Raw genomic sequence first — 576,716 nt, 5'->3', positions numbered from 1 at the left:
CAGTGACCCAGCGGAGAATCGAACCTGGGACCCTGGCGCTGTGAAGCCACAGTGCTAGCCACTGTGCTACCGTGCTGCTCACAAACCTTGTGACTCTGGCAAAAGCGCTACCGATTGAGGCATAACTGACACCTTGAGGGGCAACATAAGATAGCGCTCACCATGACCGACTTCACGGTGCGCTCCCCGGTTGAATTTTAAGTGGCTTGACCTGGATTTCAGGCAGCCTGGAAACTCCCGCTTCATCTCCCACTTTCAGACAAAATCACCCGAGCTGTGCTTAGGCGACAGGATGTCTTCACTTGTTAACATTTTGCTGTAAGCAATCCTGACGAACTTGGTGTTGGCAAGGCAGTGATTGGAATCTGTGGAGCACAGTAACACAAGCTGGTTTTCAATTTCGGATATTCGGTAACCAAGCAGATGGTATCTGATGCCTGGAGGTACTTGCGCAATATTTGTTCCAGCCTTGTTAGGGCAGCTGAGATGGAGGGGAGGGATATTCGGCAGATAGCATTGAATCTGTCTAGCCCCTGGTCCTGTTTTCATAGTGACATTGAGACCATCAAGCCATTGATGACATTTTGGGGAGGGAGGGGTGTTTGAGGCATAGAAGTGGAGGCTCCATCCAGTTCTCCATAGCCTAGAAAAGTGATGTGACCCAGCCATGCGAGATCTTATGACGAATACAGACTAATTCCCATCATTCTGATTGAATCCCTCCATAGTCTTGTTCCTCCCTAGCTCTGTAATCTCCTCCAACCCAACAACTCTCCATAATCTCTGCATCGCTCTATTCTCCTGCCCATCCACCATTTTAATCACGCCACCATCAGCAGCCTTATCCTCAGCTGCCTGGACTCGGAATCTCCAAATTCCCGACCTCAAACTCCCTCTCCTTCATTTAAAACGTTCCTTAAAACCTACCTCTTTAACTGAGCTTTTGATCAACGATCCAGATATCCCCATATTTCCGTGCTGCCAAACCTGACCACATTGATTTGAATTGATTTTGATTTGATTTGATTTTTTTTGGGGCTGTTTCGCTACATTAAGGGTGCTATCTAAATGCAAGTTTTTATTGTAATGTTGAAGAAAGCCAGTAGTTCCATGGAGCTGAAACATCCACTCATTCTGCACATGCCAGTCAACATAATCCACTTGTACCAATGCTCATTGACCAGAAAAATTGCTCCAGTTTATTAATCCACGCTGTCGGGTGATGTGGAATATTTGCTTGTTTTCAGTCTCTCTCTCTCTAAACTTACATCCCCAGTTTGTTTTTTCTGCTTGTCTCTGTGGTCCTTTCTCTTCCTCACACTCACAGATGTGTTAGTCAGACTCACTTCTAATCCGTCTGCCTCCCTCGCCTGGAAAGAGGCAAGGTCAGAAATATTTAAATGGCGCCTTTGAAGGCTTGGGGTCATCACAAAGATGTTTACATCCAATAAAATATCTTTGGAGTGTAATCACTGTTTGTAAAGTTGGAAACGCTACTGTCAATTTGTGCATAATGAGCTCCCATAAGAAACACTGTGATAATGGCCAGGTACTGGTTGAGGATTACACATTGACCCAGACCATCATGTTGCCCTGCTGTTCCGAGAAATAGCGCCGTGGGGGTCTTCTGCCCCCATCGGGGTGGGGGGTGGGAGGGGGGTGGGGGAGTTTGAGCCTCAGTTTAATGTTCCGTCTGAAGGACAGCACCTCCCACAGCTGCACCTAATTGTCAACCTGGGTTTTGTGTTCAAGTATCTTGAATGGGGTTTGAGCTTATGATCTTCTCTCTGGAAGCAACAGTATATTACTGAACAATGGTTAATGATAGAGCGGTTATTCTAACCCTGGGAACGGAGAACTGGAACTCTGTATTAAATATCGTATTAACTGTAGATTAGTCACCATGTTCAGTTTTGTCTGACAAGGTCTCCTTGCTTCTTTTCCACTTTGTCTTGATTTTGCATCTGAATAATTCATCCCGCTGTCTGGCCCTCTCTATTCTAAGGGAACTTGTGATCTCGCAAGTTGTGTCCATGCCTCTTGCAACAAGCTCCAGCTTCAAGAACAACTCCATGACTTGGTGGATCCAGAAGGTGTATTCATAACGTGGCCAAATGGGTTGATTATCAACTAGCAAATTCTTCTAATATGTCCAAGGGTGAAAGTGGCAGAGACTCCTGGCTGGCCATGCTTAATGCAGAGTGGTATCTCTCAAGCCACAAGCCTCTGGCTTCAGCCCACCAATCTGTTCCAGGAAAAACAAACTAAAGAAAAGATAGGCAAGTATTGCCTGCCTCACGTGTCTTTGGATATTGCAAGTATTCGAAGCCTAGGCCTCCCCATTCTGTTGACATCGATGTTGGAATGTCTGCATGGTGCGGTTAGAGCAAGATCTTCCAATTAGCAGTCCCAACAATTTGCTAAGTACCACTTCTCTGGTGAGTGTAATTTTTCTGAGTTCCTCGCTCCCTTCCAATTCCTGATTTGCAGCTATTTATGGGATGTTATTTGCTTCCTCTATATGAAGACCGATGCAAAATACCTATTCAATTCATCTGCCCTCTCCTTTATATCCATCACCAGCTCCTCCAGCCAATGGGATTTTCTAGTTCCAACTAAACTGCTGGTTTTGAATGGCTCACCACATTTTACTGCCCCCCCCCCCCACTCCCATCACCACCACCATAACAGGGCTGTAACATTCTGCCCACTTTCCATCGGGCCAATACTCACTTTATTAACTCTTATTAAAATATCTAGAGAAGCTCTTACTATCTGTCTTTTCTCTCGTACTCTAATCTTTCCCTCCTTTTAATTTTTTGTCATTCTTCGCTACTTTTCACATTATAATAATAATCTTTATTAGTGTAACAAGTAGGCTTACACTGCAATAAAGTTATTGTGGAAAGACCCTAGTCGCCACATTCTGGCACCTGTTCAGGTACACTGAGGGAGAATTCAGAATGGCCAATTCACCTAACAAGCACGGCTTTCGGAACTTGTGGGAGGAAACAGGAGCACCCGGAGGAAGCCCATGCAGACACAGGGAGAACGTGCAGACTCCGCACAGATTGTGACCCAAGCTGGGAATCAAACCCTGGCCCCTAGCACTGTGAGGCAATAGTACTAACCACTGTGCTACCGTGCCGCCATTTTGTCCAATCTTCTGACCTGTCACCCACCTTTGCGCAATTTTAAGCTTTTTCTTCAAGTCCGATACTATCATTTAAAAAAATTAAATTTAGAGTACCCAATTAATTTTTTCCAATTAAGAGGCAATTTAGCGTGGCCAATCCACCTACCCTGCACATCTTTGGGTTGTGGGGGCGAAACCCATTCAAACATGGGGAGAATGTGCAAACTCCACACGGACAGTGACCCAGAATCGAATCTGGAATCGAACCTGGGACCTCGGCGCCTTGAGGCGGCAGTGCTAACCACCCCGTCACCATGTGCCCTGAGTCTGATACTATCGTTAACATTTTTAGTGAACCAAGGGACCTCCTCTTGCAATGTATCCATTCTGTGTATTCTGAAATGCCACTGCTTATCTATTGACCTAATTTGCCAATTCACTTCCGTTTTCATGTCTTGGTGATTGCCCTCATTTAAAATTAAAATGCTAATATGAACCCCACTCTTCTCTGCCACAAACTCCCATAAAATTCAATCATATTATGGTCACTCTTGCCTAAGGAGGCCTTCACTATGAGGTCATTAATTAATCCTAACTGTTTTGCGCAATACCAAATCTAGTATACCCTACTCTCTGATTGGCTCCAAAACATGCTGATCAAAGAAATTATCCTGAAAACATTCTGTGACTTTGTCAGATATGCTACCTAAGCCCAGCTGATTGTTCCAGTCTCTCCGTTGATTAAATTCCGCCATGATAATCACTGTTCATTTCTGACAAGCTCTCTCCATTTCTTCTTTGCTCCCCTGCCCTACAATGTGGTTACTGTTAGGAGGCCTGGACACCACTCCCATCTCATCTCGAGCCAAACATCTTCCCTATCCTGTTTCCTGAATTTAGGCCATCCCTCTTGAGGCACTCTCAATTACGACGCGAGAGCGAGGTCGGTAATCAAAGGCTTTAATATACAGAGAACAGGACAGCATTCGAGAGAAGTGTGCTCGCCACATGGAGCCTTATCCTATATACTGTTTCCTGGGGGCGTAGCCAGAGGCGGAGTCCCCCAGGGTTCCAAGCCTCTTAAAGGGGCAAGGTATTAAATGTCAGGTACCGTTTACGGCAGTTATTAATACCGTTCATCACACCTCTCTATTGTGCTCATGTTGTCCTGAATTAACGGAACAACCCCTCCACCTTTTCCTAAATTCCTGTCTTTCCTTAAAAATCACATACCTCTCAATATTCATGTCCCAATTTATGTCATTCTGCAGCCATGGATGGGATTCTCCGGCTGCGCACGCCCGGAGACCGGATATTCCCGTCTGATGTCAATGAACCTTTACATGGTCCACTTCCCACCCATGGCGATCTTGAGTGGGCAGGGCGGAAGGATACAGCCCTGTATCTCTGTCATGGCTATTAGATTGTACTAACTTAACTCTATGCGCACAGTCAGTTCAACTGTTTTGCTTTGAATGCTACATTCAGATACAGAGCCTTGCGTTTTATTCTTCTATTATCTTTGTAACTCTAGCCTGAGCTGTTGGTTTACCCTTAGATTTGTACTCTCTGCCCCTTCCTGTCATGGTCTGATCATTTTCCTTATTAATAACCCCCCCCCCCCCCCCACAGTTTTGTTTAAAACCCTCTCTACTTCCCTAGTTGGGCGATTGACAAGAACACCCACACCAGCACAGTTCAGGTGTAGACCGTCCCAAAGGTACAGCACCCACTTTCCCCAACGCTGGTACCAATGCCCCATCAGCCGGAACTCCCTTCTCCCACCCCAGTCCTTGGGCCATGCATTCACCTCTCCGCTCTTATTTGTACTTGGATGGTTCTTTTCAGTGAGTATTCCTCTGTGCTTTGCCTCTCTGCGTGGTTAGATTTCCACAAGTGAATTGATTTTTTTTTTCGACAGAAAACAAAGCTTCTCTCTGCTGCAGTTTTCCCTGCACTCTGTTTGTATCTGAACGATTTCTGGGTCGATCAGGTTGTGCGGGCTGTTGTAGATCCTTTCGGACACTCTGAAAGCACAAAGGAAGGTGATTGTGTAGTGACACTGAGGTCCTCCTCACGTGTAAACCAATGTGTTCAGTGAGCGCCTGTTTTTTTAAAATTTAAATTCAGCAATGACGCCTCAATGTGTTTGGCATGGCTGAGGAAACCGTCTGGGGTTGTGTGGAGCGGGTGTTTCAGTGAACACACTGTCCTTCCTGCCACTATCTGCGGGAGCTTGCTTTGTAGCTAGATCAGGGCTTTCGTTGTTGTTTTGGGTGTTTACCTGTTCAGGTGCTTTGCTGTTTTTCCAACAAATCAACTTAGCTTTTTCAACTGGACCCGATCTGCCATCTGCTCCTGTTTCCCCCGGGATTTTTTATTGTGTGCTTTCTTTGCAGTAAATTTCCTTTGGGCTCTCCCTCTGTACCTGCTGGCTGAGGAGGGGGAGGGGACGTGAGATTGCAGGATTGCAGCAAGCAAAGCGGACAGTTAATATTGCTGAGGACCCTCCCATATAATAATAATAACCTTTTATTGTCACAAGTATGAAGTTACTGTGGAAAACCCCTAGTCGCCACATTCCGCCGCCTGTTTGGGTAACTGGTACGGGAATTGAACCCGCGCTGCTGGCCTTGTTCTGCATCACAAACCAGCTGTCTAGCCCACTGAGCTTCACAACCTGCTTTTGTGGAGCAGCTGATTGTAACAACAACGCCTTGCATTTAACACAGTAAAATTGTGGATAGGCAGGATGGAGAATTGAGGTGACTGTCCGATGAACCATATACTAAATAGTGGAGCAGGCTCTAGGGAATGAATGGCCTACTGCTGCTCCTTGTTCATACATAAAATTTCCCCAAAGCACATGGAGCGCAATCAAACAAGATATGATACTAAACTACAAAAAGTAACATTAAGACAGGTGATCAAAAGACAGGTAGGTTTTAAGGAACATGTCAACTAAAATAGATAACTGGAGGCTGGAGAGGTTTACAGAGGTAATTCCAGAGCATCAAAACCAGGTTGCTGGAACCATGGCTACTAATTAAAATCGGGGATAAGCGGGAAGTCAGAATTAGAGGAGGGCTAATATCTCGGAGGGTTGGTATTGTGTGTGATCTGGTTCACTGGATCAAGAGGAAAGACTGTGGTAACCTAGCAAGGCCTAGATTTAGGCCCGATTTAATTTTTAAATTAAAGAATTGAACACTTTTAAACAAGCCACAGTCGCTCCGGCATAGCCTCATGGGAATTTGGACTGGCCAAGTTCCAATACATTCGGAGGCTGCCAAGACATTTCCAGACCTGTCCTGTCAATCAGCCATCAAGTGATAATCGATCCAATTGAAATGCACTGGCCAATTGTTACGAACCCAGGCCGGGCCAGACTCTCGGGCGCCGAGAATTCCCGCTGTTACCTTATTTGGCAAGGGGTACATGCAAACACGGCCACAGGAGATGGACATCTGGGCTGGGCCCAGGTGACCTGTCAATAGAGCATCAATCGGATCACTGGACACTAAAAGCCCGTTTTGATACCCCATTGGCAAAAGGCCACAGGTGTGGGAAAAGGGCACGAAGCCAGAAGGGGATAAAAACGGGCACACCGGACCCCTGGGGAGTGAAGACTCAGTGGGCGAGGTGACCTTCACTAGATAATAGAAGTGAAGACCAGACCTGACCAGACCAAACCTTGACCAGACCAGAAAGAAGGAAGGAAGACACAGCCGGCGAGAACCACTTTTGTGAAGATGGGCCAGAGGAATCCCAGCAATCAGATCCATAGCCTACCAAGCTGTCGTTATGGGTAGTATACACTGATCTTGGGTACCTCTAGCATTTTGTGGATGGTTTAAGGGATAATTGTGTTAAATTCATATTGTTGAGTTTTGAACTTGTGTTTATGGTTTGGTTCCTCACAAATAAGAATAATCGTTTTTGTCTCAAGTAGGCTTACATTAACACTGCAATGAAGTTACTGTGAAAATGCCCTAGTCGCCATATTCCGGCGCTTGTTCGAGTACACAGAGAGAGAATTCAGAATGTCCAATTCACCTAACAAGCACGTCTTGCGGGACTTGTGGGAGGAAACCGGAGCACCCGGATGAAACCCACGCAGAAAGGGGGAGAACAGGCAGACTCCACACAGACAGTGACCCAAGGCAGGAATCAAACCTAGGACCCTGCAGCTGTGAAGCAACAGTGCTAACCAATAAAGATCCCCTTGGTAAAACCTTTGAATAAGTGAACTAGTTGACAGTACCTGAGGTTTTACAAGCACAACTCTGATATCCCGGAGGGTTAGAGGGCTTGAGGTGCTTGAAAAGGTAGGGAGGGGTTTGAAAACAAGAGTGAGAGCTTTAAAGTGGAGACATTAGCAACATGGGGAAAGAAACTTGTCATTTAAAAAAATTATTTCACAGGATGTACGCATCGCTGGCTAGGTGATTCCTAATTGCCCTTGAGAAGGTGGTGGTGGCTGACTTCTTGAACCGCTACAGTCCATGTGGTGTAGGTACACCCACTGTGCTGTTAGGAAGAGACTTCCAAGATGTCTTTGACCCAGCGACAGTGAAGGAACGGCTGATATATTTCCAAGTCAGGACGGTGAGTGACTTGATGGGAAGCCTCCAGGTGGTGGTGTTCCCATGTATTTGCTGCCATTGCCCTTCCAGGTGGTAGAAGCCACGGGTTTGGAAGGTGCTGCTAAAGGAACAGTAAACTGGAACAGGTGAGTTCCTGCAGTGCAGCTTGCAGATGGTACACACGGCTGCCACTGTGGTTCAGTGTTGGAGGCAGTGGATGTTGAAGGTGGCGGTTGGGGTGCCAGTCAAGCGGGCTGCTTTGTCCTGGATGGTCTCGAGTTTCTTGTATTGTTGGAGCTGCACTCATCCAGGAGGGGGAAGAGTATTCCATTACACTCCTGCCTTGTAGACGGTGGACAGGGGCTGCACAAAGGCACAGTGGTTAGCACTGCTGCCTCATCAAAGACTCGGGGGTTTGATTCTTGCCTCGGGTGACTATCTGTGTGGAGTTTGCACATTCTCCCCGTGTCTGCGTAGGTTTCCTCCGGGTGTTCCGGTTTCTTCTCATAGTCCACAGATTAGGTAGATTGACCATGCTAAATATTAACATTAATTGCTCCTTGGTGTTCAAAGATGTGCCGGTTAGGTGGGGTTACGGGGATGGGGTGGGGGGAATGGTCCTGGGTGGGGTGCTCTTTCAGAGGGTTGGTGGAGATACGATTGGCTGAATGGCCTCCTGCTACACTATAGGGATTCTATGGACAAGCTTTGGGGAGACAGGAGGTGAGTTACTCAAGGCAGTTACCCTGCCTCTGAACTGCCCTTTTAGCCACAGCATTTATATAGCTCATTCAGTTCAGTTTCTGGTCAATGGTACTCCCCAGGATGTTGGTAGTGGGTTATTCAGCGATCGTAATGCCATTGATTGTCAAGGGTAAATGGTTGGATTCTCTCTTGTTCGAGATAATCATTGTGTGGCATGAATGTTACTTGTCATTTGTCAGCCCAAGCCTGGATATTGTCCAGGTCTTGCTGCATTTGGACATGGACTAATTCAGTGGAGACAATGGTTGGAATTTTACCATCTTAGTCTCTGGTGAGACATGGGACCATGTTTGGATGCTGAGCCCAATCCTGGGATTAGTTGGCCTTCCAATTGCTTTCCGCCAGAGGAAACCAATGAAGAAAGAGTGTCCAGGCTTCCTGACCAATTCTGGGGGACTGGCATGATGGAGCATCTATTCTGTCATGGGGGAAAGTTGAAAGGATCCATTGGCCTGTTCTATAGAAGGTCAGCAATATCTGAAGTTTTGAGGATGCACCACACCCAGAGACAGGGACCTGTGATGGCTGCCCCTCCCCGCCTCCCCCTTGAGTCTCTCAATCCTACCTGGAGGCCTTGCTGTTGGACCTGAGGAACTGTATTGAAGTGATCTTTCCAAGCTATGGGAGGAAGTGGACAGCCTCTCCAGCCAAAGAGGAATGGTTAGAGGTGACCGAGGAAGTGAGCAGCAAAAATGTACTCGCTCCAACCTGGAGATAGTGAATCAAGAGGATCCAGGATTTCAGGAGGCCACGGGTGTGAATAGAATAAAACGTCCAGATGTCAGGCCCTTCACTCTGACTTTCCCAGCATTCCCCTGCACTGCACCCCTCAGGTCACCGCACTTTGCATCTCCTCTCTCTCTCCTGGCATCTCACCTCCCCATCGGAATAATCACCATCCAGCTTTGCATTGGCCGGGAATCGAACCCGGGCCTCCCGCGTGGCAGGTGAGAATTCTACCACTGAACCACCAATGTTACTCCTCGACCACCCGCCCTCATCTGAATAATCAACACTCACACTCACCCTCAACCTGATGCCTTCTCCACACAAGCCATTTCGAGCACCCACACCCCTCCTGTTTTGGTGAGAGGCTGAGGCTCGAGGTGAAGGTTGGGAGTCTCGCTCCAGTGACAGGCACCTTGAAGGCCATTGGCATTGTGTGCCCATCTACATCAGTGGCCAGGATGTCTTGGTCCAGGAGGTTACAGCTGTCAGCAATGACCTCCCTGAGCGTCTCAGGCTCCTGAGGTACTGCTGCTCAGACACGTCGAGAGAGTTAATCCTCTGCCTGTAGACCTGGGCTGGTCTCTCCTTTCTTTAGCTGGGTCCCAGTGTCCACCCTCTTCGCCCTGAGGAGAAGGCAGCTGGTGTTGCTCCAGTTTCAGCTGGAACTTGGTGCAGTGGTAAACCGACTGCCAAACAGGCGAAGGGCCATCCAACTGTTGCTCGCTCTGGGTGAGTGTGCTTAACACTCAATTTGGCTCTGTTTCGTTACTTACCTCTGGAGTCGCCAGGTATCGTTAAGATACCGCCACAAGTTTCAAGGTCAAGTTCAAAGCAATAAAACCATACACCAATTAGTAAGTTCAAACAAATTAGTTTATTATAATACAATTATAATCTACTCATGCACACGCTAAGATGACTAAACTATTCCTACCACTAAATAAATCAATACTTATCTTAAGGAACTGCCGGATCAGGGGACAAGGCCTCTTGCTCTGCACTGGTCCGCAGACTTCAGGTTGGTACGGGTTAAAAAGGGGTCAGGAGTGTCTATCTCTGGTAGCGATCGTTGTGAGACACTTACTTGCTGGCGGCTGCTGTCCCAAACCTCTCCTCTCTCTCGGTCAAGGTCTTCTTCGGTAAAAGGCTGGTCGAGAGGGCTGTTCCAGAGAGGAGGGCTGGTCAAGAAGAATGAACTAAGTGTAGGACCTGTCTATTATAGGTCCTAGGGCTTCACGCCCTTTTGGGTAGACCCTTTACCTGCTGAGAATCGATTGGGTCTCTTCCCAGTCGATTTGTTTGAATCCCCCCAATACTGAGGCTGTCCCTCGGTTACTGGGTGGGCCTTCAGGTGCTTTGTTTTCGAACCCCGCTGGTGCCGGGGTGTCTGGTTTCCCATACACTGTTGCAATCACTTCCCTATTTGTGTCCATTGTCCCTGGGATCGTTCCATTACTATGTTAACTATCCCGGAGATTGCCTCATTAGTATGCGGAATGTTCGTTTCGGTGCTGTCTGCTCTCTTAGCAGACAGAATACACATTGGCTTGTTGGAGCCTGCTTGAGCTGCAAACATTGTCCATTTTAACCTGCAAGCTTTGCGTTACTCCATTTTGTATTGAGGGAATGGCCAACTTCGGTGGCTACACAACCAGCTGGCAATCTCCTGGCACACATTTAAACTGGCCATGTCTGCAGCTTCTCATTGTAACTGAGGCCTTTACAGCCTGTCCCTGTGCACATGCCCACTCCTAACTGTAGGGCTGAGGCCACAAGGTGGGATTACTCCAGCCACGGGAAAGAAGGAACCCATGTATCTCTCTCAAATGTTCCTGAAGTCTTTCAATTGGCTTCCTGCCTCAGCTGCGGGGGCTTCCGACTTCATTCTCCAACTGCAGGAACAAGTTGGAATCCGGGTCCATGGGCGTTTTCTGTAATATTTCCATCCCGCACCCCAAAACCCAGTCCCCATTGACCTGGGAAAAATCCGCCCCTTACTAATCTTCAGTTGATTCACAGAAGCCAGTGCCACATTCTGCAGCCCGATCCGGATGGCGTTTTAGGGCCAACCCGATCAGCGGGTAGCAGCAAAATTATACTTTCATCACTGATATCACTTCCATGCCCAAGTGGCAGTGAGTTTTAGCCGGCCAATTTGCCCTTGAAACACCGATTGGAACATGGCTGTTTTCTGGTAAAAAAATATTTGCCCTGGGCCAGGCAGGGAGAGGTATCAGCAACAACAAGGTGGGGAGATATCAGCAGGGGCCAGGCAGGAGATATTTCAGTAATGACCAGTCAGGGGGAAGGTATCCCAAATGGTCAGGCAGGGGAAGATATCACCAGGGGCCAGGCAGGGGAAGATAATTGCCGTGGCCAGGCAGAGAGTGATATCAGCACGAGCCAGACAGGGGGAGGTATAATAATAATAATTGCTTATTGTCACAAGTAGGTTTTAATGAAGTTACTGTGAAAAGCCCCTAGTCGCCACATTCCGGCGCCTGTTCAGGGAGGCCGGTACGGGAATTGAACCCGCGCTGATGGCATTGTTCTGTTTAGCCCACTGTGCTAAACCAGCCCCTATCAGTAATGGCCTGGCAGGGGGAGATATCAGTAATGGCCAGGCAGAGAGCGATACAGCACTAGCCAGACAGCGGAAGATATCACCAGTGGCCAGACAGGGGGAGGTATCAGTAATGGCCAGACTATCATGTGAGAGTACCTTTAAGAAATGAGTGTCTATAAAATAGCTGTAGTGGGTCTACCTTTAAGAAATGGGTGTTTATCAGATGGCTGCATTGATGTCAGACAGTGGGTGGAGCTGGGCTGTCTACTTTTGCTTTGGGCTGTCTACTACAGGGTGTGTTTTAGCTTTTTTTTGAGAGCTAGATGGCTGCAGTCACAACAAGAAGGTTTATCTCTCTCTGCAATCTAAAGACTGTCTCCAGATCCTTTGGTGACTTAAAAAGATCCTTTGGTGACTTAAAAATAATACCTGTTTCTGTAGGAAGTTTAAAAAGGTTTTTTTGTCTTATGGATGTTGTAAGGAAAGATTAAGAGTTACTTATAGAGTACTATATTCTTTTGGGAATTTATTGTTGATAGTTGTTAAGATGTTTACTGTGGGGTTATAAAGTGTTAACTGGTTTCATAAATAAACATTGTTTAATTTAAAAGTACTGTAGATCTCTGTTGTGTCACACCTGCAGAGTAGGGCCGTGTGCTCCTCATAACCACAATCTATTAAAGGTTGTAGGTCAGGTGAACTCCATGATACACTTTGGGGTTTACTAAACCCTGGTCCATAACACAGACAGAGAGCGATATCAGCACTAGCCAGACGGCGGGAGATATCACCAGTGGCCAGACAGGGAAATACCAGTAATGGCCAGGCAGGGAGAGACAGCAGTAACAGTCACGCTGGGGGAGATATCAGTAATGGCCAGGCAGAGTGAGATATCAGTAACAAAACAGGCACAGGGGGATATCAGTAAAAAAACAGGCATGGGGAGATATCAGTAAAAACAGGCAGGGGGAGATATCAGTAAAGAAGAGGCAGCGGGGAGATATCAGTAATGAACAGGCGGGGGGGGGGGGGAGATATCAATAATGAACAGGCGGGGGGAGATGTCAGTAAAGAACAGGCAGGGGTGGATATGAGTAAAGAACAGGCAGGGGTAGATATGAGTAAAGAACTGGCAGGGGGAGATATCAATAATGAACAGGCGGGGGGGAGATGTCAGTAATGAACAGGCGGGGGGAGATATCAGTAAACAACAGGCAGGGGGAGATATCAATAATGAACAGGCGGGGGGGAGATGTCAGTAAAGAACAGGCAGGGGGAGATATCAATAAAGAACAGGCGGGGGGAGATTTCAGTAATGAACAGGCAGGGAGAGATATCAGTAATGAACAGGCAGGGGGAGATATCAGTAAAGAGCAGGCGGGGGAGATATCAATAAAGAACAGGCAGGGGGAGATTTCAGTAATGAACAGGCAGGGAGAGATATCAGTAATGAACGGGCAGGGGGAGATATCAGTAAAGAACAGGCAGGGGGAGATATCAATAAAGAACAGGCAGGGGGAGATGTCAGTAAAGAACAGGCGGGGGGGAGATATCAATAAAGAACAGGCGGGGGGGAGATATCAATAAAGAACAGGCGGGGGGGAGATATCAGTAAAGAACAGGCAGGGGGGAGATGTCAGTAAAGAACAGGTGGGGGGAGATATCAGTAATGAACAGGTAGGGGGAGATATCAGTAAAGAACAGGCGGGGGAGATATCAATAAAGAACAGGCGGGGGGGGAGATTTCAGTAATGAACAGGCGGGGGGAGATATCAGTAAACAACAGGCAGGGGACAGGCGGGGGGAGATATCAGTAAACAACAGGCAGGGGGAGATATCAATAATGAACAGGCGGGGGGGAGATGTCAGTAAAGAACAGGCAGGGGTAGATATGAGTAAAGAACAGGCAGGGGGAGATATCAATAAAGAACAGGCGGGGGGGAGATTTCAGTAATGAACAGGCAGGGAGGGATATCAGTAAAGAATAGGCAGGGGGAGATATCAGTAAAGAGCAGGCGGGGGAGATATCAGTAAAGAGCAGGCGGGGGAGATATCAGTAATGAACGGGTAGGGGGAGATATCAGTAAAGAACAGGCGGGGGAGATATCAGTAATGAACAGGCGGGGGGAGATATCAGTAAACAACAGGCAGGGGGAGATATCAATAATGAACAGGCGGGGGGGAGATGTCAGTAATGAACAGGCGGGGGAGATATCAGTAAACAACAGGCAGGGGGAGATATCAATAATGAACAGGCGGGGGGGAGATGTCAGTAATGAACAGGCGGGGGGAGATATCAGTAAACAACAGGCAGGGGGAGATATCAATAATGAACAGGCGGGGGGGAGATGTCAGTAAAGAACAGGCAGGGGGAGATTTCAGTAATGAACAGGCAGGGAGAGATATCAGTAATGAACGGGCAGGGGGAGATATCAATAAAGAACAGGCGGGGGGGAGATGTCAGTAATGAACAGGCAGGGGGAGATATCAGTAAACAACAGGCAGGGGGAGATATCAATAATGAACAGGCGGGGGGGAGATGTCAGTAAAGAACAGGCAGGGAGAGATATCAGTAAAGAAGAGGCGGGGGAGATATCAGTAAAGAAGAGGCGGGGGAGATATCAGTAAACAAAAGGCGGGGGGGAGATATTAGTAAAGAACAGGCAGGGGGAGATATCAGTAAAGAGCAGGCGGGGGAGATATCAATAAAGAACAGGCAGGGGGAGATTTCAGTAATGAACAGGCAGGGAGAGATATCAGTAATGAACGGGCAGGGGGAGATATCAGTAAAGAAGAGGCGGGGGAGATATCAGTAAAGAAGAGGCGGGGGAGATATCAGTAAAGAAGAGGCGGGGGAGATATCAGTAAACAAAAGGCGGGGGGGAGATATTAGTAAAGAACAGGCAGGGGGAGATATCAATAAAGAACAGGCAGGGGGGAGATATTAGTAAAGAACAGGCAGGGGGAGATATCAATAAAGAACAGACAGGGGGGAGATATCAATAAAGAACAGGCAGGGGGGAGATATCAATAAAGAACAGGCAGGGGGAGATATCAGTAAAGAACAGGCAGGGGGGAGATATCAATAAAGAACAGGCAGGGGGAGATATTAGTAAAGAACAGGCAGGGGGAGATATCAATAAAAAACAGGCAGGGGGAAGTATCAGTAATGAACAGGCAGGAGCTTAACATCTCACACGGAAAATTAACAGTTCAGACAGTGGAGCACTTTGTCAGTGCAGCGTGGAAACACCACCGCAGGTTAAAGCGGGTGACAGACCTGAAGCCACAGCCTTCTGACTCATCGGAGAGAGCTCTACCCCTGAATGAAAGATCACACCCTAACAATGCTACCATGGCGATTAGAGCCACAGTGCAAAGATATTAGTGAGTAAAACATTGAAAGCGTCCGAACATGGGCACGAGGATCACGATGCAATGATCAACCTGAACCCATTCAAAGCAATAAAGTTTGCATGCTGCTTGGGACTTTAAATGATGTAGCACCTGCACCCCAGCACTGAACATTCTGCTGGGCTGCTGCAAGCATCACCAGGCGACCCGATCTAAAGCCAGCCCGCACTACTTTAAAGGCAAGGTGCCCCCTGACTGGGGCAGGCACTGGGAGTCGCTGCAGAGGAGTATCTGTCCTGTGAGGACAGTGAAGGTGGTCCAATTGGCAGAGTGTCGGATGCCGAACTGAAACAAGTAAAATGTAAATCGGCTGCCCATCTCCATGGAGAGGACAGCGAGCTCGCAACTGAACCCTCCTCCTCTCCATTGCCGGCGGGGCAGTGACAGGGATCCATCTGGAGGTGGCTCACCCACTATTTTACTGCCCCAGGCCACCTCCATTGCCTTTATCCAGGGGCCAGCATCATTCAGACCGTATTGATTTTTATGGTGGAGCTCTCCAGAGTGCTGAACGTTTGATTTCGGCTAAAACAGAGGATCTCAGGTTGTTTTTAGTTGAAGACCCCCTTATAAAGTGGATTTATAACCACAGACTCACCTTCTCAATTGCAATTCCAGGTTCTAATACCAGCAATAGTAAATTCTTCACCAGTCTGGCCTACAATATATATTTTTTTCACCTCAAATTAGAGAATAACAAAAGATAGAGGCACTCAAACACTATCATTGATATACATTGACTGACAATCTCCCCAGCACTACTCTGGCGTTCCTACATAGATTGCTGTGCTTAAGTCCTGGAGGGAGTCTTGAACCAAGAATCATCTGACTTAGAGACAGGAATGCTACCAACTAAGCTACGGATCCTCAGGTTAAATCACCAGCAGTCAGCTCTGCCGCTCAAAGAGGAAAACAGCCTATGGTCATCTGGGACGATGGCAACTTTACTTTACTAACCAGGGCAGTCCATTGGTGCTCCTCCATGTGTGCTCTCTCCTGGGTGAAGCAGCCAACCCACCTCCATTGCTGCCTCCTGGATCACGTCAAACCTGCCTCTGGCCACCACTCATTTGCATATTCTTGTGCTAACCACCATGTCAGAGCTGTAGGCATGGGTGCAGGAGTGAAGAAGAAGAATTTTGCACACAATTCTGGTCACCATACTGCCAGAAGAATGTGGAAGCTTTGGAGAGGGTGCAGAGGATGTTTACCAGGATGTTGACTAATCTGGAGGGCGTTAGCTATATGGAGAGGCTGAGTAGACTGTTTTCATTAGAGCGACGGAGATTGAGGGGCGACCTGATAGAGGTCATGAGGGGCATGGATAGAGTGGATGGGTCGGCACTCTTTCTGAGGGTGGAGGGGTCAATCACCAGGGGGCATAGGTTTAAGGTCCATGGGGCAAAGTTTAGAGGTGATGTGCGAGACATGTTTTTTACACAGAGTGCCTGGAATGTGCTGCCAGGGGAGTTGTGGAAGCAGATACGTTAACGGCGTTCAAAAGGGACATCTTGACAAACACATGGATAGGATGTGTATGGAGGAGTACGGTACTAAGAGGTGCTGAGTGTTTTGGCCAAGCGTGGTATCATGACCGGTACAGGCTTGGAGGGCCGAAGGGCCTGTTCCTGTGCTGTATTGTTCTTTGTCCTTTGAAAAGTCAAATTGGCCAGAGTCAGAGAAATGGAAGATTTCGGGGCCTATTGAGAAGGATGTTGCACAAGGAAAGGCAGAGGGCGATGGGGGCACATTTAAACACAAGGACGCAAGTTTTAAATTCGAGGTGCCTGGGACCAGTGGGAATGAAAGAGGATAGGAGTGTTGTATACGATCTGGGCAGTGGAGTTTTCAATGTGCCAATGTTTATAGAGGATAAGAGATCAGGCAACAAACATTGGAATCAACAAGAATGGAAACAGAATAGGATGGAAATATCAGTTTTAATGAAAAGTCACGACCTGAAACACTAACACTGTTTCTGTCTCCACAGAGGCAGCCAGACCAGCTGAGTGTTTCCTGCACTTCCTGTTTTTTATTTCAGGTTTCCAAGGTCTGCAGTGATTTGCTTTTGTATTGGAATGGTCGAAGCCGGTGGCGAGAACGGAGACATAAGGATTCAGTGACACATGGCCTGAGCGGGAGTGGGTGGCACGGGAGGGGGTACAGGGACAAAAAAGGTCAAGTAGGACAGGGAGGCTGTGAATGGTCTGATTGAGCCCAGGAGACAGTGACTGTGGACAGAGAGGAAATCCATCCCACGGCAGGATTTGCAGCGAGGGCCAAAGGTTCAATTGCCTGGATGTTTTGGGTTTTGCCAGACAATGGCGTAATATATTGACATCAAGGACGGCTAGCATTGATTTTTTTTTTTAAAAGGCTTGTCATGTCTGAAACATTGAATAGATGCCAAAATGTACAATTTCAGCTGGACAGAAGAACAACTCCCTCAACTGCGGCAAGGACAAAACAGAGAGCATGGAAATCATTATGAGGTTTTGTGGCCTTTTGCAGAATTCTTTCTTGAGAGATGGCGATCACAGACAAGCAAGGCCGCGATTTATTGCACATCTGTAGGTGCAACTGAGTATTTTCCTCCATGCAGCTCAGACTCAGCCACACAGATGTGGGACTGGAGTCAAATGTGAGAAGGCAGTAAAGCCAAGTTTGCATCACGAAAGGATGATGGCTGTAATAGCCCCCACTAGGCCCCTGGGAAAACCGTAATTGATCTCCCATGAGGCTCGTGGAATTCCAGCTTCCCCGGTAGTGGGCTGAGGCCCACTCAGCCTGGGTCTTGGAAGGTCGAGCATAAAAGCCGACCCAAGCAGGGTTGTGGATAGTTGCTGCGGTGTTTGCAGACTTTATGTTTTGTCAAATAAGTCCATTATTGTTCCTACTGGCTGGCTTCTTAATTATTAGAGTGGTGAGGGCGGCATGGTGGCACAGTGGTTAGCACTGCTGCCTCACAGCACCAGGGACCCAGGTTCGACTCCGACCTCGGATTACTGTCTGTGTGGAGTCTGCACGTTCTCCCCGTGTTTCCGTGGGTTTCCTCCGGGTGAACCAGTTTCCTCCCAATAGTCAAAAGATGTGCAAGTTAAGTGAATCGGCCATGATAATATTGCCCAGAACGTTAGGTGAGGTTATGGGGTTAGGAGTGAGGGATCGGGTCGAGGTAGGATGCTCTATAGGAGCAAAGGCTGGTGCAGACTCGATGGGCCAAATGACCTCCTCTGCACTTCAGGGAGTCTATGATTCTATGACAAGAAAAAGGAAACTCCAGACTCTGCTTCAGTACATCCCAGTTGCCCCAGAAGACTGCCGTAAGGAACTAGGTTTCAAAAATGCAGCTTTTTGGTAAGCTGGAGGCCTTTGGCACAGGCCTGGAAGATTGGGCTCAATATGCAGAGCGGATGTGCTCCTTTCTCCAGGCCGGTGGCATTTTGGGAGAAACCCAACAATCCGCCTAACAGCTTGTGGGGTCCCGACCTTCAGTATTAGAAACAACCTTACCTACCCAGCCGCTCCGGATTCCAAGTCATTTGATTAGTTAGTTGCACTGGTGGCTAACCATTATGACCCAAAGCCATCAGTTATGATGTAAAGTTACTGGTTTGGACAATCCCTATCTGAAATGTTGGGGGATCGGCTTGTGTGTGGAATCAACACCATGGCCACTCAAAGGAAGCTGTTGGTGGAGCCCACGTTGTATTTAAAGCAGGCAATTGAGCTGGCGCAGTCCCACAAAAATGCAGAGAAAGGAGTACAAGAACTTCAAGGTTCCATGGACTATAGTGTGACTGACCTCCATATCTGACTTCCACAACATCCCAGCGAAGTGCCTGGGTCATCTCCAAAGCAACAACAAAAAGTACAAGACCGCAGTCTGGCTCAATATCCGGGAGCCGCTACGGACCAACCTCCCCTGAGGATGAGGGGGAATTCCGACAGCATTGCTAGGCATGTGGCCGTTGAACATGCGGTAGTCAGGACCGGTAGAATCGGCAGAGAGAGCATCGCGGAGAGGTCACCGCATGCCAGGGCCTTGCACATGGCTCCACCCTAGCTAAACTGCATCGTGTCCCTGAAGGTGACGCTAATTCGGATAACACCACAGGTGAATGGACACGCCCTGGTGATGGAGATGGACATAGGAGCTGCCGTCCCCATCATTGGTCAGCAGACCTTCCACCAACTCCGCACAGGAATCTTGACACTAACCCTGTGTGACACCAAGGCCAGATTGGCAACTTACACGGGTGAACGGTCGGCATGGTAGGAACCATCATAAACCCGGTGAACCACGGACAGCAAACTGTCCGGCTATCTTTTGTCGTGGTGCAGGGGCTGGGATCTAACTTGCTGGGGCGCGATTGGCTCGGAGTCCTCCATTTCAGTTGGCAGCAGATTTTCCAGATGGACAATGGAAACCTGCATAAGGTCCTCGGCAAGTATCCAGAGGTATTCCATCAGGCATGGGCAAGATAAAGGGAGCTCGGGCTCGATTCTACATAGACCCAGAAGCTGAGCCCAGAAATTTCCGGGCACGGCCTATTCCTGATGCCTCACTCACCAAGGCAGATGCAGAGTTGCAGCACCTGGAATATCTGGGCATCATCTGTCTACGATTTGCAGAGTGGGCCATACCCTTAGTACCAGTGATGAAGCCGGACAAGGCCGTTCCCTTCTTCAGACTGAAAAATAACGGTGAACAGGAATCCCGTCTGGATGGTTACTCTCTGCCGAGTGTAGAGGACGACTTATATGCAAAACTGGAAGGTGCTCCTTAACAAAACTTGATTTGAGCCACGCGCCTCTGCAGTTTGAACTGGACTCCGCATCTCGAACGTGTGCGACTATAAACACCCACAGGGGATTATTCGAGTACATTCGCCTCCCGTTTGGTGCCTCTTCATCTCCAACAATCCTCCAAAGGATGATGGAAGGCATACGTCAGGGACTGCCAAAGGTAGTGGCATATTATGGTAGATGATGTGGTCATTACAGGGACGACCAACAAGGAGCACATGGAAAACCCAGACGAGGTTCTCAGGCGATTCTCCCAGGTTGGTGTTGCCTGAAAAGAAGCAAATGCGTTTTTAGAGTGAAAGCTGTGACATACTTGGGTTACCCGGTGGCCCGACAGCCACCCTGTGGGGGTAGAGGGCGGACAGACGGTTTGCACCCTGTGGAGGAGAAGGTCCAGGCCATAAAAGGGGCCCCGACTCCAAGGAACGTCACAGAACCACGATCATTTTTAGACCTTGTGGTTAATTCGGAAAAATCATTCCGAACTTGGCCACTCTGCTGGAGCCCCTGCACATCTTGTTAACGAAGAACAAAAGTGGGCCTGAGGTAATCCACAGGAAGAGGTGTTCGCTGGGGTGCAGAGGCGATTGTCATCCTCCCAGATACTCACTCACTATGCCCCATCCCAGCTTCTCGTCCTCACTCGAGACCTCCCCCGATGGCACGGGGCATGCTGTCCCATAGATGGGACGATGGCACAGAGTGCCCCACTGCGTTCGCACCCAGATGTCTGGCAGACATGGAGTGCCATTGTGCGCAAATAGAAAATGAAGGCTTGGCAGTGATGTTTGCTGTAAAAAAGTTTCATCAGTATGTTTACCGGGTGAGACTTCTTCATCGTCATCGACCACAAGCCTCTGCTGGACCTCTTTAAGGAGGACAAGGGGATATCCCTCATAGCATCAGCCTGAATCCAGCACATGGCCCTCTTGCTTGCAGCATAGGAATATACTTTTCAGCTTCGCCCAGGGGTCCAATAGCCCACACGGACACCCTCAGTTGTCCCCCGTCTCCACCAGTGGCAGATGAAGTCATGGCGACTTTAAACTGTATCGACCGTCTGCCAGTGATGGTCGTTCAAATACATATAGGGCATGGACACAAAAAGGATGGCAAATTGGCAAAGCTCCACCACATGTTGTTGTCTGGCGGGTTTCAGGGGAATCCCCCGACAGCCCTACAGCCCTATGCCCAAAAGCAACAGGAATTGAGTGTGGGCGATGGCATCCTCCTGTGCAGAGCTCGCGTGGTCATCCCACCGCCAGGCCAGGAATTCATCCCCAAAGGATTTACACAGTGGTCACCCGGGAGCCTCAATCGATGGGACGATCGAGCGAGTCATGCATAGTTACCCAGGGGTGTCGGGAGCACCAAAAACTCCCACCTGTGGCCTCCTTCCACCCCGGGGAATGGCCAGGGCATCCCTGGGTGGGATTGCTGGCTGATTTCATCCGGCCTTTTATGGGGTCCATGTTTCTTACCCTTGAGGACGCACATTCCAAATGGCTCGACAAGAGTCTACCGCATCAAGGGCCACCATCGAGAAATCGAGCAGCCCATTCAGCACTCACAGGAGATCATGAAGTCCTGGTCACCGATAACGGGACACCGTTCACCAGCAAAGAATTTTCAAAATTTGTATGGATGATCAAAATCAGACATATCCGAACCGTCTCATTACATCCGTCTCTGATGACTTGGCCACACGAGCAGTTGAGGCATTTAAGAGAGGTGGGTGGAAGCAGACCGCGGGCTGCCTGTACATGCGACTGGCAAGATTCCTTTTTAATTATAGGACGATGCTGCATGTCACAACAGGGGTGACACCAGTGGAGCTGCTGATGGGCCGAAGCCTCAGAACCCGATTTAAGCCTGACTTTCCCATACCTGAGCAGGAAAGTAGAGCTGCAGCATGACCCGCAGCCACAGTATCATAACCACAGGATGCCAGGATGAAATTTCCACCCGGCAGCCATGGTTTAGGTCCTCAATAAGGGTGATGGTGCACTTTGGCTCCCAGGGATCATAATGGAAGAAACAAGGCCCATCTCTTATAGTAAGAACTCTTACAACACCAGGTTAAAGTCCAACAGGTTTGTTTCAAACACGAGCTTTTGGAGCACTGCTCCTTCCTCAGCTGAATGAAGAGGTTTGTGCTCACCCCAGTCCAACGCCGGCATCTCCACATCATCATCTCCTATAGGATTAAGGTCCAAGGGAAGACCCTACATGTGGACCACCTGAAGAAGTGAGAGACCACTCAATAGGACACCTCAACGCCTCCACTTAGCCAGGAACCATTCCTTAGCCAGGGCGTTCAACCAACTGTGGCCCAACGTCCAGAACCACCAGGACAAAGATGACGCTGGCTTAGAAACGGACGCACAGGCTTCCGTTCAGACGGACGATGGTGTGTCCAGGGCTGAGATCCCTGCAATAGCCCTCTGGAGATCATCTGGAAATAGACGGTCGCCCAGTTGGTACACACCACCTGACCCAGACCCTCTACAGGCAGAAGCACAGCCTCGTGAGAAGCGGTGCAGAAGGCCATCTCAGATAATAACCTTCGGACTGGTGGTGGAGGGGGGGGGGGGGGGGGGGGGAGAGGAAGGGTGTAATAACCCCCCACGAGGCCCACAGGAAAACCATAATTGATCTCCGTATGAGGCTGGGGCTCGTAAGATCGAGTCTAAAAGCCGGCCCGAGGAGGGACTGGGCACGTTGGTTGTCCCAATGGGGACTGGGAAGTTACAGCTGATTATATTCTGTGAAATAAATCCGTTGGCATTCCTCAGCTGGATTCCCGGTCATTAAATTAGTAAACCAGTTGGGTTGTTATGAGAATCCAAGAGCTTTGTGGTCAGATCTACTGACGCCATCTTATTGCATCCAGGATTTTCAAAGACTCAATTAATACTCTCAAACACCATGGTGGAATTTGAACTCATGTTACCCGGATTATTATTCCCAACTCTGGGAGAATCGATCTAGGAACATAACCACTACACCAGTACCCAGTCCGGCTTGCAGAGCCTCACACTAGGGGCGGAATTCTCCGACCCCCCACTGGGTCGGAGAATCGCCCGGGGCCGGCGTAAATCCCGCCCCCGCCGTGGCCGGAATTCTCCGCCACCCAGGAATCGGCGGGACCGGGAATCATGCCGCGCCGATCGGCGTACCCCCCGCGCCAATTCTCCGGCCCGCGATGGGCCAAAGTCCCGCTGCTGAGAGGCCAATCCCGCCGACGTGGTTTTAACCACCTCTGGTGGCGGCGGGATTGGCGGCGGGAGCGGGCCCCTGAGGTCCTGGGGGGGGGGCGCGGGGCGATTGGACCCTGGGGGGGTGCCCCCACGGTGGCCTGGCCTGCGATCGGGGCCCACCGATCGGTGGGCGGGCCTGTGCCGTGGGGGCACTCTTTTTCTTCCGCCGCCGCCACGGCCTCCACCATGGCGGAGGTGGAAGAGACCATCCCTACCGCACATGCGCCGGTGGTGACGTCAGCGGCCGCTGACGCACCGGCGCATGCGCGAATCGCGAAGGCCTTTCGGCCAGCCCCGACGCCGGCCGGCGGGCGTCAAAGGCCGTTGGCGCTGGTTTTGGCGCCAGTCGGCGTGGGCCTAGCCCCTAAAGATGCAGAGAATTCCGCACCTTTGGGGAGGCCCGACGCTGGAGTGGTTGGCGCCACTCCGCTACGCCGGGACCCCCCGCTCCGCCGGGTAGGGGAGAATCCCGGCCCAGATTTGCACACATCTTGCAACCAACAGACCAATGCAAAACTGGACAGGCTGACTGCGGAGTGTTTGGAATTTTTTAAATGTAAGGAATTCTTTTTCATGTTTTACTCCGTCTGTTCTCCTGAATTGGAAGAGCTCCAAAACTGATCTTTTTTACAGCTTCAACTCTGCTTCAGTAATATGACTACAGATCCTCTTGTTCACTTTAATGTTGTGTGATGGCCTCCTGGAGGGAGATGTGACTGAGCAGCAAGGGGTCCCCATGCACCATCGAGCCTGTTCAGCAGGGGGTATGCATCAGTGTGAAGCATCAAGGCCTTCAGTGTGGGCTCGATGAGGCAGCTTTCTCACACAGAAATAAGGTGGCAACCATACAACCCATAATTTAGGAAGTGAAGTGTCTTCAGGTGGGTCACACCAGCGCAGTTCTTTATGACAATGCTCCACATGCGCAAATACTAAAATACATGCTCCTTTGTCCAAAGAAAGGGCACACTTCAACTCAGCCATTTTACCGCATGGAGGTTAACCTGATAGTTTATAATAATAATAATCTTTATTATTGTCACAAGTAAGCTTACATTAACACTGCAATGAAGTTACTGTGAAAAGCTGCTAGTCACCACATTCCGGCGCCTGTTCGGGTACATTGAGGGAGAATTCAGAATGTCCAAATTATCTAACAGCACGACTTTTGGGACCTGTGGGAGGAAACCGGAGCACCCGGAGGAAACCCACGCAAACACAGGGAGAAAGTGCAGACTCTGCACAGACAGTGACCCAAGCTGGGAATCGAACCTGGGACCCTGGCGCTGTGAAGCCACAGTGCTAACCACTGTGCCGTCCATAGGGGATGAAAGTGGCATTCTGGTAATCTTCTTCTTCTGAGGCAGACTCTCGGAGTCGAGGATGCGTCTATCCTTTGATTCTGTGAGTTGCTTCCACACTAAAATTCAGTTCTCCGGTAGCTGAGGAGTTTAATGCGTGACCTATAGCCTGTCACAGGTGGGGCAGAAGACGGCAGGAGGGTGGGGGTGGGGGGGGTGAGGGGGGGGGGGGGGGGGGGGGAATGCCCAGGATTGTCTTATGTTCCTTTCGCTGTTGACGCATGGCTTCGGTTTCAGTTCCTTCCCGGATGCTTTTTCTCCACTTTGGGCGACATTGGGTCAGGGATTCCCAGGTGTCAGTGGGGATGTCGGGTTTCTCCAGGGATGCTTCGAGGGTGTTTCTTCGGCACCTCCTGGGGCTCGCTTGTCGCGTCAAAGCTCCGAATGGAGCGCTTGTTTCAGGAGTCTTGTGTCAGGCGTGTGGATGATGTGGCCGGCCCAGCGGAGCTGATCCGAGTGGTCAATGTTGGTGATGTTGGACTGAGCAAGGAAGCTGGCGTTGGTCTTGCAGAGGCAACACTGGTGTTACTTCACCAGGGTTTTGAAGTGGCTCCAGTATACAGTCCATGTCTCTGTGCTTTATGAGAGGATGGGTATCACTGCTCCTCTGTAGACAGTGGGGGTAATAAGAGCACAGAATGTACTCTGGGTGGGTGCTTCAATATCCATCACCAATAATGGCTTGGTAGCACTACCACTGACTGAGCTGGCCGGGTTTGAACTGCTTGGCTGGGCCCAAGGCAGGTTGGGAGGGAAACAACAAGAGGGAAAACCTACTTGACCCTATCTTCGCCAGCCTACCTGCCACAGATTCACCTATCTACAGCAGTATTTGTAGAAGACACCACCCCACAGTCTTTGCCACAGCACACATGGTAACTTTCCAAGAGAGAGTTGGATAAATATTTACATAAAAACAGAGGAAATAGGAGTCGACCATTCGGCCCTTCGAGCTTGCTCCACCATTAATTATGATCATGGCTGATCATCCAGTTCAGTATCCTATTCCCGCTTTCCTTCCATATCCTTTTATCCTTTTAAACCCAAGAGCTAACTCCTTCTTGAAAAGGAAATACTTACAGGGCTATGAGGAAAAAGGGGTGGAACCAATTGGGTGGCAAAATGGCGACACAGACACAATCCTTTAATTGTATTTTGTGACATCACCTTGCTGCAAAGGTTAGATCCAGAACCATACATACAAAACGAGAGCAGAAGTAGGTCATTCAGCCCCCCAGGCCTGTTCCATCAGTCAATAAGATCATGGTTGATCTATTTGTGTTGAGTTCCACATTCCCCATCTTTGATTCCTTTGTCGAATCTATCTACCTCCGCCTTAAAACATATTCAGTGATCCTACTTCCACCACCTTCTGATACAGCGAATCCCAAAGTTGCCCAACCCTCTGGGAGAAAGAAATTCTCCTCATCCCTGTCCCATAAGGGTGATCCCTAATTTAAAAGCAGTTCCCTAGTTCTAGACCCACCCAAAGATCCTTTCCATGACCACCTTGTCGAGACCATTCAGGATCTTATATCCTTCAATCAAATCTCCTCTCACTTTTCTAAATTCCAGTAGGAACAAGCCCAGTCTGAAAAATCATTCCTCATAAGAAAACCCACTCATTCCAGGTATCATTCTAGTAAATCTCCTCTGAGCCTCCACCAACGCATTTACATCCTTCCTTAAATAAGTAGTCCAATTCTGCACACAAGATGTGGCCTCACCAATGCCCTGTGTCGCTGAAGCAAAACACCCTTACTTTTATGTTCAATTCCTCTTGCAATAAACAATAGCATTCCATTAGGCTTCTTGATTACCTGTTGCACCTGCTCACTAACTTTTTGTGACTCATGCATGATAACATTTAAATCCCTCTGCACCTCAGCATTCTGCAGTCGTTCTCCATTGACGTATTAATCTGCTTTTGTTATTCTTCCTGCCAAAGTGAACAACCTTAAACTTTCCCGCATTATACTCCACCTGCCAGGTTTGGGCCCACTCGCTCAACATCTCTATACCCGTCTGCAAACAACCTTGATCAATCAGGGCCGGCCTGTCAGTATTGAATTTAAATAAAGCTTGGCAGTTATCCTTCAGTCATCCATAAACTAGTGCATTCTCCATGGCAACACCTCTTCTAATAAGAGTCCAATTGTCAACCAATCAGCACTCTCTTCTCATGAAGTATAAATTGTTGTTCTCTTTACATTTGATAGTCTTGTGAATGCCTTGATGAATGCAAGGCGAAAAACTTAGACACATCTCATTTTTCAGCAATACACAAATGGCTATAAGTTTAGAATAGTTATGTAAAGACCCTGTGAAAATACTTAAAGTGTTAGGTAAATGCCTGAAGGGGCAAAAGTTACAGGACAATGGGGTAGGAGCTAGGAAGTAGAATTAATTGGACAGCTCTGCCGAAGAGTTGTCACAGGAATGATGGGTCGAATGGCCTCATTCTTTGTTGTATTATTCTAGGACAAAATGGATTCAATGATGCCTGCTTCTGGCCCCTGGGATGTGAAACGGAACAGTCCTTAACACATGAGGAATAGCTGAGTGAGTGCTGAGGATGTTGTGATTCGGGATTCGGGAGTTGACTTCAACAGGCAAGTAGTCAGTTTTACAATTCCAGTGTTCTGTTGGCTTTTACTTCTGTGTCAAACTTACAGCACTTGTTCTCACAGAACACAGACCAACAGACAGTCTAGGGCAGCATTCAGCTGGATTTTAACCCATTCTTTACATATTCAAAGTGGCATGGCGAATCCACAAAAAATTCACCTGGGCATTGCACAGGGAATCTCTTGATGAGATGTCCCACTGTCCCCACTGGAGCGGGCAATTAGTTTCTGGATGTTTTCAGCAATAGCTTGTCTGACAACAGAATGGGGTTCCATTGTCTCTTAAAGAATCACTCTGCAGAAATTCAGCCAGTGGTTTGTGTATCAATTTTAATAAAGTCAAATATTTCTGGATGTAAGGTTTTCCTTCATTATTAAGACACTTTGATCTGTTTCAGGACTCGTCCCAGTGCCCCGGGAATTTGAAATCTCCCAGCCTGCACTATTTCGATCGCCACTCATTAACCTGTTTTGTTTCACTATTCCACACACACTGCCACATTGTGCTGAAAGTAATTCAGAAATGGCTATCTTTAAAGTCCTGTTTTTTTAACTTCCTCCCTTACACTCTGACTATAGTGCCTTCAAACCTGTTCCTTCCTATTTCATGGTTCCTGAATGGACTACGACTTCTGACTGTTCAAACATTTCTGCACATGCTCTGCTATATCTTTTGCCCTAGCACCAGGGAGGCAATGAAGTACGCAGATTGGCATCTGCAGAAGGACCTGACTGCCCCCTAACTAGTGAATTCCCTGTGACCAGTGCATTCCTATACTTTGCAAAGTCCCCTGTGCAGCCATTTGCTCCACAATACTTTATAAGTATTCTAGACTGCAATCCTTCAAGGTATTGCTATTCTCACTGCCACCTCAAACTAGCACTGAAAACTGGTTTGACAGTGCCACACTCCTCCCCCTAACAATACTGCGCTGCTCTCTGTAGCTGTGGAGTGGCCACCTCTGGAAACAGCCCTCTAGGAAATTCTCAGTCCTCTGAACTTGAGTTCGAACAACTGAAGGCACTTTCTTGCAGCATGGCTATCCAGAACATATGAAGCATTTTGGAGTTCCCACATGGTGCAGGATGCACAAGCAACAGACCTCAGCAATTCCATCGTTTTGATTACTCAAATTATTTAATGTACTACACATTCCCATTGCCACTCTTTATAGATATTCAATTATTCCCAATTCTGTGCAGTATCAGACCACAACAATGATTCTATCATCGCAACAATCTACGACGCAAAAAATATCTCCTCACCTCCCCCCTTAATGCTGGATATTGTATAATTTTAAGAACCATTTTACTCCCATCTGGACTTGATTCTCTACTCCATTTTGGATGCTCCATTTTGCCGGCAGCCCAGGGGTTTCCCGACAGTGTGGGGCTGCTCCACAATGGGAACCCCCATTGACCAGACAGCGTAACGGAGCATTCGGCCGGTGGGGTGAAACAGAAATGTGGCAGGGCGGGATGGAGAATCCAGCCCTGTCTCTCAGACGTCCTGCAAATCCTCAACTCTCTTCTGAGCTTCAGCTCTATCAACTCAGAGGGAACTCGAAATTTGGTGGCAATGTTTGTTTGTCGTAGGTTATGGGGTAGCATTTGTGACAGCAATCCCCTGAAAATACGCTGCCAGTAAGCAAGAGTCCACCAGTGATACATGGCTAGACAATATCTACTCTGTAGTGAAAGAGGAATGATTGAGTAGCCAAATGCCATGGGAGGGATGGACCTTGCAGTGTTGGAATAGAGGGTTTTGCAATAACAAAGCCAGCAACAACAGGAACAATTCTCCTTCAGCGATCACTCGCTAATGAGTCTGATTGTCCATCTAAGAAACTCTGTGTTACGGTCATGGGTTCTTGCATGGCCGATGAGCCCAATCCTAGAGCCAAATCTTTGACTGCACACTTGGCCGGTGTTTCCGGGAGGTGGGATCAGTCCTTGGAATCTAGATCGCTGGTAGTCCTTTCTCCAACTCCTTTTCCGGTGTCCTCTTATCTTCAAGTGTCCTCGAAGAATTATGTCCCTCCAATCAGGAGGTTTGTACAAGTAGGTCTCTTCTGCGCAAAGGGCGCCCAGGTGTTGACATCTATGTGTTATTTCTTCAGGTAAGTCTTCAGGGTGTCTTTTAAACGCTTCCTTTGTCCTCCTCTTGATCGGGAGCTTTCATTTAGCTGGACAAAGAAGACTTTGACAGTCGGGATTCTGACATCCAAAGCATGTGGCCGGCCCAGCAGAGTTGGTTTTGGATGATCATGGCCTTGCTGCTGGTGCTCTAGGCTCCTACAAGGACACTGATGTTAGTACATCTGTCCTCCCAGTGGAGAATCCACCATAGGCAGCATTGATAGTACCTCTCCAGGACCCTGAGGTGGCGCCTGTACATAGTCAACGTTTCTGAGCCATATAGAAGAGTTGGGGGAGGACCGCTTAGAACACAAAGATCTTGGTGTCAGCACGACTGTTGCAGTCATCAAAGACTCATCCGTAGGCATCCAAAGGAGGTGCTCACGGATTGGATACAATGTTGGATTCTCTGCATCAATGTCAGTCTTAAAGGAGAGGTTTCTCCCAACAGAGCAACTAACATTCATATAGCACTTTGAGTGTAGGAAAATGTCCTGAGGCACTGCAGTGATGCATCAGCAGTCAAAACTTTACAGAGAGACAGAGAAGATGTTAAGACAGGTGGCAGATAGCAGATAGATTTTACGGTGGGTTTGAAAGGAGGTTAGAGAAGTGGAGAGGCCAGAAAGGGTTAGAAAGGGAATTCCAGAACTTAGGGAGGATAAGCACACTCCACAAATCAGGTAATCACTGTTGTGAACCACTGTGTACACCTGTATTAGGGGATGTAAGGTAGGACCTGTACTACAGGTTCGCCGGTAGCCCCTGCTGGCTGGCTCCGCCCACAAGGAGCCGTATAAATAAGCGTGTCCTCCATTGATCTGCCATTTCGCCAGCTGCAGTAGGAGGCGACGCATCTGACTGCAATAAAGCCACAGTTGTACCCAATGTGAGTCTTTGTGCAATTGATCGTGCATCAATCACATCACAACATTCCAGCCACCTTCACCAGAGATTGTACCTGGATCCGAAACTCTCACCACATTAGAAAGTGTCACAGGAAATCACATTGTGTGTGGGCAGAGTGGGAGGCCACATTCCGTTCCTTCCGAACCATCCTGGCAAAGCAGAAATGTCCAGCTCAATGTAACCCACTTCTGTATCCATCAGGACGCATCTCGATGGAGAGGAACTCTGACCATCGGATTCATGGTTGTAGAGGGAATCCAAATATCGGAACACTGTTCCTCGGAGGTGGGGGTGATTTCCCTCTGTGATCTCACCCCCCTCCTCGTGTCCGATAGCCTCCTGCCACCTGATAGCCCCAACTGGACACTACCTCCTGCTGGTCCCCACTCCCTCCTTCCCCAGATACCAAAGGCAAATGTAGCTTTGGGGTTGGCCAAGAGGCCAATCCTATGACCAAGCCAATTGTGCAGTTTTGGTCTCCTTATCTAAGAAACGATGACTTGTGATAGAGAGAGTGCAGCAAAAGTTCACCAGACTGATTCCAGGGATGGCAGGATTATTGTATGAAGAGAAATTTTGGTCAACAGGGCCTGTATTCACTGGAGTTTAGAAGAATGAGAGGGGATCTGATTGAAATGTTCCAAATTGTGACAGGGCAGGACAGACTGAACCATGCTGCCCCATTTCGGACTGAGGTGAGGAAGGAATCCCTCACTCAGATGATGGTGAACCTGTGGAATTCTCTGCCACAGTCGGCTGTGAAGGATAAGCCACTGAATGTATTTAAGTAGGTAATAGATTTCTGGACTTTATAAAGGTGTTGAGGAGTACGGGGAGAGTGCAGGGGGATGGCTGAGATAGAGGATCAGCCATAATAATATTGAATGGTGGGGCAGGCTCGAAGGGCCAAATGGCCTACACCTGCTCCTATTTTCTATATTTCCCACCCATATTACAACTGCTAGCCCGGGGCGTTTCTGGGGAGGGAGTTAACTGCCCTGAGGGGAACCGTGAAGGGGGAGGCATGGGTCGGGCCCTCCTTGTGCCTCCATTCTGTTCCCAATTATTTTTTTAAAATTTAGAACGCCCAATTATTATTTTTTTATTAAGGGGCAATTTAGCGTGGCCAATCCACCTAGCCTGCACATCTTTGGGTTGTGGGGGTGAAACCCACGCAGAGACGGGGAGAATGTGCAAACTCCACACGGACAGTAACCCAGGCCCAGGTTCTCCGCGCCATAGACGGCAGTGCTAACCACTGCACCACCATGCCACCCTTGTTCCCAGTGATTCAACGACTGGAGGCTTCCGTTACCTCGAGGTTTTTGATGGACCTGTCTCTGAGCTTTGAGGCACCTCCACCCCCTCTGTGGAGCTTCCAGAAGTTTCTGCCAAAGTATCCTCTCGCTGAGTGCCAGGCTTCCTCTGACTGCTTAACGAACTCTTGTTCCAGGATTATTGGTGAGCATCGGGGTGCAAACAAGCCATTTTTATTCACTCAATCCTCCTTGGGATATGTATATCACCAACAAGACCAACATTTATTGCCATCTTTTAGATGCACCTGAGAAGGTGGTGAAAAGTCTATTTTTTTGAGGCATTATTGTCCATGTGGTGAGGGGGCTCCTGAAGTGCTGCCGGGAAGGTATTCCCATTCACAATGAAGGAACGGCGATTTATTCCCAAGTCAGGACGATGTGTGACTTGGAGAACGGTTTGGTGGAGCTGATGTTCCTACACGTCTGCTGGCTTTGTCCTTCCAGGTCGTGGGGGTCGCGGGATTGGAAGGTGCTGTTGACGGAGCCTTGGCGCGTTGCCACAGTGCAACGTGTGGATGGTACACACTGCTGTTCCTCAGTGCTGGTGGTGGAGGGAGTGAATGTTCAAGGTGGTGGTTGGGGGCGGGGGGGGGGGGGGGGCAATTCTACCCTAACTGGCCCCCAACCCAAAGAGAAGAATATCCTTCACTTTAATCTTAACATCAGGGAAACTCCTCAAAAGGGTTTTTTGCCACTGAGTTACAGCCATTCACATATCAGGGGTTCCCCAAGAAACAGAGTGAAAGTGGATTCAGTGCCGTTCTGAACAGGTGCCCATTGTTGGCATATTGAAGCTGATGCCTACTGCCTCCCTCTGTGGGTGGCAAGGGTTGAAAAGCAGTCATTAAAGAGAGGGGCTCACTCAGCACTGTGCAATGATTATACCCTGTTCAGTGGCTCAAGATTAGTGCCCTATTTTTAGAGTTAAGTCTGGTTAACCCTAGGATTGCATCAATATGTGTATCACATGCTGAAAGAATTCAGCAGTAATTGATACGTGGAGGGACTGGCTCGTGAAGTGGAGACTGAACTGGAGGAAACCACAAATGCAAGCACGACCTGACATCCTGTTTCCAATTTAATGAGACAGACGTAAGATCCATTGGCATCTGCTTCTAGCTCAGAGTGTCTGGTAACATACATGAAGCAATGTGTCTCCGTGACCCAAACTATCGATGTCCATTCTTTTTATGCGGCTTTAAAACAGCTGAGGATTCTAAACCCAACTCAGACGTCACCTCTCGCCCTGTCACATCATTAACACATACAAAAGCCAACAGCTGTGACAGAAAGAGGGAGCGTCATCATCAGGACCTCTTTCAAAGAACTACTGTCACTCTCCGTAGAAAAGAACACAGTGCAGAGGACAAAGAGGAGGAGGAATAGGCGGGTGAAGGTTCTTACTCCGCCCCATGAAGAACAAAGCCATTCCAGACCGTGTTTCATACACTGAGGTCGGGCAAGTGGAACGCATTTCACTGGGGAAGCATTTGGGGAATGAATGACCACAATCTCATTTGGTTTTTGGCAGTTATGGGAAAGGAGGTATTGTGGCACGATAGGTAGAGTCGTTGCTTCTGAGCCAGATGCTGACCCGCTTACCTGCTATCCTATCCCCTCACCCATCTGCCATCCTAGCCCCTCACCCACCTGCCACCCTATCCCCTCACCCACCTGCCATCCAATCCCCTCGCTCATCTGCCACCCTAGCCCCTCACCAACCTGCCACCCTATCCCCTCACCCACCTGCCATCCAATCCCCTCACTCATCTGCCATCCTAGCCCCTCACCCACCTGCCACCCTATCCCCTCACCCACCTGCCACCCTATCCCCTCACCCACCTGCCATCCAATCCCCTCACTCATCTGCCACCCTAGCCCCTCACCCACCTGCCACCCTATTGCCTCACGCGCCCTATCGCCTCGCCCACCCTATCCCCTCACCCAATTACCTGCCTCCCTCTCCCCTCACCCAACTGCCACCCCAACCCCTCTCCTACCTTCCACCCTACAACCACATCCACCTTCCTGACACTCTATCTCCTCACCTATTCACCTGCCACCTACCCTCTCATCCACCTTCCTGCCACCCTATCCCCTCACCCACTTATCCCCTCACCCATTTGCCTGGGACTCTATTCCCTCACCCTTATTCCACCTTACCCCTACTCACTTATCTGCCACCTACCTCCTCACCTATGTACCTACCACCCTACCCTCTTACCCACTTGGCTGCCACTCTACCTCTACCTATTTACTTGCCATCCTAACATTTCACCCACCTGCTCCCCTGCCCCCTGACCCACTAACTTTGCACACTTACCTTCTGTCTATAGTGTCTCAAAGTAGCTCTGGAACATTTAAACCTCCCGGAATACAGCAGCTGGTGCCATAAAAGTGTGGCTTGGCTTTAATTCACGATGCAGCGCAATGAAGGAAGTACACTGAGGAAAGGTGTGCACTGCATTTCTGAGGAGGCTCATGGCAATCTGGGTAAGAAATGCAGAGATCCAGATTAAAGCAATCCAAAAATGATGTCACTCCTCAGAAGATTCAGCCCCTTAACCTATGAAACCTTGAATGTTCATTCATTCTTCCTGGAACCAACTGGAAGGTATGCCACAGCACTCCAGAATTCACTATTATTCTCCATAATGTTCCAGCTATCCACCCAAGCTTTTCTTTTATGTGGTCCTTTTGGCTTGCAACCCTCCAACCTTCCTGTACAGATCTCCCAACTGCTGATACCTCAGCTTCTTGTTCAGGTTGCCGGCAGATACTCAATTGCCTTCCAGAACTCCCAAGCTAGCTGTGCTGACTGCCTTTCTGCCACAAAGCTCAGTGAAGTCCACTTTAGATTTCTTCTACTAGCTGCAAGCTGGAGTAAAGCTTCCAGCTGCAATTCTGTCAAGAAATTCGAATTGAGATAGAGTCCCACCCATATTCTATCCTGCGAACAATTAAAATAGTATTTTCTCTGCTTGAAGTGCAGGTCTAACCGATGATCATCTCTGGTTGGCTTTCTCAATGCAGTGAAATTCAGTAATACTAAAGCAAAGCTGCAACTTCCTCTGTCTGTTCCTCAAACTGAACCGTTTGCTTCTATGAGTAAACACACACAGATAAATGGGAATAAAAAACATCCTGAACAAATCTCCACCCTGAATCACTATCTCTCTGGCAACATGGCATGCTTTGGGATAGTTCAAACAGAAATGCAAATTAATTATGTTACCTTCAACACAACCCTTTGATTCTGTAATGCATGTGAATAATCTATATTGCTAATGGAGCATACAACTCTTTTTCCAGCCCTTCTTGCTCCATTAGAAGCTGAGAAATGGATGATTTATTACCCAGTACTTTTCACTGTCTACCCTGACTTTCTAAGATAAACACAAATTAATTAATCTTAAGCATGTTTGATTTGCCTTTGCATTTGAGTGGTTTATCAATTTCTAAGCCAAGCTTTTTCCACACCTTAAATCTAACACATGAATCTCCAATCTAAAGGTTATGTTCAAAAACATATGCATTATTAACTAGATATTTGCAACAATATACATTAATAATCTGGATTTGGATATAGAGAGCATTGTTTCGAAATCTGCAGGTGGCACAAAACCTGGAACTGGAGTAAAAAGTGATGAGGATAGTGACAGAGGTCAGGAGGATGTAGACAGATTGGTGCAAAGGGCAGGAACATGACAGATGAAATTTAACACAGTAAAGTGTGAAGTGACTCACTGTAGCAGGAAGATTTAGGAAAGACAATATAAACTAAATCTTCAAAGTGGATGCAGGAACAGGGAGATATGGGGGAATAACTACACACGTTTATGGTGGTGGTAGGTCAAGTTGAGACAAGTTGTTCAAAAAGCAGGCAGGATCCGTGACTTCAAAAATAGAGGCATAGTTTTTTTTGTTATTCTTCCATGTGGCATGTGTGTCATTGGTATGACCAAAATGTGTTTCTCATTCATAATTGCCCCTGTGAAAGTGGCGGCCTTCTTGAACTGCTGCAGTCTGTGTGTTGTAGGTACACCCACAGTGCTATTAGGGAGGGAGTGCCAGGAATTTGACCCAGAGACAATGAAGGAAGGGCGATATATTTCCAAGTCAGGATGGTGAGAGACTTTGGAGGGAAACTTCCAGATGGTGGTGTTCTGATGTATCTGCTGCCCTTGTTGTCCTAGGTGGTAGAGGTTGCAGGTTTGGAAGGTGCTGTCGAAGGGGCCTTGGTGAATTACTGCAGGAATTGTGTGTATGGTACACATGGCTGCTACCGTGCATTGGTGGGAGAGGGAGTGAAGGTTTAAGTTGGTGGAAGGAGTGCCAAATAAACAGGATGCTTTGTCCTGGATGATGATGAGCTTCCTGAGTGTTGTTAGAGCTGCACTCATCCAGGCAAATGGAGAGTATTCCATCACACGCCTGGTCTGTGCCTTGTAGATGGTGGACAGGCTTTGGGAAGTCAGAAGGTGAGTTATTCACTGCAGAATTCCCAGTCTCTGATCCACTCTTGTAGCCAGAGTATTTATATGGCTAGTCCAGTTCAGTTTCTGGTCAATGGTAACCGCCTGGATGTTGATAGTGGGAGATTCAGTGATGGTAATGCCATTGAATGTCAAGGGGAATTTCTTAAATTCTCTCTTGTTGTGGGTGGTCATTGCTTGGCATTTGTAAGGTGCCAATGTTTCTTGCCACTTATCAACCCAAGCCTGGACGTTGCCCCAGCCTCACCGCATATGGATGAGAAATGCTTCCGTATCTGAGAAGCGAATGATGCTGAACATTGTTCAGTTATCAGCGAACATCCTCACTTCTCACCTTACGACTGAGCGAAGGCCATTGATGAGGCAGCTGAAGATGGTTGGGTTGAGGATATTTCCCTGAGGAACTCCTGAAATGATGTTCTGAAGCTGAGATGATTGACCTCCAACCACCACAACCATTTTCCTTGTGCCAGATATGACTCGAACCAGCAGAGAGTTTCCCCCGATTGAAAATCGCTTATTGTCACAAGTAGGCTTCAAATGAAAAGCACCTAGTCGCCACATTCCCATTGACTCCAGTTTAGCTCGGGCTCCTTGATGCCACACTCTTTCAAATGTTGCCTTGATGTCAAGGGCAGTCACTCACTTCACCTCTGGCACTCAGCTCTTTTGTTCATGTTTGGACCAACCTGTAATGAGGTCAGGAGCTGAGTGACCCTGAAGAAACGTTTCCAGGGGCAAAGGGGTCAATAGTTGATAAAAGAACCAAGGGCAGCAAGGGTAAAGAAGTGGGGGTGACCCCAGAATGCACTGCCTGATAGGGTGTTGGGTGCAGACTCAGTAATAACTTTAGGAGGGAATTAGCAAATAGTTGAAGTGGAAAAAGTTACAGAGCTGTGGTGAAGAAGCCGTGATGGGATAACTTTGAGTTGGCAGAGATACCATGGCTGAATGGTCTTCAGTGTTGTATCATTTACCGTGGGCAGCACGGTAGCATGGTGGTTAGCATAAATGCTTCACAGCTCCAAGGTCCCAGGTTCGATTCCCGGCTGGGTCACTGTCTGTGCGGAGTCTGCACGTCCTCCCCGTGTGTACGTGGGTTTCCTCCGGGTGCTCCGGTTTCCTCCCACAGTCCAAAGATGTGCGGGTTAGGTGGATTGGCCATGCTAAATTGCCCGTAGTGTCCTAAAAGGTAAGGTTAAAGGGGGGGTTGTTGGGTTACGGGTATAGGGTGGATATGTGGGTTTGAGTAGGGTGATCATTGCTCTGCACAACATCGAGGGCCGAAGGGCCTGTTCTGTGCTGTACTGTTCTATGTTCTATTTCATATTTCTATGACCAGAACCCTATTCAAAGAACAAATGTCTTCATTATAGGAACATTGAACATATTTAGGTACCATTTAGTCCATCGGCCCACTTCACATGCATATCCAAGTATTTTGTAAATGGGATGGCGGTTCTACCTTTCGTCCTCAACTCTCCTCTAATCCTTCTACAAATTTGGGCAGCACGGTAGCATAGTGGGTAGCACAATTGCTTCACAGCTCCAGGGTCCCAGGTTCGATTCCTGGCTTGGTCATTGTCTGTGCGGAGTCTGCACGTTCTCCCCGTGTCTGCGTGGGTTTCCTCCGGGTGCTCCGGTTTCCTCCCACAGTCCAAATGTGCAGGATGGGTGGATTGGCCATGATAAATTGCCCCCAAAATTGTCCAAAATTGCCCTTAGTGTTGGGTGGGGTTACTGGGTTATGGGGATAGGGTGGGGTGTGGGCTTGGGTAGGGTGCTCTTTCCAAGAGCCGGTGCAGACTTGATGGGTCGAATGTCCTCCTTCTGCACTGTAAATTCTATGAAATTGCTTTTAGTCCATGTCCCCTCGCTGTTTCCCTCTCTGCTTCGACTGTATCTGGGCCCCTCATTGAAAAGCAAGCTACCTAGCACTAGTTCTGCTGAAACCCCACTGAAAAGACCCTTTCCAGTCACAAAAATACCTGTCACCCAAGATCAGCCATGGTGATTGTAAGGATCCTCCTGTTTAAACTTGGTTTCCCTTATGTATTTCCTTTATTTTCTATTATCCTTTGCCTTTATGACGTGTGTGCCTGGACAGGTACTCGGACTTGTGCCTTTCAGGTGGAATTCAACCGTTAATTTGAAAACCAAGGAACCCCTCAGTACAAGATGCTGTGTGGCCTGATCCAAGGAGACCCCTGGGGCAATATGTTATTGGTTTGATCCAGTGATGATATATTGTGATGGACTTGGCTGGCAGTTAATTGGCTACTTTAATTTCCCGGACTTGACTGGCTCTCAATCCTGATTGGGACTGCGTCCTGAATATTCCTGAAACACACAGGCAGGCTCCACCTTAGCAGAATTTCAGCTCCACTTCTGATCAAGAGGCTGGGGAACTCTCTCTCTCTGATGACCTCTGATTAATCTCTGCACAGGCTGTGAGTTGTTGGCAAGAAGTCAGTTTAATCTGCAGGAGGATTCGATCCAGCACCACCTGCAGAGCGTGCTGTTTGGAAAGTGTTTTAAATTCTCATGTGGAGAACTCTCAACATATCTCAGGAGGCTAATAATTAATCTATTGGGAGCAAGTTAGAATTGAACAGACCAAAGGGGGGGTCTTGGGTGTGAAAGCCCAGGTCAATAAAGTGAAGGTGACTCCTTGGAGGAAGCCTTATAGCCTGAGAGTTCTAATTGAAGGTTCCAGCCAGAAGTCCCAAACCAACTGGTGGTTTCAGCACTTTGCGCCCTGGGAAGATGGCCAGCGACAAACACTGCGACATCAGTAACAAAGACATTTATCTCTCTTTTCATCCTTCCCGTTCCCTCTGTCTTGTGTGTCTTTGGGTAGAGGGTGGGATGGAAAAGGGGGGGGGGTAATTAGATTTAGCAGGCCATTATTCTGTTACCACTATTACATGTTTATCCCTGTTCTTGTTATAAATAAACAGTTACTGTGTTTTTACTTACAAATCTGGTGCTGGTACGTCATTGGAGCAGTCAAGGGTCAAAGATCTCAGAAACTATATAAAAGTATTAGTTAATTCACTTATGTTGGGACTCTGGGGCCTGTGGGGCTAGAATTGACTGTGTACACGCCCAGGCAGTCATAACATGATACTGAATGCTGCAGCATTGTTCTTTTGTGTTCTTCTAGCCTCTGTTTCCTGCCACTGAGGCAATTTTGGATCCAACTTGGCACTTGGATCCCATAGTCTCTTACTGACCTGACCACGTGAGAACTTGTCAAATCCATATAGACTACATCAAACGCATTACCCACCTGCCCCTCCTTATTATCTCCTCAGAAATTCAATCAAGTTCATTAGATACAATCTTCTCTTGGAAAATCCATTTGAACGATTCTTGATTGACCCGAGCCTTTGTAAATGACAAGGAATACTTTCTCTTAGAACCTCTCTTCGAACTTCTTCCAACAACTTGTCCATCACACAGGTTAATGTGAGGGCATGTAGCTACTCAGTCTAACTTTTCCTTACATTATAAACAATTGCACAACGTTACCAGTCCTCCGCCCCTCTGGCGCCATGCCTGTAGCCCAAGAGGATTGTAAAGTGATGCTCAGAGCCTCCACCTTCTCTTCCCTTACTTCTCTTAGAAGGCTGGGATACATTACATCTGAGTCTGGTGACTTATCCATTTTCAATGATGCTGAATTCTTTAATACTTCCCAGACTAAGTTTATCCCATCCAACATTTCGCATTACTCCTCAAATACATTGTCTTTTATGGAAGCCTCCAGTAAGAACAATACCATATCTTCCACCTCAGCACAAGTTTTGATCCCTATTAGCCCCTACTCTTCTCTCCTGCTCCATGTATTTATGAAGCATCTTTATGTCTTCTTTGATTTTATTTCCCAATATTTTTTCATTCCCCCACGTTGCTTTCCTAATTTGCTTTCATCGCTGAGTCTCCTAAACTCCGCTCGGCTTCCTGACATTTTGAGCTTTCAGAATCGGACATACGCTTCCTTTTTTGTCTTACTGCACTTCTCCGACATCCGGATGTCTAGATTGGAAGTCCTACTTTTTTCTTTTGAACACTTTCTGGGTGAGATTCTCCGAAATTGAGGCCAAGTGTTTGCGCCATCGTGAATGCCGTCGCGTTTCACTACAGCGCAAACAGGGCCCGGGCACAACCTATTCTGGCCCCCACAGGGGGCCAGCAAGTTGCTGGAGCGTTTCACGCCTCTCCAGCCTCCTTACATGGCGCCAAAAGGCGATGCGCCAACCAGCACATGCGCAGTTGAGGCAGCTGATTCCTGCGCATACGCAGTTGGACTACGCCATCCTGCGCATGCACGGGGAACTCCGCACGCTGGCCCCTCACCAACATGGCGCCGGGGTTCTGGGGCCAACCACGGAAGGAAGTAGGCCCGGGGGGGGGGGGGAGAAGCCGGCCCGCCGATCGCGGGCCAGATCCCATCGGAGACCCCCACCGGTGAAGGAGCCCCCCTCCCCCCCCACAGGCCGTCCCCCAAGTGTTCCCGCAGAGTTCCCGCTGGCAGCGTCCAGGTGTGGACGGCGCCGGCAGGACTGTCATTTTTTACGCCGGCCGGAGAATCACCGCTCACCGCTTGCGCCGATTCTCCGAGCGGTCCGGCGCGATTCTCGCGGCACTTGTTTCGGGGGGGTGGGAGAATCGCATACGGGGGTCAGGGCAGCGTGGCGCGACTCGTGCGGCGCCCCGGCGATTCTCCCACGTCGCCTATCTCTCCTGTCTACCACTGTTCTGACACTGATTTACTTGCAAGTGGTTTGGCCAAATCACATTTCACCTCAGTAAAATGGGCTTTTCCCTCATTTAAAGCTTTTACTCTTGGTCTTTCTTTGTCCTTTTCCATAACTACTCTAATTGAATGGTGATCAATACCAACAAAACACTCTCTCACTGATTCCCCTTCTACCTGCCCAGCTTCTAAAACTCCAGAACTGTCCTAAAACAGGGGGCGGAATTCTCTCAGCCCGGGGCCGAGCCGGAGAATCACCGCAACCGGCGCGAATCGCGCCACACCGCCCCAACGCAGAATGGAGAATCAGCACCACTGGCGCCAGGGTGGTCGGCCCGGCGCCGGTCAGGGGCCGCACTATGCGGCCCCCCTGCTGCTTCTCATTCCGGAATGGGCCGAGTGGGCGGAACAAAAATCCCGAGTCCTGCCGGCGCCATTCTAACCTGCACCTAGCCAGCAGGACCTCGGCTTGGAAGGGTCCGGGGGCGGCCTGTTGCGGGGGGGAGGGGGGTCCAACTCCGGGGACGGGGGACGGGCCTCCATTGTGGCCTGGTCGCGGGTGGGGCCAACCGATCAGCAGGCCGGCCTCTCGGGCTGGGGGCCTTCTTTCTTCCGCGCCAGCCCCTGGAGCCCTAGGCCATGTTGCGTCAGGGCCGGCGCGGGGAAGGGAGCCTCTGCGCATGCGCGCGTTGGCGCCGGTGCCACTGTGCATGTGAGGACCCTGCGACGCCCATTTGACACCGGAATCAGAAGCTGGAGTGGCGAGGGTCGCCACTGTAGGGCTGGCCCGCTGTAGGGGCCAGAATTGCTGATCCTGAGGCCATGTTGACGCCGTCGTATTTCCCGACGGCGTTTCCGACGGCGTCAACACTTAGCCTCAGGATCAGAGAAGCCCGCCCAGGATCTTACTGAAAAGGGATTCTCCATCAGGAGGTCATTGAAAAAAAGGAAACGTTTCTACTTAGGGGCCTCACGGTAGCATGGTGGTTAGCATCAATGCTTCACAGCTCCAGGGTCCCAGGTTCGATTCCCGGCTGGGTCACTGTCTGTGTGGAGTCTGCACGTCCTCCCTGTGTGTGTGTGGGTTTCCTCCGGGTGCTCCGGTTTCCTCCCACAGTCCAAAGATGTGCGGGTTAGGTGGATTGGCCATGATAAATTGCCCGTAGTGTATGGTTAATGGGGGGATTGTTGGGTTACGGGTATACGGGTTACGTGGGTTTAAGTAGGGTGATCATTGCTCGGCACAACATCGAGGGCCGAAGGGCCTGTTCTGTGCTGTACTGTTCTATGTTCTATGTACTGGGAACCCTCCCAAAGAGGGATTATCACAGATCAGAATGTCACATAAAGAGGGAGTCTCTGTTCAACACAATCAGCAACCTTTACATGGAGAAGGTTTATTAGTACTCCTTCCAAAAATAAATTTGGAGCAGCCAATTATTTTTCTTTTCCAATTAAGGGGCAATTTAGCGTGGCCAATCCACCTAACCAGCACATACAGCTTTGGGTGTGGGGGTGAAACCCACGCAGACATGGGGAGAATATGCAAACTCCACACGTATGGTGACCCAGGGCTGGGATACGAACCCAGGTCCTCAGCGCCGCAGTGCCAGTGTTAACCACTGTGCCATATGCTGCCTGGAAAAAGGAAGTCTTAACATCAGAAACTGCTCAAAGGAAAAAGGGATTTTCACTCCTTCCCCGCACCAGAAACGGAGCAGTGTCAGATATAACATCAGGACACTTACCACCCTGTTCTCACCAGCTGCCATTTTGGTTGGGGACATTTTCCTGGGAAAGTGGAATCCTCTTGGCAATATGCTAATGTCAGCCAAGTAACATACACAGGACCCCAATGGGATTTTGAGATATCAATATGGGGTGGTTACATCCTCAATGTCCCGTATCCCTGTTGGCTTTAACGCTCATCCAATTGATGGAACTGCCAAGTGGACATCAGAATTTTAGCAAGGTGTGAAGGCTCAGTGCTTGAATATTGTCTGACCCTCACTACTGAGGCTCATACTTAGAGCAGCAGCTACCTGGAAGAGGCTCAACAGTGTCATGGACGCCATGAGGAGTCAACACCAAGAGATACAGAAAGGAGCAAGAATAATAAAACCATCTAAAAAAAAAACGGTTAACACTGTAATTTTAAATATCACTGTTTTTAGGTCTCTATCCACATTCTAATCACTCTCTGAGTTAAAAAGAATTTTCCTGAATTCCTTACATGATTTATGTTAAGTTGCCTTATGTTTAAGGCCTCAAGTTTTGGACTTCCAAACAACTTAATCGACTAGATGTTGCTCAGACTCAGTAACACGCCCGCAGGTTTAAACGTGGTTTATCTTTCAAAGCTCGCCGTAGGGTCTGTTTGACTCGAATGAATCCACATGATTGATGAAGCAAGGACCGGTGTACAATTGGAATTTATTGCTGTGCTGTGTCACTAACTGGGATATTTGCACAGCCTCAATACAGAGGCAGGTTCTTCACTCTGGGGGGTAAATTACCTCCGATGTTGACAATTTGATTTATCGGGGATTGTTTGTTACGGGACTCCTGGTCGACATGTTGGTAGACACAGTCAGTTCCAATTTGACATTTAATGGGCTACCCGCTCTGACGACGAAGAGGCCACCCCCCCCCCCCCACCCCCCCGATCCTGACTTTGAGACAAAAGTCCAATTTACATTTGCTTGGGCTGGCGCAAGGCTCCATACAGGCTTGTCGAATTGGGCAGGATAGGGCGGCACGGTGGCACAGCGGTTAGCATTGCTGCCTCACAGCAAAAAGGATCAGGGTTCAATTCGGGCCTCGGGTGACTGTCTGCGTGGAGTTAGAATGAACATTGTTTTGCTTTAAAAAATACTTTTCCATTTCGGCTGTACAGTACCACACCTGTAGAGTGGGTCATGTGCTCCCCATACCACAATCTATTAAAAGTTGTGGGTCAGGTGAACTCCATGCTACACTTTGGGGTTCTCTAAACCCTGACCCATAATAGATATCAATCAGTGCTTATGTCATAGGAACCCGATTTGCACATTCAAAGAGGCCAGTTTCCTGAATCAGGCGGATATTTTCTCCTCATGGGAGAAGCTAAAACTAGAGGGCAGTTTGAAAATAAGGGGTGGGAATACTCCAGTCCGGCAGCCGTGTTTCTCGGGGCGGTGCACCCCCGTCAGTAGCAGGATTCTCCGTTCCAGAGATGAGGTGGAATTTCTTCAGCCAGAGGGATGGTGAATCTCTGGAACTCTGTGTTGCAGAAGGCTGTGGAGGCCAAATCACTGGGTGTCTTGAAGACAGAGATAGATAGGTTCTTGATCAATAAGGGGATCAGGGGTTATGGGGAGAAGGCAGGAATGGGGATGAGAAAAATATCAGCCATGATTGAATGGCGGAGCAGACTCGATGGGCCGAGTGGCCTAATTCTGCTCCTATGTCTCATGGTTTTATGGTATCACGGCCAATGGGATTCTCCCTGGGTTCGATAGATTTCCCATACACAAGGGAGTCGAGGGTTAAGACGGGCGGGAGTGGTGGTGGGCAGCAAAGTGGAGTTAGGGCCGCAATCGGATCAACCATGATCTTATTGAATGGGCAGCAGACCACTGGGCTGAGTGGCCCACTCAATCCAGTTCCTGAGGATTTTATCAGCATGCCAGAGTAATCTTCCAGCCCATGTGAATGTCTGTGACACATTCCCCCAGGACTCATTCTCCTAAAATGACACAGTGCTGGTGTCATGCTGCCGGCTCCGTCACCTCAGCGTGTGCCATTAACAAACCAGCTAGCGCGCCCCCTCACCCAGCGCAAGGAGCTTCAACTGGAACTGCAGCTCTCTCCATTCTCTGACGTAAGTTGTGATTTCTCTCCCCTTATTTTGGGTTTCCAGGATCTTTCTTATTTAGAAAGAAATGACTCATTTGTTGAGGAAGGAAATCCGACAGTCCAATTGCTGCTCTTAATCTGCATCTCTGCCCAACGTTGAGGAACGTTGAGGAAGGAGTTGCGCTCCGAAAGCTCGTGTTTGAAACAAACCTGTTGGACTTTAACCTGGTGTTGTAAGACTTCTTACTGTGCTCGCCCCAGTCCAACGCCGGCATCTCCACATCGAGAAAGAATTGAGCAGATTGCAGCTTTATCTACGCAATTGCTGTCCTTTTAACTAGAACGCACAGAGGACAGGACAGCCACAAGTAGCAACAATAGGGAGCCTGGGGGGGGTGGGAGGTGGGTGTTGGGGGGGGGGGGAGGGTGGGCACGAGTGTTAGTTCTTACTGCAAGATATCTCACTGGCATCTGATGTCACTTGGCAATTTCCTTCTCATTCCCGATGGCTGTGAAGCAGATCGCACTGAATAATTCAAATACATGTTAGATAGATTCCTTTCAGATGATCACCTTTCAAGATACAGAGTACAATTTATCTGAAACATGACATCTGGACAGGTGAGGAGCAAGTGGCTTTTGAACTTTTGGTTCCCAAAGCTCCATAGCACTGAGTTTTACTGACCTCAAGTTTAGCTGTGTTGTAGACTATTTGCTTGAGATTGATGGCTATACTTGCCTGGCAACTCCATTGTCAATGTATTTTTAAAGTTCATTCCCGGGATGTTGGCGTCGCTGGTGGGGCCAGCATTCATTGTCCATCCCTAATTGTCCTTGAGGAGGTGGTGGTGAGCTGTCTTCTCGAAGCCCTGCAGTCCCTGTGGTGTAGGTACAGCCATGGCGCTGACAGGGAGGGGATTCCAGACCTTACCCAGTGACCACGAAGGAACAGCGACATATTTCTGAGTCAGGATGGTGAGTGGCTTGAGGGGGGGGAACGTGCCAGTGGTGGTGTTCCCATACACCTGCTGCCCTTGTCTTTCTTTATGGTAAAGGTCTCAAAGAAAAGTAAGAAACTCCATCAGTAAAACAGCCCACGCCTGCTTCATTGATCTTCTCCATCAAACCAGACCTGCCGTTTCAGTACCGGCTGAAGAACTGGATTATTCTACGCTAATTTCAACGGATGAGGCATCCATAATAATAATACCAATAACAATATTATAATAATATTAATAATAATCTTTATTAGTGTCACGTCGCTGGTATTTAAACATGACCCAAAGTCAAGTTGGCTCATTTTTAGTTAAATTTAAGTTACATTTCTCACCCACATCTCAAAGGTTAAAATACAAATACTTAAAGAAAAATAGACTCAAACGTTTAAAGATCCTTCCACAGGTTTTAACAAATTTTACAGCCAATGAAGTACTTTTTGAAATGTCGTCACTTAAAATGTGGGTCAATTTTCACAGCAAAGCCCCACGAACAGAAACATAACAGTGACCACAGCATCTCACTAAATGGGGTTGTTTGAAGGATAAATATGGGTCAGCCTACTGGGGCGATCTTCACTGCTCCTCTTCGAAAACGGTGTTCACCAGAGAAGGAAGATTGTGCCTTAGTTTAACGTCTCATTAGAAAGATAGTCCCTCTGATCAAGAAGCAAGGAGTGTAATGGAATTCTCTCCACTTGCCTGGATGAGTACAGCTCCAAGAATGGGGCAGCACGGTAGCATTGTGGACAGCACAATTGCTTCACAGCTCCAGGGTCCCAGGTTCGATTCCGGCTTGGGTCGCAGTCTGTGCGGAGTCTGCACATCCTCCCCGTGTGTGCGTGGGTTTCCTCCGGGTGCTCCGGTTTCCTCCCACAGTCCAAAGATGTGCAGGTTAGGTGGATTGGCCATGATAAATTGCCCTCAGTGACCAAAACCGCCCTTAGTGTTGGTTGGGGTTACTGGGTTATGGGGATAGGGTGGAGATGTTGACCTTGGGTAGGGTGCTCTTTCCAAGAGTTGGTGCAGACTCGATGGGCCGAATGGCCTCCTTCTGCACTGTAAATTCTATGATAATACTCAAGAAGCTTGACACCATCTCGGACAAAGCAGCCCGCTTGATTAGCACCCAATCCACCATCTTCAATATCCACTCCCTCCATAACCGAAACACAGTAGCAGCAATGTGTACCATCTACAAGATGCGCTGCAGGAACTCACCATGGCTCCTTCGACAGCATGTTCCAAACCCACGGCCTCTGCCATCTAGAAGGACAAGGCAGCAAATAGATGGGATCACCACCATCTGGAGATTCTGCTCCAAGTCATTCACCATCCTGACTTGGGAATTTATCACTGTTCCTTCACTGTCGCTGGGTCAAAACCCAGGAACTCCCTCCCTAACAGCACAGTGGGTGTACCTACACCGCATGGACTGCAGCGCTTCAAGAGGCAGCTCACCGTCATCTTCTCGAGGGCAATTAGGGATGGGCAATAAATGCTGGCTTTGCCAGCGAATCTCACATGCCATGAACAAATTATTTTTAAAACTTCAATACGTTTCACACAGTGAATGATTTATGAAGTTCCGTGAGAGTTGTTACAAGAATAACAATGATCAGTTGCTTTGTTCCACGCAATTGACCAGTTTACCCTCTCCTGGGACCAGACAATCTAACTGTTGAATAACACACACTGTCATCAGATCCTTCAGTGTCAGAGTAGAATTGTTTTGTTGGAAGTTTTACCTTTGGTGCTATTGTAAGGGAATTTGTACTGGATATTGTATGAGTTAGGTACCAAGTTTAGAATCATAGGTTTTAGTGAAATGATAAAGTAGATTTAGGTGAGTATTGAGATGAGTGTGTAACCCAGGGTAACTTTGTGTGACCTAATGTAATCAAGTATAGCTAATGTAATCAAGTATAGCTAAGGTAATCAAGTATAGCTAAGGTAATCAAGTATAGTTAATATGATTAAAGCAGAAGACCCAGAAAAAGAGTATAGCTTTACTTAACATTTAAAATACAACAGTCACTTGGGAAAACAATGAACACGGCTCAGGGCTTAACTAAAATGGTTGGCCATAAATAAGGGCCATAAAAAGACAGGAATGAAGGAAGCCTGTTTTTGTATACATTCGGCCTTGGTCAGCAAAAACCACGACACAAGCAGGAAAGTTTACAGAGACGAGATAAGGACTGACTTATGGCTACCATGGTTGACGAAGCAGAGAGAGAAACGACCAGTCTTGACTGAGACAGATAGAGGCTCACTATAAACAGTGGTGGCCAAAGTAAGAAAAGCAAGATAAGAGGGCTGTAAATTAAGATAAGAGTTTGAATCATGGAGTTAAAATGTATATAAAAGGCGGTAAGCCCTGAAGCTTTTTTAGATTGCTCCGGACAATCTCAGCTCTGTTTTTCTCATGCTAAGAAAAATAAAGTTCACTGCTTGGAAGATCGCTCCTCAGACTCTCTGTGTTTTAATATTTGAATAGGTACAAACAAATTGTCGTCCTGGGGAACCACGACAAAATTGGCGCTGCGAAGCAGGGTTGGTGAGAGATCGCCCAGAAAAGCATCTGGAAGGAGTGGCGGAGGCGAAGGTCCGACCGGGGCTGGACATCCCAAAGCCGGCATTCTGACAGCAAGGTAAGCAGATTTGTATTGCACGTAAATCCTTGTTGTCAGAAAAGGGATCTCGAGGCCCGGCGCACTCAGCTCTTTGCTGGTCCTGGATCTCCCCAACCACAAAGATATCCTGCGTGACTAAAACCAAATTGGGTAAAATAGTTTTGAGAGACTGAGTCTGATCTGAAGAGTAGAGTTTTGCATGCAAAGCGCACTGTGAATACTGTATTGTCTGTGAGTGGGTAAAAAGGGAGACGAGAAAAAGGCCGAACGCTAAGGTAATGCAATTAGGTTAAGTCAACCGGTTTGGAGCGGGTTTTTCCAGGATACGACTTGCCCAGAAGAGAGTAAGTGTGGGAAAAATCTGCCAGTCCAAACCTACCCAGGACCTCGGGTAACGGACGTCAGCCGAGAGGGAGAGAGATCAGTGAGAGATCACTCTCTGACCTAATACGGTAGTCAAAAGCATAGGAGGGGAACCTAACCCCGGAGGGGGGGGATTAACAGCTAGGATAGAGAAAGTAAAAGACCAATTTGAACAAACTGGTCTGAGACAGCAGCGTGGAGGACAGAAATAAGAAGGAGAGTCGGAACACAGGTAGGGTAATAACTAACAACGTGGAAAGGTCACACTGACAAAACCGCCTAGCGGAAAGAGGGGTATAATCGATTGGGAAGGAAGATTAGTTAGGGGATTAAGACGGGATAATAATAAAAACGGAAGCAACACTGGATTGGGGAAAAATTACACATATAACTAACTTAAAAGAGGTAGAGAACGAGTGGCCGTATGTAAAGTGGGAAAGAATAGCTGATAGGAATTGGATAGACGAAATAAACTTGGAAACTCTAGGGAAATTAATAAAGGAATCTGATCGATATAGGGTTTCTATAGACATAGACAAGCACGTAAAAACCTACTACCCTCTAGCCCGGGAAAGGAAGATAGAGCCGGGACAGGGGACTACGGGGAAGTGGATATCGAGACCCCGGTTAGAATTACAGATATTGTCAAGGGACACCCAAGAGAAAGGTAAACAGGGGACTGAACACGGAAAAACGACACAGCAAGTAATAATCACTGTGACACCTAACTCTGACGGATTAAGTGATAAAAATTGTGACAGTAATCCGAAAAGACAAGTAATGGCACACCAAGTTAAAACACCAGTGGAAACATTAGGGGATAAATTCCCAGCCCTCAGGGGAGACATAAAACACGTTTCTAAAAAATGGGCCAACAGAACAATTAAAACTAATACACCATGGCCGGAGGAAGGCACTTGGTGCGTAGAGAGATGTGAGGACCAGAAGGGAATGATAAAGAACTATAAAATAAAAGATAAATCTAAGAAAAGAAAGGAGAAGCGAGAAAAAGAACTAGAGATACTGGCATTGTTTGAAAAGGAAGGGAAAGAAAGGAGAAGGGCATGGAGGGAAATATGGATGCAAATGCCAGTGCAACTTCAGGAAAAAGCAAAATTAGAAGATCCAAATGTAGTCCCGCCCCCATACTCAGAGGAACAGGGTTCCACGGGACTGTACCCAGTTATATCAGGCACGATGAATTTTGAGGGAGCATTTGACACAAAACCGATGACGATGGAGGATTGGGAACGAAGGGAGCTAGAAAAGAAAAAAGGTGTAGAGGAAGAGACGAGGAAAACAGAAGAGGAGTTGGATGAGTTAAGCCGAAGGAGAAAGCAGTTGCAGGACGAAGTAAATGTAATAGACCTTTTGGAATGGGCAAAAAAGGGAATGGAAAAGGAAAAGGAACGAGAAGAGGAGGGAGAGAATGATAGAAGAAAAGATGAGGGACAAACAAGTCCTGATTCTTGCGAGGGTGAAAGTGAGGCGTCACAGGGAAAAATAGAAGGAAAGAGGGTCAAAGCCAGCAGAAAGGAAAGAGAAAGAAGAAGAAGCATAGAGGAAACATGTGGGAAAAGGCGCAAAGAGGCAGAAAGACGAGAAAAGGGGGATGTATGGACGTGGAAGCACCCAGTAAGAGTCGAGGAAGAGACGGAAGGAGAGACAGGAGAAAGTAGTGACAGCGAAGGGGGACAATCAGTGTTAGGAGAACAAAGAAAATCGACGCGGGTAAGACACCAAACTGTAAAGTTTCCAGAGGTGGAAAAAAGAAAGAAAAAGGTGTTCCCGGTGATTCTGAAAGGTGGCAGAGCACAGTATATCCCTTGGTCAGGTCAGGATTTGCCTAATCTAATTAATGAATTACCCAATATTTTGGATGGGGCTGGAAGGTGGATTGGACAGTTGGAAGCAGGAATGGTGGGAAAAAGGATGGCACTGGGTGACATCAAAGCTCTCCTGACAAAAGTGCTAGGAATGGACCAAATGGCAGAAGTAATGAGACGTGCCGGCATCCAGACCGCAGCTCATGACCCAAAAACGTAGACGGGACACTAATGGACCCATACCGACAAGACATATGGCAGGCACTAAGGAATATGTACCCCAATCGAATGGATGTAAAAACCCTAAGGGGAGAGCCACTGGGAGAGGAGGAGAATGCAGCTGTGTATGTGGAAAATCAATTAAAAAGGTGGAAAAGGGACACGGAGAGGGACATTCTAACAGACCCGCTGACCAACTCCATGTTCCGGGCTGCAATTCTAGAGGGCCTGCCAGTCTCAGCTAAAACAAAACTGGAGGATGTAGTGGGCTTGGACTCAAAAAGTTACCGGGAGTTTGTGGATTATGTTGCCCATGCAGTAGAAAGACATCGCAAAGATGAAAAGAATGCAGACAAACAGCTGAAGGAGATACAACGTAAACTCCTTCAGGCACAATTGGAGGAGATCAAAAACAAAGATAAGCTAAAGGCAAAAGAAGATCTCACGCCCAGAAAAATAGCACCGATGATGGTGGAACAGAAGCCAGGGGAAATACCTGCACTAACAATAGGGGGAAGCGGAGATGGAGGCCAGCCCATCGTAACCTATAACATTTCTGCCTTCCCACTGCCCATAAACCCAGAAGCCCACAGCCTAAATTATCAAAACCGATACGCCCTACAAAATCAGACTGACTGGAATAAAAATGGGAAAAGACAGGGAAGTGGTAGGCCACCCTTTCAGAATCAGAGAGGACAGGGACAGGTTAATTATCAGACTCCGAGACAGGGACCACTGCCTGGCCCTCCAGGTGTGTGCTGGGGGTGCGGGGAGACAGGTCACATAAAAAGGAATTGCCCGCGGAATTCCACCAGACAGGGAGAAAACCAGCAACAGGCAGGCCAACAGCTGATCCAAGGGTCGCCGAACAGCGTCCCGATGTTTCAAGGGCCGGGGAACCATCAGAGTTTCGCATAGAGAGGCCCAGAGAACCCCGAAATGGTAGGACAGTACGTACAAATAACAGAAACCGCAGAGCAGGAACCTATAGTTAATGCTAGAGTAGGCGGGATCGAGGTCCCCATGATGATAGACACCGGTGCCACCTGTACGTGCATACAAACGAAATATGCGGATCACCTACCATTGTCAAACCGGTTTGTAAAAACTGTGGGGTTCTCGGGGAAAATAACACTAGCTCAAATGACGATGCCGGTGCCTATTACCATTGGAAATAAAACTACCCATGTACCTATTTTAGTATATGATAAAACTCCTTTAAATCTATTGGGAAGGGACGCAATCCTAGGTCTGGGACTGAAATTAGAATGTACCGAACAAGGAATTGATTTGATGGGAATGTATTCACTTGAGGTACCAGGAAAGGAAGGGGTTAATGTATATTGGCTGGGAGATATAGAGGAACAAATTAAAAGACAGATCTGGACAGTCTGGGGAAAACTTATAGACACTTGGGTTCCACAAGCCAAGTGGCCGAGAACAGAATTACACAGTACAATGATATTTGATGAAGGACAGGCACCTGAAATACAAGAGAAATGGGAAAAGGAGGCAGGACGAGAACAGGAAATAAAGTCAGGAAGTATTTTAATTGGACTAGAGGGAGTGGCCCTCGCAATCGTTAGGAATGAATGGATTGACAAATGGTTCTCGGTACCTGGGGCGGAGCCACATGTCACATTGAAAGTTAATCCGGGATATAGATCAAAGGACCTAGGACCCATGGTGTTAAGAGCGCAAGACTTAGAATTTGTACAGACAGATAGTGCAGATATTTGGACGTCCAGCGATGGACAAATGACAAAAATAATTTTGGATGTTAGGATGCTTGGGACACCAAAGCAGATAACAATAGGAGTGCGAAGTGAGAAACAGGAGCGGGAATGGAGAGAGAGCTTAGAGCAGGATTTGAATTCCCTCCCACAGGAGTTGTGGTCCAGACAGGACACGGATGTAGGGAGGGTTAAAAACGCTAATCCAGTTGAAGTCAGACTAAAGACAGGGCGCCAGGGGCCCTATAGACCACAATACCCAATCAAGACAGAAGCAATTGAAGGAATTAGAGAAACGATTAAGGGATTGATAGAAGCAGGGGTATTAAAGGAAACCCGGAGTAGGTGTAATACCCCGCTCCTACCAGTAAAGAAGGCGGACGGAGAAAAATGGAGATTGGTGCATGACCTAAGGGCAATTAATGAGGTAGTGGAAGATATGCCCGTAGAAGTTCCAAACCCTTACACCTTGCTGACAAATATACCACCTGAAAGTAGATGGTTTACGGTAATCGACCTATGTTCAGCATTTTTTAGTGTGCCACTAGCTCCAGAAAGTAAGTATCTCTTTGCATTTACGTACGAGGGGAAACAATACACATACAATAGAATGCCCCAAGGATTTAAACATTCCCCACATGTATTCAATCAGGTGTTGAAAGCAGATTTAGAAGGAATACAGTTGGAAGGAACACTGCTACAATATGTGGATGATTTATTATTATGCACAGAGACACAAGAACAATGCAGGAAGGATAGTTTAAAACTTTTGAAAAGACTAGCAGAGGGGGGTCATAAAGTATCCTGGAAGAAGCTGCAGCTGTGCCAGAGACAGGTAGAATACTTGGGGAGAGAAATATCCGCAGGGCAGAAGGGGATAGCTTCACAGCAAATAGACGCAGTACTAAAAATTCCGAAACCACAGACAGTGGGACAAATGATGACATTTTTGGGAATGACAGGCTTCAGTTCAGAATGGGTGGAAAACTATGCAGAAAAAACGCAGGCCCTACGAAAGATAATGAAGGAAGCAGGGTGTGACGAATTAAAAGCCAAACTAAAATGGGACAAAGATGCGCTAGAAGCATTTGAGAATATAAAGAGTGAAATGGCACAGGCACCAGCATTGGCTTTACCGACCTATGACAAGCCCTTTGATTTATTTGTGAGTAACAGAGAAGCCGGATTTGCTACAGCAGTGTTAACACAGGAAAGTTGCAAGGGAAGGCGAAGGCAGACTGTAGCATATTATAGTACCAAACTAGATGACGTAGCAATGGGATACCCGCCGTGTTATCAAGGCCTGGCGGCAGCTTGGTGGGCGTACGAAAAGGCAGCTACGGTCACAATGGGATATCCGATAAACTTACATGTATACCATAAAATAGCTGAATTGATTGAAAAAGGGAAGTTTGTTCTGACGCCGGCTAGAATTCACCATTTTCAAATGCTGACCACATTCCCGGACATTACGATAGTAAAGTGCAATAGGGCCAACCCAGCTGACTATATGCCATTGCCACATGAGGGAGAGGAGCATGAGTGTGTGAGAGAGACAAGAGCGTTTATGAAACTGAGGAAAGATCTGAAGGCAGATAGGTTAAACACAGAAGAAAAGAGAACGTTGTATGTTGACGGCTCGTGCCATAGGGATCATAGGGGAAATCATGCTGGCTATGCAGTAGTTGAACAGAAAGGGAAAACATTTGAGGTAGTGGAGGCAAAAGAATGTGAGCAGCCATGCTCAGCCCAGTTAGCGGAGCTTGCAGCACTGACCAGAGCATGTGAATTAGCAAACGGGGAAGCAGTGGAAATTTATACTGATTCGGCCTATGCCCACGGGGTTTGTCACCTGTTTGGGGCAATATGGAAGCAAAGGGGATTTATGAAAAGCGGAGGAGGACCAATTCAACACGAAGTTCAAATCAGGGCTTTAATAAGGGCTATGATGGGCCCAAGGGAATTAGCCATAATTAAGTGTCAGGCGCATAAAAAGGGAACAGATAACATCACACAGGGAAATACCAAAGCTGACAAGGCGGCTAAAGAAGCATCAGGATACATTGAGGCTACGATAGCCCCAGTAGAAATAGCAAGGCCGCACCCAGGGCCAGGTGTGGGGAATATCGAACCTCAAATCACATTAGAAGATGTGGCACAATTACAGGAAGAAGCCCCTGTAGCAGAAAAAACAATGTGGAGAGAGAGAGGAGCATTACAGGGACAACATGACAAAATATGGAGAAATGGGGAAGGGTTGATCATAGCACCCACATCGTTACTAACCGTACTAATTAGTGAAGCACACGGGGTGGATCACTGTGCGAGAGGAGAAGTGGCTAGGAAGATTAAGAAAGAAGGATTCTGGTCACCATACCTGCAAAACTCAATTGACTACATACTAGGTCTGTGTGAGGTGTGTGCTCAGAATAATATCAGGAAGGGCATTACTGCCCCAATAGGGCACATACCCATTCCAGAAGGGCCGTTTAAACATCTATGCATGGACTATGTGGATATGGGAAAGGTGGTAAGAGGGAAAAGATACATGCTAGTGATTATTGATAGATTCAGCAGATGGATAGAAGCAACGCCATCCAAAGATCAAGGATCTGGAACGGTAATTAACTTCCTGTCAAAAGAAATTATCCCAAGATTTGGCATACCCATGCAATTAAGTTCAGACAATGGATCTGCTTTTATAGGGAGGGCACTGAGAGAGACACTCTCAGCACTCCGTATAAAGCAGAGGTTTGGATGTGTGTATCATCCTCAATCCCAAGGAATGGTGGAGAGAGCAAACGGAACCCTCAAGGCGAAAATAAGCAAAATTTGTAGTGAGACAGGGAAAAACTGGATAGATGCTCTGCCATTGGCTTTAATGCAGTACAGGAGTCAGGAAAACAGAATCACACATTTAAGCCCGCATGAGATGATGACAGGAAGAGTAATGCCGGTGCCAAAGATCGGGGGAACAGGGGGCCCCACATTGGAGTGTTTAGATCAGGATGCAAGAGAGTATGTACGACAATTAACTTTTATACATAGAACTATTTTTGAACAGGAAAAGGCCAAGGAGGAGGAGAGCCCTGCCACGGAACACCAGATCACACCGGGAGATCAAGTATACATCAGAAAGTTCCGGAGACGTTGGCATGAACCCAGACGAGAAGGGCCGTTTGAAGTCACCAGAGTATCTCCCACGGCGTTGCAAGTAGAAGGCAGTACACTGTGGTATCACTTGAACCATTGTACCAGAACGGTACCCGGGGTAGGGGAGAGAAGGGAGACTGAAGTTAGAGGTAGGGTGGATAGAAGTAGCAGCGAGGAAGAGATAGCACTACACGAGGATAATCGTGAGGGGGAGGAGCAGAGCCAAAGTACAGCAGAAATAATAAATGATGATGAGAGTGGTTCTGTGCATGAGCTGGCTGATGATACAAATGCCCAGCTTCAGCCTGTTAGTCACGGTGCCGAGGGAGGTGAGGACGGGGAAAGGGCCTCGTTCCCCACATGGGACTTGGAAACTGTTTCCCTGGGGGACTTCCTTGACCCGTAACAAGGGAAAGCGGGATGCAGATGATATAGGGGTGCGGAATCAGGAAGGTAGAGTATTAAGACAAACAAGACGTAGGCGATCAGTGAGTATGGATACTATTTGGGAGAAAGGAGGGGTCTGTGTTATGTTTGGAGATCAGTGTTGCACATTTATCCCTAACAACACTGATCCAGAGGGGTCGTTTACACGGGCCATGAATAAGTTGAAGAATCTTAGGGCAGAAGTGAAAGAGAATGCTGGGTTTGGGCATGAAGCATGGAATTGGTTGGATAGGATGTTTGGAAGATGGGGGGCATGGTTTGCCAAAGCTGGAGCTGTAGCAATCATAATCATAACCGTTCTAGGACTCATATTTTGTTGTTTTTTACCCGCCCTGAGATCCTTCCTTACCAGAGTTGCAACACGGCAGATGATGGTGACAAGCAGCTCACGTTCGCGAGGAAAAACGGAGGAAAGGGAAAACCTTGAGCTGCCTCCGATGAGCGGATTCACCATGACCCTGGTCGAGATGGAAACTCGTCACTCTGTGAAAGGACTATAATAATGGACGATTGCTTTGTACCAACAACAGCACCTGACTGAAATTCGCAAGAGACTTGGAGAACTTAGTCTGTACACAGGAATCAGTCTTTTTTCCTTCCCTTGACAAGGGTGGGAAGGTTTTTGGCTGATGACTGTCAGGAGCAAGCAATCTGGGGGAGCGACCCGAGAATTAGAACCTGGATAGATGAATTATGATAAAGAAGAATTAGGGACATTGTTCCCTGACCAAAGTATTCGGCTCCTCCACATTGCCTGCAAAAAGTGTTTAAAATAAATTGTCAATGGGATCCAGTAAGGGGATTATTTGAGCTTGGTAATTTGTGTGAGGCTAGGGAATAGCCTCAAAGGGGGGACATGTAAGGGAATTTGTACTGGATATTGTATGAGTTAGGTACCAAGTTTAGAATCATAGGTTTTAGTGAAATGATAAAGTAGATTTAGGTGAGTATTGAGATGAGTGTGTAACCCAGGGTAACTTTGTGTGACCTAATGTAATCAAGTATAGCTAATGTAATCAAGTATAGCTAAGGTAATCAAGTATAGCTAAGGTAATCAAGTATAGTTAATATGATTAAAGCAGAAGACCCAGAAAAAGAGTATAGCTTTACTTAACATTTAAAATACAACAGTCACTTGGGAAAACAATGAACACGGCTCAGGGCTTAACTAAAATGGTTGGCCATAAATAAGGGCCATAAAAAGACAGGAATGAAGGAAGCCTGTTTTTGTATACATTCGGCCTTGGTCAGCAAAAACCACGACACAAGCAGGAAAGTTTACAGAGACGAGATAAGGACTGACTTATGGCTACCATGGTTGACGAAGCAGAGAGAGAAACGACCAGTCTTGACTGAGACAGATAGAGGCTCACTATAAACAGTGGTGGCCAAAGTAAGAAAAGCAAGATAAGAGGGCTGTAAATTAAGATAAGAGTTTGAATCATGGAGTTAAAATGTATATAAAAGGCGGTAAGCCCTGAAGCTTTTTTAGATTGCTCCGGACAATCTCAGCTCTGTTTTTCTCATGCTAAGAAAAATAAAGTTCACTGCTTGGAAGATCGCTCCTCAGACTCTCTGTGTTTTAATATTTGAATAGGTACAAACAAATTGTCGTCCTGGGGAACCACGACACTATCCAGTTATAACTCTATCCCTACCATCACTCTCCACTGATTATCAATCTCTAACACGCACAGGCCTCACACCCTCACTCTTCCCCACAACATCCCCAACTCACAGCAACACCCCCATCAACTCTCCCAGGTGTCCCCCACACCCTCCCCCTCTGCACAACCCCACCCCCCCAACCTCTTACACTATCTCATTCATGACCTGCCCCATTCCATCTCCCAAACCCTCTTCATGACACACTCTTCACCCACCCCCACCCAACCTCTTACACTATCTCATTCATGACCTGCCCCATTCCATCTCCCAAACCCTCTTCATGACACACTCTTCACCCACCCCCACCCCTAACTTATCCTCCTCCCGAGCTACCCTCTCCCCTATGCACCATTCCCTATCTCAGCTGAAAACGCTCCCAGCCCTCCCTGAGCTGCACACCCCCCTGCTTAGCCCCTCCCCACCGTCCCAGCTCCCTGCACCCTCCCCCCACAAACCTCCTGCCGAATTTGAAATCCAATTTAAGCTCCATTGACAGTGAATATTGATGAGTGAATTATTACTTGACTAAGGGGTGTATTGGATTCCCCATCAGTCTATTTTTAAAGACAAGCTCAGTGCTTGGCCCTGCTAATAATTCTGTGCATTTGGTCCCAAAATCCAGACTGGTCAGTGAAACTCCTGAAGGAAGTTGATCTAAATCGAAGGCACATGGATTATGTTATCGTGCAACAACTGTTTTCACTCCCCGGGCAGTACTAAAAGTCAATATAATCAGATCAGCCAGGAAGGCTGCAAGCTGTCAGCTAAAATAATGCCGTAAAATGCATGGATTGATTGATGCGCACAGTTCTGGTCTCCATTATTCTAAAATGGATATTGAGGCTCTGGAGAAGGTGCAGTAAAATTGGACCAGAACTCAGACGTTTCACATATCAGGAAAGCTTAAATAGGCCGGAGCTCCCTCCGTGGAAAAGTGAAGGCTGAGGGATTACCGAAAGGAAGTCTGTAAGATTATGAAAGGATTTGTATGTTTAAGGCAGAGATTGACAGATTTCTGATTAACAACAGCGTAAAGGGATACGGGGATAGTAGGTAATAATACTAAAAATGATAATAGCTTATTGTCACAAGTAGGCTTCAGTGAAGTTACTGTGCGAAGCCCCTATTCGCCACATTCCGGCACCTGTTCGGGGAGGCCGGTACGGGAATTGAACCCACGCTGCTGGTCTTGTTCTGAATTACAAGCCAGCTGTTTAGCCCACTGTGTTAAACCAGCCCCAAGTGTAAAAGGCATTGAAATGGCCGATCGGCCATGATCGTATTGAATGGCGGAGCAGGCTCGACGGGCTGAATGGCCTCCTCCTGTTCCTATGATAGGTTTGGCATAAAGATGATGGGGGGGGGGGGGCTTTCCGGTTCCCCCAGCCACGTGTTTATCGGCGGCGAGCCGTTTGCTGGCGGTGGGATTACCTCTTTCCGCTGCTTGTCAGCGGGATTTCCCAATGAAGCCGCCCCACACCATCGGGAAAACCATGGGCAGCAGGGTGCACTGCTGGCGGGAACAGAGCATCCCAGCCGGATATTTCCGGCCGATGTTTCCAATTGCAGAGGAGACCAGAATTAACAAGCATAAAAATGTGAGATTCACTAATATATCCAGGAAGAAATTCAGGAGGAACCTCTTTACCCAGAGAGTGGTGCAAATGTGGGATTTGCGTGTTGGCTGCGGGGGCCGTCCTGGTGGAGGGGCCGGGGAATCCGACTCCGGGGGGGAGCCTCCACAGTGGCGAGGCCCACGATCAGTGGGCGCGTCCATTCGGGGGCGGGGGGGGTTATGTTCCTCCGCACCGGGCCCCTGTAGGGCTCAGCCGTGTAGCGGGGGGTGGGGCCAGCGCGAAAATGGGAGGGGTCCATGTTCCTCTGCGCCGGGCCCTGTAGGGCTCAGCCATGTTGCATGGGGGTCAGCGCGAAGAAGGCTGCTGCGCACATGCGCAGACCTGCGGTCAGCCGGCGTGCACATGCACAGCCGCGCGGGCGTAACTGCAGGGCCTCGCAGGCAGCTAGAGCTGAGGGACACACGCCGGGGCCCTGCTAGCTTCCTTGAAGATGGAGAATCACCCCGGACTTTCCAGGAAAAAGTCCGGAGTGATTCCCGCCCGTTTTCCGGCAGGCGTGGGGACTTATTCCCGAGAAGGGAGAATCCCGCCCCATGGCGTGGTCCTGGCATGAAGTCACCTCATTCAGGCAAGTGCTGATAGTTCACCTCCAGGAGATAGGCCGAGATAGGCCCTTCCCGCCCGACAGTATGACAACAACGCAGTGTGACACAAAGTTAAAAGAAAACCACTTTGAGCTTTTCCAAATGTCCTGCTGATAATTGTTCTGATACCAGGAAGGTCAGTCCAGCTCAGGGAGCGCTTGACTAATGTTAAATGTTGTCGTTTTTTGGTGTTTTTAATACAAGGTTGTGAGGGGCGGGAGGGGGGGGGGGGGGGGGTTGGAATTTTGTGGAGTTCCCAAGAGCAGGAATTGTAGCGTACAGTGTGGTTCAATTAGGTGGGATGCAAAATTTTGATTTCCCAGCTGCGGGTTGAGATAGCGATAAAGTTAGTGGCGTGTTTGTGGCATGTAGAAAATTACGTCAGTCCATGGTGGGTTCCTACTTATAATACATTTGCACACCAGGAATACACATCAACACGGTACAGTTTTCAATAAAATCCCCCCTCTTGGCACCTGGTTGATTGTTTGAAGGTGGCATGCGCCAGTCAGCTTGGTCCAGTTGTGACTAAGGTTACCAGGTTGAAGTCTGTGGCACAAGGCAGTGAGGGTTCGAAGGTCGGCTTTTGAGAGCAGATGTGGTGGAGGGGAGAGAGTGTAGTACTCAGGTGAAGGGTGGAGCGGTGGAGGGAAGGGTCTAGCATCCTGGGAGTGGTGGTGCTGGGAGCAATGGGTAGGTCAAGCAGGGTTTGAAAGATGGATGAAGGGCCTAAAGGGAGGAGTCAGTGGTATAAATGTTGAGGTCCTGAGGGGCCGACTGAGCACACTGGGTGGCAGAGGGAACAGTCACAGCCAAAGGAGGAAGCTTTACTCGGTGGGGGGAGCACTTACTGAGTCAGGGTCGGCGATTAGAAGGTCTGATGGGGTGGGTTACAAGAGCAAACAGAAGCATGGAGGAGGACAGTTCAGGATCAGAGTGGGCATTGCGGTGGTCACAGGTGTAGGACCATGGGGAGAGATGGCATGTGCAGGCAAATGGTGAGAGGGTTTAGGATAACGGGGCAGGTTCAGGGGTAACAGAGGGGAGAGGAAAGGTTATGTTGGGTGGGTCAAGAGGGATGGGATGCGTCAGTGTGATGAGGGAGGGTGGTAGGTACAGGATCGGGTTTGGAGCGTAAGGTGCAGCATTTCTGTGGCTCACCGAAAAAGCACGTTCAGTCGCAGAGATTGCCGAGGAGGGCGTTTTTTGGTGCACAATTGGCCAATTAAACGGATTCCCTAACAATTATTTAAAGGTGGGAACTATGGGCGAGCAGTCCAAAGATGTGCAAGTTAGGGGGTTACAACGATAGGGTCGGTGTGGGCCTAGGTAGGGTGCTCTTTCAGAGGGTCGATGGGCTGAATGGCCTCGTTCTGCACTGTAGGAATTCTATGTCTCGGTCTCACATGTACGTCTGCCTCTTTTTCACAGTGACGTGACTGTCATAACCATAGGTCTCATTCACCCGAATTTCCTACAGGGTCAGGAGCAAGAGGAGAGAATGCGAAGGAGAGCTCTCATTGTCCAACAGCAGAGGCCACAAGGCCAACAGCACCAGAGAGGGAGGCTGGACCAGATGTAGCCGTTCAAGAAAGGCATTGGCGCAGACAAACACCAACATATTAACATAGACATAGAACAGTACAGCACAGAACAGGCCCTTCAGCCCTCAATGTTGTGCCGAGCCATGATCACCCTACTCAAACCCACATATCCACCCTATACCCGTAACCCAACAACCCCCCCTTAACCTTACTTTTATTAGGACACTACGGGCAATTTAGCATGGCCAATCCACCTAACCCGCACATCTTTGGACTGTGGGAGGAAACCGGAGCACCCGGAGGAAACCCACGCACACAGGGGGAGGACGTGCAGACTCCACACAGACAGTGACCCAGCCAGGAATCGAACCTGGGACCCTGGAGCTGTGAAGCATTTATGCTAACCACCATGCTACCCTGCAGCCCCTATATCCACAGGAGAACATCCTATCTCCAGATATCAGAGAGGTGATGCCGGAGATGTCTGAGGCTGACCCGGGAAATAGTCACTGAGATATGTTGGATTGTTCAGCAAGAGGTGTGGGCTGGCGGTTATGCCGGAACATGCCAGTGACCCTCAGGATTACAGCGGTGCTCAATTTCTTCCCAGTGTGGCATCCAGGGCGTCACAGCAAACATAGGTGCCAGCGTCGACATATTATCAGGTGTGATCAAGTCGGGTCACATTCCCAACATCGGCACCGGATTCCGGATAATAAGGTAGGTGGGTGGGGACAGAAATAGGGAGCCCGCCCACCTTATACAAATTTAACTAAGGTGATTATTTAAGCTTATTAATCAGACGATGGATTGAATAAAACGTAGAGACTGCAATAAATCACTTGCAGAGAGTGTTTTATGCCAGGTGGGATTCCTTTTTTTTAATTAGGCAGTTTGTTCAGGGGGTTTAAAGAGTTCGGCTACCCCTCCGGGTTTCATAGAACAGGACAGCACAGAACAGGCCCTTCGGCCCTCGATGTTGTGCCGAGCATTGTCCGAAATCAAGATCAAGCTATCCCACTCCCTGTCTTTCTGTGCCTATCCAATAACCGCTTGAAAGTTCCTAAAGTGTCCGACTCCACTATCACAGCAGGCAGTCCATTCCACACCCTAACAGTTCAGTTTAACAGTTTAGAGTTCTCCGACCGCTGGAAGTACTTTATGCGTGAGGCGGAGTTTACATTTACACGTTGGGTGGCTCCTGCTAGAGTCTCTGTTTTTTGGCTCTTTATGCTTTGTTTCAGGGATGAGCTGGTGTGGAAAGGTCCAAGGAATCGGTGGAATGTCGAAGTTACAGAAGAAAGGTCAGGGAAGGAAGGTGCCGAACGAAAGTCCGCGGCGACCGCTGCTGTGAGACAGGAGGAAAGATGGCTGCTGCTGGATCGTCGGGTGGGGCCGCAATCATTACGGTTGAAGCTGTTGACCGAGTTGGTGTCGGGGGAGTTCGAAAGGTTGTTCGCCAAATATTTAGAGGTGCATTGGAGAGAGACGATGACCTCGCTCAAAGGGTGCATGGGCGAGATGCTTGCCTCGAAAAAGGTGTCTTTGATGAAGATGTTAACGGAGGGGCAGGAGCAGGGAGAGAAGATAAAGGGGGTGGAGGAGGCGTTATGACAACATAGCGACCAGTTCACCTCGATGGAGCTGTGGATGTCAATAAAGGGCTGAGGAACAAGCTGGAGGACCTGGAAAACAGGTCGAGGTGACAAAACTTGAGGATCTTGGGTCTGCCCGAGGGGATGAAGGGCCAGAGGTCGACCAAGTATTTTGTGGACATGATCGTCAAGATTTTAAAACAAACTTTTCTTTTTCAAAATCATTCTCTAGCTGCATCTCAGATAATAATGCTATTGCATGCTGGAGATCATCCACCAATTAAAAATAATTGAACAGCCTTGCCCAGCCCATCCACAATTTATACACTATACATTTTTAAAATTTAGATTTAAACATATTTCCCACTATGGAAATAAAAATAAAATTTTAATTTGTGCGGAGTCTGCATGTTCTCCCCCTGTCTGCGTGGGTTTCCTCCGGGTGCTCCCGTTTCCTCTCACAAGTCCCGAAAGATGTTCTGTTAGGTGAATTGGACATTCTGAATTCTCCCTCAGTGTAGACATAGAGGGCAGGATTCTCTAATCCCACGGCAGAGTGTCCACGCCGTCTTAAACGTCATTGCGTTTTACGACGGCGTGAACGGGCCGAGCCGAGGACTAATTCAGGCCCCTGGGAGGAGGAGGGTTTCTGTCAGGGGACATTGTGCTATCGAACAAAGATTGACTCATGAACAGGAGTGTGGTGGGGGGAGGGGCCGCGATCGTTGGAGCCAGTTTCAATGGCCTCGGTGGTGTGAATGGTAGGGGGAGGGGAGCGATACTGGGTGAGGTGTTTGCAAGAGAAAATAGCTGGAGGGATTCTGGAAAGGGGGGAGGAAGTTGGAAAGGATCTGGAGGGCAGTTTTCAACACTATCTCGAGGGGGGTTTGCATGCAGGGTCCCCTGGGGGCCATATTCAGGGTGTCAAACCGGCTGGAGTTGTAGGCGGGTGCGGGGAAGATGTTTTAGCCTTCACCTCGCTGATTGCTCGCAGGAAGGTCCTGTTGGGGTAGAGAGCAGCTTTTCCACCCTGTGCCTTGGTGTGGTGGGGGGACCTAATGGCGTTCTTAGCTTTGGAAACGGTGAAATTTGCCCTGGGGGGGGGGGGGGGGGGGGGGGGGAGACGAGTGATAGACTCCACAAGAGTTGGGGTTTGTTCATTCTGCATTTTGGAGAGTGTCAAGGGAGGAGCTTTTCTTGTGTAGGTGGTTTAATATGTCGAGGGTGTATGTGTTATTGTAAAATGTAGGCCTACTTGTAAATGAATGTGGCAGCTGAATCTCAACACCTGCTTATCATCGCTCACAAAGGCCTATTCGGCTACAGGAGGTTGCCTTTTGGAATAACCAGCACCAGCTGTGTTTCAGCGCTCAATGGACCAGATCCTTTGTGGCTTACAGCGGGTACAATGTTACCGAGATGATATATTGATCACCAGCACAAGTGATCAAGAATACTTCCAACACTTTGAGGCGTTGCAACTGCCCCCTCATGGGGAGTTAGGGATGGGCAATAAATGCTGGCACAGCCAGTGACCCCCATGTCTCAGAACGAATACAAATATGTTTTAAAAAAATGCTTCTCCCACTTGTTGCTGGAGATGTGGATGGAGGGGATGAGGGAGAAAGTGGCAGGGAAGAAGACAATTTGTGGCGAAGATAAGAAGGGTTGTCTTTGCATTCCAGGTTGAGTTGGGGGGGACGGGAGTCAGTATTATAATTACCTTGGCGTTAGTAGTGGTTTTAATCTTTCTAACTTTCTTGGGGAATCATTCAGGTCAGTAAGTCGGAACCATCCAAAATCTCCGGCTCTAACTAAGGGCGAGGGTTTCCGGCACTTCCCAAGGCGGACCCTTCCTGTCCCTTCGAAGTTGACCCCCCTGCAGCAGATTCCTCGGCAGCGGGGGGGTGAAGGCAAGCTATGCAAAGGCCCCCAGACTTTGGTAGGCCTGGAAGATCCTGCTGGTGGCCAATGGTTCGTCACATCTACCGAGGGGAAAGCCGCCTTGGGGAGTGGGGGGAGGCGGGGCAAAGTTGGAGACTTCCTTGGAGAGTCCCAGCTGCTGGAGAATTGCCCATTGGAAAACCAAACTTCCCAGGCAATCCCCGTGTAGTCAATGTGTTGGGATTCCCGTTTGAGGGAAGGGTGTGGGGGGGAGAGGGGGCGCGGAGTAATCTCTGAGGTATGACCATCTGGAAAGACGAAGTTCTAGGCTTGTTCCACCTTGATGAGGGGAAAAATAATGCCAGAATTGGGGCAGAATAAAAAAGCACAAGATATACAAGTGCCATTGAAATAAATCAAAGTGGAGGCAGCTGAGACATTAACAAACTGTTTAATCAGAAGTGAAGTCAGTAATGATTGCATTGAACAAGGGCGACAGAATATTCGTTCCACCATGTCACTGAGACGGAGCATGAAAGGCGATTACAGCAGCAGCATATGTGTGTGTATGTGTGTGTGAGATGGCTGGGCTCCAGATCCATGCTGGTGGTTCAGTGTACCCTCATCGACAGATTAAAGACGTATGGGTGTTGTACGTCATGCAATCGCTCACCGCCCTGCTCCAATTCAGCAGCAGTGATTGGCCACGTTTGCGATTGTAACTATTAAGTGATTCTGCCAATATATAAAGACGGCCTTTCAGATGGTCTTCCGGATTGCATATCGTCAACCATTTATCAGTTGGGATTTGTGCCAATTAGCACAATTTGTTTATTGTAATATATTTCTTTTACCTGGAATAGCTTAGCTTCGAGTGAAGAACTGGAAGTGGACAAATGAACTCATCACATTATGGCTGTCTATTATATTTACTCCGGGGAGAAATATTTAACATAGATATTAACTTGAAGGCAGTTTGTAATTGTGCAGATGAATTAGTAGGAGGACGGACAGAGTGCCAATAGAATGCGTCTTCCACTTGATACATCCCTCATATTGCTTCAGCATTTTCTCCGCGTTTTATTCTGGGAACAAATTGCATTTATATAGCATCTTTAATGTCGTAAAACTCCACTAAAGACACTTCACAAGAGTTTGTACAGACAGTAAAAACAGTCAGTACAGACAGTGTGACAGTAGGATACACATAGAGTTACCTGAGTAGGTGACAAAAGGTTGGTCAAAAAGGTAGCTTTAAAGCAACATTGTAAAGAAGAAACTTCACAGAAGAGATTGTGGGAGTAATGTTTAAAAGGGGGAAAGAGGGATTGGGCAGTGGAAATAGAGAGAGAAGGAGAGAGACAGAGCGAGAGTTGAAGTGATACAGGGAGAACAGCCCTTTCATGGGATATTATTCTCTGTAAAATACTCATCATGTTGAATTCTGAAATACTTTCCCGTCTATTATTAAATCCCAGGATAATACTGCCAGAAAGTCATCAAAAAGCCAGAGGTACTCTGAGGTAGCTTGGACACAAAATGGCTCCTACTAAAACCAAAATGGTGGCCACGTGCAGACTTGAGGACAATGGCTCGCATTAGCTGTGAAGACGATTGGAGTTCATATTCAACAAAATAATCCCAAATGCTGTTTATGATCCTGGACCCATTGCCCACGACTAACCAGGAAAAACCTTGCACAATTCAACAAACCTGCAGTTGATAGTTGAAAATTAATTGACCTTACCTGATAATTAATGTTTCTCATGCTTTCTGGAATCTCTGAGCTCAGCATATTACGAACGTGCGCGTGATTTATCCAACCAGCCCAGCCATAGCACTGTTATTTTGGGATAACTGACACTTTGCTAACACTGCATATTTTGTTGTATATATAGCAGACAATTAAACTTTCTGCCCCTGTATTGTGACAATGTAGCCGTTTTTGCAAATGGCAAATAACGATTAAAAGATGACATTTAGCGCAACATAATATTGTGGAGATATTCACTGGATAAAATAATTTTTTTGTTGATAAATAATACTTGAACTGCATCAGTGTTTGTGACCGAAATACTCTTATCAATCAATCGGTGAACAATAATTGCAAGTTTTATCGAGGACAGACCAGCCTTTCTTTGGTCCAAAATGCCTGCATGGTAAAGACCTAGTTTACTGATTAATAGTAGATCAGAAACTTAATCATAGAATGGAGGGGATGGTTACAGCACAGGAGAGGGCCAAATATGCCTGCACTAGTTATTTGAAGGGTCATCCGATTAATCTCACTCCTCCTGCTCCATATAGCTCTGCACATTACTCCCTTTCAAGTATATTTTCACTTTTTTCTTTATTCTTTCATGGAATGTGGGCGTCACTGGCAAGGGCATTTATTGCCCTTCCCTAATTGCCCTTGAACTGAGTGGCTTGCAAGACCATTTCCGAGGGCAGCTGTTCTAACCAGCACATGTTTCACGGGGTAGGGATGATCCACTACCCTGTGGAACTTGCAAAACACGCGCTTCCCCGATAAGGAGGCGGGGGTCCTGTCATAATATACACATCAGTATATAATGGTGCAGAGACACACACTGACTGACACACTGCAAGACCAATCAACACACACAACACAGCAGCCAATCTCCAGTTAGGGCACGCTCACTATAAAGCCAGAGGGCACTAGTTTTCCCACTCATTCAGGATGCAGCCTCTGAGACGGACAGAGCTCGCAGCTAGTAGCACAAACCTTCACCGTGTGCTAACAGTTTAGACTGGTTAGGATAGGCATAGGTCTTCAGTTAATCTAACATAGTGTTCCTCACCTGAGGAAGGAGCTGCGCTCCGAAAGCTCGTGTTTGAATCATACTTGTTCCAGATAAGCCCACCATAATTTCAAATACCTTCTTTGGATCTCACCTCAGCCTTGCCTGTTCTGGGGAGAACAATCTCAGCTTTTCCACTCTTTCCACACAACACAAAGTAAATTGTCGAGTCACAATTCGCCGCCCAAGTACCCTGACGCTGCAACACTGCGCAAGGAATCAGGTCGGACTGTCTCATTGTCTCGGCCTCCTCCAGGGGGCCATTCTGGGGGAGAAGGATTCACTTTTGTCGCAAGATCCTCGCTATTACACAGGAACAGAGGAATAAGAAACAGAAGTAGGCCATTTATCCCTCCTGGCCTGCTCCGCGATTCAATCAGATCTCCCTGTTCTCAAATCCACCTCCCCATCTGTTCCCCATATCCCTTTAACCCGTTTCTTTTATATCAGAAATATATCTATCTCCCTCTTGAAACCATTTGATGACTCAGATTCCATCGCACTATGGAGCAGCAAGTTCCACAAATTCACCACCCGCTCTGTGAAATAGTTCCTCCTCATCTCAGTTCTAAATCTACCGCCTCTCAACCTATATCAGTGACCTCTCATTCTAGTTAGCCCTGCAAGGGGGAACATTTGGTCTATGTTTACTTTATCAATCCCTTTTAGTATTTTCTATACCTCGATCAGGTCCCCTCTCATCCGCCGAAGCTCCAGCGAGTATCAGCCCAAACTTTTTTTTTTTTTTTTTTTAAATTTAGATTACCCAATTATTTTTTCCAATTAAGGGGCAATTTAGCGTGGCCAATCCACCTACTCTGCACATTTTTGGGTTGTGGGGGCGAAACCCACGCAAACACGGGGAGAATGTGCAAACTCCACACGGACAGTGACCCAGAGCCGGGATCGAACCTGGGACCTCAGCGCCGTGAGGCGGTTATGCTAACCACTTGGCCACCGTGCTGCCCGAGCCCAAACTTTTTAATCTCTCCTCAAACATCAGCCCTTTCACCCCTGGAATCTATCTGGCAAAACTCCTCTGAACTGCCGCCAATGCCACCACATCCTTCCTCAAATAAGGAGACCAAAATTGGACACACACAATACTCCAGATGTGGTCTCACCGGCACCCTATTCAATTGCAACAACACTTCTCTACATACACCAGTCCTTTTGCAATAAACGCTAACTTTCCATTTGCCTTTTTAATGATATGCTGTACCTGCATACCGGTTTGCCTGGTGTTGCTCCTAGCATGTCCTCCTGCACAATTCATTAAACATTGGCAACAAAGCACGGAGAAGTCTTCCAGTGTCCTGGTCAACATTCCAATCTAAACTAATACCGTGTCCTTCTGATAAATGTTAGGGCAGCATGGTCGCACAAGTGGCTAGCGTTGTGACTTTACAGCGCCAGGCTCCCAGGTTCGATTCCCCGCTGGGTCACTGTCTGTGCACGTTCTCCCCATGACTGCATGGGTTTCCTCCCAGTGTTCCGGTTTCCTCCCACAGCCCAAAGACATGTGGGTTAGGTGGAATGGCCATGCTAAATTACTCTTAGTGTCCAAAATGGTTAGGAGAGGTTATTGGGTTACGAGGATCGGGTGGAAGAGAGGGCTTAAGTGGGTCGGTGCAGACTTGATGGGCTGAATGGCCTCCTTCCTTCTGTTCTATAATGCCAAACAATCCGCCAATTGGTCAGATTCTTGCGATAACCATCAGGCCTGCAGGTAAATCCCTCAATAAAGTCACCACATTCTTGCAGCTAATAATGAAAACTAACGGAAAGAAGCAGGAAAGAAAATGGTGGAGAACAGCACAATGAGGAAGGAAGAGGAAGAGAGACTCTGCACGTTTGCCATGGCTGGTCTGGGAACATTCAATAGCAAAGAGTAGAAACAGCTGTAATTTTAAAAATTATTTCATGGGATGCCACTGGCAAGTCCCATCCCTAATTGCCCTTGAGAAGGTGGTGGTGAGCTGCCATCTTGAACCCCTGCAGTCCACGTGGTGCAAATACATCCACAGTCCTGTTAAGGAGGGGAATCCAGGATTTTGGCACAACATAGAACATAGACCAGTACAGCACAGAACAGGCCCTTCGGCCCTCGATGTTGTGCCGAGCAATGATCACCCTACTCAAACCCACGTATCCACCCTATACCCATAACCCAACAACCCCACATCCCCCTTAACCTTACTTTTTAGGACACTACGGGCAATTTAGCATGGCCAATCCACCTAACCCGCACATCTTTGGACTGTGGGAGGAAACCGGAGCACCCGGAGGAAACCCACGCACACACGGGGAGGATGTGCAGACTCCGCACAGACAGTGACCCAAGCCGGGAACCGAACCTGGGACCCTGGAGCTGTGAAGCATTTATGCTAACCACCATGCTACTGTGCTGCCCTCCATGCTACCGTGCTGCCCTTAACAATAGTGAAGGAAGTGCGATATATTTCCAAGTTAGGATGATGTGTGGCTTGGAGGGGTAGTTGTAGGGGGTGCTGATCCCATGCGACCGCTGCCCTTGTCCTTCCAGGTGGTAGAGGTCGCAGATTTTGAAGGTGGTGTCGAATGAGCCTCGGTGAGTTACGGCAGTGCATTCTACAGCTGGTACACACGGCAGCCACTGTGCGTCGGTGGTGCAGGGCGTGACTGCTGAAGGTGGTGGATGAGGTACCAATCAAGCGGGCTGCTTTGTCCTGGATGGCGTTGACCTTCTTGAGGGTTGTTGGAGCTGCACTCATCCACCAAGTGGACAGTATTCCATCACGACTTGTGCCTTGTCGATGACGGACACGATTGGGGGAGTCAGGAGATGATTTAATCGCCACAGAATTCCCAGTCTATGACCTGATCTTGTGTCCACAGTATGTATTTGGATGGTCCAGATAGATTTCAGGGTCAGTGCTAACCCTCAAGATGTTGATGGTGGGGTATTGAGTGATGAATATTAAAAAGAAAGAAAGAATGGCGCTCTATTTATCGAGAGAATTTTCACTTCCCGGGTATTTTGAATCCAGGGATCATTTCTCTTCACGTTGTTATGTAGGCAAACACGACAACTGATTGGTGCTTGACTGCTTGGTTGGGAATCAATAAGGCGGAAAGTGGATTTGTGGATCTGGAATTTCTTGGGATGCAACCCCAGTGTTAATCCCAAGATTGCATCTGCCCTACCAGAGCATCGTGGGGTTGCCAGCAGTACAGCTCATTTAACCTGGCACAGGTTGTGTACCAGTCTGGGTACACATTTAAACACTTACCTGTCCACGAGTGTCGGAAACCGCAGGGGGCACCCAACCTTGGGAGAGGGGCATTATCCAGTCTGCCCCCCGATGTCCCAAAGCCCCAACGCTGGCCTCCTGATTAGTAGGGACAGTGTTTGTTTAATGCAATTGCAGAGGGACTCGTGGGGCCCAGCCCCACTGATGGATTTTCAGCCCTCCTGTATGGATTCGTCATCCAGGAGACAGCCTGCAAGAGGCTTAGAACCCAGAATTTACATCCACAGCCTCCTGCAGCCATGGTTGAGGTGGGAGAATGTGAAGATCAAACTCCATTCCCACCGACAAAATAAAATTCCAGGGCTCCCACTTCCTTTCTAAGTGATCTACCCACGCCCTGACTCGGCCCCAAGCCAGGCTAGACAGGTCCACACCGGAAATAGGAACACAAGGGGCCTTGGACGGGGAACTGAAACTTGTGGACAACCTTCCGGGTCGGTAACTTCAAAATGTCCATCGCCCCTCTGGCCCAGCAAGACCGGCTTCCGATTGGTTTGACAGGAGCGGGTAGAGAGGAGCACCCCTGTCCCAGGAGGGATCACACCTGGAGCACATTCAAGCATTTGAAGGCACCGCAGGAATTTTGCTGCAAAATATTTACCTGTGGGACACTCAGGTGTGAGGACATGGGCATGTCAACATGGGTTGTTTACTTGAACTATTAGTGAACCGTCACGATCAGTCCATTCCATGGCATTATGCTTAACCACAAAGACAACAGAGATGGAGGAAGACCAAAGGAGGTATATTTGCGATGATAAGAACACAATAACTTGGTGCAGGAATAGACCATCAGGCCCATTCAGCCTCCCTTTCTTAATTTAAAAATATTTTTATTCGAAGCATTTTTGATTTTATACAGAAAACAATGAGTGACATAACATAGAGTCATAGAATACTTACCGTGCAGAAGATGGCCATTCGGCCCGTTGAGCCTGCCCCGACCCTTCGGAAAAACCACCCTACCTAGGCCCAATCCCTTGCCCTATTCCTGCAACCCCACCCTAAGGGGCAATTTAGCATGGCCAATCCATCTAAGCTGCACATCGTTGGACTCTGGGAGGAAACCGGAGAACCCGGGGGGAACCCACGCAGACACGGGGAGTAAGTGCAAACTCCACGCAGACAGTAACCCAAGGTCGGAATTGAACCCGGATCCCTGGTGCTGTGAGGCAGCAGTGCTAACCACTGTGCCGCCGTGCCGCCCCCAATTGCAAATCAATCTTCACAAAACCCCCCCCAAACACCCCAACCCCTCTGACCCAACCCCTACCCCATTTTCTAACGATAATAACAAAAGACCCCCCCCCCCCCCCCCCCCCAGGCTTGCCAAAAAATGATTTGCCGGTCGCCTTGCGCACTGCCCCCATGTATCTTCTACTCCTTGTCATCATAATATACACACAAGTATATGATGGTGCACAGACAGACATTGATTGACACACAGAATGACCAATTAACACACAGAACACAGCAGCCAATCACCAGACACGACACGGCCACTATAAAGCCAGAGGGCACTAGTTTTCCCGCTCTCTTGGGATGCAGCCTCTGAGACAGCCAGAGCCTGTGAGCAACAACACGAACATCCACCATGTGGTAGCAAGATAGTCTGGTCAGGTTAGCCTCAGGTCTCCAGTCAACTCAGCATAGTGTCAGCCCACAGTCTAAGTATGTTTAACAGTTGGTAGTTCAATAAAATAGAGTTGGAAGCCTGTCTCTCTCACTCTATGGTAAACACAGTCCTCGCAGACCCAGCATACCCAACACATCACTCCTGAAAAGAACTGATTCATCTTTCACACCGTCGGGTGCACCCTGTGCACAACCTTAAACTGGGTGAGACTCAGTCTCACACATGAGGAGGGGCGTGGTTACCCTCCGTAGAGTCTCACTCTGTAGCACCACTTCTACAACCCCCAACTCCTCTTCCAATTTCCCTTTTAGTTCTTTCATAGATTTCATAGAATTTACAGTGCAGAAGGAGGCCATTCGGCCCATCGAGTCTGCACCGGCTCTTGGAAAGAGCGCCCTACCCAAGCCCATACCTCCACCCTATCCCCATAACCCAGTAACCCCAGCTGACACTAAGGGCAATTTGGACCCTGAGGGCAATTTAGCCTGGCCAATTCACCTAACCTGCACATCTTTGGACTGTGGGAGGAAACCGGAGCACCCGGAGGAAACCCACGCACACAGGGGGAGGACGTGCAGACTCCACACAGACAGTGACCCAAGCCGGGAATCGAACCTGGGACCCTGGAGCTGTGAAGCATTTGTGCTAACCACTATGCTACCGTGCTGCCCGAAGGCCGCCCTCTCTCCATCAGCTCCCCGTATATGTCCGAGGTCCATCCCTCCCCAATCTCATTCTCAAACAAAATCTTATCCCGCAGCGCGGAAGTTTCGGAAATGTAACCAACTCCTTCCTAACAAAGTGACTAACCTGCAAATATCGAAACCCATTCCCCTTGGTACCTGTAATTCATCCTTTGGCTTTCCCAACTCTGCGAACCTACCCCCGCCCACCACAACCAGGTTCCTAAAACATTCCATATATTCACCAGCACCATGAGTGCGTCAACCAACCTCCCGGTTACCATCACAGATCTGGCCCAGGAGCCGCCACATGTAAAAGCCACCCTCTTCCTCACCAGCACCACTACCCTCCTCGTTTTCATATCCAGCCTGAAATGAAACACTTGCCCCACCCACCCTTTTCTCAATCCCATTTGAAGCACAATCGCTTCACAGCGCCAGGGTCCCAGGTTCAATTCCGGCTTGGGTCACTGTCTGTGCGGAGTCTGCACATCCTCCCCGTGTGTGCTCCGGTTTCCTCCGGGTGCTCCGGTTTCCTCCCACAGTCCAAAGATGTGCAGGTTAGGTGGATTGACCATGATAAATTGCCCTTAGTGTCTAAAATTGCCCTGAGTGTTGGGTGGGTTACTGGGTTATGGGGATAGGGTGGAGGTGTTGACCTTGGGTAGGGGGTAGGGTGCTCTTTCCAAGAGCTGGTGCAGACTCGATGGGCCGAATGGCCTCCTTCTGCACTGTAAATTCTATGTAGCACGATGGAGAGAACTCCTCTGTTCATCTTCAAAATAGTGCCACGTGCTCTCTTACACCCACCAGGGAGAGCGGACAAGGCGTCAGTCTAACAATAGCAACAAGGAAGTCTCATCCTCTGAGGGAGTGATTTGGTCATCTCTGTTGGGTGGGTTACTGGGTTATGGGGATAGGGTCGGGTGCTCTTTCCAAGAGCCGGTGCAGACTCGATGGGCTGAATGGCCTCCTTCTGCACTGTAAATTCTATGAAAAAAAATCTCCAACTTTTAAGATGAGTCTCTTGCATGATTACCACGTCTGCCTTCAATCTCTTTAATTGCGCAGAGATACGGGACATCTTGATCGGTCCATTCAGCCCCCTAATGTTCCAGGTGATCAGCCTGGTTGGAGGGCTCCAGGCCATCCCCCACCCCGATCAGCCATATTCACTGTTTAATGAGCTCCCCCAGGCCCACGCCTCGCCCACCTCCTGGGCCTCCTCAAGATGACCACCGCCATCATCCCCCTAACCAATTACGCCACACCAGCACCTTTCACATCAGCAACCCATTCCCCCCCTGCCCTTCCCCGACCCAAACACCAAACGCCCCACCATCTCCCCAACCCTCAACCACAAAATAAATCCCCTCCCAAACCCCACCCGCTCCCCAGCTCCACCCCCCACTTCACTTCCATTACCTACCTGCCAGGAGGGTAATCCCCACCCGAGGCAACAGCTTCTCCCCCCCCCCCCCCCCACCCCAAGACCACCATCTGCCCCCTCTGCCTCACCCAATCTGTGCCAACCCCGGTACCTCTTCACCCCCCACCTCCGCTCCCACCACCTGCCCCAACGTTGCTCACCAGAAACCCCACATGGTAATGTAGATCAAACAAAGCTCCCAATGCTGAGGGGATAAGAAGTTACAACAGTTCTACCTTAACACAAACAATTAATTAACCCCAGTACGTATTTATAAACAACACCAGACATAATACCCTGGCACAAACATAAACAGATTCCCCCCCACCCCCTTACAACATCTTCAATCTGTTTCACAGGTGTATCTGCCCACGCTCCAGCATTCTCATGAGTCCCCCAGTCCATGGTCCCTCAGGAACTTACACTCCTCCTTTGGCATGTCGAAATAATTATCCTGTCACTCATGTGTGACCCACAAACAAGCAGGATACAACATCCCGACCACACTCTGCTCCCAGGTCCTGGTAAACGACAACCGCCTGACCTCCCCAGATGCATTTCCTCTTCTCCTTCAGCCAACGCAGAATCTTCTCCTTGTCCGGGTATCGGTGCAGCTGCACAATGATCGCCCCGGGCAGCTCTCTCGCTTTCAGCCCCCTCCTGTGCACCCGATCCACTTCAGGAGGTCGGTCAAAGGTCCCCTCCCCCACCAGCTCTTCGAACATCCGAGCCACATATTTCGTGGCCTGCTTTCCCTCCATCCCCTCAGGCAGCCCCACCATCCTGAGATTCTGTCTTTTCGAGCGATTCTCCAAGTCATCCACCTTCTCCTCTAGTTTCTTCTGGCCCTCTGCCATCATCTGTGCGGAGTCTGCACGTCCTCCCCGTGTGTGCGTGGGTTTCCTCCGGGTGCTCCGGTTTCCTCCCACAGTCCAAAGATGTGCGGGTTAGGTGGATTGGCCATGCTAAATTGCCCGTAGTGTCCTAAAAAGTAAGGTTAAGGGGGGGGGGGGTTGTTGGGTTACGGGTATAGGGTGGATACGTGGGTTTGAGTAGGGTGATCATTGCTCGGCACAACACCGAGGGCCGAAGGGCCTGTTCTGTGCTGTACTGTTCTATGTTCTATCACCATTTACGTCTCTAACTAGGCCAAACGGCTCTTGTGATTGGTCATCGACTCCTCCACCTTCTGGAGCGACGCAATCTGCGCCCTCCAGCCTCTGCTCCACTGGCTCTGAGGTAGCCCGAATCGGCTCTGCCACCTCAGCCATGTCTTCTGAGGCCTCCTTCCCCTGCTGCTGGAATTTGGCCGTTGACCACCGTGCCGAATGTGCGACCACACACTCCATGGCTGCAGTCGGAAGTCGCCTCCTCTCCCTTTCAATGTAAGCTTAACTGCTCTTCAGCAACAACTCCATGTTCCCAGCTGCTCTCCAAATCCCTTGATTCCCCGAGAGACCAACAATCCATCTCTCTCGGTCGTAAATATATTCAGCGATGCTGCATCCATGACCCTCAGGGATAGAGGATTTTAAAGATTCATCGCCCTTTGACTGAAGGAATTTCTCCTCATCTTATTCCTGAATGATCAATCCCTTAATCCTGAGGCTGTGCCCCCATCTTCTAGATTCTTCAGGCCGGTGTGTGTGTGTGTGTGTGTGTGTGTGTGTGTGGGGGGGGGGGGGGGGGGGGGGGGGAGCCTATCAGTGTTTACTCCATCAACACCCCTCAGAAACTTTGCACGTTTCAAAGTTTTCACCCAACCCGCCCAACACTCGGAAGGTAGGCTGACAGAACCGGGACCAATAGAGAACCTGGACGATTTTCATTTCTATTTCATGCTGACATCTGTGGTTTCAAACTCTTCTGCCATTTTGTGCATGAAAGTGACTCGGGCATACCATCAGCAGGTCGAAGGTGCGTTTCCATTGGCATCACCAATTCTGTAGTGCCCTCCAGTACAGGTCAGCCAAGCCAAGGTGTCTCGTGCTGCGGTCAGTTGCTCAGCGTTGGACAACATGGCTATAGAGGGGCTGTAATCCGGATGAAGAGGAGGGCCTGGAACACCACTCTTCCTCAGAGGAGGAAACTAAGTGGTGCTGAAGAGGATTCTGATGCCCAGACATTGGAGGAAGGCAGCAGAGGCCGTCCCAGAGGCTGTAAGGGCAACGTCAATTTGGCAATGTTTCACTTGAGCTGCTACCAGCCCTTCAGACAGACGACCCTGACAATCATCTTCCATCAGAGTGGGCACTTATTCAGCAAGAACACACCTGAAGAATCCCTTCGCCACCCAGATTGATTGAGATTTTGGTCTCCACTGGCCACGGCATCCTCTCACACACACTGCATGAAACCCACCCTGCCCCTCCTGCCCCCAGTCCTTAACTCCATGTCCATTTTGGCATCAAGCAATGATAACTAATGTCCTTTAGGGAAGGAAATCTGCCGTCCTTACCTGGTCTGGCCTACATGCGACTCCAGATCCACAGCAATGCGGTTGACTCTTAAAATGTCACTCAGTTCAAGGGCAATTAGGGATGGACAACAAAAGCTGGCCTTGTCTGTGTGCGCCCACATCACATGAAAGAATAATGAAAAAATCAATTTAAAAACATATCACACAAGTGTGCTCAGGGTGTGGGTAAATATAACAAAGGAGGATTAATTCAATGAGCAGCCAGAGAAAACATTATGCAGGTGACCTACAAAGTTCTCCTAACAAAATGGTGCCTGGAGTTCCCGTCCGCTTATATAGGATGTTTCCCAACATCGCACCTCCCACCGCCACTCATCCCCGTCACCCTCCAACCCTCAACCATGTCTCAGGATGAGGTGGTGCGGCCTGCGTCTGCCACTCACAGCTGAGATGTCGATAGCTTCTGGTCTCAGCTTAGAGGTGCCCACAGGGACCGCTCTAGGGTCTGTTGTGCCTGTATCATTGCAGGGCCAGCCTCTGGTTCCACAGCCAGAGGGCCCCCCCGTGGGATGCACTTGTCAGTAGCCTCTTTGACTGCCGCAGCCCTTTCATGGCACCAAGTTGGCAATGCTAGATGGCGCCACCGCCCGGGACCCAGTTGCCAACCATTCCTCATATCTGTGCGCCATCAGCGATATTGAACAATTGATACTATTTGGAGTGTCATTCTTTGTGTGCATGCCCACACGTTCCTACGTTCCCAGAGTGGTGTTGCATAAGGCTCTCCAGGACACTATTCTTTTATCTCATGTGCTGAAAAACCTACAGCACCATCATGCAGCCCCCTGCACAAACCCTTCCATTGCCTGTCTTTGGCTTTGCAATGTCGCAGGGGTTGATGTACCATCAATTGTACGCGAGGCGAGTGATTTACCAAAGTCAGGCTTTAATTGACTAGAACACAGCTCTGCGATTGTCTACGATGGAAAGGGCCGATCGTCAGGCGTCTGACCATTTATACCTCGTTAATAGAGGCGTGGTTGACTCAGCCTCTCGGCCAATCGGTCGAGAGGCACATGACCGACCAGGGCCAATGGTAAGCCGACGTTCTGGCCCAATGGCAGACGAGTATGCAGATCATATCACAACAGGGGTCTCCAACAAACAGGAACTAATCAGCCTTGAAGACATATCACTGCAAATTTGGCAGAAGCACTACCCAGGGTGGCAGTCCAAAGGGGCCTGGGTGGCACTGCCAAGAGTCAGGGCCTGAGGGGGGGCATTGCCCATGAAAAGAGAGTGGTGGGGTTGCAGGCCAGGTAAGTAGGAGCCTCTAGGTGGTTGAGGGGGATGATGGGTGGGGGTCCTGGAAGAGGGGGCCTGTACAAGAGTGTGGGGGAGCCTAAATGGGGGGGGGGGGGGCACTTGAGACCCCATAGCGGGGTGTCCTCACTTGGGGTGGAGTGGGGTAATGCCCATGTGTGTGGGGTGTGCCATTGCCCATGGGTGGGGCGTGTGGGGGGCCCTTTGTGATCAGGGCACCCTTTCAAAATGGCGGCCCGGTCGCTGAGTGCAGCTCCCCAGTGCCGAAAAAAATTCGGAGTGTGGGCTACACCGGTGAGGAAATCCCACCCCTCACCCTCAGGGCCCAAAAAAGTGATTAAGTACCGTTAGATAGTGATGGGGAGTTCGCTGACAGAACCGGTGGGGAACTCCCAGCAAAACCCACCACAAATGACACTTAGAAACATTTCTATTAGCTCGCGCCCTTACTCTCCATGTAACTGTGTCCTTTTCCCAAACTACTCTCAATCTAACTGAACCATGATCAGTTTCCAAAATTGTCCATTCACCCAGCTTGAGTTCCTGAAACTACACTCAGAGCTGTTCCCCAGTCGGGTGACCATATTCACACTAAAGAAAGTTCTCCTGAATGCGTTTTTAAGATTCCTGCACCTATATAATTAAAGCTAATTTTACACTAGTTGGAGTCTGCCTATTCTTGCCCTATTCTCAACTATCTGTCCACAAATCTCCTCCTGACTGTTTGGGGGGGGTCTTTAATATACGCCCAGCCGAGTGATTTTCTCGTACTTCCTCCACAGTTCAAGCCACATGGCCTCATTGCATGCACATTCCAGCAAATCATCTCTCCTCAGCTGCCATTGTTTCTTCATATCTCCTCTATCATTTTATCCATCTCTATCGGCGCGATTCTCCGGGAAGATTTCTCAGCGTTGCAGCGAGCGGGAATTGCTGTGAGCTTCCAGCGCTTGGCCCAGCGAGGCCGGCAACGCTATTCATCAAGGAGCCCTGGCTAAAATGGAGTCAACGGGAATCAGTGGGAAAGCTCTCCGCTGGTTGGAGCCATACCTGGCACAAAGGAAGATGGTTGTGGTCAATTATCTCAGCTCCAGGACATCACTGCAGAAGTTCCTCAGGATAGTGCCCTAGGCCCAACCACCTTCAGCTGCTTCATAAATGGTCTCCCTTCCATCATAAGGTCAGAAGTGGGGATGTTTGCGGATGACTGCACAATGTTCAGCACCATTCGCGACTCCTCCATCAGATAATGAATCATAGAATTTACAGTGCAGAAGGAGACCATTCGACCCATCGAGTCTGCACCGGCATGCATGAAGCAGTCCATGTCCAAATGCAGCAAGACCTGGACAATATCCAGGCTTGGGCTGACAAGTGTCAAGTAATATTCATGCCAAACAAGTGTCAGGCAATGACCATCTCCTACAAGAGAGGATCTATTCATCGCACCTTGACATTCAGTGGCATTACCATCGCTGAATCCCCCACAATCAACATCCTGGGGGTTACCATTGATCAGAAACTGAACTGAACTAGCCATATTAATACTGTGGCTACCAGGGCAGGTCAAAGCCTAGGAATCCTACAGTGAATAACTCACCTCCTGACCCCCAAAGCCTGTCCACCAGTTACAAGGCACATGTCAGGAGTGTAATGGAATACTCTTCACTTGCCTGGATGAGTGCCGCTCCAACAACACTCAAGAAGCTGAACACCATCCAGGACAAAACAGCCCGCTTGATTGCTCCTCCTTCCTCAATCATTGAAATCCTCTACCTCTGATGAACAGTGGCAGTCATGTGTACCATCTGTAAGACGCACTGCAGTAACTCACCAAGGTTCCTTAGTCAGCACCTTCTAAACCCACGATCACTATCATCTGGAGCGGCAAGAGCAACAGATACCTGTGGACCCCACCACCTGGAGGGTCCCCTCCAAGTCACTCACCACCCTGACTTGGAAATATACAAACATAGAAACATAGAAGATAGGAGCAGGAGGAGGCCTTTTTGGCCCTTCGAGCCTGCTCCGCCATTTATCACCATCATGGCTGATCATCCAACTCAATAGCCGAATCCTGCTTTCTCCCCATAGCCTTTGATCTAATTCTCGCCAAGTGCTATATACAGCCGCTTCTTGAATATATTCAAAGTTTTAGCATCAACTTCTTCCTGTGGTAATGAATTCCACAGGCTCACCACTCTTTGTGTGAAGAAGTGTCTCCTCATCTCTCTCCGAAATGGTTTACCTTGAATCCTCCGGCTGTGACCCCTGGTTCTGGACACACCCATCATTGGTAACATCTACCCTGTTTAGTCCTGTCTGAACTCCAGCGAGAACAATCCCAATCTAGTAAATCTCTCCTCATATGACAGTGTTGCCATCCCAATAAAGGCCAACATACCATTAGCCTTCTTTACCGCCTGCTGCACCTGCATGCTTACCTTCAGCGAATGGTGCACAAGGACACCCAGGTCCCGCTGTACACTCCCCTCTCCCAAATTACAACCATTCAGGTAGTAATCTGCCTTTCTGTTTTTGCTTCCAAAATGAATAATGAAAACGAAATGAAAAATGAAAATCGCTTATTGTCATGAGTAGGCTTCAATGAAGTTACTGTGAAAAGCCCCTAGTCGCCACATTCCGGCGCCTGTCCGGGGAGGCTGGTACGGGAATTGAACCGTGCTGCTGGCCTGCCTTGATCTGCTTTAAAAGCCAAATTACACTGCATCTGTCATTGGTTTGCCCATTCGCCCAACCTGTCCAGATCTTGCTGTAGGATCCCTGCATCCTTGTCATAATTCACCCACCCACCTAATTTGGTATCATCTGCAAACTTTAAGATGTTACATTTTGTTACCTCATCCAAATCATTAATATACATTGTGAATAGCTGGGGTCCCAGCACCGATCCCGGTGGGACCTCACTGGTTACTGCCTGCCAATTTGAAAAGGACCCAATAATCCCGACTCTTTGTTTCCTCTCTGCCAACCAGTTTTCTATCCACTTCAATACATTTCCACCAATTCCATGCGCTTTAATTTTGCACAAGGATCTCTTATGCGGGACTTTGTCAAACGCCTTCTGAAATTCCAAATATACCACATCGACTGGCTCCCCCTTGTCGACGTACTGGTTATCTCTTCATAGAATTCCAACAGATTTGTCAAGCATGATTTTCCCTTCATAAATCCATGCTGATTCTGACTGATCCTGCCACTGCTTTCTAAATGTTCCGCTATAAAGTCCTTGATAATGGATTCAAGCATTTTCCCCACTACCGAAGTTAGGCTTACTGGGCTATAATTCCCTGCTTTCTCTCGACCTCCCTTTTTGAATATCGGAGCTACCCTCCAATCTGCAGCGACAGTTTCAGAGTCCATATCCAGAGTCTACACCTCAAGGACTGCAGCATTCAAGAAGGCAATGCACCACCATCTTCTGAAGGGCAACTAGGGATGGGCAATAAATGCTGCCCTAACTAGCGACACCCACATCCCGTTAAAAAAAACTAAAATGGCACCTGTAGTAATCTGGAGATTACTATCATTGAGGTTCTATTTTTTAATTCCTTCCCTAGCTCCCTAAAAGATGCCCGCAGGACCCCATTACTTTCTAGCAATGTCATTGGTCCAGATATAGACCACAACTTGTGATATTCACCCTCCCCTGACCAGCCAGCTGCTCAGTGTCACCTTTCAACCTCGAACTGGGGAGGCAACATAATCATCCTGAGTTCACACTCACTACTGCAGAAACACCTGCCAGTTGCCTAACTAACGAATCCTCGATCACTCATGCTTTCCCGCTTTTTTTCTTGAACCCTCTTCCCCCACTTGATGAATACTTGAAGTGGAAAAGTATGCAAGGCTATCGGGAAAGAGTAGTGGTACTAATTGAGTAGCTCTACAAAGGAGCTAGCACAGACATGATGGGTTGAATGGGCTTCTTCACTGCTGTATCACTCTATTCATGAAGAATGATAGGCGTTCTCAACCTTGTCCCTCGCCTGAGGTGTGGTGCTCCTCAGGATAAACCACCACCAGTCAGCTCCCCCCCTTTATCACTCTCTTTATCACTCTATGTTGATTCAGGAATAAATAATGGCCAGCACGGTAGCATTGTGGATAGCACAATCGCTTCACAGCTCCAGGGTCCCAGGTTCGATTCCGGCTTGGGTCACTGTCTGTGCGGAGTCTGCACATCCTGCCCGTGTGTGCGTGGGTTTCCTCCGGGTGCTCCGGTTTCCTCCCACAGTCCAAAGATGTGCAGGTTAGGTGGATTGGCCATGATAAATTGCCCTTAGTGTCCAAAATTGCCCTTAGTGTTGGGTGGGGTTACTGAGTTATGGGGATAGGGTGGAGGTGTTGACCTTGGGTAGGGGGTAGGGTGCTCTTTCCAAGAGCTGGTGCAGACTCGATGGGCCGAATGGCCTCCTTCTGCACTGTAAATTCTATGTAGCACGATGGAGAGAACTCCTCTGTTCATCTTCAAAATAGTGCCACGGGCTCTCTTACACCCACCAGGGAGAGCGGACAAGGCGTCAGTCTAACAATAGCAACAAGGAAGTCTCATCCTCTGAGGGAGTGATTTGGTCATCTCTCTCTCCCCCTCTCCCCAACGGGCAATTCAGAACAAATTCATCAGTGCAACATGTCGGATTTGATGAATCGAGTGCTCACAAGAGAAAAGTCAAAGGCTCAGGAGATGTTCAAATCACAAATAACAGCCAGAGGCAGGCTCTGTGTTGCACAGGGGACAGGCTACAAACTCCTCGTCCTCAAATTGCACAATAAGTAAGCAGGCAATTTAATTCCATTCTGTGGTCTGAAATGTGATACTTGTGACTTCCAAATTGTTGCTTTTTCATACTTTTTCTGAAGCTCTGGGGTGCTTATCCAGATAGGGAATGTCAGTACGGACCTCGATAATGGTCCTCAATTCAGCACTTTGAGTAGAAAGCACCAAAGACACCAAATTAATAAAATCTACCACCAGCAATTTTCAGGACAAGATTAATCTTTCTCTCATAATGGCACCATATGGTGTGGTACAGGGCCACGGTGCAAATTCAAATTCCTTAATCCAGCAACGGGAGGGAGCTGCATTAAAATCAGTGGAGATACACTCAGTAACACAGGGTGCTGGGGGATGAGGGGTTACTGAGTGACAGTGTGAGGGAGCTGCATTAAAATCAGTGGAGATACAGTCAGGAACACAGAGTGCTGGGGTATGAGGGGTTACTGAGTGACAATGTGAGGGAGCTGGATTAACATCAGGAGATATACAGTCAGTATCACAAGGTGCTGAGGGAGAGGGGTTACTGAGTGACAGTATGAGGGAGCTGGATTAAAATCAGTGGAGATACAGTCAGTAACCCAGGGCACTGGGGGAGAGGGGTTGCTGAGTGACAGCGTGAGGGAGTTGGATTAACATCAGTGGCGATACACTCAGTAACACAGGGTGCTGGGGGATGAGGGGTTACTGAGTGACAATGTGAGGGAGCTGAATTAACATCAGTGGCGATACAGTCAGTAACACAGGGCACTGAGGGGAGAGGGGTTATTGAGTGACAGTGTGAGTGAGCTGGGTTAAAACCATAGAGATACAGTCAGTAACACAGGGCGCTGGGGGATGAGGGGTTACTGAGTGACAATGTGAGGGAGCTGAATTAACATCAGGAGATATACATTCAGGAACACAGGGTGCTGGGGGATGAGGGGTTACTGAGTGACAGTGTGAGGGAGCTGGATTAACATCAGTAGAGGTACAATCGATAACAGAATCAATTAATTTTTTTAAAATTTACATTTCAGACTAACATTTTTACTTAGCTTTAGGGTCCATTTATAACATTTCCAAAGGAGCACTCTCCTCTACAGCAACAATGAGAGTCTAAACCATCACTTCCCCCTTTGGCATGATGGTTGAGGAAGAGGGTGACTGTGCCCTTGACACAATGAAGTGCTGAATGGATTCTCTAAAGGAATATGCAAAGACCCCTTTAGCGTCACAGTAACAGAGACGTTGAGTCGGGCTATATTTAATCATATGACATCAGCATCATCTGTTCATTGCTAAAATTAACATTGGGAGAAAGTATTCACAGACAAAAATGAGTTTAAGAAAGTGTGGGCTAAAATTAACTCTGCACGACGCAAGCTTCATCCTGCTGCGCTGAAGGTGTTGGATTTGTAATTCTCCAAGGATTGATTTGAATTTTCTGTTTATATTATCCTCACATCCGGCTGCCACACTGAGTTTCACTTTTTAATGAGTTTCTGCCCAAGTTAAAGTGGGGAATATGCATCTTGGGGATGGGATTAATTGGTTGAGCACCCACTGAGCAACATAAAGCCGTGTGTGCCATAGATTAGAAACAAGCTAAAGGTGAGTCCACCGTTCCATTGAGCACTTTCATTTTCACCGGAATCAGCATGCGCAGGTTAGTTGAGTGGTAAAGTTCCACTCACTGATCAAATTAAGAATTTGGGGATAATTCCTTAGCACACACACACACACACGCACAGTGATGAAGGTGTGGGACACACTGCCATTGGTTGAAGCAGAGAGCATTGCTGAAGGTCAGGGGTGTCCGAATGAGGCATGACCTTTCGCGGGCCAGCGGGCCCTGGTGAGGACTGGGAGTCAGGAGCAGAATGAGAGGAGGGTCATTTGGAGCGTAAGAGTTTGGGCAGAGACCAGTTAGGCTGTAAAGACCTGTTCCTGTGCTGTACGTCCTTTACACTCGGTGTTTCTCCAATTTAGGAATTCCCGAGTCAGCAAGAGTGAGATACAGAGTAAAACCTCTCTTTACAATACCCTGTCCAACACTCTCAGGTAACGTACAAAATCGATAAAATAGAACCAAAATGTACGATAAACTCAGCAAGTCTGGCAGTCTCTGTGGAGAAACAGAGTTAACGTTTCGAGTCCGTGTGACCCTTCTTCAGAGCCAAAGAGAGGGAGAAATGTGATGGAGTTTATGCTGTAAAAGGGGCTGGATCAGGTGGAGCAAAGTAGAAGGTCAGTGATAGGTGGGAACCAGTAGAGATTGCACACAGCTGTTTAGGGCACAAGACAGAGGAAGTGTTAATGGTGTTAAGGAGTAAAGAAGATGCTGATAGTTAGGTAGTGGCAGAAAAGTTAGAGAGCAGAATGTGTTATTAGGCGAGCAAAGTTCAGTGCTCAGTGAAAGCATATACAAAATCAGTTAGATACAGAGTAAATCCCCCTTTACACTGCCCCATTCAGCATGATCAGGTCAGGTTTCCGGTGGGTTAGATACAGAGTAAATCCCCCTTTACACTGCCCCATTCAGCATGATCAGGTCAGGTTTCCAGTGGGTTAGATACAGAGTAAATCCCCCTTTACACTGCCCCATTCAGCATGATCAGGTCAGGTTTCCGGTGGGTTAGATACAGAGTAAATCTCCCTTTACAATGCCCTACTGAACATGTTTAGGTCATTTTACAATGGGTTAGATACAGAGTAAATCCCCCATTACACTGTCCCATTGAACAGGTTCAGGTCAGATTTACAATGGGTTAGATACAGAGTAAATCACCCTTTACAATGCCCCATTCAGCATGATCAGGTCAGGTTTCCAGTGGGTTAGATACAGAGTAAATCCCCCATTACACTGTCCCATTGAACAGGTTCAGGTCAGATTTACAGTGGGTTAGATACAGAGTAAATCCCCCTTTACACTGCCCCATTCAGCATGATCAGGTCAGGTTTCCAGTGGGTTAGATACAGAGTAAATCCCTCTTTACACTGCCCTATTGAACATGTTTAGGTCATTTTACAATGGGTTAGATACATAGTAAATCACCCGTTATACTGCCCCATTGAACAGGTTCAGGTCAGATTTACAGTGGGTTAGATACATAGTAAATCACCTGTTACACTGCTCTATTGAGCATGATCAGCTCAGGTTTACAGTGGGTTAGATACAGAATAAATTCCCCTTTACACTGCCCCATTGAACATGTTCTAGTCAGGTTTGCAATGGGTTGATACACAGTAAATCACCCTTTACACTGCCCCATTGAACATGTTCTAGTCAGGTTTGCAATGGGTTGATACACAGTAAATCACCATTACACTGCCCTATTGAGCATGTTCTAGTCAGGTTTGCAATGGGTTGATACACAGTAAATCACCTTTACACTGCCCTATTGAGCATGTTCGGGTCAGGTCCACAATGGGTTAGATACAGAGTAAATCCCTTTCGGTGATAAGTCATGAGGCAGACCTGGTTAGGGTACATAAGGTAAAGGAACCCTTAGGGAGCAGTGGCCACAATATGATAGAATTTACCCTGCAGTTTGAGAGGGAGAAAATGGAATCAAAAGTAATGTATAATGAATAAAGGTAACTATAAAGACATGAGGGATGAGCTGGGCTGAGTTGATTGGAAGGGGGGCTTAGCAGGGAAGACAGTGGAATAGCAATGGCAGGGTTTTATGGGGGTTATTCGGGAGGCGCAACAGAAATTCATCCCAAGGAGGAGGAAACATGCAAAGGGGAGGACAAGGGATCCAAGGTTAACAAGGAAAGTGAAGGTCAGCATAAAAGGAAAAGAAAAAGCATACAAGGTGGCGAGGATTAGTGGGAAGCCAAAGGATTGGGAAGCCTTTAAAAGCAAGCAGGGGTAGAAGGTGAAATACGAGTGTAAGCTAGCCAGTAATATAAAAAAAGCTAGTAAGAGTTTTTCAATATATTAAAGGTAAGAGAGAGGCAAAATTAGATATTGGGCCACTAGAAAATGCAGCTGGAGAAGTAGTAATAGGAAACTAAGAAACGGCAGAGGAATTGAATCGTTACTTTGCAACAGTCTTCACGGTGGAAGACAACAGTGGGATATTGAACTTTAGGTGCATCAGGGGGCAGAGTTGAGTTTAGTGGCCATCACTAATGAGAAGGTTATATAGGTTGATAAATCACTTGGACTGGATGGACTACACCCCAGTGTTCTGAAGGGGATAGCTGAGGAGATTGTGGAGGCATTGGTGGTGATCTTTCAGGAATCACTGGAGGTATGGAGGGTCTCAGAGGACTGGAAAGTGGCTAATGTAACACTCCTGTTTAAGAAGGGAGGGAGGCAGAAGACAGGAAATTATAGGCCAGTTAGCCTGACCTCGGTCTTGGTAAAATTTTAGAGTCCATTAATAAAGATGAGATTGTGGAGTACTTGGAAGTGCATGATAAAATAGGACTGAGTCATATGGTTTCATCAAGGAGGTCATGTCTGCCAAATCTGTTAGAATTCTTTGAGGAGCGCCTTCACCTCGTGCGCGAGGTTGGGGCTGATACAGCTGAAGGTGGTATATGGAGCACACCTCACAAGGGCGAGGATGAGCCAGCTCTTTGAGGGGATAGAAGATGTGCGTGAACGTGGCAGGGGTGGGGGGGTGCGAATCACGTTCATATGTTTTGGTCCTGTCCAAAGCTGGAGGATTACTGGAAGGAGGTTTTTAGGGTAATCTCTAAAGTGGTGCATGTGAAACTGGAACTGGGCCCGTTGGTCCAGCCAGGGTTGGAAACGTGTATGGAAGCAGATGTTGTAGCTTTCGCCTCGTTGATCGCCCGAAGACGGATCCTGATGGGTTGGAGAGCAGCTTCTCCACCCTGTGCCCTGGCGTGGCCGGGGGACCTGCTGGAATTCTTAATTCTTGAGAAGGTTAAGTTTGAACTGAGGGGAAGGACGGAGGGGTTCTACAATTCATGGGCATTATTCATTATGCACTTTCAAGAACTGGATAACATTGAACATTAGTTGGGGGAGATGGGTGGAAGGGTTGGGGGGGCGGGGGGCTGTGTGTGTTAATGGTGACTATGGGTCATTCCTGATTCATTTTTATTATTTGTTTATGTAAACATGCGGGCTGCTGTTTAGGGATTTGGTGGGAGGATGGGATTCCTGTTGTTGATATGGAGATTGACAATATATTCGTTACTGCTTATTGTTTACTGTTGATGGGTGTAAATTTGGGGGAAAAGGTGAAAAAGGAGGAGAATAAAAATATTTAAAAAAAAAGAATTATTTGAGGCGGTAACAAGGAAGTTAGACAAAGGAGAACTAGTGTACGTGATCTATTTAGATTTCCAGAAGGCCTTTGACAAGGTGCCGTATAGGAGGCTGTTAAATAAGTTAAGAGCCCATGGTGTTAAGGCAGGGGTGGGCAAACTTTTCCGTGCAAGGGCCACATTCAGAAATTCACAATTCACAAAGGGCCGCATAGTATATTAAGTAAAATAATTACTTCACCCGGTTATGATTCTGGGCGCCTCATATAGAACATAGAACAGTACAGCACAGAACAGGCCCTTCGGCCCTCGACGTTGTGCCTAGCAATGATCACCCTACTCAAGTCAACGTATCCACCCTATACCAGTAAGTAACCCAAAAGCCCCCCCCACATTAACCTTAAAAAAAAAAAAAAAAAAATTAAAAAAACATTTTTTTTTTTTTTTTTTTAATGACTTGGTGGGCCGCAGAAATACCTTTGGCGGGCCGCATGCGGCCTGCGGGCCGTAGTTTGCCCACCCCTGTGTTAAGGATACAATACTAGCATGAATAGAGGATTTTCGCTGACTGGCAGAAGGCAGAGAGTGGGGGTAAAGGAGTCTTTTTCAGGATGGCGGCCAGTGACTAGTGATGTACCTCAGGGGTCGGTGCTGGGACCACAACTTTTCACAATATACATTAATGATCTGGAAGAAGGAACTGAGGACACTATTGCTAAGTTTGCAGATGATATAAAGATATTCAGAGGTGCAAGTAGTATTGAGGAAATAGAAAGGCTGCAGAAGGACTTGGACAGGCTAGAAGAGTGGGAAAAGAAGTGGTAGGTGGAATACAATGTGGAAAAGGGTGAGGTTATGCACTTTGATTGGAAATATGGAGGCATAGAATATTTTCTAAATGGGAAAAGGCTTAGGAAATCAGAAGCCCAAAGGGACTTAGGAGTCCTAGTTCAAGATTTTCTTAACGTTACATTCTCCCCGTGTATGCATGAGTCTCACCCCCACAACTCAAAGATGTGCAGGGTAGGTGAACTGACTATGCTACATTGCCCCTTAATTGGAAAAAAATGAATTGGGTACTCTAAATTTATTTAAAAGAAAAGATTCTCTTAATGTTAACTTGCAGGTTCAGTCGGCAGTTGGGAAGGCAAATGCAATGTTAGCATTCATGTTGAGAGGGCTAGAATATAAGAGCAGGAATGTACTTCTGAGGGTGTATAAGGCTCTGGTCAGACCCCAACTGGAATATTGTGAGCAGTTTTGGGCCCCGTATCTAAAGAAGGATGTGTTGGCCTTGGAAAGGGTCCAGAGGAGGTTCACAAGAATGATCCCTGGAATGAAGAGCTTGTCATATGAGGAGCAGTTGAGGACTCTGGGTCTGTACTCTGGAGTTTAGAAGAATGAGGGGGGTCTTATTGAAACTTACAGAATACTGAGAGGCTGAGATAGAGTGGACGTTGAGAGGATGTTTCCACTAGAACCTGAGGAAACAATCTCAGACAGAAGGGGCGATCCTTAAAAACTGAGATGAGGAGGACTTTCTTCAGCCAGGATAGTGAATCTGTGGAACTCTTTGCCGCAAAAGGCTGTGGAGGCCAAATCACTGAATGTCTTTAAGACAGAGATAGATAGGTTTTCGATTAGTAAGGGGATCATGGGTTATGGGGAGAAGGCAGGAGAATGGGGATGGGAAAAATATCAGCCACGATTGACTGGCGGAGCAGCCCCGTTGGGCCGACTGACCTGATTCTGATCCTCTGTCTTATGGTCTTGACACTGCCCTATTGAGCATGTTCAGATCAGATTTTTAAAAATATATATGTCGAGCACCCAATTATTTTTGTCCAATTAAGGGGAATTTTAGCGTGGTCAATCCACCTAACATTTGGATTGTGGGGGTGAAACCCACGCAGAAACAGGGATAATGTGCACACTTCACATGTACAGTGACCCGGGGCCGGGATCGAACCCGGGTCCTCAAGATGTGAGGCAGCAGTGCTAACCACTGTGCCACCGTGCCGCATGTTCAGATCAGATTTAGAATGGGTTAGATACAGAATAAAACACACTTTACACTGTCCTATTGAGCATCATGTTCAGGTGTGGATCAGATACCGAGTAAAGCCCCCTTTACACGGGAAGCAGTGGCGTAGTGGTATTATCACTGGACTGTTTGAGACCCAGAGCCATGCTCTGGGGACCCGGGTTCAAATCCTGCCACGGCAGATGGTGAAATTTGAATTCAATAAAAATCTGGAATTAAATTGTCGATTGTCATAAAAACCCATCTGGTTCACTAATTAGGGAAGGAAATCCTCACCGGGTCTGGCCCACATGTGACTCCAGATCCACAGCAATGTGGCTGACTCTTCAGTTCCCTCAATAAATGCTGGCCCAGCTAGTGGCGCCCACATCCCATGAACGAATTAAAAAAAAACACTACCTCATCAAACAATCTCAGATCGCCAAACCTCTGCTCATGGGGTCACCCTCGTCACATCAATATACTAGTTCCTATTTCCCCTCAGCCAGCTTCTGAAGACATTGAAGCCAATGTTCTGTGTAATGTTCCCAGTCCCACTCATGCCTTTCAAAGGCACAGAAACAGGAGCTTACCATCTCACCGCTCAAGGGTGGCAATTTGTTTCCATAAAATTAGAAACCTCACTCCATATATAGTCCAGAATTGCTAAAAGAAACAGTGTATAAAATAAATTGCTCATCGACAAAATTATGTGTGGAAGAAGATACTCTTCCAATTGCAATTCACCACAACCTGCTCCTCACATTTGAGGCCTTGGCAAAAACATGATCTCACTTATAACCTCCCTGTGATTTTCATGAAGACGTTACATTTGCACATAAATTGCACTTGAACCTTGCTGCAGAAAGTTAAATGCCAGCCCAATTTAACTATTTTAACACAGTGATCGTTGTTAATAGCGGTCAATCAACCCTCTCTGGCCAAGCAAATGAACAATTTAAAGTTCAGTATCTCATCCCTGTATGTAATGAATTGTTGTTGGAGGTTTTAGAAATGTCAAACTTATTGTTGCTTTTCTTTCCTCTTTTTTTCTCTCTCTCCAAATCACATTTTTCTTCCCTTCTCTTTATTTCTTTTATTGGGTGTGACCTACCCGAATGGAAACAGAGTCCCATAATGATGCATTTAGCTGGGTGTTTCCTGGTGCTTAGAGTGCAGAGAAACTGTGGTGAATGTATAACTGCTACCATTCACCATTGTATTACATGACGTTGTATTGTATTATGTTGATGCCCTTGTGAGCTCCACTATGGCTCCGCCCCCTCGGAGGTGGTATATAGATCTGCAGCCTGTAGGCGGCACTCAGTACAGAGCAGTCGCAGGCAGGCACAGATCTAGCTGATTAAAACCACTGTCCACTTCTACTCATCGTCTCGTGTGAATTGATGGTCGCATTAGGAACCTCACGCTATCTTCCGGGACTCTGGTTCTATTCGGAGCCTCAGCGGGGAACTGTATTGAAGAGCTCCTGTACTGAAGAGTTCTGCTTGCAGGATATCTTCAGGAGATTTGGGCGCCATTTTTAAATGGTGTCCTGATCTCTCAATCGCCAACGCGACTCCCGAAACCCTGCAAAGCCTCAACTCACATATCAGGCGGTCCTCAGGTCCTCCCCAAACCCTCTTGCACCCGCACAGGGAACCCCCAGGCCCGATCCCCGTCGCAATATCTGAAATGGCCCATTCCGTGATTGGCACAATGAGAGTAGCTACCATGAGATGGCAAAGAGGGGGTGGCCATGGATATGGAGCTCAAATGGAGGGAGAGATTAAGGGAGGATATAGAGGCCAGGGAACTCTCATTTCAAATCTGTTTTCAGGTTTAACTAAATTACATTTTAAACAACTTTTTATACAAACAGCTCAGCCTCTTTGAGCGAGCGCTGTATTGCAGCCAATGGCAAACCTAACTGGCTGACTAACTGCGATACTGCTGATATTGAGTGTTAGGGGAACCTCTTTAAATTAAAAATCAACCGAACATATAAAACATTTGGCTCAAAATTGCCGCTGGTGACAGGAGCAGATTAAGACTTCACATGTTTGGGTTGCATTCCTCAGAGCACAGTTGTGATGGAAGCAGTAACTTATTTAAGGTAAGCTGCCTGAAGACCGGAGACCTCTATAAATGTCCCCTTTAGCACTGAACCCAGTTGTGCGAGTGTCATGGTGCTGTAGAAAAGGCTGCAAACCATACCTAAAATGGGATTTAAAAAAACAGCGGTAAAAATTACATCCCAGTGGTTGTTATGTGAGGAATCTGGAGACGTAACGAAATATGAAACACATTCTCTCTTATCCCTGTCGTAAGCTGAATGTTGGAGAGGGTCATTTACTCTGGGTGTTCCGCCCTGTTCTCCTCACTCCCCCTGGCTGTTAGAGAGATGGCAATTTATTCAGGTTCCTTCCTGGACTGGCCAGTCCCCATACCCTATTTTTAAAAAGTATTTTTGTACCAATTTTCAACATTTTACAAAAAAGAACACACCCAGCATATTAAGCACTCTCACCCAATAAGAACCGCCCCTCCTAACAGTCAACAGTTGCCAACTCACAGGTAGCCATGAGCCAGAGCCGCCTGGAAATTGTAGCACCGTTCCTGAGCGTGGCCCAGTCACAATGGACCATGACTGAGAACATTGGCGGCATTGCCCAGATGCTGGCCGACGCGGCGCAAACATAGAGGGCAGTGTCCCAGTCTCAGTCCCAGAGGGAGATGGCACAGTCACTGGCTGATGTGACACAGATCCAGAAGATGGTGGCACAGTCAATGGGTGATGTGGTGCAGTCGTAGACGCCGATAGTCCACTCCCGGTGCTCCATGACTGCGAGACATGAGCAGCCTCCAGGACTGGCAGCGCCAGGTGGCTGGGGGTCTCAGGGGATATCTCCGATCGCACCCCATCCCATGGAGTAGCCCGATGGCCATCAGGCACCCCAAAGGAGGAGGAGGTAATGGGGCCCGTGACTCCCGCAGGGGAGGTGCCAGAACTCCCCCCCCCTCCCTCCTGTCCCTGGCGCATCTGGTGGCCAGTGGGCAGAACATGTCGGCACCACACCACCTGGGACACCTGAGTTGCAGCCAGGCCCGGTCGCCCCAGAAGGTGCAGCCAACGGGGATCGAGGTCGCCTGGCGGGGAGCACAGCGGGCCGCCTCCAATCCTGATGTACCGTCCACCGAGACGTAGCGTTAGGGTCTGTAAGGTCAGAAAGTTAGGTACCAGTTAAATTGGCACGCGTGCAGAGCAGAGTTTGGTTATAGGGGCTAGGACATGACTCTTTATATATGTTGTCACATCACACACCTGTTCACACTGTTACAACCTGCCTCGATGTTCTGACAGATGAATGTGAGGGGTGGGCTGGTCTGGGCTGGCCAGTGGGAGGGAGGGGGGTGAATGTGCGGCCACTGTTGGTGCCTGGACTCCCCACCTTACCTCCCCCTGACTGTCCCCAACTCTGCCACTCCAGGGATCCGATGGCACCGTGTGATGGATTGGCCAGCTCGCATGCAGGGATCACCCATGTGGAAAGTACTACTGTGGACGGACAGGAGTCAGACGTTGTCAAACGATGCAGAGCACCAGAGCTCATCGCAGAGCGGGTTGTCATCATCCTCCATCCCATCGACCAGACCCGCTGTTACTGCCAACCCAGGACCCGCACCCTGTAGTGCGTCAGATATGTATCACTGAGGGGTTTGCCGGCGAGGGGGTGTTCGGCGTGGGTGGGGGGGGAGGTGCGTAGGATGGTGGTTGGGATGCAGTGTCCGTGCCCCTGGCCAGCTCCCGCCTCTTCCCCCCCCCCCCTCCCCCGCCCAAGTCAGGGACCCTGGAGGTGATCAGAGCGTCCCATGCGCGTTGACCCTGACGCATGCGGCTCCCCATGCCTGCCTGAGCTCCATGCCCTGCCCATCCTCACCTTCCCCTGCATCTTCCTCATCAGACGAGGCCTGGCGTTCCTCTTCCTCCTCCAGCATGTCGCCCCTCTGCTGCGCGATGTTGTGGAGGACGCAGCTGGTCGACATGATGCAGGCGACACTCTCTGCGTCATACATGGAGGGCCCCTCCAGCGCGGTCCAGGCACCTGAACTGCATCTTCAGGAGGCCGAAGCACCACTCGGTCATGGGTGTCGTCGTAGCGGGTCCCCGTGTCGGTCCGTGGCTCCCGAATAGGCATCGTCAGCCACAACTGCAGTGGATAACCCCAGTCACCCAGGAGCCATTCCCCCAGCCGGTGGGTGGGTGGGGGAGGGGGGGGGGGGGGGGGGGGGGGGGGGCTGCATCTCGAATATGTCAGGAACATGCCAGGATAAAGGCACCGTGCACACTGCCCAGGTATCCAGCGCAGATGTGTATGGTCACATATCAGCTGCACGTTTATCGAGTGGAACCCCTTTCGGTCGGTGTAGAGCGGCCTGTCAACTGCAGGACATGCATTCCATTGTCACCCCCTGGACTTGGGCATCCTGGTGGGCTGGGTCCACATTGAACTGGATGTATTGCTCCGCCTGGGCATATAGGGCCTCCATGATGGTCGCGGATGCACCTGTGCACTGAGCTCTGTGAGATCCGGGACAGGTCCCCACTGCGCCTGGAAGGATCCCGTCGCGTAAAGGTGACCGTCACCTTGGCGACAACCAGGACTGGGTGTCCTCCCCAATACCATTATCTGGTAGATATGTCGCACTGTCTTCCTGCTCAGCCGGAGTCTTCGACAGCGTGCCCGGACTGGCACGCGGCCTCATGGAGCGCCTCCTTGCACCTCCTCGGCCTGTTGGGCGGCCGGCTCTCCATCCTGGACAGTTGCCTCCTGTTCCGCTGGGACAGGTTCCACTGCTGCACACTCCGCTGCCGCAGGGCATTCCCCAGGGCTGCAGCGACCAGCAGGAGGGCCACCATTGCTGGTTGAATTCCAATCTCCATTGTATGCAGGGGCTGAAAGTCAGGTTAGCATGGTGGGTACCGCTATGCCCAACTAGGTCCACCGGGCTACATGGCTCTGCCCCCGCATGCCCCCCCCTCCATCTGCCCACTCCTAGCCCTGTCAGTACATGGCACCATGGGGACTCTGTCCTGGCAGCTATCCCTGATGCCAGGGGTACAGTCGGCTGGCGCTGCCCTTGCCAGAGGTACGCTCGGTGGTCCTCGCCCGGCACCTCCTGGGGGCTACAGTGGGCGTTGCACTTGAGCGGGCCATGTGATGCCCCGCTGGGGCGATAGCGGCCGGGTTGCTGGGGGGTGTATGGCGGAGGGTAGGGTCGAGGGTGGGGTCACCCATATGGCCGGTGTCACTCTGCAGAACCAGGGGCGATAAGAGGGGTGCGCATCAAGATGACATTGCAGACCGCGGCAATGGGCCACATGGCCCATTACCCCATCATCCCCCCACCCCAGCCCTGGTAGGGCCGCCCCACCCCAGCCAGTCCAGCCTGTGTCCGGCCCAGCAGCCCAGTCGGGTCTCTCCATGTTTTACCTTCTCTCTCTCTCTCTCTCATCAGCCATGACTCTGGTTCCGCCATTTTTAAAAGCACAAGTGAACCGCGCCGTCAGGAACTTGGTCCATTGGAGGTGGAGAATCGCGGAGGCCCCGGAGAATACCCGGTCAGGCCCGCTGATAAAATGCTGCCGGTGTTTACTGTACGTGAGTTTCAGAACGCATTGACGCCGCTGTTGCGGTGATGGAGAATTGCAATTTGGTGGCAAATCGGCGTGCGCCGCGATTTTGGCGTCGGAACCGATTCTCCACTCAATGCCGTTTTCCGATTCCGCCGTCAGCCATTGGAGAATCCCGCACCTTAATCCGCTCTAGGGCCACCACTAGAATTCCCGCCCTATCCTGAATTCTGAACTATCTCCCTCGCCGCAGTTTGCCGACGGGGCTGACCTGCCAACAAATGACCTGCTTTCTCCCCGGACTCATGGACAGCCCCCTTCACCCTTCTCAACTGACGCACCGTCTCCCCTATGGACAGCAGGTCATACATCGCCTTCAACTCCTTCCTCTTCACCAGGACCCCCGGGGCCGGGTCCCCCGCGTTCCTCGCGTCCACTTCCAAAATCTCTTCTATCACGCGTTGGCGTTCCTCCCTCCCCTCCCTATCCACCTTAGCCTGAAACAAAATAGTCCCCCTTCCCTTGTTCCCGCATTCCTCCCGGCCAAGCCGCTCGCTGGCCGCCATCATGTCTGTCGAAACAATCGTGTGGCGGAACAGTCAGAATCCGGTGAACGAGAATTGCAGGAATAGGGACTCAAACAAATCGATCAGGAGGTTGCAAAAGGCGAGGGGAAAATAACATCCATTGTGCAACAACAACAAAAACCCTGATCCAAAAAATCTTTTATGCAGCAATTGTGTTGGTACTGCGGGCCAGCGTCTGACACAGGGCAGTCCTGACGCAGCTGTTTGGCTGGTGAAACCCAGCGATGCCCCGTCCAATTGACACGATGGCGGAATACTCACGCTGATTTATCGATCCCATCATACTAATTAGGGGGAGGTTTGGAGGTCAGAGACGGGATAAATACATGAATTGTGACAGGGAGTCAATGCTGTGGCACATTCTCTCCACCATTCCAGCAAGATGATGGATGGGGACGATGGGGAATATCAGCGTCTAATGGCCATTGATTTAACAGCTGAATGCACCTGTGGTAGCCAAACACACAGACTGCAGCAGAGAGTGTGGCTGTAGCTGAGTGTGTTGAATCACAGTGCGAGTGTACATGTATATTTATACACATGCACACACATATATATGTGTATAAATATACATACAGATACATATATTTACAGGTATTATATATATGTATATACACAGATATCTTTCTGTTTATCCACACCTATCCAGGTGTGTGTTTATCTACCTTTGTGTAAGATGTCACCTTGACTCTGTTGCTAGAAATAGCCTTTGAATCTGTTTCAAGTCCTACTCTCATAATCATTTCAGCAGTGCGATGAGGGAACTCTGCCCTGTCGCATGCGCCACCATTCAAATGAAACATTTCTAAATGTTAGATTTCCCACAGTTGCACTCGACTAAAGAGCAGTCCTGGCCAACGTTCCTCCCTTAACTTTCAGGGGCTGGGGCACCTTTCTCCAGACCTCACAGAGGCATTTGGTTGGGTCGATGTAGAGGCGATGTTTCCACTTGTGGGGAATTCAAATTGAGGGGCTGTTAGTACAAGCGAGTCGCTCACAAATTCAATTGAAGAAGCTTCCTTACCCGGAGAATAAGCAGAGGGCTGGATTCTTCAGCCGCACCCCTGCTGCAAGATCGCCACGGGCAGGGCACCGACCATGTAGAGGTCCATTGACGTCAGGCGGGAATTTCAGGTCACCGGGTAGGTGCGGCCGGAGAATCCTGCCCCGAATTTGGAATTTATTACCATTAGCAGCAGCTGAGGCCTATTCGAAGGTGACTTTCAAAAGGATATTCTCCAGTGCAGAAATGATCAGGAGAATGGGGTTAATCACATAGTTCTTTCAAGGACAAGGACGTGAATGGCCTCTTCCAGTGCTGTATTTTTCTGCGATTTTAAGAATGTCTCCAGAATATTAGCCACAACAGTTATTTAAAGACTCTCGGCATGTTTAATGGTGCAGCAATTAAACTCACCAGCGTGCACACCCTTTGTGACATTTTTCTTCTCCCAGTGGATCTTTCTAACACTTAGGGCCAGGGCTTTGTGGAGCACAGGTGCTGGTTAGACCAGCGGTGCTGTTTCTGTGCTGGAGACTCAATGAAATGTGAACAACTGCTTCAAATGAGCCTCCGCGGAGTGACGATACTGTGGAGTAACGCTGCTGAATCCTGCAATGGAGCCACAGCACACCAGTATTAAGTCATGGGTTAAGAGACATTGCAATTACTTGTCTCATTTATGTTAAGTGTTCAATGATTGACACTGATATGTAAAGTGGCTTCAGGTGGCCTCTGGATCAGGGGATGTGCAGAGTTCTGTGCAGAGCCAGCTGGAACAAAGAAAAGTGGTTTGATGAAAAAGGAGCAGAACTTTTGCCTCTTCATGCCACAGCATTGAATACGTCTAACAACCAGCAGACTCAGTGTTGGTCACTGATTAGGCCAGGGTCCCTGGGCGTTCTCTGTTTAGGGGGTCCCTCCCTTCCTGTGCAGGGTTCCCTCTCTCAGAAAGGTTGGGCGTCTGCGTGGGCGTCTCTCTCTCCCAGGCAGTGGTCCTTCCCAGACAGGGTTTCTGTCTCAACATCCACCTGGTGTCAATTGCAGCACCTGGAAGTTTAGGGCCTAACATGTCAGCAGTCTAAGTAATTCCGTCGAGAAGTTAGAATGTTTGAGAATATTGAAGGTAACTTATAGTAGAAAGGGTTTTCATCCTGTCCTGGTTCACCCCATAGGGTTGGAGTTTAATTTGTGAACCCTGGATAATGGGCCAATGACCCTAAATCAATAGATCCGAGGACGTCAGGCCCTGTTAATCCCGCTGTCATGTTATGTACTCTGGGATAACACAAGCTACAATTGGATGCAGCGTTAACCAAAAGATACTCCAGGCCTTGACGTTAGTTCAATTTTAGCACAGTTAAGCACAGTTCTCTATGAGTTCGACTCTCTGCTAACCTAAGTGTGGTTACTCTGTCTGACTGAACCAGACTAGCTCTTAGCCACGTGCTGGAGGTGTGATACTGTACATGCACCCTGATTCACTCTGTTCATCAGTGGAAAGAGGCGGAGTGTGAGTGCCTCGTGCCTTTTATAGTGAGATACCACCCTTGAGTGTCCTGCCTGCTCATTGGTCATGTCCTGTTCTCTGTGTTCATTAGCTACCTGTCTATGCCTGTCTGTATATCATTATCTGCATGTCTGCATATCATGACACCACCATTAATTAATTTAGGTACTGGTGCTGCTCACTCTCTGCAAGGAAACAGCAGCTGTTAAGGTTCCAGCATCACAGCTCACCATTTAACAGCTGTTAAACCCTTCATAGTTTGGCTGAAAAGAAACAGAATTTTTTTTTGTCAAAGTTTCTCATTTTGCGCTCATCAGAGTTTGAAACATACCAAATGTAAAGGGAATGTTACAACCCCTTTGGGGGGGGAGATCAAGGACTGTTCTCCATACATTTCCCCCCTCACGCAGCCGAGTATGCACTCCCCGGTAATTGAGGATGAGGTTTCCCCTTAACAAGGGGGAATTACTCAGTATAAAAACCCTGCCCTGGGTGCAGGTCAGGGAGGGTGGCCATTCGGGTACAGCAGTTATAGTTTTGTTATTTTGCGTAAACCGTAATAAACCAGTTGTTCATTTCTACCCTACCGAGCGTTTCTGTTGAGTCTCCCGGTCCGGTTCTACAGGGAGCAACAATTTATACCATATAAAATGAGAGCACTGATTGGTTGGAAAGTGGACTCTGATTGGTAGAAGTGCTGCCATGGAGAATGCACCAGTTGATGGTGACTGACAGTTAACTGACAAGCATTGTTTGAAATTTTAGCCAGAAAGCTCAACTCTGATGTCCCGGTGAGAGCAAGGTGAAAAGCTTCGATATAAATGTCTTTTTTCAGCAACACTCACCCTCTTCATCGTTTCTCAGTACACATGTTCAATCCACATACTGCTCGACAATATCCCGCATTTAAATTTGGTGAAAGGTGAGAGAATATGTTAGCCCTTAATTTAACCCAATGATCTTCTCAGTTTAAAATAGAGGGAAATGATGAGTGCCAATGCGTTTGCCACCTATTGAAAATTAACCAATCAGAATGGCGATGTGGTATATTAGATGCAGAGGGCGCGATCCAATAGCCACGTTGCACCCGAAAAGCAACGCGGCGTGGCCGATAAAAGCCTGGAGACCCCGCTCCCGGGGTCTAACTGGCTCACAATGCCTCGTGAGATTTAACATGATCACGTGAGATGGTGCGATGTAAATCCCGCCCACAATGGGCGGGATCACTTTTTGGCATATCTGCATATTAGAGCGAGACAGCTAGTCTCACTTTAACGTGCAGATTCCTGAGATATTTGAGGCTTTGGGATTTATCCCCTTTGCCTCTGAGACCTCGTGGTACTGGTCTCCACAAATACTAAGGGGCCAATCCACCTACTCTGCACATCTTTGGACTGTTGGAGGAAACCGGAGCACCCGGAGGAATCCCACGCAGACACGGGGAGAAAATGCAAACTCCACACAGACAGTGATCCGAGGCCGGAATTGAACCTGGGTCCCTGGCGCGGTGAGGCAGCAGTGCTAACCACTGACCTGCCCTGATTTTGCTCTGCCGGGCTCTGATGTCCTTCCATGCAGGCACGGTGCGGAATCTTCCGGCATTTTCCACTGAAATCCAGGGAATTTTGAACGGGTCGCCGCTTTTTACAGCCCCCTCTGGCACCGTGACAGGACCATAAAATTCCAGTCAGGCGAGCTGGAGGCAGTTACAGTATTTCACTCACAACTGCTCAAAACAGGAACACCTGCCCTGCCTTTCCACGGAGTATTCCTTACTTGTCCCTATCAGAATTCCAGCCTTTCTTATCCCCAACCTTTGTAGACTGGCATCAGAGGAGGCCGAATCAGCTCACGGCACCATGGGGGGGGTTTAAGCGTTCCTGATTTGCTGTGGTTTTTCAGAGGCCTCGCTAGGTCTGTCCGTTTGATCCTGACTCTGAACATTTCTCCGCTAGAAGCTCTGCCACGAAGCTATTTAAAATTCTCTTTGGTGAAATCAGCATCCTTTTACAAATAAGGAGCGATAAACAGAGAGAGAGGCGGAGATGGAGAGACAGAGAGAGGGAGAGAGAGAGAGAGAGAGGTAATGAGGAACAGACTGGGAGATGAAGTGAGAGCTGCAGACACAGTTCAGGAGGGCAAGGAAGTGGGAAAGTGAAGTCGTGGAGAAGGAACAAACACGTGGCCCGCATGTTGAGAAGGGAGATCGCAAACGGAAGAGAGAAACCAAAGCAGAAAATAAGAAACACCAGGGAATAAACCCCGAGGAAACGTAAAGAACATGCCAAAGTGGAGGAGACACTGAGCCATTGGGGAAGGCCAACCATAAACGCAGTCACAAACAGTGAGCTCGAAGGAGCGCCTTGAAGCAGGAAGATGAAAAGGAGATGAGAGATAGAAGGTGAAAGGGAAATTGAAATGAACAAAGAACAAAGAACAAAGAAAATTACAGCACAGGAACAGGCCCTTCGGCCCTCCCAGCCTGCGCCGATCCAGATCCTTTATCTAAACCTGTCTCCTATTTTCCAAGGTCTACTTCCCTCTGTTTCCGCCCATTCATATACCTGTCTAGATGCTTCTTAAATGATGCTATCGTGCCCGCCTCTACCACCTCCGCTGGCAAAGCATTCCAGGCACCCACCACCCTCTGCGTAAAAAACTTTCCACGCACATCTCCCTTAAACTTTCCCCCTCTCACTTTGAAATCGTGACCCCTTGTAACTGACACCCCCACTCTTGGGAAAAGCTTGTTGCTATCCACCCTGTCCATACCTCTCATAATTTTGTAGACCTCAATCAGGTCTCCCCTCAACCTCCGTCTTTCCAACGAAAACAATCCTAATCTACTCAACCTTTCTTCATAGCTAGCACCCTCCATACCAGGCAACATCCTGGTGAACCTCCTCTGCACCCTCTCCAAGGCATCCACATCCTTCTGGTAATGTGGCGACCAGAACTGCACGCAGTATTCCGAACCAAAGTCCTATACAACTGTACAAATATTGAGAGTAAAGCTGATAATTGATTGAGGCAAAGTCTAATCCAGAAGGGTTTACCCGTCCTTTAAGCTGGAGGTCCCAGTTAGTGTAGTAGTAGGGGTACATATAAGGTTAGTGGATGGGTTTCTTGCTGATGGGGAATGAGAGGCCACAAGGAGCCTAATTGACCTTTTGAAGGCTGTTAAAAAGGATTGTTTTTTTGCTCCAATAGAATCGGCAAGTGGTGGAAATGGTGAGTGCGTCTGGCAACATCTCTGTCGAGAGACTCAGAGGTCGGTGACCCTTTGCCAGAACTAGTACCGATCATGGTTCCGAAGTGTTGACTCTGTTTCCACTCTCCACAGACACTATCTGGCCTGCTGAGGATGTCTAGCTTTTTCTGTTTATATTTCAGATTTCCAGCATCTGCAATTAAGATAGAATATAGAACATTACAGTGCAGTACAGGCCCCGTGGTTGGTTTCAATTTAAATTAGAAAACATTTATCATTCAATGAAAAGTATATATTTCCTGTTATAAAGCCCACTGGGATATGTTTTTCATTTTTAAACTTAGGAGCCATGCGCCAATAAAACATGTCACTGTTAGTTTAAGAAAACTTCCTTTGTACATAGGATTGTTGTTTGCAGTGCTTGTGAGGTTCAAGTCATTGGGATGTTGCAGTCTGTATATTGTATATGGCCACGTTCAAAGAAGAAGAGCTGGTTGAATAATGTGAGCGACAAGGATGTGTGTAACTGTCGGACAAAACTCTGGTTATAAAATGTACCATACTGAGACCTGTGTTTTCGATGAGCTTGATAAACAGAAGCATAGAGTACAAAAGCCAAGAAGATTTGTTAAAAGTATGTAAAATCAGTTTGATCCCATTGTGACTATGGGATGCAAGTGGGAATCTTAAAGGCGGGGAGGAGGGGGGGGGGGGGGGGGGGGGGGGGACTCAGTTAGCATAAGGGGTCCAGAAACAGGAGAATCAGTTGGGGGGGGGGCAGGGGGATTCCCCATCAGTCTGTCCCCTCACCATCCCCCGCAATCCCCCATTTCCCACCAGCCCCCTATCTCCCAGTGTCCGCCATTCCCTCCATCCCTCTCAGTCTCATTCTTCAGCCCCTTCAGCTTTCAGCAACAAGCAGACTGTCTACGGCATGGCTTCCACTTCAGGTTGTGTTTCAAGGAAGCAGAACATAGAGTGTGGCGAGGAAGGTAATAGAAACATAGAATTTACAGTGCAGAAGGAGGCCATTCGGCCCATCGAGTCTGCACCGGCTCCTGGAAAGAGCACCCTGCCCAAGGTTAACACCTGCACCCTATCCCCATAACCCAGTAACCCCACCCAACACCAAGGGCAACCCTGGACTCTAAGGGCAATTTAGCATGGCCAATCCACCTAACCTGCACATCTTTGGACTGTGGGAGGAAACCGGAGCACCCGGAGGAAACCCACGCACACACGGGGAGGATGTGCAGACTCCGCACAGACAATGACCCAAGCCGGAATCGAACCTGGGACCCTGGAGCTGTGAAGCGATTGTGCTATCCACAATGCTACCGTGCTGCCCCTTATGATCCCCTAATGATCTAGCTCTTGGCACAGGGTCAAAGGTTTCAACAGCAGCGGGGTTGTCAGTCAGCCAAGCCGTTAGTTAATGGCTAGAACAAACTTCCTGAAGTATTCCTCGTGTGAAGAGCCACAGGATAACACCTGATTTCCCTGCTGGAGAGAAGTACAGAATAAAAGGTCACTAATTATCCATCAGTCCTGGTGTGTCCAGTATCATTTGTTGAAGTAAAAAGCAGGGGGTTTAACCCAGTTCATTGCCGCCTGCTGGAAATAATTATTTTCTCCCATTTCTTTTCCTCCTTGCCAGGCAAACCTGTTTGAAAGGTTTGGGTTCGGATAAGCTGGTTGGACCTTCCAGAGCTTTGGCTTAACGGAACTCCAGACCGGATGGGATTCTCCGCTCTCCCAGACACGCGTTCCCCGGCGGAGCAAGTCTCCGGCCGTTCGCTGGTGGAGGGATTCTCTGTTCCCGCCGGCAATGCACCCGTGCCGGTATGTTTCCCGGCGGTGTGGGGTGGCTTCAATGAGAATTCCCAATGGCAGTGGTCGGGACAGAGAATCCCGGCGCCAGCAAACGGCGCACCGTCTCCCGCACCGGGAAACACACGGCTAGGTGGGGGGGGGTGGAGATCCCCGCCTGGGAGTTCCCAATGAAGCTACCCAACACCACCAGGAAACTGTGGACAGTGGTGCTCTACCAACGGGACCAGCTGCCAGAGAACGGCTGGAGAATTCCATCCCAAGGGCAGCCATTATCTGCGCAGATCATCTGGTGATGGGTAACAGACGCCAGGCGTGGCAGTGATCCCCACATGCCCAAAGTATTAAACATTCACCTTATGAAGTGTAATTATAGATTTAAGAGGTTCATGTGTTTGCATGTGCAAGGATTGTGCATTTAATACGCTCTGACCTGTATATTCATTTTAGAGTTCATCTCTAAACTAATGTTGGTCACTTCAGCTTTAAGTCTGTCTGCTGATATCTATCGAGTCTGCACCGACCCTCTGAAAGAGTAACTTAACCTGTACATCCCTGGACACTAAGGGACAATTTAGCATGGCCAATCCACCGAACCTGCACATCTTTGGACTGTGAGAGGAAACCGGAGTACCCAGAGGAAACCCACCAATCACAGGGAGAACATAAATTAGTAGCGAAATGTGAAATAATTAAATAGGCACAGTGTCGCAGTGGTTAGCACTGCTGCCTCATAGCTCCAGGGACCCGGGTTAAATTCCGACCTTGGATGGGTGCCTGTGTGTAGTTTGTTCTCCCTGTGATTGCGTGGGTTTCCTCCGGGTGCTCCGGTTTCCTCCCAGAACATAAGAACTAGGAGCAGGAGTAGGCCATCTGGCCCCTCGAGCCTGCTCCACCATTCAATGAGATCACGGATGATCTTTTGTGGACTCGGTTCCACTTTCTGGCCCGAACACCTTAACCCTTAATCCCTTTATTCTTCAAAAAACTATCTATCTGTATCTTAAAAACATTTAATGAAGGAGCCTCTACTACTTCACTGGGCAAGTAATTCCATGGCACTGTCAGGGTGACAGGCTGGAGGTGCCCATGTGCCAAGGTGGCACCCTGCTCTGTCCCCGACCACTTTGGGCCTCCAGTGGCCATTACGACCTGTCTAGGTTTGTGTGGACGAGTACTAAATTTGGCCCTGCCAAGTCTCCAAGTTGTGGCAGGTAAGTCCCGGGTGCTGGGAGAATAAGGCATCTGGGCTCATTTAAATCTTCAGAGATCAAGCCCAGTAGGGCAGCACAGTAGCACAGTTGCTTCACAGCTCCAGGGTCCCAGGTTCGATTCCCGGCTTGGGTCACTGTCTTCACGTTCTCCCCATGTCTACGTGGGTTTCTTCTAGGGGCTCCGGTTTCCTCCCACAGTCCAAAGATGTGACGGTTAGGTCGACTGGCCATGCTAAATTGCCCTTAGGTTAGTTGGGGTTACTGGTTTACGGGAATAGGGTGGAGGTGAGGACTTAAGTGGGGTGCTCTTTCCAAGAGCTGGTGCAGACTCGATGGGCCAAATGGCCTCCTTCTGCACTGCAAATTCTACGATCACAAGATCCAGATCCCGCCGGGCAGAGCGAGGTTTCGCGCTTGGTGCGGAGCCCGATTAGAGGCTCATGTGTGATTCACCTGTTGCGCCTGGATCCACGCTGAGCGAAACGGTGTCGCTGAATCGCACTCTGAACCTCAAAAGCTGTCATGGGATTTGAACCCCTTGAAGTGTACTGGGCCTGATGGTGGGGCCTGATGGGGTGACAAGGGGGTCGTGTGGGGGAAGCGTTCGTGCCTGGGGTGAGGGGGGGTGTGTGTGGACAGTTATTCCAGTAGTGGGTGGAGGAGGGAGGACGCCCCTACTTGCATTGTGGAGGGGGGGGGGGGGGGGGGGGGGATCCCAGTATCGGGCTGCCTACTCAAAATGGCGGCCCGGTACCGGATTAGCACGGAGAAGGAGAGGGAATCACATCTGGGCGCCACTCCCAGCCGGGACCAGGAGCGAGTCTCCACTGGCGGGAGAATCCAGCCCCTGAAGAATATGTTTATTATCACAAGCATAAAGAGGTCAGGGAGTAAATCACCAACAACGTGCAGCGTTAGCAACCTACGTGGTCATTGTCTGTGGACCCCTAAAGCTTTGCTAGTTTCCCCTTGTTTAATATTAGTGATTGCTGGCGAGTCGGAAGAGCTGGAGGAATTTGACTGAGATACCAACAGGTAACAGGTCTTCCTCAGCTGAAGAGCTGGGCCGATGGCCTTGTGTACAGGAACTGACCCGGGGCAGACTCAATGAAGGATAACTGACCCACTGACTCCAGCCTCACCCAAAGAGTCAGCAACTCAGACACTTTGATTCAGTTCCATTGGAGGATTGCTCATCAATTCAATCATTGCTATAGATTCTGTAACTCTGAGCAAACTGTCACCACACTGCACACTAAACAGAAGCAATTTTCCCCATCTGACAAGATAAGCGGAGTGTTGGTTGCTGCCTGACAGGAAGAGGATTGAAGCAGCAGATGAATTGTTGCCTCGGCCGTGCTCAATGACCCACCACTGCACACAGTCTTTCCTTCGTCAGATACGTCTGAGAGAGTGGAACAAAACCACTTGGAGCAACCCAACATAAACAGTATTCAGTGACCACTAGCCGCTGGCCGCAACAGAATCACAGAGCGGTCACAGGGCGGAAGGAGGCCATTCGGCCCATCGGGTCCGCACCAGCTTTCCAAATGGGCAATTCTCCGTCTCCCCATCACCCTCCACATTCCCCCTTTTCAGAAAACAATCAAATTCCTATTTGGATACTTAGATTGGTCCCAGCTCCACCACACTCTCCAGCAGACCATTCCAGGATATAGTTATCGCTAACCTAAACAAGGCACTTACCACTGACTTACAAACCTAAACAGGGAATGGTTACTACTAACCTGACTAAGTTGCTATCACTGACCACTAAGCTGGGTGGGTACAGTCACCATTAGCTTGAACAGAGAACAGTTGCCAATAAGCACGAGCCTGAACATGGAGTAAGTTTTTTTAATATCAATTTAGAGTACCCAATTATTTTATTTTCCAATTAAGGGTCAATTTAGCGTGGCCAATCCACCTAGCCTGCACATCTTTGGGTTGTGGGGGTGAAACCCACGCACATTCGGGGAGAATGTGCAAACTCCACACGGATAGTGACCCAGTGCCGGGTTTTGAACCCGAGTCCTCAGCGCCGCAGTCCCAGTGCTAACCACTGCGCAACATGCCGCCCCTAAGATGGAGTCGGTCACCATTCACTTAAAAAGACAGTTCCCAACTAAATACTGAACAGTTACCACTCGCCTAACTTTCAAATTACAAAGTCCAGTCTATAATCATATAGAATCATAGAATCCCGACAGTGCAGAAGGAGACCATTTGGCCCATCGCCTCTGCACTTGACCCTCTGAAAGGGCCCACTCCCCCGCCCCCATCCCCGTAACCCCGCGCATTGGTCATGGCCAATCCACCTAACCTGCACATCTTTGGATTATCCGCAGATAGATGTGACTATCCTCACAGCCCTACACTGCTGTGGTAGCTTCACCTGAGGAATGGCACTGCCGTTGGGTGTCAAGAATGGGCCATTCGTCCCATCAGGCCTGTGCCTGTACTTTGTAAGAGACGTCCAAGTAGTTCTCACTCCCTTGCCCTTTGCTGCATTACAACACTTTAAAGAAAGCATTTCAGTGTGGACGGAGCCTTTAGCAATGCGTCTACACCCGAAGCCTTAACGCCTCTTCTCTTTATCAGATATATATTTCCAGCAGTTCTTTTGTCTTTACGAAATTGTGGATTTGAAATTAGGAGCATATAATAATAATTATAATCGTTATTGTCACAAATAGGCTTACATGAACACTGCATGCAGTTACTGTGAAAATCCCCTAGTCGCCACATTCCGGCGCCTGTTCAGATATGTGGAGGGAGAATTCAGAATGTCCAATTCACCTAACAGTACGTCTTCCGGGGCTTGTGGGAGGAAACCGGAGCACCCGGAATAAACCCACGCAGACACGAGGAGAATGTGCAGACTCCGCACAGACAGTAACCCAAGCCAGGAATCGAACCTGGGACCCTGGAGCTGTGAAGCAACCGCACTGCTAAAATTACACAGCAGGAGAGAAGGCCATTCGTCCCATCAGGCCTGTGCCTGTACTTTGTAAGAGACGTCCAAGTAGTTCTCACTCCCTTGCCCTTTGCTGCATTACAACACTTTAAAGAAAGCATTTCATTGGCTGTAAAGTGCTTTAAGGCATCCACTGGTCAGGGAAACACTGGACAAATGGAAGGTTTTCTTTTTTTCCTCTGGTGACCTGAAGACATTTTCCTTTGAAATATTTACCTGAACTCCACAGGAATATAAGAAATAGGAGCAGGAATAGGCCATATAGCCCGTTGAGCCTGCCCACTACGATCAGGCGTGATCTTGGGCCTCACTCCATTTTCCCGCCCATATCCCCATATCCCACTATTTCTCCGAGAGAGAGCAAATCTCTGTCTATCCCAGTCTGGAATATATTCAACCGCGGAGCCTACATAACCCTCTGGGGTTGAGAATTCCAACGACTCACAACCCTGTGAGTGAAGAGATTTCTCCTCATCTCAGTCCTAAATAATCGGCCCCCTTATCCTGCCCCCCTTCCCTTTTAAATTTGCTTCTACCACTCCTTTTGGACAGTTTCAAATCACAATAACCCAGAATTGCATAAAATCATTCACATTTCACCTGTCCCTCCCCCCACCCTTCCCCCCATTACCTTATATCTGTGATGCACGATCAATAACTCCCGAAGCGAGATTGGATGACAATTGAAGCCTTTATTGAACTAGATGTTTCCCCCAGCAGCGCAAGTACAGAATGCAGCAGATAGGGAAACACAGACTCTTATACTCCGCCTTACTGGGCGGAACCAGCAGGCAGGCTTCACCAATGATCTTACAGTATCAGGTACCTCCAACACCAATGATCTTACAGCATCAGGTACCTCCAACCTAGGTACAGTAATACCCCTAATACTGACCACCACATTCACCCCCTGTTAAAAAAATGAGTCCGGCGGGGGTGGTGGTCTTGCGTTGCACGATCAATAACTCCCGAAGCGAGATTGTAGGACAATTGAAGGCTTTATTGCCGAGTGTGTGTGTGGCTGAAGTTCAATGTATCACACTGAAACACAGTGAGCCCTATTCTCAGAGGCCCGTGGTCAGAGCGAGGTTGAGGACCTAACGCATACCTCAGTTATCTCAATCATTCAATCTCTTGCATCTTCTGACCAATAACAATGCTGTGCCGCACCCCCGCCCTGTTCGAGATACAACGGGAGCCCTGAAGGCATTGCTTATTGTTATCATGGGAGATTTATTCAGAGGACTGAGAAATAGCCCATTTTTTATACCCTGGATGTTGGACTGGATGCTGTATATTTACCGTTGTTTTTAAATGTCTCCATCAATGTCTGAATCTGCAAACTCCATGGATCAGCAACTGAACAGGCAGTGATTGTAGATTCAAACAAGTGTTGTTGTCACTCGAAGCCTGGGAGGGTGGAGATTCAAATGCTTTGGCCGATAAGGGCAGGCCCAATGCGCCAATATTGAGCCTCGAGTCTCATTGCCATCGAGGAATAGACAGCTCAGCAGAAAAATGAGATGGGAAATCGAGACATTGTGACTGGTATATTATGTGCCCGCGTGCCATTGCAATGAAAAGGTGCTCAGCACATCAAGGGTTAACATGGGACTGGAGAATAGCACCACCCACGGTATGATGTATAGTCACAGGGTAAGGAACTGAGAGAACAGCCCTATGCATGACGTTAACTGGGATCTGTAAATAGTTAATGATTAACAATAAATGCTTCATGTTTAAACACACAAGATCTCATCACTGAGATGCCAATCAAACCTATAACAGCAACCACCTCCGTGAGGTAAAGGGGATGTTGTATTATGCTGCTTCGCGTAGCACAAGCTGCTTCCTTGATGTATGCTTTGACAAAGGAAGCTCCAGACTACGAAATGAGTTCAACGTGTTTATTGAACCATTAACACAGTTCTTAAATGAGTTCGACTCTCTGCTAATCTAACTGTAGTAATTCAGTCTATCTTTAACCGACTGCTCTAAGCCATGTGCTGGGTGTGCTGATCAACCCTGATGTACTCTCTAGATGTCTGTCTGTGGAAAGAGGCAGAGCATGTGTGCCCTGTCCTTTTATATGGGTTGTGAAGTGCCCCCTTGTGGTAATGCCACCTCTGGGTGTCCTGATTATCCATTGGTTGTGTCCTGTTGTAATGACCCATTGGCTGTATGTCTGCATGCCATGACATCCCTGGTGCTCCCTCTAGTGGTTACTTAGTTGTAGTGTATTTACATTAACCCCTTGGGTGTATATAGAGTGATACATATCACCACAGGGGACTTGGAGTGTGGGAGAGGGGGTGTGTGTATCAGAATATGGGTGAGAGGTGACCACAGGGATTGAGGTAGTGATTTCTGACAGCAGGGGTGGGGCAGTGACCCATATTCTTTAAAAGTGAGTCAGGAGGATCACTCTTGCTCCTCCCAGTTGGACGTTCAGATATATATATTAAATTAACCTGCTGATTGCAGCCCTCAATTTTCCTTTAAGCGTAGCCTCTTCGGCTGCATGTGAACTGGATTGTCCTGAGTGTGCTGGCTGCCTAACCAATCCTGTAGGCCTCAGGCATCAAGTGCCGTCATTGCAACATGAAAAGGATCTAACACCTGTCTCAACGTGGGCACTGCCCACTTTTGCCAATATACCAGGTACCAAATGCCCAGCTCCTTCCTTTTTCCCCCCAAAATATACTTTATCCTTAAAATTCATAAAAGTACATTTAGTAACAGTTCAAAGTTTGAGTAGTTTCTTTTAATGCAGGATGTAGCAATCTACACTTCCAATTGCAGCTTGTATTTACTGGATTCATGTCACAAATACAGCCTGGTGGGGATTTCACAGGGTTACCACGGAGGAGGGGCCTTGCACAATGACCTTTCCCATTGAGCCTCTGGTGGCTGCCCCAGGCTTTATGTGTCCCTCAGCACATAGTGCTGGATCTTGGAACGTGCCGGTCTGACAGCTCTTTGCACTGAAGGTTTTGAGCAGACCAAAGTGAGCTGGTGATTCCCCAGCAGCAGTTGATGTTAATGTCGGGGTTCGTCCTTGGGAACAACCCTTAACCTAACCCTGCTTTGGATTAACGTCAACAGGGATCAATGCGTCTCTTTCCAGATCTGCTTGAAAGCACATTCCGAAATGAGATGGGCGAAGATCTCTTCCCCACCACAAGGGCAATGTGCGGAGGAGGTGAGACTCCAGGTGTGCATGAAGGACCTTATCACCGGCCAAGCTCCGCCTCGTTTGAAAGTTCTGGATACGAGAGGCTTTCTGCCAAAGGACTTTGACAGTCCACTGAGGGAACCATCCTGTGGTGATATTCATCACTGTATATACACAAGGGGTTAAGGTAAATACGCTACAACTAAGTAAACACTATAGGGAGCACCAGACATGTCATGATATGCAAACATGCAGCTAATGAACACTTAGAATAGGACACAACCAATGAGCAGTCAAGACACCTGTCATAATATACACATCAGTATATGATGGTGCAGAGACACACACTGACTGACACACTGCAAGACCAATCAACACACACAACACAGCAGCCAATCACCAGTTAGGGCACGGTCACTATAAAGCCAGAGGGCACTAGTTTTCCCGCTCAATCGGGATGCAGCCTCTGAGACAGACAGAGCCCGCAGTCAGTAGCACAAACATCCACCATGTGCTAGCAGTATAGGCTGGTCAGGTTAGGCATAGGTCTTCAGTCAACCTAACATAGTGTCGACCCACAGTGCAAGTATGTTTAACAGCTCTTAGTTAAATAAAAGTGTTGTACTATTACAAGTGTTGGTAGCCTGTCTATGTTACTGCTGAGGCAAACGCAGTTCCACAGATCCAGAGTACCCAACACATCAACACCCAGAGGTGGCATTACCACAAGGGGGCATTGCACAACCCATATAAAAGGACAGGGCACACATGCTCTGCCTCTTTCCACAGATAGGCATCTAGAGAGTAGGACAGGGTTGATCAGAAGCATCACACCCAGCACATGGCTTAGAGCAGGCTGGTTTAGTTAGACTGAGTTATTACAGTTCAATTAGCAGGAGAGTCAAACTCATTTAAGGATTGTGTTAATAGTTCAATAGACATATTGAACTCATTACAAAGTCTGGACTTTCCTTTGTCAAAGCATACATCAAGGAAGCAGCTTATGCTACACGAAGAAGCATAACACAACACATCCAACAGGATCCAGCTATTTACTGCCCATCACATCAGAGGACTAGCAGCACCTCCTGGTGCCTGGGGCATCACCCATCTGGAGTTCTGTGTCTAGGACTTTATAGTGACTGTGCCTGAGTTCCCTGTGGTGCTGGAGTTACTGACACAGACCCGTGCTTCTTCCCAGACACACCTGTCAGAATAAGGAGGCTTGGAGGCCGTTCAGGGTGGATATCAATGAGCAGTTCTTCACTGAAAGGGTGGGGGAAATCTGGAAATCTATCCCCCCTCCCCCAACCAAGAATACAGATCTATAAAACCCCAGGGAGGGAAGACAGATTTGTACTTAGTGAACCTTGCAAATCAGCACTCTGATCGTGAAAAACCAGAGTCGGTTTGCCAAACATTCTGAATCCTGAGTAATAAAGAGGAACTCGATTTATTTACGTCATTGGCCTTTGACAATGTTTAAATCTCACGACAGTTCCGCATTTGGGGTGTTTCGCGATGGATATGATCTGGAAACATTTCTTCAGTCCCGTTCTCCTGCAAAATGTTTCAATTCTCCGTTTGCATTGCGAATGACGCAATCACTTTCCTAACCCAAATAAGTCTCGACCTTCTCCTGAAATGAGTTTGGGGAAATATAATCAACACTTCAGTCAAGGCAATGTGAGTCAATGATGTTGCAGTGTTTCTTCAATTGAAATCTGCTTATACTACAAGTTAAATGGAGGAGCAGGGCCGCGGCCGTGTGCAGATTACATTTGAATTGTTTTCCAGGAGATATGATCAATATAACATATGGAACAGGATGAATGTTACCCGAGGCTGCACTTACTGGGTCCAGCATTGGGTGAGATGAGTTTATTTAATACTTAATACCACAAGCACATTGAGTGTGGTCTGAATACAGTGCAACACAAAGATGTTCAGTGAAGCTCCTAGTGGAGGGAGCCTCTTTCCATGGTGTCACTTGTGGAGCAGACAGTAGCTTGTCTCTAAGTCAGAAGAGAACAGGCAGGATCTTCCGGTTGCATCCTCCCCGCCGACGGAAATTCCCGCCCGACCTCAATGGACCTTAAAACGGTCCTGTCAGCATTGGTAACGGCACCTCTGCCATTCTCACCGGCCCGATACTCCACAAGTCCGGTGGTAGTGGCGGCTCTGAGGATCTGGGGGCAGTGGAGGGGATATAAGAGAGCGGAGGGAGCATCGATTTGGACCCCGATTTATAACAACCACAGGTTTGTACCGAGTAGGCTAGATGGCGGGTTCTGGAGTTGGCAGAGGGCAGGGATTAGAAGGATGGGGTAACAATTTATAGACGGGAGCTTTACCAGCTTGAAAGCTTTGAAGGATAAATTTAAATTGCCAGCAGGGAATGGTTTTAGATATTTGCAGGTGCGAGACTTCCTGAGAAAACAGGTGCCGGCCTTTCCGCTGCTGCCGCCACGGGGGATACAGGATAGAATAGTTTCCAGTACCTGGGTGGGAGAGGGGAAGGAATCGGATATTTACCAGGAGCTTTCGGAGGTGGAGGAAACCCCGGTGGAGGAGCTCCAGGGCAAGTGGGAGGACGAGGTAGGAGGAGAGAGAGGCGGGGCTATGGGCAGATGCCCTAAGCAGGGTTCATACCTCCTTATCATGTGCCAGGCTTAGCCTGATACAATTTAAGGTAGTCCACCGGACACACATGACGATGGCTAGGATGAGCAAGTTTTTCGGGGTAGAGGATAGTTGTGCGAGGTGTGCGGGAAGCCCAGCAAATCATGTCCACAGGTTTTGGGCATGCCCGAAGCTTAGAGGGTGTTGGCAGGGTTTTGCTAAGGTAATGTCCACAGTGCTAAAAACACGGGTGGGGCTGAGGCCGGAGGTAGCGGTCTTCGGAGTGTCAGAAGATCCGTGAGTTCAGGGGGCGAAAGGGACCGATGCCCTGGCCTTTGCCTCCCTGGTATCCCAGAGACGGAACTTGTTAATGTGGAGGGACTCGAAGCCCCCGAGTGTAGAGACCTGGGTTAGTGACATGGCTGGGTTGCTCAGCCTTGAGAAAATTAAATTTGCCTTAAGAGGGTCAATGTTAGGGTTCTCCCGGAGGTGGCAGCCGTTTTGTCGACTTTCTTGGGGAAAATTAAAAATGTCAGCAGATGTGGTATTCCAAGGGGGGGGGGGGGGGGGGGGGGGGGTTGGTGGGGGAGAGATTGTTGTTGTATGGTTGAGGTGTGTGAAGATTGGGCTGGGGGGGGGGGGGGGGGGAATGTTTATTTTACCATGTTGATGTTTGTTACTTTTCAAAAAATTTTCAAATACCTTCATAAAATATTTTTTTTAAACGGTCCCGTCGAATTGTCCGTCCTGCCCGCGAGGATTCCCGCGGGCAGGTGGGACCGGAAGGCTGACCACCCACCTCCCCCCCCCCCAGTGGCTTTGAATTCCATTCCAGGGACTTGAGTACAAAATCCCAATGCAGTACTGCCAAAGGTGGCAGCTTTTGATCGAGATGGAAAACCAACACCCTGACCAGCATCTCGGGTAAATGTAAACTGAACTCACGGCAAGATTTACCCCATCAGCCGACCTCACTAAAACAGATCATCTGGTCATTAATCTCACTGGTGTTTGTCTGGCCTTGCAATGTGTCGTTTCGCTGATACATTTTTATTTGTTTGACGGCTTTGCTGACCTAGGCGAGCATCCCTAATTACTCTCGAGATGGTGGTGATGAGTTGCCATCTTGGACAGCTGCAGTCCACGTGGTGTATGTACAGGTGCTGTTAGGGAGGGAATTTCCAGGATTTTGACCCAGCGACAGTGACTATACTTCAAACGTATTGACTGTAGAATGCTTTAAGACATTGTGAGGTTATGAAAGGTCTACATAAAGGTTTATTTTCCACTTCCCTACAGTTAATTAGAGCCTCGATGCCACAATGGTTATAAATCCACAAGTTTAATGTCAGTCAGCTTTCTCAGCTGAGTGGACTTTGTCACTTTCTGAACACATTCGCAGGCACAGACGAATGCTCTCTGCGCTGAATATTGCGCTTATTTCTCTTGCTATATTCCTACATTACCAGGAACACATTATTGGTTCTCAGAATCCGGCTCAACATAAATGGTGAACCACTGTTAGGTTCTGAAGAGGGAGGAGGACAGTTACATTTTGCACAGAAGCTGGTAGATGTATGGAATGGACATCCCAGCGAGTGAAGACAGTGTTGGCTAATTCAAAAGCACAGGGATTTGGCAGAGAAAACAACCAGAAGATGCGAGAGACAGGTTGGCAGGTGGTCTTATTTGAACAGAGGTTTGCTCAACTCCCACACCTGTATGGAGTATTGGGCGGGACGGTAGCGCGGTGGTTAGCACTGTTGCTTCACAGAGCCAGGGTCCCAGGTTCGATTCCCAGCTTGGGTCATTGTCTGTGTGGGAGTCTGCACATTCTCCCTGTGTCCATTTGGGTTTCCTCCCACAAGTCCTGAAAGACGTGCTGTTCGGTGAACTGGACATTCTGAGTTCTCCCCCCGTATATCCGAGCAGGTGCCGGAGTGTGGCGACTAGGGGCTTTTCACAGTAACTTCATTGCAGTGTTAATGTAAGCCTACTTGTGACAATAAAGATTATTCAAAAAAGTATGTTCCAGCACATCGAATTACCGATCACATCCCAAGAGTCATTAATCACCATGGAAAAGACATACAATACCAACAACATTCCAGTAGGAACTTTATCAGCTGAAGACAACATTTCTAGGGTATCTTGTTATATGGCAGCAAAGCTCTCAAGTACCTCAGTGAAACCAAACATGGATCCTTCAAGTCTCACATAGAATTTTTTGGTGCAGTTAGCATTTTTTCCCCTCCCTTTTCAACTGAAGAATTAATGTGGATAGTTGAGGAACTCTGTGTAGGTTTGCAATAGATGTGCATGAAAAGCAAGGGTCACAGGCATGCGGTCCAGAAACAGGAATGAAGAATCAATTTGGCTATCATGTCAAATTCAGGAGCACGTTGTAAAGGGAAAGAATAACTGAATTCCTGAATTGAAGCAAAATGACTTCCATGTGTGCACTTCATATTTTTGGAGTTTGATTGAAGTGCTGCTGTGACAAAGTAAAGCATTTTTATCTTGGACTCTTTGTTTGGGCAGCACAGTAGCACAGTGGTTAGCACTGTTGCTTCACAGCACCAGGGTTCCAGGTTGGATTACTGCTTGGGTCACTGTCTGTGCGGAGTCTGCATGTTCTCCCTGTGTCTGTGTGGGTTTCCTCCGGGTGCTCCGGTTTCCTCCTAGTCCTGAAAGACATGTTGTTAGGTGAATTGGACATTCTGAATTCTCCCTCTGAGTACCCGAACTGGTGCTGGAATGTGGCGACTAGGGGCTTTTCACAGTAACCTCATTGCAGTGTTAATGTAAGCCTACTTGTGACAATAATAAAGATTATTATTATGGAGTCATTATTTCTGGCCACAATACGTATACCGTTTTGGGACTATTGGCTGTTTCTGGAAGTTCTACTGGTGCCACTACATGGTTGGAACTATATTTGCACCTCTGGAACTAACTGCCTGAAAGGTCGATAAGAGGGAGAAACCCTCATGGTATTTAACGACTGATTAGATATGCATTTAAGATCCACATCCTGTGGTGTCCTGGGCCAGGAGCTGTAGAGTTAGGCTTTGAGCAGTCAGCACAGGCCATAACAGGTTGAATGCCCTCCTTCTGTGCCATAGATTTCCCATGTTTCTAAGGTGAAGGCAGACACATACACCATCTCCAAGGTACTTGATATGCATAGTTTCATCACATTACACCTCATTTGACAATGCGTCTAGCAAGGCCATTGAAAATGTTGGCCACCCAACAGTGACTGAACAACCTGGTTAGTGATAATATTAATTAAGTTGCATTTGGGATGAAGCTACATTAGTCTGCAGACAGTGTTAGGAGCAGTGGTTCTGTGTAGTCTCTGATCCTCTACTCTGCAACCAGGGACTTACTGGAGGAGCTCACCTTAGTCTGAAGGCAGCTCAGGAGAGTGAGTTTGATCAGTTGCTCCTATTGCGCTCCATCCTCTGGTCCATGGGTTTAAATCCCATGGCAGCAGCCAGCAGAATTCAAATTCAATTATCATAGAATTTACAGTGCAGAAGGAGGCCATTCGGCCCATCGAGTCTGCACTGGCTCTTGCAGAGAGCACCCTACCCAAGGTCAACAACTCCACCCTATCCCCATAACCCAGTAACCCCACCCAACACTAAGGGCAGTTTTGGACACTAAGGGCAATTTATCATGGCCAATCCACCTAACCTGCACATCTTTGTGACTGTGGGAGGAAACCGGAGCACCCGGAGGAAACCCACGCACACACGGGGAGGATGTGCAGACTCCGCACAGACAGTGACCCAAGCCGGAATCAAACCTGGGACCCTGGATCTGTGAAGCGATTGTGCTAACCACAATGCTACCATGCTGCCCTAAATTAATTTTTTTTAAAAATCTGGATTTGCGTGTTAGTCCATGGTGACCCTGAAACTATCATCAATTGTTGTAAAAGCCCATGTGGTTCACTAATGTCCTTTAGGGAAGGAAATCTGCCATCCTTTCCTGGTTTGGTCTACATGTGACGCCAGATCCACAGCAAGATGGCTAACTCTTAACTGCCTAGCATGCCACTCAATTAAGGGGAATAATTAGTGATGGGTTTCTTGGAAGAGCAGGGTCGGATTAGAACAAGTCAACATGGATTTAGTAAGGGGAGGTCGTGCCTGACGAACCTGTTAGAATTCTTTGAGGAGGTGACAAGTAGGTTAGACCAGGGAAACCCAGTGGATGTGGTCTATCTGGATTTCCAAAAGGCCTTTGATAAGGTGCCACACAGGAGGCTGCTGAGTAAGGTGAGGGCCCATGGTGTTCGAGGTGAGCTACTGGCATGGGTTGAGGATTGGCTGTCTGACAGAAGGCAGAGAGTTGGGATAAAAGGTTCTTTTTCAGAATGGCAGCCGGTGACCAGCGGTGTCCCACAGGGTTCAGTGTTGGGGCCGCAGCTGTTCACCATATATATTAATGATCTGGATGAAGGGACTGGGGGCATTCTAGCGAAGTTTGCTGATGATACGAAGTTAGGTGGTCAGGCAGGTAGTGCTGAGGAAGTGGGGAGGCTGCAGAAGGATCTAGACAGTTTGGGAGAGTGGTGCAGGAAATGGCTGATGCATTTCAACGTGAGAAAATGTGAGGTCTTGCACTTTGGAAAAAGAATCCAAGCATAGACTACTTTCTAAACGGTGAGAAAATTCATAATGCCAAAGTACAAAGGGATCTGGGAGTGCTAGTCGAGGATTCCCTAAAGGTAAACATGCAGGTTGAATCCGTGATTAAGAAAGCGAATGCTATGTTGTCATTTATCTCAAGAGGGTTGGAATATAAAAGCAGCGATGTGCTACTGAGCCTTTATAAGGCTCTGGTTAGGCCCCATTTGGAGTACTGTGTCCAGTTTTGGGCCCCACATCTCAGGAAGGACATACTGGCACTGGAGCGTGTCCAGCGGAGATTCACACGGATGATCCCTGGAATGGCGGGTCTAGCATATGAGGAACGGCTGGCGTTCCTGGGATTGTATTCATTGGAGTTCAGAAGGTTAAGGGGAGATCTAATAGAAACTTACAAGATAATACATGGCTTAGAAAGGATGGACGCAAAGAAACTGTTTCCGTTAGGCGAGGAGTCGAGGACCCGTGGGCACAGCCTTAGAATTAGAGGGGGTAAATTCAAAACAGAAATGCGGAGACATTTCTTCAGCCAGAGAGTGGTGGGCCTGTGGAATTCATTGCCGCAGAGTGCAGTGGAGGCCGGGACGCTAAATGGCTTCAAGGCAGAGATAGATAAATTCTTGATGTCGCGAGGAATTAAGGGCTATGGGGAGAATGCTGGGAGGTGGAGTTGAAATGCCCATCAGCCATGATTGAATGGCGGAGTGGACTCGATGGGCCGAATGGCCTTACTTCCACTCCTATGTCTTATGGGTAATAAATGCTGGCCGTGCCAGCGATGCCCACATTCCACGAAAAGATACATTTTTTAAAAATCCACAGTTTGAGAATAGCAGAGGCTTATTTAATGTTTGAAAAAAAGTTTTGAATTCTGTTCATTGTTTAATGTTTTTTCTGATGTTGTCTCTTTTCTCAAGTCCAACGTTTCTTTCTCTTTCTGTAAGTAAACAGAAAATGCTGGACAATCTCCGCAGGCCTGACAGCATCTGTTTTGAGTCTGGATGACTCTTTACCAAAACTGTTTTTCTGTACCTGAATTGATCCTAATTCCTCCCTCACTCCTCGTTCCTTTCTCTATTCTCCAGTCTCGCTGGTTAAGGAGATAGAGACTGTTGAACCCACTGTTTGCCAAGCTCCTGGACGCCCTGTCAATGTGCCACCTATGACCAGCTCATCACACTTCCAGAAACTGGTTGCCTTAATTTGATTTTCTCTATGAGCAGATAGTAAAACCCAAGGATGGGCTTTGGACACTTTATCCAAATGTCACACACACACACAGGATACAGAATGTGATGAATCACTGTCAGCTGTATAAGCTGTGAGGGCCTCTCACAGGGAGCACTGAGGATTCACAGGTATATAGGCTGCTGCTCTATTGATGCCATCAGTCTGAAACCTACTCACCCTGTATTTCATGTGTCATTGGCTGGAGATAACTGGCAAACCTAATGATGAAGAATTAATTTTTCCCCCAATGTCCTTCCTGAGATGATGCAGAGCTGTGAGAGACAATTTGTTCATTGGGAAAGCTGGAGCTGAATGGGATTAATGTTTAAAGTCACTGACCAGAGCAAAACGCATTTCATGTGGAGGCTCGGGCTGGGTATGACATGACTGTGGGTTATCGGAGGTATTTGGAATTGCAGGAGTGTACCGGCAGGCAGGAAGGTGGTTTGAAGTGTGTCTACTTCAACGCCAGGAGCATCCGGAATAAGGTGGGTGAACATGCAGCATGGGTTGGTACCTGGGACTTCGATGTTGTGGCCATTTCGGAGACATGGCTAGAGCAGGGACAGGAATGGTTCTTGCAGGTTCCGGGGTTTAGATGTTTCAGTAAGCTCAGGGAAGGTGGTAAAAGAGGGGGAGGTGTGGCATTGTTAGTCAAGGACAGTATTACAGTGGCAGAAAGGATGTTTGATGAGGACTCGTCTACTGAGGTAGTATGTGCTGAGGTTAAAAACAGGAAAGGAGAGGTCACCCTGTTGGCAGTTTGCTATAGGCCTCCAAAAAGTTCCAGAGATGTAGAGGAAAGGATTGCAAAGATGATTCTGGATAGGAGCGAAAGTAACAGGGTAGTTGTTATGGCCGACTTTAACTTTCCAAATATTGACTGGAAACGCTATAGTTCGAGTACTTTAGATGGGTCAGTTTCTGTCCAATGTGTGGAGGGTTTCCTAACACAGTATATAGATAGGCTAACAAGAGGCGAGGCCACATTGGATTTGGTACTGGGTAATGAACCAGGCCAGGTGTTAGATTTGGAGGTAGGTGAGCACTTTGGTGATAATGACCACAATTCGGTTACATTTACTTTAGCGATGGAAAGGGATAAGTATATACCACAGGGCAAGAGTTATATCTGGGAGAAAGGCAATTATGATGCAATGAGGCAAGACTTAGGATGCATAGGATGGGAAAGGAAACTGCAAGGGATGGGCACAATTGAAATGTGGAGCTTGTTCAAGGAACAGCTACTGCGTGTCCTTGATAAGTATGTACCTGCCAGGCAGGGAGGAAGTGGTCGAACAAGAGAACCGTGGTTTACTAAAGTAGTTGAATCACTTGTCAAGAGGAAGGAGGCTTATGTAAAGATGAGACGTGAAGGTTCAGTTAGGGCGCTTGAGAGTTACAAGTTAGCCAGGAAGGACCTAGAGAGAGCTAAGAAGAGCCAGGAGGGGACATGAGAAGTCCTTGGCAGGTAGGATCAAGGATAAACCTAAAGCTTTCTACAGGGATGTCTGGAATAAAAGAATGACTAGGATAAGAGTAGGGCCAGTCAAGGACAGTAGTGGGAAGTTGTGCGTGGAGTCTGAGGAGATAGGAGTGGCGCTAAATGAATATTTTTCGTCAGTATTCACACAGGAAAATGACAATGTTGTCGAAGAGAATACTGAGATACAGGCTACTAGATTAGACGGGATTGAGGTTCATAAGGAGGAAGTGTTAGCAATTCTGGAAAATGCGAAAATAGATAAGTCCCCTGGGCTGGATGGGATTTATCCTAGGATTCTCTGGGAAGCTAGAGAGGAGATTGCAGAGCCTTTGGCTTTGATCTTTGTCATCATTGTCTACAGGAATAGTGCCAGAAGACTGGAGGATAGCAAATGTCCCCTTGTTCAAGAAGGGGAGTAGACACAACCCCGGTAACTATAGACCAGTGAGCCTTACTTCTGTTGTGGGCAAAGTCTTGGAAAGGATTATAAGAGATAGGATTTATAATCATTTAGAAAGGAATAATTTGATTACGGATAGTCAACACGGTTTTGTGAAGGGGAGGTCGTGCCTCACAAACCTTGAGTTCTTTGAGAAGGTGACCAAACAGGTGGACGAGGGTAAAGCAGTTGATGTGGTGTATATGGATTTCAGTAAAGCGTTTGATAAGGTTCCCCATGGTAGGTTATTGCAGAAAATATGGAGGCATCGGATTGAGGGTGATTTAGCGGTTTGGATCAGAAATTGGCTAGCTGTAAGAGAGGGTGGTAGTTGGTGGGAAATGTTCAGCCTGGAGTTCAGTTATAGTGGAGTATAATGTGCAGTTCTGGTCGCCGGATTATAGGAAGGATGTGGAAGCATTGGAAAGGGTGCAGAGGAGATTTAACAGGATGTTGCCTGGTATGGAGGGAAGATCTTATGAGGAAAGGCTGAGGGACTTGAGACTGTTTTCGTTAGAGAGAAGAAGGTTAAGAGGTGACTTAATTGAGGCATACAAGATGATCAGAGGATTAGATAGGGTGGACAGTGAGAGCCTTTTTCCTCGGATGGTGATGTCTAGCACGAGGAGACATAGCTTTAAATTGAGGGGAGATAGATATAGGACAGATGTCAGAGGTAGGTTCTTTACTCAGAATAGTAAGGGTGTGGAATGCCCTCCCTGCAACAGTAGTGGACTCGCCAACATTAAGGGCATTTAAATGGTCATCGGATCAAAATATGGATGATAATGGAATAGTGTAGATGGGCTTCAGATTGGTTTCACAGGTCGGCACAACATCGAGGGCCGAAGGGCCTGTACTGCACTGTAATGTTCTGTTTTGGAGATGTGCATTAACCCCCTCTATCCTTTACAAGCACTTAGTTATGTTAATGAATGAAGGTCTTCCATTCCCCTGGAATTGTACCAGGATTAAACAGTTACCATGGTTATCATGAATCATAGGATCTTCCAGCACAGAGGAAGCTCATTCAGTCCATTGTGCCTGTTGCAGCAGTAACATGGCTTCCCACCAATGAATCACTCGGAGTAGTGCAAGGTCAGGGGTAATAGCGTTCTCACTCCTTGTCTCCTTAGTTGTGTCACTGGTAGAGAGAGTGTTGTAGTGGGTGCTGATGGGCAACTCTGCTCTTCCACACATTCCTCAGTCATTTAAAATGCCATGTTCATCCACTCAGCTGGGAATAATGGGTGGGGATGAAGGGTGTTATTGAGGGGGTAAACTCCCGTCAATGTAACCATCTTCTCCATTCCTGATAGAGAGTTCACAGTCCATAAATGTACATCAGGTGTTTCATGCAGTGTTTGGATGCATTCGGAGAGCATGCTGGTTTCACTGTGAAAGAGTGCCTGAGGGAGGACGGGTGTTAATGTGAGACCCACTACTTCGGTTTGGTGTCACAGTCCTGCTCACATCCAGGTAGCTATAGCAAGGTCCCATGAGTGAACCGAGAATGTAATTCAACTAACTGCCGTTGGATGATTCTCCTCCTCTTTAACGGGGATTGTGGCAAAAGAAGATTTTTATTTTTACATTTAGTTCATAGGATGTGGGTGTGGCTGGCTAGGCCAACATGTATTGCCTATTCCAAATTTCCCCCTTGACATGGCGGTAGGTGAGGCTCCTTGAACCGCGGCAGTCCATGTGGTGTAGGGAGGGAGTCCCAGGATTGTGTCTCCATGAACATGAGGGAACGGTGATGTTTCCAAGTCAGTGAGTGGCTTGGAGGGGAACTTCCAGGTGGTGGCGTTCCCATGTGTGTGCTAATAATAATAATCTTTATTATTGTGACAAGTAGGCTTACGTTAACACTGCAATGAAGTTACTGTGAAACCCCCTAACGGGTACAGAGGGAGGATTCAACGTCAAATTCACCTAACAAGCAGGTCTTTCGGGACTTGTGGGAGGAAACCGGAGCACCCGGAGGAGACCCACACAGATGGGGAGAACATGCAAACTCCACACAGTGACACAAGCCAGGAATCGAACCCGGGTCCCTGGTGCTGTGAAACAATAGTGCTAACCACTATGCTACCGTGCCACCCTTAGTCCTTCTAGGTGGCAGAGGTTGCAGGTGTAGAAGGTGCTGCTGAAGGAGTCTTAGTGAGATCTTGCAGTGCCTCTTGTAGATGGTCCATACTACTGCTCCGGTGTGTCAGTGGTAGATAATGTTTAGGGTGGTGGATGGAGTGCCAATCAAATGCCATACTTTTCCCTGGATGGTGTTGATCTCGAATGTTATCGGAACTGCAAGTGAATGATGAATAAAACCTCCCCTATACACAACAGGTAGATTTAAATGGTAGCTCCTGCAAAGCATCCATCAATGGCAAGTGCTGAGTAGAAATTCCACTAGATTTATCCAATTCATTTCCCACGTGGAGAACTGACAAATCCCATCATTCTGCCAGTTTCAAACCAGTTTCCCTAATTTATCTAAAAAAAAGCCAAGTCCCATTTCATGGTTGATGATTATTCAAATGAATTTGTGCATTTGTGAAGTAGCACCCTTCACCGACAGAAAGATAAAATAATATAGACAATGCCAGAAGTCACAACAGATCAACCAGCACCTGAAAGAAGTTTCAAATCAAGTACAGAGACAGGGAAAATGAGGCAGAAAAACCTTTGTCCTTCAGATTATTGCCTCCAACAACAGTGCCCCCACTCACCCTCATTAGCTCTGTCCTTACATAAAAACTTATCTCAACCATCTTCTAGTTTTGATGAAAAGGCCACCAACCTAAATATTAACTCAGTTTCTGTCTCCAGAGGTTTCCTGGCTTGTTGTGAATTTTCTAGTTTTATTTCGGAATTCCAGCATATAGCATGTGTAGCTTTGCTTTATAATGTCCATGTGAAGCATCTTGCAATATTTCATTACATCAATGAGCTTTGTAAGTTGTTATTGTTGAGCATTTTCCTTTTCTTTGGGTCGAACTGAGAGCGTCGGGGTGGAAAATTCCCTGTCGAGCTTAGACTGCCAATTCTCATGAAGCATTACCAAAGCTATTACTAACCATTTCCTAGTCTTTAACAACCACTACTCCTGTCTGAACCACATTCTCTTATCTCACTATCTATCCTGTCATAAAAAAAACTAACTTTGTAAAATTCCAAGTTCATCTTCATCCATTGACTGCTGCCACTGACCAGCTCAACTACACCCTTGCTTCTGTTTACGATGGCCTCGTTCTCACCAAATTAAGTGTTGTTTCAATCTTCTTGTTTTCTCTGGAACAGTCCTCACCTTCACTTGTTTGAGTCAAATCTCAAGCTCACCAGACACACAATTATTCACAGATCATAGAATCCCGATAGTGCAGGAGGCCATTCAGCCCATCGGGTCTGCACAGGTCCTTGCTACCTAGGCCCAAGTCCTCCATCTCTATCCCAGTAACACCACCTAACCTTTGTGCAATTTTAGCATGGCCAATTCACCAAACCTGCACATCTTTGGACTGTGGGAGTAAACCGGAGCACCGGGAGGAAACCCACGCAGACACGGAGAGGACATGCAAACTCCACACAGTTACCCGAGGTCAGAATCAAACCCGGGTCTCTGATGTTGTGAGGCAGCAGTGCGAACCACTATGCCCCCCTCCTTTCAATATGGTAAGAACTATCACATCTCCTCAGCCAAATCATCCTAAACAGGCAAATTATCCTAATTCTCTAGGATTCTTCAGGTGGACCATCTCCTCAAAACCCTTCTCTCGCTCCTGTTTTACTCTTAGTACAGCTTTTACCTCCCCGAGCAGGGAGCACATTTCGGAGCCATTCGCTGCAGCTGCAGTACATTATTCCTTGAACCTCTCTGTGGTTTTTGACATGGCCATTCACCGTAAACACTCCTCCATCACCTCCTCCAGTGTAGTTCCATTAGCCAGCTTATTGCTGGCAATGGCTTCCCTTCCCTCTCCCTCCTCCACAATTCCTCATTGAGTCCTTTCACTTAACAATCCATTTAGTGTCCCTCAATGATGCTTTCGACATGTTGATACGATCCAGCTCTCCCATTCTTCAGGCAAGAGAGAAGGGTAGAGCGAGAAGGCAGCAGGAAAAGCTGAAAGGAGGAGGCTGTGAAATGGAAAAGGACAATGATGATGGGACGAAAGTAACAGAGAAGGGGCAGTCAGGAGGACAAAGGCAAGATAATTAACTTCACCAGGGTGGGGTGCAGCTAATGCTTTCCCCCCCCCACCCCATCTAGAAATTCTTCTCCGTGGGGGTGAACCTTCGCCCCCTTCACCTCGAGGCCCTCACAATGCTATAAGTTGGAATCCACTTTCTTCTGAATTGGGTGCAAGATGGGACGGTTTCCAACTTCCCATAAAACCAGGATGCCACATCTTTATTCAGCTGATGGGGCTCCATGAGCTATCCATCAATGCCAGTGCAAAACATAACACAATACTGTCCAGGTGCTTGCTGCTGGCTGGTATGTCCCCCACGGGGGCGATGACATTACTGCTAAAGTTACTTAGTTTACTAACTGGTTGCTGAACGATACCAATTCCATAACTTCTACCAGAGCAGATGGATCTGTAATGCAAAACTGTGACACCCTTGACATTAAAAATGCCCATCAGTGTCAGCATTAGGGATTACTGATCCAATAGCACTGGCCAAAGAAGCAGGTTGGTCATACGTTTCCAGTGAAATGCACATTCCCACCGCACTGAATGTAAATATATAACTGGCAGTGCAATTCAGAATCTTTGATATTAGTCATGTTGCAAAACTACTGGGATTTATCGCCTGCCTTGTCCCTTCCAAACTGAGATAACAGAATCTGTGTAAAAACAAAGCAGCCTCAAAATCAGCAGATACCAGAGATCCACGGACATGAAACTGGAGCGTGGAATGCTGTCGGATTGGCTTCTCCCAGGTGCTGAATGACGGGCTGCGTAACTCCTGCTCTTATCTCTGATTTTCTATTTATTTTAAAAATAATTTTCAGACAACGAACAATGAAGAGATGATCTTTAATGGATATATAAGGCACATGGGCACAATATAAAATGGACACTGTAAATATTCACACGTTAGTGACATAGAGATTTCATACAAGAAATAGCCTTAATGTAAACGCTCTCTGCATAAAGGTTGTCCATTCACTGTGCCAATGACTGAGGGCTTGTGCTAACGTCTTTGTCCTACACAAGCCCCTAAATGTACTTCTGTTCAGCTCTGCCAAGCTGCTGTCACAAGCTGTGCAGTCTCCCAGCTGCTAATGGTCAGGCACTGCTCAAATTCTCTTTTATCTCTACTGTTCTTCCCTTTTCTTTTCTCCCTTCTTCTCCGGGATGTGCAGTCACTGCTGTTGGTCAGGCAGGCACAGCAAAACCCTGGTGAAATCAATCACCAGTTATTGTGATGTTAGCGGGCGGGGGGACGTGAAGGAATGCTGACCATCAACCCCAGGGGAACGCTCCTGACTCTTCGTTAAATGCCACAAGATCTTTCCAGTCCAAATCGCACAGACAGCTGGAACTCAGCACCTTCGATAATGCTGCACTCCCTCCTTGCTGCTTTGAGCTGTCAGATTAGAGTGTGGCTTGAATTCCTGGTCACATGCCTCAGAGATGAGGGCATGACTAAGCTGGAAACTGAAGGCACTGACTATACAAGGTACAGTTCCTGAAAGCTCGGTGAGCTTTCTGATACCTCTCTCATGTGGCAGTTCTTTGTGCGCGAGCTTTGACTGCGGGTAATGATTTTTTATCCCCCCCCTCATCAACCTCCACTCTCCTAGGTTCCACCCTCTGCTTCTCTATATAGAACGTTTACTTCCAGGGACTTTCCCATCGCTCCTTTTCGGGTCAGGGGGCACCGTCAACAATGGTAGCTCCTCCCACTTTCCACCGCCACCAATGGTAGCTCCTCCCACCTTCCCCACACTGTGTTCCAACCAATGATACACAGCCCGAGATGGGACTTACAACTTCCCTGATCTGTACTGTCTATTATATCACATTGCGTATTTAGATAGTGTCCTGTCTTCAATATATTGGTCGATATAACAGGGCCCTCACGGGAGATCCTGGTCTTGTCACTTGTAGGTATTGTTGGTGCTTCTCCATGGCTGACCCACTGGGAGATGTTGAGAATGGGTTTGAACAACAAGCAGATCAAGGCTTCAACACCAACAGACTGCTCATCCACTAATAATGCAGGGTTTGTTAACAAAACATTAACTAAAATGCAAGAAATGCTTGTTCTTAAGACAGTACACATTCTCTGCGCTTCACGAGTTACAGAGAGTTAAACACAACATTCACCTTTTTCCATTCAAACTCAGGCAGTGATCAGAAGTAAGACAGTCCTCCCATTTCAACATATTGAGGTGGGGATGCAGAGCTTATACAATTTATCGTTAATTCATTGTTAATTACATTGAAAGAGATGAGACAGGCTGGGTATTAACTGGAATATTTATTCCCATTTTTCCACCTTTCCCCAACTCCCAATAACTGGAGCAGATGGTGCCTGTCCACCTGGCAGTTTCCCCACAGTACTGCTATGGTGCGCTTTCGAGCAAAGGGCCTGGACATTCAAAACTCAGTTTGCAGTCTCATTCCAGGAAAGTGTTAACAAATCGAGACATACCCTTCCTCAACAAGAGAACAGGACTGAACTTGTGCAGTCACTGGTGCCTCAGGAGTTTTGCTGTTAGTAGGAGTCATGCCACAGAGCTCCAGAACAGCTCAGTAAAGACGCTACAACGTTAAAACTGTCAGTCTACAAACAATGTTACATTTTAGACAGGATGCGGGCAGATTGCTTGTTCTGACTGTAAAGGATCAGGACATCTCTACCTGCAAACCCCCCTTCAAGCGGAGTTCTGCTCCAGTTTTCAATGACAAGGAGCTCTGTAAATGTACTCCCTCACACCGAACTTGGATTTGATATTGAAACTCTCCCATAGCAAACGTACTTCATCAAAGGTAGGGCAAAACATTTCAGAGATATTAATTAAAATGGTGCTCCGAACAGTTTAAACGCCTTTTTGCTTCACCACCTCTGGTGGAGTCTGCTCTGATCGGAGCTGTGGACATCCTCAAATGGCAGCTGGGGTGGGTTGGTGGGGAGAGGGAATAATTCATCCATTGTCAAGGCACTAGGCACCAGTTAATGATCACCGTGACTCTCTCAACTCTGAATAATCTAAGTTTCAGTAACATTAAATATTGCATTGATTATTGCAACAAGTAAAAAGGTTCCTTCACACCCAGCTCACAGCCAGGCTGGCTACAGGAACGGACACAGGTCCTCTGCAACCACATCAAGTCTTTTTGGCTATTAGTATTTTTTGTGTGTGTCAGTCACTTATATTCGGCTTTCAATTTGCTTCAGGACTCTGATTAGATGACAAAGAGACATGATTTATGGAGCATGACTTCCACCTTTCATTCTCCTTTGATGGAGCTGGCAGGAGATGCTATTAAAGGCTCACGTATTCCTTTTGTGGTTTAAGCTCCAACATTTTAAGAAACCAACCAGAAAAAACACAGTGGCGGTATCATTGTTAATACTCCCTAAGTTTTCATCATGTTCAGGCTCCTGTGACAGAGGCTGAACTGTTTTTTCCCGTGGAATATCTGCACTCACTCCCATCGCACAATATATCTCAGCTGCTTGAAAGCAAACGCATTCTTCATACACCGAGCTGGCCCGTCCTACAGGCAGCAAAGCTACAGATAGGTGGCCAACTTTTAAAGGGGGGGTGGGGCTCCTGGGAATGCTGCAATGAGATGCCTGCTACAATAGAGTTTGAGCACTGGCGGGTATCTCCCGGGCAGCAATGTGGTGACAGGAGCACCCCCCCCCTCAACCACACCACACTCTGATCCTTATCTTTTACTGTATCATTGATTGGGGGTTCCAAAGGGAGTGGGAGAAAATGCACAGGAGTCATGAGCTATTGGTATGGGCACCCAGTAAATAAGGGGAGCCTTGGCCCAGGCCTGGGAACAGGAAATCTGTCTGTGCTGTTGCAAGTGTGACATTGACTGAGTCAGAAATTGTTAGTTCATGACTTTTCTAAATGAATGCGGTGTGCTGGAGTGTGGTATGGCGGGGGGGGGGGGGGGGGGGGGGGGGAATGTGTGTCAGGCAAAAAGGGGAGGTGAATGTGCAGAAGCAGACAGATGCGTGGCATACCAGTGAATTAAAATACCAAGAGGTCGAGGGGCAAATTCGTATTCGTGTTCCCGACATTTTTATATGCGGAAATTCTGAAGAATGATTGATTATTTTGCAATAATCACTTGCTGAATAATAATAATCACAGCTGTTGATCCTACTTTGGGACAATGGCAGATTAAGGAGAGGACCCAGAGGCCACAATGCCTTGGGGCACAGTTGATGCTGCCATGTAGCTACATTTCTGTCTCCTGTCCTTGGCACATTTTGCCCGCGTTATGCAGTCAACCAATCAGAATTCAGGACCGGCTTGAAGAGCACCAAGCAAACATGAGAGGGGAAGCCAAATGGTCTGAAATGGAACGTGAACCCTGAGGCGATTGGTACAGTTCAAATGCCAGGGAGGTGCATCCAACATATATCAGTCGTGCAAGTATTACACTTGGGGAAAAACAGCCATCACCCTGCTGTGTCCATCTTTTCCTAACAGCCCACATCTCCATAAGCTGCTAGACCACTTTCCACCCAGGAAATCTGCAGAGAATGGAAATATTCCATCAAACCACAAGGCCCAAAGGCAATGTGCCAAATTCAGCTATCTGTTCCCTTTATTTTGAAGGGGAGAGAAAAGAGGCGAAGGTAAGTATTTCTTAGCACCATCTTAATTTATTTAATATAAGGATTGAGTGGGGGGGGGGGGGGGGGGGGAGGTGTCAGGGCAGGAATGGCCTCTGAACGTGGCAGGATTTGGGCTGCTAAAGGTGCCACCCGGTAACCATTGGCCCATTTCACTAGTGATTAAATCGTGGTCACGTGGTACAGAGGGTGGAGGGAGCTGCTGATTTGGCTCTGCTCCCTTCTCAAACAGGCGTATGGTGTGGCAGGCATTGGGTGGAGAAGCGAAGAAAGTCACAGAAAATCATGTTTTCGCCCTCGACCACAGGAGCAACGTATCCCGAAGTGACACCGTCAGCCAGTGTGAATGTGGATAATTGTCTGCCAATGTACAATAGCATCAGAGAGATGCAAGCAGAGTTTTGGGACGGTGATTTGGGGGCTTCTGCAATGTGTCAGTTTACCCGGTAACAATGAACCAATCACAATGCTACAACAACAAACTGGGGGCTGGAGAGCACGGGTGGTTTGAAAAGCCAACATTTATCAAGATATATTCTCATCTTTCGCTATCTCACAGGAAGTAACGAAACTACTGTCAATGAACCAGGAGGGAAGAGAGCACAGGTTTGGCTTTTTGCACAATGCTGGGGGAAAAGCACTTACAAAGTGTAAAAGTCCAGGCGGGTTTTAAGTGGACACTCTGGATTCCGGGGGGGGGGGGGGGGGGGGGGGGGGGGGGGGCTGTGGCTCAGTCATTTGAAATGAAACTAGACCAAATTTTTTTTTTTAAAGTACTAATTTTCCAAAGACGTGTTTTCTGAAAGGTTGCGTGAAGTGGAATGTACACATGGCATTTCTTTTGAGGCAGAACATGGGTGACCCACTCCATGTGAGGGAGGAGAGGCCAGCGGGGAAGTGTGCAAGGGCTGCTGTCTTGTGCCTACTCCTGGTGATCTGAAGAGCAGTGTTTTGGCAGAGGCCGGGTGACACGTTTCCAGCCCCTCCTGCAGCTGCAGCAGTGCAGTGTAAGGCAAATGCAAAACTGCTGAAGCCTGTGTTTAAAAACACACTCACTTTGGCAGAAACAAGATGAAATGCTATATCATGAGATTCAAAGCAGAACCATGTGTGCATTAAAGTGCTAAATGAGTCTGGGAGACTCTCTTCTGGAAACTTCTAGCAGATCTACTGATTGGGGGGGGGGAAACAAATGAGTGTTTTTATAAAGTCCTGAAATAATCCAAATATTCATTGACACACCATCTGACTCTTAAGTTCACAGTCTAAAAAACTATTGTACAATTTGGTTTACGAAACTGGATCTAAGGCCTCAATTTCACACACTCATCAATCGCTAATAGTATGGATGTGATAAGCAATGCCGATATGACAACCTTGCCACAAACACTCTTGTCCTCCCCAAAAAGTTGCGATATGAAATGGAGGAGGCTATTTGATTAGTGTAAAGAAAAACGTGGCAAGCAATAATAGGATTCAAAACAAATAAACCCAGGGCCATGCCAGGATGCAGCCTACCGAAGGCTGATACTCCATTCCACTAGGCCGCAGTGCTCTGAGCCCCAGATGTAGAGTTGCTCTCCCTGAATTCACACTCTTCATCCTGTAACACATTAAAAAAAAAGACTGAAACGCATTATGCTGAGAAGCCCATCTGCTGAACCTTCAGCACATCTTTGAGCAGTTGGCCTCATCATCAGTTTGGCCCAATTGCCATAGCAACAATATCAAGGCTCTTACTCAGCAAAGAACTTCAAGGCTAACCAGACACTCTGGAATGGAATTGTCAATGTTTCTATTCATTGGAGTGCAACCCGGGGCAATAATTCAGTTGGTCCCTCGCCAAGAAACTAAATAGCCTCGCAAAGTCCTTCTATCACAGGCAGGATTGGATTGGATTGGATTTGTTTATTGTCACGGGTACCGAGGTACAGTGAAAAGTATTTTTCTGCGAGCAGCTCAACAGATCATTAAGTACTTGGGAAGAAAAGGGAATAAAAGAAAATACATAACAGGGCAACACAAGATATACAATGTAACTACATAAGCATTGGCATTGGATGAAGCATACAGGGGTGTAGTGTTAATGAGGTCAGTCCATAAGAGGGTCATTTAGGAGTCTGGTGACAGTGGGGAAGAAGCTGTTTTTGAGTCTGTTTGTGCGTGTTCTCAGACTTCTGTATCTCCTGCCCGATGGAAGAAGTTGGAAGAGTGAGTAAGCCGGGTGGGAGGGATCTTTGATTACGCTGCCCGCTTTCCCCAGGCAGCGGGAGGTGTAGATGGAGTCAATGGATGGAAGGCAGGTTTGTGTGATGGACTGGGGGGTGTACACAACTCTCTGAAGTTTCTTGCGGTCCTGGGTGCAAGTTGCCATACCAGGCTGTGATGCAGCCCGATAGGATGCTTTCTATAGTGCATCTGTAAAGGTTGGTAAGGGTTAATGTGGACATGCTGAATTTCCTTTGTTTCCTGAGGAAGCATAGGCGCTGTTGTGCTTTCTTGGTGGTAGCGTCGACGTGGGTGGACCAGGACAGATTTTTGGAGATGTGCACCCTGAGGAATTTGAAACTGCTAACCATCTCCACCTTGGCCCAGTTGATGCTGACAGGGGTGTGTACAGTACTTGGCTTCCTGAAGTCGATGACCAGCTCTTTAGTTTTGCTGGCATTGAGGGAGAGATTGTTGTCGCTACACCACTCCACTAGGTTCTCTATCTCCTTCCTGTATTCTGACTCGTCATTATTTGAGATCCGGCCCACTATGGTCGTATCGTCAGCAAACTTGTAGATGGAGTTGGAACCAAGTTTTGCCACGCAGTCATGTGTGTACAGGGAGTAGAGTAGGGGGCTAAATACGCAGCCTTGCGGTGCCCTGGCATTGAGGACTATTGTGGAGGAGGTGTTGTTGTTTATTCTTACTGACTGTGGTCAGGAAGTGCCTCAACGAGTGAGAAGTGCACACCACGCCATATTGAAGAAGTTCCATTGGTGTGTAGTGCCTGAAACAGGCATTGTGTCCCTTATGTCCATGCGCAAAGGGCCACATTTATGCATGAGCTTGAGAGGATGTCGGTGGTCCTGGTAAATGTTTATGCTCCAAACTGGGGTGATGTAGATTTCATGAGGTGGGTGCTGGGGAAGATCCCTGAGCTCGACTGTGTGTGTGTGTGTGTGTGTGTGTGTGTGTGTGGGGGGGGGGGGTTTGTTGTACAAAGCACCGGTCGCAAGTGTGCGGACAAACTGAGTGAGTTTGGCATACTTTGGGCTGCATCGGAAGACGTGGCAGGGGTGCCGCTCTCCCCATTGCACTTTGCCTTGGCAATAGAGCCAGTGGCACTTAGGACATCGAGGGATTGGACAGAGGAGAGAGGGCAGCGAGCATAGTGTCTCGCTGAACATGGACAACCTACTGTTATACATTTCGGATCCATTGGGTGGTATTGGGGGCATTTAGGGGATTTTGGCCGGTTCTCTGGGTACAAGTTCAACATGGGAAAGAGCAAGGCTAGAGGTTTGGAGAGAAGATTAGAGGAGCTGCCGTTTAAGGTAGTGGTGGCGAGCTTTAAATACCTGGGCGACCAGATGACGCGGGATTGGGCGCAGTTGCACAAGTTAAATTTGAGCCGGCTGGTGGAGCAGATGAAGGGGGACTTTAAGAGGTGGGATGCTGAATATAATGAACTACTACTGGGAGGGGAACATCGGCATGGTTAGGAAATGGGTAGTGGGGGTGGGGTCAGCTTCTTGTAGGGGAACGAGCTTAAGGGCACTGTTAACAGTACCTCTGCCATTATCGCTGGCCAGACACTCCGTTAGGCCAATGGTGATGTTGGTCTTGAGGGCGTGGGGCAGTGGAGGCAGCATTTGGGACTGGAGGGTGCCTCGGTGTGGGCACCGATTTGTGACAACCATAGTTTTGCACTGGGGCAGCTGGATGCAAACTTTTGGGGGAGGCGAGAGGCAGGGTTCAAGCGATTCGGTGACCTATTTATATGGGCAGATTCGCAAAGTTGGAGGACCAGGTGGAGGCTGGGACGTGGGCTGAGGCCCTGCAGAGGGTGAATGCACCCTTGTCGTGTGCAAAGCTAAACCTCATTCAGTTTAATCTAATTCATAGGGCACATATGACGGTAGCCTGGATGAATAGCATTTTTGAGGGGGTCGAGGATAGGTGTGGGCGGTGCGTGGGGAGACCCGCAAATCACGTCCACTTGTTTTGGGCCCGAACAAAGCTAAAAGGGTTCTGGCAGGGGCTTGGGGGCGTAATGTCCGCTGGGGATGAAGGTAGTCCCTAGTCCAGAGGTTACAATGTATGGGGTGTTGGAAGACCCGGGAGTGAGGGAGGCTCTGTCTTGGCTTTTGCCTCCGATAGCCCGGAGACAGAGCTTGCTAGGATGGAGGGACTCGGAGCCACCGAAAGGGGTGTGGGTGAGTGACCTGGCAGAATTTGGGAGGCAGGAGAAGGTCAAGTTCATCCGGAAGGGGTTGGTGGAAGAGTTCGCTTGGAGGTGGAAGCCGCTGATATGGGCCAGGGTTTAGAGAACCCCAAAGTGTATCATTGAGTTCACCTGACCCACACCCTTTAATAGAGTATGGTATGGGGAGCACACGCCCCACTCGACAGGTGTGGTACAGCAGAAATGGAAAAGTATTTTTTAAAAAGCAAAACAATTCATTCTATGAACTCAAGTTAACCTCTTTTAAAACATAGTGAACATCTTAGCAACCATTAATTCAAATACAACCCCCAAAGAATACAACACTAAATAATGCTTAAGCTGTCTTTTTAACATCCATAAGACTTAAAAAACCTTTAAAACAGAAAGGCATCAGGCTTAACTTCACTACGGAGAACAGTTACCACGTTGAAATCAGCAAATGGACATTGATAAGCTTGCAGAGATTCACACACATCCTGCTGTGATTGCAGCTTCTCTAAAACTAAAATGAAACCAAACCCACCCTGCGTCAAAAAGCCTAAAGCGAAAGTAAAAAGCTGACAGACAGCCCAGCTCCACCCACTCTCTGACATCACTGCAGTAATAAACACCCATTTCTTAAAGGTACTCTCACTACAGATATTTATATACACACCCATTTCTTAAAGGTACTCTCACATGACACCGTTCATTGACTTCTTTAAGGGAGGATTGAGGGGTCAGCAAGGGAATGAGGGAGGTGGCGGGAGGGAAGGTGGTTAAAATGGGGAAGCAGGCTGGGAAAAGGAGGCGATCATGGGGAGCAGTGGTGAGTATTGGTTATTGATAATGTTGTACGATTTTTCTTCTGCTTTGGTTTGTTTTTATGAAAATGCCCAAATAAAATGTTTGAAAAAGAATGATGATACTGAATGGCTGAGCAGGCTTGACGGGCCGAATGGCCTACTCCTGTTCCTATTGACCTGGTTAGGATGTTGGGTGAAGTTTGGAGACGGGGAATATGGATAATTGGCAGGTATTCTAATTGTCAGAATGTGACTAGTGGTATTTATTCCTCAAGGATCTATGTTGGGGCCTCAAATATTTATCGAATGACTCGGACAGTGGGATAGAAAGCCACAAAGCCTAATTTGTCAATGACACAAAAATAGGCAACATTGTGAGCAACATAGACATAATCATAGAATTCCTAGAGTGCAGAAAGAGGCCATTTGACCCATCAAGTGTACCGACCCTCTGAAAGAGAACCCTACCCAGGCCCATTCCCCTATCCAAACCTAATCTGCACATCATTGTGGAGACTTAGGGGCAATCGATCATGGTCAATCCACCTAAACTGCACATCTTTGGACTGTGGGAGGAAACCGGAGCACCCGGAGGAAACCCACGGGGACAGTCACCCAAGGCCTGAATCGAAATTCGGGTCCCAGACGCTCTGAGGCTGCAGTGCTAACCACTTTGCCACCTCTATGGCAGTGTAAAATTTACAAAGAAATATTGATAGATTATGTAAATTGCCAAAACTGTGGCAAATGGATTTGAATATGAGCCATGCACCTTGGATCAAAAAAGGATCAAAAAAGGATTGAACAGGGCATTCCCTAAATGGTGAAAAGCCAGAAGTGGAGGTCCAAAGTAACTCAGGAGTCCACAGTAACCACACTTCTAAGCACTTTCAGATGTCTGCTGGTTGTGAAAGGTGCTATATAAATGCAAATGTTTCTTCAATTTACAAGGTGAGATTACATAAATTAATTGGCAGCACAGTGGTTAGCACTGTTGCCTCACAACTCCAGGGTCCGGGGTTCAATTCTAGCCTCGGGTCACTGTCTGTTTGGAGTTTGTACTTTCTCCCGGTATCTGCGTGGGTTTCCTCTGGGTGCTCCGGTTTTCTCGCACATCCAAAGATGTGCAGGTTAGGTGGATTGGCCATGATGATTTGCCCCTTAGTGTCCAAAAGGTTAGGTGGGGTTACTGGGTTACAGGGACAGGGTGGAGGCATGGGCTCCAGTAGGGTGTTCTTTCCAAGGGCCGGTGCAGTCTCGATGGGTCGAATGGCCTTCTTCTGCACTGCAAATTCTATGATTCTATGAAAACGGCATCCTATGGAATTTGGACAGTTAGAGTGATGTGATCAAACTTTTTACGATATCAAGGGGAAGACAAAACTATTTCTACTGGGTGGGGAGTCTGGGGGACAGGTTCTGTTAATAACAGCAAGCTCTTTCAGAAGTGAAATTAGGAAAGGCTTTCACAGAAAGGGCTGTAGAAGTTAAGAAACGTCTTCCACAAATGGTAGTCAATGCTAGATTCATTATTAACTTTAAAATGTCCGTATCTGGTCTGTCCTGCATGTGATTCCAGACCCATAGCAATGTGGTTAACTCTGGCCTAGCAGTTCAAGGGCAATTAGGGATGGGCAATAAATGCAGGCTACACACCTGAACAAATAAAATGTGCCAGATTTTTGAATGGTCCACCCCAGTGTCCTTCAAATGTATCTCCTTTCAAGTATATATTCAATTTCCTTTGAAAGTTACTATTAAATCTCCTTTTAGGCAATGCATTCCAGCTCGCTACAACTCGTTGTGTAATCGGCTTGACATCTTTGCTATCGGATGCTGCGGAGAAATTGGAACAATACTCCAGCTGAAGCCAAGAGTAAAAGTATTTATAAAAGTGATTTGGAAAGATTTAGCATAATCCCCCTGGCTTTAGTACTGCATACCTCTATTTCTGGAGCCAATAATCCTGCTGGCTGTAACAGCATTCTCAACATTTCCTGCCACTTGCAAAGGTTTGCTCACTATTTCCCCAGGTCTTTCTGTTCCTGCACCCCCTTTAAAACTTCATTCATTTCCACATTTCACATTTCTCCTACCAAAATGAATCACTTCACACTTCTCGGTGTCAAATTTTAATTTGCTCATTTCACCATTGTCTACTTCCTCCTGAAATCTGTTGCTCTCCTCCTCGCAGCTGCCTACATTTCCGCTTTGTGTCACCTGCAATCGTGCCCCTGCATATGCAAGAAGCCCGGGTCATAAATATACGACAAAAAGAGCAGCGGTCGCAATGCTGACCCACTGTGTACTTCCTTGTAAATTATAAAACAACTGTGCACCGATACTCGTCGATTCCTGTCTCTTGGCTAATTTGCATGCGGGCAGCCACTGCTGCTTTAGTCCCAATGACTTTAATATCTTGACACCCTCAACCAACAACAATCTCTCAACGTCAGCCGTGAAAGATCCAACCGTCTGAGGATCCAAAGCCCCTCTGATATGCTTGTATTTGGGAGGTTGGATAACTCAGTTGGCTGGCTTGTGATGTGGAGCGATCCCAACAACGCGGTTTCAATTCTCGTACCGGCTGAGGTGACCATGATCTTGTCCCTCTCGCCTGAGGCATGGTGACCCCCTCAGGTGCAATCATCGCCAGTCAGCTCTCTCTTTCTCTCACTCTCTCGCAAAAGGGTGAGCAGCCGATGGTCCTCTGGTGACTTGCATTTTCATTCATTTACCCTTTCATTGCCCTGTGAGTCTATGTCCTACACTGGGTTTCCACCTCCTCTTTATTTCGTTTAGCCCTTTCTTTGATCATCTGGGTGAAATATCCATACTCAGCAACAACCTGCATTAATGCTTCACCTTTAACATTGCGGACCGATAGAAGTCAGAGAGTGGTGGTGGATGGCAAATATTCAGCCTGGAGCCCAGTTACCAGTGGCGTACCGCAGGGATCAGTTCTGGGTCCTCTGCTGTTTGTGATTTTCATTAATGACTTGGATGAGGGAGTTGAAGGGTGGGTCAGTAAATTTGCAGACGATACGAAGATTGGTGGAGTTGTGGATAGCGAGGAGGGCTGTTGTCGGCTGCAAAGAGACATAGATAGGATGCAGAGCTGGGCTGAGAAGTGGCAGATGGAGTTTAACCCTGAAAAGTGTGAGGCTGTCCATTTTGGAAGGACAAATATGAAGGCGGAATACAGGGTTAACGGTAGGGTTCTTGGCAATGTGGAGGAGCAGAGAGATCTCGGGGTCTATGTTCATAGATCTTGGAAAGTTGCCACTCAAGTGGATAGAGCTGTGAAGAAGGCCTATGGTGTGCTAGCGTTCATTAGCAGAGGGACTGAATTTAAGAGCCGTGAGGTGATGATGCAGCTGTACAAAACCTTGGTACGGCCACATTTAGAACGTAGAACGTTACAGCGCGGTACAGGCCCTTCGGCCCTCGATGTTGCGCCGTCCTGTGAAACCCCTCTAAAGTCCCTCTACACTATTCCCTTATCGTCCATATGTCTATCCAATGACCATTTGAATGCGTTTAGTGTTGGCGAGTCCACTACTGTTGCAGACAGGGCACTCCATGCCCTTACTACTCTCTGAGTAAAGAACCTACCTCTGACATCTGTCCTATCTTTATCTCCCCTCAATTTACAGCTATGTCCCCTTGTGCTGGACATCACTATCCGAGGAAAAAGGATCTCAATGTCCACCCTATCTAATCCTCTGATCATCTTGTATGCCTCAATTAAGTCACCTCTTAACCTTCTTCTCTCTAACAAAAACAGCCTCAAGTCCTTTATCCTTTCCTCATAAGATCTTCCCTCCATACCAGGCAACATTCTTGTAAATCTCCTCTGAACCCTTTCCAATGCTTCCACATCCTTCCTATAATGTGGCGACCAGAACTGCACGCAATACTCCAAATGCGGCCGCACCAGAGTTTTGTACAACTGCAACATGACCTCATGGCTCCAAAACGCAATTCCTCTACCAATAAAAGCTAACACACCATACGCCTTCTTAACAACCCTCTCAACCTGGGTGGCAACTTTCAGGGATCTATGTACATGGACACCGAGATCTCTCTGCTCGTCCACACTACCAAGAATCTTATCATTAGCCCAGTACTCTGTCTTCCTGTTATTCCTTCCAAAATGAATCACCTCACACTTTCCTGCATTAAACTCCATTTGCCACCTGTCAGCCCAGCTCTGCAGCTCATCTATATCGCTCTGTAACTTGTAACATCCTTCTGCACTTGGGTGTACTGTGTGCAGTTCTGGTCGCCTCAAAGCGGACACAAGGCGTTTCACAGGAGCACTATTAAGCAAAATCCAACAGTGAGTCATGCAAGGATTTATTGGAGCAGGTGATCAAAGGTTTAGACAAAGAGGTTGGTTTTAAGGAGCACCGTGAAGTAGGAGTGGTAGAGAGACGGAGAGGTTTGGAGGGGGAATTCCAGAGCTCAGGGTTTGGTGGCTGAAGCAAGACCATCAATGATGGAATTCTTAAAACCAGGGATGCGCTAGAGGCTAGAGAATGAGGAGGAGCTCAGAGATCTCCCACAGTTTTAGAATTGGAGGATCCCAGTATCCCTTTCGCTTGCTTCCTCTTCCCCAACTGCTCCGATTTGGATTTTTTTTTTTTTAAAAGTCACTTGAATCACTGGAACAATGGGAGGGGTTTAACATCTTTTCTCTGGAAAACAGCACTCCTTCAATTCCTCATTGAAGCATCAGTCGAGATTACCTGCCAAAATGTTGTTGTTGGGTTTGAACGCATAACTTTCTGACTCAGCGGCAGAAGTGCTACCAACTGATTCAATAGAGAGCCCAATTCTTTCATCCCCAATTAAGGGGCAATTTAGCATGGCCAATTCACCTACCCTTTTGGGTTATTGGAGGGGAGAAAGTGCAAACTCCAGACTGACAGTGAACCAGGGCTGGGATTGAACCCGGGTCCTCAGCGCCATGAGGCAGCAGTGCTTGCTGCCGTGCCGCTCAAAAGTAAAGATTGTTGAGAGTTTGGCTGACTTGCTTTTACGCATCGGAGATTCTTAAACTTTATTGTGCCTCCGTCAAGCTCAACAGGCCACTGAGAACTTGGATGATTAATTACCGGTCATGCTCCGTTTTCTTTCTTTCATATTTCAAGAGACTGTTTTAGTTCAGACAACCTACTCTTAACAAAAATATTGATTTAGGTATTTTCTTCTTAAACGGATCTCTCCGACCATTAAGTGACGGATCATTTTGGCAGATCGCTAGGCTTGCAGCAGTATTGTATTGTATTGTGTTTACGATGTTGGGTAGATTCAGAGCAACTATTTCCCCTTGTGACAGAAATGAACAGGGGATTGGGCGGGGGTGAAATCAAGAATTACTTTTTCACACAAAATGCAGTATTGAAATCTAGAACTTTCCCACCTAAGAGGTGAGAGACAATGGAATTTTCAAGACTAAGATAGAGAGGTTCTGGCTAGAAAATGGTATCAATGGACACTAAGAATAAGCTGTCAGTCTGTAATCTGAGTGTATTATTTACTGCAGTTGTTTTGAAGCCAGGGAGTGAGTGCTGTTTGTGCAGCCACTGTAAACAGTAAGAATGGCAACAACAGAACCAGAGATGAATACATTCAAGATACACGGTTAGTTTCATCAGTGTCTTTGGGAGAGGAGTAGACAGAGAACATACAGTGCAGAAGGGGGCCATTCGGCCCATCGAGTCTGCACCGACCCACTTAAGCCCTCACTTCCATCCTATCCCTGTAACCCAATAACCCCTTCTAACCTTTTTGGTCACTAAGGACAATTTATCATGGCCAATCCACCGGACCTGCACATCTTTGGACTGTGGGACGAAACCGGAGCACCCGGAGGAAACCCAAGCAGACACGGGGAGAACGTGCAGGCTCTGCACAGACAGTAAACCAGTGTGGAATCAAATGGAACCCTGCGCTGAGAACTTCCGGTGGCGGCGATGACGTAGGAAGCTGCACATTTGGGGGCTCCCGATTCAAACTGACTTTTCGGCTCTTTTTAGAGCCCAAAACGGAATTTTTTTGACGTCTCCTGGTGGGAGAAGGTGTGATGATCGACTTTCTCCACATTTCATGACTCGAACTCGGAGTGGAAAGGGGGGAAAAACGGCAGCAGCTCCCCAGAAAAAACGGGGGAAGGAATCCAAGGTGGCGGCCGGCGGAGCACCAGAGGAGTGGAAGCAGTGGGCCCAGGAGCAGCAAGCTGCTCTCCTGCGCTGTTTTGCAGATTTTAAGGCTGAGGTGCTGAGCTCTCTGCAGGAAACGAATAAAAAGCTTTCGGAGATTTAGACGACCCAGGGTGCTGCCATCCAGGCGTTGCAGGCGCAGGCCGCTGAACGAGAGGAGGAGGCCGTGGTCCTCGTGAGTAAGGTGGAGGGGCACGAGGCACTCCATAAGAAGTGGCAAGACCGCTTCGAGGAGCTTGATCACCGCATGAGGTGGAAGAATCTGAGGATCTTGGGCCTTGCAGAGGGGCTGGAGGGGTCGGATCTGACAACCTACGTGGCCACGATGCTGAACTCGCTAGTGGGGGCAGGATCTTTCCATCTGCCCCTGGAGCTGGAGGGAGCCCACAGAGTACTGGCCAGGAGGCCTAAGGAGAACGAACCCCCGCATGCGGTGCTGGTGAGGTTCCACCGGTTCAGTGATCGGGAGTGTGTGCTGCGCTGGGCCAAGAGGGTGAAGAGCAGCAATTGGGAGAATGGGGTAGTACGGATCTACCAGGATTTTAGTGCGGAGGTGGCTAAGCGACGGTCCGGGTTTAATCGGACGAAGGAGGTGCTCTATAAGAAGAAAATAAAGTTTGGAATGTTGCAGCCTGCGCGCTTGTGGGTAACTTATTTGGAGCGGCATTATTATTTTGATTCCCCGGAGGACGCGTGGGCCTTCGTGCGGACGGAGAAGCTGGACTCGAACTAGGGGTTGGGGCCTTAACTGGTTCCTCCCCGCACTGGAACGGTGCCTTGAGGAGTGACAGGATGGAGGATGATCCCACTCTGGGAGGGGTCGGGATTTTGGCGGGAGTTTCCGGGGTCAGCAGAAGTTAGCTGGCCCACGGAAGTACAATGGAGTACGGTTCGCGGCTGGGAGGGTTCCTAGCCTGGGGGGGGAGGGGAGGGGGGAAAGGGGAATACCGAGTTGCTGCTGGCAGGGTCAGGAAGGAGCTGGTGTGGGCCGGGGGGACAGAGGTGAGGTGTTGTCGCTGTGGGGACTGGGTGGGGCGGGGGGTGCTGGCCTGGGGCGGGCAGTCGACGGGCTATGGCTAGCCGACGGGGGAGGGGGGCGGGATGCCCTCTGATCCGGTTGGTCACCTGGAATGCGAGAGGGTTGAATGGGCCGGTGAAGCGGTCTAGGGTACTTGCTCATCTGAGGGGGCTAAAGGCAGATGTGGCAATGTTTCAGGAGACCCACCTGAAGGTGGCGGACCAGGTCCGTCTGAGGAAGGGGTGGGTGGGGTAGGTTTTCCACTCCGGGTTCGATGTGAAGAACCGGGGAGTGGCGATTCTAGTGGGGAAAAATGTGTCGTTTGAGGCATCTGAAGTGGTGGCGGATAAGGGGGGTAGGTATGTTATGGTAAGGGGCAGGCGACAGGGAGAGAAGACGGTACTTGCTAGTGTGTATGCCCCAAATTGGGATGATGCGGGCTTTATGAGGCGTATGCTGGGACGTGTCCCGGATCTAGAGGCGGGAGGTCTGATTATGGGGGGGCCTTCAATACGGTGTTGGATCCTTCACTGGATCGGTCCAGTTCAAGGACGGGTAGGAGGCCGGCGGCGGCCAAGGTGCTGAGGGGGTTTATGGACCAGATGGGAGGGGTGGACCCATGGAGGTTTTTGAGGCCGAGGGCACGGGAGTACTCTTTCTTCTCCCATGTACATAGAGTTAATTCTTGGATAGACTTCTTCATAGTGAGTAGGGGACTGATTCCGAGAGTGGAGGAGGCCGAATATTCGGCCATTGCAATCTCCGACCAGGCTCCGCATTGGATGGAGTTGGAGATGGGGGAGGTGCGGGACCAGCGCCCGTTGTGGCGGTTGGATGTGGGGTTGTTGGCGGAGGAGGAGGTGTGCAGGAGGGTCCGGGCAAGTATTGAGGGGTACCTCGAGGTGAATGATACGGGGGAGGTCCGGGTGGGGATGGTCTGGGGAGCCCTGAAGGCAGTGATTCGTGGGGAGCTGATATCCATCCGGGCACACAGGGAGAGGAGCGAGAGGGATAGACTGGTGGGGAAGATGCTGGAGGTACGCGGAGGCACCAGAGGAGGGATTGTTGGGGGAGAGGCGCAGCCTACAGGCTAAATTTGATTTGTTGACCACTAGAAAGGCGGAGGCACAGTGGAGGAAGGCACAAGGGGCAGTGTATGAACATGGTGAAAAGGCGAGTAGGATGCTGGCTCATCAGCTCCGCAAGCGGGATGTAGCTAGGGAAATTGCTGGAGTGAGAGATAAGAGTGGGAATGTGGTGCGGAAGGGGGTAGAGGTGAATGAGGTCTTCAAGGACTTTTACGGGGAACTGTACCGGTCGGAGCCAACGGTGGAGAGGAGGGGAATGGAGAGTTTTCTCGCCGGGCTACCTTTCCCGAAGGTGCAGGAAGAGCAGGTGGAGGGGCTGGGGGCGCCGATTGAGCTGGAGGAGCTGGTTAAGGGGATCGGGCAGATGCAGTCAGGGAAGGCGCCGGGGCCGGATGGGTTCCCGGTGGAGTTTTATAAAAGTTTGTGGACCTAGTGGGCCCCTTGCTGGTGCGGATACTTAATGAGGCGTGGGAAGGGGGGACTTTGCCGCCGGCGATGTCGCGGGTGCTGATTTCTTTAATCTTAAAGAGGGACAAGGACCCCCAGCAGTGTGGTTCATACAGGCCCATATCTCTCCTTAATGTGGATGCCAAGGGGCTGGCAAAGATCCTGGCCACCAGGATAGAGGACTGTGTGCAGGGGTTGTACACGAGGACCAGACAGGTTTTGTTAAGGGAAGGCAGCTGAACACGAATGTGCGGAGATTGTTGAATGTCATCATGATGCCGGCGATTGAGGGGGAGGCAGAGATAGTGGTGGCGCTGGATGCGGAGAAGGCCTTCGTTAGAGTGGAGTGGGGGTACTTATGGGAGGTGTTGGGGAGGTTTGGATTTGGTGAAGGGTTTATTAGATGGGTGAGGCTGCTATATGAGGCCCCGATGGCGTGTGTGGCCACGAATGGGAGGAGGTCGGAGTACTTCCGGCTTTATCGAGGGACCAGGCAGGGTTGCCCCCGTCCCCCTTGTTGTTTGCATTGGCAATCGAACCTTTGGCGATGGCGTTGAGGGAGTCAGGGAGGTGGAGGGGTTTTGTGCGGGGTGGGGAGGAACATAGGGTGTCGTTGTATGCCGATGACCTGCTACTGTATGTGGCGGACCCGGTGGGAGGGATGCCGGGGGTGATGGAGCTGCTAGCTGAGTTTGGGACCTTTTCAGGCTATAAACTATATCTAGGCAAGAGTGAGGTGTTTGTGGTGCACCCTGGAGACCAGGAGGAAGGAATTGGTAGGCTCCCGCTTAGGAGGGCAGGGGAGAGTTTTAGGTACCTGGGGGTGCAAGTGGCCAGGGACTGGGGGACTCTTCACAAGCATAACTTCACCAGGCTTGTGGATCAGATGGAGGAGGAGTTCAAGAGGTGGGACATGCTGCCACTGTCGTTGGCGGGGAGGGTGCAGTCCGTCAAAATGACGGTGCTTCCGAGGTTCTTGTTCCTCTTTCAGTGCCTGCCCATCTTTATCCCCAGGGCCTTCTTTAGGAGGGTGACTAGCAGTATTTTGAGCTTTGTGTGGGCACATGGGACTCCGAGAGTGAAGAGGGTTTTCCTGGAGCGAGGGAGGAGGGATAGAGGCGGGCTGGCGCTGCCCAACCTTTTGGGGTACTATTGGGCGGCCAATGTGTCAATGGTGCGTAAATGGGTGATTGGGGGGGGGGCGTGAAAAAGAATGGAGATGGCGTCTTGTAGAGGTACGAGCCTGGGTGCCCTGGTAACGGCGCCATTGCCGCTCTCTCCTAAGAGGTATACCACGAGCCCGGTGGTGGCGGCGACCCTAAGAATCTGGGGACAGTGGAGACGGCATAGGGGGGAAACAGGGGGCTCGATGGAGGCTCCACTGGGTGGCAATCATCGGTTCATCCCGGGGAGCACTCATGGGGAATTTAGGGGGTGGCAAAGGGTGGGCATCAGTAAATTGAGGGACCTGTTTATTGGTGGGAGGTTTGTGGGCCTGGAGGAACTGGAAGATAAATTTGGGCTCCCCAAGGAAACATGTTCAGATACGTGCAGGTAAAAGCGTTTGCTAGGCGACAGGTGGAGGAATTTCCTTTGCTGCCCTCACGGGGGGCGATGGACAGAGTGCTTTCGGAGGTGTGGATCGGAGAGGGGAAGGTGTCTGACATCTATAAGGTAATGCAGGAGGTGGAGGAGTCGTCAGTGGAGGAGCTGAAGGCTAAATGGGAGGGGGAACTAGGGGAGCAGATAGAGGCTGGGACTTGGGCGGATGCCTTGGAGAGGGTCAACTCTTCCTCTTCATGTGCGAGGCTTAGTCTCATCCAATTTAAGGTGCTGCATCGGGCCCATATGTCTGTGACTCGGATGAGTAGGTTCTTTGGGGGTGAGGACAGGTGCACCAGGTGTTCGGGGAGTCCAGCGAATCATGCCCATATGTTCTGGGCATGCCCGGCACTGGAAGAATTCTGGAAGGGGGTGGCGGGGACGGTGTCGGGGGTGGTTGGATCCAGGGTCAAACCAGGTTGGGGACTCGCGATTCCGGAGTTGCGGCGGAGCCGGGAGTGCAGGAGGCGAAAGAGGCCGGTGTCCTGGCCTTTGTGTCCCTAGTAGCCCGGCGGAGGATCTTGATGCAGTGGAAAGATGCGAGGCCCCCAAGTGTGGAGACCTGGATCAGTAACATGGCGGGATTTATAAAATTGGAGAGGGTCAAATTTGCCCTGAGAGGATCAGTACAAGGGTTCTATAAACGATGGCAGCCTTTTCTGGAACTTCTGGCTCAAAGATAGGTATCTTGGTCAATGGCAGCAGCAGCAACCCGGGGGGTGGGGGTGTTCTTTATTAGTGTTTCTATTTTTTCTATGGTTATTTAACTTAATATTGTGTTACTTTAAGTTGTTGTTAATATGTTTTGTTGTTCATTGAGGATGGGCGAATGTTTATGACTGTTATCATTATTGTTGGTATTTTATTGCGGTTCGTTGTTATATAAATACAAAATTTTTCAATAAAAATTATTATTTTTTTAAAAATGGAACCCTGGTGCTGTGAAGCCACTTGTGCTACTGTGCTGCCATATAGGTAGCTCTTAATGGGCTAGGCTCTCCCACCTTCCTCGTTCAGACACCAATGGGATCAACTGTGTGTTTCCAGCACTCCCAGTCCCTCTCACCAATACTCTAAAGCCCTCTTACACTGTTAGAGATTTCATCTTCATTCTGCTCACTGGCGACACCATCGTAGTCATCCCTCTCATTGTCGAAAGCATCTTCCTCATAGTCAGTCTGGTAGTCGGATTCATCTGTGGAAGACAGTACAAAGATGCTACATTATAGACAGAGCACTGGCAACCTGCAGTCAGACTAGTATCTGCAGTGTGCTGCTTTTTCACACACTGGCTGTAAATCCCAAAGCCAATTCATAGTGGTGAAAATGTAGCACTCACGAGTTTCATGTCATTGCCAAAAGATATGACTCACAATACTGTGCAATTCACAGATTGGCCTTGACAGCAGGTGTGAGAATTTGCAGGCTAGCTTTAAAAGAAATATAAAACATTCTTTAATTGACAGAAGAACCCCCCCCTTTTTTTTGTGTCAATTTCCTCGCCTCTGCAACCAAAGGTACCGACTCTTGCTAGCTTCGGTTTCCATGGATACCTACAGCCTTGATGTGCCTGTAATAAGTTGTCATTCTTCATGAGGGAGCCTTGGCACCAAGCATGCCAAGCTATTTGGCAATGGGAGTCATCACAGCTGAGTCTTGCTGGTCAAACATGCTTTTCCTCAGCACTTCAAATGCCATCACTTCTCCCCCCTGTACCACCGCTTTCAAAGCCTCCCAAAACATGGAGGGTGAGACCTCCACGTTCTGATTGAACTCCATGTCCTCCTTGATGACCAAAATGATCTTTCCGCAAAATACTTCACCTGCCAGTCACGGCGAAGCCATTCTCCACCAGAGTCCCTGAGACTGACCGACTCTCAAACTAATATCCATCAAATGTGACATGTGGTCTCATACCACAATCACACCATACCCGCTGTGGTTAGACTCGGACAGTTTCTGCCAAAGCCACACATGAGGAGCAGCGGTGACAGCGAGATAGCCAGGAGCTGTTTAGGTCTGGAACTGGGCCGCCCACTGTCAGCCACAGCTCCTGGGGAGGAGGAGCGGAAAAACAAAATGGCAACACATAATGTTTCTGTAATCTGTTCCACCACTTATCAAACTGGCAACAGCAATTCACAAGAACTTTCAGAACAAAAGGGCCAAGGACAAAGGGAAAAGGGACAGGGCCAGCGTTAGACAGAGATAGAGGAAAAAATGTGCTGGAAAATCTGAGTGACAGGGAGAAAGTAGGAACTCTCAATCAACCTTTCTCCTTCTGTGGTCACCCACTCCCACGATATAGAAATTCCATAAACCCCCCACCCCACCCTCCAAGTAAAACAACACAAATATTTTTTTCTGTGTAAAAATTAGTTATACAGTTAAATATATGTTTGTTATTTTTATTTTATTTCAGCAACTAAATGGGACCGCATTTTGTGTTTGAAAATACAGTGCCACTGTCCACAAAGCTGCTGGATTAGACAGCACACTGGGAAACAGTCTCCTTTGCCCAGGACAGTGTGCAAAGCGTCGATTGTCTTTTGGGCAAAGCCTTCACCGCCCAAGGCATTGCTGCCTCTGTCCTTGACACAGAATGTGGAGGGTCTGTGGGGACTCTATTATAGACAATGTTTAATATATTCCAGATGCCCCGTGACTACAGCACCTGCCCGCTGCTCAACAGGCCCCTGCACGCCTCTGCGTCATGTCACATAATGATGGATGTTAACTATTGTCGTCCAAAACGCCCCCTCCCTCCCCCTTCCCTTTATTTCTATTTAAGCTTGGGTGTTTTTTCCCCCCCACAGAATATCAGATTTCTTGCAATGCAGAGCATCTCAAAATGAACATTTCACCAAGTGCCATTCTTTTGTCTTCTCCCCATAATCCTGTATTTTTAAATAATCATCTCATTCCTTCCTGAATGCCTCGATTGAACCTGCCTCCACCACAATTCTCAGGCAGTGCATTCCAAACCCTACCCACACGCTGTGAGAAAATGTTTTTTCTCATGTCACTTTTGCTTCTTTGGACAATTATTTTAAATCCGGTCCCTTCACGACTGGGAACAGTTTCCCCCTATCTCCTCTTTCCAGATCCCTCATTAATTTGAAAACTTCTATCAAATCTCCTCTCAGACTTCACTTCAAGGAAAAGAGTCCAAACTTCTCCAATACCTCTTCGTAACTGAAGTTTTTCACCCCCCGGAACCATTCGCGTAAACCTTTTCTGCACTCTCTCTAGATCGATTCATAGTTAAAACTGCTTTGTGACATTTTAATTCAAGATGTGGAGCTGCCGGCGTTGGACTGGGGTGAGCACAGTAAGAAGTCTACAACACCAGGTTAAAGTCCAACATGTTTGTTTCAAACACTAGCTTTCGGAGCACTGCTCCTTCCTCAGGTGAATGGAAGGAGCTTCTTCACCTGAGGAAGGAGCAGTGCTCCGAAAGCTAGTGTCTGAAACAAACATGTTGGACTTTAACCTGGTGTTGTAAGACTTCTTACGGTTTTAATTCAAGCCCATTGTCACCATTTCATTTTAATCCTCTCCACAGCCAGTGAGATGTTGTTGGTGATGTGACTTTCCTGTGACACCATTTCCCCCTCTCTACACCTGACACAAGAACCAGGAGGCCACAGGCAGCCAACCAGGAGGCCACAGGCAGCCAACCAGGAGGCCACAGGCAGCCAACCAGGAGGCCACAGGCAGCCAACACGGAGGCCACAGGCAGCCAACACGGAGGCCACAGGCAGCCAACACGGAGGCCACAGGCAGCCAACACGGAGGCCACAGACAGCGAACACGGAGGAGGGGGCGGGGATCGAGGTGGTCGTCCTCCCCGTGTGTGCGTGGGTTTCCTCCGGGTGCTCCGGTTTCCTCCCACAGTCCAAAGATGTGCGGGTTAGGTGGATTGGCCATGCTAAATTGCCCGTAGTGTCCTAATAAATGTAAGGTTAAGGGGGGGTTGTTGGGTTACGGGTATAGGGTGGATACGTGGGTTTGAGTAGGGTGATCATGGCTCGGCACAGCATCGAGGGCCGAAGGGCCTGTTCTGTGCTGTACTGTTCTATGTTCTATGGTCGCACACAGTCGGCTGGATCCCACCTTGTAGCTCAGCTTCAGTGGCACATTGTGGATTTAAGCCCAGTCTGAAGAGGCAGTGCTAGCGCCGGGGCGAGGCAAATGGATCCTGAGAGTGGAGCTTTTGCAAGCGGTGTGGGGGTGGTGACCGCTCCCTCTAACTCGCCTTTACCCCCACCCCCATTGCAAGCTTTCTCAAAACCTGTTCACGGTCCCCAAGTGGCGGTGGGTGCCGGCTTGAGAACACATCTGACAGATGCACAGAGGGGGACACGGACAGGCAGAGTGGGCAAGAAAGAGAATTGAAGAGCAGAGACAGAACAGAGAACTTGACTGTGGACGGATGATCAAAACTGGGAAACAATTCATCCACTGAAACACTTGTCAGGAAAAGGAATGTTCCTTTTTAAATTAAAATTCTCCTCACTTCAGTGAATTGTGTTCCGCCTATTGGAAGCACAGAGAAGGGGGGAGCTGGGCGAACAATGGGGTGGGGTGGGGGGGGGGTTGGGGGATAACATTGCCGGGAGCGGTGTTAACAAGGAAAGGAAATGAAGGTACATGAAACGAGATGGCGTAAGGGAAAGATTGCACTGCATCACATTAAGCTTTCAAGCGCTGATGCACTGCGCGAAGCACCCATTACTCACCATCCACAGCTAACATTTTTGCAGGCTCGATTCTGGACACGATTTCAGCCAAGTCAGTGAAGGAGGTGTTTGGACATGTAACCTATGGAAAGGGAACACTGACATTATACAAGGCAGGTGGGAAAGAGTAAGGTTTTTTTTTTGCACAGTGTTGATAAAATGGCAGTAAAATAAATAGAACTTTCTGTGGAAACGCAGAAAGCCGGTTATGGTCTAAGAGAAACTTCACGGGAGCAGTCACAGCCTAATCGTTAACCCCTCCCTTTGACTGACTTGAGCTGTGTATCGTCAGTGTTTTAGTGAATTCCCAACCATGTTTTTCTTTTTCCTCTCATGTCACAAGAGTCTCACAAATCAACAACAACTTGCATTTATACAAAACCACTAACCGAGCATTACTATCCAGGGATGGCACCATGGTGGCGCACTGGTTAATACGGCTGTCTTACGGTGCTGAGGACTTGGGTTCAATCCGAGCCCCGGGCCACTGTCCGTGTGGAGTTTGCATATTCTCCCCGTGTCTGCGTGGGTCTCACCCCACAACTCATAGATGTGCAGGATAGGTGGATTGGCCAAGTTCAATTGTCCCTTAGTGTCCGAAGGTGTGATGGCTAGGTGGGATTCCGGAGAGGAGCTAGGTCGGGGTGTTCTTTCAAAGGATCGGTGCAGATTCAATGGGCCAAATGACCTCATCTACACTGTAGGAACTCTATGGATCACCAACGGGTCCTGTTCCTCAAGAGATCAATCACAAAGCTGCTGACCAGGGCTGCTGGAATTGACCCTAACGTAAGAAATGGGGGAGCAGAAATGCTGCTCTCGATTGGTATTCCAAACGATCCAGCATGGAGAGTATCACAAACACAAAGTAAGGAGGTCATGTCCAAGAGCCCCATCGAATGGGAGTATTCCAAACTGAGTGACTGGCGACTCTCCAGTACCCAAAGGAACTACATACGAATATATGAATTAGGAGTGGGAGTAGGCCACTCGGCCCCTTGAGCTGCTCTACCATTCAATACGACTACGGCAGACCCGAGTATAACCTCCTGCCTACCCCCAATAACCTTGTAACCCCTTGTTAACCAAGAATCAATCTACTGCTGCCTTAGAAAAATTCAAAACTCTGCTTCCATCACCTTTTGTGAAAGAGTCCCGAAGACCCACTACCCTCAGGGAAATAAATTCTCCTCATCTCTGTCCTAAATGAGTGGCGCCTCATTTTTACTCAGCAATGCCTGAAAAACTGGCCCATGCACGGTGCCACGCTGGCTGTAACCATAACCTAAAGAGACTGCAACCAAACCTGGCCACCAAGAGGTTCAGAACCTGCTGGCACTGCTGCGCTTGGAAGAGAGCGAGTCAGCCATGATGTGGACACAGGTAAACACACAGTTCCTACACACCGAGGGACACACTCACCGCTCTCAAGCACTTTGCAAACACCCTGGGAACTGCACAGCGTTGCTAACCCTCCTGGATTTCCCTGGAGTCTCCAGCAAACGGAGATTAATCTCCTGGACATTGCAGTGAGAAACCTGGCAGAGATAACATAGGGGCATTTGAAGACTTTTATTTATCAGTTAAGGAACACTGGGAATGGGATGGGGAAAAAAATGCTGCTTCACCTGTGATAAACTCAGTGGGATTGGCTCATCGTCTCCCCACGAAAAGCCAGCTATATTAGGAATCGCACAATGCCAGAATCAAACTGCAGCTCTGTGAAATTCGGCCACTTAAAGAAAGCTAAACTGTTGACTGAAGGGATTTATCTGCTCAGGAGCCAAAATGACTGGATTCAACTGACAAATCATGATGGATAATTTTATTGTTGATTCCTCCCTCTGATTTGAGCTGCTGCTGACTTTAAGGCGCAGAATGATTCTCCAGGCTCTCACAGGGAGCGTAAGCCTTAGATAGAGAGCAGCTGCGATGTGCGAATATTATTTCGCCCCCTTGCAGACTTGTTAAACTGCAGTAGCCTGTAGTTCAGCTGCTCCCCCCACCTCGCCCCCGCTCTCCACTCATTGCCCCATTAGCTTCACCCTCTGAGAACTCAAAGGGAATGATAGGGTTGGCATCACAGAACTTTTTTACTAATACTTTGGAAATTAAAAGGGTGATTCAAAAGAACACAATCTTTTAAAATAATTGCGAAAAGAGAGAAGGGCACTTGAGAGGATTTTGTTTCACACAGTGAGTTGGAAGGCGCTGCCTGTAAGCAGGGAATTGGATATATACTTGTAAAGGTAACATTTGAAGGGCTATAGGGAAAGAGGAAGGGAGTGGGACTAACTGGATGTCCCTTTCAGAGAGCTGACACAGGCATGATGGGTTGAATGGCCTCTGTCTGTGCTGCAAGAGTCTCCGATAACTCTCACTTTGGACCTCTCTCCATGCTGTACACTGTTTTTAGTAGGTGCTTTGGTGAGGTTACAACCTGCGTCCCGGAGCATTAGTTCTGGTCTCTGGAGTACTCGTCTGCTGACATGTCCTGACATGTCCATTAAGCCAATATCCCCCAACTTTGCAGCGCTCCCCTCCAATCTGAAGCAAGTCAGGTGGTGCTCGACACGTGAAGAGTCTTTCTGCACCTCTGCTAATTCACTCCATGTAGGGCGAGAGACTGAAGATCAGGGTCCTGGCCAATATTAATCCCTCAATCCACACTGCTAAAACAGATTATCCGGTCATTGTTACATTGCTGTGAGAAAGTCTGCGGTTCACAAATGGTCAGATACGTTCCCTACAGTACAATAGTGACTGCATTTCACAAAGTACCTCATTGGCTGTGAAGCACTTTGAGACATCGTGCAGTCATGAAAAGTGCATTATGGCAAATTCCTTCCTCATTTTATCAAATGTAAATAATGAACTATTCATTATTAGCAGTGGCTGGTTTAGCTCACTGAGCTAAATCGCTGGCTTTGAAAGCGGACCAAGGCAGGCCAGCAGCACGGTTCGATTCCCGTACCAGCCTCCCCGGACAGGCGCCGGAATGTGGCGACTAGGGGCTTTTCACAGTAACTTCATTGAAGCCTACTCGTGACAATAAGCAATTTTCATTTCATCTCCTGTTCTCCATCTGAGCACTTTACAGCTCATTCTATCTCTTTTCCTGAGAGAGCTGGTGTGCAGGCACATGTACATGCGTAGGTGTGCCTGCGTGTCTTTCCCCGGTTTCGATTTCTTTTTTAAGTGTTGTTCATTTGCTCTCTTCCAGTTCTCAGGAAGGATCTCCCAGGAAGCAGAAACAACTTTCCACACACATGCTGCCTTAGCTGCTCCGTGTCTGCAGGACTTTGCATTTCGATTTCAAAAAGAATTTCCTCTGCTGGAGACGCAAGATTTAAACTTAGAGCTGGCCGCTCAATTTGCATTTATTCAGGGACAAAAATGAAAAAGTCCCCACTCACACAAAGTGTCAGGGAAATCTGTCTCTTTCCCCCTAAAGGTTGTGGGTGCTTAGAGAACTGGAACTTCAAAGATTGATATAATTGCCTTTGTATTGGATGAATTCATCCAGGACTATGGAACTAAGGGACGAGAATGGAGTTGAAGCACAGATCAGCCACGCTTTAATTGAATGAGGGAACAGACTCGAGGGTCTGAATGGCCTACTCTGGTTTCAAATGTTCTTTGTACTGTTGCTAATTACCCATGAGGTAGGGAGTAGGAAGAAAGATTGATATAAATTAGGCACATTTACATTAATTAGTGTCTCTGACCCAGGGCTGGCTAGGTTTTTGTTTTCTTCATCTTCTGTTATATGGGAATTATGTTGAGACAAAACAAATTTCAAACATGATGCACTGTGCTACTGACACCTGGTGATTCATTAGAGGGGGCACAGGAATGTGCGGTGCACAGTAAGAAATTCTATTTCACTACATCTGATTGGTTGTCAATGGCTGTGTTGCGTGGCAGAACCAGACAGCTTGCACATGATCCCAGAGTCAGGCAGGTACTGACCAGATCACCCATGGCATTGCTTATGGGAGGACCGCAGCCACCGTCTGTGCTTTGCCTCCTGCGTCAGACATTTTGGGGCAGTAGTTTCTGACTGTGCTCCGTTCTTGTCCACGTCTTCTGTTACCTTGCAGCACTGTGGTCTATCGGTAATGTTCTATTTGTCTCTCTTATTCTTAACTTTGGGTTATAAAATGTGGGGAGGGGTTTGGGGGGAGTGGCATGGTGGAGAAGGGAGCATCGTGCCATAACTTTTTGTGTTGGTGAGAGAAGTAACTGCAAAGGGATGTAGGATAGAATGTTAGATGGCAGCCAGTTGATGCCACTGAAGTAACAAAGGGGCTACGAGATTGGCTCAGAGTGCTGAAAAACCGTGTGGCTATACCCACAATTCAAAGCACTGGCACCTGCTTGACAACATCAGCGTCTGAGCGGATAATCACAAGAACCTCCGACTTTCTGGTTTTTTTTTTGTCAGTGACCTTAACTTGGTGTCCTCTGGTTATCACCCTGCGGCTAGCTGCAATCGTTTCTCCCTGATTGATCTAGTGATCAATGGGGAGAAAGGGCCCGATTTACCCCGATTACATGATTCCCATCTAAATCTACCACCTCAGTGAAAAGACATCAAACGGTACACATTGTCTGACACCATGGTTTGAAACTAAAGAGCTTAGGCGGCGGCACAGTGGTGCACTGCTTAGCACTGCTGCATCATGGCGCTGAGGACTCGGGTTCAATTCCGGCCTCGGGTCACTGACCGTGTCAAGTTTATAATAATAATTTTTTTTGTCACGAGTAGGCTTACATCAACACTGCAATGAAGTTACTGTGAAAAGCCCCCTAGTTTGCGCATTCGCCCCAAGTCTGCGTGGGTCTCATTCACCCCAACACAAAGATGTGCAGGGTAGAAAAAAGAACAATACAGCACAGGAATAGGCCCTTCGGCCCTCCAAGCCTGTACCGGTCATGATACCAACCTTTGCCAAAACCCTCAGCACTTATTTGTGCCATATCTCTCTCCCCATCCTATACATGTGTTTGTCAAGATGCTTTTTGAATGCTGTTACTGTATCTGCTTCTACAACCTCTCCTGGCAGGGCATTCCAGACACGCACCACCCTCTGCATAAAAAAACCTGCCTTGCACATCTTTAAACTTTGCCCCATGGACCTTAAACCTGTGCCCCCTGGTGGCTGACCCCTCCACCCTGGGAATGAATGCCTGCCCATCCACTCTATCCATGCCCTTCATAATCTTGTAGACCTCTATCAGGTCACCCCCTAAACCTCATTTCTTTCCAATGAAAATAGTCCGAGTCTATTCAGACTCTCCACAAAACTAACACCCTCCAGACCAGGCAATATCCTGGTAAACCTCCTCTGCACCCTCTCCAAAGCCACCACATCCTTCTGGTAGTGTGGCGACCAGAATTGTGTGCAATATTCCAAGTGCGGCCTTACCAAGGTTCTACACAACTGTAGTATAACATGCCAGCTTTTATACTCGATGTCCCGTCCAATGAAGGCAAGAATTGCCCACTTGTGTTGCCACCTTCAAAGATCTGTGGACCTGCAAGCCCAGATCTCTCTGACTTTCTATATTCCTAAGAGTTTTGCCATTTACGGTGTATTTCCCCCTCTATGTTAGACCTACCAAAATGCACTCCCTCACATTTGTCCGGACTAAACTCCATTTGCCATTTCTCCGCCCAAGTCTCCAACTTATCTATGTCCTGCTGTATTTTCTGATAATCCTCAACACTATCTGCCACTCCACCAACGTTGGTATCATCCGCAAACTTATTAATCAGACTGACTACATTTTCCTCCAAATCATTTATGTATACTACAAACAACAGAGGTCCCAGCACAGATCCCTGTGGAACACCACTAGCCACAACCTTCCATTCATAAAAAACACCCTTCTACTGCTACTATTTGCCTTCTGTGACCGAGCCAGTTCTATATCCATCTTACCACCTCACCTCTGATTCACCTTTTGTACCAGTCTGTCATGAAGCACCTTGTCAAAGGCTTTACTGAAGTCCATGTAAACAACATCCACCGCCCTCCCCACTTCAATCATCTTGGGATAGGGTAGGTGGATTGGCCACGTTAAATTGCCCTTAATTGGACAAAAAAGGAATTGGGTACTCTAAATTTAAAAAAATACATTTTTTAAAAAGTAAAGAGCTTGTGGCAGTTCATTTTGTTTATCAATGCAGGGTGGGAATGAAGGGAGGAAGAAAGTGAAAACACTCCAAAGAAGGAAATTCCACCTAAAGACCTACCCGTGGGTCTTGCACAACTTGTTTCCAAAATAATCAGCATCCCCCCCCCCTCCCCCCCCCATAGCTATACTGCATCGACTGACTGCCCTGTCACCTTAAATTTGGTGTCTCCAGCAATCAGAATGGTCCTTTTCCTTGTTTCCTCAAACACAACTGAGAACACCAAGAACTGCATTTGGAGAGGAGCACTCAACAGCCAAGCCCATGTGAACCTTTCAAAAGGACCAGGAAGTTTCTGAAAGCCAGTGTGTACTTTTTTCAAATAGTAATCCAACATTACAACAGCGGCTCAACGTTAAAAGTACTTAGGTGGCGGTAAAGTGCTTTGGGACTTCCTGACGTCATGAAAGGTTAAAGCAGAACCCCACATCGTGTTGAAGACCAGATATCTGCCTCAACACCAGCCTGTGGGCTCCAACATTGGCCATCTTTGTGATCTCGCAGGTTTTCCTCTGCACTGAGTCAACATTTCAAGCCATTGGGGGAGTTCTTTCGCGTCAGTCAAGGTTACTGCTTTTTCGATTTATTTTAATCACGCGAAACGGGAAACAAATTCTAATGGCAGAAACAGTGAGAGTGTGAGCAAGCAACATTAAACACGGACAGGCAGTCATCACCATAGCCGACCACACACTCTTCCTCAGGAGCTGTGAAAGCACCCCCCCCCCCCCCCCCCCACGCATTATAATGGAAGAGTTGAGATGAGGGGTGTCCAAACTCAATGGTCATTGCCTTAGTAATAATGTGACAGAGCGCGAAAGCAGATCACATCCATCACAGCTTTATAAGTACAGAGGAAAACCGGCCGCTTATCGGAGAAAAGAAGGGAATCGAGGTGGGTGATTAGAAGGAGCAACATCACTGTGAAATCTCTACGTGCCAGTTAGTAATGAGCCAATGAAAGTAAGTTAGTGGATGGCATTTCAATAAGTTAATGCTGTGTAAAGGAGCAGAAAAGGTCACAAAGAAAACGACTGACGATGATTACCAAGGAAGCAGCGTTCATCATGCAGTGTGCACTGGCGTGGAGTGTGGCTACTGCACAAACCTTCAGTGTAATAACATTCTGAAATAATTTGTGATGGATTATTTATGACCAGAGTCAGAAAAAATAACTCGACATAGTAAACGAGTCAGAACCTGAAGTAACTGGCTAAGTATTGCAATAACAGCAATGTGTTATCCTCCAAGTGTCCCAATGGTTTTCCATGTTGCCTGAAGCACGACCCTCTATACAGGGTAGCACAAAGAAACCGAGAGACATCTACAAACCATTATGTAGAGAGCTTTACAGCGTTCCCAGACTGAGGTACACACAGAGCTGTATCGTGTTTCACAAGTCATGTTACATGCACACAGTGGGTGAAATAGGGGCTATAGAAGGACAAGTGACAATGTGAAGGAACAACTAATAGTTACATAGATAATACATAAATATTAACAAAGGGTCTGAAAAGGTTTAATGAAACACTGGGCTAAAGTTGTCTCCAGTGAAGGGGGGCCAGGAATGAAACTGCGGATGCAGTGAGTTTTCCAGAACTGGAATTGTACCAAAATTCTGCAAGGTGAACTCAAGAGTTCTGTTCAAAAATAAGGGTTAAAAGCCTCGGTTAGTGTGTGTATGTCTGCTGCAGTAGTGTTGTTAAAGAACTCTGGTCTGAAATGATTTGGGAGCCAGGAGTGCAATTAAGGCATTGTAAAAAGCTTGGGCTAATGGAGTTTTGTTTGGATTAAGGGGATTCCCTGTGGAGTTAATTAGATTTCAGCTTGGTAAGGAGGAGTTAAGGTATCAGGCATTTTGCAGAAAAACTGTTGAGTTGAGTTTTAGATGGAGTTGTGAGCAGAAGTCAAGAATCTACTCTCATTGCAGTTCAGTTAAAGATATGTCTGCAGACAGATTATCAGTTTATTTCCAAGCAGTTCAGAATTGTCTGATTAGGTGAGCGTAAAGACGCTGAGAAGCAGCTTCTGAAGAAAAGCAGTTTCTGCATGACTCTAACAGGATTCTGGTCTTTTCTTTAAAACAGTCTCAAAAACAATACTCTAGTAGATATTCCGTGTGCTAACTGTATTTAACAGTGGATTGAGAGCGGAGATTTTCTTTTTTTGTTTGACTGGGAATAAAGATAGCAGTTAAGGGTTACTGTGCCATTGTATCGATTAGCATTGTTTAGGGGGTAATTGTAAGTCATTTTCATGTGTAATGTTAAAAATATTTTAACACTATTAAAAAGTATTAGTAATAAAGTTTGTTTTAATATACCATATCCCTATATTTTGTGAAATTTCTCCTGGAGCAAGGTATCCTTTCCTCACAGTCTTACAAGATTAAAATAAAACATTGGGGTTTCTGTCCAGTATCCTAGCCACTGTTGGGATCTGGTCCGGGATCGTATTAGGGGCCTGAATATTTGAGGTGGCGATGCTGCCCCGCAGCAATTTCATACTTAAATAAGCATTGATTGGCTACAGGCGGGACTTCTGCCCATCACTGTGGAGGGGGTCCCACCTTAGAACTAGCTGGCACCAAGCTAGTTGGGCGGGCTAGCTCACGGAAGCATAGTGGGGGGGTGAGCCGATGTGAGGCTTATCAGAGGGGTCGATTTACATTGTGCTGTTACTAAGCGGAGGGCGGGTGGGGGGAAGGAAATGTTCTGCTGACAAGAGAGGGACTTTTCCAGAGGGACAGAAAGGAGGTCGGTGTGGAGACTGCCTGGGGCACGGGCTGGAGACTGGCCCAAGAAAGGGGATGGCTGATCGGCGAGGGGGGGGGGGGGGGGGGGCATCAAGTCCCCCAACTAGACTGATCACTGGAGTGTACGAGGGCTAAATGAGAAAGGCGAGGGGGGCGATTAATGAGCATGGGGAGAAGGCCAGCAGAATGTTTGCACAGCAGCTTAGAAAGAGGGAGCCAGCCAGGGAGATATGGAAAGTAAAGGATGGAGACGGGAACCTGGTTGGAGACTCAGCAGGGGTGAATAAGGCGTTTAAGGAGTTTTATTGTAGGCTGTACGGGTCGGAACCCCCAGCTGGGCCGGAGGGGACGAGGCACTTCCTGGGGGGGCTGAATTTCCCGAAGGTGGACGGGGAGCTGGTAGAAGGGCTGGGGGTCCCGATCGGGATGGAAGAGATAGCGGAGGGTCTGAAGGCCATGCAGTCGGGTAAAGCCCCGGGGCCGGACGGGTATCCAGTGGAGTTCTATAAAAAGTTCTCTGAGATATTGGGGTCGCTGTTGATGAGGACATTTAATGAGGCAAGAGAAAGAGGAGTGCTGCCCCCGACGATGCCACAGGTCACGATTTCGCTGATCCTGAAGCGGGACAAGGACCCGGAGCTGTGTGGGTCCTACAGGCCGATATCCCTGTTGAATGTGGACGCTAAATTCTGGCCAAAATGTTGTCCTCCAGGATTCAGGATTGTGTTCCGGACATTATTGTGGAGGACTGGACGGGGTTTGTTAAGGGTCGGCAATTGGTGGTCAATGTGAGAAGGCTGTTAAATGTGATCATTATGCCCTGGAAGGTAGGGAGGTGGAGGTAGTGGTCGCAATGGATGCAGAGAAGGCCTTTGATCGAGTAGAATGGGAATATCTGTGGGAGGTACTGGGGCGGTTCGGATTTGGGCGGGGCTTTATTGACTGGGTCAGGTTGCTGTATCAGGTTCCTGTGGCAAGCGTATGGACGAATAGGACTACATCGGACTATTTTAGGCTGTATCGGGGGACGAGACAGGGATGCCCCCTCTCCCCCCCCACTGATGTTCGCTTCAGCCATAGAGCCGCTGGCAATTGCACCGAGAGCTTCAAGGGTCTGGTGTCCTCCTGAGATTCCTGTTTGTGTTTCAGTGTCTCCCCATCTTTATTCCGCGGTCCTTTTTTGATCGGGTCAGCCAAGTAATTACTGGCTTTGTATTGGCGGGCAACACCCTGCGAGTAAAGAGGGGGATGCTTGAGCGGAGCTTGAGCGGAGCTGGGCAGAGGGAGGGCTGGCACTGCCAAACTTCAGTAACTACTACTGGGTGGCAAATATAGCCATGATCAGGAAGTGGGTGGTGGGGGGAGGGTCAGCATGGGAGCGTATGGAGGCGGCCTCATGTAAGGGCACCAGCTTGGGGGCGTTGATAACGGCGCCTCTGCCGTTCCCGCCGGCACAGTACTTCTCCAGCCCCATGGTGTTGCCGGCCCGGAGAGTCTGGGGGCAATCAAGGAAACATGTGGGAGCGGAGGGAGCATTGGGTCTGGTCTCCAATCTGTAATATTCACCGGTTTGCCCCGGGAAGGCTGGATGGAGGGTTCCGGAGATGGCAGAGGGCAGAGATTGAGAGGATGGGGGGTATGTTTATAGAGGGGAGCTTTCCTAGCCTGAGGGAGCTGGAGGACAAATTTGGATTGGCGAGGGGAAACAAATTCAGGTACCTGCAGGTGCGGGACTTCCTACGTAGGCGGGTTTCAACCTTTCCGCTCCCACCACCAAGGGGGATACAGGACAGGGTAGTTTCCAGAGTCTGGGTGGGAGAAGGGAAAGTCTCTGACATTTACAAGGAACTCATGGGGTCAGAGGAGACACAGACCGAGGTGCTGAAGCGCAAGTGGTAGGAGGAGCTGGGAGGAGAGATAGAGGATGGTCTCTGGGCAGACGGGTTGAGTAGAGTCAACGCGTCCACAACATGTGCCAGGCTCAGCCTGATACAATTCAAGGTTGCTCATCGGGCTCACATGACAGTGGCCCGGATGAGCAGATTCTTTGGGGTGGAAGACAGGTGTGCAAAGTGTGCGGGAGGACCAGCGAAGCATGTCCACATGTTCTGGACATGTCCAAAGCTTAGGGGATTCTGGCAGAGGTTTGCAAATGTCATGACAACGGTGTTAAAAACAAGGGTGGCACCGAGTCCAAAAGTGACGATTTTCGGGGTGTCGGAAGACCCGGGAATCCAGGAGGAGAAAGAGGCAGACGTTCCGGCCTTTGCTTCCCTGGTAGCGCGGAGATGGAGGGACCCAAAGCCCCTGAAGTCAGAGACCTGGCTAACGGACATGGCTAGCTTTCTCTGCCTGGAGAAAATAAAATTCGCCTTGAGCGGGTCACTGTTAGGGTTCGCCCGGAGGTGGCAACCGTTCGTCGACTTCTTTGCGGAAAATTAATTGTCAGCAGAAGGCGGGGGGGGGGGGGGGGGGGGGGGGGGGGGGGGGGGGGGGGGGGGGGTTAGCTTAGAGTAGGGGGTTAATAAACGTGGGACCTGTAAGGGAGGAAGACGGCTCTTGCACCTTGTTTGTAGATTCATGTACATTGTCTATTCTGTTGTAAAACCAAAAATACCTCAATAAAATGTTTATTAAAAAAGATAAATCATATAAATTTTCAAGTATCTTTGATTTTATATAACTGGACATTAAAAAGCAGAAATGATATTGATCAACTGGCCAATTTTTGGAACAAATCACCGAAGACGAGTTTTCCGTTCCAGCTTTTGACGTAACAGTTCATTTGTGCAGCAATGTATCCACATAAACTCATCTTCATTCAGCTTCAGGCAGCACAGCGCACATTCATTTAATGCACACCACATTCCACACACACCTCCAAAACACTGCCTCATCAGATCTTAAATCCCAATGTCCTCATGCACTCTTTATGAGCTTTAGGCCTTGGCAGTTCTCCCCTCTCTCAATAATACAGGCATTCCTGACTTTCCTCAGGACACGCACAGCATGGTTTCAAAGGCTCCTTCTCTTCAGGCTTTCCAGCAAGCATCATCTCCAACGATTTAACCATGATTAATTAAGACTTCATCTGAAAGTATATTTAATTGCCAGTTTGTTTTTGCTATGAAGCAAATAGTTTTATCCTCTTTTCTACCTTCATTCGACTTTCCGCCGACAGTTTCAACGCTATGCCAATACGAATCATGCCTGAGCTATAGTCATCAGCACGGTGGCACAGTGGTTAGCCTCAAAGCACCAGGGACCAGGCTTCCATTCCAAAATTGGGTGAATACCTGTGTGGAGTTTACACTTTATCCCCGTGTCTGTGGGGGTTTCCTCCGGGATGTGCAGGTTAGGTGGATTGGCCATGATAGTTTTGCCCAAAAAGGTTAGGTTGGGTTACGGGGATAGGGGTGGCCGATTGTGCCTAGGTAAGGTGCTCTATCGGAGCAAGAGCTGGTGCAGACTCGAGGGCCGAATGGCCTCCTTCTGGGGCAGCATGGTGGCACAGTGGTGAACACTGCTGCCTCACAGCTCCAGGGTCCCAGGTTCAATTCTGGCCTCGGGTGACTGTGAGGAGTTTGCACTTTCTCCCCGTGTCTGCGTGGCTTTCGTCCGGGTGCTCCAGTTTCCTCCCATAGTTCAAAGATGCGCAGGTTAAGTGGACTGGCCATGCTAAATTTCCCCTTAAAAGGTTAGGAGGGGTTACTGGGTTGCAGGGATAGGGTGGAGGCGTGGGCTTAAGTAGGGTGCTCTTTCCAAGGGCTGGTCCAGACTTGATGGGCCGAATTGTCTCCTTCTGCACTGTAAATTCTATTAGTCCTGGGACTAGATGGCAGGATATGTATTTGGGGAGCCTGACATAAGGAGAGGGCTCCTGATGGAGGTGTCACCCACCTACCCTTCCAACCGAAGGTCCAAACCCATTCATTTCTGGGCTTCTCCTACACTCTGTAAATGCTCCTGCCAGCCTCAAAATTTAGGCTGCAAGAGAAACGGCCCTTAAGTAGCGAAAGGGCCTTAACTGGGGCAGGGCCGGACACCCCATCCAAGGCCTTGTCCACCCAGCGCAAAATTGCTGCAAGATTGGGGCGGCAGAAACCCAGAGGGTATCCCAAACCTTCAATTTCATGCTTGGACCACGGACAATAAATTTATGAAAAAATGTAGACAGTCAAAAAAACAATATTAATTGATGTGAAATGGCAGAAAGAAACTAGTAACTGTGGCCCACAGAGAGGACTTAAAGTTTCTACTTAGCATGCAGGAGTATGGGAATAATGTTGGGCAAAGGAGAACAAGGGAAAGGTTTAGCGCACTGTTAATGGTCAAGATCCATGGCTTAATAGCAGCACTGAATAGGTCAGATTTTACACAGGGCCTCACCGGTCTCCTGAGTACATAGTGCTTTCCAATCTTATGGAAAGAATAGTCTGTACAAAATTGAAAACCATCTGGAAAAGGCAAGGAAACATTCTCAACAAATTAATGCGGTTGGTTCCTCTATATTGGGTGGCATCAACAAGCAATCATTTGTCACAATGCTCAGAAGAACTCAGGTATGTTGCAGATACCTTCTCGGCTCCAGTTCTATTGAAAGTCAAACTTACATCAGAGGGCCGCGATTTGGCAACGTTGTCTATTGGCCTGTCCCTCAGGATATTGTCGATGACGCCACTCCTGCTCCACAGCTCAAACAGTGTCTTCCCATGCTGGTAGCCCACTTCCTGTGCAGGAATCACAGGTAAAAGGTCACTCACGCAAAGCTACCAACCAACGCAAACATAGCACTGCCGCACATTTCTAGAAAGACCTGCATTTTTATAGTGTCTTTCACAGCCTCAGGTCTCGAGTGATTTATGATCAACGTTGTATTTTTGAAGTGGAGCCATTGCTAAATAATTTAGAAACACGGCAGCTAATTTTTTCACAGCAAGTTCCCACAAACAGCAATGACCAGAAAATCTGTTTTTTTATAGAATACAATAGAATAGAACAGTACAGCACAGAACAGGCCCTTCGGCCCTCGATGTTGTGCCGAGCAATGATCACCCTACTTAAACCCACGTAACCCGTATACCCGTAACCCAACAACCCCCCCATTAACCTTACACTACGGGCAATTTAGCATGGCCAATCCACCTAACCCGCACATCTTTGGACTGTGGGAGGAAACCGGAGCACCCGGAGGAAACCCACGCACACACGGGGAGGATGTGCAGACTCCACACAGACAGTGACCCAGCCGGGAATCGAACCTGGGACCCTGGAGCTGTGAAGCATTGATGCTAACCACCATGCTACCGTGAGTCCCTATGTACTGCACTAAGATCATCTACATATTTCCCCAAGATTGTATCCAAAAGATGGCGCCTCCGATGGTGCAACACTCCCTCAGTACTGCACTGAAGTATTGGCAGGGTATTTGTGCTCACATCACCAGACTAGGAATTGAACCCACGGTACAAAAGCAGAGAAGTGTACACAAATTTCTATAAATCTCTGATTGGGCCCAAACCACAGTATTGCATCTGGTTCTGTTGCCGAACTTTAGGAAGTGACGGATTTTAGCTACAATGTCCAGTTGCAGAAGCTGGACGGCGTCTCCATGGAGCAAAGGAGGATGAGGGAATATTTGATAAAGATGTACAAGATTATGATCAGTTTGGATCAGGTGTTTGGGGCTTCAGAGAATCCGGAGCACATGGAGAGGACGAAGGCCGATGTCGTGGCCTTCGCCTCTCCGATTGCACGGCGGTGAATTTTGCTGGAGTGGCTGTCGGCATCACCACCGGGGGTATCGGTTTGGTTGGGTGACCTGTATGACTTCCTGCGGTTAGAGAAGATAAAGTATGAGTTAAGGGGCTCTTCGGGGGGATTTGAGGAAAGGTGGGGGATGTTTGTTACCGTGTTTGAGGGGCTGTGCTGAGAAGTATGTTTCCCAGGGCGTTTATTCGCTGTAACCTGTTTTGATACATGGTTGGAATAAAAAAGGCTTGGATCACGTGGACAAGGAAAAACTGTTCCTAATATCTGATATATTCCTCTGATCATACAAGGGCTAGGGGGACCCGGATTTAATGTTTTGAGCAAAGGATGCGAGGGAAAACGCAGCGAATGGGAATGACCTCAAACTTACTTCCCACAGGGCGGCAGAAGCAGAGATGTCAATACTTTCAAAGGAAACTGCATGGACGCCTGATGGAAATAAACTTGCAGGGCTACAGGAATAGGGAAATAAGTTTGATTGATAGTGTCAAGTGGGTTTGATGGGCCTAATGGCCTTTCTTTGCTATAAATGAGACTGACCTTTGGACTCAGAGGTGAGAGTGCTACTTACTACAGCTACTGAGCTAAATGGACATTAGAAGAACATAATTGAAAAGCAGAGGAGTTATGTTAACTTGTATGGAACTTTGGTTAGACCACTGAACAGTTCTGGTCTGCAAATTACAGAAAGGTTCATTTGCAGCAAGACTTCCTTACTCTTGTATTCCAAATCTGTATGCTGTAAAGGTTGAAATTCAATTTGCCTAATTGTTTCCTGAACTTGCATGTTAACCATCTGTGTTTCGTATGCATGGACACCCAAATCCCTCTGAACTCCTACATTTTATAGTTTCATACCGTTTAAAGAATATCGGTGGTGAAATTGGCCGATGCCAGCAAGGCAAAATAGGTTCTTTTCAAATCGGCATCTGATTTTTCACTGCGATAGTATTTATTTCTCATCCACCTCGAAAATATTGCAAAGATTTGTTGAAGTAAAAACATGCAGAAAACAAATCTCCAAAAATAAATTGAATTATGGCTGGGTAGTGGAAAAAAGATTGGATGCAATGAAAAACTGGCTGCCAATTCGCTACATTTCTATTTTGGGCTTCTGGAATTGACCAGTTCTCTGGGGTTATGTTTGCCAGCTTCCAACCCACTGGGCACTACCAATGCAGCCACTATCCCTGTGGTCACCTCTACTCTATTTTCCGTCTCCATCAATTTTTTTGATCAAGCTTTGCTGGAAAGACATCCTCATGCTCGCTACTCTTCTCTGCAATATTGTAAACCTCTTCTTTTAATCTAATAGCCTCTTTAGTTAGCCAAGGATGGACCCTGTTTCCTGTGGTTTTTTTTGTTTCTTCATGAATGTACACTCATGGAAAGTTTTGAAATACACCTTTAAACGTTCACCGCTGCTTATCTACCATTCTGCCCATTTCCCATTCTACTTTTGTTTTTGCGTTGAAAATCATCAGCATTCAAAAGATACATGTAGCATGTTTTACAGGGTCAATTATTTTATTTCCTCAGTGTCTTAACAAATGGTTTTTATTCAATCATGGAAAGTACGCATTGCGTTCAAGGCCAGCATTTATTGCCCATCCTTAGTTGTCCTTGACATGCGGGTTGTGAGCCACATTCTTAGATTTCTGCAGTCCACGTGGTGAAGGTAATCTCACAGTGCTGCGAGCTAGGCAGTTTCAGGATTTTGACAGTGCAATAATGAAAGAATGGTGATATCGTTCCAAGTCGGGATGATGTGTGACTTGAAAGGGTACTTGGATGTGATAATGCTCACATGCATCTGCTACCCTGGTCAATCCAGGTGGTAAAGTCATGGGTTTTCAAGGTGCTACTGAAGGATCCTTGTCAAGTTGCTGCAGTGTATCTTGTAGATACACTGCTGCCACAGTAGGCTAGTAATGGAGGGAGAGAACGTTTAAGGTGGTGGATGGGGTGTCGATCACTGGGCGCTTTGCCTTGGATAATTTGAATCTATTGAGTGTGGTTGGAGCTGCACACTTCCATCACACTCCTGACTTATGCCTTGCAGACAGAGGGCGGGTTCTGGGGGAGTAAGGAGGTGAGTTACTCACCACAGAATTTCCACCTTCTGTGTTTGTTAATTTTCTGGACGCTGCCTATTCTACAATGTTATTGCTATTGAAGGTCGAGGGCAGATGGTTAAACTCTCCCCGATTGTATTATAGATGGTATTTCTCTGTCAAATATGTGCTGTGAATATTACTTGCCACTTATCTGCCCAAACTTGAATGTTTCCCAGGTCTTGCTGCATGGAGCTATGAACTGCTTTAGTATCTGAGCACTTGTGAATAGAAGTGAAAAATAGAGAACATCCTGACTTCAGACCTTATGAAAGAGGGAATGTTATTAATGAACCATCTGATGATGGTTAAGCCTAGGACTTCATTCTGTGGAACTCCTACAGTGTCCTGCAGCCGAGAGAACTGGTCTCCAACAATCAACTTCCGATGTGCTAGGTATGACTCCAACCAGTGATGAGTTTTCCAAGATTCCCATGGACTTCAATTTTCCCAGGGCTGTTTGATACCATATACTGTCAAATGCTACCTTGATGTCAAGGGCAGTCATTCCCACCTCATCTCTGAAATTCAGCTCTTCTGTCATCTTTGGACCAAGGCTGGAATGAGATCTGGAGCTTAATGATCCTGGCGGGAATGTGAAGTGAGCAAGTTATTATTGAGTAAGTTGCTTCTTGGCAGCACTGTCAAGGCATCTATCGATGGGGCAGTAAATTGGCCCAATTCAATATGTCCTGCTTTTTGAGGACATGATGTAACTGGGTAATTTCCTACTTTGTCAGGGAGATGGCAGCGTTGGAACAGCTTGATTAAAGGATTGGCTAGTTCTGGAGCATAAGCCCTCAACATGATAGCTATGATGTTGTTGGCCCCATAGACTTTGCAATATCCAGTGCCTTCAGCTGTTTCTTGGTATCACATGGAATTAATCAAATTGGCCGAAGACTGGGATCCGAGATACTGGGGACCTCAGGAAATAGAGGATTGTTTAAAAGAGTGGGGTTAAATGGGCATTTTTCTGGTAGGCGATCAGTGGCTAGTGGTGTACCTCAGGGATCAGTGTTGGGTCCGCATTTCCTCACAATTTACGTAGGTGATCTGAAGTTGGGGACCAAGTGTAATGTGTCAAAGTTTGCAGATGACACTAAGATGAGTGGTCGAGCCAAGTTTGCAGAGGACACAAAGTCTGCAGAGGAAAACAAAGTCTAGAGGAGGGATAGTTTAAGTGAGTGGGCAAGGTTCTGGCACATGGAGTTCAATGTTGATAAATGTGAGGTCTTCCATTTTGGTAGGAATAACAACAAAATGGACTATTATTTAAATGGTAAAAAAATTGCAGCATGCTGCTGTGCAGAGGGACCTGGGTGTCCTTGTGCATGAATCGCAAAAGATCGATTGGCAGGTGCAGCAAATAATTAAGGCGGCAAATGGAATTTTGTCCTTCATTGCTCGAGGGATGGAGTTTAAAAACAGGGAGGTTATGTTGCAGTTGTATTGGATGCTGGTGAGGTCACACCTGGAGTACTGTGTACAGTTTTGGTCTGCTTACTCAAGAAAGGATGTAGTGGCACTGGAGGATATGCAGAGGAGATTCACTAGGTTGAATCTGGAGTTGAGAGGATTAGCTTATGAGGAGAAACCAAGTGGACTGGGACTATACCCACTGAAATTTAGAAGAATGAGGGGGAAAACTAGAACGAGGGGGCATAGCCTCAATAAGGGGGAGCAGATTTGGGACTGAGTTGAGGAGGAATCTCTTCACCCAAAAGGTCGTGAATTCCCTGCCCAGTGAAGCAGTTGAGGCTACCTCGTTAAATGTTTTTAAGGCAAAGGTAGACAGATTATTGAACTGTAAAGGAATGAAAGGTTATGTTGAGCGGGCGGGTAAGTGGAGCTGAATCCGCAAAGGATCAGCCATGATCTTATTGCATGGCGGAGCAGGCTCGAGGGGTCAAATGGCCTACTCCTGCTCTTAGTTCTTAAATTCTTATGAAAGGCAGAGAGGGATAATCTACTCTATACTTCTGGCTGACGATAGCTGCAAAGTTTCAGCCTCATCCTTTGCACTCATGTGTTGGGCTTTAGCATGCTGTCTCTGCTGTCTAGCATGTGTGGGGTGCTGTGTTGCAGTTTCACCAGGTTAGCAACTCATTTTCAGTTATGCCTGGTGTTGCTCTTGGTATGATTTTCAATACTCCTGACTGAATCAGAGTTGGTTTCCTGGCTCGATGGTAATGGTAATGAGTGAGGAATCTGCCAGGTCATGAGGTTACAGGTTCTGGTGAAATGCAATTCTGCTGATGCCAATAGCCCACAGAATCACGTGGTACTTTGAGCTAAAGGAAATACTCTTAACCTATCACATTTAGCATGGTAGTAGTGTCACACAACACAGTGGAGGATGTCCTTAGTTGAAACATAGGACTTCAGCTCCACAAGTACACTGGGTGAGGTACTCCTACCAATACTGCCCTGGACAGGCGCATCAGCAGCATGTAGAAAGGGGGCTAAGTAGGTTTCTTCCTTTTTGTTGGCTCTCTCGGACAGGTAATTAACTAGCAGTTGAGGTTTCCCCACAGAGCAACATTAAACCTCTTAGAGCTTCACCAAGATTCTGACAAAAACCGGCTAATAACAGAACTCCACTTACCGTAATCTCATTGAATTTGCCAAAATCCAGCGTGCCATAACGATCGATGGGTGGTCGAATGTACTCGCAGTAATCGCAGTTCTTCACCACCTCCAGCTGCCGCACACAGCAAACGTAAGCAAGGCGGGTTTGAATCTCCGCCATGCCTAAAACCTGCAGCAGTAACAGAACATCGTACATCACTGCTTGTGAACGAGAGAAGTCGAGTGATACTGGAGCAGGTGATGCTCAGTGTAGCAATAGGGCAATAGTTATCGCGGAAAGTTATGCAAGGATGCAAATAGAAACCAGATGGTACTGCTCAGCTGGTCACAGGCCCGCTCCTGTCGCCGACAGTCTCCAGCATTTTCCGATTTTACTTCAGATTGCCAGATTTGGCGATATTTGATTTTTGTTGTTGAGATAAGTGGACTCATTCTTGTCCCCTCAATGGGTAGGAGAAGTGTCATAAAATACAAGATCAAATGCAGGGAATCTGGAATCGAGGGCAGGAGGAACTTCTTCACATGCCGAGGCACTTTGCTGCTGCCTCTGATTTGTCATGCTGCTCGTCTGACTTCCAGGGTTGGATGAGCAGAAATTTCCTCCAATTAAATATTAAAGAGCAAAGCCATTGTCCTCGGTCCCCACCATCGACTCACCTCATTGACCATCACCACACCAATCTCAATCTTGGCATCCTACTTGACATTGATTTTAGACTCCATGTTGCCTTCACCATAAAAAAAGCACCGATTTACACCTCTTTAGTATTTCCCATCTCCTCCCATGCCCTGGCCTTTCTGCAGCTGAAACCCTTCTCAAGCCCTTGATGCCTCCAGTCACAATTATTCCAATACTCCGCTGGCCGGCCTCGCATCCTTCATAAACGTGAGGTCATCCAAAACCCGGCTGCCAATAGCCTGGTGTCTCAGGCACCCATTAGCACTGTACTGGCTGCCCTATGTGACTCTCCCCAGTCTAGCAACAGCTCGATTTAAAAATTCTCATCTTTGTTTTCAATTCCCTCCAGTCGACACTCCCTATCTCTGTTAATTCCCCCAGCTCTACATCCCCCCAGATCTCTGCGTTTCTCTAATTCTGATCTTGTGAGCATTTCATTCAGTCCACCATTGGCAAAAGTGCCTCCAGCTGCCTCGGCCATAAGCTCAGGTTTTCGCACCCAAATCCTCTCCTGATCCTTTGAGGCACCCTGTAAAATCACAGGGGGCACGGTTAGCACAGTGGTTAGCACTGTTGCTTCACAACGCCAGGGTCCCAGGTTCGATTCCCGGTTTGGGTCACTGTCTGTGCCGAGTCTGCTCGTTCTCCCCGTGTCTGCGTGGGTTTCCTCCGGGTGCTCCGGTTTCCTCTCACAAGTCCCGAAAACTGCTTGTTAGGTTAATTGGACAGTCTGAATTCTCCCTCAGTGTACCCGATCAGGCACGGGATGTGGGGACTAGGGGCTTTTCACAGTAACCTCATTGCAATGTTATTGTATGCCTACTTGTGACACTAGTAAAGATTATTATTATTACTTTGACCAAGCTTTTCTTATTATCTCGGAGTAGCTTGCCAAGTTTTATCTGATAAGCCCCTTGGGAAGAGCCTTGGGAAGTTTTTGCTACATTTACAGATGCAGGGTGTTGTTGAGAATCGTCATACTGTTTAATTGATTCCTAGGTATAGTGGCTGGAGCATAAACTCTGCCAACATGCATTATCTGATCGGATAGATGGATGAAGGAAAAAGGGGTTAAATCGGTTTCAATCCAGTTCTTCATGAGATGGGCAAGTGCCCACTTAGATTGTGTGGGTCGCATGGCCTGCTCCTGTATTGTAACCTCCATGTATGAGGTTTTCATTTGCCACATGTTACAGCCAAACTGTCCAGGACACAGTTGATATCATCCATTAGCTATAAAAAGCATAACGAATATATTTGTTCCTTTTTGAGTCACAGAAGCCACTGCCCTTTACCTAGAGCCTGCGCTGCTTATCGTTTTATTCTGCTTCAATAGCATGGAAGGTTCCTCTCAGGATACAGGTAAACATGAAAGGTTACTGATTTTATCACTGCATTAAGTTCTTCAGGCACAGCAGGAACAAAAAGGCAGAGTTCGATAGAATGACGTTTGCTGCTGAAACCCTTATCCATGCCTGTGTTAACTCTAGACGTGACTGTTCCAATGCCCGCCTGGCCAGCCACCCATATTCTACATGCTATAAATGAGAGGTCACCCACAACACTGCCGCAAGTGTCCTTAGAAGCGCTAAATTATGTCCACCCATCACTCCTCTTCTTGCTAACTGACATTGGACCCTAGTTATACAATGCCTCAATTTTAAAATTCCCACAGGACAAAAGGAGACCATTTGGCCCATCGGGTCTGCACCGACCCTCTGAAAGAGCACCCTATCTTGGCCCACTCCTCTGCCCTGTCCCGTAACCCCACCCAACCTTTTGGACACTAAGAGGCAATTTAGCATGGCCAATCCACCTGACCTGCACATCTTCGGGCTTTATCATAATAGAATTTACAGTGCAGAAGGAGGCCATTCGGCCCATTGAGTCTGCACCGACTCTTGGAAAGAGCACCCTACCCAAGCCCACACTACCCTCTCACCTCACCATAAGCCAGTAACCCCACTCAACCAACACTAAGGGCAATTTAGCATGGCCAATCCACCTAACCCACACACCTTTGGACTGTGGGAGGAAACTGGAGCACCCGGGGGAAACCCATGCACACACGGGAGAACAGCGGAGTAAAGGCACGGAGACATGGGGAGAAAGTGCAAGCTCCACCCAGTCACCCAAGGCTGGAATTGAACCCTGTACCTCCAAATCCCTCAATGGCCTCACCCCTCCCTTATCTCTATAATGCTCTCCAGTTCCATGACCCTCCCAAGACATTGATGCTCTTCCAATTCTGGCGTCTTGAGCATCCTCGGTTTTAATTGCTCCACCATCAGTAGTTGTGCCTAGGCCTTAACCTCTGAAATGCTCTCTCTATTTCTCTTCCTTCCTTCCTTTAAGACGCTCCTTAAAACTCCACCGGTCAAACTTTTGGCCATCTCCCTACTCTTGCCTTATGTGGTTCAGTGTCAAACGTTGTTTGAAAATGCTCCTGTGAAGTGTCTCAGGAAGCTTTAATACATTAAAGGTGTTTCTAAACATTAGCTGTTGATGTTGCAGATATTGCTCATTTAATCTCGTTTGCCACACTACTTACAAGCCTTACCCGCCCCCCCCTCCCTCACCCCTCCACCAATACACCTCCCTACTTCATGCACAAGGCTGGTAATGGTCCTAAACAACATATTATATTATTTACCTTCACTTTTGCTGCCCAAGGATTAAACCGTTTCCACAGCAACCACCAGCCAGATAGCGAGTCACCATAATTTGTCAGATCCGTTTCATCCTGGCTGCCAACATCAATTGCTATCACGACCTTTGCACCCATAGACCGAGCAACATCAGCTGAGAAGAAAAGAAAGATAAGCGAACTTTGCTGCAGGCAAAACCTCTCGAACGCGGGGGGGGGGGGAGAGAGAACTGGCCACCAGACTGAGCGAGACAGCCAGGAAGTGACCAGACCTTCCAACCTGTCTAACTGGAGAGAACTGCCACCTCCTTGTGAAAAGTTAACAATTGAGGAGAACAACCAATTGCAGTCTGGCCCACACGCCACATCTAAAAGAAATTAATGTCACAACACTTCATCACCACATGGCTATCACAATAACAGCGCTGCTTGGTTCCCTTGGCGGGCACTTGGGAGACTGGAAAAGATGGGATTGTTTCCTTGGAATAGAGAAGGTTAAGGGAATAATTGGGTAACATGAAGAGCTGAGCTGACTCTTTCTGTGCTGTAAGATTTTATATCCCAGAGCGAGTTGCCTCAATTCAGGAGCTGGGGGCACGTTATAAACTGGTGCTTTGACAGGCCAATTAATCTACTAATAGCCTGATTGCTACTAATGAACAAAACAAATGGATTACATTTTTCTCCTTTTTCTGTTGGAGAGAGGGGAAGAAAATAACAGTTCTGCTCTGGATCATAACTCAAGTGATTTTTGTGAGCATCAGGTGAGGACAGGATCAGTCTGGGCTGTGCCAGTTTCCCCCCCCATCAAGTTAAATAACGGCTGTCACTCACTCTCTCGGGCAGGGTTTTTCAAAGTGTGGGTCACGACCCGGCTGTCAGACGGGTGTTCCCAAAAGATTGAAATCAGAGTTTTCCAAACCAATGCTGAGGCACACTGGAGCAGGTTTTCAATGGTGTGTGATGCGGTAGCACAAGAAAGATCAAAGAAAAACCGGATACTGGGACCTGGGAATGTGGCAGTGAGGAGAGCAGGGAGGAAGGGGATCTAGAGTGGGAGTGAGGCAGTGAGGAAAGCAAGGAGGAAGGGGATCTAGAGCAAGGAGGAAGGGGGTCTAGAGCAAGGAGGAAGGGGATCGAGAGCAGGAGTGGGGCAGTGAGGAGAGCAAGGAGGAAGGGGATCTAGAGTGGGAGTGAGGCAGTGAGGAGAGCAAGGAGGAGGGGAATCTAGAGCAGGAGTGGGGCAGCGAGGAGAGCAAGGAGGAAGGGGATCTAGAGCGGGAGTGAGGCAGTGAGGAGAGCAAGGAGGAGGGGGATCTAGAGCAAGGAGGAAGGGGATCTAGAGCAGGAGTGGGGCAGTGAGGAGAGCAAGGAGGAAGGGGATCTAGAGCAAGGAGGAAGGGGATCTAGAGCAGGAGTGGGGCAGTGAGGAGAGCAAGGAGGAAGGGGATCTAGAGTGGGAGTGAGGCAGTGAGGAGAGCAAGGAGGAGGGGGATCTAGAGCAGGAGTGGGGCAGCGAGGAGAGCAAGGAGGAAGGGGATCTAGAGCGGGAGTGAGGAGAGCAAGGAGGAGGGGGATCTAGAGCAGGTGGGGCAGTGAGGAGAGCAGGGAGGAAGGGGATCTAGAGCGGGAGTGTGACAGTGAGGCGAGCAGGGAGGAGGGGATCTAGAGCAGGAGTGAGGCAGTGAGGAGAGCAGGGAGGAAGGGGATCTAGAGCGGGAGTGAGGCAGTGAGGAGAGCAAGGAGGAGGGGAATTTAGAGTGGGAGTGAGGCAGTGAGGAGAGCAGGGAGGAGGGGATCTAGAGCGGGAGTGATGCAGTGAGGAGAGAAAGGAGGAGGGGATCTAGAGCGAGAGTGAGGCAGTGAGGAAAGCAGGGAGGAGGGGGATCTAGAGCGAGAGTGAGGCAGTGAGGAAAGCAGGGAGGAGGGGGATCTAGAGCAGGTGTGAGGCAGTGAGGAGAGCAGGGAGGAGGGGGATCTAGAGCGGGAGTGAGGCAGTGAGGAGAGCAGGGAAGAGGGGGGCAATGGAGAGAGAAGGGAGGAGGGGATCTAGAGCAGGAGTACGGCAATGGGGAGAGAAGGGAGGAGGGGGATCTAGAGCAGGAGTGGGGCAGTGAGGAGAGCAGGGAGGAGGGGGGGCAATGGGGAGAGAAGGGTGATCTAGAGCAGGAGTGGGGCAGTGAGGAGAACGGAGGTAACGAGAGTGTGGTGGACCCAGATCTTCATTAATATTAATGGACAATGACAAAAACAAACAAAAACAAAAAAAAAAACAAAAAAAAATAAAAAACTTGATTTGCTTTTCTATTCCACCCCCCCGAGCGCAGTATATGCCACACACAACTATCGGTGGCACCTAAATAGGTGCCAATTTCTATCAAATTGCATAACTTTACAAGGAGAGCAAGGGAAAAGTGGCCAAGGGACCCATATATCAGAGAAAATGAAGGTTATTTGCAGAGAATGGGAGATGCTTTCCATGAAACTGCATGTGAAATTTTGTACTTATATTGTGGAATTCAAGGGCACTTCAAACATCCATCGTGGAGAGCCCGCAAGAAAAGGGAAGCCCCGGAGTGCTGGGGCTCAGTCACATGGCGTACACAATGATAGCGGCTTAGTCTGTCTCATCTTACAGACAGACATCTTTTCAAATCTAAACTAACTGAACCTCAAATCGCAAGGAAAGGATGATGATTGCTTTCAGCACTGTGAAGAAATAGATGCTTTCCAAAATTTATTTAAAGTTTGGCAAGTGTGAGCACAAAACCAAAACTGCTACATGTTCCCCACACTGCTACGGCACATCGAAGAAATCAGTGCTAGCAAGGGAACTGCCGAGAGATTGACAAGCCTTCTTCAGTCGCATCTGGCTGTGCTGATCAACAGTCTTTGTAACTACTTTCCAGAGGAGAAGTTTCAGATTTTGAAAAAGAGGTGTGTGAAAGATTCCTTTTGAGTTTGAGATCCCCGAGTCAGCTGTTAACTTCCAACTGATTCCAAAAGAGGAGACTGAGCTGCTGGTACCTGACCTGTGACAGCACATAAAAGTCCACAAGGTTGTCAGCATTCTGGAGTAGCATCTCCCAGGAGTGGCCAGTAAAGCAAATATTTTGCTACTTTTCCCCTTCCCGACGACCTTCATGTGCGAGGTTGGATTTTCCGTTCTCACAAAGAAGGCGGCACAAAAGAACCGGCTGAACTCCGCATCTGATATGCGCATTGCCCTCTCATCCTGTGAACCTGATTGGAGTGGGATTGTGAGGACCGCGCAGGCTCACTTGTCACATTAAAGGTAAGCGGACATGCCGTAAGTCCCGAAGATCAGCCGGGATGGATCCCGAAGGTTGGCCAGTTGGCAAAAGTGGTTCCTGGGAAAAAGGTAGTTTGAAAAACACTTCTAAAGCCAAATGTATGAAGAGTGGCTGCTATCTAGTAAGGTGCAGCATTCAGTAGGCAAGGTGCAGCATGCAACCATCAGGGTAGAATGTGTTAATCATACAGTAATTGAGTATTTAATTGTATTCAAGGTGATGGACATTAACTGGGGATTCACGTGTGCTCCTATAAATAGGAGCAAATTGACACTGTGGTTGTTGGATGAGAAGGTGCATGTTTGTAATGTGTCTCTCTAAATAAAAGCTTACAACTGTAGAAAGCTTAGGCTCCAGCTTTCTCTTTCACCAGTGAGCTGTCGGAAATATCATAGAATAAATAGGCTAAAGAAAAACTTAACTCTGTTAAACAAAATACAACCTCAGGAAGCATGGACACAGATTACACTTGAGAAAACATGTACTTTATATGGGACATTCTGCGGTCGTGAAAGGTGATTCTTAAATGTAATTCTGACTTTAGCTCTTTGAAGTGCACTCAAACATACCTGTAACCTACCTGGCAGGTTGTTGATATATCCTCCATCCATGAGCAGGTGACCATCCTTTGGATCACATAGAGGAGGTAGATAACTCGACAAGGACATACTGGCTCGACAGTATCGCCACAAAGAACCTGTTATGAGTATAAAACATTCACAATAATCAATAACAGCCTGATCTAGCAAGAGAAGCAATGCAGGATCTCACCTATTGTAGGAACCAGCCCACCTGCATCCAGCAACTATGCTAAATGCAGCACAGAGTGCCATTTATGTTAATTTAGGTAACATGCTGAAAAATTAAAAGTGAGGACTTTACACTTGGACAGCAACGTTGGAATTCTGAAATAAAAACTGAAAATCTTGGGAATATGTAGAGTAAGAAAAAAAAAAACAATTTTGGGTGCGATTCAAAACTGGTTAAAACTCCACTCTGGAAACATGCGCACACAATCCTGGCTGAAAGTCCAGTGCTGTGCTGAGGAAGGATGTATGCGGTTAGGATAGGGGAGGGGGGGGGGGGGGGGGGGGGGGGGAGTAGACTAAAGGGTTGACATCAGGAGCACCTGATTTTGATGTAACTATGATGCAATGTTACATGATTGAGTGAGGTCTGGTGGAAGTACTGAGATGTACATATATGTGTAAATATAGAAGATTGTTATTTGTAAAATATAGTCCACTGTAGCATTCTTAGGGTAACAAGCAAACCCTAAGAAACCCAACATAGACCCAGAATGCAAAGCAAAACAAGAGAGGTGCCATCTTTCAGTAAAGGTGATAAGCCACGATTGTCTCCTCCCATCTCAAATGACATTAAAGATTGCACATCACTAGCTGAAGGAGAGGAGAATTCTCCCTGGTGTCCTGCCCATTACATATCTCTGAATCAACACCATAAAAAAAAGCAGAACATCTGTTCATTACTTCATTGCTGTTTTGGAGACTTTGCTGTACACAAGTTGACTGCCACACTTCCATTACAGCAGTGACATCACTTCAAAACTGACCTGATTTGACATAAAAGGCTTTGGAATGTAGAGGTTACAAAAGACATGGTATAAATGCAAAGGCAGCACGGTAGCATTGTGGATAGCACAATCGCTTCACAGCTCCAGGGTCCCAGGTTCGATTCCGGCTTGGGTCACTGTCTGTGCGGAGTCTGCACATCCTCCCCGTGTGGGCGTGGGTTTCCTCCGGGTGCTTCGGTTTCCTCCCACAGTCCAAAGATGTGCAGGTTAGGTGGATTGGCCATGATAAATTGCACTTAGTGTCCAAAATTGCCCTTAGTGTTGGGTGGGTTACTGGGTTATGGGGATAGGGTGGAGGTGTTAACCATGGGTAGTATGCTCTTTACAAGAGCTGGTGCAGACTCGATGGGCCGAATGGCCTCCTTCTGCACTGTAAATTCTATGTTAAAAAAAAAGTATCACCTGGCCTAGGCTCCAACAATTCTGTTCCATTTTGCACAATTTAACTACTGGTCTGTCGCATTTTGCTGAAGCAGGGGGGCCTTCACAGGTACAGTGTTTCATGCCAAGTTGTACTCTGGGGCTGACTGCTGGCTTGGGTCTAATGCCCTTAAATTCAGCAAACACATCAAGCTTTACTGTGGAGGTAAATGGTTCAAATTTCCACTATTGATTGGCTGGAGTCCAGGGACCCTGCCCAACAAGTGCAGGCAGGCATGTGAACATAAGCAAGTCGAGGAGCAGCTCAGCTGTTGTTGTACGCTTTGTGAGAATAGTTGCTGACACGCACTGCCTGGGTTTGCATGTGAGCTAGGCTAGATAAATATCTGTGGGGTTGTGAGCCATGGAACCTCAGCAAGGAGTCAACGCTGGAAGATTAAATGCAAGACTAGCTCCAATAGGCAGATATGGGAGCAAGAGAACCCTCAAACACCCAGTTGCAGTTTTTTAAGTCAAAGTGACTTCCCTGTTTTGGCGATCAGTGAGAAAAGACACAATTTATCCCAGTTTGGCTTTAAAATGAGAATGAAATGCAAGTTCCTGACAAACTGTGCACGCCACAGGAAGCTGGACAGGCTGCTCCTAATGCCAGAACATGTTTATGTATTTCCCCAGAGAAACGATTAGGTCGTAACAAAATGTTCGACAAGCATTAGTGCAGAAATTCAGCTCATGCCCAGTAAGTTCAGCATTTATCTCTCTTCCCAACAGCCACCTTACTCTAACTGCAGCATTGCGACTGCAGGCACTTGGCCATCAGTCTGATTTTCTTGTGAAATGTAATTATGACCTACACGTTGATTGCAAATTAGTTTGGCATTCAGTATACTCATTATAAGAATACACATGCTGATGAATTTAAATGGCAAACGATTTTTAATATAGTCAAGCGTAGGGTGGTTTGACAAATGCAATAAGGAGGGCACTTGTTCCTTGGAAGGTAATAAACTAAATGAAGAACGAGGAGCAAAAAGACCTGGGAATATAGGGAAATAAATCTCTACAAGACATCAAGACACGTTAGTAAAGCCGTAAAGTGTATAGACAAGGATTTGGCCCAACCATCTTTAGCTGCTTCATCAATGACCTCCCTTCCATCATAAGGTCAGAAGTGGGGATGTTTGCGAGTTACTGCACAATGTTCAGCATAATTTGCGACTCCTCAGATAATGATGCAGTCCACGTCCAAATGCAGCAAGACCTGGATGTGGTAGTATGACTAGGGGTATTATGGTACCTTAGAAGTGAGCTGCTATTGGTGCAGAGGACTCGCTGCCCATTGGCCTGGGTAAGTCATGTGCCTCTCAGCCGATTGGCTGAGAGGTAGGTAGCTCCGCCTACAAGGCGGGATACAAGAACCCGTGCTTCCCGGCAGTCGGCCATTCTTCTGTACGTCTGCTGCCGGGCACACATCTTGTGCATTAAAGCCTTTTGTTTGGATCTCATCTTCGCCTCGTGTCCAATTGATGGTGCATCACTGGACAGTATCCATCTCTCTCCCCCCCCCCCCCCCCCCCCCCCGGATGTGTGCAGCTCCATCAAAACTCAAGACGCTCGACACCATCCAGAACAAAGCAGCCCGCTTGATTGCCACCCCTTCCACAAACATTCAAGCCCTCCACCACCGACGAACAGTGGCAGTCATGTGTACCATCTACAAGATGCACTGCAGTAACTCACTAAGGTTCCTTAGACAGCACCTTCCAAACCAACGACCACTACCATCTAGAAGGACAAGGGCTGCAGATACCTGGGAACCCCACCATCAGGAGGTTCCCCTCCAAGTCACTCACCTCCCTCCGTAACAGCACAGTGGGTGTATCTACACCTCAAGGACAGCAGCGGTTCAAGAAGGCAACTCACCACCACCTTCTGAAGGGCAACTAGGGATGGGCAATAAATGCTGGCCTAACCAACAACGCCCACATCCCGTAAATGAATTTTTAAAAAAATGATATACTCCTAAGTTAAGTCACATTAATGCTGGAGACTCCCCATCGAGTAAGCATCCTTGGCCATTACAATGCTACCCCTTCATTATTCTTAGTTAACATTGTCTGGCAAAGTAAGACGTCACGCTTTGTTGCCCTCCCAAAATTCAAGGGAACGCTCAATAAAGGGGAAGATATTGCGTGTACAGAAACTAAGAGACCTTGGAGTGCTTGTCCACAGATCGCTGACGGTGGCAGGAAAGGTAGACAAGGTGGTAAAGGAGGCATTTGGAATGCCTTTGTTTATTGCACAAGGCATTGAATACAAAAGCAGGATGTCATGGTGGACCTGTATAAAACACTGGTTAGGTCACATTTGTGAATTTTGTGTATAGTTCTGGTCACCACATTACAGAAAGGACATAATTGCTCTGGAGAGATGGAAAAAGGGATCAAGAATGTTACCAGGGCTGGAAAATTGCAGCTATGGGGAAAGATTTTAATTTTTTTTAGATTATCCAATTCATTATATATCCCCCCATCCACCTATCCTGACATCTTTAGGATGTGGGGGTGAGAATGTGCAAACTCCACACGGACAGTGACCCGGGTCCTATGAGGAAAGATTCGGTAGGCTGGCGTTGTTTTTCTTAGAACAGAGGAGGCTGAGATGTGACTTGATTGAGGTGTACAAAATTATGAGGGACCTGGATAGGGTAGACAGAGAAGACTTGTTGCCTTCAACAGACCAGGGGGGCACAGACTTAAGGCGATTGGCAAAAGAATTATGAGAGGAATATTAGGACAGGCTTTTTCACTAAGAGGTTTCTGGAATTTTCTGCCCAGATAGGTGGATTTAAATAGTATTTGCATCTACATCTGAGTGCTGTAACCTGCAAGTATATGGGCTGGCTGCTGGAAGGTGGGACTAGAATGGGGGGGGGGGACTAGTTTTTTTCAGCTGGCCTCGACATGATGGCTGAATGGCCTCTTTCTCTGCCGTAATATTTCTATGGAACTAAAGCTCGATGTTGTACCAAAGAGAAATGGAAGGTACTTCAAATAAGGCATAAAAAATCAACAATAATAACTGGCAGTCATTGGCAACCGTTTCATATCTGTCATATATTTGCACAGTATTCACGAGTCAAAACTTCAGTGAAATATTTTAAAGAGAAGCCTACATTGGTGTATCTCATGTAGTTACTTTATTACAATTAGTTTTTAAAAAGACATCCTTGCAGAGTTGCACCCACGGTACTCTGTATAATAGCAGTCAAAGCAGTAGAGACACAGTGCAAGGCTATGGACCGTCACTGGCCAAGTGTTGTTCTGTAGAATGTACTTGCTGCGATTAGTTTGTTTCCTGCTCCTCTCCCGTCACTTTGACTGAACGCTTCACGGGAAAGAGGAGCACAGAGAAACACGAAGATTACACTCGGTGAACGAGTCACCGCAGATCAGCACCTCACATTGACACAGCAAGCAGGTTTGAAAAGATGTGGGAGGGGTGTGGGGTGGAGCTTGTGAGAAAGACGAGGAGATGGGCACCAAAATAAAAACAGAAATGCTGGAAAGACTCAGGTCAGCCTGCAGCTGTGGAGAGAGAAACAGAGTTACCGTTTCACGTCGATGATCTTGCATCAGAACTGGGAAACGTTAGGAATGTATAGGTTTTAAGCAGGTGATATGGCAGAGGGTAGAAAACGAACAAAAAGGAAATTCTGTCATCGATCAGAAGACAGGCCATTAAATGGCAAGAGTTGGTTGCACAGAGCAAAAGAAAGTGACAATGGAATAAATAAAGAAACAAAAGATGCATCCGGAAGAAGTGTGAATGACAGAGTAGTGAACAGCTGCCACCCAAAAACAAGAACAGGAGAAAAACAAGTTTAAGCCCAAAACATGCAGAAAAAAAGTAAACAAAATGGAGGCAGAGGTTACAGTCTGAAATCGTTGAACTTGTAGGTTGAGACCTGAAGGCTGTAAAAGGCCAATTCAAAAGATGGGGTGCAGTTCCTCGAGCTAGAGTTGAGCTTCATTGGAACACTTCAGGAGCCTGGCCGGGGACAGAGAGATCAGTACGAGAGCAAAGTGGAGAATTAAAATGGCAGGCAATCGGAAGCTCGGGATCACACACCCCTTTTCTGCTCAGTTACTGAATGAAGCACCGGATTACTCGCAAAATGGCAACCATTTAATGATTCCAAAGTTCCCCATGCATTCTCAAAGGGTTGGATGAAAGCAACAGCCTCCGGGCCATTTCCTTCCTCATATTCAAAGCAAAGGATAAGGGCAAACCAAACTCACTCAGGCATAAGGAAAAGGAGGACCAGATGTCCATTATTTTGTGGCTTGGGCTTTCATTTCATCTTTCTACCTGCAAACATTTGCCAGAAAAGAAGATTACTGGACACTTGACATGCTGCATAATAAAATAGGGTCAAAGATACATCGCAGAGTAGTTTCCGAATGAATGCAACAACCTTTCCTTTGATGGATTACCAAACAATGCAGCGAGGACTATAAATGTTATGTTTTAAAGGCCGTTTTAAAATGCCTTTGTCAGCTGAGCTCGAAAGTAAATTAGATGATGAGCTCATCGCAGAAGCTGAAAATTCACAAAGTTCAAATGAGAGATTTGAAAAAAAATCTACTCTTCCCACTGGATGATAGAAATATGGACCAGATTCCCAGAAAATCAGTTGGATCAGACTCAGGTGTGACCTTTAAAAGAGAGTTGGATTCATGCCTGTTTAAAACGAATTGAAGATTTTTAAAAGCATTCATAAAGACATTGTTTAAGTCTTTTTCCAGGTGAGGTTGAGGAAGGCTATTCCTAAAGTATGGGTTCAGCAGCATGGGAGGGGAGCCCACTATTATTCTATCACATACATGCTGCCTGGCTACAATAGATAGGTTGCAATGTTGTCTTCTCACTCTGGACTTTGCAATGCTCTTATTTTCTACATTGGGTACATCCTCTGACTTGTTCTCCGCACATTCAACATCCACATGATAATAAGTATGCGGCCATTAATTAGATGGGTGACCCCTTATTTTTAAATAGCGACCCCTAGTTCTAGATTCTCGCACAAGAGGAAACATCCTTAGGGCAGCACGGTGGCGCTATGGTTAGCACTGCTGCCTCATGGCTCCAAGGTCCCAGGTTTGATCCCGGCTCTGGGTCACTGTCCGTGTGGAGTTGCACATTCTCCTCGTGCTTGCATGGGTTTCGCCTCCACAACCCAAAAATGTGCAGGGTAGGTTAAAAATGGCTTCTTAATTGGAAAAAATGAATTGGGCACTATGAATTTTAAAAAGAACAAGAGGAAACATCCTCTCCACATTGTCCCGGTCAAAACTTCTCTGGATCTTTCAATCAAGTCGCCTCTGACTCTTCTAAACTCCAGTGGGTACAAGCCTAACCTGTGCACCCTTTTCTCAAAAGACAACCTGCCCTTTCCTGGTATTAGGCTTGTAAATCTTCTCTGAATTGCTTCCAACACATTTACATCCTTTCTTCAATAAGGTGACCAATATTGTACACAGTCCTCCAGATGTGGTCTCACCAGTGCCTTGTAAAACTGAAGCATAACGTCCCTACTTTTGAATTTAATTCGCTTTGCAATAAATTATCACATTCGCTTTACTAAATACTTGCTGCACCTGCATACTGGGCTTTTGTCATTCATGCATTAGGATAACCAGATCCCTTTGATCTCAGAGTTCTGCATCTATCACCATTTAGATAATATGGTTCTTTTTATTCTTCCTGCCAAAATGGACAATTTCACATAATATTCAATTTGCCAGATCTTTTTCCAATTGCTTAACCTCTCTATATCCCTCTGTAGGCTTCTTATGACCTCTTCACAATTTACTTTCCTACCTATCTTTGTCTCATCAGCAAATTTAGCAACCATACCACCAGCCCCTTTCTTCCAAGTCATTAATATAAATTGTAAAAAGTGGGGTGCCAGCACTGGTTCCTGTGACACCCCACTCGTTACATTTTGTCAACCACAAAATGATCCATTTATACCTTACCTGTTTCTGTTAGCTAGCCAATCTTCTATCCATGCCAATATGTTAACCCCTACATCATGAGATTTTATTTTTCACAACAATCTTTGACAAATGTCTTCTGGAAATCCAAGTACAGTATATCCAGCGGCTGCCCTTTATCCACAGCACATTATTTCTTCAAAGAGCAATAAATTGGATAAACAGGATTTCCCTTTCACGAAATCATGTTGACTCTGCCTGACCTTGAATTCTTCTATATGCCGTTCTATAACAACTTTAATAATAGCTTCTAACATTTCCCCCAATGCCAATGCTAAGCTAACTGGTCTGTAGTTTTCTCCTTTCTGTTTCCCTCCCTCTTTGAATAAAGGAGTTACACTCGCCAATTTTCAATCTAATGGAACCTTCCTTGAATCCAGTAAATTCTGAATAATTACAACCAATGCATCAGCTATCTCACTACCCACTTCTTTTAAGGCCTTGGGGTGAGGTCCATCAGGACCCGGGGACTTAATTATCAGCCTGCAGCCCCACCAATTTGCTTGGTATCACTTAATTGGTGATTGTTATATTCCCGAGTTCCTCCCTCCCATTTCCTGATTTACAGCTATTTCTGGGATGTTACGTGTATTTTCTACAGTGAAGACCGATGCAAAATACCTGTTCAATTCATGTATGTTCTCCTTATTTTCCATTATTAATTCTCCAGACTCACTTTCTGCAGGGCCAACTCTCACTTTGTTAACTTTTCCTATTTAAATGTCTGTAGAAACTTTGACTATCTGCTATAAAATAAAGATGGGAAATGTTGGAAATACACAGGAGGCCTGTCAGCTTCTGTAAAGGGATACATTTTTAGTCTCTAACAACCCACTGAATATTATGGTGAAGAGATTGCATCTGAAACATTAACCCAGCCTTTAGATGCCGACATCTTGGGGGTGTAGATGGAAATGGGTGGGGAAACAAAACACATGGAATCACGTTGGACGCCATTATTAGAAACACAATTTATTATTCTATTGAAGTGAATGGGACTGAATATAGGGCGGGGCATCTGTCTGACAGGCAATCAAAGCATTTACGCCTGCACGCATCCTAACCCATATTCCCAATTTGTGTTTCCACCATTTGCTGTTTGCAGTTCAGATAGCCAATATTTGTGTGTCTTCTTTCTTTTCGGCTATACTCTTGGATGCTGATAAAGAATCCTGGGTATGAGGGCAGTTGTTGGGGATAGCCTTTCTCTCACAAGGTTCTGTTTCTCTGCAAAAGTCTGTGGCTCAATGCATAACGCTCCCGCCTCAGTCAGGAGCTGTGGCTTGAACTCCTGCACTAGGACTTCCCACTCCAAGCTGACAGCCCAGTGAAACGTTGAGGAAGTGCCGCACTGTCGGATGTCTTGCAGATGAGATGTTAAACCAAGACCCAGCCAGCACTCTCCGACGCATGTGAAAGATCCTAGGGTACAATTATGAAGAACGGCAGGGGAGTTATCCTTGCCATCCTGGCCACTATTTATCCTCAACCAACATCACACAAACAGATTATTTGGTCATTATCTCAATGCTATTTGTGCGAGTTTGCTGCAGGCAAAATGGCTGCCGCGATTCCTACATTAAAACAGTGGCTACACTTTAAAAGTACTTCACTGGCTGGAAAGCACTTTAAGATGTCTGGTGGTCATGAAGGGTGCGACATAAATGTAATCCTTTCTTTTCTCTTTCAAAATTCATGACGACCATTCCAATAGGAGAAGGAGCAAGGGTATCTTGAACACGATATCAAACTCTTAAAGGGCAGTGTTCCAGAGGCTTAGCTCCCATGTGGATGCCACCTTGTTCCATTTTATCATTAGGAGCAATGCCTTCATTGGTTTCTGGGTTTGCAAGAGCAAACATGGTAGGACTGGGGTGGTGGGTGGAATTTCTCACAGAAATATCCACTTGGCTGGGTTCGCTCAAGCTCAGAGAGAACGTTTGAGATGCCACCGTTCGCTGGGCTGACTACCTCGACAACTCAGAAATGGGAGATTAGGAGGAAGGGGAGTGGAACTGAGATTGCAGGCCAGGCCGGCTGTGAGGGTGGGGGAGGGGGGGGGGGGGATGAGGAGTTGTTGAACGTCACAAGATGCAGTGAGATAGTCACACACTGGATGATGAGGAACACATTCTCTCACGTTTCCCTCAGGTCAAGTTTGTTCCGATTGTTACAGGTGCTGGAAACAAATTGGGTCGGCTACAAGATTTGTAATGAGAGGAGAGCAGTCAATTGCTTTGCTTCATGGACAGAAAATCAAAATCACTCGGGAAAAAATACAAATTAAAACCAGGCAACAAGTTAAAGCATCAGAATGCCATGTTATGACTTTGATTTGTTGGGAACGACCACTGTCAATCTTTAAAATATAGTGAAGGCTTCCTTTTTTTGTGGCTGCATTCTGATCAGAGGAAAATACTTTTATTATTACAGTGCCACACAGCCATTGAGTTATTGAGACTCCTTTGAAAATTCCATGTCTTACAGATGAGACATTGGCAGGAAATGTTGCAATCTGGATTATAAATCAATAACTTGCATTTGTAGAAATCCATCAATGCAATAAAGCATCCCAAGGTGCTGTACAAGAGCATTATCCAACAAAAGTTGACACCAAGCCACATAAGGAGATAATAAGTCAGAAAGCTTAATATAAATTAAGCTTTTCTTCCCTCTTTTTTCTCCTCATCCATTGGTGATGCAAACTATTCTCCCACGTGAACCGAGGCAATACAGTTTTGCAGGATATTCAACTATGCAGCCATTATATTTGGGCTTGATCTAGTTGGCATGAATAGAATGCATGTGTTCCATTACAGCCTCAGATGTTTTATGATGAAAGGGGATGTGCTTTTGTTCCCATTGGAGTGTGCCAGCTAATCAAATAGCTTCAGCAGCAAGCATTTGAGAGTTTTAAACCAAAATTGAGCTTAAAACTAGAGTGTTATTTATTCTCACACTTTTACCCTCAGTTCAAACGCGACATCTCACACATTCATAATAATAATCTTTATTATTGTCACAAGTCGGCTTATGTTAACACTGCAGTGAAGTTACTGTGAAAAGCTCCTAGACGCAACACTCCGGCACCTGTTCAGGTACAGAGGGAGAAAATTCAGATTGTCCAATTCACCGAGCAAGCATGTCTTTCGGGACTTGTGGGAGGAAACGGGAGCACACCCACGCAGACACTGGGAGAACATGCAGACTCCACATAGGCACTGACCCAAGCAGGAAGCAAACCTGGGAACCTAGCACTGTGAAACAACAGTGCTAACCACCGTGTTATCATGCCGCCCATCAGTTCTCCAGAGCTTTTAAAGCACTTCCCATAGTCCAGACATTTAAAAGGTCTTTTGCCAGTGTCACGTTGCTGATGTCACAGAAGGGTGGACATATAAGTGAATCCCCTCCCACACTCAGTGTAGGCAAATGGTCTCTCCTCAGTGTGAATTCACTGGTATTTCAGCCGGTTGGATGAATTAGTGAATCCTTTCACACACACAGAGGTGAACAGTTTCTCTCCAGTGTGAACCCGCTGGCGTGCCAGCCAGTTTGATGACCGAGTAAATCCCTTTCCAATGATTAGAAATAGGTGAAGGAATGCACTTCTACCGTTTATAATTGTCCTTGTCTCTGAATTACCCACAAGGCAGGCCTGTAGGCTTTTGAATGATTTTGATGAGTTACGGTTTAAGTAAGGATCTTATACAGCAAAAGATTCAAAGCAGGTTGTGAGGTTGTGTGAGGTTTCTGTAGATGAATTTCTAGGAATTGATTCTCAGGTGAATTTGAAGTTGAAACCAGTTCGGGAATCCTCCTCTGTGCTGAGATCTCCCGCTTTCAAGGTTAATTACCTTGGCTGCCTGATGACTTGCAGTGGTCTGACCTTTTGACCACTGAACTGCTAGTTCAATAGCTTTCTTTTTTTAAAATAAATTTAGAGTACCCAATTTTTTTTTTCCAACTAAGGGGCAATTTAGGATGGCCAATCCACCTACATTGCACATCTTTGGGTTGTGGGGGTGAAACCCACATAAACACAGGGAGAATGTGCAAACTTCACACGGACAATGACCCAGAGCCGGGATCGAACCTGGGACCTCAGCGCCGTGAGGCAGCAGTGCTAACCCACCGTGCTGCCCAGTTCAATAGCTTTTTAGTGGAACTGCCTGCAAATAGCTTTTACTGATTTTTTAAAAAGACCAAAAAAGGCCGTCTCACTATGTGACTTTTACAAGTTCAAAGTTCTTTCCAAATAAGGGGGTGTTGTATAGGTTGATCCCACCGTGTTGCGGCATAACACCTCAGAGGGTCTGAGACAGCCAGAGTCATCGTTTCAGAATGATCCATTCATTCTGATAATATCCTTTCTGCTTGGTTTCAGGGAAGGGAATTGAATCACATCAGTCTGAGGGGTTATTTTGTGTTGGCCCATCTTTAAACAAAGGGGTCTGTGCATTCCCCAGATGGCTGTGAGTGTCTACATTTAGTTATGATGTGGAGATGCCGGCGTTGGACTGGGGTGAGCACAGTAAGAAGTCTTACAACACCAGGTTAAAGTCCAACAGGTTTGTTTCAAACACGAGCTTTCGGAGCACGGCTCCTCCTTCAGGTGAAGGAGGAGCCGTGCTCCGAAAGCTCGTGTTTGAAACAAACCTGTTGGACTTTAACCTGGTGTTGTAAGACTTCTTACTGTACATTTAGTTAGGCATTGGCTTGAGACGGCTTCAAATGGTAAAGGTCACGTGAATTTCAGCAGCCAGTTTGTGTCCATTTTGTAAAAATTGTATTGACTGAAAGTTCATAATATACTGGGAAATGGCACAGTCTTCACTTGATGTTCCACACATGCTCTTTTTAGCAGCTGTCACTAGTTAGCTGTCAGGAGCATGGACAGTAGGTAATTACTCCCTTTCTACATCCAGAAATGTCCAGGGCAGTGGCCCATTCGCAGTCCAGCTGAGATTAGATAGTTCAGATCAGGCTGAGAATCAAATCTGGTGAAACCCCGCTCACTGGGATTCAGTGCATTGACCAGTCACGACACTTGCAACAACCGCTGAAAGCTCTTTCTGTAACCACGACACAGGCCCCGTCTACAGCAGCTACACTTTGTGAAGTTCACTAAAGTTGTCTTTGTTTTCAAGGGATTTGGAAGAATACAAGAATGAAATTAAGCCAGCAATTAATTACTTGAAACAAATATAATAATCTTCCTGGACAAAGCATCGGTCTCCACATGCTACGACTGGAACTATTACAGGCATCACATACAATGCCACAAAGAAACTATACCTATTCTTGAATATTGATCTATTCTGGTGTTTCATAGTAACTGGTTCACCTCTCAACCAATAAAATTCTAACAGGACTAGATAGGGTAGATGCAGGGAAGATGTTACCAATGATGGGTGTGTCCAGAACCAGGGGTCACAGCCGGAGGATTCAGGGTAAACCATTTCGGACAGAGATGAGGAGACATTTCTTCACACGAAGAGTGGTGAGTCTGTGGAATTCATTACCACAGGAAGTAGTTGATGCTAAAACTTTGAATATATTCAAGAGGCAGCTGGATATAGCACTTGGGGAGAACGGAATCAAAGGCGATGGGGAGAAAGCAGGATTAGACTATCGAGTTGGATGATCAGCCATGATCGTGATGAATGGCGGAGCAGGCTCGAAGGGCCAAAAAGGCCTCCTCCTATCTTCTACGTATCTATGTAGCCTGCCGTCCGAAAGAAGATACAGCAACAAATCTCATGAGGAAAGGTTGGACACGCAGGGCTTGTATTCATTGGAGTTTAGAAGCAGGAAAGATGATCTTATTGAAACATGCAAGATTCTGAGGAGACCTGGCAGGGTGGATGCTAAGTGGCTACTTCCCCTTGTGGGTAGCCTAGAACTAGGGAACACAGTTTTAACATAAGAGGTCTCCCTATTATGATGGCGATGAGGAGAAATGTTTTCTTCAGAGGGTCATTCGTGTGTGGAATTCTCTTCTCGACCTACTGGAAGATCATGGCATTTTCAAAGTAATGTGTGCGTGCGGGGACGCGCGCATGGAGTGCGAAAATGCAGAAATCACTCGTTGAATTTCAAATCTCATCACTTTCAACGTCAGCTGATTAGATGTAACTATCTCAATTGTAAATTACAACAGGGTTAAACACGACTGCAAGCTATTCCATCACTGGACACTCTCTGGGTTATAACTGCATTAAATTTAACCTTACTAATCTACCGTAGTTGTTGTTTCTCACATTTGCGGTCAATGAAGTAATTTTGAAGTATAAAGTGCCCAGAGGTGCCCTCAGCTTGTGCAAAGGGCCATAGAAATGCAAGTCACCGCTTTAAAACTCTCACCCATTTAAAAAAAAAAATAATTATGATCTCAGCTGAACAGCAGTTGGTTGCAGCAGACGAAGTTCCATGCGTCTCTGGCCTATACAGATAGGTGGCAGTTCAGCCAGGCTCCCACTGAATGGCGGCACACCACTTGAGGGGTTAAATAGCCTAATCCCGTTCTTCTGTCCCTCAGATAGAGCGGCAATTACAGATACTTCAAATGGTTACAAAGCTATTGAGTTGGGATGGAGTCCCAAAGAGGACATGACTCGAATAAAGCCTTCTGTTCAAAGAACAAAGACCAATACAGTCCAGGAAAAGGTCCTTGGGCCCTTCCAGCCTGAATGCATTGCAACTACTGCACAACAGTGTAGCAAAGCAGGATCAACAGAAACTCATGAATCAGTCTGGGGATGTATGCGTGCCACTGGGGACTTGGAAGAACAAGGAGCACTTGGAGTAGTTGGTGGTGGGGCAGGGTCCTGGTGAGGGGTGGTGGGGCAGGGCAGGGTGAGGGGTGGTGGAGAGTCAAGGTAGCAAATGCAGACTTCAATGAGTTCCTTAAGATAGGATTCCAAATAAAAGTTCAGACTCAATTTCACAATTTAAGTAACAGAAGGTATTTCATAAAGGCCTTCACTGAAAGAGAACATTTTCCTGGGATATTATTAAGTAGGGAATGCATCCATCAATATGATCAGATTAGCAGCAGTACACAGGTGGCGCCAGCTCCCAAATCATTTGAGGTGGGGTTGCTGAAGTGAGTGCTTACTTCCCACAATGCGTTTAAAAGCTCCCTTGTCAGCGATTCGAGACCATCTTCCTAGTTAGGTGGGCAATGTTATTCACTGGTCACACAAAGCAGGCGCCCATTGCTGGGAAGGTCAAAGTGTCAATCTGCACTCACCATCAGTATGAACACGCATGGCGGACGCAGTTATATCTGTGGTGATGTTGAAGTAAGGAATCCACAGGTCCTGAAAAGTAAACGTGGAGCATCTGTTCAGTGATTAAAGTACAACACAACCCCTTGATCCAATCTGCTCCCACAACAAACAGTTCCATTTTATTAGAAATACCTGGAGGGAGATTGGGAGTGGGAGGTGGGGATTCAGAACAATAATTTAGAACGATGAGAAGGTGGAACTCACTACTGTAAGGATCAGTTGAGGCAAATTGCACATTTAAAGCAAAGTTATTTAAATAGATGAAGGGAAAGAAAAGATACATTAATCAGGATTACATCGGGTAAATGGAATGGGAGGTAGGTCACGTGCTAAGCAGAAACACCACAATGGGTTGAATGGTCTCTATTTCTATGTGTCTCTATCGTAAAGTATTGAGACAGATCTTCATATAAAGATACAGAATATTTTGCCATAACAGTACATGCTTGACTAATACAGGATTTTCTCATGCCATAAAGCTTCACAATAACATGAGTTGCTCCCAGGCCATTGCCATTTTGAAATAGGAAACCATGGATAATAAAAGCTCTCCAATTACTTTACAAGTCTATTCAGAGAGTCGCCCAGCTACAAAGATCAGGAAGGTGCCAGGTCCGACTGTGACCAGAAACCACTCAAGTTGATACTGTGTAACCCGGCGACCGATGCTAATTGAAACACAACAGGTTCTGTGCACCAAAACAGCTTGTCCAGTGCAAAATGCTGAGTGTGTCTGCTGCTCTATGATTATACATTATTGACCAGTTACACAGCATCAAGGGTAAGTGAGTTATCAACCATAAGAACGTACATCTATAAAGTGTCTTTAACATACAAAACACTGCAAAGCGGTTTATAATACAATGGTAAGATAAAGAGAATGCCGAGCCTTGGGATGGGTGGCATTAACTTCAAATGGTTACAAAGCTACGGAGCTGGGATAGAGTCCCGAAGAGGACAAGACTTGAATGAAGCCTTCTGTTCAAAGAACAGAGAACAGTACAGCACAGGAAAAGGCCCTTGGGCCCTCCAAGCCTGAATGCATTGTATCTACTACACAACAGTGGCCATTTCAGCACAGCAAGGTCAATGGAGACTCTTGAACCAGTCTGGGGAAGTATGCGTGCAACTGGGGAGGGATGAGTTTAGGATCCTTGGGAAAATTGTACGGGTCTTGTGAAGGATTTTAAAGGAGAAGTAGAAAATTGGAGGGGTTTGAGGAGGGAGCTTTGGAGAACTGGGTTTCGGCAGTTGAAGGCTCTGGTGGGGAAAAGGACAGAGTGGCTGCACAGAAGGTCAAAGTTAGAAAACAAAAGAATGACTTGCATGTATATAGCCTCTTTCACAACCTCAGGAACTTACAAAGTGCTTTATAGGCGATGAAGTGGTTTTGAAGTGAAAACGTAGGAAACTATTTCAAAGGTTGCACAGGTAGGATGGAAGGAGAACATGCAAAAAATTTGGAGGTTGCCAATTGCAAATTTGATATGTTAGAAGACAGGGAACCAATGTAGTTTGTGAGGGTGGGACTGATGAATTTTAACAGTGGAGGAGCTGAGCTCCGAAAAAGTTACACTGGACTTGAAACGTTAACTCGGTTTTCCTCCCCCCAGAGGCTGCCAGACCTGAGTTTCTCCAGCACCGTGTGATTTTATTTGAGCTGTTGGCAGAGCCAAGCAATGTCATAGAATCATTGATATTGGTGATGGAGAAAACGTACGGTTTGATACTCAGCCCAGTGTCAGACAGGTTAAAGTTGTAGCAGGTTTTTGCTCAGGGAAGAGAAATGAATGAGTGTCATGGGAGTGTAGAGAAAATATGACTTTGTTCTTCCCAATGTTCAGCTAAAGAAAGTGATGGCTCATCTAAGACTTGTTGTCAGGGTTATACCAGTGCTGTACTGAACATGTTGGCAGCTCAAGAACAGGATTGGAAGAGAGGATTACTTCAGCTGGTTCTGATACTGGTGGGTCCACCTCTTACCTCGATTTGCTTGTCCTGAAAGGTGTTGCTGATGCTGCTGTTAAAAGAAGATCCTGAGAACATCGAGGTGATTGGATATGTCAAATCTAGCACTTTCATGAAAACATTTGTCATTTCCTGTTAATTAAAAAACAAAAATCATTATCCATAGTAATTCACTTTGGATACTGCGGGTAGCAGACCACCTCTAAGCTGGAAGGCTTGGGTTCAAGTCCAATGTCAGGACCCGTTAGAACATAGAACATTACAGCGCAGTACGGGCCCTTCGGCCCTCGATGTTGCGCCGACCTGTGAAACCATCTGAAGCCTATCTGACCTACACTATTCCATTTTCATCCATATGTCTGTCCAGTGACCACTTATATGCCCTTAAAGTTGGCGAGTCTACTACAAGGGAACTACAAGTTGACCAGGGAATGAGTGCTGATGATGTGTCCCAGCATGTTGATAATTGGCCCACAAATTCTTCCATCACTTATCTGCCGTTAATCCATATTCCGTTACGTCCCGACCCAACAAATTTCTATTGTCCAAGTAGGGAAGGGGCTGTACTGGACCTGGTATTGGGGAATGAGCCCGGCCAGGTGGTAGAAGTTTTGAGAACAGTGACCACAATTCAGTAAGTTTTAAAGTGCTGGCAAGGATAAGAGTGGTCGGAGGATGAATGTGCTAAATTGGGGAAAGGCTAATTATAAAAATATTAGGCGGGAACTGAAGAACCTAGATTGGGGGCGGATGTTTGAGGGTAAATCAACATCTGACATGTGGGAGGCTTTCAAGTGTCAGTTGAAAGGAATTCAGGACCGGCATGTTCCTGTGAGGAAGAAGGATAAATACGGCAAATTTCAGGAACCTTGGATAACGAGAGATATTGTAGGCCTCGTCAAAAGGAAAAAGGCATTTGTCAGGGCTAGAAGGCTGGGAACAAACGAAGCCTGTGTGGAATATAAGGAAAGTAGGAAGGAACTTAAGCAAAGAGTCAGGAGGGCTGGAAGGGGTCACGAAAAGTCATTGGCAAATAGGATTAAGGAAAATCCCAAGGCTTTTTACACGTACATAAAAAGCAAGAGGGTATCCAGGGAAAGGGTTGGCCCACTGAAGGATAGGCAAGGGAATCTATGTGTGGAGCCAGAGGAAATGGGCGAGGTACTAAATGAATACTTTGCATCAGTATTCACCAAAGAGAAGGAATTGGTGGCTGTTGAGTCTGGAGAAGGGTGTGTAGATAGCCTGGGTCACATTGAGATCCAAAAAGACGAGGTGTTGGGCGTCTTGAAAAATATTAAGGTAGATAAGTCCCCAGGGCCTGATGGGATCTACCCCAGAATACTGAGGAGGCTAGAGGGGAAATTGCTGAAGCCTTGACAAAAATATTTGGATCCTCACCGTCTTCAGGTGATGTGCCAGAGGACTTGAGAATAGCCAATGTTGTTCCTTTGTTTAAGAAGGGTAGCATGGATAATCCAGGGAACTACAGGCCGGTGAGCCTTACGTCAGTGGTAGGGAAATTACTGGAGAGAATTCTTCGAGACAGGATCTACTCCCATTTGGAAGCAAATGGACGTATTAGTGAGAGGCAGCATGGTTTTGTGAAGGGGAGGTCGTGTCTCACTAACTTGATAGAGTTTTTCGAAGAGGTCACAAAGATGATTGATGCAGGTAGGGCAGTGGATGTTGTCTATATGGACTTCAGTAAGGCCTTTGACAAGGTCCCTCATGGTAGACTGGTACAAAAGGTGATCCGGAGTGAGCTGGCAAGGTGGATACGGAACTGGCTAGGTCATAGAAGGCAGAGAATAGCAATGGAAGGGTGCTTTTCTAATTGGAGGGCTGTGACTAGTGGTGTTCCACATGGATCAGTGCTTTGCTGTTCGTAGTATATATAAATGATTTGGAGGAAAATGTAACTAGTCTGATTAGTAAGTTTGCACATGACACAAAGGTTGGTAGAATTGCGGATAGCGATGAGGACTGTCAGAGGATACAGCAGGATTTAGATCGTTTGGAGCCTTGGGCGGAGAGATGGCAGATGGAGTTTAATCCAGACAAATGTGAGGTAATGCATTTTGGAAGGTCTAATGTAGGTAGGGAATATAGTGAATGGTAGAACCCTCAAGAGTACTGAAAGTCAGGGAGATCTAGGTGTACAGGTCCACAGGTCACTGAAAGGGGCAACACAGGTGGAAAAGGTAGTCAAGAAGGCATACGGCATGCTTGCCTTCATTGGCCGGGGCATTGAGTACAAGAATTGGCAAGTCATGTTGCAGCTGTATAGAACCTTAGTTAGGCCATACTTGGAGTACAGTATTCAATTCTGGTCGCCACACTACCAGAAGGATGTGGAGGATTTAGAGAGGGTGCAGAAGAGATTTATCAGGATGTTGCCTGGTATGGATGGCATTAGCTATGAGGAGCGGTTGAATAAACTTGGTTTGTTCTCACTGGAACGACTGAGGTTGAGGGGCGACCTGATAGAGGTCTACAAAATTATGAGGGGCATAGACAGAGTGGATCATCCGAGGTTTTTCCCCAGGGTAGAGGGGTCAATTACTCGGGGGCATAGGTTTAAGGTGCGAGGGGCAAGGTTTCGAGTAGATGTACGAGGCAAGTGTTTTACACAGAGGGTAGTGGGTGCCTGGAACACGCTGCTGGAGGAGGTGGTGGAAGCAGGGATGATGGTGACATTTAAGGGGCATCTTGATAAATACATGAATAGGATGGGAATAGAGGAATACGGACCCAGGAAGTGTAGAAGATTGTAATTTAGTCGGGCAGCGTGGTCGGCACGGGCTTGGAGGGCCGAAGGGCCTGTTCCCGTGCTGTACTTTTCTTTGTTCTTTGCTCATTCACTGCTCCACTAGGGGAATAATTCTACATTCTTCATGGTTTCACCCTAACTTCAAATTACGGCCCATTGTTTTGGATTTTCCCAATTGAAGAATGATCTTCTCTTCATTTACTCTATTGAATACTTTCCTTAATTTAAAATCCTCTATCAGATAACCCTCAACCTTCCAAGTTAATGCCACCTACCCCAATGATTTAACTTTTTAAGGGTCAGTATAATTTTGATAAACCTGTACTGTATCTGCTCCAATGCTAATATATTCCCCGAGGTGTAGTGCCCCAAACTGATTAGTCCCGATGGCATCTGACCAAGGCTTTACATAACTGAAGCATCACATCCAATCCTTTGTATTCTAATCCTTTCATTACTTTTTGTACCTGTGGACCAGTTTCTGTCGATGTACCTGGACACCCATATTCTATCGCTTCACTGCAGTTTATAGTCACTCATCATTAACTAACCCCTGCCCTTCCAACCAAATCGTTGCTCATTATCTTGTGTGGAGCCTTTTGGAAGACGATGGCCGCCGAAACTCTAGCACGTTAGTGACATCCGCATTCAACAACTGTGGAACTGCACACCCACACTGGATTGGCCACGATAAATTGCCCCTTGATGCGCAGGTTAGGTTATGGGTATCGGGGAGTGGATCGGTACAGACTCAAATGGGCCAAATGGACTTCTTCTGCACTGTAGGGATTCTATGATTCTGTGAGCACCATTTACACCTAACTCTCCAAATTCAAACCAAGATCTAGTAGTATCAATCTGGTGTCTCTTGCAAGTGAGTGCAGCTGCCATGCATGACATGGTTCAACAGCATGAGGTAGCTTCCAAGAATTCCAGCCATGCACTCTTTTCAGGAGCTGAACTATGAGAGTCTCCCTTGCAGGATTTCTAATTAAGTAAATAAACACAAATGAGCAGTGTTGGGTGACATGGTGGTGCAGTGGTTAGCGCTGCTGCCTCACAGGGTTCAATCCCAGCCCCTGGTATCTGTCAAAGTGGAGTTTAAACATTCTCCCCATGTTTGCATGGGTCTCACCCCCCCCCCCCCCAACCCAAAGATGTGCAGGGCAGGGCAGATTAGTTGGCCACGTTAAATTGCCCCTGAATTTGAAAAAAAAAGTGATTAGTGCTATTCCTTTCTGTAGTTCAGCAAACAATACTAAGCATTTCCAACACTTGGATGTTAATACTTGCTAAATCATCTACCTAGAGGATGGGGGTATTTCATTGCCTCCTCCATTTCAATGGTATTATTTTTCCTGGAAGAGTGTATCTAGCCAGCTCGCCTGTTTCTGCCGTCATGTCCATAGACATGAATGAGATCAGAAACCGTGTCAGTCAAACCTCAGTTTCTGCTGATTTAAAAATGGACTTTAAGAACAAACACAGCAGGCCATCTGTCGTTTGTTCTTTAAGTTGCTATTTTTTGTTGCAGTTTTGACAGGTCTAACACATTCTCCTTCCCTTCAGTTCTGACGAACAGTCTAAGGCAGTGATTTTCAAAGTGGGGGTCACAACCCCCGGACGGGTTGCGGGATGATGTCGAATGGGTCGCCAAAAGGTCACCAAAAATGATCCCCAAAGATTGCCTGACCATTTTTTCTGTTTTCTCGCGAGGTAAATTCTCACTGACAGACAGTGTATGACCGCGCAAGGCTGATGTAAGAGAACGGTGCCGTGGACTTCCTTTGCCTCTCTAGGCCACAATGTAGTTAGGGCAGTTTTCTAGTCAGTGACCTGTAAAATTCTCTTTGGATGGCCTTTCCTGCTGCTGTGTTCAATGTCAGGTCTGTATTATTCCTCGAGTTCGGTGTGCCACTAACAAACCCCGTGCGTCCTTTATCGTTCTCTGAGCTATCCTGGACGTACAGATTCCTCCATTCCTACAAGCCCCAATGTCCACTCCTTCCACTGGCTCTCCTCACCGGGGCTCTTGTCCTTCAAGAACGCTTCTTTTTTTTTTCCGTCACCTCCCCAGCCGCTGTCCACCCCCTCTTCCCAGGTACTCGTCCCCAAGCATCCGTCTCTGCCGTCTGGCTACATGGACTCCAGCAGCTGAATTGATTCCTATACCGCAGGAGTTTGCTTCTAGTTTTATTGGAACTTCAATTGTTCGCCAAGGATGACATTAGCTGACGACTAAACTACACTCATGTATGCAGGACCCGGTAAAATGTTGCAGGTGGTCTGGAACGGAATGTGTCTGCACGTTTTGCATATTGGCCAGCTGAGTTGTGCCCAGCATTGGTTTTTTTAAAGCATGTTTTCAGTCTGTTACATATTTACCTGGGAAACGGTACTGACAGGCGTCCAATGACATTCTGACTGACCGTTAGGGTTCCTGTTTCTGAAGTTGAAACTTTAAGTTTAATTTCCTATCCGAGGTCATGCTAGGTCTTGAACGAGAGAGCATGACTTTGTTAAAACTGTGTAATATTGAGCCGCTAATCTTTCCAGCCCTTGCACGCTATTCTCCAAATGCTAACAATGGATCAAATAATCCCGAGTTACACCCTTTAGCAAGGTGTCAGGATAGAACTGTCCTTTAAGATCAAACAGCAGCGCACTTTACAATTTTTACATTTAATAATACAGAAGTGTCAACAACGAGTGTGTCGTTTTAAAAAGTAACTATGGAGAATCTATTGCGAATGTGGCGTGGGTCACGAGAGTCGGCCATTCTGTAAAAATGGGTCGTCGGAACAAGAGTTTGAAAAACACTGGTCTAAGGACTTGAAACGTTAACGCTACTTTTCCCTTAATACATACTGGCAGACCTGCTGACATTTTCCGCTGTTCCTGCCTCATTGGATAACTGTTCAGTGGCAAAATGGTACACATTCTGAGCTCCACCAAGATCCCAGTCCTCTCTCCACCTTGAAGCACACAGCAGAGCTTCGAGAGATTGGCGTTTCAACCAGTTAGGTCTAAGGCCCTGAAATATCAGTAACAATATTCTATAAATTTAAGAGCGATCTGTAAATTCATCTGGGATATTAACTGCACCTGAATCACATTTTCAGTACTGTACCTATACTGTAAAAAACTGGTCAGGAATTACTGTACCCTGTAAACCCCAAACAGTTATACACATCGCAGGCGCAGAGCGCACTTCCTACTGCGGGAACGGAAACCTTGGGTTTTCCATCTTCTGACTGCAGGTTTTTCTTTAAGTCAGAACTAGCAGATTGCAGGTGCAACTTTTGATGTTTAAATCCGCGGATAGGTGAAGATTTGGGGCCTCAATGGGCGATCCCGTGTATGGGGACTTTTGCGGGGGTAACCAAATTCGCCAAAAAAGGTACGAATGGCAAGATTTTACTGTATCCCCTTTTCTCATCTGGATTGCATAACAATATTACGGCAAAGATCAAGCATATTATTGGAATTCTTCATCATCACAGAGAAAAGCAGTCCTGTGACCGAAGCCATATCCTAAATTACCTTGATATCGTTGTGACAGGTTTTGGTTTGCTCATCAGTACGCCTGATATCCAAGGAAGGGACCAACACTTGCACGTTAAATGCATTACATTCAAACCCTTGAGCCTCAATTCAGCAACAAAAAACTCAACAGAATTTGGGATCTTTCTTAAAAAAATTTTTTTTTTTTTTTTTTTTTTTTTTTAAAGAGTACCCAATTCATTTTTTCCAATTAAGGGCCAATTTAGCGTGGCCAATCCACCTAGCCTGCACATCTTTGGGTTGTGGGGGCAAAACCCATGCAAACACGGGGAGAATGTGCAAACTCCACACGGACAGTGGCCCAGAGCCGGGATCGAACCTGGGATCTCAGCGCTGTGAGGCAACAATGCTAACCACTGAGCCACGGTACTGCCCCTGAATTTGCACAATTGTAGAAGTACAAAAATAAAGGAGCAATGTAGAAATTCAAACAAATCATTGTTTAGGACACATTTAAGGGTACGGTATACCATTTTAAAAAGGCTTATGGCAAATATTGTAGACTTAGCAAGATGATACTAGGGCTGGAAAACCACTTGTCAGGAGTTCCTGGGTAAAATGTAAATTAAAGGTAAATAATCTTTATTGTCACAAGTAGGCTTTCATTAACACTGCAATTAAGTTACTATGAAAAGCCCCTGGTTGCCACATTCCGACGCCTGTTCGGGTACACACGGAGAATTCAGAATTCCCAGCTGGTACTAGAATTGAACCCGCGCTGCTGGCCTTGTACTGCATCACAAACCAGCCATCTAGCCCACTGAGCTAAATCACTACTATTTCCACTGGAGCAGAGAAGGCGAAGAGGAGATTTAGCACAGCTTTTTAAATTATGAAGCATTTTACAGAACGAATAGAGGCTGAGCATTCCTTATCCCAAATGCCTGGGGCCAAGTGTGTATCGGATTTTGGAACAAAATTTTGGAGGGGCGAAACGGTCTGTTCCTGGGACCTGCGCATGTGCGGCGCGTTGGGACCTGCGGATCTCCCAGGAAGCTTCCCAGAGCCTAGTGGGATTTCCCACTCTTGACTTCACGCTGGCACTTGAAATAAAGTGCAGATTTTGGAATTTTTTGGGTTTTGGATAAGGGATGCTCAGCCTGTATAGAAAGACTAGTTCGTGGCAAGGAGTCATCACTTTAAATCTGTTCAAGAATGCAGAGATAGAAGTGAAGAGAGATATCATTTACACAGGAGATTGCTGTAACATAAAATGCATAGCGGCTGCGAATGGTTACAGCAAAGACCACTGCATCTTTTAAAGGAAAACTGTAATAGTATTTGGAGCAGAATATTACACGGGAAATGGAGAGAGCTGGGCAGTGGCACTACTCCAATAGAGGGTTGACACACACGATGGGCCAAATGGCCACCTTCTGCGTTGTAAACTTGCATTGTTAAATTTGCGGGATTATGCAGAAGCTTGGGGTAACGGCAGTAGTTGAAATAAACTGTGGAGGGTTTCTGTTCATTCTCTGGATGCACTAGACATTTACACAAATATCTGGGCAAGAGGAAGCACTCTGTGACAAAGGGGAGTCAGGACTCACCAATGGGAACACCCTGAAACATGAAGCCAAAAATTTCGGGAGTTAAAAAAAAAAAGGAAACAACTAAAACTTAATAATAGCGGCTACACTTCCAAAAGTAAGTAATTGGTTTTAAAGCATTTTGGAATGCCCCAAGGTTGTGTCAAGCATTAAAGAAATACAAGTCGTCCTTGCCTATTCATGGATTGGCCCAGTTTGCCAGATTATGGAGCACCAGGACGCACAAGTTTAAACTATTAAGAGTCGAAAGAGACTGGTTAGTAGGGGTGTTTTTTAGTTTCCCAGAAAGTAGGGAGTCTGGAATATTCTTCCAGATGTTGTGGTGGTTGCTGACACTGTATCCTTTCAAGAGGGAACTCGATTGGTTCTTGACTGGGTCAGAGGTCACATTGTAAAGAAGGTGCCTTGACAGATAACAGCCAGTTTTATGACAGATATACGGGGTTAAAACAGGAGGAGCATAGAAAGTGCAGGGGGAGTACTTAAAAAAGAATTACGGAGAGTGAAGAAGGGGCATGAAAAAACAGTGGGCAAAATAAAGGAAAATTCCAAGGTGCTGTGCATACTAGGGTTGTCCAAATTGGAAGGGAGTGATGTTGATAACAGGGAGTAGTAGTGGGGCTAGAATGCAGCAGAAACAAAATGAAGCATTGAGTATGCATCAAATGCAAAATGGTGTCAAAAGGCGAAGTGAAGGGTGCTCTCCCTGCGAGCAGGCAGCATTCATAACAAGGTAGATGATCTAAAGGCAAAAATAGAGTTAAGTTGATGTGCTATAACTGCCATTACGGAAACGTGGCTACGTGGTGACGAGGCCTGAGAACTGAATATTCAATGTTTAGGGAGGACAGGCAAAGGAAGGAAAGGAGGTAGAGTTACATTGATAATAAGGGATGGAATCAGTGCAGTAGTAAGGGAGGAGATCAGATCGGAAGAACGTGTGGAATCTGTTTGGATGGAGCGGAGAAAGAGCAAAGGGCAGCAGACATTGGTTGGAGTTGTTTATAGGCCACCAAATAAGGGTCAATAACCAGGGGCATAGATGTAAGGTAAAGAGCAGGAGATTTAGAGGGGATTTAAGGAAAAACCTTTTCACACGGAGGGTGGTGGGAATCTGGAACTCACTGGCTGAAAGGGCAGTAGAGGCAGGAACCCTCACAACATTTAAGAAGCATTTAGATGAACACTTGAAATGCCATAGCTTACAAGGTTATGGACCAAATGCTGGAAGATGGTATTAGGATAGGTGCTTGATGTCCGGGACGGACAGAATGGGCCGAAGGGCCTCATTTTGTGCTGTTTCTGTGCTCATTTTGGGCTCCATGATTTGGCCAATGTTATCGCTGGACTGATTTTGGTCATCTGTGGGGGTGTTGGAGAGACTTTAAAGTGCATTGAAGTGCTGTGATTGCTGTGATGTAGAAGCAGAAAGCTACAAAGGGCCACTCTTAGCTTAAGCGAACAAATGAATCTGTGGTGGGTGGGTATCAAAGTGTGAGATCATCCACTTTGGATCTAGATCACAGTATTTTCTAAACGGTGAAAAGCTGGAACGGTGCAGAAGGTGAGAGAGATGCAAGGTTCATGTACAGAAATCACTAAAAGCTAGTAGACACGAGACAAAAAATAATTTAAAAAGGTTAATTAAATGTTGACCTTTAACTAACGGGGGGCTGGACTGCAAAGAGGTGGATGCAATGCAATTATATAAAGCATTTAAGACCCCATTCAGCTCAGTTCCAGACACCACACATCAGGGAGGCTATATCAGCCTTTTGCAGGGGATGCAGTGTATTCTCAAGTTGCTGGAGTGCTTCAACCTACAACCTTCTGACTCAGAGGAAAGGGTACTACTTGACTACAGAGGAAAGGTGTTCTTTTATTAAAATTTAGAGTGCCCAATTATTTTTATCCAATTAAGGGGCATTTTAGCGTGGCCAATCCACCTACCCTGCACATCGTTTTGGGTTGTGGGGGTGGGACCCACGCAGACACAGGGAGAATGTGAAAACTTCATACGGACAGTGACCCGGGCCCGGGATCGAACCCGGGTCCTCAGTGCTGTAGGCAACAGTGCTAACCATTGCGCCACCGCCAAAGGTGTTCTTGATTAATACGGGGATCCGGGGTTATGGGGAGAAGGTGGAAGAATGGGGATGAGAAACATATCAGCCATGATTGAATGGCGGAGCAGACCTGATGGGCCAAATGGCCCAATTCTATTCCTATATTTTATGGTCTTAAATACCTGAACTAAAAGGGTTACATTTTGTGATCAGAACGTATTTCCTTGAACTCAGAAGTTTAAGCGATGATCCAATTGAGGTGTTAAAGGTCTTGAGTAGATATAGAGAACAAAGTACTTCCTCTTATGGGGGACTCCAGAACAAAGGGACACAATCTTAAATTTAGAGATAGATCATTCTTGAAATAATGTCAGCTAGTACAGCCTCGCCCAAAGGACAATGGAAATCTGGAGCTTTCTTCCTTGGAAAGCTGCTGACCTACCAAGATCAATCGAAATTTTCAGAGACTTTTTGTCAGGCAAGGACAATTGAAGGTATGAGAACAAAGGTGGATGGAAGGAGTTAAGATGCAGAGCAGATATGATTTAAATGAATGGCTGAATCGATTTGAGGGGTTGAATGGCTTGCTCCTGAAGCAGTAGCTAACTTGTGCACACTAATCAATTGATGATCAGGTAACACAAAAACAAAATACTGCAGGTGCTGGAAATCTGAATTCCAAACAGAAAATACTGGAGGCTTCAGCAGGCCAGGCATCATTTGTGGAGAGATAAGCAGGGTTATCGTTTCACGACTAAAGGTCATTGAACTGAATCATCGTCATTTTACCCTCTCCATAGACGCCACCAGATCTGCTGATCATAAAAATAGAAAATGGCAGATAAATCCAGGAGGTCTGACAGCAACTGTGGAGGAAATGGTCAGGTCATCGATTTTGTTAGTGAAGTTGGTTGAAGGGTACAATATTGATCAGGACACCATGAGACCTCTTCCGCTCTTCTTTGAATGACGTACACTGTTGTCACTGCATCGGTGGTACAGGGAAACAATACTTAAAGGAGGTGGATGGGATGTGAATAGAGCAGGAAGCTTTGCCCTGGATGGTGTTGAACATCTTAAATGTTGCTGGAGCTGCACTCATCCAGGCAAGTAGAGAGCATTCCATTCCATTCCTGACGTGTGCCTTGTCGATAGTGGTAGACAGGCTTTGGGGAGTCAGGAGGTGAACTACTCGCCACAGAATTCCCAACTTCTGACCTGTTCTTGTAGCCAGTGTTTATATGGCTAGTCCAGTTCAGTTTCTGGGCAATGGTAACCTCCAATGTTGTTATCGATGTTAACACCATGCAATATCGAAGTATAATAAAGCGATAGTTATATTTTCTCTTGTTGGTAGTAGTCCAGGTCTTGCCGCATATGAAAATGGACTGCTTCAGTATCTGAAGAGTCATGAATGGTGCCGAACATTGGTGCAATCATCAGTGAACCATTTCTGACCTTATGATGGATGGAAGGAAGGACATTGATGAAGCAGCAGAAGATGGTTAGGACTAGGACACGACCCTGAGGAACTCCTGCAGCAATGACTTGTGGCGGAGATGATTGACCTCCAACCACCACAATCACCAGCGCCTTGTTTTGCGTCTCATTCATAAGGCAAAACTTCCAACAGCACAGCTCTCCCTCAAAATTTCCCTGCAGTGTCAGCTTAGATGCTGACTTGAACCTACAACCTCAGAGACGAGGGAGCTACCACCGATGCACAGCTGCCAACACACCATGAATGGAAGGTTTTGGCATCTCTCTGTATCCTGCCCAATGTTATTTTCCAAAAGTTAACAAGTTGCAGATTTACAAAACAATATCATTGTAGATATCTGGTACTTATATTTCGAGAAGGATATTTAAAACCTGCAGATTTGCAAAATGAGTGAGATGGTTATCAAACTGCTGAGTGGGTTGCTAATCAGCAGTAGCATATTAAATGTAGCAACAATTTGGCCAACCTTGTAGTCAGTTCAGTCCCCAAGTGAAAACAGACATTACTGTTAGGCATTGCATATTAAATAATGAGTAAACACAACAAGAGCAACAGAGACATGAGGCATTGCTTTCTGATTAACTTTATTGACTAGAGAGAATTTTAGTTAACTTGGCCTTTAAGAATCACTAATTTATTTTTTAACAGCACCGTGGAACCTATAGTCAAAAACAATTAGCCCTGGTACCGGAATGTGGTGACTAGGGGCTTTTCACAGTCACTTCATTGCAGTGTTCATGTGAGCCTAACTTGTGACAATAAATATTATTATTATTACTTGTCGCAAGGCATCGCTTGAAGTCATCTTCCTTGGTAATCTCTTACCTTTGCCCACTGTTGGGCTCTGTTCCTCATGCGGTTTGCATTCCTTTCCTCTGCATAAAGCGCCCCCATGAAAGAGCCAATCGAGGTCCCGCCCACCATGTCGATGGGGATACCTGCCTCGTGCATCGCTCGAATAATCCCCACCTGAGAGCAGCCTCTGCAGACACAAGTACAGTTCACCTGGTTACAACTCAGACCATAGATCAGCATTTTCCAGCACTGACTGACAGTAATTCCTCCCTTGGGGTGCAGTCAGACTTCATTATTAGTCAGAATGCGAAATTTGCTACCACAGGAGGAGGTTGAGGCAATTTACTTTCAAAAGAAAATTGGATGAGTAGATGAGAGAAAGGGGAATAGAAAGAGATGCTGAAACACTGAGATAAGGTAGATGGAATGGGAAAGACTTGTGGAGTATAAATACTAGCACGGATAAGTTGGACCAAATGGCCTGTTTCTGTATGCTTTAATCGCATAAATAATTTTCTGCAGGTGGCGTTATATGCCTCCCAAATAAGCAAACTAGCTTTGACATTAAATATGAGCACCATGAATTCTCCATGGGAAATACAATGCCTGATATAGTCTCAGGTGTCAAGAATCTCCCACTTGAATCATAAACACATAATCCATTATACACCACTGCAGTGCAGAGGGACTGCTGCACAATTGGAGACACACACCACCGTACCAACTTTGAGTGAGATGTTCAACTAAGGCCCTGTCTGTCCTTCAAGTGGACATGAAATATTCCAGGGCACTATTCCAAGATGAACAGGGGAGCTCTTCTGTGCCACCGCCCCACTCCCACCGACTTGGCAAATAGTTAGCCCTCAACGAACTTCACTGGGATTAATTGGCGATGGAGTTGCTATTTCAGGCACAGCTAAGATTTCGGCCACAAATTACACTGATTAGGTTACTGTTGCAATATCCACTAAAATAACCACACCTAAAATAAAATCATCCATGAACTAACAGAATCAGATAGCATAATAGAATATAATTGATTATTCCTTGATATATTTAAGAGAGGCATTATTAATAGAGATGAAAATGGTTTTGTCACAAAAAATAAGCATTTTTATTAACTGTCCAATACTCCACATGTTAAGCAATCGGATTTTAAAATCACTGAAAATTATTTTTTAATTTATATTGAATCATTTCACTGGTGCACACTAGTATCTTAGTTTAGTTCATTTCTATATATATTTTTTTAATATGCAAGAACTTTCAAACGTACCCACTAGGTCCTGCCTGCTTCAATTTGAAGGGCCTCCTACGTAGGTCTTAAATAGGTGCAAATCGGCAGAAATTTGCCATTCGGAGCTGGGCTTGAAGCTATGTTTGAGGGTGGAGATGGCTCTGGACAAACTGACGGGAGGGCAGCATTGAAGGCTGCAGCATCTTGATTTATGCGTGGTGGAGCTTACATTCGGCCCTGCTGCGTGCAGATTGGCTACCGTGTTTCCTCCACTACAACAGTGACTACACTTCAAAAATACTTCATTGGATGGCAAACCCATTGTGGCCTTCCAAAGCCACGATAGGTGCTATACAAATGCAAGCTTCTCGTTCCTGCACTGAATTATGCCCACCATTATCTGCCCATGCTCACCTCCAGGTCTGAGTGGAGTGTAGGAGTGATTCAGTTATCGGTGTGAAATTTGCCTTCAGCAAAATTCACTTGAGAGCATTAAGGGATGTGGGGAGAAGACACCCTCTCTCCGCCTCTATGAACTCTGGTGTAGCTGCAGGCCATTGTGATGACAAGATGGCCACAGCTCCCAGGACCAACACTATCCAGTCTTACGAATGAAGACAGATGGTGGATGAAGCAGCAGTGAGTTAAACAAACACAATACCCCTCTGGTGCAGCAGAGCGAAATTAAACGCCACACTGGGCCACAACATCAGTAAGAGATACGAAGACAAGTAAAATTGATAACAGCACTGCTGTCGTGCCATCATGACCTGTCATAGGTTAAAAATAAGATAACATTTTCTGTACTTCAGTCATTACGGGATCCTAGATAGTGGTTTATGGTTTCCAGGAACAAATGCCAGATTTCATTCCAATTACACATCAGTGACACGGTCCATGAAACACACTAAAAACAAAATGAACATTTAGTGGCTTCAATCCATCATAGGTTGTGACCTGAGCAGATATACTCGCTCCACAGTTAAACAGCAGGTTCATTAATAACAAACTTTAAAATATGTAAACCATCAGTTCTGACTTTTAAATTATATATAAACAGACATTGGGATCCAGCAAATGATGTGAGAGTCAATAACCTATTAAGATTGGCCAATGCAGAGCCTACAGGAACACTAATAGACAGTTTCGATTTCATCAGCCTCCGCAGGCCTGTGATGTACATTAGTGAGTGTAAACCCCAGGGTGTTAACCCCAGGAGGTTGATCCAATAGACTGTAATTCCTGTAAAATTCCAGCTTCCTCTCCAATGTTGGGAGAATGACACTGAGCAAAAGAGGTGCTGAGAACCTCAACCACTTGGCTCGTTTGGAAAAAGTGTAGAATCAAGAAAAGTGCACGTCACAGCTCGATGTTACCCTTTACCGAGGTAGCGGGTCACAAACAGCGGCTGTGAATCACTCGGGCGCAGTCTCCCTCGCAAGGCAGCATATGTACTTCCAATCTCAAACCGGTGACTCCTACAGGCAGCAAAGCCCTACATGTCCCACTGGTCATCCTTTTCACAATGCTTAATTAAACAGGAAAGAGATATAACCACCCACCCTTTCCCTCATTGGTCAACCCTGATCCCAGCCATCCCACAATGCAAAGTTACAGTTCGCATCCTCCTCCTCCTTCTGCTGAGCAAGTCTTTCCCCTCTCCCAGAGCAGCAATATTACAGCCCTTTCCCCAACCAACAAGATTTGATCTCCTTGCCCCATTCATTGGCTGCCAATCTCTCCACCCAAGCCTGGTACTTTATTTCCCCGTTTTGAAATCTTTTCCGCACTCCCTCAGTTGCATTTTTCATCTACAGGACACTTTCCCACCTGGCTATATTTCTCCTCCCCCAATTTCTTCTGTTCCACGCTGCTATTCTAAATATAAATCACTGTAGGAGATGAACAGAAGCCATTTATGACACACAGAGTGACACACGTGGAGGAAAGGACAGCAAAGAAGTCAAGAAGGCATGAAGTGGGGGTTGTCCATTGTGCTGTCAATCAGTTACTATCCCGAGAATCATGCTTATGAAAAAAATGAAATGAAAATGAAATGAAATGAAAATGAAAATGAAAATGAAATGAAAAATGAAAATCGCTTATTGTCACGAGTAGGCTTCAATGAAGTTACTGTGAAAAGCCCCTAGTCGCCACATTCCGGCTGGTACGGGAATCGAACCGTGCTGCTGGCCTGCTTGGTCTGCTTTAAAAGCCAGTGATTTAGCCTTGTGAGCTAAACCAGCCCCATTATCTATTGATGCAGGACATTCCCATGTGTGTGTTTTAGTTAATCCCTATCCCCAGAGCATAGTTACGATGAAATGATGCTGGCCTTATCAGAAGGAGCCATCTTCTGACAACAGCCTGACATTGTACAAATGGGTCCTTTCTTTGAGGAGTCAATGAAAACTTCCATTCACCATCGCACTTGGTTCAAGACTGACACCTTAGTGCTGAGAAGAAAGGCTGTAGCTAACATTAATATAAAATGCAATCTGTCACCTGCCCTTGGGCACACCACCGGCCAGCATTGTGTTTAAGCTCAGCGTGAAGAATGCACTTTTTGCTGAAGAGACTGATGATCCATCAGCAAAAAGCCTCCAGCAGAGAGAGAGAGAGAGAGAGAGAGAGCAGGAAATTCGAAAGGGGAAATAAAAAAAAAATAAGGAATACAAAATATATAATAGAACGCACAGCCTATTATTTTTCAGTTCTTCATGGAACAGAGAGACACGGAGGAGTGCTGCAAACCTAAAGTGACAGAGGTTCAGAAAGCCAAGGAGAACAGCGAGTCACAATGCCCAGTGTTACAACACTGCACTTTGCATTTTCACTAAGCTTGGTTTGAATTAGACATTTTAGTACAAAAGCTGGTGCTCCGATTATGGAATGTGACCCAGTGGATACTCCTGATAAATTATTGGAACACTGGAGTTAACAGGGAATGACAGTGGACAACTGACAAAGAACTTCCTGGCACCGTGACTCAGCCACTATTTGGTTGTATGAAGATAAGATATAATTGGCAACTGGCTGTTGGTGCTACCATGTGAGAAACTTGGGGATCAACACCTTGAGCTTCCAGGTTGCCTCAGATACAAATTTTGATTGTTCCCAAGAACTGCAGAAAAAAATCACCTTCATCAGCCATTTAGTGAGCCCGTATGGGGACTGGAGCGACACGAGGTAAAATGTGGGTTTTGTTCAACAGCAGCACTCTCACTTTGAGCACAAACTTTGGGAGTTTGAGTTCTGTTCCAGAAATTGAACATGTAACCTTAACTGGTAATCCAGTGCAGTAGTGAGATTTGGCGCTGATCCAGAGACACCCTTGAATGAGACATCATAACCGAGACCCAATATCAAAACTGATACATTTCTAAGATTTACCTTAACAGTGGTTTCTTAAATTCTGTTACGATGCACAAGAGACAACCGGCATCAGGCATGGCTCAGTTGGCAGCATTCTTGCCGCACCCCCCCGCCTGAGTCCAATGGTCAGAAGCCACGCAAGGGGGGTTGACCAGAAAACCCAGGTTGACATTCCAAAACTGAGGGAGTTGATTTCTTTAGGGTGAGAAGTTAAAATCAAAGGTTCACCTGCCCTCTCAGGTGGATGTAAAAGATAAAGATATCAAAGCACCATTTGAAGGACAGCAGGGAAGATTGATTTTGTGCCCTGGCCAATATTTATCCCTCATCTAATAACCCTAAACAGATTATCCGGTCGTTTATCTTATTGCTTTTTGATGTGGAGATGGCGGCGTTGGACTGGGGTGGGCACGGTAAGAAGTCTTACAACACCAGGTTAAAGTCCAACAGGTTTGTTTCGAATCACTAGCTTTCAGAGCGCAGCTCCTTCTTCAGGCACTATACAAATGCAAGCCTATTTCCTCCCTTCAAAAACCTGTCACTCTGACAGAAATCATATCCCAGCTTAAATTGGTGCAGTGCGTCATGGCTATTTAGGTAGCCAAGTCACTCAGTTCTAGTACATCCTATTTAATATGTCTAACTATACATTTAATTGAGAAGCTTCTTGAAGTTAGCAGGCAGTTATTTAAATGTTGCTATGTTCCAGCTTTGTGAGGTATTGATCAGCCTGCTCTTTACAAATCATTGAGTTAGACTGGGGACTACATTGAGATATTGATTGAACTTGGAAATGGACAAGTGAAGTCATCCAGAAAGCACCATCGCATCCAGATATTGCCCATATAGTTGGTTAGACAAGGCAAAAAAAAACAATGCATTTTAAAAGGCAAATAAAATGCAGAGTTTAGGGTAGAAGCTGTGAACTATTTATTATCTTCTATTATGAGAAGCTGGCTAACCTTTTGGAAATGGGTATATTATATTGCCAGGGGTATGACTGTTTGATAAGCCCATTTGACAAACCGAGCTCAGAATCTCATCACGGCAAGATGAATTCAGCAAGGCAGATCATTTGCAACAATGCAGCAGAAAAGGGGCTAGCACTCACCTTTCAGCAAAAGGCAACCTGCCACTCCCACCTGGGAGATGGTTCACATCCCCGCTGACGGTTAGTTTAGCAAGCTTAAGATTGTCCAGCTCCTTCTCACGGAAACCAATTAGTGCAACCTTTGTCATCACATTTCAACAATAAGAAGCTATGCAAATGCAGGTCTCTGAGGAAAGTGGTGCTTGTTGATTGCAGATCTCCCTTGAGCTCCCGGCTTCTGGCACCTAACATAATACAGCACCTAAATAATTCCTAGCAGTTTTGAAAGACTGATACTAAAAACATACAACTTTAAATGGTCAGGTTTCCTCTCACTGTAGTATTCTGACATAACAGTTGGGCTAGGAACTGGTGTGTCGCTCCTTGCGTTACTATAAAGTTTTATTTGGATATCATGATTTACTTCCACCTAAAACTGAATGGTAAACACTTAAACTTGCAAGGAATCAATTGGTTAGTGTTGGTAGAATGATAAAAAAGATTCACCCATTTAATGAATCTTTTTAACTTCTAACAGCTGACTTGTTTAATTCAGCTACATCCTCAGATTTCTGATTCCTCACCTAATGAGATTCAAACAGTATCTAGGTCAGCATTATCTAGAGCAGTCAGTTCAAAGCTAAAGATAGAATTGTGCTGGCGGAGGAGTTTTAATATATATATATATATATATATATACACACCGTACAAGAACATTTAAACGTTTTTTTAAGGCAGTTAAAGCACAGTAGCACCAAAATGCACAGTTAAACACTGGCTCAACTCTGATGGGAATGATGTTGTTATTATTGTTGGAAGTCTACCATCTCCGGGGAAGCAATAAACCCCAGCAAAGATGCATCAACCCTGACCAATGGCAGCCTCTAAAACTCTTCACACATCGCTAATGAAAGTCTTACTGATTGCAGCTAATGAAGCCGTAATGACTCCCCAATGGAACGGAGTGATAAAACTTCTGGGCTCCCATTCAACATCCTGGAAATGATCTTTAATCAACTTACAAGGGAGATACCAGACCTAAGAGGGTATAATTATCAGGAAAAACTGAACAGAATGGCACTGTCCTGCAGAAAAAAAAGAGAGGGCTGAGGGGTAACTAATCTTTAAAACTATTAAGGGGTTCACTGGGTAGATGTAGCTGATGCATTATCACTTGTGGTGGAGTCTATAACTAGGGACAGTAAATATGAGATAAATGTGGTAGGTTTGAATCAGAGCTGGTTAAATGTGGAATTCAATACCACAAGGAATAGTTGAGGCTAACCGCTTTTATGCATTAAAGGGTAAGCTGGATTAGTACAGGAGAGAGAAAGGAACATAGGATATGCTGGTATGGTTGGATTAAGTCAATTTGAGGAATTTGAATCATAAACTGGATTTGCCAAATGGCCTGTTTATGTGCTATAAATTCTATGTAATTCAACTAATCAAATCGCAGTTAATCAAAGTAAGCCAGCTTTGAAAATGCTGCATTGATTCCGATCTCCTCCCTTCCAACACAAAGCCCAGCCAGGCGGTGCAGGATCCTGATGGTGTAGCATGGCAGAACGCTGTGTGCCCCAAATACCCACGCCACAAGGATAACCCCATTTTGTATCCTCGGAATCTTGCTGTTGTCCCGCTGAGTGAGCAAATTATATCCAGTGGAGATGAACTCATCCCATCCCTTCCTAGGTACAGTGAGGAACTGGCAGAACTTTTGGGATAACTCATTTAACAGGGATAGCAAAGGCAAAGGGAGTTGAAGAGGAGAGGAAGATACCGTACAAACACGACAAGCACCACTCGCAATCAATCAGCCATTACAGGAACATCCTGCTTTCAGCTGTTATGGTTTAATGCCACCTGTTCTGTATCTACTTTCCTGCAATGTTCTGGTTCTCCCCCATTGAACGCTGTCAGATGTGCTGGAAATCAAACTCAATAAAATGTGCCCTTCATGGAAATTATATAATTGATTTTTTTGGATGGTGATTCCAGATGACAGTGCAAGGTCCAGCAGAATTTCAAATAGATATAATGTCAAATGGCACTCTCAACAGTGGAGGGCCAACTCAAAACGTTACAGAATCATCCAGTGTATGAGAAACCTTTGATAAGATCAATGGTTTGAACGCAGAGCTAAAGTTTTTAAAAAATGGATCGACCATTCAGCCTTGCAAGAAGAAAAAAAAAACCAGGAATGACAAGAGGGGAAAGTAATCTCTGAACTTTCAGATCATTCTGACTGATTTCCCAGTGATTGTCCTTCCTCATGACAAACAGTCATGGAAACGACCATTCCGACTCATTTCCCAGTGATTGTCCTTCCTCATGACAGTCATGGAAACTCATGTGTTACGAATTGCAGAGACACGCACAAAGCAAAAGGTTTGGCTCCCAGAGTCAGACTGTGCAAGATGGAAAATGCTGGATGTAAAACATTCACCCAAGTATTTGGATGTGACTTTGACATGAAACTGCTTGGGGTGGGGGCAGGTAAGACTCCAACTCGGAGTCTCTCTCACTCAAATGCAGTTTGGAAAGTAGAGATTTTTGCAATGTCCCATCACCTTCAAGAGGAGGGCAAGAAAAAGTGGGAAAACCTATTCCCCATTTAGTGAGCTCACCCATTATGGATCACGGGCCCAGAACGGAATCACAGGTCAATCTGACAAGTACCCAGCAATGAATTTTAAAAGCTATGTTCATGTAGAGGTATTTCGCTCATAAAAGGCCTTTGAACCATTTACATTTCCAAAGCTCATCAAATGTTTTCATTATGTTTCCTCCCACACACCATTTGCTGACAGTTATGGCCTCTGCCCCCCCCCCCCCCCCCCCCCCCCCCAAACACTGTGGGTGGAAGGTTCTATGACCAGCATGACACGGCTGGTTCAGTTCCTGATCACTTCCTTGCATCAGTCTTCGACTACACCCCCCTCCCACATATCAACTCAACTGCCTCCTGTGCCTGCCCCTGGGGGAAAGAAAAATCCATCCCAATTCACTTACAACTGTATTTCCCTGCATTGGCCACAACATTTCTGCAGCTACTGGAAATAATGACTGGAATAACCTGTCTGGAGAGTCGGGCAGGCTATGTTCCCTGCAGTTTAGGAGGAAGGTGGCATTGAAACATAAAAAAATCTTAAAGGGCTTGACAGCGTGGATGCTGACGAAACTTGGCGAGGGAATTGAGAACACAGAAATAAGAGGTCAGCTATTCAAGGCTGAGATGGGGGCGAACCTTCTTCATTCAAAGGATTGTGAATCTGTGGTACTCTCTAACCTGGAGAACTGTGGACACTCAGTCATGTGAATATTCAAGACACAAGTCAACATACTTTGCAGGAATTTATGGATAAGGGGTTAGTGCAGGATGGTCGGACTGAGGTAGATCAGCCATCAGGGCAGCACAGTGGTTAGCACTGCCACCTCACAGCGCCAGAGACCCGGGTTGAATTCCAGCCTGTGTGGAGTTTGCGTTTTCTCCCCAGTGTCTGCGTGGGTTTCCTCCAGGTGCTCCCATTCCCTCCCACAGTTCAAAGGTGTGCAGGTTAGGTGGAGCTACCGGGATGGGCAGGATTATGGGCCTGGGTATGGTTATCTTTCAGAGGGTCAGTGCCGACTCGATTGCCAAATGGTCTCTTCTGCACTGTAGGAATTCTATTATCTTAGTAAATGGCAGTGCAGGTTCGAAGGTCCAATTTTCCTACTCTAGCTCCTATTTCACTTGCCCAATCAGACCTTCATCTCCCTCTTTGGTGCTCCAATTGCCTCAAAAAACTGTACTCTCTCTGACCCCGACTATTCTTCAGTAGGGTCTTTATCGCCACTCCCTTATGTCTGTGGTTGTGCTTTTCAATCTTTAACCGGGTGTGATCCCATTTTAATGCCTCAGATATTGTGACCCAGGAACCAAGGGGGAGAATTTGGGGGTTGGGGGTGGGGTCACGGGAGATGCCCGAGAGGTTTGGGGTGGGGGGGTTCATGAAAAGACAGGGTTTCTCCAAACAACAAATAAAGGCCACAGGCATTTAAAGGGGCCTCACAGACATCTGAAATCAGTCCGAGTCCCATGCCATGTAATGCTATCTCAGAATTCGCAGCCCTAAAAATGTCATCACTAATCATGGTCTAAGGGAGGGAATGAATATGGCAGGCAAATGATTTAGACACCCACTGCCAAATCTGGCTGGAACACAAACTCTACAGATGAACCAGGATCAGGTGCCGTCCTTCTGTCCATCCATCCAGCTCTATATATTTTAGTATTCTGGCCTCCACTGCACGCTGGTATAGAGAATTCCTTGAGTGAAGCAAGTCCTTAAATCTGCCACCTCTTCGCCACGACCAGGTTCTGCTCACATCCACCAAAACTTATCACTGTTCCAAGATCATCCTGAATGCAAAGGTGACCTTGGCTTTTCCTCTCTATTACAAAGCAAATTTTTAAATCCCTCTGACTCATCATCCTCACCTCCATCAATAAATGCAAGGAGCTCATGGACTTCTTTGTCACTAAGACGGAGAGCATCTGATCAGCTGCCTCTGCAGTACCCTTCCTTTGCACTAGCCACAAGGCTAAATTTCCACTAAAGATCCCCAAGCGCAATCCCTCAATTCGACCTCACCGTCCTTGCAAACTACCATCCCATTTCCACCCACCCTTTCCTCACTAAAGACCTTGAAAGCATCGTTACCTCACAAATCCATTCCTATCTTTCCTGAACCCCATCTGAATCCCTCCAGTCAGGTTTCTGCTCCGGCCACAGTAATGAAACTACTCTTCTGAAAGTCGTAAATGATAACCTATGACAAGGGTAAGCTGTTCCTCCATGATCCATCTGCAGCCTTTGACATGATTGATCGACGACATGATCCTTTTCCAAAGCCTCTCCATCCTCACCCAGTGAGTGGGGCAGCGTTCACCTGGTTCCATTCTCATCTATTGGTAGCCAGACAATCACTTGCCACTCTTCCTGCTCAGACATTTTTCTCTGGTGCTCTCCTTGTTCTCTGGTGATCGATCCTTGGCTTCCTATTTATCGCCTACACGCTGCTCATTGGCAACATCACCTGTACGTATATGGTGCAGACACCCAGTTGTACCTCACCACCACTGCTCTGGATTCCTCCACTGTCAGTCCGCCTTCCAACACTGGATGAGCAGAAATGTCCTCAGATTGTAAAGACTGAAGACACAGCTCTCGGCAATAATAACAATAATTTTTATTGTCACAAGCAGGCTTACATTGACACTGGAATTAAGTTACTGTGAACATCCCCTAGTCGCCACACTCTGGCACCTGTTTGGGTACACGGAGGGAGAATTCAGAATGTCCAAATTGCCTTATAGCACGTCTTTCGGGACTTGTGGGAGAAAACCGGAGCACCCGGAGGAAACCCACAGACATGGGGAGAACGTGCAGACTCCGCACAGATAGCGACCCAAGCAGGAATCAAACCTGGGACTCTGGCGCTGTGAAGCAACAGTGCTAACCGCGGTGCTTGTGTCGCCCGGCAATATTGATTCATGTGGATCTGTGGGCAATTCTACTTCATAACGCTCCTGTGAAGGAGCTTGGGACATTACCTTAAAAGGTGCTACAGGGATAAAGTTGTAGGTTTGTGGCTCTCCTCACTCCCATTAAGTTACCAGCTACAAGCGAGTTACGGGTCCCAAGACCAGACATTCAGGTTGCAGCAGAATCCTCAAGTTCAAATTGTGTATGTGAATAGCGAGCAGCATCGATCCTAGTTGAGCGCCACTTGTCACCGGTTATCAATCTCAGTAACTATCCTTAACCCCGACTCTGCTTGCCGTTTTGCTACTCGTCCCCGAGAACTCCGTGGTTTCTGATTTTCAGCGTTCACAGTATTTGCACTGGTTATGGTTCCCCGAGATAGTTCGATCTCCTTTGTAAAATATAGAACTATCATCAGTCTTCTGCTGTCATTCTCTTATCAAATGAATTTCTGCACAAATATAATTGTGCTTCTGCTACCTCTTCCCCAGCTTCTCTTAACATGTAAAGATTCAATCCATCCCAGACATCCACCTCCCCAGGTCTGACCAGTTTATCAATAATACCCCCCCCCCCCCACACACCACCACCCCCACCCCAATTCAAACTCTTTTCTTTCTGAAATATCTTGAAATTGTGGAACTTATGTCCCAGTAAGGAGCCGGGGGGGGGGGGGGAGAAAAATCAGAGAGAGGGTGGTCGCTATGAAGACACGCGAGATATGAGCTACGCAAAATCTACAGCCTGCAATGTCATATCCCAAATCCCATATCTGTGAATTCATAATTCTCTAGGATGCTCTAGCCTGTGCTTGCCAATGTGTTCTGCCATCTGCCAAAGGAACTGAGGGACAGCTGACCCCAGCTGTATGAACCTAAATATTGGGTGTCCTCCAAACCATACTTCGGTTATAGACAGTTACATTCCATCACAAGTGCTCCTGATGTTGTCGAATCATTTATTTTAGTCGTTATTACCCATGTAATGAAACCCCAGCTATCCATTACGGTGACTCATCCGGCACCATCTGTTATTCTGTATGTAATTTATCCCTGAACATCAATTAGTCTGTGTGCGGCGGTAACCCTGACTGACCAACAGACACGCACTCATTATAAGCTGACTGTGGCATCTCTGTTCTATTGAGAATGAATAGCTATGGATGCAGTTGGAAACAATCAGCACCATCTGCTGGCCATGTTGGAAAGTACAGGGAATGGGTCAGTAACAGCTCAGGAGATTCAGACGCAAGAACATCACTGGTGTTATCGTGCGTTCATACTGCACAACCATCTTTTCTGCGATATGTGAAAAAAAGACTTGCATTTACACAAAGCCTCTTGCAACTTCATAACATCGCGAAGCACTTTACAATCAATTAAGCAGTTTTGAAGTTTCGGTGGTGCGATAATTAACATAGGAGACCTGACAGCCAATTTGCACTCAGCAAGCTCCATCAAACAGCAACCTGATAATGACCAGATAATCAGGTTTAGTGATGTTGACTGAAGAATAAACATTGGCCAGAATCCATGGAGGACTCCTTACTCTTCCACGGAATGGCGCTGCTATCTTTAAAGTGGACCTGAGGGACAGACGGAGCTTCGGTTTAATGTCTGAACTGAAAGGCTGCATTTCCAACAGATGGGAGGGAGCTTCCCAGGTTCCAGCTTTGTCTGGTTTCCGCGGTGGTGTCAATTTGGATACCGAGCGACATGTGCACAGGAATTCTCACTCTCACGAACAGAATGGTCATTCCGATGTCACAACGTGCCCTACAACAATTCCACCCACCGCAGGTGCAGCCAAGCCACAGGCCCCACCACAGCAGCAACTTTTCCCTCTCCCTCCAGGGATGGAAACAAGAAGTGGCTTTGGAGGGGGTGCTCCATACCACAGGCATGTACAACAGTATTCCAGTCTGGGTTCTGAAGGTATACAAGGGGGAATAAGTATTAACCATTTGTTAGGAGTATTTGTTAACAGGGGCAAGGTACAGTTATTGACAAAATGGCCTTTGCTGACGACCTTACTGTATTTGGGGGACAGCACAAGGCCATTGCAGTTGTTGAAGGAAGAAAAAGACTACAGTAGCATCTTTAGTTTCTGACCTTAACTTTAAAGAAAAGGATGACATAAAATCAATGCTAGAGTGGTAGGCATGTTTTAATTCCCCATGATTGCAGATATCGGTTGTGTGATCCGAGTCTGTGTGGGAACCAAGCATTACCCAAATCAAGACCGACTGAAAGGAGCCTTGCTTGTTGATTTCTGATGCTTCCCAATGTCTGGGAGAAGATTGTTTTCCACCCCACCCACTTTAACGTGAAAGTAGAAGAGGCGAAGAGCAAAAATTGGTACCAGCCTCAAAATTAAAAAGACCCTTAAGTCATTAAATATCAATCCTAACTTACTACATTGAGCTTAATTTAACAGCACACATCCAGCAATTTAATGAAAGAGAGATTGACTGTGAGCTCCCTTTTTCACAACGTATTCCTCCATCCCTATAAGTCTCCAACGATTTGCATACTAACTAAGTGAGCACCACTAAACTCCTCATTACCCCGGCAAATTCTGGGCAATTGCAAAAGCTGCACAAGCCACACAAGCTATATATGGAGCCCCGGCTCCCACACCTGCTTTCAGTTCTAAATGTTGTACCTGGAAGGAGTTGGTAATTATTCCGCACACCACGCCTGTTGGAATCGATGACTCATCCCAGTAATAGACACATCAGAACCCCACTCACAGTGCACTTGTTCACATGTACAATCTAATGTGTCAGAAAGCACTCAATCCTTGGTGTAATTTTCCAAAGTTAGAGTCAGCCTCCTAGTGTTTTCCAGACTCAGCAACTCTGATTAGTAACAAGTTGTACAAAAATAAGATTTCAGCCTTTTGCCTTAAATTGAAGACTACAAGGAAACCATCAAGTGGAGCAGACTTCAGGTAAAGTCATCTGCCATGAAATCCCCGTCATTGTCCTGGTCAGTCACATTACCCAAGTCTGACTTGGGTTGAACAACAAATGCCAGGATTGCCAATGATGCCCATTGCCAATGATACCCACATTCCGAAAATGAACTCTGTAAGTTCACTCCTTTTCCAGATACTGATTGACTTGGTGGGTGATGTTGAGTCATCAGTGTTCTAGTGGAGCAAGGTAACGGGCAAAGTGAATTGTTGCCACGTGCAATAGATCCCCACCCCAGGTCAAGGGACCCACAGATAAAGCACTTTGAACACATGACTTTGATGAGGGCCAACTGAGTGAAAGTGGGGTATGCCCAATGCCACCAGACACACCCACAAGTGCCATCCACAAAAGGCGTGCCTTTTTAGGACACCTTTCACAAATCTCAAATTTTGCAGCCAACTGAAGTACTACTGAAATGTAGTTACTGTTGTACTGTAGGAAGCGCAGCAGCCAATTTGCACATAGCAAGCTCCCGCAAGCAGTGATGTGATAATGACCAGGAAATCAGTTTTATGTACAGGTTGGAAACATAGTTGTGTTCAGGTTGCAAGATGTGGTCTAGGATGCTTAAAGTAACCTAGGTAGATCATAAGAGGTCAATGTGCCATGTAAGACTCTTCTCTCCAGGTCACCAGTTAACGGGAGATAAATTCTGTGAAATGGGAGATTTTAATTTGTAGGAGGGCTGAAAGATTTGTAGACAGACTAAATGACTGCTAATGCAATGTGCTATCGAGAAAACAAAGTATAATCAGGACTGTAATATTATTAGTCAATTTAATTGGCCAAACCAAATTTGCTGAAAATGTAATGCTAGCTCCAGCTTTTAAGAGGCTTGACTTCAATCAGGTAATTTAGGCACACAGAAGGAACATGGAACATATTCGAGATTATTCTGATGCAAAAAGTTAGCTATGCTTGTCCCCAAAGTCAACAAACAAGCACGTGGTTAAACAAAGCGAAAATTCTATTCAAGGAATGTCAGACGCAAGCACAAATACCTTTACAGACAAAAAGGACATTATGCTCTGGAGCACAAGGATAAACATTTGAGCCCAGTGAAAGACAACAGAAATTCCTGAGAGAGATCAAAAGTCAGTGGATGAGGTGGCAATGGATATCTGTTTCTCAATGTCCGAGACCAAGAGAAGGTTTAGCTATTTTAGAAGTCAGAAACAATAAAGGACTTCATTTGGCCATTAAAGGATTCCTCAAGCTTGTTCAAGGTGAACCCCCAGGACATGGCAGAGGTTCTACGACTATTCAATGGAGCATCAGGGCTTAGGAGTAGAGTACTCCACATCAGTTCAGTATTCACTTCAGTAGACAATGCTCAGCTACAATTGGTTCAATGTATAGTGACGGTGCAACTTTTAATGTCCAAGGAAAGGACGTGCATTTATTTAATGCCGAGCATGACCAATGGACGTCCTAGAGAACTTTACAGTCAATGAAGTAGACTTGACGTGTAGGCACTGTTATAATGTAGGAAACACGGCAGGCCAATTTGTCACAGCAAGTTTCCACAAACATCAATTTGATAACAACCAGATCTGTTTTTGTGCTATTGATTGAATGCCATCATGGCCGACACTAGTCGTAGCTGCCGATCTAATCATGGAAAGAATTAGCTATCACAAAACAGATTGAAATGTTTGCCGGCATGTCGAGATGGACCAGCTTGTGTTCTCCTTCCCAGTATTTTGTGCGCTTCTATCACTCACACAGTGTTACCTTACACACACACATTTGCAATGTGGCTATAAAATTCTTACACTGCTCGCAACCCCATCACTACCTTTGATAAGTTGCAGATTACTCCTGTTCAACATTAAGATGACCAAAGACATTCTGATCATCTCCACATATCATCACTCTATTGTTGGCCTTGCATCCGCCACAAACAGGGGTATTATACCAAACATCACAATACATTTCATGACAAAAATTGTAGCAATGCGCAGCCTAATGTGTCCCTTCAAGGCTACGAACAGATTTGCCAAGGTTAGTAGCCACTATTCTTAGCAAATCTTTAGTCCAATTAGAGGTTAGAATCAGTCGTGAATGGTTACCCGCACAGGAGACCATTCAGACTTTGGTGTCTGCAAGAGCAACTCAACTAGTCCTACTCTCCCAATTTTTTCTGATAGCCCTGCAAATCTTTTCTCTTTATATAACTTACTTTGAAAGCCAGATCGAATCTGCCTCCAAGATATGCTGTCTAAAAAGGTTTCCCCTCATATTTTAGTGCTTTTGCATTAATCTAGCATCCTTTGGTGAGCCTTCCGAAAATGGAAAGTTTCTCCCCATCTATTCTAAGCCAGAAGTTTGAAAACCTCTATTAAATCTTCTGACGACCGTCCCAGCTTCTCCAATCTACCCAGATGACTGAATCCCCTCATCCCTGGAACCATACAGATCAATTTTCTTTTCCTACTCTCCAATGTCTTCACATCCTTCCAAAGGTGTGACGCTCAGAATTGGACATAATAATCCAGATGAATTGAATGGACTCGAGTTGCTTAGCTCTTCTTTTAAAAAAAACCTTGCTGTTTTAAAGCGTCACGGGGAAATTTGCACACGTGACAAACACACATGCCCGTTAAACGCAGGCAGAAAATTTTTTTTTGTCTGAGGTTTAGCTGACTTTTGTATACCTGTCACATTGCACAAAGGGTTGAAAACCAATCTGACTCTCGAAGAAGTGATTCACCAGCTTTACTCAAAACATCATTACAACAATGCTTCACTTGGTCATTGAGCAGTTGGCCAAAGGGTAAAGCCAGACCATTCCAATCAAATATGAACATGTTCAGTGATTTGTTAAAAAACTTGTCTGACTGGCAGCTTTTAAAATTTAACAAGACAGTAATTTAAATTCACACGCCCCCCCCCCCCCCCCCCCCCCCCTCACTGTTTTTCCATACACTGAGCAGCAGGACCAGTTTTAATTCCGGAGTTTGATCTGGCTGTTTGACTGCAACGTCTCAAGAATGAGATAATCTGGAGAAATCTCAGGCGAAAAAAAATTTTAAACTACCAAAAAAAGTAGTCCTAATTGTTTCTGAAACAGCGACACAATATTCAATGATGGCTAGAGTCATTAAAAAGACTATTCATTGTCCTGTGCCAATGGTAATTTGCCTCGTTATCCGGCCAAGTTAAAACACTCAGTGACACAGGGATCCATGATCCAAAACACTCTCAAGGACACAGGGATCCATGATCTAAAACACTCAAGGACACAGGATCCATGATCTAAAACACTCTCAAGGACACAGGATCCATGATCAAAAACACTCAAGGACACAGGATCCATGATCAAAAACACTCTCAAGGACACAGGATCCATGATATAAAACACTGAAGGACACAGGATCCATGATCAAAAACACTCTCAAGGACACAGGATCCACGATCTCACTAAGAGAAGAGTAGTCAGAAACATGGAAACCAAAACCGTTTAAAAATGTGGGGCTACTTGTGGTTCATGGGGAGCACGCAGAAGGTTCAATCAAAAGGTTGTGGGTTCAGACTGGACTCCAGAGACCTGGGCACAAAATCTACACTCGTGTGTAGGTTTTACGGACGAGCTGTTAAATCACCTGCTCTCTCAGGTGAATGCAAGAGATCTCATGGCGCTGTTCAAACTTCTCGTCAGTGTCTTGGCCAATATTTACCCCTCAATCCGGCATTGCTAAAAGAGATTATCTGGTCATGATCACATGATTGGTGCTCGTGTGCGAGCTTACTGTCTGCATTCCCTACATTACAACAATGATAACACGTCAAATTTTCTCTATTACCATGCTTTCTTGTTGTGAAAGGTGCTATACAAGTGCAAATCTTTCACTCTCGATGAAATTGAATAAAATAACTCACATTAAAACCTCAATAGATCCCTTTCTGTGAATCCAACAGATAAACATTACCAGGATTTGATACTGTATGTTCATATTTATACTGCAGAATCCTTTCAGTCAGAAGTAGTTTACATCAACAACAGTACAAGGAGGCTGCAGAACGCTGGGAGCTTGGCGGCAAGTCGGGGCGAGACAGAGGCAGGTTGAGATGAGGGTGGGGAATGCCTGTTGCAGGCTGGGATTGCAGGTGCTGTGATATATGCCAGTATGGGCACTAGGATTTGTAGCATTGACGGCAACATTAAAAACTGCACACACTCACTCACACACACACACTTATCTACACCCAGCTGAAAAACGAGGCAGCTACCCGTCTAATTTGTTGATAGTATTTTGGTTCTGGTGGCACAGGCCCATAGAATCTCTACAGTGCAGCAGGAGGCCATTCAGCCCACCAAGACTGCACTCAAAGAGCCGCCCTATCCCCATGACCCCATGCATTGTTCATGGCCAATCCATCTAACCTGCACGTCTTAGGACCGCGGGAGGAAGGGCAACTTGGGATGGGCAATAAATGCTGCCCACATACCATAAATTAATTTTTAAGAAACGGAGCATCCAGAGGATACCCAGGCAGATATTGGGAGATGTGCAAACTCCGCACAGACCAAGGCTGCAATTGAACCCGGGCTCCTGGCGCTGTGAGGCAGTAGCGCTAACCACTGTGCCACCGACTGGCAGAGGAAAAGAAATACTGCTCGCGGTGGGGTCTCTACAAAATCAACCGTGTATTGATAGTCATTTCACCCCTGACTGGAGAACTAAATTAAGACATCAAAAATAACCCATTGCCGCTTCCAATGAAAAGGTCAGAGTAAATTTACTTGCACCTTATTCAAATTGAACTCACACTTGCCTTCCCTTGCAAACCTCACCAAGTGTCAGTCCTGTTCCCCAAGGCATTCCACTTAACTTGCGATGAAAGGATGTTGAACTGCACAATTTAAATTAAAACTCAAGCCTGGATTGGAATCACATTCATTATAACACTTAATACGCTCTAATAAAGGATGAATTGCCTTTGCGATGGTTCTCGACTGCTTAGCCATCTGAACTCTACCTGACCCCATTGATCAAATTTACAGAGCTTTAGATAGGCATTACATGGATGCTTGATTCGGCAACTGCCCCATAAACAGCGCAACTTGATTTCTAGATGATTAGGTGCCACTTTAAAAATTATTTCTTCACGAGCCTATGATACTTGGAGGGTTAACCTATTGTATTCTGTCAAATGCTTTATTTATGCTGCATCAATATTACTGTACTGCCCCTACTATTTTATGGTAAAGCAATTAAACAAGCCATTCACCATCCTGACTTTGAAATTTATCGCCGTTCCTTCACTGCTGTAGAGCCACAATCCTGGAGCTTCCACCCCAACAGCACTGTGGGTGCACCTCCACCACATGGACTGCAGCAGTTCAGAAGGCAACTCAACATCAGCTGCTCAAGGGCAATTAGGGATGGCAATAAATGCTGGCTCACCAGTAATGCCCACAGCTGGTGAATTAATTTTTAAAAAATCCACAATTGGCAGCTCCAGATCCTCCAAGGCCCAACTGCAATTCCAAGTTTCACAAGCATCGCTTGAGAAATTGGCAAAGGAGCCAATGGCTCAGCAGCTGAACTTCCTTTGGGGGCGTCATTTGAATTTAGCAGGCACCTAGTACGCTGGTCTAATGCAAGTATTTCTTTTGCACATCATTAGCGCACAATTGACTGTAGCCATAACTCCAAAGTCTGGGGTCAGTGGGAACCATGGGGCCAGCACCATGGAAACCCCAAGAGAGAGATATCATGGTACGTGGCGATATCAAGGTTTGCTGACAATACTAAGCTAGATGAGAATGTAAGCGGTGAGGAGGACACAGGGAGGCTGCAAAGAGATACAGGCAGGTTAAGTGAGTGGGCAAAAAGGTGACTGTGGGGAAGCGGGAGGTTATTCACCTTTCTCATTGCGTTGGAAAAGTGTTTTTTTTTAAAAAAACTGCGAAACTTGCAAATGTTGATGTTTACAAGGACATTGGTATACTTGCCCGAATAACAGAGGTTTAACATGCAGCTACAGCAAGCAATTAGGAAAGCAAATTGCATCGCTTCTCGGCCTTTTGACCAAGGTCAAGTGTAGTATCTGCTCGGCCTTTTTGCCAGGATTTTCTATGTCTCTTGAAGTGTTGGCTAGTGTAGACTTGAGAGATGAACACACACTTCCAACACTGATGAAGGTTCAACTCAATTTTATTAACTACTTCTAACTAACTAACACACGATGACTGTGGGTCTAAATGATGCTAACTTAAACTAGAGACCTAAGCCTTGTCCGAACCAGTTGATTCTCTCAGCACGTGTTGTAAGTCTGTGCTGGGCTAGATGAGTTCTTGTTACACTCAGAGGCAGCACCCAGAATGAGCGGGACCGTGGTGCCCTCTGCCTTTATAGTGTGTGTATTCTAACTGGTGATTGGCTGCGGTGTTTGTACATGTTGATTGGTCCCTGTGTGTGTCCATCAGCATGTGTCTGCACCATGATATACTGGTGTATATTATGACATTTCTCTTGTGGGGACCATGAATTGGTTTGAATGTCAATTGGTTTTTGGGTCAGGAAGGAGCTGGATTAGGGGTTTGCCCCTGTCCACACTCTGAGCCCTGGCTTTGTAACTAAGAGAAAGTTAGAAAAAAAAGGAAAGCAAATTGCACGTTGGCCTTTTTTGCAAGGGGATTGGAGTACAGGAATAAAGAAGTCTTGTTACATTTGTACAGGGTTTTGGTGAGACCACACTTGGAATATTGTGCGAACTTCAAGGAATGACAAGCTTGCATTGCAGGCTGTACAGCAAAGGTTCACTAGATTGGTGTCTGGGGAGATAGGGTTGTGCTATGATGAGACAGAATAAGCTGGGTCTATACTTGCAGCGATTTGGAAGAATGAGAAGTGATCCTGTTGAAACACCCAAGGTTATGAAGGGGTTTGACAGCTAGAGACTGAAACATTGTTTTCCCCCTGGCTGGAGAACCTCAAACAAATGGAGCGCAGCCGCCGGATAAGAACTATGAGGAGAAATTTCCGAATTGGAAGGGTTGTGAATCTTTGAAATGCTCTGACCTGGAGGATTGTACATGTGTTGTTATTGAATGTATATATAGCATGGCCAATCCACCTAACCTGCACGTCTTTGGACTGTGGGAGGAAACCGGAGCACCCGGAGGAAACCCACGCAGACACGGGGAGAGCGTGCAGACTCCGCAGACAGTGACCCAAGCCGGGAATCGAACCTGGGACCCTGGCACTATGAAGCCACAGTGCTACCGTGCTGCCCATCATTGAATATATTTAACGCTGAACTAGACAGATGTTTGGTCTCTCAACGAATCAAGGGATATGGGGAGTGGGCAGGAAAGTGGGACTGAAGCCCAAGGTCAGCCATGATCAGACTGAATGGTGGAACAGGCTCAACAGGCCATACAGAACCATAGAAAAGGTATAGCACAGAAGGAGGCCATTTGGCCCATCTTGCCCATGCCAGCACGTGAACATTCAGATGCCCCTTCTAATCCCATCTTCCTGCACCCGGTCCAGAACCCTGTAGCTTACAGCACTTAAGATGCAGATCCAGGTACCCTTTGAAAGAGTTTAGGGTCTTTGCCTCCACCAGCAACTCGGGCAGCAAATTCCAGATCACTCACTACCCTGGTTCTAGAATTCTCCGCCAAGGAAAACAATTTTATCCTGCCAACTCTATCTCTTCCCCTCACAGTTTTGTACACCTCAGTCAAGTCACCCCTCAGTCTTCTTTGACCTCCTCCTATCTCTTATAGAATAGACCATAGAATCCTAAAATGCAGTATGTTCTAATGAACTTTCTGGGACATTGCACAGAAAATAATTTTAAAAAGCCAGCCGCGAATGGTTTTGAAGAATGGTCACCAAACTATGTGGATGTTAACGGAATCCAACCTCTCTCAACTTACCCAGAGGACATCTACCTGGGGCCTCATGGAATCCATCCATTCCTCTCTGAGCTCTGTGGAATCCCATGTGGAAAAAGTAAGACTTTGAGCTTATAAATGTTGAGGCCACCAAGGAAGTTTGTGCCCCACCACAAACTTTTTAAAAGGACACGAGTGGCCTGTGTACAGTGGACTGGCTTATGCTGCTTCCGTCACCTATTTGGGTAGCACAGTAGCACAGTGGAGGGCAGCACGGTAGCACAGTGGATAGCATTGTGGCTTCACAGCGCCAGGGTCCCAGGTTCGATTCCCCGCTGGGTGCAATATTTGGGAATAGGAAATTATGTAGTTACATTGTGTACCTTGTGCTGCCTTATTATGTATTTTTTTAAATTCTCTTTTCTTCCCATGTACTTAATGATCTGTTGAGCTGCTCGCAGAAAAATACTTTTCACTGTACCTCGGTACACGTGACAATAAACAAATCTAAATCCAAATCCAAATCGTCCTTATTTCTTCTGGCTCCTACTTTTTCTCTTTCTGTCCTGTATAGCCTCCCCTATCTGAGAACTTCTGATGATAACTGTACAGGAAGCATCAGGCTTCCATTATGCAATGGATGTGGAATAATAAATGCAGTTATTTCCCAGTTCATACAGATGCACAAGATGCTAGCAATCTTCAAATATTCGAAGGCCACTGCTCAAAGGCACTATATTTTTACTGAATGCAGAGAGATCTTTCCAAACAGACTTTAGTGATAATACTTTATATGTAGCATCTTATTTCAAAACGTCATAAGCACCTCACCCATTTATTTATTTATTTTTTTTGAGTGCAAGGCAATTTAGGAAAACACTGCAACTATTTTCAGCAACATCTGTCAGACAGCGATGGGATGAATGACCAGATAACCAGTTTGTGATTTGGTGTCGATTGTGGGAGAAATGCGACGAGCATTTGGGGAGAGTGGGAATTCACTGAGAAGGGTCACTGGGGTGGGAGTAACTGGGGATAAGTAAAGGCATTTGACAAAGTACGACCAGAAAGAACCGAACAGACGGAGGCTGTTTTCTTTTCTTTATTCTTTCATGGGATATAGGCACCACAGGCAAGGCCATCATTTCTTGCCCATCCCTAATTGCCCTTGAACGGGGTACATTTGAGGGCAGTTAAGAATCCATGGTCACATGTAGGCCAGAGAAGGTAAGAAAGGAAGGTTTCCATTATCAATTGATTTTAAATCCCGTGGCGGGACATGAACCTGTGTCCCCAGAGCATTTGCCTGGGACTGGATTACTGCTCCAGTGACATCACCATTACACCACCACCCCTTCGCTGGGGAGAAAAAAGACAGAGGTGACCCAATAAGAGCTTTTTAAACTTGTGAAAGGGTTTGACGGTGTGGACTTAAGGAAGGTGATTCCACTCACAGGTGAGACAAAAACTATGCGTCATAATTAAAGGATAGTTACTAATCAGTTCAACAAGCAATTCAGGAGAAATATCTTCATCCAGAGAGGTGTTGAAATGTAAAATTAATGACCACAAGGGGTAACTCAGGTGGATAGCATAGACACATTTTAGGAGAAGCTACTTAAACACGAGGGTGAAAGAAATAGAATGCTATTTTAATTTGATACGTTTTTAAGGAGATGGCTCATGCTCAGCAGAGAATCACTAATGTGCAAAGAGGTCATTCGGCCCATTGAGTCAGCACCGACCTTCCGAAAGAGCACCCTACCTAGGCCCATGACCCCACCCCATTCCTGTAATCCCACCTAATTTTCTTTTGACACCAAGGGGCAATTTATCATGGCCAATCCACCTAACCTGCACATCTTTGGATTGTGGGAGGAAACCGTAGCACCCGGAGGAAATGTACGTAGACACGGGGAGAACGTGCAAATTTCACATCAATTGTGACCCAAGACTGGAATTGAACGCGGGTCCCTGTCGCTGTGAGACAGCATAAAAACGCTAGAGATCAGTTGGGGCGAGTGGCCTGTTTCGATGCTGTAAATGTCATGTAATTCCATGGAAGAACAGCTACATTGGCATGGCACCAGAGAGCGGGCAGTGCCCAACGAGCTGTATCTTAGGGCAGGTTGGTGCTTTCACAAGGGACACAGATTGGAGGATAACAAAAACAAAATTTAAACAAAGCCGATATTACAGCAACTGCAATGTTGTAACCGCTTCTCATACAACACAAGGCAGGAGCGGTGATCTTTGTCACATGGATTTCTACCATCACATTTACATCACCCTTCTGGCTGAATGCTGAAGGGCGCAATGCCAAAAAATCAGTCCTATTTTATCTTGAAACCTCAATCCTGCCGGAATCTCCTGATTGTGCTCACAGGCACAGGTGCTTTTTTTCCACAGCAGTATATAACCTTTCAGCAGAAGCATGCTGTGTAGTGATGCATTTGAGTTAAGTATCAATCTTTATACAGTAACTAACTCAAAAAGATTACCAGCAGAGCAACGAGCAAGTTCAAGTTATCTCCTTCAGGAAGCACTCAGTGACGTTCAAATTACAACAGAAAGTCAAAGCAATGTCAAGGGCTTATCAGAAGAGGAGGATTCGATGGAAAAATACATTCAAAATCAACAACTGATCTTTTCTTATCGCTTGGTAATTTCAACCATCTGCCACGGCACTGAAAAGTTTAGTTCCCTGAATGCACAGTTGCAGCATTTGTCTTGCCTGATGGTTAAGTAATCTGCCCTTCACCTGTATGAAAGGTCAGTGGAACAAATCCACACACTGGCTTCTTCATCTCCAGCACTGAGCTGAGCAACTGTAACAAGACCAGTTAGGAATGATTGGGTGATTCAATAAAGCAGTCTACCACTGGCTTCCAGGCAGCTGATCAAATAAGGGTAACTGAGAATGCCTGCCCATGGCATTCAGGCTATTTATGGTGCAAATCAGGTTTTGCAACAACTGCAGCAAGAGGTGAAATGCTGAAAACATGGAAGGCAATGCTCTGAATCATGACATGATTTGTTCTGACGCCCAGACCCTTTTCTGTGGCTAGTCAAAATCCAGAGAGCAATAATCAAAAACAGCATCATGACCTGCACAGGTGAATCAGAAAGGAATCCCTCAACCTCTGGATATCACATTTACCCTGTTGACAGGGTACAGTTGCCTCTGAAGTTGCCAAATAATAATGGTTCATTATGTGGCTCTCAGTGCCACTAGAGTTGGTAGCACCAGTCTTACTTAACTTGCAACACACCAAGGAACATCTGAATAACACATGTCTGCAGATTCCAGGCTCCAGGGCGTCATTCTAGGGGGTATCCCAAAGGTACAGTGGTGACCCCCCACCACTTCGACCCGGAAGTCTCCAGGTAAGGATTGCACGGGAAGTTCAAACTTCTGATGGGCCTGGGAACCATTGGAAAGTCTGATTTAAATCGCAAACAGATGATTCAGATCGTCTTACATCAGTTGTTACCAGCAAAATGTACGAACTAAAGCCGCTTCTACCCCCTGGGTAACCCCTTAACCCCCCCCCCCCCCATGACCTTCTGAACCCCCCAACCCATCAACTGACCACCCGAGGTCCCATTCCACTATCTACCAAAACCACACGTCACCCACTGACCCACAACATCCCACATGCCCCAACAAACACAGCGCCTACTGACTACCCAACCTACAATCCCACTGAGCACTGAACCCCAATACGTGGCCAGACCCACCTGACCCGAACCCTCCCCCATGCCACTGACCACTCACACTCCTGAACCTCCAGACCTCTCACCAGAAATCCCAACCTGATCCACTCCTCCTGACCAGTCGAACCACCCTCTCAATCACCTGACACATCCCCACTCCCCGACCCCCCTCCTCCACCATGCCTGACCTCCCCGATCCCCCTCCTCCAACACACCCCACCAATAATAAATGAACCTACTACAGGAAATATCTGTCTGGATGCTCGGTCATTCGCTCCAATGGAGTGGAGGGGACACACACACACCAATTTCCCTGTTCGCCACAAAAGACATTCTCAAAAATGAGATGCATAATGATAGAAGCTTATGAAATGTGGCTCAGGAATCGGAGATGGAACAGAAGCAGGCAGAGCTTTATTAGTTGCTTCTAACACTCGTGATCTGAATAACAGTGTGGCAAAGCAGAACAGCATCTTTGCCAACATTTAGACTTAGACTTAGAACAGTACAACACAGAACAGGCCCTTCGGCCCTCGATATTGTGCCGAGCAATGATCACCCTACTCAAACCCACGTATCCACCCTATACCCGTAACCCAACAACACCCCCCTTAACCTTACTTTTTAGGACACTACGGGCAATTTAGCATGGCCAATCCACCTAACCCGCACATCTTTGGACTGTGGGAGGAAACCGGAGCACCCGGAGGAAACCCACGCACACACGGGGAGGACGTGCAGACTCCGTACAGACAGTGACCCAGTCGGGAATCGAACCTGGGACCCTGGAGCTGTGAAGCATTTATGCTAACCACCATGCTACCGTGCTGTATGCAAATTATTCAGGAACTCACCCTGGTGAATTCATTGACTGAACTTGCTGACTGCCAACTTCTCCACAACATGAGGAAGAAAAACTTTTATTTATTCAGCAGTTTTCATGACCCCTGGATATCAAAAAGGACTTCACAGCCAACAAAGTACTTTTTGAAGGGTAATCAACGCTGCATTCCGGCAGACAGTGATCCAAGCCGGGAATCGAACCTGGGACCCTGGCCCTGTGAACAACAGTGCTAACCACAGTGCTCATGTCTGCATGAGTCTCACCCCCACAGCCCAAAGGTGTGCAGGGTAGGTGGATTGGCCACGCTTAAATTGCCCCTTAATTGGGAAAAAAAGAATTGGGCACTTTAAATTTAAAAGGAAGAACAAATCATCTGCTCACTACCTCATTGCTGATAGTGTGATTCTCTTGTATGCAAATTGAACTCAAAATGTCTCCCACATTACAATATGATCAAAACAAATTACTGCAGATACTCGAATCTGAAAGAAAAACAGAAGATACTGGGCAATCCTAGTAGGTCTTACAGCATCTATGGAGAGAGAACGGAGCTGATGTTTCAAGTTTGGATGACACGCCTACATTAGGAGTTGAATAGTGCCATAGCATCTTTTACATCACTCGGGGAAGGGGCAGAAAGGAACTCGACTTGACATATCATGTGAAAGACAACATCCTCGAGGGTGCAGCACTCCCTCTGCACTGTATGGGGTGGCACAGTGGCACTGCTGCCTTGCCAGGGACCTGGGTTGATTTCCGGCCTTGGGTGACTGTGTGGAGTTTGCACGTTCTCCCCATGTCTGCATGGGTTTCCTCCAGGTGCTCCGGTTTCCTGCCTCAGTCCAAAGTCAGGTGGATTAGCCTAAATTGCTCCTTAGTGTCCAATGGTTAGGTGGGGTTATGGCGGGGGAGTGGGCCTAGGTAACGTGCTCTTTCACAGGGTCGGTGCAGACTCGATGGGCCGAACGGCCTCCTTCTGCACAGTAGGGATTCTATGAATGGAGGGGCGGCGAAGGCACAGGTGGAAAAGGTAGGATTAATAATCAATATAAAATCAGACAAAACATAAGAAAGAAAGGAGAGGAATAGTCAGAGATTGTGCTCTGGGCACCAAATGTAAAGGGAATATACTAAAAGATGCCAAGACAATGAAATGAGAGAGAAAATCATTAGAGCAGGAGTAGTTTGGTGCGTGTGTCCTAATTAAGTTTTCTTGATCAAACACACATAATAGGAGAAACAAATTGAATGAATTACAGACACAAATTCTCCTCTGAGGATCGAACATTGTAGTCATTACTGAAACATGGCTGCAAAATGGTCAGGGAACTGAATACATCAGTAAAGTCTAAAGGAAGGATAGAGAGTGGACAGAAGGCAATAATCTTGGTAGTTAATAATGAAATTGCTTCAGTGACAGAAGACATTACAAGAGGTAGGCAGGTGGTGGAGAGTCTATGGGCCAACACCATAATCATGTCTGGAAGCAGCATGACAATAAGCTGAAACATTAAACCCCGCCAGGCCACTATGCTGACCATATTGCTGTATGGCACAGAATCCTGGGTTTACTATAGGCACCAGATCAAAGCTATGGAATGCTTCTCCCAAGACAGCTGAGTTTTATCAAGAGAATTTGATACAAGAACAAAATCACAATGAACTTCTCCATCGGGCTGAGCGCAACATCACAGAGACTACCCTCCAGAAAATTCAACTTACGATTGACAGGAACATAGGAGTTAGAAGAAGTCAGCAATTCAGCCCCTCGAGCCTGCTCTGCCATTCAATCAGATCTCTTCCTGGTCCCAAATCCAACTCCCTACCTGTCCCCCATACGCCTTTAACGCTCTTTTATTAATCAGAAATATATCTGAAACCATTTAATGATTGAGACTTCACCGCACTTTAAGGCAGCGAGTTTCACAAATTCACCACCCTCTGTGAGAAGTAGTCCTCCTCATCTCAGTTTTAAATCTACTGCCTCGCCATCTGTGTCTGTGACCACTCATTCTAGGTTGCCCCACAAGGGGGAACATTTGGTCTATGCTTACTTCATCAATCCCTCTTAGTATTTTATATGCCTCCATCAGATCCCCTCTCATTCCAACTCCAGCGAGTATAAGCTCAAACTGTTCAATCTTCCTCATACGTCAACTCTTTCATCCCTGGAATCAGTCTGGTGAACCTCCTCTGAACTGCCTCCAATGCCACCACATCCTTCCTCAAATAAGGAGATCAAAACTGAACACAATACTCCAGATGTGGTCCCACCAACACCCTATACAATTGCAACAACACTTTTCTATTTTTGTACTCCAGTCCTTTTGCAATAAGTGCTAAAATTCAATTTGCCTTTTCTATTACATGCTGTATGTGAATACCGACTTTCTGCAATTCATGAACAAAGACACCCAGATCCCTCTGCCCAGACACATTTTGAATCTGCTTTTCATTTAGATAATAATTTGCCTATTTTTTCGTCAAAAATGGCTAATCTCACTTATCCACATTAAACTCCATCTGCCCCATTCTCCTAGCCTAACTATACCTGCCTGTAAACTCTTTATCTTCTCTTCGCTGCCTACTTTCCTACCTATTTTGCCAAGTTACACTCTGTCCCTGCTTGCTGATCATTTCTATCGATTGTAAACAGTTGAGGTCCGAGGGCTGACCACGCGGCACCCCATTAGTTACAGTTCGCCAGCCAGAGAAGGCCTCATTTATCCCGACCCCTCTGCTTTCTGTCAGGCAGGCCATGTTTGCTGCCTGGATGATTGCAGAATCTTCAATGGTGAGCTGTCTCAGGGCAAACAACATCAAGGTGGTCAGTAAAAATTATATAAGGTCACCCTAATGCATTGCAGACCACCTCTCTAGGGAAAAGACTGTAGCCAATCAGCCCACATGGAGGCAAGCGCTAAAATAAATGGTTCAGCATCTTTCAAGAACCATCTACATCAAACTCACAACATCCACCGTATCCAGGGGAAGGCTAGAGATGGCACAGACGTTCCCCCAGGCACCCAGCAAGGAGAATTTGAATTGCCAATGCTGTGGAAGCCATGAGACCCTCACAAAAGATTATGAAAACATTTACAACTTGGACATCCTCAAACAACTAGTCTACCGCAATTCTGAAAACGACACTTCGCTCGAGTCCAAACAATGACTCAAGAAACTATTTGCCTCTGAAAGATGTTCACCTCATACACACTTTCCAAGGGTTGCAGCCTATTAGTAGAAATTTAAAAGAGATTTACCCCCACTCTCCTAATCCACAGACACGGAAACCAGTTGTTGGAAACGTACTGTTGCGCAATATAATGTATTAATACAGCACCTTTAATATGGTAAAGCCTTCCCAGGCACTTCACAAGAATGTTATTGAATAAAATTTAATACCAAGCCCAGTATGCGATATTAGAGAAGACTGAGATATGTTTTAAGGGCCATCTTAAAAGGAGAAATGGAGAGGTTTAGGCCGATTATGATGGGGTTAATAAGAATGGAACCAGTTGAGGACAATCCCACCCAGTTGGTCGATGGAGGACAGGCCTGAGAGGAGAGTGGCAGTGAACCTTGTCAAAGACTACGGGCAGAAAAAAAGGATGAGAATGGAAAGTTAACAACAGGTCAGTCACACAAGGTGCCATTAAGGATCATTCCCAGGACACTTCAGTGGAATGAAGGAGGAAATCTGATTGAATGAATTCAAATACAGAACTGTTGGGCAGAGAGGCACAGGTTTGAGAAGTGACATCCTGTTCAAGCACTTTAGAGAGGAAAGGGAAATTGGTGGTAGGACAGTCATTTGTAAGGACAAAGGAAACATTTTTATGCGATCAGGGAGATGATGATGGCAGATGTGGAAGAAGGGGGAACAGTACTTGATCAAAGAGAATATTTAACAACAGCTATTTTCATTTCATTTCATTTCTTAGAGGCCAAGGAGAGGAGTGGAGACATCAGCACTTTGTTGGTAAAATGGTGCTGTCTCTTTTGAAAGCAAGCGGATATCAGAGGCAGAGAGAAAATGCAAGGAAAGGCAATCCTGAGCTAGCAACCCATCCAAAACTCAATCGTCTGTGGTATCCTGTATTTGCAGCAGAATCATTTGGACACAGATCGGTCTCAGCAATCACCAACATGCCCACCGGAACCCTGCCAAACACCCTAAAGGATGAACATGGTCACCTTTATCTTGAAGGACAAACAAGGTGGGATTTACAAAGCAGGAGGTTGTCCTCATAGACAAGATGAGATCGAACGATGGGAAATAGGAGAGAAGCCAAGTGCTGCGTTTGGATTTTGTAAACTTACAGGGTGTATGAGCTGGTGGACCAGAGAGAGGGAACTAGCAAAGGCAGCTAATTGGATGGCTTCAATCTCTGTCGCAAAGAAGACCATGTGCTCTTTGCAGTGTTTCAGATCAGGATAAAGGAACAAGGGAGAGAGGAGCTTCAAAGAGGTTTTCAGTGGAGAAGAGAAGTCAGGGACTATATTTACATTTTAGGATGATTCTGAAATGGTGCCCAATTTTGGCAGAGGAGAGGAGGACCTGCAGGTGTTTACGTGGTCCAGGCAGATCTATCGATGAATGGCTACTGACGTTCAGGTCTGTCCCCTCTGAACTCGAGGAAGCAGAAGAGATTTGCACCGGGGAGCAATGAGGGAGGAAGTATTAATTTGAATGGGCAGAAGGGCATCAATAATAATAATCTAATAAACTTTATTATTGTCACCAGTAGGCTGACATTAACACTGCAATTAAGTTACTGTGAAAATCCCCTAGTCACCACACTCAGGCGCCTGTTCGGGTACACAAAGGGAGAATTCACAATGTACAACAGCATGTCTTTCGGGAGGAAACCGGAGCACCCGGAGGAAACCCACGTAGTCACGAGGAGAACGTGCAGACTCCGCACAGACAGTGACCCAAGCCGGGAATCGAACATTGGTCCCTGGCGCTGTGAGGCAACTGTGCTAACCACTGTACTACCGTGCCAGCCAAAGTCACGGTGAGAATGTGACTGATCGCTAGCTGCAGAAACATCATTACGAATTAAAGGGCCAAAAACAAGACATTTAAAAATGCATTTGAGTGTGACCTGGACAGAGTTACTTCCCCCCAGAGGCAGGTGGAGAAGCACAGCGAGTTGGGAAGGGATATGAGGACACTGAAGGTAATCGTTAGAACCTTACTAATGAGATCAGCTAATTCAGCAGTAAGTGATTGAACTTGTGATCTCCCTGGTCAGCATGATTTATTAGTACTTCAAGTTGTGCATTTAACCATTGTGCAGATTAAATAAAATTTACCTTACAGAAAACCCACAATGGTACGGCACAAAACTCCAGCAAATGAGACAACCCCCTACCAGACTGTGGAAATACAAGTTAAAGATAATCCAAAAGACATCAGTAGCAACTGGTCTTCCCAAGAGTCTGATGTGCGTCAGCCACCAGGAGAATGTCTTGTTATTCTGCCCTCTCAGAATTCAGCAGGGAAATCTCCATTGCTCCAGTTATCACTACAGGTCAAAACCTTTCAGCTTTTAAATCAATTGACAATCATAAGTCTAATTTTCACACAGAGAGCGTGTGAAATTGTTCCAAAAAAAAAAAATCACGCCGCAAAGACCTAGCAATGGAATAGTGCAAACAGCATCAGCTGCCACTTGGGTTTCCCTTTCAAACTAGGTTAGGCAGCTAAAATAGGCAGGCAGACTCAAAGGTTTAAGTGGATGGGCAAGGCTGACTCCACACAGTGGGCCATTTAAAAATTGTGTTCATGGGATATGAACACTGTTAACAAGGCCAGCATTTATTGCCCACGACAAAGTGGTGACGGGACACCTTCTTCAACCTTCTCGAACTGCTGCAGCCCGCGTGGTGCAGCGCAGTTTGATTTTTTTCAGAGCATTTCGAAACATAGGAACAGAAGGCCACTTGGCCCCTCGAGCCGGCTCCACAATTTAATTAGATCACAGCCAATCTTCTAACTCAGTGCCATTTTCCCACACTATCACCTTGATGTATTTCTAGAAATTTATCGATCCCAGTCTTGAACAGGCTGAATGGCTGACCCTCCACAGCCCCGCGGGATAGAGAATTCCATAAACATACCAGCCTCTGAGAAGAAAGTTCTTCTTCTCAGTCCTAAATGGTCCGTTCTTTATTATGGGACTGTGTCCCCTGATTCTAGGCCCCCACAGCCAGGGGAAACAACCTCCTGCATTTTAGAATTTTAGAACAGTACAGCACAGAACAGGCCCTTCAGCCCTCGATGTTGTGCCGAGCAATGATCACCCTACTCAAACTCACGTATCCACCCTATACCCGTAACCCAACAACTCCCCCTTAACCTTACTTTTTAGGACACTACGGGCAATTTAGCCTGCATCTACCCTGTCAATCCCTGGAAGAAGGTTGATGAGATCACCTCTCGTTCTTCTAAACTCTATATAATACAGGCCCAGGCTCTTCAATTTCCCCTGATATGACAGTCGCCCAATTTCAGGGATCGGTGTTTGGTGAATTTTCATGCAATTCCCTATATGGCAAGAATATTCTCTCTCAGGTAAGGGCACCAGAATTATACATAATGCTCCAGGCAGACTCTCACCAAGGCTCCATACAATTGCAGCAAGACATTTTATTCCTGTATTCAAAATCCTCTTTCAATAAAGGGCAATTTCTCACACACAAACACAGTGAAAATTAGACGTACGATTGTCAATTGATTTAAAAGCGGAAAGGTTTGGACAAAAAGCTCTAAAGGTCGTGATAACTGGAACAATTTGCCTTTCTAATTGCTTGCGGAATCTGCATGCTGGCTTTCAGTGACTTAACTGAATTCAGTGATATGACTGAAAACGCTGCTACGCCATTTCAGAGGGCAGTTCAGACTCAACCACATTGCAGTGGACCTGGAGTCACATGTAGGTCAGACCAGATAAGGACGAAAGATTCCCTTCCCTCAAGGACATTAGTGAATCAGATGAATTATTATAATCCAGTCAACATTCCTGATGCAAGCTTTTTATTCCAGATTTATTCGTGCGATGACATTGAAGAGTTCATAGATCGTAGAATTTACAGTGCTGAAGGAGGCCATTCGGTCCATTGAGTCTGCACTGGCCCTTGGCAAGACCACCCCACTTATGATCACGGATCCATCCTATCCCCATAAGACCATAAGACATAGGAGCAGATTTAGGCTACTTGGCCCATTGTGTCTGCTCCACCATTCAATCATAGCTGATATTTTCTCATCCCCATTATCCTGCCTTCGCCCCATAACCCCTGATCCCCCTATTAATCAAGAATCTATCTATCTCTGTCTTAAAGACACTCAGTGAATTGGCCTCCACAGCCTTCTGCGGCAAAGAGTTCCACAGATTCACCACCCTCTGGCTGAAGAAATTCCTCTTCATCGCTGTTTTAAAGAATCGTCCCTTTAGTCTGAGATTGTGTCCTCTGATTCTAGTTTTTCCTACAAGTGGAAACATCCTCTCCACGTCCACTCTATCCAGGCCTCACAACATCCTATAAGTTTCAATACAATCCCCTCTCATCCTTCTAAACTCCAATGAGTACGGACCCAGAATCCTCAAACGTTCCTCATACGACAAGCTCTTCATTCCAGATATCATTCTTGTGAACCTCCTCTGGACCCTTTCCAAGGCCAGCACATCCTTCCTTAGATACGGAACCCAAAACTGCTCACAATACTCCAAATGGGGTGTCACCAGAGCCTTATACAGCCTCAGAAGTACATCCCTGGTCTTGAATTCTAGCCCTCTTGACATTAATGCCAACATTGCATTTGCCTTCTTAACTGCCGACTGAACCTGCACATTAACCATAAGAGAATCGTGAACAAGGACTCCCAAGTCCCATTGTGCTTCTGCTTTCTGAAGCATTTCCCCATTTGGAAAATAGTCTACGCCTAAATTCCTCCTTCCAAGGTGCATAACCTCACGTTTGCCCACATTGTATTTCATTTGCCACTTCATGCCCACTTGCCTAGCCTGTTCAAGTCCTTCTGCAGCCCCCTTGCTTCCTCAATACTACTTGTCCCTCTACAGATCTTTGTATCATCTGCAAACTTAGCAACAATGGCTTCAGTACCTTCTTCCGGATCATTAATTTATATTGTAAAAAGTTGTGGTCCCAGCACAGACCCCTGTGGCACACTAGTAGTACACCGGCTGCCATCCTGAAAAAGACTCCTTTATCCCTACTCTCTGCCTTCTGCCAATAACCAATCCTCTATCCATGCCAGGATCTTACCCTGAACACGATGAGCTCTTAACTTATTTAACAGTCTCCTACGCGGCACCTTGTCAAAGGCATTCTGGAAATCTAAATAAATCACATCCACTGGTTCTCCTTTGTCTAACTTACTTGTTACCTCCTCAGAGAACTTTAACAGACTTGCCATAACCCCATCCAACATTTTTTGGACACTAAGGGTAACTCATCATGTCAATTCACCTAACCTGCACATCTTTGGACTGTGGGAGGAATTGGAGCACTCGATGGAAACCCACGCAGACATGGGGAGAACGTGCAGACTTCGCACAGACAGTAACCCAAGCCGGGAATGGAACCTGGGGCCCTGGACTGCGAAGCAACTGTGATAATCACTGTGGCGCAGCGCAGCAATAGGATTTGTTCTGGGACAAGTTAGCAGCAGGAATCGGGAGGGAAAGAGTTTCTTGATTGAGTGGGAGGAGGGTGTATTAAAACTGACAGTGAAGTAAGTTCAGATTCTCAGAACATAGATGAGAGCAAGTACGAAGGGGTAAAGAGTCAATTGTCATGGGAATGTCACTTTAAGACATGTTTGTCTGCTCAAGTGGCTGCAGTGATGTCAGAGTGTGGGTGGAGCTGAGCTCTGGCTCTGCTTTTTAGTTTCGCTTTTGAGGAAAAGTTTGGATGTGTGCTTTTTAGTTTTGGAGTAGCTGCAATCACAGCAGGATGTGTGTGAATCTCTGTAAGCTTATCAATGTCCATTTGGTGATTTCAACGTGGTAACTGTTCTCAGTAGTGAAGTTAAACCTGATGTCTTTCTGTACAACGGATTTTTGTCATATGGATGTTAAAAGGAAAGTTTAAGGATTACTTAGAATGTTGTATTCTTTGGGTGGGTGTATTTGAATTGATGATTGCGGAGATGTTCACTGTACGTTTTAAAAAGGTTAACTGGAGTTCATAGAATAAACATTGTTTTTCTTTAAAAATTACTTTTAAAGTTCCGCTGCATCACACCTGTAGAGTGGGCCGTGTGCTCCCCATACCACAATCTAGTAAAAGTCGTGGGTCAGGTGAACTCCATGATACACTTTGGGGTTCTCTAAACCCTGACCCATAACACAATGTAGGGGTCGAGTCAGATTTCCAGCAGCAAGGGGTCACAGTGAACTGCGAAAGGGGGGAGGTTGGTGCAGCTTTCGAGCTTGGAGATGGATGTTGGGAGCTCCTATTCAAAGGTAAGGATACGGTTTGAAGTATAAATAGGTGTTGCTTAGGTGCGACTGGAAGGGATTAGAAGAGCAACATATAAAAGGGAGGGCATGCATTTGGAAGACATGTATCACATTTTACGTCTACACATGCAAACCTTGTTACAGGTGCAATACAATCTTAAATGTTAGGTGCCTGAAACTCACAAAGACATTCCAATTTGCTCAGTTCACTGCTTTTGACAAAGTTTTATCTGACCTAGGATGAGAAATATCATGAACGTTTTACTCGTAATATATTAAACTGCAACATCCGTACTGACACCAAGATTCTTTTCCAAGGTTGACGTCCTCCCAACTCTTCTATACGGCTAGAAGTACAGACGCCACCTCAAGGCCTGGAGAGCCATCAATGCTGTCTGAGACGGATTTTCTGCAGCAGCTGGGGGGGGACAGGCATAAACATCAGTATTCTTGAAGGAGCCAGGAGCATCAGCATCAAGGCCATGATCATCCAAAACCAACTCCGCTGGGCCGGATACGTGCTTAGAATGCCAGAGTCCCAACAGCCAAAGCAAATCTTCTTCACCCAGCTCAACTAAGACTCCCAAACAAGAGGAAGTGCTTCAAAGAGACCCTGAAGACTTACTTCAAGAAATGCAAAATAACGCCTAGGAGACCCTTGCTCCGACGAGACCTACTTGAAGGAACTTGTTGATTAAAGGGACACGATCCTTCAAGTATACACGATGGCAGGAGGCCTGGAAAAGGAGCCTGAGAAAGGAAGACCAGTGATCTAGAGTCCAAGGACAGAACCCACCTCTGGAAACACCTGCCATGTTGTTGTGTCCAGGGATGTGCAGGTTAGTTGGGGTTACGGGGATTAGGGCAGGGAGTGGGATTAGGTAGGGTGCTCTTTTGGAGTGTTGGTGAATACTCGATGGGCTGAATGGCTTCCCTGTTCAGCATAGGGATGCTATGATTCCATGATAACCCTGTCCGGTATTGATAGGACTGCTGCACCGTTGGAGGGTCCGTCTTTCAGATGAGACATTAAACTGATCCTCCACCTTCTCTCTCAAGATCTTGTGGTATCATTCAAAGAGCAAGAGGGTTCTCCTAGCATCCTGACCAATAAATGTTCTTCAAACAACAATGGCAAAACAAATTATCCAAGCATTACCTTATTGCTGTTCGTGGGAGCTTGTTGTGCATAAAATGGCTGCTCTTTCCTGCATTACAACACTGTCAATGGATCCAAAGTACTTCATTAAATGTAAAGCACTACCTTCAGAATACCATTCATTGTGTGTGGCTAATTAAGTGGCAATTGGTGAACGGACCATTGTGTGATGGAATACGTAAGAAACTGCTTGTGGCCATCTTACACGAGGCTCCATTCAATGAGGCATCGTTGGAACCCCAAGTTCCAGCCCAGAAGGTAAGGTGGTTTGAAATAACAGAGTCCCAGAGGCATTTGAAAAAGGTACTGGAAAGGGGATTACATGCAAAGTATTTCCCTGGCTCCCATCCAATTGGTACCTTCTAATTTAGAAAGATGATCCATGAGGAGAGATTGTGATTTATAAAGTGGTATTGATCATAATTTATCTGTCTATTTCTTGTCCTAGAGAAGATAAACCTCAAGTTGAGAAGAGGCTATTCAGAAGCACTCACACAGAATAGTGTTCATAAACATCTGGACGCATCAGGAATCTACATCTTAAACACCTTTAGATACTGATCCAATACTTAATTACCAATGTTGTTCAAGTACTGTTAAAGTGCTAAGTTTGAGAATTGATTTGACAATTTCAGATTGGCACCCAACTACTAGAATACGGATTAGCATGTGTCTGTGCAGGTAGAGACCGAATAACTTCTACAAATTATTAGCTATAATACAAATCAGACGTATTCTGCAACTCTACTTCCAGTTTGCTCAAAGAACTGTCCTTCCCCAAGCATTTCTTAAACTTTACAGAAGCTCCTAGAAGCCTTCTAAATTGAGCAGGTCCAAGTTAGTGGAGTCAAGAGGAATGACCACTTGGGCAGCACCCACTCTTCAATGTGATCCTGGATAGAGTGCCAGCTGTGAGAGGGTGGGGTATCATATCCAAGCTTGATACCACATGCTTGATGTGGTTGAGGGGGCCAGGATTGGAATATGTTCTGGTTTGGTGGCTGTGACAATCAAAGAGGTGGAAGATTGCGTCCGTACCTACCATCTTCAGAGGAACATACACTTTCTAAACAATGCTGGCCGCACTTGAACTCCTATATGTATCTGCACAGCTCCCCTGATGATTCAGTTGGCATAATCAGAACTATCAATCAGATCAGGAAGTCCACATTTGATTTGCAGTGTCTGTCAACTCTCGAGTGACACCAGTGTTGCTACACTGAACCTCAGAGCAGAGATTGACACAACAGTTTCCCCTCTGGAATGACGACCGACGGATTCTTGTTGGAAGGCAAGGACAGAGATGGTTCTGATGCTGCCACAGTTCAACAGCCAGATGATGCACATTACCTTGGAGCCACATCATACATGGAGGCACAAAAAGAGAGGGTGCCGTGAAGAGGGGAAGGGGGAGAAAAACTATAGTTAGGAGAGAAGCAACAGGACTGTTGTGCAACGCATTCAACCAGAAGCTCAATCAGGGACAATCTGCAACCCTGTGCCTTGGTTTGATCTCAGAGCTGATAATCCAGTGTTGGAAATGCAACACAGCACCCAATCCACTGGGTGTACCTTTGAGCAGCTGTGCAATTGTTAAATTAATTTAACATAATTAAAATTGAAGTTTTTAATTAAACTTGGATTTCATTAAAAACATAATTGGATGGCAGAGCTCATGAGGTGAAGAGTTATTTTACGCTTCAGTGGAAAAATATATGTTTTTTTTTAAAAAGACCCTCCAAATCTCTGGGCCTGAACTCAACAATAATGATGATGTGGTGACTGCTTCTTGTCGAGACTGGAGATCGTTGCCTTTTATGAGGAAAAAACCCCCACTAAAATTGCAAATGCCACAGAACCTGCCATTTAGGAAAAGCTGCACCCAGGTACAGGCAAATTAATGAATGGATTGGACCTGAAACACTGTGGAATTGTTGAAGTTATTCTAAGCTGTTTTCACTTAATAATAATAATCTTTATCGTCACAAGTGGGCTTACATTAACACTACAATGAAGTTACAGTGAAAAGCCCCCAGTCGCCACAGTCTGGCGCCTGTTTGAGTACACAGAGGGAGAATTCAGAACGTCCAAATTACCTAACAGCACATCTTTCAGGACTTGTGGGAGGAAACCGGAGCATCCGGAGGAAACCCACAGAGACACGGGGAGAACGTACAGACTCCACACAGGCAGTGACCCAAGCCGGGAATCGAACCTGGGACCCTTGAGCTGTGAAGCAACAGTGCTATCGACTGTGCTACCTTCACATCTACAAATATGTTCAATGTTCACGTTCAACTCAACAGCCTCGCCCAGCCGACATTTAGAAAGAAGAATCAAGCTGCTCCTCACAGACAGGAAACCGGTATCCAGGCAGCAAAGCAATTGTCCTCTAGTCGGTATAGAGTAGAGATCGCTTAAACTAAAACACATTACGAGTCTTACTACTGGTCCTGGGATGTCACTGCACTCTTCAAAGGGTTTTTATCTGAGTCTATTGCATTTCTAAATGTTTTCTGCAGGAACTGCAAGTCAGTCACTCCGTTAAAGACTTGTACAATTGAATGATTATTATGTTCAGTATCGGATAGTTCAGCAGGTCAGGCATGGCTAGGATTTGATATGTGGGGGCCAAGATTCATGTGAAGAATTGCTTCTTGGCTGAAATATTGTATGTTACAATGTCCCAGCACCAATCAGTAGCCTAGAAATCCATTGAACCCTCTCCCCTGCAGGCATAAAACTGGCACCTAGGTGTCCAATATTCTGACTGACCGATGCTATATATCAAAGACGCCAGTCTGCAAAGCCGGTGCCAGAAAGAGCAGCTAGGACTTTTGTACCTGCAAATAAAGGGGGGAGGGGTGATGACGCAGGGTGATCAACACCTGATTAAAGCCTCCTTTCCAAGACTGAGCCACCCTCAATGACACCTGCCCTTCTGATCACTCTCTCGCTCTTGGCCCCTCTAAACATTGTATTAGCCCGATAACCTCCGCTCAACTCCCAGGACCTCTGCAGCCAGGAAGATACCTGCTCAACTTGCAATGTGCCAGTCTCTGAACTGTGCTCTACAATGGTCCAGCAAGCCACTCAGTTCAAGAACAATTGGGGATGGGCAACAAATGCTGGCCTTGCCACTGGTGCCATGTCCCACGAAAGAACAGCAAAAACTTTTCAGATAAGAAATGGAAAGTAGTTGGAAAAATGAGAAAAGTCTTGGCGGTTTCTGGTGGTATACTTGCAGTAGATTTCAGATGGGAAGTTGAACAAAAGATTAAGTACTTCCACAATCAGGACTCACCTGGCCCCTCCACCTCCCAGCACCAGTGCAATTGAATTGCCAGTAAGGATCCTAGCTAAGCGGGAGAAATCAGAGTGACGATCAGGCAGCTTCTGAGAGATCCTTTGGTACATCTCGAGCTGGGAAAACACAAAAGCAAAGAGTATCATGAATCAACTTGATAGTGGTACAAGTGGTCTCAGTGTCTGATTTTAGCATTGTATGAATGTGCAAGTAAACTCTTAAGCCCTAATTTATTTGCCTAACGTGACATAGATTACACATTGAAGCTCTTCCATCGAATTTCACTAGTTTGAGATCCCAGCTTCCATCATGGCAATCTCCCAGCTGACAAGCTGAATGGTTCTTATGATGTGACAAGTGGAGAAATAACAGAGTACTGCTGGGAGTAATGTTCCTCCTCTAATACGCCAGGCTTTAAAGGAATGACATAACTACTTGTGGTAGCACGGTCTCTTCAAGGGGGGCAAGCTCGACCTACCATGTGACCAGCTCGGGCCCAATCGTGCAGGAGCACCCAAAGCTTGGCTAATAGGAGTTTGCGCAGGGCCCTGGAAACTGAACCACTGGCAGTAGGGACCCCGGAGCCAACAGTAGACCTGTTATATATTAGTTCTGTGCCTGTTATTTACTGCCTTTGCCTTCCATTAATCATAGAATTTACACTGCAAAAGGAAGCCAATCAGCCCATCAAGTCTGTACCGGCTCTTGGATAGAACACCCTACTGCAGCCCACGCCTCCACCCTATCCCCGTAACCCCACCTAAGCTTTTTCTTTGCACACTAAGGACAATTTAACATGGCCAATCCACCTAACCTGCACATCTTTGGACTGTGGGAGGAAACCAGAGCACCCGGAGGAATAATAAGCCCCTTGTTAACTACTGGGAGCCTCCAGTGTTCTCTTGAGCCACCACATTGGCGATGAGGTAAAAGTTCGCAGCCTTCAGTGGGGGGGGGGGGGGGGGGGGGGGGGGGGGGGGGTGGGGGTGGGGGGGGGGGGGAGAGGGAGAGAGAGAGAGAGAGAGAGAGAGAGAGAGAGAGAAAGCAAGGAGGAAGGAGCACTTGAAGAAGGAAAGCAGCACCAACACGGACAATGTTTGCAGCACAAGCAGGCTGCAACAAGCCACTGTGTATTCTGTCTGCTAAGAGAGCAGACAGCACCAAAACGAACATTCCGCATACTAATGAGGCAATCTCAGTTAACATAGTAATGGAACGATTCCAGGGACAATGGACACAAATAGGGGAGTGATTGCAACATTGTATAGGATACCAGACACCCCGGCACCAGCAGGGTTCAAAGACAAAGCACCTGAAGGCCTGCACAGTAGCCGATGGACAGCCTCAGTATTGGGGGGATTCAAACAAACCGATTGGGAAGAGACCCAATCGATCCCCAGCAGATAGAGGGTCTGCCCAAAAGGGCGTGAAGCCCTAGGACCTATAAAAGACCGGTCCCAAACTTAGTTAGTTCTTCTTGACCAGCCCTCCTCTCTTGACCAGCCCTCTCGACGAGCCTTTACCAAAGAAGACCTTGACCGAGAGAGAGGAGAGGAGAGGTCAGCAGCCGCCAGCAAGTAAGTGTCTCACAACGATCGCTACCAGAGATAGACACTCCTGACCCCTTTTTAACCCGTACCAACCTGAAGTCTGCGGACCCAGTGCAGAGCAAGAGGCCTTGTCCCCTGATCCGGCAGTTCCTTATTCAGATAAGTATTGGTCTATTTAGTGGTAGGAATAGTTTAGTCATCTTAGCGTGTGCATGAGTAGTTTATAATTGTATTATAATAAACTCATTTGTTTGAACTTACTAATTGGTGTATGGTTTTATTGCTTTGAATTTGACCTTGAAACTTGTGGCGGTATCTTAACGATACCTGGCGACTCCAAAGCTAAGTAACGAAACAGAGCCAAATCGAGTGTTAAGCACACTCACCCAGAACGAGCAACACTATATATTGAACGGCTCCGCTATTTTCTTACCACGATCAAGATCAAGGAGAGGACAAGCAGAAGGTGATACTTCTGAGAGTTTGCAGGCCCGAAACAGATAATTTAATTCGGAACCTCTGTCCCCGGAAGCACCCTACTCAACAAACTTTGATCAGATAGTAGTCAAGGAACACAAACCCAAGGCTCTCGCTGTCGTGATATGCATCACTGTAAATACACAAGGGGGTAATGTAAGTACACGTAGACTAGCTAGACACTAGAGGGAGCACCAGAGACATGACACACAGACACTCAACAAATAGGTCAGTAAGATAGGACACGACCAATGGGCATTCACGAAACACACAAGAGGTGACACTACCACAGGGGGGCATTACACCAACCCATATATAAAGGACACAACACACATGATCTTCCTCTTTCTAGTGGAGACACTCAAGTGAGTACAGACACACGGTTGATTCAACATCACACCCACCACGTGGATTGTAGCAGACTGGTTCGTCAGTCGGAGTAGCTACAGAAGGATTAACAGTAGTGGCGAATCAGAGTAGGAGAATTGTAAATAGTTTAATAAACGTGTTGAAGTTATCTCCACGTCTGAACCTTCCTTTGTCAGAGTGAACATCAAGGAAGCAGCTTATGCTACGCCAAGAGCATAACAAGACCTCCAACATTACAAATTACAACATTACAAATTACAACATTACTCTGCAGTGAGGGACCATGAAGAGCCTATCTCAGATTTCATTGCCAGGCTTTGGCAGCTCGCTCAGCACTGCAAGTTCGGGAGCGTGCTTAGTGACGTTTTGGACGACCAGCTGGTCTGTGGGATCCAAAACCTAAAAATCCAGAATGAACTCCTGGCTGAAGCCACCATAACATTGGAAAAAGCGATCAAAATAGCTCAGGCTGTAAAAGGTGCCACTGAGCTCCGAAGCTTGGATGAAGGGGAGGTCAATCAAGTATGCAGTGGTTTGACCATGAGATACGCAGCACAGCAGGAACTAGATACTGTTTGGGGACTGGGCCGGGGTGGATTGCAACCTTGAAAATCCTTGGAACCACCAGCACACCAATGGCGTATAAAGAGAAAGAGGTCAATCTGCCCCCAGCTATTGTGGAAGGGCATGGACCCAGCCTGCTGGTTACAGAAGATTAGCCCAATTGGCTGGAATTTCCAACAGTGTTCTACAAGACGTTCTGAGGAAATATGAGGGCGTTTTTCCACAAGGAACTGGGCAGGATTGAAGGCACCAAAGCTAAAACCTCTGCCAATCTAGATTCATCATCCAAATTCTTTAGAGCCAGACCAATACTCCATGCCCTGCATGGAGCTGAGTTGAAGAGATTTAGGAGCTGAAGCTGAGTTTAAGAGATTAGGAGAGCTGGCCATAATCAGACCGGTTCAGTTCTCAGAGTGGGCTGCGCCAATAGTCCCCGTTCTCAAGCTGGACCGTACGCTATTTCCCAGCGTATGATGGAAAATCCTCTCCAGGGAATTCAACGGTGATGGTCCACCAAGATGACATTCTAGTCACTGGTACCAACCCAGAGGGCACATGTCCAGCCTGGAGGAAGGATCAAGAGATTCCGGGACACGGCTGTCTGTCTCAAATGTGAAAACGTGTACTTTCCAGGCTTCAGAAGTAACGTATCTAGGATTTTGTGTCGATGCGACAGGGTTGCACCCCCTGGGAGGAAAAGGTCAAGGCATCAAGTCCCAGCACCCAGAAATGTCAGTGAGCTCAAATATTTCCTCGGTATGGTAAATTACGGAAGATTCATTTCAAATTTAACCACAACTTTACACCAGCTACCAAAGAAACATCAGCAGTGGCAACGGAGGGAGCTCCCAAGAGGAAGCTTTTTGAGTGGTGAAGCAAGTTCTGCAGTCCTCAAACTTCTTGCTTCACTTCGACCCTGGGAAACCAATCGTGTTCACATGTGATGTGTCCCCTTGTGGTATAGGAGACAGTTTTATCCCACAATATGGGAGACGGTTCGGAGCACCCCAGGACCTTCGCCTTGAGGACCCTTTCGGAAGCAGAGTGGAATTGTGTCCAAATTGAGAAGGAGAGCTTTGCAGTCATATATGGTGTGAAGAAATTCCGCAAATATTACTACAATAATCTTCATTAGTGTCACAAGTAGGCTTATATTAACACTGCAATGAAGTTACTGTGAAAATCCCCTGGACGACACGTTCTGGCGCCTGTCGGGTGCACGGAGGGAAAGTTCTGAATGTCCAATTCACCTAACAGCACGTCTTTGGAATGTGGGAGGAAATCGGAGTACCCGGAGGAAACCCATGCAGACACGGGGAGAACGTACAGACTCCACACAGACAGTGACCCAAACCAGGATCCCTGGCGCTGTGAAGCAACTGTGCTAACCACTGTGATACCGTTCCTCTATGTGTAAATTCATTGCAATGTTAATGTAACCCTACTTGTGAGAATAAAGATTATTATAAATAGAGATTATTATGGACAGCAATTTCACATAGTCACCGACCATAAGCCACCACTGGGGCTTTTAAGGGAAGACAAGCCTATACCCCAATAGCCTGGGCTAGGGTGCAGCGTTGGGCCTTGCTGCTGGCGGCCTACAATTATGCTGTTCAACACCGGCCAGGTATGCAGATTGCCAATGCAGATACATTGAGCCGACTCCCCCTGCTGAAGAACTTCCTTCCGCCATCAATACCCCAGGAGATCGTATTAGCTTTGAACCACCCTGCCAGTGTCAGCCATACACATTGGTAACTGAACCCAAAGAGACCTCATACTACTCAACAAAAAGGAGAATGATACAGCCAGGGTGACACTATGAAAATTCAGAAAAAATAAGGCCCTTTTTCACCCGTTAAAGCGAATTGACCTGCGAGCACGGTGTGATTTTGTGGGGATCATGAGCAGTTATTCCGTCTCCAGCCTGGGAACCCGAGGTGCATAGTGCCCATCCAGGGCAGAGAAAGATGAAGATGCAGGCACACAGTTACATTTGGTGGCCAGGCAGTGATAAAGCCATTGAAGAATTGGTACAACAGTGCCAACCTTGTCAATGACAACAGTCCCTGCCTCCGTTGGCCACTCTCTACACGTGAATGACCAGGTTGTCCATGGACCCAGATTCTGTGGATGCCCACTCTAAGTGGCTGGCAATACAGGATCACAACCTCGGCAGCCACTGGGGATGCCTTCCGCTGAGTGTTCGCCATTCAAGAACTGCCAGAGTCCATCGTATCAAACAATGCACCCCTTTTACAGGTGATGACTTACAGGTTTTTGTCCGAGCTAACAGCATATGATACACTAGGATGGGCCCATACCACCCGGTGTCTAATGGTTTGGCCGAGAGTGCTGTTCAGATCTTCAAGATGCAATGTCAAACTGACAAACCAGGAGGGCAACGATTGTCAATTTTTTATTGTTGCAAAATTCAACCCCCTACAACATCACAGGGGTCACACCTGCAGAGCTGTGCATGGGATGACGCCCAAGAGCCTGGTTGGCTCTTGTGTTTCCTAATTTGGTAGGGAGGGTAGAGGCATGGTAGGCCTCCAGAGAAGTCAACCGGCTGTGCAGAGAGGTGACAGGTCAGACCGGGTGGGGGACCAGGTTTTGATTGGTAACTTCGCCTTGGAACCGACTTGGCTAGTTGAACAGATCGTCACCCAGTGAGGGCTGGTGTTATATGTGATCAATGTAAATGGAAGGACTGTCAAAAGGTATGTCGACTACTTGAAAAGTCGACGATGCCCAATTTGGAGCCAGCATGTTCATTCAGTGTTATAGATATTCCTGTTAATTATAGAATCCCTACAATGCAGGAAGCCATTCGCCCCCTCGAGTCTGCACCGACCCTCTGAAAGACCCACTTCCCCACAATCCCATCTAGTGGCAATTTTAGCACAGCCAATCCACCGAACCTGCACATCTTTGGACTGGAGTAAATCCACACAGACACGGAAAGAATGTGCAAACTCCATACAGACAGTCACCCCAAAGTCGGAATGGAACCTGGGTGCCTGGCACTGTGAGGCAGCAGTGCTAACCATTGCGCAACCGTGTAGTCTCTGATCGAAAGTGTGTCGAGCATGTGGGTTTGCTGTGAAGTTCCGAGAGGACGTGGAGGTCTCCGAGCTGATTGTCATTTTAATTGTCTTGTTACGTTTGTAAACTTTGTACATATTTTTATTCTGTGTCGTTGCAATAAAGGACAGGTGGGAGGGCTGTGGTAGCCTCCTTTAAGGTTGGGCTCGACAGACCATGTGACCGACGGGGTCCAATCACGCAGGAGCACGTGAACCCCAGCCAATAGGGAGGTTGTGCGGGACACTGACAGCATGACCCCAAGGAGTGTGGACCCCGGAGCCAGTGATCACACCTGCTGCATGTTAGTTCTTTGGCTGTTATCCATTTCATAGAATTTACAGTGCAGAAGGTGGCCACTCAGCCCATCGAATTTGCACCGGCTCTTGGAAAGAGCACCCTACCCGAGGTCAACACCTCCACCCTATCCCCATAACCCAGTAACCCCACTCAACAATAAGGGCAATTTTGGACACTAAGGGCAATTTATCATGGCCAATCCACCTAACCTGCACCTCTTTGGACTGTGGGAGGAAACCGGAGCACCCGGAGGAAACCCACGCAGACACGGGGAGGATGTGCAGACTCCGCACAGACAGTGACCCAAGCCGGAAACGAACCTGGGACCCTGGAGCTGTGAAGCAATTGTGCTATCCACAATGCTACCGTGCTGCCCAGTAGGCAGTTGGTAGGAATAACAGCATTATTAGTTAAATTATAAAATATTAAAACATACTGCTGTGCAGAGGTGCCTGGGAGCCCTACTGCATGAGTCGCAAAATGTTGGTTTACAGGTGCAACAGGCGATTAAGAAGGCGAGTGGAGTTTTGTCCTTCATTGTTCGAGGGATGGAGTTTAAGACTAGGGAGGTTATGCAGCAACTGTATAAGGTGTTAGTGAGGCCACACCTGGAGTATTGTGTTCGGTTTTGGTCTCTTTACCTGAGAAAGGACGTATTGGCGCTGGAGGGTGTGCAGAGGAGATTGACTAGGTTAATCCCAGAGCTGAAGGGGTTGGATTACGAGGGGAGGTTGAGTAGACTGGGACTATACTCGTTGGAATTTAGAAGGATGCGGGGAGATCTTACAGAAACATACAAAATTATGAATAGGTAGGATAGATGCGGGCAGGTTGTTTCCACTGGCAGGTGAAAGCAGAACTAGGGGGCATAGCTTCAAAATAAGGGGAAGTAGATTTAGGACTGAGTTTAGGAGGAACTCAGGGTTGTGAATCTATGGAATTCCCTGCCCAGTGAAGCAGTTGAGGCTCCTTCATTAAATGTTTTCAAGATAAAGATAGATAGTTTTTTGAAGAATAAAGGAATAAAGGGAAGTTCGGGCGGGAAAGTGGAGCCGAGTCCACAAAAGAACATAGAGCATACAGTGTAGAAGGAGGCCATTCAGCCCATCGTGTCTGCACCGACCCACTTAAGCCCTCACTTCCACCCTATCCCCGTAACCCAATAACCCCATCTAACCTTTTTGGTCACTAAGGGCAATTGAGCATGGCCAATTCACCTAACCTGCACGTCTTTGGACTGTGGAAGGAAACCGGAGCACCTGGAGGAAACCCACGCAGATACGGGGAGAACGTGCAAACTCTGCACAGACAGTGGCCCAGCGTGGAATTGAACCTGGGATCCTGGTACGGTGAAGCTACAGTGCCATCCACTTGTGCTACCGTGCTGCCCATAAAAGATCAGCCATGATCTCATTAAATGGCAGAGCAGGCTCGAAGGACCAGATGGCCTACTCCCGCTCCTAGTTCTTGTGTTATATATTACATTTGCCTTCCATTGATAAACCTCTAGTTAAGCCTCCAGTGTATGTCTCGAGCCACCACATTATGGATACATTTTAGATTACTTATTGTGACAACAATATTGTGGCTGTGATTTTCTGGCAAAATAAAGGAAACCACTGAGGAAAGTCTCACTCCGGGACTTTGGCTCCATATTGTAGCCACTGTGACATCCCAACCATTGCTCTCAATTACATCCCAGCTCTAAACCAGAGACCGCTGCAGAAAGATCTTGGATAAGGACACCAAAACTGCACACACTACTCCAGGTGTGACTTCACCATAGCCCTATACAATTGCAGTAAAACATCTCTATTCCTCCTGGCTCGAATCACCATCTTTGCGGAGTCTGCACGTTTTTACCGTATCTGTGTGGGTTTCCTCCGGGTGCTCTGGTTTCCTCCCACAAGCCCCGAAAGGCGTGCATGTTAGGTGAATTGGACATTTGGAATTCTCCCCCAGTGTACCCGAACAGGTGCCATGGTGTGGCGACTAGGGGTTTTCACAGCAGCTTCATTGCACTGTTAAAGTAAACCTACTTGTGGCACTAATAAAGATTATTATTACTCAAACTCTCTCGCTATGAAGGCCAACATACCATTAGCCTTCTTTACTGCCTGCTGTACCTGCAAATGTACTTTCAGTGACTGACGCACGAGGACATCAAGGTCTCGCTGAGTATCCACCTCTCTCAATTTACACCCATTCAAATAATAATCTGCCTTCCTATTTTGGCTACCGAAGTGGATAACCTCACATTTATCCATATTATACTGCATCAGCCATCCATAGGCCCACTCACTCCACCTGTCCAAATCCGTCCAAATCCAGCTGAAGCACCTCTGTGTCGCCTGCATCCGAGAATACAAGACCAGGGATGTACTTCTGAGGTTGTATAAGGCTCTGGTCAGACCCCATTTGGAGTCTGATTTGGAGCTGGGGTGTAATTGAGAGCAATGGTTGGGATGTCACAGTGGCTACAATATGGAGCCAAAGTCCCAGAGTGAGACTTTCCTCAGTGGTTTCCTTTATTTTGCCAGAAAATCACAGACCAAGGCAGGCCAGCAGGGTGGGTTCAATTCCCGTACCAGCCTCCCCGAACAGGCGCCGGAATGTGGTGACTAGGCGCTTTTCACAGTAACTTCATTTGAAGCCTACTTGCGACAATAAGCGATTTTCATTTCCTTTTTTCATTTCATCTTATTGAAACTTACAGGATACTGCGAGGCCTGAATAGAGTGGACGTGGAGAGGATGTTTCCACTTGTGGGAAAAACTAGAACCAGAGGACACCATCTCAAACTAAAGGCACGATCCTTTAAAACAGAGGTGAGGAGGTATTTCTTCAGCCTGAGGGTGGTGAATCTATGGAACTCTTTGCCGCAGAAGGCTTTGGAGGCCAAATCACTGAATGTCTTTAAGACAAAGATAGATAGGTTCTTGATTAATAAGGGGATCAGGGGTTATGGGGAGAAGGCAGGAGAATGGGGATGAGAAAATATCAGCCATGATTGAATGGCGGAGCAGACTCGATGGAGCGAGTGGCCTAATTCTACTCCCATGTCTTATGGTCCTCACAGCTCACCCACCCACCCAACTCTGTATCATCTGCAAATTTGCACATACTACACTTTGTTCCCTCGTCCAAATCATTAATCTATAATGTGAACTTACACGTCACTGGTTTCCTGCATAATTCATCTTCAACAGTCAACTTCATCATCAATTGCCCTGCACTCACTAGTGTCCTCAGAATGAGTGCTGCTTGAATTGACGTCAATTTTCTCCCACAGCTGATGCTGTAAGTCTAATTTGAATTAGTAATTAATTTTAAACTACTTGAAAATTCATGTTACTTGTTACAGTCTATGGTGATCAAGGTACACAACTTCTTTGTCCGCTTGATCAGGACCCAATCCACCGTAGAATCCCTAGTCGCTTAAATGTCTTGCTGCAATTATACAGGGGCTTGGTGAGGCCACACCTAGAAAATTTTTGTGCAATTTTGGTCTCCTTATCTGAGGAAGGATGTTCTTGCTACAGAGAGAGTGCAGCGAAGGTTTACCTGACTGATTCCTGGGAAGGCAGGACTAACATACGAGAGAGACGGAGTCGGTTAGGACTATATTCGCTGAAGTTTAGAAGAATAAGGTGGAATCTCATCGAAACCTTTAAAATTCTTTAAAACCTTTAAAACAGGACTAGACAGGGTAGATGCAGGAAAGATGTTCCTGATAGTGGGGGTGTCCAGAACCAAGGGTCACAGTCTGAGGATTCGAGGCAGACCATTTAGGACATAGATGAGGAGACATTTCTTCATCCAGAGTGGTGAGCCTGGAGCCTGTGCAATTTGCTACCACAGAAAACAGTCAAGGCCAAATCATTTCAAGAAGGAATTAGATATAGCTCTTGGGGCTAAAGGGATCAAAGGATAAGGGGGGGAAGCAGGAACAGGTTACCGAGTTGGATGATCAGCCATGGTTATAATGAGAAGTCTTAGGGCAGCAAGGTGGCGCAGTGCTTAGCACTGCTGCCTCACGCCACCGAGGTCCCAGGTTCCATCCCGGCTCTGGGTCACTGTCCGTGTGGAGTTTGCACATTCTCCCCTTGTTTGCGTGGGTTTCGCCCTCACAACCCAAAGATGTGCAGAATAGTTGGATTGGCCACGCTAAATTGCCCGTTAATTGGAAAAAATTAAGTTTATTAAAAAAAAGAAAAAGAGAAATCTTAAAACACCAGGTTAAAGTCCAACAGGTTTGTTTCGAATCACTAGCTTTCGGAGCACTGCTCCTTCCTCAGGTGAATGAAGAGGTGGGTTCCAGTAACATATATATAGACAAAGTCAAAGATGCAATACGATACTTTGAATGCAAGGCTTTGCAGGTAATTAAGTCTACAGAGCCAGACGGAGCAACTGGAGAGAGGGATAATCAAAGGTTAAAGAGATGTGAATTGTGTCCAGCCAGCACAGTTAGTAGGATTTTGCCTAGGCCATATGGTGTGGGGGGGGGGGGGGGGTGAAGTGAATGTAATGCAACATGAATCCAAGATCCCGGTTGAGGCCGTACTCATGTGTGCGGAACTTGGCTATAAGTTTCTACTCTGCGATTCTGCAGGGTCGCGAGTCCTGAAGGCCGCCTTGGAGAACGCTTACCTGAAGATCAGAGGCTGAATGCCTTGACTGCTAAAGTGTTCTCTCTCTTGTTACAAATAGATGATGTGGATCTGATCATGGGAACACAATACTGAAACTTACCAAAAAGCAAAAAGAGCATAAAATTTTAGTTGGAGATGGATAGGCGAGCAGAATGGGCAGAAATATAGCATTTGCAATTTACCACAGAGAATGGTGATGTGTTGCACCATAGTGGGTGTGAAATAAGAGACGTACATGACAGAAAAATTAAATAGTATGGTGGAACAGAGTGAATTAGGGCTCCAATGCCCTGGCATGGTCACTTTCTCCAGATGGATGATGACTGTGTACCCAAAGAGTGGCAAACTGACCACTGGGTCACACCCACCTGCTAAAAGGACATCTGCAAATGAGGTATGAAAATGGCAGACATCAAACCTGACAACTGGCAGATAGTTACTGCCGGTCATGACCTCTGGAGGTTGACTATTTAGATGGGCATCGGAAGAGACAAGCAGAAACAAAAAGCTCAACTGGCCAAGATGAGGGTGCAGAGAAAACAGAGACCAGTGAATGGTGTGCCTCCATAACCCACTGTCTTCCTCTGCAGCAGGTGGAGTGGGGGCTGCCATACCAGAGAGGGGCTCCTGTGCCACATCAGGCGATGCATGACAGAATTGAACAGCATACGCAAACCATCATTTTAAGAGATTGGAGGCTGCCACATCAGGTTTCAGTTGTGTAATTCCCTGACAGTGCAAGTGGCTGTAGATTAAAACCATAAAAAGCACCAATAGTGGTTTGGATCTTCTAGATTAAGACATACAGAATGCAAGAGAGACGTGTCCCATCCAGGAGACGGGACGGAAAATATATATCTATTTATATATATATATCCAAGTCAGCATGGTTACTTTATAAAATCTCTTTTTTCAAAAATGGACAATGGCTTTACCCTGACAGGCCTGACTAGCCACGACTCATACCAGATGTATTTCTAGCTGTCAGAAAACCAGGAAGGACCTTGTTATCTTTAGAGACAATAATGCCCCTGTGACTGCAGAAGATCAAATTCCAAAGAATTACATCAACACCCTTTACATTTCTACGGCAGAACTCTGGCCCACGGTCACAGTATGTCTGCAAGGACAAAAGGGACCCTGACTTCGCGATTAAAAATCTTAAGATTCCAGACCTGGGAAAATACATCCGTTGTCCAATAACCAGAAGTGGGAGATACCTGGCATGGTGGCAGTGGCTTGGCGGTATTGTCACTGGACTAGTAATCCAGAGACCCTGGGCAATGCCCCGGGGGCCGGGATTCAAATCCCACCACAGCAGATAGTGGAATTTGAATTCAATAAAAATTAAAAGTTTAATGATGACTATGAAACCATTGCTTCTTGTTATAAAAACAATTGTTATTGGTTCTCCAATGTTCTTTAGGGAAGGAAATCTGTTGCCTTTACCTGATCTGGCCTACATGTGACTCCAGGTTCAAAGCAATGTGGTTGACTCTTAATTGCCCTCAGTGATGGGCAATAAATGCTGGCGCAGCCAGCGGCGCCCTCATCCCATGAACAACTAAAAAAGAACCTGGAATATTGACGCATGGAACTGAACCCGGTTAGCCTACCCATTTTACCACCCAGCAGGTAGCAGCAGAAAGAGCTCGCTCAGATAAACTACCTGGCCCTCTATAATACAGGAACATCTGAACTCCTGTATCTGTGCATATAAGACTCATTCATCTCTGCATACCGTCTTCCATCATAGAAGCCATCACTTCTGGAAAGACTGATCACCCTATAACTGTTTCAGCCTGCTAACCTCTGAAGGAATACGCATTTGGACTTCTGATTTTGAACTCTGGCCTCACGTGAAGCCATAACTCTTATTTTTCGTGGTCCTGCCCTGTGCACCTTTTCTTTCCGTCACCCCTCACTTATTGTACATGTGCAAAAGGGTCAGTCTTGCGAAACCCCACGTTTGTGCACACGCGGAAATTAAACCAACCCTCTTAATTTATCTTATCTCGAGTTTACTGTGGGTTATTAATAAAGGATTGGATCCTTCCAAACTGAAGGGTGGGGGGAATTATGCTACCACTTGAAGTCAAAAACCCAAATCCTTTCTGTTTATTGTCAGGTAGTGCGAAGATAAATCAGGGCTGTTTAAATTAATACCCTCCTTCCTTCCGTCCGTAACAAGAGGCTTTGATAAATGTGTGAAAGGCTACACTTGGGAGGCTATGTGAATTTATGGTCCCTAACATTCAAGGAACATCACCTCTCCCTCGCTGCATCGCTGTCCCACAAATAACACATCTGAGAATCTTTTAAAATAAAATTGGGCACCGAACTGCATCCAGAGACATTTCTAAGCTTCCTACCAGTTTAGGCAGCCGCTTGCGAGAGAAGACTCGGCGAGGACAGCAGAGGTGAAGATGTCCTGAGCACCAGCTCCTCATGTTGAGCCACTCGACGGTGCGAGCTGGCTTTGGACCATCCTCCTTGTGTAGCAGGATGAGCTGTTTGAGGGCTCGCACCGCTGTGTTCTCCAACATGCGCTCCAGCTGAAAACAAAGCGATTATGCAGGTTACAGGCATGAAGAGTCATGTGATACTCAACTGGCTCCTCTGCACACGACTCGAGCCACTCCACGGTGTGCAACCACACTGCGCGATCATTGAACATCTACGTTACAGGTGTAGCATTTGCCTTTCATAGTCAATTTCACTACTCAATCCAGTTGGCAAGCAGATAAACTGGTAATGAGAAGTGACGGCCACCCGGATTTCCTGGAGTGATGAAGGACACTTCTCTGGCCTCTTGCTTGAGAGGTCAATAAAGTTACACTCAACGTTTCCTGGCAGAGAACATTTCCGGGCCAGAAAAATACAATGAGTCTCTTGGAATGAACTGGAGGGCACTTCAGTGTTGCCGTGAGTGGGCACGAAAGACACTGGAATAAAAATAGAAAAACAAAATACTACCGATGCTGGAAATCCAAAATAAAAACAGAAAATGCTGGAAATACTCAACAGACCAGGTAGCATCTGAGGGTAGAGAAACAGGGTGAATGGTTCGGTTGAAAGGTCGTCAACTTGAAACATTAAATCTTGCTTCTCTCTCCACAGATGCTGCCAAATCGGGTCAATATTTCCATCATTTGCTATTTCTATTAGTATAGAAATGGTTGAGACAGTGTGCAGTCAGCAAAAGAGCCAGAATGACCAGTGTACACAACACCTCTCCGGCCAGAGCAATGGTGTGACAAGATCTTTTAGGACAAAGGAATCATTTCAAAAGTCATTCGCTCGCTCCCCACCCCCTTCTTTCTTTTGTGCCAAAGACAGCAAGTCATTCTATTGATAGAGATACAAACTGACTAAGTGAAAAGTCAACAGGTACATGATTACAATTCCTATAAATGGCATTGAAGTTCAATTTTTGGCTCACCTCTCCAACGGTTGGTTCCTGCTCTCCCAGCCCGACAATCAGGATGCAATCAGCCTGCCTGATGCAGCGCTGGGTCCAGGGAGTCATGCTGCTATCAGACTGGTACAACACAATTCGGTGGATATCTTCTTGTTGAGCTAGCCAGCTTGATAGCCGGTACTCGTGAATACTTAAAAGGACGGAAAGACAAGGGATACTTCAGAAACGAAACACTGAGACATCAACATAAGTCAATAGCTATGGAGAAAATGGGCAATAGCTCGGGCAGAACCCTTCTTCAGAACATTGTATTACCGCCACCCCCATTATTCTTTCATGGGATATGGGCATCTCTGGCAAAGCCAGTATATGTTACCCATGCCCAATTGTCCTTGAGCTGAACTTTTCAGAGGACAGTTAAAACTCAACCACATTGCTGTGTGTCTGAAGTAACTTGTCGGCCAAACTAAGACAGCACTTTTCCTCCCCTTCATCGGGTGGGTTTTTATGGCAATCGATAACTGAGACTAGTTTTACATCTTTCCCTGACACAAGAAGAGAAGATTTTAATACAATCAGAAAAAGTGGAAACAAAAAAATAAATAAATCAGATGCTCCAAGCATAGAGAGGGAGGGAGTCAATGCATCACTGTTAGCTTGCGTACAAAAAGTCAAGATACCATTAGATGATGGAAAACATCATCACGGTAACTTTGGAGTGGCACGGTGGTTAGCACCGCTGCCTCACAGCGCCAGGGATTCAGGTTCAATTCAGACCTTGGGTGACTGTGAAGAGATTACATGCTCGTCCCATGTCTGTATGGGTTTCCTCCTGATGCTCCGGTTTCCACCCACAGTCCAAATATGTGCAGGTTAGATTTCAGGGTTGTGGGTATGGGGTGGGGAGGTGGAGAGTGGACCTAGATGGAGTGCTCTTTCTGAGGGCTGGTGCAGGCTTGATGGGTTGAACGACCTCCTTCAGCAATGTAGGGATTCTATGGACCTACAATACTCCAACTTTTCCACTGCTGCAGTGCTTATCAGCTAATCTCTAGGTTTATTCTACATTAATTGATCGATTCATTGCTATGAATAGTCAACAACACCAATATTATTAAAGGTTACTCCCAAGACTGTAGAAGAAGAACTAGATGGACCTTGGGGTGTTTACCTTTTGTGATTCCCATCTCAGAGCAAAATCGCCGAGCAGAAACTTATAGCCAAGTTCCGCACACATGAGTACGGCCTCAACCAGGACCTTGGGTTCATGTAGCATTACATTCATCCCCCACCATCTGGCCTGGGCTTGTGAAATCCTACCAACTGTCCTGACTAGAGACAATTAACACCTTTTTAACCTGGGGTTACCTCTATCTCTGGCTCTGTAAAGTCTTAATTACCTGCAAATGCTCGCATTCCAAACATTGTCTGGCATCTTTGAATTTGTCTATATATATGTTTCTGGAACAAACCTCTTCATTCACCCGAGGAAGGAGCAGTGCTCCGAAAGCTAGTGATTTGAAACAAACCTGTTGGACTTTAACCTGGTGTTGTAAGACTTCTTACTGTGCTCACCCCAGTCCAACGCCGGCATCTGCACATCATCTCAGAGGGAAAGGGGAGTTTTGTACAGACCCTACAGGGAAAGATGGCGAGGGTGGGTCTGTGGCTTTGGTATCGGTCTGCTTTTTAAAGACAGACAGACTTTATTGTACTTTGCCACTATTTTGTTTTTAAGTTCAGACGTGATGTGCAGGCTTGCTGCTTTTCAATTTCTCACATTTCACGGCTTATCTCTTGAGCAAGACTCAGACTACAGTAACATTTCACTGCTTCCCTACATTGCCAGGTTCATTTTTTTTGCAGAACAGGGCAGTCAAGCCGACACTGGTAAGACCAACAATCTCCAGTTTTCTGTTTAAGCAGGTTACATGCATTTATAGAGAACCTTTAACTTGGACAAGCATCCCAAGATGGTTCACGGAGACGTCAGGAACGGTTACTGATCATTAATTGACGAGCATTCTGTCGGCCTGGAGGATCTGCTGATTTGCCTCTGGCTTTGTATTTGATTTCCTTAAAATACTTTCAGTTCTAAAAAGAACCTGACCCAAACCTGTCGCTTCTCTCTAATAATGTTGATGGATTATTTTCTATTTTTGCTTCAGATCTGCAACATTTTCTGGCTTTGGTTATATTCAGAGATACAGTTCCAGAATCAGCAAGCCCATCTTGCATAAGACTAACCCTCACCCGCATTTGCAATTCCACCTTTAAAAGAATGATTTGATACTGAACTCCTCCAAATCAATCACACCCAAAAGAAATTGCTGAAAGCCACATGAGGCTATGGCAATACCATGTCAGCCACCTGTGCTACTTTAGCAGAAAATGCCTTGCATGCGTGTGCAGTAAGAGCAAACCCACTCTGCATCTGTATTTACCTCAACAAACATCTGCCACAACTCCGTAAACGAGGAAGTAAAGTACTCACGATTAAAAAGAGTCTCTGTTATATATCTTTCTTGTTTTTGAACCAAACACCCCAAAATATTCAAGTAAACATTCACACTCATTGCAAATGCGATGGAGATCAATGGCCAACAATAGTGTCCATTATTTGACTATTATTTGCTGATCAGATATTAATGTACCCACATCTGGATTCCCAAATAGTCACATGTAGCCAATAGCTACTCTATTGGACAACACTGCTCTAAACCTAAAAGATTCCACTTTATTACAGTCCCTTTTTTATATTTATTTGTTCACAGGATGTGGGCTTCGCTGGCTGGGCCAGCATTTATTGCCCATCCCTTATTACCCTCAAGGAGGTGATAGTGAGCTGCCTACTTGAGCTGCTGCAGTCCATATGGTGTAGGTGCACTCACAGTGCTGTTAGGAAGGGAGTTCCAGGATTTTGACCCAGCGACAGTGAAAGATGATGATGCAATTCCAAATCATTCAGACGTGCGGCTTGAAGGAGGACTTGGTGGTGGTGTTCCCATGTATCTTGTTCTTGTCATTCTACGTGGCGGAGGGTAACCTTTGGAAGGTGCTGTTGAGGGAATCTTGGTGAATGACTGCAGCGCATCTTGCAGATGGTACATACTGCTGCCACTCTGCGTCGATGATGGAGGAAGTGAATGTCTAAGTTGATAGATAGGGTGTCAATCCAGCGGGCTGTTTTGTCTTGGATGGCGTCATACTTCTTCAGTGTTGTTGGAGCTACAACCATCCAGGCAAGAGGAGAATATTTCATACCGCAGAATTCCTAGCCTGGACTTGTAGCCAGTGTTTATATGGTTAGTCCAGTTCAGTTTCTGGTCAATGGTAACCCCCGAGATGTTGATAGTGGAGGATTTGGCGATGGTAATGCCATTGAATGTTAAGTGGAGATAATTAGATTATCTCTGTTGGATATGGTCATGGCCTTGTACTTACAGGGTGTTAATGTTACTTGCTACTTATCAGTCAAAGTCTGAATATAGTCTAGGTCTTACTGCGTATACACACAGGCAGCTTCAGTATCTGAGTTTTGAATCTGCTGACCATTGTTCATCAGGGAACAGTCCGACCTCTGACCGTATGATAGAGGGAAGGTCATTGATGAAGCAGCTGAAAATAGATGAGCCGAGAGCACAACCCGGAGGAACCCCTGCAGCCATGCCCTAGGGCTGAGATGATTGACGTCCTACAACCAGAGCCATCTTCCCATGTGCTAGATACAACTCCAACCAGTGAAAGTTTCCCCCCTCATTTCCATTAACTCCAGTTTTGCTGAGGCTCCTTGACACATACTCGTTCAAATACTACCTTGATGTCATGCAGGAGCTGTCAAAATAGCTTTTTAACCCCCACATAATAGCACTTCACCCTGGCATATCCTGTAAGCAGTATATATGGAAAATATTTGGTTATTATGGGAGGGTTTATGCGTTGTTGACTCGATTCTACTTGGGTGCAGGCAGGTCTTTTATCCATGAAAGGAATGGTGTGGGGATACTTTGCTGCCTCTGGTGCAAAGTGAGTTGGAAGAGTGGGGTAATGGCGTATGCCTGATTGTGGCGTGAAAACCCAGTTTTATTCTTTTCTGTGGCATTAGCCCGTCATAAAATTTGTAAGGGGCACCCATAACCTTATTAAAAGGAGAAAAGATTCTCTCCTTTCTTAAGGAGAGGGTCGACATTGTCTTGTGATAAGCCTTTCATTTGGTTGATAAGGAGCATTTGGAATGAGTGGGTGGGATAGGTTTTCTTTGCATCCTTTTCATCAAGTAGCAGGGGATGGCAATTCTTATTAATAAGAATTTCCCAATTAGGATTGAAACTTGCACCGAGGACAAGAACAGTAGATATGTAATTATTGGAGGCCTGGTGAACGGAGCAATTGTTTCATTGATGAATGTTTACAGACCCCCGAATTATTCCCTGAGTTCATTACTAAGGCTTCTTAGGATTTTGCTGAGTTGGTTTTGGCTAACGATTCCAATTGCCATCTCAATCCCTGGTTACCAAGAAGACCCCAGCCCATGGCTCCCACGCTAGGGTTCTGGCCTCTGCCTGTGAGGAGGTGGGTTATGTGGACGTTTGGAGGACTTTGCATCCTGGGGGTAAGGACTTCACTTTTTTTCAGCCCAACATCAGTGTCATACCAGAATTGACTTATTGTTTGTGCCAAGGACAATCTTGCATCTGGTGCCAACATGCTCGGTCCATGCCCGTTTACTTGGAATTGTTGCTTGGGGGTTGGATGCCTCCCTCAGAAACAATTTACGAGACACTTTAGAGAATGAGATTTTCCTCTCTGTAATTCGACCCAGGTATTTTCCCTTCCATATTGTGGGAGACGTGCAAGGTTTATAATAGGGGGACTGATTGTCACATGCAGTTAATGCGCAAGATGGAGTACCAGCAGCGGCTGGAGGGTTGCTTGGCGAAGGCAGAGAAGAGTTCATAGAACCCCTCCTGGGCAGAAGGCTGTTCGGGCTATCGGGTCTAACCAACCCCACATAAGCCCACACTCCAGCCCCATCCCTGTAACCCCATAATCCCACCTAACCTTTGGACACTAAGGGGCAATTTAGTGCAACCAATCCACCTAAGCTGCACATCTTTGGACTGTGGGAGGAAACCCTTGCAGACATGGCAAGGTAGCGCAGTGGTTAGCACTGTTGCTTCACAGCGCCAGGCTCCCAGGTTCGATTCCCGGCTTGGGTCACTGTCTGTGCGGAGTCTGCATGTTCTCCCAGTGTCTGCGTGGGTTTCCTCTGGGTGATCCGGTTTCCTCCCACAAATCCCAAAAGACGGGCTGTTAGGTTAATTGGGCATTCTGAATTCCCCCTCAGTGTACCCGAACAGGTGGCGGAGTGTGGCGACTAGGGAATTTTCACAGTATCTTCAATGCAGTGTTAATGTAAGCCTACTTGTGACATTAATAATGATTATAAACGTGGTGGAATGTGCAAACACGACAGAGTCACCCACGGTCCGAATTAAACCCGGGTCCCTAGTGCTGTGAGGCCGCAGTGCTAACCACTGTGCCACCCTGCCGCCCTATATAGTTATAAGGAAACTCCCAATAATAATAATAATCATCTTTATTAGTGTCACCACTAGTTGGCGACAGCTGCTGTGATTGATTGTGGCTATTACATGCCATCTCGCTCAGTGGTCAGCGCTCCCGATTTCACAGCTGGGGAGGATCACCCTAATTAAAATGAATGTATTGCCCAGATTGAGAAAAATCCTTTAACAAATGCTGCCAATTCAGCTGTCGGCCAGAGTCGTAAATTAAATTAATGGAAGGATTAGTACATTTATTTGGAATAAAAGGAGACCTCGTCTTAAGTTGGTTAAGCTTCAGTTACCAGGCGCTGGAGGCCAGGGGGTGTGTGTGTCTCTCTCTCTCTCAAATATTAGGCTCTATCAGCTGCCTCTCATCAACCATTCATCACAGACTGGACCAATGTCCATCTTGACATTTAGGCGGAGCAGTCAATTTTGCCTCTCCAGGTCTTGTTGTTTTATGGTGACATTAGGCAGCTCTGCTAAGTGTGATAATCCTATTACTATTATTAATACTCTTAAGAGTGTGGAGATTGGATGCCAACAAGAAGGGAGATCTGAACCGATTTCCGCTCTCACCTATCCAAGGCAGTCCCAGTCTAATTGACCACGGATCCGATACCTGGAGAGATAAAGGCATCAGTAGTTTGGGAGACAGGTTCAGAGGTGCCTCCTCGTCATTGTTTGAGCAGCTATGTCAGCAATTTGGCATCCCAAGTCGATCCTTATTTAAGTATTTACATATGGAGACTTTATTCTTCATTTTAAAACATTTTTATTTACATTTGTTTTCCCAACTAAGGAGCAATTTAGCATGGCCCATCTACCTACCCTGCACATCATTGGGTCGTGGGGGCAAGACCCACGTAGACCTGGGCAGAATGTGCAAACTCCTCGCAGACAGTGACCCAGAATCGGGATCGGACCCCGGTCCTTGGCGCCGTGAGGCAGCAGGGCTAACCACTGCGCTACCCTGCTGCCCGGCTTTATCCTTGCGCAAGACTTCCTTGAGTCTTGTCTCAACTTCCCCATTGGAAAAAAATCCCAATTTCTGTGGAGCCTAAACAATTAATTAGCAAGTTCTATGATGCTTTGAACTCTATGGCTTGTATCACCATACAGGGTGCCCTGAAGGCATATGAAAAGGACTTAACTGTCAAGATTGATGAGGATACATGAGGTAACAATGAGATTATGCAGGAAATGTTTGGTTTGCAATAGGATGAAGGAGACCCAGTTCAAGATAGTACACCGTACTCATATTACGCCTAGTCTTGGGCACAGGTTTGGTCCTGCCTTAACCCCGGTGTGCCTAAAGTGCCAGGTAATAGAGGGCGATTATATACATTGTCTATGGACCTATGTCAAGATTCATTCCAACTGGTTGGTGTGGTCAGGGAGCTGGAAAGGATTTTTGAGAGAGCCTAGAGTCTAATCCTGTATTTCTGATTCTGGGTCTCCCGGACGGGATAATCATGAATTCCAATGAAAAAAGAGCAACTATGTAACATTCTGACCGTTGCTGCTCGTACAAATATCCAATGTTCATGGATTAGTGGCAAATATACCTCCATCCAAAACTGGCATAATGAAATGCATCCCTATGGAATTTATGACTCAGTTCTCCGCTCTAAACCCAATGAGTTTGGTAAAGTATGGAACCCCTATCTTAAATTCATAGGTTCCACCCTGGCTGACTTGCTTTTGCTGAGCTTTCCATGAGCAAATTTATTTTACTTTAACTCAATTTAATCCGTTTCGAGTTGTTAGTCTGAACCGCTATACATTGGAGTGTGCGACCTGCATTGTTATCCTTCTGTATTAATAGGATTTGGCTTCTTTCCCCACTCACTGTAATATCTTGTTGCTGGATTGATCCAACATTTAAGCCACGCCTCCAGTTCCTCAACTGACTTATTCTGAATGTATTGTGTGATGTTTTGCTCGTTTGCTGGCAATATCTCTTGCTCGGTCTGTACCCCTTTGGAGTTAACGTTTCAAGTCCATATGTCTCTTCGATGGACTTTAAACCTTGACTCTGTTTCTCTCTCTACAGAGTTTCTCTCTCGCGACAGCTGCTGCCAGACTTGCCATGTTTATCCTGCATTTCTTTGGGGGGGGGGCTGTTCCTTCAAATTTCGAACATCCGCAATATTTTGCTTTTATTCTGGTGAGAAAGCCCAGATTTTCCAAAATTTCAGCGTTCCTGAATTTGGAATTCTCCTCTCCAAATTTCAGATGGCTGAATCACCTTAAATACTCTATGGTAAATGCCGAATGCTTAGCTACATGTTTACTGGGTACCTCCCAGGTATGTCTTATTTTTATTAGCGAGAGTACAGGCAATGTGCACATAACGTGCCCCACCCAGCAATCCCTTGTGAATTCAGAAAGACAGAATAGAACAAGCTAGCATGAAAGAGGTAGGAGGCTGAATGAGGCAGGGTGTGATTTTTACCTATCCAAAGCGGTGGATCCGAGGCGCTGCTTGATGACGTCACTGTTCAGAAGCAAGGTAGGACCTGAAAAAAAAGATGACCTTGATTTTTGAAAGTTACTGCAATACACAGTTTAAAAAAATTACGACGAGCATTTACACTACAAGTAACCTGCGCACAAATAAAAAGAAAAAGTTCAAATAGCCATCACTTGATATGTGGAAATTATTAATTAGTTTGAAATTATCTTATCGCCTTTGGAGATTTTTATGCAAATCGCGCCATCACCTTATCCACTCCCCATCTCTAACATTTTCCAGCATTACAATGTCGGCCTGAGGTCTGGTGGCCACTAATCTTTGCAATTTTGCATTTTATTTCTGCTCTGCTTTGAATTTAAGCCTATAGTGAATATTTAAAGTAATTTTGGATATTCGAACTTGGTAGACATTGATCTTAACCCATCTATGACTCTGCTTTGATTAATTAATCAATAATAATCGATAGTGACCTTATTTTCTTTCCGTACTGGCCAGCACAGCTGGTGTTTAGACTAAATCTTCTGATTTTCCACTTTCTCAAGTGAGAATGCTAAAATGAGTGGCATTTTTGTTGTGATCAGAGGAACTATTCTACTGCATTCTGTGAGCCTTGGACAATAGACCAAGTTGCTGAGTAATCCTAATTGGGGTAGTCACCCGGTGCAGCGGAAGATGAAGTTTAATTGATAGACATAATAACAATAATAATAATAGCTTATTGTCACAAGTAGGCTTCAATTAAGTTACTGTGAAAAGCCCCTAGTTGCCACATTCCGGCGCCTGTTCAGGGAGGCTGGAACGGGATTGAACACGTGCGGCCTGTCTTGTACTGCATTATAAGCCAGCTGTCTTAGCCCACTGTGCTAAACCAGCCCCTAACCCCTGATTGATGGCAGATGAGAAGATACCTCAGGAGCTATGTAAATAACCCAATTACTGCAAAGTTTGCCTTGTAGTCCCTATGAGAAGAACTGACGAGAGCTGAGATTTGTTTTGGGAAAGACTGTACCAGCCTTCAGGAGGCTGGAATGCAGCAAGAAATCAACTTAAAAAGGACATACTTGGCCTCATCCTCTCCAACCTGCCTTCCGCAGATGTAGTTGTCCATGATAATATCAATACGAGTGGTCACAGTACAGGACCTCATGGAGAATGCAGCGGTTCAAGAAGGCAGCTCACCACCACATTCTCAAGGGCAACAAGGTATGGGCAATAAATGCAGGCCTAGCCAGTGATGCCCACACCCCATAAATGAATTTTAAAAATTTAATACAATTGTTGTTTTAACGCAATACTCGTCAGTCACTCATTCCTGTTACGTCCAGAGTACAGCTTCGAATTTAAGTGAGACTCTGAAAGGGACTTTACGACTCCTTGCAACAATTCCCAAGATCTCTGCATTTCTCCAATTCGGATCTGTTCCACCTCCTCAATTTTCTTCGTTCTACCCATTGGCAAACATGCCTTCAGCTGCACACACCCAAAATTCTGGAATTCTCCCCCTCAAATTTTTTTAAAATCGCAATACCTCCTCAACGAGAGGAGATAATTTAACCAGCTCCCCATGATATTCAACAATAACCTTTGCTGAATCCCCAAGCATCCACATCCTGGGGTGGGGGATGATGTCCGGTGGGGTTGGGTCACCTTTAATGGGAAGTGTAACTGGACGAGCCATATAGATACTGTGGCTATAGGAGCAGGCCAGATGATGGATATTCTGCAGTAAGTAATTCAACTCACAACTTTCCAAACTGTTTCCACCATTTACAACGCGCAAGTCAGAAGTGTGATGGAATACTCTCCAGTTACTTGGATGAATGCAGTGCCAACAGATGGAGCTCGACACCTTAGGGACAAAGCATCCTATTACAGTGGGACCCCATCCACCAGTCAAACATTCACTCTCTCCACTACCAATGTATTTTCTATGTTTGTTTCTATAAGAGACATGGGGTGAAGGCAGGACAGGGAATTGAACTTTATCAGCCACGGTCATAATGAATGGCGGAGCAGGCTTGCAGGGTCAAATGGACTCCTCCGGCTTCTATTTCCAATGTACGTTTCTATGTATCTGGGAGCAGTGTGTCATCTACAAGATCACAGCAGCAAAATGCCTTCAACAACACATTCCAAACCCATAAACGCTATGAAGTAAAAGGACAAGGACAGCAGGCATGGAAACATCACTACAAGAACACAAGAAGCTGGAGCAGTAGGTCATTTGGTCCCTCAAGTCTGTTATGCCAGTGTACTTCAAAGTCGGGGGCGCGACCCGCGGGTGGATCGCGAGCGGGTGTCGGGAGGGTCGCGGAGCCGGTGTCCACGGCACTCCCAAACGCGCAACTCCCTTTTATTTTTTTTTCAAGTTCGGAGGGGGTTTTATTTGATAACATTTTAACAGGAAAAAAATTCAGAACTTTGGACAAATGGAGACTCCATACTTTCCGACACCAGAAAGCTTCTTCATCCAACAGGTTCCATTGGAGGAGTGCGTACGAGGGCCAAAGGGACTCAAAACCATTTCCTCCATTTTTATCAGCAGCAAACAAGGTAAGAGAAAATGGTCGTGCAGGTTGGCCAGCGTAGGTCCCAAAGGTCGGCCGGCGTGGGTCACGAAAGTTGGCTGGTTGGTAAAAATGGGTCCCCAGAAAAAAAGTTTGAAGAACACTTATGCCATTCAATAACAACTTGGTTAATCTGATCTCCGCCTCAACTTCATTTTCCTGCCTGTTCTTCATAATCCTTGGCTCATGGGTTATTCCAGAACCTAATTCCACACCTTGAATATATTCAATAGTTCTGCCTCCACAGCTCTCGAGGTATAGGATTCATAGGTTCATGACCGTCAGAAAAAAATCATTTTAATCTCCGGTTTAAAATGGGCAATCCCTTATTCTGAAACTACACCGCAACCCCGCCCACAGTTCTAGATTCCTCATTGAAGGGAAACATCATTTCAGCATCTACCTTGACAAGCCCCTTTAGAATCATATATTTTTTTAAAAAATCACTCTAATTCTTCTAAACTCCATTGAGTACGTGTCCCACCTGCTCAGGTTTTTCTCATAAATAACCCCTTCATCCCATAAATCAACCTACCGAACTTTCTTTGAATTTTCTCAAATGCAAGTATATCCCACCCACCTTAAAATAAGGACACCAAACTGCACCCTGTACTCTCGTCTAACCAACACTGTACAATTGTAGCAAGACTTTTATCCTCCTTTCCCTTGAAAAAGTGGTCAGCATTATCTTTGCCTCCCTAACTACTTGCTAACCTTTTTGTGAGTAATGTTCGAGGACACCCAGATCCCTCTGTACCACATCTTCAATTAATAATGGTAATCTCTAATAATCCTTATTAGTGTCACATTACCTGCAATTAAGTTATTGTGAAAATCCCCCAGTCGCCACACTTCGGCGCCTGTTCGGGTACATGGGAGGGAGAATTCAATGTCCAATTCACCTAACAACATGTCTTTCAGGACTTGTGGGAGGAAACCAGAGCACCCGGAGGAAACCCACACAGACACGAGAAGAACATGCAGACTCCACACAGACAGTGACAGAAGGCGGGAATCGAACCTGGGATCCTGGCACTGTGAAGCAACGGTGCTAACCACTGTGCTACAGTGTGTGTGCCAGTTCTCCTCCAAGTCACATACCATTCTAACTTGGAACAATCTCACTATTCCTTTACTGTCACTGGGTCAAAATCCTGGAGCATCTTCTGTTAACAGCAGTGTGGTGCACATACTGCAATGGTGCAAAGAGGTTCGCTACCATCTTCTCGCAGGGTATCAGCGATGGGCAATGAATTCTGGTTTTGTCAATGATGCCCACAACCCACCAACAAAAAAACTCGCATTCCTTAAACTTAACCCTTTGATCAAGCTTTTGGCCACTTGCCCTAACATTTCTATGTGGCTCCGTGTCTAATTTTATACGACAATGCTCTGTGAAGCATCTCGAGATGTTTTATTAAGTTATGATTACTATATAAATGTCAGTTATTATACAGGAGGGAAAGACGGAAAGGAATAGATGGGGCAAAGAAAGAATATAGTTTGTATTGCTGCTGCAAATATGGTCATGCTGGACACGAACACAGAATGTAAAGCAAGGGGTCACCGCGCACTCAACAAATGACGATCACCCCGTCCCTCCTCCACCAAATCCTGGACAGTTTCACTTGTGATCCATGCAGAACACACAACTTTTCCTTGCTCTCGAACCCTGAACGTCAGCTAAATCATCAGGTGTTCCCTCTCTCTTCAAACCAAGGCACTCACCAGAAAATAAAATAAAAGAGACACAGAAACAACATAGAAAACCAGAAAAGAAAAAAACGTGCATTTATGTAGCACCTCTCGCAATTTATGGAAGATGCAGAGTAATTTATAGAGTGTAATCTCTGCTGTAATGTTATAACCGCGGAGGCTAATTTATTCACAGCGAGCTCCCACAAACAGCAAGGTGATAAAGAGCACTTGTCTGATTCTGAGATGTTGACTGAAGAATAAATATTGGCCAGGGACTGGACTAATTACTCTTCTTCAAAATAGTGCCATGGAATTTGTTGCACCCTCCAAAGAGGGATGACAGGGCCTCGGTTTAACTTCTCGTCTGAAAGACACCCTCTGCACTTCACTCCTGCATTAGCCTAAATTTTTATGCTCACGTCTCTGGACTGGGACTTGAGACGACAATCTTCTGACTCTAGAGGCACTAACTGAGATACGACTGGCAATAAAAGCTGCAATAAAAAAATTAAAATGCTGGAAATACTCAGCATGTCAGGCAGCATCTGCTTGCGCACCTCAGGTCGAGATGACCTTCCAGCAAAGCTGGGCCTTTGGAGGAGGTGGTCAACGATGAGCCAGGGTCATGCAGTTGTTTCATCCCATCCCATGCCCCAGAGGAAAGAGTTAAACAAGCACAAGAATCACTCTGCTCCATTCTTGGCATTTCCAAAATCCTGTTCCAACTCAATAGAAGCTTTGGTCCAAACCAGGTAACTGCCCTCCTCCCTAGAGAATGGTGCATGGAGTACAAGACGCCAGGCAACTAATGAAAGTGGATACAAACTTTAGGGACCAAGACAGCAAAGGCAACGGAACAACTGTGCTAAACATTTCTGAGCACCGCAAGAAGTCTTATAACCAGTCCAACAGGTTTGTTTCGAATCACTAACTTTTGGAGCGCAGCTCCTTCCTCAGGTGAATGAAGAGGTGGGTTCCAGAAACACATATACAGACAAAGTCAATGATACAAGATGATACTTTGAATAAGAGTCTTTGCAGGTCCAGACGGAGCGACTGGAGAGAGGGATAATCACAGGTTAAAGAGGTGTGAATTGTCTCAAGCCAGGACATTTATGAATCACTGGTTAGACCTCAGAGAGAGTAGTGTCACATTCTGGACACACTTTGAGGAGGGTGCCAAAGTCTTGGGAGATGGCACAGGGCACATTTACCAGAATGGCACAGGGATGACAGATTTGAGTTCTAAGGAGCGACTGCAAAAGATTGCATTATTCTCTTTACAGCAGGAGAGATTTAACAAAGGTGTTCAAAATCATGGATTTGATTGAATTGGTCGGGATTGCTTCCAGTGGCAGAAGGGTGAAGAATCGAAAGACACAGATTTAACATAACTAACATAATATATCCAAAAGATGATGGAAGCAGATTCAATGATACTTGGATATAAATACTTGAAAAGGAGAAGTTTGTGGGGCTATAGGGAGAAAGGCAATGGAATGAAAAATGAAATGAAACAAAAATGAAATGAATGAAAATGAAAAATGAAATGAATGAAAATCGCTTATTGTCACGAGTAGGCTTCAATGAAGTTACTGTGAAAAGCCCCTAGTCGCCATATTCCGGCGCCTGTTCGGGGAGGCTGGTACGGGAATTGAACCGTGCTGCTGGCCTGCCTTGGTCTGCTTTAAAAGCCAGCGATTTAGCCCAGTGTGCTAAACCAGCCCCTAATGAGAACAATTGGGCAAGTCTTTCAAAGAGCAGTTAAGCTTCGTTGGGTGAATGCCCCCTTTGATCCGTGATTCTAAGAATTAGGGCGAGGCATATCGCAAATGGAGATAATGAGGTTATTTTTTATGTAGGAATTATAGGTACAAGGATCACTAACCAACAGGCTAACACACCTCATTGATCGACTCCTGGACACATTAGCTCACAAACTAATGATCTTTCGGCCAAGAACATTTAGGTTCAAGAGTCATTATACAGGAACATACGGTAATAATCAGGACCGATAGCGGTCTGCTGTTGAGCGGGTGCATAATACCCTACCAGTTACTTTATTTGATTTTGTATTTCTTTCGTGTTGTTACTTTTTTTTTTCCCTTTGTGATTTGTGCGCGTGTGCCCATCTCATATATATATCATATCCTGTGTGCATAACGGCAAATATACTTTGTTCAAAAACCCAATAAAAAACATGCATTAAAAAAAAGGACTGATAACGGTAATCCTGGCTATTTCAAACTGAATAATGATGGCGGGAGGCAGAGAGCCAAACAAAGAAAAATCAATTTAGGATTGATGTCGAAGTGAACATGTGAACAATACTGGGCAGGGCTGTGGAAGCACAAGTCCTGAATTTATTTCAAATCACAGCCGGATACTGCGAAGCTCAGAAAGGAAAACTGATGGGGGAGGAGAGTGTCAAATGATCTTCCTGAATTACCTTTGTGAAATAACATACCATTGGGAATTTCAGAAAGCAGACACATCACGTCTGCAAAAACGCAGTTCCGGATAATTTATCAGTCGTTTGTACAGCACCGCAGGGTAGAAAAACTGCAAGCACATCTCTTGATAGTGAAAGAAGTAATACAATGATGAAAAAGTGCATCATAAAATAATCTATGAATAATTCAGATGCCATCAAGTAGTTAGAAGGTATGGAGCACATCAGTGTCTGATCACCGTAGTGATAAGTAAGAGCAGAGATACCATTTCAGGTTGCAAGTGGGGCAGCACGGTAGCATTGTGGATAGCACAATTGCTTCACAGCTCCAGGGTCCCAGGTTCGATTCCGGCTTGGGTCACTGTCTGTGCGGAGTCTGCACATCCTCCCAGTGTGTGCATGGGTTTCCTCCGGGTTAGGTGGATTGGCCATGATAAATTGCCCATAGTGTCCAAAATTGCCCTTAGTGTTGGGTGGGGTTACAGGGTTATGGCGATAGGGCGGAGATGTTGACCTTGGGTAGGGTGCTCTTTCCAAGAGCGGGTGCAGACTCGATGGGCCGAATGGCCTCCTTCTGCACTGTAAATTCTATGAAGTGGTTCGGTGGTGGAATGAATGGGTGAGAATTCCTTCTCATGGGGTCTTCAAGCGCCAAATCAACAATGTCAACCAGGGTGATACCAGGGTCAACCAGCTCCTCTTCTCCGAAGGCTCCTGGTTGCACAGTCTAGAGGATGGCTGTAGTCTGAGTGAGGAATGAGTTTCCTGTTGAAGAAATCACTTGCAATTTGCTTCTTATTAGCCAGATTCAGCAAAACAATGCGCCGCAGCTAACAAGAGCGGTGCTTTTCAAACTTTCTTTCTGGCGACCCACTTTTACCAAATGGCCGACCCTCGCGACCCACAATTCTACAATATATTTTGAAAAACGTTGATCTTCTAAATACTGTTTCCTGGTACAGAACGCACTGAAATGAACATATTTAATATGTTCTGCATTCACAGGTGGGAAAGGTTGTGCATGTTCAAATAGAATGTTGTAATGCATTAATCAGCAACGGGAATGAATACAGGCTGGTTGGAAACATTGGAAATTCACTTGGAGTTGTTACCGAGAGGCGGGACTCCTGTCTCCCACATTGCCCTGGGAGGAGTTGCGTTGAAATCGAATGGTGCCAAACCAGGCAGATCTCTCAACAACAGAGGGAAAAGAAGGAGTAACCAGTTTGCTGGTGTTCATTTACAAATCAGTGAAACGTGTTTCCATTTTGATTGTCGACTCTCACTTTTGGAGAGAGAGGGAGAGAATTAAAATGATCAACAAAACGCTGAGTCTTCCTAGGTGAGTTTAAATTCCGCAGATTTAGCCACGCCGTGTTTTAATGGAACCGTAGGGTAAGGTGGGGATAAGCAAGAGAACAGCGGAGACACTGTGAGCCTATTGTCCTTCATCAATTAGCTGCTTTTTTTTACTTTTGCAACAGAGAAATTATGAAAGCAGAGTGTTGGGCAGAAAGTGACTTTGTGTTCAATCGGAGGAGTTGCGCCAATGGTGACAGGACTCAGGAAAGATTAGGTTAGTGCAGTACTTTATCAGTTAGGGCCTGGGGAGTGGGGAAGCATGCATTGCAACCATAGCTGTGTGTGTGTGTGTGTGTGTGTGAGTGCGTGGGCGGGGGAGAGAGCACATTTAAACAGTGATACAGGGCGGGGATCATTTTTGGCGGCCCATTTTCAACCTCCTGCGACCCACCCCAAGGTCTCGACCCCTCAATTTGAAAAACACTGGTTTAAAGATCACAACTGTAAAGGACTACTTCCTTGGGGTGCACAAGGTATTGCCCGAGGATGAAGCAGGTACTTTCAGACTTTATCTCTTCAGATGGGAGAAGGAACAGTGTGGAACTGCTGCTAGGCAATATGGCCTTAGGGCTGCAGAGTAGTGGTGTCACCACAACAAACCCAACATTCCCAGTACAATAATACAATCCCTCCTAATCCATTAACAAAATCATTAGCCGATAAAAACGTAGGCCTAGTGTTCGGCTGCTGGCCAAGGGATGAGGGGACAAAAAGTGCGTCCACTCCCGAGCCTGATCTGAGCCATGCCAAGTAGTGACTGCGACATCTTCCCGCAAAAGGTGGGAAAATGTGATAGGAGTTGACTACTGTGGTCATTTTAAAATCATACTGCAGTCAAACCTCAGGAAGTCTATTGTCTGTAGGCCAGATCGAGCCAGACTTTCTGTCACCGAGAGTATCTGCTGGTGCCTTATATGGGAACAGGTCATGTGCAGCCCACACCACGAGAGATGAGACACCAGAGGCGGGCTCAGGTGGTTTGACAAAGTCATCAACTGGACCACTGGCTTCTGGGACCCCCCTCCCGAGACCTTATTGGCCGAAAGCCAGAGAAGTTTCTGGAAAAGCGAGTGGAGGGGGATAAAATTGGCATCTCAGAGACACCAGAAGCAAAAGACTCGAAGCAAAAGACTCGGTGTGTGAAGTGACTCTGACCAGACCGGAAGGAAAGCAAGCAACCAAGAAACAGCCAGCGAGAATCATCTTTGCAAAGAGGAACCAGAGGGACTCGGGGATGGGATCTACAACTTACCAAACCACCTTTGCGGGTAGAACAGTCGAATCCTAGTGTTGCTTACATGTGTAGTGGATAATTTACGGGTTGACTATATTTAATAAAGTGTGTTGCATTATATCTCATCTATACTTTGTTCTACTCATAAATAAAGACATCTGGGTAAACTTTAATGAAGGAGCTGGTTGGAGTATCTGAATTGGACAGATACAACACTATCTACCTGACACCTTGATCCTCCCAGCAGTCAAGTGAAAAACGGTAGTGGGACAGGATGGAGCCCCAAGGTGAAGGAAAAAAGAGACACGTGGAACTACCAACTTTCAATAGCAGGAGGTGCAAGTCCAGATGCAAATGGTCAAAGCACTAGGTTCCGTTAGCAATGATACGTCATTCCTCTGGTTCCCGACATTGCTAATGTGGCTCATCACAATGCAGTGCACAAGGCGCATTTCCATAATGATCATAATGATTGCCAACACAATTCCAACTAACTTGTGATTACAGCCTCTCTATATCTGTTCACAAGGTGTAATTAAGTACATTGCAAAAACAAACAAGAGTAACAAAAACACACATCTCTGATTATCCAGCTGCCAATACACAACAGTTTTCTTTTTTCAATAGAATGATGAGTTGCCCATTTGGTGAATGAGGCCCTTACAGAAGAGGAGCAGCTGCACAAATTCTGATGTTCTGCCCCTCTCATTGACTTAAAATTCCTTTAGCATGATGGAAAATGAATATATTACAAAACCAGCATAATAAAGACTAATGAATGCTCGAATCATTAACCTGTCATTAAGCTATTTGAAGATAGTTGTGTCTTGCCTGCCTTAGTTCAAAAAGCCCTATGCAACCTGCATATGTATTACCAATTCAATGGAGAAGCTATGGTTTAATTAATCTACAGTGGGCTTTGCAAAAACCATTCCACACATGAGTGGTAGCTCCCCACATCCGCTGCTAAACCTGACCTAAGCCTTATGTGCAGGTACAGCAAGTAATTAGGAAGGCAAATGGATTCTGAACTGGGGAATCTGGACTCAGACGAGATGACTTTCCTCCAAAGGTTCTGAATCTTCTGAATTTTCTACACCGGAGCGGTGCATGTGGATGCTCAGTTGTTGAATATATTCAAGAGGCCGGTATGTTTTTGAGTACCATGGGGTAAGGGGGTAGCACAGAAAGGTGGAGTCGTGGTAAAAGATCAGCTGTGGTCTTGTTCAAATGGCTTACTTCAGATCCTGTTCTTATGTCTTTGTGACTCGCTTAAACCATTATCAAAATAATTTGCCCGTTGTCATGATATTAGGGAGATTGTGCCGGTAGATTCCAGTATTAGATAGAATATGGTACACTCAGTGCTTCATGAGGCAGGGGGAGGGGGGTCAGAGATCAGCTAGCACAGGTAAATCTAAGTTGAAATCAGGCTGAAGCCCTGCAATGTGTGTCCATGTTCTGTTCCTAATAAAGTTTGTTTACAATAATAATGTTGGTCATCCTGCAAAATGCGAGTCTATAATTCTACTAATGAGTAAGGGAACCAGAATTAAGGATGGACTTACATTCCTGCCTTTTACAATATGTTCCATAGCATTTTACAGCCAGTTAGGACTTTGAAATGTAATCACTATTGCATTGAAGGAGATATGCTTATTCTTTAAAAGCGCTGTTGAATTATTTAAGTTCAGAGAGGGCACCCAAAAGAATAATTGATTTCTTTACTCTTGTACTATAGACTACTACTAATAAAATCCAAAAAATCCACTGGCCTTTTTATGATGTTAGCCATCAGTACTCGAACATTCAAAGAATTCTGAATATGAAGACTCATTTTATCCACCCTTCAGCATCTTATCACTGAGTGTTACAGACGCCTGGTCAACTCTAAACAATGGCTAAGATACTGAACTAGACGTGCAGCTTTTTAAAGATTTAAAACGGTGCAGAAAAATTGGTTCCTTCCGGGAGTGGGAACATAAGAAAGTGCTTTGTCATTTTATAAACATTATTAAAACAAAAGAAAACAATATTTAAACTCTACCACTAACAGATTACATGTGTTTTGGACCCTTAACACAATCAGTTCCCATTAAACATCACTCTAAATAACACACAGCTCTCTTTCCAATTACATAGACAGGCAAAAATGATTCTTGTATTTATGAAGCAATTCTCTGCTGCAAGTCAAGTTCCTTTAGAACCCTTGACAGTCTGTAATCTAGAATAGCTTCCTTCATGACCTCTCCGGGTGACCACCACAGCCTTCTCCCATAACTGTTCAAAAAATAATTCTCTCTCATTCTAAGCTCCGCCCACCCCCTTAAACAAAGATTCTCCTCTGAGGTGGCTAGACACGAATCACTTTTCGAACGTGGCTGATTGTCCACACTCATTTATACAAAAGAGCCATGCCATTCATATGCAAGTAATCCTCCCATTGACAGACAAATAGGTCGATAGATTCTGTGATGGGCTAATGGCTGGTCAAATAAGGTTGTCCCAAATTACAATGGCTCTTGAGTGGATCATCCTGTGTTTTCCCACTAATGAGGTCCAGTCTGAATGGAACACGGTCATTCAGGTTGTGGGCGTATCCCTCGGACTCCATTGCTAGCAGTCTTTTCTTTCAGTCTGTTTAACCCCTAAATTGCCTGCTACATTTTGGACACCATTTCTGGACCCAAGTTCCTAATATCTCCCTATCGTGACATTGAGTAGACACTCCCATTCACCTTCATCATCTTGCCATTTGAGTATACACTTCCATTCACCCTTCAGCACCTTGTCAATGAGTATACACTCCCATTCACCCATCATCATTTTTTAATTGAGTATACACTCCCATTCACCCTTCAGCATCTTGTCAATGAGTATACACTCCCATTCACCCGTCAGCATCTTGTCAATGAGTATACACTCCCATTCACCCTTCAGTATCCTATCAATAAGTATACACTCCCATTCACCCTTCAGCACCTTGTCAATGAGTATACACTCCCATTCACCCTTCAGCACCTTGTCAATGAGTATACACTCCCATTCACCCTTCAGCACCTTGTCAATGAGTATACACTCCCATTCACCCTTCAGCATCTTGTCAATGAGTATACACTCCCATTCACCCTTCAGCATCTTGTCAATGAGTATACACTCCCATTCACCCTTCAGCATCTTGTCAATGAGTATACACTCCCATTCACCCTTCAGTATCTTGTCAATGAGTATACACTCCCATTCACCCTTCAGCATCTTGTCAATGAGTACACACTCCCATTCACCCTTCAGCATCTTGTCAATGAGTATACACTCCCATTCACCCTTCAGTATCTTGTCAATGAGTATACACTCCCATTCACCCTTCAGCATCTTGTCAATGAGTATACACTCCCATTCACCCTTCAGCATCTTGTCAATGAGTAATCACTCCCATTCATCCTTCAGCATCTTGTCAATGAGTATACACTCCCATTCACCCTTCAGCATCTTGTCAATGAGTATATACTCCTATTCACCCTTCAGCATCTTGTCAATGAGTATACACTCCCATTCACCCTTCAGCATCTTGTCAATGAGTATACACTCCCATTCACCCTTCAGCATCTTGTCAATGAGTATACACTCCCATTCACCCGTCAGCATCTTGTCAATGAGTATACACTCCCATTCACCCTTCAGCATCTTGTCAATGAGTATACACTCCCATTCACCCTTCAGCCTCTTGTCAATGAGTATACACTCCCATTCACCCGTCAGCATCTTGTCAATGAGTATACACTCCCATTCACCCTTCAGCATCTTGTCAATGAGTATACACTCCCATTCACCCTTCAGCATCTTGTCAATGAGTATACACTCCCATTCACCCTTCAGCATCTTGTCAATGAGTATACACTCCCATTCACCCTTCAGCATCTTGTCAATGAGTATACACTCCCATTCACCCGTCAGCATCTTGTCAATGAGTATACACTCCCATTCACCCTTCAGCATCTTGTCAATGAGTATACACTCCCATTCACCCGTCAGCATCTTGTCAATGAGTATACACTCCCATTCACCCTTCAGCATCTTGTCAATGAGTATACACTCCTATTCACCCTTCAGCACCTTGTCAACGAGTATACACTCCCATTCACCCTTCAGCATCTTGTCAATGAGTATACACTCCCATTCACCCTTCAGCACCTTGTCAATGAGTATACACTCCCATTCACCCTTCAGCATCTTGTCAATGAGTATACACTCCCATTCACCCATCATCATTTTTTAATTGAGTATACACTCCCATTCACCCTTCAGCATCTTGTCAATGAGTATACACTCCCATTCACCCGTCAGCATCTTGTCAATGAGTATACACTCCCATTCACCCTTCAGCATCTTGTCAATGAGTATACACTCCCATTCACCCATCATCATTTTTTAATTGAGTATACACTCCCATTCACCCTTCAGCATCTTGTCAATGAGTATACACTCCCATTCACCCGTCAGCATCTTGTCAATGAGTATACACTCCCATTCACCCTTCAGCACCTTGTCAATGAGTATACACTCCCATTCACCCTTCAGCACCTTGTCAATGAGTATACACTCCCATTCACCCTTCAGCATCTTGTCAATGAGTATACACTCCCATTCACCCATCATCATTTTTTAATTGAGTATACACTCCCATTCACCCTTCAGCATCTTGTCAATGAGTATACACTCCTATTCACCCTTCAGCATCTTGTCAATGAGTATACACTCCCATTCACCCTTCAGCATCTTGTCAATGAGTATACACTCCCATTCACCCTTCAGCATCTTGTCAATGAGTATACACTCCCATTCACCCTTCAGCATCTTGTCAATGAGTATACACTCCCATTCACCCTTCAGCATCTTGTCAATGAGTATACACTCCCATTCACCCGTCAGCATCTTGTCAATGAGTATACACTCCCATTCACCCGTCAGCATCTTGTCAATGAGTATACACTCCCATTCACCCTTCAGCATCTTGTCAATGAGTATACACTCCCATTCACCCGTCAGCATCTTGTCAATGAGTATACACTCCCATTCACCCTTCAGCATCTTGTCAATGAGTATACACTCCCATTCACCCTTCAGTATCTTGTCATCATATTATGGATATAATAGAATTTACAGTGCCGAAGGAGGCCATTTGGCCCATGAACTCTGCACCGGCCCTTGGAAAGAGCACCCAACCCAAGCCCACACCTCTACCCTATCCCCGTAACCCCAACTAACCTTTTTTGGACACTAAGGACAATTTAGCATTGTCAATCCACCTAACCTGCACATCTTTAGACTGTGGGAGGAAACCGGAGCACCCGGAGGAAACCCACGTAATCACGGGAAGAACGTACAGACTCCGCACAGGCAGTGAACTAAGCCAGGAATCAAACCTGGGACCTTGGAGCTGTGAAGTAACTGTGTTAACCACTGTGCTGCCTATATACACATCGAGTATACTCACTGAGTATACACTCCCATTCACCCATCACCATTGTCATTGAATGTACACTCCCATTTACCCTTCAGCATCTTGTCATTGAGTATACACTCCTCAACCATGATCACTCTCCCAAAATGTACCCAATGCTGGCTTGCCAATTCTGCTAACCCATCTGTCTCTCCTTGTAATTGTTGTTTGTGTCATCAGGAACTTTGAAATTGCGATTTATTTAAATTTATTTATAGAATGTGGGCTTTACTGACAAAGCTAGCATTTATTGCCCACCCTTAACTGTCCTTGAGAGAATGGTGCTGAGCCACTGGGCTTTATCAGAGGGCAGTGAAGGGTAAACCACATTTCTGTGGATTTGGAGTTACATGCACGCCAGAATGGGTAAGAATGTCAGATGTCCTTCCCTGATGAACATTCATGAACCAGATGGGGTTTACGACATGTTGGTAGTTTCAAGTTCATGATTACTGAGACTAGCTTTTTATTTCTGATCTAATTGATGAATTAAATTTAAATTCTCTTAACCATTGTGTTGGGATTTGAATTAATGTCTCCAGAACATCAATCCAGTGTTAAAGTTGTTAGTTTAGTAATATTACCACTATTTTACAGTACACCAGCCCAAGTTGAAATCTGTGCCCAAGTTGAAATCTGTGCCCAAGTTGAAATCGTGTCCACATGCCAAGGACAAAAAAATGAATCCATCATTGACTCATTAGACTGAACAATGCTCCTTTACTCTTTCTTGTTCATCAACAAACTTTCCATGCAGCTACATTTCCTCTTGTGCCATACAGCTACATTTTTCTCACGAGCTTTTTCAGATATATCTTATTGAAAAAATCCGTATATACAGCACTTAGTCCATGTAGCTATGGTGAGATGGAGAGATACGAGGCGCTAATCTTTTTGAGTTGTGGGGGTGAGACCCACGCAGACATGGGGAGAATGCGTAAACATGGTTTTGTGAAGAGTAGGTCATGCCTCACAAACCTTATTGAGTTTTTTGAGAAGGTGACCAAACAGGTGGATGAGGGTAAAGCGGTTGATGTGGTGTATATGGATTTCAGTAAGGCGTTTGATAAGGTTCCCCGCTATTCCATTTTCATCCATATGTCTATCCAGTGACCACTTAAATGCCCTTAAATTTGGCGAGTCTACTACTGCTGCAGGCAGGGCGTTCCACACCCCTACTACTCTGAGTAAAGAAACTGCCTCTGACATCTGTCCTATATCTACCACCCCTCAATTTAAAGCTATGTCCCCTCGTGTTGGTCATCACCATCCGAGGAAAAAGACTCTCACTGTCCACCCTATCTAACCCTCTGACTATCTTATATATCTCTATTAAGTCACCTCTCAGCCTCCTCCTCTCTAGCGAAAACAACCTCAAGTCCCTGAGCCTTTCCTCGTAAGACCTTGCCTCCATACCAGGCAACATCCTAGTAAATCTCCTCTGACCCCTTTCCAAAGCTTCCACATCCTTCCTATAATGTGGTGACCAGAACTGCACGCAGCATGACCTTGTGGCTCCGAAACTCAATCCCCCTACTGATAAAGGCTAGCACACCATATGCCTTCTTAACAGCCCTATTAACCTCTGTGGCAACTTTCAGGGATTTGTGTACCTGGATGCCAAGATCTCTCTGTTCACCTACACTACCAAGAATCTTGCCATTAGCCCAGTACTCTGCATTCCTGTTACTCCTTCCAAAGTGAACCATATTGCAGAAAATAAGGAAGTATGGGATTGAAGGTGATTTAGCGGTTTGGATCAGTAATTGGCTAACTGAAAGAAGACAGAGGGTGGTGGTTGATGGCAAATGTTCATCCTGGAATTCAGTTACTAGTGGTGTACCGCAAGGATCTGTTTTGGGGCCACTGCTTTTTGTCATTTTTATAAATGACCTGGAAGAGGGTGAAGAAGGATGGGTTAGTAAATTTGCAGATGATACGAAGGTCGGTGGAGTTGTGGATAGTGCTGAAGGTTGTTATAGGTTACAGAGGGACATAGATAAGCTGCAGAGCTGGGCTGAGAGGTGGCAGATGGAGTTTAATGCGGAAAAGTGTGAGGTGGTTCACTTTGGAAGGAGTAACAGGAATGCAGAGTACTGGGCTAATGGCAAGATTCTTGGTAGTGTAGGTGAACAGAGAGATCTTGGCATCCAGGTACACAAATCCCTGAAAGTTGCCACAGAGGTTAATAGGGCTGTTAAGAAGGCATATGGTGTGCTAGCCTTTATCAGTAGGGGGATTGAGTTTCGGAGCCACAAGGTCATGCTGCGTGCAGTTCTGGTCACCACATTATAGGAAGGATGTGGAAGCTTTGGAAAGGGGTCAGAGGAGATTTACTAGGATGTTGCCTGGTATGGAGGCAAGGTCTTACGAGGAAAGGCTCAGGGACTTGAGGTTGTTTTCGCTAGAGAGGAGGAGGCTGAGAGGTGACTTAATAGAGATATATAAGATAGTCAGAGGGTTAGATAGGGTGGACAGTGAGAGTCTTTTTCCTCGGATGGTGATGACCAACACGAGGGGACATAGCTTTAAATTGAGGGGTGGTAGATATAGGACAGATGTCAGAGGCAGTTTCTTTACTCAGAGTAGTAGGGGTGTGGAACGCCCTGCCTGCAACAGTAGTAGACTCGCCAAATTTAAGGGCATTTAAGTGGTCACTGGATAGACATATGGATGAAAATAGAATAGTGTAGGTCAGATAGGCTTCAGATGGTTTCACAGGTCGGCGCAACATCGAGGGCCGAAGGGCCCGTACTGCGCTGTAATGTTCTATGTTTTATGTTCTAAGTTGAATCCAGTGGATATTTCTGGCTATAAATTCTACATAATTCCCTATATCCAATCAGTTAAATTATTCCCCTTGTATAATTTCTCCTAATCATTCCCCCCTTTATAATTCTCCCTGTAGAACACATTAATTCCAGATGCATAATTTCCATGTTTAATTCCCTCCTTACACTTACTGTAATAAGCAGACCAAAGCAGAATTTCAGGAAAAACAAGGTCAAATGGAATTTTAAAAATAGAATTAGCCCGAGGTGGGGAGGGTGGCAGTGGCCGTCTCGTGCCGGGCAGAGTGGCAGTGGCCGTCTCGTGCTGGGAGGGTAGCAGCGGCCGGCTCGTGCCGGGCAGAGTGGCAGCGGCCGGATCGTGCCGGGGAGGGTGGCAGTGGCCAGCTCGTGCCGGGGAGGATGACAGCGGCCAGCTCTTGCCGGGGAGGATGACAGCGGCCGGCTCGTGCCGGGGAGAGTAACAAAGGTTAGCCAGTGTCGCGTGAGTGGCAGCCAGCTCATATCTGGTAAGTCAGTACCCAAAACTTGATAATACTCTGAAATTCACATCTGTGTGTGTGTGTGTGTATTAGTTAGTGTGTGTGTGTGTGTTAGTTAGTGTGTGTGTGTGTTAGTTAGTGTGTGTATTAGTTAGTGTGTGTTTGTGTGTGTGTGTTAGTTAGCATGTGCGTTAGTGCTAGTTTGTGTGTGCACGTGTGTTAATTTGTGTGTGTGTGTTAGGTGTTAGTCAGTGTGTGAGTGTTAGTTAGTTAGTTACTGTGTGTGTTAGTGCTAGTTTGTACATGTGTGTTAGTGTTAGTGTGTGTCTTGTGCGTGTTAGTTTGTGTGTGTGTGTATGCCTGTGTCACGTGTTAGTTGCTGTGTGTTAGTCAGTGTGTGTGTGTGTGTGTGTGTGTGTGTGAGTTAGTTAGTTAGTGTGCGTGTGTGATAGGTATGTGTATTAGGTAGTGTGTGTGTGTTCAGTCGTGTGTGTTCGGTAGTGGGTGTGCATGTGTGTTGTGTGTCAGATATGCTGGATTGTGCTTTAGATTTGGTCTAAATTAAATTTTAATTGAAGTATGCAACTGAGTTTGGGGTGAGTTCTCTTCTGTGTCTAATTGTGTGAGAAGTGGACAGCACGGTGGTACAGTGGTTAGCACTGCTGCCTCACGGCACCGAGGACCCGGGTTCGATCCGGGCTCCAGGTCATTGTCTGTGTGGCGTTTGCACATTCTCCCCATGTCTGTGTGGGTCTCACCCCCCACAACCCAAAAAGATGTGCAGGCTAGGTTAATTGGGCATACTAAATTACCCCTTAATTGGAAAAAAAAATGAATTGGGTATTCTAAATTTAAAAAATAATAATAATTGTACGAGGAGGTATCAGCGGGCAGCAATGGCTTTGCAACAGACAAAACATTGACAAAAAACTGGCTGAGTGTTAATTGCATTCAGCTTTAACATCTTTAGTGTCTGTACAAAGCAGTGCTTTGCAAGGTCAAAATCAATCCTTGAATTTGGCGTTTTGTGCTGCAAATCTTTTCAAGCATCACAGAGGCTCCAAAGCACACAATCAAATAGCCCACAATAAAGTAAATGTACGAACAATAGGACAGGTCCCAGTGTGCACACAGAGGTTGTGGTCGTTCAGAAAAGCGGAGAGAAAAGTAGTAATGGTCTGTGCTGAGGCGGAGTGTGGAGGCAGGGGAGACATTGTGTGTTTATCAAGGCCACTGTCGCCACAGGCGCAAACGAAAAGAGTTTGGGATATTTATTGGCTTTAAGGAATCACCATGAGTTTAATTTGTTTCGTGTTATGACAACTTACATTTCTTTTGCATTTCTCACACTGCGCAGCACAGGGCAATGGACAGGGAATGGAACCAGTGGGAGAGAAGGAAATGATGGTTGATGACGGGGCCAAAAATACTTAAAAGTTTATGAGGTCAGGTAAAATGGGTTGGCTGAAAAAAAAGAGTTGGGACACAGTGGATCAACTGTTCAGCGGCAAAATACTCAAGAACATTGATACCATGGCGGGGGGGGGGGGAAGCAGGTTTCTCTGTTAGCATCTCTGCCACCGAATTTAGTAACCCCACCAAGGATACAGTGCACACAATCTACAGGGTGCACTGCAGCATCTCACTCACCGTGGGTTACTTTAACATCACCTCTGTCTTCCCTGACCTCCACTAAGGTCTTGGAACTACCATCACTCCCAGATCACATATCATCCAGGTTTGTACACACATTGCCATTGTTAAATCAATATCCAGGAATATCGTTGCGGCGAGAGAATCAGCAACATGGGCAGCACGGTAGCACAGTGGTTAGCACTGTTGCTTCACAGAGCCACCGTCCCAGGATCAATTACTGGCTTGGGTCACAGTCTGTGCAGAGTCTGCACGTTCTCCCTGTGTCTGCGTGGGTTTCCTCCGGGTGCTCTGGTTTCCTCCCACAAGTCCATTTTTTTCCCCATTCCCCATTTTTTTCTAAATGGGGAAATGCTTCGGAAAGCAGAAGCACAAAGGGACTTGGGAGTCCTTGTTCATGATTCTCTTGAGGTCAACGTACAGGTTCAGTCGGCAGTTAAGAAGGCAAATGCAATGTTAGAATTCATGTCAAGAGGGCGAGACTACAGACCAGGGATGTACTTCTGAGGCTGTATATGGCTCTGGTCAGACCCCATTTGGAGTATTGTGAGCAGTTTTGGGCCCCATATCTAAGGAAGGATGTGCTGGCCTTAGAAAGGGTCCAGAGGAGAGGTTCATAAGAATGATCCCTGGAATGAAGAACTTGTCGTATGAGGAACGTTTGAGGACTCTGGGTCTGTACTCGTTGGAGTTTAGAAGGATGAGAGGGGATCTTATTGGAACGTACAAGATACTGTGAGGCCTGGATAGAGTGGACGTGGAGAGGATGTTTCCACTTGTAGGAGAAACTAGAACCAGAGGACTCCATCTCAGACTAAAGGGACGATCCTATAAAACAGAGGAGAGGAGGAATTTCTTCAGAAAGAGGGTGGTGAATCTGTGGAACTCTTTGCCGCAGAAGGCTATGGAGGCCAATTCAATGACAAGACAGAGATAGATAGGTTCTTGACTAATAAGGGGATCAGGGGTTATGGGGAGAAGGCAGGAGAATGGGGATGAGAAAATATCAGCCATGATTGAATGGCGGAGCTGACTCGATGGGCCGAATGGCCTAATTCTGCTCCTATGTCTTATGGCCCCGAAAGATGTGCTTGTTAGGTGAATTGAACATTCTGAATTCTCCCTCAAGTGCACCCGAACAGGGGCCGGAGTGTCGCGACTAGGGGATTTTCACAGTAACCTCATTGCAGTGTTAATGTAAGCCTACTCGTGACAATAAAGAAAGATTATTATTATTGAATAGACCAGTTTAAGAAAAAAGGGAAGCATAACCTCCTCCGTGCTACCCAAATACAAAGAACAAGTTCTAGGAAAGAAAATGGCTGTCGATTGTAGAATAGAACATAAGGCAATAATATGCATTCAGTTCTTGCTTGCAACTGTATTCCGGTGGGACTAAGGACAGTTTATTTTACAGAACATTAATAAAGTACTAAAATAGCAAACCAGAGTTCAATAAAATTACTTGGGGTCTGATATTTGAACAAACAACTTCCTGTTTTCTGAAAATAAAAATACCTTCCACAGCTAGTGAACAATGAAGAGAATCACCACGTAAACTTAGTTCACGCAATTGTTTGAGGAATAAGATAAACTTCTTAACTATGGTGTGGTCTGTGCTGCGTCATTTACCTGACTGTTTAATAAACTTGCTCAGCGGTTAAATCTTAAATCAAAGTCTGACGTGGCAAGAACAACTTTCATTTTTATAGTGTCTTCAACGTGGCAAAAATGTCCAAAGGTGCATCGCGGGGGGGGGGGGGGGGGGGGGGTTACCAGACAAAATCTTTTAAAATATATTTTCTAATGAATATTTAAACCTTTACAAATATCAGAGCGAAGCAAAAGAAAAATCCACAGAATCAACAGTGCAGTATGCATCAGTACAAAAAGAAATAATTAAAAATTCACGAGCACCCCAGCACTAAAGGGGAACAATATAAGACTGTAGCCACCTAAGATGGACACTGGGCTACAAAATGGAGAACTGCTAAGGCTGCAGGGAGAAAACAGTCTTAGCAAGGACAAGCAGTTTGCAGAAGGCTAATTAGCATTCTGCACGTACAGAAACCAGTTTGTGGCCAGGTGCAGAATCTCAGCCAAAGGTGTAAATGGCAACAACGATTTACATAGTAATGAGGTGATCCAGATCCAGGCCCACACAATAGAAACATTTAGGTATGAATGGATACTTTTGAGTAGACGCCCAGACGAAACGGCACCATAAGTATCCATCACAAAGCACCATAGAGACCGCCCCACCCATTGAGAAGCGACCCTCAGATTGGGGGGTTTGGAAAATATCGATTGGGAGAAGGCCCAATCGATATACAGCAGGTAGAGACCGCCCCGAAGAGGCACGGACTTTGGGGGGACCTATAAAAGTAGACCCCGCACATGGTCCGGTCTGTTGTTTTGGCTCCGGCTCTCTGCTGTCTTCATCACTTTGCTGGTACATCGCATCCTGACTCCAGTTCCATCACCAGCCGTTGAGCCACCAGCCATCGAACTGTAAGTGTCACCACAACGATCGCTACGTGAGCCAGACTTGCTAGACCCTGACGACCTTTAACACTCTGAGAGTCGCAGACCAAGAACGGGACGAAGGCCTCGCTCCCTGACCTTGCCTGTTCCTGTTTAGATAAGTATTTTAGTCGTTTAGTTTAGAAGTAACTTAGTCTCTTTAGCGTATGCATGTGTATTTATTATATTTGTTATAATAAATATCAATCGTTTGAACTTACTAATCGGTGTACAGATTTATTAGTTTGAACCTGACCTTGATATACTTGTGAGGTGTCTAGATACGGCACCTGGCGACTCCTGAGCTGAATTACATACACAGAGCTGTAGTAGTGTTAAGCACACGGCCTTTAAACGGAGGCGTGTTAATACACTCCAATAAAACACGTAACACTCAAGTAAAACGTGCAACAAGACTTATACCCCACAACGTAATCCAACCCCCATCAGGTCCAGGACACTTGTATGACTACAAAACTATAAAGAGAGGACCAGCAACGACAGATCTAAATTATTCTCAAACCTCGGGCCTCCCATGAAATAAAGGGCGAAAAGGCAAAGACCAGAGCTACCAGAGCCAAGACCCAGGTTTCAGGTTCAACGGTTTCCAGCGGTCCAAAGGGAATAAGTCACCCAACCACCAAGCAAATAGCAGCCCCCCCCCCCCCCCCCCAACCAAGAGGAATGACAGGATACCCACGAAACGAGGAATTAGAATAAGGATAACCTCAGCCCCAGTCCAAAGGAAGAGCCCCGTCCCAGGGAGAAAGGAGCAGTCCTGCAGAGAGGGCCGATGCACCTCCACCCAAAATCAAGGCACCCGAACTGGACAGTTCTGCCACCTCCAATTCCTTGCGACTAGGAACAAGACAGAATCAGTGGTCAGCTGGCCTAACTGACCCCGGGCCATGGCGACAGGATGTATACATGCTCCATTGAATCTACTATGATACGCCCATCCTCCGAGTCAAGATCGCCTGAGGGGGTCTTCCACAACCTCAAAATGAAGATCGGGTCAAGCAGTAGCATTCCTCCTCCCCCTCCCCGCCTCACCCTCACCTTCCAAATCCATCAGGCTAGACAATAAGAAAGGTCACGATACTACAGAGGGAGGCCCTCACCAGGAACAGTGGTCTGTCTATTGCCAGAATGTTCCCATGTGCCTCTATCGCCGCCACAATAGCACCCCGCAACTCTTGGAATTGAGCATTGACGATCTGTACCGCAGATTTAAGATCGTCAGCAAGAGCAACATCTTCGTGGTACACACAGCACCGCCAAGGCGGGAGCCCGCCCAATAGTAACTGCGTCACTGGAAACAGGGTCCCAGCCCAGCTCACTCCAGTCACCACAAACACACCAAGATTTATGCATTTAACCTACACTCTTTCATGTAGAGACACCAGCCAAACACCGCTTGAGACACAGCACAAGCTATGTAACACCAAGAAAAGACAAATATGAAACGTGCACCAGGATGAAAAGATGGTTTAAAAGTTGAGCGGAGCCAGAGCTGCCGTGTGACCTCCGCCCCTCCACCAGATAAAATTTGACAATGTCACGATTCACAACAATATTCATTAATAGCTGAGTGACATGATTCAGCTGGCTACTAAAGGCATGATAAATCACATGATGAAAGTGACCAGCTGCAACAAAGTAAAAACGATTCTCTATTCGGTCTCCAGGCACTTCCCAAATTGTCTGGGGCATGAGGGCATATGGGTGGCAGAGCGAATTCACTCATCTCCATCCCAAATCCAAAATATTAGGATTTTTAATAAAATGTAACAATCATAATGCAGTCACCTCTGTGGAATTTACTCCTGCAACAGGCAGAGGCGTGGAATCTTACTACGGCTTGGGTCAAGGGGTTTACACATGTTCCAGTCTGCACCAAATGCCCTGGGCCACTGGTTGCACTGGGGACAAAGAGAAGAGCGCGGGGAAAGGAAGGCAATATAGAACTGTGCAGCTCTCAGGGCAACATTGGAGCACATAGGTTAAGGTAAGGAGAGGGAAACTATGAGACACGCAGATATGAAATAAAGTTGATGATAATGTTTTAACACTAGAATTGATTGGAAAGCGGCTGCTTGGTGTTTCAAACAAGCTTGCATCAAGAGAAATTCAATTAAGGCCTGAACTTTGAACTGCTTACTCATAGGGTCACTCACTCAAAGATCAGAAGTCCTCCAGGAAGTCGCTGATGGACAAACTGCAAGGCACTGAGATTACAGAACTCTGCACACACATATCAGCAAACTGAGGGAGTTAGATTGCTTTTCATATCAAGGCTGTACAATCCTGCAGAGCTGGTTTTGTTACATGGTCCACAGCCCCCCCCCCCCCCCCCCCCCCCCCACCACCAGACTCTGCTGTTGGACCTCTCCCCAGTTTCCAATCATGCCCGCAAGGAAAAGTGAAGAACATTACACAAAGAGAATAATTCACATACATCTCAATCATGCACAATTTTTATAAGGATCAAGAAAGGACAGTTAGCCGGGAAAGAGAGAAGGAAAACGATATTTCTGCAATCAACTAGATGAAGATCCAAAAAGATTTTGGAGGGTTTCCAGAGAGGCCCAGCAACATCAGGCACTTCAAAGCGCAAAGCTCACTCAGGTGGTCTGTGATTCGGTTACCTGACTTTGGGTCAAAATCCTGGAACTCCCTCCCTAACAGCACTGTTCAAAAGCGGACTATATGGTCAATGGAAGAGTCCTGGGGAAAATTGATGTACAGAGAGATCTGGGAGTTCAGGTCCATTGTACCCTGAAGGTGGCCAAGAAGGCATACAGCATGCTTGCCTTCATTGGACGGGGTACTGAGTACAAGAGTCGGCAGGTCATGTTACAGTTTTTTACGCAGAGGGTGGTGGGTGCCTGGAACGCTTTGCCAGCGGTGGTGGTAGAGGCGGGCACGATAGCATCATTTAAGATCGATCTAGACAGATATATGAACGGGCGGGGAACAGAGGGAAGTAGATCCTTGGAAAATAGGCGACAGGTTTAGATAAAGGATCTGGATCAGTGCAGGCTGGGATGGCCTGTTCCTGTGCTGTAATCTTCTTTGTTCTTTGTGGGTGTACCGACACCACAGGGATGCAGGGGTTCAACACAGCAACTCACCATCACCTTCTCAAGGGAAATTGGGATGGGCAAAAATGAAAGAATAATTTTAAAGAAGCAGATTAACGGGAACACCACCACCAGCAAGTTCCTCTCCAAGCAACATGCCATCCTGACTTGGAAGTGCATTACCGTTCCTTCACTGCTGCAAGGTCAAAAACCTGAAATTCCTTCCGTAACAGCACTTTGGATGTCTGTACACTCATGAACTACAACAAATTAAAGGCAGCAGCTCATCACCACCTTGTCAATTAGGCCTGACAATAAATACTGCCCTTGCCAGTGACATTCACATCGCATGAACAAAAAAAAAAAAAATCAAGGGCAATACTTTGATCGAGGCGTGAGACAACCAAAGCACTTAATTGTTGTAACTTTAAAAGCTCAATAAAATGTGTAGGTGCAGAGATGGATATTGAGTGAAAGATTGCAGATATGGATCCGGAACATGCCCTTAGCAGGAAGACTGCACTTTGGAGACAGACGTCAAATAAATTCCACATTGATGGTGTCCCATAACACATCGAACATAGAACATACAGTACAGAAGGAGGCCATTCGGTCCATTGGGTCTGCACCGACCCACTTAAGCCCTCACTTCCACCCTATCCCCGTAACCCAATAACCCCGCCTAACCTTTTTGGACACTTTAGGCAATTTAGCATGGCCAATCCACCTAACCTGCACATCTTTGGACTGTGGGAGGAAACCGGAGCACCTGGAGAAAACCCACGCAGACACGGGGAGAATGTAAAGACTCCGCACAGACAGTGACCCAGTGGGGAATCGCACCTGGGACCCTGGCACTGTGAAGCCACAGCACTATCCACTTGTGCTACCGTGCTGCCCCTCATTGGATAATGGTCCGTTAAGTTGGATATGGAGAGTGAACGCATCAGTGAACATTAGGAGATAGAACATAGAACAGTACAGCACAGTACAGACCCTTCAGCCCATTTATCCTAATCGAAGATCAACCTAACCTACACCCCTTCAATTTACTGCTGTCCATGTGCCTGTCTAAGAGTCGCTTAAATGTCCCTAAAGACTGACTCCACCACCTCTGCTGGCAGTGCATTCCACACACCCCACCACTACCGCAGCACGGTAGCACAAGTGGATAGCACTGTAGCTTCACAGCGCCAGGGTCCCAGGTTCGATTCCCCGCTGGGTCACTGTCTGTGCGGAGTCTGCACGTTCTCCCCGTGTCTGCGTGGGGTTTCTTCCTGGTGCTCCGGTTTCCTCCCACAGTCTAAAGACATGCAGGTTAGGTGAATTGGTCATTCTAAATTGCCCTTAGTGACCGAAAAGGTTAAGAGGGGTTATTGGGTTACAGGAATAGGGTGGAAGTGAGGGCTTAAGTGGGTTGGTGCAGACTCAATGGGCCGAATGGCCTCCTTCTGCACTGTATGTTCTATGTTCTTATGTTCTATGTTCTCTATGTAAAGAACCTACATCTGACATCTCCCCTAAACCTTCCTCCAATCACCTTAAAATTATGTCCCCTTGTGACAGCCATTTCCACCCTGGGGAAAAGTCTCTGGCTGTCTACTCTGTCCATGCCTCTCATCACCTTGTACACCTCTATCAAGTCACCTCTCTGCCTTCTTCACTCCAGTGAGAAAAGCCCTAGCCTCCTCAACAGTTCTTCATAAGACATGCCCTCCAGTCCAGGAAGCATCCTGGTAAATCTCCTCTGTACCCTCTCCGAAGCATCCACATTCTTCCAATAATGAGGCGACAAGAACTGGACACAATTCCAAGTGTGGTCTAACTAGAGTTTTATAAAGCTGCAGCAAAACCTTGCGGCTCTTAAACTCAATCCCCCTGTTAATGAAAGCCAACACACCATACAGCTTCTTAACAACCCTCTCAACCTGGGTGGCAACTTTGAAGGATCTGTGTACGTGGACCTCAAGATCCTTCTGTTCCTCCACACTTACAAGAATCCTGCCTTTAATCCTGTATTCAGCATTCAAATTCGACCTTCCAAAATGAATCACTTCACATTTATCAAGGTTGAACTCCATCTGCCACTTCTCAGCATCCTGTCAATGTCCTGCTATAACCTGCAACAACCCTCGACACTATCTACAACTCCACCAACCTTTGTGTCATCAGCAAACTTACTAACCCACCCTTCCACTTCCTCATCTAATTCATTTATGAAAACCACAAAGAGCAGAGGTCCCAGAACAGATCCTTGCGGGACACCACTGGTTATCGACCTCCAGGCGGAATACTTTCCATCTACTACCACCCGCTGTTTTCTTTCGGCCAGCCAATTCTGTATCCAGACAGCCAAATTTCCCTGTATCCCATGCCCCCTAACTTTCTGAATGAGCCTACCATGGGGAACCTTATCAAATGCCTTACTGAAATCCATATACACCACATCCACTGCCCGACCTTCATCAATGTGTCTCCTCAAAGAATTCAATAAGGTTTGTGAGGCATGACCTGCCCCTCACAAAGCCACGCTGACTATCTTTAATCAAACTATGTTTTCTAAATAATCATAAATTTTATCTCTCAGAATCCTTCCCAATATTTTGCTCACCACAGACATAAGACTGATGGGTCTGTAATTCCCAGGGATTTCCCTATTCCCTTTGTTGAATAGGGGAACAACATTCGCCTCCCTCCAATCATCCGGTACTACTCCAGTGGAGAGTGAGGACGCAAAGATCATCGCCAATGGTGCAGCAGTCTCCTCCCTCGCTTCCCGTAGTAACCTTGGGTATATCCCATCAGGCCCAGGGGACTTATCTATCCTTTTTGTTTTATAAATTTAGAGTACCCAATTATTTTTTCCAATTAAGGGGCAATTTAGCATGGCCAATTCACCTATTCTGCACATCCTTTGGGTTGTGGGGGCGAAACCCACGCAGACACGGGGAGAATGTGCAAGCTCCACATGAACAGTGACCCAGGGCCGAGATTCGAACCCAAGTCCTCAGCATCGTAGGCAACAATGCTAACCACTGTACCACCGTGCTGCCCTAGGGACTTATCTATCCTGATGCTTTTCAAAATTTCCAGCACATCCTCCTTCTTAATACCAACCTGTTTGAGTCTATTAACCTGCTTCACACTGTCCTCATGGGCAACAAGGTCCCTCTCTCTAGTGAATACTGAGGCAAAGTATTCATTTAGGGCCTCCCCCATCTCTTCAGACTCGAGGCACAAGTTCCCTCCACTATCCCTGATCAGCCCTACTCTCACTCTGATCATCCTCTTATTTCTCACAAGTTTTACCTAATCCTTCCCGCCAGGGCTTTCTCATGCCCCCTTCTAGCTCTCCTCAGTTCATTCTTGAGTTTCTTCCTGGCTACCTTGTAACCCTCTAGAGCCGAGTCAGATCCTTGCTTCCTCAACCTTACGCAAGCTTCCTTCTTCCTCTTGACCAGAAGCTCCACTTCTCTTGTCATCCGAGGTTCCTTCACCTTACCATTCCTTCCTCATCTCAGTGGGACAAAACAATTAATCACTTGCAGCATGTGCTCCTTAAACAATCCCCACATTACGACTGTGCATATCCCCACGAATAATTGTTCCCACTTTATGCTCCTCAGCTGCTGTCTAATAGCAGTATAATTTCCCCCTCCCCCCAATTAAATACCTTCCCATACTGTGTGTTCCTATCCCTCTCCGTGACTATGGTAAAGGTCAAGGAGTTGTGGTCACTGTCACCTAAATGCTCTCCCACCGAGACATCTGACACCTGGCCTGGTTCGTTGCCGAGCACCAAGTCTAATATGGCCTCCCCCCTAGTCGGCCTATCTCCATATTGAATCAGGAATCCTTCCTGTACACACCTGACAAAATCTTCTCCATCCAAACCATTTGCACTAAGGAGGTTCCAGTCAATATTAGGGAAGTTGAAGTCACCCAGATCTGAGGCTTTGTTCCAGTCTAATATTTCAGAGAATGCAGGGAGAAATATCACAGCAGGTCTAAAGTGGCAATGGAATTTTAATTATTAGTGCCATTTAACCAATTAAACTCTGCTTTCCTTAAAAGGCAGAAAAGGCACAAAGTGTTGATCCCATTAAACTCAATTGTATTACAGAGCCAAATAATTTCTAAAGGAGATGGCAGGCAATGATTTTGCAAGTGGTAAACACTATAAATTAAAAACCTAGTTTTAAACGGGCAGTTAGAGATGGGGATTTGTACTGACCGATATACTATTAGACAGCAGCCAGGTGATCTTATTTGGTTTAGCAGCTGCCTGGAAGTGAAAAAATACATTAAACAAACACATTAATAAATTATTCAATCCCAATAATCCAATTTTGTGCAATACCACCAGGCGCAGCAAACCCTGATCCAATTTTCCATTTCTTACTTTCTCAGCCATGCACACACACGCCACACATGCAAAAAAGCAAAAGTCACAAAATTAACACTTGCACTGCTGCACCACAACAATGCTATGCAGCGCCATCAATGGGAGCCTCAAACCGTTTTTATATGATTCACATCTGGCACTGAGCCTTTCTAACCAGGAAGGTCCCGGGTTCCAACACTGGCCTGCACTAAATGTTTTTAAATTCATTTACCAGTTGTGGGCATCGCCGGTTAGGCCAACATTTATTGCCCATCCCTAGTTGCCCTTCAGAAGGTGGTGATGAGTTGCCTTCTTGAACCGCTGCAGGCCTTCAGGTGTAGGTACACCCACTATGCTGTTAGGGAGGGAGTTCCAGGATTTTGCCACAGCGACAGTGAAGGAACGGGGATAATATTTCCAAGTCGGGGTGGCGAGTGACTTGGAGGGGAACCTCCAGGTGGTGTGTTTCCCGGTATCTGCTGCTCTTGCCTTCTTGATGGCAGTGGTCGGGGGTTTGGAAGGTGTGGTCTAAGGAACCTTGGTGAATTTCTACAGTGCATCATGTAGATGGTACACATGGCTGCCGCTATTTGTCGGTGGTAGAGGGTTTGAATATTTTTGGAAGGAGGAGCAATCAGGCGGGCTGTTTTGTTCTGGATGGTGTCAAGCTTCTCGAGTGTTGTTGGAGCTGCACTCATCCAGGCAAATGGAGGGTATTCCATCAGTCCTTGTAGATGGTGGACAGTCTTTGGGGGGGGGGGGGGTCAGGAGCCGAGTTACTCGCCGTAGGATTCCTAACCTTTGACCTACCCTGGCAGCCACAGTATTAATGTGGCTAGTCCAGTTCAGTTTCTGATCAATAGTAACCCCCTGGATGTTGATTGTGGGGGATTCAGCGATGGTAATGCCATTGAATGCCAAGGGGCGATTGTTAGATCCTCTATTGGCAGAGATGGTCATTGCCTGGCACTTGTGTCACACAAATGTAACTCGCCACTTGTCAGTCCAAGCCTGGATATTGTCCAGATCTTGCTGCATTTGGACATGGACTGCTTGATCATTATCTGAGCAGCAGCAAATGGAGCTGAACATTATGCAGTCATTGATGAAGCAGCTGAAGATGATTGGGCCTAGGACACTATGCTGAGGAACACCTGCAGTGATTGATGTCCTGGAGCTGAGTTGATTGACCTCCAACCACCACAACCATATTTCCTTTGCACCAGGTATGACATGAACCAGAGGAGAGTTTTCCTCCTGATTCATATTGACTTGATGTTGAAGGCAGTCACTCTCACCTCTGGCATTCAGCTCTTTTGTCCACATTTGAACCAAGGCTGTAATGAGGTCAGGAGCTGGGTGACGCTGGCAGAATCCAAATGGAGCGCCCGTGAGCAGGTTATTGCCGATTAAGTGTCGCTTGATAGCACTGTTGAATTCTCCTTCCATCACTTTGCTGACGATGGAAAGTAGACTGATAGGGCAGTTATTGGCTGTGTTGGATTTGTCCTCTTTCTTGTGTACAGTAGAATTCTGCAAAGTAGACATCTTTCGAATGACCACAGTCCCTCAAAGATTCAAGGTGTAGGGAGTGAATTACATTCCCAAACACAACCAGAGCATCTTCATATGCTGCCATCAGCTGAGGGCAGGATAAAATTAAACTGTAATGGTGCCCCAGCCCCCTCCTTCAGGTCGCCCTTTTCTTAGCCCCCCACTCACAGACTTCCTTCCCTCCCCCACTGCTATGCTGGTCCACCTACCCCCGCTTTGTGATCTTCCCCCATCCTCATCTGCAACCTCCCCTATCCAACCACCCTCCAAGTTTCCCAGTCACCTCCCACTTCCTGGTCCCCCCCCCCCCCCCCCCCCCCCCCCCCGCCCTCCCCGCCTAGATTGAACAGCCAGCCAACCTTGAGAAGATGATGGGAGACAACTGGGAAGCTAAGAAGAAATCACCCCATAATGCACCACTTAAAAGGAAGTGGATGTTTGAACAGAACAAATGCCAAGTGTTTCCATTCTGCGTCTGTGACCCAAACCATCGACTGTGAAGCAGGAAAAAGCAGGCGTGTGTATGAAGATAATGAAACTGAAAACAAGTTTCAGAAATGAACGTTAGTCATGTGCCTCTTTCAGGGAGCGTGTCATTACTCCAGCTGAAAACACCATGACGACCATCGTCAATCATACCAGCCCTGGCATTCAAAAAATATTTCCATGCACCAGTAGGTCAGCCTGCCTCCTGGTTATTAATGGTACTACTGTACGTAGCAATAAACAAGCACTGGAGAAACAAGGCCGATTATAATGAAAACTTCATCTCAGGACGAAAGTGATAACAATAAACCAGTTTGCCTCTGTGGCTTTCAGCATCCTCTGCACCATTATTTATACTTGCCATAAAATGCAAGGATAATCAATAAATTATTTCTTGATCAAACCCTCAATTGTGATATAGATCGCAGCTGTAGCAGAATTTTATACAAGAAAATGAATACATTATGTGACAGAATTACACACCATGAGACCATTCGGCCCATCATGACTGCACCATCTCTCTGAAATAGCCATCCAACGTTTTAATATTCTTTCACAGGATGTGGCGGTCACGGGTAGGTCCAGCATTTGTTGCTCGTCCCGAAAAGCCCTTGAATTGAATGGCTTGCTAAGGAAGGCCATTTCTGAGGGCAGTTAGGAGTTAACCACATTGCTGTGGGGTCTGGAGTCACATGTAGACCAGACCAGGAAGAGACGGCAGATTTCCTTCTCTAAAAGGACTTGATGGGTTTTTACAACAATTGACAATGATTTGTCATTGAAGGGCTGGTTTAGCTCACAAGGCTAAATCGCTGGCTTACAAAGCAGACCAAGCAGGCCAGCAGCACGGTTCGATTCCCGTACCAGCCTCCCTGGACAGGCGCCGGAATGTGGCGACTAGGGGCTTTTCACAGTAACTTCATTGAAGCCTACTCGTGACAATAAGCGATTTTCATTTCATGGTTAACATCACCCAGACTAACTTTCGATTCCAGCTTCACTAATTGAGTTTAAATTCGGCCAGCTGCTGTGGTGGGATTTGAACTTATGCCCACCCTCCGCCCCACTGCCCCCAAGTTTTAGCCTGTACTTCTGGACTGTTAGTCCAGTGACACTAATACTACACAACCATCTCCTCAATTAGCTCATCGCTCTGCTTTTGCCCCAGAGCCCTGAAATAATTTCATTTTTAAGTATTCCTCAATTTCCCATTTGACTGTTACTATTCAGTATGCTTCCACTATCTTTTCAGGCAGTGCGTTCCAGATAGTGACGATTCGCGGAGCAAAAGAAAAATATATTACGAGGCGTTTTTTAACTATATTAAATTTATGGTCTCTGGTTACCAACCGCACTGCATGGAAATCTATTCCCCTCAAAATTTGGACACCTCTAATGAAATCACCGCTTAACCGGTTTTTTACTCTAAGGAGGACAATGTCAATCTCTTTCAATATCTGACGTTCAGATGTCGGCGCTGGACTGGGGTGGGCACGGTCAGAGGTCTCTCAACCAGGTTAAAGCCCAACAGGTTTATTTAAAATCACAAGCTTTCAGAGCGCTGCCCCTTCAGCAGGTGACTTCACCTTTGGACTTTAACCTGGTGTTGTGAGACTTCTTCCCCTCTCATTATAGACAGGATATTGTTTGTAATATTCTATGATAGGCTACATTATATGTCCTGGCAATAAGCCATTACGTATCTTTGTCATCCCTGGAGACCATTATCTACTGCACTTGGGCACCTCGGACATTTGGGCTGAACTGCCTGCTTCTGGCCTGTAAATTTGACGTAATTACGTGCCACTGCCTTTGAGCAGAAATAATTGTGCAAGCCTCTCACCTTGATTCAGCATTGGGCTGCGGTGGGAGAACAGTGGAGGAAATGAACTCTGCTCTCCTCCCAATCCCGCAGTTCCGTCCCACAAATATTTGAAGCCTGTGTTGATACCTATGGCACCTTGAGACTTAAAACACAAGAACATAAGAACTAGGAACAGGAGTAGGCCATCCGGCCCTTTGAGCCTGCTCCGCTATTCAATGAGATCATGGCTGATCTTTTGAGGACTCCGCTTCACTCCACTTTCCCAACGAGCACCATAATCCTTTATTCCTTTATTCTTCAAAGAAACGATCTATCTTTATCTTAAAACATTTAATGAAAGTGCCTCAACTGCTTCACTGGGCAGGGAATTCAATAGATTCACAACCCTTTGGTTGAAGAAGTTCCTCCTAAACTCAGTCCTAAATCTACTTCCCCTTATTTTGAGGCTATGCCCCCCCCCCCCCTAGTTCTGCTTTTCCAGTGGAAACAGCCTGCCCACATCTATCCTATCTATTCCCTTCATAATTTTGAGTTTCTAGAAGAGCCCCCACATCCTCCTAAATTCCAACGAGTACAGTCCCAGTCTACTCAACCTCTCCTCATAATCCAACCCCCTCAACTCTGGGATTAACCTAGTGAATCTCCTCTGCCCACCCTCCAGCGCCAGTACGTCCTTTCTCAGGTAAGACCAAAACTGAACTGAAATAGATGTGGCCTCACTAACACCTTATACAGTTGCAGCATAACCTCCCTAGTCTTAAACTCCATCCCTCTAGCAATGAAGGACAAAACTCCATTCGCCTTCTTAATCACCTGTAAACCAACACTTTGCGACTCATGCACTAGGACACACAGGTCCCTCTGCGCAGCAGCATGTTTTAATATTTTATCCTTTAAATAATAATCCCTTTTGCTGTTAACTTCTTGACATAAACACCAGAGACCCAAGGTCTTTTGTTGAAAACATCTGATGTGCAAGTTATTCCATCCTAAGCAGCTTATTCTGTAGTGCTTATGCTCCACACAGTGACAATGGACAGGCAGATTATCACATGGTCAATTGATGGCCGATATCACTGGAGCGTTGTCTGTAACTACAGTTCTCATGATTTCACCAAAGTGCCGACAGAGGTGTGGGGAATGGACAGCAATGGAAGAAGGAACCCTTGATTACACAAATAAATGAAATGAAATGAAAATCGCCTATTGTCACGAGTAGGCTTCAATGAAGTTATTGTGAAAAGGCCCTAGTCGCCACAGTCCGGCGCCTGTCCGGGGAGGCTGGTACGGGAATCGAACCGTGCTGCTGGCCTGCTTGGCCTGCTTTAAAAGCCAGCGATTTAGCTGAGTGAGCTAATGAGTGAGTGATGAATGACGAATGAGTGAGAGGGGCAGAAGTGAACAAGGAACAGAGTAGCAGTGATAAAAGCACGATAGGAACAATCAACAAAGGAAGAACACGGCAACACAGCTAATGAGAGACAAAAGAAAGAAAAAAAATCCAGAAAGAAAAATAAAAACTGATAAACAAGCTGGAACAGTTTCACTCTGGACTTGATGGAAGTGATCGAGGGGTAGCGGTAATAGTCAGCAAAAGAGTACGTCTCCAGATGGAGAATGTGGTTACAGATCGGGGGGGTAGATTGTGATAGGGGCGCTGGAGGGGAGGTTAGTGGCGCTGGTAAGTATATATGGTCCCAATTGGCATGTGGGATTCGCGAAGGTGGTGTTTGGGGCCATCCCTGACTTGGACACACATAAACTGATAGTAGGTGGGGGGGGGGGGGACTGGAACTTGGGACAAGAACGAAGGTTGGACAGGTCACAGCCGCGCTCACTTGTCCTCTCGTGTGGGGGAGGGGGGGGGCTGGCTGGTCTAAATAGTGGAAATGGGAGGTGTGGACCCTTGAAGGTAATGCTCGTTTTTCTCGGCAGTCCATAAGGTATACTCGCGGATCGACTTTTTTGTGGTGGGGAATGCTTTGCTGGCTGGGGTTAAGGGTTCGGAATACTCGGCAATTGCGGTATCAGATCATGCTCTGCATTGGGTGGATATGGTACTGGAGAAGGGGGTAGTGCAGGGGCTGGGGTGGAAATTAGATGTGGGACTTTTGGGGGACCAAGGGTTCTGTGACAAAATTGAAAAGGTAATTAAGGAATATGTAGGTTTCAACTGTACGGGTGAGGTGTCGAAGGCAGTTGTCTGGGAGGCTCTAAAGGCGGTGGTGAGGCGATCTCGTTTAAGGCCAGAATGGACAAAGAGGAGAGTTTGGAGCGGCAGTGGGTAATATATGAGATGTTGGAGGTAGATAGGAGTTATGCAGAAGATGGGGAACCAGCGAAGTTGGAAACTAGGAAGTACAGGCGAGCTTTGACCAACTATCTACCAGGAAAGTGGTGCGTCAACTGAGGTGAGGAAGGGGTGCAGTTCACGAGCATGGAGGTAAGGCATGTTATATAAGGTATGTTAGCAGGTCAGCTCCGGAGGGAGGAAGCGGTAAGGGAAATTGTTCAGGTAAGGAACAGGGCAGGGAAGTTGGTGGTGGCTTTGGATCTGATTTACAAGGTCTTTGAGGAACTTTATGAGAGGTTGTGCAGGTCAGATCCACCTGGGGGAGACCGGGAGATGCAGGAATTTCTAGATGGATTGGAGTACCCGCGGTTAGGGGAGGGGGACAGGGCTACATTAGGAGTGATAGTGGGGCAGGAGATAAAGGATGCGATTGGAAGGATGCAGTCGGGGAAGGTACAGTAAGAAGTCTTACAACACCAGGTTAAAGTCCAACAGGTTTGTTTCAAACACGAGCTTTCGGAGCACGGCTCCTTCTTCAGGTGAATGGAAAGGCTTGTTCCAGAAATGTTTATATAGACACAGTCAGAGATGCCCCGGAATGCGAGCACCTGCAGGCAATCAAATCATCAAAGATGCAGAGAGAGAGGTAACTTCTTGTCTGCTTTTTTGCATCTTTGTAGAAACTGAATGTCAGTGTCTATATGCGCGATCTTCCTGGAGATCCTCTCCACTTTGAGCCGGCAGTTTGCGGTGTCAATTGACACCGCAAACTGCCGGCTCAAAGTGGAGAGGATCTCCAGGAAGATCGCGCATATAGACACTGACATTCAGTTTCTACAAAGATGCAAAAAAGCAGACAAGAAGTTACCTCTCTCTCTGCATCTTTGATGCATCTTTGATGATTTGATTGCCTGCAGGTGCTCGCATTCCGGGGCATCTCTGACTGTGTCTATATAAACATTTCTGGAACAAGCCTTTCCATTCACCTGAAGAAGGAGCCGTGCTCCGAAAGCTCGTGTTTGAAACAAACCTGTTGGACTTTAACCTGGTGTTGTAAGACTTCTTACTGTGCTCACCCCAGTCCAACGCCGGCATCGCCACGTCGGGGAAGGTGGCAGGGCCGAATGGGTTTCCGGTGTAATATTGTGAAAAATCCAAGGATAAGCTGGCAGCCTTGATGGTGGGGATGTTTGAAGAGGCGATAGGGAAGGGGGTGTTGCCATAAACGTTGGGACAGGCATCGATTTCCCTGTTGCTAAAAAAAAGATAAGAAGCCGACGGAGTGTGAGTCGTATAGACCCATAGCGCTTGTAAACATGGACGCAAAAGTATTGGCAAAGGTACTGGCGGGTAGGCTGCAGGAGTGCCTCAGATGAAGTGAAGGAGTGAAGATCAGATGGGGTTCGTAAGAGGGAGGCAGCTCTTTTCAAACGTTAGAAGGCTATTGAACGTGGTTATGGCACCGGCGGAAGGGAAGGAAACAGAGGTGGTGGTGGCATTGGACGCTAAGAAGGCGTTTGACCGGGTAGAATGGGGGTACTTGATGGCAGTTTTGGAGCGGTTTGGGATTGGACCAAGATTTGTGAACTGGGTAAAGTTACTATATAAGGAGCCGAGGGCGAGTGTCCGCACAAACATCAGCTCAAAATACTTTTCTCTCCACCTTGGGCCTAGGCAGGGATGTCCTATGTCACCCTGCTGTTTGCACTCACAATTGAGCCGTTGGCCATCGCATTAAGAAGTTCGGAAGTATGGAAAGGAATAGTGCGGGGTGGGGGACAGAGCACAGGGTGGCCTTATATGTCGATAATTTGCTGTTATGCGTGTCGGAACGGTGTGTCGATAGGGGGAATATTGGAGCTGCTTTGAGTGTTTGGGTCTTTCTCGGGGTGTAAACTAAATCGAGACAAGAGTGAGTATTTTGTGGTGTCTCGGCCGTGGGCGAGGGCAGGTGGGGGGGGGCTGCCATTCCGTAGGGCAGGAACTCACTTTAGGTACCTGGGGGTGCAAGTACAACATTTCTAGTTTGGTGGAGAGAGTGAAAGCTGATCTGGCAAGGTGAGATGGTCTCCCTCGGTCACTGGCGGATCGGGTACAGGCGGTAAAATAAACGTGCTGCCACGATTTCTGCTTATTTTCCCATCGCCTGCCGATTTTCCTGCCAAAGGCATTTTTCAGAGAGATTGAAGGAATGATTACTTTGTTCATATGGGGAGGGAAGGTGGCCAGAGTTAGAAAGGTGCTGCTACATAGGGGAAGGCAGGCAGGGGGTTTGGGTCTTCCGAACCTGATGTATTACTACTGGGCGGCGAATGTGGAGAAGGTGCGGAGCTGGGTCAGAGGGGTTGATTTCCAATGGGTCAGAATGGAGGAGAGTTTGTGCAGGGGGTCGGGATTGAAAGCACCAGCAACAGCGCCGCTCCCGATAGCCCCGGGGAAATACTCGGAGTCTGGTAATAATAGCTTCATTGAGAATTTGAAGGCAGTTTCGCCAACACTTCGGGCAGGGTCAAAGGAAATTTCGATTTGGGGGAACCACAGATTTGAGCCAGGGAAGTGGGATGGAAAATTTCGGAAATGGGAGGAGAAGGGGATTAAGACACTAAAAGATTTGTTTCTTAGGGGTCGGTTTGCAGGACTCAAGGAGCTGGTAGCGAAGCATGGGCTGGAGCAGGGGGAAATGTTTAGATACATGCAGGTTCGGGATTTTGCCAGAAAGGAGATAGAGCTTCCCGGTGGAGCCGGCCTCCACATTGCTGGAGCAATGATTCATGCAGACCAACTCTGTAAGACCAACCAGACATTAACTAGCAAGATAACCAATAGCTCTTCATTCATTTAAGCATTCGCACATCAATAGTGTGAGAAACTTTGACCAGAAAGTACAACATGAAAAAATTGTAATTTAAAAAAAAAGTCTGTGGAATTGGTTTTAAGAATGCTTAAAAAATTATTTTTAAGAGTTTGCAAGAATTGCAAATAAGATCAATTGCCATTTTCTTAATAAGAAATGCTGACCCATATGATTTGCAACCCTTGATTTGGAAGCAGTAACAACAGAAAGGAAAATAACATACAAAAGTCATGTGGCTGGCAGGCACAATGGGGAACGAGAGGCAGGAAGCGATCAGTGCAGATGTAGGAACTCTTGAAGCCACTGTACAAGAAATCTAATAGAGTCTGCAACCTTGAAAGCTTTGTGCATAGCAAGACGATAAACAATGTGTTTTACCATAACGGGCCAAACAATGAACTGGGGATGTTACCAGTTGAAAAGGAGTCTGGAGACTGTCGCAACCAGAGGAAGACAAGGACTGTAGAAGTGTGCCCTGTTGACAATAACTGCACTCGTGAACCCGGAGGTGAAAGATGCTGGCTGACAGGAATCCTGACTTACGCTGCGCTAATAAAGAACAGCATTTTGTGGAACTGTGGAACTACGTAATGCCATTCATGAAGGGGAATGGGAATCCTTGTGGCTTTGCAATATCAACTAAAGTTACATTTTCCTTTTTATTTTGAAGTATCATTTTCCTGTTCATTCATGTTTAATTTCGGTTAGCTCTGATTCGTGTCAAAGTAAAAGTAGTCAAATCTTGTTGGCAATTTCTTCATTTACAGGTTGTTTTTCAGCTTTGGTTAATTTGGTTTATGATTCCCTCACGGTGATCGTAACAGCAGCTTCATCATTCTTCATGTCAAAGCATCCATCATTATTGTACACCAATTACTCACCACCATTCTTCCACATTAATGGTTCCACCATCCTGGCACAGCAATTGCTCACCACCATTCTTCCACATTAAATGGTACCACCATTCTTCCACATTAAATGGTTCCACCATCCTGGCACAGCAATTGCTCACTACCATTCTTCCACATTAATGGTTCCACCATCCTGGCACAGCAATTGCTCACTACCATTCTTCCACATTAAATGGTTCCACCATTCTGGCACACCAATTGCTCACTACCATTCTTCCACATTAAATGGTTCCACCATCCTGGCACACCAATTGCTCACTACCATTCTTCCACAACAATGGTTCCACCATTCTTGTACATCCTGGCAAAATCCAGCTCAGCACACCAGATACATTCAGTACAATGGTGAAGCCTCAGATCAACATTCAGGTAATCCCCAATACATTCCTCTCTCCAATCTCTACCCCATACTATTTCAGAGATGCGTCTTCATGCTGTGGTTATGTTTCAATAGTGCTCTTAACCCTTTTGTAGCCACCTGGGGTGGCCACTGCCCAACACAAAATGGAAGATTGCAAGGAATGCAGGGAAAATGGACATATTGGAAAGCAAGCAGCTTGCAAGGCGATTGTGTATTGGGATGACTGCAGAAACCGGTTTTGACTGCTGCAGAGACCAGACAGCACTGTGAAAGAAAACTCGTTAACATACTAATGAGGCAATACCGGGCAAGTCCCAGATACAATGGACACAAGTTAAGCACAAATCGATACATTCTATGGAAGGCCAGACCCTGTGGCGCCAGAGAAGCCCAAAACAATAGGTCCCAAGAACCGCCCCAGCAACCAAGGAACTGTCCTATGATTGGGGGGTTCAAACATATCGATTGGGAAGAGACCCAATCGATTCCAAGCAGGTAAGGGAGTCCGCCCAAAGGGGAGCGGACCCCCTGGGACCTATAAAAGAAAGGTCCCATACATGGTTCAGTCTCCTGTCTTCTACTCCAGCCGTCGAGCAGCAGCCACCAACAAGTAAGTGCCTAACGACGACAGCTACCAGAAATAGGCACTCCTGACACCCTTTGCAATTGATAACAATCCAAAGTCTGCAGACCAGAGCAGAGCAAGAGGCCTTGTTCCCTGACCTCGCAGTTCCTTCGAGATAAGTATTAGTTGTTTAGCGGTAGGAGTAAGTTTAATCCTTTAGCGTGTGCATGGGTAGTTATTATAATTGTATTATAATAAACTCTAGTTGTTTGGACTTACTAATTGGTGTACGGTTTTATTGCTTTGAACTTCACCTTGAAGCTTGTGGCGGTGTCTTAACGGCATCTGGCGACTCCAGAGCTTAGAATGAGAAACAGAGCCAAAGTGAGTGTTAAGCACACTCACCCAGAACGAGCAACACTTTGCTAGCTCAAGGTGACAATCATTCATGCGTGAGGCTTGATGACAAGGGCCAATTGACCCTTCAACCTCATTGCCATCGACAACAACTTTATTTACATTGCATCTTCAACCCAGTGAAATGTCACAAAGGGCTTCGCAGGAACGGTGTCAAGCTTCAACAACAAGCTGCTTCGGAAGATATCGAGTCAGATGACCAAAAGCTTGGGCAAAGGGGTTTGTTGAGGAAACAGAGGAACAATCGGCAATGGTGGAAAACCAGAGGTGCTCAAGGGACCTAATTTAGAGCAGTGGAGCTATCTCCAGAGGGTTGCAAGTCCGATGGAGAATATAGAGATAGGGAGGGGAGAGGCCATGGAGGGATTTGAAAACATGGATGAGAACTTGAGGCATAGATTAAATGGAAGCCAACACAGGTCAGCGATCACAGGGTAATGGATGAACTGGACGGTGCAAGTAAGGATATGGACAGCAGAGCTTTAGAGGAGTTCAAGTTTATGGAGGGTAGAACGGGGAAACAGACACTGGAATAGTTAAAACTAGAAGTAACAAATGCATGAATGAGAATTTCAGCAGCAAAAGAGCTGAGGCAGGGGTGGAGGAGGGTGATGTTACGGAGGTGGAAATATGTGATCTCATTGCTGGCATGGATATATAATTGGAATTGGAAGCTAACCCTGTTCTTGTTTGAAATCAACAAGCACTCACAGACATTTCTTGATATTTATATAAACATATTCTAACTGGGTTCAGTGATTAGTGACCAAGGGCAAGTAACCTGGCTAGTTTCTCTGTTACTGATTATGATCAACTAGCTTTGCACAAGTCAGGATTCACCGGTTGGCCTGTATCGATTAGTGTAACAGCCAGAGACCTTCTGGTCTTAGGTTTAGTGCTACAACTCAGGGTCCAAAATCTAAAATGCTGATAGCATAGGAGGCCATTTGGCGCAGCTTGGTCATGTCAGGCCTCAGAGAAACCCAACTAAATTAGCTGGTGCTACCTTAGACAATGCTCTTACCCATCAGTCCCTTTGTATCCATTGGTGAGGGAATCAAAGTACAAATTATCCTGCACTTGGTAAATGACAATTTAATTTAAGTGAAATTTTCCTGCTCAAGTGAACGATATCTCATTAAAAAAATGAAAACCAGTCTAAATGTTTCAATACATTAACATTTATGAGAAACTATCATGGATTTGCCTGGTAACGCAGTAACACAAATCTAACAAGACATAATAGGATTCAATTTGCTGAGCAACAGGTAGAAATCTGTCTAGCGACAGCATTAGCCAGTATTCAAAAAGACAGCTGAGACGCGACTTTCTCAGTAGCACATGCCAATCACTAGAGTCAATGAATGTGATAGGGGCAGACAGTCAAATACACAGATTGCAGAATCAAAGGGGAACAACTGTATAATTACCAGCACCCTCAGAAGAACGGGAGGCTATTTTCCATCCAACAGCCTGCAGGCCAGTTTTACACCCGAACAGGCGCCAGAATGTGGCGACTAGGGGCTTTTCACAGTAACTTGATTTGAAGCCTGCTTGTGACAACAAGCGATTTTCATTTCATTTCATATCTCACAACCTCGAACTCTTAGGAGCCAAGGCAGTGCAGAAATGTCGACAAGGGAGTTTAAATATCCTTGCTGGACCAGGACCATTCAATCAAATCATAGCTGATCTTTTGTGGACTCAGCTCCATTTTCCGGCCCGAACACCATAACCCTTAATCCCATTATTCTTCAAAAAACAATCTATCTTTACCTTAAAAACATTTAATGAAGGAGTCTCAACTGCTTCACTGGGCAAAGAATTCCATAGATTCACAACCCTTTGGGTGAAAATGTTCCTCCTAAACTCAGTCCTAAATTTACTTCCCCTTATTTTTAGTCTAAGCCCCCTAGTTCTGTTTTCACCCACCAGTGGAAACAACCTGCCCGCATCTATTCTACCTATTCCCTTCATAATTTTATATGTTTCTAATAAGATCCCCCCTCATCCTTCTAAATTCCAACGAGTACAGTCCCAGTCTACTCAACCTCTCCTTGTAATCCAACCCGTTCAGATCTGGGATTAACCTAGTGAATCGCCTCTGCACACCCTCCAGTGCCAGTACGTCCTTTCTCAAGTAAGGAGACCAAAACTGAACACAATACTCCAGGTGTGGCCTCACTAACACCTTATACAATAAGAAGTCTTACAACACCAGGTTAAAGTCCAACAGGTTTGTTTCAAACACGAGCTTTCGGAGCACGGCTCCTTCTTCAGATTCACCTGAAGAAGGAGCCGTGCTCCGAAAGCTCGTGTTTGAAACAAACCTGTTGGACTTTAACCTGGTGTTGTAAGACTTCTTACTGTGCTCACCCCAGTCCAACGCCGGCATCTCCACATCATGGGGACCTTATACAATTGCAGCATAACCTCCCTAGTCTTAAACTCCATCTCTCTAGCAATGAAGGACAACATTCCACTTACCTTCTTAAGCACCTGTAAACCAACATTTTGCGACTCCTGCACTAGCACACCCAGATCTCTCTGCACAGCGGCATGCTTTAATATTTTATCATTTAATAATCCCGTTTGCTGTTATTCCTACCAAAATGGATAACCTCACATTTGTCAACATTGTATTCCATCTGCCAGACTCTAGCCCATTAACTTAACCTATCCAAATCTCTCTGCAGACATCCAGTATCCTCTGCACTTTTTGCTTTACCACTCATCTTAGTGTCATCTGCAAACCTGGACACATTGCCCTTGGTCCCCAACTCCAAATCATCTATGTAAATTGTGAACAATTGTGGGCCCAACACGGATCCCTGAGGGACACCACTAGCTACTGATTGCCAACCAGAGAAACACCCATTAATCCCCACTCTTTGCTTTCTATTAATTTAACCAATCCTCTATCCATGCTACTACTTTACCCTTAATGCCTGTTTGTGTGTATTTGTTTGACATTTCTTAACTTAAATAGTCTTTAATAATTGTTACACGACAACTGGACTGCTTGTTCTTATTGGGGTTTCCCTTGACTGCTCACAGCATTCCAAAAGCAAAACTATACACCCCCACAGACCTGTGCTCCAGGTTGTGATACCTTTGCAGATAACAGGAGAGAAACAAGGTAAACTGAAGTCCTGCACTCTGAACTCTTTACACAAGAATGAAAATCCTGAAAACATACAACAGACCGGTCAGCACCTGAAAATGAAAATGAAAAATGAAAATCGCTTATCGTCACGAGTAGGCTTCAATGAAGTTACTGTGAAAAGCCCCTAGTCGCCACATTCCGGTGCCTGTTCGGGGAGTCTGGTATGGGAATTGAACCCGCGCTGCTGGCCTGCCTTGGTCTGCTTTAAAAGCCAGCGATTTAGCCCAGTGTGCTAAACCAGCACATTCTGCATATGCACAGGTACGGCAGCCCATCTGCACAGGTACGGCAGCCCATCTGCACAGGTACGGCAGCCCATCTGCACAGGTACAGCAGCCCATATGTGGGATTCCGCCCTAGCTGCTGTAGCAGGAAATCAGATTTTAATGCTCGCCACCTTCGCTATGGGGTATCACTGCTATTGGTAGCCAGAGAGCTGAGGGCCCGGAGAAGCAGTCCATTAGCAAAGTGGGGAGTGTTAGCAGTAGGTTCTGCACACACAGGGGAATGCAACAAGGCAGGAGCAGGGTAACACATTCTGTTAGTGAGCTGCAGTTGTACAGCTTCCAGTGACCTAGATTTCTACAAGGATGTAAGTCAGCTGCATGTTGAATAACCTGGCAACAATCTCATTTGCTTTTAAATGCTGCTGGCTGCAATACTTTTTCACCATTATTTTATGTTCTCTATTTCATATGTGCATGTCTGCACACATCTGAATATAAATGCATGCACATATCTGCATATACATATACATAAGCATGTGGGCAGCACGGTAGCACAGTGGTTAGCACAGTTGCTTCACAGCTCCAGGATCCCAGGTTCAATTCCTGGCTTGGGTCACTGTCTGTGTAGAGTCTGCACGTTCTCCCTGTGTCTGCGTGGGTTTCGTCCAGTTTCCTCCCACAGTCCAAAGATTTGCAGGTTAGGTGAATTGGCCATGATAAATTGCCCTTAGTGTCCAAGAGGTTAGGTGGGGTTATTGGGTTAAGGGGAATAGGGTGGAGATGTGGACTTAACTAGAGTGCTCTTTCCAAGAGCCGGTGATGGGCCGAATGGCCTCCTTCTGCACTGTAAATTTGATGAATGGATAAATATATTGATATAAAATTGATATTAAAAAGCACACCGCTAGCCCCAAACCCAGACTTGCCCTCAGTTTAAGCTTCCAGCAACCCACTCTACTCCTCCATCACCAATTCACAGCTTTTATGCATGTCCCACTTGTGTCCTATCCAGCCTGTGGTTTTACCCTCATTTCAATCTCCTCCTGCACCCATTCACCCAGCCTCCTATCCTGACCCAGCTCCTCTCCTCTTCGCTGGCTCCCAGCGCTCAGCTCTGAATCAGTAATTTATTAAAAGTGGGGAAACACAATCATTTACGGGCGCGTCTAAAACTTCTTATGCATGCTTTCAACCCTCCTTCTCAGTGCTGCCAGACATCAAGACCCCCAACCCCTCTCGATGCTCCAAGATCACTTTCTGTGATCCCAGAATCTGCTCCATTGCTACCAAAACCCTTCTCTGCATCACTCCTAGACAAAGGAATGTTTCCATTACTCCCAGACCAGGGCCACATCTAGTGCTGACAATCAGTGTCTCTGATAACACTACCCATGAAAATATCTCTGCTTTTATAAAATCTCCAACTCCCTATAAGCTGATCCATTCCCAGAGACCCCCCCCGGAGAAATACTGATTCACCAGTTGGACATCAGCTAGAAATATATTGCATATCATACACACTTACTCTCAGTGTAACACATTCCCAATTTTAATACTTGCCGAACACCCAACCGTATATTTAAGGATGGGGGTTTTCCTGATCTGACCATATTTCCGAACCACTTCAGAAAATTATCCCAAATTGTCACTTTCCTTTAAGACCGATTCCGCCCAGTGTTTTCTATGGCCCAATCCTGGCTCCAGCAGTAATGTAATTCCAGAAAAAATGTTTTATCCATCAAGGTAGCAGCTATGGGCTTTGCTCAAAAATCACAAAGAGCAAATACTTGGAACGACTGCTTTTAACTAAAATTCATATTACATTCTATGTGGTTTGCTTAATACTGCATGGGGTAACCTTGCAATTGTGTCAGATTCACTACAGAGTCACTGTTCCTTCTGTCTCTTTGAAGTCATGAGATCCAGTACGAATGAAACTCGGCCAATGAAACCTAGCTCTGGTGCTGGTAATTCAGTGCAAATGTCAGCCAGAAGCAGGTTCAGCGCCCACCTGAAGAAATATACTGCGCATTCTGATCATTCAGCAATATTATTCAGAGGTGGCACAATGTGCAGTTGGCTGGATACAATGTTCAGTGCTCTAAAGCTTTATAAAAGCAGATGTTTTCATGTTGGAGGTCTCAAGAGCTCAGCGAGGCCCAGGGTCACATTTCTGATCATCAGTCATCCAAACTTGTCATTACTTTTCCACACTTACGGCGACAAATACTGATTGTTTCTGCACTGTGTAGCATTTCCTGAATACAATAACAATCAGGAAAGCATTCCTTGTGGACATTAAAACAAGGATTGGCCAAATGCACGTCAGTATTCGCATGGTGAATCGGTATTGGCTCCAGATCCCTTGGGAATCAATCAGGAATTGTCAGGGAGTAAATCAGTATTTCCCAGGGGGTCTCTGGGAATGAATCAGTATTTCCCAGGGGGGTTTCTCGGAATGGATCAGTATTTCCCAGGGAGGGGTCTCTGGGAATTAATCAGTATTTCCCAGGGCGGCGGGGGGCGGGGCCTCTGGGAATGAATCAGTATTTCCCAGGGGGGGTTTCTCGGAATGGATCAGTATTTCCCAGGGAGGGGTCTCTGGGAGTGAATCACTATTTCCCAGGGAAAAACCATTGCAAGTTTTAAATATTTTAGCAGGAATGCAGGAAAAATATGTGCAAATATGTGTGTGTTGAAATGTAATGTGTGCTTAAAAAACAGGGAACCCGGTAAATTAGACACCTCCGGGACTGGTTCATCTTTCTTCCCTTTGCAGGTGGTAGTGAATGCATTCAGTGATGCCTTTCAGGGAGCCTGCAGTTCTTCGCTAATGTTGCCTACACTTGACCCTATTCCAATACCAGGCGACCATTAAATTCTTGCAAGCCAATAAATACGGCCAATCTAGTGATGCACCCATCCCAGTACCAAATAATACAAAGATACATATACTGCAGGTAATAGTAGCCAGTACAGGTGCATAGTGTATAAACTGCATAGATTCAGGCATGGCACTGTATATATCAGAAGCTTTGTAGTCGACAGGATTATTTAAGTTGTTTGTTACCTATGGCACTGAGAGCATGTCGAAGTTCCAGAGTGAAGGCAGTAATCGGAACGTCCTCAGATACTGGCAAGATGGCCACCGTGGCAAGATTACTGGCAGGATTCCCCACCGATTCCAATTTGTTGCTCACTGTGTGGATTCCCAAGCCACGACCTTACACACAGAAAAAATAATAACATTTATTAAAGTTAGCCAATGTAATGACGAGCAACTGCTTTGGCGCTATTGAACCACCAACGAGGCGCCCGCCTACAGTGCTCTGGGGTTTCTGTTCCCACCAGGGTACAGCTGGAGCCAGGGGAAGCAGTACCATGTAAACTTGGGCAATACTAAACATTGTACACTCCAGCACTCAGATTCCAAGTCTGACTGAGCTACAGCCAAATGGGAGACAGCGGCACCCTGGATGGAGTGGTGGATGGGTGGGAGCGGGGTGAGTGTGGGGAGGGAGTGGAGGGGGTGGGGTAGGTGGGAGTGAGGGAGCGGTGTGAGAGTGGGGAGGGAGCGGAGGAGAGGGAGCAGGGCGAGGGTGGGGTGGGAGCAGGGCGAGGGTGGGGTGGGAGCGGGGCCAGGGTGGGGTGGGAGCGGGGCCAGGGTGGGATGGGAGCGGGGCCAGGGTGGGGTAGGAGCGGGGCCAGGGTGGGGTGGGAGCGGGGCCAGGGTGGGGTGGGAGTGGGGCCAGGGGGGGGTGGGAGTGGGGCGTGAGCAGAACGAGGGTGGGATGGGAGAAGGGCGTGAGCAGAGCGAGGGTGGGATGGGAGAAGGGTGAGGGTGGGATGGGAGGAGGGTGGGGGCGGGGAGGGTGCAGGGTGGGGGCGGGGAGGGTGCAGGAGCAGAGTGGGAGCGGGGAGAGGGCGGGATGTGAGCGGGGCGAGGGTGGTGATGGGGTGAGGGCGGGGAGGGGGTGAGGGTGGGGAGGGAGCGGGGTGGGGAGGGAGCAAGATGGTGGTGGGGTGGAGAGGGTGCAGGAGCAGAGTGGGGGCGGGGTGAGGGCGGGATGTGAGCAGGGTGAGGGTGGGATGGGAGCGGGGTGGGGGTGGGTGGGAGCAGGGTGAGGGTGGTGTGGGAGTGAGGGGAAGGAGCAGGATGGGAGCGGGGTGGGGGTGGGGTGGGAGCAGTGTGAGGGTGGGGTGGGAGTGGGGTGGGGGTGGGGTGGGAGCAGGGGGGGAAGGAGCAGGGTGAGGGTGGGATGGGAGCAGTGTGAGGGTGGCAAGGGAGCGGGGTGGGGGTGGGGTGGAAGGAGCAGGGTGAGGGTGGGAGTGGGAGTGGGAGCAGAGTGAGGGTGGGGTGGGAGTGGGGGAGGGAGCAGGGTGATGGTGGGGTGGGAGTGGGGGAGGGAGCAGGGTGAGGGTGGGGTGGGAGGGGGGGGAGGGAGCAGGGTGATGGTGGTGTGGGAATGGGGGAGGGAGCAGGGTGAGGGTGGGGGAGGGAGCAGGGTGAGGGTGGGGTGAGAGCGGGGTGGGAGCGGGGTCAGGGTGGGGTGGGAGTGGGGCGGGTGGGAGTGGGGCATGAGCAGAACGAGGGTGGGATGGGAGAAGGGCGTGAGCAGAGCGAGGGTGGGATGGGAGAAGGGTGAGGGTGGGATGGGAGGAGGGTGGGGGCGGGGAGGGTGCAGGGTGGGGGCGGGGAGGGTGCAGGAGCAGAGTGGGAGCGGGGAGAGGGCGGGATGTGAGCGGGGAGAGGGTGGTGAGGGGGTGAGGGCGGGGAGGGGGTGAGGGTGGGGAGGGAGCGGGGTGGGGAGGGAGCGGGGTGGGGAGGGAGCAAGATGGTGGTGGGATGGAGAGGGTGCAGGAGCAGAGTGGGGGCGGGGTGAGGGCGGGATGTGAGCAGGGTGAGGGTGGGATGGGAGCGGGGTGGGGGTGGGTGGGAGCAGGGTGAGGGTGGTGTGGGAGTGAGGGGAAGGAGCAGGATGGGAGCGGGGTGGGGGTGGGGTGGGAGCAGTGTGAGGGTGGGGTGGGAGTGGGGTGGGGGTGGGGTGGGAGCAGGGGGGGAAGGAGCAGGGTGAGGGTGGGATGGGAGCAGTGTGAGGGTGGCAAGGGAGCGGGGTGGGGGTGGGGTGGAAGGAGCAGGGTGAGGGTGGGAGTGGGAGTGGGAGCAGGGTGATGGTGGGGTGGGAGTGGGGGAGGGAGCAGGGTGAGGGTGGGGTGGGAGTGGGGGAGGGAGCAGGGTGATGGTGGGGTGGGAGTGGGGGAGGGAGCAGGGTGAGGGTGGGGTGGGAGTGGGGGAGGGAGCAGGGTGATGGTGGTGTGGGAGTGGGGGAGGGAGCAGGGTGAGGGTGGGGGAGGGAGCAGGGTGAGGGTGGGGGAGGGAGCAGGGTGAGGGTGGGGTGAGAGCGGGGTGAGGGTGGGGTGGGAGTGGGGTGAGAGTGGGGTGGGAGCGGGGCGAGGGTGGGGTGGGAGCGGGGTGAGGGGAAGGAACAGGGTGAGGGTGGGGTGGGGGTGGGGTGGGAGCAGGGTGAGGGTGGGGTGGGAGCGGGGTGGGAGCAGGGTGAGGGTGGGGTGGGACTGGGGTGGGACTGGGGTGGGAGCGGGAGTGGGGTGGGGGTGGGGTGGGAGCGGGGGGGAAGGAGCAGGGTGGAGGTGGGGTGGGAGTGGGGTGAGGGTGGGGAGAGAGCGGGGGGAAGGAGCAGGGTGAGGGTGGGGAGGGAGCGGGGTGAGGGTGGGGTGGGAGCAGGGTGGGGTGGGAGCAGGGTGAGGGTGGTGTGGGAGCAGGGTGGGGAGGGAGCGGGGTGAGGGTGGGGTGGGAGCAGGGTGAGGGTGGGGTGGGAGCAGGGTGAGGGTGGGGTGGGAGCGGGGTGAGGGTGGGGAGGGAGCGGGGGGGGAAGGAGGAGGGTGAGGGTGGGGTGGGAGCGGGGTGAGGGTGGGGAGGGAGCGGGGGGGGGAAGGAGCAGGGTGAGGGTGGGGAGGGAGCGGGGTGAGGGTGGGGAGGGAGCGGGGGGGAAGGAGCAGGGTGAGGTTGGGGAAGGAGCAGAGTGAGGGTGGGGAGGGAGCGGGGTGAGGGTGGGGAGGGAGCGTGGTGAGGGTGGGGAGGGAGCGGGGTGAGGGTGGGGTGGGAGCGGGGTGAGGGTGGGAGCGGGGTGAGAGTGGGGAGGAAGGAGCAGGGTGAGGGTGGGGAAGGAACGGGGTGAGGGTGGGGTGGGAACGGGGGGGGGAAGGAGCAGGGTGAGGGTGGGATGGGAGCGGGGTGGGAGCAGGGGGGGAAGGAGCAGGGTGAGGGTGTGGTGGGAGTGGGATTTTGAGTGGGGTGGGAGCGGGGTGGGGGTGTGTTGGGAGTAGGGTGGGGGTGGGGTGGGAACGGGGTGAGGGTGGGGTGGGAACGGGGTGAGGGTGGGGTGGGAGCGGGGCGGGGGAAGGTGCAGGGTGAGGGTGGGGAGGGAGCGGGGGAAGGAGCGGGGGAAGGAGCAGGGGGAGGGTGGGGTGTGAGTGGGAGCAGTGTGGGGGTGGGGTGGGAGCGGGGTGAGGGTGGGGTGGGAGCAGGGTGAGGGTGGGGTGGGAGCGGGGGGAAGGAGCAGGGTGGGGTGGGAGCGGGGTGAGGGTGGGGTGGGAGCTGGGGGGAAGGAGCAGGGTGGGGGTGGGAGCGGGGGGGGGGGGGAAGGAGCAGGGCAGGGGTGGGGTGGGAGGTGGGTGAGGGTGGGAGTGGGATTGGGAGCAGGGTGGGGGCGGGGTGGGGGTGGGGTGGGAGCGGGGTGGGAGCGGGGGGGGGAAGGAGCAGGGTGAGGGTGGGGTGGGAGCGGGGGAGGGAGAAGGGTGAGGGTGGGGTGGGAGCGGGGGAGGGAGCAGGGTGAGGGTGGGGTGGGAACGGGGGGGAAGGAGCAGGGTGAGGGTGGGGTGGGAGTGGGGTGGGGGTGGGATGGGAGCGGGCTGGGAGCAGGGGGGAAGGAGCAGGGTGAGGGTGTGGTGGGAGTGGGATTTTGAGTGGGGTGGGAGCGGGGTGAGGGTGGGGTGGGAGCGGGGGGGGGAAGGTGCAGGGTGAGGGTGGGGAGGGAGCGGGGGAAGGAGCAGGGGGAGGGTGGGGTGGGAGTGAGGGTGGGGGTGGGGTGGGAGCGGGGTGAGGGTGGGGTGGGAGCAGGGTGAGGGTGGGGTGGGAGCAGGGGGAAGGAGCAGGGTGGGGGTGGGGTGGGAGCGGGGTGAGGGTGGGGTGGGAGCGGGGGGAAGGAGCAGGGGGTGGGTGGGGTGGGAGCGGGGTGAGGGTGGGGGGGGAGCGGGGGGGAAGGAGCAGGGTGGGGGTGGGGTGGGAGCGGGGGGGAAGGAGCAGGGTGGGGGTGGGGTGGGAGGTGGGTGAGGTGGGAGTGGGATTGGGAGCAGGGTGGGGGTGGGGTGGGAGCGGGGGGGGGGAAGGAGCAGGGTGAGGGTGGGGTGGGAGCGCGGGAGGGAGCAGGGTGAGGGTGGGATGGGAGCAGTGTGGGGGTGGGGTGGGAGCGGGGTGGGGGTGGGGTGGGTGTGGGGTGGGAGCGGGGTGGGGGTGGGGTGGGAGCAGGGTGAGGGTGGGGTGGGAGTGGGGTGGGAGCAGGGGGGGGAAGGAGCAGGGTGAGGGTGGGGTGGGAGCAGGGCGAGGGTGGGGTGGGAGTGGGATTGGGAGCAGGGTGGGAGCGGGGGGGGAAGGAGCAGGGTGAGGGTGGGGTGGGAACAGGATAAAGCACTAATGAGATGGGTGGGTAAAGGTAATTAGACCTATTTACCAACATGGAAGTTGGACATGTTCCAATTATCGGCAGCTAGTTAGATTTTTGGCTAACAAGGGAGTCAAAGGTTCGAGAGGGTGGGCAAGAAATTGGAAGTAAGGACATGATCAAATCAGTCACAATCTCATCAAATGGCAGAGTATGGTCGAGGGGTGCATGACTTAGTCCTGCTTTTAATTAATATGCATGTTCAAATGTATCTGACAATACAAACGGGATGGGAGTCCTGGCAAGAAGCGGTGGTTCCAGAGCGTGAATGTGGGCGACTGGGGGGGGGGGGGGGGGGCGCAGGGCCAGCAGGAGGAGGGGGGAGCCCGTGTGCAGGAAGTTGGGAAGACGGGGTGGGGGAGACCCCCCCTTCCCCCAAGGAGGATGGGGGCTGTCTGTGAGCAGAAGGGGGGGGGGGGGGGGAATGCACATTGCAGGAGTGGGAGGGCACAAGAGAGAATGAGAAACACGGCATTGGAGAGAAAAACAGCATAAAAGAGAGACTGAGAGTATGCAGTCAAGAGAGGGCACATGAGTGTGTACAATTCAAACACTGAAAAGTGAGAGTAAGAGAAGAGGCATTGAGCAAATTGCAGGACTGTTAAAGAGAGTGAACACCAGAGAGACTGTGAGAATAATAGAAACAGAGGAATAGGATCATGGGAAGCATTTGCTCAGGACAAGTGGAACAACCACATGGAGAGAGTGAGTATGAGAGATGCAATCAAAAAGGCAATGTATGATGGGAAGGAAATAATATTTACTAGTTTTCAGTGTCATTATGGGCAACATTTCAGCTCCGATGAAGACATGTTCTGTAACACATGAATAAAAATCACCATTTTGCAGGGAAACAAAATGATTCCGAAACTGAGTGAAATGGACTAACTTCAACAGGCAGGAAGGTTTTTGATGAGACACTGGGCAGCAATTTAAACCACAATGACCAAACTGTGGCTTTGTTGATGGCTGCTGCGCAGTTTCATCATCATGCAGTCATCAGCATTGAGATTATGGTAACACTGGCTAAAAGGCAAGCTGCAAAATGTAATGACTCCCAGCCTGCTTGCAATGGAATTCGGATGGTTCTGCCACCATCGCTGCCAAAGAACGATGCTTTCGATTGGCTACGAATCTATTGGTGTTTGCACCTTGATGCTCCCCATCTCAGAGTTACTACAGCTCAATGGTAGCAATCTCACCTCTGAGTCAGGACATCGTTGGTTCCAATTCTAACCCAAGGATTTGGGCATATCTCAGCTAACACCCCAGTATAGTATGGAGGGAGTGATTCACAATCGGGGCTGATAATGTGTTTTACTGATGTTTCATGAAGGGATAAACATTGAGCAGGAAACCAGGGGAGGGAGGGGGTAACTTCCTCGTGATGGCGTCTTTTACATCCACCTGTGAAGGCATCAGCACAGCCTTCCCAGCACCACACTGGAGCGGCAGCTGTGATTTTTCAATACTCAAGTCTCTGAAATGGAACTTGAACCCACAACCTTCCAACTCAAAGCGAGGAGGCCACTAGCTGAGCCACGGCTGAGGCCAGCTATACTCCTTTGGCAGCCCTTCCATTTTATTTTTTAAATCAAGGGTCAATTTAGCGTGGCCAATCCACCTAACTTGCACATCTTTGGGTTGTGAGGGTGAGATCCACAGAGACCCGGGAAGAACGTGCAAACTCCACACGGACAGTGACCCAGGGCCGGGATTCGAACCCGGGTCCTCAGCGCTGTAGGCAGCAGTGCTAATCACTGCGCCACCGTGCTGCCCTTTCGCAGCCTGGCCTGATGGGACAATACCTTGGCTCAAAAAGAGCAGTCAAAAGGTACGCCCTCGGATTCAGTATTTGGAATGTATGAGGGGAGAGGGGGGGGGGGGGGGGGGGGGGGGGAGGGAGAAGAACTCTACCGTTTCAGGCCGAGATAAGGAGTACAGGGGTTCAATGCGGCAGCTCACCACCACCTTCTGAAGGGCAACTAGGGATGGGCAATAAATGCTGGCCTAACCAGCGACTCCCACATCCCATAAATTAATTTTAAATGAAGTGAAGGAACAGCCACTAATGGTGGAGAGTTTAAAAATTGGACCTGCACAAGAGGACAGAATGGGAGATGATTACAGAGATAGGCAGGATGAGAGCGGACCATGGAGGGATTTGAAAACAAGGCAAGATCACTTGGAAAAATTCAAGGGATTAATTAACTGAATAACTTTAAAGATAGGCCAACATTCCTGCTACTTTATATCAAGGCAAAAAACATTGCATATTGTAACTAACACTACGAGCGATCAATGAGGTTGGTCAAATCAGTAAAATGGGTAGTGTGGTTCATCAATATTTTTTCATTCACAATTTAAAATCAGGAAATAAGTACTTCTACACTTCCAAGGAGACACTCTTTTTTTTAAAAGTCTGTAAAACAGTAAACAAAGGGCTTAGGAATAGACCATTCGAGCTTTGGTGATTCAAGTACACGGACACCCAGATTCCTCTGTACCACCAAATCCATCTCCATTGAAACAGTAAACTGCTTGTCCATTCTTCCTGCCAGAGTGAACAGGTTCACATTCACCCCATTTGTACTCCATCTGCCAAATTCTTGCCCTCTCACCTAACCTATCTCTATTCCATTGCCTCCTCTTTACATCTTCCTTTCCTACCTATTTATGTCATTGGCAAATTTAGCTACCATACATTTGGTCCCTTCACCCACGCCCTTGATATATGAAAATGAAAATTGTTTATTGTCACGAGTAGGCTTCAAATGAAGTTACTGTGAAAAGCCCCTAGTCGCCACATTCCAGCGCCTGTTCGGGGAGGCTGGTACGGGAATTCAACCGTGCTGCTGGCCTGCCTTGGTCCGCTTTAAAAGCCAGCGATTTAGCCCAGTGTGCTAAACCAACCCCTATAGATGGCAACACTGGGACTTGTTGCAGTTTGCAAACCCCAAATTCACCCATTTATCCATACTCTCTAATTCCTGTTTGCTAACCAATCCTTTATCCATGCTACTAGGTTACCCCATGTAATCTTATTTGTGCAGTAACCTTCATTGTGGCACCTTATCCAATGCATTAATTGTTCTATAGGTAACCATTTTCTCATTTAAACATTATTTCCATTGGGTTGAGGACCATTCTCCGCCCCAACTCCAACAGCCTGTGAAGAGGGAAAGTCCCAATGTGCAGTTACTGTCCATTAGAATGGAGAGAAGAACATTTTAGTGCTGTTAAAGCCCTTACCTACTAACGGGCCACTGACTTGCTGCAGGTTGCCAAGGATCTTTTGGCCAAGTAGGTGAATGAGTCGCGTAACCACCTAAAACAAACACCACCATTTCATGAGAATCTCAGACTGTGTGATCGAGACCAAATTCATTAAAAGATGTCGCAATTTCAGCATCAAAATTGTATTAATACAGCACCTTTTAACATAACAGAATATCACAAGGAACCTCACAGGTACTAGTGTATACAGATAGATACCTCTCTGAAATCGGAGGGCACAATTCCCTGTGATATTCTCCTTTTCCCATCACCGCACTCCCTCTCCATTTGGGTACATGTGCGTTGAACTAAGAAAAACCCACCTAAGCATTTACAGCTCCGAACTCTGTTATTGTGGTTTTATCTTGGCATTCATGAGCTTCTTACTCAAGAAGAGATCTTGCTGGAGGCCATGATCTTTTATTCAAAACACATTTATTTACATACTAAATATTTACAGAGGTTAAGAAAGGCCAAGACATAGCTGGAACGATTCTCTAAGTCAGGGTTTTTCAAACTCGGCCACGACCCGCAGGTAGATCGCGGGCCGATGTCGGGAAGGTCACAGAAAAGAAACTGACATGTGGTTCTCCTCTGGGGCACGTCAAGTGGAATTTAAGTATCAGCATGTAAAATCTGCGTGAATGTCTGAAACATCTGTATTCGTGTCACTTTAATGCGTATAAGGTTTCAGTCATCACAAATAAAACTCAAGGGACTCCATATGCTGTTTAAGCCAAGAGTATGCAAGCCCGCATAGGCGGATCTGGCAGTGCGCACCTGAAGTCAGCGCGATGTCCCATTACCGTCTCCTCCCGAATACAGTGCGCTGTCCCAGTACTGCCGCCTCCCAAAGACAGCACGCTGTTCCAGTACTGCCTCCTCCTGAAGGCAGCACGCTGTCCCAGTACTGTCTCCTCCTGAATACAGTATGCTGTCCCAGTACTGCCTCCTCCTGAAGACAGCACGCTGTCCCAGTACTGCCACCTCCTGAAGACAGGGCGCTGTCCCAGTACTGTCTCCTCCTGACTACAGTGCGCTGTCCCAGTACCATCTCCTCCTGAATACAGTGCGCTGTCCCAGTACTGCCTCCTCCTAAAGAGTGCGCTGTCCCAGTACTGCCTCTTCCTGAATACAGTGCGCTGTCCCAGTACTGCCTCCTCCTGAAGACAGCGCGCTGTCCCAGTACTGCCTCCTCCTGAAGACAGTGCCCTGTCCCAGTACTGCCACCTCCTGAAGACAGCACGCTGTCCCAGTACTGTCTCCTCCTGAATACAGTGCGCTGTCCCAGTACTGCCTCTTCCTGAATACAGTGCGCTGTCCCAGTACTGTCTCCTCCTGAATACAGCACGCTGTCCCAGTACTGCCTCCTCCTGAAGACAGTGCGCTGTCCCAGTACTGCCTCTTCCTGAATACAGTGCGCTGTCCCAGTACTGCCTCCTCCTGACAAAAGACCGCTGTCCCAGTACAGCCTCCTCATGAATAGTGCGCTGTCCCAGTACTGTCTCCTCCTGAGAAAAGAGTGCTGTCCCAGTACTGCCTCCACATGAATACAGTGCACTGTTCCAGTACTGTCTCCTCCTGAAGACAGTGCGCTGGACCAGTACTGTCTCCTCCTGAAGACAGTGCGATGTCCCAGTACTGCCACCTCCTGAAGACAGCGCGCTGTCCCAGTACTGTCTCCTCCTGACTACAGTGCGCTGTCCCAGTACCATCTCCTCCTGAATACAGTGCGTTGTCCCAGTACTGCCTACTCCTAAAGACAGTGCACTGTCCCAGTACTGCCTCCTCCTGAATACAGTGCGCTGTCCCAGTACTGCCTCCTCCTGACAAAAGAGCGCTGTCCCAGTACAGCCTCCTCATGAATAGTGCCCTGTCCCAGTACTGTCTCCTCCTGAATACAGTGCGCTGTCCCAGTACTGCCTCCTCTTGACAAAAGAGCGCTGTCCCAGTACAGCCTCCTCATGAATAGTGCCCTGTCCCAGTACTGCCTCCTCCTGACAAAAGAGGGCTGTCCCAGTACCGTCTCCTCCTGAATACAGTGCGCTGTCCCAGTACTGCCTCCTCCTGACAAAAGAGGGCTGTCCCAGTACCGTCTCCTCCTGAATACAGTGCGCTGTCCCAGTACTGTCTCCTCCTGAATAGTGCGCTGTCCCAGTACTGCCTCCTCCTGACAAAAGAGGGCTGTCCCAGTACAGCCTCCTCATGAAGACAGTGCGCTGTCCCACTACTGTCTCCTCCTGACAAAAGAGGGCTGTCCCAGTACAGCCTCCTCATGAAGACAGTGCGCTGTCCCAGTACTGCCTCCTCCTGACAAAAGAGCGCTGTCCCAGTACTGCCTCCATATGAATACAGTATGCTGTCCCAGTACTGTCTCCTCCTGAATAGTGCGCTGTCCCAGTACTGTCTCCTCCCGAGTACCGTGTGCTGTTAGAGTACAGCCTCTTCCTGAATACAGTGCGCTGTTCCAGTAGCGTCTCCTCCCGAATATTGCGTTGTCCCAGTACTGCCTCCTCCTGAAGAAAGTGCCCTGTCCCAGTACTGCCTCCTCCTGAAGACAGTGCGCTGTCCCAGTACTGCCTCCTCCTGAAGACAGCGCACTGTCCCAGTACTGTCTCCTCCTGAATACAGTGCACTGTCCCAGTACCATCTCCTCCTGAATACAGCGGGCTACCCAGTACTGCCTCCTCCTGAAGACAGCGGGCTACCCAGTACTGCCTCCTCCTGACACTGCGCTGTCCCAGTAGTCTCCTCCTGACACTGCGCTGTCCCAGTAGCTGACGTCAGGAAGAGATGGTACTGGGACAGCGCAGTTTGAGGAGGCGGCGTTACTGGGACTGCGCAGTGTCAGGAGGAGACAGTACAGGGACAGCGCAGTGTCAGGAGGAGACGGTACTGGGACAGCGCAGTGTCAGGAGGAGACGGTACTGGTACAGCGTAGTGTCAGGAGGAGACAGTACAGGGACAGCGCAGTGTCAGGAGGAGACTGTAATGGGACAGCGCAGTCCCAGTACCGTCTCCTGCTGACACGACGCTGTCCCAGTACTGTCTACCGCTGACACTGCGCTGTCCCAGTACTGCCTCCTCCCAAAGACAGTGCGCTGTCCCAGTACTGCCGCCTCCTGACACTGCGCGGTCCCAGTACTGCCGCCTCCTGACACTGCGCTGTCCCAGTACTGCCGCCTCCTGACACTGCGCTGTCCCAGTACTGCCGCCTCCTGACACTGCGCTGTCCCAGTACTGCCTCATCCTGACACTGCGCTGTCCCAGTACTGCCTCCTCCCAAAGACAGTGCGCTGTCCCAGTACCGTCTCCTCCTGACACGACGCTGTCCCAGTAATCTCCTGCTGACACTGCGCTGTCCCAGTACTGCCTCATCCTGACACTGCGCTGTCCCAGTAATCTCCTGCTGACACTGCGCTGTCCCAGTACTGCCTCATCCTGACACTGCGCGGTCCCAGTAATCTCCTGCTGACACTGCGCTGTCCCAGTACTGCCTCCTCCTGACACTGAGCTGTCCCAGTAATCTCCTCCTGACACTGCGCTGTCCCAGTAATCTCCTCCTGACACTGCGCTGTCCCAGTACTGCCTCCTCCTGACACTGCGCTGTCCCAGTAATCTCCTGCTGACACTGCGCTGTCCCAGTACCGTCTCCTCCTGACACTGCGCTGTCCCAGTACCGTCTCCTCCTGACACTGCGCTGTCCCAGTACTGCCTCCTCCTGACACTGCGCTGTCCCAGTAATCTCCTGCTGACACTGCGCTGTCCCAGTACCGTCTCCTCCTGACACTGCGCTGTCCCAGTACCATTTCCTCCTGACACTGCGCTGTCCCAGTACTGCCTCATCGTGACACTGCGCTGTCCCAGTACTGCCTCCTCCTGACACTGCGCTGTCCCAGTACCGTCTCCTCCTGACACTGCGCTGTCCCAGTACTGCCTCCTCCTGACACTGCGCTGTCCCAGTACCGTCTCCTCCTGACACTGCGCTGTCCCAGTACCGTCTCCTCCTGACACTGCGCTGTCCCAGTACTGTCTCCTCCTGATATTGCGCTGTCCCAGTACCATTTCCTCCTGACACTGCGCTGTCCCAGTACCGTTTCCTCCTGACACTGCGCTGTCCCAGTACTGCCGCCTCCTGACACTGCGCTGTCCCAATAATCTCCTCCTGACACTGCGCTGTCCCAGTACTGTCTCCTCCTGACACTGCGCTGTCCCAGTACTGTCTCCTCCTGACACTGCGCTGTCCCAATAATCTCCTCCTGACACTGCGCTGTCCCAGTACTGCTGCCTCCTGACACTGCGCTGTCCCAGTACAGTCTCCTCCTGACACTGCGCTGTCCCAGTACTGCCTCCTCCTAAAGACAGTGCGCTGTCCCAGTACTGCCTCCTGCTAGCACTACGCTGTCCCAGTACTGCCTCCTCCTGACACGACGCTGTCCCAGTACTGCCTCCTCCTGACACGACGCTGTCCCAGTACCGTCTCCTCCTGACACTGCGCTGTCCCAGTACCGTCTCCTCCTGACACGACGCTGTCCCAGTACTGCCTCCTCCTGACACGACGCTGTCCCAGTACCGTCTCCTCCTGACACTGCGCTGTCCCAGTACCGTCTCCTCCTGACACTGCGCTGTCCCAGTACCGTCTCCTCCTGACACTGCGCTGTCCCAGTACTGCCTCCTCCTGACACTGCGCTGTCCCAGTACCGTCTCCTCCTGACACTGCGCTGTCCCAGTACCGTCTCCTCCTGACACGACGCTGTCCCAGTACTGCCTCATCGTGACACTGCGCTGTCCCAGTACCACTTCCTCCTGACACTGCGCTGTCCCAGTAATCTCCTGCTGACATTGCGCTGTCCCAGTACTGTCTCCTCCTGACACTGCGTTGTCCCAGTACTGTCTCCTCCTGACACTGTGCTGTCCCAATAATCTCCTCCTGACACTGCGCTGTCCCAGTACTGCTGCCTCCTGACACTGCGCTGTCCCAGTACTGCCTCCTCCTGACATTGCGCTGTCCCAGTACTGCTGCCTCCTGACACTGCGTTGTCCCAGTACCCTCTCCTCCTGACACTGCGCTGTCCCAGTACTGCCTCCTCCTGACATTGCGCTGTCCCAGTACTACTGCGTCCTGACACGACGCTGTCCCAGTACTACTGCGTCCTGACACTGCGCTGTCCCAGTACTACTGCGTCCTGATACTGCGCTGCCCCAGTACTGCCTCCTGCTGACACTGCGCTGCCCCAGTACTACTGCGTCCTGACACTGCGCTGCCCCAGTACTGCCTCCTGCTGACACTGCGCTGTCCCAGTACTGCCTCCTCCTGACACGACGCTGTCCCAGTACCGTCTCCTCCTGACACTGCGCTGTCCCAGTACTGTCTCCTCCTGATATTGCGCTGTCCCAGTACTGCCTCCTCCTGACACGACGCTGTCCCAGTACCGTCTCCTCCTGACATTGCGCTGTCCCAGTACTGCCTCCTCCTGACACGACGCTGTCCCAGTACCGCCTCCTCCTGACACTGCGCTGTCCCAGTAATCTCCTGCTGACACTGCGCTGTCCCAATACTGTCTCCTCCTGACACTGCGCTGTCCCAATAATCTCCTGACACTGCGCTGTCCCAGTACTGCCTCCTCCTGACACTGCGCTGTCCCAGTACCGCCTCCTCCTGACACTGCGCTGTCCCAGTACCGCCTCCTCCTGACACTGCGCTGTCCCAGTACTGCCTCCTCCTGACACTGCGCTGTCCCAGTACCGCCTCCTCCTGACACTGCGCTGTCCCAGTACCGCCTCCTCCTGACACTGCGCTGTCCCAGTACTGCCTCCTCCTGACACTGCGCTGTCCCAGTACTGCCGCCTCCTTACACTGCGCTGTCCCAGTAATCTCCTGCTGACACTGCGCTGTCCCAGTACTGTCTCCTCCTGACACTGCGCTGTCCCAATAATCTCCTGACACTGCGCTGTCCCAGTACAGTCTCCTCCTGACATTGCGCTGTCCCAGTACTGCTGCCTCCTGACACTGCGCTGTCCCAGTACAGTCTCCTCCTGACATTGCGCTGTCCCAGTACTGCTGCCTCCTGACACTGCGCTGTCCCAGTACTGCCTCCTCCTGACATTGCGCTGTCCCAGTACTACTGCGTCCTGACACTGCGCTGTCCCAGTACTACTGCGTCCTGATACTGCGCTGCCCCAGTACAGTCTCCTCCTGACATTGCGCTGCCCCAGTACTGCCTCCTCCTGACACTGCGCTGTCCCAGTAATCTCCTGCTGACACGACGCTGTCCCAGTACCGTCTCCTCCTGACACTGCGCTGTCCCAGTACTGCCTCCTCCTGACACTGCGCTGTCCCAGTACAGTCTCCTCCTGACACTGCGCTGTCCCAGTACTGCCTCCTCCTGACACTGCGCTGTCCCAGTACTGCCTCCTCCTGACACTGCGCTGTCCCAGTACTGTCTCCTCCTGACACTGCGCTGTCCCAGTAATCTCCTGCTGACACGACGCTGTCCCAGTACCGTCTCCTCCTGACACTGCGCTGTCCCAGTACTGCCTCCTCCTGACACTGCGCTGTCCCAGTACCGTCTCCTCCTGACACTGCGCTGTCCCAGTACTGCCTCCTCCTGACACTGTGCTGTCCCAGTACCGTCTCCTCCTGACACTGCGCTGTCCCAGTACTGTCTCCTCCCGAATATTGCGCTGTCCCAGTACTGTCTCCTCCTGACACTGCGCTGTCCCAGTACTGCCTCCTCCTGACACTGTGCTGTCCCAGTACTGCCTCCTCCTGACACTGTGCTGTCCCAGTACTGCCGCCTCCTGACACTGCGCTGTCCCAGTACCGTCTCCTCCTGACACTGCGCTGTCCCAGTACCGCCTCCTCCTGACACTGCGCTGTCCCAGTACTGCCGCCTCCTGACACTGCGCTGTCCCAGTACTGCCGCCTCCTGACACTGCGCTGTCCCAGTACTGCCGCCTCCTGACATTGCGCTGTCCCAGTACAGTCTCCTCCTGACACTGCGCTGTCCCAGTACTGCCGCCTCCTGACACTGCGCTGTCCCAGTACTGCCGCCTCCTGACACTGCGCTGTCCCAGGACCAAATTGAAGTGTAAGAAGTGGCCCTGCATCCCATTTTGTGACCATACTATAAAATCATACAGCATCAGATCATTCAGCCATCATGTCTGCCAGACTTTGAAAGCTATCCAATTAGTTTCATTCTTCTGTTCTTTCCCAAGACCCCGGTGTTTGTTTCATTTTCACGCTAGTTAGCCACATCCCTCAGGGAAAATTTCTGGCACTGGATTCCAGCTCATAATAGCTCGATGTGTTAAATAAAAATCTTCCAGTTAGTTTCAAATATTCAAACCAACAGAGACCAGATAAAATTTCACGTTTGCAGGATAGCGCTGAAGTGACGTCCTGGATTATGAGCTCAAGTATTAGTGGGGACCAGGTATTCTACAAGAGTAGCCCAAGATCATCCCTGTGTGCAAGTATTTGGTATCTGCTTTCCGCTCTCCATGGTCGCTTAGCTTTGCTCCAGAATCCAGTAACATAGAAATCATGGGTGTGAATCCATCCCTCACCACTGAAGCACTCTCGAACATTTCATCATGAAAAGATATTTGCAAAAGTGGATGCCATTGTCATCATGCACTGTTGCACGGCACGTTCTGCTTATAAAAGCGCTTCTGCTCTTACATTTAGAGTGGCAATCCCCTCACATTGAACTCACTGCAGTCACAGGCACCTGCTGGGGCACAGCAGTTAATCTGTTCCAGACTCATTGTTCGCTAAAAACTCTTGACGAATGCTGCTCCCTTTCGGTTGACAGTGGGAGCAGTGCGATTCAGAGAAGTTAAACAGAATCTTGAACAATTCCAACACAGAGAAAAATAGTTTAAAAGTTCTACACTGCCAAATGGAAAAGTAAAGCATGCTTAAACACAAATATAGCACCCAAAGTCAATTTGCAGGAATTACTGCTGCTGACTGTGTGCTACACTACACCCCAAACATTTTACCCAATGTATACAGCACCAATAGGCATTCAAAATTAGGAACTACTTTGATTAGTACTGGCTTCTGTTAACAAAAAATGTAAGCACACCAAGCTGTGAAGATTATATATTGCTGGAGGACACATCCTTTTCCAAACACTGCAGGTGTCACGGTGGTCTTCCATCTCCACCATCCAATCAGATCACGGCAGATTCTTCTCACTCTCTCTCTCTCTCGTATCCAACAGCTGAGCATCCACAGCACTCGGGTAGAAAATTCCCAAGATTCACAAAACTATTTTCTGAGACAGTGACCCATAGTTCTGGACTCCCCACCTCTCATTCTTCCAAAAATCAGGGATTAACGGCCTAGTTTAGTCACCAGGAGTCAAGCTAGTGAACCTTCATTTGACTCCCTCAAATGTTGGTGTATCCTAAGGAGACCAAAACTGTAGACAGTAATCTAGGTGTGGTCCAATCAAAGCCATATATACATATGTATATATTGTTTACTCTTGTCCTGCAATCTCTCGGCAACAGAAAGTTAACATACCATTTGCCTTCCTAATTACTTGCTGCACCTGCATGTTAATCGCCAGTGATTATTTATACAACAGCACTCAATCCCTCCAAATATAACCGCTTCCGGGTCTCTCACCATCCCTTCACCTCTAGCCCAGTTTCAGTGTGCTGCCCATTCACATTAGCTCCAAACCAAATAGGTTAATTGTGTGCTACATACTCCCTCAGTCCCAGCTCCGCCACTAGCCTGTTTCACAGTGTGCTGTGCGTTTCCTCACACTTTAAAATGATTCTTCAGATTTGCACACTGCAGGTTCTCTACCAAACCCAGTTCCAGTTCTGGAGGGTTCCAGCGGCTACACCTAATCCCTTGAAGACCGCGGCGATCTCAGGCTTGCGCACAGAAATTTCTGGAACACACGTGCCTGTCATTTTCTGAACACTCTTATTTAGCAAAATAACAAAAGGAAATGTTCAGCTTTCAACTGAGATGACTCATTTCGCTGTTACCAGGGAAACAAAGCCCCATGCTGCGTATGCTGAATGAACGCCTCCAGAAATGCCACATGCATCATTCAAATAAAACTTTTAACCTTTGTTGGTACCAGCTTCTCAGTGCAAACCTTAATAACTATGGTAATGAATGAGCAGCTAGCCACTTTTGTTAAGATACCAAAGGGTGCCCATTAAAGGTGAACTGGGACCTATTATTATTATTTTTTTAAATGATAATTAGAATGTGGAATTAAATCACGAGTGAGCTCAGCAACCTTTAACCCATGCTCAAGTGCGTGGTGCGTGTGATGACAATCAAACCGTACAACATACACAAAATGTTGTTCAGATCATCACTGAACCCACAGCCCCTTCAGAATAACTGCTCAGGGCAAAGAATAGCAGGAAACATCAGGAATTGGACAGGGAAGGCAGCTTAGCCCCTTCCCAATTTTGACAGAAGACACACCCCCTGAAACAGGAACTTGTCTTTTCAGATGTTGACAGGCATCTCAAGAATAGTGTAGGTGGGCTTTCGGTTGGTTTCACAGGTCGGCGCAACATCGAGGGCCGAAGGGCCTGTACTGCGCTGTAATGTTCTAAGACACAGGATATACAACCCAGAAACTGGCCATTCAGCGCAATCGGTTCATCCCGTCAGTTATGTTCTATACGAGAATCGTCCCATCCTACAACACACCCCATCAGTATATCCTTCTACTCCTGGCTCCCTCACGTTCTTGCCTAATTGCTTAATCTTGCCTAATCTAGGGGCAGCAGGGTAGCATGGTGGTTAGCATAAATGCTTCACAGCTCCAGGGTCCCAGGTTCGATTCCCGGCTGGGTCACTGTCTGTGTGGAGTCTGCACGTCCTCCCCCTGTGTGCGTGGGTTTCCTCCGGGTGCTCCGGTTTCCTCCCACAGTCCAAAGATGTGCGGGTTAGGTGGATTGGCCATGCTAAATTGCCCGTAGTGTAAAGTAAGGTTAAGGGGGGGGTTGTTGGGTTACGGGTATAAGGTGGATACGTGGGTTGAGTAGGGTGATCATGGCTCGGCACAACATTGAGGGCCGAAGGGCCTGTTCTGTGCTGTACCGTTCTATGTTCTATGCTTCTCAAATGCAGCAATGTTATTGGCCTCAAATACTCCTTGTGATTGGGCTGAACGGCCAAGTGGAAGAATTAACTCTGCAAACTTAATCACTGGAATGGGGTGGAGTTAATGACGAGTGGAAGAATTTCCCCTCAAGTTTTGTTCTTGGATATCTCTCCCCGCCATTGTGTGTATTTGACAGCTTACTTCAACACAAGAAAGCAGACATGAAATCCATAAAAATAAATCCCATATGAAGAGAGGCCAATTTGCAGCACTCTGTACAATAATTAGCATCCCAGCTTGTCATCCATTGTAAATACCAAAGGCACAAAACAGACGGCAAAGACTGAAGCCCCACCCCAATTTGGGCTGGTACAGGGGTTAGCCCTGCTGCTTCACAGCGCCAGGGACCCGGATTCAATTCTGGCCTTGGGTGACTTTCTGTGTGGAGTTTGCACTTTCTCCCCATATCAGCACCACATTGATTATTACTGAATAGCTGCATATGATGTTTGGTTTTAATTTAAACATGGATAGTGCAGGGTTAGCAGCAATGAACACTCATCGGTTCTTGAAATAAAAACAAAAAATTCTCAAAATACTCAGCAAGTCAGGCAGCAATCTGTAGTGAGAAACAGAGTTATTATTTTGGCCTGACTGCTGAGTATTTCCAGCACGTTTGTTTTTACTTCAGATTTCCAGTATCTGCATGATTTTGCTTCTGTCATCTGCTCTCGAGTTTGACCCACAGAGTATTTCAAAACACAGCTGTACAGTGCAGAGGAGATGTAGGGGGAAGAGATGAAGAACAGACATGTATACACTTCTTTGAGTTACCTCTTAGTGGTTCGAAAGAGTTCTCTTAACACTGGTTTATTGGAAGGTGATACAGATTGGTTAATCTTATGCACACGATGACACAAAAAAGCATTCTTGCAACGCGGGAATCTAGGCAAGTGATGAGACACTTGTCTCGCAGAAGTGATGTGCTTTTCTTACCTGAGGGTACCTGCGCTTAATGGAGTTCAGAGCTCCCTCAGGAAGTTTGGCTAGTTCAGAATCTCTCACTGCAAGGACTGTGGTGGCAGAGGGCTGACGGGTTAGGGCTTCTACCTGTGTGAAGGGAAGAAAGACAGGATCCATTCAGAATAAATGTTACCTTAACATTTGACAATCATCTGTTGTGGCAGTGGCAGCAAGCAAACTAAGGTTGTAGCATCACACCATGCTGGAATGAAATTGGAAGGTCGAAGTCTCTCAAATAGCCACCTTCTTTGGAAAACTTTTGCATAGCATTGATTACAAGAGCTTGGCTACTCTGGACCAGTTACCAGAACAAGCAGAGCAGCATGGTAGTACAGTGGTTAGCACTGTTGCTTCACAGCTCCAGGGTCCCAGGTTCGATTCCCGGCTTGGGTCACTGTCTGTGCGGAGTCACTGTCTGTGCGGAGTTTGCACGTTCTCCCCGTGTCTGTGTGGTTTTCCTCCTGGAGCTCACCCGGTTTCCTCCCACAGTCCAAAGATGTGCAGGTTAGGTGGATTGGCCATGCTAAATTGCCTTAGTGACCAAAAAGGTTACGGGGACAGGATAGGGTGGAGGCGTGGGCTTAAGTAGGGTGCTCTTTCCTAGGGCCGGTGCATACTCGATTAGCCGAATGGCATCCTTTTGCACTGTAAATTCTATGACTAGATGGACTTGAATTGAGCCCAGAATATTAGGACAAAGGTTTCCTCTATCTGCTGGTTTTTAGGGTCCACGAGTAAAAGGAGATTGCCTGGCCCAGTTCAAATCCAATTGCTGGTGGATGAAATGCAACAAAAGACTCCTCACTCAAAAAAAGCGCAAGGATCAATTGCCTGGGCTCTCGGTCTGAAATTCCCTCCTTACACTGCTCCCCTCTAGAACTCGTTTTCCTTTTTTAAGACACTCCTCACAAGCCTACCTCTTTGACCAAGCTATTGGCCATCATGTTGCTCGGAGGCATGAAGGGGCTGGTCAATACATAATTAGTTAACATACCATCCACAAACATTGAGCTGACGATCTTGGGCAGGGAAGTGAAAGTACCTCAGCGTTTTGCCAATCTGACGATGGGTTTGGGGGGGGGGGGGGGGGGGGTGGGGGAAGAGGACAGCTGAAACAGGAGAGAAATCTTCTGCTGATGGCCCACATGGTACGGGAGGCAAGGAAACATTTCAACCACTTCACCTTTTGGCCAAGGCATATCATTAGATTGTCAATAAAACAGGAGGAAAGTAATGAAAGGTGCAGAGAATTCAGAGATCCTTATATCTGACAGGAACCAATAAAAGGAAATTCTTAACTGACTATCTGGGCGGCAAGTGGACCACTGACATTTGAAAAGGAATGTGCAAACACCCGAAAGCGTGCAGAAGTGAATCCGTTGCAAGAGGCTGGGAGGAGGTTGTAGGGATTGATTCAAAAGTTAAACTGCTACACTTTACTGAGACGCTTAAAGGGGAGCTACTAAAACACAAAAATGATGAAAACAAGAAGGCCAGTCGGTTCATTGGTCCTACCTCACACTTCTGATGCCTGAAGCATGCTTTCGCACCCTTGGTAAAATATAATATAGTATTGCTGAGGTCAATCCTGAAGTAAGGCACCAAGGGCTGCAACTCTACCCCCTTCCTCTCATTCAAAGGTTTCCGCAAAGTCCTTCTTTTCAACGATGTAAAGCCCAGAGGAGGAGAATGGAACTACAGGTCATCTTCACACACTTTTATGAAGATTTTATTCACAGAGATGTACACTACAAACATAAACCTCCTAACCCAACAACCACAGCTTCACAAAAGCAAACTGCTGCGGATTCTGGAAACCTGAAATAAAAATAGAAATTATTGGAAATACTCAGCAGGTCCGGCAGTATAGGAGGAGAAGGAAAAAGACTTAATATTTCAGGTCAATTACCTTTCATCATGAAAGGACACAGAACTGATAGCTTAACTTTGTTTCTTTCCATAGAGGCTGCCTGACCTGAACGTTTCCAGCATTCTCTCTAATTTCGCTGCAGTTTCAACCTATTCCTAGTTATTGAAGTACAAATGAGACCTCAGTTAAAAGTCCATCATACAATTTTAAAAAATGAATATTCAATTAACACTTTTGATGTACCTCTCCTCTGCCCCTCCCCCCCACCGCAACATTCACAAACACTTTCCATTCTGCTCATTGTCCCTTGCAACTTCATGTAAAGGGAAATGTAATGCAAGTACATGTTGGAGGAGAGTTACAAAAATGCAGGTCGTACTAGGACCAAAGATCCCAACAATAAACTGCAGAAAAACATGTGGATCACATATTAGAAATCATTGCAACACACGCGCACACACACACACACACACACACACACACACACAGACACAGATAACTACTTTGAATCATCTGCCAGACAAGACAGCGGAGATACAGACTTGTTCAAAACAGTACAATGGCAGGTTGGGAGGGTTAACATACTGTACAGATGAGACTCTGTTTTGCATGGGCTTTTCCTTATCTTGACTTGTTTAAATTCTAAACTATGAACAAGAAAAGCAGCAGTAAGTTCACAAACTCCAGCTCATACACAGAATTACCACCCAGGGACATGTTGATAGTAAATTCATTCAGGAGATGTGGGCACCTCTTACAAGGTGGCTCCACCTGCCCATCCCTTTCCACTCGAGCTGGCGTTGGTGGGTCACTTTCATGAACCCATTCATCAATAGGGTTCGTATTTACTCACTGTATTACTTTAATACGCTATGTTGCAGTCCCTGAACTAACTTGACTAACAGGCTCTGCAGTGACTCCAGCTGTAACATTGATATTTTCCCCCAAAGTACAAACATTTCTGATGCAACCGCAGTAACAGAAGCCAGGCCACACATGTCCTTGGACAACAGATAAATAGCACTACGCTGAATGACATTAGGTGGAAAGGGAAGTCTTGTCATTTTCTGCCTGAAGCAACTTACAGTCCCATAACCAACAGTACTCACAGTATTAACGGGCAAAGGATGGTACAGATTGTAGCAAAATAGCCGTCAAGTAAAATTTACAAGCAGAAGACAAACAAGCTGGGTAGCATTCACAAATACATCAACCACACAACCAAGAGGGGCTGCAGGAGTTGTTTAGTAATCCTTTCAAACACAAACATAAAAATTCAAATATCACAATAAACTTTAAAGTACAGTTTTTAAAATGTGGTGTAGGTGTTGTGGTTTAAGCCCCACTTGTCAACACACATGGGTGCTTTCTGCGTTTCAGCTAACTAAATAACAACTCCATTCCCCATTGTTGCATATCACTCAAGGTGACCCAGAGGGCAAGCTGTTCGCTCCTAGACTTCTGTTATTGTTACATTTACTTCTGTCTGTATGAGAGAAGACAGTATGAAAGGGGCCTCACGGTAGCATGGTGGTTAGCATCAATGCTTCACAGCTCCAGGGTCCCAGGTTCGATTCTCGGCTGGGTCACTGTCTGTGTGGCGTCTGCACGTCCTCCCCGTGTGTGCGTGGGTTTCCTCCGGGTGCTCCGGTTTCCTCCCACAGTCCAAAGATGTGCGGGTTAGGTGGATTGGCCATGCTAAATTGCCCGTAGTGTAAGGTTAATGGGGGGATTGTTGGGTTACGGGTATACGGGTTACGTGGGTTTAAGTAGGGTGATCATTGCTCGGCACAACATCGAGGGCCGAAGGGCCTGTTCTGTGCTGTACTGTTCTATGTTCTATGAAGAATGAGGAAGGAGGGAGGGAGAGAGAGAGAGAGAGAGAGAGAGAGTATATGAACCTCCATTACTCCCCTTCCACTTTGCTAGTCCAAACAGAGCTTCCTTAAGCTCAGCATCCGTCGGATGATTTACTCTCCTGTGAAGCAACTTGGAATGTTTTTCTTTCTTGATATAAACACAAATTGTTGTCTTTTATGCCATTCATCCAAATCCCTTTTTTTTCCCAGCTTCTCTGTTTTCCAACATTTTCACCCCTTGCCAGGTCCCATGTGCCTCAGTTTTTCCTCCAATCCAACATATTAATTATCATCACAGACTCCTACTTTCCAAACATCAGTAGTGAGAGAAGAACTGGTCAGCTCAAATACCCGTTTTGGAGAATGTAATGAGAACGGTATTGCTCCCACTTCCTCTCTCTGGAAGAACCGGCAGAAAGCAGATGTATAAAGTATCTGAGGAAGAGGAAGGGATCTCACAAACAACAATGAGATGAAGGACCAGTTAATCTGTTTGCCGTGCTGTTGATTAATGGCGATAATGACCCACTGAGCGGCCCCACAATCCTGTTTACAACTGCAATCACTGTATTAATTATTTTTGCGAACCCAGTCCACACTTTTTCCCCCCCAACACTACAACTTTCCAAATACATTTACCAATTCTGCAAACTAGTTGCTGGCAGTGCAGAACTGGAGTATTGCTGAAAAAATACGGCAGCACGGTAACATGGTGGTTAGCATAAATGCTTCACAGCTCCAGGGTCCCAGGTTCGATTCCCGGCTGGGTCACTGTCTGTGCGGAGTCTGCACGTCCTCCCCGTGTGTGCGTGGGTTTCCTCCGGGTGCTCCGGTTTCCTCCCACAGTCCAAAGATGTGCGGGTTAGGTGGATTGGCCATGCTAAATTGCCCGTAGTGTCCTAAAAAGTAAAGTTAAGGGGGTGTTGTTGGGTTACGGGTATAGGGTGGATACGTGGGTTTGAGTAGGGTGATCATTGCTCGGCACAACATCGAGGGCCGAAGGGCCTGTTCTGTGCTGTACTGTTCTATGTTCTAATAGAGATGCTGTCGAAACATTTCATTTTGCACTAATCAGGACAGTTCGTAAGAATGCCAACAGACCATACCCAACCAGTCAGTACTTACAAAACTCAAAATAATCTCTCAACATTAGATGTGTTTCTGCGACTGGACAACATTTGCTAAATAATCCTCAGTGATAAAAATTACACCAGTAACCAATTTAAGATGGTCAGTCAGGTTTGCAGTGTGGTGCATGTGTGTGTACTGGAAGCTACATATGTTACTACACGGGGCCCTGTTCTTTGCAGACAGAAAGAACATGAACACACACTACTGTTTCACTTAAACAAAATAAATGATAGCCATTCGCCGGTTCATTCCTCAGGGTAATTAATTGCCTTGACCAGAGTCAAGTTGCCTGGTTTAAATTTCAAATAATGTTTACATGTAACTGTCAGTCGCCATCAACTGTCGCATTCTCCATGGTGGCGCCTCTACCAATTAGAGCCCACTTACCAACCAATGAGCAATCTCTTCTCATGCAGTATAAAGTTGTTGTTTCCACTAACATTGGTATTCTTGCAATTGTCCTGATGAGTGCAAGATGAAAAGCTTTGACAGAATGTACTTTTTCAGGAATTACTCAAGTCTGTACTATCAAATGACCATCAGAATACCAACTGTAAAGGGAGCAACAATTTATATTTAGATAGCAGGTCTCTTTTTTCAGCAATTCTCAAGGTTTGCATCCGTCACTGAGACAAGGAATTCCACTTTCTCACACCCTTCGCTGAAGACGTTTATTCTTAGATCCATTAAAAGATTGAAGGGAATTGACAGGATATATAAACATCTCAATTAGATCATCCCATAATTTTCTCTCTCTGGGTAAAACTCCAAGCATATCCAGCTCATAACAATAGCTCATTCCGTTCATCCCACATACACTCCTGATGAATGGTCGCTGGTCTTTCTCCAAAGGAAATGTTGCCAGGAACTCTTCAACACCTCCTCGGAGGCTTGGCTTATTTTTAAACATTGCCAAGACAAAGGTCCTTCACCAACCTTCCCTCGGCCAGGGGAGCAATCCCTGTGCTATTGATGTAGATGGGGGTGACTCTGGAGTATGTGCAACACTTCCCACATCTCAGCAGCCACCTCTTTGAAGGGACTAACCATCTATGAGGAAGGCCAGCACCGTGTCAACTGCGCCAACGCTGATATTGGTTGTCAGTGGGGTAATAGAATATCAGATGCTCCATCAGTGTTTCGAAGTTTCCACGCAATTGTATTCAACAGATAATCATTCATACACCAATTGCTTTTCAATTATTTAGGATTACAGAATCTCTCTCTGATGTGAGACCACGTTTTAGAAGATGCTTCTCCTCAGAACGGCTAGTCTTAAATCGTAAGTTGTACTGAATTTTATAAAGCTCCTGATAGTGACCACTTAAGAGGACTATGACGTGCATGAAGAAAAGGGAGGCAAATGTGCTAACCAGCACATATATTAGGAATAGAGTAACAGGTCAAGTATAAAATGGAATTTATTTACTGAATTGTTTAAAGATCACAGATACTCTACCCAGCAAGGGGAAAGACAATACATGATAAGAGTTAGTTAATAGCAACACATCAGAGAAAGTTAATGTCATGGCAGAAAGGGAGCATTTTGGGATTATAATAATAATCTTTATTGTTACAAATAGGCTTACATTAACACTGCAACAGTGCTAACCATTGTGCTACCGTGATTAGTGACCTATTGTAATTATATTCATTAAAGGGTTTGAAGAGAAGATCGTGGCGGGTTCATAAACCATAGCCTTTTGCTTTAATTAGGGGCGGCACAGTGGTTAGCACTGTTGCCTCACAGCACCAGGGTCCCAGGATTGATTCTCGGCTTGGGTCACTGTCTGTGTGGAGCACGTTCTCCCAGTGGCTGCGTGGCTTCCACCGGACGCTCCGGTTTCCTCCCAAAAGAAGTGCTTGTTAGACGAATTGGACATTCTGAATTCTCCCTCTGTGTACCCGAACAAGCTCACGACTGTGACGACGAGGGGCTTTTCACAGTAACTTCATTGCAGTGTTAACATATGCCTACTTGTGACAATAATAAAGATTATTATTAATTAAACTGGTTTTGGATGTACCAGAAAGGAATTGCCAACCAAATTATAAATTTACAAAAAGTGGGGCCCATTTGAAGAAAGAATTAGTGGGTTACAAAGCATACAAATGAATGGGAAATAAACCAATATTTAAAAAAAGGCTTGTTTAAGGGAAAAAAAGTCGAATTATAAAACTGATGACTTGAATATTATAGAAAGCAACAAATGGAGACCCAGAAAATAATGAGAGCAGAGAGAGTAAATGGAAACCTTAGATGAGATTGGGGATAAATGTTTCCACAGCACAGCAAGAAAATAATGATAAAGGAAGAGGAGGGCCTAACAAAAATAGATGAATAGCAAAGGATAACGGCTTGGTGGATTTTTAAATGAACATATTGTTTCAATAGAGAAAGCGATCACACCATTATGCGCACAGCCAGTTTTAGAGGTTAGCAAAATGGAAAATCCTACAGGGAAAGAATGCACTATTAACACGTGCGTCAATAGGATTGAAGCCAGACAAACACTCTAGCCTGGACGGTTTCCAACTTAGGGTATTAAAAGAAATGGGCAATGAAATTAGCGATACATTGGTTATATTTCCCCCAGACGTTGGGCTATCTGAGGATAATGCTGAAAGATCAGAAGGCAGCAACCCCAATTAATCACAGGCTAATAAATCCAATGGGCAAATTGCTAGAATTTCTTATGAGAGAAGAAAAGCAAGCATTGACTAGAGGGAATTAGCAGGAATATGAAAAGATGGGGTTATGTTTAACTTAAACTAACAGAGGTCTTTGGTAAAGTTACTGTGGGGAATAGAATAGACGAGGATGAATGGATGCCACACACATTGATTTCAGAAGGCATTTGACAAGGGTTTACATTGGAAATTACCTCTTAAAATTAAGGCTCTTGGAATTGGAGATGATTTCAGCACATTGAACAGGAGATCATAGAATGTTACATCACAGGAGGAGGCAATTTAGCCTATTGTGCCTGTTCTTTGAATAAGCTATCACATTGAATCTATTTCACCATTCTTTCAGCCATTGCCATCAGATCATAATTCATTGGGCAAATATTTTCCCCTCCATCACCTCGGTTCTTTTCACTAATTATCTTAAATCTGTATCCTCGAGTTAGTGACCCACCTGCCACTGAAAACAGATCATCCTTACTCAGCTAACAGATTCTTGATCACTTCCATCAAATCTTCTTGAAGGAGGGAAGCAGCAATTTCTCTAGCCTCGCCACATTATTCAAGTCTTTCATCCCTGGTACAACTCTAGTAAGTCTCCTCTGCAACAGCACCACCTTCATCCATCCTCTCCCATCACTTCATCAAATAACCCAAGTTTTAATCAAATACAATTCGCCTTTAAAAAAAAATCCTAACCGTCTTTCATTCACTAACCCACATTTTCCCCAAGTGCCAAGTAATTTGTCGCAAATCAATTGGGAAGCAAGAAGTGAGCTTGCGATAAAAGAATATTGTTGAGCAGATAAATTCTCCCAGTATCTAAGCCAATATTTGTCCCTCAGCCAACATCACTTTAAAGAAAGCAGACTATCTGATCATTATCTCATTGCTGTTTGTAGGAGCTTGCTGTGTGAAAGTTGGCTGCCGTGCTTCCCTACAGTATAACAGTGGCTACTCTTCAAATAGTACTTCATTGGTTGTAAAACACTTCGAGACATCCTAAAGACGCGTAAAGAACTGAATAAAACCAAGTTCTTTCTTTGATTAGTTGGACAGCAACAGGTGGTGTCCCCCAGGGTCAACATGGAGATGGAGACAATGATGGAGATCATCTGACCTGGGACTGTGAATGTCAGCACACATTCAGCCCCTTTAATGTGCAGCTACATATGCTACCTCAACTGTTGTAATTGAGCACAGTAAGAAGTCTTACAACACCAGGTTAAAGTCCAACAAGTTTGTTTCAAATCACTAGCTTTCGGAGCACTGCTCCTTCCCCAGGTTACGTTGTAATTGAGGTGTTTAAGATTGTTCCCTCGAGAGGCTACAACCAACCCTCAAATCAGAACTTAATACTGTGACAGGAATATTTCCCTCCCGCCAGTTGGATCCTTTAAGAATCATATTTAGTTTGTAAAGCATCAATTGATCATCCAGTTTTAGGTTTCAAGCAATTACTTTTAATTACTGAAGCTGCAATGACTAACATCATTATTGTTTTAAGTGCCCACTCCTATTCTGAACCAATGGGGACAACCACTACCTGGTAGGGCCCCAGAAGGTGCACTGACTGGTGTGGCTGCTCATTAAACACAAGAGTTATTTGCATTTAGATGATCGATCATTGGAAGTCACTTACAACAGCATGTTTTCCAGCCAAGCTGCGAAATGTCGTGGTCACTCACAACAAGGATCTTAAATGATAGATTCCATTATGCGCAGCATCTTCTCCTGGTCCTCAACATCGCTCCTTGCAGTTCCCACTCATGTAGACCCCTTTTGCCTGCATGATGACATCCAGCCCTGCCATGATTTATTAGCTCCCAAACATACCTAGACTGTAATGCCACATTATCTTACTTCGCTAGTTGGATTTGTGGCAAGTCCTCACAAATTGGTAATTCTCAGTTTTTCAATCAACATCTGCTAAACCACTTAATCCCAACATGAAATTAATGCAGATTTGCAAAACAAAAGGAAAGACAAATTATCAGTCTGGATAATCCGTGCTTTATAATCATGGCACTCTCACCACTCTGAGCATCAAACCAGCTAAAGGAATGGTGTTCCTTGCGTGGAATTAAATTCTGACCTTACCCTCTGTTTACTTATGGGAGGCACCGTGGCGCAGTGGTTAGCACTGCTGCCTCACGCCGCCGAGGTCCCAGGTTCGATCCCAGCTCTGGGTCATTGTCCGTGTGGAGTTTGCATATTCTCCCCGTGTTTGCGTGGGTTTCGCCCCCACAACCCCAAAGATGTGCAGGCTAGGTGGATTGTCCATGCTAAATTGCCTCTTAATTGGAAAAAATGATTGGGTACTCAATTTTTAAAAAAAAAATAAAAAAATGTATACAACTAAAAATTACATTCAGGGTAAACAGACGAGCAAGTCTGAAAATGTTGAACATAGAACATAGAACATAGAACAGTACAGCACAGAACAGGCCCTTCGGCCCTCAATGTTGCGCCGAGCCATGATCACCCTACTCAAACCCACGTATCCACCCTATACCCGTAACCCAACAACCCCCCCCCTTAACCTTACTTTTATTAGGACACTATGGGCAATTTAGCATGGCCAATCCACCTAACCCGCACATCTTTGGACTGTGGGAGGAAACCGGAGCACCCGGAGGAAACCCACGCACACAGGGGGAGGACGTGCAGACTCCACACAGGCAGTGACCCAGCCGGGAATCGAACCTGGGACCCTGGAGCTGTGAAGCATTTATGCTAACCACCATGCTACCCTGCTGCCCCTATGTTCAGAACAGTAAACATCCTTACAGGTGATCCATTGTTACTAGGTGATCACAACATTAATGATCCCTGAGCAATTACTCGATCAGTTGCTGACAAAGGCTCGGCTTGAGGTTCGTTACTTCAGCTCCATGGTGGGCAAACCAGTGAACAAACTGGTAATGCCACCTATGCAAATCTATGGAGTTGAAGGCAGATATGCTACATCTTTGTACTCTGCTACCAGCAAGCAGAAGAAACTGAGCCAAGTAGAGCAGGGATTACACATGATAGTGTCACTAATGAAGGATCCCAAGGTTTATGAAGCGTATAACAATCCCCACATTAATCACAAGATTCAGCAAAAACTGTGAGTGACATCTTGTTGAAGCAGCAAATTTGTTAGCTGACAATGGACGACTGCGCCAGACCTTCGATGTTGCTACTGCTTTTATCAAGGATCAGAAGTGCGCATTCTGGGGAGGTTCCTTGCTCAGTTACCACTGCTCAGTCTCTGGATGAAGGAAATCTTTCGGGGCTAAAATCTGCTCTTCGTAGGTTTCTAAAAAAAAGTGAAACCCTTAAACTGGAGACCAACACTAATCCTTCAATCCTGGTGGAATGATGGTCAGCATTGGTGATGATAAGTCCACAAAAACTAAGATCTGAAAACATGGCAAACGAATAAATGAAGCTATATAACTGCATCACCTGAATCTGAGCAATTATCTGTTGAATCTTATTGTTATTGTAGTCGTTCTCCAAGGCGGTCTTCAGGACACGCGACACGCAGAATTGCCGAGCAAAAACTTATAGCTAAGTTCCGCACGCATGAGTGCGGCATCAACCGGGATCTTGGATTCATGTCGCATTACATTCACCCCCCATCTGGCCGGACTTGCAAAATCCTACCAACTGTCCTGGCTTGAGACAATTCACATCTCTTTAACCTGGGATTATCCCTCTCTCTGGATCTGTAATGACTGTAAGCATTGTCCGGCATCTCTGACTTTGTCTATGTAAATGTTTCTGGAACATACCTCTCCATTCACCTGAGGAAGGAGCAGTGTTTGAAACAAACCTGTTGGACTTTAACCTGGTGTTGTAAGACTTCTTACTGTGCTCACCCCAGTCCAATGCCGGCATCTCCACATCATTGTTATTGTAAATCTTCTCCACTGTGTACAAGGATCATTCTCTGTGTGACTGACTTTCATTAGTGCGCTAAAGATTTAATAAAAGTATCTTCGAAACTGTTTGCTACAAAAAGATACCAGCTCAACCGCATCCAAGCTCAAGAGAGCAGGCAACTTATTGTTCAGTGGTTAAATGCCACAGATTGCTGTGAAAGGTAAGCTGACTTTATCAGTGTCAGAAATGTTTTAATCCAGTGCTTTTATGCTTCATTCTGTCTTTCAGCAATAATGGGGTGCCTGCACATAAGGCAGCAAGTAAATCTGCTCCTCTCCGTAAATTCTCTCTCTTAAAATTCTAAATCAGGATTACCATTTGGACTGAATTCTGATGAAAGGTCATTGTGTTTACCCCATATCTCTCTCCACGGGTGCTGTCTGATCTGAAGAATATTTTCCAACACTTCCTTGATTTCATTGTCCATTTATGGGTAGGGTAGCATAATGGTTATGTCACTGGACCACTAACTAGAGGCCTTAGCTAAAGACACAAGTTTAAGTCCCAACTCAGCAGCTAAGGGAATTTAAATTTGCTTACTAATAGCTGGAATAAAATGCTATTATCGGCAGTGGTGACTTTGAAATGGATTGTCGTAAAAATCAATCTGGTCACTAATGTCCTTTAGGGTAGGAAATCTGTCATCATACAGTATAGCCTAAATGTAACTTCAGATCCACAGCAATGTGGTTGACACTTAACTGCCCACTGAAAAGCCCAAGAAACTACTCAGTTGTATAAAACTGATAGAAAAGCTGCAACCAATCAGAATAAAACAAGGACCACCAGCATCAACCAAAGTACCGGACCAACAAAGGCATATGTAGCCCAGTAAACCCTGCAGTCTTTCTCAATAATACCTGGAGGTGCTCGTGTCCAAATTGAGCTGTCCCACATACGAGGTAAGCAACACCCTGACATAGTCATGCTCACCGAATCATACCTTATCGACAATGTCCCAGACTCCACCATCACCATCCCTAGGTACCTCCTGTCCCACAAGCAGCACAAACCCAGCAGGAACAAGAGGCCCTGGGAGTACTCAATAACCCCAGGAAATACGATCATAACAAACATGAGCAAGGGAACCTCCTGCTGATTACCAGCTACTGTCCTCCTTCAATCTATTGAATCAGTTTCCCTCCATGTTGAATACCACTTGGAAGAAGCACTGAGGGCAGTAAGGACCCAGAATATATTCTGGTTGGCCGGCTTCAGTGCCACTTGAGACTGAGCCTGCCAAGTCTTGAAGGATATGCTGGGTATGTGGCAGGTGGTGAGAGAACCAACACGGAGGATAAACATGTGTGACCTTGTCCTCATCAATCTACCCGTCGGAAATGTAACCACCCGAGATGCCCACCATCACAAATGCGTTTTTGGCTAATTCAATTCGCTCTGTGCAACATCAAGAAACAACTGAACATGTTACAATTCGACAAAGTCTGGAGTGCTAAAAGCTCATGTTCCAGAACTCGTTGCACCATTTGCCAACTTGTTCCAGTGCAGCACAACCCAACAAAGTGGAAAATTTGTCCTGTCCTGTCCATAAAAAGCAGCGTGGACCATCTACAAGATGCACTGCAGTCAAGGCTTCTTCGACAGCACCTTCCAAACCTGTGATCTCTGCCACTACCATCTAGAAGGGCAAGGGCAGCAGACAAACAGGAACATCACCTCCTGGAAGTACCCCTACAAAGCACTCACCATCCTGACTTAGTAAGAAGTCTTACAACACCAGGTTAAAGTCCAACAGGTTTGTTTCAAACACTAGCTTTCGGAGCACTGCTCCTGAGCTCCATAATCTAGTGTTTGAAACAAACCTGTTGGACTTTTACCTGGTGTTGTAAGACTTCTTACTGTGCTCACCCCAGTCCAACGCTGGTATCTACATATCATCCTGACTTAGGAATATATCATTCCTTCACTGTCGCTTGGTCAAAATCCTGGAACTCTTTCACTAACTAGCACTTGTGATTTTACCTATACCACACAGACTACAGCAGTTTAAGAAAGTGGTTCATCAACCTTGTGTAAAACAAGGTCATTTATCCTTCTGTCAAAATGTTAATCTATGTAAATTGTCTGTCTGCTCCTGTTGTAGAATTATACATCACTGCGGTTAGAAATTATTTCAGTGATTGCAGTGAATTGATATAATGCCCCATCAATTCTGGAGTCTAGGTTCAAACCAAGACTGATAGGATAATGTTTGAAAGGTCCAAAGTGAGATAATTTAGACAGAACAATCAAACACTAAATGAAAGCTTTGCTCAGTTGCAAATAGAAAGGCGCACTGATACAAGCACTGAAGTTACCGTCTTGTGTGACAGACCTGTGCTGTTCCTGACCTGGAAGTGCTTGTTGGAGCAGTGCATAAGGTGCTTTACCCTCCATCTAAGCTCTGCCGCATCTGATCTGGGAACACTCGAGTCATGCAATGGGGGCAAGTGGAAGAAACATACTATTACCTTCTTCAAGGATTGTGCTCGTCAGTCAGTCAGCTTTAGGGAAGAACCAGATCATCTATAATGGGGCTCTTGGGAAAAGGCAGTTCATTAATCTTCAGCAGTTCAATTTTATCATTCATTCATTAACACAAGGTGACTTTATCAGCACCAGCTCCCTGACAACGCACTGGGTGAGAGATAAGCCTCTGCTGAAGCTGGGAAATTGTCACCCCCCCCCCCCCCCCCCCCCCCCCCCCAGAAAGATACAGTGAACAAAAGGACCTTCCACTGACTGCACACGAGTGATAAAGGGAATAAATAGAGGATGACTGAATTCTCAAAATATTCTCATTTCATATGCGTTGGTATATGTAAATGCAAGTTGTTATTTTGTTAATCCCATAAGAAGCAGATGACTCTTTGTATCCTCTGGTACAATTTTGATGAAAGATCACACTGTCCTGAAATGTTAATCACTGTTTCTCTCTCCACAGAGGTTGCCAGGCTTCTCTGTACCTGTTAAATTAATGTTAATGAATGATGGTGACTATAGTGGGGAAACTGACAAGAAGGACTTACTGAGAGCTGGATTCATGATGTATATATAGTCAATATATACAGTATGGCTGGGAACTGAGCTAAACACTGAGCGACAGTTGGGTTGATTTCAGTAGAGGTACAGTCAGCAACTTAGGGTGCTGGCTGGAAGAATTTCTTGAAGGCGAGGTTAATTTATTTTTTATTACCAGTCTCTATTCATTTTTCATCTCTAGGAAGAGTCAGACCCCTCACTGCGGTGCCAGGCACCTTCCAGTACCTCAACCAAGTGGACATTCTTTGCATGGTGAGGCTAAACACCAAGCACTAGCAGGCTGTTCAACCTTGGGAAGTATCAGAGGCCAGCATGATCCTATCCTTACCCAACACCTGCCACACATGCAACTTTCAGCAGAAGTCACTGGACAGAGAGGAGCAGCAAACCGAATTTCACTCTTGCCCTTCCCTAAGACACTTGGATCAATTGTAGCCTTGTTATTTATCCTTATTTATGCAAACCTGAAGCATAAAACAGATTACACATAAAAAGTTACTGACATCACCACTCTCTCCGGATTCATTTTCTACCAGTGGACACAGAAACCAGACAGAACTGATTTGCATTATTTTCCCATGGTGGCCTTGGGTAACTGTCTGCGTGGAGTTTGCACTTTCTCCCCGTGTCTGCGTGGGTTTCCTCCGGCTGCTCCAGTTTCCTCCCATTAAACAGCTGGCTTGTAATGCAGAACGAGACAAGCAGCGCGGGTTCAATTCCCGTACCGGCCTCCCCAAACAGGCGCCGGAATGTGGAGACTAGGGGCTTTTCACAATAACTTAATTGAAGCCTACTCGTGACAATTAGCGATTAGTATTACTATCCAAAGATGTGTCAGTTAGGTGGATTGGCCATGCTGAATTACCCCTTTGTGTCCAAAAGGATAAGTTGGGTTACGGGGATAGGGTGGGGCGTGGGCCGAGGCGGGTGCCGATCGGAAGGTCGGTGCAGACTCGATGGGCCAAATGGCCTCCTTCTGCATTGTAGGGATTCTATGGTTCTATGATTGTTGGATTAGAGGTGGTGCAGAATTGTAACTAGATATTTCAGGACAGGGGAGGGCAACTCATGCAATCAACACAGGACCTATGAAACGCCAAATGTTTCTGTACCCAAGCTGTGAAGATCATTCATTACCTGTGAATATTATCCATTTATGCACTTAGAATTTTCAAAATGTTAGTGTTGAAATAATTTGCTGCATTTCTACTGCTTTGATACGTAAGACTACATCACCCTCTTGTGGATGCAAGACTCAATACACCACAGTCAGAAAAATATGTGACAAATTGTTTTCATGGAAAAATGGAGTGATATGCAATGTAACACACACAAATACTAATGGCTTCTTGTTTAGCTTCTGAGAAACTGGGACATTTAGAAATAAGGGGGGAAAAAAGCTGGACTTTGATGAATTTCAGAAAAGAACCAGTTAGATATTGACTTATCAGTCAGTTCCATTCAAGATATTAAACTTGTGATAGAAACACTAGAGATACAAAAGATTGGCTGTGAAGTCATGCATGTACAACAGTAACTTGTGACTGCACCCCAGTAAAGGACTGGCAGATCAGATGGGATATAAAGCGGGTGAATTAGAGGCAGGAAAGGTGGGGGAAATCAACAAACACAACGGGCTGGATTGTTCGCTCCCCCAGCCGCGTGTTTTTCGATGGAGCATTGTCCGCTGGCAGTAGGATTCTATCATCCCGCCTCCTGTCAATGGGATTGCCCACTGAAACCATCCCACACCACTGGGAAAACCGCAGGCAGGGGAGCGATGCCGGCGGGAAAAGTAAATTGCAGCAGCCGGAGAATTCTGGCCAACATCTGCACCCAGAGTCACTCATTTAAAGGAGTTCATTAGAGTTGCATATTTTAAGAATAAACAGGTTAAGTTGATGATATAGAATTTACAATGCAGAAAGAGGCCATTCGGCCCATCAAGTCTACACCACCCCTTGAAAGAGCACTCGACCCAAGCCCACACCTCCACCCTATCCCCATAACCCAGCAACACCACCTAACTTTGTTTTAGACACTACAGGGCAATTTAGTGTGACCAATCCTTCTAACTGCACATCGTGGGAGGAAACTGGAGGCACCCGGAGAAAACCCACGCAGACACGGGGAGAAGGTGCAAACTCCGCACAGATAGTGACCCAAGCCGGGATTCGAATCGGGTCCCTGGTGCTGTGAAGCAACAGTGCTAACCACTGTGCGACCCTTACTTATCTTTACTTAGAATGCTGCACGCATGTGATGGAATACACTGTAATGGAACACTCTCCACTTGCCTGGATGAGTGCAATTCCAACAACACACAGGATGCTCGACACCATCCAGGACAAAGCAGTCCACTTGGTTGCTCCTCCTTCCACAAACATTCAATCCCTCCACCACCGACAAACAGTGGCAGCCGTGTGTACAAGATGCACTGCAGTAACTCACCAAGGTTCCTTAGACACCACCTTCCAAACCCACAACCGCTACCACCTAGAAGGACAAGAGCAGCAGATACCTGGGAACCCCACCACCTGGAGATTTCCCTCCAAGTCACTCACTATTTTGACTTGGAAATATATCACCGTTCCTTCACTGTCGCTGGGGCAACATCCTGGAACTCCCTCCCTGGTGTCACAGTGGGTGTACCTACACCTCAGGAACTGCAGAGGTTCAAGAAGGCAGCTCACCACCACCTTCAGAAGGGCAACTAGAGATGGACAATAAATGCTGGCCTAACCAGCGACGCTCAGATGCTGTAAATTAATGGGAAAAAAAATACATTTCAAATGAACAGACACTGTGGGAATCTCAAATCTGAATCCGAGAGAGACTGCATTAAAAAAACTGGCCCATCACTGGTTTGCAATCAAATGGAATATGGTGCCAGCCCTAGGCTATTAATGACAGGCTTTTCTCGAATACAATCACCCATAAAATGGATTCATACTGTGCAACGTGAAAAAAATTCATGTAATTGGAAAAAAAAAGTCACATTAAATTTAATAAAATCATCGATTCAGGGATGTGTGTCTCATGCATCTCATTTTAATCCCCCTTTTATGCTGTTTGGGTGAAGACCATGGCGGAATCTTGTGCACTCAGTGCTGGCGAGCTTGGAGGCAGGAAGGGTATATAATTAGGCAGGATGGTGGGACCAGAGCATTGTAGTCTTCCCACTTCTGCTCCAATTAAGTTCTGGGCAGGAAGGCCTTGGTTGACAATCCCACTCCCACTTCTACCCTGCCGGGAACAAAAGCTGCCATCCTCCGATTGGCCAGGAGCTTCCGGTAGGCGAGATCTCCATCCCTGGCATCTTGATTCCAGGGGATCCATACATGGAATGTTTCCATCTGGAGCACTGCAGTGTCTGTCTATGGGCATGATCTTTCTTTGTTTATTAAGAAATATGTGCACGGGTGCCTGTTTATATTGGCATATGATCTGTTGTTTAATGGTGCGATCTGAAAGGTAATCAGTTGGATGCACTATGTGATTACGTGTGCCTATAGTTAGGTTTTGATTCATATCTGCACCAACTAACTGTGCCCCAGTGTGCAGTACCACTTTTTGTTACATTTAAAAAAAAATATATAGTGCAGTGATGTGGTAGAGTCACTTGTGCATCAAAGTTTTATAATTGGATTTGTGGATACATTTGCGATAGCAATATACCCTGGAGCCCTTGATGTGATGATTCTGTTATGGGGTGATTGGTAAACTAATAGCTGATAAAGAATTGAAATTGGAAGGGCACTTAGTTTGGAGTGGGGCGAATGTGGAAAAGAGGAGGGAGATGGAACAGGGTTGCTGAAGAATGATAAGGATTGGGATTGGGGTAGGGCTTGCCATATCTCCAGGGTAGTTTTGGAGGCTCCAGGAATTGCCGATCAATCTTGTTGGCCACTGTTATGAGCAGCCAGGGGAAAAATCGGAGGGGCATGAACACAAGATGCGTTTTCCCCTCATTTTCTTTGAACACTTTTGCTGGCCGGAATAAAAGTCCGTCTGACTAGGCAGGGCAGTTGGAAGCAGGAGGTCAGTGAAGAAACCTGCAGGATTACCTTCAAACTGAGTGGGCAACTCTCAGTTGCTGTAGGAACAAGCTCAAAGGGGAAGACACCGTGAACTACAGGAAACTTTGAGGCAGCATGGGATGGTGGAGAATTAAATAGATTCGTGGCTGTACAGAAGGATGAAGCTTGGAATCAAGGTGAAAGTAAGAGAAATGGGCAGGCTGCACAGAGAGGGGTTCAAATATGTAAAAACAGGGAGGAGAGCAAGAACATCAGGGAAGTGAAAAACATGGTGAATTTGGCGAATGGATATCATTAATTTTAGGTTGGGGAAATCAGTGGAAGAACAGAAATATCAAATTATTTGAGATTGAGCTGAATTGGAATAGTTCGCTTGATAGCAGCTATTTAAAGGAAGAAGTGTATTTTTCTAGCATTTTCCACTACCAAGGATGTCCCAAAACGGTTAACTGCCGATGAATTGCTCAAAGTACAGTCACTGTTGTAATTTGGGAAATTTACTTAGCCAGGAGAGAAAGATAGTTTTTTACTTTCGGATATTTGTATGTTAATTAAATGTAAATGATACATGAAATGAAATGAAAATGAAAATGAAAATCGCTTATTGTCACGAGTAGGCTTCAATGAAGTTACTGTGAAAAGCCCCTAGTCGCCACATTCCGGCGCCTGCTCGGGGAGGCTGGTACGGGAATAGCTGGTATAGCAATAAATGGAATTATCTACCTTTCAGGAAACCATCAACCAAATGCAGGATAAAATAATTTGTGGATCAGTGTCTCAAGATATGATTCTCTCTTTGGATATTTCAGTCTCGGAGCTTGCGAGAGGTCCCGGGTTTTGGGGCGGCACGATGGCACAGTGGTTAGCACTGCTGTCTCACAGCACCAGGGAGCCGGGTTCAATTCCGGCCTCAGGTGACTGTGTGGAGTTTGCACATACCCCAGTGTCTCCGCGGGTTTCCTACGGGTGCTCCGGTTTCCTCCCACAGTTCAGTGCAGGTTAGGTATATGGCCATGCTAAATTGTCCCTTAGTGTCAAAGAGGTTAGGTTGGGTTACAGGGCTAGGGTGGAACTTGGGCATGGGTAAGATGCTCTTTCAGAGGGTCGGTGCAGACTTGATAGGCCGAATGGCCTCCTTTGCACTATAGGGATTCTATGATTCTATGATTGAATAGCAACCAGCAACGGAATAGAAGCAGGGGGGGGGGGAAGATGCTGTGCATTATTATTTTTCGAAAAATATTACTAAACCAAACAAGACTTAGGCAGGAGAAAGAAGAGATTGCGTTTCAATGTATAAACTATATATTTTTTAAAATAAATTTAGTGTACCCAATTCATTTTTTTTCCAATAAAGGGGTAATTTAGCGTGGCCAATCCACCTAGCCTGCACATCTTTGGGTTGTGGGGGCGAAACCCACGCAAACACGGGGAGAAAGTGCAAACTCCACACGGACAGTGACCCAGAGCCGGGATCGAACCTGGGACCTCGGAACGTGAGGCAGCAGGTCTAACCCACTGTGCCACCGTGCTGCCCCATGTATAAACGATATTTATGTTAAAGATTTTCACCAGCAAGTGGAGCTTGTGAAAGTGACTGCATAATAATGTTGAGCTGTAGCAAGTTGCAATTAATTCAGGGCTCCGGCATCAGTTTCACAACATCAAGGTGGGAATGAGGATAGGAAATTTGGGGGGAAAAATTTGGGGATCATCAGTGATCACATGAAAGCTGACCCTGCAGAATAACAATGTGTAGATAATGTAGATGGGAGAAACAAGGAACATGTAGATCAGGAAGAGATTGCTAGACATTGCTGGAGATGTATTGGCTTGCATTTGGATAGATGAGAACACATGTGCATAAGAGAGAAGTCCCAAGTATCTTAAAGATGGAAGAAAGGCATTGATGGAGGACGGTATGGTCAATTTGTATCACAGGCTAAAGAAAAGTAGAGCAGGTTTAGTGCATCAATAACAAAGATGTCATCCATGACTTTAGCTCGGGATGTGATCCTGGTATAAGTCAATGGCAATCAACGGGATTTGTTGTGGAGTGTCAGACTCTGCCAAACCCATTCCCCCCATTAATGCTAATTCTCGGGCAAGGATAACAGACTGTATCACATAAACCAATGTCTTCAGAATTACAAGAACCGTTTCTAATCTCAGCTGCATTGTTCATACAGTTCAACAGGTCAGAAAATGGCAGAGCATCCTATAAATATATATATTATATAAAACAGAACCGTCCAAAGCTTAATTACTAACCACTCCAATAAGGTCTCCACGGCCATATTCTCCTGCCAACTCTTTCTTCTTATCATCTCTCATGATGACTGATCGGAGCCGACCATTCAATACAATAAACGTGCAGTCTGATCTGTCCCCCTGCCTAAGAAAGAACCACAGATCACAAAGTCATCATCATCATCTGGAGAATATAATAATTGCTGGGCATGTGGATTCAAATATCATAACTAAGACTTTAGAACAAAGAACAAAAAACAATACAGCACAGAAACAGGTCCTTCGGTCCTCCAAGTCTGCGCCGACCATAATACCTGCCTAAACTAAAACCGTATGTATTTACGGAGTCCGTATCCTTCCATTCCCACCCTATTCATATATTTGTCTAGATGCCCCTTAAATGTCGCCAGCGGACCTGCTCCCACCACCTCCCCAGGCAGTGCATTCCATATATTTACCACCCTCTGTGTAAAAAAGCTGGACTCGCACATCAGTTCTAAACTTTTCCCCACGCACTTTAAACCTATGTCCCCTAGTACTCAACTCTCCTACCCTTGGAAAGAGCATCCGACTATCCACTCTGTCCATGCCACTCAATCTTGTAGATCCCTATCAGGTCGTCTCTCAACCTCTTGTCGTTCCAGTGAGAACAGACCGAGTTTATCTAACATCCCCTCAGAGCTAATGCCCTCCATACCAGGCAACATCCTAGTAAAATGTTTCTGTACCCTCTCCAAAGCATTCACATTCTTCTGGCAGTGTGGCGACTAGAATTGTACACAATATTCCAAATGAGGCCTAACTAATGTCCAGCTGCAACGTGACTTGCCAATTTTTATATTCAACGCCCCGTCAGATGAAGGCCACAATACCGTATGATTTCTTAACCATCTTATCCATATGTGTTGCCACTTTGTGATCGGTGGACATGCACGCCCAGATCTCTCTGCCTGTCAGTACTCGCAAGAGTTCTACCATTTATTGTTTAATTCCTACATGCACTGGACCTTCCAAAGTGCATTACCTCACACTTGTCCGGATTAAACTCCATCTGCCATTTCTCCATCCAAGACTCCAACCAGTTTATCCTGCTGTATCCTCTGACAATCCTCTTCACTATCTGCAACTCCAACAATTTTTGTGCCGTCTGCGAACATACTAATCAGACCAGCTACATTTTCTTCCAAATCATTTATATACACCACGAACAACAAAGGCCCCAGAATTATCCCTGTGGAATGCCATTCAGAAAAGCACCCTTCTACTGCTACTGTCTGTCTTCTGTGCCCAAGCCAGTTCTGTATCCAACTTGCCAACTCTCTTCTGATCCCATGTGACTTCACCTTTTGTACTAGTCTACCATGAGGTGCCTTGTACAAGGCTTTACTGATGTCCATCTATACAACATCTGTGGCCTTTCCCTCATTTATCATCTTTGTCACTTCCTCGAAAAACTTGATCAAATTAGTGAGGCACAACTTCCCCTTCACAAAACCATGCTGTCTATCGCTTATGAGTCCATTTATTTCCAAATGTGAGTAAATTCTATCTCTAAGAAACTTTTCCAATAATTTCCCTACCACTGACGTAAGGCGCCTATAATTTCCTGAATTATGAAAAATGAAATGAAAAATGAAAATCGCTTATTGTCACAAGTAGGCTTCAAATTAAGTTATTGTGAAAAGCCCCCAGTCGCCACATTCCGGCGCCTGTTCGGGGAGGCTGTTACGGGAACTGAACCGTGCTGCTGGCCTGCCTTGGTCTGCTTTCAAAGCCAGCGATTTTGCCGTGTGCTAAACAGTGCCTATTATCCCTGCTGCCCTTCTTAAACAATGGAACAACATTGGCTACTCTCCTCTGGAACTTCACCTATAGCCAATGTGGATACAAAGATTACTGTCAAGGCCTCAGCAATTTCCTCCCTTGCCTCCCTCAGTATTCTGGGGTAGATCCTATCAGGCCCTGGGGACTTATCTACTTTAATGGTTTTATCTACAGTGTGACCAACTCGCTAAACTTGCTACCCACGACTCCCTCAGCATCGTGGATTCTCCAAAGTGAGTCCATCTGCAGCTCCAGAACCATCAAGCAGTCGAACAGGAGCTGCAGCTGGACACACTTGTTGCACGTGAAGGGACCAGGGGCAGTGGACATAAACTCCCACATTGCACACGAGGAGCATGACATAGGTCTGGGATCTTCTGACTAAATATTGTAACTAAGACTGTACTCTACATCTTGGTGATAATTCAATGTGTTTATTGCCCATTGAGCCTGTAGTACTATTTCATACCATCTGTTTAGTAATATTGGAAAATTCAATTTTTAAGCTCAGAAAACAACTTTCTATTGACCATAGTGGAATATATTTATAAATGATTATCTGTCAAAATAGAAATTACAGCAAAGATATTGAAAGGTTGAGTAGATTAGGATTGTTTTTGTTGGAAAGACGGAGGTTGAGGGGGGACCTGATTGAGGTCTACAAAATTATGAGAGGTAAGGACAGGGTGGATAGCAACAAGCTTTTCCTAAGAGTGGGGGTGTCAGTTACAAGGGGTCACGATTTCAAGGTGAGAGGTGGAAAGTTTAAGGGAGATGTGCGTGGAAAGTTTTTTACGCAGAGGGTGGTGGGTGCCTGGAACGCTTTACCAGTGGAGGTGGTAGAGGCGGGCACGATAGCATCATTTAAGATGCATCTGGACAGGTATATGAATGGGCGGGAACAGAGGGAAGTAGACCTTGGAAAATAGGAGACCGGTTTAGATAAAGGATCTGGATCGGCGCAGACTGGGAGGACCGAAGGGCCTGTTCCTGTGCTGTAATTTTCGTTGTTCTTTGTTCTCCCCTCCAGCTTGCTCAAAACATCAAAATGTACAGCACAAAGACTCAGACGTCAGACTGCCAGCAGCACCAATTTGCCAGCACTGGTGGAAGAGTGTGGTCAAAATATTCTAATAAACGATATTCGTTACAGCACTGAAAATACTGAGACTTTCTATTAAGTTAATTTTCAACAAAGCTCCACCATTAACCATCCTCTAGGTGTCCGCCTTCACTTAGTTGTGGCACATTTGTCTCTGAGTCAGTAGTTTTTGGATTCAAGTCACTTTCTAGAGACTTGAGCATATACTATGCTGATACTTCACTGTAGTACTAAGCAGAGGTGTTGGCTTTTGATGAGGCGATAGACCAGGACCTCAAATGAATCAGAAAGATCCTCTTGCACTATCTGAAGAGCAAGGGAGTTCTCCCTTTTTTCCTGGCCAATATTGCTCTATCAATCAACACCACAAAAAAGAGATTAGCTGATCATTATCACATTAATGCATGACCTTGCAGTACCCAAGATTTTTTAAAATTTGGAGTATCCAATTAATTTCTTCTAATTGAGGGGCAATTTAGCGTGGCCAATCCACCTGTCCTGCACATTTTTGGGTTGTGGGGGTGAGACCCATGCAAACACAGGGAGAATGTGGGGCAGCACAGTAACATAGTGGTTAGCGCTATGGCTTCACAGTGCCAGGGTCCCAAATTCAATTCCCGGTTTGGGTCACTGTCTGTGTAGAATCTGCACGTTCTCCCCGTGTCTGCGTGGGTTTCTTCCGGGTGCTCTGGTTTTCTGCCACAAGTCCCGAAAGACGTGCAAGTAGATAATTTGGACATTCTGAATCCTGTCTCAGTGTACCCGAACAGGCGCCAGAATGTGGCGACTTGGGGCTTTTCACAGTAACTTCATTGCAGTGTTAATGTAAGTCTAATTGTGACAATAAAGATTATTATTATGTGCAAACTCCACACGGACAGTGACCCAGGGTGGGATTGAACCTGGGACCTCGGCACCGCGAGGCAGCGGTGCTAACCACTGCACCACCATGCTGTCCTAGGCAGTACCCAAGTTAACGTGCATTAAAATTCATCGCAATCGTAACTACACTTCAAATGTACTCAATTGGAAAGTGTATTGGGACGCGGGGGTCATGAAAGCTGCTACATAAATGGAAGTCTCTTTCTTTTCCATCTTTCTCTCACTTTCCACGCATGTTTCTTGTTCCTCGTTCTCACTTAGCTTTTTTAAAAATTTCTAGTGCTGCTGTTTAAGTTAATTATCTGGTGGTTTCTGCATGATTAATTTTTAGGGGGTTTGGCAGGGCAAATGCTGAGAGGATGCTTCCTCTCGAGAGGGAATCTAGAACTGGGGCACAGTTTAAAAATAAGAAGTCTCTCATTTAAGATAGGGTTGAGGAGAAATTTCTTCTGAGGGTATTTGGAATTCTCTTCCACATTGAATTGTGGAGGCTGGAGAATATATTCAAGGCAGAGTTAGATTTCTGACTGGCAAGGGAGTCAAATGTCATGGGGGATAGGTAGGTGTTAAGGTCACAATTAGATCAGCTATAATCGTACTGAATACTGGAGCAGGTTCAAAGAGCCAAATGGCCTACACCTGCTATGTCTTACGTTATTGCAGTTGTGCAGTATGTTGAAAGCCCTGTGCATGCATGTTCTTCTTCCCAGGTTATTTTACAAAGTTTGCATAACTTTGTGCATTGCACCCCCCATCACCTTCTTGTTTGCTAAACCCCAGTGCATCGCTGACGGCAGCCGCCCCTCGAGGGTCGTATGTTTGTGCCCACAAGTCTTCATCAGACTGAAATCTCAACCGCAAATAATTGGAGACATGGGCAGGACAGGACACCCCATGAGGCAGTGGGATCCGGAAAGCAGGATTTGCTTCCTTTCCTTCTCTACTGCTACTTTGTTAAGACTTTGGGACTCATGCGATGCAGCTTGATGGGTAAAGTGTCCCCATCCTGAGCGATTGGGAACAAACTCCTCCCAGTCATTCGTCAATGCTGCCTTACTTCAAGAAGAGCTTCAGAGCATCTTCAAAGCATTTTCCCCTGGAACGTTGACCATTTGAGCCTTGTGAAAATAGGACATGGTGGGAAGATGCTTTTTAACTATCATTGGAGTTGACTTTGCCAGAGTTCTGTCTGAATGCTTGTGAAGCTGGTTTCTAGAAGGACACTAAGATTTGGTTGACATACCTCCCATTGAATCTGGAGGATGCAGCAGAAACATCGCTGATGGAATTTCTCTGGCGCTCCTGTGTCAGTGGTCCAGGTCTCACTGCTGTAATAGTGCATCATAACAATGAAGCAGACAGACCTGCCAGTTTGAACCCAGTGGCGAGTACCAGGTCGACAGAACGGTTCTGAACAGAGCAGTTCAGAAACGGAGTAGCAGCTGAACAGAGTGGCTTAATTGAGAATTTGGAGACAGTGGAAAGCTGTGGTAACTATTGGCAAGTGGAATCTGTAGAATCTGAAGCCTAGTTTAAAGAACTTTAGAAATTCTGGTAACAGAACCTGCCTGCCAGTGGCAGTTAACTGTCAAATGAGTTGCAACCATTTGTTTTTGAATAGGTGTTAATAACAGGGCAGCTGAGTCATCACTGGGAACTTGGGAATGATATAAAAGCAAGGGGGCCAGAGCAGAGCGCTTCTGAAACAGAGCAGCATCGGAACAGAGTTGGTTAAATGGGAATTTGGAGATAGTGGGAATTCGGAGAAGAGGGGTAGGACCTAATATGTAAAATCAATGTATAAGCGACTGAGGAATATAGGTAATAAGGAGCTAAGTTACGGCTACAGGCGCTGACCTGTGAGGGAGCAGCGGTGCAATGCACCGCACACCCGACACTCAGCGACGCCGGAAGAGTTCATGTCAACTTCTGAAACGTGAAGTCAGCACAAGGGGGGGGGAGCTGACTGGTAGGTACTGGGTAAGCTGTTCCCCCCACTTTAAAACTACATTAAAGGTGAGAGTCCCAGTTTCTTTAAAAATAACTTAGCTCAACTAAAATTTAAGATTCTTTTAACTAAAGTTCTGGCAGAGGACCGCTGTCCTGTGTGTTGCACCATCTGCAGCAAGTTGGAATTCGTAGGCGCTCCTTGCAATCTGGATGACCACGTTTGCGATTAAGTGCCATCGGTTTGATTAACTTGAGCTCCGGGTTTCGGAGCTTGAGCATCGGCTGAAGGCACTAACATGCATTTGTGAGGTCGAGTGTTACGTGGATAACTGTTTTTTTTTTAAAAAAAAGAGCTGGCCACTCCGCAACTTAAGGAAATGCAGTCAGAGGTGGAATGGATGAATTCCAGTCAGAAGGGGGCAGGCAGGGAGAGCCCCAGTATACTTACCACTCAAGAACCGTTTTTCTACGTTGGAAAATGGAGAGAACAGCAGTTCCTCTGGGGGAGTACAGCTGCACAGGGGAGGGTGGAAGTGGTAGGAGCCTCTATACAGCGGGAAGCAGACAGACATTTCTGCAGCCACAGGCATAACTCCAGGATGTTGTGTTGCCTCCCTGGTGCCAGGGTCAGGGATGTCACTGAATGGTTGCAGGGTATTCTGAAGGGGGAGGGGGGGGGGGCATGGTTCACATTGCTACCATTGACATAGGCAGAGAGGGGGATGAGGTCCTGCAACAAGAATTTAGGGAGCTAGGTACCAGATTCAAAACCAGGACCTTAAAGGTTATAATCTCTGGAGTACTCCTCGTGTCAGGTGCTAGTGAGTATGGTAATAGGAGGGTGGAGCACATCAATGCATGCCTGAAGAGATGGTGTAGGAAGGAGACTTTAGATTCCTGTATCATCAGGTCCACCTCTGGGGAAGCTGGGACCTGGACAAGTTGGATTTGTTGCTCGTGCTGTTGGGGGGGGGGGGGGGGGGGGGGGGGGATTCTCCAACTTATTTGGCAGGGGGTGGGATATAGAGTGAAGATAGTGGAGGGGGTAATGTAGAGCCAAATATAGAAGAACACAGAAGTCAGTCTTGGAAGGCAGAGTGATTATACACAGGTTAAGGCACAAGGGAGTGATGTGATAAGACTGGACGGCATCCACTTTAAGACAAGAAGTCTTGCGGGTAAGGCAGATGAGTTGAGGGTGTTGATTAACAAGTGGGAATATATTATTGTTCTCACAGAGACATGGTTAAGGGAGGGGCAGGACGGGCAGCTCAATATTCCAGGGAATAGAATCTTCAGGCAAGATAACGGGGAAGTATAAAAGAAGAGCTATCGGAATATTGATCAAGGAGTCAATCACTGCAGTGAAAAGGGAAGATATCTTGGCAGGTTCCTCAAACGAGGCCATGTGGGCAGAACTTAGAAACAAAAAGGGCACAATCACATTGCTGGGAATATACCACAGGCCCCATAACAGAGATAGAAGGGCAGATAGCTCAAAGAAATGCAAAAATAATGAGGTAATAGGCAGCACGGTGGCAAAAGTGGTTAGCACTGTTGCCTCACAGCTCCAAGGTTCCGGGTTCAATTCCAGCCTCGAGTGACTATCTGTGTGGAGTTTGCACTTTCTGCCCATGGTCTGTGTGGGGTTCCTCCAGGTGCTTGGGTTTCCTCCCATAGTCCAATGATGTGCAGGTTAGGTGGATTGGCCATGCTAAATTGTCTCTTAGTGTCCAAAAGATTAAGTGGGGTTACTGGGTTACAGAGATGAGGTGGAAGCATGGGCTGATGTAGGGTGCTCTTTCCAAGGGCCGGTGCTGACTCGAGGGGCCGAATGACCACCTTCTGTACTGTAAATTCTATGATAATAGTAGTAGGGGACTTCAACGACCCCATTATTAACTATGATAGTCAAAGTGTGAATGGCTTAGACAGGCAGAATTCTTAAAATGATTCCAGGAGAGCTTTTATGCCATCATTTAGAAAGCCCTACAAGAGTGGGGGTAGTGCTGGACCTAGTTTTCAAGAATGAAGCCAAGCAAGTGGTAGATGTTTCGATGTGTGTGTGTTTGGGGGGGGCATTTTGGAGACAGTGACCATAACCCAGTAGGATTTAACTTAGCTTGGGAAAGAGGCAAAGATGGACAGGAAATAAAGGTTCTGAATTGGGGGAATGCCAATTTTAATAGGATAAGGCAGGACCTGGGAGCAACGACTGGTCAGAAAATCTACATCCGAGCAGTGGGATTCTTTCAAAAAGGAAAGTGTGTACAGGGCCTGTACACTGTTCCTGTAAGAGTGAAGGATGAGAGCAACAAGCCCAGAGAGCCCAGAGTGTCAAAGATAAGGAAAAAAAGGGAAGCTTATGGCAAATACAGAGGGCTCAAAATAGCGGAAGCCCAGAGGAATATCGAGAGTGCAGTGGGTTACTTAAAAAGGAAATTGGGAAATTGAAGAGGGGGCTTGAAAAAACACTGGCGGGTAAAATAAAGGCAAATCCAAAGCTGCTTTATTAGTATATGAAGGGCAAGAGGCAAGGCAAAGGTGCCAGAAGATTGGAGGACAGCTACTGTGGTACCATTATTCAAGAAGGGCGGTAGGGATAAATGAGGAAATTACAGGCCAGTGAGTCTAACTTCAGTGGTATGGAAACTATTGGAAAAAATTCTGATAGACAGAATTATTCTCCATTTGGGGAGGCAAGGATTAATTAAGGATAGTCAACATTGCTTTGTCAGGGGGAGATAGTGTCTTACAAATTTGATTGAAATTTGAGAAGAGCTGACTAGGTATGTTGATGAAGGTAGTGCAGTTGATGTAGTCTACATGGACTTCAGTAAGGCCTTTGACTCGGTCTCACATAAGAGGCTGGTCAAGAAGGCAAGAGCAATTGGCAAATTGGATCCAAAAGTGACATGGTGGCAGGAGGCAGAGGGTGAGGGTCGACGGTTGTTTTTGGGAATGGACGCCTTTGTCTAGTGCTGTTCCGCAGGGATCGGTACTGTGCCCCTTGCTCATAAATTACCTTTCTTCCTATTTATAATACCAATATTCTACTTTTTCTGTCTCATAATGTACGCTCATTACCTTCCTCTTTATGAAAGTATCGACTGCTTCATAAAATACAGGGGCTGGTTTAGCTCACTCGGCTAAATCGCTGGCTTTTAAAGCAGACCAAGCAGGTCAGCAGCACGGTTTGATTCCCGTACCGGCCTCCCCGGACAGGCGCCGGAATGTGGCGACTAGGGGCTTTTCACAGTAACTTCATTAAAGCCTACTCGTGACAATAAGCGATTTTCATTTCATTTCATTTTCATTTAATTTCAAATACAGGCTCTTAATGCTGTAGCTCAAGTAACAATTCTTTGTAAATACATCACTGGTTCCTCACAGCAGTTGACAAAGAAACTGTAAATCGCACGTCCATTATTACCGTTTCTTGCTTTCTTCCCATCTCCGGCAAACATGGCTCCATGTTCCAACAAGGAGTCTGTTCACTTGCTGCGCTGCAGCACCCAAGTGATTTTCTGCACATTAGCCAATACAGTGTCAGGATAATGAATTGTGCTTTAGTGGCTTGGAAGAGGGAGGACATGACGGAGAATTAAACCAGATCCTGCTGGCATGCAATATTTATATACTGATCTCATTTTGAGGTGATCCTGGTGGAATTTTCCAACCCTCACCCCCACCCTTAGGCCAGGGATGCCAAGAAGTCCAACAGCTTTGCCCTCATTGCTGTCTTGGCTGATTACCTAATATAACTCGGGACAGGGATTTAAGCTTGGACCACCTTGCTCTGCTCGATCCCACAAAGCACAGTGCATCGTTCCCTCTGAAATATCAGCAGTGTGTGTAGTAATATCCACACTGACCTTCTTACCTGTACACAGCTCGCCCAGCTTCTATTGCCATCCAGTCCAAGGCAAAGTCGATCTGGCGCACAAATGGAGACATTCTCCTCACCACAGTGTGAGCCACTGGCAACACCACATTGGGTTTTTCCCTCATTACCCTTTAAAAATGAAACAAAAAAGGTAATACAACACACGCTCGCTCTCCACAACCTCAATCAAATCCAGTTACATCCAACGGCTTTAGTCTCTTGTAAACCATAGCTCTGATAAACAGGAGTGACCAAACCAGGTGCAGCGTCAGTTTGACTCATTTGATGGCATGCTTGGCTTTGGGTTGGAATGGTTCAGAAGCTCAAACCTGGATTTGACCTAAGCAATCATTGCCAAAGCATTTTTAAACCTCAGACCTGGATTTGACCTAAGCAATCATTGCCAAAGCATTTTCCACCGAGGTTCTACTCTCAGGAACTCTCCACCGAAAGCTTCTACAGCTCTTGAGATTTATTTTTGAAAACAAACTCTGACCAAACTTTTTGTCTTCTGATCTTATCTTACTTTATCCAGTTTGGCAAATCATAGAATTCATAGTGCAGAAGGAGGCCATTCAGCCCATTCTGTCTGCACCAGCCCTTGGAAAGAGCACCCTACTTAAACCCACGCTTCCACCCGTGGCAAGTTGGGAGACTTTTATGAGTTATTAGCACCACATATATATGAAAGTAATTGTTGATGTTTCAGTGTAGTTGAGAGAATGTACAGTATTGTTATAGACATCAGCATCCTCCCGATAATAAACTAAACTAAAACTCTGTCTGCCTACTCAGCAAAACACAAAATATGGCACCGCACTATTTGATAACTTGGTCATTATTTCTTGACAGAGCTGCTCCATTATTTCTCCCTCTCTTTTTTTCTTACTGGGGCAGGCATTGGCCATTCGGCCCCTTAAAACCTGCTCTGCCATTTAATAAGATCATGGTTGATTGGACTGTGGCCTCAACGCCTCATCCTACCTACCCCCAATACCCTTTGGTCTTGCTTGTTAGTCAAGAATATGTCTACCTCTGCCTTAAAAATATTCAATGTCCCTCCCTCCAATGCTTTCTTTGGGAAGAGAGTTTCAAAGAATTGTAGCCCTTATAGAAAAGATTTTTCCTCACCTCCATCTTAAATGGGTGACCCTTTATTTTTAAACCATGTCCCTCAGTTTTAATCTCTCCCAACATTCTTTCACTCTGTCAAGGCCCCTCAGGATCTTACATACCAGATATTATATGCCTTTCTACTTATCGCTCTCTTTTGCTTTTCTTTGAATTATTTTAAAAGCTGGCTGGGCAGAGACTGCTAAAAGCCAAGGCAAAATATTTCAGCAGTTCAGATCACTGAACAGTTCTGAGGCTTATTACTATTATTATTTATCTTATTATTAAATCGTGTCTAGTGCATGTGGTCAGATTATACAATCTGCATTCACCCAAAAGCTCCGAACAGTATGCTCATAATCTGAGGCCTCCAAATAAAAAATTGCACAAAAACACTGGGCGGCACGGTAGCACAGTGGTTAGCACTGTTGCTTCACAGCACCAGGGTCCCAGGTTCGATTCCTGGCTTGGATCACTATGTGTGAAGTATGCACATTCTCCCCATGTCTGCGTGGGTTTCCTCCGGGTGCTCCAGTTTCCTCCCACAAGTCCAGAAAGACATGCTTGTTAGGTGAATTGGGCATTCTGTCCAATTGGCAGGTACTTCCTCCGTGTACCCGAACAGGCGCCGGAATGTTATTATTATATTATATGGCGACTCGAAGCTTTTCACAGTAACTTTCATTGCAGTGTTAATGTAATCCTACTTGTGATAATAAAGATTATTAAATGACACAGAAAACATTTAAGTTTTAATTTATGATTTAAAACACATTTAAACTTTATTTTGATATTAGAAATCTCAGTTACTGACAACTGTGGGATAAGTCAGCACGGAGTCACAATGTGACAGCCAAGAGACAAACAAATATGGGAAAGTCACATAAAAATGTCATGTATTGGTATTCCAGGTGAGGAGAACATGGGCATCATACAAAAAACATCTTTCACTACTGTCAATGGAGTGCATGATAACATATGAATTTAACTATTTCATGAGTAGGGCTCTCATGCTGTTGGACAGAGGAATGCGGTTAGGAGCGATTGCAGCAGTACTCTCAGATTATTTCAGCCTCATATTTAAAGTAATATATTGCGTGCTTATTCTATAATTATATTCTATAATTTAATAGCAATACATTTTTCATGGAAACAGCCTACGTAAACTTGTCACACGGCAATTACACGTTTCTGCCAGACTCTCCTATTCTCTTCGATCTCGGTGTCACTTCAGTAAGGTCTTGAGCCTCTATCTGGATTCGGGATTGATAAAATCCTTAGAAGTGCAGATGTGGTTCTGATGGTTTCGCCCAATCCGTAAAGGGGGGAAACTGAACTCTAATTTGTCTTTTGAGACTCAAAAACTATTCCTCAATACACTAAATTTTGAAAAAGCACAAAGATTTCAAACCTTTTCTTATTAAAGTCAAGCACATGCGCAAAGTTGAGAAACCTGTGGAACTCACTCATAGAAGTGGCATTTGGAGATACAAAGGAAGGTGCAGTCCCTCTGGGCCTTGATGCTGAAAATGAGTGGCTCACCAGTCAGTACAGCCAGCTGCCCCACAATCTCTCCCGGGTGAGTGACAAACAGACAATTCTCCTCTTCCCTGTCAATCATCCGCTGGTAAACGTGCAGCAGCCCCGAGAGCACAAAATGGATACTGACATCCTGAGAAAGAAGAAAAGTGTAGTCAATAAACCCTTTCTCTGGGCATTACTCCATTTTCACAAAACGATTCGGCTTCCCTCATGGTCCTTCCCACCTCTGTGCCAAGCACCATTCCTCAGGCAAGTGGGAAGGCTGATAGCCTTCTAGCTTTTTAGACAATTTAGTGGCGCAAGAGCAGAACTCTGGCACTCAATCATGGACAAGCCTCGACGTCAGCAAGAATGTAGAAGGACATTCAGGCGATCGCTGCTAATTACCAGTCTGCAAAATACCAACACCAACCAATTAGATGATACAATATGAAAGATTTCCACTTTGTCATGGTGAAGAGGTTGAATGCTCCATTGAGCCAGAGAGCAATGCTGTTTCGGAATTTTAAATTCCTGGCATGGTCGCCCATGACGGAATGGGCGGAGGGGAGGAATCAGACAAAGTGCAAAATAGGTCCTCAACAGCGTAACAGGCACAAGGTAACCTGTATGGTAGGGGGATTCCCAGTCGTCGAGGTTCCCTTGCCAGTGGAAGTGTCAAGGACCGTGTGTCTGATGTGCAATGGCATACCCACGTTAAAAGATGTCTAGCAGCAGGCGTCTACCTACAGGAGACCAACACTCTTTCCACCACCCCCTCCCCCCACCAACATCCTTTACCAACCTGAAGGCAAGATCCAGTCTCTCCTTTCACCAAGATCAATGCAGAACCCCTACCAAATGTGGAAAATATATCATACTTGGGGAGACACCTCTCATCTAAGGTTAAGCTTGATGCAGAGATCCCAATATCATATCCTATCCATGAACACCTCCTTCGGATATCTAAGAACGAGAGTCTTTAACGATTGCAACACTCGTGCTGGCACCAAGAACCTCGCGTAAATGGCAGTCGTCCTCCCAACTCAGAAATTTGGACTACATATAGACACAAGCTCAAGGCCCTGGAGAGGAACCATCAATGCTGTCGGAGACAGATTCTCCACATCAGCTAGGGGGACAGGCATTCTGACATCAGTATCCTTAAAGGAGCCAAAAGCACCAGCAATGAGGCCATGATCATCTGAAACTAACTCTGCTGGGCCAGGCACATGCTTAAGATGCCAAAGTCCCGACTGACAAAACAAATCTTCTTTGCCCAACTCAAGGAAGGTTTCTGAACATGAAAGACACCCGGAAAGCTTAACTCAAAAATCCAACATAGACGTCAACGCCTGGGAGATCCTCGCTCAGAAGAAACTTAATTGGATGAACCTCCTCTGAAGGGATACAATTCTTCGAAGACACCCAATGGCGAGAGGGGGCCCAAAAAAGAAGCCTGAGAAAGGAATACCAGTGATCTAGAGATCAAGGGTCGATCCCACTTCCCAGAAACACCTGCCAAGTGTGAGGTCGAAGATGCGGTTCTCAGATCAGGCTCATCAGCCATGCAAAGACCCACAGAACCCATGACCAGTAACACAGAGTTCCTTAGTTGGACAATCATACTCGTTAGTAAGTGACCATCGAAGGAGATGATGAAAGCAAGAGCTAGCAGTGAACAATTTTAACAGAATATTGCACGCCAGGACATTGAAACTCAAAGCTAAATAAGGTACATCGAATCACGATATGTTGTGTAATATCTTCTGGATTTCAGAGTTACTTTGGACATCTTGGATGTCTGCACAGGACAAAAGGGACCCTGATGCCTCTATTGAACCTCTCAACCTGGGAAAATACATCCTTTGTCCAATAACCAGGGGGTGAAGTGGGAGGTATGTCACAAGACCTCTACCCAGCTGCTAGAACCTGTAATATTGCTGCGTGCAACTGAACACAAGCAGTTTACCATTTTACCACCAAACAGGTAGCAGCAGAAAGAGCTCGCTCCAGGTAAATTGCCTGACCCTCATCGACACTGTATACTACAGGAATGTCTGAATTTCTATATCTCTGCCTATAGGACTCATTCATCTCTGCGTGCCCTCTTCCATTGGGGATGTCATCATTTCCGGAAGGACAGATCACCCTGTAACAGTGTCAGACTGTTAACCTCTGAAGGAATACACCTGTAGACTTTTGATTCTGGACTCACGCGAAACCATAACTCATTTTTAATCATGGTTTTGCCCTCTGTCCCCCACCTTTATCCCTCATTTATTTTGCAAGTGCAAAAGACATGGACATTGCAAAATCCCTTCCCTGTGTTTTATGTATGTTTAAAATAAACCAACCCTCTAATTTTACCTTACTTTGAGTTTACTGTGGGGTTATTAATAGAGGATTAGATCATTCCAAACAGAAGGGTTGGGGAAAATTCACCATAACCGGGGAAGTCAAAAATCAAAAGCACCTTTCTATTTACAGGTGGGTAATGAGAGGAGAAATCAGGGCTGTTTAAATTAATCCCCCCCCCCAGTCCGTGACAATGAGCTGCCAATCATCAGCCGCGTTACCCATCTGTCCAACAGATTGAGGGCAGCACGGTAGCATGGTGGTTAGCGTCAATGCTTCACAGCTCCAGGGTCCCAGGTTCAGTTCCCGGCTGGGTCACTGTCTGTGCGGAGTCTGCACGTCCTCTCCGTGTGTGCGTGGGTTTCCTCCAGGTGCTCCGGTTTCCTCCCACTGTCCAAAGACGTGCGGGTTAGGTGGATGGGCCATACTAAATTGCCCGTAGTGTCTTAAAAAAAAAAGTAAGGTTAAGGGGGGGGGGTTTGGGTTACGGGTATAGGGTGGATACGTGGGTTTGAGTAGGGTGATCATTGCTCAGCACAACATCGAGGGCCGAAGGGCCTGTTCTGTGCTGTACTGTTCTATTCTGTACTGTTCTATTGCGGCTGCTATTGAAGACAGATGCATCGATCTTCCCTTAGCATAAGTCAGTAAATGTATCGTCTCCATGTATCTACACAAAGACTGTACTGCTGTAGGCCTCTTCATGCTTTGTAAAGAAATGATATACTTTCAATTACTACTGAATATAGATATTTATGCATTTCCTACTACAAAATTGCCATTTAAAATGTGAATAATACAAATTTATAGATCAATTGAAGCATATGTATATTTATGGTGTTACATTATTGCTCCAATAATGCATGTAATTCAATAAACTAGGCCGCGTATGTTTGCAGTATCAAGCTGCATTCAGTGACAGTCTGGAGTCTGCACGTCCTCCCCCTGTGTGCGTGGGTTTCCTCCGGGTGCTCTGGTTTCCTCCCACAGTCCAAAGATGTGCGGGTTAGGTGGATTGGCCATGCTAAATTGCCCGTAGTGTCCTAATAAAAGTAAGGTTGGGGGGGGGGGGGGGTTGTTGGGTTACGGGTGTGGGGTGGATACGTGAGTTTGAGTAGGGTGATCATGGCTCGGCACAACATTGAGGGCCGAAGGGCTTGTTCTGTGCTGTACTGTTCTATGTTCTATGTTCTGTGTCAGATAGTTATGGGTCCAAAGTCACACTCCAGGACTTGATCACAAAAAGTAAGGCTGATACTCCGGTGCAGCACTGAGGGAGTGCTGCACTGTTGGAGATGCAACCTTTTGGTTGAGATGTTAAACCAAAGCTCGCTTAAAAAAAACCTGGAACTCTTAAAGAAGAGCAGGAGAGTTATCTCTGGTATCCTGGCCAATATTGTTGCAGAACCCTAATATTGGAATTGTTTTTCTTCATTACCGTGAAGCAAATGGACTGAGAATCATTGTACACATACTATTATGGTGGTCAGGATAGAAGTGTAGACTGTATCATGACGCATTTACAATTTTTGCCAGTTTCTTTTAGACATCAGTGGCGGTGGAAGGGGAGAGAGAGGCGGGGAAAGGGGAGAGAGAGGCGGGGGAAGGGGCGGGGAAGGGGAGGGGGGCGGGGGAAGGGGAGGGGGAGGGGGGAGGGGGGCGGGGGAAGGGGAGAGGGGGGCGGGGGAAGGGGAGAGGGGGGCGGGGGAAGGGAGAGGGGCGGGGGAAGGGAGAGGGGCGGGGGAAGGGAGAGGGGCGGGGGAAGGGAGAGGGGCGGGGGAAGGGAGAGGGGCGGGGGAAGGGGAGAGGGGCGGGGGAAGGGGAGAGGGGCGGGGGAAGGGGAGAGGGGCGGGGGAAGGGGAGAGGGGCGGGGGAAGGGGAGAGGGGTGGGGGAAGGGGAGAGGGGCGGGGGAAGGGGAGAGGGGCGGGGGAAGGGGAGAGGGGCGGGGGAAGGGGAGAGGGGCGGGGGAAGGGGAGAGGGGCGGGGGAAGGGGAGAGGGGCGGGGGAAGGGGTGAGGGGCGGGGGGAAGGGGAGAGATAGGCGGGGGAAGGGGAGAGAGAGGCGGGGGAAGGGGAGAGAGAGGCGGGGGAAGGGGAGAGAGAGGCGGGGGGGAAGGGGAGAGAGAGGCGGGGGAAGGGGAGAGAGAGGCGGGGGGAAGGGGAGAGAGAGGCGGGGGAAGGGGGAGAGAGAGGCAGGGGAAGGGGAGAGAGGGGGGGAAGGGGAGAGAGAGGCGGGGAAGGGGAGAGAGGCGGGGGGGAAGGGGAGAGAGGGGGGGGGAAGGGGAGAGAGAGGCGGGGGGAAGGGGAGAGAGAGGCGGGGAGGGGAGAGAGAGGCGGGGGAAGGGGGGAGAGAGAGGCGGGGGAAGGGGAGAGAGGCGGGGGGGAGGGAGAGAGGGGGGGAAGGGGAGAGAGAGGGAGGGGGAGAGGGGACAGAGGCGGCGGGGGAAGGAGGGAGAGAGCGCGGGGGAAGGGGGAGAGAGAGGCGGGGGAAGGGGAGGAGAGAGTCGGGGAAGGGGAGAGAGAGGGTGGGAAGGGGAGAGGCAGGGGAAGGGGAAGGAGAGAGAGGCGGGGGAAGGGGAGAGAGAGGCGGGGGAAGGGGAGAGAGAGGCGGGGGAAGGGGAGAGAGAGGCGGGGGAAGGGGAGGGGAGAGAGGCGGGGGAAGGGGAGAGAGAGGCGGGGGAAGGGGAGAGAGAGGGCGGGAAGGGGAGAGAGAGGCGGGGAAGGGGAGAGAGAGGCGGGGAAGGGGAGAGAGAGGCGGGGGAAGGGGAGAGAGAGGCGGGGAAGGGGAGAGAGAGGCGGGGGAAGGGGAGAGAGAGGCGGGGAAGGGGAGAGAGGCGGGGGAAGGGGAGAGAGAGGCGGGGGAAGGGGAGAGAGGCGGGGGAAGGGGAGAGAGGCGGTGGAAGGGGAGAGAGGCGGGGGAAGGGGAGAGAGGCGGGGAAATGGGTTGAGGAGAGCCTGGGTGGTGTGTCCAAGGAGAGCCGGGTGTGTCGGGACAGAGAGCCGGGGACGGGGCGAGAGAACAGAGAGGGGATATCGGCAGCAATCCTCTCTGAATTGCTTTAAATAGTTATTTATAAACTCCCTCATGCCTTTCATCAAGAGCGAGTTTTGATTCCAGCTTAGAGCCTGTTCTATCTGAAAGCGATAAGATTCTTATGTAGCGAGTTTGACAGCACTGTGTAATACTCGGCCTTAATGGTCATCAATTCCCTATCGACTACCCTTCCTCTGCCAAAAGATAAGCTGATCTCATTCGGAGAGGCTACTGAATGGCTGGCAATGAGTGTATCATTTTCCCAAGCTATTGAGGCAGAATCCAGGCAGATTCGCTCTATATAGATACAGTGCTAGAATCAAGTGAAGGAACACCATTCCTCAACTTGGTGACAGAATTAAAAATAAAACAAACACTTCCAATAATTTGGTAAGAGGCACAAGGCACAATAATTTGGTAACAGCACGCACATCTCTCTTAAATAATCAACATCGTAGTTCCAGCTAGAAATGCAAATAAACCCGAGGAGATCACACTGACTGCACTTCATGGGTGATGCTGTCATAAAGAGTTTTTCAACAGTAACCCTCTGAATTTATAAAAGTTGGATTTGTGTTGGTGCATTTAAAGGTCACCACAAAATTCTAACCATCAAACCACAAAGAAAACCACATCCCCGTTCACACGATTGCTACCTGTTCATGAAAGGTATTTTAACAAATGTTTGATTGCAGTGTAATTCCTGTTCCAGTCACACATCACTGTAATTCAGAATCCCGCTGGCCTTTATGTACGGCAGCAAGGATCCTACCTGTCCATTCACGGACTGTGCCATCTGCTTTCTGACAGGGCTGTCTAGAAATTCACTCAGGTAGTAAAAAGTAGAGAATTTTTTTGGAAGGTAAGAAAATTGTAGGTATTGATATGCTTGTATGTACGTATTGGGTGTACCCGAATAAGGAACTCTGAAAATTAGCATGCAGGTACAGCAAGCAATTGAGAAGGCAACTAGCTGCTGATCGTACTACAAGGTGCACAAACATAAGGACGTCTTGCTACAGTTGTACAGGGCTTTGGTGAGACCACACCTGGAGAACTGTTCACAATTTTGGTTTGCATATTTAAGAAAGGATATACTTTACGTTAATATTCAAAAGTTCACTAGTTTAGATCGTGGGATGAGAGGAGCTTGGAAGAATGAGAGATGATCTAATTGAAACATACAAGATTGTTAAAGGAAGAGACAGTAGACACTGGGAGGCTGTGGAATCTATGACACAGTGGCACAGTCTCAGGATAAGGAACTAATCATTTAGGACTGTGATGAGGAGAAATTCTCCAATAAAACGGTTGTGAATCTTTGTAATTCTCTACCCTTATAACATCATAGAAACTCAGAATTGCAGGAGGCGGCCATTTGGCCCATTGAGTCTGCACCAACCTTTGGAAAGAATACCCTACCTCAGCCCATATCCCAACAACCCTATCCCCGTAGCCCCACCAAACCTTTGGACACTAAGGGGCAATTTAACACAGTCAATCCACCTAACCTGCACATCTTTGAACTGTGGGAGGAAACCCACGCAGACACGGGGAGAACGTGCAAACTCCACAGACAGTCACCCAAGGCCGGAATTGAATCCGGGTCCCTGGCGCTCAGGCAGCAGTGTTAACCACTGTGCCACCCTCAAGGGTTGTGGCTACTCCATCGTTGACTATCAATAGGGCTGCGATTTACAGACTTTTGATATTTCAGTGAATCAAGGAATATGGGGAGCAGGCGAGAAAATGGATTTGATGCCAAAGATCAGCTATAATTGTGTTGTATGCCAGAGCAGACTTGACAGGCCGTGCAGTTTATTTCTGCTCCTATTTCCAATGTTAAATTTCAAGAATACATACGTCAATTTTTCCAGGTACTGCTGTGCCTTACCTAGAAGTGTTTGTTGTTAACACTCTCAACTAATTTTCACGAGGAAGGAGACAAACAACAACTTGCATTTGTATAGCACCTTTAACACGACTAAATTTACTGGGGCAAGACAAAACAAAACACAACAACACGCCACACAATCAAAGGTTTAGTCAATGGGCTGGGTTTTAAAGAGTGTCTTAAAAGGGATAAGGAAGTGGGAGAGGCGGGAAGGTTCAGGAAGGAAATTCCAGAGCTTTGGGTTCAGGCAGCTGAAGACAATTAAAATTGGGGTTGCTCAAAGAGCCAGAATTAGACGAGTGCCGTTGTGACTGCTCGGCTGGAGGAGATTAGAGACAGGAAAGGCGAGGCCATGGAAGGTCAAAAACTATAGGGTAAAATGAACTAGTGGCCAGTGTGATTCAGCAAATACAGGAATGGGATTTGGTGAGAATTTGGGCACGAGCAAAGTTTTGATCATAACATTCACAAGGGGACACAAGTTCAAGGTGAGGGGAAGGTGGTTTAGGAGTGATATGAGGAAAAACCTTTTTACCCAGGTGGTGGTGATGGTCTGGAATTCACTGCCTGGGAGGGTGGTAGAGACGGGTTGCCTCACATCCTTTAAAAGTACCTCGGCACGTCATAACATTTAAGGTGATGGGCCAAGTGCTGGTAAATGGAATTAGGTAGTCCAAGTTTCACCATGTGTCACACAGGTTATATCGCAAGCCAGCAATATGCCCTCAGCAATGTGTGGGTACGCAGCTGCACAGCAATCTGCAATGTACAGTGTATGTTGAAATATACAGACAGCTCACAACTTCATCAGAGTGTTGGGAGAAATTTCCATAATGTAAGCATGAGTAGGCCATGAAGTTTAAAAAAAAGAATACCCATAGAGAAAATGTTGCACTCAGAGGGGTTCACAGCGTGTCGAGTGCAAAGAAAATCCTGGAATTCCCCATCTTTCATTTTTTGGGAGCACCATCACTTCAAGCACTGCAACAATTTCAAGACCCACTATTACTGGGCAATAATTATGGCCCTGACAACACCTAATACATCCCAAGAGTCAAATCAGCAATGTCTGCAATCAAACCAAACCTCTTGCTTGCAGAACTGGAGGGCACATATTTAAAGACCTCAACCAAATGCAATGTTCTTACCTGGTCACCTTGCTTTGCCACAACCGTTCCAGCTTTAACCTGTTGAAGAGTCACTCTGCCATCCAGCAGTAAGGGATCCTAGGAAACCGAGAGAGGAGAGAAAGAGCAGAGATAAAGTTAATCCATTTCTGCTCTGACAATTTGCTTAACCTCATCTTGCTGCCATTGCAATTGTAAATCTCCTCTGTCGTTCTGCGAAAAGACCAACTGCTGAAAACTCCTCAGACTAAGTTACTGGCTGTACCTGGAGCTTCTAAATATAAAATCTGAAGTGCTACATTTGCCAATTTTACTTCCATTAATTTTACATCAAGGGTAGGTAGAGGAGTTCTGAAGTGATCTGCACATTCTCCCCGTGTGTGCGTGGGTTTCCTCCGGGTGCTCCAGCTTCCTCCCACAGTCCAAAGATGTGGGGGTTAGGTGGATTGGCCATGCTAAATTACCCATAGTGTCCAAAATTGCCCTTAGTGTTGGGTAAGGTTACTGGATTATGGGGGTAGGGTGGAGGTGTGGACCTTGGGTAGGGTGGAGGTGTGGACCTTGGGTAGGGTGCTCTTTCCAAGAGCCGGTGCAGACTCGATGGGCCGAATGGCCTCCTTCTGCACTGTAAAATTCTATGATTCCAAACATTTAAAGGCAGCCTACATTTCAGCGTGGGAAAAATAACTTTTTCCAAAATGACAAAGCATTGCTGTATGGTTGCCGTAGGTGCAGCCTCAATTGAAGACAGTCAGCCTTGATTCAGGAGTAATCCCACATGCAAATGTGTAATGGGGATGACCAGCACAATGCTAACTTGACTCAGAGTTGGAGACATCCACTTATAGCTGAGCCTGGGTGCTGAGGAAAAATTGAGGATAGTAATAGACTTGAGAAAGACATGTACAGAACATGGGGGATGCGGTAGCATAGTGGTACCTGGACAGGTAATATTCTGGGGACCCAGGTTCAAATCCCGCCGCAGCAGATGGTGGAAATTGAATCCCGTAAATCTCCGGAATTAAAAATCTAATGATGATCATGAAACCATTGTCGTAAAAAACACAGCTGGCTCATTAATGTCCTTTGGGGAAGGAAATCTGAAGTCCTTACCTGGTTTGGCCTACATGTGACTCCAGATCCACAGCCGAGTGGTAGACACTTCAATGCCCTCTGAAATGGCCTAGCAAGCCACTCAGTTGCATCAACATCCCTATATTTGCGCGAAATCACTTGTATCCTTTCCTCATAGTCTCAAGAAATGAAAGTGAAATATTGGGGTGTCTGTCCAGTATCCTAGCCACTGCTGGGGTCTTGGCTGGGATCGCAATACATCTCCAATGAGAGAGAATCAAACTATAGGCCCATGACATTCAATGGCATTACCATCACTGACATTCCCCACAATCAACATCCTGGGGATTACCATTGACCAGAAAATGAACCGGACTAGCTATTTAAATACTGTGGCTACAAAAGCAGGTCAGGAACTAAAGTAACTGATCTCCCAACTCCCAAAGCCTGTCGTCCACCACCATCTACAAGGCACAAGTCAGGAATGCGATGGAATATTCTCCACTTGCCTGGATGAGTGCCACTCCAGCAACACTCAAAAAGCTCAACGCCATCCAGAGTAAAACAGCCCGCTTAATTGGCACCCCTCCCACGAACATTCACTCCCTCCACCACTGACGCACAGTAACAGTAGTCTGTACCATCTACAAGATGCACTGCAGAAGCTCACCAAGGCTCCTTAGGCAGCAGCTCCTAACCCATGACCACTACCATCTAGAAGGACAAGGGCAGCAGTTACATGGGAACTCCCAACACCTGGGAGTTCCCCTCCATGTTACTCACTATCCTGACTTGGAAATATATCGCCGATCCTTCACTGCCGCTGGTTCAAATTCTGGGAACTCCCTCCCTAATAGCACCTACACAACACTGACTATAAGGGCAGCACGGTTGCATTGTGGATAGCACAATTGCTTCACAGCTCCAGGGTCCCAAGTTCGATTTCGACTTGGGTCACTGTCTGTGTGGAGTCTGCACATCCTCCCCATGTGTGCGTGGGTTTCCTCCGGGTACTTCGGTTTCCTCCCACAGTCCAAAGATGTGCAGGTTGGGTGGATTGGCCATGAAAAATTGCCCTTAGTGTCCAAAATTCTATGATTAACCTAGGACAAAAGTTCGGCACAACATCGTGGGCCAAAGGGCCTGTTCTGTGCTATATTTCTCTATCTATTACGGTTCAAGAAGGCAGCTTACCACCACCTTCTCTAGCAAAATGAACATTTGAAATTGAATGCACAGAAATGCAATCCCATTTCATTTTGGTCGGAAGAACGAGTAAATGCAATATAAACTACATAATACAATTATAAGAGGCTAGAGGGACAGAGGGGCCCACAAAGGTAGATGCAGAAGTCTTTGAAGGCGGCTAAATAGATGAAAAGGCTGCTATAAAAAGGCATATTGGATCCTTGGTTTCAGAGAGGCAGAGTACAAATATACCCAAGTTAAGCTAACGGTTCTGCAATAAGTCATATTGGACTCAAAACATTAATACGGTTTCTCTATCTACTGATGCTGCCTGACCTGCATGTCGTTTTTATTTCGGTAATTAAGCTAAACCAAAAAATCATCAGTCAGGGTCCAATTGGGCCTTTAGGAAAGTCTAAGTGAGCGTACACAAGAGATTTAACTGGACTAATTTTAACTGGGATGAAAGACTTGTTACATGAAGAGATTAGAGAAACTAGGGCTGTTGCTTTCACCTCATAGATGGTTAGACAGATATGATAAGGGTGTTCAAAATTATGATGGGTTTTAATGGAGTAAACAAGAAGAAATTTTCGACTGGGAAAAAGGTCGGCAACAGTAATTGGCAAAAGAGCCAGAGATAACAAGAGGGGGGAAAAAACATTACACAGCTCAGTATGATCTGGAATGCACAAGCTCAAAGCAGATTCAGTAGCACTTTTTAAAAGGGAATTGGACAAATACCCAAGGGGTAAAACTTACAAAGCTATGGGAAAACAGCAGGGAAAAGAATCTGTCTGAAAAGTACTTTCAAAAAGCTGACATGGGCAGAATGGTCTCCTCCTATACTGTATCATTCTGTGATTCAAAATCTGTGACTAACCAACAATGTTAGGTAAAATATTAACTGATCTCACAATATACAGGGACCGCACCAGGCAGCAGACTTGCTGAAGGGTTCAGAACGTGTTCATTAGACTACCAGATTTCGTGTATTCGCCCATAATTATTAACTCGTGTAACTATCTAATCCATTTAATATACAATTTAGCAGCAATTTTTCAAATAAGAACAAAGAACAAAATAGCACAGAAACAGGCCCTCCAAGCCTGTACCAGTCATGATATCAACCTTTGCCAAAACCCTCAGTACTTCCTTATGCCTTGTCCCTCTTTATCCATCCTACCATATGCTTGTCAAGGTGCCTTTTGAACAGAGTTAAAGTATCTGCTTCCACAACCTCCCCTGTCAACACGTTCCAGGCACTCACCACCCACTACATAAAAAACCTGCCTCGCACATCTCCTCTAAACTTTGCCCCACGGACTTTAAACCTATGTCCCCTGGTGACTGACCCCTCCACCCTGGGAAAGTGTGCCTGTCCATCCACTCTATCCATGCTCCTCATAATTTTGTAGACCTCTATCAGGTCACCCCTCAACCTCTGTCTTTCTAATGAAAACAGTCCGACTCTATTCAGCCTTGAAGGCAAGGTTAGGTGGATTGGCCAGGCTAAATTGCCCTTAGTGTCCTAAAAAATAAGGTTAATGGGGGTTGTTGGGTTACTGGTATAGGGTGGATACGTGGGCTTGAGTAGGGTGATCATTGCTCGGCACAACATCGAGGGCCGAAGGGCCTGTTCTGTGCTGTACTGTTCTAAACTCTTCTAAACTCTCTCCAGATAGCGGACACCCTCCAGACCAGGCAACATCCTGGTAAGCCACCTCTGCACCCTCTCCAAAGCCTTCACATCCTTCCAGTAGTGTGGCGACCAGAATTGTGCGCAATATTCCAAGTGCGGCCGTACCAAGGTTCTATACAACTGTAGCATGACTTGCCAGTTTTATACTCGATGCCCCGTCCAATGAAGGCAAGCATTCCATATGCTTTCTTGACTACCATGTCCGCTTGTGTTGCCACCTTCAAAGATCTGTGGACATGCATGCCGAGATCTCTCTGACTTTCTATATTCCTAAGTGTTTTGGCATTTACAACATATTTCCCCTCTATGTTAGATCTACCAAAATGCATTACTCACATTTGTCCCGATTAAACTCCATTTGCCATTTCTCTGCCCAAGTCTCCAAACTGTCTATGCCCTGCCGAATCTTCGGACAATCCTCAACACCATCTGCCACTCCCCCAACCTTGGTGTCATCCGCGAACTTACTAATCAGACTGGCTACCTTTTCCTCCAAATAGCTTGTGTACACTACAAACAACAGAGGCCCAAGCACAGATCCCTGTCCCTGTTGAACACCACTAGTCATAATCTTCCATTCAGAAAAACACCCTTCTACTTCTACCTTTTGCCTTCTGTGACCGAGCCAGTCAGTATCCATCTTACCACCTCACCCCTGATCCCGTGTGACTTCACCTTTTGTACTAGTCTGCCATGAGGCACTTTGTCAAAGGCTTTACTGAAGTCCATGTAAACAACATCCACCGCCCTACCCTCATCAATCATCTTTGTCACCTCCTCAAAAAACTCAATCAAGTTAGTGAGGCACGACCTCCCTTTTACAAAACCAAGCTGAATATGGCTAATGAGTCCATTTGTTTCCAAATGCGTATAAATTCTGTCCTTGAGAATTCTCTCCAATAATTTACCTATCGACGTGAGGCTCACCGGCCTATAGTTTCCAGGATTATCCCTGCTACCTTTCTTAAACAGGGGCACCACATTAGCTATTCACCAGTCCTCTGGGATCTCACCTGCAGCCAATGAGGACACAAAGATGTCAGTCAAGATGTCCCTGCAATTCCCTCCCTTGCTTCCTTCAGTATTCTGGGGTAAATCCCATTTGGCCCAGGAGATTTATCTACCGTAACATCTTTTAAATGACCCAATATCTCCTCCTTTTCGATGTCAACGTGATCCAGACTGTCCAGGGGCTGGTTTAGCACAGTGGGCTAAGACAGCTGGCTTGTAATGCAGCACAAAACCAGCAGCGCGGGTTCAATTCCAGTTCCAGCCTCCCCAAACCGGCACCGGAATGTGGCGACTAGGGGCTTTTCACAGTAACTTCATTGAAGCCTACTTGTGACAATAAGCGATTATTATACTATTATTACACACCCTTCCCAAGTGTCATCTTCCACAAAGTCCCTTTCGTTGGTGAACACTGTTGCAAAGTACTCATTCAGTACCTCGCCCATTTCCTCTGGCTCAACACATAGATTCCCCCCTCTTGTCCTCAAGTGTTCCAGTCCTTTCCCTGGCCACCCTCTTGCTTTTTACACATGAATAAAAAGCTTTGGGATTCACCTTAATCCTACTTGCCAAGGACATTTCATGGCCCCTCCTAATTTCCCGCTTCATTACCTTCCTACTTTCTTTATACGCCTCAAGGGTTTCAACTGTCCCCACCCTTCTAGACTGTACTAAAGTCTTTTTCTTTTTGACGAGGTTCACAATATCCCTCGTTATCAAATGACCATGAACTAGAGGAATAATATATCACCCAACACCAAATGTCTTCAATATAAAGAATTTTGTTGTCAATTTTTCACTTGTGTTCCAAGAATTATACTGAGCAACATTTTAGAAAAGCTAAATTTCAGCCGGAATCCTTTGAGAATGAATGCAACATACGAGTGATGGTTCAGCATTGAAAGTTTTTTAAAAATCAGCTTATGAGATGTCAAAGCATTTTGCTAACCTTAAAAGTTAGAATTTCAAAGAGAAAACACAAATTGAAAACGCAAATCATACTTAAGAGTGATGCTCATTTTAAAAATTATTTCCAAATTGAAAAATTCCATACTAGTGCATCAAAACTCCCTTGCTGCTGAGTCTGCAGTTTGTACTGTAGAGGGATTCAACAATTGGGGTCCTGTGAAGGGCCATGGGCATTTTACTATGTTAAAGACGCTGCATAAACTCTTGATTAGCTGTCTGGTGAACTGGCCACATGACCATGACTTCCTGAGGCTCTTACTTCCGCTAAAAGGTCACCTACCTAAAAGCAACATACAAGATGGCAGACATTGCTAATGGTAACTGGGAAACAGTTGCTGATGGCCGTGACCTCTGGAGGCTGGTGGTTTGGATGGCTGTTGGAAGAGGCGAGCAGAAAAGAAAAGCTCAGCTGGCCAAAATGGGTGGCACGGTAGCACAGTGGTTAGCACCGTTGCTTCACAGCACCAGGGTCCCAGGTTCGATTCCCGGCTTGGGTCACTGTCTGTGCAGAGTCTGCACGTTCTCCCCGTGTCTGTGTGGGTTTCCTCCGGATGCTCCAGTTTCCTCCCGCAGTCCAAAGATGTGCAGGTTAGGTGGATTGGCCATGATAAATTGCCTTTAGTGTCCAAAAATGTTAGCTGGGGTTACTGGGTTACGGGAATAGGGTGGAGGTGTGGGCTTAAGTAAGGTGCTCTTTCCACAGGTCGGTGCAGACTCGATGGGCCGAAAGGCTTCCTTCTGCACTGTAAATTCTATGATTCTCTGAAATGAGGGACCACACAAAACAGATGCCAGCGAACCGTGCACCTTCTCAGCCCACTGTCTTCTCTTCAGTAAATATGGCATAGACTGACTGCCAAGCCCAAAAGCGGCTTCTGAACTACTCCAGGCCATTCTTAACACAGAGCTAGCCACCACGACATAAACCATTGTCTTACAAGATAGAGTGTGGCCAGTACAATAATAAATGCAAAAAGGTGTTGTCACCGTTGCAGCAAGAAATGCAGAGTTTGCAAGAGCAATGGCACAGTCAGAAAAGACACATCTGCAAAGTTACGGAGGCATTCTGTACAGACCAATACTGAAAGGGCCAATGTAGACCTGGAATCAGGCCCAAAATAGCAAACGCAACAGCTTGCAGTGACACAGGTCTTAAATTTGGACAAAAGATGTACATCACCAATTAGGCATCCGAAAAGATGTTGCAAACATTGCATTCGTTTTCAAATACTTCCATCAACTTGGACCCACTTGAATTGCCACTGGTTGTTTTGTAGGTGGTCCCATTTGGGATCAAGCTGGGATCCTACTGTGGCTCAGTGGCAGTCCTACACTTTGTAGGGCCCCATGCTCACCTTCATTTCTGTTCCCCCCTCCTCCCCCCATGATATCACACTCCTCCCAACCCCACCCGCCCTCACCCCTCAGAACACAAAGTAACAAGCCACAAAAATACACAAATTGATCACTGCTTAACTGCTTTAATGCTTTCTAATTTGTAAAAGCATGCCTTCCAGCTTTGCACCCCTGCAGCTTTGCAGACCCTTCCCCTTCCAGCTTTGCCGACCCCCTCCCCCCCCCCCCCCCCCCCCCCCCAACGCCCCTTACCCCCCCTCCCCCTTCCAGCTTTGCCGGGCCTCGCTCCTCACCTTGACAACCTTGCCTCGCTGCTGGCTGCCGTTTACCCAGCCCTTTTCAGCCTGGTCTGGAGGCTGAGTCGTCTCTGCTCCCCTCAATGACCTTGCCTCGCTGATGGGTCAGGTACCCTGGATTTAACCTCACCTGTCCAGCCCTGGCCTGGGGGTTAAGTTCCCCTGGATGACCAGCACCTCGCACTTCACCTTACTCGACTACCTCGCCTCGCTGCTGCCTGCCTGGCAATGGGCTGCCCTCCTCATCCCTGGGCCGAGATCAAGAAACCTGCTGTTATTTTCGCAAATACACAGGAGATCTTCACCTTGACTGTTGCCTCTCTCTCTTCTAGTCACCTCAATGACTTTGGATCAGTGCTTTCCCATTCTTTTTTTAAAAATAAATTTGGAGTACCCAATTATTTTTTATTTCCAATTAAGGGGCAATTTAGTGTGGCCAAACCACCTAACCAGCATATCTTTGGGTTGTGGGAGTGAAACCCACGCAGACACGAGGAGAACGTGCAAACTCCACACAGACAGTGACCCAGGGCCGGGTTTCGAACTCGGGTCCTCAGCGGTTTCCCATTCTAAGGGGACTCGACCAGAGTTTGGTGTCGCTCTGCATTGCGTGCAGATAGGCAACCCATCAGCAAATGCAGAGCTATCAGGCTAGCCTGCAAAGGTCAGAGCCCTGTGCCTAGTCAAGGTGTGTTTCATTGTAAATCCGCCTCTGCTGTGGCTCCAAATATAATTAACCTGTATATTAATTTGGCCAAGTGGTTTTAATCTCTATGCATTAGTTTTCCAATGTAGAATTTTCTACTTTGCAGCAGATAACAATTGGTGAGCAACTGTTAACCTTGTGCACAATAGGCCATACATGACATGCATAAGGGCACGGGATTATAGAGTGTTAGGAAACCCAAGCTCTAACACACACCACTGAGACTTAATTCCGCTCCCATCTACTAACTGAGCCCAGTAACACTTACTGATTCTCTCAGATCACAAGCAGAAAAATAGATTTTAAAAAGTGGGTTTTGTTTTGAAATTACTCATGGTTCTTCAGCATCGTTTAAGTGTCCTCTCTAAACTATCAACAGCCTCTACAAGGCAGGTCAGGATCAGTTATTGCACAGAACATGCCTGTATTTGAAGCAACCTCTTGGGAAAACAAAGCATAAACACAGATGGCTGCGTGGATTGACTGAGAGAAAATGACCATTAATCGGAAAGCTGACACCACAGTTCTGTTCGCGAAGCAAGCATTAGAAAATGATCAATGCATTTTTCTGTCACCGATTTTCTGGGTACGTAAATGAACTAAATCTTGCTATCCAAAACAGGTAATGCAATATGACACAATTTACATTTGAAAAATTAGCAATGCATGTTTCCTTTGCAATGAACAAACTGGAGGGTAGTGTCCAAGAAATTAGTGCTGTGAATTTTAAGTTGGCCAGCGAATTCATTTCATCTCCTTCCACTTCCTTACCCCTCCAAACCAAAGATATCTCCTTGCAGAGTCTAGCAGTTTGACTTCACCTCTACATTCTGCACAGGGTTTTAAATTTATTTTTGAGCATTGTCATAATCATCAGATTCTGTCAATAAGGGTTAACGCCTAAAGTCATGAAATTAAGCTGTTGCCATAGCAGTACAGTCGGCAGCTAGGTTCTGATACCATTAGCACTGCTGCCTCAAGGTGGCGAGGACCAGGGTCACTGTCCAGGTGGTGTTTGCACAATCTCCCAGTGTCTGGGCGGGTCTCATCCCCCCAACCCAAAGATGTGCAGGTAATTGGCCACGCTGAATTGTCCCTTAATTAGAAAAAAATAATTGGGTACTTTAATTTATAAACAAAAACAAAATAATAAAAATAATTCTGATACCACTTTGCGAAAATTTTATTTTGGGCACAGGAATTAGATTTAGCAGAGATCCAAATAGGAAAAAATAATGATTGGCCGGTAACTTCCTCGGAGAGGCTATCTGTGGCAGATTGTCCGCAGCCACTTGCATTCACTCAAAATTCAAAGCTCCGTCTCGCCTGACCTTCCTGACTCAGGCCGGAAATCCAAAGCTCCGTCTCGTCTGACCTTCCTGACTCAGGCCGGAAATCCAAAGCTCCGGTTCACCTGACCTTCATGACTCAAGCCTGGTGAGACTAAATCAGTGAAGCAGCTCAGGGGCTTCAGCTGGGAAATACAAAAGGAGGACAGGCCGGAAATCCAAAGCTCTGTCTGGCCTGAGCTTCCTGACTCAGGCCGGAAATCCAAAGTTCCATCTTGCCCAACCTTCTTTTTTTTTAAATAGAATTTACAGTGCAGAAGGAGGCCATTCGGCCCATCGAGTCTGCACTGGCTCTTGGAAAGAGCACCCTACCCAAGCCCTTACCTCCACCCTATCCCCATAACCCAGAAACCCCACCTAACACTAAGGGGCAATTTATCATGGCCAATCCACCTAACCTGCACATCTTTGGACTGTGGGAGGAAACTGGAGCACCCAGAGGAAACCCACGCACACACGGGGAGAATGTGCAGACTCCACACAGACAGTGACCCAGCGGGGAATCAAACCTGGGACCCTGCCGCTGTGAAGCATTTGTGCTAACCACAATGCTACCGTGGCAACAGTAGCATTGTTCTTGACTCAGGCCTAAAATCCAAAGCTCAGTCTGGCCTGACCTAGGCCGGAAATCCAAAGCACCCGTCTTGTTCGTCCTTCCTGACTCAGGCCAGAAAACCAAAGCTCCGCCTAGCCTGACCTTCCTGACTCAAGCCTGGTGACACAATCAGTGAAACAGCTCAGGGGCTTCAGCTGGGAAGTGCAAAAGGAGCCGAGCAAAGGAGAACATGGTCGTTTTTTACTGCACGAGCTGCCATAAAACAGGTGGGTCTATGCGCGTGCGCGAGTGGGAGTGGGAGCTTGGTTGTGGGTCCCTTGGGGAGTCGGGGTTTCTCCATGCAGAATTTGGTCTGTGTTTTTTAAAATAGTTACTCTGCAATCTGAAGTGCTTTTTGCCCTTCTAACTCTTTCAGAATAACTATATGTGTAAAAACTGGCAGGACTATCCGAAGTTAGCAATTTGTCGGATGGTTTCCATTCCAGCGCAATTATGCGGGGGTAGTTAGCCCTTCTGGACAGGTAAGAACTTCCGTGAGAACTTCCAAGAGGGATTTCCACAGCACATCACTGGGGTACCCCCCAAAATCGACACTGGGGAGCCAGGAAGTAATGGTCCGATTATTTTAAATTGTATTGCGAGAAGGCTAATTACCCAAAATCCACATTTGAATCATGCACCAGGCAACTTCATGCAAAGTTTTGAGAAGCACAATTTATTAAACTTGTGTAAACATACCAAGTCACAGTTTACTGTGTTTAATGTATGCGAGTGCTTTTTACAGCCGTAAACAGATAAATCACTGTCACATTCACAGATTTGTATTTGTAGATACCAGCAGCCTATTTTCCAATTCCCTGAACCTGAAGTGGACAGCTTTATCCAGAGAAACACATTGATAGCAATGTCAACTTGACAATCAATGTGTAATTACTGGAAACATTTCGAGCCAGATGAATTATTTATAATGTCCGAACCATTTCTTTTCCCAGATACTTAATTTGTCCTGTTTTTCAAGCAGAAGGGGTCTGTAGATCAGTGTTGATACTGTGCCACACTAGCCAAGCATCTCAAGCATTCCATTAAAAAGTTCAGATCAATGTAATCAGTTGCAGGCCTTTAAACAACCTCGAGTAAGGCCAAAACAGTTCGTTGATTATATTCCTCTACACAAGAGGTTTAAAATTGAGCAGAACTGAAGTATCTCCCCAACAAGAAAATGTAGAAGTCTAACAATGAAGATATTCAGCATAACTGAACACCTCCCGGAGGCCCTAACACCTCCTGCAGCAGGTGAGATTTGTGGGGCACTATACAAATGCAAGCTTCTTCAGCAGACCAAAGATTATTTTGCCAATTTGGCTGTAAAATTGGATAACATACGGGGACATTGAGGCCTTTGTGTGGATCAAGGTCAGTTTAGCCACTGTATAAAATCTACTTGTTTATAATTAGCAATTCAGCACCTTGCCACAATAGAAAACTGCCTTCGTAAGTATTTTTATAACTCACATCAATTTTCATCAAGGTCAGAAGATCCTTCTTGCCAGCCTCTAAAATCATGTGCTCCTGCTTCTGATTGTCAACCACACTTGCTTGTTCCTCGCCCTCAACGTAGCGATAAACAACAGAAGGCTGCTCCATCATAGTAACACTCTTCTTCAGAGAAGGCTATTGAACAAATAAATGGGGTTAGATGGCAGAGGCACCTTTTGCAGTTTATATTTTTGTTTTAAAATAATCACCCCCAGCAACATTTAAAAAAAAATAAAAGCAGATGACCACACAGTGCTGGAACTGCTCATCCCCCTCCGCCAGTATGTTGGGGAGATGTTTATTCACTCTCCAGCCAGGCCATTGTGTGATTCATGCATTTAAAAGCAGTAGAGCTTCCATTCTGAAAGAAGGTTTAAGAAAGGAAACTTAAGCTGCATGTTTTGGTTCAAATGTTCAACCAAGTACAATTTTCCAACTTCGGCGTCCTAAGGAAACTGAAAGGTCAGGCTGTAATCAAATTGCATACATTTAAATTTAAGTGAACAACTCTTATGCTTACAGACATGTCGCCTCGTCCACACTGGTCTGATTCCAAAAGTGCCCAGAAAAAGATCTGACTGAAAAAACTTCTTTACAAACTTACAAAGGAACTATCACGGTGCCCAGGGTACTGGCTTATAAAGTCTGTTTAAACTAGTATGTTTTAAACTTTTTCTCCCGGGATCCACTTTTGCCAACTGGCCAACCTTCATGAGCCACACAGCCTACCTTCCCTACCCACGCCATATGGGCTTACCTTTAATGTGAAAGAAAAGCCTGCTTGACCCTCACAATTTCACTCCAATCAGGTTCAAAGCAGGAGAGGGCAATGCGCACATCAGGTATGGACTCCAGACAGTTTCTCAGTGCAGTCTTCATCTTTGTGAGAACGGAAAAATCCAACTTCACATGTGCAGATCGTCATGAAGGGCAATAGTAACATAATGCTTGTTTCACTCAGCACTGCTTGCTCCTGGGAGATACTACTCCAGAATGCTGACAGCCGCATGGGCTTTTGGCATATTGTTAATATGCTGTCACAGGCCAGGTACAGCAATGTAGTCGTTTGATTTGGAGTGAGCTGTAAGTTAATAACTGATGTTGGGGTCTCAACATCTAAAAAGGAATTTTTCACCTATCACATCTCTTTAAAAAATTGCAACTTCTCTCATTTGTCAGTACTTCCCTGCGTATAACACGCATGGGCTTTGCATCCTTATTTGCATTGGCACAATTGACAAAACCATACCTCAGGAAATCATCTCTAATCTGCTTTGTTCCCGGGTTAAGTTTCTTCTTTGTAGGCTGTTCACCAGAGGCCCTGGAGCTCCATACAGAGTTAACACTAGCACTGCTCTGTTCTGCCCTGGGCTCTCCTGAGCAGCTCTCTGCAACAGATTCAGACACAAGTTCCTGGCGAGTAGTTACTTTGCTTGTGTGTGTTTCTGGCTGTCTCTTTTTTGTAACAAAACGATTCATCTTCACAGTCCTCTTGCCTTGCTTGTCAGCAGCTAGAAGATAGAAGAAGCTCTCCTCCGTGATTGGGCGCAGAATGCATGTACGTACAGGGCACTTGACGTAAAGTGCACGTGCGGGGCCCGTGACCTGCTCACTGCTGCCGTTTATGGCCAGAAGACTGCACACAGAACCATTTTCTTCTCATTTAGAAGGCAGCACCGGCTGTCATTTTTAATAAAAATGCTGGTAGTGGCTGTTGGGCGCTTCTCCCGCCATCGGGACCACCGTGGGAATGGCACACCCGATCACACCCCGATCTGCACTTTGAAAAACCCTGGTTTAAAGTCTAGCAGTATGTTCCAAAACAAATTAATGCTCCAACTATAAATCATTCTGGTTGCACAAAAAATACTGGCAACCTTAAGAGTGTCAAAACCAATCTGTTGTGAAATCATGCATGATAGTTTATTTGTCTGATACAGAGTGGAAATTCCCCCTTCCCATAGGGAAATGGTCAACTCTCCAAACTCGAGGAATGCAAGTCGACTTCTTCAAGGCTTTATTAATGAAGCAGATTGGTCAATAGCCCCCTGGAGGACTGTAGATCTGCTTATCTCAGATATTAGAACCATAGGGGTTCAACCAGCTCAGAACCTTCAGCACCAAGTACATCATCTTGGTGCTACCTTGATCCGTACACAAAGACACTTTGCTTTCTTCTCCATTCCAAAATGAATAAAAATCACAATGACATAACCCTTTATTGGAAAACACGGTGATAGAATTTTAAAATGACAAAGAACATAACATACATGATGGATATATAGGAGTGTATTCTCCAAGAGTTTTAAATATTGGACCACGTTTTCCATTATTTTATGATACACTATATACACGCACACACACATACATTCACACACGCACACTTATATAATATATACATGCATGTCGTGTGTGTAAATACCCTGTACGTGAATTTCTTTCTTTCTCCTCCTAAGACATTGCAATCACTTTTGGTGCAGTAACTGTTATTACTTGAGCAAATATGAAGCATCTACTGTGTTCTTCATGTTTTAGAACAGGGTATCATTTTTCCTTTTGGCATCTGTGACTAACCAAGTGCGTGTTTGACAGAGGTTTTCCACCCAGTTTAAGTTCCACTTAACTGACAGTTGGCTGATTTAGAGATCTAGATGGAGTCCTAAAATAGATATGTACCTTGACAGACATGACAGGACTGGAACAACGATCTTCTGCTGACAAGCTGATCCGTGCCCTTTCATACATCATATCCATGTCAGATTTGCTAATGGACGCACCTCCTGCAACAAGAACCAGCACTTATTTCAAAGCAAGAGAGCAAATTATTAATCCATTTTACAAAGATACACAGATTGACAATCTGTAACAAACATCCCCAGGGCCACCATACTGACTCTCAGATTGGTTTTAAAACAAGTGTAGCCAAGCTGCAATGTTTTCCTGGTATAAATTTGCTCAAATTTCCTGCTCAAATTTGGATTAGAGGCAATTGCCACCATTAGTAGTTGTGACCATCGCACAGTCCTTGTGGGGAAAGTCCCACCAACAAACCGTGGATGCCCTCCATTATATTGTGTGGCACTACAAAAGATTGTGCTGACCTTGGAAAGGGTCCAGAGGAGGTTCACAAGAATGATCCCTGCAATGAAGAACTTGTTGTATGAGGAACGGTTAAGGACTCTGGGTCTGTACTCGTGGAGTTTGGAAGGGTGAGGGGGATCTTATTGAAACTTACAGGATGCTGTGAGGCCTGGATAGAGTGGACGTGGAGAGGATGTTTCCACTTGTAGGAAAAACTAGAACCAGAGGACACAATCTCAGACTAAAGGGACGATCCTTTAAAACAGAGATGAGGTGGAATTTCTTCAGCCAGAGGGTGGTGAATCTGTGGAACTCTTTTCCGCAGAAGGCTGTGGAGGGCAATTCACTGAGTGTCTTTAGGACAGAAATAGATAGGTTCTTGATTAATAGGGGGATCAGAGGTTATGGGGAGAAGGCAGGAGAATGGGGATGAGAAAATATCAGCCATGATTGAATGGTGGAGCAGACCCGATGGGCTGAGTGGCCTAATTCTGCTCCTATGTCTTATGGTCTGCCACCCTGTTAAATGGGATAAAGTACGAACAGGTCTACCAACTCAAAAGTGGGCATCCATGTGGTTCTGAGGGCCAAAAGTAGCAGCAGAATTGTATTTAACCACAATCTGAAAGCTCATAGCCCAGCGTGTCCCCTCACTTTACCATTATGGCGAAGGGTGAACCCCGACTTCTCAGAAGAGTGCAGGAAGGCATGCCAGGAGCTGCACCAAGCATACCGAAAAACGTGATGTCGACCTGGTGACGCTGCAACACAGGACAGGTTGCGTACCAAACAGTGGAAGCAGCATACAGAACAAAGCGACTCCCCAACCAACGGATCAGATCTAAGCTCTGCAGTCTGTCACATCCAGTCGAGAATGGTGGTGGACAATTAAACTATTAACTGGAGGAAGAAGCTCAACAAATTTCTCTTTCTCCCCCCCCCCCCCCCCCCCCCCCACCACCACCACCACCACCAAATCCTCAATGGTGGAGGAGCCTCGCACACAGTTCAAAAGTAAAGGCTGAAGCATTTGCAACAATCTTCAGCCAGAAGTGCAGAGTGGATGATCCAACTCAGCCTCCTCCCGGGTTCCCCAGCTTCAAAGTCTTCAGCCTATTTGATTTTCTTCACGTGATATCAACAAACAGCTGAAGGCACTGGACCATGCAAAGGCTATGGGCCAGGGCAATATAGCAGCAATAGTACGGAAGATTTGTGCTCCAGAACTAGCTTCACCTCATGCCGAGCTGTTCCAGTACAGCTACAACTCTGGCACCTATCCAGCAATGTGGAAAATTGCTCAGCTATCTCCTGCACACAAAAAGCAGGACAAATCCAACCAAGACAACTACCACACAATCAATCCACTCCTGATCATCAGCAAAGTGATGGTGAGATGAAACAGCATGTACTCAGCAATAACCTTCTCACGGACACTCAGGTTATGTTCCGCCAGGGCCAGCCAGCCCCGGATCCAAACATGGGCAAAAGAGTTGAACTCAAGGGATGAGACGAGCGTGAATTCCCTTCAGGCAATGGCAGAATTTGAGAGTGCAGCATCAAAGAGCCTGAGCAGAACAAAATGGGAATTGGGAGTGGAGGGTGGGGACGTTACACTTGCTGGGGTCATGCCAAGCACAAAGGAAGATAGTTGTGGTTCTTGCTTGGAGGTTAGTTTTCTCAGTCCCAGGAGTTCATCAGGATAGTATCTTTGACACAACCATGTTCAGTTGCTTCATCAGTGACCTTCCCTCCAACACAAGGTAAAAAGTGGGGATGTTCACTGATGAATGCACAAATGCTCAGCACCATTCATAATTCTACAGGCTCTGAAGCAGTTTGTGCTCTTATTCAGCAAGACCTGGACAATATCCAGGATTGGGCTGATATGGCAAGTAACATTTGAGCCACACAAGTGCCAGGCAATGACCATCTCAATATCAGAGAACCAAACCATCGCCACTTGACATTCAATGGCCTTACCATTACTGAATCTCCTACTATCAACACCCTATGGTTTACCAGTGGCCAGAAACTGAACTGGACTGGCCATACAAATACTAAGCCATATAAATAGTGAGCAGGTCAGAGACTGGGAATTCTGAAGAGAGTAAATAATTTCCTGATTTTCCAAAGTCTGTCCAAAGGCACAAGTCTGGAGCGTGATGGAAAACTCTCCACTTGCCTGAAAAACAAGCACCCTCAATTGCCACCCAATCCATTACTGGCGCTATGTATCATCAACAAGATGCACTGCAGCAACCAGTCAAGGCTCCTTCGAAAGTACCTTTGAAACCAGTGACCTCTACCATCTAGAAGAACCAGGGCAGCAGATGCAGAGGAACACCATCAGCCGCAAGCTCCTCTCCAAATCACACCATCCTGATTTGGAACTCTATCACCGTTCCTTCGTTGTCACTGGATCAAAATCCTGGAACCTCCTCCCTAACAGCACTGCGGATGTACCTACACCACATGGACCATAGTGGTTCAAACAGGCCACTGCCACCTTCCCAAGGGCAATTAGGGATGGAGCAATAAATGCTGGTCCATACCCAGGGAGAAGGCAAGGGATTGGCGAGTTGCTCATTCGGAAAGGAGGTGCAGACATGATGGCCATTCTAATGGCCCCACTTGTGCACTGTAACAATTCTGTGAATTTGTGAATAAATAATTTTTTTTAAAACTCCCTTATAGAGCGTTTGGTGCATTGCATTTGGGCCTCCGCTTCATGGCTGGGCAGGCGAGGGGTTCTTAGTCTGTGATAACTGAGAATAAATCTACAGTCTAATGAAACAATGAACAAAGCTCTCGTCACCATGGAAACAGCTAACCAGGCCAGGATTAGGGATAGCACATACTGCTCAGATATAGCCAGAGTATGTATTACATCAGGGAGGGGAAATGCATCTTCAAATTGCACATTGTGAGCTGTTTACCACTCTTTGAAATATGTTAAGAGCATCGCTTGGTTTGAAGCTTGAAAATATCTTCACTACTTTACAAAAAAGGTTTGTTTCCGCAATCCTCTAATTGGACCTATTCATGATTAGCAGGAACTTCTCATTGTGCCCGAGTTGTGTAAAAGCCACAATATATCAGTGATGAAAGCCATACGATCACAGCCTTAGTTGCACAATTTCACTGATGATCACGGAAGGTATGTATCTCGAAATGCTAATCAGACTCCTGATGGATGGGTTGGTGCGCATGTGAAAGCGAGTGCAAGCGAGAGAGCACAGACATGACAGGTATAGGTAAAGACATAATCAAGTTCTAATAGTCTGCACTTACATACGAAGAATAGCTACTTGGACAAAGCATCAAGGACCACATATTCAGGAAGAAGAGAAAGAAAACTGAGAGGATGTGGAGTGAATCAGAGCTTTCAGGGTGTCAGATAAACGAACCAGTTTATTATTGGAGCGTTTGGTGCAATGTGTTTGGGCCTCGGCTTCATGGCGGGGGGTTCCGAGTCTGTGATCATTGAGAATAAATCTATATTATAATGAAAAAATGAACAAAGCCCTCGTCACCATGGAAACCGCTATCAAGCCAGGATTAGGGGTAGCACATCCTGCTCAGATATAGCCAGAGTAAGAAGTCTACTAAAGATGTCATGTGTGCGCCAACATTAGTTACTTAAGCAAAGCTGTCCAACTGTAACTATTCTGGCAGTCAGTGCAAGGCATCTAGGTCTTCAGGGGACCAAGACAACAACATGAAGAAGCACACTCTAGACAGATCTTACTGTGAAAAGATTCAGGTAATTTAAGCTTTTGGCTGTGCCTTGATTGCACCTGTTACTAGCTAGTGGGTTTTGACATCAAGGACAACATGATCATTGTTGCACATGATCTAAACACCACACAAGCAGATCTGGCCTGCCTAAGTCCACAGAGAGACTCCTGTGGCACATAAAGGAAGAAAAGGTTTGCAGACTTCTTGCACCATGGATGGTGCTACAATGCTTGGTGATCATGATGCTTTCCATTGTAACATTCTGGCATACCTTCTACACTTGCCAGACCAACAGAGTGGAATTCTTGTGAATTATCAGGCATTGTTTGATTCCTCTCTCTCTTGAGAGAGAGAGAGAGAGAGAGAGAGAGAGAGTCACTCACTAGCAGCCAGGAGAGGAAAACAGGTCAATGCTTACCCTCCTCATGTCAACTGAAGCACTCCCGTCACTGCCTAACTGAGGTCACTGAACTTGGCAACAGACCAGGAATGAAAGTTAGGAAGTTTCTGGTTGGTGTGGCTCAGTATTAGCTTCATGCCCCTAATACATACAAGAGATAGTCCCATCTAGAAGCTACGAGGAATTAAGGTATTCAACAGTGTTGCTAGTTTCCGTCCAAATCATGCTGTATATACTGGTCACCTACCTGGGATATCCAGAGGTGCAGAAGCTGAGCGACATCTCTTGCTTAAACTATCCCCTGCCACATTCTTGGAATCTGAAATAAAGAGGAGGGAAAAAAAACAAATAGAACTAGATCTTTAAAATAAAAATCTGAGCTAAATTATCTCAATTCACTTTCCAGAAGAAGCAACAGAAACTTTCATCATTATCACACAACAGATACAACAGAACAATCAAATCAACCAATAAACATGACTCTCGGGTGACTAGTTGGCAGTAATAGAAGAGAATAGAATCCCTACAGTGCAGAAGGCCATTCAGCCCATCAAGTCTGTACCAACCTTCCAAAACAGCACCCTACCTAGGCCCACGCCTCCTCCCTAATGCAGTAACCCTACCTAACCTTTCGGACACTGAGGGGCAATTTTAGCATGACCAATCCACCTAACCTGCACATCTCTGGACTGTGGGAGGAAATCGGAGCACCTGGAGGAAACCCACGCAGACATCGGGAGAACGCGTAAACTCCACACAGACAGTCACCCGAGGTCAGAATTGAACCCGAGTCTCTGGCGCTGTGAGGCAGCAGTGCTAACCACTGTGTTACCGTGCCACCCATATCTACCTTGGGTCCCTGACTTCAAATTCAGCACAGACTGATCTCATCCCTTGTGAAGTGAGCTTGGGATCTTCTCACTTATTTCTTAGTAGGCTGAGCTAAACACCTCAGAATCAACACAATTAATAACCTCAAGAACAGCAACAATGATAGCCAGCGTGAGAAATAGGAATGCTCAAACTAGCGTAGCGGAGTCTTTTACTGCAGCTGGGAAAAAATGTAGGTACATAGTTGGATGGAACAATAGTATACCTTAACTGGATAGTACTCTATACTGACAGTGGACATAAAAAAGTGGAAAGAAATTTTGATCCCAGCACCATCATTCTTCTCGAACACAGCTTTTATATAAAACATTAAGAGCAACTATAAACTGAAGAACTACTGCAATAATAATGTGATGCCACCATTCTTAAACTGAGCACAATATCCACCTTTGTGTGAAATGGAAGAAAGTTTCCCAGTAATATGCAAGCACTTCGGAGGAACTACATAATTCAACCAAGTCACAGGTGGCACTGAAAAGCAACAATGGATCTAGACCATAAACGGCCCAACACACTCACCATTACCATCACAAGCAAGCAACACCCAAGAGATTCCAAACTGAAGATTTAACTTAGCAATAGGTTGACAATGAGGGAAAACTTATCAGTTGAAGCAAAATAAAAATAATCTAAAGAAAACAAAAAAGTAGTACAAGTCCATTCTCTTACACTGCTCAATAAGTGCAATGGACCAAGATGGAGAATGCCCTCTTCCCCCGAGCTGAATATTCCTGATTTCTCATGCAGTTTCCACTCTCTCCTCCCAGTCTCACTTCCCCACTCTTCGGGACTCACGACAGGATGAGCCAATTACCCCAAGTAACAACATTGGACAGCAGTGAATAGCATATAAACCAGTCTGAGTGCTAGGATGCAGAGTCAACTTTAGCATTTATATAATTCAACTAAACCTCATCATTCCTTCCTGGTACCAGCACGTCTCTCCAACAACTACATCATTCTATCTTATTCTGTGCCCTCGGCTTTAAAATAATGAATGGTCATAGAATTATGGGCGGCATGGTAGGACAGTGGTTAGCACTGTTGCTTCACAACGCCAGAGTCCCATATTCGATTCCCGGCTAGGGTCACTGTCTGTGCGGAGTCTGCACATTCTCCACGTGTCTGCATGCGTTTCCTCCGGGTGCTCCGGTTTCCTCCCACAAGTCCTGAAAGACATGCTTGTTAGGTAATTTGGACATTCTGAATTCTCCCTCTGAGTACCCGAACAGGTGCCAGAGTGTGGCAACTAGGCGCTTATCACAGTAACTTCATTCATTGTTAATGTAAGCCTACTTGTGACAATAAAGATTATTAAAGATGATTAAAATCCTTAAATTACCAGTGAAGATGTCAAAATATCATGTACAAAAACCAGAATGTCACCCAAATAGGCAGTGAGATTCAGTAGTTCTCACATTTTCATACATGGCACAACACCCCTGTTGCTATTAGGCAGAGTACCTTCTGACTCACTGTAACATGAGAAGTCATCTGCTAAAATAAAGAAAACACAGCCACACGTACATCTGACGATTTGTTTCTGGTCACAAATCATGTAGATCCTTAAACAAATACAACAGCCATGGTTAACAGAGTTCACAAGAATAAAACTCAGTACAAGCAAATGTATACAAAGTAGAGAATATGTTCATATTTCTGAAAAAAAGAGCAGCTTTTCATCATCCACTCAGTTTTCTTAGTAATACTAATTTCCTTTAATTCCTCCTTCTCGCCCGACCCTTGGTTCACTATCATTTCTGGGACGGTATTTGCGTCTTCGTGAAGTCAGAACTAAATAGTTGTTTAATTGCTCTGCCATTTTTTTTGTTCTCTATTATAAACTCTCCTGTTTCAGACTTTAAGGAACCTGCATCTGTCTTCACTAATCTTTTTACATACTTATTATTATAGAAGCTTTTACAGTCCACTTTTATATTACTTGCAAATTTATTCTCATACTATAATTTCCCCTCTTAATCAATCTCTCGGTTCCTCCTTTGATGAATTCTAAACTGCTCTCAATCCTCAGGCTTGCTATTTTTTCTAGCAATTTTATATAGCTTCTTCTTGGATTTAATACTATCCTTGAGCTGCTTTTCTTGTGTTTTTGCGCCAAAAAGGAATGTATAACTGTTGCAATGCATACATTCTTTCCTTAAATATTAGCCATTGCCTTTCCACCGTCATGCCTTTTAACAAAGTTTCTCAATCTATCTTAGCCGACTCACACCTCATATCTTCATAGTTTCCTTTCTTTAGGTTTATGACCCTAGCTTCAGATCGGACCTCAATTTCCATCCTAAGAAGAATTCTATCATACTATGGTCTCTGTTCACTACGACCCAAGTTAACAATACTATTAATTAACCCCTGCTTACTGCATAATACTAAATCTAGGATAGCATGTTCCCTAGTTGGTTCCTCAAAATACTGGTCTTGAAAAAAAAATATCTTGTCCAGGAATTCAGCCACCACAGTATTACTGCTAATGTGGTTTTCCCAGTCTATAGATACACATTAAAGTCACCTAAGATTACTGTGGCACCTTTATAACATGCCTCTAATTTCCTGCTTAACGCCATCCCCGACCTTACCACTACTGTTTGGAGGCCTATAGCCAACTCCCAATAATGTGTTCTGTCCCCTGGTTGCTTCTTAGCTCCACCCAGACTGATTCTGCCTCTAAATTATCAAACTGCTTGTCTCGCCTCCAGTACTGGAGGAGCAGAAATGTCTTCCAGCTAAATGCAAGGAATGTAATAAAGATCTAAACCATTGCCACGGAGACTTGCTATTTAATGTTGTGTTGGGGTTCTTTAGAGTTTAACGGATTCCCATCTGGTCAAGCTATTATTATCCGGTCAGGCTTTTCAACTTACCTTCCACGGTCTCATCCCTCCCTATCACTGTAATTTCCTCCAGCTGCACAACCCTCTATATTCCTCCAATTCTGGCCGTGAACATCCATGATTTTAATTATGCCACTAGTATGAACAGTGCCTAGGCCCAAGCTCTGGAATGTCCTCGCTTATCCTCTCTGCCTTTTCCATCCTTTAAGATGTTCCTTAAAACCTACCTCTGGCCAACCTTTTGGTTATTGGCTCCAAAATCTCCTTATATAGGTTGGGACCAGATTTTGATTATGCTCTCGTGAAAGCCATTGTGTAAATTCAAGCTGTTTCTGTAGTCAAAGACTATTATACACAGTTCTGGGTAATCAGCTCCTGATTTTCCAAGTGATAAACATGCACTGCTATGATCAGATCTAACCACTGATGAATTATACGGTTTGGCCACTGACTGACCATAGAATAAAGCAGATCCAGAAACTCATCGTGCATAACATACTGGGGCATTTTTAGGGTGTCTCTCCCATATTTTAACTCGGATTGCCCATAAGCCACTAGAACCAGCCTCTAACGCACTCTCAAGTCTAGGTATTCTGTGTATAAGCCATTGTAAACCCTCTATTAGATTGCAGCCTGCAACATACTCCCGGGTACCCATTATTCTACAAATGATTCACCTGAATCCCTGAGTTAGATTCCACCTTCTAAGTTATTCTTTTTTTCCTTTGTTAAAATAAATTGAGAGTACCCAATTCATTTTTTCCAATTAAGGGGCAATTTAGCATGGCCAATCCACCTACCCTGAACATCTTTGGGTTGTGGGGACAAAACCCACACAAACACGGGGAGAATGTGCAAACTTCACAGGAACAGTGACCCAGAGCCGGGATCGAACCTGGCACCTCGGTGCCGTGAGGCAGCAGTGCTAACCACTGCGCCCTTCTAAATTATTCTGTATATAAATCATCTCAATCCCCAGATTTGATTTCCCACTACTATTTATTCCCATCATGTTATTCTATATTTCACCATTCTGAAGCTCAGCTACATTTCAATCCACAATTTGCTTTTAATATTGTCAAATTGAGCAATGTCTCTTCAGACTGTCAAGGATAAATTGTGTGCTTCCAAGGCTATTGTTCTCAATTATAAATAAAATAAATATGTCTGGTGTCCAAAAAAAAGCATTAAAAACTGCTGACACAAAACAGAGACCATTTCTCTCATGGGAACTGCTGCAATCATAATTTGCATTGTGCCAAACTAAATACAAGGAAATTTCAGGGTTGATCATAAACCAGCCTGGAACAAAATATGACTGCTGCTTGTAAAGCTTGATCTGAATGATTTAATGGATGCTATTCTTTCTGGCATTGTTATAAGAAATGCCCCTGTATCCACTCAGTACTTCGGTACACAAAATATTTCTATTTCCAAGGCATTGTGTACCCGCTTGCTTTGCTCATGTGGGCAATGCAGCAAGCCCGGAGAAGTTTTATAACTTGGAAGATAAATGGATTTGCATTTAGCTGTTATTGAGACGGGTTGCAACTTATTTTGGGTTTTTGAATAGTAATTTTAGAACTATTTCCTGTTACTGCATATATTAGTCAGTGTAGCAACACAATGGATACAGTGATTCAGTGGCTTAAAGTTATTTCTCACATCTCACTCAAGGCAGATGTCAAAGTGTTCAACAATAACAATAGGAAAAGAGGCACTTTCTCGGAGGATGCTCTGGGATAATGCAAGTGTTTGAAGGTTCGATAGAAAGGATACCTTTAAAATTTACATACCCTTGGGAATTAGTTACCACAGCACTTACTTCCTCTTCCATCATTAGAAAACTCTACAAAGATGGTGTGATTCTCATATCAGCAAGAACATTTAGTGTAAGGAGTATTATTCATCAGAGCTACAGTTTCATAAAGTCTTGGCAGCACTGGAGGAGGTTATTCAGCCCATTTGTTAGGTGTACACTTAATCCACCTCAGGCAGGTCACTGGGCTACTAGCCTGCTTGCCTAGTCTTAACTTTAAAGGGTACAAGTAGTCAGCAAGTATCCCATGTTTTAAATTCTGCTCATGTGTGACACCTTGATGGAAGAGGCAGACATGAATATTTGATTTCCCTTATTCCTGGTTGAACTTCAAAGGAGATTGAATATACCAAAGAAATGCAGGCACTGGGATGGATTGAGGTTCGGAAAGAAGCAGAGGAGGTAAGAAAGCCAACAATGCAGATCACAGACACTGTGATTACACAGGATTGCATGCTGAAGAAACTAGATAGCTATTTGACCAGATATCTCCTTCTTTGGCTCAACATCAATATTAGTATTTGTTGGATTGCGTTCCAGGAAGCAACTTAGGACACTTGACTATATAAATGCAAGTTTTGTAGTTGTGCATGTACTAAAGATGAATACTAAAGTAAAAATAAAGTCGCCATAGTCCCAGATGAACATAGGCTGTCTTCCCCTTTGAGGGGCGAAGAATTGAACTGGTGGTGATTTAATCTGAGGCTCACCACACCTCAGGTGATGGGCAAGGTTGAGAAAGCGGGGCCTTTATAAATAACCTCAGCCGGTACGGGAATTGAGCCCGCGATGTTGGCCTCACTCTGCATTACAAATCACTCTGTCCAGCCAACTAAACTAAACCAGCCCCCAACAGTGCAAACTCAACACAGTCAACCAAGAGTGGAATTGAACTAGGGTCTCTGGCGTTGTGAGGCAGCAGTGCTAACCAATGTGTCACTGTGCCGCCCAGCAGATACATTAATGACCAGGATGGCAAATTCTAAAGAATTGTGAACTGTCTACCTGGAGCTAAAGCAGTGTACACTGAAAAAAATATTAGAACTAATACCCAAGGAAGTTGGAACGGAGCTCTAAAAGGTGAAGACCCATAGCATCCTTGTTTCGCTTCTTTGCCCACCAGCAACCTACCCCCCTCCATCCCCTTCCACCCTCCCCTCCCCCCTCCAATTAGAAATTTCTCAGATTACCTGCAGTCACAAATATTTTTTCTTTATAAAAATTAGCTGTACAATTTTACACACCTTAACTTTTTTTGTTGTTTTGCTTACTTAATGGTGAAACGTTTTGCTGGCACAGACTGCTGGAAACACACATCAGAGGGGTGGGCTGAGGAATTAACGTTTCAGGTGGCACATTCTATTCAGAGTCCTTATCCTAGGGTAGTGGATTCTGTATTCATCACCCTCGGACAGCGGCGGAGGTCAGTGTTGAGGCTGGGCCAATGGAAAATATAGGATTGCTGGATTTTTGATCGTTAAGAGATAATGGAACAGAGCTGCCGGGGTCAGCAGAAGTCAGCTGGCTCACGGGTGTACTATGGAGGGAACGTCGCGGCTAGGAGGGGTCCTAGCCTGGGGGGGCGGGGAATACCGAGTTGCTGCTGGATTGGCCAGGGAGGGGCTGGTGTGGGTCGGGGTGAGGTTCTATCGCCGTGGGAAACGGACCAAATTGGTGCTGACCAGGGGCGAGCAGTCGATGGGCTATGGCTAGTCGACGGGGGAGAGGGGGCGGGGTGCCCCCTGATCCGGCTGATCACGTAGAACGTGAGGGGGTTGAATGGGCCGGTTAAGCGGGCCCGGGTGTTTTCGCATCTGAAGGAGGACGTGGCTATGCTCCAGGAGACCCACCTGAAGGTGGCGGACCAGGTCCGTCTGAGGAAGGGGTGGGTGGGACAGATTTTCCATTCAGGGCTCGACTCGAAGAACCGGGGGGTGGCGATCCTGGTGGGGAAGAAGGTGGCGTTTGAGGCGTCTGAGGTGGTGGCTGATAGTGGCGGCAGATATGTGATGGTGAGCGGTAAGCTGCAGGGGGAGGGTGGTGTTGGTAAATGTGTACGCCCCCAAATTGGAATGATGCTGGTTTCATGAGGCGTATGTTGGGCCGCATTCCTGGCCTGGGGATCATGGGGGGGGGGGGGGGGGGGGGGGGCTTCAATACAGTGCTGGATCCCCTACTGGATATTTCTAGTTCAAGGACAGGCAGGAGGACGGCAGCGGCCAAGGTGTTGAAAGGGTTTATGGACCAGATGGGATGAGTGGATCCCTGGAGGTTTGGGAGGCCGAGGGCTCGGGAGCACTCCTTTTTCTCCCATGTGCACAGGGTTTATTCCCGCATTGATTTCTTTGTTCTGAGTAGGGGACTGGCCCCGAGGGTGGAGGAGGCCGAGTATTCGGCTATTGCGATTTCGGGCCATGCTCCGCATTGGGTGGATCTGGAGATGGGGGAGGTGCGGGACCAGCGCCCGCTTTGGCGTCTGGACGTGGGGTTGTTGGCTGATGAGGAGGTGTGTAGGAGGGTCCGGGGATGTATCGAGAGGTACCTCGAGGTCAATGATACTGGGGAGGTCCAGGTGGGGATGGTGTGGGAGGCTCTGAAGGCAGTGATTAGGGGGGAGCTGATCTCCATCTGAGCCCATAGGAGAGGGGGGAGAGGGAGAGACTGGTGAGGGAGCTGTTGAGTGTACTGCACAGGGCTCATATGTCCGGGACGAGGATGAGCAAGTTTTTGGGAGGGGGGGGGAAAAGAGGAGGACAGGTGCATTAGGTGTTCGGGGAGCCCAGTGAACCATGCCCATATGTTTTGGGCATGCCCGGCACTGGGGGAATTCTGGCAGGGGGTGGTGAGGACGGTGTGGAGGGTGGTAGGGTCCAGGGTCAAGCCAGGCTGGGGACTCGCGATATTTGGGGTTGGGGTGGAGCCGGGAGTGCAGGAGGCGAAAGAGGCCGATGTTTTGGCCTTTGCGTCCCTAGTAGCCCGGCGGAGGATCTTGCTGCAGTGGAAAGATGAGAGACCTCCGAGCGTGGAGACCTGGATCAATGACATGGCGGGATTCATTAAGCTGGAGGGGGTCAAATTCGCCCCGAGGGGGTCGGTACAAGGGTTCCTTAGGAGGTGGCAGCCTTTCCTCGACTTTCTGGCTCAACGATAAGGAACTAGGTCAGCAGCAGCAGCAGCCCGGGGGGGGAGGGGGGGGGAAGGGGGTAGTGTTTAAGTTAATTTGCTTCTTGTTAATTTATTTTGTTGTTTATTGGGTTTGGGGGGGTGGGGGGGTTCGTTACATGCGTTGTTACGGGTGCTGGGGGGTGTTTATTATTGTTATTGTTATTATTGTTCTGTTGATATATATTTTCAAATAATTCCAATAAAAATTATTTTTTAATAAAGAGATAATGGGACAGGTTAGCCATGACCTAATTGAATGACAGAATCGGCTCGAGGGACTGAAAGGCCTCTTCTTGTTCCTATTTTCCTTCACATTAGTGCTTTTACATAACAGAACGGAGTCTTTTTACCATTTCTGTTTAATTTAAAATTCCCAGCAATTGCAATGTTTTTTACATCCATCATTGAGGCACCCCTATTCTTTTCTTCTAACGATTTTCAAATTTGCATTTAAATTTAGAGATCAGAAGCACCATTTAGTATTCACCGGAGAACATAACCGACCCAAATGTGCTGCAGCTTCAAGACTAGGTCAGCACCCTCACAGTGTCTGGTGTCACAGGGTTACTGACCTTTCTAGCTGCCAAAATGTCAAGAGGACAACATTAAAAAGTCTCAATCAAGACTGGAAATGTTTTAAATTTAAATATGGAATGGGCTCTGATCCAAATCAGGTTATGCCATCAATTAACTCTTCAAAAAGACAAAGGTGGATCAACCAAAAATATACACGAGTTACTTTAAATAAAAATAGAAAAGACAGATTAATGATTCAAGTATGGATTCTCAGTAATCTGTTATTTGGGGGTCGCGTGTCGTGAGAGGGAGTGGTTGCGTTTATGCGAGTTCTAGCTCTGCTCATCTTTCAATCCTTTAGTTTGTCCTGGTGCACATTTCATTTTTTTTTTTAATTTAGAATATCAAATTCATTTTTTCCAATTAAGGGGCAATTTTAACGTGGCCAATCCACTTAACCTGCACATCTTTGGGTTGTGGGGGTGAAACCCACGCAGACACGGGGAGAATGTGCAAACTGCTCACAGTGACCCAGGGCCAGGATTCGAACCCGGGTCCTCAGCGCCATAGGCAGCAATGCTAACCACTGGTGCACATTTCATATTGGCTTTCGCTTGCGTTGTCCCTGGAAGATCCTGATCATTGTGGTGAGAAGAGGAGCCGAGATAAATCGCAAAGTTCCTTCTTTGTTCGTCGGAGTGGACTGGAGTGGGACCCAGATTGCACTGGTGCGGTTGCTGCTGAGCAGGCTCTCGCTTTGGCAGTGCTGTGTGTATGCAGGTGATGGCCGCTATTGAAACGTTGCTCGGTTGAAGATCTCGGCTCTGCGGTGCAGGTCATCAGAGCTCACTTTGAAGAATTGTAGGGTATCTTGAGAATGGTGGAGGCATAAGGAGGTTTCTGCACTTTGCGTGGTCAGGGCCTGCCTCGGTGTCATCAAAACCCTACTGCATGTTGTGTTGTTTATCCTGACGGGTTTCAGAGGTCGGGGCCAGGAAAGATGTATTTGTGGGCTTGGTCCCTGGTGAGATGCGAGTTTGAGAACTGGTTGTAACGAGAACTTTGGTAATCTTGATTTGGATGCCGGATACCTCCGATTATATGGAGCACAACAATCTTGGAAGCCAGGGGTCGGTTGGGCCCACCGATCACTGATCCTATATCGCCCTAGTCTTGGTGCTGGTGGTGATGGGTTGGAGGTGACCGAGTGGGTCAAATCGTCAACCCCCAGCTAGGGCCTAGGCTATGCACCGCCTGGGAGTCAGAGAGTCGGCATGGTGGAAGTGATGGCGCCTCATGTTCTGATCGTTGGAATCGGGATCCTCGAGAGATCCTGACGAGTGTTCGCTGATCTTGGCAGATCCTTCATCTGCCCATGCGATGTGGATGGTGTCTTTATCCTGCAATTCTTCTATAATCCTGGACGTTACTCCCTGATGATTATGTTGTTGAGTACTTAATATTTAATGTTGTCCTTTCTCCTACAACGGAGTGAAAGATACGAGTCTGACGGCGGGTGTTGCCTATTATCCTGTTATAGCAAAATCATGTTGAGTCAATCATGTGAAGTGTAATATGTGCAGCATTTTACTCCTTTGTTGATATGGTGTCTGATAATCCTCGTAGCTGTGGTAGGGGAGTGTTTTATTTTTAATCACCCCCGATCTTGTTTATAAGAATTGGGAGTGGAATCAGAGCAGGGTGAGGGATGGATGGTTGGCGTTGGTAGAGTTAGTTCAGTTCTTATTGAGATTGAGGATAGTTAAAGTTAATTAGTGTCGGGGTTTTTTTTGGATTTGTGTATTTTTTTCAATTTTAAGGTATTTGAATTTAAGATTCCGTGCCTTTTTCCTTTGAGGGCCTGGACAGATTTTGGATCCTGGGGAGGACCGAGTTCCTTCTGAATCCTGTGGTAGAGACATGTTTCGCTTGGGTCTCTCACTCTATGGTCCTCTTTTGATGTATTAGAACAAGACAATTTAATAATGGCGCACACAGAGGTGAAATTGGCTAATTGTGGTTGGTTGTGGAGGAGAGAGATTTCTCTTGGTATCCTTTCTCTGATGGCGGTCATTCCGAGTCAGTTCAGGCGTTTCTCTCCTGGGGGTCTGGACAGGTTGAGGTCCACCTCCAGTTGGGGCTGGAGTGATTATCCTCTTCTTCATAGCATTAGTGGGGATGGAGCGTTGCTCCTGGTGGGGTGGGAGAGGTATGGGTTCAGCTGAGGGGCAGGTTCTGAGGTGTGCTGGAGGCCCTGGGGGGTATAGGTCCTGTGTGTCAGGATGTGCTGGGCTAGGCCAGGTCCAACGCTGTGGCGAGTATCCGGTTGCTTTTTCGGGCTTGACATATCCCTTTTCAAGGGTGCTTGCGGGCATCCTGGTCAGTTAAGGTTTTGCTTCTTCAGTGCACAGGGGCCCCCAAGGATGAGCCAAGTTCTATGTTTGGTGGATATCTGTTGTTCCCTTTGTACTGTACAAAACAACATAACTGAAATCCACATGGATTACACTACCTGGCAGCATGGTAGCACAGTGGTTAGCACTAGGGACCCTGGCTTGGGTCACTGTCGGGTGCGCAATCTGCACCATCTCCCCGTGTCTGCATGTGTTTCCTCCAGGTGCTCCGGTTTCCTCCCACAAGTCCAAAGATGTGCAGGTTAGGTGGATTGGCCATGATAAATTGCCTGTAATGTCCAACGGTTAGGCGGGGTTACTGGTGGAGGTGTGGGCTTCAGTAGGGTGCTCTTTCAGGGGCCTGTGTAAACGTGATGGGCCAAATGGCTTCCTTCTGCACTGTTGATTCTCTGATCTACCTGGGTATTGAAATTTGTAGACTCAATACCACGCGGCACAACAAGAGATCATTCAGCCCATTGTGTGTGCCGGCTCATTGAGGAGTGACCCAATTAGCCCCACTCCCTTGCTCTTTCCTCCTTTTCCAGTATATACACAATTCGCTTCGGAAAGTCACTGCTGAATTACTTCCAGCCGCCTTTCAGGCAGTGCATTCCAGGTCATAAAGTTTCACTGCATAAAAATAAATGTTCATCTCCTCCGGTTTTTTGACACTTTGTTTCCTTGGCTTACTGACACTCCTGCCCAGAGAAACAATTTCTCTTTATTTACTCTATCAAAACCACTTATCATTTCGAACACCTATTAAATCTTCCCTCAAACCGTCACCATTGGAAAACAAAGCGACTGGGTCAGGTATTGGGACCTGTAACATCATTGAATAGTCTTGAGTTTTACTCCATTAGTTTTGGGGGTAAAGTAAAAGTTTTGTACAAGTTTCTCGTAGAAGATTACGAGTCAAACAATGGTTTATGATGCAGGAAATTGTGTGAGATTAATGGAAACGACAAGTTCAATGGGTTTAATAAGTATTTCCTATTCCATATTTCTCTTTTTTCAGCAACAACTCAGTGACAATATTAAAAGGGCAAATAAGGAAGCTGGCCTGATGTGTGAAGACTTCATTCAGATCACTTTCACTGATGGAGACCAAAAGAGTCAGTCACAGCTGCACGACAGTTAATCTCTAGAGAGAGGAGTTGGCAATGTCACTGAACTAGGAATCTAGAGGCCCAGGCTAACATGCTGGGGTTAAAATCCCACCACAGCAGCTGGTGAAATTAAAGTGCAATTAATGAAAATCTGGAACTGAAAAGCTATTCTCAGTAATAGCGACCATTAAACCATTTTCAATTGTCGCAAAAGCCATCTGGTTCACTAATGTCCTTTAGGGAAGGAAATCAATCTCAGAGGCTGCACGGTCGCACATTGGTTAGCACTGTTGCTTCACAGTGCCAGGGTCCCAGGTTCGATTCTCAGCTTGGGTCACTGCCTGTGTGGAGTCTGCACGTTCTCCCCGTGTCTGTGTTTGTTTCACCCGGGTTCTCTGGTTTCCTCCCACAAGTCCTGAAAGACGTGCTGTTAGGTGAATTGGACATTCTGAATTCTCCCTCCGTGTACCCAAACAGGCGCCGGAGAGTGGCGACTAGGGGATTTTCACAGTAACTTCATTGCAGTGTTCATGTAAGCCTACTTGTGACAATAAAGATTATTATAGATTTAAAATGAATGATTGATCCAATCGGTTTGTGAAACAGCGTTTCAATCCTATCTCCTAATTTCTCTTGTGAAAAGTTTAGCTCTAATTTTTAGACTGTGTCCCTTGTTCTAGACTGCCCAACTGGTGGAAATAGCTTTTCTCTATCTGTCCCCTTAAATAACCATTGTCCAAATCCTCCCTTGATCTTCTAAATTCCATGAAATATAACTTTGTGTAACCTCTCACTGAAATGAGGGGAGAAAGAATTCATTAAGAGTTGACAAAGGCAGAATCAAACAAAAGACAAACTACTGCCAGGAATGACGGCTACCTTTATTTTTAAAACAATGTGAGAACAAAGCATTTTCTCAAAATATAATTTGAAGTGGATAGCACATTGATTGTGACTGCCATACAAGTTATGGACTAAAAGATTAAATAAAACAAAGCACCTACTTCAGAGCTACAGGGAGGACTGACAGAAACATCTCACTCTAGTTAATCAACGCTGAGACCAGGTTGCCTGCAGCAGGCCTGATACAATTTGTTTGTGGTCAATCATAGCTATACAAGGCAGACATTTGTGCCATGAATCCTGATATATCAATCAATCGGAAAACATCAGCGTGTCATAGTGCCAGCAGTGATCACACTCTATTCCTAGAGTACCGGGTGTAAGAAATGTACAACTGCTGGGTCTCTGATCTGCATATGCCACAATTTGGACCAAATTGACCAAATGGCCTTTTCTCCTTCCAAAGATTCATATATTCTTAAATTCGAACTGTACACTGACTAATGTGTCTGGCCCGCCATCCACATGCACTGACTCAAGGGAGGGAAGACAGCTGCAACTGGAGTGAGAGAAGGTCTAGCTTCAGCATTGAGTCATAACCAGGGAGTAGGAAAAAACTGCTCTATTACATCTCAGACTTCACAAACATATGTTCTATGTTGTTCTATAAAGGGTAGCCATTGGAGAACCTAATGGTGGGGGCAAGGAGAAAAGGGGTATAGATATTCTGACAAACACTCACTGTGGTCAGGGAAATAGTTCTTCAATATTAAATAAAAACCTCAATAAACCTCTTAAAGGTGCAACAATAGAGCAAAGTATTGAGGATACGAGACCTCTAACCCTTAAGGGGTTTTCTCCTAGCCCCAATGGCTTAAGTCTCCAAAGTTCCAACTTCTTTATAACCCCTTCATTTATAAATATATATTTGTAGATTTTAACAAAGTTGCCGAAAAATTAACAGAAGCTTAGGATTTATCCTCAAATGGTATCAGTAATCAATGAAAAATGTGTTCTTAAGGGGAATGTTTCAGGACATAAGAAATCAAAGTTAGAGTCAGCCATTTGGTCCCTCATTCAATACGATAGAGGTTGATTTGATCATGGCCTCAATGTCACTTTCCTGCCACACCTCCCCCCACCATCTCAGCCTTGAATATATTGAATGACACAGGCTCCACCGCTCTCTGGGCAAGAGAATTCCAAAGGTTCTCAACCGTCAGAGAACAAGGTCCTCACCTTTATCTTAAAAGGGAGAGGAGACCCCTTAGTTTGAAATTGTGTCACTTAGTTTAGATTCCCCCGCAAGGGGCAACGCCCTCTCAGCAGCTAATCTGTCAAATGCCCTCAGAACCTTGTATGTTTCAATAAGATTACCTCTCCTCTTCTAAACTCTAATGAGTATAGGCCCAACTTGCTCAATCTTTTCCTCATAAGACAACCCCTTCATTCCAAACTTAGTGAACTTCTTCTGAACTACCTACAAATAAAGTATATACCCCCTTCAATGAGGCAACACTATACTCATTACTCCAGGTATGGTCTCCCCATCGCCTGGTACAGTTGTAGCATAACTTCACTACTTTTATACTTACCATAAGGCCAACATTCCATGTGCCTTCCTAAATACTTGCCGTTCCTGCATGCTAACTTTTTGTGATTCACGTACTGTACAAGGACACCCAGACCCCACGGCACTGATAGATCTGAATGCAGGATTCACTAGGAACACGAACACAGTACCTTTTGGATATCAACCTCAGCCGTACGCTTGCTTTGAGTGTGGAAGAGCCCAGGTAACAGAAATAACTCTGGTATTTTCAAAGATTATATTGGGTATAGGTTTCTGTGAAGCACCATGACCCCAAACAGGATCTTTGTGCCCAGGTCAGTGATTCTGCAAATGTTGAACTTCAGCAGGAGCAGATGTAAAATGAGATGCAAGTTATTCATAAGCCTATGCACAAGGCTAGCATGCTTTTTAAAAAATAAATTTAGAATGTCCAATTCTTTTTTTTCTCAATTAAGGGGCAATTTAGCGAGGCCAATCCACCTACCCTGCACATCTTTTTGGATTGATGGGGCGAGACCCATGCAGACCTGGGGCCGGGATCGAAACTGGGTTTTCAGTGCCGCGAGGCAGCAGTGCTAACCACTGTGCCACCCACAAGGCTAGCATGCTTAATGAAAATGGATCCATTAACCTTATCACGCAGTAATCCATTTGAAGACAATCATAGGTGGGGTTTTTTTCCTAAAGCCATTCTTTTTGGAGCTCTGTGCACAAAAACCTGGGTGCCAGGGTCTCTGGATTATTATTTTAGTCCAGTGACAACACTACTACGCCACCACATTTCATACTTAAAGAACAACAGTCACTGCATTTATTCACAAATCAAGTTGAACTTCAGCTTTTAAATAAGGAGGTGAGTTTTGTACCTGTTTCCAAACTGTGCGCTGAGACATCACTACCTCGGCTCACTTTCTCGAAATGATCTTCATCCATCCCAGAGATATTATGCTGCCGCTTGACCATTTTACTGGGGCTGGACGGTGTGATGCCAGACAGGGACACTAAGGGGATAGCTTGGCTCTCCTGCAGCAAGTGAAGCGTTGACCAGAATCATAATTAACCCACAATTTGCACATTCACAATAAAGAAATCCCCTCTCGCACGCAATGAAACATGCAAGGCAGTGGAGCATTGGCATCAAACCTGGTTCCTCACTTCCAGAATGTTATGCGCCCATGATGTTCCCAGGAACCAATGCCCAAAGCCTAATGTTAGTAGCTCATTTCATTAGCTGGTAAGTGAATACAGCGAGGGAAATTAGGGTATTTCCTCATGAGGAATTTCAAGAAACATCATCATATCCAAACCTTCAACACATTTTTCAACAAATTAACACTGAGGTGAGTAGTTGGAATTAAGCCTCTCACCAAAATTCCTTCACTAAAGCCCTCATTATTATTCAAAAATAAGGAGGTGAGAGAAAGGTGGAGAAAAAACATATGCAGGATTTATGTGGGACCGCACACTGCTTCAGTGCTGTGTTTTTCTGAGGATGAGTGGAGATGGTTTTAGCCCTGCTCAATTCTGATGGGCAGCACGATCACCGTCAGGTATTAAACAGCCCACTTATATTAAGGTAGCATAAATTAAATAGAAAAATTAACATTTCAGGAATAAATGAATTTCTACTTCTGGTTGATGTGAATTAATTGCATGAAGTACTTTACCCCAATCTCATCTGAACCATGAATCATAGTTTCCAGCTCATTTAACACATTTATTCTCATCTGTTCCATCCACCTTCTCGAACTGTATTAAACAGGCTGTGCAGCCCAGAGCATTAGAATTAGTAGGTGTAAACTGTTAGCAATGCATCTGGACACTAAGTAGATTTGGGATCATTGGAAAGCTGAATTTATAGATGTTTTAAAAGAACATTGTGACCGACCACTGAGGGCTCAATCCTCTAGAAACTCACAGCAAACTGTTTTTCTGAGTCCGTGTGTGTGCTTGCACTCGCGTATGGGAATGCAATGGGTAGGTGGAGGCAGGAGTATGTTTCTTCAAATTATTTTCTGGTGTCTGTCACTAAATTTCCAAGTGCTCCCTTAATCAACAAGCTGCCCCCTTCCAGGAAGACTCTGAACGTTCCACAAGTCTGTGGAAACTGACACTGTGCTGCGACTTGACCAACTTCACCAAACTTTCATGCTTCCAATCTCAAACGGTAGAAGCTCACCTATACTAGGCCGTGCTATTTGCGTCTGTTTTGCACCCGCAGAATTTTGCTTTTTGGTTCAAGATAAGGTGGCTGCACTCAAAAGAAAGGCCACTAATTTACAGTGGCTGAACAGTTCGAATTAGGTTTTAATTGCCTCAAATTCTGCAAACTCACTGCTGCTTTGGGGATCAAATTCATCAAGCCAATATTTTCCCATGTACCCTGTACATCAGTAGTTTGCTAACGGGAATTTATACATTATTGATGTGACCATACTTCAAGTACTATGTACCGTCCTGCTCATCACATTACAAAAAGGATATTGCAGCTAATGAAATGCTACAGAAGAGGGCAGCCAGAATGATTGAGAGGAAGGCAGAATTGGACTGAGGAGCAATTATGTAAATTGAGCATGTTCTCAATGGAATAATAGAAGGTTGAGTGGCAATATGATTGCTGTTATTCGGATTCAGCAGGGACTAGATAATCTAGACCATGATGAGCTATTTCACCTTGCTCAGAACAATAGAAGCAAAGGACACAGCCTGCATTTGAATTCAGCAAGCAATAATTTCTGCAGAAACAACAGTGGGTGCGAACACCCCTCACGGTTATTTATGCGCAAATTGGAACATATGGGCAGCACGGTAGCACAAGTGATTAGCAATGTGGCTTCACAGCGCCAGGGTCCCAGGTTCAATTCCCTGCTGGGTCACTGTCTGTGCGGAGTCTGCACGTCCTCCCCGTGTCTGCGTGGGTTTCCTCCAGGTGCTCCGATTTCTTCCCACAGTCCAAAGACGTGCAGGTTAGGTGGATTGGCCTTGATAAATCCACCTTCCTACGTCCACCATATCCCTTTAACCCATTTTTTAACATCAGAAATATATCTACCTCCCTCTTGAAACCATTTAATGATTTGGCCTCTATCGCACTATGGGACACCGAGTTCCACAAATTCATCCTCTGCAAGAAGTAGTTCCTCCTCAGCTCAATCTTAAATCCACCCCCTCTCAACCTATATCTGTGACCTTTTGTTCCAAATTGACCCACAAGGGGTAACATTTGGTCTACATTTACTTTATCAATCCCTTTTAGTATTTTATACACCTCGATCAGTTCCCCTCTCATCCTTCTAAACTCCAGCGAGTACAAGCCCAAACTGTTTAATCTCTCCTCATACGTCAACCCTTTCATCCCCGGAATCAATCTGGTGAACGTCCTCTGAACTGCCTCCAATCACATCTTTCCTCAAATAAGGAGACCAAAACTTGACACAATGCTCCAGGTGTGGTCTCACCAACGCCCTGTACAACTGCAACAACACTTCTCTACTTTCATACTACCGTCCTTTTGCAATAAACACCACCATGCCATTTGCCTTTCTTATTACATTCTCTACCTGCATTCTGCGATTCATGAACAAAGACACCCAGATCCCTCTGCCCAGACGTATTTCAAATCTGTTTCCATTTAGATAATAATTTGCCTTTCTTTTTTTTTAGCCAAAATTAAACTCCATCTTTTAAATTGCCAAATTTTGGCCCAAATTCCTAGCTTATCTATATCAGTCTATAAAATCTCTATCTCCTCTTCATTGCCTGTTTTCCCACCTATTTTAGTATCATCCACAAATTTTGCTTTGTTACACTCTGTCCCTGCTTACAGATTACAATACAGGTTGTAAACAGTTGAGGTTCCAGGACTGAACCTTACAGCACCCCACTAGTTACAGTTCGCCAGCCAGACCCATAAAACCCGACCCTCTGCTTTCTGACTGTCGGCCAATCCTCATTCCAATCCAGTATTCCACACCCAACTCCCTGCGATCTCACCTTCTGTATCAATCTTTTATGCGGAGAACAATTTCAGGCTAACATAGATGGACAGGTAAACAAAATACTTGAAAGTTGCATCTCACCACCTGACTCCCCATTCGATGTTTTGAATCACGAGGTTTCGGCACTGACACCATACATGTGGACTACATTTGTCACAAAATGCGAAGGATGTCTATTTCATTCAAGTGCAACCTTATTTGACACAAACTTTGACAAGTGTGGAGTCATCTTCGTTCTGCATTTTACTGTTGGGAGACTTACAATAGAGTTTTGTAAATTTCTGTTTCTCTTTTTCTCTTTCCCTCAATCCAATCTTTCCTTTGCCTTCTGTACCTGATTTGACATTGCATTCACCATTCTAGCTTCGGATTCAGATTCTGTGTTTTTCAGTAGCAATTCTTCAATTGGATTAGTTAAGGAAATACAACCAGCAGGTCTTGTGGTGCAGTGGAATAGCGACCGTGCCTCTAAGTCGGAAGCTTCAGGATGAAGACCCACTCCAGGATTTGATAGCCAAGGAAGGGTTAGGGTTAGGATTAGGGTTAATTCACAATGAGGTTAAGTATCAACTTGTAAATCCTTCCAACATAGACCAATGGCAGGCGGGAAGAGTGGGAGAGTTTCCCGATCAACCCCACGTGATGGAAAAATTCAGAAAACCATCCACTGCTATCCATAGCTACAGGCCACAATATGCATATCAGGGAGTCCAGTTGGCTGGATGGCCGCTAGGTGTCAACAGTAGGGCGTTCGATCCCCATTCCGACTGGGATGGATTGGGACCCGCCTCATTTCCCTACGTCATGGCAGTGTGGGTTGCACCTGCCTTTGGGCAGAGTCAGAAAAAGGAAGAGAAGAGGAAGAAGAAACAATACATTTTGTGTTCAAACAGGCCCAGATGCTAGGGCGGGCAAGAGAGGGGCCGGGGGGCACACCATTTTCAATCACCCACTTACAGCAACTTGCCGTGCAAAAGATAATGGAAACTAAACCGGCACAGACAAAGTCCAACTAATTAGTTTGCTGCTGCAGGCAACTCTGTCCCATAACTAATCTGTGGGAACTTTATTTCAGTGCTCAACTTATGAAACAGATTTCTAAGGAGACTATGCATTTAATATTGATTGATTCAAATGCAAACTAAATTTCAGAAAAAAACATTCTTGATATTATATACACATTATTTGCTTGGGAGGAACAAGTGACCTTGGATTCTCAAAGCTCTCCACCACTAGGGTTTCTCCCACGTCATATTTGCATCTGCTGTCGACTAATTGGTAGAGATTGATTGTTGGGATTTGTCAATAACTTCATTATTGCATCATGCAACCAGAAGACAAACTAAATTAACTTTGGTCCTTTATGGTCTCGCAATTCCTATGGCCAATAACTCTCTCCAATATTCATTTGGTTAGAGTATCACTCAAACATATCAAGTTCCTTCAGTTCTAAATTAAATAATTTAGCTCAAAGGACATTAACTTACTGGAAACCAGTCCTGTTGCATTCGATTTTACATGAATGTCTGATGTCATAATTTTTAAAAAAAACCTTAGCTCTGGTTGTCTAGTTTGTTTTCTCTAATCCCAACTATGAGTCAACAATCAGTGATAATAGCCGACCCTCCTCAAGCTGTGATAAGAGTCACCAGTCAACAATTCAATACTATAACTCTAACTTTTAATATGGCAGTAAATGTAATCATGCTAGCTAGATATCAGTATCCCAAAACAGCATATTAGCAAAATTCCTCAATAACTGATTTGCATATTAAGATTGAGTGGGCAAGGGGTCATTTATCTTTCCCGTTTTTACTACACACCGAATTGAACAGCTCCTTGGTCAGGCCCAGATAGTTGTGTAATGCCAGGAAGGTCACTCTCTGCAAGCGCACCATGATTATCTGAGAAAGAGAGAAAGCACAGTTACTCTCAGGGCCCCATCAACGTTGGTAACATTTCTTAAGAGCACACTGGTAGATGCGGACTTAAATCCACTCAAGCTCGGAAAAATTGTTCCACGATACAATTACAGATATCCTCCTTCCAAATTGGAGTTGTAAATGGAAATCGAGCTTCGAGCTATACAAGAACATGAAGAATATACTAACTATGAACGGTCATTGATGGTGGAAGGAATGCACAGTATTGAAATTACACCTCTTGAGACACATGGGTACAGCATTAAAGCAGACTTTATATTTGCTTAATAAGCTCAGTGGCAACATCATTGTGGAAATTTTGTAAATGGCAAGGTAGAAGAGTTATTCCAAGTCTATGGAACACTTTCTACTCTACCCTAATGATAATTTCACGGTCAACGCCATTGGCTGAAGCAACTCTATGGTCATCAGCATGTTCTCGTCATCTCGCCTTGGGGCTTTTTACCAATCACATAAAACATATCCTCTGGTTATAAATCCTTCCCCATTGCAAACATATTTGCTGCATCATGATTTTTGAACATCACCAACAAATCTCTCCTAAACCTTCACTGCTCCATGGAGAGCAACCCCAGTTTCTCCAGTCACTCCCGTAAGCCCCTCACCCCCGATACTATCCGAGTAACTCTCCTCTGCACCTCCAGCAAGGTTTCCACATCCTTTCTAAAGTGTGCTGCCAAGAATTGTACACAATGCTCCAGCTGGTACTAAACCAGCGTTTTTATAAGGTTTAACAAAGCTTGTTTGCTTTTGCATACTGTGTCTCTATTAATAAAGGCTTTATTAATGATTTTGTCAACTTGTTTGCCACCTTCAAAGGCTTGTGTACTTTCATTCCAAAATCTCAGCTCCACTTTACAGTGGTACTTTTTGAAAAATTATTTTACAGGATGTGGGTGTTGCTGGTTAACATTTATTGCCCATCCCTAGTTGCCTTTGAGAAGTTGGTGACTTTTTGAACGGCCACAGTCCATGCGTAGGAGGTAAACCCAGAGTGCTGCTTCGGAGGGATTCCAGGATTTTGTCCCAGCGACAAGTGAAGGAAGGGCAAGATGGTGAGTGACTTGAAGGGGAACTTCCAGGTGGTGGTGTTCCCAGATACCTGCTGCTCTCGTCCTTTTAGGTGGTAGTGGTAATGGGTTTGGAAGGTGCGGTTTAAGGAACCTTGCTGAGTTCTGCAGTGCATCTTGTAGATGGTGCACACGGCTGCCACTGTTTGTTGGTGGTGGAGGGATTGAATGTTGTGGAAGGGGTACCAATCAAGTGGGCTGCTTCATCGTGGATGGTGTTGAGCTTCTTGAGTGTTGCTGGAGCTACACTCATCCAGGTAAGTGGGGAGTATTCCATCACACTCCTGACTTCATAGAATCCCATTGGTGCAGAATGAGGCCACTCGGCCCATCAAGTCTACACTGACCCTCTGAAAAACTGCTCTACCTAGACCTACTCCCCAGGCCCATCCCAACGGCGAATCGAGCTAATCACTGGGCACAAAGGGGCAAATTAGCATGACTAATCCACCTAACCTGCACATCTTTGACTGTGGGAGGAAACCAATGCACCCAGAGGAAACCCACGCAGACATGGGGAAAACTGGCAAACTCCACACAGTCGCATTGACTGGCATTGCACCAGGGTCCCTGGCGCTGTGAGGAAGTAGAGTTGACCACTGTGCCACAGCTACGTGTGCCTTGCAGATGGACAGGCTTTGGGGTCAGGAGGTGAGGTACTCGCCGCCGAATTCCGAGACTGACCTGCTCTGGTAGCCACGGTATTTATATAGAACACAGAACATACAATGCAGAATGAGGCCATTCGGCCCATCGAGTCTGCACCGACCCACTTAAGCCCTCACTTCCACCCTTTCCCCGTAACCCAATAACCCCTCCTAATCTTTTTGGACACGAAGGGCAATTTAGCATGGCCAATCCATCTAACCTGCACATCTTTGGACTGTGGGAGGAAACCGGAGCATCCGGAGGAAACCCACGCAGAGCTAGCCCAGTTCAATTTCTGGTCAATGGTAACTCCCACCATGTTGGTAGTGGGGGATTCAGTGATGGTAATCATTGAATGTCAAGGGGCAATGGTTTAATTCTTTCTTATTGGAGATGGTGATTTCCTATTACTTGTGTGCCTCAAATGTTACTTGCCAATTGTCAGCCCAAGCAGGACATTGTCCAGGTTTTGCTGCATTTGGACATGCTTCAGCATCTGAGGAGTTGTAAATGATGCTAAACATGTGCAGTTATCCACAAAAATTCCCACTTCTGATCTTATGATTGAAGGAAGATAATTGATGAAGCAGCAGAATATGGTTGGAACTAGAAACTACCCAGAGGAACTTTTGCAGTATGGCCTGGAGTTGACATGATTAACCTCCAACCATTTGTTTGTGCCAAGTGTGACTCTAACCAGTGGACAGTTTCCCCCCCGATTCCCCTTGATACCACTCAGTTAAATGCTGCCTTGATGTCAAAGGCAGTCATTCTCACCTCATCTCTGGAATTCTCCTCTTTTGTCCATGTTTGAACCAAGGCTGCAATGAGATCAGGAGCTGAGTGGCAATCGCAAAACCTAACTGAGTGTCCGTGAACAGGTGATTACTAAGTGCCGCTCGCTAGCACTTCTGTCACATAATAATAATAACAGCTTATTGTCACAAGTAGGCTTCAATGAAATTACTCTGAAAAGCCCCTAGTCGCCACATTCCGGCGTCTGTTCGGGGAGGCCAGTACGGGAATTGAACCCACGCTGCTGGCCTTGTTCTGCATTACAAGTGAGCTGTTTAGCCCACTGTGCTAAACCAGCCCCTTTTTAGCCCTGTTTAGCCCACTTTGCTGATGATTGAGAATAGACAGATGGGAATGTAATTGGCTGGGTTGGATTTGTCCTATTTCTTGTGTACAGACATACCTGGGCAATTTTCCACATTGCCGGGTAGATGCCAGTGTTGTAGTTGTACTGAAACAGTTAGGGGTGCACCAAGTTCCGGAGCACAAGTTTTCAAGACTATTGCCGGAATATTGTCAGGGCCCATAGCTTTTGCAATATCCAGCGCCTTCAGCATTGATATCACGTGGAGCAAATCGAATTGGCTGAAGACTGGCATCTGTGATTCTGGGGACCTCCTGCGGAGGCAGAGATGGATCATCCAATCGGCACTTCTAGCTGAAGATTGTGGCGGATGCTTCAGCTTCGTCTTTTGCACAGATCCTCATTGAGGATGGGGATATTTATATTGCCTTTCTTCATTCTTCCTACAAAAGTAAATCACTTTGCACTTCTTTGCATGTCTCCAGTGTGTCTATGTCCTCTTGAAATCTTACGATCCTCCTCGTTGTTTACAATATTTCAAAGTTTTGTGCCATCTGCACACAGACACCTGGACGACACCATTGTATGCTTTCGTCAAGTCTGAAAAAGCATCTATTCAGCACTACTGTCTGCTTTCCATACTGTAGTTGAATTTGTATCCAAGCAGGCTTTGTCCCTTTATTCCCATGGGTTTCAGTTGTGCAAACAAGTCCATCGTGTAAACTTCGCCAAAGATTTTTTTGAAAGTCCATATACATTACATAGCATCAACCGGAGATGGCCTTAAATTTGAACATGGGAGAGTGGCGCAGGAGGCTGGTCTGTCATTACTTCGCTGGCATCCAGAAATGCACCAAGCAACAACACCGCAAGTGTTTAGGCTGGCCAGTCACAATAACTCCCACTAACCATCCCCCACCTGCAAACAATGACTCAACTCAGCAACACAAGTCCTCAGGAAACTAAGGAAATTTGGCATGTCCACACTGACTATTACCAACTTTTACAGATGCACCATAGAAAGCATCCTGTCTGGCTGCATCACAGCCTGGTATGGCAACTGCTCGGCCCAGGACCGCAAGAACCTTGAGAGAGTCATGAACACAGCCCAGTCCAGCACACAAACCTGCCTCCCATTCACTGACTCTATCTACACCTCCCGCTGCCTTGGGAAAGTGGGCAGCATAATCAAAGATCCGTCCCACCCGGCTTACTCACTCTTCCATCGGACAGGACATACACAAATTTGAGAACATGCAAGAACAGATTCAAAAACAGCTTCTTCTCCGCTGTTACCACACCCCTAAATGACTGATGACTGATATCTTATGACTGATCTGATTAATGCTACACTCCTGTATGCTTTACCCGATGCCGGTGTCTATGTACCTTGTGTTGCCCTATGTATTTTCTTTTCATTTTATTTCATTTTCATGTATTAAATGATCTGTTTAAGCTGCTCGCAAAACAATCATTTTCACTGTACCTCGGTACACGTGACAATAAACAAATCCAATCCAATATTCAACACTGTTTTAAAAGTGTCAATGTATTCTTACCTGAACCACTCGGACTAGGGTTTCTGGGTACTTCTGGAAGACTGACTGAAACGCGCTGGCTGGCAAGCGCAGCACAGTGGATGTGCACACTGCCCGAGCAGAGACAGTTTTATATGGAGCAGGATAACCCTGGAAAGTGAGCAATATAGTAACAGTTCAGCAAACTAATAAGCTACATTTTATAACACTTCAGATATAGAGCTACTGTACTACTCTTAATGTCGTCTCATCGTGATCTTTCAGTTTATCCGGAAAAAATAATTAAAGGAGGCAGCAAGGTATGGGGATATGGAGAGGAGAATCAGGAAGGCAAAGTCATGTTGCTAACTGAGCAACAACCTTAAGGAATAATTACCCAGTTGGATTGGCTTATTTTTAAGTCACGATCATTTCATCACAAGCCTAAGGAACAATGCAGCAAAAATTGAGTATTACACCCTTAGGTAGGCAACATGCAATCAAGAAAAAAAGTAGATGACACCCAATGACCCAGTTGTAGAAATAATTCCTATTGTAGAACTAAGCTCTGAACACCAAAAGGATTCAGAAACAACCTTCCTTGCCTATGCATATTACAGAGCTCAGCAGTGATAGGAGCATTGCAATACGTTCCAGTGCCCCAATCAAGGAAAAAGGTTGGAGGTGAGGGGCTTGGGAACCAAGGAAGATTGCGAGGCGAGGTACTTGGGAACCGAGGAAGATTGCGAGGCGGGGGGCTTGGGAACCGAGGAAGATTGCGAGACAAGGGGCTGCTACCTCCAATCGTTATCCAATGATTTTTGCTGAATTATGTATGGAAGTGTTAGCTGAGGATAGGAACAGGCTGTCAAAAGCCTTTCTTTCACTCAGTCATTATGAATGAAGAATTACCATTTGGGTTGGATGGGTGATGAATGGAGGTAACAGGAGTATTCTTACCCTCGTATGACTCACGCGAGGACAAAATCCAAGCAGGAGCTTGCATTTAGAGAGCACCTTTCACAATGGTCGCACATTACAGCCAATGAAGCATATTTCAAGCGTAATCTCCATTGCAATACAGGAAATGTGGCAGCTTCACAGAGTTCAATGACCCGAACATTTGTGTTTTCATTTGAGAGTTAAATATTGGCCAGTGAGAACTCCCTTGCCTGCCCTTCTTCCAAAAGTGGTTGAATGTCTCAGCGCACCGTTCACTCAGTATTACACTGAAGTGTGAGCTTATGGTCAGATCGCTGGAGTGAAACCTAAACCCATAACTTTTCTGATTGGGTGGAAAATGCAGGATACGCGCCAGCCCATTTGCACACAGTAAGCTTTCACAAACAGCAATGAAATAGGTGGCCAGGTAAGATGTTGGTTGTGGAACAGAGAAAGTAGCATCACAAAATCTTTTACGTTCATCTGAGGGGACAGCTGGGGTCTCAGTTCATCAAATGGTCAACACCATTACAGTATTGTACTCCCTCAGTATAGAGTCGAAATGTCAGCCTAGGTAATGTGCCCAGACTCTCAAGTGGGACTTCACCTTCCAACCATGCTGATTCTGCGGCGGGCGTGCCAAGTGCAAGGGGGGGGGGGGAGAGAAAAGTGAAAAAGGAATGCATGCGCGCTATTGAAACTGAACCAATATTGAGTCGCCTACAGTGAGAAAGGATCCACTCAATCTGATTAAACATCGTCTTCACAATCTAGTACATTAATCGGAAAGAAATTATTCTTTTCCCACATGGAAATAAATATCCTTGTTTGTCCACACCAGAATTGAACACAACAAAATCAGTGCTATTCAATCAAACCAAGTGTGATTCTATCAGATAATTGAATTGCATAAATGCTACAAACTACAGAAGTATAGCATTGATTTTCAAACAAGCAATAAGCTCAAGTTTATTATTATTGCTGATCACACAGAAACTTTGAAGATTTCAGTTCTCAAAAGCAGAATTAGTTGCTTCTAGGTCACAGATACAACACGTCGCTAGCACTGAACTAATGAAACCTAGAACACATTGAAGTCTCAATGTACATCCTTGTCATGATCATTGCTGATGAGAAAAGCTAGTAAAGTGACAGTGTCCAACTCCTTCATTCAACAGAACTATGGCAAAGATAGACCTGGATGTGGATAGGTTGAAATACTGGCCTTTAGCGCTGATTTTCAGCTGGAGGCTAATGTTTTTTTTTGGGGGGGTGGTCTTTTTCAAAAACAAAATGGTTGGAATATAGTATTTTAGATAAGTAAATAAAGATGACAGAGGAAGACAAAACAAAGGATTTCTCAAAAATAGTTTTTGCATATTTTGTTTCTAAAGAGTTGCTCCTGCCATGTTTCAGCTTTGCCACTGTAATATTGACATTTAATTCATCTTGATGGTGGAAGGCGAAAACCTTCCTATTAAAACAAAATTGGCTACATCAAGGAAGCTGTAATCTCTCTGGACATGGCAGCAGCTAAGATTGAAGGAGTCAGACTTAATATGCAATGCAAAATAAATCTTCACATTTATGCATCAACACATAAGACAGGGAGCAAAATGCAAGACATAAAACAGGGTGGCCGTTATGCAGAACATATACAACAAGATGATAGAATCTATCTGAACTGTTGGTCATTGAATCATCCTTTCTACCGATTTGAACAGGCAAATATCAGGAAACGCACTGATACTATCATTCCAGGGGCTAATGTTTAGAGTTGGCAATGAAACTGGATACAAGTGAATAGGGCCAATACTAGTCACCCAAACTCAAAGCGCATGTAACTTCCCGAGTTTATTTGGTGAGTTTACTTCCCATTATGGAACAGATTGTTGAGATGTTATAATTGGGTCCAGGTCTTTTAAAGGTGGAGGTGGGTTGGATTCAGTCACAATTCTTGCATCTGATCAGTATCCAGTGACACCTGCTAAAAATGTGCACATGCAAGCTGGATGGGGACATGATTATAGATGACTCTGATGTGTTCCAATAACCAGTAGCATTCTGGCAATCCCTGTCTGGGCCAGCTCTGTCGGTGCCCAAGTAAGCATAACCCAACAGGAGACAGGCTTACGGTAAGGAAGCAAAGCGTGTACGAGATAGACGGACCATAGACATGGCATCTATTATCAGTAATTGCATGGGGGGGGAAACGTATTGTACTCTACACAATAGGAACCGCACATTGTGGGGGAAAAAAAGAACATACATTTCTATAAATCAAAAATCTGAACATTGTTAAATATTCCAGCAACTCTAAGCATCACTGTCAAAATAAATACCAATGTAACTGCCCCATAGCCGCTCCTGGCAACTAACATCCTCATTAAAACGGCCTGCACGTTGTGCACTATTTACTCACTGTGATGACATCTAGAATACTTAGAAGACTGTGCACACTGTCGCCTGGCAGAACTTCTTTCACCACAACCTCAGTGCCATCCTGTTCAAACAAAGAACAAAAAACTTAAATGTTCATTCATGTGAGTATTCAGTCACAACTTGACTCAATTAATTCTAACCTATCTCTGAACCTATAATTCCTCCACCGAGCATGCCGACAGACCGAGACAGGTGGAAGCTTCAGCGAATTACACAAAGTGGAGATATTTTCGAAACACATCCTTTTGACTTTAATTTCTACCACCCCTCCCTATTTCATTCTTCTCAGCTCATTGTCTGTTTTCGTCCCATCTCCTTAGGACATTAAAAGTGGTCCCCCTCCTGCCCACAAAGCAATGACGGAGAGTCAACGATCACGCATTCTTCCTTCACTGCCATTCACTGGCAACAGCTGGTTTGAGACATCAACCTTGCCACTTCTTGTGCAAGCGATAGCAGCAGGAGCCTTCACAAGGATAAATAAACCCCGCATAATGGCAGTGCTCCTGTTGTTACCTTGTGAACTTTTTGAGTGGGCAAGTAAACACAGCTGGGAATACCATTCAGCTCCTCCGTCCAACAAGAAACACCCACAATCCAATTGCCGCAGCTCCTATTTGGCTCGAAAATGACTTGAGATTTCTACCTCCGTTACCAAACCAGAAGTCTATTCTTTGCGTAAAGAAGTTTCATAATTTGAACTTGTCCCTCTTTATCCTCCCGTCGGTTTACCTTGTTGCAGAATTAGGAATGTAGGTACAAGAGTAGGTAATTCACCTCTCGAGCCTGTTCCAAAATTCAATTATGGTTTGGAGGTGCTAGCGTTGGACTAGGGAGGGCACAGGAAGAAGCCTTATAACAGCATGTCAAAGTCCAACAGGTTTGTTTGGAGTCACTAGCTTTCAGAGGGCAGCTCCTACCTCAGGTGAGTGACTCAGCTGATGAAGGAGCAGCCCTCTGAAAGCTAGTGACACCAAATAAACCTGCTGGACTTTAACCTGTTGTAAGATTTCCTACTGTGCCAATATTCAATTAGATCACGGTTGACCTGTAGCTTAACTCCATCCACCTGCCGTGACCCCAATAAAAATGCATAACATTTCTTTGTGTTGTGTGGTTTTATTTTAATATGTATTTTATTAGATTTTGAGGTGTCTATTTCATGTTGTTCCTGATGTGCACAAGCCATGGTAGGACAGCACAAGCTACCGACCAGACAAGAAACAATTTCAGTTTCATCCCAGGATGTTCGTGAGCCTCTTATGAGCCAATAATGGAAGATTACTGACAGAAGCCTGGGGTTAGATTGCATGGTCACTCTTTGGTTAAGAGTGGGGAGGCACAGGGAATCCAAGAAAAGGGAAAATTCACAGCAAGTAGGCTATTCGGTGATTCTTTTCAAAGCCAGGAGCAAATTCCTGGCTAATGTGTAATGCACATGAGTAATTGAAAGCTGACATACATTTCACTGTTAAGATATGCTCAGAGTCAAAAGGCTCATACACAAGAACCTGAGCATGTTTTTTAAAATTCATTTACAGGATGTGGTTAGGCCAGCATTTATTGCTCATCTCAGTTGCCCTTCAGAAGGTGCTGGTGAGTTGCCTCCTTGAACCGCTGCAGCCCTCGAGGTGGGTGAGGTATACACCCACTATGCTGTTAGGGAGGGCACTCTAGGATGTTGCCCCAGCGACAGTGAAGGAGCGGCGACATATTTCCAAGTCAGGGTGGTGAGTGACTTGGAGGGGATCTGTCAGGTGGTGGAGTTCCCAGGTATCTGCTGCTCTTGTCCTAGATGGTAGTGGTCATGGGTTTGGAAGGTGTTGGCTCAGGAACCTTGGTGAGCTACTGCAGTTACTGCCAGTGTTAGTTGATGGTGGAGGATTTGAATGTTTGTGGAAGGGGGAGCAATCAAGCGGGCTGCTTTGTCCTGGATGATGTTGAGCTTCTTGAATGTTGTTCATAGAATTTACAGTGCAGAAGGAGGCCATTCGGCCCATCGAGTCTGCACCGGCTCTTGGAAAACCTCCACCCTATCCCAATAACCCCACCCAACACTAAGGGGCAATTTTGGATCTAAGGGCAATTTATCATGGCCAATCCACCTAACCTGCACATCTTTGGACTGTGGGAGGAAACCGGAGCACCCGGAGGAAACCAACGGACACACGGGGAGGATGTGCAGACTCCGCACAGACAGTGTCCCAAGCCAGAATCGAACCTGGGACCCTGGAGCTGTGAAGCCATTGTGCTATCCACAATGCTACCGTGCTGTCCTCTAAAAGAAGAGGCTCTACTTTTGTTGTTGGAGCTGCACTCAACCAGGCAAGTGGAGAGTATTCCATTACGCTCCTGACTTGTGCCGTGCAGACGGTGGACAGGTATCTTGGGGGGGGGGGCCCTGAGCTTTGACAAAGAGTCATCGTACTCGAAACGGTAGTTCTTTTCTCTCCCTACAGATGCTGCCAGACTTGCTGAGATTTTCCGGCATTTTCTCTTCCATTCGAGTTCTCTCTCTCCCTCCTCCCTCCCTCCCAGAGATACAGTAAGGAGCAAAGCACGCTGGATGTGATGCTTTACTGAGCTTGACAATGTGATTAATTCCTCCATAACAGCGTAAGCACTATAAGTAATTACCACAGCTCATAAAGTAAACCCAGCTTCATCACACACATCAAACAGTGCAACTCCTCAAAGAGAGCAACTCTAACATGATTAGACTCCACTGCTTCCAACATCACTATTAAAAGGGAGCTTATTAAAGTCAGTAACCCTTTAACAATTTCGATATGGACCCTGACATGCCGCTGATCAACAGAACTAGAATTCTAATTGGTATAAGCTGTTCTTTGGTACAGAGGGAACACGTTCTTACATTCTCATTAATGCACAGTTCCAGCCTCCCATCCTGCACCACGTAGATGCTGTCATCAATCTCGCCTGGACGGAAGATGTATTCCCCATCGTGGAACTGCACAAAGAACATGTGTTTACACAGTTCCAAAAACAGTGGTTTCTCAAAATGTCCCAACACCCTGCAAGGATAAAGAGTGACACATTTTGCACTGAAATATAAATAACTGAAGCAATTACGTTAACAGCAAGTCCACTAGCACCTGTAAAGGGACAGGTTGATATCAGATTGTTTAACACTGCACTCATACTGACCTGCATTTGTGATTCACAGCAGAACCAAAGCCAAGTGTAGAATCAGCCCTGATTCAGCTTTATAAAAGGAGCTTCATTCAGTATCTAACCACGAAGCTGATGTTAACCACACCATAGTATGGAGACAATAACTGGAGACCCAATGAGAATGAAAGAATCTGATCGAGTTTCATCCCAGGTTGCTCTTGTGAGCCTCCTAAAGCCAATTTGGGAGTATCAATGGTATTTAGCACGGTAATAAAACAAACTGCTGAAAAATCCGAAATTCATTGCCGTGAGCCAAGTTTGCTGTTCTCGGTCAGGTCAGCTACTGGACACCTTACAATTGCCAACAGGAAACCCACCGCTGTTCGGCTGGTTTGAAGGGATAAGAACAAAAATATAACATTTTTTAATCAGCCAGGGTCTCCTGTTGACCATTTGATCATTTACTTGGAGGTGTCATGCATGTTGAAATCTGCTGTGATGTGCACCCCCCCCAAACACTATAATTCAACAGCTAGGAGATGTTGTCTGCATTCGCAGAACTGCACCAGAGCGAAGGTCAGTGCCTTCTGTCGAGGAAGTAGAGAAAATCTTCTCAAATGAAACTCTGGATGCACATATGTTGTATATCACAGAGTAATTCAAGAACTCAGGAAAGTCAGCCTGCTGTGACCGGGGGCAGCTTTGATGGCATCAACACTAGGTTCAAATTCTCTTTCACCTCACCCTTAAATTTCTTCGCTACTCTCCTTACATGCCATGCTCTTGTTGATCTAGGATCAGATGATCCTATTGAGTGGCGAAGGAGACTCGAGGGGCTGTGTGGCCTACTCCTGCTCCTAGATTCATATTTAAGAACAGGAGCAAAGGCGGTTTGTTTAGATTGTATGGTAAGACTGCACCTGGAATATTGTGTACAGTTTAGTCCCCTACCTCAGAAAGGATATACTGGTCATTGAGGGAGTGTAGCGCAGGTTTACCAGACTAATTCCTGGGATGGCAGGACTATCCTACAAGGACAGATGGGAGGAAATTGGGCTTGGATTCTCTAGAGTTTAGAAGAATGAGGGGTGACCCCATTGAATCCACTGCCGGGTAGACGTAGGAAGGATGTTTCCCTGGCTGCGGAAGTCTAGAACCAGGGAACACAATCTCAAAATAAGGGGCAAGCCATTTAGGACTGAGATGAGGAGTTTCTTCACTTGCAGGGTAATGAATCTTTGGAATGCTCTACTCTAAAGGGCTGTGATGCTCAGTCATGGACTATGCACAAGACAGAGATTGATAGATTTCTGGATCCCAATGACGTCACAGAATATGGGGAGAACACAGGAGAGTGACGTTTCGGTAGACAATTGGCCCTGATCTAATTGTTGAATGGCAGAGCAGCCTCGAAGGGCTGAGGAGCTCCTATGTTCTATATCAGGTTTACTGAGTCAGACATATGGCTGTCACCAGGACTGATAGTGATAGGGACACATGGTAAATTTGGAGCGGCACTTAAATAACATAAAGATACATTAAATGCTACTGAATGAACTTCCCTATAGGAAACACTGGCAGAACAACAACACAAATTGTATAGTGAAAGTGGCAAGTGGCATCACCGCCTCGTTATGCTCACCTAACATTTTTGAGCATATAAAGAACCTCAGAAGGCAAGTGGGAATTCTTCACGTCAAATTCAGTCAGATCAGCCTCCAACAGCGAGGAGGGTGGCTCTTTTGGCTGCAAGGTTGGAGGCTCTTTCTTGAGGCGGAGTATCCTGCAAGAGCATCAGGAAAACAAATGAACACGCAATTATGTTTTTTTCCTTTTCCTTAAATTGCTGGGGTACAGCGAATTTACCAGGAATATAAACGATGGATGAAAGCAGTTCAATAATAGTCTTTGCAAGCTTTGCACTGAAGGGCTTGTCTATTAACAAGTACTGCCATACTCTACAAACACTCAGACACCCACCCTGACGGCCCATGTAGACAACCTTTTCCTGCAAACAGTACCATCTCCTCACACTCTTTTTATTAAGGATTGCCACCTATAGCACTGTATATTGAAGTGACTAACAATAGGGAGATAGGATGATTCTTAGCCAACAGTCCTGGACTTCAAGAAGAAAAATTCATACTTCAAAAAATTTAAAATAAAGATAAAAAACAGCCACCAAAGCCAGCTCTGATTGACAATAGCTGTCAATGAATAAATGGTTCCCTCCAGATATTTATATCATTACATCAACACCAGGAATAAGTGCAAGAGCACTCCAACACTTTCTGTGAATCCAAGAGGTCTGCATTCAACACCAGCAGTCAAACTTCACAACTCTAAATTCAACCACTGTCAGCACCACCTTCCACAGAGTTGACCTTCAACTGAAAATGTGCAACTTGTGTCCAACATCGACTACCACCTTGACAGCTATTCAAACCCATGATGCTCTGTATCTTGAACATAATATTAACCGTGGAACTCTTCGCCTAGACCTAACCACTATCTGGAACTCTGATCCTTCTTTGGAAAATTAACCATCATCTGGAATGGTGTACCCTGTACATAAACTTAATTACCAACTGGATTGTGTGCCTGGTTTGTAAAATGTACCTTGTATATATGGTCAGTTTTATGAAAGCGTGACATTTAAACAGCCGAGTGCGCCAAGGGGCTCTGCCAACTGACACACCAAAACAAAATGGCAGGCAGTCTGATCCGTACAATCTTGTAAAAATCATATGAACAGTAGAGCTGTATGTCTAGCGAAGAAAAATACTAGGCAACTTCCGGTGGTGGCGATGTGCTGAACAGTTGCACGAAAGGTGGCCGAAAGAAGTTCCTTGGGAACTTCGAATTAGGCCCTTTTAACCCGAAAATTGGACACTGAAACAAAAAAAGAAGCCCCACCCTTACCCTAAACTAACAACCACCCAAGGAATTGCCTTCAAATCACAGAGCCAGAAAAACAATAAAAGCAGCAAAAGTCAGGAGAGGAAGATACAGACTGTAAACACGCAGAGCAGGAGATGGCGGACCAAGAGGGATCACAGCACGAACACCAGCCCACCCATCGACAGTGCAGTGGATGGAGTTCCTTTCACAGGAGCTCCAAAAACACAGGGACTCCATCAAAGAAGATCTCATGGAGGCCCTGAGGGCAGCACGTGGTACAGTGGTTAGCACTGCTGCCCATGGCGCCGAGCACCCGGGTTCGAATCCCGGCTCTGGGTCACTGTCCGTGTGGAGTTTGCACATTCTCCCCGTATCTGCGTGGGTTTCACCCCCACAACCCAAAGACGTGCAGGTTAGATGGATTAGCCATGCTAAATTGCCCTTTAATTGGAAAAAAAATAATTGGATGCTTTAAATTTATTTTTTTTAAATGGAGGCCATGAGGCTGGCCATAGAAATCCGCTGGCCCACTTCAAAGAGGCGCTGGAGCAAAAACTGGAGACCCAGGAGACGACAGTGCGGGAGCTGGAGAAAGCAGCCACAGACCAGAGCAATTGGATAATCTTACTTGAGCAGAAGTGGCTAGGTTGGTAATAACCCAGAGGATGCTTTAGGGGAAGGTGGAGGTTCAGGATAACAGGTCCCGCCGCCAGAACTTTAAGATTGTCGAACTACCCGAGGGCAGAGAGAGAGAGAGAGAGAGAGAGAGAGAGAGAGAGAGAGAGAGAGAGAGAGAGAGAGAGAAAGAGAAAGGTTCCCCAAGCCCCCAGAGGTAGACCGGGCCCACAGGTCGCTCTGATAAAGACCCAAAATAGGAGGAGCACCACGGGTGATCATAGCAAAACACCATAAATTGAAGGATAAAGAGCAGCTCCTTAACTGGGCAAGAAGCATGCTGTCCTGTAGATGGGAGGGGCATATGATCCGCATCTATCAGGACATTGGGGTCAACCTGGCCAAGCGCCAAGTTGAATTTAATTGGGCCAAGGTGGCTTTATTCAAAAACAAGGCGGGTTTCGGAATGCTGTACCCGGCCAGGCTTTGGGTAATATATGACAAACAGGAACATTATTTCAACACGCCGGAGGATGCAAAGAAGTTCATCCAGATGAACGGGCTGGGAAGACATTAACAGTGGATACATAGTAATCATTAACCGTAATTTCTCATGATCTTGACTGAACAATTACACAACCTTGGGGTGAGGAAGGACGTGCTGGCCTTGGGCAGGGTCATAGAACATAGAACATAGAACAGTACAGCACAGAACAGGCCCTTCGGCCCTCGATGTTGTGCCGAGCAATGATCACCCTACTTAAACCCACGTAACCCGTATCCCAACAATCCCCCCATTAACCTTACACTACGGGCAATTTAGAATGGCCAATCCACCTAACCCGCACATCTTTGGACTGTGAGAGGAAACCGGAGCATCCGGAGGAAACCCACGCACACACAGGGAGGACGTGCAGACTCCACACAGACAGTGACCCAGCCGGGAATCGAACCTGGGACCCTGGAGCTGTGAAGCATTGATGCTAACCACCATGCCACCGTGAGGTCCTGAGGAGGTTCACAAGAATGAACCCCGGAATTAAGGACGTCATATGACGAGCAGTTGAGGACTCTGGATCTGTACTCGTTGGAGTTTGGAAGGATGATTCTTATGAAACACACAGAATACTGAAACACCCAGATAGAGTCAAGAGGATGATTTCACTATAGGAGAAATTAGAACCCGAGGGCACAGCCTCAGACTGAAAGGATAATCCATTAAAACTGAGAGGAGAAGGAATTTCTTCAGCCAGAGGGTGGTGAAAATGTGAAACTCATTGCCACAGAAGGCTGTGGAGGCCAAATCTCAGTGTCTTTAAGATAGGTTCTTGATTAATAAGGGGTTCAGGGGTTATGGGGATGAGAAACATATCAGCCATGATTGAATGGCAGAGCAGACCTGATGGGCCAAATGGCCTAATTCTGCTCCTATGTCTTAGGGTCTAACAATGGTTACAACAGGTTGCACATGGGGATGGTTGAACATCTTGGATGGCCTCAAACAAAGGAAAACCGTGGCGTGCAGGGGCACATCTACGAGGTAAGTATGGCTGACTCCGTGCAGGGAGCGGGTGGGCAGAAATCCCCCATTAGAATAATCATCTGAATGTCAGGAGACTCAACTGCCCGGTGAAAGGTCCAGAGACTTCAGCCATTTAAAAAAACCTAAGGGCCGACATAGTCTTCCTCCAAGAGACACACCTGAGGGAGAAGGACCAAGTGAGGGTAAGGAAAGAGCTGGATAGCACAGACCTACCAAGCATGCTCGGGTACGAGGGCGAGGGGGGTGGCCATACTGTTGAGTGAGAGGACGACTTTTATTGTGACGGACCCGGGGGTCAGTATGCAATGGTGAGCAGTGTCCTGGAAGGGGCACTAGTAAATATATATGTCCCCAATTGGGATGACACAAACTTCATCAAAAAGACCATGGCAGAAATCCCCGACCTAGACTCCCACCAACTAATCATGGGGAGGGGGAAACTTTACAGGGCAATCAGGGACAGAAGGGAGAGGGCAGCTAGGCAACGACTGATCGACTTCATAGTGGATGTGGATCGGCAGTCAACCACGGCCCGACCGTAGAACTGCTGGCGGAGAGGAAGAGGAAAAAGCTACAGTTGGAGCTTGATCTGCTCTCTACCGGGAAAACAGTACACCAACTCCGCCAGACACAGGGGGCCTTTTCTGAATATGGGGACAAGGCCAGCCACCTACTGGCTCACCAGCTGAGAAAGCAGGCAGCCACGAGAGAGATAGCGCAAGTGAAGGGTAGGAACGGTAAATTAGTCATAGCATCAGGCAAGATAAATGAGGCCTGCCCGATTTTCTACTGAAAGCTTTACCCTCCGAGACTGTGGAGGGAGGCATCGAAGATGAAACGGTTTTGTGACAGGCGGGCCATACCAGATGTGGGGAAGGATTAGAGACAGGGGCTGGAAGCATTCCATGCATTCGGGGAAGGCACCGGGTCCATCTGTGGGATACGTTCAATGATTCGTTGTCAGAAGGACCCTGCCGCCATTGCTGGCACAGGTCTCGATATTGCTGATCCCTAAAAGAAACAAAAACCCGACAAGAGTGCACGGGTTTCCTCCGGGTGCTCCGGTTTCCTCCCACAGTCCAAAGACATTCAGGTTAGGTGGATTGGCCATGCTAAATTGCCCTTAGTGTCAAGGTTAGGAGGGGTTATTAGGTTACGGGGATAGGGTGGAAGTGATGGCTTAAGTGGGTCACAGTGCAGACGCGATGGGCCGAATGGCCTCCTTCTGCACTGTATGTTCTATTCAGCCTCTCCTTATAACTCAGGCCATCAAGTCCTGGTGGCATCCTTGTAAATGTCTTCTGCACTCTGTCTAGTTTAACAATATCCTTCCTACAATAGGGTGACCAGAACTGAACACAGTATTCCATGTGTGGTCTTACCAATGTCTTGTACAACTTCAACAAGCCGTCCCAACTCCTGTATTCAATATTCTGACCAATAAAACCTAGCATGCTGAATGCCTTCTTCACCACCCTGTCCACCTGCGACATCACCTTCAAGGGGCTATGAACTCTAGATCTCTCGGTTCTGTAACTCTCCCAAACTCTCTACCATTAACTGAGTAGGTCCTGCCCTGATTTGATCTATCAAAATGCATCACCTAACATTTATCCAAATTAAACTCCATCTGCCATTCATCAGCCCACTGGCCCAATTAGTCAAGATCATGTTGCAATCTTTTATAATCTACCTGCAAACTTACTAACCATGCCTCCTATATTCTCATCCAAATCATTAATACAGTAGTCCCCTGTTATACCGCGCTCCGCAATACCGCGGTTCGCGATATACGGCGGGGGGGCTTATGGACCCCAACTGTCAGCTTCCCTCTCCGGATCAAAGTGAGCCGGCCGCTGAAGTTGACACTGCCGACTGATTGGAGGGAGAGCGTCCAGAAGTGGATAGTGCAGAGCTACAGCTGCCTCAACCCTGCACAGCAGACAGGTTCTTTAAACCGGTGGCGGTCAGAACATATTTTTGAAAGGCAATCCTTTCCTCCAGTTTGGTGAAACCCACCAGAGTTCCTGGTAAGTTTCTGTGGGTTTCCCTCTGGAATAACTCCCAGCCTCATTCTGTGGCAATCAGAGAGCTTGTTTTAATTAGATCCACGATGGGGGTTTTAAATTTATTTAAAAATCTATGCATGCGCTTCCCATTGTGAGTCTACGGGGGTCTGACCTCTCCCCCCACCCCCCGTAGACTCACAATGGGAAGCGCATGCATAGATTTTTAAATAAATTTAAAACCCCCATCGTGGATATCCGCGGCTCGGTTGCAACGCTGTCTTGGACCCCAACACCCGCGTTATAACGGGGGACTACAGTATATATAACAAATAACAGTGGACCCAGCACCGATCCCTCCGGCACACCGCTGGTCACATGCCTCTAGTTTGAAAAACAACCCTCCCACAACCACACTTTGGCTTCGGTCACCAAGCCAATTTTGCATCCTCCCTGCTACCTCACCCTGGATTCCGTGAGATTTAACCTTTTGCAACAATCTACCATGCGGTACCTTTCATAGAATTTACAGTGCAGAAGGAGGCCATTCGGTCCATCGAGTCTGCACCGGCTCTTGGAAAGAGCACCCTACCCAAGGTCAACATCTCCCCCTATCCCAATAACCCAGTAACCCCACCCAACACTAAGGGCACTTTTGGACACTAAGGGCAATTTATCATGGCCAATCCACCTAACCCGCACATCTTTGGACTATGGGAGGAAACCGGAGCACCCGGAGGAAACCCACGCACACACGGGGAGGATGTGCAGACTCCGCACAGGCAGTGACCCAAGCCGGAATTGAACCTGGGACCCTGGAGCTATGAAGCCATTGTGCTATCCACAATGCTATCGTGCTGCCTTGTCAAAGGCCTTGCTAAAGTCCATGTAGACAACGTTGACTGCACAGCCCTCATCTACCTTCTTGGTTACCCCTTAGCAATTAAGGATATCGTATTCATTGTGTTGAGTAGTATTGTTTAAGGGGCAATTGCAAACTATTTTTGGTGTGATATTAAAGATTTTCGTACTGTATTCGTAATAAAGTTTGTTTTAATATACAATATTCCTATTTCTTTGTGCAATCACTCATGAAGCGAAGTACCCTTTCCCCTCAGTCTTACAAAAATAAAATAAAATATTGGGGTTTAGGTCCAGTAACCTAGCCGCTGTTGGGGTCTGGTCTGGGATCGTAATAGGGTTTACACACCATTGTTTTCTTCATGCACAGGCGCACTGGGCCCAAAGAATGTAAAAATGTCAATCAGTGCGTGTGCAGTCCTATCCCAATCTGCAGGTGCACAAAAGTTTCGAGGCCATCAGGAATTGAAATGCCCGATCCCCATGCTCAACAGTAAGGTAAATTTGATTTTCTCAACAGATCAATGCAATCTTGCCTGTAGTGCACAGAATGCAAAATGCTTCAAAACCTGCAACACTTTCAATTATTCCCACTCCTTGCATATTCAGTGAATATTCCCACTCCTTACATATTCAGTGAGGGACCTACAGCCACCCATCCTTCACCACAGTTTCCCCAGAAGTATCTACGTTTAGAAGGTCAAAATTTATAACTGTGCTACAGGCTTTCACCATTCAGGTTAATAAACCTTTGTATGACCCATTACATTGAGAATTGGTTGCAGACAGAAAACAGAGTGTAGAAATAAATAGGTCTTTTTGGGGGTAGCAGGCAGTGACAAGTGGGATCCCACAAGGATCAATGCTTGGGCCCCAGCTATTCACAATTTCTATCAATGATTTGGATGCAGGAATCAAATGTAATGTTGCCAAGTTTGCAGACGACACAGAATTAGGTGTGAATGTGGGTGGTGGAGAGGATGCAAATAGGTTTCAAGGCGATTTAGACAAGTTGAGTAAGTGGGCAAATATAGTGCAGATGCAGTATAAAATGGATAAGTGTGAAGTTATCTACTTCGGTATGAAAAACCGAATTTCAGAGTGTTATTTAAAGAGTGATAAATTGGGTAATATTGAAGTACAAAGGGACCTGGGTGTCCTTATACACAACCTTGCAGATGCAGCAAGCTCTTAGGAAAGCAAATGGTATGTTGGCCTTCATTGCAAGAGGATTTGAGTACAGGAGCAAGGCTGTCTTACTGCAGCTCTACAAGACCTTGGTGAGACCACACATAGACTATTGTGTGCAGTTTTGGTCTCCTTACCCAAGGCAGGATTTACTTGCCATAGAGGGAGTACAATGAACGTTCATCATACTGATCCCTGGGATGGTGGGATTGTCGTATGAGGGGATTGGGTCAACTAGACCTATATTCACTGGAATTTACAATAGTGAAAGGGCATCTCACTGAAACACAAAATCCTGGCAGGGCTGGACAGGCTGGATGCAGCTGTTTCCCTTGCTTGGGGTGGGGGTCTGCAACAGGGGTGACAGTCTCAGGATATGGGGTAGGCCAATTTCTTCACTCGGGGGTGGTGAACCCATGGAGTTCTCTACCACAGAAGGCTGCGGAGGCCAAGTAATTGAACGTATTTAAGAAGGAAATAGATAGATTTCTGGACACTAATGATGTCAAGGTGTATGGTCAGAGAGTGAGAGTATGGCTTAAAGATAGAGGTCAACCATGACCATATTCAATGGCAGAGCAGGCTTGATGGCCAAAATGGCTTACTCCTGCTCCTATTTTCGATGCTCCTAAGTCCATTGTCAGCCTATGTTGAATCCCAGAGATAAATTCTTGTGAGATTTCAGAGCATTAAGAGATTTGGTTTGTGGTCCTTCTGGGTTGGGGAGATTGTTTCCATAAGGGATGAGATGGAATTGTTAAAAGGGGTCGGAATGGTAGGAATGGATAGATTGACATGGCGGGCGAAACTGAAGCAATGGGATGGGGAGACTAGAGGGGCGTAGGAACTTTTAAGGAATGGGATGGGAAGGATGGAAGACACACAGAGGAGAGTTGAGATGCATGGAGGACAACAGCAGGTGAAGCTGTCAATGGTTATCGGTGGTGGGAGTAACAAAAATGGTGGAAGCCAAGGATGCGACATTTAGCAGTTTCTATGAATAAAGGTACTAATTTGACGCAAAAGGTTTCTTTATAACATCTGGTTGCAACCCAACGTGCTCAGCTCCTGTGTTGCTTTTAGTCCACTATTCCATTGCCATACTTACACAGGCAGCAAACTAACTTACTCAAATACTATAATTAAACAATATGAACTGCACTTTGCCTTACTTCAGCTTAAATCTACCGATTCAGCAGGAATCAAGCCATTCCCTCACTTTCTCCCTCTGGTGAATGCCTGCAAACCATTAAACCCCTTTGAGGCATCCCCAGTGAGGATTACAACAAAACTGTTTATCATTTGTGGTGGCAGCATTTTGGCATATTACCTTCTTTCCCATAATAGGTTTTCAATCTCAGCCTTTACAGTCAAGATTGGCTCAAAAATCAGAGCACAGAGAGAAAGGATTAGTAGCTATTCATGCTGGAGTATATTCAGAGATCTCCCAAACTCCACCCCAACAGAACTTGCACAGGCCCACGGCTATGTTGTCTTATCAAAGTGAGGAACTGTGCATGGAACCACATGGAACCAGGTTAGAAACAGCAAAGTTGATGAATTGAGTCAAATGAAGACTCATGCCAGCAAAACCCATAGGCATTACAATAATGGCACTTACAATCCGCCACACTGGGACCACATGACAGAAGTCATTCATGTTTCACTCTGTTGATTCAATTAAATAAACTCCTCAGTGTTAATCTTGTTAAATACTCTTCAAAATTATTCCTCACCTCTACTGACCATAGACATGAAAATAAAGAAATTACTATTGCTTGAAGTGCAGTCACTGCTGTAATGTAGGAAGTGCAACAACTAACCAATACACAGTAAGGTCCCAATAAACTGAAGTGTGATAATAATCAGATAATCTTGATTCAGTGAGGGATAAATATTGACTAGGACATTGGGGATGACTCCCCTAGACATATTCAAAATAGTGACATCAGATCTTACAAATCAAAGGGAGTCTCAATATAATTCCTTATCTGAAAAACACCACACCCCACACTGCAACTCTCCCTTTGTACAGTATGCAGTGCTAGCCGAGATAATGTGCCAAGTATGTTTGATTAATCCCTAACCCACTGAAACAAACCTTTAGGAACTAGGACTCAAGCCGTTTATTAGACACCTCTCACTGATTTCAAAGTTATTGCTACTGTAACCGAAGCACAGTGAAAATTACATGGCACATGAAGAACGATTTAAGCCAAATTACAATGGTCCATCAAATATATCCCAAAATGGAAACATATTAATAAACAGTGACATTTCATAATTGAGAAAGAGTAATTTTAATTATTCTAGCTGGTGCAGAAAATCCATCCATAGCGTAGCTGATGGAATAAAAGACATCATCTGGGCAGGTATCATGAGAATCTAGCGTTTCTCTCCTTTTCTCCCCTTCATCAAGATAACTATAATTAGACTAAAGCAATTTGCACTGGGTGTACCTTCTAGCCAGGTTCAGTACCTTCTGCCTCTTCCTCAACCTCTGACGAGGCGCATTGTTCCCAACTAGCGATGAGGTAGATAGCTTCACCTGGATTTAAAGGAAAGCAGATTATAGCCAGCATCAAAGTCATCCTGCTTCATTTCTTTTAAACGTGCACTTAGCTTCCAACGGGTTTAATTATATAGTTTAAAATGGCTTCATCAGGATTCTACCATTTACACAATTGCATATTTGGTGTTTTCACACAATAAGCTAAACTTTCAAAATACCAGTCAGTATGGCAGAGATAAGTGTTGAAAAGCATCCAAACACCTGCCCCCAACTCAAATCCATTGGCGCAATGGATGAATGTACCAGGTGGTGGCATCCTATCCCATAAAGAGCATCATGAACCCTAGGTCAGGAGTGCAGTTAACATCTTATCCATGGCCAAGGAGGAAGAGGAGAAATGTGAAGCCGGAAGGAGGTGGTGGCTGTTCCTACTTCTTAGTCCTATGCTGAACCCAGTGAATCAAACAATTGTATTAATAATAAAATATCCGGGGACTTCCAGGGGCGGTGGGGGCATGGTGCCCCCCAACTAGGCTGATCACCTGAAATGATGGGGGTTGAATGGGCCGGTTAAGAGGGCACGCGTGTTCGCGCATTTGAGAGCTCTGAAGGCGGACGTGGTTATGTTACAGGAGACGCACCCGAAAGTGGCGGATCAAGTCAGGTTCAGGAAGGGTTGGGTCAGTCGGGATTTAATTTGGGGCTGGACACCAAGACTAGAGAGGTGGCGATTCTGATCAACAAGCGGGTGTCATGGTTAGTGACAAGCTGGAGGGGAGGATGGTGGTCTTGGTTAATGTGTACGCGCCAAATTGGGATGACGTGGAATTTATAAAGAGGTTGCTGGGGAAGATACCCGACCTGGACTCGCACAAGCTGGTTATGGGAGTGGATTTTAATACAGTTATCGACCCTGGCCTGGACCGATCGTGTTTGAAAACGGGGAAGGTGCCAGCGATGGCAAGCAGACTTTTGGGGGGGGGGGGTTTGACCCATGGGGGTTTAGGCAGCCGACTGGGAAGGAGTTTTCTCTCTATTCGCATATTCACTACGTTTATTCCCGGATTGACTTTTTCCATTTTGAGCAGGGATTTACTGGCAGGGGTGGTGGACACGGGGTATTCGGCCATCACTATTTCAAATCATGCCCCACACTGGGTGGAACTGCAGGTTAGTGAGGAGAGCTTCCAGCGCCCACAATGGAGGTTGGATGTGGGGTTGTTGGCGGACGAGGCGGTGTGCGAGAGGCTGAGGAAGTTCATGCTGAATTACCTGCAGGTTAATGACAAGGGGGAAGTCTCAGCAGTGGTGGTCTGGGAAGCGCTGAAGGCAGTGGTGAGAGGGGAGCTGATTTTGATCTGGGCACATAGGGACAGATGGATAGGGCAGAAACGGATCGACTGGTTAAGGAGATCTTACAGATAGACAGGAGGTATGCGGTGACCCCAGGGGGTAGAGCTCTTCAGGGAGCGTTGGAAGCTGCAGGATGAGTTTGGGGTGTTGTCCACAGATAAGGTAGTGGAGCAGCTTAGACAGGCAGGGGGGACGTTTTATGAACATGGGGAGAAGGCCAGCAGAATGCTGGCACAGCATCTTAGGAAGAGGGAGGCGGCCAGGGAAATAGAGAGGGTGGTTGATGGGGATGGGAACTTGGTAAGGGAGTCAGCAGGGCTAAACAGGGCATTTAGGGACTTTTACAGTAGGCTCTACCACTCAGGACCCCCCATGGGGCCGGAGGGGATGAGACGCTTTTGGGACGGACTGACCATCTCAAGGGTGGGTAGGGAGCTGGTGGATGGGCTGGGGGCCCCGATTAGGGCCCAAGAAATAGTTGAGGGCTTGAAGGCAATGCAGTTGGGTAAAGCCCCGGGGCCGGGCGGGTACCCGGCGGAGTTTTATAAAAAGTTCCCGGGAGGGCTTCCGGTGTGGACCATGGAGTAAGTGGTCACACACAAGGCAGCTCCTGCCCAAACTTACAGAAAAGAGCTCTTTTTTAATCAATACAGGGTGGAATTTTGATGAAAAGACATAGGTGAATGTTGGAGGAGTACTTTCCCCAGGAATGGCATGTCTCTTGGTTACCAGGCCAGGCAAAAACAGTGAAAGATTTGGCTGGAGCTGCAGTAAAGACAAAAGCCTCTTCCAGCATGCAGGCGGGGGAAGCGCAAGCTTAAAGGCTTCAAGCTGACTTGAGGGCCTTTATTAAAGCTGAATTCTAGCAGCAGAGGGAACAACTGTGAAAAGATCTCGCCAAGGCCATTGAGGAAGCGGTGACGAGACTTCCGGTGGCAGCCATGGAGGAGTAGGTCGCGCATTCGGCAGCTCCCGTCTGGTACCGACTCTCAGACCATTTTCAGGAGTTTCCACGGACATTTGGGGGCAGATTGGTGAAGCAAACACTGCCAAAAGGATCCCCTCTCTGTTGTATGGATAGCTGGACCAGGAGTGGCCGGGTGAAGTGTTTAAGTCCCAACAGACAGAAGCATGTGGAGCTGGCGCCGAGGCACGGCATGGCGGCCGGTATAGACCAGGGTCCATGGGTGCAGTGAGCACAGGAGCAACAAGTTCCTTAGGGGCTGCTTTGCTGATCTTAAAAAGGACATGCTGGCCCCGATGAAGGCATCAATAGACCAAACGATCGCAACTCAGGCAACATAAGGGAAAGCAATTAAGGAGATGGAGAAAAAGCTATCCGACCATGAGGACAGGTTAAGGTGGAGGTGCAGGATGGCCTCCACAAGAAGTGGCAGGAGGCTGGAGGACCTAGAAAACAGGTCCAGGAGACAGAACGAGGATTGTGGGCCTCCCCGAAGGTGTGCAGGGGTCAGACGCGTGAGCATTTGTGTCCAAGATGCTAGAGACGCTGATAGGGGCGGGGGTATTCCCTCGACCCGAGCCCTCGTAAGGAAGCCCAAGGCGAATGAACCGCCGAGGGCCATGGTGGTGAGATTTCATCGCTTCTCGGTCAAGGAACTTGTCTTGCGGTGGGCAAAAAAAGAACAGAGCAGCAGGTGGGAGAACAGCGTGATACACATCTACCAGGACCTGGGTGCGGAGCTGGCCAAGAGGCATAGAACATAGAACAGTACAGCACAGACCAGGCCCTTCGGCCCTCGATGTTGTGCCGAGCAATGATCACCCTACTCAAACCCACGTATCCACCCTATACCCATAACCCAACAACCCTCCCCCCTTAACCTTACTTTTAAGGACACTACGGGCAATTTAGCATGGCCAATCCACCTAACCCGCACATCTTTGGACTGTGGGAGGAAACCGGAGCACCCAGAGAAAACCCACGCACACACGGGGAGGACGTGCAGACTCCGCACAGACAGTGACCCAGCCGGGAACCGAACCTGGGACCCTGGAGCTGTGAAGTATTTATGCTAACCACCATGCTACCATGCTGCCCCCGTGCTGGATTCAACCGGGTGAAGTCGACCCTCTTCACCAAGGGCGTGAAATTTGGGATGCTATACCCAGCGAGGCTATGGGTCATGTACAAGGAATGGCATCACTATTTTGAGACGCCGGACGAGGCGTGGTCATTCGTCAAACAAGAAAAGTTGGATTCGAATTAAAGGACAGCTAAGCTTTGGCGGAATGCGGCGGTGGGGCTGGGTAACACGTTACCGTTTCTAATATAAGATTGCATGCATTGTTGGGTGCGTGTAAGGGCTGTGGTGGTGGCTGGAGGGTGCAGTGTTTTCGGCAAAGTTGAGATGTGGAGGGGGGAGCGGCCCTGTACGTAGTGCAAATTTTCAGGAAGTTGGAGCCTTGGTTCAACAAGTGTCTCCTCATGGGGCAATGTTAGTGTCTTCTGTTTATTTTTTGTTTCGTATTACTATTTACTCACTGGGGCTGGAGAGGTAGTTTAATTGGTTTATTCACGTGGGAGAAGGGTCCGGACAATGAGGCGACAGTCTGATAGGCGCAGAAGCTGCCATGGTCAGCATGGGTCAGCTGACTCTCGGGAGGGTAGTGGGGGGTGCCCAGCTGGTGCTTGGCAGGGGGTTTTGGGTCGTGGGGCTGTTGGTGGAGGGGAGCCGGAGATGCGGCTTTGCTGACAGAGGTGGTATCAATTTCAGGGTACCAATTGAGGGTCGGGGACGGCAGCTCCCTGTGGGGGCGCTCGAGGAGACGAAAGGCATGGGCTCAAGGTTGGCCAAGAAAGGGCGATGGCTAGTCGGGGGGGGGGGGGGATTTTTTTTTTTAAGGGGTTAAAGGCAGACGTAGCAATGCTTCAGGAGACACATTTAAAGCTCTCGCAGATCACACGAGATTGAGAAAGGGATGGGTAGGCCAGGTGTTCCATTCAGGGCTGGATTTGAAGACCAGGGGGGTAGCAATTGTGATCCGTAAGGGTGTGGTATTCGAGGCTGGGAGAATTGTGGCAGATAAGGGGGGGGAGGTATATAATGGTGAGTGGAAAGTGGGAGGAGGTCCGGGTGGTGTTTGTGAACATCTATGCTCCGATTTGGGATGATGTGGAATGGGGGGGGGGGGGGGGGGGGGGGGGGGGGGGGGGGAGATCCCTGGAGGTTCGTGCGGCCAAGAGTGAAGGAGTTCTCTTTTTTTCTCCCATGTTCATAAGGTTTATTCGGCATATACTTTTTTTGTCTTGAGCAGGGCTTCTATCCCAAAGGTGGTGGGCACAGAATACTCATCAATCACAGTCTCGGACCATGCCCCGCACTGGATGGACCTGCGGCTTAGTGAGGAGACTGGATGTGGGGCTGCTGGCGGACGAAGAGGTTTGCGGCGGATTAGCAGGAACATCCAGGATCACCTGGAAACAAACGATACGGGTGAGGTAGCAGCGGTAATGGTCTGGGAGGCTCTGAAGGCAGTTGTCAGAGGGGAACTCATCTCAATTCGATCCCATAGGGAAAAGAGAGAAAGAGCCGAGAGGGAGAGACTGGTGGAGGAGATACTCCGAGTGGACAGGAGATACGCGGAGGTCCCCGAGGCGGGGCTACTGAGGGAGCGACGGAGTTTGAACTGCTGACCACAGGGAAAGCGGTAGCACAGCTGAGGAAGGCAAGGGGGGCAGTCTATGAGTATGGGGAGAAAGTGAGTAGAATGCTGGCACATCAACTGCGAAAGAGGGAGGCGGCCAGGGAAATTGGGGGAGTAAAGAATAAGGAGGGTAACACGGTCTTGGATCGGGGGGGGGGGGGGGGGGGGGGGGGGGGGGTTGAACGGAGTCTTTCTAGAATTCTATAGTAAACTATGCGAGTCGGAGCCCCCGACGGGAGCAGAAGAGGGGAGGCAATTTTTGGACCAGTTGAGGTTTCCAAAGGTGGAAGAGGACCTGGTGGAGAGGTTGGGGGCCCTGATTGAATTGGAGGAGATTGTCAAGGGTAGAGGGCCCTGATTGAATTGTAGGAGATTGTCAAGGGTCTAGAGGGCATGCAATCGGATAAAGCCCCGGGGCCGGACGGTTACCAGGTAGAATTCTATAAGATCTCACTCATTCTTAAACGAGGGAAGGACCCAGAACATTGCGGGTCATACAGGCCAATTTCGCTTTTAAACGTGGATGCCAAATTGCTAGCTAAGATTCTGGCCACAAGAATTGAGGATTGCGTCCCAGGGGCGATCGGGGAAGACCAGACTGGGTTTGTTGAAGGCAGACAACTCAATACCAATGTCTGGAGACTTTTGAATATTATTATGATGCCCCCAGAGGGAGGTGGAGGTGGAGGTGGTAACAGCGATGGTCGCAGAGAAAGCCTTTGAGCGGGTGGAGTGGGAGTACCTCTGGGAAACGCTGAGGAGGTTCGGGTTTGGTGAGGGCTTTATTGGCTGAGTGAAACTGCTGTACCAGGCGCCTGTAGCAAGTGTATGTACAAACCGGCTGAGGTGAGGGTACTTTGAGCTTCACCGGGGAACGAGGCAGGGATGTCCCATCTCCCTGTTACTATTTGCCGTAGCTATAGAACCACTAGCTATGGCGCTGAGAGCCTAGAGGAACTGGCGGGGACTGGAACATCGGGTCTCATGATACACGGATGATTTGTTCCTGTACATTTCGGACCCTGTGGAGGGGATGGGGGAGGTTCTGCAGATCCTGAGGGATTCTGGTCGTTTTTCAGGGTATAAACTGAACATGGGAAAGAGCGAGTTGTTTGTGATCCAGGCCAAGGGGCAGGAGGAGAGACTGAAAGAGCTGCCGCTTAGGATGGTGGAGAAAAGTTTTTGTTACCTGGGTATACAGGTGGCCAGGAAATGGGATGCCCTGCACAGGAGATCACTGTTGGAGTGCAGTCGGGCGGGGGGAGGGGGGTGGGGGGTGCGTGGGAGCAGCTGGAGGTGGTGCCATGTAAAGGTACTAGTCTGGGAGCTTTGAAAACGACTCCTTGGCCGTTCTCGCCGACCCGTTACTCCACAAGTCAGGTGGTGGTGGTGGCAACACTGCGGATCTGGGGACAGTGGAGGAGGTACAAGAGGGTGGAGGGAGCGTCGGTCTGGACCCCGATATGCAACAATCACAGGTTTGTCCCGGGTAGGATGGATGGTGGGTTCCAGAGCTGGCAGAGGGCAGGCATCAGAAGGATGGGAGATCTGTTCATAGATGGAAGCTTTCCCAGTCTGAAGGTGCTAGAGGACAAATTTAATCTGCCGCCAGGAAACGCCTTTAAATATCTGCAAGTACGAGCCTTCCTGAAAAAACAGGTAGTGGCCTTTCCGACGCTGCCGCCACTGAGGATACAGGACAGGGTGGTCTCTGGCACCTGGGTGGGGGAGGTCGGATATCTACCAGAAACTACAGGAGGCGGAGGAATCCACGGTGGAGGAGCTCAAGGGCAAGTGGGAGGAGGAGCTAGGGGAGGAATTGGAAGCGGGTCTGTGGGCAGAGGTCCTGGGCAGGGTTAATTCCTCCTCATCATGTGCCAGGCTCAGTCTAATTCAATTTAAGGTGGTCCACCGGGCACACATGACGGCAGCGAGAATGAGCAAGTTTTTTGGGGTAGAAGACTTGAGGTGCAAGGGCAGCCCTGCAAACCATGTCCACATGTTTTGGGTATGCCCGGAGCTTAGAGTGTTCTGGCAAGGGTTCGCGAGGGCAATGTCCAAGGTGCTTTACACACGGGTGGTGCAGAGTCCAGAGATAGCGATCTTTGGAGTGTCAGAAGACCCGGGATTTCCGGGGGCGAAAGAGGCCGACGTCTTGGCCTTTGCCTCCCTAGTAGCCCAGAGACGGATTTTATTAATGTGGAGGGACTCGAAGCCTCCGAGTGTAGAGACTTGGGTTACCAACATGGCTGGGTTTCTCAGCCTCGAGAAAATAAAGTTTGCCTTAAGCGGGTCTACGCTAGGGTTCTCTCGGATGTGGCAGCCGTTCGTCGACTTTCTCGGGGAAAATTAAAATGTCAGCAGCAGCAGGAATCCATGGGGGGGGGGGGGGGTGCTTCATTGGGATGGTGTGGGAAGACTGGGTTGCGTGGGGTAATGTCTATTTAATTGTTATTGTATATTCTCTTTTTGCACTATGTTAATGTTCACTCTAGTTTGTTTTGCTATTATGGTTACTACTGTTTTATTATCAAAAATTCTGCAAAACCTTAATAAAAATACTTTTTAAAAAAAGTTCCCGGGGATTTTAGGGCCGTTGTTGGTTAAGGTTTTCAATGAGGCAAGGGACAGAGGGGTGTTGTCCCTGACGATGTCACAAGCCACTATTTCGTTGATGTTGAAGCGGGACAAAAACCCGAAGCTGTGCGGGTCATATAGGCCGATTTCCCTGCTTAATGTGGATGTCAAGTTGCTGGCCAAGATTTTGGCCTCCAGGATTGAAGATTGTGTGCCGGATGTGATTATGGAGGATCAGACTGGGTTTGTCAAGGGTAGGCAGTTGATGGCCAATATTAGAAGACTGCTCAATGTGATCATGAGGGTAGGGAGGTTGAGGTCGTGGTGGCAATGGATGCGAAAAAGGCATTTGACCGGGTGGAGTGGGACAATCTATGGGAGGTGCCGAGACAATTTGGTTTGGTAGGGGCTTTATTGACTGGGTCAGGCTGTTGTACCAGACCCCGGAGGCTAGTTTAAGGACGAATAGGACGACCATGGACTATTTTAGGCTGTACCGGACAAGACAGGGGTGCCCCCTCTCCCCACTGTTGTTTGCGCTAACTACAGAGCCCTCAAGGGGCTGGAACATAGAGTCTCGTTGTACGCGGACAACCTGCTCTTATACGCATCGGATCCAGGGGCGGGATGGGTGAAATTATGGCGATTTTGGGAGAGTTTGGCCGGTTTTCGGGGTATAAACTGAATATGACAAAGAGTGCGATATTTGTAGTCCAGGTGAGGGGTCAGGAGGGTCGGCTGAAGGAGCTGCCGTTTAGGTTAGTAGGGGACAGTTTCAGGTACTTAGGGATACAAGTGCCATGCAACTGGGGCCGGTTACACAAGTTGAACTTGTCCCGGTTGGTTGAACAGATATGGGGTGAGTTTCGGAGATGGGATGCACTCCCCCTGTCGTTAGCTGGGCGAGTGCAGACAGTCAAAATTACGGTCCTGCCAAGATTTCTCTTTTTATTTCAGTGTCTCCCAATTTTCATTCCACGGTCCTTTTTGTAAAAGAGGGTTAATAAAATCATCCTGGGCATTGTGTGGGCGGGTAAGTCCGCGCGAGTGAAGAAGGTGATGCTCGAGCGGAATCGGGGGGAGGGGGACTTGCGATGCCGAATTTTAGTAATTATTACTGGGCGGCTAACATAGCCATGATAAAGAAATGGGTGGTGTGGGTGGGGTCGGTTTGCGAGCGGATGGAGGCTGCTTCGTGTAGGGGCACCAGTCTGGGGGTGTTGATAACGGCACCTCTGCCGTTCCCACCGACGAGGTACTCCACCAGCCCCGTAGTGGTGGCAGCACTGAGAATTTGGGGTCAGTGGAGGAGGTACGCTGGCGCAGTGGGAGCATCGGTCTGGTCCCCAATACGTGACAATCACCGGTTTATAGAATATAGAATATAGAACAGTACAGCACAGAACAGGCCCTTCGGCCCTCAATGTTGTGCCGAACAATGATCACCCTACTCAAACCCACGTAACCCAACAACCCCCCCCCCCCCCAACAGCCTTTACTTTTTAGGACACTACGGGCAATTTAGCATAGCCAATCCACCTAACCCGCACATCTTTGGACTGTGGGAGGAAACCGGAGCACCCGGAGGAAACCCACGCACACACGGGGAGGACGTGCAGACTCCGCACAGACAGTGACCCAGCCGGGAATCGAACCTGGGACCCTGGAGCTGTGAAGCATTTATGCTAACCACCATGCTACCGTGTTTGCCCGGTTTGCCCCCGGGGAGCTTGGACGGGGGGTTCAGAGTATGGCGAAGGGCGGGAATTGAGAGGATGGGGGACTTGTTTTTAGAGGGGAGCTTCCCGAGCTTGAGGGCACTGGAGGAGAAGTTTGGGTTGGCAAGGGGGAACGAATTTAGATATTTACAGGTGCAGGACTTTCTGCGCAGGCAGGTATCATCCTTCCCACTCCTGCCACTAAGGGGGATCCAGGATAGGGTAGTGTCTAGGGGATGGGCAGGAGAGGGGATCGTCTCGGACATCTACAAATTTACTCATCGGGGCGGAGGAGACGCAGACCGAGGAGCTGAAGCGTAGGTGGGAGGAGGAGCTTGGTGGCAAGATGGAGGATGGCTTATGGGTTATGCCTTCAGCAGAATCAACACGACCGCAACATGCGCCAGGCTCAGCTTGATCCAATTCAAGATGGTCAACCGGGTCCACATGACAGTGGCCCGGATGAGTAAATTCTTTGGGGTGGAGGACAGGTGTGTAAAACGTGCGGGAGGACCAGCGAACCATGTCCACATGTGCTGGGCGTGTCCAAAACTTAGGGGATATTGGCAGGGGTTTGCGGACGTAATGTCCAGAGTATTGAAACCAAGGATGGCAATGAGTCCAGAGGTGGCTAGTTTTGGGATGTCGGAAGACCCGGGAGTCCAGGAGAAGAAAGAGACAAATGTTCTGGCCTTTGCTTCCCTGGTAGCCCGGAGACAGATACTGCTAGCTTGGAGGGACTCAAAGCCCCCGAAGTCGGAGACCTGGCTAACTGACATGGACTAGAGAAGATTAAGTTCGCCTTGAGGGGGTCACTGCTAGGGTTCGCCCGGAGGTGGCAACCGTTCGTCGACTTCTTCGCGGAGAATTGTCAGCGGGGGGGCGGGGGGCGTAGAATAAAGGGTCTTTTCGGCGGGTTGGGAGTCGGTGATTGCACTATGTTTATTATTCTTTGTGCATTGTTTTTATACTGTTGCTGTTTGTAATGCCAAAAATACCTCATCAAAATTGTTTATTAAAAAGAATAATAAAATATCCTACAGAAAACAGTTGTAAAAAGGGTGAAAAAAAAACAGCAGAACCCAGCAAGCTACCTCCTAATCCCTTTCAAAACTAAAAGTTCAATCAAACTTATTTTTAATATTCGGGAGATGTGCAAAAGAACCTGGAGTTATTCCTGAAAAAACATTTGCAGGATTGTTACAGTACCCTGTGCCAGCACCCGGTCAATTCCAGGCCCACTTGACCCGGAGTCGCAACATAGTTGAAATTAGCTTTCATTTTAAAATACCCGAGGTCTTTGATGCTCAATAACTACGGTCACCAGATTTGTGAATTTAAACACAATTGACTTTTGACTATTGACAGTAAATATAATCAAATAGGCAACAAATACAACTGCTTAACTACTACCTAATCTCTAACCCCCCACCCCCCTTCATTCATACACACACATGCACAACCAGAACTAGCATTCGAGGGAGAGGGAGACCGCTTCTTCTTTCAGGGTCTTGAAGCTTCTGCCTTCAGACAGCAGGCAGCAGAATATATATATATATATATATATATATATATATATATATATATATATATATATATATATATATATAGAGAGAGAGAGAGAGAGAGAGAGAGAGAAAGAGAGAGGAGAGAGAGAAAGAGAGAGAGGGAGAGAAAGAGAGAGAGGGAGAGAAAGAGAGAGAGAAAGAAAGAGAGAGAGAGAGAGAGAGAGAGAGAGAGAAAGAGAGAGAGAGAGAGAGAGAGAGAGAGAGAGAGAGAGAGAGAGAGAGAGAGAGAGAGAGAGAGAGGAGAGAGAGGGGGGGGGGGGTGGAGAGAGAGGGAGGGAGGGAGGGAGGGAGGGAGGGAGGGAGATGCTTCCACCTTGAGAGTCCAGTGGCTTCTCCTGCATTCTCTCTGGAAAACCCCACCTGACAGGAACCAATCATTGTCGATTGACAGACAGAATACTGTCCCTGGCAAATCCATTAGTCATCCACCAGCCAATCTAAACAAACCCCTCCAATGTCTTGGATGCCAAAACGTCTGGGTTCTTCTGCCCAAAAATGCTAAACTTTATAACACAGTGCACTATTTTGACACTTTGAGTTCCTTATTTCCTCGGCCTAACTTAAAGGTATGTCTCTATTAACGATCCATGGGCCAAATAAGGGAATCAACAGAAAGGGCCCTTACAGGGTTAATAGGGTATTCAAAACTTAAAACACTGACCAAAAGTTCCTCCACAATCTCTTATTTCAGACTAAATTTGACAGAGTTTATTTGTGAGGATCAAGCACCACCTTCTGGTTTTATGAGGCATTGCCAAGATGGCCCAAACCTCACCACATACTGATAACGTTTTGGTTTTTACATAGAAAAATGAAGGGGCATCAGCACGATGGAACAGAATACTTCCCATTTTTGTCACCCACTGAGAGCTACAAATCACGCCCAGTGGCTACAGTGTAGCTTGATTTGAAGCTGTTTTTTTCTTTTGTGCTCCGGTCTCTGAAAAGGGTCGTCAGCTGTATCAATCTGACTCTCCCATTTTCTACACTGTCGTAGAGAAGCTATCAATCAGCACAGAATATGGTCCAAGGGATTTGTTCTGTGGGCCCATGCCCACTGGGAGCTTGAATCAACAGTCCAAACTCATTTCACAAAGGACCCCCTCCATGAGGGAGGGTCAGGGGAATGAATAGTTCTCATCCTGTCAGTCTGAGTTGGGTATGAAACCAGTTTCTAGAGAAGAAAAGTGAATATACTACGTAGCAGATTGTGTGTGCCCTGATAGTAAAAAATCATATATCAAGACAATGCAGATTAGTAATTGGCAACGCCAAAACATCATGTCCAAACTGGCAGGACACCTCCACAGCTGTTCACATATCTAGCATCCAACCTAACCACATCAGCATCAGTATTTAACACAGCCTTAGCATCCCACCAACTTCCCCATCGCACTCCGCAACATCCCACCACCGCAAGGTGAAATCATTCAAAGTAGGAAGTGTGATAGAACTGCCCCAGCTGTTTGAGCATATCCAGCAGCCAATACCACAGGAGGTATGGGAGCGGGGTCACTGACTGAAGCAGAGGAGGAATATCCAACAGTAAAAAGAAAACGTAAATACGTTTAGGTGGCAGGAAATGAAGTAATCACACAGACTACTCAGGTGATTAGAGACCCCTTTCAAACCACTTGACTTGAAGCAAAATTACCTTTCTCATGATTTTTCTTCCATAAAACATCACCTTGTCCCTCTTTCGGAATCTGTACCTGGTTACACCCTGCTGCTGCTGTTCTGCAAGAGAAATCAAAATTACAGACGTGAGCAAGTTACTAATAAACCACTCCGACAGCAAGGGTGGTTAAACCAATGATACCAAGGATAGGTATTATTCTCGGCTATGAAAACATGTTTACATGTTTAACCTAAATTGTCCCAGCGGCATTGTTGCCAACAGCATCAGACCCTCCCAAGAAGAGGGGAAGAACCTCCGTTCTTGACCACATTGAGATATTTCCCATGTGAAACGGTACTAAATGCATAAAAGTTGTACCAATGCCCATGAACTGAAGGAACTCTTGTGGGCAACACACAAGGAAAAAAAAAATCAAGCTCCAAAGTGATGGCCCTCATGATCAAATATTCCACTGACATGATAAATAGTGACTGCTGTGTAAACCAAAGAGGAGGTTGCAGAACTCTTGATTTCACTCCATCGTTTATCCCCCAACACCACCAGAGAGATAATCTGGTCTACCACCTCATTATTGGTTGTGTGTAAATTGACGGTCATCTTTACAGAGTGCCACAGAATCTTTTATAGCCACCAAAAGAACAAGTGGAATCTCAGTTTACTCGCTCACCTGAAACACAGCACCTTCATCATTGATGCACTGATATATCAGCTTAAATCATGTGTTCAGGCTGAGACTTGACTACTCTAGCTCAGAGACGAGATGGCGCCCCCTGAGCCACGGCTGAACATACTAGATGAAGTTTTATTTGTCCCTCATTCTGTTGGCTCTACTTACCTCTACTATCAACTTAAATATCAACACAAAAATGTGGAGAGTTCACAGATGGAAACCTGTGGCGGATACGACAGGTTTGTAAAGAGTTAATATAAAAGCAATCGCCATCTATGTTATATTACACTTCTTTAAGAGCAGCAAGGCCACATCACAAATTTAACCAAGAGCTCCTTATGTGCTTTGTCTACCGGCTGGCAAAAAGTGCCAAAAAACGAATAGAGTGAACAAGGTCAGGACAGAGAGAGATATTTCCCCCCTCAGAGAGTTAACATCCACAATTAACATTCTCCAAAGTTATTAATTTAACCTAAAAGCTAAAGTGAAGCATTAGCATGATTTGGCTCCTCTTGCAAGCAAGTCGTTAAACCAAAAGATCAATTTGAGAGATGATTATTAAGCCCAAGATGAACCTTGCTCTACCACTCATTGATCTCTTAACATTTTAAGTAATGTAATATCAAAACCACACTTACAAAGCAGCCAAGGTATAAAACCTCACATCAAAGAGGTGTGACCAGAGGAGAACAGCTCCACAACTGCAGTGACTGCTGAATGTTAAAAGCTTTGACTGTCAGTGAATGTGTAGTAACATATTATTGCACCAGCTCATGCTAAAATAACTGAGAATATCCAGACATAATACATTATTTAATACAAAGAATGAAGACTCTGTCAAGAATGGACTATCTTCCTTCCTTATTCACCATCCTCTGTACTAACATATATTACAATGCCCAAGCAATACCTTATGAGGACAGATTTGCAGTAGGTATTATTTAATGAAAAAAATTCAGCACCTCCTTTACTGTAATGCTTTGCGAACATGGGTGGATTTCTCCCAATGGTTCCTTTAAATAGTTTAGATACTTTCCTAAAGTTGCACTATCCCACAATAATTTACCGAAATTCACTAGACTCTGGGGTGGTCCCGGTGGATTGGAAATTAGCAAACGTGACGCCATTGTTTAAAAAAGGAGGTAGGCAGAAAGCAGGAAATTATAGGCCAGTGAGCTTAACTTCGGTAGTAGGGAAGATGCTGGAATCTATCATCAAGGAAGAAATTGCGAGGCATCTGGATAGAAATTGTCCCATTGGGCAGACGCAGCATGGGTTCGTAAATGGCAGGTCATGCCTAACTAATTTAGTGGAATTTTTTGAGGACATTACCAGTGCAGTAGATAACGGGGAGCCGATGGATGTGGTATATCTGGATTTCCAGAAAGCCTTTGACAAGGTGCCACACAAAAGATTGCTGCATAAGATAAAGATGCATGGCATTAAGGGTAAAGTAGTAGCATGGATAGAGGATTGGTTAATTAATAGAAAGCAAAGAGTTGGGATAAATGGGTGTTTCTCTGGTTGGCAATCAGTAGCTAGTGGTGTCCCTCAGGGATCCGTGTTGGGCCCACAATTGTTCACAATTTACATAGATGATTTGGAGTTGGGGACCAAGGGCAATGTGTCCAAGTGTGCAGATGACACGAAGATGAGTGGTAAAGCGAAAAGTGCAGAGGATACTGGAAGTCTGCAGAGGGATTTGGATAGGTTAAGTGAATGGGCTAGGGTCTGGCAGATGGAATACAATGTTGACAAATGTGAGGTTATCCATTTTGGTAGGAATAACAGCAAACGGGATTATTATTTAAACGATAAAATATTAAAGCATGCTGCTGTTCAGAGAGACTTGGGTGCGCTAGTGCATGAGTCACAGAAGGTTGGTTTACAAGTGCAACAGGTGATTAAGAAGGCAAATGGAATTTTGTCCTTCATTGCTAGAGGGATAGAGTTTAAGACTAGGGAGGTTATGTTGCAATTGTATAAGGTGTTAGTGCGGCCACACCTGGAGTATTGTGTTCAGTTTTGGTCTCCTTACTTGAGAAAGGACGTACTGGCGCTGGAGGGTGTGCAGAGATTCACTAGGTTAATCCCAGAGCTGAAGGGGTTGGATTATGAGGAGAGGTTGAGTAGACTGGGACTGTACTCGTTGTAATTTAGAAGGATGAGGGGGGATCTTATAGAAACTTTTAAAATTATGAAGGGAATAGATAGGATAGATGCGGGCAGGTTGTTTCCACTGGCGGGTGACAGCAGAACTAGGGGACATAGCCTCAAAATAAGGGGAAGTAGATTTAGGACTGAGTTTAGGAGGAACTTCTTCACCCAAAGGGTTGTGAATCTATGGAATTCCTTGCCCAGTGAAGCAGTTGAGGCTCCTTCATTACATGTTTTTAAGGTAAAGATAGATAGTTTTTTGAAGAATAAAGGGATTAAGGGTTATGGTGTTCGGGCCGGAAAGTGGAGCTGAGTCCACAAAAGATCAGCCATGATCTCATTGAATGGCGGAGCAGGCTCGAGGGGCCAGATGGCCTACTCCTGCTCCTAGTTCTTATGTTCTAATTCACTGCAATGTTTCTCGGTAATGAATCAAACCATTTGGTCAACTTTACCTGGTGGCAAGTCTTCATATTAGTTAAAATTCCAAACAGGATTTAGAAATTTAAAACCTCAGTTTACAATTTTCTCTACTCCTACTTATATTGATTCTTCTTCCGTGCAGAATGAAATAGGATTTTAAATCTCAAAAACAGACAGGATTAAAATAGGGACGAATGATCTTTCGCAACTGATCATTCTGTTTGCAGAGTGGCCAAAAATGCCGTACTCCATGTTCCAAGTTTTACAACTTTGGTTCATAGCCAGAAGTGCCAAACGTTCACCTGTGGGGTCATTGGACTGCGAGGTATCAAAGGATCACAAAAGACTCAAAAGGAGGCTGAATTAGCTCCCGCATCAATATATTTTGACCATGAGGTTGAATCTTTGGCCTAGGTTTTAGCAGTACCATTTCAGTGGACCATTAAATGTGTGGGCACCATCTCGATTTGTTTCAGGCATACAAACAGCACAATATTTTCTAAGAGTGCCAAGGCACTCGGTTTACCAAAGATTACAGATATTCGAGAACATACTACTGGCCCTCCGTTGGGCTTGTACCCGTAGCCTACAGAGGCACACAATTCTGCACCAGTTTATAAATGATTTCTTTGAACTAGTTCAGCTCTAATTCTAAGATATTGTCCCCCTTTTCAGGATACCATAATTAGAATGTATCCTTATCAGAAATTATTATTTTAAACACCTCAGTTAGATCAATCTCGCCAAGTAATACAACCCGTCTTTACCCAATGTTTCATCAGTGCTCAATACCTAATCCTAGGAATCGTCATCATTGCTGGTGAGTGTATCGTTTCCAAAGTGGAGTGGCCCAAAATGAAGTCAGTAGGAGTAATTTTGCAAATCTGTGCATATTGAGAATCCTGTCTCTACCAGAGTTACATTATGAACCCAATATTGCAAATGGATCGTTGCAAGTGCAGTTGCATTTCTTGGTTTTATACTCAAAAACCCTTTATATTTTTCATCACTTTTTGCACCTGCGAGTTAGCTTTAAAAGGCTTATATGTAACTGAACCTCAAAATCTGCTGTGTTCATTTCCCCATTTCCTTTTACACGGCACTCCTATTTTCACATCCACTTCAAACCAAGGAGTATTTCATTGCAGCTGCCTGCTCATTAGCTTTAAATTTGGGTACAAGAGGCTGAGAGTCAGAAAAACAAAGATAAAGAGAGACATGTGCAGAGCCAGAGGCAGAAATTTAAAAGCTGGATCTGTGGTACAGAACCCTGGAGGTCACCACTTGTTAGCATATACTAGCCCAAAGATATATCTCAACTCCCAATTCTCAACTCTGTATTTCATAACCAGTATTCTCTCCTTACATAGATACATAGAAGATAGGAGCAGGAGGCCGCCTTTTGGCCCTTCGAGCCTGCTCCGCCATTCATCACAATCATGGCTGATCATCCAACTCAATAGCCTAATCCTGCTTTCTCCCCATAGCCTTTGATCCCATTCTCCCCAAGTGCTATATCCAGCCGCCTCTTGTCACAAGGTCGGCTCCAATTCTATGTGTTAATTTTATTTAACAACCGCTTGCGTGGAGCTTCTGAAATTCCAGCATTTCACGGATTGTCAAAGAATTCTTATGCTAGGCTAGCATGACAAATGATGATGGCTCATCCGAATCAACTTCATTATTTGCTGCCCTTGATTAAGCCTCTATGACACTGACCTTTCAAACATCCTTAAGCCCTACAACTTTGAGCTCTCTGCATTTCTCTGACCCTTGCTTCTTATATATCCCCCCCCCCCCCCCCCCCCAAACTCCCTTTCTTTGCCCGATCATGGCAGCCACATTTTTCACTACCTTGGCACTAAGCTCTGGGGTTGCCTGGCTAAACATTGTCACTACTCTCTCTTCTGCTTTATGATGCTCCTTAAAATCCATCTCTTTAACCAAGGTCACATCCTAATATCTCATGTGGCTTGATGCCTAATTTTGCCTGATAACCCTCATGTGAAGTGACAGGATAGCTTACTTTCTTAAAACTATATAAATGCAAGTTTTAACAACTTCTCTACTTTTAAACTCACTGGACTGCAGTAACTTGGTTTGTCTCTTTCTCCTTTTTTGAATTACATTTTAATGCTTGCTCCCTTCCAGCGATCCCATCACCACATCCAATGAGCTTTGAAAGATATAAATCCCCAATGTACAATCCTATTTCTTTTAATACCCTCGAGTGGAAACTTGACTTCAATCCCAACCATTTGATTTTTTTCTGTTTGTATTAATACCTGCAAGCTCCTCACACTCACTAATCCTCCTATATCTCTGGTACTTGCTCTCCTTCTCCAACGGTGTAAACCAGCGCAAAGCATTCATCAATAATCCACTGCATCTATATTTTTTTCTGTTTCTAATGTTCCACCCACGCCTTTCCCACTCTTTGAAACTGCAGTCTCCATCACTTAAAATACCCACATTCAAAACAAGTTTATATTAGCCAAAATGCAGTAACGATTTGCATTAATCATTTTCAAAGTTGCCGGTTATAGCTTCTTAACTGTTCCATTTATTTCAGTCAGATGTAGTTGCACTCGTCCACTAGTACACAATTTAAGGTGCGCTGAATGCAAGAACAAACATAAATAATTACGTAAATAACACCTTGTTAATGTTCAATTACCTTTTGCACAGATAAACCATTCTAATCGCCTCCAAGTTTGTACTAATCCTTCCAGATAGCAGGTTAGAGAGGAGCTGGCAAACGGTTCATACAAATGAACATTCCACTCCCTACGCAATGGTCTGCTGTAATAGGACTGCCACATTATACTGGCACCACTTTCAGCAGATCAAATGTGTTTGCACAAGCATGTCTGCTGTAAGCAGTGGTATTTACAAAATCCCCCAGTATTACCTTTGGTAGGGCAGCACGGTGGCACAGTAGTTAGCATTGCTGCCTCACGGCGGCGAGGCCCCAGGTTCGATCCCAGCTCTGGGTCACCGTCCCTATGGAGTTTGTACATTCTCCCCGTGTTTGCGTGGGTTTCGTCCCACAACCCAAAGATGTGCAGGGTAGGTCAATTGAAAATGAAAAAATTAAAATCGCTTATTGTCACGAGTAGGCTTCAATGAAGTTACAGTGAAAAGCCCCTAGTCGCCACATCCCGGCGCCTGTCCAGGGAGGCTGGTACGGGAATCGAACCGTGCTGCTGGCCTGCTTGGTCTGCTTTAAAAGCCAGCGATTTAGCTGTGAGTTGGTCACATTAAATTGCCCCTTAATTGGAAAAAATTAATTGGGAACTCTAAATTTGAAAAAAGTATTACCTTTGGTTCCCACTAGAGGTACTCGGCTCCAAACCTCTGCAAAATTGACATTAAGGCACCACTTGGCCAAGAGTGGTATTATGGGGTCCTAGCAAAATTGAAGTCAATGAGAACCAGGGGAGACCTCGCCTCTGGTTGGAATAAAGATGATTGTGGTTGTTGGACTCCAATCATCTTAACCCCCAGGACATCACTGTAGGAGATCCTCAGGCCCAACTATGTTCAGCTGATTCATCAATGACCTTCCCTCCATCCAAGGGCAGGATGGGGACATTCACCGAGTGGTGTTCCGTACCATTTGTGACTCCTCAGATACTGAAGCAGTCTGTGCCCACAAGACCTGGACATCATTCAGGCTGGGCTGATAACTGGCGAGCATCATTCGCGCCACATAAGTCCCAAGCAATGATAATCTCAAGGATCACCCCCCTTAACATTCAATGGCATTACCAGTCATAGAAACTCTACAGTGCCGAAGGAGGCCATTTGGCCCATCAAGTCTGCGCCAACCAGGCAAAAGGGCACTTTACCCATATCCACTCCACCCTATCCCCATAACCTAACCTCCCTGAGCATTAAGGGGAAATTTTCCAGTCAGTCCATCTAACCTGCACATCTTTGGACTATGGGATGAAACCGGAGCACCCGGAGGAAACCCATGCAGACATGGGGAGAACGTACAAACTCCACACATTGTGACCCAAGGTCGGGATTGAACCCTGGCACTGTGAGGCGACAGTGCTAACTACTGTGCCACCGTGCTGCCCTGAAATGTAAAGTACCCATTTCATTTTTTCCAATTAAGGGGCAATTTCAATGGCCAACCCACTTACCCTGCACACCTTTGGATTGTGGGGCGTGACTCACACAGAGAGAATGTGCAAACTCCACACGGACAGCGACCCCAGGGCCAGGATTGAACCCGGTCCTCGGTGCCGTGAGGCAGCAGTGCTAACCACAACACCACCGTGCCACTCACATCTTTGGGGGGCTTTGCCAATAACCAGAAACTGAACGAGACCAGCCACATAAATACTACACGAGCAGGCCAGAAGCTGGGAATTCTGCGGCAAGTGACTCACCTCCTTACTCTCTAAAGCCTGTCAAGGCACAAATCTCTGATGAAATACCCTCCAGTTTCTTGGATGAGTGTTGCTCCAACACTCAAGAAGCCCAACACCAAGATAAAACAATCTGGTTAACAGCACCTCACCCACCACCTAAAATATTCACTCCCTTCAAATACAGTGGTAGCCATAGTATAAAGGTATACAGCAGAGCAAAGGTTAATGAGGGGCTTGAGAACAGTACCACCCATGGTATGATGTAGGGAGTCACATGATAGTAGATCATGTGTAGTAGGGTTTGAAAGGAACCATCATGCATACAGCACCTACGGAGAGCAGCGTCTTGGATAATTTTATAGTTAGAAGTTACCAAATGGGTTCTGTTTCACCATTCAAGATTCACTATGAAATACCGAACCACATTACAACAGTAGCAGTGTACCATATACATGATGCGCTACAGCAAACTAGTCAATGCTCCCTCAACAACTTTCCAAACCTGTGACTTCTACCACCGAGGACAAGAGCAGCAGACACATGGGAACAACGTAACCTGCAAGCTCCCCTCCAAACCACACTCCATCCTAATTTATGAAGTATATAACTGTTCCTTCACCGTTTGTTGGGTCAAGCCTATAGAACTCCCTTCCTAACAGCACTCTGGGTGTAGGTACACCACATGGACTGTTCACAAAAGCAGCTTACCACCACCTTCTCAAGGACAATTAGAGATGGACAACAAATGCTGACCTTGCCAGTGATATTCACATTGCACAATTTTTTTTAAAATTCCCTATCTATTCTTTGACCTCATTGTTTTATTCTTATTTTGTCATCTAATGCAACCCTCTTGGTTTTCATCTGCTAGCCTTAGCTGTTCTCATAGACCACATCAGAATCATACCTTATTAGAATTTTGGGAGAGATTCTATTGTTGGTCCAAAGATTTACCAAGTAATTTCTCCTGAACTGTTCAAGTCAATTCCTCCCTTATCCTCCAAAGTTAATTTTATTCAATTCATAATCCTTTGGAATTGTGTTACGGTAGAAGTTCAGATATTATCATACTAAATGACTGAGCATGCTAGAAGGGCCGAATGGCCTACTCGTGCTCCAACTTTCTACGTTTCTATCCTCCAGTGATGAAGATTCTCGGCTTTGGACAGACTGCCTTAATTAATGCTCTGCTTGCAGGCAGATAACTAACCTTACCAGCACACTGAACTATTGGTTAAAAATAATTGTAAATATTCTTATTAGGGGCCCACAGTAGCCCCTGTAAAGAGTCAGTGTCAGTTAGAATAGACAGAACAAAGATTACAAGACAGTGAGGCGGTGGGTGGGAGGAAAGAAAGAAACTGACTCTGTACCATTGACTTTTTCTTCTTTAGCCAGTCAGGCTAGAAACAATCGCAAACTGTTGAACATTCATTGATGAGAAAACTTGGGGGGCAACTCAGATCACCACAAGGAAGAAACACGCCTAGTCAACAATGGTGGGCTTTTCTCACTGTTCTTTATTAGTCTACGCGATAGCGGATTTCCTGTTCATAGCTCAGAGTATGCTCACAACCCCTAACATGATGGAGTGCAGCATGTGTATCGTCTAACTACTGGTGCTCTGTCACATGATGGTAGATGGTATATCTGTCTGCAAAAACATAGCGGTGTTCCACAATCGTTTCCTGTAAGGAAGAAAATTAATAAAAGTTCACTGACATTAAAGAAAAGAAAATTGTGTGCTGATTTGGGGGATATTTTACTCTTGAAGCATGGTTAAAAGATGGGACTGGGTGCAGGCCGGGAGCATGTTAGTATTCAAATTATTTCATTAGCTCACGAGTCTGGCATATACTTACTTGACTGTTTCAATCTTCTGTAGATGAAAAACACAATAATTGCTACGATAAGAATTGCAGCAAGCGCTCCAATCATCATTCCCGTCAGCTGGAGAAATAAAGGAAAACATTTAACTTAAATACTAAAAAACACACTTTGCTCTCACATTGACATCAACACAACCACATTTTTCCATAACCACTGACCATCTTCCCAAGCCGCAAATTCTTTCCCTCCTTCATCATAGAACTTAAAGGTTCATTCCATGATCCCACACACTCAGGGAGCGAGTTCAAAGGTCGGCCCCACTCCCTGCTCTCCTCAAGCTCAGCTTTCTACCTGGGCCCACGGGAACACCACAGCTCCATAGGTCTGCCATTCGGTACCTCACTCAAGTGACAGCTGTCCATGTCAGCCTAGACAACAGATACTGGCACTCTATTCTATCATGAGGCACAACACTGGATGGTCCAGTCTTGCTTTCCCCATTTCTCACACGCACTTTACTATCCAAGGCAGCACGGTAGCACAGTGGGTAGCACTGTTGCTTCACAGCTCCAGGGTCCCAGGTTCGATTCCCGACTTGGGTCACTGTCTGTGTGGAATCTGCTGGTGCTCCCTGTATATGTTTCCTCCAAGTGATCCGGTTTCCTCCCACAAGTCCTGAAAGAAGTGCTGTTAGGCAATTTGAACATTCCGAATTCTCCCTGTGTGTACCGGAATGTGGCGACTAGGGATTTTCACAGTAACTTCATTGCGGTGTTAATACAAGCCTACTTGTGACAATAAAGATTATTATTATGCAGTCACCACTGCTGCAAGCCAGATCAGAGTTCAATTGCAGCACGGTTTCCACAACCCTAGAGTTCAATTGCAGCACGGTTTCCACAAACCTAGAGTTCAATTGCAGCACGGTTTCCACAACCCTAGAGTTCAATTGCAGCACGGTTTCCACAGCCAGAGTAAGATTGGCGAATACAGCACAAACTGAGGATTAAAACAAAACCTTCAGGGCTGCATGACTTGATGCTATACTGTGCAATACCGTTATCATTGACCAAAACATTTTCAAACGTTTACATTCTTCAAATGTACTATGGTACACATGGTATACTCAAATCAAAGAAGAGGCCATTAAATTTATCCTGCCAAAGTTGGCTACATAGTTGACTTATTAAATTGGTCCTACTCTTCTGCTCTTTCCTCATAGTGTTGCAATATTTTTCTTTTTAAGTATATATCCTATTCCTCTTTTGAGGGTTGCTAGTGGGCCTTGCTTCCACTACCTTTTCAAGGAAGCACAATCCAGATCATCTAACTCGCTGCATAAAGAACATGCTCCTCAGCTCCCTTAGTTATTTTGCCAATTACCTTAAATCTAAATCCAGGAAAACCGGTCGAGAAGGCAAAATGTAAGGATAGTGGGCCTGCCAGACGGGATCGAGGGTAGAAACCCCACAGCATACGTGGCTGAGATGCTGGACAACTTAGTGGAGAAGACAACTTTCCACAACCCACCAGAATTGGACAGAGCGCATCGGTCGCTGCACCCGAAGCCCAAGGCAGGGGACCACCCAAGAGCAGTCACAGCTAAACTGCACAGATACCAAGATAGGGAGGCAATCCTGCGCTGGGCCAGGAAAAATAGAGCCTGCAAATGGGAAGTCCACGCGATTCGAATTTATGAGGATCTTGGGGCAGATATACCCAGGAGACGGGCTGAGTTCAACAGGGCGAAAGCAGCTCTCCACAGGAGCAACGTGCGTTTTACATACATAGAATCTACAGTGCAGAAGGAGGCCATTCGGCCCAGCGAGTCTGCACCGGCTCTTGGAAAGAGCATCCTACCCAAGGTCAACACCTCCACCCTATCCCCATAGCCCAGTAACCCCTCCCAACACTAAGGGCAATTTTGGTCACTAAGGGCAATTTAGCAAGGCCAATCCACCTAACCTGCACATCTTTGGACTGTGGGAGGAAACCGGAGTACCCGGAGGAAACCCACGCACACACACGGGGAGGATGTGCAAACTCCGCGCAGACAGTGACCCAAGTCGGAATCGAACCTGGGACCCTGGAGCTGTGAAGCGATTGTGCTATCCACAATGCTACCGTGCTGCCCGTGTTTTGGTATGCTGTACCCAGCGAAACTCTGGGTCACATACCAAAACAGGGAGCACTTCTTTACAGCCCCCGCTGAGGCAAACAGGTTCATCGAAGAGCACGGGCTGGAAAACCACCAGCGAGGGTAGGGACGAGGGGTCCCTGGCATGGGGCAATGACACGCCGAGGGGGGGGGGGCAAGGCCAGGCCCCCCGCCGCCACGGCAAGAACACCCAGAACAAAGAACAAACCACTGCCCGTGGGACCGCTCCAGTTGGGAGGCCAGGCCCCAGCGGGAGGGAACGAGAGCAATGGAGAAGGGAGAGCAAGCGGGAAGGGTGCAGGATAGGATGGGGGAAGAACGGGCAGAAAACCGTAGAGGCCAGGCGGGGGATAAGCAAGACAATTAAGCCCGAGAGGGAGGCCACCGTACTAGCAGGAAAGCTAGCGCCGGGGGCACGCAACAAAGCAGGGCCGCAGCGCGCCCCCAACAGGGGGGGGTGGGAGGCACCAGGCAGGGGATGGGGGGGAACACTCGTCAGAGCCGGGAGAGCAAATGGGGGGAGTAGGGAGAAGGGAGAGACCGGGGGAGTGGGGGAGACTGTTCCGGGACCTGTTTGTGGCCGGGGGGGAGGGGGGGGGGGGGGGGGGGGGGGGGTGAGAGACAGCTGAACTTGAGGAGGGAGGGGCGAACCGTGGAGGGAGGGGGGGGGGGTGGTGAGAGACAGCTGAACTTGAGGAGGGAGGGGCGAACCGTGAAGGGAGGGGGGACAGGAGAGGGGAACCAGCGGGATGGGGCGGGGGGCAGGGAAACGGGAGCCGGAAGGAAGGCACGGGGTGCCAAAATGTGCATGACATCTCCAGGAGCGGGGAACGAGGAGGTTGGGGATGGAGGACAGGAGGAGCAGCGGAGGCGAGCGGGGGACGGCGGCGAGAGCCGTCCGGGAGAGGCGGGCGACAGCGGCACGCGACCCGGCCAGGTGTCGCACACTGTGGTTATCTCCCCGGCATCCAAATGTATATTTGCCCCAGTCCCCGCCACCCCTTCCCCATACCCCCGCAAACAGTCGCGTACCTACGTGGTGTAAATAATTTGGCCAGATGCACAGAGCTGCCGCTTCTAACCATTCATAAAGCAAGGAAATTACATTTATTAATGTTTCGCTATAGTCCAGGGACCCAGATGCTATTTGAATTGTCTTGTCCTGCCACCTTCAAAGATTGCACATAAAGGGTTTTTCATTCCTGCACCCATTTTCATAGAACACCTACAGTGCAGAAGGAGGCCATTTGGCCTACTGAGTCTGCACTGACCCTCCGAAAGAGCTCAGAAAGAGCCCACTCCCCACCCTAACCCTGTAACAACTAAACCTTTGGACACTAAGGGGCAATTCTGCATGGCCAACTTACCTAGCCTGCAGGTTTGGTCTGTGGGAGGAAACCGGAGCACCCGTAGGGGGTGCCCCACACAGACATGGGGAGAACATAGGAATTAGGAGCAGTAGGCAACATGCAAACATAGAAACATGCAAACCCCACACAGTCACCCAAGGTTGGAATTGAACCCGGGTCCCTAGCGCTGTGATGCAGCAGTGCTAACCACTGTGCCATATTTTAAATCTGCAGTTTAGTTTGTACTGCCTCTCCTCATTCATCCAAATGTATCACAAATACATTCAGAATCAGCCTGGTCTAAATATCTGAACTCTATTGACATCACAAAATAAGTACTGCCATGCTGTCTCCCCACAGTTGGTGCCCCCTCACTGGCATCACTTAAGCCACGTTCAAGCATTTGCCATTTTCCCAGGATTAAACCTTTACCAGATCAGACACTTTGTACCCTGCCTGACTGCAGGTTAATTTTCGACTATAGTTTCTAACTAAATGTCCAACGGTTATTTGAAACCAACATGAATGTTGGTAAGTACCTAAACAGAAATGGAAATATATCTGGGTTGCAGTGGATATAATATTGTAATTTCGAGGAAAACTAACATTTTAAGACTCAGAATTGTTATGCATTCCCACATATATCTGTGTTCTGTATGTATCTAACCTGCGTGCATTTTATATTTACGAGATACAGCTCTACAGTAAATAACAAATCTTAAATTGCAAGGGTCTAAAATATGCAGTGGTTGTCCGAGGGTTCAACTATAGTGGTACCTTCATTTTCAGGGCTCATTGTTTGTATGAATGTGGATCACTTGTTAGCCGAGATGCAGCTATCATCCTGCCCACTCTGTCCCATTTGCTCCTAAATACTATTGTTCCCTCTGCCGACAAGCAGCAAGGCATGCACGTTTTCATAGAATTTACAGTGCAGAAGGAGGCCATTCGGCCCATCGAGTCTGCACCGGCTCCTGGAAAGAGCACCCTACCCAAGGTTAACACCTCCACCCTATCCCCATAACCCAGTAACCCCACCCAACACTAAGGGCAATTTTGGACACTAAGGGCAATTTTATCATGTCCAATCCACCTAACCTGCACATCTTTGGACTGTGGGAGGAAACCGGAGCACCCGGAGGAAACCCACGCACACATGGAGAGGATGTGCAGGCTCCGCACAGACAGTGACCCAAGCCGGAATTGAACCTGTGACCCTGGAGCTGTGAAGCGATTGTGCTATCCACAAGGCTACCGTGCTGCCCTTAGGGAACGCCATTAGGAAGGAGGGCTACCCACAGTCTGTTTTGTGCTATGAAACGGCACCAGCCCTGTCATGTCTATTTTCGTCCACTTGATAAAGCTCCGATGATCCAAACTTCTCATCAGCAATTCACCAGTTGCATCACGGAAAAAGCAGCACCGGTTTATTGCAATTGAATTGTCCAGAGTGGGAACTCAAAGACAACTGGGGAGAAGGACGCAGGAGCAAGAAAAAAGGGGCACGGTCACACAAAAATTGGTTGCAACAATTGTAAAAAATGGGGGCAATAAAGGGCAATTAATTTAACAGGAATGTTAAAACTCTAATAATGTGCCACTTTGTGGTTCAAATATTCAAGCATCCTGTCATCACCACCACCTTCAGATCCAGTATCTGTAAATAGTGGAGGTGCACGAGATGATAAACAATCCCAGTTACCCCATTCAAGCTCTGGCATGTCATTGCATCCCAAGTACCACTATAACAAGAAGCTATTTTAAGTGACAAAAAGAGTAAACAATCATTATTGCAGGCAGCTAAGACATATGGACCTTTGGTACCTTCATTAAAAGCATGAATCTGACCAGGCTACAAAGGAATGACAGCCTGGATCGGATAGGTTGTATTTGTGGATTCCAGAGTGGATATTTTGCGGATGCTGTTCCACCTCTGACTTGACCACAAGTCAGAAAATACAGTCATGGTTTGGAGATCAAATCCAGCACGCTATATGCTGGTTTACAACTTCACGGAAGCAACTGAGAGAGACATTTCCTGGCTTCTGAATGCAATTGATTTTGTTCATCTAAGTAAAACTACTCAGATATGTTTTTTCCCCTGAATAGGTCATATTCTTGTTGCACTGGCCCAGCCTGCGAGGGAAAGTTTACTCTACTGCCGCACCATCTGAAAAATATCACCTTCTGAATAATCACCATCAGAGTGGAGTCCAGATGTGAGACCATCTCACCCGTCTGATTGAATGATAAAGCATTGGGACAAAACACTCATGAGGGGTTTTAATAAAGTAATTAATAGAAATTGTTTCCATGAGCAGGAGGGTTGTTAACCAGAGGGCACATATACAAAATAAATGTCAAAAAAGTCAGAGAGCAAATCGAAGTTTTGTTTTGAATAGCGAATTGTTACAACCTGGAACATACTGCCCGACAGGGTGGTGGAAATAGATTCAACAGAAACTTTCAAAAACGAATTGGATAACTACTTGAAATAGAAAGATGCAACAGCCTGTGGAAGAGAGCGGAGGAGTGAAAGAATTGAATGATTCTTTCAGTCAGGCACAGTCAGTGGCTTGAACGACCTCATAGTTCATAGTTTCATAGTTCCATAAGGCATACAAGGAAACAAAAACAAAGCAGAGCAAGCAAGTCCAATCTTTCCTTCCTGCAGGCCAGGCATGTTAATTATATATTCATTGTAATTAATTGCATGCAAGCAATGGTCATTAACCAGGAATTCATTTGCTCTCCCACGCATCGGAACAAACTGAAACTGTACTTGGTTGGGTTCGGAAGTGTGTGTTTGAAATGTTCATCTCTGCAAATAAAGTTTGCAAGTGTGTAAAGGTTAGCTCTAATTCTAACCTTCACCGCCTGGCTCTCTGGATTACAGCATGGCAGCAGAGAACGAAAGGTGAAGGTTGAAAACCAAGAAACAAATTTCAAGCTGGAAACTAAAATCCTCATTGAAATTATGGAAAATTATAGAAAACAAGTGCAAATTAAATTAATCAGAGCCCCCTTAACAAAACCTGATGTTTCTCATCAGAGTGTTAAGTAATTATGACATCAGGTGATAAGAATTAAAACAAAAGTCTCATGATTAGACAATTTGCTCACCCTACTTATCAAAGTCTTGCTGAGAGCAGAAGGTGTGGTTGAAGAATGTACAAAGCTGATAGAAGAAATTAGTGGGAAACATGAAATTTGTACAAAATTCGCATGTGATTTTAATGAGGTACTTTCCATGGACATAAAGGTATTTTCAAAGACAGAAGTATTTTCATCCTAAATTTATAGACCTGGCAACCAGATTTAATCTTTATACAATAATACGTAGATGGTAAGGACAAAATCATGGATAATCAGATAGGGGTCAAACATGGGACAACAGCGATGTTTCGGACACATATTGGAGGCGAATATGCCAACAACCAGCTCAGAGACGTATATGAAAATATGAAGATCATGGTCACGAATACTGCAGCTCAAAGTCCTTTCAGCACCTGTCTTTGCGAAAAGAATCATGCAGTGATCAATTGTTTACTGTATAAAATATTAGCCGGACCAGACTGCAAGTGGACTGACAGACCTGGCATACCCAAAAAAATACCACAGACCTGGCACGGGCAGTTCATGCACAAAATTCAGTCCAAATTGTTGAATCATATAGTCCCTATCAATTACCCTGTGGGAAAAATCCCAAATTGTCTAATACTCTGTGTGTTGCTCTTCCGTCTGTAGAAGGCATTATAATTTAATATAAGCAAAAATACTGTGGATTCTGGAAATTCAAAATAAAAACAGAAAAAGTTGGATAAGAAAATGCCAGACTTGCTGAGTTTATCCAGCATTTGCTGTTTTTATAAATTTTGGTTATTACAATTTGTTGCATTTATTTCTGCACATTTCAATGCCTTCCATGTTTCATCAAAGATCTTAAAGAATTGGGCGGCACGGTGGTGCAGTGGTTAGCATTGCTGCTTCACGGCACCGAGGACTGGGGTTCGATCCCGGCCCCGGGTCACTGTCCATGCACATTCTCCCTGTGTCTGTGTGGTTGTCACCCCCACAATCGAAAGATGTGCAGGGTAGGTGGATGGGCCACCCTAAATTGCCCCTTAATTGGAAAAGAATAATTTTTTTTTTTTTTAAAAGATCTTAGAGAAAGTTTGGCAAGCACTGTGACATCATACAAGACCATCTAAAACAGAACTTAGTTCAGGAAATCTGATGAGAGGGCAACTGAGACTGGAAAGGCACTACTAAGGTTGTGATTTTAAGACAGTACCTATCAAACATGGCAATCAAATTATTACCGTTAGTGTTCATTCTTCACAAACAATTGGAATTGACAAAATCCCAGACTCTGAGCAGGTGACAGAGTAAACAAGGCACCTTGTACCTCAAGTATTCACGTGCTTTTGTTATGAGGGTTCTGAAATGCAGGAGATCAAGGGCTGGATAGTGTAATGCTGGATCATGACACACATGACATTCACAGACAAATTACCCAGAGTGGGTAATTGGAGTGATGTATTCTAGATGGGTCTATTGAATGGTGGGATGCAACAATTGAGCGATGTGCAGGAATCATATATTGATTGAATATTCAGGATGATGGCCAAGAAACGAGGCCTATAAACTGGCAAAACAGTGTGACAGAGTGGAAAGTAAGAAAGCACATTGCAAGTTGTGATAGCGAGTCCAGAAGTGACTGCTGAAAGAACCTCTGATAGTGTAAGCTTGTAGTACTAAACCCAACAGACATAAAAGTGGAAAGAGGCCATAAGTTTGAATAGATTAGACAATTAAAGGGCGTAGAATAATCCCACAACAGAAAATAAGTAGAAGACATTCTCTTGACTTTGAAGTTTTGGTGGCTGCCAATAAACTTGAGAACGAACAAATAAGAGGGACAAAACAAAGGGAGTCTGATAGTTTGAGTTTGGAATTTATTCTTAAATAAGGTCAACCAACATGGTCACATAGATGAATGTGTACTAAAAAATTCCCTGTAGATGGGACTTTAGGCAAAAAATCTGAGGCTAATTGCTAGGGGTTAGTTGTGAGGAGTTTCAGAGTGATTGTGTGATTCAGATGGTAGTGTGAATTCCCACTGCTGGTAAAGTCATCTTAATTTTTTATCCTTTAGTCACATATTCATCAGCGCATAGGTCGACCTAGACAAAAGCCATGTTTCTGCAGAGCAATAATTTTCAGGGAGAAACTTTCTGAAACTGACCAAAGGAAAGCTATAAACAAATGCATTTATAGCCAGAGTGAAGCCTTTTTTCTGTGAGATTAATTTAGCTGAAAATAGGTTGCGTTCAACTAAAAGCAGATGACGCAATGTTTTATCAGTTTCATGAAGGAACATTGTCGGGCAACTTCATGGTGTATGTTGACCTCTTACTGGGAGGTACTGAGGAATTTGAAAACTGCACGATTAATAAAGATTGGAAAGAATTTAAAATTGGAAGTCAGGTTTGTGTTTTTTTAATATATTGGTTTAGATATTAAGCAAATTAGGTGTGGAATAATTTTAAATCAACAATTCTATTTAGACAGTGTTACTTCCACCCCAATTAATCGTACTCAGGCCTGCTGACAGAAAGATGCTTTTTTCAAAGAAGAGACTGAGCAAGTGTGAAGCTTGATTAGTCAGTTAAACTGATTGTCCACTCAAGACTGGATCAGGTATAACTTTTTATGTGTTGGAGTAGAGTGCTACAAAGAAACACTGTAAAGTAGAGAAGACTTCAGGGCAATAAAGTATTTTTTTTTTAAATCAGTCTGGTTAATTGCATACTTAAGTTCCCATCCTTAGGTGACCCATCCATTTTTAGCGATGCTTCACATGCTAATCTTTCTGATAGATATTCTAGTGCAACTGGTTTCATACTATAAGAGCAAGAATAGTTATCCATTAGATTGGGAAGCTAAGAAAGCAAAAACAGTTGTTAAAAGTACTTTAGCTGCTGAAACTCACTTATTGGGGCAGTGAATATAAGATTCTAGTTGGCAAACATTTTAAATGAGATTCTGTACGTTAAGCACACCAAGTACAGCATATCAATTGAATGTTATGTAGATAATCATTCACTGTGGGATAATGCACATTATGAGAAAAGTTTATGCATTAGTCTTGCTAAGTTGAACTAACTGGAGAAAAAATAAATCTCAAATTTAATGGGTGGATGCAAGTTAATATCTGTCAGACTATTTTACAAAAAATATTACATGAAATTATTGGGAGTTCTTGAAAAGAGACAACTTGGAATATAATGCCCTGTACAATATATTGGGTTCAATTTGTTTTGATGTGTTGGTTATACAATAAACTCTAGTTATTATTTCAAAGATAGAATGGAATCTGTTAATTGTATATTAATGCTATTTAAACATATGCCAGTGGTGGGCATGGGATTCACTTGTGCTCCTATAATGTAGAAACAGACTGAAAGTGCATATTTGAAATATGCATCTCTTTAACTAAATGCTTATAAAGTGTAAAGATTAGCTCTAGTTCTATCCTACATAGGCTGGCTTTCTGGATTTTAACAGGCAGGTTTTACTTACCATCGTGGTCTGAATTTTCTCCTCCATAAACTGTTGTACTAATGCAGGAAGGTCCCCACTGATTTGTATCCCAACCTGTGACACAAAGTGAAAAATATTCATAAAAATAAATTTATCATGCGTTTTATTAATTTCAATTTTTTCAATAATTGAGCAGAAAGACACTTTATCACCAATAGATTATGACTGGTGGAATTTTTCACTGGACTCACTATCTTTTTTTGCAGTTTCTGTATTTACACATTCCTCTCCAGAGCCCAGTTAACATGTATTTAAGGCAGTTGATTGGTAACAAATGAACTAGGGCAACATCAAATGTAGGATGTGGGTTGAAGCATAGCCAAATGTGAAAGGACAATAATCATAAGCACCATCGGTGACAACTCTAAAAATGAGGAACTGCAGATTCAGGAAGTTAAAAGTCAACAGTTTCTTCATAATCACAAGTCCAACGTGGGGGAAATCTGTTGCCACAATTCCAGCAACAACAAAAAAAAAACAACCAAGGAAGTTGCTTTTTCATTGCTTCTCCTAATTTTAGAGCATCGCTTCGCACATTCCGATTGACTTAGGATAGAGTGACCAGATTTTCAAAACCCAAACCCGTGATACATTGAAAAGCTGTGGGAAGGTGGGACTCTGATGATTGAGTGACCAATGGCAAGGATCTGGAGGAAGGGGGGGAGCGAAAGATGGGTGGTCATGGGATGACATCACCCAAAATATGTCCAGCAAGATTTGGCAACCCTCTCCACTATACATCATTGAGAAGGCGTCATCAGCAATGGAGCCATCCCGTACCAGCCTCCCCGGACAGGCGCCGGAATGTGGCGACTACGGGCTTTTCACAGTAACTTCATTGAAGCTTACTCGTGACAATAAGCGATTTTCATTTCATTTTTTCATTTTCATCGGCACCAAAATGGTACTAACAACTTCCTTGGAGACTTCAAGGGAAGGGAGAGGCTGGATACAATGCAATGTGATGGGTGTTTACAGGAAGAAGGATGAAATTTCACACAAATATTCTTCCCCCCACCAGACTGAGTTTCTATTTGGCATAAAGGGGAACAGTCAAATCCGGGACATTTGAACTATTTGTAGGAAATTATCTGGACACTGGGACGTGTAATGAAAAATCTGGACTATCTTGGCAAAACCAGGATGTCCGGTCACCCTAAACAGGCATTCTATGAGATACATGCTCCCTGGGTTGACACCACTACAATAGCCTTGGGCTCTCTCACAGATAAAACATTCTACAAAATTCTCAAAACATGCCTGGTTCTATTTACAGCAAACTTACATGCAGTGTTAACATGAGCCAGTCATAGCAAGTAAGTCTACTCCCCGAGGATACACAACAGGTAACTGCATGCTCGGTGTTGGAAAGATGCTACAAGCTCTGCAGTTACGATGCATGTTGAATAAGTGTAGAAAAACAGATGAATTACCTCTGAGCTTACACAGCCATCCGGTTCGTTCAACACATCTAGAGCAATCAAACAGAAAGCAGACAGTGTTTAACTGGCTGTGAACAAAACAAAGTTATATAGCACTGACAGTAACCTAAAAGAAAAGGTACAGTGCAGCAGTAATAATGTGTAATCTACACGTTTTGAAAACACAATTACCCTTTCATTTATCAAGTATTCCAGCAAAGATCTACTTATGAACATTTTGAAGACAAAGTGTTGTCACTTCCATGGTCCATGCAATATACATTATTGTTTATTGCCCCCAATTATGGCAGTCGTTCACTCAGTTCTCCTTTGCATTGCACTGTTTCACTCCAGTTAGTTTATCTTGCCAGTTTCTAAACTGAAGAAAGCAACTCACCATGGGGGTAAAGCTCCTCTGGCAAATTTGTGTGCAGGCCTCGACAATGAGCAGTGATGGGATATTTGGCTATAGGAGTAGCTCAGCCGAGCCTGTCTGCACACAACATGCTTTCAAATCAGAAGTCCAATTTAAGGCCGCAATACCTGCCCTCCTTGTTAACTGGGCACACTGGGGATCAAAATAAGAGGATCCCATACAACTCAACGTAAGAGCAGAAGATCAGAGTCATCGGAGAATCTCAGAAATTTACACAGTAAAAGAAAAGCCCAGATTGATTCACATCATATGCAACAGAACCTTTTTTTAAACAAATTGAAGCATGTTTTCATGAATTAACAAAAGCAAGCACTCCATAGCGCCAGTTAAAATGGGCAAACCTTTCATACCCATTTCTTTACATTTCTAATAGGAAAAACAAATACTATTTTCTGCCAACACACAGAACTAAAAGGATGTCATGTGACTTCATTGTCACATTATGTCACATGCTGCAAAGTCATTGTCACATTATGTCACATGCTGCAAAGTCATTGTCACATTATGTCACATGCTGCAAAGCTGTTCCATGCCCCATAAAGCAGAAACATTCAGCAAAAATAGGTGCGGCTACAGTGACACTGTTTTAGCCTCCTGAACTAATTCTGGTACAACAGATCTAATTTACTCCCAATGCAGGTAAAAAAACATCTACCACCATTCAGCAACCAAGGAAACAAGGCACTCACAAACCCGGAGGAAATCCAGACACGGAGTAAATGGAAACTTCACACACACACACATAGACAGACACCCACACCCAGAATTGAACCCGAGTTCCTGCTATTACAGGGTAGATTGTGTGTGCATCAGGTGACAGATTGCAATTGTTACAACTGGGACAAAGTGTTCCTTCTGTATCCTCACCCTTATCCTTTAAAGAAATAAACCACGTCTCAAATTCAACAAATAGTTAGTGGAAAGGTTAGTGACTTATTATAGAAAGAGATGATGCTCATTGATGTACACATTACAGAAAAAAGCTAAGACGTAGGAGCAGAAGTAGGCCATTTGGCCCATTGAGTCTGCTCCACCATTCAATAAGATTATATCTGATCCGATATGATACTCAACTCCACTTTTCTGGCTAATCCCCAAAACCTTTGCTTCTCTACTGATTAGAAATCTGTCGTGAACATACTTTACGACCCAATCTCTACCGCTTCCACAGATTCACTACCCTCAGAAGAAATTCCTCAAGGATGTTGCCTGGGCTGGAGCATTTGAACTATGAAGAGAGGCTGGTTCGGCTGGGGTCCTCAGAGTAGAGAAGACGGAGGGGGACTTGATTGAGGTGGACAAAATTATGAGACAGACAGGGTAGACAGGAAGGAACTTTTCCCCTTAGTAGAGGAGCCGGGGCATAGATTTAAGGGCAGGAGATTGAATGGGGATTGAAGTGTTTTTTTTCACCCTGAAGGTGGTGGGAATCTGGAATTCAGTGCTTCATTGGGTGGTAGAGGCAGGAACCCACACAACATTTAAGAAGCATTTAGATGAGCACTTGAAACAACATAGCATACAAGGCTATGATGGGTTGAAGGGCCTCTTTTTGTGCTGTAAAACCCTATGTCTCTATCTCGTCTTCCATGAGCAACGCCTTAGTTTGAGATTATACCTTCTGGTCCTAGACTCTCCCACAGGGGGAAACAACCTCTCAGCATCTACCCCCTCAAACTCCCTGAGAATCCTATATATGTCTCAATAAGGTCACTTCCCATTCTTCTAAACTCCAATGAGTGCAGGCCCAACCTACTCAACCTCTCCTCATAAGAAAATCCCTTCATACCCGGGTTCAACCTAGTGAACCTCCTCTGGACTGCCTCCAATCAGAAGGGGTCCAAAACTGTTCTCGGTATAGAATAAACTGAATTTCATCGTAATTGATTTCAGATTCTAGTGGCATCACAAACATCTTTACATTAAGAGCACAGATCAGCCACTCCTATACCATCAGCTGCTCTGGTGTAATGTAATGTAATTAATCCAAACAGCATAAAGGCATTAAATCTAAAGCCACAGTCACACCAGAATGGGAAGAAAAAGAACAGACTTGCACTTAACAGTATTTTTCATAACCTCGAAGATCTTCACCGTCAATTGTGCACTATTAAAGTGTAGCCATTCACTTGGCTAGACGGCTGATTTGAGATGCAGAGCCAGGCCAGCAGCGCGGATTCAATTACCGTACCAGCTGAGGTTATTCATGAAGGCCTGACTTCTCAACTTTGTCCCTCACCTTGAGATGTGGTGATCCTCAGGTTAAACCACCATCAGTCAGCTCTCCCCCTCAAAGGGGAAAGCAGCCTAGGGCGATGGTGACTTTACCTTTGGGCAGCATGGTAGCACAGTGGTTAGCACTGTTGCTTCACATCGCCAGGGACCCAAGTTCGATTCCCGCCTTGGGTCACTGTCTGTGCGGAGTCTGCACGTCCTCCCAGTGTCTGCGTGGGTTTCCTCCGGGTGCTCCAGTTTCCTCCCACGAGTCCCGAAAGACGTGCCTGTTAGGTGAATTGGACATTCTGAATTCTCCCGTGTATCTAAACAGGTGCCGGAGTATGACGACTCGGGGATTTACACAGTAACTTCATTTCAGTGTTAATGTAATCCTAATCCTACTTGTGACACTAATAAAGATTATTATTAAATGTAGGAAATGTGACAGCCATAAGGCCTGTGGTGGCTCAGTGGTTAGCACCGTTGCCTCACAGAGCCTGGGACGCAGGTTTGATTGCAACCTTGGGTGACTGTCTGTGTGGTGTTTGCACGTTCTCCCAGTGTCTGTGTGGGTTTTCTCCGGGTACTCCGGTTTCCTCCCATAGTCCAAAGATGTGCAGGCTAGGTGGATTGACCGTGCTAAATTGTCCCTTAATGTCCAAAGATGTGTACGTTAGGTTGCAGGGATGGGATGGGGGAGTGGGCCTAGGTAGAGTGCTCTTTCGGAGAATCGTGCAGACTTACTGGGCCAAATGGCCTCCTTCTGCACTGGAGGGATTCTATGATTCTAGGAAATGCCAATGATCAGACATTGTATTTTTTAAATTAGGTTAGTTGACGGTTACATAGGTGGCCCTCGACACCAGAAAGAACTCACCGTTCTTTTTCAAATAGTGCCACAGGATCATTTAGATAGAACAAAGAACAAAGAACAAAGAAAAATTACAGCACAGGAACAGGCCCTTCGGCCCTCCCAGCCTGCGTAGATCCAGATCCTTTATCTAAACCTGTCGGCTATTTTCCAAGGATCTACTTCTCTCTGTTCCCCGCCCGTTCATATATCTGTCCAGGCGCATCTTAAATGATGCTATCGTACCCGCCTCTACCACCTCCGCTGGCAAAGCATTCCAGGCACCCACCACCCTCTGCGTAAAACACTTTCCACGCACATCTCCCTTAAACTTTCCCCCTCTCACCTTGAAATCGTGACCCCTTGTAATTGACACCCCCACTCTTGGAAAAAGCTTGTTGCTATCCACCCTGTCCATACCTCTCATAATTTTGTAGACCTCAATCAGGTCTCCCTTCAACCTCCGTCTTTCCAATGAAAACAATCCTAATCTATTCAACCTTTCTTCACAGCTAGCACCCTCCATACCAGGCAACATCCTGGTGAACCTCCTCTGCACCCTCTCTAAAGCATCCACATCCTTCTGGTAATGTGGCGACCAGAACTGCACGCAGTATTCCAAATGTGGCCTAACCAAAGTCCGATACAACTGTAACATGACCTGCCGACTCTTGTACTCAATACCCTGTCCGATGAAGGCAAGCATGCTGTATGCCTTCTTGACCACTCTATCGACCTGCGTTGCCACCTTCAGGGTACAATGGACCTGAACTCCCAGATCTCTCTGTACATCAAATTTCCCCAGGACTCTTCCATTGACCATATAGTCTGCTCTTGAGTTACATCTTCCAAAATGCATCACCTCGCATTTGCCTGGATTGAACTCCATCTGCCATTTCTCTGCCCAACTCTCCAATCTATCTATGTTTTGCTGTATTCTCTGACAGTCCGCCTCGCTATCTGCAACTCCACCAATCTTAGTATAATCTGCAAACTTGCTCATCAGACCACTTATACCTTCGTCCAGATCATTTATGTATATCACAAACAACAGTAGTCCGAGCACAGATCCCTGTGGAACACCACTAGTTACCTTTCTCCATTTTGAGTCACTCCCTTCCACCACTACTCTCTGTCTCCTGTTGCCCAGCCAGTTCTTTATCCATCTAGCTCGTACACCCTGAACCCCACACGACTTCACTTTTTCCATCAACCTGCCATGGGAAACTTTATCAAATGCTTTACTGAAGTCCATGTATATGACATCTACAGCCCTTCCCTCGTCAATTAACTTTGTCACTTCCTCAAAGAATTCTATTAGGTTTGAAAGACATGACCTTCCCTGCACAAAACCATGCTGCCTATCACTGATAAGTCTATTTTCTTCCAAATGTGAATAGATCCTATCCCTCAGTATCTTCTCCAACAGTTTGCCTACCACTGACGTCAAGCTCACAGGTCTATAATTCCCTGGATTATCCCTGCTAACCTTCTTAAACAAAGGGACAACATTAGCAATTCTCCAGTCCTCCGGGTCCTCACCTGTGCTCAAGGATGCTGCAAAGATATCTGCTCAGGCCCCAGCTATTTTGTCCCTCGCTTCCCTCAGTAACCTGGGATAGATCCCATCCGGTCCTGGGGACTTGTCCACCTTAATGCCTTTTAGAATACCCAAAACCTCCCCCTTCCTTATGCCGACATGACCTAGAGTATTTAAACATCCATCCCTAGCCTCAACATCCGTCATCTCCCTCTCCTTGGTGAATACCGATGCAAAGTACTCATTAAGAAGCTCACTCATTTCCTCTGACTCCACGCATAAATTCCCTCTTTTGTCTTTGAGTGGGCCAATCCTTTCTCTAGTTACCCTCTTGCTCCTTATATATGAATAAAAGGCTTTGGGATTTTCCTTAACCCTGTTAGCCAAAGATATTTCATAACCCCTTTTAGCCCTCTTTATTGCACGTTTGAGATTTGTCCTACTTTCCCGATATTCCTCCAAAGCTTCATCAGTTTTGAGTCGCCTCGATCTTATGTATGCTTCCTTTTTCATCGTAGCTAGTCTCACAATTCCACCCATCATCCATGGTTCCCTAATCTTGCCAGTTCTATCTCTCATTTTCACAGGGACATGTCTGTCCTGCACTCTAATCAACCTTTCCTTAAAAGACTCCCACATTTCAAATGTGGATTTACCCTTAAACAGCTGCTCCTAATCCACATTCCCGAGCTCCTGCCCGTTATAGTTGGCCTTTCCCCAATTTAGCACTCTTCCTTTAGGACGACTCTTGTCTTTGTCCATGAGTATTCTAATTGTGATCGCTATTCCCAAAGTAATCGCCGACTGAAACGTCAACCACCTGGCCGGGATCATTCCCCAATACCAGGTCCAGTATGGCCCCTTCCCGAGTTGGACTATTTACATATTGCTCTAAAAAACTCTCCTGGATGCTCCTTACAAATTCTGCTCCATCTACGCCTCCAACACTACACGAGTCCTATTCAATGTTGGGGAAGTTAAAATCTCCCATCACAACCATCCTATTGCTCCTACATTGTTCTATAATCGGTCTACATATTTGTACCTCTACTTCACGCTCGCTTTTGGGAGGCCTACAGTAAAGTCCCAACAATGTTACTGCACCCTTCCTATTTCTTAGCTCTATCCATATGCCTCAGTGCTCGAATCCTCCATCGTGCCCTCAATCACAGCTGTGATATCATCTCTGACCAGTAATGCAACTCCTCCACCCCTTTTACCTCCCTCTCTATCCCTCCTGAAGCATCTGTACCCTGGGATATTTAGTTGCCAGTCTTGCCCATCCCTCAACCAAGTCTCAGTAATACCAATAACATCATATTCCCAAGTACTAATCCAAACCTTAAATTCATCTGCCTTACCTGCTACACTTCTCGCATTAAAACAAATGTACCTCAGACCACCTGTCCCTTTGCAATCATCATCTCTTCCCTGTCTACTCTTCCTCTTAGTCACATTGAGTTTATTATCCAGTACCTTACTGGCTTAAGTACCTGCCTCTTTACTGACCTCTAACCTCCTAATCTGGTTCCCATCCCCCTGCCACATTAGTTTAAAACCTCTCCAACAGTGTTAGCAAAAGCACTCCCGAGGACATTGGTTCCAGTCCTGCCCAGGTGAAGACCATCCGGTTTGTAATGGTCCCACCACCCCCGAACCGGTTCCAATGTCCCAAAAAACTGAACCCCTCCCTCCTGCACCATCTCTCAAGCCACATATTAATTCTGACTATTCTTAAATTTTTACTCTGATGGTTTCGTGGCACTGGTAGCAATCCTGAGATTACTACCTTTGAGGTCCTACTTTTTAAACTTATCTCCTAACTCCCAAAATTCTGATTGTAGGAGCTCATCCCGTTTTTTTACCTATATCGTTGGTGCCTATATGCACCACAACAACTGGCTGTTCACCCTCCCCCTTCACTATGTCCTGCAGCCGATCTGAGACATCCCTGACCCGTGCACCCGGGAGGCAACATACCATGCGGGAGTCTCATTTTCGACCACAGAACGCCTGTCTACTCCCCTTATGATTGTATCCCCTATGACTGTAGCCCTGCCAGTCTTCCCCCCCCCCCCCCTTCTGTGCAGCAGAGCCAGCCACGGTGCCATGAGCCTGGCTACTACTGCCTTCCCCTGGTGAGTCATCTCCCCCAACAGTATCCAAAATGGTATACCTGTTTTGGAGGGAGATGACCACAGGGGACACCTGCACTACCTCCCTGCTCTTTCTCTGCCTTTTGGTCACCCATTCCCTGTCTCCCTCACCAATCCTAATCTGCGATGTGACCAACTCACTGAACGTGCTATCCACGACCTCCTCAGCATCGTGGATGCTCCAAAGCGAGTCCATCGGCAGCTCCAGAGCTGTCATGCGGTCTAACAGGAGCTGCAGCTGGACACACTTCCTGCACATGAAGGAGTCAGGGGCATTGGCCGCGTCCCTGAACTCCCACATTGAGCACGAGGAGCATAACACATGGTCTTGATCCAAATGGAAATCTAGACTTACATTGCAAAAGTCTTTCTCAGATACAAGGCTCTCATGCGGAGTGAGTTTGACTGTCTTAATCCAGCTCCTTGTGGGTACAAGTATATGGTACAAATGACTATAACTTAACCACAATGATGGCAACAAAGATAAACGGTCGGGAGCTGTTCTTCTATGATGACGGAGGCTCGAGAGCCTACACAATGCTAACACTGGGAGGAAAGACTCAAAAAGGTATTGAATTCCGCAGGAAAAAAAACAGAAAAAGAAATTAGTCTGGAGGACTAATGTTAAATTTAATAATTCATTAAGTGACTCCTTATGTAACACTGACAGACAGCTATAACAAATTTAAATATTAGATTAAGAAATCAGCCAACTTTTCTGAATGATTGTTCAAATTGTTAACAATCACTAACAACACATGAACTAATTATTTAACCAGCTGTATTTTGATCAAAATAGATTTGAAAAATAAATATGAAAAGTCCTTCCTCTAACCTCAGAAAGGTTTGTTTTCAGGGACTGGCTCTGCTCTCCTGCGGTTCCATATTAGCACCCTGATTGTATTATCGATTAATCGTCTTAGGCACTTATGCTTATTAATTCTTTCAAAGTCAGGATCATTTTCAATGCGGATAAGTAAGCCTATGCCAATTCAAGAGGACAGGAGGATTTAGATGTACAGTTTACATATATTCACCAGAGAGTGGTGAATCTGTGGAACTCTTTGCCACAGAAGGCTATGGAGGCCAAATCACAGAGTGTCTATAAGGCAGACATGGATAGGTTCTTGATTAATAAGGGGATCAGGGGTTGTGGGGAGAGGGCAGGAGAACGGGGATGAGAAAAATCTCAGCCATGATTGATTGTCGCAGCAGACCCGATGGGCCGATTGGCCTAATTCTACTCCGATGTCTTGTGGTTTTATTTTACCAATGTTACGACATCTGTGAAAAACATATGGTTCAAAGTGTCTTCCAGCTTGCCCAGAAGTTCAAAATGGTGACCGCATTTAGATCACCATTAGATCAGATCTAATTGAGTGAATGAAAGGAGAGAATTCTAAATACTGAAAGGTAGAAGTCCAATTTGAATTGCAGTTCCATTCTAGTTTACTACATAGAACATACAGTGCAGAAGATGACCATTTGGCCCATTGAGTCTGCACCGACCCACTTGAGCCAAAGGAAGCTGTAGGAAGCACGGTAGCACAGTGGATAGCATTGTGGCTTCATAGCGCCAGGGTCCCAGGTTCGATTCCCCGCTGGGTCACTGTCTCTGCGGAGTCTGCACGTTCTCCCCGTGTCTGCGTGGGTTTATATATAAGCCCTCATTTCCACCCTATCCCGTAACGCAATAACCACTCCTGACTTTTTTGGTCACCAAAGGCAATTTAGCATGGCCAATCCACCTAACCTGCACACCTTTGGACTGTGGGAGGAAACTGGAGCACGCGGAGGAAACCCACGCAGACACGGGGAGAACATGCAGACTCCGCACAGTGACCCAGTGGGGAATCAAACCTGGGACCCTGGCGCTGTGAAGCAACAGTGCTATCCGCTTGTGCTACCGTGCTGCCCATTACTACTTTTACTCCCAAGTTTAAAGCAAGGAGAAGGTTTTTAAATAACAAAAGATGTCAGCCATTTTGATTTTAAAAATCTTCAAGTGTTCATTCAAACTTATGAATTTAGTTTCTGATTATCTCCAGAATTTGAACAACCACCACTGCTCTCAATGAAGAGGGTATGCAACGAGAGGCTGTACAGAAGGGAATACAGCTATCTAGTAACTGCAATCTATTTATTTGCATGTTATATCTCTCAGAATTAGAAAAAACCCTGTCTTTCACAGCACGTACATCACGGCAGCAGTAATGCCCAACAGCAACTGGTTCCATAACCTTAGAGAGCAGCCCAAGAATTTCTTCAGTTCAGAAATAAAACATATTACTTACAACCATTCAGCTTGCTCAATTTGTTTTCTCTGAAGAGATGGTTACACAAGTATTCATTTTGTTACGGCACCCTGTGATAGTGCGCAGTCAATTCCAGCCCTACAGGCCCCGGAGTCCCAACAAAACTGAATTAAACAATAATTCAGATGTTTCTGCAATCTGTGACCCTTGACTGCTCCAATGACTTAAAGGCGTCAGATTTGTAAGTGAAATACAAAAAACACTGTTTATTTGTAACATCAATAGAGATAAAAGATGCGATGATCGAAGCTAATCTATTACTCCCCCCCCCCCCCGTCTGTCCCACCCTCAAACAACTAACTGTTGGGCACTGGGTTAAGGCGATAGGTTGGGAACTTGGGCTTAGGTAGAGAGCTCTTTCAAAGGGTAGGTGAAGGCTTGATGGGCTGAAAGGCCTCCTTCGCCTCGGTGGAGGAACTGAAGGGTAAATGGGAAGAGGAGCTGGGTGAGGAGATTGAGGAGGGGACGTGGGCGGATGCCCTGGAGAGAGTGAATTCCTCCTCTTCCTGTGCGAGGCTTAGCCTCATACAGTTCAAGGTGCTGCATAGGGCCCACATGACTGGGACGAGGATGAGTAGGTTTTTCGGGGGCGAGGACAGGTGTGCTAGATGCTCGGGGAGCCCAGCGAACCACGGCCATATGTTTTGGGCGTGCCCAGCGCTGGGGGAGCTTTAGAAGGGGGTAGCAAGGACGGTGTCAAGGGTGGTGGGATCCAGGGTCAAGCCAGGCTGGGGACTCGCAATTTTTGGGGTTGCAGTGGAGCCGGGAGTTCAGGAGGCGAAAGAGGCCGGTGTTCTGGCCTTTGCGTCCCTAGTAGCCCGGCGGAGGATTCTTCTTCAGTGGAAGGATGCGAGGCCCCCAAGCGTGGAGGCCTGGATCAATGATATGGCGGGGTTCATTAAATTGGAGAAGGTGAAATTTGCCCTGAGGGGATCAGTACAAGGGTTCTTTAGGCAGTGGCAGCCTTTCCTGGACTTCCTGGCAGAACGGTAGGGAAATAGGCCGACAGCAGCAGCAACCCGGGGGGTGGGGGGGGGAGAGAGTTTGGATCGGGGGGAGGGAGAACTGTGTACATGGGTTTGTAGGATGTGGCAGGTGTTATCTCTTTCCCTTTTGTCGTTGGGTGTTCTTTTGTTTTTTTCTCTTGCTTGTAGTTGCTTTTGAAGTTGGGTGGGAATTGTTCTTGGGGTGTTACCGCGGTTGTTTTGTTAATAGAGCTGAGCTGTTTATATTTTGTAAAAATGTCAATAAAAATTTTTTTTTTTTTTTTAAATGATAGGCCTCCTTCTGCACTGTAGGGATTCTATGATTTGAACCCCACTCCAAACACCAGCTGTATAAAGGAAGTGCTTGTATCTGAATTTATTCTTGTGATGTGGGTGATGCTAACTGGCAAAGCTACATTTTACAGTGGTTGGTGGCCCTTCTCCTTCAGCCACTGGAGTCCTCGTGGTGGTGGGTGCTTTGTAAGGAATTTCCAGGACATTGAGCCACTGACAATGCTACCAGCAAACACAGGACAGTCATCTCCTGCAAGATGAATAAATTAGTTTTTAGATTAACACGGAAACCAAAAAAGGTAGATACCAGGATCCATCTGCAATCGGTACCATGAGAGACAAACCTGAGCCCACCATGGTGGAAGACAACTGCTTCCAGGGTTTCTTTAGTTCATCTTTGCCCAGTGATGCCCCACTAACATGGAGGTCAGAACGGTGTTCTATGAAGTCCCTAAATACATTCATTATCTAGGATTAGAAATAAAGAATGCTCCTCCAACTTTATTTCAGTCAATAATAATAATAACACTTATTGTCACAAGTAGGCTTCAATGAAGTTACTGTGAAAAGCCCCTAGTCGCCACATTCCGGCACCTGTTCGGAGAGGCCGGTACGAGAATTGAGCCCGCGCTGCTGGCATTATTCTGCATTACAAGCCAGCTATTTAGCCCACTGTGCTAAACCATCCCCAATATTGGCAGCAGCTCTCCCTCAAGATGAGGATGTCGTCTACTCAGGGTCACCAGTTTTTGCCATGGGTCATCAAGTAACTGAACTGGCCAATTCCCAACCTACAAATTATTGGGCACAATAGGGCGGGATGCTCCACCAGTTTTTTGGGGTCCAAAGTTCAGAATTTGCTTCCTTTCCTTCCCTGCTGCCACTCTATCTCACCATTAAGACACCGTGACTCAAAGTGTGATACAGCTTGATCTACAGATTGTTGCCATTTTGAATGATTGGCATAGCAAGCTCCGCAGTCATTCATGTCAATTTATTCCAGCGTCATATAGCTGAAGGCATTCTCCAAATTTGCAAAGATTGCATCTGTAGTTGTACTGTGAGATGTTGTTCCCATTTAGCTGGGTACAGAATTGAACTCTCACAAATGCAGCGCTGAAATCCTAGTTATAACAGCACAAAATAAGAAACTGGACTTGAAAGCATGTTTGTTCTCACTTGAGTTGAAAACATTAAGCAGCTAATTGTACATTAGGCAAACCTCTTCAGAACCCAATAAACTCCGCAGAAAGTCCATGGCCTAAGATTTCCAGGCTGGCGTGCATATTTCAACTACAGTAACAGACGAGCCCAGAAAAGAAGAGTAAAAGGCTGAATATTGTAAAATGATGCACGTCAACCCATGGAAGACAATGGAAACAAGCAGTGGAACAGTCAACATGTACGGACAAGGTTGAAGTCTCAGACCTGTACCCTTCATCTCTTAATTCTGAAGTTAAAGGGCAGGAACGCAAAAGGTTGACTGCTCTCTGCAGGAATTCTGACATTCGCTGAGTACCTTCCACCAAGTGTGGCAAGAAACGCGCATACCCACAATTCCCCTGCACATCAAGTTCCTAACCTCAATTCTGCAACTCTGAAATAGCAAACGCCTAGTTCATTTCCAAGGAGGAGGAAATCCCCTAGGGTTGCTCTCAGCAGAGGCCTGTCTTACATTTCAAGCACTGATTACTTGAGACAATAGTAGTTCATGAAGGCCCTGCCTTCTCAACCTTTCCCCTCGCCTGAGGTGTGGTGACTGTTAGGTTAAACCAGCCTATGGTCATCTGGGACTACGGCGACTTTACACTTAAGACAAAAAAAAATAATCAAGGCTCTCACGTGAAAGCGAGACACTGGAGCAAAACTTCAGAGGGTGACTAACATCTTGAGCAGCCAGCCCTTGCAACAAATAAACACCGAGAAGGGAGAAGAAAAATCTTCAAAGAACATTGCACAAGAAATGCATTCTTTTTTTGAAAAATATTTTAATTCCAATTTCAACATTTTACAACAAAATAAAATAAAGCATACTTTAAACCCCCACCCTATAAAAATCTCTCCCCCCCCCCCCTTAACAGTTGACGGTAACCAACTCTTGTGGAACCCATCAGTCATCCATCCGTCTCTCCCCCTCCCAGTCCCCCTCCACTACAGGCAAATTTCACCTTTCCAGGTGAAAACTTTCCAGGTAAGAACTCCAGTAGGTCCCCCTCGTCACGCCGAGGCATAGGGTGGAGAAGCTGCTCTCCACCCCAACAGAGAGCAATCATAGAGGTGAAGGCTGAAACATCTGCCCCGCACCAGTCTACAACTCCAGCCGGTCCGACACCCCGAATATGGCTGTCAGGGGACCTGGGTCAACATCTAGGTGCAAAACCCCCGAGACGGTGATGAAAACTGCCCTCCAGAACCTTTCCAACTTCGGGCAGGACCAGAACATATGCAGATGATTAGCAGGACCCCTCCCACACCGCTCACAAATGTCCTCTACACTCTCAAACAGCTGGCTCATCCTTGACTTCATCAGGTCTCCTGTACAGCTCCAGCATCGCACTTGAGGCCGAGGCATTCACCCTTCACAGCACCTCACACCACAATCACTCCTCCAATGCCACCCCAACTGCTTTTCCCACTTAGCCTTGATCCCCTCCATGAACACCTTATCCTCCTCCAAAATCCTCCCATAAATCTCCACAACAACCCTTCTCTCCAACCCCTGGCAGAACCTCCTCCAGCCAAGAGGAGGCAGGCCCTCTCGGGAAGGTTGGAAAACCCTTCCTGCAAGATCCCACACCTACATGTACCGCGCCAGGCCGAACTTCCCATTCACCTCCTCCAAACTCACAAACCACAAACTACTCATTCAACTCCTCCAAACTCGCAGACCGCAAACTTCTCATTAAACTCCTCCAAACTCCCCTGATCGGCATCACACTTGACCCAACTCCCAACCTAAAGAGTTGCTGGAACTGACTCCAAAATCTTCAGCGTGGCCACCACCACCAGACTTCCCTGGAGCCAATGGGAGGGGCACCGTTGCTAGCGCCCACAACCCCGATCCCCTTGATGAACTCGCTTCCATCCTTACCCACAAAGCCCCCGCCTCCCTGTTCCAACCCCGTACCTTCTCTGCATTTGCCGGCCAGTAATAATACATCAAATTTGGGAGGCCTAACCCGCCTGACTGCCGCCCCTCTGCAATATCACCTTCACCTTCTTTATCCTGGCCACCTTCCCTGCTCAGACAAACTAGGAAATCAGCCTATTCACTCCCTTGAAAGACACCTCAGACAAGACAACCATTAGGCACTGAAATAAAAACAAATACCACGGGAAGATGTTCATCTTCATCAACTGCACCCGGCCTGCCAACGTCAGAGGAAGATTATTCCACCTCAACAAATCAGTCTTCACCCACCCCACCAAATTTGTGAAATTCAACTTCCAAAGACCTACCCAGTCCCAAGTCACCTGCATCACCAGATACCTAAAGCGCGACACTGCGACACAAAATGGCAACGGCGCTACCCCAACTCTGGAGAGGAAACTATACAATATTCGCTGTTCCCAAGTTCAGTATATACCTGGAGAACGTCTCAAATTTTTGAAGCAAACTCATTATGTACCCCACCAAGGAACCCCGCTCTAAAATACGTAACAGCAAATCATTCACCTACAAGCAAACTCATTATGTACCCCACCAAGGAACCCCGCTCTAAAATACGTAACAGCAAATCATTCACCTCCTATGCTCTTCCCGATAACTCCACTCCACCCAATCAAATGCCTTCTCCTCATCTAATGCCCCCACCACTAGCACCTCCAACTCCCTTCCCTCTGCAACATTCAGCAGCCGCTTCACATTTGATGACAACTGCCTGCCCTTAATGAATCCCGTCTGATCCTCCCCAATCACCCTCGGCAGACACACCTCAATGCCAGCACCTTTGCCAACATCGTGCCATCTACATTCAGTAGATTTGGGCCTGTATGACCCACATTCCCACCATTTCCTTATCCTTCTTTAGCAGCGAGATAGAGGCCTGACCCATAATTTCCGGCAAAACCCCCTAACCATTGCATGCTCAAACATTTCCAACAACGACGACACCAGCTTATCCTTAAAACTTATTGTAAAATTCCACCTGGAACCCATCCGGCCATGCCACCTTCCCCATCCGCATCTTTCCGATTGTCACCTTCACTCTAGCCCCACTGACTCCTCCAATTCACCCAGCCTCGGGCATTCTAACCTCGCCAAAAACCCCCCTCATCTCCCGTTCATCTTCTGGTGGCTCCAACTTATACAAGTCCCCAAAAAACTCGTCAAACATCTCGTTACTCTGCTCAGGGGCCACCACCAGCTCACCCATCCTATCCCGAATTATCTCCCTTGCCACGGTTTGCCTACGGAGCTGACCTGCCAACATATGACCTCCTTCTCCCCATACTCATAGACAGCCCACTTTGCCCTTCTCAGATGCATCGCTTTCCCCGTGGACAGAAGGTCGAACCTCACCTGCAACTCCTTTCTCTTTGTCAGGAGCCCCGTGCCAGATCCCCCAGACAAACAAAGAAATCAGCCTGTCCAGCCACTTGAAAAATGCCTCAGACAAGACTGGCAGGGACTGGAACAAAAATAAAAATCACGGTAAGAGGTTCATCTTCACCGCCTGCACCTGCCCGTGTACCTCCAAAATCTCTATCAACCGTTGGCGTCCCTCCCTATCCACCTCTAGCTTTAAATAAAATCACCTCCCCACTCACCACTGGCTTCAGAGCCTCCAAACAACCTCCAGCCAGACCTGCCCAGCAAAGTTAAACCCAAACATACTCCTCAATCACCGTCCCCGTTTTATCACAGAAACACCGGTCTGCCAATAATCCCACATCCAGCCTGGCTTCAGAGCTAAACTGTTCTCCAGTAACACATCCATCGACGAGCAGCATGACGTCACAGTGGTCAGCACTGCTGCCTCACAGCGCCGAGGACCCGGGTTCGATCCTGGCCCCGGGTCACTGTCTGTGAGGAGTTTGCACATTCTCTCCATGTTTGCGTGGGTTTCGCCCCCACAACCCAAAGATGTGCAGTGTAGGTGGACTGACCACGCTAAATGAAATGAAATGAAAATAGCTTATTGTCACAAGTAGGCTTCAAATGAAGTTACTGTGAAAAGCCCCTAGTCACCACATTCCGGCCCCTGTTCGGGAAGGCTGGTACAGGAATTGAACCGTGCTGCTGGCCTGCCTTGGTCTGCTTTCAAAGCCAGCGATTTAGCCCTGTGCTAAACCAGCCTTAATTAGAAAAAAGTGAATTGGGTATTCTAAATTTCAAAAAAAATCATCCACCCAATGTGAAGCATGATCCAAAATCACAATTGCCGAATACTCAGCCTCAACTCCAGCCAACAGCGCCTTCCCCACCACAAAAAAGTCAGTCCTCAAAAACAGCTTGTGCACTGGGGAAAAGAACGAACACCGAACACTCCCAATTCCTCGGGTGTAAAATTCCCCCCCCCCCCCCCCCCCCATAATGCCAATCAGTGCAATTGCAACCCCCCTTACCCCAGGCCCTGCCCATCTGGTCAGACCCACCCCATCCTTTTGTTACCATCAACCCCACCACCTCGCCCCTCCACCTACCACATTCCCGTTCACGAGCCAACCTTCATTTGCTAGCGCAGTGACCCCTGCCAGAGGCCCCTCCCTCCCACACGCGTAACAACTCAGACCCCCCCCCCCCCCCCGCAAAGCCCAGCCCAGAAACCCTCCAGCCCCTTCACCCAACACTCCCACCCAAAGCCAACTCCAGCCCCCCCAGCTATACAGACAAAAAGTGGGGAGGCTACATCCAAACAGAAATGAAAACCCACGTTTTAAAAAATCCAAGAAAAAATGCTCCCAGCCCACAAATCCCAAGTCTAAGCTCAGTCCCTGCCATTCAGACTTTTCAAATACCTCTGCCGCCTCCGCTGTCTCAAATTAGAAGTCCTTCAAATTGTGAATCACACTCAGCTTCGCTGGGTAGATCACTTCGAACCTCACCCCACTGTTGTACACTGCTGTCTTCACCCATCCAGAGGCCGCCTGCCTTCTCACCAACTCTGCCGCAAGATCTTGGTATATACGTATACCAACCCCTTCCCACTTCACCATCTGCTTTGCCCAGGTCAAAACCCTCTCCTTCACATGGTAACTGTGTAGGCAGACTAACCGCCCTTGGTGGTTCATTCATTCTAGGCTCTGGACAGAGCGACCAATGAGCCCTCTCCAGCTCATAGAGGGAGAGCTCTTCGCCCTCCCCCATCAACTTGGCGAACTTGTCCGCAAATTACTCGGTCGACTTCCGGCCCTCTACTCCCTCGGGCAAGCCCACAATCCTCACATTCTGTCTCCTCTACCTGTCACCCAGGTCCTCCAGTTTGGCTCTTAGCCCTTTATTGATCCGTCACCCTCCACAGCTTTTCACCCATCCAGGTGAACTGGTTGCTATGTTGCAACAATGCCTCCTCCACCCTTTCATTTCCTCCCGCACCACAACTGACGTCTTCATTAATGCAACCTTTATAGGGGCAAGCGACTCCTCATCCCACTCTTTGAGCGAGGACATTATCTCCCTCTGAAGCACTTCGAAGTGCTTGGCGAACTGCCTTTCAAGCTCCCCCGACACCACCTCGCTCAGAGTTTCAATCGTAACGACGAACCAGCATCCGCCATCTTTCCTCCTGTTGGACTCACAGCAGCATTCGCTGGCAGACTTTCGCTCGGCCCCTTCCTTCCCTGACCTTTCTTCTGGAACTTCGATATTCCATTGATTCCTTGGGACTTCCCACACCAGCTCATCCAAAAGTACTCCCGAGACCAGGCACAAAGATCCAAAAACCAATGACTTGCATGAGCCACCCAACGTGCGACCTCTACCAAGTCTCAATATGTATTCCTATTGTTATTGCAGCGGCTGAAGTACAACCTGTCCAACAGTATATCAGAAGTGGCAAGTGCCTTGGAACAATTTTGGAAGAAATGATGAGATGGAAGGAACAGAAGGGGGAAAGAAATGCAATTTTAAGTATTTATTCTTTGTTTCTTTTCACATTTGCCACTTACACACATCACTACAGACAAACTGGGACGGACGAGTTGTTGATATATTCAGCAGCCTTTTTGGAATACAGATTTGGATTCAGTGGGTTCCATTCACAAACAGATGAATGGGAGTTTGGGGACCAGAGTACATTTATACTCTCGGGGATTTCCATGCTGAAATTACTTGGAAGAATACACTCAACAAAACAGTAACAGTGGCAGCACACAATCTCTAATAGCACTAAACTAAAATTTGTGTACCGAGTGCAACAAAGAAGGCACAAAAGTGCATGTCATTCACCAATAATGCAGACAGAATAATGTTCAATTTCATTTAATGTATCTAGGTTTCCTTCTTCATAGAATTTACAGTGCAGGAGGTGGTCATCGAGTCTGCACCGGTCCTTGGAAAGAGCACCCCACTTCAGCCCACACCTCCATCCTATCCCCATAACCCAGTAACACCACCTAACCACTAAAGGCAATTTTAGCATGGCCAATCCACCTAACCTGCACATCTTTAGACTGTGGGAGGAAACCAGGGCACCCGGAGGTAACCCACACAGACACGGGGATAACGTACAGACAGTGACCCAAACCGGGAATAGAACCTGGGACCCTGGAGCTGTGAAGCGACAGTCCTAACCACTGTGCTGCCATGCCGCCTCTTCTGCTAATTTTCTCACTGCCTTTGCTTCTGAAAGAAGACTCCTTGCCGAGGCATGATTCCCCCACCATTAAGTTTCCTCCATTTCCTTTATCAGACATTTGCAATTTGACAGCGGTATGTGACAGATGCATCACAGATTATCCCAATCCCGTCTTCTCTAATGTCTCCAACTGCACTTTAGCAAGGGTTACTGCACAGCTGTGTGGAATGGGAACCCTGATCCAGGGACACTGCGTTCAATTAACTTAGTGTGGTTCGTTCAGAGAGTCAAAGGGTAAGGTTGCTAAGTCATTGGGGAAGCCCAATACACAGCTTTCCTAAAGGGTTAGGTAAAAAGATTCTGAACCAGACTAACTGCAAGAAACAAATATATTAATGCAAGTTACAGGGCAGCATGGTGGTGCAGTGGTTATCACTGCTGCCTACGGCACTGAGAACCCGGGTTCGATCCCGGTCCTGGGTCACTGCTTGTATGAAGTTTGCACATTCTCCCCGTGTCTGCATGGGTTTCACCCCCACAACCTAAAGATGTGCAGGTTAGGTGAATTGGCCACGCTAAATTGCCCCTTAATTGGAAAAGAAATTGGGCACTGTAAAAAAAAATTTTTAATTAAGGGGCAGCAGGGAAGCATGGTGGTTAGCATAAATGCTTCACAGCTCCAGGGTCTCAGGTTCGATTCCCGGCTGGGTCACTGTCTGTGTGGAGTCTGCACGTCCTCCCCGTGTGTGCGTGGGTTTCCTCCGGGTGCTCCGGTTTCCTCCCACAGTCCAAAGATGTGCGGGTTAGGTAGATTGGCCATGCTAAATTGCCCGTAGTGTCCTAATAAAAGTAAGGTTAAGGGCGGGGGTTGTTGGGTTACGGGTATAGGGTGGATACGTGGGTTTGAGTCGGGTGATCATGGCTCGGCACAACATTGAGGGCCGAAGGGCCTGTTCTGTGCTGTACTGTTCTATGTTCTATGTTCTTAATGCAAATTACAGAATTGTTACAGTGGAGGAGATGGTCACCATGCATGCACTGGCTTTCCAAAAGGGAATTCACCTAATACAATTCTCCCGTTTTCTCCCTGTAACCCTGCACATCTTTCTTTTTCACTTAACAGTTTAACTGATCAGTAAATTCGAACAACTTTTCTACTTTTAAACTCACTGGGCAGCAGTTTCTTTGGTTTGTCTCTTTCTCATTTTTTTTGAATTATATTGTAATCTATGCTCCTTTCCTGTGATACCATCACCAAATCCAATGAGCTTTGAAAGGTATAAATCCCCAATGTACTTACCTGTGCCTTTTAATACACTTGAGTGGAAACTGTTTTAAGATTGGGAAACTTGACTTCAATCCCAATCAGTTTATTCATTTCACTTTTTCAGTTTGTACTAATACCCGCAAGCTCCTCACACTCACTGATCTAACTAATCTTCCCGTATCTCTGGTACTTACCTTCTTTCTCCAATGTTGTAAAAGTCAGAGCAAAGTATTCATCAACTACCTATCAGATCAATATTTTTTTCTGTTTTGAATATTCCATCAGCTTCTTTCCCATTTTTTGAACTGCAGTCCATCTCTTAAAAGGCCCACATTCAAAACTCTGTCCTTACTGAAGTCAGAGATTAGCGCGAACAATTTTTTAAAACATTTTTATTGAAGAAATTTTTCATTATAACAAATCCTCTACTCCAGATCCTCCTGAAACATCCTGTGCCATGAGCCCAAAGAGCTGTGGGTTGAGAAACAGCCTGTTAGTCACTTGAAGACCCATGACAGAAAATGTGAGGTCTTGCACTTTGGAAAAAAGAATCCAAGCATAGACTACTTTCTAAACGGTGAGAAAATTCATAATGCCAAAGTACAAAGGGATCTGGGAGTGCTAGTCGAGGATTCCCTAAAGGTAAACATGCAGGTTGAATCCGTGATTAAGAAAGCGAATGCAATGTTGTAATTTATCTCAAGAGGGTTGGAATATAAAAGCAGCGATGTGCTACTGAGCCTTTATAAGGCTCAGGTTAGGCCCCATTTGGAGTACTGTGTCCAGTTTTGTGGCCCCACATCTCAGGAAGGACATACTGGCACTGGAGCATGTCCAGCGGAGATTCACACGGATGATCCCTGGAATGGCGGGTCTAACATATGAGGAACGGCTGAGGATCCTGGGATTGTATTCATTGGAGTTTAGAAGGTTAAGGGGAGATCTAATAGAAACTTACAAGATAATACATGGCTTAGAAAGGGTGGACGCAAATAAACTGTTTCCGTTAGGCGAGGAGACGAGATCCGTGGGCACAGCCTTAGAATTAGAGGGGGTAAATTCAGAACAGAAATGCGGAGACATTTCTTCAGCCAGAGAGTGGTGGGCCTGTGGAATTCATTGCCGCGGAGTGCAGTGGAGGCCGGGACGCTAAATGGCTTCAAGGCAGAGATAGATAAATTCTTGATGTTGCGAGGAATTAAGGGCTACGGGGAGAATGCTGGTAGGTGGAGTTGAAATGCCCATCAGCCATGATTGAATGGCGGAGTGGACTCGATGGGCCGAATGGCCTTACTTCCACTCCTACGTCTTATGGTCTAACCCCGATTAGATGTAATATTCGAATTTAGGGGATGGTCAACAACGATGACATTAGTGGTGTAGAATACGTTATTGTGATCAGGAGTATGATCCAGATCAAAGTTCTCCTTTCTCCCACTTGGAAACATTCTTTTTATTTAATATTTTTATTAAAGGTTTTCCATTTTTACAATAAGTTTTACAACAAAACCCACATTATCAATGGTAGATATACAAAACCAACATAACAAAAACCCCAAACAACCATACCCACCCCATGCACCAAGATTAAAAACAACCAACACCACCCACTCCCCCAACTGCTGACAATGACTAATTCCTTAAAAGTAGGTATTGAATGGCTGTCATCTCCAGTAGAACCCTTCAACCGACCCTCCTGATGCCGTACTTTACTTTCTCCAGGTACAAGAATTCCATTAGGTCATCCAACCATATTGAGGCACTGGGCAGAGAAGACGACCTTTACCCCAGCAAAACTCACTTCCGGACAATCAGCAAGGCAAAGACAAGGACATCTGCCTTCACTCCCGTCTGCAGCCCTGGCAAGTGCAACACCCCAAAAATGGCCAGCAAAGGACAAGTTTCCAGCTCGATATTCACAAAAATCGCTGACATGGTGCTGAAGGAGGAGACCCAAACACTTACCAGTTTGGGGCAAGACAAGAACATGCGTGTGATTGGCCGGCCGCCCCAGAACACCGATCACACCTGCCTTCTACCTCGAGAAAAAAAAACACATCCTAGTTTTGGTCGCACGTCTGGTATTTATGGGCGAATGGTGTCTTGAGGAGTAGGACCTGGCAGATGGAGTGAAGGCGAAGTGGGAGAGGGAGCTGGGGCCTCTACTGGACACCAGCGAAGGTATCCTTTCCAATAGACACCCACAGTGCCAATGTTTGGCCACCCGCGCAAAATTCCTTATCAGGAGGTCCTGAACAAATTTGTCCCCCACAGTTCAAACTTTGTTGACAATTCCTCCAAGCTGGCAAACCATCCCTCTATAAACAGGTCCCCGAATCTCTCTAGCCCTTCCCCTTCCCACTCCCCAAACAGTGCGTTCAATCTCAACGGCTCAAATTGGCAACCGGGCCCCAATCATGGGCCATCCGGATTCCCAGATGCTGGAAGTTGGAGCTGGCCAAGTGAAAAAGCAACATCCCTGAGTTGGCTCCCTTCCTTGGGGTTAACCGCAAAATATTCACTCTTTTCCAGATTCAGCTTGTAGCCTGAAAATGAACCTAAGCTCAACAGCTCCATTATATCACCCATAGTGGGAACCGAGTCCATAACATAAAGCAGTAGATAGTCAGCATATAGGGACACCCTGTGCTTCACCCCTTCCCTCTTTATCCCTTTCCAAAACCCTCAACTCTATGGCAAAGGGCTCAATCGATGACGCAAATAAGAGCGGAGATATCAACACTCCTGTCTCGTCCCCTTTTCAAATTGAAGTACCCCAAACTCAAGGTATTGTGCGAATACGATCCACGGGGACCACATATAACAACCCTACCCATGAAATCAATTTTGGCACAAGACTAAATCTCTCCAGAACTGCAAATAGGTACCTCCACTCTACCCCTTTGAATAACTTCTTGGCATCTAAAGACACCCCATCACCTCTGGCTCGGGTATTTTAGACAGAGAGAGAACCACATTAAACAGCATCTTGATATTGGCTGACAATTGCTGGCCTTTAACAAAGCCTGTCTGATCCTCCACAATTACCTCGGGGAGACAGGGCTCCAGCCTTACCACCAATAACATAGCCAGTATCTTGCATCCACATTAAGCAGCAAGATCAGCCGGTATGACCCACACTCCGTTGGGTCCTTTCCAACAGTAGTGAAGTGGAGCCGCCATCTTCCCTGCTGAAGCTCGATGTGAAGCCTCCGAGTTGGTGGAAGAATTTCCACCCAGATCTTTTTTGACATGCTTCCACACTGGGACTCCTCTACTTGTCCAGCAAAACATCCAGGAAACCAGACAAAAAAGGCCAAAAAGCAAGTACCCTGGCAGGAGGCACTTATTGCATGACTTCCTCCCACATGCCACCATCAGAAGTCCCCACTCGGAAACATTCTTAATCTCATACCTTCTCTGATACATACAAATGGGAAAACTAGACAGCCAACTAATAATGATATTGATGGGCTGCAGAGTAAGGAACTTGGTTCTTTAAGCATGTGCTGAGGCGGACTAGTTAGGGAGAAAAAACGGATTCTTACAATCTGAAGCAACCGATCCGCAGGATCAGAATCATCCAGAGAAGATCCTAATGCTACACCTTGACATTCACCATACTATGTCATTAGTCAGCTTGAACCCTGGTGCCACTGTGATAGCAAACAATAATTTCATGTAAACCATCAACACTTTAGCAATTAAAGCAATACAAATCTATATACTGCATCCATCACCAATGACAGATCTGTAAATATCGCACCCTCGTATTACACAATTAACAGGCTTTGCTGCAGCCACAAGTTGAGAATGACAGAATCTACAAGGATTCTGTCTGTTACATTCATAGCTCAAGTGCGTAGAACAAGAAAATGTAACTCAAATATTGTTCTCCAAGGAAACAATATACCACAATGTGATGGGAAAATAATTAGAATACCCTACAAGGAACAGCGAGTCAGGATTAGAGTGGCCACTGTCTGATCTACATCTATGGTAACAGGGCTGGCACAGAACAAAACAGGTTATTTAACAGCGGCGCATATAGGAGCGAGAGCATGGCAATGGATCACAGTCTATTTGGGCAATACCCAAGTTGGGATTAATTTGATTGATGAATTTACAATTAAAACCATGATATCACAATATAAACTGGTTATAAGAATGAACCTATATGCATCCGGTTGCCTCCTGAACAGCAAGCGATCCCACATCAGATTTAATTATTGGTTGCAGTGCACGCTCAGCATAGAAGCTTAATAAATCATAATATTGCAACAGCAGTTACAAACGTTTAGATTTTATAGGACAGTTTTATTTTAAACTGTCCCCTTCAATTTAAGATAACACAGAGTGGTCTGGAGAGGGAGGTGGAACGTCCAGAAACAAATCCACGTAACCTACTAGTTAAGGAAAAAGAAACTCAAAGTGAAAAGTCTGGAAACGTCCTGGATATGAAGGAGGAGATAAGCTGGCCTTACTGCTGCCCAGACTCTGAGTCAGTCAGATCGAGAGTTTTGGGGAAGGTGACCTGCAACAGATAGTGCTATACCAGACGGAAAGAAAGGACTGCTTTCGGGTTACTCACTAAGCAGAGTGCTGGTGTGGATGGAATCACTGTTCATGGAAACAAGCATTGTGAAGAGTTAATGACCACAAAGTCACCATAGGGCACTCTGTTACTAGAAGTCTATTTGATTTTTCTCAAAAGGTGAGTGCAGAAGAATTTGTTTAAAAGGACACTGGAAGATTCACCCTGTTAAGGTTAGGAGGAGCTTTGGACTTTACACACATTGACATATTTCTGTGGAGAGTATGGTGTAATATACATTGCAGAGTTTTTCTGTTGTGTTAAGTAAATCGGGAATACCATTTTTGCAATTTAGCATTAGGTAATTTTTGGGCTATGTTAATTTTAGTCTGTTGGTTACAGTAAAAATCTTAACCCTGAGTCAGTCACTGGGAAATTCATATCTTTTTAAAAGTTGACAGCCTCCATGGAGATCTTAATGCCATCCAGGATGCAGTACACCATCTTATGCATTTCACTCCCTCCATCACTGGCGTACAGTGACTGCAGTATGTACCAATTATAACATCTCTGCAGCTGCTTGCCAGAGTTCCTTCAAGCTCCCAAACTCACAACCCAGAAGGGATCATCACCGCCTGCAAATTCCCCTTCAAATCACTGCATAATCACCATGGGCTTAAGTAGGGTGCTCTTTCCAAGGGCCTGTGTAGATACGATGGTCTGAATGGCCTCCTTCTGCACTGTAAATTTGAATGATTCTATGGCTGGGTCCAAAGCCTGGAACTCTCTACCTAACATCACTTTGGGGGCACCTTCCCCATTCAGACTGCAGATCCAAAAGAATCCCTTGCCGAAAATAAGGGTATCAGCCAGCAGAGGTCGGTCACAGAGGCAGCATGGTAGCATTGTGGATAGCACAATCGCTTCACAGCTCCAGGGTCCCAGGTTTGATTCCGGCTTGGGTCACTGTCTGTGCAGAGTCTGCACATCCTCCCCGTGTGTGCATGGGTTTCCTCCGGGTGCTCCGGTTTCCTCCCACAGTCCAAAGATGTGCAAGTTAGGTGGATTGGACATGATAAATTGCCCTTAGTGTCCAAAATTGCCCTTAGTGTTGGGTGGAGTTACTGGGTTATGGGGATAGGGTGGAGGTGTTAACCTTGGGTAGGGTGCTCTTTCCAGGAGCCGGTGCAGACTCGATGGGCCGAATGGCCTCCTTCTGCACTGTAAATTCTATGAACATTGCTAATTTTGTGATAGTGGGTGGAGTAGAAACTGGGTTAGGGAGGCAATTGACAATCAGGCATGAAAGAGAACCATGCAAATTCATTTGGACTTCGAGTAAAATACTTTTACTAACTAACTTAAAGTCCCTAGGCCTGCCTGTTTTGTTTCATTATAAAAACTTTAGATGAATCTGATCGTAATTTATTAGTGCAAATTGGGAATTGTATTTAGGCAATGAATAAAGACATTTCAGAAGGATTTAATAATTACATAGACACTATAGATGAACATTTGTTACTTTTGGATGTAATGGAATATTTATTTCAATTAAAACAGCTGATACCCACTTCCATATGTTTTCTCTGCTCTGGGTTTGAAACCATTATTGCACAAGTCATGTGTTGTGTTGCCAAACAAAGGCGTTACTTTGCAAATTAATTCTTTAATATAGCACTGACACACTGTTAGCATACCATCTTGATCTGATTAATCCTTGGATCGAGATTGGATGAGCTAATTGAACTGCAACATATTGTTGAGTCTTTCCATTTGGTTTTTGTGCTATCTTATCTAGCTAAAGGAAGTTCTGAAAATATTTAACACAAATACAGAAGGTAATGTTACTGCGTGACTGCATCACCTAATAAAAGGAGTTCGTGAAAATGAATAAAGCAACCCTGAAAATCAATGAGTAGCCCTTGTGAGAAACTCATGAAATAAAATCTTACTTTGATCCTTATTGTACAGCATTCAGGCTTGGCCAATAAGTAACATTCAATCAACACAAGTGCTGGGCAATAACCACCTCAAAGGAAAGAATCCCATTGCGATATTCAATGGAATGACTATCGCTGAAACCTTCAGCATCAACATCCTGCGACCATTGACCAGAATCTTAATTGGATGACCCACATAAAAACTATGTGACAATCCGTGACTCGGAAGTGGTACGTCAGAAAAACGTGTACGTTTTTTTAAATGTGAAATCAGTTATTGTTTTTATGAAAATGGCTTTTAAGATTTTGCATTAATTACAATGGATTAACTGTAAATTTCTTGAATAAGAAATACTAACCCATGTGACCTGCCAACCCTTAATCCAGAATCAGTATGAGCCGGAAGAGAAGACAGGTATGGCCACACATGAAGCAGAGACAGAAGGCGATCAGCACACAGGTACAGGAGCTCTTGGACGCACTGTGAACAGGCTTACAAAAAGGTCTAAAATTTGGAAGGTTGCGTAAATACATCAGAGAAGCGAAACAGCGAGGTGTTTTATCAAAAGTGGTCAAACCATAAAATAGTGTGTTGTTGGTTGGCCAATTGGAAAGAAATTCTGGAGAGCTGCACCATCAGGAATGCTGTGACCCACGAAAGAGAGAGTTCATAGAAGTGTGCCTTTCTGATAACAGAGGTGAAAGCTGCGGTCAACTGGGTCACAAGACATACCCTGCAGGAATAAAGGCCATCATGTTGTGGAACTGTGTAGCGACGTAATGCCATACATGCTGAAGTGAAAAGCAAGTGGTTGTGTCATACATTTATTTGTAGTGTCGATAATTCAAAGTGAAATTTACCTTTTTATTTGAAATATTATTTTCCTGTTCATTCATGTTTATTTTACGTTGCATTTGAGTAAACGTTACAAAAAGTGAAATCTTGTTCACATGGACACCAATTAATAAGTTTAGATATGTTGGTTTCAAGTAACCTCACAGGTCTTGTAACAATTGTGGCTAAAAGAGCAAAAAGGTTTGAAATTCTGCAGCATGTAACTCACCTCCCTGCTCCCCAAAGCTTGTCCACCATCTACAAGGCATAACTCAGAAATTTGATGGAACACTACAATTTCTGGTCGAGCATGCCTTCAACAACACAAGTTCAATACCGTCCAGGACAAAGCAGCCCGATTGATTGGCTTGGCATCTAACACATCACTGTGTGCACCATTTCCAAGATGCATTGCAACAATCCACCAAGGCTTCTTCAACACCTTCTAAATGCACAACCTCTACCACCTCGAACAAGGGCAACAGGCGCATGGGGACACCACCACCTGCACATTTCCCAAGTCACACCATCCTGTGTGGAAATATATTATCGTTTCTTCATTGCCACTGGGTCAAAATTAGAGATTACACAAATCTTAACAGCACTGTGGGTGCAACTACAGCAAGAGGATTAGAGCAGTTCAAGCAAGCAGCCAAATGGTTCGATTTAAATGTGCAGTAAATCCTGGCCTTGCATCACAAAACACGCAGGTGTAGGAGTCAACACAAGAGTGCAGAGGTTTATACCTGACTGCGGGGAATGATTCCCCGGTGGAGTGGCATATGTCAAAATCTTGGGGGGGGGGGGGGGGGATTAGCCCTGAAAATGAAAAAATGAAAATCGCTTATTGTCACAAGTAGGCTTCAAATGAAGTTACTGTGAAAAGCCCCTAGTCGCCACATTCCGGCACCTGTTTGGGAAGGCTGGTACAGGAATCTGAAGGGGAGTTTTTTTACCCCAGGCCTGAGAAGGGGGGCGCGTTGTACCATGGCCAGGGGGAGGGGGGGGGGGTGAGAGGGGTTGTACCCATCTGGGGAATTGTACCCCAGGTTAGTGCCAGGGGGGTGGGAAAGACAGTTGTACCCATGGTCTGAGGGGGATTTATCCCAGGCCTGTGTGGGGTGGTGAGAGTTGTATCCCAGGTCTGTGAAGGGGAGGCAGGGGTGGGAGAGAGTTGCACCCTGGGTATTTAGGGGGGGGGGGGGTAGAAGAGTTGGACCCCAGGTCTGAGGGTACAGTTCCTTTTTACCGGTTTGCACGATTCCCGCTGTCAGGCTGAGCTACCATTTGGAAAAAGCGGACATGATTGAATACCTGGGGGCAGCACGGTTGGGCAGTGGTAGCACTGCAGTCTCACGGTGCGGAGGTCTCAGGTTCGATCCCGGCTCTGGGTCACTGTCCATGTGGAGTTTGCACATTCTCCCCGTGTCTGTGTGGGTTTCACCCCACAACCCAAAGATGTGCAGGGTAGCTGGATTGGCCACGCTAAGTTGCACCTTAATTGGAAAAAATGAGTTGGGTACTCTAAATTTATTTTTTTAAAAGATTGAATACCTGGGTCGAGCATCATCTCTGGGTCTGGCGGCCCGGTCTCCATGGCCGCTGGGTTTGGCCCCCGTCCCCACACCCTCCCCCGGTTGACTACCGCCGCCCTCCTGCCGGACTCTGACCCAACACAGCCTGTTGTTGTGCTGCGCTGCGCAGGCGCAGGCCCGCCGCCTCCTGATTGGCCGGAATCCACACTCGCCGCAGTACGGACGTCGGTGATTGGACATGGGCGCCCGCCAATGGTGGCGCGGCTTGCTGCGCGGCGGGAGAGCGACGGCGGGGGCAGCTGGAGGCGAGAGCGACGGAAGGTGAGAAAGAGAAACGGGGATCGGTGCAGTGAGCACTGGGGGTGTGGCAGGCGCTACAAAGGTTCCCCGGGGTTAGTCAGGATGATGGTGTTTGAAGAGGAGCCTGTTGCCCCGGGTGACGGCCTGCCCCCATTCGCCAGCATATTGAGGGGAGGGGAGAGACAGTGAACCAGGAGTTCAAATTCGTCTCGGGAATGTAAACTCAGTTAAACAAACCGAGAATAGGACAGCTCGGGTGAGTAACGATGTACATTAAACTCCTGGGTCCTTTAGAGACCTGGGTCGGCTGAACTTATCCGACCAGGCCTTGATATGACCCCCGAATCACAGCAATGTAGTTGATTCTGAGCTGTCTCTGGAATGACTCTCTGCTACGAAAAGGTCTAATAAGGAGAAAAAAGGCAAATGGACCACCACAGATATTTGTGATGTGGAGATGCCGGCATTGGACTGGGGTGAGCACAGTAAGAAGTCTTACAATACCAGGTTAAAGTCCAACAGGTTTGTTTCAAATACTAGCTTTCGGAGCACTGCTCCTTCCTGGGGTTAATGCCATGTTGGACTTTAACCTGGTGTTGTAAGACTTCTTACAGATTTTTGTATTAGCGAGAGGGAGCACGGTTTTGTGATGGGGAAGTCGTGTCTCACCAACTTGATAAGAATTTTTTGAAGAGGTCACAAAAATGATTGATGCAGGTAGGGCAGTGGATGTTGTCTATATGGACTTCAGTAAGGTTCCTCATGGCAGACTGGTACAAAAGGTGAAGTCACACGGGATCAGGGGTGAGCTGGCAAGATGGATATAGAACTGGCTTGGTCATAGAAAGCAGAGAGTAGCAATGGAAGGGTGCTTTTCTGATTGGAGGGCTGTGACTAGTGGTGTTGCGCTGGGACCTTTGCTGTTCGTAGTATATATAAATGATTTGGAGGAAAATGTAACTAGTCTGATTAAGTTTGCAGATGACACAAAGGTTGGTGGAATTGCAGATAGCGATGAGGATGGTCAGAGGATACAGCAGGATTTAGATTGTTTGGAGACTTGGGCGGAGAGATGACAGATGGAGTTTAATCTGGATAATTGTGAGGTAATGCATTTTGGAAGGTCTAATGCAGGTAGGGAATATACAGTGAATGGTAGAACCCTCAAGAGTATTGACAGTCAGAGAGATCTAGGTGTACAGGTCCACAGGTCACTGAAAGGGGCAACACAAGTGGAGAAGGTAGTCAAGAAGTCATACGGCATGCTTGCCTTCATTGGCCGGGGCATTGAGTATAAGAATTGGCAAGTCATGTTGCAGCTGTATAGAACCTTAGTCAGGCCACACTTGGGAGTATAGTGTTCAATTCTGGTCGCCACACTACCAGAAGGATGTGGAGGCTTTAGAGAGGGTGCAGAAGAGATTTACCAGGATGTTGCCTGATATGGAAGGTATTAGCTACGAGGAGCGGTTGAATAAATTTGGTTTGTTCTCACTGGAACGACGGAGGTTGAGGGGCAACCAGATAGAGGTCTACAAAATTCAGAGACAGAGTGGATAGTCAGAGGCTTTTTCCCAGGGTAGAGGGGTCAATTACTGGTTGCCATAGGATTAAGGTGCGAGGGGCAAGGTTTAGAGGAGATGTACGAGGCAAGTTTTTTTTTACACAGAGGATAGTGGGTGCCTGGAACTCGCTGCTGGAGTAGGTGGTGGACGCAGGGACGATAGTGACATTTAAGGGGCATCTTGACAAATACATGAATAGGATGGGAATAGAGGGATACGGACCCAGGAAGTGTAGAAGATTTTAGTTTAGACGGGCAGCATGGTCGGCACAGGCTTGGAGGGCTGAAGGGCCTGTTCCTGTACTGTACTTTTCTTTGTTCAAGCACACAAGGTATAAGCAGCCCAAATAATCCTACAATAGTTTGATTGAAAATGTAGCTCCACTGTTTAAGAAAGGAGGAAGAGAGAAACATGTTTCAACGGGCTCATGGATCGAAGTCCCTGCAATAATAATAATGACCTTTATTAGTGTCACAAGTAGACTTACATTAACACTGCAATGAAGGTACTGTGAAAATCCCCTAGTCGCCACACTTTGGCGCCTGTTCAGGTACACTGTTAGCTTGACATCAAGACAAAGTCCCACCTTTCGTGATTACCTTGTTAGTATATTCTCTGACCAGCATTAAGCCTTTGTACATCGCAGGCAATCGGTTGCCGATATATCTTTTCTTTGCCCCCGAGGAGGCAGCAGCAATAACAGATCAGAGACCTCAACGTGTTTTAACGGGGAGATGGGGTCGAAGACTCTGCAATAATAATAATCTTTATTAGTGTCACAAGTACACTTACATTAACACTGCGATGAAGTTGCTGTGATAATCCCCTAGTCGCCTGTTCGGGTACACTGAGGGAGTATTCAGAATATCCAATTCACCTAACAAGCATGTCTTTCGAGACTTGTGGGAGGATTCCGGAGCACCTCGAGGACACCCACGCAGACACGGGGAGAATGTGCACGTTCAGCACAGACAGTGATGGAAGCCGGGAATCGAACACAGGTCCCTGACGCTGTGAAGCAACAATGCTAACCACCGTGCAAGCAGATTCCATAGAAGAATCCATACAGTGCAGAAGGAGGACATTCAGCCCATCAAGTCTGCATCGACCATCCGAAAGAGTACATCCGCTGAGGCCCACTCCCCCGCCCTATCCGCGTAACCCCGCATATTGATCATGGCAATTTCACCTAACCTGCACATCTTTGGACTGTCGGAGGAAACCGCAGCACCTGCAGGAAACCCAAACAGACATGGGGAGAAAGTGCAACTCCACATAGAAGGTCACCCAAAGCCAGAATAGAACCTGGGTCCTTGGCACTGTGAGGCAGCACTGCTAGCCATTCTGCCACCGTGCCACACTCCTTCCATTGGTCCTTCTCACCCATTAGAAAGGTGCTTTAAAAAATGAGAACCAGTGCCTTGAATGGTTGTAGCTGAAGTGCAGCCTGAATAGAGAGATTAACCTGGAAATGTCCGAATTTCTCATTCCAGAACTGCGATATGGCTTTGTTCAATTTTGAAATGTTCACCAATTTTGTCTGCCAGTTTTGAGGTAATTTCTTTTTTCAAATGTCTCTTTTTTTAAATTTTCAATATGTCTCATGTTGCTCCCCTGCCTGTCATTTATACTGTATCACAATTTGCTGTACAGTAACTGCACAAATCAATCCTACCCTCACTTTATTGGAATCTAACTTCGTCCCATTGAATTGCTTGTGAGGTTTTGTGGGAACATGCCCCACTGCAATAGTGAAAGTAGCAGAATATTATAAAGAATGTGACAACTGGATACTTGAAAAATAATGATCATTGGGAGAGTCAGCATGGATTTATGAAAGTTCAAAGATGTGCGGGGTAGGTGGATTGGTCATGCTAAAATGCCCTTTAATGTCCAGGGATATGCAGGTTAGGTTATGGGATTATAGGGTGGAGTGGACACTCTTAAATGGGTAGAGTACTCATTCGAAGGGTCAGTGCAGACTTGATGGGCCAAATGGCCTCCTTCTGCACTGGGACTCTATGAGATCATGTTTGACAAACCTGTTGGAGTTTTTGAGGATATTACTGGCAGAAAAGGGGATCAGTGCATGTGGTGTATTTGGATTTTCAGACTTTGGGTAAGGTCCCTCACGGGAAGTTAGCAAATAAAATTAGAGCACATAGCATAGGCAGCAATATTCTGGCATAGATTCAGGATTGGTTAACGGACAGAGAATAGGAATAAATGGGTCATTCTCAGATTGACTAGAAGGGTACCACAAAGATCAGTACTTGGTCCCCCGCTGTTCACAGTCCACATCAATGATTTTGATGTGGGGACCAAATATAATATTTCCAAATTTGCGAATAACACAAAGCTAGGTGGAAATATGAATTGTGAGGAGGATGCAAGATACTTCAACATTTGTCAAGTTTAGTGCGTGGCAGATGGAATATATTCTGGATATGTGTGGGGTTATTCATTTTGATAGGTGGAATCTTAAATGTGGTAGAATTTAAGGAATCTACCACATTTCTTAAATGGTAGGAGCTTGTTTGATATCACAAAAGGATTTGAGTAGGATTAAAGGTGGTTTGCTTCAATTGCACAGAGCCTTGGTTAAACTACCTTGAGTATTGTGTAAGTTTTGGTCTCCTTATCAATATACTTATAGAGGAAGTGCAATGGAGGTTCACTAGACTAAAAGTCGCGATAGGTTCCTGAAGAGGGATTGAGGAGACCGGGCCTATATTCTCAAAAGGTTTGAAGAATGAGAGGTGATCTCATTGAAACTTAGAAACTTCTTCAGGGTTTGGACAGATTAGGTGCAGAAAGGCAGTTTCCCCTGGTTGAGGTGTCTAGAACCAGGGGACAGTCTCAGAAGAAGGGTCAAGTCACTTAGGACTGAGATGAGGAGAAATATCATCACTGAGGGTCATGAATCTTTGGAATTCTCTACCCTGGGGGAGCTGTGGAGGCTTCGTCATTGTGCAAGTTCAAGATAGAAATGAATATGTTTCTGGAGACTAATAACATCAGGGAATATGAGGATAGCACGGGAAAGTGGCATTAAGATAGATGATCAAGCATGATCTAGTTGAATGATGGAACAGGCTCAAGGGGCTGAATGACCTACTCCTGTTCCTTTGTACAAAATTCAGAGAAATGTCACTGTTAATCAAACAGCCTGATGGAATAAGAGCAGGAGTAGGTCACCTGGCCATTCGAGTCTGCTCCACCATTCAATAATATCATGGCTGATCTTTTTCTGGACTCGGCTCCACTTACCGCCCGCTCACCGTAACCTTTTATTCTTTTACCTTTGCCTTAAATCTATCTACCTTTGCCTTAAAAACATTTAATGATGTAGAGGTAACCGCTTCACTCGGCAGGGAATTCCACAGATCATATTCTCATATTCATTCCTTTGGGTAAACATCCCAAACGTCCATCACCATCCCGGGATATGTCCTGTTACAGCAGCAGGCAGACCCATCAAAAGTTGCGGCTAAATGGGATACAATCAGGAGTGTGAGGCCTTCAACTCAACATTGATGCCAGAGCCCATTATGTCTCATTGCATCAAGTCAAACATGAGTCACTTGGAACAGGCAATGAGGGAAGGGTGGAGGTGAGGGAATGGTAGTGGAGTGATAAATGATGCAGAAATAAAACTACTCCAGAGGTCTGAGGAGATTTATTCTGCAATATATAATCGGATTTTTTTTCAATCACAATATGGGACTGGATTTTTTGTTCCAATATTGTGCTGAATTCCTTCAAAATGCTGTCACCAAACATTCAAAACTGTGGTAGTTGTGTTTTGTTGATTATCTTGAGGTTAGTTTGAGTAACTTTGTTGAAATGTATCAAGTTGCTTTTGGAAATCTTTCCCCCACTTAATCTCCTTTTTCTGAATTAGTAACGAAACAGCTACATTTGTAGATCTTTGTGAAGGTTGTGCCTTTAGCTCAGATTTTCAAAGTGGGGGTCGCGACCTGTGGATGGTTCATCGGATGGCGTAGAATGGGTCGTCAAAAGGTCACGAACATGATCCCCAAATATCACCTGTTCATGTTTACCATTTTCTCTCGAGGTAAATTCTCACTGCAGTACAATGTATGACCGCGTGAGGCTGATGTAGAAGCTGGTGCCATGGACTTCCTTGCCTCTCTGGGCCAGAATATAGCTGGGCAGTTTACAGTCAAGTCAGAGACCTGTAAAATTCTCCGCTACTGTGTTCAGCATCAGGATCTGTATTATTTTGTGAGTTCAGTGTGTCACAAACAAACCCCATGTGTCTTTTATCATTCTCAGTTAAGCTGGCCACTTGGCCCCCCCTAGCCCTACAAGCCCCAATGTCCACGCCTTCCACTTCCGAATTGTCTCTCCACACTGGGCTCTTCTCTTTCAAGGACGCTTCTTTTTTTATCACGTATCCACCCCCTCTTCCCAGGTACTCACCCCAAGCATCAGTTTCTGCCATGTGGCTACATGGACTCCATCAACTAAATCGGTTCCTCTACAGCAAGGGCTTTTGCATCTACCTTTATCGGGGCTTCAATTGTTCGCCAAAGATGACATTAGCTAGGAACTAAACTACACATGTATACAGGAGCCGGTAAATGCTGCAGGTGTATGGAATGGAATGCATCTGCACGTTTTGCATATTGGTCAGCTGAGTTGTGCCCAGCATTTTTTTTTGTGAGCATGCTTTCAGTCTGTTACATAGATACCTGGGAAACGGTACTGACAGGCGTCCAGTGACTTTCTGTCTGACCGTGTTTTTCGTCAACAGTTAGGGCTCTTGTTTCTGAAGTTCAAGTTTTGAGTGTAATTTCCCATCCGAGGCCTTGTTAGGTTTTGAACGCATTGTTAAACTGTGTAATATTGAGCCTGTTAATCTTTCCAGAATTGCACCCAATTTTCAAATGCTAACAATGGGCGTGAAGAAGTAAAATAATCAAATAATCCTGAGTAGCACCCTTTAGCAATGTGTCAGGGAGGAACTGTCGTTTACGGTGAAACAGCATCTCAATTTCCAAATTTACATTCAATAATACAGAAGTGCAAACAATGACTGTAACTTTTTAACAGTAATTATGGAGAATCTTTTGTGAATGTGGCATGGGTCGCAATTGTCGGCCATTCTGTAAACGCGGGTCACTCAAAAAAAAGTTTGAAAACACTATTTTAGCTCTTCTAGCTGTTCAGATCGACCATTATTCCTTTTATCTATCTTTGTTAGGTGTAATCAACCATGGGATTACTATCAACTCTAGCTCGGGGTTTGGTGCGTGGAGCTGATCGGACAGCAGAACTCACAAGCAAGCGTGGACCCCGCAGTTTCTATAGATCACGGGGAGCCAAACCAGCAGGGATTATTACTTCCAGCGGCAAGTTTCTAAAGATCAGGACCATGGTGCCCGAGTTCATAGTCCCCAATTTGGAAGGGTTTAAACTGAAACCTTATGTGTCCTACAAAGCACCAAGAGGAACAGAGCAACCCCTGACAGCCAAGAAACTCTTCACAGAAACAGTTGCTCCACAAATAGAGAAAGATTTTCAGGAAGGGAACTTTGACCTGAACAACCTTGAAAAGTATGGCTTTGAACCAATACAAGCGGGCAAACTCTTCCAACTGTATCCAAAAAATTATGTGCGTTAATAAGAATTGGATTGTTTGCCACACTGAATTGTGAGATAAATAAGTGGTAGCCATCTATGGTGTCATCTCAGTAAAATTACATCTATGCTGGACTGCAAGAGATGTTAAATACCATATTTATGCCAGCAAGTGTTTGTGTAATTTGCTTTTACTACCAGAATTACCTAATTAAACCTTATCTTTCATTACACCAGGTCCTATGTTACTGAATTCAAAAATTCTCCTAGTCTTCAAAACTGCATTTTTTGGCAACATTTTATGTTTTTCGCCGTTCTAATACCATCTTTAACTTATTTTGTTAACCACTTTTCCCATTGTTTTTATTCCTTAAGAGAATATATATTTATTGTAAATTATGAATTAATTCTTGAAATGTTTACCATGACTTATGGGCAGCACGGTGACACAGTGCCAGGGACCTGGGTTCAATTCCGGCCTCAGGCAACTGCGTAGAGTCTGCAGGTTCTTTCCCTGACTGCGTGAGTCTCCTCCCACAGTCCAAAGCTGTGCAGGTTAGGTGGATTGGCTATGCTAAATTGCACCTTTAGTGTCCAAAGATGGTGTTGTGGGAATAGGGTGAGGGAGTGGGCTGAGGTAGGGAGCTCTTTCCGCAGTGTCGATTCTATACATATCTTTGAATCTAGTTTCCCAATCTACGCAAGCCAACTTGCCACTCAAACCTATGTAATTTGTTTTGTTCAGATTTTAAAACCTAGTTTCATAGAACATAGTACAGCACAGAACAGGCCCTTCGGCCCTCGATGTTGTGGCGAGCAATGATCACCCTACTCAAACCCACGTATCCACCCTATACCCGTAACCCAACAACCCCCCCCCTTAACCTTACTTTTTAGGACACTACGGGCAATTTAGCATGGCCAATCCACCTAACCCGCACATCTTTGGACTGTGGGAGGAAACCGGAGCACCCGGAGGAAACCCACGCACACACGGGGAGGACGTGCAGACTCCACACAGACAGTGACCCAGCCGGGAATCGAACCTGGGACCCTGGAGCTGTGAAGCATTTATGCTAACCACCATGCTACCGTGCTGCCCGTGCAGACTTAACTAAATAGCCATCATTGGCTATCCCTCACTTTGAGGATGACGTCCATTCCGGGGTGCAAGGTTCCTCCACAATTCTTCAGATAGAATCCCTCCAGTGCAGGAGGCCATTCGACCCAACAGGTCCGCACTGACCCCATGAAAAGACTGAACAGGCGGATTCTTGACCCACAGATCTTTGGTCACATGAGGCAGGACATTCCATGAAGTACTTGTACTTGAAGCCTGGTACAGGACATATTTATCTATCTTCATCTTAAATACATCTGTGCTATTCACCTCAACTGTTACATGATTTTCCTTTCAAGAAATCTTGTGTCTAAATGCCTTGTCAAAGCTTCAGTAGCAAGTTCTGCATTTTAACTAAATGCTTGAAAACGGGCTGCCTGAACTCCCTATTTGTTGACTAGCTTATTTTCATGGCTCCTAGTTTTAGTCTTTACTGGAGAAAATAGTCTCAGTATATTCAGTTTTTCCTGGTGTCATCATTGTAAATCTTTTATAATATGGAGTCCAGAACTGCTCGCAATATTCTAAGAGTAATCTAAGTAAGATTCCATACAAATTTACAACTCACTTTCTCAATTCTGTCCCTCGAGAGATGAACACTGGTGCTGTTTACAATTTTATGGCTGCTTGATCACTTAATGTAACAATGCAAGTTATGAATGTGCACCTCTGGATCCCTTTGTTTTTCCAGCCAATTAAGACTTTTTCTAAAGCAGATGTAACCTCTTTATTCCACCTACAAAAATACATCTATTCACATTTACTCATTTGTACTTACCAAATTTAGATAAGTACTGTATATTATTAGAAATTTGTGGAAGGGGATTAAAGTAACATTTAGGTCGTTCCAGTTAAGAGCTGGAAAATGTTAGGAAAGAAATAGGTTTTTAAATGTGGGGATGGGGAAGAGAAAGAAAGAATGAAAGGGAAGTTCTGTAATGCAGAGGCTAAATGGTAAAAAGGAATTGTAATTGGACATGTAACTAAAGGTGGATCAATAGGTGTAAATGGGAATAATGAGCAGCAATAGCTCAAATTTACAGGGAAAATGTTGGAAGCTGTAGACAAGGCATTTAGACAAAGGTTTCTTGAAAGGAAAATCATGTTTAATCGATTTATTGAAGTTCTTTGAAGGAGTCACATGTGCTGTGGATGTACTGCCCTTAGATTTCCAGAAGGCATTTGATAAGGTTCCCCATCAAAGGTTGCTGCAGAAAATAAAAGTTCATGATGTAGGGGTTAACATATTGGCATGGATAGAAGATTGGCTAGGTAACAGGCATAAATCGGTCATTTTCTGGTTGACAGAGAATGTAACTAATGTGCCACACGTATCAGTGCACGGGGCCTCAACATTTTGCTTTCAGGTCATTTATATAAATTGTATGGTTGCTAAATTTGATAATGATGCTTATTCCATTTGTATCTTTTTTTATTACTTTATCTGAGTTACAAAGCCAGGGCTCAGAGTGTGCATCAGAGGGGAACCCCTAATCCAGCTCCTTGCCTGCTCCAAAAACCAATTCAAATTAAATCCAATTCATGGTCCCCGCAAGAGACATACCAGCTCTGAGCCAAAAGGCTCGATCTACGCTCGATCTTAGCCAAAAGGCCGAGAAGCGATTATTCCATTTCTTTCTATCTTTTGCCTTGCACCATCACCCCTTTTATCATTTAAACTCACCTGCCTTCTATCCTCTCAAAAGCTTTCCTTTTTGTTTGTTCACCCTCTCCTTCACTGCCTCTATACTTCCATCACATCTGCAAATACAGAAATTGTACACCTTCTAAAGATAGCTCCTTTTGAAATAAAGCTGTGCTTGACCCCTTCCATTATTCTTCACTACATGTTCTCGAAAATGCTGAGGACTAGAGGGTGAAGGATACAAACTATTGACAAGAAAGGCACCACTAAGATCTTTCGCTCCCTGGAAAAATGCCTGAAGGAGTGTATAACCTCCACATCGCCGAGAGGTGATCATTTCCTTAAAATAAAATAAACTTCCCTTTCAAGGGAAAAAAAATCAAGCTTAGAAAAAAAAAGAGCTCAGAATATGATTGAATAACCAAATGTTTAATTTTAATTACATTCTGGAGTTCCTTTAAATTTGTACATTTTTACAAACCAATTTGTACATTAATGAAGGCAGTTAGAAAGATTGTGACAAAAATAGTTTTTGACTAAATACTTCAGTAAAATAAACGTAGTCAAACCTGTCTACTATAGACTTCCAGGAAGTCCCAAAGTAGCTTTTAACAAGAACTCTTCACTGAGATTTTATTGAACACAGAGGACCACAATTGCATTAGTTTTCATCTCGCCACTCAAAAATGTGAACTGGGATAATTTACCAGCCACGAGACGTGATCTGAGAAGTTTATAAAGCACCACCTTATGCGTTCATTATTGCCTGAGATGCTATGTCTCGTCTGACATCAAATATCTAGAAATTTTTTTTAAATTATAAAATCAAGGAGAAATTCTTGGTGACAATGGAGACTTAGACGTTTTCCAGAAATTCTCTCGCTCTCAATTTAACCTCCCTGTCGATATGCCTAGTGGCACCAGAAAGGATATGGAGATATTTAAGTATCATGTTTCTTATATAACAATGACCAATTAATGGTGTACTTATCTGCTCTCCTGCAGTGCCTCTGCAGCTGACTGAGAAGAAGTAATATTAGAATATTACTCCATCTTCGGTACACAGTGCCCAGTCCTGTAATTTTCCTCTAGAGTACTGAAATAAACAAGATATGCCCCACATATATTGTCAACTAAGTGAATTTACTTAACACTTGTAACTTTTAAAAATTAACTGGAAGACACAATATTACTTCTTTCCCATCTCCAAACATGCAAGATATGGTCGTAGAAAGAACACGTTGCCAAAAGACTGGCTTTACTTTTAGTCCAATGAACAGCAGCAGGATTGTTTGTTGCTGCAGGGTCCATACTTTGAGATGTAGCACTGGCCTGTAAACTGCCAGGAAATCCATCTCCATAATCATCCAGCTCATCTTCCACAACCATATCAAATAAGCCAGTGGGAGACTCGTACTGAAGCTTCAGGTGCTGGAACTTCACCTCTGCTTCCTTTGCTCTTTGGTCATATTCCCTTTTGCTCTGGGTTTCAGTTGAAGATGATACAGGTTGATGTTCGGTGGGGAGCTGAGCATCAAATGATAATCTCGACCAGTCCGCCCCATAGGCCAGCGAGTTGTGTAATATGTAGGAATAAAGAATGGGGCTTTCCTTCTCATCTGCAGCTGGAAGGAAAAGTCAAAAATCAAACATGCTGAAGTAAACTGGCATTCGACTGGTTTGCTAAGAAACTGAATAGGCCAATGAGATTAAAGCTTAAGGCAACGGTTCCGTGCCTGTTGGTAAGTACATAGACAAGTACAAATCTGGTTCAATTGCACACTACCTTAACCATAGGAGATATCATTAGAAGTGTCTAAAAATATTTTTGGCCCCATTCCACACTGTCTAAAAAGCCTTCCATAAGATCATCTCAGTTCAGCATGTATCTTTCTCTGAACCAATTGTGGTAGTTTGGCCTTCAGCCCAATCATTTTCCAGGCTTTTTGTAAGAACTCTGGGTTTTTTTTTGCTTATTCGCTCACTGGCTCGGCCAGCATCTACCTCCCATATTGAGTTACCGTCAAAATGGTGGTTATGAGCTGCCTTCTTGAACTGCTACAGTCCTGTGGTGTAGGTACAGTGCTGTTAGGAGGGGAACTTATTTCATTTCATGCTAAATTTTATTGAAACTTTGATTTCTACATCTACAACTTGAATCTCGCCAGAATATTGCATCAAATCACCAGCTGTAAAACACATCTGGTGAAACAGAAACTCCACCACTGGGGACCTTCCTGACATCACACCTTTAGTTAGCAGCTGATTCACACAGGCTAGGGACATTGCAGGCTAAAGTGAGCTCAGTTTGTTCATTTGCAATGCTGGAACTGAAGTCTCCAGATTAGAAAATACAGCACAAGCTAAGGTCTCTGCTCTTGTTCCCCATCCAGGGTTCCCAACTAAATGTGTGCCTATGAGGACAAGCATGTAGAGATGCTGGCGTTGGACTGGGGTGAGCACAGTAAGAAGTCTTACAACACCAGGTTGAAGTCCAATATGTTTGTTTCAAACAGTAGCTTTCGGAGCACTGCTCCTTCACTGCTGATTCACCTGAGGAAGGAGCAGTGCTCCGAAAGCTAGTGTTTGAAACAAACATGTTGGACTTTAACCTGGTGTTGTAAGACTTCTTACTATGAGGACAATGGAAGAGAATAGGGTTGAGTGTTGGTCTGGTGCTCAAAACAGCTCAACAATCATAGATGTTATGAAGGGACATGGGATGTTTACAGGTTACACACCAGATGGTGAAGACAGTCTTTCCTTGCTTGAGAGTTTACGGACTTGGTACAGAGTCAACATGCTTCACCCACACACCCAGTGCCCCAGCTGTCCCCATTTGTACATCAAATGCCTATCACCTGCTTTTCCCCTAATGTTATTGAAATTGGAGACACAAGGGTAAATGAACATATGAAATTTATTTAGGCACAATCTCACAAACAGCAATGAGATAATTGTTTGTTTTGATGGCATTAGTTCACAAAGAACATAATCCAAAGCACCAGGAGAGCGCCCTGCTCTTCAAGTGGTACTACTGAATTTTCTTTACACTCACCGAAGCCACCAGAATGAGCAGAGGTAATCATGGTTTAACCATTTGCGTTGTTAGCATCACTGGCAAGGCCAATATTTGTTGCTCGTCCCCCATTGCAGTGGTGAGTCACTTTCTTGAACCGCTGCAGACTACAGTTCTTGACCCAGTGATACTGAAGGAACAGCAATATTGTTTCAAGTTAAGATGGTGCGTGACTTGGAGCTGAATTTGTAGGAGGTGATGTACCTATGCATCTGCTGTCCTCCTTCTAGGCGGTGCAGTCATGGGAGGCTTGGTTAGTTGCTGCAGTGCATCTGGTAATATACACACTGCTACCACTGTGAGCCAATATTGGAGGGAAAGTGGTGCTAATCAATTTGGCTGCTTTGTCCTGGTGTTGAGCTTGAAATATTGTTGCAGCTGCACTCATTCAGGCAAGGAGAGAGGTTCTATCACACTCCTGACTTGTGCCTGTAGATAGATGGTGAACATGCTTTGGGCAGATATACACCCTCACAGCCTCTAGGAAAAGTTCAACTCCCAGTACTTATCGGATGTAAGATACAGATGTGCATCATCTCCCTTTCAATTATCGACTACTACAGCAATCAGAAACTAGCCATTGGATTTAAGAATGGCATCATTCAGTTCAGGGAGAAGATTGCTTTGAATATAAATTAGTTCTTCCATTTAGAAAACTTGGGGTCAAGATCTTTGACTTGAAAAGAAATATCTTCCAATTAGTTTGTGCTTTTAAAGTCCCCTCGAGATCTCAACTTCAGAGTGCATCTTCCAGAGAACTGCTACTTTGACTTCAACTTGTAAATAGACAAGGAGGGGACTCTTAGAATCCAGCTCCAAATAGGCCCAGTTTGAAATGTTAAAAAAAAACATTTATACAAACTAAGTTAACAGTGTTGTTCGTCTCAGCTTTCACTTCTCCAACTTATGCTGGGGCTTAAACCGGTTTGATCCCAGTTTTCCCTATTTATTTGCTATTACAATTCTGACCCATGGACGACTGATGGACCTTTTTTTTTAAATATATATATTTATGAAATGTTGGCAAGGCCAATTTATTGCCCATCCCTAGTTGCCAGAGAGTGGTGGTGAGTTGTCTTCTTGAACCTCTGTAGTCCCTGTGTAAGTACATCCAAAGTGCTGTTAGAAAGAGAGTTCAAGGATTTTGACCCAACAACAGTGAAACTAGGTGCTGGGGTTCCCAGCTATCTGCTGCTCCTGTCCTTCTAGATGGTAGTGGTTTGGAAGGTGCTGCCTAAGGAATCTTGGCGAGTTACTGCAATGCAACTTTAGATGATACGACTGCCACTGTTCATTGGTGGTGAAAGGATCAAATGTTTGTGGAAGGGGGTGGTGTAGGTTAGGAGGCAAGTTATTCGCCCTGGGATTCATCGCCTTTGACCTACTCTGGTAACCACCTTAATATGGCTTGACAAGTTCATTTTATGATCAATGGTAACCCGCAGGATGTGGATTGTGGGAGATTCAGCGATGATAATACCATTGAATGTCATGGGTAATGGTTAGATCCACTCCAAATAGTTGTCTCATTTATGTTAAGTATCCAATAATTGACACTGATATGTAAAGGGGCTTCAGGTGGCCTTTGTGTGAGTTGATGTGATGTTAGAGTTTCGTGCAGAGTCTGTTGAAGTAAATTAAAAGGTGTTTGTGGAAAAGGAGCAGAACCTTTGGCTCTTTATACAACAGCAGCTAAACGTACAACACTTGTTGGAGATGATCATTGCCTGGCACCTGTGTGGTGTGAATGTAACTTGCTACTTGTCAGTCCAAGCCTGGATATTGTCCAGATCTTGCTGCATTTGGACATGGACTGCTTCATTCTACCTTATCAATGCCATTCATTATTTTAGAAACTTATATACGATCACCCCTAAGCCTCCTACACGCTAGGGAAAGAAGTCCCAGTCTATCTAGCCTCTACTTATAACTCAAACCATCATGTCCCTGTAGCATACGAGTAAATTTTTTCTGCACTTTCTAGTTTAATAATATCCTTTCAATAATAGGTGACTAGAACTATACAGTGTTCCCAGTATGGCCTTACTAATATCTTGTACAACTTCAGCAAGACGTCCCAACTCCTGTATTCAATGTTCTGACCAATGAAACCTAACATGCCAAATGCCTTCTTCACCACCCTGTTCACCTGTAGCTTCACTTTCAAGGAGCTATGAACCTGTACCCCAAGATCACGGTTGTATAGCTCTCCGCAACACCCTATCATTAACTGTGTAGGTCCTGCCCCGAATCGATCAACCAAAATGCATCACCTCACATTTTTTTAAATTGAACTTCATCTGCCATTTATCGGCCCACTGGCCCAATTGATCAGGATCCCGTTGCAATCCTAGATAACCTTCTTCACTGTCCACTATGCCACCACTCTTGGTGTCATCTGTAAACTCACTAACCATCTCTCTTAAATTCTCATCCAAATCATTAGTATAAATAACACCGAACAGTGGACTCAGCAATGATACCTGAGGCACACCACTGGTCACAGGCCTCCAGTTTGAAAAACAACCCTCTGCAACCTTCTGTCATCAAGCCAATTCTGTTTCCAATTGGCTAACTCATCCTGGATCCCGTGAGATGTATTCTTATGCAACAACCTACCATGCGGTACCTTTTCAAAGGCCTTGCTAAAGTCCATGTAGGCAACATCGACTGCACTACCCTCATCTACTTTCTTGGTTACCCCTTCAAAAAACTCTTAAATTCATGAGCCATGCTGACTGTTCCTAATCAGTCCTCAACTCTCTAAATGCCTGTAGATCTTGTCTCTCAGAATACCTTCTGACAACTTGCCCACCACAGACGTTGGGCTCACCGGTTTGTAGTTCCCAGGCTTTTCCCTGTGGCCCTTCTTAAACAAAGGCACAACATTCGCTCCTCTCCAATCTTCAGGCACATCAACTGTGGCTGTCGACCATTCAAATATCTCAAATAGTGGACCCGCAATTTCCTCCCTAGCTTCCCACAACGTCCTGAGATACATTTCATCAGGACCGGGGGATTTATCTACCTTGATGCGCTTTAAGACTTTCAGCACCTCCTTCTCTGTAATATGTACACTCCTCAAGATATCACTGTTTATTTCCCCAAGTTCCCTAACATCCATACCTTTCTCAACAGTAAATACAGATGAGAAATACTCATTTAGTATCTCACCCATCTCTGTGGATCCTCGCGTAGATGACCTTGTAGATCTTTAAGAGGCCCTACTCTCTCCCTCATTACTCTTTATATATTTGCAGAAGCGCTTTGGATTCTCCTTTGCCTTATCTGCCAAAGCAATCTCATGTCCCCTTTTTGCCCTCCTGATTTCCCTCTTAATTCTACTCCGACAACATCTATACTCTTCAAGGGATCCACTTGGAACCAGCTGCCTAACTATGTCAGCTGCCTCTTTCCTTTTGACCAGAGCCTCAATATCCCGAGTCATCAAGGGTTCCCTTCTTCTACCAGCCTTGCCCTTTACTCCGAAAGGAATGTTCTTACCCTGAACCCAGGTAAACACACTTTTGAAAGCTTACCAGCTGTCCCTTTGCCTGCCGACAGACTCCCCATCAACTTTTGAAAGTTCCTGTCTAATACCATCAAAATTGACCTTGCCCCAATTTAGAATTTTAACTTTTGGGCCAGACCTATCATTCTCCATTGCTATCTTAAAACTAATGGAATTATGGTCACTGGTCCCAAAGTGATCCCTAACTAACACTGCCCTTCCTTATTTCCAAGTCAGGTTTTGCCCCCTCTCTAGTTGGACCATCCACATTCTGAATGAGAAATTCCTCTTGAATACACTCAACAGGTTTCTCTCCATCCAAGCCCCTAATGCTATGGCTGTCCCAGTCAGTGTTGGGAAAGTTAAAGTCCCCTACTATTACCACCCTAACCTCCTGCCATATTTGCGCCTCAATTTCCCGCTGACTATTTGGGGACATGTTCTGGAGCATAAGTCTTCAGTATCATTGCCGGAATATTGTCAGGGCCCATAGCCGTTGCAGTATCCAGTGCTTTCAGCCGTTTCTTGATATCACGTGGAGTGAATCGTATTGGCTGGAGACTGACAACTGTGATGCTGGGGACCTCCGGAAGAGACCGAGATGGATGGATCATCCACTCGGCACTTCTGGCTGGTCTTTCGTACAGATGTTCTGGGCTCCTCCATCATTGAGGATGGGGATTGTGGAGCCTCCTCCTCCAGTGAGTTAATTGTCCACCACCATTCACGGCTGGACGTGCAGATTGTGGTCAAGTAGAATTCTGCTGCTGCTGATGGTCCACAGCACGTCGTGGATGCCCAGTCTTGAGTGGCTAGATCTGTTTGAAATATATCCCATTCAGCATGGTGGTAGTGCCACACAACACGATGGAGAATATCTTCAATGTGAAGATGGGACTTTGTCTCCACATGGACTGTGCGGTGGTCACTTCTATCGATACAGTCATTGCAGATGCATCTCGCAGCAGACAGGTTGGTGACGATGAGCTCAAGTATGTTTTTTCCTTTTGTTGCTGTTCCAGTCTTGCAGTTATGTCCTTTAGAACCCGGCCAGCTCAGTCTGTGGTGGTACTACTGAGCAACTTTTGGTGATGGGCACTGAATATACCCAGAGTATATTCTACATCCTTACCACCCTCAGTGCTTCCTCCAAGTGGTGTTCAACATGGAGAAGTTCGGATTCATCAGCTGATGGTGGACAGCACATGGTAATCAGTAGGAGGTTTCCTTGCCCAAGTTAACCTGAAACCACAAGACTTCATGGGGTCCAGAATCAATGTTGAGGACTCACAGAGCAACTCCCTCTCGACTCTGTATACCACTGTGCCGCCACGTCTGCTGGGTCTGTCTTGCAGGTGAGACGGGACAATGGTGATAGTGGTGTCTGGCACATTGTCTGCAAGGTGTAAGTGACTTTAATGCCGGCTTTGCTTTTAATTCAAGTAGGAGCGATCAGTGATGACTCAGTTTGACCGACTTGGCTGGCGGCGAATGAACTGGCTCGAAATGCTGGGCTTGGCCAATAACCAGTGGTGATTGGTTCTGATTTCTCTGAAATGTTTCTCAGTGCGATCGGCTGGGTTTTTGATTTCGCTTTTGGTTCTGAAGCTGGAAGCAGCAGCTCGGCTCTCTCCTCTGCTTTGATAAATTCTCTCTAGAAATCCAGCAGAAGACCTCCTCTCTTTCCCCAGTAAGACTGGATGTCATTTTAGTGAAACTGCTAAGGATTGAAATTAAAACTCTGCTGGAAGCTGTCTCTGAGGCGAGACAACGAGTCTTAAGAGAGACGTAGGCTCAAAGGTGGACCTTTGAGTTGAAGGCCCAGTTTAATAAAAGCTCTCCAGAAGAAATCCTACTGCCTGTAAGTACTAAATGAATTTTCTCCAAGAAGACCATCACCAACTGTACACCGGTAGCTTCAATCGATCAGCATACTGGGAGGAAAGCCTGCGGCAAAAAATTCAACATCGAAAGCAAGGACTCTGATCCTTTTTACCTTCATTCTTATCATTCTTACCCCTTCCCACCCCTATGTTTGTCTGTCTTGTATGTGTAGGTAGAGGATGGGACAGTTAAAAGGGGGGTAGTAGGTTAGCTTGCCATTATTCCATTGTAATTACTGCATATTTCTTTATTTCTGTTATAAATAAACAGTAAATAACCTAGTGACTGTAAATTATTGGGCAGCCAAGGGATACATTTTTCAGGAATTTTTATACAAATTATTGGTTAATTTGCTTCTGTTGGGACTCCAGGGCCTGTGTGGCTGGAATTGATCATGCTCTAGCCCAGGGTGTCGTAACATAATTTGAGGGCTCATCCAGGATCTTTGGAACATTAAGACGGCGAATTTTGGTTGCAGCGTGAATTTTTTAAGAGACACCAGGCTTGTAGTGATATAACAGGATGGGTCTGGAAGCTGCTAAGTGTTTTCTTAAGGTGGACAACTTCAGAGCTGATAGGAACACAGAGGAGCCCATGTGGTCGTATAGCATCAGGGACATTTTCTGGTGGGGAAGTTGAGCTGGGGAGAGTTTGGTTGCAGTTAGAGCATGAACGGGAATTAATAAGAATAGAAATACAGATGCAGCAACAGGAAAGAATGCTGAGGTATAAGGAAAAAGAGAACAATAAATGGAGATGCAAGTGATGAAGTTGGAAAGAGAGGGAGGGGGAAAATGGGATGACCTTCCCCTTAGTCGAAGAACAGACATCTCCCTCATGCCTCTCACCTACTCCCACAGCAGTGTTTACCGCAGATCTCCGAAGTCCAATTAATGCTACAGCCTGCCCGGTAATATTCTGCACTTTTGTTGCCGTTCCAGAAAACTCACGAGCGCCCACAAGTCCCATGGGCTTTCCTTATAGCTTCCAACATGATGTTTGAATGTCGGGGCAGCACGGTGGCGCAGTGGGTTAGCCCTGCAGCCTCACGGCGCAAAGGTCCCGGGTTCGATCCCAGCTCTGTGTCACTGTCCGTGTGGAGTTTGCACATTCTCCCCATGTTTGCTTGAGTTTCACCCCTACGATCTAAAGATGTGCAAGGTAGGTGGATTGGCCACGCTAAATTGCCCCTTAATTGGGTACACTAAATTTATTTTTAAAAAATGATGTTTGAATGTCCAGCTTAAGGCATTACAAATGAGTGGGAAGCTGCCAAAAAGTAGAGGGGTGCTTATTCCTGGAACACAACCCAGTGGCGATATGTTTAAATTGATACAGGCCCTCCCAAAATTGGATGAGAAGTAGAAACCTTTTGGGGGGGGGGGGGGCGGTTTGAGAAAATAGCAACCAAAATGGAGTGGCCAAGATAAAAATGGTTTTTACCCATGCGGCTTTCCTATCACAGCAGGAGTCTTAAGGATTATGAGACAGTAAAAAAGGCTATTCTGGATGCATAGGACTGGGTCCCTGAGGGATAGAGGCTAAAATTTGGAATGTAAGGAGACAGCCGGGACAGACTTATGCAAAATTTGAAAAGATTAAGCAGAACAATTTTAATAGGTGGGTCGGAACATTAGGAGTTGAAACTACGTATGGGCTCTAAGAGAGATTAATATTTTAAGGGAATTTAAGAAGTCCCTACCTTCTACGATAAGAACTCATGTTAAAGACCAGAGGGCGAAAATTGCGAGACAAGGCGTAATTATGACCATAATGAGCTAATCCATTAATTTAAACCTTTGTTGAATCACCCGCATAATTTTGAAAAGAATAGGAAGTGGGAGAGTGAAAGGAAGGCATGTAGCCAAGGTAAGAAATGGATCTCCTCCTCAGACCAGGAAGGAAGGTACGGAGGATGGAGGCCTAGGTGTTACATTGTAATAAGATGGGACAGGTTCAAACATCATGTTGAAAGCGATAAGGAAAGCCCATGGGACTTGTGGGCACTCGTTAGGATTCTGAAAAGGCAAAAGTGTAGAATATTACAGGGCAGACTGTAGCGTTAACTGGACTTTGGAGATCTGCGGTAAACACTGCTGTGGGAGTAGGTGAGAGGCACGAGGGAGATGCCTGTTCTTCGTCTAAGGGGAAGGTCACCCCATTTTCCTTAACTGATCAACAGTTCTCTGGTAGCTCAACCACATAACCATGTCTGATGCACAATCATATGGTAGTAATCATAGCGAAGACTAATCCTTCCCTCATTTAACGTGAACATGTAGGCTTTCTAAAAATGAGGAAAGAAACTGTGGTTGATTTCTCTCCTTACCTAGCTAAGAGGCACTAAATTCAAATTTATCAGTCTCATTGCTATCTCTGCTGAGATGAGATAACTTAAGACCAAGAATCAAGCCTGGGACATATTTCTAGCATGTATGGTTTAATACTACTGCAGACAGTTCATTTACTCACTCAGCTACTGGGTGAGCTGCTAAGCTCGTTAGTGCACAATACTACTTTAATTTTAGTGGTTAAACATTAATATTTGTAATACGCATTAGATTTATGGTACCCACCTGCTAAAGAGCTATTGAATGTCCCCTCACAGTTCAGGATGTGGTACCCATTGTGCATGCAAGCTGCAAGCAGCAGATTCTCCTGAGTTGGATGCCACTTCACCCTCCAAACACCGCCCTTGACATGAGTATCCACCAGAGGCCGTTTCATCTGCCGGAAATCCCAGATAAGAACATGCTCATCGTAGCTGTAGACAAAACAATCAGAAAAAATTCAATTCACTTTACTAGCTGTCCAAATCCAAATGTTTCTAGGACAGGAATTAAAACAAACCTTTTTTAAAATGTTGCTGAGTTAGTCAGAAATGTCATAAAAATAGCATAATGATTGATTTTAACCCTTTAATTGTTTACCTATATAGGGCTAATGAACTTTAGTTTATAGAAAGAAGGTTCCTTAGGGGTGAACTAATTGAGGGGTTGTGTTTAGCCTAATAAGATGGTCATAAGACAATTGGTGGATTAGAGATTATGTAATTAATGGGATGAATCAGGTCTGTAGCAGACAGTTCTGCTTTTCGTCTGCCAAAGGCAAAAGGACTTGCAGCTTGTGTCTGAAAGGGTCTTTCTATATAGAGGACAGCAAGTATTTCTGTTTGCTAACTTTATTTACAAGTGGCTTTTGATCTGCAATGGACTTTGCCTAATTGGAGTTAGAGAAGATATAAGTTTGAAATTAAAGTGTTTCATTGTTAAGAATATTTAACTATTAATTGTAAGCTATTTCCCGTGATGCTAATGTAGTTGGTCCTTCATTAAGAATAAAGTTTGTTTTAATATTTTTTTTAATCCCTGTTTGTCAGTGGAATTACTCCTGGGATTGAAGTATCCCTTCCTCACAGTTTACAAATTTCAAAGTTGTTGGGGTTTCTCCTCCAGTTTCCTAACTGAGGTCTGGTCCAGCTCTGTAACAGATATCAATGAAAGTTAAGATAAAAATACACGATAGGTGTCTTTATTGATTAGTGATTGCAGGCTTTTGGAAAAAATGTCAACTTTTGTCCTTACTGGTGGCCCAAAGAAAGTTTGAGTGTGCCTCATGTTGCAGAACAAGACAAATCCTCAGATAGAAAACCATTTTCACAGTAACTTCATTGAAGCCTACTCGTGACAATATGCGATTTTCATTTTACAGGGGCTGGTTTAGCTCACTAAGCTAAATCGCTGGCTTTTAAAGCAGACCAAACAGGCCAGCAGCACGGTTCGATTCCCGTACCAGCCTCCCCGAACAGGCGCTGGAATGTGGCGACTAGGGGCTTTTCACAGTAACTTAATTGAAGCCTACTTGTGACAATAAGCGGTTTTCATTTCATTTCATTGTGACTGCTGTTGGTCAAGGCAAGTAGAAAGGTTACCTTCCAGTAGCCAAGATGTGTTGCTTGTGGGGGCTGCTTTGGATGCTGCACACTCCCATTGAATGTCTGAAAAACAATTTTTTCAAAATTAACTTCATTTTGGGATTTTCTATTTTCCTTTCAATCCCCGCTGAGAAAAATCAGTTGGGAAAGACAACATCAATACCAGCAGCTCACAGGTTCAAAGCAGGCTTTGTTTTTTTTATATAAAACATTTTATTGAGGTATTTATGATTTTGTAACAACAGAAGAAACAGTGTACATACAAATATAAACATAGTGCAAAGGCCGTCTTCCTCCCTCACAGGTCCCACCTTTCTTACACACTATCCAAGCAAACCCCCCCCCCCCCCCCCCCCCCCGGCCACCTCCGGACGAACCCTGACATTGTATCCGTCTCCGGGCCTACCAGGGAAGCAAAGGTCAGAATGTCTGCCTCTTTCTCCTCCTGGATTCCCGGATCTTCCGAAAATCACCACCTCTGGACTCTGTGCCACCCTTGCTTTTAACACCTTGGACATGACATCCACAAACCCCTGCCAGAATCCCCTAACCTTTGGGCATGCCCAGAACATATGAACATGGTTTGCTGGTCCTCCCGCACACCTGTCTTCTATCCCAAAGAACCTGCTCATCCGGACCACTGTCATGTGTGCCCGGTGAACAACCTTAAATTGCATCAAGCTGAGTGTGGGGCATGATGTGGACACGTTGACTCTACTCAACGTATCCGCCCAGAGACCATCCTCTATCTCTCCTCCTAACTCCTCTTCCCATTTGAGTTTCAGCTCCTCAGTCTGCGTTTCCTCTGACCCCATGAGTTCTTTCTAGATGTCTGAAACCCTCCCCTTTCCCACCCATACTCTGGAAACTGCCCTGTCCTGTATCCCCCTTGGTGGTAGGAGCGGGAAGGTTGAGACCTGCCAGCGTAGGAAGTCCCATGCCTGCAGGTAGATAAACACATTCTCTCTCGCCAATTCAAATTTCTCCTCCAAATCCCTCAGGCTGGGAAAGCTCTCCTCTATGAACAGATCTCCCATACTCTTGATCCCTGCTCTTTGCCATCTCCAAAACCCTCCATCCAGCCTCCCCGGGGCAAACCGATGATTATTGCAGATTGGAGTCCAAACCGATGCTCCCACGTTTCCTCCATTGCCCTAGACTCTCAGGGCCGCCACCACCACGGGGCTGGTGGAGTACCGTGCCGGCGGGAACGGCAGAGATGCCGTTACCAATGCCCCCAAACTCGTGCCCTTACATGATGCCGCCTCTACTCGCTCCCATACCGACCCCCCCCCCCCCCCCCCCCCCCCCCCCCCAAAACTTCCTAATCATGGCTATATTTGCCGGCCAATAGTAATTGCTAAAGTTCGGTAGCGCTAACCCGCCCTCCCACCCGGCTACACTCCAGCATCACCTATTTTACTCGCGGGGTCTTGTCTGCCCATACAAAGCCAGAGATCACCTTGTTTACCCGTTTAAAAAAGGCCCACAGAATAAAGATGGAGAGGCACTGAAAAATAAAGATGGGGAGGCACTGAAAAACAAACAGGAATCTCGGGAGGCCCGTCATTTTCACTGTCTGTACCCTCCCAGCCAGTGATAGCAGGAGCGTGTCCAACCTTCGGAAGTCTTCCTTCATTTTGTCCACCAGTCAGGGCAAATTTACCTGATGTTGCCGTTCCCATTCCCGTGCTACCTAGATGACTAAATACCGAAAGCTTCCCCCTTCCATGCAAGTCCCCCAGTCGCCTCTTCTGTCCTCTTGCCTGGATCGCGAACATCTCACTTTTCCACATGTTCAATTTATAACCCGGAAACCGGCCAAATTCCCCTAGAATCCTCAATCTCTACCATCCCCTCTACCCTCTAGCGGGTCAGAAATATATAGGAGCAGGTCATCCGCGTATAGCAACTGTGTGTGTTCCCCCCCCCCCCCCCCCCCCCCCCCCGCCCCCGCCCTCTCCCTCTCCAGCCCCTTGAGGCTCTCAGTGCAATTGCCATCGGCTCTATGGCAGCACAACCAGCAATGGGGAGAGGGGGCATCCCTGCCTCGTTCCCCCAGTGCAGCCTTAAAATAGCCCGATGTCAAAGCAGGCTTTGTTGAGTCAGCGATCTCAACTAGAGTGGCAAAAGTGATATTATTGGACTGAATGCCACTGGGGAAAAATAAAAGGTCAGGTTTCCATTCTTGATTATTATCCATGCGGATGTTGATTGAGACACAGGATCAGGTTTCCTTGGGACAGTCTGATACATTGCTAAGATTCTGTGCAGATTCCTTGCTCTATTCAACAGAGCCTTAACATGAATTTTGATTCTTTCTCAGCACAGTACAAGAGATCGCAAAATAAAAATCTGCAAACAGAAGCAGCCCTTGTTAAAATGACTAAGGAATGACCAAAACAAAAAACATGGGAATTGGCATCAGATTGCTATAGATTAAAGTGTATGACTAGCTGATGCAGTGGCTTTATCCTCTGTCCTTTCAAACCTGGGACCCAAATTAAATTCTTCCAATACCTGTCCATGAGTTTTTTACCAAAAAAAGAGTTTGCAGTGAGTTTGCAGCGGTCACAATTTAATTACCATGGATGAAGGCCCTTGGCACAATATATATATTTTTTGAATTTAGAGTACCCAATTCATTTTTTCCAATTAAGGGGCAATTTAGGGTGGCCAATCGACCTACCCTGCACATCTTTGAGTTGTGAGGACGAAACCCACGCAAACACAGTGAGAATGTGCAAACTCCACACGGACAGTGACCCAGAGCCAGGATCGAACCTGGGACCTCGGCGCCGTGAGGCTGCAGGGCTAACCCACTGCGCTGCCCTGCCCTTGGCACAATCCTGTCCATGGAGTTGTACCAAGCAACCCGTGCTAGACGGAACCTATGAAAGATTGACGGTTGGCATAAAAGGATCTTTCCTCTGAATCCAAGCTGTACCCTAACCCTGGGAACACTTGATGTGTTTGGAAGCGTGTTCCATCCTCCAGATTTGATATAACTCATCTCAACAAAGTACAAAGATTCATCAGAGTATAAAAATCTTAATAGGAAAAAAAACATTCAGATCTTTAAAACTGTATGATCTTATTACTCATGCGTTAATATTAAATACACAGGTGTTCCAACAAATAAAACATGTACCCATTGCTGATAAAGATTGATCTGTCAGTCCCCATCCGCATGTCCCAGCCTTTGAGTTTGCTGTCGTCTCCTCCTGGAGAGGGGGGCAAAAAGAAAGCAATCAGACAGTAAACCTAGAGGCCACGAGTTTCTAGTCAGCTTACAAATTAAACATCTTCTCAAATCATGCAACTGATTGGATCAGGATACTGAAACTAACCCTCCTGCCTCAGGAAGGAGAGAAAAACTTTCAGTCAGGGATAATTGTTAATCTGCTGATGCATCAATGCAAATGTCAGGACATGACAGTGCGATGTTTTCCATAAATGCACAGCCTACCAATATTCATAAACTGAAAGTGCCATTCCAGCTACATGCAGTAAGTGTGTCTTAGCAAGAATCAGTCTTCCAGCCAAAGTTGAGGAAAAGATTAATTAGCAGGGAACACATTTGAAAAATCTGCACTGCACAAGGAAATTTCAACTGTGGGTGCAACCACATTGAATGTTGAGATTACAAACTTCCACTCAAGCATCATTAAGGCAAGATACTGCTACATGTGGTCTTATATTAAATTCGTCATGTACTGATCACTGGATCCGACACAACAGTAAAGTTACAAGACAAACAGTGAGACAAGTGCCAATTTAAATGAGTTAGGTTTTCTTTATAAAATAGTACTAAAGAACAAAGCAAACAATAAAAATTGGGAAACAAAAAGCTGAAAATGTTAGAAAAACCAGAATGTCAGTTTGCATGAAAAACAGAAGAAAAAAAAAATCAGGTCAGACAGCATCCATGGAAAGTGGAAAAGTTAATATTTTTGCCTTTCATCTGACTTGGAAGAAGTTAGAGTTGCAACAGGTGTTCAGCAAGTACGGGCGAGGAAAAGGTCTGCGATGGGGTAGAAAGTAGGAACGATTAATGACAAAAGGGGATGGTAAAGGGGCAAGTAAAGAAACCAAAGATGTATCGAAGCTGTGTTGTCCAATACACTTGCAGCAAATTGGTCACAGAGATGTAGTGAATTGACGTTCACTTATAGAGTCGCACAGTACTGAGTTGTGTTCAAGTTGCAATGGTGGGTATGAGCATGGGTGTAGTTTTACTTGGGAGCCGGTATGCTTGGTGACTGCATTTGTCCCCTCTGACACAACATGCTTGGCCAGTTCCCTGGGCAGCAGCAGGCGTCAAAGGCGTCATTGATGAATGAGTTCATGATGTTCATGGCCTTGGAGGAGATGTTGGTGTCAGGGTGAACCTGCTTCATCACTTTGTAGATGGAGTAATTTGTTTTCCTGTGTTTCCTCCTCTACTTGCCGCCCTTCACTGGCACTTTCCTCAGGGCTTTCTCGGAATTTCTACGGACACAGCGGATGCTAACTGAAAAACTTGGTTTTGTTTAGCTGGTAGTTGGAGATTTTCGCAAACTGTTGACATCTGTGAGCAATGGACAGCACTGCACGGCTACCAATGACTTGAAGTTGTACAATTTTGGCAAGCTGGGGTAGTTCAGCAATGTCCAAATGTTGTGTTCAATCCGCATCTTTGAAGAACGCAGAGTTAACATTCAGGTCAATGACCTGCCATATGAACAGTATTGATCAAAGGTCATCAACCTGAAACGTTCCACAGATGCTGCTTGACCAGAGTACTTCCAGCATTTATATTCCAGATTTCCAGCATCCGCAGTATTTTGTTTCTGTATCCAAGGTGATCTTATTAGATCTGTTAAAACAAGCATGTGAAAGGAATACAGCCGCTGGCATAAAAGCAGAGATTACAGGAGGTTGGCCAGGAGCCAAAGGTCTATTATGCATCCGGACACACTGTTCAGAAACGGGAGACAACAGAGCATAAGCAAGGTGTGAATCAGAGTGCACATCCAAAATATAGATTAATTTCAAAAGGAAATTTGGTGGGCAATTAACGGAAGTAAACATGTAACGCTACAAGGATTGAGCGAGGAATGGGACTGACTGGATTGTTTTGTAAGAAGCTGGCATGGATCTGATGGGATGAATGGCCTCCTTCAGTTTTGTAAATATCTCCGCCTGTATTGCAAGGCTCTAAAAATGAGCAGGATCAATTCACCATGGTTGTGGCCGATTTACTGCATGTGGCAAACGTATTAGACAACACTGGTCTTTTCCGTAATTGTCCATTGTCATTTTCTTTTGTGTCGCAACATCATTCCTTTTGTCATTTCATCTCTTCTGCCTCTCAACCTATCACAGCTCTTCCTCTTTGTGCTCTTACCCTTCCTAATCCTTTCCTTGTTTCTTTACTTGCTTAAAACCGGTCACACATTTAACGTTTCCAGTTCTGATGAAAGGTCATCCACTTGAAACATTTGCTTACTTTGTCTCTCCACACATTGTCTGACCCATTGGGTTTCCAGCATTTTCTACTAGATTTCAGATTTCAGATTTCTGATTTCCAGCATCTGCAGTATTTTGTTTTTGTAAAATAGGAAAGAAATTCAATATTTCAGGTGGAACCTTTCATCATTGAAGGTATCCAGGTTCCCCACATTATCAGAATTGAGACCAGATATACTATATACTCGTTATGCAAGGTCCTTGGAGAGTTTCCTGCTCTACTATACACAAGATTGTCCTGACAGCGGATACCAGAGTCACTCATTCCATGTATCTGGCAATACAGCTGTACTGGCAGAGCCCTGAAGGAAGATTGCCTTTACAAGATAAATTATCTCTAACATTTCATTTAGCTAGCAATTACTTAATTTTAAAAGCTCAACTTCCACTATTCTTCAAGATTAAATTAGAGTTCCAATTCTTGTTGGTTCTATTTAGAATACTGGAGATAGCTCACCTGATGGATGAGTGTGTATATGTATAAACCAGTAGACCACACAAAGATGCTCAGTCAATGTCTGTTTTTTAGAGACCAACTCTTAGCTGCAGCACTAGCACTTGCAGCATCTGTTGTGTGTGGTGTGGCTGGTTTGTTGGTTCCCCGAATCTACATCCTGCCCCAGGCCATTTTCTTGGAGGCAGGATGACTGTAGGCAAGGCAACTCATCGACAAGTGGAAGGTAACCATCTTTGCTAGTTAAAAGCCTATCGTCAGAAGCAGATTTGAATTTTGCAGTTGGCCTCCTGGTCCCCAGAGGTGTCACAGAACAGTGTAGGTGCCTGTAGTTGGCTTCCCAGCATCAGAACAAGTAGGGGGCACCCCCTCTCTCACTTACCTGAAAAGGCAACCTGCTGCAGTTCTAAAGTGACCTCACACTGGCTGACCAGCTTTCAGAATCTACCTGCCGTCTTTAATTGGACACTTCATGGAAAATCACAGCCAGGTCAGCGTCGCCACACAGTGCATGCTTCTGAGCCCTATTTGACCATGATGCTGGGGTATTGAAGCCATGGGCAAAATCCTGCCTTTGATGTTTTTTTCTCTGTTCACTTGGAAATTTGCTGACATGAATTATCCAGATTTCCACATGATGAATGGTCACTTGGGCAAGATACTAGATGGCGGAATATACCTGTTTAACAGCATCTTCCGAATTATAGATCATAGAATTTACAGTGCAGGAAGAGGCCATTTGGCCCATCGAGTCTGCACCGGCCCTTCCAAAGAATACCCGACTCAAGCCCATGTAATACCCCATCCCCGTAACCTAGTAACCCCCACTTACCCTTTTTGGACACTAAGGGCAATTTAGCATGGCCAATCCACCTAACCCGCACGTTTGGACTGTGGGAGGAAACCGGAGCACCCGGAGGAAACCCACGCAGACACGGGGAGAACGTGCAGATTCCGCACAGACAGTGACCCAGCCGGGAATCGAACCTGGGACCCTGGAGCTGTGAAGCAACTGTGCTATCCACTATGCTACCGTGCTAATCAGCACGGATTAGAGGGGAGAAAACCAAAATAAGAGTTAGGGTAACAGACTTCTAATAGAGTAGAAACAGCCACAATTCACGCACCGATAAAGAGCACATTTGGCTTGTCTTTTGCCAGTCAGCTGCTCAGAAAGGTTTGACAAGGCTACCTGAATAAACAACGTCTGTGTTCCAGTAATTGAAAGCTGCAATCCAAGCCTCAAAGTCATGCGCCTTCCAGCGAGAGACCACCTCTAGTGCTGATCGACAACCGTCCACCGACAGAAGGCTCAGGCAGCCCTTTGAGTCACTACTAATGATCTTCAGTGGTTTCCTGCAGCAGAGAAGGAAAAAGACCATAACATTAGTACTGTTATATTTTACACAGAGGAAGATTCAGCTTCAAGACTAGAAAACATAAGAGACAATAAGAAAATACATTTCACTAAATATTAACAAAGTGACTCTGTGAATTGGCATGTTTAATGGGGATGGAATTCTAAAATGGAGAAACTGATCACAAAATCTACCCTAGAACCAAAGAAATACAACGCAGCAGAAAGAGGCCATTCAGCCGATCGTGTCTGTGCTGGCCAAAGGATATAAAAAAGAAACTAGCCGCACATTTTAATCCCACTTTCTAAAAATACTGATCTTTGGGTGAAATTTTCATGTTAATCAAGGTGATGGATGTCAATTCTGGGACGTGCAAAACTTTTTCTATTTATCAACACATATAATCAGATAGAGAGTAAAGATCAACTAGCTGCCAGAGTCACCTTCACCAAACTGGCAGCGTAGCTTATTGGTTGGCTTAAAAAGCTGGATCTGTGTACTTGAGAAAAAGAAGACTTGAGAGCAATTTGATCAACTTCTATAAAATAATGAATGGAATAGATTGTGGAAATTATAGAAGTTACACATGGGTGGAACTAGGTTGGATGTTAGGCAGTCCTTCTTTTCCCAGATAATAGTAGACCTGATGGAACAAGTTGCTAGTCAGTGCAGTGAATGCAGATTCAGGGTCTACCTTTAAAGGACATTGGGCCAAGTATGACCTGGAACAGAAATCACATCATAACAATAGGTAGGCACCAAGCAACACAAGTCATGGTCCTGGAGTAGGTGTAATGAGAATTGGAGTGTAGGTTTGGAGCTGAATTTTTCCATCCAGCCATAATTTTTATTCACCTCTCCCTGAAGGTTATATGGATCAAGGAGGGTAATGTTATGGGCCAGGGTTTAGAAAACTCCAAAGTATATCAAGGAGATCACCTGACCTACTACTGTTTATTTTGGTTACGATGAGCACAAGGGTCTGCCTTTCAGGTGTTATTCAACAGAGGCCTTAAGCACTTTTAATCAAAAATGTTTATGCTACAAATTTAGTGAGCATTTTTATTAACTACCAACAAAAATACCCACAGCTACAGTACTCTATGAATAACCCTTAATACATTTCCCCCTTAAGCTGTTCCAATTTAATAACAAGATCCCATAAACTAGAAAGGTGCGGCCCAGCACACAGCACTCAAGACCTGGTATTGACACATCAGGTTTGAATTCCTTCCAGAAAGCAATTATTTCTTTTCAAGTTATCAAGCAGTCTGCAAACAGCTTTTAAAAAACCTTCTTTTTCAACCTGTGCTGTACAAACCAGTTCAAACTCAAAGCGAAAGTAAAACTCAGAGCACAGCCAGGTCCCAACTCAAACCGAAAGTAAAAACCCAGAGCCACAGCCCAGCTCCACCACATAATGACATCACTGAAGCCATGTGATAAGACAAAAACATTTCTTAAAGGGACACTCCCATGACAGTAGGAACAGTCTTAATTATGAAACAGGTATCACAGCACTAGGAGACAGCAAGTCAACCAGTTATTTGTTCTCACCATTCAAAATTTTTCATACATTCTTATATGTCACCTCAGACCATTCTTGTATGCCTTCCAGTAGCCAGGTTTCATCATGTAATAGTAGAACCCTGAAATTAGTTTGTGTGTCAGCTCCAGGAGATTCATGGGGTAGGATGAAAGAGGCAACATGAAGAAAAGTTTTTTCTAATATAACAAAAATTTGTGAATGCATTAATTGATGGGCTGGTAGAAACCGATTCAATGCAAGCCTTCAAAAGGAAATTGGATAAATAAACAAAAGGAGAAACTGCAGGGCTATGGGGAACAAGAATAGAATTGGGACTAACTGGATTTCCCCATGAAAGAGGTGGCATAAACTCAATGGATCAAATAGTCTGCTTGTGCTGTAATATTAAATACAACAAAACTCACCAAAAGGAAAACAAATGCATGAATAAAGACTTACTGTTCTCTTCCAGTTGACCAATCCAGGGACAGAGCAAGGCAATCTGGGCCTATGCAAACACTGCACATTGGTTCTAAGGAGCAGCTGTTTTTCTACTGAAAGAAAAGATCATGATGAGCCACAAATAACTCAATTTTAACATTTACAGCTCCACTTGTCTTTTTCACCAATGTTCTCCCCTTCCCTGAAAGCATCAACTCATAATTGGGATACATGTTCGTGAGTGTCAGTATCATGTGCGCGGATCGATGGTAACTGCAGCTTTTCAGGGAGTATTACAGGCAAGTCCATTTCTATGCTTACCAAATATCCATAACCTTCACACATTTCAGTCAGGGAAGTAGATGGTGATTTGGAACAGAAACCAGGATTGCTTCGCCATCCCTATCTCTAACTCAGAAGTGTAAAGGCTAATTGGAACTGGAACTGCAATTCTTTAAAGCAGCACTGTATAAGCCATGTGCCCCCTGAAATTTTAGAAGTTCATCTCAATTATGTTACAAGAATGTCATGAAAGTGGGCACGTGAAAGGTTTGTGCAGTTACACCCAGCAATACATCCAGGTCTTGTTGCACATTCCATCTCACAATCTATAGCCATTCAAGTGATAACCTGCCTTCCTGTTTTTGCTACCAAAGTGGATAACCTCTCATTCATCCACTTAATACTGCATCTGCCATGCATTTGCCCACTCACTCAGCTTGTCCAATTCACACTCAAGCGTCTCTGCATCCTCCTCACAGCTCATCTCCCACCCAGCTTTATGCCATCTGCAAATTTGGAGGGATAACATTTAGTTCCCTCATCTAAATCATTAATAGATACTGTAAATAGCTGGGGTCCTCGCACTGATCCTGTACTACACCAATAGTCACTGCCTTCCACTTGGAAAAAGACCTGTTTATTCCTACTGTTTCCTGCCAACCAATTTTCTATCCATCCAAATATCCCTAATCCCATGTGCTTTAATTTTACACATTAATCTCTTATGTCGGACCTTTTCGAAAGCCTTCTAAAGTCCAAATAAACCACATCCATTGGCTCCCCCTCATCAAGTCTACCAGTTAGATCCTCAAAGAGTTCCAGTAGATATATCAAGCATGATTTCCTCTTGTAAAACGTTTGAAAGCAACAGCCTGATTAGTTACCCAGTCATTCTACATCCAGCTTTATTTGCCATTGTTCTCCCTCTAACGTTCTTCCATGATTTAACATGACATCAGATCAGCACCCGACCTGCTCTTTTCCACTGTTAAGAGAACCTGTAGAAACTGCCCAATCATGTATTCTCTTCCAACTATACATGTCCTATATGCAATGCCAACTCCAAAGTGACATTGATGTGACCTACAAATCTGCAGAATGAGCATCAAGTCGATATTTAAAAAGAACTATGCAGGACTAAAAGATTGAGCATCAACGAACAGCACATTAGTTACATGAAAATTCACCAATTCCGTTTGTGCATACTTTATTTTTGCACAAGAGCTTGAGGATACGACCATATTCCAGGCAGGATTTCATTATAAATTGCACATTTAGCTATTTCTCTATTCCGAATCACTGATAATGGTTTCACACTCCTGTTTTTTTCACAATTAGGAACAGTGCGTGAAGAACTGCAGACAAAAGCCACATCCCTATACTGATATTAGAACAAAAGTTCAACTCAGTTAAGTGTAATTTAAATGCATTGTGATGCAAATTGCAACATTACATGGACAGAATATAAAATATATACAGGTGATCAGCATCTCAAACGTTTTCTTAATAATCCAATAGAAAAATGAATCCACATACCTCACAATGTGTCAGATTACACAGCTCCAGATTTCCCTCAGCATTTGCGATGCCAAGTACAGGATGCCCTGCCACTGGTACATGACACCTGCAAATTAGTTTAGATTATACTCAAATATTTCACCAGAGAGAAAACCAGTCACTCAAAGTTAAGGTTAACCTAAATTCCAGGCATTAAGAATCATACATAGAAACATAGATAGAAAACAGAAGCAGGATGAGCCATTTGGCCCTTTGAGCCTGCTCCACTATTCATTATGATCCTGGCTGATCATCAAGTTCAATACCCTGATCCTGCCTTCCCCATATCCCTCAGTTCAAGAGCTATATCCAATTCCTTCTTCAAATTAACACATTATTTTAGCCTCAACTACTTCCTCGTGCTTCCTCAAATGATAGGTACACACGTCAAATATGCAGATCATAAAAAAACCCAGGTTAGGTCTGCAATCTATGCTGAGTTATCTACCTTTAGGACAGCAGTATAAATACTACAACTGAGCGGCATCATTGGGTTAAAGGTAGAGTCTTCCTCATCTGGTCAGAGTTCCTGCGCTGAGGCTACGAATTGGCTATTACAAATTTCATGTCTGCACAAGACAGTCCTTTCGTTCATACCACTGATCTTCACTGATCTCTATTGTAAGCCAATCCTTACCATCAGACTGGGGAGACTGAAGCCATTGTTTCCCTAGCTACCAACTCCACCCTTTACCCTGACAACTGTCAGTGACTCAACCAGGCGTAATCTTGGTGTCATTTGACTTAAAGATGAACTTGCAACTTCATATTCATGGCATCATTAAGATCGTCTATTTCCACATTTGTAACTATTCTTATTTGCCTCTGCCTCAGCTCATCTGCTGCTGAAACCCACATTCATGCTTTTGTTTCCTCTGACTTGACGATTGAAATAAATTCCTGGCTGGCCTCCCACATTTTACCCTTTGTGAACTTTAGATCATTCAAAACTCTGCTGTTTGTCTTTACTTGCACCATGTCTAGTTCGCCCTGTGCTCATTATTGCCTGACTGGGTGCCAATCTTTAAATTCTCATCATTTTTCAAATCCCTCCATGGCTTTCCTGCCATCTCCCTCTATATGAAAAATGAAATGAATGAAAAATGAAAATCGCTTATTGTCACGAGTAGACTTCAATTCACATTCCGGCGCCTGTTCGGGGAGGCTGTTATGGGAATTGAACCGTGCTGTTGGCCTGCCTTGGTCTGCTTTCAAAGCCAGCGATTTAGCCCTGTGCTAAACAGCATCTGACTTGGTATTCTCCCCGTCCCACAACCTTCCAAGATATATGCACTCAGAATTCTCAACTCCTGTGGATTCCCAATTTGTATTGCTCCACAATTGATGACCACACCTTCGGCTGCCCAGGCCCCGAGTAGGGAATTTCTCCTCGGTATTTGCACCGCTCCCTCTTCCTTCACAATGTTCCTTAAATCACCTCTCTGCCTGAAAAGCTCTGAAGAGGGGTCATATTGTGAAACATTAACTGTATCTCTCTCCACAGATACTGCCAGACTTGATGCGTTTTTCCAGCATTTTCTGCTTTTGTGCCCGAATATCTCCTTGTTTTTGGTGTCTTATTTACCTCCACAACACCATGAGACATTTATTATATCAAAGACATAAATATAAATTGTTGTTCCAGTTTATCTTTAATGCCCAACATCTAGTCATACAATGACAGGGCTCAGAGATCATAACAATGAAAGCCATTTGTTTGGTTAACTGGATACTACAATCTCATGTTGTCCCATATCTATTTCCCTAATTTTCCAAAAGGCAAGTGAACGGTTTAGTAAGAGGAGAACAGATTATAAAAGTGATTTAACTGTTCATTCGCTTATCTGCAAGTTAACATTTAGAGTGAATATTAGCCTGGTTTGTACCCATAACACAGAAGTTACTAAGTACATCACACTGCTGTTATGTGGTAAAATACACTTGTCTTACTGATAACTTCTGTGAGACAGATCAACATTAATCTTTCAGAGAAAATCCTCCCTCTAACCCGCACACCCTTCCCAGCTCTTACAGACTACCTCTCCAACCTTATTTAGCGGGAATAGAGAACCCAAACTTTGACTCTTTCCAGCATGTGTACACACATTTTGTCCAGTTGAGCTGCCAGTCAAACCAGCTATCACCTGCTCAGGTGTGAGCCTCCCTGTTAGTAAACCTTCCCTCCACTAAATAAAGCATTCAATAAACAACCACCATTTCCTCTGTGGAAAGTGTTAGAAAATGTAATCGTCTCAAACTACAGTACTGTGTCAAGCAAGAAAAATACAACGCTTTGATAGACGCCATGTGCCAAGAACCATTCTGCATTCCCAATGACTTTACTTCATGTAACTCCCACGAAGCTGACTCCAGTGCAGCAGTGAGGGAATGCTGCCCTCTGGAGGTGGCATTGAACTGAGGTCCCCATCTGCCTGCTTGAGTGGATGTAAAAGATTCCATGGCACTACTTCAAAAAGAGAGCAAGGAAGTTACACCAGCCCCCCCTCAAAAAAATGGTGTTTGTGGAAGTTTGCTGTGTATACGCTGGCTGCTGCATTTCCTACATTATAACAGTGACTACACTTCAAAAATTACTTCATTAGCTGTAATGCAAATTGATGCATTTATATAGAGTTTTGCACGACCACCAGATGCAAGTCTGTCCTTTTTTCTTTGATGAATTTCATTACTGTTCGCTAATAAAACCAAGCTCACTCCACCCATTTGGGGCAGCAGGGTAGCATGGTGGTTAGCATAAATGCTTCACAGCTCCAGGGTCCCAGGTTCGATTCCCGGCTGGGTCACTGTCTGTGTGGAGTCTGCACGTCCTCCCCCTGTGTGCGTGGGTTTCCTCCGGGTGCTCCGGTTTCCTCCCACAGTCCAAAGATGTGCGGGTTAGGTGGATTGGCCATGCTAAATTGCCCGTAGTGTCCTAATAAAAGTAAGGTTAAGGGGGGGGGGGTTGTTGGGTTACGGGTATAGGGTGGATACGTGGGTTTGAGTAGGGTGATCATGGCTCGGCACAACATTGAGGGCCGAAGGGCCTGTTCTGTGCTGTACTGTTCTATGTTCTATGTTCTATTCTATTTGTCTCAACCTCTCCAGAAAGCACTGATTAATTCTGGGCAATTCTTTTAATGTGCTGCCAACCAACTTGTATCTCATCCAACTCCCCATTCTTCAGAGACTGGGCAGTAAGAGCAAGCTGTTGGGCCACAGTGTGGGGTCTCATTGTTGAGCACCCAATTCTGTTGTAATCCATCACCCATACACCATCCTTCCAGCAAGAGTCACTGTGAGGCTGAGATTTGATCCTTTAACCTAGAATAATGGATCGCTCCATGTGACCCCCCCCCCACCCGCATCTCTATTGCTTACCATTTGAGATCTAATATTGCAGGCATTTCAATCCGCTGTACTTCTGTTAATGGAGAATAAAGCCGATCCTGATTGAAACAGTAGAGATAAAGACGGCCCTGTCTCACATGGGGCTCATTGATTTCAGAGTCTCCGGCACCCTAAAAAGTCAAAGTTAAAGCAAATAGTCAAAAACCCCAATGAGTCAAATACAAGATTGTTAAACAATACCAAATTCAAGACAGCTCTCCAATGTAAACCAGTGTTTTTGAGGGAGGTATTTGAACTCATGGCTGAGCCAATCCTTCCTTCAACAATCATCTCGATGGACACAATGCACTAGGTCGGTGGGCAACAATCAGGATAGTTGAAATCAAGTTGGTTTATTATTCTCCCCAGCTCAGGAATTATCCGGTCAACTGTGGTATTCCTCCTACTATCCTGCTGTGGTCGGAATTGAAACAAAAAATTTCCTAATCAATACCGATCAGTTCCCATTAGGGTAACTCCTGTTTTGGTTGATTAGAAACTTGTCATAATATACACCAGTGCAGACACACACTGATGGACATACAGTAGGACCAATCAACACGCATAACACCGCAGCCAATCACCAGTTAGAACACACTCACTATAAAGACAGAGGGCATCACTTTTCCTGCTCATTCGGGATGCAGCCTTTCAGAAGCACAAGAGCTTACAGCTGACAGCACAGATCCTCACCATGTTCTGAGTGATTTGACTGGTTAGGACACGCACAGGTCTTTAGTTAATCTAACATCGTGTAACCCATAGTAATAGTATGTTCAGCAGTTTATAGTTTAATAAAATAGTGTTGTACTATTTTAAGTGTTGGTGGCCTGTATGTGTTTCACGGATCCAGAGCACCCAACACATCAAAACTAGAGTCCACTCTTGTCTTAAAAAGTTACATCAGACTCAGTGAAAATTAAAGAGGGGCCTACTCTGCATCAACTGTGTTCCCTTCTAATGAATGAAGAACAAAGAAAATTACAGCACAGGAACAGGCCCTTCGGCCCTCCCAGCCTGCGCCGATCCAGATCCTTTATCTAAACCTGTTGCCTATTTTCCAGGGTTCTACTTCTCTCTGTTCCCCGGCCGTTCATATATCTGTTCAGATGCATCTTAAATGATGCTATCATGCCCACCTCTACCTCCTCCGCTGGCAAAGCATTCCAGGCAACCACCACCCTCTGCGTAAAAAACTTTCCACGCACATCTCCCTTAAACTTTCTCCCTCTCACCTTGAAATCGTGACCCCTTGTAATTGACACCCCATAGCTTGTTGCTATCCACCCTGTCCATACCTCTCAATTTTGTAGACCTCAATCAGGTCCCCCCTCAACCTCCGTCTTTCCAACAAAAACAATCCTAATCTACTCAACCTTTTTTCATAGCTAGCACCCTCCATACCAGGCAACATCCTGGTGAACCTCCTCTGCACCCTCTCTAAAGCATCCACATCCTTCTGGTAATGTGGCGACCAGAATTGCACACAGTATTCCAAATGTGGCCTAACCAAAGTCATACACAACTGTAACATGACCTGCCGACTCTTGTACTCAATACCCCGTCCGATGAAGGCAAGCATGCTGTATGCCTTCTCGACCACTCTATCGACCTGCGTTGCCACCTTCAGGGTCCAAATGTGAATAGATCCTATCCCTCAGTATCTTCTCCAACAGTTTGCCTACCACTGACGTCAAGCTCACAGGTCTATAATTCCCTGGATTATCCCTGCTACCCTTCTTAAACAAAGGGACAACATTAGCAATTCTCCAGTCCTCCGGGACCTCATCCGTGCTCAAGGATGCTGCAAAGATATCTGTTGAAGCCCCAGCTATTTCGTCCCTCGCTTCCCTCAGTAACCTGGGATAGATCCCATCCGGTCCTGGGGACTTGTCCACCTTAATGCCTTTTAGAATACCCAAAACCTCCCCCTCCTTCCTTAAGGCGACATAACCTAGAGTATTTAAACATCCATCTCTAGCTTCAACCTCCGTCATGTCCCTCTCCTTGGTGAATACCGATGCAAAGTACTCATTAAGAATCTCACTCATTTCCTCTGACTCCACGCATAAATTCCCTCTTTTGTCTTTGAGTGGGCCAATCCTTTCTCTAGTTACCCTTTGCTCCTTATATACGAATAAAAGGCTTTGGGATTTTCCTTAACCCTGTTAGCCAAAGATATTTCATGACCCCTTTTAGCCCTCTTTATTGCGCTTTTGAGATTTGTCCTATTTTCCAGATATTCCCTCAAAGCTTCATCAGTTTTGAGTCGCCTCGATCTTATGTATGCTTCCTTTTTCATCTTAGCAAGTCTCACAATTCCACCCGTCATCCATGGTTCCCTAATCTTGCCAGTTCTATCTCTCATTTTCACAGGGACATGTCTGTCCTGCACTCTAATCAACCTTTCCTTAAAAGACTCCCACATTTCAAATGTGGATTTACCCTTAAACAGCTGCTCCCAATCCACATTCCCGAGCTCCTGCCGAATTTTGTTATAGTTGGCCTTTCCCCAATTTAGCACTCTTCCTTTAGGACCACTCTCGTCTTTGTCCATGAGTATTCTAAAACTTACGGAATTGTGATCGCTATCCCCAAAGTAATCACCGACTGAAACTTCAATGGTACTGTACCTTCTCCTTGGGATCCTTTAGTTGGTAAGTACCACAAGTCAGTACATGATGCCATGTGTCGATGGGGCACCATTCTACAGCATCGGCACTATACTCTGTATCCACCACCTGCAGGGTTCGAGCTGTGCTTCGAGCCTCCATGTCACTCAATCACTCCTTCCAAGATCCAGTGTGATCATTCAGAAGAATTACAGCAACTGAAAGAAGAAAGTTGCCATTTAACTCCAATCTAGACAGGTAAAATCCATTAATACAGAAAAACATTCTAATTGTTTAGCAAAGCAGCTTTCTCAAATGTGAATGGCAAGTGTTACAAAAGGCATTATAATGCCGTTTCAAATAATCAAAATAATGAAAATACACATGTTAAATTTCTTTGTTCTTGCAAAAAGAAACGGTATGGAGATGCCCACACTCTGAATTCTTGTTAAACATGATGAGAGCTTTATCAAGGTGGTGATTTGCCAAAAACCTGTGCAAACAGTCTGCTGATGTCACATCACATGACACAGAACCAGCAAGAATGTACTCCCAAACTCCAACACCCCTCTCCTGTACTTCATTAGTGTGGAGATGCCGGCATTGGACTGGAGTGAGCACAGTAAGAAGTCTTACAACACCAGGTTAAAGTCCAACAGGTTTGTTTCAAACACTAGCTTTCGGAGTACTGCTCCTTCCTCAGGTGAATGAAGAGGTATGTTCCAGAAACATATATCTATAGAGAATGCGAGCATTAGCAGGTGATTAAGTCTTTACAGATCCAGAGATAGAGGTAACCCCAGGTTAAAGAGGTGTGAATCGTCTCAAGCCAGGACAGTTGGTCAGATTTCGCAAGCCCAGGCCAGATGGTGGGGGGTGAATGTAATGTGACATGAATCCCAGGCCGCACTCATGTGTACATACTCATGCGACTCGGCCAACGTTGTCTACCTCCTATGCTGCAGGAAAGGATGTCCCGAAGCGTAGTACATTGGCGACATCATGCAGACGCTGCGACAACGAATGAACGGACATCGTGCGACAATCACCAGACAGGAATGTTCCCTTCCAGTCGGAGAACACTTCAGCAGTCAAAGGCATTCTACCTCTGATCTCCGGGTAAGCGTTCTCCATGGAGGCCTTCAGGATGCGCGACAATGCAGAATCGCCAAGCAGAAACTTATAGCCAAGTTCCGCACACGTGTGCTGCCTCAACCGGGACCTGGGATTCATGTTGCATTACATTACATTGTAGAACATCTTGAGAACTGTCTGCAAACTTACCTTGTGCAGCAAGTAACTGATCAGTATGATGTCGCCAAACTCTTGTCATCCATCTGTATGGTGTATGATATCAGAACAGTCTTTGCTAGGATCATTGCTGGTGCCTATTTTTTCATGGTGATTCTTCGCTAGAACTCTTTCTCCCTGGTTGAATACTTGCTTTTTAAGAGATTTTCTCCATCCTAGCAATTTGTGTTTGTTGTTTGACAATCTCTGAAGTGTCAGGTGGAGTTAACAAATCAAACGGTTTGTAGTTTCCTCTTGAACAGCATTAGGAATATATTCTCGCAATATCCCCTGGTGTTTCAACACTTTGATAGAATGCTTTGATGATTGCATAAAGCACTTAGCCAATCCATTCATTGCTGGATGACATGGAGACTTTTCTAGTCCTCAAACTCCTACAAAGTGATGTGGCGATGTATGCGTTGGACTGGGGTGAGCACAGTAAGAAGTCTTACAACACCAGGTTAAAAAGCAACAGGGCAGCATGGTAGCATAGTGGTTAGCACAATTGCTTCACAGCTCCAGGGTCCCAGGTTCGATTCCCGGCTTGGTTCACTGTCTGTGCAGAGTCTGCACGTTCTCCCAGTGTGTACGTGGGTTTCCTCCAGGTGTTCCGGTTTCCTCCCACAGTCCAAAGATGTGGTTAGGTAAATTGCCCTTAGTGTCCAAAATTGCCCTTAATGCTGGGTAGGATTACTGGGTTATGGGGATAGAGTGGAGATGTGGGCTTGGGTAGGGTGCCCTTTCCAAGAGCCGGTGCAGACTCGATGGGCCAAATGGTCTCCTTCTGCACTGTAAATTCTATGATTCTAGGTTTGTTTCAAATCACTAGCTTTCGGAGCACTGCTCCTTCCTCAGGTGAACCTGAGCTAGTGATTGGAAACAAACCTGTTGGTCTTTAACATGGTGTTGTAAGACTTCTTTCTGAGTTCATCGTTAGAATTTGTGTTCTTATGTAGCTCCAGGCATGATTTCCATTTACAACTCCAATTCGGAAGAAGGAAATCTGTAATTGTATCGTTGGACACGTTTTCAGAGTTCGCGTGGATTTAACTCCGCATCTACCAGTGTGCTCTTAAGAAATGTTACCAACATTGATGGGACCCGGAGAGTAACTGTGCTTTCTCTTCTTCTCAGATAATCTTGGTGCGCTTGCAGAGAGTGACCTTCCTGGCATTTCACAACTATCTGGGCCTGACCAAGGAGCTGTTCAATTCGGTGTGTAGTAAAAACGGGAAAGATAAATGACCCCTTGCCCACTCAGCCTTAATATGCAAATCAGTTAGAGAAATTTTGCTAATATGCTGTTTTGGGATACTGATATCTAGCTAGCATGATTACATTTACTGCCATATTAAAAGTTAGAGTTATAGCATTGAATTGTTGCCTGGTGACTCTTATCGCAGCTTGAGGAGGGTGGGCTATTATCACTGATTGTTGACTCATAGTTGGGATTAGAGAAAACAAACTAGACAACCAGAGCTAAGGTTTTGTTTTTAATTATGTCATCAGACAATCGCCAGGCAGGAATGTTCCCTTCCAGTCGGGGAACACTTCAGCAGTCAAGAGCATTCAGCCCCCGATCTTCGGGTAAGTGTTCTCCAAGGCAGCCTTCATGATGCGCGACAGAATCGCCGAGCAGAAACTTAAAGCCAAGTTCCACACACGAGTACCGCCTCAACCGGGACCTTGGATTCATGTCGCATTACATTCACCCCCCACCATCTGGCCTGGGTTTGTGAAATCCTACCAACTGGCGTGTCTTGAGACAATTCACACCTCTTTAACCTGGGATTACCCCTCTCTCTGGATCTGTAAAAACTTAATTACCTGGAAATGCTCGCATTCAAAGGATTGCCTGCATCTTTGACTTTGTCTATATATGTGTTTCTGGAACCTACCTCTTCATTCACCTGAGGAAGGAGCAGTGCTCCGAAAGCTAGTGTTTGAAACAAACATGTTGGACTTTAACCTGGTGTTGTAAGACTTCTTACAGTCCTTCAAATTGAACTGCTTACTATTATCACTGACAATCTGCTCCAGTGTTCTAAATCTTGCAAATATGTAGTCTAGATTTTCAATGGTCTGCTCAGTCAGTCGTCGTTGACTTCATTATCACAAATTCTGACCATTGAGTGCAAGTCCACAATCACGAAGAACATGTGTCCCTCCAGTGGATCAGCATAACCAATGTGTATTCTCTGCCATGGCTGAGTAGTCCATTCCCACAGATGTAATGGAGGACTGTTGCTTAATTTTGCACAAGATTGGCATTGTCCAACTTTCTCTTCAATTTGAGCATCTAATCCTGGCCACTAATGTTCTAATTCCTTCATCCTCACGATACCAGGATGGCCATCATGCAGTTGGTGAAGGACTCTATTACGCAAGCACGGAAGAATAACCACACAGATTCCCCACAATAGAACTCTATTCTACAATTTCAACTCAAGTCTTCATGTGATGTAGGGTCCAAGGTCTGGACTTTTCCTATGAATGACTGACAGCATTCCTTTCTGGAGCAGATCCATCACCTTCCCCATCACTGGATCAGTTCTTGTATAATCTTTGAACTGGAGATGAACATAGAACATTACAGCGCAGTACAGGCCCTTCGGCCCTCAATGTTGCGCCGACCTGTGAAACCACTCTAAAGCCCATCAACATTATCATCCACATGTCTATCCAATGACCATTTGAATGCCCTTAGTGTTGGCGAGTCTACTACTGTTGCAGGCAGGGCATTCTACGCCCTTACTACTCTCCGAGTAAAGAACCTACCTCTTGACATCTGTCCTATATCTATCTCCCCTCAATTTAAAGCTATGTCCCCTCGTGCTAGACATCACCATCCGAGGAAAAAGGCTCTCACTGTCCACCCTATCTAATCCTCTGATCATCTTGTATGCCTCAATTAAGTCACCTCTTAACCTTCTTCTCTCTAACGAAAACAGCCTCAAGTCCCTCAGCCTTTCCTCATAAGATCTTCCCTCCATACCAGGCAACATTCTGGTAAATCTCCTCTGCACCCTTTCCAATGCTTCCACATCTTTCCTATAATGCGGCGACCAGAATTGCACGCAATACTCCAAATGCGGCCGCACCAGAGTTTTGTACAGCTGCATCATGACCTCATGGCTCCGAAACTCAATCCCTCTACCAATAAAAGCTAACACACCATACGCCTTCTTAACAACCCTCTCAACCTGGGTGGCAACTCTCAGGGATCTATGTACATGGACACCGATATCTCTCTGCTCATCCACACTGCCAAGAATCTTACCATTAGCCCAGTACTCTATCTTCCTGTTATTCCTTCCAAAATGAATCACCTCACACTTTTCTGCATTAAACTCCATTTGCCACCTCAGCCCAGCTCTGCAGCTTATCTATGTCCCTCTGTAACTTATAACATCCTTCCGCAATGTCCACAACTCCACTGACTTTAGTGTCATCTGCAAATTTACTCACAGGTACGCTATCCACGAGTGGCAAATGCAAAATATTGACAAAATGTTCTTCTGGGTCATGCTCGACTTGTACCAGCATCAACATTTTCATGCTGCTCGGGCTTGCGGTAGTGGACAGTGTGTGCTGACAATATCAAATGACCATCTTTGCAATCTACTAGCTGCCAAAGATGGTAAACCTTTTTTTGGACCAAAGATTGTTATCAAGGGTCGATGGTCTGTCAATGAGGCTGATAAAGGTTATGGTGCAACCTTCTTACACCAAAATCTTATGCTCAAAAGCCTTTTTTTCCTGGATGAGCACAAATCATTTCTGTGCTAGTAAGAGTGTGTGAAGCAAATGGTATTGATTGTTCCTCTCCTCAAGGCATAATGTGTGAAACAGCTGCATAAACGCCATAGGGCGAGGCATCGCAAGCTAATTGTAACTTCAGCTTGCGATTATAGTGAACCAACAGCTCTGACCTCTCTAAACTTGATGTGGAGATGCCGGCGTTGGACAGGAGTGGGCACAGTAAGAAGTCTTACAATACAAGGTTAAAATCCAACAGGTCACTAGCTTTTGGAGCGTAGCTCCTTCATCAGGTGAGTGAAGAGGTAGGTTACACAAACACATATATAGACAAAACCAATGATGCAAGATGATACATTGAATGCGGGTCTGCAGGTAATTAAATCTTTACAGGTCCAGATGGTGCAACTGGAGATGCACCTTCTGGACCTGTAAAGATTTAATTACCTGCCTCTTTGCTCACCTGATGAAGGATCTACGCTCCGAAAGCTAGTGATTCCAAATTAACCTATTGGATTTTAGCCTGGTCTTCTTACTGTCCTCTAAACTTCTTTCAATTCATTGCATTTTCGCATTCTTCTGATCAGTGCATTGTCTGTTTGACACATAGCAAAGTATGTAAATGCTGCAATCGTGTTGCTTAATTCAACACAAATTGACCATATTAATCCATCAATCTGAAAAACTACTTTATTGTGTCACATTTTGAGGATGTGGTGCTTCTCAGAACCAGGTTCTTTTGTAAACCATCTCTGTCGATGATATGGCCAAGGTAATTTATGGATGACTTGAAAAAGTTACAACTTTGCCTTCTTAACTCTCAGGATGTGCATCAGTAACCACTTGAACCAGTGATGCATATGTCACCTAAATAACATTGCACTCCATTCAACCCACTTAGAATATGAACCGTAGACCATTGAAAAAGAGCAGGCGCAGATGTTATTCCAAAAGGAAGTCTTCTGTAACGAAAGAGAACTTTGTGCCTTACGACGGTGGGTAGTGGCTGCAATTCAGCAGCTACATTCAACTGCAGATGTGCCTTTTAAAATAAATTTTACTGAATTTCTGTCCTCCAGAACATCCAGCAAACAAGTCTTCAATCAGCGGTAGTGGATAATTATCTACGCACAAAACTGGGTCAATAGTATTTTTTAATTTCCACAAATTCTCAGAGCCATCCCGTTACGATTGGTGTCACCAAATCACTTGTAGCAATACGTTCAATGACTCCTGTCCTGACTAATCTTTCTAGCTCTTCTTCAGCTTTAGGTTTGATGGCATATGGTCTGATTCTAGCTTTGAGTTGTAGCTCAACTCCAGTTATAAAGCCAAACACTTTCTCACACTACTTCAGAAGTTGTTGCAAGTTCACTAATTGATTGACTGTTTCCCAGTTAAGTCTAATCTTAGCCAACCTGCTCTGCCAAATAGAGAAGGAAAGTTTCCATGGACAATGTGAAGAAGCAACTTCGCTGTCTGCCCATTTGCTTCTACTTTCACTATAATGCATGCTTTTAATGGCACAACCTCTTCAGTGTACATTCTTAGGATCACATTTTTAAAGGTTTTAAAGGTAGATGCTTCAGCTTTTGATGATAAATTGTTTCAAATATGAGTGCCACTGCTGCACCCGTACCCCTTTCCACTTTAATTTCATGACTGTAAAGTTTTGGACATGCCCAAAAATGTTGATGACCACCGAGCATAGGGAAAACACCAAACTTAAGCTCTTGCTTTTTGAGTGATATTGAGCTTCATCCACTAATTTATAGACACTACGAGATTGTTCACTTGTGTTGTTCTTCTTGGTGTAGAAGTAGTTTTCAGATCCCAGCCCACTTTGGCAATATAGGGGTGCTGGGGGTCGGAGAATCGCCCGTGGCTGCCGAAAATCCCGCCCCCGCCATGTCCAGAATTCTCCCACCCGCAAAACGTCGGCGTGCTGCCAATCCCGCCGCCCGCCTCGGAGAATGGCGGGGGCCGGCGGGAGGCTAAGGATTTCTGTGCTGCCGTTATTCTCCGGCCCAGATGGGCCGAAGTCCCACCGTTGAGAGGCCTCTCCCGCCGCCGTGGTTTGAACCACCTCTGTGCCGGCAGGATCGGCGGCGCAAGCGGGCCCCCGGGGTCCTGGGGGGGCGCGGGGCGATCGACCCCGGGGGTGCCCCCACGGTGACCAGGCCCGCAATCGCGGCCCACCGATCGGCCGGTGGGCCAGTACCGTGGGGGCACTCTTTTTCTTCCGCCGCCGCCACGGCCTCCACCATGGCGGAGGTGGAAGAGAATCCCCCAGCTGACGCACCGGCGCATGCGCGAACCGGCAAAGGCCTTTCGGCCAGCCCCGGTGCCAGGCGTCACCGTTGTTGCCGGTTTTGCCGCCAGTCGGTGTGGTGCCAACCGCTCCGGCGCGGTCCTAGCCCCTCAATGTGAGGGCTTGGCCCCAAAAGGTGCAGAGAATTCCGCACCTTTGGGGAGGCCCAACGCCGGAGTGGATGGCGCCACTCCGCTACGCCGGGACCCCCCGGCCCGCCGGGTAGGGGAGAATTTCGCCCATGGTCTTTCTTGCCACAGTCTTTACATATATTCGATTTATTCCAGCATTTTCCTGCTGAGTATCTAACCTGTGTACAACAGCGATATAGTTGCACCTTCGCAACCTTGTTCCTTGAGGTATCCATTCACTCCAGCCCCCCATCTGCGAAGCTTCACTCGTTGCAAACTCTACAGACGTGGCAACTTCCAAAGCAGCTTTTGGAGTTAAATGACTTACAATAAGCAGCTTCCTCAGAATAGCTTCACTGCATAATCCACAACCCAACTTGTCTCGAAGAGTATTCAAGTGTGACACCAAATTCACAATATCTCGCTAATTGTCTTAAAGAAGCTGTAAACCAAAATGGTTTCACCTTCTTCCTGGCTCTGGCGGTGGAATCAGAATCAATAACAGTTTAGGAGAGAAATGTCCCTCCAAGATTTTCATTCATTCGCTGAAGGACTAGTCTCTGGGTTTTGCTGGATGAACAGGATTTTTAAAAAATATATATTTACAGTACCCAATTCTTTTTATCCCCCAATTCAGGGGCTGATTTAGCTCACTGGGCTAAATCGCTGGCTTTTAAAGCAGACCAAGCAGGCCAGCAGCACGGTTCGATTCCCGTATCAGCCTCCCCGAACAGGCGCCGGAATGTGACGACTAGGGGCTTTTCACAGTAACTTCATTGAAGCCTACTCGTGACAATAAGCGATTTTCATTTCATTTAAGGGGCAATTTGGCGTGGCCAATCCGTCGACCCCGATATCTTTGGGTTGTGGTGGTGAGACCCACGCAGATACGGGGAGAATGTACAAACTCCACACGGACAGAAACCCAGGGCCAGGATTGAACCCAGTTCCTCAACGCCGTGATGCAGCAGTGCTAACAACTGCGTCAGCGTGCTGCCCGATGAACAGGATTCTGTAGCAGCATAAACATATTACAGCCAAAAAAGCCGGGAAATGTTTTGACCTTTAGGTCCTCCGGTGTCTGATTGCTTATTAAAAACAATTGGAATCTTTCTTCATAGGAATTCCATGTTTCATAATCTTCATCAAACACATCCAAGGCGGTCATTTTTCCAGCCATTTCTTTGGATCCCAGCTCCTAGAATCTACACTTCCTCCCTTCCGACTGCGTTGGAAAGTAGGACACAAACAATCCCTTGAACAAGCAACTAGAAAATCTTCCCTTTTATGCCTGAGTATTTCGACTTTTCTACCAAGTAGTGGCACGAGCAGAGTCGGCAAACTTTGAAACTCTGGTGTGCGCTGCCTGCAGCCCAGAACCCAGTCACTTCGATGCCAAGTCTTCCCTGACTGTCGGTTTTCTTACTCACAGTTGCTGTCGAAGATTTCTGTCAAACCTTCGCATTGCAGGGGTGCTTTGCCCGATGTCTGTGTGCACATGCCCGAACCAGAGAATGTTCCATTGCTCCCGATGCCATCCCACAATAAGTTGACAAAAATGTTCTTTCCAGCGATTTTTCTGCCTCAATCCTTATTGCCAGTTTCTCTTCTGTTACATTTCTTTGCTGCTGCAAAGAGAAACGGTATAGAAGTGCCCATACTCTGGTTCTTGTAAAACACGATGAGAGGTTTATTAAAGCTGTTGTTGATACAATCAAAGTCCGTGCAAACACTCTGCTGACATCACTACACATCACGTGACACAGAACCAACAAGAATGCTATCCCACATACATAGCAACATATTTTACAAACCACCCAATTATATACGTGTATATATTTTTTTTTATTGAGCAAAGTATAGCACAGAAACAGACTATTCAGTTCAACTATGTTCCACATGAGTCACATTCTCCAACCCTCTTCACCCTGACCCAATCAGTGTAACCTTCTATCCCTTTCTCCCTAATAAAATTTATGTCTATAAATCTAAGCTTTGCTGCTTAGGTAATATGCAAACCAATCTGAAATTTATGAATCTGAACATTTGCAAATAACTGTTCTGAATACTGCTACATTATTTGATGGATAAATGCCAACATCAGCAGGTTTAAAATTTTATGCATAGTTCCCTCCACTCCCCCACAAAGATCCACATTATGAATCAGGAAGCCGCAACGAACAGAAACTGAGGAACCCCTGACAAAAATTGAATGTTAAATATGAAAATCCCAATTATAATTTTGTCTTTAAACTTAGAGTACCCAATTCAGTTTCCTCCCCCCCCCCCCCCAATTAAGGGGCAATTTAGCGTGGCTAATCCACCTAACCTGCACATCTTTGGGTTGCGGGTGTGAGACCCAAGGAGACACAGGGAGAATGTGCAAAGTCCACACGGACAGTGACCCAGGGCCAGGATCGAACATGGGTCCTCAGCGCCGTGAGACAGCAGGGCTAATCACTGAGCCACCGTGCTGCCCTAGAAAATCCAAATTAAATGTAGTATTTCATCTGTAATATTTTGTGCTGAAAATTAGCACTGACGAAAAGAAACCTTCCTATTTCAGAAACCCCATATCGGCATCAAGAGCTCGGGTCAGACAAGGAGCATTGTTAGGAGAGTAAATCTCCCTCTATTATGCTTCAACAAAGTGCTTTTTCCAATTACGGGGCAATTTAGCATGGGCAATCCACCTACCCTGCACATGTTTAGGTTGTGGGGGTGAGACCCACGCAGATGGGGAGAATGTGCAAACTCTACACAGCCACGACCCAGGACTGGGATCAAACCGGCGTCCTTGGCGCCTTGAGGCAGCGGTGCTAACCACTGCACCATCTTGCCACCCCTCTAAAGGAGGTAACTAACATTACCTCCCTTTTTGAATAGTGGGGTTGAGAGAAAACCGGGAACTATAGACCAGTGAACCTAACATCGCTAGTGGGGAAGTTGATAGAGTCCATTATCAAGGATTTCATAGCACAGCATTTGGACAGCAGTAGTATAATCAGACAAAGTCAGCATGGATTTACGAAAAGGAAATCATGCTCGACAAATCTACTGGAATTCTTTGAAGATATAACTAGTAGAGTTGACCATATGGATGTGGTTTATTTAGACTTTCAACAAGGTTTCAAATAGAAGATTACTATGTAAAGTTAAAGCGCATGGGGTTGTGGGTAGTGTCTGGAGATGGATAGAAAAGTGGTTAGCAACCAGGTAACAAAAAGTCCGAATAAGTGGGTTGTTTTACAATTGCCAGTCAGTGACTAGTGGGGTGTCACAGGGATCTGTGCTAGGACCCCAACTGTTCACATTATATATTAATGATTTGGACGAGGGAACTAAATGTAGTTTCTCCAAATTTGCAGATCATACAAAGTTGGGTGGGAGGGTGAACTGTGAGGAGGATGCAGAGATGCTTTAGTGGGATTTGGGATAATAATAATCTTTATTAGTGTCACGACATGTAGGCTTACATTAACACTGCAATTAAGTTACTGTGAAAATCTCCGAGACGCCACACTATGGTGGCTGTTCGGGTACACCGAGGGAGAATTCAGAATGTCTTTCGGGACTTGTGGGAGGAAACCGGAGCATCCAGAGGAAACCCATGCAGACACTGGGAGAACATGCAGACTCTGCACAGTGACCCAAGCCCAGAGTCGAACCCGGGTCCCTGACACTGTGAAGCAACAGTGCTAAACCTGTACGACTTCCTGCGGTTAGAGAAGATAAAGTATGAGTTAAAGGGCTCTTCAGGGGGAATTTGAGGAAAGGTGGGGGATTTTTGTGACTACGTTTGAGGAGCTGTTCGTCGTGGGGAGAGGGGGGGGGGTGAAAAAGGGGGAAAATCTGCACAGACTGTATAGTTTTTTTTAAAATATTTTTTATTCTCCTTTTTCACATTTTTTCCCCAAATTTACACCCAACAATAATCAGTAACGAATGTAATGTCAATCCCCATATCAATAACACAATCCCATCCTCCCACCAAACCCCCAAACATTAGCCCGCATGTTAACATAAACAAATGACAAAAAGGAATCAGGAATCACCCATAGTCCCTCTCTCCCCAACCCTCCCAGCCTCCATTCCCCCCCCCGCCGTAATGTTCGATGTGATCCAATTCTCGAAAGTGCATAATGAATGACGTCCATGAATTGTCAAACCACTCCATCCTTCCGCTCAGTTCAAATTTGACCTTTTCAAGCATCAAACATTCCAGCAGGTTCCCCCGCCACGCCAGGGCACGGTGGATTGCGCCCCCCCCCCCCGGCAACGTTCACACACATCTTCTACCCTCTCAAGAGCCGGCTCATCCTCGCTCTTGTAAGGTGCGCTCTATACAGCACCTTCAGCTGTATCAGGTACAGACTGTATAGATGATTTTTGGGAAGTATGTTTCCCAGGATGTTTATTTGCTGTTACCTATTTTGATGCATGTTTGTAATAAAATCCAATTATATATGAAAAAAAGACATAGGAGCAGAATTAGTCCACTCATCCCATCGGGTCTGCTTCATTCAATCATGGCTGATATCTTTCTCATCCCCGTGCCCATAACCCCTGATCCCTTTTTTAACAAGAACCTATCGATCTCTGTCTTAAAGACGCTCAGTGATTTGGCCTCCACAGCCTTCTGCGGCATAGAGTTCCACAGATTCACCACCCTTTGACTGAAGAAATTCCTCCTCAATTCTGTTTTAAAGGATCGTCCCTTCAGTCTGAGGTTATGCCCTCTGGTTCTAGTTTTTCCTACCAGCGGAAACATCCTCTCCACATCCACTCTAGCCTCGCAGTATCCTGCAAGTTTCACTAAGGTCCCTCCTCATACTCCTAAACTCCAACAGACCCAGATTCCTCAATCGCTCCTCAAATGACAAGCTCTTCATTCCAGGGATCATTCTTGTGAACCTCCTCTGGACCCTTTCCAAGGCCAGCACATCCTTCCTTCGATACTGGGCCCAAAACCGTTCAGAATACTCCAAATGGGATCTGACCAGAGCCTTATACAGCCTCAGAAGTACATCCCTGCTCTTGTATTCCAGCCCACTCGACATGAATGCTAACATTGCATTTGTCTTCCTGAACTGCCGACTGAACTTGCGTGTTAACCTTAAGGAAATCTTGAACAAGGACTCCAAAGTCCCTTTGTGCTTCTGATTTTCTAAGCATTTCCCCATTTAGAAAATAGTCTATGCCTAAATTCCCCCTTCCAAAGTGCATAACCTCAACCTCACACTTTTCCACATTGTATTCCATCTGCCACTTCTTTGCCCACTCTCCTAGCCTGTCCAAGTACTTAAGCAGTCCCCTGCTTCTTCAACACTATCGGTCCCTCGGATGGTGGTGGCTGGGGGGAGGGGGGGGGGAGAGGGGGGGGGGGGAGAAGAGTCCAGAACTAGGGGTCATAGTTTGAGAATAATGGGTAAACCCAGAAAGTGGCGAATCTGTGGAATTCACTACCACAGACGGGAGTGGGGTCAAAACATTGTGTACTTTCATGAAATAATTAGAGATAGCTCTTGGGGCTAAAGGAATTAAGGGGGAGAAGACGGCATCAGGGTATTGAACTTGATGACCAATCATGATTGTAATGAATGGCGGAGCAGGCTCAAAGGGCCGAATGGCCTCCACCTGCTTCTATTTTCTATGATAGTTTCTATATATATACCAGCCCTGATACTGGATTCCCAGAGTAGTTTTGCACTGCATTTTCATTGATGTTGTCAAAAGACTTTAGCCTGAAGTAGCCACTAGGTTGCATTGTTTCTTCAGCACAACTGGCCTGAAATCAGCGAGACGAACAGAAAGGATTACAGAGTTTCAAACTTAAATTCTCCCAGTGCAAATAAAGTTGCCATGTTCTTTTGAGTAGTTTAAAAACTCTTGAACTGGAAGTCAGACTTCCACTAAACTGCCCAAGACTCCAGATCAAATTAAGCAGCGTGGGGAGTTTCTATTGATTGCATCTACTTACAGCATTTCGAGGAGGCTCTTAAGATTAAGAGGGACACCAACTATCAACCTTTTATAAACAAAATATTAAAATAATATTTAATTTACTAATAAACTAATTCAGTTACTTAAAATAGAAAAGACTTGCATTTTCCTCATATCTTTGTCAGGAAAGGTAGTTTTAAGTAATCTATATTTTTAAGCTTTAGCTTTAATAAGTTAAATTTTGTGTTTGTGAAAGGGTTTAAACTTTTGTTATCTTCAGGTAAACAAAAGGTGCCTGCATGTCTGTTGGTTTTTGGTTTCTTTTGAAACTTTTCTTTGTACTTTATTCATATTTGAGAGGCATCTGGATGGGTACATGAATAGGGAGAAAATAGAGGGGTACAGACTGAAGGGCAATTTTTTTTTTAAATTTAAAGTTAGTGCATCATGATCAGCACAGGCCTGGAGGGTCGAAGGATCTGTTCCTGTGCTGTACGTTTCTTTGTTCTTCTTCGAAACAATGACTTTATTTTTATAAAGGTTCACAACGTGAAAAACAAACAGGGTTTGAAGAAAGACGAGATCATTGCTTAACAACCAGGGGCCCACATTGAAATACTTGCGACTCGGTTGAAAGCAGGTACCTAGAAGAAAGCAGCTCTCACAGAAACTGCCAGCAGAGGCAGAACAATGAAGTATGGGGCAGAAAGCAAGTCCCAGAAGCTAAAGAACAGAGAGGTCTAGCAAAAGAGAAGTCCCAGGAACTCTGAAGTTAAAGGGACAAAGACCTGAAATCTGGCCATGGCACTGTTCACTGAAGTTCGGGGCAGAGAGGGGCTCCCAGTTAGACAGAGTTGCAAGGTGCAGGCAGACCTGCTGAAGTTGGCTAGTGAGAAGCCAGACATCTGAAGTAATCCTAAAGTTGGCAACAGCCTGTGAAGCAGTGGTGTTCTTTTGACACGGCTGGGTACCTGAGAGATTTCATGGAAGCTTGAATGTCAGTGCCAATTCAAGGCAGAGGAATGCCTAACGGAGAGATTGAAATCCTGGAACTGGAACTTTGGTGAAGACATCGGAGTGAAAGTGCTGTTTGGGAGAACACTCCAATGCGTGCTACTTCAAGGGTGGAGTTTGGAAATATTCATGTGGAAGTCAGCGTTCCTACGAGACCAGTTGGCTCACAGCATCTGGGGAATTTGATGAGAAATCTACAGAGGTTCTATTTAGTGGAGTCTGCCACTTTTCAGAATGTGGTGTGTCTGACCACAGTTGGCCTGTTGGGTTTCACGGACTGTGTACTTACAGAGAACATTATGGTACAAGATATATTTTGTAACTTGTGTTATCTTTAAAAATCTGTGTACATACACGAAGATATCGGTAGGGTGTATCTTCCACAAGTCCCGAAAGACGTGCTTGTTAGGTGAAATGGACATTCTAAATTTTCCCTCAGTGTACCTGAACAGGTGCTGTAGTGTGGCGACTAGGGGATTTCCACAGTAACTTCATTGCAGTGTTAATGTAAGCCTCCTTGTGACACTAATAAAGATTATTATTGACTATTGGTCCATTTTTTCATATTTAATAAATGTTTTATTCTTTTGTTCAGAGTTAACTGGTAGTCCTGTGACTGTTCATCCACATCTCTAAACAAAAAGTAAAAGTTAAGCCTATTGAGCCAGGGTTCCATTTTGGGACTGTCTGTTCAGTAGTATCAGTTGGAATTGTGACTCCTTACATGACTCCAGGACATCCCAAAGCGTTTGACAGCCAATTAAGTACTTTATGAAGTGTGGTAATTTTTGGAATGCAAGTTACTAAAATAGATATACTGCTTAATAATGTTTCTGTGAGAAATCCATTTTCAGCTATTAAGGGCAATAATAAAATTGAACCAGATAATCACTTAAATATAATCAAAGAATATTTTTAAATGTTAAAAAAATGTTTTAAAATACTGCCCAATTGCTTTGGTTCATGGAAGATTTTATATTTGGCAATTTTCAAATAAATGAACAGAGACTTGAACAAAAAAACTCAAATCATTTTTGAATATTAAGGTTGTGCAATTGAGTATAATTTGCCTCAAAAACAGAAACATTACCCCCATTGCATTTAGGGTCCTCACTTCCAATCCCACCAATTTGAGTATAGTTTATTTACCCAAATACCCTCCACAGAGATGATAAACACTGAAGTTGTAGAAACCCAACAATTTGTTCTTGCATGTTGTTAATATAATAGAGCACTTGCATTTATAGGTCAAATGATTATGTCCCTTCAAATGAATGAGAAACATTAACTTTATCATAGGACTTTTAGGTAAACATTCATGTGAAATGGTATAAAGTATGCTTGTGTTGCAAGTCCAAACTACCTATGGAAAAATATCAAGCGGACTCTGAGGACCAAGACGCTGGTTTATGAGACCATTGCTCTCAGCACCTTGTTGTGCAAGAAAGGAAGCTCACCAATTTTCACCTTCGTTGTTTGTGGTGCATTCTTGGCATCGCTTGGAAGGACAAAACCACAAGTCCTCTCACAGGCAGATCCCCCAAGTACATTAGCACTCATCGAGCAGAGGCGCATTCATAGGATGAAAAACGGACAAATTCCCTAGGATTTAGCAGGAGCCGAACAGCCAGCAGGATGTGCAAGAATGACATGAAGGCATGGGGCTGGTTTAGCACACTGGGCTAAATCGCTGGCTTTAAAGCAGACCAGGGCAGGCAAGCAGCACGGTTCAATTCCCGTACCAGCCTCCCCGAACAGGTGCCGGAATGTGGCAACTAGGGGCTTTTCACAGTAACTTCATTGAAGCCTACTTGTGATAATAAGCGATTTTCACTAACTTTCACTACATTAATTTTCACCTCTGGGAGACACTGACCAAAAGAGAGAAACGGCGACATCACCTGTCAGCCAGTGTCCATCACTATGACAATCAATGACTACAGCAACTTGACAACAGGCACCAACACCAAAAACAACAGCCCACAACGACACTTGACAACCCTATAATATGGGCCTTTGACCCTTCGGGTTCTCAGTAAAAATAAATTGAAAAATATTGCTTGACATTTTAAACCAGAAGTATTGAAGTCTGAGGAAGAGAGATCAGATACTTGACATTTTTACAATATAATAAATATTTTATAATAATAATCTTTATTAGTGTCACAGTAGGCTTATGTTAACACTGCAATGAAGTTACGGTGAAAAGCCCCTAGTCGCCCCACTCCGGCACCTGTTCGGGGACACCGAGGGAGAATTCAGAATGTCCAATTCACCAAACAGCACTCGGGACTGTGGGAGGAAACTGGAGCACCCAGAGGAAGCCCACACAGACATGGGAAGAACGTGCAGACTCCGCACAGACAGTGACCCATGCCAGGAATCGAATCTGGGACCCTGGCGGTGTCAATACACTACACTTTACAATGCACTAGTTTCAAAGGAAAAATGTAGACGGGTTATGAAGAAAGAGGGGAGACTGCAAATAAGTGGACAGATTCTTCACAAAGTTCTGGAGTGATAGACTAAACAACCGGCTCCTGTGCTGTATGATTCTACTGGATTAGCTGTGTGGGCAGCACGGTAGCATAGTGGTTAGCACTATGGCTTCACAGCACCAGGTTCGATTCCCAGCTTGGGTCACTGTCTGTGCGGACTCTGCACGTTCTCCCTGTGTCAACGTGGGTTTCTTCCCAAGTCCTGAAAGACGTGCTAGTAGGTAATTTGGACATTCTGAATTCTCCCTCTGTGTACCCAAAAAGGGTCTCAGGGCTTTTCACAGTAACTTCATTGCAGTGTTAATGTAAGCCTACTTGTGACAATAAAGATTATTTTTAAAAACTAGCAAATTAAATTTAACAACATATTTTCGCATTCCATCACTTTATTTTAAACTACCTTCAGCTGTCCGAACATAATACAGTGTTATATAAAAGTTGCTTTTTCATTACATGCAAATGCATTTCATACGGGTCAAAAAGCCATACAGTCAATAAAAATTTAATTAACAGAAGGAAATTTAGAAATGGATTAGAGATTGAGCTGGAACAAGAGATTACAAGCCTCCAGAGGTTCTGCTAAGGCTATTCAACGTTCAGAGTACTGCGTGTTCATTTATTGTTTTTTTATAAATTTAGAGTACCCAATTAATTTTTTCCAATTAAGGGGCAATTTAGCATGGCCAATCCACCTCGCCTGCACATCTTTGGGTTGTGGGAGCAAAACCCACGCAAACACAGGGAGAATGGGCAAACTCCACACGGACAGTGACCCAGAGCTGACATTGAACCTGGGACCTCGGTGCCGTGAGGCAGCAGGGCTAACCCACTGCGCCACGGTGCTGCCCCTGCGTGTTCATTTCTGATAACTATGCCACAAAGGGTAGGAAACTGGTTAGAATGAGCATACAAGTAGGAGTTTTTTTTATTTTTTAAAGTTTTTTTGTTAATTTGAAGTACCCAATTATTTTTTTTCTACTTAAAGGGAAATTTAGCATGGCCAATCCACCTATCCTATTGGTGTAGGTGGGGGGTGAGACCCACACAGACACGGGGAGAATGTGCAAACTTCACACGGGCAGTGACCCAGGGCCGAAATCGAATCCGGGTCCTCAGCGCAGTGAGGCAGCAGTGCTAACCGCTGCACCACTGTGCTGCCCTACATGAGTAGGAGTTGAATGCACTTTCTTAATGGTTGGAAGAGTGTAGTGTTTTTGTTCATTGTTTTTAGCCATGATTTGGATATATGGCTAGGAGTGTCCTTCAAATTTACCTCCATCAAGTGTCCTCCCAGCTTCCCCTTCTCCAAGGAAAACACACTCACCCTCTCCAATCTATCCTTATATCCCTGGAATCATTCTTGCGAATCTGTATTCTCCCCCATGCCTTCCCATCCTTCCTCAAGTATGACACCAAAAACTGGACGCAGTCCAAGTACTCCAGATGATATGTGTGGAGAATAAAAGCATCATGGACTAACGAGTTAATGTGAGTGACATTATTAAGCTTTCATGGTGCATGGGAACTGATTTAAGTCAAATCCCATATTCATTTTCTACAATTCTGAATCTCAGACATACCTTCATAACAATTAACTGAGCACTGAAAATAGGAATTACATGCTAAAACATTATAAACTGGAGGAATATTTCTTAATTGCTTGATCACTGTCCATTACATCAAACTGTCATACTTCTCTCCATTTGACCAGCTCAATATTTAAATTACTTACGCTTTTTATGCAGTTACAAAAATACAATCTGAGCACTCCATGATGTAATGAAAGTGTGAACGATAATTTATAACGAAATGTGCTCCGGGGACACAAACTAGAGAAGCCAACCACTCCTCTTCCTCTCTCGCTCTCCCCCCCCCCCCCCCCCCCCCCCCCCCCTCCCCCCTCCTCCTCACATATCAACCCATATTACATGTAACATGTCCTCTGGGTTACTGACATTAATGAAGTCGAGGCTCTACATAAAATCAAGCACTCAAAAAATCCTAAAGACATAAATAACTCTTAAATAGGCAATGAGGGAGGATGGGTCAATTATAAACCAAAATGAAGCCCTTCTTGTGGAAACAGAGGGCATGATGAGGTACTAAATTAGTACTTTGCGCCTGTCTCCACAAAAGAGGAATGCTGCAAATGGCACAGTAAAGGAGGAGCAAGATTTTAAAAAGAGAAAGTAGTACTCAGAAGATTGAGCACTGCCAAAGTAGAAAAGTTACTCATTCCAGATGGGATGCATCCTAGACTGGGAAATGTGGGATTTGTGAAAGCTCTGGACTCAATTTTCCAGCCTTCTTAGATATGAGAGCAGTGTCAAGCAACTGGAGGTCATAGAATCTCTACAGTACAGAAGTAGGCCATTCAGCCCATCGTGTCTGCTTCGAACCTCCAAAAGAGCACCTTGCCTAGGCCCACTCCCTCGTCTTATCCCCATAATCCTGTAATCCTATCCAACGGTGGGCACCATGGGGCCATTTAGCATAGCCAATACACGTAACCTGCACATCTTTGGACTGTGGTAGGAAACTGGAGCACCTGGAGGAAACCCATACAGACAAGGGGAGAAAGTGCAAACTCTACAGTCAGCCAAGGCTACAGATGCTGCAGCGGGACAAAGCATGGCAGACGACCCAGCAGTCGACGGAGCAGTTGATGAAGTTTATTCAAGAGGGCTGCGCCAAGCAGAAACAGAAATGCTAGGACCCGATTAGGGAATAGATTGCTCGGCTGGAACAGAGATTGGATACTCAAGATCGGGCGATCCACAAAGTGGAGAAGGCACTGACCGAGCATGAGGAACACCAAACAGCAATGGAGGTCAAGGTGGGTATACTGAGAGACCAACTGTAAAGGCTCCAGGAGAAGGTGAAGGACCTAGAGAATAGGACCTGCCGGCAGAACTCGAAGATCGTTAGCCCTCTGGAGGGGTCCGAAGGAGCGGATGCAGGGGCATATAAAGCGAGTATGCTCGAGAAGCTCACTCAACCCTTGGAGGTGGACAGGGCGCACAGAGTACTAGCAAAGAAGCCGCATGTAGGTGACCACCCCCCCTCCCTCCCCCCCAAGGGCGATGGTGGTGAGATTGCACAGGTACCGGGTCAAGCAGCGTATTTTACGGTGGGCCAGGCAGACACAGAGCTGTAAGTGGGAGAACAGTATCCTGCGCATTTATCAACTTTGCCAGAAGAGCGGGGTTCAACCAAGTAAAGTCGACCCTTTTCAAGAAGGTGAAGTTTGGACTGCTGTATCCAGCCCGTCTTTGGGTCACCTAAGAGGAGCTATTTTGAGTCGCCTGAGGAAGGGCTGGTCTTCGCCAGAAGGAAAGGGCTGGCAGAGGACTGTTTAAACTTTGCTGCAGTGTTCACGTTAAAAACGTTTTTATCATCTAAATTCAAGCTCTTGCTAAATCCAAATACACTTCCCCAAGACTTCAACCAAGAACTTGAAGTCCCCTAAACAAGAACAAGTTTGTGAATCAACAGAACTGGGAGAAAATCCTAAAGGTGGCAGGCTATTCTTGAATATTTATCCAGGTTGAAATTTATTTGAAGAATGAAAATTCTTATTTGTAAAATAATACTTCAACCAGTATTAATTTATCCTACCTCATCCATGAAATGAGCTAAAGTTTAGCTCAGTTGGCTAGACAACTGGTTTATGATGCACAGCGAGGCCAGCAGCACAGGTTAAATTCCCGTACCGGTTGAGGTTATTCGTTAAAGCTCACCTTCTCAACCTTGCCCCTCACCTGAGGTGTGCTGATCCTCCTGGTCAGCTCTCCCCTTCATGGGAAAGAAGCATGGGACTATGGCGATTTTACCTAATTTCAATTATAATGTGGTCCAGTATTTCCAGCTTTCAGAGGCAATCTCTTAATTTGTGATTAAATATAATTCTTCTGTTGATTCATCTTGTGAAATTTCAGCGTCTTCATTTTGATTTTTGAAGATGTTTTCAACTTTTGTGTGTTCTATTATTTTGACTTCACAATCCCAGATTGTCTTGCCCCTTCCCACTTAATCGGATTGTGGCTCTTTCCAACTTACTACTCCCATCTACACAATAAACTGTGCCTCTGAACTGAAGTGTTGTCTGTACATTTAGGTACAAAATTCTCTTTCTTCATCCAGGTCATTGATATGCTATAAAAAGTTAAGGTCTAGAATAGATCTATCCGCTTTACCGGATGATTGGGAAACATGCCAAAGTTGTCGTGATCATTCAAATGTAAAGACTGAAACCAAGGATTGTATTAGTTAATTCAAAATAGCAGTGTATGATTTAAATTCTTTTTGAGGCAAATACTTACATGAAGGATTGCACTAAGGGGGCAAGCATTTTCTTTGTATCAGGAATTTTTAATTTGAAAATTTGTTGAGGCTTTTTCTCAAACCAGTGCTTCACTGATAAAGTCATGTTGGCATGAGCAACTACAATCCAGTTATAAAATGAATGTAAATTACTGTACGCTGAGTGATGCCCAATATTCATCCTATCATGATCACAAATCCACAAGCCTGTCCATAAAATTGGCATTTCCGGTAAATTGATATGACATAAGTTCGGAATTTACCTGTAATTATATACCTGGAGTGGCGTTGAGTGGTTGGTTAATAGTTATTATTCTGGATTTGGAAACTTGAAAAAGCTGTTTTTGCCTGAGGACTAAAATTAACAACCACATGCCAAGTTTTTAAATATAATTCAGTTTGCAGCTACATGCTCTCTAAAATGTTAGAAGTAGGAATGGGTCAAAAAAAATGTTAAAAAACAAAAAAAAAAACATTTTTATTTTTGGACTATATTTGTAATGCCTTCAGTATCGATCCTGGAGCTGCCACGTATTTGTGCAAGTTAAAGTTTGCATTTGTACTGTTGGGGGATGGAGGTGTGAATTTTCGATGTGGGGTTTCTTTTTCTTTCTTTCGGTAAACTGGGCTGAGCATGTTTTCTCTTGCATATGTATGTTCAAGTGGGGGAGGTGATAAACAATAGGTGGGACTACCTATTGGGCGGGGACTCCAAGCTAGCTGGGCGAGCTGGCTCACGGAAGCACAGTGGGGGATGAGCAGATGTGGGGAGTGGACCCCACATTGAAGGGGGCTGTTTTTACTGTGCTGTTATTGGGGTGGGGGGGGGGGGGGGGGGGGGGGGACCTGTTGCTGGGGAACAAAAGGGAGGTCAGGGGCGGAGGCTGCCTGGGAGCAAGCCTGCGGGTGCGCGGGGTTGCGAGCTGGACTCTGGCCAAAGAAAGGTGATGGCTGATCACATGGAACGTTAGAGGGTTAAATGGGCCGGTCAAGAGGGCACGTGTGTTCGCGCATTTGAGGGGATCGAAGGCGGACGTGGCAATGTTACAGGAGACGCATCTTAAGGTAATCGATCAGACTAGACTAAGGAAGGGATGGATCGGGCAGGTATTTCACTCGGGGCTGGATTCTAAGACTAGAGGGGTCGCGATCCTGATTAATAAGCGAGTGTCATTCGAGGCGAGAAGAATAGTTGCGGATATGGGTGGCCGTTACGTCATGGTTAGTGGGAAGCTGGAAGGGCTGACGGTGATACCCATTAATGTGTACGCGCCAAACTGGGATGATGTGGAGTTCATACGGAGGATGTTGGAGAAGATCCTGGACCTAGACTCGAATAGGTTGGTCATGGGGGGAGACAATCATTGACCCAAGACTAGACCGGTCGAGCTCAAGGACAGGCAGGGTGCCAGCAATGGCAAAGGAGCTAAAGGAGTTTAGGAGATGGGGGGGGGGGGGGGGGGGGGGGGGGGGGGGGAAGGAGTGGTTTGGGCAGGCAAGAGTGAAGGAGTTCTCTTTCTACTCACATGTACATAAAGTCCCAGATCGACTTTTTCAGTTTGAACAGGGCTTTACTGATGGGGGTAGTGGACACTGAGTATTCAGCGATCACGGTCTTCGATCATGCCCCGCACGGGTGGACTTACAGGTGAGCAAGGAGGGTGGCCAACGCCTGCATTGGAGATTGGATGTCGGACTGTTAGCGGATGAGGAGGTGTGCGGCCGGGTGAGGAAACGTATCCAGAACTATCTGGAAGTTAATGGCACGGGGGAAGTCTTGGCTGTAATGCTCTGGGAGGCACTGAAGGTAGTTGACAGAGGGGGGCTGAGGATTTCAATACGGGCCTACAGGGAAAAGGCAGATAGAGCAGAGACGGATCAACTGATAGGGTAAATACTTCAGGTTGATAGGAGATATGCAGAGACCCCAGAGGCAGGACTTTTAAGGGAACGACGGAGGCTACAGGCAGAGTTTGGCTTGTCAACTGCAGGGAAGGCGGTGGAGCAGCTGAGGAAGACGAGGGGGGGCAATATATGAATGTGGAGAGAAGGCCAGCAGAATGTTTGCGCAGCAGCTCAGAAAGAGGGAGGCAGCCAGGGAGATTGGGAAAGTGAAGGACAGAGACGGGAACTTGGTCGGAGATTCAGCAGGGTGTAATAGGGCGTTCAAGGAGTTTTGTAGCAGGCTGTATGAGTTGGAAACCCCCAGCTGGGCCAGAAGGGATGAGGCAATTCTTAGGGGAGTTGAGGCTCCCAAAGGTGGAGGAAGGGCTGGTAGAAGGGCTGGGGGCCCCGATCGGGATGGAAGAAATAGCAGAGGGGCTGAAGGCCATGCAGTCGGGTAAAGCCCCGGGACCAGATGGGTACCCAGCGGAGGTTTCTAAAAAGTTCTCTGGGATGCTGATGAGGACATTTAACAAGGCAAGGGAGAGAGGGGTGCTCCGCCCGACAATGTCACAAGCCATGATTTCGCTGATTTTAAAGCGGGAGAAGGACCCGGAGCTATGCGGGTCCTACAGATCGATCTCCTTATTAAATGTTGACGCCAAACTGGGGCCAAAATCTTGTCCTCTAGGATCGAAGGCTGCGTTCTGCATGTGATGGGGAGGACCAGCCCGGTTTTGTTAAGGGCAGGCAGCCAATGTTAGAAGACTGTTGAATGTGATCATGATGCCCCCAGAGGGTAGTGACGTAGAGGTGGTGGTCGCAATGGACACAGAGAAGGCATTTGATCGGGGGAATGGACCTATCTGTGGGAGGTGCTGGGGCGGTTTGGATTTGGATGGGGCTTTATCAACTGGGTTAGGCTGCTGTATCAGGCACCTGTGGCGAGTGTACAGACGAATAGGGTGACATCGGGCTTTTTTAGGCTGCACCGAGGGAAAAGGCAGGGATGCCCCCTCTCCCCACTGCTGTTTGCGTTGGCCATAGAGCCGCTGGCAATTGCACCGAGAGCCTTAAGGGGCTGGTTCGGGGAGGAGTCTCGCTATACGCAGATGACCTGCTCCTATATGTTTCTGACCCACTGAAGGGGATGGGAGAAATTGAGGATTTTGGGGGAGTTTGGCCGATTTTCGAGTTATAAATTGAACATGGGGAAAAGTGAGATGTTCGCGAAGCCAGGCAAGGGGACAGGAGGGGCGACTGGGGGAGTTGCCGTTTAGAGTGGTAGGGGGAAGCTTTCGGTATCTAGGCATCCAGGTAGCACGGCAATGGGAACAGCTACACATGTTAAATTTGACCCGACTGGTGGACCAATTGAAGGAAGACTTCCAAAGGTGGGACATGCTCCCGCTATCACTGGCTGGGAGGTTTCAGACAGTGACAATGACTCTCCTCCTGAGATTCCTGTTTGTTTTTCAGTGTTTCCCCATCTTTATTCCATGGGCCTTATTTAAACGGGTAAACAAGGTGATCGCTGGATTTGTATGGGGGGGGGGGGCAAGACCGGGGTGGGCGGCGGCGGGGGAGGGGCACTGCCAAACTTTAGCAATTACTATTGGGCAGCACATACAGCCATGATTGGGAAGTGGGTGGTGGAGGGGGGTCAGTATGGGAGTGAGTCGAGGCGGCATCATGTAAGGGCACGAGTTTGGGGGCATTGTTAACGGCACCTATGTCGTTCCCGCCGGCACGGTACTCTACCAGCCCCGTGGTGGCGGCGGCGGCCCTGACAGTCTGGGGCAATGGAGGAAATAAGTGGGAGTAGAGGGAGCATCGGTGTGGACTCCAATCTGCAATAATCATCGGTTTGCCCCGGGGAGGCTGGATGGAGGGTTTCGGAGATGGCAATGAGCACAGATTGAGAGGATGGGGGATCTGTTCAAAGAGGGGAGCTTTCCCAGCCTGAGGGAGTTGGAGGAGAAATTTGATTTGACGGGAGGGAATGAGTTTAGATACCTGCAGGTGCGGGACTTCCTACGCAGGCAGGTCTCAACCTTCCCACTCCTACCGCCAAGGGGGTACAGGACAGGGTAGTTTCCACAGTATGGGTAGGAGAGGGGAGGGTTTCAGAGGAAATGCAGACCGAGGAGCTGAAACACCAATGGGAAGAGGAGTTAGGAGGAGAGATAGAGGATGGTCTCTGGGCGGATACGTTGAGTAGAGTTAACGTGTCCACATCATGCCCCACACTCAGCTTGATACAATTTAAGGTTGTTCACCGGGCACACATGACAGTGGTCCGGATGAGCAGGTTCTTTGGGATAGAAGACAGGTGTTCAAGGTATGCGGGGGGACCAGCAAACCACGTTCATATGTTCTGGGCATGCCCAAAGCTTAGGGCATTCTGGCAGGGGTTTGCGGTGTCATGTCCAAGGTGTTAAAAACAAGGGTGGCACTGAGTCCAGAGGTGGTGATTTTCAGAAGATCCAGGAATCCAGGAGAAGAGGCAGACGTTCTGGCCTTTGCCTCCCTGGTAGCACGGAGACGGATACTATTAGCTTGGAGGGATTCAAAGCCCCTAAAGTTAGAGGCCTGGCTTACTGACATGGCTGGCTATCTGTCTGGAGAAAATCAAGTTTGCCCCGAGAGAGAGGGGGAGTGGGGAGACAGCCTTTGCACTATATTTATATTCTGGACAGAACGGTAGTATAGTGGTTAGCACAGTTGCTTCACAGCTCCAGGATCCCAGGTTCGATTCCCGGCTGGGTCACTGTCTGTGCGTAGTCTGCACGTTCTCCCCGTGTGTGTACGTGGGTTTCCTCTGGGTGCTCCGGTTTCCTCCTGCAGTCCAAAGATGTGCAGGTTAGGTGGATTGGCCATGTTAAATTGCCCCTAGTGTCAAAAAAAGGTTAAGTGGGGGGTTACAGGGATAGGGTAAATACGTGGGCTTGAGTAGGGTGCTCTTTGTGAGGGCCGGTGCAGTCTCGATGGGTTAAATGGCCTCCTTCTACACTGTAAATTCTATGATCTCTGATTTGTATGTATCATAGTTATTATTACAAAATCACAAATACCTCAATAAAATGTGTTATTTTTAAAAAGTACAAAACGGTGTGTGGGGTGTGTGGGGGTGGCATGACAGTATAAATTAGAGCTAGGCCACCAAGCGGATGTCAGGAAGTGCTTCGGCAGACAAAGGCAGTGGAAATCTGGAATTCGCACGCCTCGTAAAGTTGCTGAGGCAAGGTCAATTGAAAATTTCAAAACTGAGATTGATAAATGTTTTGTGAGCAAAGAGAGGTAACCAAGACAGGTAAATGTAGTGACAGTACATAACAGCAACAACCTGACTGGATGACAGGCTACTCAGTTCCTGCACGTGAAAAATCAAGAGATAATTACAATCCTTTCTCTCTGTACTAGCAACACATTCTCTGTATTTGCTGACTTCTACTCCTAAAAATAAACAACACCAATTGTAATTTACTTCATGCTTTTTGATTATAAATTACACTCCAAACACATTAATAATGGTGATAGTCCTGCCACAATGCCAGAGAGCATTTGTCAGTTTCAAAGCAACATTCACCGTGCTGGGCGGCACAGGAACACAATGGTTAGCACAGTTGCTTCACAGCTCCAGGGCCCCAGGTTTGATTCCCGGCTTGGGTCACTGTCTGTGCGGAGTCTGCATGTTCTCCCTGTGTCTGCGTGGGTTTTCTCCTGGTGCTGCGGTTTCCTCCCACAGTCCAAAGATGTGCAGCATGGGTAGATTGACCATTCTAAATTGTCCTTCGTGTCCAAAAAAGGTGAGATGAGGTTACTGGGTTAGGGGGATAGGGTGGAGGTAGGGTGATCTTTCCATGGGCCTGTGCAGGCTCGATGGGCCAAATGGCCTCCTCTGCACTGTAAATTCTATGATCTATGACCAAACCCTGAAAGGAGGACACACAAGAATGAAATAATCCTTTTTTTTTAAAAGAGCCTCTTATGTATGCTTAACTCCCCCATAAAAATGTTTTACCACTGATCTCACCTTCCTAACAAAGTAATTCCTAGATCCCTCATGTAATCCAAATTCATGTTAACAAACTGGATTGTTTAGAAGAGAAAATTTTTCTCAATGGGTCAGCGAGTTTACTGCAGACAAGAGTCCCAGGTTTCATCCCTAGTCTTAGTTAGTGCACCTCAGCCGGAGAAACAGTTCAGAGTGCCTCAAATCTGCTAGGTTAAGCGGTGGGAGTGACATGACAACATGAACGCAACATCATACATACATGCCAATGTCCAACACAAATGCTAACCAACGACTTCCGGTTGCGGCGATGCAGTGCTAAGCATCACGTTCGGCGGCTCCCGCTTATTTTTGGACTTTCGGGCTCTTTTAAGGGCCCGCAACGGCGCTGTTTTGACTTTTCCCCGGGTGGGAACGCAGCCTCTGTGCTTGGCGGCCGGTGGATGGGCTGGACTAGAAGTGGAGCGACCAGAAAATCAACTTTGCAGCAGAAGAAGGTGCGAGGCAGAAAGGACAAGATGGCGGCGGGCGGGGAACCGGCAGCGTGGCAGCAGTGGGCGAGGGAGCAGCAGGAGCTGCAGCTGCGTTCCTTCCAGGAATTAAAGGCCGAGATCCTGGAGCCGTTGAGGGCATCGCTGGACAGGCTCGGGGCGACTCAGAAGGCTCAGTCTGCGGAGATTCGGGAGCTGCAGCAGAAGGCTTCTGAGAACGAGGACGAACTCCTGGGCCTGGCGGTGAAGGTGGAGTCGCACGAGGCGCTTCACAAGAAATGGTTGGCAAGGATGGAGGAGATGGAGAATCGCTCCCGCCGGAAGAATCTGCGGATTTTGGGCCTCCCGGAGGGGCTGGAAGGTTCGGATTTGGGGGCCTACGTGGTCCTGATGCTGAACTCGCTGATGGGAGCGGGGTCGTTCCGGGGACCCCTGGAGCTGGAGGGTGCCCATCGGGTGCTGCTGCGGAAGCCCAGGCCGAACGAGCCGCCCAGGGCAGTGCTGGTCCGCTTTCCACGCTTGGTCGACCGTGAGTGTGTGCTTCGTTGGGCGAAGAGGGAGAGGAGTAGCAAGTGGGAGAATACGGAGATCAGGATCTACCAGGACTGGAGTGCGGAGGTGGCGAAGAGAAGGGGTGGGTTTAACCGGGCGAAGGCAGTGCTCCACAAGAAGGGGGTCAAGTTTGGCCTGTTGCAGCCGGCACGCCCGTGGGTCACATATAAAGACCGCCAACTTTATTTTGACTCCCCGGAGGAGGCCTGGACGTTTGTCCAGGCAGAGAAGCTGGACTTGAACTGAAAACAGGGGGCTGGGGAACGTTGTACGCAGTCCGGAGGCTTTGTCCTCCTTGATATCCTTTCGCATTTTGTGGTTCTATTGGACGATGGTTTTTTGCTGTTCTCTTTTTCTTTTCTGCTTTTCGGGACTGTTATCTGTTTACTAGGGTGTTTTATCATATCATGTTGGGATTTTTATTATCACACTGGTTGCGGGTTTGGGTGGGGTTCGCGGCCCTGTTGGGTCATGTGCCTGTCTTCCCGCGTTTTGGGTTGGGGGGGCGGGGCTTGGAATGGGGGCACGGGTTTTTCTCCCGCGCTGGAGAGCAGGGGGCGGGGTCGGCATTGGGGGAATGGGTGTGTGACACTGGGGAGGGTAATTGGGGTGGCGGGAGCAACCGGGGTCAGCAGGAGTCGGCTGACCTACGGAAGTACAATGACTGGAGTTATGCAGCTAGGGGGGCCCTAGCTTGGGGGAGGGGGGGGGGGGGGGGGGGGGGGGGGGAAAGAGGGGGGGATACCGGGTTGCTGCTGGAATGGCCAAGAAGGAGCTGGAGCGTGCAGAGGGGGTCGGGATGGGGGTCTGTCGCAGTGGGGAACGGGCTGAGCGGGGGGCGCGGGCACGTGGCGGATTACGGAAGGGTGATGGCTAGTCGACGGGGGAGGGGGGCAGGTGGCCCTTCGATCCGGCTGATCACCTGGAATGTGAGGGGACTGAATGGGCCAGTCAAACGGTCCCGCGTGTTTGCGCACCTGAGGGGGCTGAAGGCGGACTTGGCTATGCTTCAGGAGACGCACCTGAAGGTGGCGGATCAGATTAGGTTGAGGAAGGGGTGGGTGGGCCAAGTGTTTCATTCGGGGCTGGATGCAAAAAACCAGGGGGTGGCGATCCTGGTGGGGAAGAAGGTGTCGTTTGAGGCATCGAGTGTGGTGGCAGACAGCGGCGGGAGGTATGTGATGGTGAGCGGCAACTACAAGGGGACAGGGTGGTGCTGGTCAATGTATACGCCCAGAATTGGGATGATGCGGGTTTCATGCGGCGCATGTTGGACCGGATTCCAGATTTGTAGGCGGGGGGCCTGATAATGGGGGGGGATTTCAACGCGGTGCTGGATCCGCCACTGGATCGATCCAGTTCCAGGACAGGTAGGAGGCCTAAGGTGCTGAGGGGGTTTATTACATAGAATTTACAGAGCAGAAGGAGGCCATTCGGCCCATCGAGTCTGCACCGGCTCCTGGAAAAAGCACCCTACCCAAGGTCAACACCTCCACCCTATCCCCATAACCCAGTCACCCCACCCAACACTAAGGGCAATTTTGGACACTAAGGGCAATTTATCATGTCCAATCCACCTAATTGCACATCTTTGGACTGTGGGAGGAAACCGAGCACCCGGAGGAAACCCACGCACACACCGGGAGGATCTGCAGACTCCGCACAGACAGTGACCCAAGCCGGAATCGAACCTGGGACCCTGGAGCTGTGAAACGATTGTGCTATCCACAATGCTACCGTGCTGCCCATATGGACCAGATGGGAGGGGTGGATCCATGGAGGTTCGCGAGGCCGAGGGCCAGGGAATTTTCATACTTCTCCCATGTTGATAAGGCGTACTCCCGGATCGATTTTTTCGTTTTGAATAGGGCGCTGATTGCGAGGGTAGTAGACGCTGAGTACTCGGCGATAGCCATTTCGTGCCATGCCCCGCATTGGGTGGACCTCGAGCTGGGGGAGGAGAGGGACCAGCGCCCGTTGTGGCGCTTGGAGGTGGGGCTGCTGGCGGACAAGGTGGTGAGGGGGCGGGTTCGAAGATGTATCCAGAGGTATATAGAGGCCAACGATAATGGGGAGGTCCGAGTGGGGACGGTCTGGGAGGCGCTGAAGGCAGTGGTTCGGGGGAGTTGATCTCCATTCGGGCCCACAGGGAGAGGGGGGAGCAGAGAGAAAGGGAGAGATTGGTGGGGGGAAAATGGGGAGGGTGGACAGGAGGTACACGGAGGCCCCGGAGGAGGGATTGCTGAGGGAGCGGCGCAGCCTTTGGGCTAAGTTCAACTTGTTGACCACCAGAAATGCGGAGGCTCAATGGAGAAAGGCTCAGGGTGCGGTGTACGAGTATGGGGAGAAGGCGAGCAGGATGCAGGCACACCAGCTCCGTAAGCGGGATGCGGCCAGGGAGATTGGTGGTGTTAAGGATCGGGGAGGAAATGTGGTGCGGAGGGGGGTAGACATTAATGGGGTCTTCAGGGACTTTTATAAGAGACTATATCGGTCCGAACCTCCGGCGGAGGAGGGGGGATGGGGCGCTTTTTGGACCGGCTGAGATTTCCGAGGGTGGAGGAGGGACGAGTGGAGGGTCTGGGGGCGCCAGTTGAGCTTGAGGAGCTGGTCAAAGGGATAGGGAGCATGCAGTCGGGGAAGGCGCCGGGGCCGGATGGGTTCCCGGTTGAATTTTACAAGAAGTATGCAGACCTGCTGGGTCCCCTGTTGGTTAGGACCTTCAACGAGGCAAAGGGGGGGGGGGGGGGGGCTTTGCCCCCGACGATATCTCGATGATCTCCTTGATTCTTAAGCGAGACAAGGATCCCCTGCAGTGTGGGTCATACAGGCCGATCTCACTCTTGAATGTGGACGCCAAGTTGTTGGCAAAGATCTTAGCCACGAGGATAGAGGACTGTGTGCCGCAGGTTATCCACGAGGATCAAACGGGGTTTGTGAAAGGGAGGCAGCTGGACACTAATATACGGAGGTTCTTGAACGTTATAATGATGCCGGCGGTAGAATGCGAGGCGGAGATAGTGGTGGCACTAGATGCGGAGAAGGCCTTTGATAGGGTCGAGTGGGGGTACTTGTGGGAGGTGCTGGAAAGGTTCGGGTTTGGGGAGGGGTTTGTCAGGTGGGTGAGGCTGTTGTACGAGGCCCCGATGGCAAGCGTGGCCACGAATAAGAGAAGGTTGGAGTATTTTTGATTATATCAAAGGACGAGGCAGGGGTGTCCCCTGTCCCTCCTACTTTTTGCGCTGGCAATTGAACCCCTGGCTATGGCGCTGAGGGAGTCGGGGGATTGGAGGGGCCTGGTCCGGGGTGGGGAGGAGCACCAAGTGTCACTCTACGCGGATGACCTTTTGTTGTATGTGGCGGACCCGGTGGGGGGAATGCCGGTGGTGATGGGGATTCTCTGGGAATTTCTCAGGGTATAAGCTTAACTTTGGGAAAAGCGAGCTGTTTGTGGTACACCCGGGGAACCAGGAGGGGGGGATTGGGAGGCTCCCATTGAAAAGGGCGGAGAGGAGCTTCAGGTACTTGGGGGTTCAGATGGCCAGGAGCTGGGGGGCCTTGCATAAGCTTAACCTCACAAGGCTGGTGGAGCAAATGGAGGAGGAGTTTAATAGGTGGGACATGCTGCCGCTGTCTCTGGTGGGTAGGGTGCAGTCAGTCAAGATGACGGTGCTCCCGAGGTTTCTGTTCCTGTTCCAGTGCCTCCCCATCCTTATCCCGAAGGCCTTTTTTAAGCGGGTTAACAGGAGCATTACGGGGTTTGTGTGGGCACACGGGACTCCAAGGGTGAGACGGGTATTCTTGGAGCGGGGCAGGGATTGGGGGGGGCTGGCATTGCCCAACCTCTGTGGGTATTATTGGGCTGCCAACGCAGCGATTGTGCGTAAGTGGGTAATGGACAGGGAGGGGGCAGCATGGAAGAGGATGGAGATGGCATCCTGTGTGGGCACTTTGTCTCTTTGTTTTTGTTTTGGGTTGAATCTTTGCCAACGACGGGCATTAATTTATTTTTACTCTTTTGTATACACGGTGGGGGGAGGGTTTTGTTCTTTTTGTTCTTAGAATTTTCTGTTACTGTTTTCTTTTTTGTGTAAATGTGAAAATTTGAATAAAAATTATTAAAAAAAACAAATGTTAACCAACATCTTCAAAAAGCTAACAAATACACACTACCCCATAAAAATCAGACCAAAGACAATCCAGCCAGCAAAACATATCTTTTCACAGAGAACATATTTTCCAACTCTCCCTTGTCTATATTGGATATCATCTCACAACACATCAAAATCAAGCTGGCACTCTCCTTCCATTCTACCATAAGAAATAGGAAAAGGAATAGGCCATTTGGCCCCTTGAGCTTGCTCTGCCATTCGATAGGATCATGGCTGATCTGACATTCCTCACATCCACATTTGTGTCCTTTCCCTGCAACCCTTGACTGCCTTGCTGATCAAGCATCTATCCATCTCAGCCTTAAATACACACAAGGACTCTGCCCCTACTGGCAAAGAACTGCAAAGACTCTCAATTCAAAAGCACTGCTTCCAGCTTGGTGCTTTTTTCCTATACTCTTGGGCATCTTGATACAAATACATGAACAGGATGAGAATAGAGGGTTACGGATCCTGGAAGTGAAGGTTTTATGTTAGATGGGCAGTGAGGCTTGGAGGGCCAAAGGGCCTGTTCCTGTACTTTTTTTTTTAATAAACAATTTTATTGAGGTAGTTTTTGGCTTTATAAACAGTTAGACATCATCAGAAAGAAAGCAAAAAAGGCAAAAATGTGCAAACATCCACGTACTTTCAATACTTCCATCGTAACATATTGCACAAGCGAGCTCCTCTCCCACCGGTACTACCCGCCATATTTTCCCTCCTACTCTACTCTTTCCCCCCCCCCCCTCCCCCCCCAGCTGACGCTCACTCTCCCGCAAAGAAGTCAATAAATGGTTGCCACCTCCGGGCGAACCCCTGCACAGATCCCCTCAAGGCGAACTTAATTTTTTCCATACCCAGGAAACTCGACATGTCCGCAAGCCACCACTCAGTCTTCAGGGGCTTTGAGTCCCTCAACGCCAATAGTATTCATCGCCGAGCTATCAGGGAAGCAAAGGCCAAAACATCGGCCTCTTTCTCCCCCTGGACCCCCGGGTCTTCCGAAACCCCAAAAATTGCCACCCCTGGACTCATCACCACCCTTGTTTTTAGAACCCAGGATATGACCCCCGCAAAACCCTCCCAGTACCCCCTCAGCTTAGGGCATGCCCAAAACATGTGAACGTGGTTCGCTGGTCCTCCCGCGCACCTAGCGCATTTGTCCTCTATCCCGAAGAATTTGCTCATCCGAGCCACCGTCATATGGGCCCGGTGAACGACCTTAAATTGAATCAGCCCGAGCCTAGCACATGTCGCGGTCGAATTTACCCTACTCAGGGACTCTGCCCACAGCCCATCCTCCATTTCCCCACCTAGCTCCTCCTCCCATTTAAGTTTCAGTTCCTCTGTCTGGGACCCTTCCTCCCTCATGAGCACCTTATAAATATCCGAGACTCTACCCTCCCCTTCTTCCCTCCTAGAGACTATTCTGTCTAGGATCCCCATTGGCGGGAGGCGTGGGAAAGATGGGACCTGTCTACGAACAAAGTCCCGCAACTGTAGGTATCTGAAGTCATTTCCCCTTACCAACCCAAATTTCTCCTCCAAGCTCCTCAAACTCGCAAAGCTCCCTTCCAGGAACATATCACCCACCCTTCCCGCCCCCGCCTGCCGCCATACTCGGAACCCCCCATCCATACTCCCGGGGGCAAACCGATGGTTGTCGCAGATTGGCGCCCAGACAGACGCCCCCATCTCCCCAACATGCCTCCTCCA

The 576,716-nt window shown here is 46.4% G+C and overlaps 3 protein-coding genes and 1 non-coding gene across 9 annotated transcripts; 1 reads left to right on the top strand and 3 right to left on the bottom strand.

The window, feature by feature from the left end:
* Positions 1–9,393: 9,393 nt before the first annotated feature.
* Positions 9,394–9,464, bottom strand: trnag-gcc. Its single transcript has one exon. It is a non-coding gene; the product is annotated as a tRNA-Gly (tRNA).
* A 122,376-nt stretch (positions 9,465–131,840) lies between these two features.
* Positions 131,841–502,995, bottom strand: pnpla7b (patatin-like phospholipase domain containing 7b). 4 transcript variants are annotated; one of them, XM_038782642.1, is made up of 36 exons: positions 502,877–502,995; positions 474,226–474,263; positions 472,772–472,846; positions 462,712–462,799; positions 453,230–453,312; positions 440,638–440,726; positions 430,707–430,847; positions 428,805–428,964; positions 425,910–425,990; positions 422,588–422,716; positions 418,092–418,172; positions 413,137–413,293; positions 397,354–397,425; positions 392,561–392,664; positions 389,861–390,019; positions 378,163–378,240; positions 369,674–369,879; positions 367,092–367,223; positions 357,472–357,595; positions 336,611–336,724; positions 325,491–325,566; positions 317,570–317,722; positions 270,093–270,156; positions 262,089–262,257; positions 261,019–261,201; positions 247,639–247,757; positions 207,080–207,236; positions 194,816–194,932; positions 192,793–192,862; positions 178,084–178,200; positions 174,196–174,344; positions 170,880–171,032; positions 164,999–165,115; positions 151,429–151,510; positions 147,775–147,881; positions 131,841–132,684 (listed from the first exon to the last, which is right to left on the bottom strand). In XM_038782642.1, the coding sequence occupies exons 1-36, from the start codon at positions 502,917–502,919 to the stop codon at positions 132,622–132,624; spliced, it is 4,050 nt and encodes a 1,349-aa protein (XP_038638570.1). In that variant the 5' UTR covers positions 502,920–502,995; the 3' UTR covers positions 131,841–132,621. The 4 variants fall into 4 exon arrangements, with proteins under 4 accessions (XP_038638570.1, XP_038638573.1, XP_038638571.1 ...); XM_038782645.1 differs by lacking the exon at positions 502,877–502,995 and adding an exon at positions 474,611–475,027; XM_038782643.1 differs by lacking the exon at positions 151,429–151,510.
* A 92-nt stretch (positions 502,996–503,087) lies between these two features.
* On the top strand, positions 503,088–510,562 carry mrpl41 (mitochondrial ribosomal protein L41). Of its 3 annotated transcripts, none has more exons than XM_038782366.1 (2): positions 503,088–503,178; positions 509,953–510,562. In XM_038782366.1, exon 2 carries the CDS (start codon positions 509,965–509,967, stop codon positions 510,370–510,372), a length of 408 nt encoding a protein of 135 aa, XP_038638294.1. In that variant the 5' UTR covers positions 503,088–503,178; positions 509,953–509,964; the 3' UTR covers positions 510,373–510,562. The 3 variants fall into 3 exon arrangements, with proteins under 3 accessions (XP_038638294.1, XP_038638295.1, XP_038638296.1); XM_038782367.1 differs by lacking the exon at positions 503,088–503,178 and adding an exon at positions 503,198–503,413; XM_038782368.1 differs by lacking the exon at positions 503,088–503,178 and adding an exon at positions 506,216–506,276.
* Positions 510,563–513,502: 2,940 nt separating this feature from the next.
* dph7 (diphthamide biosynthesis 7) lies at positions 513,503–551,751 on the bottom strand. Its single transcript, XM_038781871.1, has 10 exons — positions 551,557–551,751; positions 542,654–542,850; positions 540,012–540,151; positions 536,613–536,700; positions 534,813–534,904; positions 532,660–532,823; positions 528,654–528,726; positions 525,500–525,565; positions 524,145–524,332; positions 513,503–514,719 (listed from the first exon to the last, which is right to left on the bottom strand). The coding sequence occupies exons 2-10, from the start codon at positions 542,792–542,794 to the stop codon at positions 514,265–514,267; spliced, it is 1,407 nt and encodes a 468-aa protein (XP_038637799.1). The 5' UTR covers positions 542,795–542,850; positions 551,557–551,751; the 3' UTR covers positions 513,503–514,264.
* Between the last annotated feature and the right edge of the window lie 24,965 nt (positions 551,752–576,716).

The sequence above is a fragment of the Scyliorhinus canicula genome, chromosome 21, assembly GCF_902713615.1.
Source record: "Scyliorhinus canicula chromosome 21, sScyCan1.1, whole genome shotgun sequence".
In the NCBI taxonomy this organism is placed as follows: Eukaryota; Metazoa; Chordata; class Chondrichthyes; order Carcharhiniformes; family Scyliorhinidae; genus Scyliorhinus; species Scyliorhinus canicula.
The sequence above is the reverse complement of the archived record's forward strand: the minus strand, read 5'-3'. Positions and strand labels throughout refer to the sequence as shown.

Coding starts and splice junctions, on each gene's coding strand:
- pnpla7b (XM_038782642.1), bottom strand. CDS start 502,919: ATGGAGACCGGGCCGCCAGACCCAGAGATGATGCTCGACCCAG. Junction 453,313..462,711: donor CAGAAGATTGAAACAGTCAA/GTAAGTATATGC, acceptor TTTCTCTTGCAG/AACAGCAGCAGCAGGGTGTA. Junction 207,237..247,638: donor CTGGGAGGTGGAGGGGCCAG/GTGAGTCCTGAT, acceptor TTGTGTCTGCAG/AGGCTGCTCTCAGGTGGGGA.
- mrpl41 (XM_038782366.1), top strand. CDS start 509,965: ATGGGATTACTATCAACTCTAGCTCGGGGTTTGGTGCGTGGAGCTGAT.
- dph7 (XM_038781871.1), bottom strand. CDS start 542,794: ATGGAGGCTCGAAGCACAGCTCGAACCCTGCAGGTGGTGGATACAGAG. Junction 534,905..536,612: donor GTAATCTGACACATTGTGAG/GTATGTGGATTC, acceptor TTCTTTCAGTAG/AAAAACAGCTGCTCCTTAGA. Junction 525,566..528,653: donor TCAATCTTTATCAGCAATGG/GTACATGTTTTA, acceptor ATTGTTTTTCAG/ACATTCAATGGGAGTGTGCA.